The sequence below is a fragment of the Serinus canaria genome, chromosome 13 (assembly GCF_022539315.1).
Source record: "Serinus canaria isolate serCan28SL12 chromosome 13, serCan2020, whole genome shotgun sequence".
Classification (NCBI taxonomy): domain Eukaryota; kingdom Metazoa; phylum Chordata; class Aves; order Passeriformes; family Fringillidae; genus Serinus; species Serinus canaria.
In genome coordinates, this window is record NC_066327.1 from 2,471,439 (window position 1) to 3,004,272 (window position 532,834).

The 532,834-nt window shown below is 49.5% G+C and overlaps 17 protein-coding genes across 23 annotated transcripts; 7 read left to right on the forward strand and 10 right to left on the reverse strand.

Moving 5' to 3' along the window:
- Window positions 1-205: 205 nt before the first annotated feature.
- LOC103817213 (protocadherin alpha-2) lies at window positions 206-144,614 on the reverse strand. The gene is made up of 5 exons (XM_050979600.1): window positions 142,809-144,614; window positions 142,107-142,751; window positions 39,979-40,037; window positions 37,738-37,826; window positions 206-2,132 (listed from the first exon to the last, which is right to left on the reverse strand). The coding sequence occupies exons 1-5, from the start codon at window positions 144,612-144,614 to the stop codon at window positions 1,822-1,824; spliced, it is 2,910 nt and encodes a 969-aa protein (XP_050835557.1). The 3' UTR covers window positions 206-1,821.
- PCDHAC1 (protocadherin alpha subfamily C, 1) lies at window positions 51,015-78,153 on the reverse strand. The gene is made up of 2 exons (XM_050979848.1): window positions 75,707-78,153; window positions 51,015-51,314 (listed from the first exon to the last, which is right to left on the reverse strand). The coding sequence occupies exons 1-2, from the start codon at window positions 78,119-78,121 to the stop codon at window positions 51,015-51,017; spliced, it is 2,715 nt and encodes a 904-aa protein (XP_050835805.1). The 5' UTR covers window positions 78,122-78,153.
- LOC108962284 (protocadherin alpha-8-like) lies at window positions 103,233-106,346 on the reverse strand. Its single transcript, XM_050979849.1, is given in 3 exon segments — window positions 103,233-103,280; window positions 103,877-105,473; window positions 105,475-106,346. Coding segments are annotated over 3 exon segments (2,517 nt in total).
- LOC127060132 (protocadherin alpha-2-like) lies at window positions 133,465-137,524 on the reverse strand. Its single transcript, XM_050979850.1, is given in 4 exon segments — window positions 133,465-133,476; window positions 135,033-136,006; window positions 136,049-136,600; window positions 136,603-137,524. Coding segments are annotated over 4 exon segments (2,460 nt in total).
- Window positions 144,615-163,866: 19,252 nt separating the features above from the next.
- On the reverse strand, window positions 163,867-168,202 carry LOC103817214 (protocadherin-10-like). Its single transcript, XM_050979673.1, has 4 exons — window positions 165,716-168,202; window positions 164,518-164,576; window positions 164,325-164,413; window positions 163,867-164,114 (listed from the first exon to the last, which is right to left on the reverse strand). Exons 1-4 carry the CDS (start codon window positions 168,200-168,202, stop codon window positions 163,867-163,869), a joined length of 2,883 nt encoding a protein of 960 aa, XP_050835630.1.
- Window positions 168,203-178,025: 9,823 nt separating this feature from the next.
- On the reverse strand, window positions 178,026-188,105 carry ZMAT2 (zinc finger matrin-type 2). The gene is made up of 8 exons (XM_050979853.1): window positions 188,071-188,105; window positions 187,585-187,685; window positions 186,193-186,251; window positions 183,908-184,019; window positions 183,304-183,427; window positions 182,183-182,256; window positions 180,315-180,460; window positions 178,026-178,836 (listed from the first exon to the last, which is right to left on the reverse strand). The coding sequence occupies exons 1-8, from the start codon at window positions 188,103-188,105 to the stop codon at window positions 178,693-178,695; spliced, it is 795 nt and encodes a 264-aa protein (XP_050835810.1). The 3' UTR covers window positions 178,026-178,692.
- Window positions 188,104-194,512, forward strand: LOC127060134 (histidine--tRNA ligase, cytoplasmic-like). The gene is made up of 12 exons (XM_050979854.1): window positions 188,104-188,253; window positions 189,636-189,710; window positions 189,884-189,979; window positions 190,762-190,887; window positions 191,029-191,136; window positions 191,576-191,674; window positions 191,990-192,083; window positions 192,220-192,347; window positions 192,431-192,673; window positions 193,367-193,483; window positions 193,773-193,919; window positions 194,128-194,512. The coding sequence occupies exons 1-12, from the start codon at window positions 188,104-188,106 to the stop codon at window positions 194,182-194,184; spliced, it is 1,440 nt and encodes a 479-aa protein (XP_050835811.1). The 3' UTR covers window positions 194,185-194,512.
- Window positions 194,513-194,877: 365 nt separating this feature from the next.
- Window positions 194,878-200,162, forward strand: LOC103817444 (histidine--tRNA ligase, cytoplasmic-like). The gene is made up of 11 exons (XM_050979855.1): window positions 194,878-194,898; window positions 195,370-195,465; window positions 196,249-196,374; window positions 196,516-196,623; window positions 197,062-197,160; window positions 197,477-197,570; window positions 197,708-197,835; window positions 197,919-198,161; window positions 198,856-198,972; window positions 199,263-199,409; window positions 199,618-200,162. The coding sequence occupies exons 1-11, from the start codon at window positions 194,878-194,880 to the stop codon at window positions 199,672-199,674; spliced, it is 1,236 nt and encodes a 411-aa protein (XP_050835812.1). The 3' UTR covers window positions 199,675-200,162.
- A 146-nt stretch (window positions 200,163-200,308) lies between these two features.
- Window positions 200,309-210,180, forward strand: LOC103817215 (histidine--tRNA ligase, cytoplasmic). The gene is made up of 11 exons (XM_050979856.1): window positions 200,309-200,452; window positions 201,143-201,232; window positions 202,830-202,949; window positions 203,127-203,222; window positions 203,945-204,070; window positions 205,976-206,083; window positions 207,710-207,808; window positions 208,851-208,944; window positions 209,082-209,209; window positions 209,293-209,461; window positions 209,948-210,180. The coding sequence occupies exons 1-11, from the start codon at window positions 200,375-200,377 to the stop codon at window positions 210,178-210,180; spliced, it is 1,341 nt and encodes a 446-aa protein (XP_050835813.1). The 5' UTR covers window positions 200,309-200,374.
- Window positions 210,181-215,553: 5,373 nt separating this feature from the next.
- On the forward strand, window positions 215,554-219,889 carry APBB3 (amyloid beta precursor protein binding family B member 3). Its single transcript, XM_030229447.2, has 12 exons — window positions 215,554-215,632; window positions 216,577-216,767; window positions 217,095-217,171; window positions 217,396-217,453; window positions 217,634-217,774; window positions 218,122-218,249; window positions 218,366-218,371; window positions 218,455-218,569; window positions 218,655-218,742; window positions 218,895-218,978; window positions 219,123-219,547; window positions 219,646-219,889. Exons 1-12 carry the CDS (start codon window positions 215,584-215,586, stop codon window positions 219,865-219,867), a joined length of 1,584 nt encoding a protein of 527 aa, XP_030085307.2. The 5' UTR covers window positions 215,554-215,583; the 3' UTR covers window positions 219,868-219,889.
- Window positions 219,890-219,983: 94 nt separating this feature from the next.
- SRA1 (steroid receptor RNA activator 1) lies at window positions 219,984-221,678 on the forward strand. The gene is made up of 5 exons (XM_050979653.1): window positions 219,984-220,081; window positions 220,333-220,458; window positions 220,636-220,850; window positions 221,035-221,143; window positions 221,254-221,678. Exons 1-5 carry the CDS (start codon window positions 220,057-220,059, stop codon window positions 221,493-221,495), a joined length of 717 nt encoding a protein of 238 aa, XP_050835610.1. The 5' UTR covers window positions 219,984-220,056; the 3' UTR covers window positions 221,496-221,678.
- Window positions 221,679-222,281: 603 nt separating this feature from the next.
- ANKHD1 (ankyrin repeat and KH domain containing 1) lies at window positions 222,282-322,121 on the reverse strand. Its single transcript, XM_050979872.1, is given in 39 exon segments — window positions 222,282-222,510; window positions 222,681-222,854; window positions 225,930-225,976; window positions 226,430-226,594; window positions 227,519-227,694; window positions 228,640-228,894; window positions 229,973-230,167; window positions 235,001-235,750; window positions 235,753-236,615; window positions 236,920-237,069; window positions 238,555-238,665; window positions 240,091-240,237; window positions 241,006-241,080; window positions 241,512-241,965; window positions 242,281-242,455; window positions 243,449-243,565; window positions 243,858-243,953; window positions 245,041-245,203; window positions 246,018-246,193; window positions 247,414-247,627; window positions 248,405-248,547; window positions 250,041-250,186; window positions 251,311-251,422; window positions 251,553-251,698; window positions 258,403-259,146; window positions 267,601-267,703; window positions 268,367-268,510; window positions 268,664-268,791; window positions 269,415-269,502; window positions 276,710-276,819; window positions 278,256-278,447; window positions 278,640-278,877; window positions 281,310-281,404; window positions 282,934-283,167; window positions 284,230-284,377; window positions 285,236-285,383; window positions 287,199-287,355; window positions 307,210-307,363; window positions 321,758-322,121. Coding segments are annotated over 38 exon segments (7,992 nt in total). The 5' UTR covers window positions 322,037-322,121; the 3' UTR covers window positions 222,282-222,510; window positions 222,681-222,700.
- A 666-nt stretch (window positions 322,122-322,787) lies between these two features.
- Window positions 322,788-335,551, reverse strand: SLC4A9 (solute carrier family 4 member 9). The gene is made up of 20 exons (XM_050979860.1): window positions 334,433-335,551; window positions 332,756-332,916; window positions 332,368-332,542; window positions 332,227-332,272; window positions 331,978-332,135; window positions 330,246-330,330; window positions 329,815-329,969; window positions 329,120-329,236; window positions 328,766-328,940; window positions 328,394-328,527; window positions 328,008-328,279; window positions 327,277-327,332; window positions 326,746-327,180; window positions 325,962-326,123; window positions 325,637-325,815; window positions 325,433-325,505; window positions 324,493-324,561; window positions 323,428-323,601; window positions 322,955-323,101; window positions 322,788-322,838 (listed from the first exon to the last, which is right to left on the reverse strand). The coding sequence occupies exons 1-20, from the start codon at window positions 335,104-335,106 to the stop codon at window positions 322,788-322,790; spliced, it is 3,498 nt and encodes a 1,165-aa protein (XP_050835817.1). The 5' UTR covers window positions 335,107-335,551.
- A 1,824-nt stretch (window positions 335,552-337,375) lies between these two features.
- Window positions 337,376-343,832, forward strand: HBEGF (heparin binding EGF like growth factor). The gene is made up of 6 exons (XM_050979795.1): window positions 337,376-337,491; window positions 337,730-337,903; window positions 339,808-339,985; window positions 341,907-342,062; window positions 342,176-342,268; window positions 343,342-343,832. Exons 1-5 carry the CDS (start codon window positions 337,449-337,451, stop codon window positions 342,246-342,248), a joined length of 624 nt encoding a protein of 207 aa, XP_050835752.1. The 5' UTR covers window positions 337,376-337,448; the 3' UTR covers window positions 342,249-342,268; window positions 343,342-343,832.
- Window positions 343,833-345,449: 1,617 nt separating this feature from the next.
- On the forward strand, window positions 345,450-376,824 carry PFDN1 (prefoldin subunit 1). Of its 2 annotated transcripts, none has more exons than XM_030229450.2 (4): window positions 345,450-345,593; window positions 345,789-345,955; window positions 360,984-361,068; window positions 376,690-376,824. In XM_030229450.2, exons 1-4 carry the CDS (start codon window positions 345,561-345,563, stop codon window positions 376,771-376,773), a joined length of 369 nt encoding a protein of 122 aa, XP_030085310.1. In that variant the 5' UTR covers window positions 345,450-345,560; the 3' UTR covers window positions 376,774-376,824. The 2 variants fall into 2 exon arrangements, with proteins under 2 accessions (XP_030085310.1, XP_050835744.1); XM_050979787.1 differs by lacking the exon at window positions 376,690-376,824 and adding an exon at window positions 362,993-363,028.
- A 1,476-nt stretch (window positions 376,825-378,300) lies between these two features.
- CYSTM1 (cysteine rich transmembrane module containing 1) lies at window positions 378,301-444,862 on the reverse strand. Of its 6 annotated transcripts, none has more exons than XM_050979870.1 (3): window positions 444,816-444,862; window positions 390,278-390,519; window positions 378,301-378,759 (listed from the first exon to the last, which is right to left on the reverse strand). In XM_050979870.1, the coding sequence occupies exons 1-3, from the start codon at window positions 444,845-444,847 to the stop codon at window positions 378,653-378,655; spliced, it is 381 nt and encodes a 126-aa protein (XP_050835827.1). In that variant the 5' UTR covers window positions 444,848-444,862; the 3' UTR covers window positions 378,301-378,652. The 6 variants fall into 6 exon arrangements, with proteins under 6 accessions (XP_050835827.1, XP_018770846.2, XP_030085025.1 ...); XM_018915301.3 differs by lacking the exon at window positions 444,816-444,862 and adding an exon at window positions 402,170-402,249; XM_030229165.2 differs by lacking the exon at window positions 444,816-444,862 and adding an exon at window positions 402,136-402,231.
- Window positions 444,863-444,981: 119 nt separating this feature from the next.
- Window positions 444,982-445,996, reverse strand: PURA (purine rich element binding protein A). The gene has a single exon (XM_050979869.1). The coding sequence runs from the start codon at window positions 445,979-445,981 to the stop codon at window positions 445,031-445,033; it is 951 nt and encodes a 316-aa protein (XP_050835826.1). The 5' UTR covers window positions 445,982-445,996; the 3' UTR covers window positions 444,982-445,030.
- Window positions 445,997-532,834: the final 86,838 nt, after the last annotated feature.

The following is a 532,834-nucleotide window of genomic DNA, read 5'->3' on the forward strand; positions in this document are numbered from 1 at the left end:
GAGCTTTATTCTGTGAATGTACAACAATGTAGAAAACTCCTTGGAATTCCCTCATCAGCCATATTCTCTTTAAAAATACATGTATTGGTTTTAAATCAACATCCTCAACCACATTCAATACTCCATTTATACCCTTAGGTTTAGTAATTCACAGAACTTCAGCTTCACAGATTCTTACCAATAAATCCCAAAATGCATGCATGGCTTGGTTTAAGAAAGATATTTTACTTGTGTTTCATACACAAAAAAAACTGATAATCAACAGTGGCTTAAAAAATTAACACTACTCCACTTTTCCACAAGTGTACAAAAAAGAAATAATGAATTTACATTCAACAGTAAAGCTTAAAGTCCACTCTAATAATAGTTGCATTGACATTCACATACACAAGCACAGAATAAATATTTCAGGATCCTTATAAGAGCATACAGCATACATACAGTACTTGAATTTTACATAAGGAGTGTTAGTAGGGTCAGAAATCCATAATCTCATAGAAAAGTAAAACTAAAGTCAGAAAAGGTCGTGTGGGAGGTAACACCAAGGTACTGCACAGAGCTAGCAGGTTAGTAAATCCATCTGTGTGAGGAGTTTGCTTCTGCTTCTTCATATCAGGACAGTTTGTTTGCAAAGGTGTATTCAAAGTGCAGAATAATGCAAAAAACAAAAAAAAAGAGAGAAGATATTCTTGTATTTATTAATACATGCAAGAGGCAGCCCCCAAGTCACCCGACAGAATAAAGCTGTGATTGGCAAGTGGCCGATATAGTACAGATGGTCCAGGCAATTTTTCTAAAGAACTTTAATAGCAGCAATTGTAATTTATAATGGCTCTAGACTGACTTCTGTTTGGGTCAAAGGGCATCATATTTCTTTAACATTTACAGCTATATTTCTTTATAAATAAATATCTCAAATAACAAATAGCATAGTTAACATTACTTTTTTTCTCTGTTTTGCATAAGTGTCGTGGAAAAACTCTGACCTTTTCAGAGACATCATGTGCAAAATAATGTGGAGATAGGGACACACAGCATCACAGTTACATTCCTGGGATGTCAGCCCAGCCCTTGTTACTCTCTGAGGGCTAGCCTTACCAGGGTAATGCAGGGCTTTAAGGGATAATTTTTCCAATGGCTTGCTTGGTAAAGAGCTAGAATTTATGGTGTCTTAAAGAGCTGTAAATGTGACGTTTCATTTGAAGCAGTGTGTACAATACGTCATGTATAGGAGTCGGTATTTCCACACAGTGACTTCTCAGGATTTGTCTGCTCATCTCCTTTCAGACATTTTTTCCCCAGCCTGAACATCTTTGAACATTTGTGTTCATTAGGTGTTTCCTCTGTTGCATATTTACCAGCTCGTCTTGCATTTTATAATCTGATCTCATATCACCTAGCTGACATCTGCACACAAATATTTCCAATCAGATAGAGGGTGCACAACATTAAAACTTTTAAACCTGTCCTGTAAGTGTCATCAAGACAGGAGCACAGGAACCACAGTGCAGAGTCCAACCTCTCACTGGCTGTACTGTGAAGATTCTCCTTTTCGGCGTAGGAGAAAGGAAACTTGTGTCTGCTTTTTAGATTCTGAAAACAAGCCAGAGTGGAGAAAAAGAGTTAACACCAGACTTAATAAAGCTTTTAAGACAAAACCTGTTAAGCAATTTAGACAGACACTGAATTTCCTGCTCATTTTCTCAAGTCTGTACATACAGGAAATGTGTTAACAGTAGGAAGAAGTTGGGATTTGCTACATAGGAGAAATCTGCCATTATTACAAAAACTGGCTAAGAGGGTTTTTTCAGTATAACTCCCTCACTGGTCACTGTTCTCAGTGGTGCTGTTGCCCTTTTCCTTTTTCTCCTGAGTCTTGTTTCCCTTCTTCTTTTTCTTCTTTTTCTTGGTCTCTTCTTTCTTGCCAAAGGTTATGAAGTCACTTTTGTCAATTTGGCTGTTTGGTGGCTCCTGCCGGATGGAGATGATTGCAGGAGATCCTGGGATAATGAATTTGTCTGGCAACTCACCAGGACCACCTTGTTTGGAATTGCCCGGTCCGAATTTAAAGGTCCAGCTGTTGCTGTTCACACCAGCTCCCACTGGGGGGGACACCTCTCCCGCCTCAGGCTCTGAAAAAGTCAAAACAGCGAGAAAAGCTTAAAGCATCTTTAAACACAGGCACTCGGTGAGCGGCAGCTTTCTGTCTGAAAGGCTTCAGCCTACAGCAACTCTCGCTTGCCTGGCTGCTCATCTGGGGGTTAGAACCTCATCTGGTTCCTGTCCAGCCTGCTCAGTGTCTGCATGCACTGACCCCCTCCTCGTGCTCCTGGCTGCAACAGGCTCTGGATCCCATTTTGTTCTTTTGGATTTGAAGTGTTTGGAGTAAGAGATCGCTGTGATGCAGCCCATTGCAGAGTTTTACAGCAGGAAACACAAGCACGTGCATTGCATGGCAAGAGGTGTGTTTGAGGGTGCTGAGCCTTTTGGGACAGGGTTAGAAGAGTGGCCAGGGCAGGGGGTGACAGCCCTGGCATTATGCACATCCAGGTGGGCATTTCAGCAAACCAGCCTGTGATGGATGTGCCCAGGAATCCTCGTGCAGGGAAAGAAGGGAGAGTGTCAAGAGGCTGGAATGGAGCCAGGCTCTGCTCCGGGGTGCTGAGCAGCAGGACCAGAGGGGACAGGAATGGATCAGGACAAGAGGGGACAGGAATGGATCAGGACAAGAGGGGACAGGAATGGATCAGGATAAAAAGGGACAGGAATGGATCAGGATAAAAGGGAACAGAAATGGATCAGGACAAAAGGGAACAGGAATGGATCAGGATAAAAGGGAACATGAATGGATCAGGACAAGAGGGAACAGGAATGGATCAGGATAAAAGGGAACAGGAATGGATCAGGACAAGAGGGAACAGGAATGGATCAGGATAAAAGGGAACAGGAATGGATCAGGACAAGAGGGAACAGGAATGGATCAGGACAAGATTGAACAGGAATGGATCAGGACAAGAGGGAACAGGAATGGATCAGGACAAGATTGAACAGGAATGGATCAGGATAAAAGGGAACAGGAATGGATCAGGACAAGAGGGAACAGGAATGGATCAGGACAAGAGGGAACAGGAATGGATCAGGACAAGAGGGGGCAGGAATAGATGCCCAGGAAGTTCCACCTGAACATGAGGAAGAACTTCTTTCCTGGGCAGTGACTGAGCACTGAACAGATTGCCCAGAGAGGTTGTGGGGTTCCCCTCACTGGAGATATTCCAGGAGCATCTGGATGCAATCCTGTGCCGTGAGCTCTGCTTGAACAGGGAAGTTGGACCAGATGAGCTGCTGTGGTCCCTTCCAAGCTGAGCCACTGTGTGACTCTGAGCTGGTGCATCCCAGAGAGGAACCTGAGGCCAAGCAGCACGTGTGTTTGTGCGTAGGTATGGATGCAATGTGGCTGAGCAGCAGACACAGCCCCAGAGCAAAACCAGAATGACCTGAAGTGCCTGGGCAGAGCCACTGCAGGATTGCTTCCATCAGGGTGCACAGTCTGGTCTCAGAAACATTCACAGTCTTCACAGAACCATAGAATACCCTGATATTCTCTCTAAATCACAGTATTTTATACAGGCAAATATAAAGTGAAGTTCTATCCCCAGTTTTAGGCTTACAGGATGAAGTCAGTTTTAATTTTGTTTCCATTATTTTGATTAGATTGAGTTAATCAGATTGAGATGTTTGCGTATGATGCTCTGACGAGGACAAATTTCTAGCAAAATAAAATGCTACAGAATTAGGTTTTCCTGTGAGAGAAAGCCTGAAGACTTGGTTGTTTTCTTTCCTTTTATACTTTGAACATTTGTTGTAATTTACAGAACTGCCAATTTTGAATAGGAACAGCATATCTATTTTAATGTATCATGGTAAGTGTTTTAGCAGCTGTGATCAGGGGAAAACTCAGTGTTTATGCTCTGATGCTAAAGCCCTCAAATCAGATGAAAACTTTCTTATCTACACCCTAAAAGTGCAGTAACAAAACATGGGACTCTCCCCTTTGTAGCACTCCTGGCCACACCCAAACCCTCAACACCACACAAACAATTCCAACTCCACTGATCTGATTAAATCTCAGCATCACGTATCAGAGCTGTCCAGCTGAAGAGGCAAAGATGCTTGGGGTAAAGAAGGAGGGGGAACTGTGATGGGAAACCATTTCAGAGGGATTCCATGTCCCTTGGAAGAGGAGATGAGGACACTGGATGGGGGAGAAGAAACTGAGAAGTCCAAGGTCTCCTGCTGGTTAGAGAGGGCAGGAGGAGAAAACAAAGCAGACATTCTAGAGGGAGATCCCCAGTGATTTGCCAGCAAACACCTGGTGCTGGCTGCTCTGTACCCCTGCAGCCACAAAGAAGAATGCTGTATTAATTTCAGCAGCCCCTGTATTTCTTAGTCTTTAACAATTCTTCATCTTCTGTTATGTTGCTTGTGCAATTTTCTATTTTATGAAATAAATGGTGTGTGGTGCACGCAGACACAAGGCTCTGCTTTTAGGTTCAAAAGCTGAAAAGACATTTTACTGCCTGACAACCTTTCTCCTGCCTGGCAGCAAAACAAGGCTGGGAAGCAGGATTCCTTTTTTAAGCTTTTCTGTAGTGATGCAGCAGGTCCATGTTACAAAGCTCAAGAAATGTGTGTACAAAACACACCAGAACCATCTCTGAACCCATCAGAGTAAGAGGTCTGGCACATGAAATCTTTGGCATCTCTGATCCTCCAAGGCACATGAACATGATACAACTGCTTTTGCAATGTGATATTTCATCAAAACTAGAAGAATTGTACACTTTGTATACATTGTACAATTGTACACATTGTACACTTCTTTTCCCCCTAAGATTGTACTTACTGATGGAGAAGCTTTGACTTTATGTTCTGCTGATGTTGTTTCAGTGACCTTGACCTCTCAAGTATCAAATAGATTTTCTGAAGTTATTATTAAAAGTTTCTCTGTTTTATCAGTTGTAGCTTTTCTGTACATTTCTATGGTCCTAAGTAGCAGCTTCAGATTTTTTACATGTTTCCTGCAAGTAACAACAATGTCCTAGAAAGTCCTTTCACAATAAATGCATTAATATGAACCAGCTTTCATTTCTGCTTAATAAATTGTTTTGTTCAGGTACCTTTTAGATCACTTTTGTTTCCCTGAGATGACAAATTACAAAGTTGGAAAATGTGTGTCTTGGCCTTTTTCCAAATTATTAATCAATTGTCTTTCTGCTGCAATACAAAACTGTGAGCTTTCCTATTGCACATAAAAAATTAAGCCCTATTTGACAAATAAATCCTCTCTTTCTCCCAACAAGCCCACACAATATGCATTCCAAACACTGGCCCAGAGCCAACACTCTTCTTCTGTTCCTGGCAGGAAAAAGGCAGCTGAAGGTGACCTCAAATCATGTTTGACCCACCCTTGCTCTGGCTGGGGAAAGCCCTGTAGCAAAGAAGAGTAGAAGAATTCCTTTGAAGAGCAGAGGGTGAGAAGTCTGGAGCTGCAGGGCCACAGCTGGAGCTGCAGTGCATGGCTGGGCCACCTTGGTGTGAGCACAGAAACATAAAACGATAGAATGGGGTTGGAAGGGACCTCAAATATCACCCAGGTGCAGCCCCCTGCCATGGGCAGGGACACCTCCCTCTGGACCAGGTGGCTCCAAGCCCCATCCAACCTGGCTTTAAATACTTCCAGAGATGGGGCAGCCAGAGCTTCTCTGGGCAGCCTGAGCCAGCGCCTCCCCACACTTACCTTGTATTCTTCCTAATAACTGATCTAAACCTTCTCTCTGTGGGTTTGAAACCATTCCCCTCGTTCTGTCATCCCAGGCCCTTCCAAATAGTGTCTGTCCATCTTGTGCACTCCCCCCAGGGACTGGGAGAGGCAGTAAGGTCACCCTGAAGTGTAGGAATGTGCCCTCTCTTGATGGAGTGACCAAATTATCCTTTGCCTACTTAAAAAGGAAAAAAGCCCAGAAGTTTCTCCTCAATTTGGTAAAAAGACACCTCATAAGACCTTTAAGACTTCACCTCAAACCTAAGGCTACCCAATTAGAAAGAAGTCAAAGAGTCCCACCTAAATAATTCCCTAGAAAAAAAAGAGAACAAAGGAAATAATCACTTTTGTGGGATGTTTTAGCAAGAGGAAGAACCTCTTGCCCCAAGCTCAAGTTTTCTCTACAAGAACCTTGTTATTTTGCCTTTTATTAAAACTTTTCTGTTTCCAACACTACCTCAGAAGTCATCCAACCAGTTTTCTACCATTTGAAGTAGCTAGGCTATCTCAGGTATGATAGAACCTCTAAGAGCTCATAAGACCTAGCTCAAAGAGAAAACCCATCATGAAGCTTCTTTTCTCCAGGCTGAGCAATCCCAATTCTCTCAGCCTTTCCTGGACAGCTGCTCCAGCCCTCTGATCAACTTTTGAGGCTGAGCACAGGCCATGGGACAATGACAGGAACTTCATGTTATCCATTTGGCCACACAAATGCAGTGACATGCAGGAATCCAGGGTATCCCTGAGGCAAAGAATCTCCTGGATGAAACCTCTTGCCAGATTAGTGGGGTACACATCCACATCTGCACTGCTGAAATCTAATTCAGAGCAGGAAAACGACCCTTCAGTCTGGTTCTGACTTGGCAAATCAACTCAGCAGATGAAGTCAGTAACACTGGCCACAAAAACATCTGACTTCATGCATCCAAACACAACAAACCATCCCACCTGCCCTGGAACCAGGATTCTCTCAGACTGTGGGGGTTTGCCTGCACCTGTGTCTGGTTTTGTCCCAGCCCCTGGATATGTTTGCTGTCCATATGAACTAAGCATTTTAATACTCCTTAATACTCACTAAGCCAAAGGAAACTAATTATCCTTTCAGCTGTGGGGAGAGCTTGCATACAAAGAGATAGAGACACAGAGAAGCTAATGAGTTAATAACCATAATTTCCTACAAGTGGGGCTTCTCCAGTCCTCAGGAAATGTCTCTTCTGCATGATTTACCTGAGAACATGGGTGTTTATCTGTATTGGCAGGCTGGAAGGTCACAGTTCAGCTGTACTGACAAAGTTGTATGTTTAGGCATTTCAGATCAAGGATAAATGTCATTTACTACCTAGAGTCCAAGGCTTCCTTAAACATCTCTGCTGTTTCTTATCAGCAGGGATTCAACAACAAAAGCTTTCTACTCCTGTGTCATTTTACATTTAATGGGATCAGTTGTGCTTCTTTTGCATATTTTCTGCATCTTTAATTGGATGCTTCAAATTTGTTTATTAAACTTAGAGGAAAATCTAAATAAAACAAACCCCCTGGTTATATTTATAACACTTAATTTAAAACATTACACTTCTTTTCTTCCCGCAGCTAGAGAGGGGGGTTGCCAGAGTTCATACATAAAAGCCAAATCCAGTCATTTCCTGGGGTAATTTTTGGGATTACTTTGAACCTTTTCTTTTATTCTCAAGGAATACTTTAGACTTCATGTTCAATGACCAAATAATTAAAATTTTAAATGCTTGCATGCAGCAGAACCCAAAATCTAGGCTGCACCTGCAGGTCCTGATGCTTCTTTGCCTGTGTGTCTGCAAGCTAAAATGGGAGATGAACTTTTCACCCCTTCCTTTTCCCACTCTCACCGAAATACAAATGTCTCAGTAGACTTTAAATGGAAGCCAGAGCAGCAGAGACTCTGCAGTTGAGTAGGTCACATATTTAGCTGGCATGAAAGGACTTCTAGGCTGTCTTTCAAAATCCTTCTTTTTCCATCCCGTGACTGCTGTCTGAAGTGCACGGGCAAACTTACACAGGAAAAAATCCTCCATATCCTCAAATCACCTATGTGAAAGCTGGAGGGAATAGGGTATGGTGTAGAGCTAATGCTTTTTCTCTTCCAGAGGCATTTAATGGTCATGTATTGTAGCCCTCTACCTCTCACAGGACTTGAAAAACATAAAAACCTCAACAGGCACTGCTTCAACAAGCTCTGATTGCTCTGGAACACCTGATTTCCTACACAGTGTCAGATACAGAGGGTCATGTCTGCCTGGAGAAGCTGTGGCTGCCCCTGGATCCCTGGCAGTGCCCAAGGCCAGGCTGGACAGGGCTCGGAGCAGCCTGGGACAGTGGGAGGTGTCCCTGCCCATGGCAGGGGTGGCACTGGATGGGCTTTAAGGTCCCTTCCAACCCAAACCATTTCAGGATTCTACGTGGATGTCACAGTGTCCAAGATTCCAGAAAGGGAGCAGGCTGCAGGTGTCCCCTCACCTGCATGCTCCAGGCAGTCCTGCTCTCAGCACACAGGTTTTCAGAGGTACCCCTGCTCTGTGCAGGAAGCCTGGACACCAACAAAGAACCAGATCCCTAAAATTTAACCTGTAGTAACCGTAGGTGCCTACAATTCTTTTTCTTAAAGAGTTAAACATCCCTTTCTTAAATTCAGCCACCAGAAATGTAGGCATCCAATCTACCATGTCTAACTGAATTCATGCTATGGGCTATAAACAAAGCACCTGGTTTAAAAGCTTGGTTTAAGAGGTATTGAATTGGCCTTGAGGTATTGAATCCTTCTCACTCTCTTTGGAGCCTTTCTTGCTTTCTACAGCCCCCTGACAGGAGATTGTAGCCAGGGATCAGCCTCCTTTCTCTGGCAACCAGTGGCAGGACAAGAAGATGGCCTCAAGCTGCACCAGGAGAGATTCAGGTTGGACATTAGGAAGAATTTCTCCACAGAAAGGGTTGTCAAGCATTGGGAGGAGCTGCTCAGAGAGGTGGTGGAGTCACCATTCCTGGTGGTGTTCAAGAAATGACTGGACAGGCACTCAGTGTCCAGTCTGCTTGACAAGGTGGTGATCAGTTGGATGCCATGATCTTGGAGGTGTTTTCCAACCTAAATGGTTCTGTTGAAAAAAATTCAAATTTTCTTTGTTCCTCTCCTTCCTCTGCTGGAGACAGCTAACTTTTGGGTAGCTAGTGAAAAAGGAGCTGAGTTCTACCAGCTAAGCAGCACCATGGCTCAGTGGGTGTTACACTAATGACCATGCCAGAGCATTCCAGAAAAAAGAAGAAGTTTGAAACTAATCTCTTTAACAGTGGCAGCCACAAAAAATCCTGTGCAACTGTCTGCAACTTCCCCAGCCCTAATCTTTTCACAGGATTTTCACTTAGGTAGGCATTGGCATCTTCTGTCCAAAAATGCCTGAGAGAGCACAGCCATGTTGTTAAGGTTACCCCATTTCCCCCCCTTCAAAGGCCACATTTTAGTTGTGACAGCAATGCCACCAGTGCAGCTCAGAAGCTCTGGTGCAGAGCTCTGAAGCACAGGTCTGTCACTGAGATTTAAGGTGTGGAATTTGCAAATTCACTCAATGGAAGGGGCTGGCTTTCACAGCCTGTAAAACCATCCAAGCTGAGAGGTAATGCTGAGCGATGGGTACAAACAGTCTGAAACTGAGATGTCTCCTACATTTGGGGCAAAATGTCTGCTCACAGAACATAGCATCACTCAGCCCAGGAATCCATATCCCAGCAGGTCTGGGCTGTCCCATCAGGCCTGCAGTTTCTCTCTCCCTGACATTTTCGTCGCTTTTGGGGAGGCCACATGGTTTTCCCCTGACCGTGCACAGCCCCAGAGCTCCAATCTGCTGTTTACTGAGAACAGGTGGTGCTCACTCCCCAGAATGTGAGCTGCCCATATATCCTGAGTGTCATGAACATCCTCTCCACCTCCTATGCCTCTGCTGCTTTCTTTAGGAGCCTTTGTCAGAGGAGGGCTAACTCATGTTAGAACAGATGTGCCCCTGCTCAAGGGGGAGAACAGGAAAGCATTTCTGTGCAGCTCTGTCTCCCTGCAGAGACATCTTTGATGTGTGACATGCTCAGCCAAGACAGCAGCTTGTTTTCACTCTCTTCCACCCCTCCCCACTTTGTCCCTGTCTTTAAAAATTTGGTAGCTCGTGGAAGCAGAAAATATAAAAGCTTTCAATCAAAATTAAATTTAAAGGAAATATTTTTCAATGTTCCTTTTCTAGACAGCAGAACACGAGGGCTGAAGCCACTGTAAGACTCAGAACATCCCATCATCAATCACAGCCCCTTCTGTCTGCAGGTCAAAGTAGCAAAACACATTAATTAAATGAATTTGTTTAAAACTGAGATCAGGCAATAAGCAGGAAGCAAATTGCAGGGAAAGCTAGTCATTAACCTGATTTCTCTCTTCCCTGCCTCCTCTGCTGATGCTGTACTGACTGCAGCTCCTGCCCCTGGCAGGCTTAATGAATATTCACCATGATATAGAGTCTGAAACAGCACATCCAATGCAAACAGCATGCACTGAAAAACCCTCTCTATGTCATTTGGAGGATCTCTGTGGACATTCTGGCTTCACTGATCATCCCTAAGCCTTTTGGGGATTAAAAGGCCCATTTAATCTTTCTCTTTTTTTTTTTTCCTGGAAAACAAAACAACCCAAAAACTCAAGCTCACAAAAAAAAGAAAGCGAATAAAAATCCATCATCAGCATGATAAAATGACAGAAATAGAACTGAAAGACAGAAACATTATTTAATCAGGACAAAACTGAACCAGTTTAACTAACACTTTGCCAAATAATCCCAAACATCACGAATTACTTCCTCAGACTGGAGTATTAAACAAAAAACCAAATAATTCTCACTCTGCCCTCCCATCTCTTTTACCTGTTCTGCATTAATGAAGCTGGAGGAATGAACAAAATGGAAACTTCTCCCCACCAGGAGCCTGCAGCTTTAATCCAGTGCTTGGGTTTAAAGTCAGTATCATTAAACAGGGTAATTACAGCACCAATGTTGTGGGAGATTTGTAACCCCCCACTGCTCCAACATCCAGGCACAGAGGTCACTTCCAGCTCACTCTCAGGTTACTGTCCATGCTGACAGTGACAATTCATTTAAATTGAGATTTTTTTACCTCATTATAAAAACCAGTCTTACATGGCTGTGTATTAAAGGAATTGTCTCAGCTATCAAATAGCTCTGCCAGCATACTCTGAAATTTGTGAAAGCATAATTTGATTTGCTGCCTACCACAGCCTGCTGGGGCCAGAGCACAGCCCTGGTAAATGGCTTCCTGCAGCTGCTGAAGGAGCAAACAGAGCACGGGGTCTGCAGCTCCTCTCACTCTTCTCTGGCTAAAAACCACTTTTCTTCCCATAAAAATATCAGGTCATATCCTTCTGCTGCTGTACTTGTGCCCAGTCCTGCTCCCACAGGTAGAATTTCACCCCTTTCCTCCCCAAACTGAGGGTTAAATCTGCTGCATCCCTGAGACTGCATGTGCTCACATCCAGGATGCTCCTTATCATCTTTTGAGCTCTAATCCCTTGTTGGACCTGGGGGATGCAGCACTGAATGTTTGTGTTGCTTGAAGAGGGGATTAGAGAGACATTACCCCTGAAACATAAGAAAAAATATTTTTGGGGGGTATTTCCCCATATCTGCAGGCTCACAGTGTCTGTTTTTAAGAGTTCATGGCTGAAAACAGACCCCTTCCCCTCCATCCCCCCAAAATTTAAACCTAAACCAACCAAACAAAAAAACCCTCCAAATTATTTTCATCTTCTAAATGTGTTTTTAACTCTGTGTGGACAGTTACAGCACCAGCCATTCTGCCCTTGTTCTGGTGCACACAGTCAGGTAAAGAGCAGAGAATAGGGCAGGAAAATTGAAACTGGAGCTGGGGGGATGGCTCTGCCCTTCAGTACCTGGGAAGGTGTGGGCAGTGGCTGAGGATAATGTTCCCCTGAAGATCTGTGGTGGGTTGGTCTCAATACCATAAAGGAAAGGCTTTTCTTTGCTTTCATGTCAAACCAGGTGCTGTGCAGCCTAAATGTCCTAATTAAATGTCCTCAAATGCCCTAAACTGAAAGACTGGAGCAGGAAGCAGCTACCCAGACCTCTGCTGAAGGCTGATTTGAGGAGTGCTTGGCAACACATCCCAAAAAGGTGGACTTGGAGTCAGAAATTTAGAAATTTTTGAGCTTTGTGGCTCATATCTTTTGGATGTGACCAGGAGAGGGGATGGCACTCCAACCATTCCAGGAGGCTGCTGCTGTGGGTGGGGTTTGCCTCTGTTATATAAGGACAAGAAAGATGGTAAAGAGAGCAAAAGTCACTGAAGAAGACAAAATCCTGAATGTCAGGAGGGCAGAACGTGTCTGTGCACTGCTTAATCTACATTCTGGAAAGCCAGTTCTGGTTACTGTCTTCTGTCAAATTTAAATAAAAAAATAATTTTGTTCTAGCATCCAAGCCCTTTTATGTGAGAGACAACAGGCTCACGGAGCATCATCGATCCTGCAGTGAAGGTGAAGAGGAGGAAACATTTCCTGGCTGCTGCTGGAGCTGTGACAGTGCCTGCAGGCAGCCAGCCCCCTCCTCCCCTGGCTCCCCGAGCTGCTGAACTGAAGCCAAAGCACAAAGTGCATCCTCTGCAGGCATCTCCTGCCACTGGAGGCCACTGTGCCTCTATGGGGTGACACAGGATCCTCCTGGGCTCCTGTCCACAGCCCCAGGGCCTGCCTCAAAGCCTGGCTGTGACTGATCCCCAAAGAAGGAGAATTTCCCTAAAGGAAAGGCAGGGTTAAAGGTTTGAGTATTGGATTTCTATTTACAAGGGCATCGAGTGGCAGGACAAGGGGAATGGCTTCAAACTGACAGAGAATAGGTTTAGATCAGATTTTAGATAAAAATCCTTTGCTCTGAGGGTGGGCAGGCCCTGGCACAGGGCTGTCTCTGGATCCCTGGAGTGTCCAAGGCCAGGCTGGACAAACTGCCAGCCCTGAACAGCCTGGGGCGATGGAAGGTGTCCCTGCCCATGGCTAGGGGGTGGAAACAAGATCTTTAAGGTCCTTTCCAACCCAGGCCATACCCTGATTTTGTGATTCTGTGTTTCCCTGGACAGGCTTAGATTGGTTTTGTTTGTGTCTCTCTTGGAGAGGGAACACTGCTAAGACAATTGACTTCAATTCTGTTCCTCCCTCCTGCTCCCCTCAACAAAACTTTATCAATTTCCAACCTTTACAGTTCTAAACAGCTCTGAAATAAATTTCCAGCTCTTTACAGCTCTCACACCTTCCACAGGTACCTTACCTGAGCACAGCCCCCATTACTGCAGGTGCACAAAGAGCAAAGGGTCCAGCACAGCTCCCAAAACCCAGTGGGGTGAGCAAGAGAGAATCCCCTCCATTTAACTGAGCACAATTCATAGAAAGGCAGTAACTATGGAAACCTGAAGCATCAATTTTAGCCTTTCAAGGCAGAATCTAATTTTAACCAACTAATTGGGTGCTTGAAGTGGTAGTGAAAGAAAAAGGGACACATTTTTGTCAGTGCTCTTGGAGGCATCTATTTTAAACATGAATGAATGTGTGAGCTTCACCATTTAGAGAGGACAGGAGAGTAAAGGAGCAGGGACACACGAGAAATGGTCTTAGAGATAATTTTTTCTTACTTTCCTCATCATCTGTGTTTAGCTCACAGACTTCAACCATTCCTCCTGGGCTCTCACCCCAGAAGCCCAAACCATTGCAATCTCCAGGCCAGAGGATTACAGGGTAAAGCTTCCTGCTTGGATGTTCTTTAAAAATCCCCCAAACACACAAAGCACAGACAGTGGGAAATGCAGTTCCTTGTCTCTCAGAGGCTGGAGATGCCTCTGAACCTCAGAGCTGCCACCTGCTCCCTAGCTGGCTCTGGCTCTGATCTCAAATAAAGGGATAGTTTTACAGTATTTTGTAGATGAAACCTGAAACTGGCCTTTTCTCTATCTGTGAAGGGGAAGAAAGGGTACTATTAATGTTTAATTTAGTTTGATTTTGTTATTCCCAACTGATTTCATAATATTAAAAGTAAACTATACCATGCAGGTACATAAAATTCATTCAGACCTACAAATCCTTCAGCTGACCTACTTTGACTAGTTTATCACTAAACCTCTGCAAACTTCTCCTCCCCTGAAAGCCAATTAACCAAACACTAACCAGTGCCTATTTTGATTCTCTGTTAGCCAGTAACCTGCCCTAAAAGACATCTGTCACTGTAATACCTTCCACAAAATGGGCTGTGGAATTGGAACATCCAGAGCCTCAGAACAGACTCTGGCAGTCACAGCACTCTTTCTCTTTCCCCTCCACAATATATATGTGACATTAGCAGCTCCCTATCATCTCCTGTTAGCCTCACATCCCATTATTATTCCTTCTTACTGATATGGGATGAATGGAGCTAATAATATTCCACATCAGTTAAAAAGGAATCTTAATTAAATGTGATGGGGAAGTGCTAATACAATATGATAAGCCCCCTGGATAAGCACACCACATCATTTCTCTCTTTTTCAGAATCCTTTAAACATTCCTTGAGAAGAAAAGGGAGGTGACCTTGCAAAGGCTCCCCACATCCCTTTTCCTACTGCAGAAATAGTTTTGCTCATTCAAGTGCATGCAAGGCCCACATGTGGAGGATTTTTTACCAGGCTGTAGGTAAATCCAGCTGTTATGATCACTGAGAGTCACCTGGACCTTTACCTCTTTAAAGCAGATTTTTTGGTGCTGATGGGATGAACCTGCCTGACTGCTCTGGAGGTTTGGACCTCCTGGATGATGGAGCCAAACCCTCTGCTTGTCTTCTGCTGCAGCTAAAGGTCCTCTCAAAACTGAGACAAATGATGAATTAGGCTTTCAAAGGATATTTATAGGTGTAATTCTGCATGCAGATCTATCACATATCAAACCTCAGCTCTGGATGGTTGTTAAAATCCCATTTAAATGTGTTTGTGAACCCCCTAACTTGGTCAGTGCTTTGTTCTGCTTGGCCACACCAACTGAAATCACAAACTGCCAGCTGATGTGCTGTAAAGGCCACACAATATTGAAACTAACTAAACTTCACTAAAAGATAGCTTGGAGGGGGGATAATACACACCTAGGGAATATTAAGGTAAGTTTACCTCAGCAAAGCTAAGATCAAATTTGGCAGCTGCTGGAAATGGGTGGCAGCACATTGCAAAAGGCACTTCAGCAGCTGCAGCTGCCTTGGTGACTTGTCTGAGACCACACTGCCTCAAATATTCATCAGATGGAGAGTATCAATTCTGGGAGGCTCTTGGAAGTCCAAGGCACAAAAAGTGGGTGGAGCTCTCTCACTTGATCACTTTGACCACGTCAGAATAGGCCCCTCACAATCCCAGGGTATGAGTTAGTAAATGATATTCTTTGGATTTCAATATTTGGATTTTAGTTTTATAGTCCCAGTCCTGCTTTAAGCCAAGAATTGTTCCCTCACTGGAGCAATTGGAGAAATGGCTCAGACTTGTCCTTCCACATAAAATGATGCTTTACATTATACTCAGGAACTGCTCATTTGTTAATGAGCTCTCTCTTTCAAGAAAGGCTCAAATAATTGCAGTAAAACATCCAAAACTTATTTATTTCATATTCCTGCCATTTCACTTTTCTGAAGGAAATATTAAAAATGGAAGAACTGGCTCGAAGAATATGAAATCTGGGAAATTAATTATTACACAGAGATTGTAAAGGATGCAAAATGGGTATCTGAGAGCAAAGAAGGGGAAATTAGCTTTGTTTCCACATTATTGCTTAATGGAGGCTGACTCTGAAAAAAATCCTACCCTGGTTAAATTGGAGAAAATTCATTTTACTTGTGATCCATTTAAATGAATAGGCAGGGAAAAAATCAAGGACAGGCTGTATGTGGATTGATGGCATAGTTATTTTCCTTCCAGGAAATGTGTCATATGCTCAGGTAACTAGGACAAGCTGTCAAAGAATAGAAACATTGAAAAGATCTTAGTGTTCTTAAAGGCTAAAAGGTGATGGTATTGCTCCTTGAATCCTTCACTTCAAAAGGAATTTTAATTTGCCATCTGGTGGAACCCACATGTAGAATATTATAAAACTATTTTAACACAGAATTAAACCTTGCACTTTCATTTTCCTGCTGTAATTGTGTGTATTACAGGTGTCCATGTTAATACAAAACTGGGTCATTTGTTTGGAGTTTCTGCAATTCTTGAGGTGGTGACTGACCCCTAAATTTTACACACCAGAGTCGACTTTCCCAGTACCTTTTTCAGTTCCACCATTACCAGGTCAAGTCATGGAGAAAAAATCTTCCTAAATTATCAATTCTGTATCTGGAAGTAGCTGAGTGGGTGCTGTCACAGAATTTTTAGGAGTGAAAGGGAGCTCTGGAGACCATCCAGTCCCACCCCCTGCCAAGGCACCTGGAGCAGGCGACACAGGAACGTGTCCAGGTGGGGCTGGAATGTCTCCAGAGAAGGAGATTCCCTGACCTCCACAAGCAGCCTGTTCCCCTGTTCTGCCACCTCAGTGTGATGAAGTTCTTCCTCATGCTGAGCTGGAACTTCTTGTGTTCTAGTTTATGGCCATTGCTCCTTGTCCTGTCACTGGGCACCACTGGAAAGAGCCTGGCACCATCCTCTGTCACCCCTGGGAGATATTTATGTGCATAATGAAATCCCCTCTCAGTCTTCTCCAGACTAAACAGGCCCAGCTTCTGTGGTCTCCCCTTATAAAAGTGATGCTCCAGAACCCTCATCACCTTTGTGGCCTCCACTGGACCCTCTGCAGTGGCTCCTTGCCTTTCCTGGGCTGTGGAGCCAGGTCTCAGCTCTGCTGTAGGAGCTGGCAACTCCTCACTGCAAAGGTGTGAGACCAGCATGGGTCAGAAGGGGAGCACAAAGTGAAAAATGCTTCATCCTCAGCCTGGGCAACCTGACAGTTCCATAAAAGGGGATTTTTCTCAGCAATTTCAATATGCTCCCCTACTGGGAAGGGAAAAAAACCAAAACCAAACCAGGCAACTCCTGCAGCCAAATGCCAGCTGTGTGGGCAGCAGCAAGAGCTGCTGACAGTACAGGGATAAAATGTTTCTAAAATCAGGGGATATTCTGGGGGGGTTGGAAAGAAAGGTCAGGCCTGGTAGGCCCTGGGAAAATGTTAGGCTCATGCAAAACTGTACCTGTACAATCATTTCATGACTATGATAAATTATATGATTGTTACATGTGATTATTGTTTGGTAATTGGATATAATTATTGTTTAATCATAACAAGAATCATGAGAAAAGATGTTTGGGGGGGGGTTGATGGAAATGACAAAATCCATGCTTGGATGAAATTAATGTAATACAACAGGACAATATAAGTTTAATAATGAATCTGTAGTTATATAAGGACAAGGGTATAAAAATGTGATCATCCCAAACCATGCCAGAGTCAGGTTTGGGTTTGTACCCCTGACACCCAGAGCTCTTCAATAAGAGCACCTGCATGAAGTCATTCTGTGATTGTGTGCTCCTGAACACCAGCACTGCCATTCACCAATCCTGATGTGCCCTGCCCCACTAAGCACTGGGTGTAAATGGCTGCAACCCTCAAATTGCTTCATATGCTCTCCATGACCCACAGCTGCAGCACCAACCATCACTTAAATGGATTCCCTGGACACCAGACTGAAGAAGAAATGGCTTGGGGTAGCCAGCAGAAACACAGCCCATGACAACAAGGAGGAGAAAGCTCTATTTTTATCTCTTCCTGCTGACACATGGAGCAGCACACACTTCACTCCAGCACACACACAGCTGCTCAGAGGCTGGGATTTCTGCAGCAGCTCTGAGGCTCCAGGAAGTGCAGTCAAAGCAGATATTCTCTGTGCTGAGGAGGAGAGACAGCACAAGGATGCTTTGAAATGCTCTGCTTGATCTAGTTCATTCTACCCACCAGGGAGGCACACAGTTCCATATTCAAAAACATGGGTGCATATTTCCTGAAACTAGCACGAATATTTAATACCTCTCCTTGCAAAAACAAGATAATCATGCCTGCAGATCTTCCACAAGCAGCTATGGAGCATATTTGCCTCAGCAATCATTCAATTTGCATCTCTAGTGAAACAACTCAGTGAACAGGCAAACAGATTTTTATCTCTGTGCTTGAGCAGATCTGGCAATTGCTTAAAGCTCCAAGTGCCAGTCTTCAGGCAGGGACAATACCTGGAGAGAGGACAAATATTCAGCCTCAAAAACAAATACCAAAGAGAGAATCTTCATCAGGAACTGTAGTGATAGGACAAGGAGGAATGGATTCAAACTGGAATAGGGGAAATTTGGGTTACAGGAGACATTTTCAGGCCCTGGCACAGGGTGCTCAGAGAAGCTGTGGCTGCCCCTGGATCCCTGGAAGCATCAAAGGCCAGGCTGGATGGGGCTTGGAGCACCCTGGGGCAGGGGGAGCTGTCCTTGCCCATGGCAGGGGGGTGAAAAAAAATGATTTTTAAGGTCCCTTCCAAGCCAAACCATTCTGTGATTCTATGTTTCTGCTGATATGAGCCATGCATCTTTAAGTATCTGAGAGAATCAATTAACAAAAATTAATTATGATGGCTTTATTTATTCTTTTTTTTTTTTTTTTTGCAGGGGCCAGAGCTTTCCCTTGGCACATGTTTTTAGAGATACAAACACAACTTAAAAAAAGAAGTTAGAGAGAAAGCCAACAATATGACAACAAAACTGTTTGCAGCTACTGAAAATACTGTGTTAATTGCTCAGCTGCTCTCTTCAGGGCCTCAGACTTTCACCAAAATATACCAAGTGGTGTAGGGGGGGGTGGCTTCACCCTCACTGAGGAAGCTCAGATAAACTCATTAATCCACGGACAGAGCAGGAATCTTCTGTTTCTCCTTCTCCCCAAAGTCTCCTCTTTGTACAAATATGTCTGCAGCTGCACCCAAACCTGCAGAGCTTCTTAAGGCAAAGCCCACTCCTCCCCCTCTATAAATAACCCAGAAATCAGTTCATACTCCTCCCAAATTTCCTTCCCACTCCTGCCTGCAGCTTTGATTTCATGCTTGTCTTCAGCAGCCAGGGTGAATCACCCATCTCCTGCCTCCTAATCCTCACTCAGTCACAAAGCTCTGCAGGTTTTCTGCTGCTCCTCCAGGTATTTCTGCTTTGGGCTCAGTAAGAAAAGCCACATTAGGACAGAAAAATGCTGAGCAGGTGGCACTACCATAGCCTAACACACAGAGAAAGGAATCAAGCTTGTTCCCTTGTGGCTGTTGTATTTTAAACACAATTAAATAATGGAAGAGCATAAATTACAGCTTGGATTTTCTCATGTAGGTTTTTCTCCCCATGTGGGGTAGAGAATTCCACGTGAGGTTTTAGTGTCTCCAGTCTTTGCCATGTGGAATTGTGCCATGCCCATTCAACCTTGACAGGTCACTTTATTGAAATATCAGTGGTTTTGTGAGAATCTCAGGTTTCACATGGGAATAAAGGAACCCCAAACCATTAAAAAAGTGAATTCTGGCTGTTAGCACACCTGAAAGCAAACAAAAGGAAGTCACTTGAGGCTTAAATTTTGAATGTTTGGGATTGGCAGCATAGGACTGACCCAATGCAATTTCATGGTCTGTTTATCCATCCTGCTCTCTAGACCATCATGCATTTTCTAACAGGTGCTTTCCCTTAGCCAGGCATCTGTGACAAACAGAGCATGCTGCAGAGAAAGCAACTGCTCTCATAAATCTAACTCCAGTCAATGAAGAGCTCGTGGCTGAGACTCACAGAAATGCATAATCAATAATCATGGTCTGCAAGACAGGAAAATAGCTTCTGATGGCTTCCTCCAAAGCTGTGCAGCAGATTCTGGATTCTTTTTCAGTATTTCAGGATTATGCAGCTTCCCCAAAGGCTGTGTGGACCAGCACTGCTATCCTGCATAACTCTGTCTGGCTCTTGACCTGAATATGTTTCTCCTGATTAGGCAGTGACATTCTCAGCTGGAAACTCTGTTTGTACATTCAAATTGTTGTCTCAGCAGAAAGGTGTGCTGGAGTTATTCTGAACAGCCAGATGTGTGGCACTGTCTGTGTTTCAAAAATTTTAGTTATTAGCATGATCTGGAAGCTTTCACTCCCAGATCCCAGGATCTGCTGCCCCCGATCCCTCCCAGCACCTGTTATGAAGTGATGAGTCTCTGTCAAGTGCTGGTGCCAAGCTCAGCAGAGAAAAAACCACTTATTAACATCTAAATCAGAATTAGCCAGTGGCTGCTGGCCTGGATTCTTCCAGATGTAGCAGATCTGCAAAGGAGGTAGAACTTCTGTGCAGCAAACAGGGAACCTCAATGCCAGCTGCAACAATTTGTTCCCTTTCACAAATACTAAACTGACCTCAACACCCAAATATCCCACTTCCCTTAATTCATGCTGTTATTGGTCATATTTGCCATGAGAATTGCACAGCCTCAGATCAAATCTTCTGAATGGAAAGCAACCCCTGCAACAGCTGCCACTTTGCAGAACAAATAAAGGCCATTCAGACCAAAATCAGCTCCTGTCTCCTCAATCCCCCTGGGAAAATAGGACACTGTGTGCAGAGCAGAGAGCCAAAACCTCAGCACATGGCAGGGCAGAAAGCAAGCTCTGCTCCACCAGAACAATTATCTGCCAGGTCCAAGAGGAACACTCTGATATCTGAGCTAACCTGAACTATCAATCTAACACAGGATGTGAGCAGTTGTGCTTCCAAAAGTCACAAAATGTTCACCAAAATTAATACCATAGAGTTAACACAGCTCCACTTCTTACCAGGAATTACTCTGAAGTGCAAAATGCCCAGCTCTCCCATTTTGTGCTGGCTGCTAGAGTTTTTGAAGGCTCAAAAGCTGCTCCAGCATTACATAAACACAGAATTAAACAAAATCAAATCTATAATCTCTAAGGCTTTAGAAAAATCGGGGCAAGGGGGGGGGGAATGTATAAAAAAATCTATGATTTTTTAATGACAATTCTAATAATGTAGAAAAAACAAAGTTTAATTTTTTAAAAATTAGATTATCTTTAACTACTGAGCTCTGTCCATGGGGTTGGTAATAATTACTTTTCAAGGACCTTCTCAAGTATAATGCTCTGCACAGCTCAAAGGAAAGGGTACTGCCATGAAATCAAAATGGCAGAGCAAATATTTAATTACTGGTTACTCCAGCTCCCAGGCTGTACCTGAGCAGAGCCCAATGCAATCCTGCCCACTTTAGCCAGGATCCATCAGCATATCACCTAAATCCCAAGCAGCAGTATCAAAGACTGATGAAATGCTTGGAAAGAAAAAAATTATTTGGCTTTCTAGGCACTGCATATCATTTTTGAAAGACATCAGCTAGGCTGGGTGATTGTGCTGAAAATAAAATTAAAAAAAATACAGATAATTGGGGTCTCCAATTAAGAGTCTCCTCACCACAACCTCAGCATTTCAGTTTTTTAACAGGAGCAGGTGCAGCTCAGAGGATGACTGGTCAGCCATGTAAGGAGAGAACAATCACTTGCTGGAGCAGCCTCACTTCCCATGGCAAGCTCTGGATAAACATTCATGGAAGATTTTCCCTCAGTTCCAGGACTCCAGTTGGCTACAGACCCCCTACAGCCACTTCCAGGCTATGAGATGAGGATTTTTCTCTGGGTTTGCTATCTTTCCCAATAAAAGGGAATTCAGTGACATTGGGTGATATTTGGATGTCTAGTTCCTCTATTGTCTGCATATATCAACACATTTTTTTCAAGCCCTTAAGCACTTACTCCCAGAAGTGCCTCCTAAAAGCTGAGGCAAAGACAGACAGACAGTTCTGTCTGATAGAACAGACTCCTGGCACCACAGGCAGGAAATCCTGCCTGGGGCAGGTCACTGTGCCCTCAGAGGTGGAAATCGCTGACATTTTTATCAGTGGGCTGCCAGTGATGGTTCTCAGCTTACCCACAAATTTTACAATAATTATTTAGTTGTGGATTTGCTTTCTAACTGTAATGAAGAAAACACTTCCCTTTCTTCACACTCTGCTCTTTCTGCAGGGCTGTTACTGCAGCTGCTGGCCATTGCATTTCAGCAGTTTCATGAACTGTTTTTCATGGCTGTGTTTTGACTTCAGCTTGTTAGAAACATCCTTAGAGGGTGTGGGAAGGGGAGAAGAACACAAATGAGTTCTCCCTTGTCTCCTGTGAATATTCTCAGGCAACACTGCAGCCACATGCAAGAGTGACTCTGCCTGCTGGGATAAATTCCAGATCATGGAGTCTCCTGAGCTGGCTTTCTTCCCCTCATTCTGCAATTGCCCAGCAGCCATTAAACATTAATCCAGCACTGGTTCTCCAGTCTAGTATTGCTGCTCCTCAGCATTGCTGATGATATTGCAGCTGGCAGCACAGCCCATCTGCAGTGGAACTGGGCATTGATCAGGCTGTCCAGCTGGATGCCTGGCAGCTCTTTGTGCTGAGGATCTGCTGAGGCTCTCTGGGTCTGCCAAATCATGCCATGGGTGTCATCCTCATCCTCATTTCCACATTAGCAGGTGGGTACTTGTACTTGGTTTGTTTAAGACTGGATGGCTGCTGTATCCAGACTTGGAGTAAGGATTTTTCCATACCCAGATCCCTGCTGGTCCTTCCCAGCAAAAGGCAAAGGTTGCAGTCATGGGTCTGGATGTTTCCACTTCCAGCTGCAAAACAGCATTTCCAGCAGTGATGGTAAAACTACTCAAATAACAGTGGAAAGGGAACTTGGTGAACATAGTTCAGCTGATCTCTTTAATAACCTGCTCAAGGAAATGACAAATTAAATGTAACACATCACTTCTCTCCAGAATTTGCTTGGGCTCACAAGTTTGTGTGACCACCTGGGATGCCATCATTGACACCACAGGAGACTAAAGGTCAACCAAAAACTCATCTTCTTTTTCTTCCCTGATTTTTAGTTTCTTACTTGTCTAATTTGTTGCAGCATAGCTGTAACTAATCTGCATTTCATCTGTAATTTCTAAATTGGATGTATTGAGTGCTGCAGTTCTATATTCTTCAAACAGATTTCTATTCAACATTCTAGTTCATAAATTCACTGCAGACCGAATACATTTTAGAAGAAATAATATTTTCAGGGGGTTACTACACTTCTCAAACCCCTTATCAAATGATTTATTATTCTTAGACTTAGTATCTCTTTCATGGTTTGTGTTTTACTTACTCAGATAATGAAAGTCCTTATCTTTCTTTGCTTTTCATCATCTGTTCTGATCAACTCTACAACAAGATCAGTTGTTTTTTCCTCTTTCTGCCTTGTTTTCCTGATTCCCTACAAGCACAGCAGTCCTTTGTTGTGAACATGCAGTCCCACCCACTCAGTCTCTGGTACCCCTGACCCCTTCTGTGCCAGTCTGAGCTCTCAGCAGCAGCAGCTCAGTTGAAAATAGAGCCTCCACAAACCTCTTCAGGCAGAGTGGTTCCCTGAACCAGCTAATTCTGCATCAGAGGAGATTTGACAGAGGACTGGAATAATGGCAAGAACTCAGAAAAAGCAAAACAAAAACCCCCAAGATTTCATCCAATAGCCTGGATTAGAAGGGACCTTAAATCTCATCTCCCTCCAAACCTGTGCCATGGGCAGGGACATCTCCTCTACACCAGGCTGCTCTGAGCCCATCCAACCTTGAACACTTCCAGGAAGAGACCTAGACAGGGAAAGGCTGATAGGGAACTACACAAAGCCATTCCTTTAGTACACATCATCTCCCTGAAATGCATGCAAGCTCCTCCTAAAGTTGAAACACAGCTCTTTCTAAAAATTAAAATTACTTGCAGGTAGGACTACAGACATCAGGACAGAAATCAGCTTCCTAATGTTTTCTTCCAACTGGTTTGTGCAGCTTCTCTCCATCCTCCACCAAGAAAGGGAAAAAAAAAAAAAGAGGAAGAGCAGCAAAAATGTGTCATGCTCATGATATCTGTGCAATACAGACTAGGGATTTGTATTTTGGTTTCCTAGCAACTCTGAAGGCCAGTTCAGCAGTGATTTTATACTGAGCATCAGTTCTAGGCTGCTCCAGCTCTTCTCACAGAGAGATTTCTCAATCTTTAACTGCCTCCTTCTCTCCTTTAATGCACAGGTAAAGGGCAATCCTAGGCTGACTGCTAGATTAGTAACACCTACATTTTACTTTCACCTACATCCCATCCTCTGATGATTCTTTATTCCACATGAAAAAATGATGAAGGGCTCTTAAGCTAGTGTTTAATCAAATTGGTCAGGGGAAATGAACAAATGGAAAGGAGAATCTGCAGATTAAAATGAAGCTATCTTTAAAGAAGATCAAAGATAGAGCTGACCTCACATCATAGCCATGAAGAACCCAGATGCAGTTTCTGCAATGTCTGTTACAAAAACTTGCCATCTGTGAATGGTAAAAGGAGAAAAACCAGGCAAGAATAATGAGGTTAATTCTAGACCTTGATGAGCACTAAGCTTTTAGAATGATAGCTGGCACATCATTTCAGAATTCATAAAAATGTATCAAGAAATAAACACTGGGAGCATCAGTTTTTATGGCTGGGAATATATTTTCCACCGAGAACAGCTCCAAGGCTGGCAGGAATGCTCCAAGCTCTCCATCCCACTGTCTGGCCAAGATGCCTCAGAGAAGATCAGAAGCTGACCTGCATGGATTTAGTCTGCACAGCCCACTGGCCTCCCTGCTGGGGCTGCCAATTAGTTCCAGCTGTGAGAGTGTTTTCTGCACTGTGGTAAATTGCCAGTGGGTAACTGGATTAGGATCACCAAATTACTTTGCCTGTCAGCCCAGAAGTAAAGCAGTTAGTTCTCTTCTCCAGTTACTTCTGGATAGGTTCAGCTGCAGTTTGGAAGCCTGTGCACCAGGATGGATGCACTGATTCACAGTGTGGACCTGTGCTGGTGTTCACAGGGGTCCCAGGACGAGGGAAGAGATGAGAATCTTGGCTCCATGTTTCAGAAGGCTGATTTATTATTTTATGATATATATTATATTAAAAGAAAATGATACATTAAAACTATACTAAAAGAATAGAAGAAAGGATTTCATCAGAAGGCTAGCAAGGAAAAGAAAGGAATGATGATAAAATCTTGTGACTGACCAGAGAATCCAAGACAGCTGGACTGTGATTGGCCATTAATTAAAAACAACCACATGAGACCAATCAAAGATGCACCTCTTGCATTCCACAGCAGCAGATAATTATTGTTTTTCTTTTCCTCTGAGGCTTCTCAGCTTCTCAGGAGAAAAGATCCTAGCAAAAGGATTTTTCATAAAATATGTCAGTGACAAGGACCAACAGAAATGTGCTTTGTTCCACCTCCACAATTCACTGCTGAAAATGGTTTTACTGTCTCACTGCACCTGCACTCCTCAGAGGGGAAAAGGCAGGGACCCAGAGCAGCCAGCAGCATGTGTGGTCCTTGAGAAACTCTGCCACCCTTCTTGCCCCTCAGAAAATCAGTTCAATTAAAAGCAAAAGATGATGTTCCTCACGGTGCTTTATTTCTCCTGACTGAAGTCTGGGAATAAATGAAGCAGATAATCTGACACTAAAGTTATTAATTTATTTTAATTCTTTGGTTTGCAGCTACACATGGGGGAGACCCTGCTACCTACTTAGCATAAATTTGCAGCAAGATAATAATCTGCTGAGAACAGGTAATTTTCCCAGAGAAGAGATGACATTATTCATGGTAACTGAGAGAACAAATCACCTGGAAACCGAATCAGCAGGGTGCTGCTGGCCCACTCCTCCTGCTGACAGCCTGTGCCTGCTGCAGGCACAGGGGCTGGAGAGAACTGATCCTCCACAAGTGACTGGAGACATTGGACTCCAGGCATTTGGAAAGGACACTGTTACCATGAGCCTGTCTGTAACACGGTCAGAGATGACAACAGGAGTGCTCTGCAATGGTGCCGAGTGGACAATTCAGCTGCTGCAGTTATTAAGTAGGACCCCTTCACCCCCACCACGGCTGTGCAAGTTGACTCACCACTAAAATCATCTCTTGCTCCTGGGAGCATAGTGGATCACAAATGCAACACAAGGTAGTGAAAAGCAGAGAGCAGGAGGGAGGAGGATGTACTTTGCAAATCCTGATTGTTTAATGCATCGTGTTCCTTGGTAAAGAAAATTCCAGTTTGGGTTTTGGTTCTTTAAAGCAAAGTTCTAAGTCTACAGGCAGGGTTTGGAGGAAAACTGGGGAGGGAAATAGTTTGTTCTGCATTTTTCAGTGTTATGATAATATGTTAATTATTTATTTTGCCATGTTTCACTCACTGCCTTTGGTCAAAACATCTTTCATTTTATTCTGTCTTACAACATTCATCCTTTAAACTCAGCTACCACATTCAAGTGATTATGTGGAACAAAAATATCAGAAAATTTAATCAAAGGGACTAAAGAAGTCCCTTTGATTAAATTTTCTGATATTTTTGTTCCACATAATCACTTGAATATAATAATATTTTATTATTTTTTATAATAATAAAATATTATAATATTTTATAATATTTTTTTATTTCTTCCTGATTGTTTATAAGCACAGTCTGTGTTCTGGATTTTCAAGTGCCTCCCAATGCATTAAAAATCTGCATATGAAAAAACTGCTGAAATGACTTGAAGATCAGAGCCTGCATCTTGGAAATAACTGTTTCTTTTTTCAAGGTTTGAATAATTTAACTGGAATAAACTATCCAAAGGCCCAGGCACCAGGCCAGGGAGGTGTGGCTACAGGATAAGAAGGTATAACTTCAGGCAAAATCCCTTGGCCAGCTCAAGTAACCACAGGGACAAAGCAGAGAGGGAAGGGCAGGGGACCTCTCTTGCCCTTAATTGTCTAAGTGAGCCTAAGGAGATTAGCTGCACAATTAGGGATCTAATTAGTGCCACTCCCAGCCAGGACAGCAGCCTGTTTTCCATGTGCTTCAGTGTTACAAACCTGAGGTCTGACCTAGAAATGGAGTTGGACCTCCCTGTGCAGCCCCTCAAATCCCACCTTGCACTCACAGCTCCAGAGCGTCTGGGAATCCAATGTTTGCTTGTCAGGAAACAAATCTTGCTGTTTCAAAAACTCCTTTTCAGAAGTCATGCAAGGCAGGCATGAGACAGAAGTGGGATACAAACAGCAAACTGTAGAAGGGCTTGGGGTGGAAGGGACCTTAAAGCTCACTTAGTGCCAACCCCCTTCCAAACTTCCACTGTCCCAGGTTCTCCAAGCCCCACCCAGCCTGGCCTGGGACGCTTCAAGGGATCCTGGGGCAGCCACAGCTGCTCTGGGCAATCTGTGTCAGTGCCTGACCACCCTCCCAGGGAACAATTTCTTCTTAACATGCTAAACCTACTCTCTAAGTCTGAAGCCAATTCCCCCCTTGCCCTGTCACTCCCTGCCCCCATTCTTTTGAAGCACTTGTCCTGTTCCTAGTAACCAACTCAAGATAAAAAAACTAATTTCAACATATTCAAACCACTCTCAGTCAGTTCTGTTCTAGCTCCAGCCTCCAGAGCTTTGGGTGGGATGAGCTGCTGCTGTTCACTGGTTTGTTCTGGTCACCCCTTGGTGTCTGACCCCAGCCCTGGATGCTGGGTGGGGACACCCAGGCTGCACCAAGTCTCCTTTGTGTTCTCTGAACCTGTTTGATCCACCTGTGCAAAGAGAAGCAGCACAAACACATAGGAATGATTTCCACAAGACCACAAAGGGTTTCTGGTGTGGTTTTTTCCTTCCTAATCAACCCATTTATTTTGCTAGTTGCGTGCATGCTAAGAGGGGATGCTTGTAGGGATGGCTGACTGTAATTATATAAGACAAGAGCAGAGAAGCTGCACTCAGATTCATTTCCTCCACAGCCAGAGCCTTGATTTTCTGAGAATTAAATCCCCATAATGAAGGGGAAGCCTTTGTGTGCTGCAGTTGCTGTTTTACATCTCTCATTGCACCCTCTGAGTGCACACAAGTAATGACTGAATGATTTCAGGGTTTAGCTCTTGGAGTAAAATCAGCATCTCCAGGTCAATGTTACATAAAGAGGCAGAATGTGTGCTGGTAAAACATGCACATATTGCTTTCCCTGCCTTGGGCAGCCCTGTTCTGGAGTCTCAGCAAAACCAAAAAAAGAGATCAGAGAGGTTCACAAGAGAGAAATACCATTGTAGAATCATGGAATGGCTTAATTCTAGAATCATGGATTGGCTTGGCTTGGAAGGGGCATTAAAGACCATCTCATTCCAACCCCCTGCCATGGGCAGGGACACCTTCCCCTATCCCAGGTTGCTCCAAGCTCCATCCAAGCTGGGCTTGGACACTTCCAAGGATGGGGATCCACAATTTCCTTGGGCAACTTGTGCCAGGGCCTCCCCACCCTCAAAGGAAATATTTTTTCCTGCTGTCTAATCATTGTCATTGTGAAGCCATTCCCCCCTGTCCTGTCACTCTTGTAGAAAGTCCCTCTCCAATGGCCCAGAGGAACAGGCAGCAGCCTCTGCCTGCCTCTTTAGCAGCAGGGCTTGGGAGCTGCTAAAGGTCAGACTCCACAGGCAAAGGGCCTGTGAGCACTGCAGGGAAACAGGAATAACTGCAGTGCTCAGGAAGCCCTGAGCTCACGGGCTCTGCATGGCTCAGCAGCTGGGAAGGAGCAGGGAAGGAGAGCCCCCAAACACCTCACAAAGCTCTTCATTCCCTCCTGCTGCACTGAGAGCATTCTGGGCCAGGTGGATGCTGATCACCATCCCCACTGAGCACTCTGTGATAAGAATAATTTTAATTTTCATGGTTTTCCTCTTTTTAAAGCAGGATAATGAACATGTCCTTTCCCTTGTGTTCCCAGACTTTGTCTGCCCTGCTCATGTCACTGGCAAGTTCCTTAAGGCAAGGCTTGTCTTTTGCTGTTTGTGTGGGCTTTGTGCAGCACCATCTGACCTGAGAGGCACTGCCACACTCCAGCAGCAACAGCAGACGCTGAAGCAGTGCCTGGTTACAAAAATAAACACATGAAAAATACATTTATGACCCTTGTGTACAGCAAAGTGCTGCACACAGGCAGACATCCATTAAGAGAAGATCCAATATCACAGAGTGGTCTGGATTACCCAGACCTCATTTCTTCTTCCACCACTCACAATATAAATAAATTCCAGACCAGAATTTCTTAGGATTACTTAGAAACACCCTTATTTTATCCATCTATTTTCTATCAGATAGTGAATTGTATATTGCAAGAGACAACAGGGTTAAACTTCATCTGGGATCATAAATATAATGGGTTGTTTTAACATTTACTTGAGTATATTTCCTTTCAAAATAATCTAAACAGAATAAAATTAAGCCCACAGCAGTAGAGAAAGAAATAAAAAACAACCCCCAAACCATGCACAGAGAAGCGAGGCACAACAGGGAAAAAATAAAGCAGCTGTAAGCTCAAGTGGAAACAATTTGATTACCATCAATTCCCTGAAGTACTGACCAGATAAACACTTGTTTAGTTTATAAGTTCTGACAAGATCACAACCCAAGGTAGTACAGCAGCAAGGGAGTGATTTTTCTATTTATGTATTGAAACTGCTGAGGAAATAATAAAGACAGGAATCAAAATCCATGTCTTCTGTGTAGCTACAAAATATTTCCAGTAGGCAGAGAAGGCAAACTCACTGGTATTGTTATGAAGATCACAAAGACCAACATGCCTAAAGCAACAGACAGTGAAAAAGTTGCTTAGATTTGAAAATCTGACTTTATTATATTTATAAAATAATTTCCTAACAGATGTAAGAGAATTATTCACATCATCTGGCAAATGTTATATTTGTCCCCCCCTTTTATTTTTTGGCTCAGTTATGAGAAATATGTTTATTTTTTAAGTGCAAATTCAACCTCCATTTGGAGGAAGCAAAAAGATTATTACAGAAAAGGATGAATTAAACAGAAAAGGAGTTTTTGCTATTAAACTTTCTCCCAGTGCCTAAATATAGAAATTATAGCCAGATAAACTGCTTACGTAAAATCTCTTTATCACTTCTTAAAGTGATGAAGTCTGGAGCTGCAGCAGCTTTTGCTGAAGAGTTTCTTCATATTGTTCAGTCCCAGAAAAGCTCTAGCCTTCTGCCCCCTTTACTCTTATTTAATTCCTGGTTGCAGAAGTTTGGCAGGTCCCCTGGGTTATTTGCATCTCAGCTGGAGCTATCAGTCCTGCCTTTAGGAAACCTGCATGGAAACAATCACCCCAGGTGGGGATCAGAAATTGGACTTGATCTCCACTTGGGAAAATTCAACAACTGGCTCCAGTCAGGGAAAAATGTACAAATGTGGTGCTAATCCCAAAGGAAGGATGCACAGACGCAGGGACTGGACTAAATGATGAGATGCACAAATGCATTCTGGGCCTAATGAGAAGGGGAAATTCTTCTCACAAATATTTGCAGCAGGTGAAATCAGGAATTTGTCATAGCAGATGAAGACATAAACTCTCCCAAGATCATTCTCTTTGACAGTCAAAATTAATACAAAGTCTTAGTCAAATACATGAAGTTAAAGAGATCACACAATTTAGAAGTTTCCAGCATTAGGCTTTCCCAAATTCTGATGATCCTATCCTTTTTTCCTTACACTGAGCTTTCAAGGACTAAAGAATTAAATCTCTCATCCATGTCATCTCATTTACTTGGCACACCCTGCTGAGAAAGAATGGAGCCCTGGATAAAGATCACAAACACTATTTCAGGTCAGTCATGAGGGGTTTGCAGCTAAGAGGAAAATAAATTAACAGAAAGTAAATTTAACTTTAGCCAAGTCATGGCTGCAGCTTCTGTATAACATCATCTATCATCCCCTCCTCTCTTTGCTCACTCAGCTGAACAGAAATCCAAACTAACCTATTCATTTACCCAGCCCTGGCTCCAAATATTGAAAGCCCAAAGTGCTGGTTCAGCCACAGTTTGGATGGGGTGAGGCAGATGAGTTCCTGGTCATAACAGCCATCAGCTTTTAAAAAATAATGATCAGTATGTCAAGCTGTATCTGTCATAAAAATATGTATTTTGAGAAAGTCCTTTTGATTTCAAAATGCTTTTCTTCAGTCCAAGTAGCATTTGAAATTCTCAGTCCTCCCCAGCTTCCATCAGGCTGTCAAAATGAGAAGCATTTATCCCTGAAAATTCTTAGTTCAGTATGAAATATTGAAAAGGTGATGTGGGGCCAAGCTGGTGACCTACATTTCAACATTCCTGAAATAACAATACAGAGGGGAGACAGTGGACAGATGAGCAGAAAGAGACCAAAGTCATTAGATGAAAGGAAAAATCAAAAAAAAAAATTAGAAAGAGGGAGGTGCATACTTGACAAATCAGAGAGGTAACAAGAAAGCAGAGAAAATGGAATAAACAGAAGTGGAAAGCAGGGAATGTCCTGGGAATAAAGTGTTCTGGGAGCAGGGGCGAAACTGAGACTGTACATCATGATGAGGGTCTCAGCAAATGGCTGGAATTGACTCGAGAATTCAAGGAGCAAAATCTAAAAGTAAAATAAAAGAAAGGGATTTAGCCTCATATGGCCCTTGCAGATTATTTCTATTTCAGTTTAGGCACTGCATCCACACAAGTAAGCTGGCATGATTTCCTTCCCCAGACCACTGAGCTGAGAGATACTGCAGCTTCAAAGAATTACTTTGGTGTGCTTTAAGGGCATGATTTTTTCCATGATTCAAGAGGCTGTGAACCTAATTTCTATGATACTTTCCTACAAATTCTTAGGAACTTCTTTTTGGGAATTCATTAAATCACTGTTTTGACCAATTTTCATGAGAAACATAAATAACTGGGCTGTTCTGTATTCCCCCTCTTCTGTTCTTTAAAATATTCCATATATTATCACAGTGTTTCTTAGACCACTAAAGATGTGAATTTTAGGCCTGATATTTGGCTTTCTATATATTTCTGGTTTTGAAGGCTGGAATTATGAAATTCCATAGAAAACTGATTTATTAATTTAAAAAATAGAGAGAGGCTCTAGCACAGCTGTATTTTCTAGCTCCTTCCATTTTAAACAGCTGCAGCATTCTGCAACAAACCAGGAACTTGGTTTTGTATTCTGGGTTGCTAATTAGTTATTATCTTTTATAGCTTTAATCAATGAACTGCTAAAGCTAAGCCAGAGCAGTGCTGTTATTTGTAAATTAACCTTTAACAGTCTCAGAGAAACAGCACTTTCAGCCCCTGCACATTCCTTGCAGTGACTGCTTGATGAGCCTGGTGCTTGATCACACCTTTTTTCTGTAGGTGAGGAAGGTCATTTGAAGAAGGAGAACAGAAATTCACTGACATTTCAGGAAGGAATTGTCCTCCACTTACAGTCCCAGTGTAAAGCTCTATTATATGAAATATGTTACAACTTATGTTATCACTCTCTGAGTTATTTTCTTGGGCTCTTTCTCTTTAAACTGGATTTTTAGAAGAATAATTCAGTGGCCAAGAGCTTTGTGACAGTACTCTGGGGTCCTTAACAGCTTCTCCTGTAATGCCTGCCTGATTTCAAGACCAGTGTCTGTTCTACCAGTGAGACTCAACCCCCCCAAACCACTTTCCATTCCTTCTGTGCTGCTGTTACAAGGACTCAGAGATGCAGACAATGTCAGATGTTACTCCATGAAAAGAACAACTGCAGTGCAGCTCTGTCCCACTCATCACGACCTATCACCCAAGCCCAGGGAGCCAATCTCCTCTCCACTGACCTGTGCTCAGCAGTCACTTAAAAACCAACACTGCCATTCCCTTGGAATCTGCCTCCTGCAGACCTTCTGGCATCTCTTCCAATTGTTTCTCTCCACCAGATCCTCTGTGCTCACCTTTCTGTACAAGGTTTTTACTGGTGTGATGTGGGAAATGGAAAGACAGAAACTTCCACAGACACTGAAGGGTTTGATCTGCAGCCCTGGGAGAAGCTTGGATTGATGTGAAAATACAATATACAGACATTGAGCAGAAAAATTATAAACTTATGCTTCTATAGTTGTAAGTAGGACTGTGCCTTAAGTGAGTGAATAACTGTATTAATAAGATAGTGAAGGGTTTAGAATGCAGGGGTGTGGTTGTACAGAGCAAGGTAAGAGTTTAGATGTTATAACAGAAACATCTGTGGGCAGGTGAGACAGAGGGCAATGGATAAAAGTATCCACAGTGCAGCAAAATTAAGTAAAGGTGATAGGTTAGAAAAGCAAAATAAACATTGTGTCCATTGGATTAGAAAGTTCTACATTGTCTGTGACCATTTTGAGCTCTGGCTGACTGCTTGCTCTCTTAAATCTCACAGCCTCTGAGACTGATGGTTATCTGAGCAATAAATCATTTTTAGCCCAACTGTGGTCCCATCCCTTCACTAAATAACAGTGTCCCCTCTCATGCCCTTAGGTTTCTCTGCTCAGATCTCTTGTCCTTGCACTATCATCCTTTATCTCATCTGGGTCCTTTTCCCAGTTTCATTGGAATGAATTATCTCTTTCAGATACAATATTCTTATTCAGGTTGGATTTACTTGTTTGAGATCCAAATTAGTCTGTGAAACAGAGAACTGGGAATGCCACAACTAACAGTGGATAATTATAATGATTTCTTTCCCTATCAAGGCATTTTTGGACATTTTGTCTTAAAATCCACACAAGATCCCCTGTCCTTTCTTCACAGGTTTCCCACCGTTTTTCTGCTCACAACACTCAACCCCAAACCAGCAGCACAGAACTCACTAGGAAGACTGACTTTACCTTTCAGGAGATTTTGCTTATTTGACATATTCACAGTTGGTTCACATTTAATTTTCTGAATTCCTGACTTGTTTTGCATTTCATGCCCCATCAATGGACCTCCTCTGCATTCCAGGTGATTGCAGCAAGAGCCTTCCTCTGACAGCAATACAAATTTACTCCAGAGAAACTGCAGCTCCCAGTGTAAACCCAGTGGACAAGGAATATCCCTAGCTAGCATGGCACATGGGAGAAGGTCACAGGTAGAAGGAAGGAACAGCAGGAAAATCAGAATGAAACCAGGAAAGTTGTGAGACACACAAACTTCAGAGGACAAATGCTGAAAGATTCAGATTTGGGGTGATGAGATGGAAAGAGCTTTGTATAAAGGGATCTCATTTATTATCTTGTTCCACCCCCCTGCCATGGGACACCTTCCACCATCCCAGGGTGCTCCAAGCCCTGTCCAACCTGGCTTCAGACACTGCCCAGGATCCAGGGGCAGCCACAGCTGCTCTGGGCACCCTGTGCCAGGGCCTGCCCAACCTCACAGAGAAAAATTTCTTCCTGCAGTGCTCCCAACCAGCCCATGATGGTCTGTCTGCTGTCCTGTCCTTGGGAGAGCCCAGGCAGTGCAGACAGGTTGAAATGATTGCACTGCACCCAGCTCTGGGGCCCCAGCACAGGAAGGACAGGGACCTGGTGGAGCTTTACAAAACAGTGTTACCACCTCTCCTCCCCAGTAATTCCCTTGGAAAAGGAAAGGGAATAGCAGATAAATTTAGGAGAATGTTACCACAGCAAAATCAGAAGTACAAAATTAGTGTGGTTGAGGATGGCATTTGCCTAGGCAATCTTAATTCTGTCTCTTGTGCATATATATGAGGGCAGACACTGAAATCCTAATTTCCTGAAAGTCTGTGAGCTATTGCCATGGACTTCAGAGATGCCAGGATTTCACCCACAGCTTCACCTACACACACACAGATTTCAGATGCAGATTTTATCATTAAATCCTTCCCTCTTTTACAGAGCTGTCTGAATGGAATTCTTTTATTTTCCCTCTCTACAGATGGTGTGTGGCCCAGTGCCTGATTTACTGCACACATAGAAAGTCTACACTGAACACAGGAGTTGAAATTTGTCATGACTATTTTTCATCACAAATCCTTATTGTTCTCCTGAGTCTTACATGTGCTATGAAAGCATCTTTAGACTGGTTTTGTCTAGCAAAAATGCATTTTGAAGGATTTGCATTGCACCAGTTCTGTTTTGTGGATTGGAATCAGCAGCACAGAGAAATACACATAGAATTGTCTAATGCCTACTAAGTCTAAGCTCTGAATTATTCATAAGTCTGATTTATTCAGAAATCTTCAGTGTTTTATGTCTAGAGCAAAATTCCTGTTCATCTTAGTTTCTGTTATGAGCTCTCACCACTTTTGCCAATCAAGATCCATTTCTTCTGAGTTAGTTACCAAAAAACCAGAGTTCATTCACATTAGTGGTCATCTAAAGTCTGATAGAATTGCCAAAAATGCCAAAGGACATGGAGCAGAAACCAGAAATTCATTCCCTGATCTCACTGTACAACATGTGGGGGAGTAACAAGACACCAAGAGAGCCAAACTCAGAGCCAGAGGGAGTTTGAACCTGCTTGTCCCACCTCACCCAGAAGTCTCCCAGCTGCAAACCTACAATGGGTTGGACTGCTGCCTGAGGAGATGCAAACTCAGTTTTAAAAATGCCAGATTCACTGTTCTTTGCATGGATTAAATATTCAATAAAGTCAACAGGAAGGCTGTCAGTCAAATTAGGACCAGGTTTTGTTTGGGAACACAAATTTGCTGAAAAATGGGTGATGATGTTGGAGTTCAGCTATATGTTAGGAATTAGGGATTTACTGATTTAACACTTGACTTGTTATTACAGGTCTTGAACCTAAACCAAAGAAGGAAAGAGGCACTGAAAGGGATATCTGTGGGAAGCCACAGGCAGGATTCTAAAGCAGTGGTAGGAATTTGGTAAACATGTGGTGTTCTGAGGCTACAAAAGCTAACACAACCTTTAATCCTGAGATTTCTCCATGAAACACCTGCTTGCTGTTAAGGATCAGGGACATCTAAAGCTTTTGGTTACAAAGAGAGGAGAAGAACATTATCTGAAACTCACAACAAAAAAAGAAAAAAAGTCTAATTAATGTAATATCAGGGTTGCTAATCCCTTGGGAGAGGACAGAGACAAAACAAAATAATCTTCTTTGTGCTGGGCTGCATTCATTGCACAAGTGCCTCACAAGTCAGGGAAGGAGGCAGCAATAAGAGCCAAGGGGTACTGCTGCTCAGACAAAGAGATGTTCAGGTTCCCAAAGCAAGTCCAACATGATAAGACCCAAAACAGAACAGCAAGCAGGACTCCAGATAGGGGACCAGGGCTCTGGGACCCAAGAGCCACTGGAGCTCCTCAGATGACAGAACCATCCTACCTTTGCACTCAGCTTCTGGGCCTTGGAAATTGGCAGCACCAGCATGGAAACCTCTGGGAGAATGTTTGCATCCATACTGAACTGGGCATGAGGCAAAACACTGAGTGCTCAGCCAAGGATGCTCAGGGCAGCCAGAGCCTGGGGGGAGCCTTTGCAAAGGTTGGAGTGTTCTTGTGGTGACATTTTCAAATGCAAGCTCAACAGCCACACACCCTTCATATCCTGCAAAGGCTGTGTGTTCCTGCAAAGCCTGCAGCAGAAGGAAGGCACACAAACCCCAGCTGATCATAGCCTAGGGCTCCATGACATATTGAATTAATTCCCAAATCTGCTTCTGCAAACAGCTCTTCTGCAAGACCAGCGCAGGTTTTACTGGGCATCATTAATTTGTGGATGTTGTTGCTGTGATTGCAAATCCTCAGGCTGTGCCTCAACCCTTCATCCAGGGGAAATTCCCATTTAAATAGAAAGAAAGGTTTGCAGCAGAAAGATTAAATGAAGTAATTATAAGTTTTACTGCTGGAGACCCCACTGCCCAGCATTTGAGCTGCCTCTGTGACATGGGCATCACTCCTCATGTCAATTCCTGAGTGCTCACAGAGCTGCCAGGCAGGGCTCACCACCCTCCACAGAGCATCCACTGAGTTTACAGTTTAGTTTGGCTGAAACATGGCTGAAAACAGGGACTGACTGCTCCTCTATGTCTCTCTATTATTCCTACTCCAAAATCAAAAGTGAGAATATTTTTTTGTCTGCACTACAAAACATCCAGGTGATTTTTTTTTTCTAAACTCCATGAGAACCTTCTGCCAATTCTGACTGACTGCTGTGAAGTCATCAGTCAGTGACAGAGGAAATGAAGCTGCATTCTAAACCATGCTTTTTGTCATTTATTTTGACAAATAAATCACATTTTCGTTTCCATCATCATGTATTGGTGAATGAAAACAGCTAGCAAAAAATTAGGTCTGATTTCACCACAGAAAAGTAAAATGAGAAGAGACATTCAAAGAGATTTACTGGCTTTGCAAAAATAACAAAGGGAAAACTGAAAGCTCCTACCCCAGTTTTCCTGTTCTTTTGAAATGGAGGGCAAACCAGCTCTGGAATACACACACCTGAACACACACATCAGAACTGAACCATTATTCCATTATTCCATTACACAAAGCAGTAACCTCCAAAGGCAGGGTGAGAGCTGGGATCAGGGACTCATCTCCAGTGCTCATCTGAGACTGAGTAAAGAAAAAGATGCATTTTCTGCTTTATTGTTCCACTCTATTTCGATTCCACAGAATAATTCACAAGAACTTTATATCCAGATCACAGAATATTCTGAGTTGGAAGGGACCCACAAGGATCATGGAGTCCAACCCCTCAGGGAATGGGAATTCATACAGGGGCTGAACCCACAGCTTTGGGGTTATTAGCACCATGCTCTGACCAGCTGAGCTCATCTGAGGCTCTTCACTCAGAGCTATAAAACACAGGAAAAAGCAACTAGCAGCATTAGGTGATCTACTACATTAACATCAGTTCTGATAAATATTCTGGATTTCACATCCTTACCTGCTGTGGCACTGGAGACTGTTGGCCACTGCTGGTCAGGCCCTGCTGCTCCTCCACGCAGGACTCCTGCCTCCTCCATATGCACAGCACTGGAAGCAAATATCACACCTGGGTTATACAGCTCCCTTCTGCCCTGGGCTTCCCAGCACTTCCCTTTGCTGCTGCTTTTCAGAGTTCATAACTATTTGTCACTGTGCAGCTACTCCTACAGTACTGCATGATGGTAGCAGCATGAGAAGCAGCTGCTTGGACTTGCTAAAAATACTTTTGATGATTTACTAAAATCCAGTCATGGAAAATAACTTATAAAACAAACACATCTGCAGGACACTGCTCTCATTGACTGGGAGGCACTAATAATAAGGAAGTGACACATCTTTGCTATTAGGATGTAGCAACATTAGGTAAATGATTAAAAAGTTGGTGGAGTTAGTTCTGAGCTTCTGCCATTATGCCATTTTAACAAATCCCACCTTCCTGGGTTACTGCACACTTCTCGTGAGCAATTCAGGAAGAGAAATGCATTTTCTCAAATGCAAAAACAAATACAGCAAATTTTACAGTGTCACATCAGGAGCACTGGGCATCAAAAGCACCAATTTGCACCTTACATGGAAGGAAAAGAAAAAAAAATCTGCTATTTTTAATACAAATCTGCTATTTTTAATACAAAAACCAAGCATGATGTTAATATGCTGTTCCTTAAGAGAAACAGGATTCTGTGGCTGTGTCCCTGTCTCTGCTCATGGGTTTCACACTCCCTTTCACACTTCCAGCTGAACTTAAGGGACACTTTCATCCAAATGTGGCAGACATCCAGGCACCAAATTTCAACAAGTTTTATGAAAAATCAGCATTTTATGGAAACCATCAACTGGACAGTGCACACAGGCTCAGAACCTGAGATTCCAGGTAAGGACAGGGGCTGCAGATCTGAGAGAGCAAAGGAACAAGTACAATTTCCCAGAAGGGTCCCATCAGTCTTGTGGGATTAAAAAAAGCTCTTACTTTTCATTAATTGTTCAAGTAGCTTCAGATAAGGTCTTGTTATTTGTATAGAAAGGAATGTGGATCCACAAGAACATGCCTGACTCAGGACCAGCAGAATTCCTTCTTCAGGATCCTGCTCCCCACCCAGACTGTTCATTGATTTTGCAGTTATGGATTACAAAAAAATTGGAAGTCACAGCAGGAATATAAAAGAAAGAAAAGCTTGCCCAGTAGGCCACAAAGTCAAGCTTGCTCTGCCTTCCTTTGCTTTTGGTCCTTGAGGTTTAGATTCATTTTTTACACAGCATCTCAAAGTCAGAGGAGTCACTCTGTCCTCACTCACATGAAGCACAGTGTGACTCTGAATTTAGTGTGACTGAATTCAGTGTGACTGAATCTTCAGTCCCACAAAAACTCTTGGCTAAAGGTACAGCACCACTGCACCAACAATTCTGAGAAACCCATGCAATGCTGCACTTTGTGATGCCACTGGGAATGGCTGCAGCCTCAGAACTGCCCCTACACCTGAACAGGAATCTTATAAATCACATCAGATTACACCTGAACATAGAAGCAGTTTTCTAATCTGCTCAGGGAGAGCAAAAATTCTGTTTGATTTAGGCTCTACAGATGCAATTTTAGTATAATTCTCTTTATGCAAGTGTACTGAGCAGAAAATTATAGCAGAGACTGCTTGTGGTATTAGGCAGTGGATTTTCAAAGATGTCTAAAGAGATTTGGACAAAAGCCTCACTTTTCCTTCTTTGAAAATCCATCTCATATCTTCAAAAAGTCCTTTCAACTGCATTAATCTTCTTGATTGCAGCATGTGGTTAATAGACCTGCTGCAGGAACAGCTACTTTTATGGTAATGAGAAACAAGGAGATGGAAATGCAGACTGACTATTGAAACATCAGCACTGATGATTACAGAGAGCTTTAAAATAAACAAAAAATATATAATGACAGTTAAATGAGTCAATAATTGGAACAATTATGCCTTGACAGTCAATGGATACAAAAGCAGAAGGTAAGAAGAAAGAACAGCACAGCTCTACAGCAGGGCAGCAACAGCAGAAGATGCAAGTCAGGCTGAATTTGTAGCACGCAGAGATTGGAAGTGACAGCAGCAGAACTCAGGTGCTTTCCATCTCAGCATAGATATCATCAGTCTAGGGCATCAGAAGAAACTTTGTCCTTTCCACAGAGGAAAAGGCCAGAGCTCCCCTTCTCTAGAGAACACACACCTACCTTTGCATTCCTGCCCTCAGGGATGCAGAGTAGCGCCAGTCCGGGTTGGGGTGTTTTGGCTGTAGAAACAAAAGCCCAGGACAATGCTGTTAGTGGCAGTAAAACTTAACAAAAAGCATCTGCATCTGGCTCATTTTGTCAGAAAAACCTATCTGGATATAGTCAATTTTTGTGAATTGCCAAATCTTCCTATAAATGTAAAGAAACTTTCAAATTGGCACACAGGGAGTGTCTGTGCAATAAACTTGTCTGCACATCAAGGCCTGGGGCTGGAGGTGATCTCTGTGGAACAACATTTAATGCTGTAGACTGGTGGAAAGTTATTTCATACATTCATCAACATTTTGGGCATAAGATAAAAAAACCCAGCATCAGAAATCCAGAAAATACCTTGTTTGTTTACCTGATAAGGTGAGGAAACTCAAACTCCTGCACTGAATATTCTCTGCCTGAGGGTGCATAAACGTGAGGGGATGTGGGGCAGTGAGGTTTCTGCTGGCATGCAGTCTGCTGCAGAGGACTGCAATGGATGGTATCAGATGTGCAGACTGCAGCAAGTCTTTTATTAAGGACAGACATGTCCATAATACCAAAACCTATTAGATTCTCCATATTCATGAGAGGGCATAAAAGGTAGAAGGGGAAAATAGCCAGCAATGCCCTCTGACCAACAAACCTCAGCATATGCTGATTGCTGCAGCATGACTTGCTAAATAAGGAGTTAATGAAGAAATCCTCTGTTGATCAAAAATTGCTCCAGAAAATAGTTTTCACATTGTCAGGGGACTGTCACTGTAATTTTCAGCCACAGCCTATGAGTGCAAGCTCAGGTCCCTGAAAATTAAGCCCTGAGGACATACCAAGGTTATTTCTCAGGATACTAAAAACATTATTCTGTAGGTGATAGTGTAGTGAGTGCTTAAGTTCAGGCACTGGAATCCAAAGACAGAACTTATATCCAAAACCATAATGGACCTCATTCATTCCTGATGTGTCTTGCACGGTGCCAATCACACAAATAATAAATGACAGTAATGGTTTAATTCTCTTCAAATTATTGGAGGTAGATCAGAAATGAATTTGACCCCATTACTTGAAAGAGAAAAAGAAAGTGTTGAATGTTCTAAATTATTTAAAGCCAACTCCATCTTTCCTCTTGAGGTTTGGCATATGCTTTTCCCTGGATCAATAGGTTTTATTCAAACAAAAATGGAGCAATTACAACTTACAGTATTGCTCTATCACCACACTTCCCAGGTCCAGCATCACTCAAGGCTGAGATGCTCTTGGATGATGCACACATGAGCATTCTTTATCCTCTGAGCTACACAAAAGGGAGGAGGAGGCTGCTGTTTGCAGCCACACATTAAACATCTGTGCTAGCAATTTCCTTCCCATTTAGCCCCCTGTTCTCTGTCATGCTCAGGTTCTGCTGAGTTTAGCAGAAAGTGGTTTGACAAGAAGCCCATTATGCATGGTTCTAGTCTTTTCTGATTAATTCCATTTTGGCCCCAGTCCCAGGGATGTCAAAGCAACTCTAAAGTCAACCATGTAGTAACAGTCAATGAAAGAGGATGGAGAACAGCACACAATGAGCAGAGCCTCTCCTGAGTTTGCCTTTCTTCAGTATGAAGGGTGCTGACACCAGAGGATTTGTCTTTTCTTCTGCTGGGTTTTTGTTTGGTTTTTTTTTTTTTTTTTATAGCAGGGGAACTGCTGGACTTCTTGTTCTCTTTTGCACTTGGAGAGGTGCAGGTTATTAACTTGTACAGGCTTGGAGGCAATGTGAGGAGGAGGAATCTTACCACAGTCCCAGGCAAAACACAGATAAAGTGGGATTACATGAAAGCTCTGAAAAGTCTGACACGAGTTGGGTGGGAGGGAGAATAGAGGAGAATGACCACTCACTCACAGTCCACAGATTTTTGGGGTTTGGATGAGAACTTTCCAACTCTTGGCTAGAAAACAAAAATCTCTGTTCTGTTTGCAATGGGACATCAGCTCTTAAATGGGTGATGGCAGGAGAAACTCATGAGTTAGAAATGAAATATTCTTTCACTTCACATGCATGGACCAAGACTCCTCATGTCAATCTAAGAGAAAGGAGGAGACTGCTATTTCCAAGGGTTTCTGCCCAGAAACTCTGGCATCTTGTGGCTATTCCCAAACAGTTCTCTCTCTGCTGTGACTCCTTGGGTAGGGCTGCAGTGCTGTTCCCAGAGGAGCAGAAGGTGGAAGGATGAGAAACATGTACTCTGGAGGTGGAACTATTGCCACAGTTGACTGTCAGGGGCTGGGGTATTTTAAACTATGAAAAAAATCAAGATCTGTGACTTCTTTTTGAAGTCATTAGAGGAAGAACCAGATCACAAGGCAGTTGGGCAGCAGCCTGCCTTTGTGCAGACCTGTTTTTACCCAGCTTTACCATGTGCTTGCTGCTTGACTGGGTATTTTCAGAGCTCAGCAAGAGGCTGAGCTCTGAAAATTTATCCCACACTTGTGTTACCACAGGTCAGTGTCCTGCAACTGACAAAATCAGTGAAATTTCTATTCTGTCAGCATAACTGGCTTCTCCTTTTGTTCTGCTACAGCCTGTAATTCTTCCAGTTCCCCTGGCCACGAGTGAAAAGTTGTTTCAATACACCTCTAAATGAGACTGGACTAGAAAAGCAATAAAGTGTGACCAGTAACAGAGGTTGAGCACAGCAGAAGCAGCAAAACTATTCAGCAGCATCTCTCCCCAGCTCAGCTGCAGCAGTGCTGCAGAGGAATTCACAGTCTACAAGGCTGGGTTGGTTTAAATCTCTGGGTAAGAACAGTCCATCTCCCCCAGAGCCCTCCCTGACCTCTGCCAGGACAGCACCTCAGAGTGGAGCTGGGTGCTCAGGCAGTCCCAGCACAGCAGCTCTCAGTGGGCTCCTCTGCCAAGCCCTGTCCCAGATCTGGCTGTGACAAGTGCAGGGTGTCCTCAACCAACCCCACCAGGACAAGGCACAGCTGTGGGAGTGCACAAAGAGGAGCACAGGCTCTGAAGGGGCCCAGCTGCTTCCCAGTTGTAAATCCCCACATTCTCACTACGTCACACGATGCTGATGAAGACAATATTGTTCCTTTTACCTCCCCAGCTCACTACAAGACTCTGTTTATCACAATCCAGCACATTCCACTAGGTTGAAGGTAATTTTAGCTTGCCACTTCCCTCTGAGATTTTTGGAAGCCACGTAGCAAGTCCAGCACTCCTGTCAGCAGGTGAAAGAAATGCCATGGCCCAGCCCAGCACTAATAAACCATTCCCTTTTCTCCCATCAGTTGCTTTTTCTGATTCAGTTACAGCACATCATCATCATCACCACAGTGTGAGAGGAGGCAGAATCTATCCAGCTGCCCAGAGAAGGGGTTGTCACTGCACCTCATGCCACCAGTTTGCTCCTGCTGCTTCTTCCAGGCACCAGGCTCACATTTTGCCAACCACATAACCAGAGACATTAATGTTTCTGGTCATAAACAACCAACCCCACTGGGAAGTCTGATAATGGGAATGGATAATGTGACCCAGAGCCATCTTAGGAGCAAGAGAGCTCATGCAAAATGTCACACAGTTGTTTTCAAGTGGGTTAACTGAAGAAGCATTTAATTGGTTTGTGGAGAATAAATTTAGTTGAAAATGTATTGTTACAAACATTTTCCTCAGCTCTCTTTTTTTACCTAATACAGTAAGAATTTCTCCCTGGGGTAGGAGAAATTTCTAATTTTTAAAAATTATTGCCCTGATCCCATATTCAATGGATCAATGCAAACACTACCTTTCACTTCAGTGCTTGCTAGAACAAAACCTGCTGGAGGTAGAGAGGCATGAATCAAATATTTACAAACAGTTACCAGCTGCTGAGACTCCTAAAAACATCCTGCTTCATTCACATTCTGATTTCCACACAAATGCACAACAGAATGACATAAGGTATATTTATCAAATGGATCTGCTTTGAAGCATTAATAAAAGCCTTTTAGAACCACTAACCACATAAGTTTCTGCTTATTTTCCAGTCAGACAAGGCTGACAGGTATGAGGAAACAGAGGCTTCTATTCCTGCTTTCCTTCTGTAAATGTTTAGAATTAAATTGATGTGGAGAACAAACTATTTAAATATGTGTTTATCATTCAAGAAATCAAAAAGGAAACTGGAAAAGGATATAATTCAAAAGCTCAAAATCTGGGAATGTCCATTTGCATTCCTAACTCTGAGAAAACGGAGGTGAAGGGAGCAGACAAGTGCTTCTGTAAAGTCCTTTAATGAGTTCCAAGAGGAGGAAAACACCTCTGCTTAATCTTGGATGCAGATTTCTGCTGGCACAGCAGAAGCCCCAAACCCAGTGCCTGAGTGCCCTGAAGCACAGAGCACTGTCCCTGCCCAGCTCAGACACTGCCATCAAACAAAAGAACAAACATTTATAGTTAACCTTTTCAATGTCAGCAGGACTGGAGATTTTCTTAAAGGCTTAAGTTCTTGAACTGAGATTGTAAGACATTCCACCATTAATACCTTTAAATCCTCTGAGAGAAATCTCCTGGACAGACTGCTACAAACAATGCTCTGGGGTTACTGGGTTTAGACACTTCAAAACATGCTTCCATTTAAAGCAGTATCAAAATGTGTTCAACTCCAGTGCTGCTTTCTTTTTTCCATGGGTTTAGCAAGCTGGTTTTGAAGTGAAAAATACAGAGAAAGAGACAGAAGCAGAGCAAACAGAAGCAGAAACTGTAAAATCCTAGTGGATCTCCAGGGTCTTACTACCAGCAGTGTGCAGTTTTTTTCACTTTCTTTAAAAGTGTCCATAGGACAACACACTTTATTTCTGACCAACACATCAAACATCATAATTTTTCATCCCCATGTGTCACCACACAAAAAGGGGTACAAGGAAATGTATAATATAAAAGAGCTTAGTTCTATCCAGTATCCCAACTTGATAATTAAGAATGTGCCAGGCTACCTTCTGGGACAGAAAAGTCCTGTTAAAACATTTTGGTTTGATTGTTATTTCCTGCACTGAAGGGAAAAGGCTGTCATGAGATGCAAGGCACAAGAAATGAGCTTAACTGCACAGGATGTAAGAACAAAACAGGAAAGATGAAAAGAAAAACCAAGGACCAGACACTACCCAGACATCATTTAGCATCTTCACAGGAATTTGAGGAAACAGGCTCCAGCCTAAAGCACTGAAACCCTTCCTGAAAATGACAGATCATCACTGCAGCAGTGCCCAGTAGCAAAATCACAACTTCTCACACAACCTCTTCGTAGAGTGTGCACCCCTCCTTTAAAAAAGACAGGAGTCCAGGCTGCCCATAACACTCACAGCACCAGAAATGAAGCCACAGTATTTTTTTATCCCTTGATTTTGCCTTCACTGCCTGCCTGGTCCCTCTGCAGCAGTTATCTGATGAGAGAGCAATATCCATTAACCCTGCACTGCTGCCCTTATCAGCAGCCTCCTGACAGCAATAACCATGTCCAGGATTTTCTGTGCAGCTGCATTAGTACATTTCCTCTTTTACAAAACACCCTTGGTCTGAGTCACACTTATCAACCCATAAAGGACTGTGCAGGTAAGCAGGGTGAGCACAGAAGCAGCAGCTGTCTTGCAGAAACAAGCTTCCATTCCACCATCACAACACTGGCAGTACAAAAGGAATAGCCACACAGGAGTCGGAGTTGCACCCCTAAAAAAGCCCCTACCTAACCTTAATGCTCTTGTTTGCACTTCTACTGCATCCTTCTAAACCCCAATAAAGTCAGCCACAACTTAGTGTGATTGTTAGCATCTTTGACCTTACCACTAAGTATGAAAGGAACTAAAACTTATTGTCCCAAATGTTACTGAGATTAATCCCAAATGACTTGGAAATATTCTTCCTCTCACTGTATAAACAACATTTTAAAAATATTAGCCACTGTAAAACCTTAGGGATGATTCTCTGTGCATAGCAAACCCATTCACCTGGTCCCACCCTCATCCATGAACTACCAGTAGAAAATTCATTTCCAAAAACCTTGTGGAAGAAAAAAAAGAAAAGACCTGTTCACATTATCCAAAAGTAACACACAGATCAGAGACTGACTTTGTAAATTGGTGCAAGGACAAAACTGCCTTGTTATGCCTCACCAGGGAAGGCACAGGCTCTTAAAGGCTGACTCAAAGTTCACTTTAACTAAAAAGAGAAACACAGTTCTCTGAAAATCTAATAATGCAAAGATCATTATCCTTAAAATGCAGAATTCAGTGTTGCTAAGCAATTGATGGCATCTTCAGTGCAAATGCTGAGCTTGAAACAGGGGAAAGATGTGACTTTCACTGGGTAATTAGCTAGGAACTAGTAATTAGTGAGTGCCATTACATTCAGCCATTTCCTCACATGCACATGGCCTTGATACATCTTTATGGAATGTCCTACCACAGGACAGGTTAAGAAGCAGAAAGCAAAGAGCTTGTGATGAGTAAAATCACACAGAACAAGTTCAACAACTGATTCCCCCTCTGGATGACAACTCCACACAGGCAGCACTCATTTTTGTTTGTTCTATACATTTCTCTGCTTTTGTACTCCAAGTTAGGGCTGGCTTTGCTGCCACTGCCTGATCTCTGCTGGTAATCAAAGCTTGCTAATTCCTTGCATTCAGTGGAGTGAGTCTCAAAGTGTGATAGGAATCTCTTTGTTAAACTGATTTCCTACTTGCATCCAAAGTAATTTTCAGTGCTTTTCTTCTTGCACACCTCCCACCCCAAAAATCAGCTATGAAGTGTGTATTTCAATCTGATTCCTCAGTATGCATGCTTATAGAGCATGCCCCATATTCCCTCCTATATCAAACACATTCCAGGCATTTTATTACACTCAGAAAAGTGTTAAGATACAAAAACTGCAGAGAAAAAATACTTCCCCTGTACTACCCTGCCACTGTGATTTACAGAAAAACAGTGCATTAATTTTAAATGGATTAATGCTGAATGGATGATCATTACACACTAAAAGCATTTTTATGGAAGACTTGCTGGCTGGCCCTTAAGATATGGGCATCTTTGCTCAACAAAAACCAGCTGCTAAAGATGCTAACATCTTCATCTGTGAAGAAGTAGAAATAAATAAATAAATGAGGACTATTTCTGTGACAAGCACACACAAGGCAGGCTCCTTTCTATCCCACCAGTTATTTCCCTGACTTTCCCCTGTCTAGGGCATAGCACACATTATTGCACAAACTGATCTCACACTTGCCACAATCCCATATCCCAATTATGGGATACAAACAACACACAGTAATGGCAAGATTTTCCTTTTGTGCACCAGAATTAGTCTCTCCTGTGAGTGCTGCTGAGTTCAGTCCCAACATTTGTAAAAAGGAAACTGCACAGATCATGCAAACCACACACCAACTGCAGGCTTCCTGCACGCCAGAATAAAGCAACCATTAATTCTTCACTGTGGGAAAACATTGCAAAGGTTAATACATGGCTGCTCAAACCATAGGTATTAAACAATTTTCAACAGCAACCCAGCAGGCTCAAAGTTGTCACTCTGTAACTTAATGATGGAGACTTGCTGTAATTCTCTGCAAAGATGTCACTGTCACAGGCTAGAAAGCATGAAATGCAGCACTGGATAAAACAAAAATTATCAGATTGCAGGTTTTAGACAACTAAAACATGCTCACATTAGCAAGATCCTTGCAATAATATGCTTTTCTAAATTCAACACATTTACTTAGGTAGGAAGAGAGCAGGGCAGCAAACATCCATAACTGCCAGAAAGGAACCTTTTGATTTCAAGGCTAATCATTGATTATTTTTTCTCCTGCAATATGAGTTTTCCCATCAAAACCGTGGGACTAGATGTGTCATTCCTTAACACTCTGTAGCAGCAGGCAATTTCTTAACACTCTGTAGCAGACAGAGAGGGATGCAGTACCCAGTTCAGCATTTGCTGCAAAAATGAGGTGAATCTTGAACAACAGACGCATATACTGAACTTACCAACTGCACCCTGAAAGTCTCAGTATTTACCTGGAAACAAAATGCATGGCATAGATTAGATTCATTGTAACCAAGTGTCAGAGCTGAGTGTCAGCAGGCCCCTAAGGGAATATGCTTCATCTGAGTTTTCCAGCTGGAACCTCTGCCTGAGTACAGATTTGCTCAGAGCACTGTGCAGACCATTAACCAAGGTAGCCTCACCTCATTAGGAGTAATGGAGTCATTTCTAAGTATGATCAGGTTTTGTGCACTCTGCCCACTTTGTCCTGTCAGATGCCTCTCAGTCACCACTGCAGAGGGACCAGTAGTTCCTGTTGGGCCACAGGTATTGTAAAACATGAAAGTGTCACTTCCTGATCCTGCAGTCAGGCAGGCCTTATAGCAGTAGGTCTTAGTGAGAGACCCATTGCCCCTCACTTCAATGAAATGGGGCTGCACTTTTAAACCTTGGGGCAATCTAGCATCAATGTTGTTGTTGGCCTGCTTGTACAGTTCAGCAGGGCTCCGCTCTCTCACTGTACAGCACCCTGCACAGCAGGAGCTCCCATACAGACTGTATCTGTAGCACTTGATGATAGAAAGCCCAATGATTGTGAAAAGGAAAACGAAGGAGATGGCGCTCAAAGCGATAATGAGATAAAGAGTGACCTCTGAGTAATTGCTTGGGCTTTTAAAGTGTCTTCTTCTATCAGGGATGATTTTGGAAACTCTGTCCACCACAGCAATAGTGATGGCTACTGATGAGGACATCGATGGCTCTCCATTGTCTCTCACCTCCACCGTCAGGTTGAAAGTAGGCGTGCTGTCCTCGCCCAGCTTGCGAGTAGTCCTAATCTCCCCGGTATGGAGCTCTATCCTGAACAAACCCGGGTCTGAGGTTTGCACCAGGTAGAAGAACAACCAGGCATTTTGTCCTGAGTCCCCATCAATGGCTATAATTTTGGTTACCAAATATCCAGCATATGCCGAGCGTGGGATCATCTCCAGGGCTGCGGAAGTGTTGGTTGAGGTAGGATACAGAATCTGTGGAGCATGGTCGTTCTCATCCACCACGTAGATGTAGACGGTGACAGTGCTGCTCAGTGGTGGGACCCCAGCATCCTGAGCCTGAACAATCACCTGGAACTCCCTCAGTGTCTCATAGTCAAAGGACCTGACAGCATACATGTTGCCACTGTCAGATTTAATGGAGACATAGGAAGCAACTGGTAGCCCTTCAATCTCTCCATCGAGCAGAGAATAGGACACGTAGGCATTTTTGGCGACATCCGGGTCAGTGGCTTTAATAGTGCACAGGAAGGCTCCGAGGGGGTTGTTCTCAGGGATGTAAACTGAGTACACGGGCTCCTCGAAGCGCGGAGGATTGTCGTTGATGTCGGAGATCTCCACATGGATCACCTTCTGGGAGGACAGAGGGGGGCTCCCAGAATCAGTAGCAGTAACTGTGATGTTGTAGGCTGCTGCTTTCTCGTGGTCCAGCTTGCCCTGGGTGACCAAGGTGTAGGAGTTCTTGAAGGAGTTGAGAGTGAAGGGGAGGCCAGGAGGAATGCGCAGGCTCACCTGCTTGTTCAGCCCTGAGTCCTGGTCAGTGACACTCATCAGGGCCACCACAGTTCCTGACCTTGCATCCTCTGGCACTGGGCTGTACAGGGAGGTCAGCTGCACTTCGGGAGCGTTATCATTGGCATCCACAATGTTGACCAGCACCTTGCAGTGCCCAGCCATAGAAACAGGGCCCTGATCAGTGGCTTGTACGTAGATCTCATAGGAGGATGCCTCCTCATAGTCCAAAGTGCCATTAACCCGCACCTCCCCTGAATGTGGGTCCACGCTAAAGAGCTGTCTCACCTTCTGGGGGGTGTAGCTGCCGAAGGAGTAGATCACATCCCCGTTAGAGCCCTCGTCCGGGTCTGAGGCATTGAGTTTGACCACCAACGTGCCAGGCAGGGAGTTCTCCAGAAGGCTCACGGTGTAGGTGGAGCGGTCAAAGGCGGGTGGGTTGTCATTGGTATCCACAACTCGCACAGAGATCTGGGCCGTGCCGGATTTTGGGGGATCCCCACCATCCACAGCAGTCAGCACCAGCTGCTGCAGGGCACTCTGCTCCCGGTCCAGGGGCTGCTGCAGCACCAGTTCCAGGAGTTTGCTGCCGCTCTGGAAGCCTTTAAGGTCCAGGGCAAAGTGGCGATTGGGGCTGAGCAGATAGTTCTGCACGGAGTTGGTGCCCACATCAGGGTCCTGGGCACTCTCAATGTGGAAACGGGCCCCGGGCACGGCAGACTCACTGATCTCCAGCCGGTAATCCTGGCGGGGGAACCGCGGCGCGTTGTCATTGATGTCCAGCACCTCCACCTCCACGTTGTGCACCTCGATGGGCTGCTCGAGGACCAGCTCCAGGCTGAGGAAGCAGGAGGGGCTCAGCTCGCAGAGCGCCTCTCGGTCCATGCGCTCCCGCACCAGCAGCGCCCCGCGGCCCAGCTCCAACTCCAGGTACTGCCGGCCGCTGCCCGAAGTGATCCGCGCTCCCCTGGCCGCCAGCCGCCGCGGATCCACGCCCAGGTCGCTCGCCACGCTGCCCACGAAGGCGCCGTGCGGCAGCTCCTCCCGCACCGAGTAGCGGAGCTGCCCGCCCGCCGCCCGCCCGGCGCACAGCCCCAGCAGCAGCAGCGGGCCCAGCACCGCCGCCATGGCCGGGGCGGGGGGTGCCTACGGGAGCAGCCGGAGCCCGGGGGAGCCCGGAGCCGCCGAGCCCGGCCCCGGCCCGGCCTCACTCCCCGCCGCCGCCCGGCCGCCTCATGCAAGCGGCGAGCAGCAGCCGCCGGCCGCCCCCGGCCCCGCCGCCGCCCGCTCCATGCTCGCCGGCTGCGCGAAGCGGCGGCTCCGACCTCTCTCCCTCCGGCGGCTCTCAGGAGGATGAGGAGGAGGAGGAAGGAGGAGGGACCGGGACTTGCCGGATCCGCTTTCTCGTGCTCCAGCTGCTGCGCGGGAGGAGGCGGGGGTGGACGCTAAGCCGCGGCTGGCGCCGGTTCAGCACCTGGGCCGGGAACAGCGGCACGGCGGGCGCCGCCCCCGCGCCCCGCCCGGCCCCGCCGCCCGCACCCACGTGTTGCGGCCCCCGGAGCTCCGGGACCCCCGGCGCCGGTGGCCGCCGAGCCTGGAGGGGCGCGGCTCCCGTGCCGTCCCCTCCGCTCCTCGTCTCCGCCCCGGCTTCGCTGCTGAAGCTTTGGGGGCGCGGGGAGGCGGCTGGGGGAGCTGACGGCGGCGTTCGCTTGTGGACCTGCTGCTGCAGCGCTGAAGTACGTCCGCTTGAGAGGGTTAAATCAGCGCAGAGCTCCGAAAAAAAAAAAAGGGCTTCCAGCCAGGTCTGGTGCCGTTGGTGTGCTGCTGCAGTGGGTTTGACGACCTCTTTCTTGGAGACCTGCCCCTCTGCTCCCTCGGAGATTCATCCTTGCTGCAGCACCATCCCCCTGCCCAACATCTATGGGCACCCCTGAGCGGCTTGCCAGCTCTGCTCGGCTGAGAGAATTCTGCAAGTCACACCCATGAGTTACGAGCATTTAAGCTGAGCCTCAGTTTCTCATCCAATGCAATACACAGGCTCAAGGTGATCAGGTGCAGCTGCAAAGAAGGTGGAACACGATATGTTTTCCAGTTTTTTCCTCCTCTCCCCTTGTGACAGAGGACTGACAAAAAACAGTCATGAAAATGAACAAACTCAGCAGTGGGGGTGGAGATGCTGCACCTGCAATGAGTTTTACCCCAATGTCAAAAGTCCCAGCAAAGACAATAAACTTAAACCACCTAAGTCACTAAGGTGAGAGATATAATGAGACAAATCATAGGCTACAGTCCTCCAGGTAGGTGCAGCTATGTGGCATCCACTACCCAATTCAGGAGCTCTTTCCCTACAAGTGTTTCTTTCCCTGTTGTTTTTGTTTTTCCCTTTCTTTCCCCATAAAGGCTTTTGGAACATCTAAAAAATTCTCTGTGGATTGGGCTGGTCTGTCAAGGGGAGGGGTGACCCCAACATGCAGCTAAAACCTCTTTCAGTGCCCTTTGTTAGCCTGGGCCCCCCTCACCATGAGAACACTACAAATCTCTGATGTTTTTACTCAAACACATCTGATGCACAAACCTCAGAGCACAACTGCCCTCACTCTGACTCAGCACCACTAAGGACTGCTACCAATCTCTCAGCTTTTATCTTTTGCCTCTACCAAAAGAGACAATACTCCATTTTGCCATCTTTGTTATCAAATATTTGCCCTCAGATATATTTTGATGTGCCCAGTATGCCAGTATCTGTGATTACTGCTATCAAACCAGCTGTCCTGGCTTAGGGCAAATTTGGGACAGAACCTTTGAAGGAGGTGTCCAGTCACCCCAGGACACCACCCAACCCTGTTTTTATTTTTAAGGAGGGTAAATGTAGGTCTGTGCAGACCAACGAGAGCAGCTAGAGATGCCAAATGCCTAGAACAACTGGAAAATTGCCCATTTCAACCAGTTGCCAGGAGCCAAACACTTAGAAAAAAATTAACTTCAATTTTTTGGCTAGGTACCCACCTTCAAGATCACAATATTCACAGATTCAGAACAAAATATCTTGACAGTCTCACCAAAAAAAAAAGTGCCAAACAACAAAAGCCCCACCAAGCAAAACAGAAGAAACCCCCACCCATCAAAGAACCCAATACCCTGCTGAATGCAGAAAAATAAAAGTTACAGCAGCACAGCTTACATGGACTATACAGCCATGTGTCAAACCAACTTGCAGCCATCATGTAAGGCAGAAGCCTGAAGTGTGACAGCCTCAGTTTTCCAAAAATCACACAATGATTTCCCCAGACAGTCCAGAGATCACCCCAGCCCCACACCTGCAGGAGTTCACCCCCAGAGTCCTCCAACAAACATACAGAACAACAGTAAAAGGCCAAAAGCTCCAGCAACACTGGCAACATCTAAGGCCCTGCCTTAAGGATATGACAATGAAAACTCCCCAGGAAATGGACAATGCCCATGGTTGGGGGGTGGTGGAAGATCAATCTCATCTCTGTAGGCCACAGCATTCTAGCACAAGCTGATTTTACTCTCTGTGAATGAAACACATCAATCACACACCCAGGGGGTTCAGTACCAGCCAGGAACTTTCTCACTGTGCCTGGCCCTCAGTGAGTTACCTGTGATGGAAATCCAGGCTCTGCTCTAGTGTATTTCAACAAGGAGGGGCTGATGAACCCCAAATCCTGGCCCACCTCACTGTTTACACATTGCCTTGGTTCATCTTTTCTCTCACCCTGTGTCCAGTGGGCAGCTGAGACTGTGCACAGCCAGAGTTTTGCAAAAACACCACAGAACATAAAACTGAACAGAGATAATACACATATTCCATAATATATTCATCCCCATCAAACTTATCTCTCAACCTCAAGTTCTTAGAAAATTTTTCTCCTACTTTTAGAATTGTAAAATACAGGATTGCCTGACCTCTTGCCTTTTTTGCAAGTTTTACAGCACCAATAAAATATTGCTCTGGTAATCATTGTATAAATTGATACTATAGCTTGGCTTATTTACAGTAGCACTGCACAAATGTCACAGTCTTGCTCAGAAAGCTTGCTTTATGAAGTTAATGCTGAGTACACAGTGGGTAAGTGATATACCAAAATGTGTTCTGTTCTGATTAAATGTTCCCCAGGTCCTTTTAAATCTATATGGAATTCATCAATGGTCATAATAATTTTAGTTATTTCCCTCAGCTTCAGTGTTAATGCTGAGTCAGTCCTGCAGGTTGTGATTTTAATTCAGGAGAACTTCAACTGAGAAAACACTTCAGGATCTGGTCTGTAGTAATATTGATTTTTCTAGTAATAGACAAAAATTGAGACACAGAAAAATGTAATTTCAGTTTCAATTGAATCAAGGTTTAGGGGCTTCCTAGTTTCTTCTTCCCCATAGTTTTCCTTTGCAGTAATTTCTTGAAATTTCATATAAGCATTAAAATTTTGAAACACCCTCAAACCTCATTAAAGAAAAATGTACCCATTGAGTTCAGAACAATGCACATGAGCAAGAGAATCAGAATCCTGCAGAAAACCAGCTGATAAAGCTGATAAGCCCTGGAGGGGTTGGGTACTGCCTGTCTGCAGTATCTATATACACAGGCCTCTGCTATTTGCTGACATACAAAAACTGCCCTGCTTTAATTAGCTTGGCTAAATTAAACAGCACAAATACAAACATACAGGTGGAGCAAAGAATACTGATTTTATCAAGTCCTACACAAGAAAATCAAGTATATCCCAAGATAGTGATGCATTGATACATATATACCCCCAGCAGGCACTGTAATAGAACTATTTCAGTATGGAAAATCCTCACATTTCCCTGCAAGTCTTCCTTGAAACTGTTCTACATATAGATATTCCTGAATTAGTAGCAGCCTGATGCAGTGCCACAGAAACATGTCTGTGCAGATTTTTCTCTGGGTAATGACACAATTGTATACAGACACACCTCTGTAGGAATTTAGGCCCTTGAAAAGTTCATCCATTTCAAATCACACTTATACAAGTAATTTTTTTTCTTCCTCTGGCTCTTTCTGAGTCTCATACAACAAAAGGAGAGAGAAACACATACCAGAGACCAGGAAAATGTGGATGTACAACATGTGAACTGAAGAACTCCAAGGTGTTTTGACATCTGAAAAAACATTTCACTGCTTTGTAAATAATTTCATTTTCAGTGACTTCTACCCCTTCAACATTTGATTCAATGCCTCAGTGTCCTTTCTAAACTGGTGGAATGACATCAACTCCAAGCACTGGGCTCCAGATTTCTGCATGTACCTCACTGCACACAGATTTTTAGTAGCAATGAGATTGCTTGAGTACTGAATAAAAACAGACATGGTTTCAGCCTACTGATACATCTGTGTGCAAAAAAATATAGAGACAAGTCCACAAAATCCATAGTTTAGCCATTAACAAACAGGTAATTTGTGTCATTCTGCAGAAAAAAAACCCTCCATTTCCTCTGTGTGCCTGCTTGTATTTGGTGCCTGCAATTTGTCTGCCTTACTTAGAATTAAATCAAGTCCAGAGAAAGGAACATCCATCAGTCCTAGACCAGATTACATCAACCAGAGTGGAAAACATTACCAATAAATTGTAAGGGACTGATGAGTTTGTGCACTTTCTTTTACACAGTTCTTTCCTGTGAGCACCATCTTCTAGTCCATAGGTACTTATGAAGTCTATGGAAAAAAATATTTTGGTAATTTAAGGGGGAGTCATGCTACTTCTTCACTTCAGCCCCATCTTTCACTTCATGTTCTTAGGATTCCTGCAATGCTCTGCAGCCCTGCTCACTTCAGTGAGGACCCCCTCAGCTGTTCTCTGAAGGAGACTCCACAGGGCTTTTTTGGGTGCCTTCCCATGCCTCAAGGACTGTCTGAGCAGGAAGATCCTGCCTGGAGAGATGGCACCATAAAGGTCTGCAGTCTGTATGGAATTTCCTGGGGATGTGGGATTCCCACTTCTCCTAAAAATGATGCAAAATGTCTCCCTGAGGGAATGTCAACTACTTATTTCTACCCTCAATTTCTTCGCTTCTATGCCCCAGTCATCTTCTACACTTGAATTACTTGTTGACAAGTAATTTTTTCATTTCCCATATTTGAGAAAGGCAGATCCTGTGCCAAATTGCTCAGCTGGATTGGCTCTGTTCTTTCATGGCTTTCCTTAAATCACTTTCCCATTGGTAGGAATCTAACTGGTGAGAATTTCTTTTTGTATCACAAGCATCTGAAGCCAGGCTATTTAAAACATTGCTGTTATGGGAACCAAGGCTGCTAAACAGCCAGAAAAATCCTGTTTGTATTTAGGTCACAATTTCTTTGCAATAATGTTACTTGCTTGTTCTAGAAAATGTCTTGTAAAGAAATTGGGGTTGGGGTATGGAGGGGGGTTGGTGTTATAAATTTCAATTGAGATAAACCACAAAGATACATAGAAAAAAAATTCCTTTTCTTCTCCTGCTCACCAGAGTACATTCAATCATTTCTCACTTCTAGGCTAAATTTTAAGGATGGCTATGTCTGACTCATTCTGTTTGTCTTCTGCTGTACCTTCCTGATGACTTTAAAATGCTTTTGTAATTTATTGCACATAATGTCACACACTATGCCATTCTAAATGGAAGGACATCAAAAGCGTGGACACCAACAGAACAACTTTCACCTTTCCAAAGTCACCACCAAGCCTGTAAGTGTTACTTCTACTGACAAATATTTTCTTGAAGGTTTTGGTTGGTTTTTTCCTTTATCACCATTATCTCTCTTTGGGGACAGAGTCTTTACCACTTGGCCATGCAGGCTGAAATTCTCCAGCTCTAGCAGCCACCACTAAATTTCACTTCAGTGAACTTGTGAGACACACTGGAGTCCAACAAGCTTCTTCCAGGTGATTATAATTTAATTTGTTTCTCAGCTCTGGCTACTGCTCTGCTCTATACTTATATTCACATGGGCTGCATGCCCCTCTTTAGAGTTTGAGTTCTGGGATAAGGTTATGAGGCAGCTCTGAAACTTCTCTGAATGTTTAACTGAATGTGTTCATATGAACTCATAAATGAGTAAGCACTTGCCTGGAAACTGAAGACTCAATTTAGTTTTCTGTTTTAAAGACCACTCCTGTGCTCAGTTCCCTAAGGGCCTTCATCATAAGCCACAGGGTGTCCACTCACTTTCTCCCTTTGTGTTAATTTTCCATATTTCTCTCCCCTCAGTGTCCTAGGAGCTTTGCATTTGTCCTTGTGGCTATACAAGAAATACACTCTGTTCCAAAATGATGCTGATAAGGTGTGCTGAGCTCTCCTTTCCCCTCGTTTTTGTCTACACAATTCAGATAAAGTAGGAAGCTAAGCACCAAACAGTGGCACAGAACCAATGGAAATGGAGACCTGGGTATAAAATAGAGGGCAAGAATCAAAAGTACGGGCAAGGAGTAATGTGAGGAGCAGTCACCTTCTTCACTGCTGAGAAAGACCAAAGGCATTTTCTTTATAGCCTGGCAGTGCCTCTCTTTCATAGGGAAAAGAGATCAGGTTTGTATTATTAAAGACTGTACAAATACCTAAGTACTGTGGATTCCCTCTCTTGGAAACACATGCTGAGTTACATCTATGAGTTTTGTTTATACTCCCTGCTCACTCCTAAATTGTCTCTTAGAAGTTGACAACCTAAACCTGAATCTGCCTGGTTTGGATCTAACAAGGAACTGGCACTTTGGTAGGTTTGAAACCACACTTTTAATGATGACCTGAGTTTGCCTTTGAGTCTCTTGGAAGTATTGACGGTCAATGCCCTAACTGCAACTTGCACATTTTGTACTGGATCAGATTTTGCTTTTTGGGAGGCTGGAGTTTTCTCCACCTTCATTTGCACTTTTCTTTCTTGCTCTCCTGCTCACTAAGGACTTTTCCAGGTTTATTCCATTTCCTAATAAGATCTCCATGAATTCTCTTGGTTCATGAAAGTACATCAAGCAACAGAATGGTAAATTTAAGTCATAAAGCATATCTTAAGTGTTGATTTCAATGTCTAATTTATTGACATTTGGGCAATCATATTCAGTTTAGAGCCACAAAACAACAATGTGAAGACCTCCTTTCCTCAGCAGCTGCCCTGCTAAGGTACTAACAGGATTACCCCTTGTACTGAGCAGTTAACTCATGCTTTTGTTATTCACAGATGCTTTCACTGCAACTTCCTTTTACAAGCCTGCCTAATCCATCCTTAACACCTCTAAAATGTTGCAGAGCTTTCACTGGGAGAGGGAGAGAGCCCAGCCCAGACTCACCAGTCTCCCACCTGCTGCCACTCTGCCTCCTGGTATTTTCAAAGCACCAGCTGAAGCAGGCAGTAACCCATTAACATCTAACTGGGCTGGAATATCAGGTGCATTCTCTCACCAAAGCACACCCACATGCAACTTCAGTCCCGTGTGACAATTGAAATGTGACTTAAGTGCTTTGTGCTTATTCCCTAGACAGGAGTGCCTTCCAATACACATCCACTGCAGCCACCCCAGGCAGTCCAAGGCACAAGTAGGAAGCTGAGATGCACAACTGGAAGATGGTTGGATCATGCAATGGATGCATCTAAGCTGTGTTCATGTTCCTCAACATTTTTCTGGTCCTTCCTTTCTCTGTGACACTTACAATGATTTGAGTTGGAAGGGGCCTTAAAACTCCTCTAATTCCAGCCCCTCTCATGGGCAGGGACACCTTCCCCTATCCCAGGCTGCTCCAAGCCCTGACCTTGGATATTTCCAAGGATTCAAGGGCAGCCACAGCTCCTCTGGGCACCCTTTGCCAGGGCCTCTCCAGGCTCACAGGGGAGAATTTCTTCCTACTCTCCCCACATCTCTACTCCAAAGGAATGGGAGGTTAGCTCTGAACCCCAAGGGTCTGTTTCAAACCACCAGGATATTCTCACACAGCACCAAGCTACAACTTGCTCCTGAAGTTAAATATGTAAAGCAGCCCAGAAGTGATGGGCAGATTTCCTCAATCTAAGATCAGACCCAAAATGCTCTTATACTGAGTTGGACAGAGCTGCCCTAAATTTCTTAAATTAATAGAACAAGTTCTACTTAATCAGGCTTAAAAGTGTAATGATGACTTTCCCTTTCAAGGTTATATTTTAGAATTAACTGCTTGATTGCTCTTTTCTTGATGTTGGGCAAAGTCAAAGTCAACTTTGCCAGGAAATTCAATCATTTACAGCTATGCTTTTTGAAACACAGAAGTGGAGCAGATCATGACCTCTACCTGTGGCTGGTGCAGTCAGACAGAAGTCCCAAGCTTTCTGCAGCCAGAGGCCCAGCCATCAGCAAGGCAGAGCTGTTGGTATATCATGGACATTCCTTGCTGTAGAATGGATGAGCAGCCAGAGGAGCAATGAAGGTGATGCTCTGGGCTGCCAGAGCTCACCAGCACAAACACAGGTTGGGTCCAGGGTGTTTTCACCACACCTGCTGTAAGAGCTGAAATGAGGGATGTGGGACTCCAGGTGGCTCTTCCAAATGCAGTTTATTCCATCCAAGGTGTCACAGCAGTCCAGGGTCGTGGGTGACAGAGCTGTGCCCACAGCTGTCAGCTCCAGCTGCAGGCAGCCCTGGACACCCTTTGGTTTTGGTTACAATGCAATATATACTTTTCTTTGCTGGGCATCTTCATACAGCAGAACCAATCTATACCTGAACTATTGTCTACAGCCTATCATAACTGCTCTAATTCCCATATTTATGTTACCATTCTCCAATCACTAAAGTCAGTACATTACAGTTTAAGCCAGAAGTTGTTTTTCAGTTTTCTTGCAGTGGAAAATTCTGAGACCTTTTTTCTACTTGCCACATTTGCTGCCTTGTTTGCCTGTGCTCTCTTCCTGCTTGGTAAAAACATCTTGTTTGGGGAGAGTTTATCCTTTGCTCTAAGCCATAAAACCCCTTCTAACCAACACACCCTTTGCTCCTTGGTTATCCAGTCAGACTGGCTCAGCAATTCTTTTCTTCTATATCAAAACTTGCTTCCATTTCTATTCCTTCATCAGACTCCACTTTTAAAAATCTTTCTGCTAAGCACACACATATCTGTGAGACTTTCTTGTCAAACTTTCATCCTTCCCAACAACCTGCCATGACAGACCAGCCAGATATGGTGTGGTGTGAACCTGTGCACCTCTTCCAGCCTTCCATGGGCTTATGACTGGTTGTTGTTTAGATTTGCAATTCTCTGTGTGGTGGGAAGGAAGAAACTTGACCCCAGGAACAAAGAGAATCACAGAATATCTTGAGCTGACCCAGAAGGATCTTTGAAGTTCAACTCCTGGCCCTGCACAGGACTCCCCAACAATCCCACCCTGTGCCTGAGAGTGTTGTCCAAACTCTCCTTGAACTCTGGCAGGTTTGGTGCCTCAAGCACTGCCCTGGGAGCCTCTTCCAGTGCCCAACCACCCCCTGGGTGAAGAAAATTTACCAAACCTGCCCTCCACTGGTCACCAGAGAGCAGAGATCAGTGTCTGTCCCCCGTAAGGAAATTGTGAACTGCTCTGAGATCTGCCCTCAGTCTCCTCTTCCCCTCTTTTCTCCTCTTGGGGAAAATCTCCACCCCAGAATCCACCCAGCTTTTGGCACAAATGGGAAAGGCCTTGCTGAGCAACAGGGGCAAACACCCAGGAGCCCTCTACTCCAACCCCCCTTGCAGCTGCACTTTCAGCTGCAGCTCTGACACACATCTCATGCAGCCAGATAGAAAATTAAACCCCTTCAACTATTTTAAAGAGCAGCTGAGAGCCATAAAGGAGGCAGGGGGGGATTAGAGTACAGACTCCATAAAACACACTGAATATGTGAGGATTTTTTAATAAGACCAGTACTCTGCTCCACAGCTTTCTGTATTTCATGTGTCTGCATGGGAATGGCTAAGCAAGGAAAGTAGGGCAGGAAAATATTTCATTTCATTTGCTAATTCTCAGCAGGCATTTCTGAGCTTAGAAGATTTTTACTTCAAATCCTATTACAAAAAAATCCTTCTGCCCAAACTGTGCTGTTCTTGGACTATTTATAAACTATAGCCACACATATGATGGACAAAATGTTAATACTGCAGATTCTGCTGATATTATCTGACCTCAGGACACATCTCATTGATTTCCTTACTCAGCAGAACCAGGAGCAGCATTTGACCCTGACTTACACTCCCTGCTAAATTATTTTGGTTTATATTTGTGTTTCTCTGCAGGGTGCTGGCACACAGTGAAATTCCACACCCTCCTTGCTCCCAACTCTCTCTTTAATCACACCAAAGCTTGGGGTTTTTTTTGGTTTTTTTTCTTCCCTGTTGACTTGGATCTATATTCCAGCCATTTTATGACCTTTACTGCACTTTTCAATCTTAGTCATATTTAATAAGGTTTTCAGAACAGCACAGTGGATTGGATTCCAGCTGTGCACTTCCAAGTAGTACCTGATAATGTACCAAAATAATCTGATAATAATTCAATAATTCTATGCCAAAAAAAAGCGCCCCAGCAACAATTTAGCTTCCTCACTTCTTGTGAACACTTTATCAGTAGTTTGAGTTCATTATGTGGAACTAATCTGAATTTTTCCTGTCTTTAATCCATGACTTGCACCCATTTACTTTCTTTCCTTTTGTATGCAAAAATTTGCAAAAAAAAAATTATTTAGGATTAATACAAAGCAGAAGGACCCTAAGTGTGTTTGTTTGTTTATTCCTTGTTTTGTATTTTCTTTGTGTGCAAATGTTCAAGCACACAAAGAAAATACAAAACAAGGAATAAGAGGAAAACAATGCATTAATTGCTACAGAGGACCCTGTATGAGGTTTTAATCCAAATGAATGAAGAGGAGGAAGATTACCTAAAATAAAGTGTAAAGAAGATGGAGAAGAGAACTGAAGCTGTAAGATGCACAGTGGGGAATACAAGAGAACTGTGAAATTAAAGAATTTTACTGTGGACTATAAAAGGTGAAAGGAAACAATGATGGAAAAATCCCAGAGAGCACCCATTGCTCATGGGCATCAGTGACAGGTCCCAGATCAGTCTCCTGTCACAACTGAACCAGGCTGTGAGCCATGACAGCCAATGTCCCTTGTCCCAAAGCACTGCACACAAGTGATCCTGGTCACCAGGGACCACCAGGCACTGATACCTGGGACTATGTGGGGGTGAGTGTGCAAAATCTAGCAAGAAAATGAGTGAGAATGGGAAACTTCAGTCATTTGCAGAATAAAATCACTTTTCCCTGCCACAAGATCTTATACTAACTTCCGTAACCTTGATTTTCTGCATAATAATTCCAGATTCTTCTGTGCAAGACTCAACTTGCAGAGACCCAGAGAGGGGTAAGAGTTCAGTCTGAAAGGATGAGGCTGATGCCAGAAGATGCTGTGAGCAACCAAGTTAATAGAAAACCACAGACAATGTGTGGAGGGGCCCAGAGAAGAAAAAGCAATAATGGTTTGTACAACCCAGAGAGACTTTAGGAAAGGGATGAGGCACAGCTGTAAGAGGGCTCTGCTCCAAGTGCACTTTCCCACCTACACACACACACCAGCTCCTGCATCCTTCCTCAGCAGCCCTCAGTCTCCAGCATCACTGCTGCTGCTGCTGCTGCTGCTGGAGAGCAGGACCAGCTCCAGGCACCTGGAGGGGCTGCAAGGAGCAGAGTGGGGGGAGATGAGATGGGAGCAGTCAGCAACACCTCTGCACTCATCCCCTGGATGGGGACAGGGACAGGGATGAGGCAGCAGTGAGCAAGTTTTAGGAAATGCAAGAACTGTAATATCAAACACTGTGCTCAAAAAGGATTTGGCTGCATGAAATTATAATTTGGCACGAAATGATCCTGTGTTGTGCAGGCTGACAGGCACACCTCGGGGTGAAATAGTGGCCAAGGGATTGAGATGATGGTGCAAAGCCACTGATCACAGCTGTCCATGCCCAGCTTCAACACTGCTGTGACAGCTCTGTCAGACTCACCAGTGCAACAAATCCACCCCTGATTTATGGCACCTGAGAGCTCTTGGAAAGGGGAGCAAAGAAAATGGAGATGCAACACATGAGGTGGGGCAGATTATGATCTGAAGCTCAGAGCAAGGCTTGAGAAGCAGTGGCACTAATGCAGTAACAAGAAGGAAAAAAAAACTGCTCTGGAGCTAAACTGGGGCTTTAGAAATCAAGAGAAGGCAATAGTGAGGTGGGGGCAGAGGAAACTGATCACACATCACAAAAGCAGGAAGTCAGGGGAGCTGGGGTCTGTTCACTGTTACATCAGAGACTTTATGGGGTTGGGCTGTCCGTCTCTGCTCCCACACACGCTTAGGATGGTTCTGGCACGCTGGGCCTCAAAAGATGAGTCTGGACTCTAGGTTTTTTCGGTCTTCAGAATTGTTTATTGTTTCTTATCTACAAAGTCCCTTCTCTGCCAGACCTGGATCTGACCAGCACAGCAGCCAAAGGCACTCTGACCACCCCCAAGGCGGGCACATCTTTTATAACAAAAACTATGTACATCAGATTTACTTTTTATGCCCAATACCTGTCACCTTCATCACCAAGTGCACCCTCACCCCAGACCAATCCCCAAGTGCCAACACCACCACAGAAGTTGGACGACAAGAAGAAGAAAGAAGAGTCTTGTGACACGCCTTGATTCCTCCATCTTGTCTCCACAACCCCCCTGTACCAAAACCCCAAAATCTGTGATTTACCCTATAATTATGTCTTCCCTTCACCATTCACACCCGAGTGATTCTCACAGGTTTCATCTCCTCATACACCGGTGGCACATCCCTAGATGGATCAAAATCAAGCCACCAAGTGCTTTTGGCAACATTCCAAGGCTCCCGAGCCCCCCAAGGGTTCTCTCGGTAGCTCTGGACATCAGGAGTGATGGGCTGAGTTCCCACAGGACTTTATGATTTTTGGCAAGTATCTTCATTGGTTCCTAAGATGTCAGCAATATCTGGGCTCAAATGGCCACAGCAAGGTCTAAAGCACTGCTGCAAAGGGTACTTGGGTATTCTCAAGCAATAAGGTACATATGCACATGTATAATTCATTGTTTGCACTAGGTGCTGAAGGGAGATGAGTCTTTGGGGATTTTTAAGTAAACATTGAGTAAATCTGCTCTCAAACTTCCCTTTGGAGTTCTTAAAACCTCATTGACACAAAATATTTATGGCTTGAATTTAGTAAGACTTCAATATTTGTTTTCTTGAGCAGGAGAGTTCTTACTGAATAGATGAGAGTGATTGGCCCAATGAAATATTCCTTTAAAAGCTGGACTGCATCTGGTGTTCAGCATGAATTAGTGCTGTAGTATTCATACAGAATTACCTTTGCATTTTGCATGGATCATACACGTGGCAAAGCCAAACTTTTTTGTGTTCTGAGGGAAACCCACCCTGTTTGGAGCAGCTGCTGGTACAGAGGCAGAGGCTGTGGGATGCAAGGACAGGGTATCCTGCCTGCTCCTCAGCTGCTCCTCCCACAAGGGCACAGATCTCCCAAGCTTACAGAGCACATCTGCTAGCCCTGGAACACCTCAAATGACACCAGACTTCCTTTAACAGCTCAGCTGAGCTCAGCAAATTCCTCCCATCCTCAAACAGAGAAACCACAGCAGGACGTGGGAGACTCTGGGTGATAAGCAGGGATGATGATATCAAATGCACCCTCTGAAATCAATCCCCTCTCCTTGGACTAATCAAAACATTGTCCTCCACAAGCAGATAAAGCTGCAGGGTCTCAGCATGACTCCTTGCACTTGATATTCCCTGCAAACTGAGCTCTTTGGAGACAGATTTTAGGATTGTGCATTTGGAATACCAACCACCACTAGACACATGGTTAGGAAAAAACTAAAATAGTGTTCAGCTACACCAGTGTACATCCTGGGCTTCTTTATCACTCTGAACAGTGGTTAAAGACAGAGTTTAGAGGCCTTCAAATCCAGTTCACTGAGAAGGACATATCCCCCCAAGCCATTGCCAAGGAGGTCAGGGGAGCATTTCTGTGGAAACAGAGGCAGTCAAAGTCAGGGTTTATAGGAACACAAAGAGCAGTGTGGCTCTGTCTGCTGGTTCAGTGAGAGCAGCAGACTGGGTCTGGTCCCTCTCTCAGGGGTTCGTGGATTTTAAATCAGAGTGAAAGGTGAAAACATTTCTGAGGGTAGGAACTTGACCTCAGGAGAAGGTAAGTAAAAAGAGACAAGCATAGGGGAGGACAAAAGAAAAACACAGAAAAAAAAAGAGGTTTTGAAAGACAGGGAGGTACAACCAATCCATGCTGCTGTCATCTGGGTACTTGACCTTTTAACCATAAACACCATAGGTGTCTTTCTGCTGTACACACACTGGGAACAGTCTTGACATTGTATTTTCACAAAGGAGACTTTCAGTCTCCTTTAATCCTTCATTCGAGAATTCTGGCACTTAAATTCATCCACAATGGGAACTCTGCCAAATTTTAACACTGATGAGTTCTTTTCTGGTCCTTTTATTGTGCTGAAATACAAAAGCCTGTACAATCTTCAGCCTTGCTAGAATCTCTCTGAAGAAACCATCTTCAGGTAAAAGCAGCAGAGAAAATAGCTATTAGATTTCTGAGGTACAAAATGTTTTATCTTCCATTGTTTAATTACTATCCTGTTGCATTTTGCAATTAGTTAAGCTATTTATGCTCATCTTTGATACTTATTTGTTTACTTCTCTTAGTTTCTTACACTCCTTTAATATTCTTTTAGGGACACTGTGAAACAGGCTGCCACACACAAGGTGCTGCCTTCACCAGCACCCCTGTGCAGAACTCACATTTCTAAACTTTTGTGCTGAAATTAGGGACCCTCCTCTTCCCTGCACCCTGCTCCTGGGCTGGGCACTCTGTTCATTTTTGGTTTTTTTTTTCCTCCAACTCCCCTGTCCTCAGTTCCAGTCCCAGGCTCAATTTTGGTCTGGGCCACAATCATACAACTGCAATTATCAGAAGGTCCTGGCAGCTCTTGGCTGGGTCAGGGCTCTCTGCTGGCAGGACTCAAAGGCAGCTGAGCTTTCCAGTTCTACCAAGTAGAGTGAACAATAATTTCTCAAAAGTTTGTAACTCAGCCAACCTTAGCAGCTCTTAATGGCTATCAAGCATGACACAAAGACCACTTCACAACAAATACCAAGTGCTTTTTCCAAAAGATACTTCAGCAAGACATTGAAAGGAATGATCAGACATTGCACATCAAAAGCAGTGTGGGCAGCAGGTCAAAGAAGGGATTGTGCCTCTCTTCTTGGCTCTGGTGAGACCCCAGCTGCAGAGCTGCCTCCAGCCCTTGGGTCCCCTGCACAGGAAGGTCAACGACCTGTTGGAGTGAGCCCAGAGGAGGCCACCAAACTGATCAGAGGGATTCACAAAACCTCTGGGTTGGAAGAGACCTCCAAGATCGTCGAGTCCAACCCAGCCCCAACCCCTCAACTCAACCCTGGCACCCAGTGCCACATCCAGGCTTTGTTAAACACATCCAGGGATGGGGACTCCACCACCTCCCTGGGCAGCCATTCCACAACTTTATCACCCTTTGCATGAAAAACTTTTTCCTGATATCCAACCTGAATTTCCCTTGGTGCAGCTCAAGGCTGTGAGCTCTGGTTGTGTCAGTGCTGCTGGAGACAGAGCCCAGCCCCAGCTGAGCACAGGCACCTTTCAGGAGTGCAGAAAGGGATGGGGGCACCCCTGAGTCTCCTTTTCTCCAGGCTGAGCACCCCCAGCTCCCTCAGGGCTTCCTCTCAGGGTTTGTGTTCCCAGTCCTCTCTCCAGCCTCACTGTCCCCTCTGGATGTGCTCAGTGTCCCAAGGTCCTTCCCAAGCTCAGGGGGCAGAGCTGGGCACAGCACTCAGGGTGTGCCCTCAGCAGTGCCCAGGCCAAGGGAAGGATGCCCTCCCTGCTCCTGGATGGAGCACCTCTCCTATGAGGAAAGGCTGAGAGAATTGGGATTGCTCAGCCTGGAGAAGAGAAGTTTCAGGGTGACCTCACTGTGACCTTCCAGCACCTGAGGGAGTCTAAAAGGAAAATAGGGAGAGACTGTGCAAGAGAAAGGAGTTACAGAACAAGGGAGAATGGCTCCCACTGCCAGAGGGCAGGGATAGATGGGATATTGGGAATTAGGAATTGTTCCCTGGCAGGGTGGGCAGGCCCTGGCACAGGGTGCCCAGAGCATCTGGGGCTGCCCCTGGATTCCTGGCAGTGCCCAAGGCCAGGCTGGACAGGGCTTGGAGCAGCCAGTGTGAGAAATGAGCAAAGTGTGCAGTCAAACCTGTCTACCAGGTAATGCCCAGGTCCCACCCATCACTACCCTGAGACACCTGAGGGCTCCTGTGGTGACAGGGTTTCTCAGACCTTTCTTGCAGGATTTAATGGTAGGAACACAGCCTAAAATGCTGGAAAGGTTTTCTTCATTCATCAGGGGACAGAGCTGAAAATACACAAGTCTGTGGCTCCAAGACCACCAACTACAATTGTTTTTGTTAAATAAAACAGACCAATTTTAAAGCTGCTCATTCTGTTGAACTTCCTTCCATCTGTTACTGAGGAAAGAGATGGCACATTAACCTATCCTTTGGTTTAAACAAAATTTTCCCCTATAAACAACACAGATTTGGTCCTGGAAGCAAATTTAGATTGGATCTTTGGATACAAGATACTAGTGCTGACAGGAATTGCTGCTGGTCCATTTTTCCTCTGTTAAAGTATTTAGAAAAACAATCCTTTTGGAAGAATTATTACTACATTAAAATTGCATGATATTAAATGACTCATCACTATTTATAATAGTAACTAAAAAGTGGTTTTCAGGCAGAACACTTTTATATATAAAACTTCACCACCTTTATTGGAAGCAAACCTGGCTTGAGCATTAGCAGCAGCCAAATATAAACTTGGAACAGTCTAAATATACAGTATTAAGGTTGATAAATAGATGAATTCTGATGCCTTTGAGGTGACTGGAAACCCTGGGTACAGAGATGTAATAAGTTACGAGATAATGCAATATACATCTGTTTGAGATTGGTAATGTGTTTGGAATGGCCACAAATTATGGAGATTTTCCAGACTGCACACATAAAACACTTACTCCAAGACTCTGATTAATTTAGAGCCAATATACTTTTTTACAAAGGAGAAAAAAATGTGCCAGCATTTTCAGAGGGGAAAAAACCTCCAACAGAATTGTAGCTATTGTAACTCCACCCTTGTTCTACTTCTGTTCTAACCCAATCTCTGTTCTCCAGAAACTGTTTGGAGGGAGTAGTGACATTCAACTCATCTTTGGCTTTTTAAATTACCTGGCCAGCCACTATGTTTCATTTTTTTCCCCACCCAATCAAGTTTAATCCAACACTATCAGCTTTACAAGTTTTCCAGGAACCTCAATTACCTCCATCACCCACATTTTCCTCCTCTCCTAGATGAGAATACAAACAAAACAGAAGAGAAACACTTGGGGATGAGCCATTAATTCATAGAATGGTGACAGCTTGATGGGTTTGGATTTTATTCAAAAGCATCTGGATCCTCTTTGAGCAGGTTGAGTGAAGAGAACCTTTTTCCATAAAACATGACAGGACAGTGCTACATTGCCCCACCAGGCTGAGATCTCTGATCACTATTTCAGTGCACATTTGTATTCTGCAGCTCTATTCTGACCATGATCAAGCTGGCATCTTTCCATGTTCTGTATTAGCTCAGGGTAATTTTTCCTCTAGTTATTTTAAATAAGGCGAAAGACATTAAAGAGGTGAAATGCCTTACAGAGAACCACAGTGTTGTAAAAGAGAAGACAGGAACTTGCTAATTCTAATCCCCAGACAAATATATAATACGATTAAAACAAAGATGAAAGTGCAAATTGCAGTCCTAAACCAACAACCCCAGCTCCTTTGAAGCTATTCCAGCTGGCAACTTGGAGTGCACAATTCATTTGCTGGGGTGGTTTTACTCCACCAGCCCCAAAAAGGTGAGATAAGGTAGCAGTTACATCTCCTCTGACTGCAGGGAAAGAATCACTTCCTTTTACCATCAAATCTCCTTCCACCAATATGATATTGAAAACAAATAGCTTTAGAGATTGATTACCTTTAGGGTATTTGTGATTGTTCAATTGAGAAAACCAAAATGAAACATGTACACAACAATAAAACAAACCCAAACAAGTGAAGGATTCACTTGGAGAACAGATATAAATAACAGAATCAACATAAGCCATCTTCCACAAGATTAGTATTCTACAAAGAAGAAAACTGAGTCAACTTCTCCATTGAGGACAACACAGAATCCCAGACTGGCTGAGCTTGGAAGGGATCTCTGGAGATTGGCTGGTCCAGCCCCACTTCCTGAGCAGGACCAAGCCAGGCTGTCTGGGACCACGTCCAGATGGCTTTTGAATATCTGCAAGAATGAAGACTTCACAATCTCCCTGGGCAACCTGTGCCAGTGCTCAGCATCCTCACAGAGGGAAAAACCCCAACAAAAAAACAAATTACTTCAGCTTAGACAGAGCATCCTCCTCTTTTCTTCTCACTGGGCACCCTTGAAAAGGGCCTGGCTCTATTTTCATACAGCATGAGATCCCCCCTGCCGCACAGCCTCTCTTCTCTTGGCTAAAAAGTCCCAGCTCTCTGTCCTTCCACACATGAGAAATGCTTCAGACCCTTTGCTATCCTAGAGATACCCCACCGGCCTGTTCCAGTGGCTCCAAATCTGTCTTTTATTGAAATCACAAAGCTGAAAGACTGAATTCAAGCTCTTATTTAAATGTCTTCATACTACAGGTATGATCACAGTCCTGCAAATTAACATCATCTAATGAAAAGTGCTTTAACCAGAAGGATAAAGCACCAATCTCCACATAACTTTTGGCTACAAAGCAGAACCCAAAAGCTGTCTAAAACAGGTTCCCAAGACACAGAGCAAACAGCTGTGTAGTTCAAAAGATGAAAAGCCCACTCAGCTGTAAGGCTTCCCTGCTCCCTTGCTTCTGACCCCAACAAAGGAATTGGAAAAGGTTGAGAAGTAACACCACAGAACCTCTTGGAATCAGTTCCTTTGGGTTTTGTGAGGGAACATCAAACTTTGATTTTGCAGGCTGGTGGGGCAAAGATATTGGAATTTTGCACAGTAAGAAGGAAGTAAAAAGCCACTGAAAACAGTGTCAGGACCCATCAAACTGGGAGCAGTCATGGGGGAGATGGAGGAACTTAACAGATCAAAGTATTAAAATCATTCCTTTGGAGAAGAAAGAATCCAAAGAACAAAAATACGTTCATTTTCCTTAGAGAGACTGCTCAAAGACTAGAGGCTTCAAACCTTTTTTTTTTTTTAATGTACCTTATTTCTATGGTATTTAACTTCCAGTTGCCTTATTGGTCAAATTTGCTTTGCCTTACAAATTCTCAATTAAATACCTTCATTCCCACATGCCTGCTTGCCTCCTTTTTAGTTTGGGTGCTGGATTTTGTCCCCATTCTTTTAATTAATTGTGAAATTAAATAATCTTTAGCAAGTCACAACTCCTTTTGTTATTTTGAAACAAGCAAGCTGTAACCCCAGAAATTACCACAGTTATACTGAGCCACACTAAAACCCAGCAGCTTGTCTCCAGTGGGAAGCAGAGGATGCACAAGGCATTGGTACAAAAACATGGCACACATGGACCAATGATCCCCTAGAGCCACCATCCCATTTTATGACAATTACTCTGTATTTTCCTCTGTTTTCAGTATCCTGGGTGTGACATTGAATATGTGACAAGTTACTGAAGAGAACAGAAATTGCTGTCACCAAGGAAGGACCAAAAAGCTGAGAGTTAAAAATTCCCCACTACCTGATTTCCATCACAGATTTCTGAAAGAACTGATAAATAAAAGCATAGGGGTGAAGAGAATTTGTTTTGGCTTAGGTTTTTTTTTTTGGGGGGGGGGGGGTTAAACACAAACCTGTCAAGTCTGAAGTAGAATAATTTCATTGAAGAAAAACAGCTGTAGATATTAATTTAAAATGGTGAAATCCAGCCTGTGTGACCACAAGCCCATTACCTGTTTGTTGGGATACAAATTTGGAGGAAGGACTAAAAGGGAAATGAAGATACACTGAAAAGGAAGGAAAATACTCATAGATTTATCAAAGACAACAATTTGCTAGACTGTTTTCAATTCTCTTCAATTAAAAAAAAACAACTGAAATTCATCTCATCTATTCTGATTTTAGTAAAACATTGAATACAGTGCAGCATTAAAAGTTTAAGACACCAGAAGTTGGGCTATTCTAACAACAGTTCCAGAGGACAATCATATGGAATCATTCACTTCAAAATCTGGGTATCTGTCAAGATAAAGGTCATTCATTTGCTCTCAGTGCTGTCTGTAGGCTTTGTCTAAACATAGACATATACATATATATATATATACACACACACATATATCCATCTATAACAAAGATGAACAGGATGATTTGTTCTGAGCAGGTGACTAAGACTTTTTAACATCTAAGGCTCAAACATCCAGCATTTAGATGGATGAATTTAGGCAGAAGAACCATCATGGGAATTAACCTTTTCCCATGCACCTCTACCCCCAAAGAAGTTCTGCAATAATACCTATGTGACTGATTAATCAACTTATTAAAATTGTGGAGGAGGTAATTGGCCTGCAAAGAGGAATCAGGTGATTCCTATGAACTGGACAGGGAAATATTCCTATCTACATAAGTCCTTTCTCTGAAACATATGTAAGTCTGGTCACATATTTGCAAGAAAAGCAAGAAATATATATCCAAAAATTAAAAACTGATGCTGAGAAGGGATATCAGCATAACCAGATAAGGGCAGAGGTGACCACAGGAAAAAAGACTGAAAGAGATCAACTTGTTTAGCTTGGTAAAACAAAGGCTGAGCTAGGATCTGATTGCTTTCTAAGCCATGGATAAAGCAAGATGCAAAGAGGGAAAGAACCACTCATACTAAAAGGGAATTGCTGGCACAAAATCAAAAGTCTACAAACTCACAGCAAAGAACAGTTGGCAGGATGTCAGAAGAGCATTTCAAAGCCTTAGAGGAATTACTTTCCAATAGGAATAATGGGCACAGTCTAGTGAATTTTGTAATTAAAAATATTATTTTTACAATTAAAATGTAAATATTTGAATTTAAATATTTAAGATTAAATTGTGACTGCTACAGGAAAGGACTGGACTTGATCTAAATGATGTTTTCTTGTGTTATGCTTTCATAAAAGGATTACCCTTCCTCAGCCCATGTCACCATTCAACCCCATCCTTTCCTTCCCCTTCTCCATCTCCAAATACAATAATATTACTCTCCACATCCCCTCAAGCCCTTTGTCTCAACCAGCTCCTCCTGTCACTCTCCCTTCCCCTACCTCTTAAAACAGCACTCCAAGGCAGGCATCAGACAAGACCAGTCAGAAGTCAGGGTCAGAAGGAGGCACTTTTCCTTGGTGAATTTTCTTTGATCACTGCTCCTTCTAGAATTTCCTAGGCCTGACCCCAAGAGTAACTTTCATAGCCAAAAAATCTTCCTAAAAACTGAATTCTTGTCACGTGGACATGAGACTGCTGGCTCTAGACAGGTTGTTATCAGCAGTGACAGGAGGAATTGGGAAGGTGCTTCACTCTTACACCTGCTGTGCTGTTCCCATCAGAATGAGCCACAGGGAGGGCTTGACACACATCTGCTCTTCACTTGTGTGAGGAAGCCACTGATGCCTAGCCTGCAGCAGTTCAGCCTCAATTGCCAGCCTGTCTCAATGGAAGTGGATCCATTTTTGTCACAGGAAATGCATGCCACGTTGTGCAAAATTATTCCACTCCCATTACAGCTGAGCGAGAAAAATCCTCCATGGCAAGGTTTGCATCTATTTTTGGGTGTAACCTAAATATCGAATGCCAAGTCACAGAGAGGTCACTGTGCTCTGAATGTAGAAATATCTCACAGGCCTTTTGTGCAGCACAATGGCCAACACAAGCAAACAAAAGAACTGGAGCAATCCATGGCTGCATGACAATCCCAGAAATCAGTCAAGGAACCACTGCTTACTTTGGTAATCACTCCTGCCTTTGTCTCTCACACAGCACAGCAGCGTGCCCAGCTCTTCACTTAGCTGCCATTTATGCCGTGCTGCAGAAAGACACAACAAAATACTGGAAAAGAGACAATTGTAGTTTACTCTACAGCTCTCATGGCCATACACAGAGCTATTCATAGCCCTAACCCAAATAGAAAACGTAAAAGCCCAAATGGGTCTCATGTGTCTGCATGTGTAAAAACATTCAAGCCTATTGTTTAATTCAGCAGCAAAAGCAGAACAGGAGTAAAGAAATCAACCTGAATTTTGGAAATATGCCTAATTTCTAGAAATTCAATAAATTTTCATATATGCAGCCCTTTTTCTATCCTTCATGTACCGAAAATCGTAATCACCTTCTCAATTAAAAAAAAACCAAAATAAAAATCAGGTCTCTTTGAGTTCTGCTAAAATTGTAATTTTTAAATACTTTTCAGTGTTTTGAATGATAACTATGAAGCTGCTCCTAGTGCCTTTTAAATATTTCTAACTTTCTTTTTGTTACATTTATATTCTTAGGAAGCAATACAATCACTCCTCCTCAAAAGCTCAAAGAGCCATGTAGGTTTGTATTTTTAATTCCAAATGAATCAGTCTGAAAACACTTACAGATGGCATTTAGTCAACATCCAAAATTAAATTTTTAAATTTTTAACTGAAATTTCTAATGGTACATACATATATGTGTGTGTGTGTTTATATAAACTTTATACATATTTATATATTTTATATTATATTGTGTCTTGTATATTATATATTATATACTATATATTTTTATATATAGAATTTATTTTTATTTATTTATATATATATATATATATAGTTAATTCTACAGCTCAAATGCCACTGGAATATCAGCACTAAATTAATAATAACCATATTAATAAGCATTATTTTGATTTCAAGGGTAGACTGATTTTTGCAATCTCTGCCTCTTCTCCCCTACTCAGTTCCATTAATATAAAGCCTTTGGGCTTTCCACATAAGCCATATCTATGGTTGCCCATCTCAAAAGGTGTTTCATGTTACAAGCTTAAAAATTCACCTGAATGGCTGAAATACAGCAAGATGCAATGTTGTGATTATGGAGATTAGGGATCCTTGGGCATTTTTGTTATTATTTGGTTCTTTAATGTGTTGGTAACCTGAGTTTCCAGAACTTGCTCATCTGGAACAAAGAAATGAGTTGTGATGGTTTTTTGAGGGTTTTTGTTTGGTTTTCTTTGTTGTTATATACATGTCATCACTATTTTTAGTTTTGCAATTATGAACTACTCTCCAGCCAAAGTCACACCTCCCAGACACTGTCAGGGCTCTTGCAGACACCTTCTAAGTCAAGATATTGCCAAAACACCTTTCACCTCCCCATTACAAAGGTCCTAACTCAACTTTTTTTGGTTTTCAGATCCTCAAATAATCCATGATATTCCCAAAGTATCCAATGCATTAGGTACAGATTCTTTACATAATGCCAACTGCTATTTTCCTAGGCTCTACAGTTTCTTCAGGAAGGACATCAACTCTTCTTCTTTTGCAGGACCTAGGTATTCCACAGACCCCTCTCTGAACAGTGAGAAACCCACAATATCTGCAGCCCTCTGCTACTACAGAGAACAGAATTTAAAACTAATTATGACTGATTAAAAACTAGGAAAACCATCATGTGTAAATCAAATCTGGTCAACACATAAAAAAGGAAAGGTATGATGAGCTCATTGCATTATGAAAGGCAAATTTGGAACTTACCTAGGAGGGAAAGCTTACCAAAATTCACTACTTGGAAATTCAAGAGTTATAAACCAAAATGTTACGTAGTTGAATGTATATCTTGTTGTCCAAAGAAATTACTGAAGCTACCCTTACATCAAGGTTCAAAAAGGAGTTGGGCATTTACATATATTTAAAGGTACAATAAAGATTTCAAAAGTGGAAATAAATATAATGGCTACAGATTTTCGACAGCCTCTAATATTTGTAAACTAAAATAAAAAAAGCAAAAGCAGAGAGCAGATTGCACCATGTCTGTCTAACCTGAGTTCTTACATTTCTCTTGGAAACCTCTGGAGCAGCTCCTACCAGACACAGACCACTGGCCTGCACACACCCAACAGTTGGTTACTGATATGCACACCAAGGAATTTGACAGTCTGCAGGCAAAACATCTCAAAACTTCATCAAAATATAAAGATGACTCACAGGACCTATTAAAAATAGATATAAGACAACTGAATCTTGGACAAGTAATGCAGCAACACCCAGCAGATTAGGCCTGCAGACACAGCCCACCATGTGGCCCTACACTGTGATCGCAGGAGGATATTTTCTCCTTCAAAACCACTCATCACACTACTGAGAAGAAACCAGCTTGGTCAGAGGCCCGGGAGAGAATTGTTTTAGATTCACAAAACCTATGGATTGCTTGGAAAGTGAGATGAGCACTCCAAGTCACATTTCCTAAAGAGGTGCTAGATATGGAATTACAGCTATTCCATCATAGAGTCATCTTAGGCACTGCAAACCACATCTTGGCTCAACAAACTACTCTCCCTCAAGGAAAAAAAATTCAGGAATATCAGGGCAGGGATAAATAAAATTTCAAAAACTAAAATAACAGACTCCATACAGTGTATCTTAGAACCACCCATTGATTAGAAACTTGCACGGACTTGTATCATGTCCCTACTTAGCTCTCTGAAGACAATGGCTTGGCTTGCCAGGTATTTTGTTTTCACTTACACCTTTACCTTCAGTTGTGTCTGAAGGTCCTTAATGTTTACAGCGGGAAAAAAAAAAATCTCTTTTGTCATCCCATGACAATATTTCAGCCAAAAAGATTCTTTGCTTTAGGAAATACATAAAAGAAACTGAAATTTCCTCCAGGGGCCATGGCTATTTTCCTGCAAATGCCCTCAGTATGTTCTGCACAGAGCAGCCTAGTGCAGGCACGAGGCCAAGAAAACAAGTGAAAGGAAGAAGCACTTACCACGAGGACAGCGCTCAGGCGGTCACTTTGGACCTGCTGCACTTGGATGCAGGGTCCTGGCACTTGTAACCTTGAGCCACTGGGAACATTCCCAGCATCTCCATTGGGGATGCTGCTGTTACCAGGCCCAAGACCTACAGATGCCCTGTACAGGTAGGTGTGAGTGAGTTTACCCACACCAGTGACCTCCAGCATGTCTGGCGGGAGGTGGGAGCTGGGGAGCATGTGCACACTGTAGCAATACTTCTTATAGTCCTCAGCTGGGCAGCAGCAGCCGCTGCAGCAGCAAGTCCGGCACCGGCAGAGCCGGACGACGGCCAGGAAGAAGATGAATGCCGCGAAGATGAATGAGACACAGGCAAGGGAAACGATCAAGTAGATGTTGGTGGTGTTGAGCAGTGGCGGTGTCTCGCCGCTGTCATCGAAGTCGGGCAGTGCCTGGGGCAGGGTGTCAGCCAGCAGGATGCCCACTGTCACGGTGGAGGAGAGCGGCGGGTCCCCGTGGTCCCGCACCACCACCACCACCTTGTGCTTGAGGAAGTCGGTGGAGCGCATGGAGCGCGTGGTGCGCAGCTCGCCGGTGTGCGGTGACAGCTGGAACAGGGTGGAGTCGGAGGAATGGACCAGGTGGTAAGACAGCCACGCGTTCTGTGCATTGTCCTCGTCATCTGCCACCACTTTGGTCACCAGGTAGTCCTCATCAGCCAGGCGGGGCACAACTTCCACAGCTACTGAGCCATTCTGGCTGGTGGGGTACAGGATGGCCGGGGCATTGTCATTCTGGTCTGAGATGTAAACATTCACTGTTATGGCAGCACTCAAGGCTGGTGACCCGCTGTCCTTGGCTTCCACTTGGAAATGGAAGCTCCTAAGCTGCTCAAAATCAAAGGCACGTTTTGCATAGATGCTCCCATTGGCCAAGTTCATAGACAAAAAGCTGGTCAGGGCACTGCCTGCAACTGTGGAATTCCTGAGCGTGTAAGAGACCCGTCCATTCTCCCCTATATCAGGGTCAGATGCCGAGACCTGATAGAGAAAAGCACCAAGGGGATTGTTCTCCTCCACAAACACATCGAATGCATCAGCACCGAAGACAGGGGGGTTATCATTCACGTCAGAAATCTGCACCCAAACAGTCTTCTGAGTGGTGAGAGGAGGAGAACCCAAGTCCGTGGCAGTAATGGTGATGTTGTACTCACTGATCAGCTCTCGGTCCAGAAGCTCACTGGTGACAAGGCTGTAGTAGTTTTGAAGGGAAGGCTTTAACTGGAAGGGAAGGTTTTCAGAGATCTGGCAGGTTACTTTCCCATTCTCCCCAGGGTCCTTATCCAAAATACTCAGCAGAGCTATCACCGTGCCAGGAACAGCATCTTCGGGAACGGGACTGGAAAGGGATGTAATTGTAATTTCTGGGCCATGATTGTTCACATCTGTGATTTCCACCAGCAGCTTAGCTGTGCTGGACATGCCAAATGCCCCATTATCCCTTGCCTCAACCAGCATCTCGAGAAGGGGTCTCTGAACAGCTAAAACGCCATTGACTGTCACCTCCCCAGTGTGTGGGTGAATTGAGAACATTCGCTGTAAGTCAGCAGAAGTTGTATTGCTAAAGGAATACCTGACCTCTCCATTTGGACCTTCATCCAAGTCCGTGGCGTGCACTTGGACTACCAAAGTGCCACTGGGGGAGTTCTCCAAGACACTCGCCCTGTAGACTGAGTGCTCAAATTCTGGTGCATTGTCATTGCTATCCAGCACAGTCACAATGACTGGGACATCACCAGACTTTGGAGGGTTCCCACCATCTTTGGCTGTAAGCACAAGTCTGTGAGTGGCTTGCTGCTCCCTGTCTAAGGCTTTCTTCAGCACCAATTCAGGATATTTACTCCCATCCCCACGAATCTGCATTTCCAGATTGAAATGTTCATCAGGGCTCAGAGTATAATTCTGGACACTGTTAGCACCTTCATCCAGATCTTGGGCGTTGGGGAGTGTAAACCGTGCCCCAGGTGACAGGAACTCCGGCATGTTTACATGATATTCACTTAAGGGAAAGCTGGGGGAGTTGTCATTTATGTCCAAGACTTTGAATTCCATCCTGTAAAGCTCTAGAGGGTTTTCTAACACGAGCTCGTAATTCAGAAGACAGACAGATTTTAACTCACAAAGCTGCTCTCTGTCTATGGGCTCGTTAACAGACAAAGCCCCTGTGCTGGCATTTATATTAAAATATTGCTTACTTGAACCGGTGATCATGCGAAATTTCCGAGCTGAAAGTGTAGCTGCATCTATTCCTAAATCCTTTGCTATGTTCCCAACAGACGCTCCACGCTCTGTTTCCTCGGCGATGGAATACACTATTTGCCCGTCCGCGGTGCAGCAAATAAGGCAGAAAACCATTAAATAGCCCCGCATGCTTCCTCCCCTGGCTCAGCTCCCCGCAGACCGGCTCAGCAGGAACATAATCCAGAATTTCAGCAAACACCCCAAGGTCCCGGCGCGAAGCGATAGGGCACCGGGGCGCACCGGCGGCAAGTTCGGTGCAGGCGCGGGAGGCTCCGCGGCGGCTCCGCTCCCCCCGGCCGTGCCGCCGGCTGCCGTGCGGGGCTCGGCGGCAGCTCCGCAACGCTGCGCCCGCCGCCGCCGCTCTCTGTGACCGGAGCGCCGGCCCCGCGCGGTTCTTAGACGGGCAGCGGCGGCGGCGGCGCCACCCAGAGGCCGCGGAGACACCCGCGGCACCGGGGGAGGGGGCTGCGCTCCCCCCGCCGCCGCTGTCCCGCCGGCCGGCGGCGGCTTCTCCTCCGCTTCTTTTCCTCCCCTCTTTTTTTAACGCCCCGACGGAGATGGAGCGGGGGGCTGCGCGCAGCCGAGTGCGCGTCATGAATGTGTTTCCGTGAAAAAGAGAGGCAGAGCAGAGCCCCCTCCTCCCTCGGCTCCTTGCGGGAGAGGCAGCGAGAGGATGCGCTGTCAGAGAACCGCGGTGGAAGGGAAAGGCGGATGAGAAGTGACAGGCATCGGCTAAACATGGGTCAGCACAGCCCAGACACGCTCCGACTGAGCACAACATTTCCCAGAGGGGGTTTAAGAGCACAATTAGAGGAGGCAGCCGACTCTACCCCTGTTAAACTTCACAGGAAAAAAAAAAAAAAAAAAAAAAGAAAAAAAGAAAAAAGGAGGGGGGGGGAGCAAACATGAAAAAAGTAAAAAGAAAAAAAGCTCTTTCGTGCTTCCCTGCTTCACCTTCTAAACAAGGGAAATGAACACGAATTACTGGAGAGAAGGATCTCTGCTCTGACACTCAGATCACCCCCAGCCACAGATGTGCTCCCATCCAGCCTTCCAAAGCAGTTTGGGGGTGGCTCTGGTGGCAGGGGGAAACAGGAGGTTGCAGCAGTTCAATTACTCACATAGAAATAAATATCAGCACCAAAGAGGTTTTGCATTAAGGACATGCCCAGGGACTGTGGGGAGAGATGAGCTGATAGCACAAAGAAACTGCAGATCATGAGTGAAAAAAAATAACATCAAAGCTCTCTGCTCCCCCAGCTTTCCACACAGAGGGAACAGTTACCAAATACACCCCAAAGCAGGTTACAAGAGGGCAGAAAAGCATTTGAAAATATCCTCCTGGAAAACCTTCCTGGAAGGATTTTCAACAGCAGTTTATACAGATGGGCCCTGGCAGCACCTCCATCTCCTCGGTTTCCATTTCCCATTTGTGAGAGCTTGTTGTGATGAGATCCTGATTGATCAAAAGCAAGAGGCTATAAATGTGTGACAAGGACAGATCTTCACCCTTCTCGTATTCATTGTGCTTCTTTCTGCAGCTGAGAATTTCCAGGCAAGTGAAACAGAACATTTCAATTATATATAGTATACATAGGGCCTTTCAAAAAGGGAGAAAATCTGGACCACAGCCAAAAGTTGTACATTAAATTTAAAAGAAAAATAAAAATCAATACATCTGTTTGCATCTTCACAACTCAGCAAAGCCTCACAGTGAGGTTCTCATCCTGGCACACTGGAACAGATCTTGGTCTGCTCCAGCACAACTGCCTGCAGATGTGATTTTTTTAACTCCAGGAGGTCCTGGCAGTACCTGAATGTTGCATTTTACTTCTGCTCATTGATGCTACTGAATCCCTTACAGCTCAGGGGTAGCAGGGGCAGCAGCAGAAAGCTGAGAGAAAGCTACAGAGCTGCTGCTGTGCACCCACCTCAATCTACAGAGGACAGAAATGGGTCAATAACCCATTGCACACCATATACAATGCAAGTACTCATGGTTTGCTGCTTACCTCTTTTTCTTTTCTTGATTGTTAAGTGCAGAAATACCCAATTCCTATCCAATTACTACAGAATGGTCATCCAGCCTCCCCCCACTCCCAATCTGCCCTAGATTCCTCTTCTGCAGCAATGTCACCTACAATATCTGAGAAGCTGCTGGGTTTTCTGCTCTATGGTGATGCACAGTTGTTCTAAACACCCTGGACCAATGCAATAACATCTATTAAAGTCACAGGAAAGACCATTGTATTTCCTTAACATTAACCTGCAGCAAGGATAAACCATCTGTCCAGGAAGAGCTGAAAAGCCACATGTTGATCCCTCAGGTGCACACACAGGTAAAACACACAGCCTCTACCTGCCCATCTGTGACTCAGTTTACCATGAAGAAACCCAAGAATTTGGGCCCAACATCCTCCTGTTGAGCAAACCCTTTCAAAGGCAGATTTTCCTCAAATATAATACTGGAATGACAAGCTGTGGTGCCTGAAATACTAGCAGGGCTAGCAGAAACTGATTAATGAGTGGCCAAAATCAAAGCAATTGCACATTTGCCTGTCAGATGTACTCACGTTTTGAGAAGTATCAGCAGCCTACAATGATATTAGTCTACTCCATTCATTTACCACTCATTTACCATGAAATAAGTTCTTCATCTTTCTGCTACATCTCTAATTTTGCAGCATTGCCCAGTGCTTGTTTACTAAGTGAATTTCTCTTCACTTGTTTTTAACATTATTTTTAACCTCACCACCCCCATTTTACTGTTTTGGCGTAGCTTGTCCTCCTGTCATTTTCCACTGGGGACAGTGATGTGTCAGGCAGCTTTGCTCACCAGAATGTGCACGTAGCCAGCACCATCTCAGCACCCAGATCCTGCCATGCTGCCTTCCCAACCCAGCACACGAGTTTCTGATCCCCACACCACTCATGTGTCACAGCCAAGATCCAGTGCTCAGTAATATTAAATATCGAGGGCCAGTCACAACACAGACACTGCTGCCATGAAGGGAATAACAGAGTTGTGCCATGGGGGCAGAATCCAGTCTTGCCCATTGTGTGAAGCCACTGCTTTGCTTGGCTGAACCCCAGGCAGGTTCCTCCCTGCCTGATTGTGCTTTCCCTTCCACATCCAGCTCAAGGCAGTCTCAAGTGTGCCTTTACACACAGGGTCCCCTCTCACTTTTTGGGCCACCCTTCCTCCTAATCCTTCTTTTCAGGGTCTCCATCTCAAAGGTCTCCTCTCCATTACAATTCGCTGACCCTAATTACATTACTATGCTGTATTAAAGAATTAAGTTGTATTAAACAACTTTAACACAGACACTTCCCTTGGTATCACAGCAGACAATCTAACCTCTATTTAAACCTCCTCATCTTACATTTGCCTTCAGTTTGCCATATCCAAACCATTCCCTATTCCCTTCTTTCTCCTGGACCCATTCCTAGAGCCCGTTTGACCCAACTGATGGAGGAATTCATCTCTGTGATCCTTCTGAGGTACCATTCATTTCTACAAGCCCCCTCACCATGTCTCACTCCCTGACATGTTCAGCGAGCTCTTCCTCCACGTTCCTCTGCCCGCCAGGCGCTTGCCCTCACACCGCCTCGGGGCGCACTCATTCTCCCTCTCTGCCTTACATTTTCAGGCAATCCTCCCCTTTCCCTGCAGTTAGACGTCTCAAGTCCAGCCACGCACCTTGTGCTTCTCGTGGCTGCCAGAAGAAACTGCTACACCAGCAAAGGCAAAAGCGAAAGGCAGAATGCAAAACCGGTTTGTGTGGTTGCTGCGGAGCACCACACGAAGGGACACTGGTGTTTGAACATCGTCATTACGTCAGCGATGATTTAAAAGCGCCGTTTCTGCGGGCAATGCATCAGAGGTGGTGCCTTCGATGGAGGTTTGCAGGACACGTCCTGCTCCGTGCTGGGGCTTGGGACAATCCCAGGGGCGCTCACCAGAACGGAGGGGCGCCCATTGGTGCTCAGTTAGGGCACTGAACTTCAGCGGGAGGATCAGTGAAGGAGAACGGACGGAACAACAGCTCCGCTGTTTCTCCTCCCACGGAAACCGATGAGCTCTGCGCGGCGCAGGTGCCCCCGGCGGGCAGCTCCAGCCCCCACCGCCGCCCAAAGGAGCACATGAAAAGCTCCCACAATAATGAGAACCCGGCAGTACATAGGGTCTGCCTGCCAACCAAGGACGACTGGACGTCGGACAGAGCCCAGATCGTCACCACGGAGCCGCAGACGGAGGTGCAAGGACCCTGCTATTCCCTTTCACACGAGAGGAAGGACGGGGGTGCCTCGGAGACCCCAAACACCGGGCTCCTCCCGCTCGGGAGGTGCGGCAGGCAGCCCGCTCTGAGCCCTGCCGGAGCCCCCCAGCCCGGGCTCGCTCTCAGCCCCGCGCTTCTCCCGGTGGATGGGACGGAAAGAACTTTGGCAGCATAGACGCGCTGATCTGCTGTGAGCCCCTCTTCTTTGCCAAAGCGGGCTGTGCCTGCTGGCAGAGCGAGCAGTGGTGTCAGGATGCTCCTCAAATAGCTCGCAGCCGCTCCTTGGGGACGTGGGAGCAGAGATGACTTTAAACTATCAGCAGCCCGGAATAACAATCTCATATGCAGAGGATTTCTAGATTCCCACAAAAATCCTCATTATCCGCATCGAGGCACAGAAACAGCACTACATGCTATTCAGTACATCGCAGGCAAGATCTCGTCTCTTTAACACGAGGGCACAGTTCGGTCTGTTGAACCCCAGTTAGAAACCACCGGACTTGACGGAAGCTGCCGGGGAGGACACCAGCGACAGCGGCTACGGGGGCTCAGTCCCGCTCGGACGGCAAGAGCGGCTCCGAGCCGAGCACTCGGAGTCTCTGACAACTCCGAGGCAGCCGTGCCGAGCATTTCCCTGCCTTTTAAATCTCGTTTGGAAGCTGCAAAACATCCTCCGGCCATCACGGCGGAGCAGGCGCTGCCGCTTCCCCCCCGCTCCTCCCGCCCCCGGAGCCGCCCGCAGAAGCGCTCGGCAGCGCTCCCGGCTGCCAGCCCCGCCTCGGCTGCCGGGATTGCTCTGTGCCGGATAACCCCGCCTTAATCAGCGTCACTCCCCAGAAAAACGGGCGGCGGCAAGAACAGCCTGGGCTTGCAGCGACTGACGGCTCTGCGTGAAATTGGCAGCGCTTATTCAGGGCACTGACGGATAATCTAGAGCCTTCTGTTAACCACTCCTGTCGGGACTATTCCACGACGTAAAAGTATCCACGAGCTGCTTCTGAAGTTAGGATTGCTTTATGTTTCTAACAGAAATATTGAAATATTTTCTTGACAGTCTACGTTTATAACAAACACCGATAAATTCTTCAATTCATTCTTACAGTCAGAGAAACCAAGGGGAACCGAACAGAAGCCAAACGGCACTGAGACCCCACATCGCCCTTAATCATAACCTAAAGAAACTAGTCGCTTCCCACATCTGTGCGCAAACGCTGTTTCTCCATCTTCTACAGAGGTAGCTGATCTGTTTATAAGCTTTAAAAACATGGTTTTTCCTTTAGAAATCCGTGGTTCCATCACACCCATGTGAATAGAGGAAAGAAGTGACAGTTCTACAGAGCTGGGGCAAACCCTGCTCCTCACAAGTGAAGCAGTTCACGCATAGTTATGTGCTGATGACCCCCTCCCCTTCAGCACGCGACTCCCGTTCACGATCAAAGGAGACTAAATAAACAATCCCCAGCAAATACACAAAGAACTCAAAGCCGGTACTAAGTGATCTAAGAGAAGAAAAGAGAAATGGGGATACATTGAAAAGCTTTTCTAGGGATCGACGAGAGATAACTCACTCCTACGATGCTTTTCAAAAAGGTTATGAAGTTTCCCAAATTCGTGGCTGTTTTCTGCACACCTATCAGCACCACTCTCGTAATTTTGGTAACAACGATCCGTCATTTAAATTCTACAGTCCGTGTTCTTCCTGTAAAGAGCCCTATTAGCTCAAAACCCAACCAAGTGTACTTAGTCAAAGCAAAAATACCGCGTTTACAGATATAATTGTGTCTTAAAAATATGGGGGTTAACCAAATGAATCCAATGTATAACACGAAATACACATGTACTGCTTGATTTATTACCCCGGCAGCTTTACACATTTCGCTTCTAAGCTATAGAGAAAATTAAATGAGATCTTCACTTTTCCCTTTTAAAATTTCTTTAATTTTCTGACATTTAAGATACACTAAACATGACCCTGAAGTCTTATCTCAAATAGTGCTTTGAAACTGGCCGAGATGATAACCGAGACAACTAAGTGCCATCAGCGCAAGGAAAAGATCAGCTGAAAAATAATGATGTTGAAAACAACCCTGTAATTAAACAATCGCTCTCAGCGTCGGGAAACTACTGAAGAAAACAGTACTGAAACTCTTCTCTTGGTATTTTCTGCTCTGCTGCTGAGAGAGTCAGAAGCTTTCAACCTACCATCCCCGAACTATTGAACACCACACACAGAAGTTTTCCGTTATAATTTTCTCTTAACCAATTTCCCGCCTCTCTCCACTCCCAGCAAATTTGGACTCTTTTTTCTACAGAGTATTTCTGTACGGATGGGATAAAAGAGAGCTACATCACTACGAAAAGTGAGATCAGGCGGTGGGGAATGGTAAATTACCAGTTAAAGTAAATGGTAAGAGTTCTCGTCTCTACACAAAGCATCCTGGATTTTCCTTCACTCCAGCCTCACAAACGCACATATTTTCGATGGACTTCCAGAGACAGAACAACGCTCACAACTTCCACCAACATTTCATTCGCTCTTTTCACCCCAAAATTATCACATGATGTATTTCAGTTTCTCAAGAGTGGCGAATCGCGACAATGAGAAATCATTTAAATCTAAAAACTCACGAGCGTGTCTTGACGTTTGACTGATAAGTCCTCAAATAAGGCGTTCAAAGCAATTACATTCACTTTGAGGGAGACATCAAACTACTGAACAACTCATAATTTCAAGGGCGCTTAAAACAGGAAAATAAAATATCCCTTAATATATAGTAAAGCACTTTGATGCCAAGGAGGCAGTAAAAACCAAAAATTACAAACCGCATAAAAAAATAATGTCCAACGCAAGATACTTTGTTAAAACTAAGGAAGAAAACATGGAATTTTTGAGAGGGAGTCAAGTATAGAGAAAATGAAATTTCAAAATCTGAACACGAACACTGAAGAAAGATCATCATGTCTAAATGCAATACACTGCAAAAGTAGGACTTCGTTCTAAAACTCTTGACATAGAAAAAGTGCTTTCATACATGGAAGTTTCATGTATTAAGGAAACGGTATTACCAAAGAGAGAGAAACAAAAATTTCGAAGACTCTTACCACGCCTGAAGAAAGAGGAGAGACAGACGGCCCCTTCCCACCAGAACCATTTTCTGCAGCAGGACAGGGCGGCGCAGGAGGGAAGTTGGGGCTGAAAACCATGAGGTCGCTCTTGGCAGCGCCGTCGGCCACGCACAGGCTCCGGCTGTGGCGCTGCGAGTAGGACCAGCTGCCCACTTCGCTGGCGCACACGAGCGTGGTGGGCCCGGGCCCCGAGAGCACGGCCGCCCGCGGCGCCCAGCGCGACGCCCCATACAGCACGACGGCCAGCAGGAACAGGCTGGACACGGCGCAGATGGCCACCACCAGCCACACGTTGGTGGCCGCGCTCGCTGCGCCGGGCCCCAGCTCCGCGCCCGACGCCGAGCGCGACAGCGACGACGACGAGGATCCCGTGGCCAGCGCCGCCTCGACGGCCTCGAGCAGCGACACGCTGAGCGTGGCCGTGACCGAGCGCGCCGGCTCGCCGTGGTCTCGCACGACGATCAGCAACCTCTGGCGAGGCCCGTCCGCCTCGTCCAGCGCCCGCGTCGTGCTCACCTCGCCGCTGTAGAGCCCCACGCGGAACGGGCCCTTGCCCAGCGGCTCCCACAGCTCGTAGCGCAGCCACGCGTTGTAGCCCGAGTCGGCGTCCACGGCGCGGATCTTCGCCACCACCTGCCCCGCCGGCGTCCCCCACGCCGCCCACGCCCACAGCGTCCCCGACTCCGAGCCCGCCCCAGCCAGCGCCGCCTCCGCTGCCGCCACGACGCCCGCCTCCGGTGCCGAGCCCGCGGGCGGCAGCAGCGCCGGCGCGTTGTCGTTCTCGTCCAGCACGAAGAGCTGCACCGTGGCGTTGCCGCTCAGCGGCGGCTCCCCCGAGTCCACCGCGCGCACCTCGAACTGCAGCACCTGCAGCTCCTCGTAGTCCAAAGGCTGCAGCGCCCACAGCCGCCCGCTCTCCGCGTCCACAGACACGTAGCTCGATGCCGAACGCCAACCGCCGCCGGACGACGAGCCCGCGGCCCCGCCGCCGCCGCTCACGCCGCCGTCCCACAGCGAGTAGCTGACGCGCCCGTTGCCCGCCTCGTCCGGGTCCCGCGCCCACAGCCGCGCCAGCTCCGCGCCCGCAGCGTTGTTCTCCCGTGCCAGCACCGTGTACACGGCCTGCGCGAACGCGGGCGCGTTGTCGTTCACGTCCGACACAGGCACCCGCAGCCCGCGGCTGGCGCGCAGCGCCGGCGCCCCGCCGTCCTCCGCACGCACCTCCACCTCGTACTCCGACACCCGCTCCCGGTCCAGCGCCTCGCGCAGCACCAAAGAGTACGAGCCCGCGAACGTCGCCTCCAGACCGAACGGCGACGCCGGCCACACCCAGCACCGCACGCGACCGTTCTCCCCCGAGTCCCGGTCCGACACGCTCAGCAGGGCCACCACCGTCCCCACCGACGCGTCCTCCGGCACCGGCACCGACAGCGACGTCACCCACACCTCCGGCGCGTTGTCGTTCACGTCCAGCACCTCCAGAACCACCTTGCAGTGACCCGACAGCGGAGGGTAGCCTTTGTCCCTTGCTTCTACAGGGATCTCATAACTATTCGTTTCCTCATAGTCTAATTTGCCTTGTAGTCTGATTTCTCCTTTGTTTTCGTCGATAGTGAACATTTCTTTAACTTCTGCACTAACACGTCTACCAAATAAATATATAATATCACTATTGATCCCTTCGTCAGGATCCGTTGCACTAAGGGTGACTAACAGACTCCCGAGGACTGAACCTTCTAAGGCTTTAACTTTATATACAGACTGGTTGAACTGGGGCGCGTTGTCATTTGCATCCACCACCGAGATCACCAGCTCCATTGTCCCCGTCAGAGACGGCCGGCCCCCGTCACTCGCCGTCAGCACCAAGCGGTGCACGGGAATTGTCTCGCGGTCCAGAGATTTCGTTAAAATAAGACCCAAAGTCGTACTCTGGTCATTATTCCCCTGATGATCAATACTGAAATACTCGCTGGGGCTGAGTGTGTAGGAGAGCTGCGCGTTCGCTCCGATATCCGCATCCGTCGCGCCCTCCAGCGGGAAACGAGACCCCGGCAGAGACGATTCCGCGATGTTTAGGGCTTCTTCGTCCACACGGAACATGGGGGCATTGTCGTTGATGTCGGTGACCTCCAGCTGCACATGGAAGACGCGCAGCGGCCGCTCCAGCAGCACCTCCAGCCGCAGCTCGCACGGCGCGCTCTTGCCGCACAGCTCCTCCCGGTCCAGCCGCGAGCTCACCAGCAGCGCGCCGCTCGCCCCGCTCACCTCCACGCTCGCCCGCCGCCCCTGCGCCACCAGCCGCAGCCGCCGCGCCTCCGCCTCGCCCGCCTCCAGGCCCAGGTCCTGCGCCAGACGGCCCACCACCGTGCCGGCCTTGGCTTCCTCCGGCACCGAGTAGCGCACCTGCCCGCCCGACAGCGCCCAGGCCGCCTGCAGCACCAGCACCCGTAGCACGGGCCCCCACCGCATCGCCGCCGCTGTCGCCTCCGGTCCCTTCCCTGGCCCTGACCGGCTCTCCGCCACTCCCCCGCCGTCCGCCTTAGGGTCTCCCTGGGACAAGCGGCACGCCTTTCCGCTTTCCCGGCGCCCCGCCCGGGCCGGTCCGGCTCATCCTTCCTCCGGCTGACGGCACCGTGACTGAGGTTCGGGGAGGAGCTGCCGCCCTTCCGTGGTTCACGGCGCCTTCGCGGCCAACAGCGGCACCTGGTGTCCGACCGCGGCTCCTCCCGTGAGCAGCCCGCCTGCTGCCCTCCTCCCGCGGCGGCTCCGTGCTGGGATGGACCTGCCGTGGCTCCGCCCGCTCGGCCGACGCGTTCCGAGATTTCCTTTCCGAACACTGCCTTCCTCAGCAGCAGTAATAATTGGTCCTTTTGTCTCCTCCCCCTTCCTCTCTCTTCTTCCTGTTCTCCTTAAGGCAATTTAATTGAGAAGTACACTTGCCAAAATGTACATATACTTTAACGCCCATATTAACTCAGGAATCATTCCTAGGAATGTCTTCACTGCATAAAGTCTATCCCACTTCTGATCTCCGGACTTCATCTTCTCTCATGCCTGAGGAGGCATAACTCAATTCTCTCATCTATGTTTTCTTCCGGGAGATAATTCAGCTGTTTCCTCTAGAGAAGAAGACTGTATCCTCGATCTTCCATCCATAGAAAGTACTTCTTCAGAAGACCTGGATTCACATATAATGTACTTTGTCTAGTCCAGAAATGCTAGAAACGAACAGAAATTGCTTACCTTTTCATGGCTTTGTGACAGGGATGTAGCGGAGCAATTCCACACAGTCTCCTTGGGTTTTTGTAGAGTAAATAATACACTAAACCCACCACATTACAAAGAGTACCTGTGTCTGTCCATAGCAGAATTTTTTTGCCTTCCAAAGTGTATTTCCAACCGAGTAAAGCATCAGCAAATACCAATTCCAAAGACTTTCAACTCCATCAGCGACTCCCTAACTCTATGCTCTCAACATTCTGATAGAGCAGAAATCCTTTTAGAAGAGTGAAACAGCTCAGGGAACCTGAACTCTCTCATCCTTATGTATCAGTATTTTCTCTAAGTTTAATCCCCCAAGTATAGCTGCACAATGAAAATCAAGGTCTTGGTTATCATTTTTAGGCAGGTAGAAACTCACAGTACAGCAAAACCATGTGCCTGTTACTCATAGAGATGAGCTGCTGCAGGACACAGCAGAATCATACAACCATGACACAAGTGAAGATGAGATAAAAGGGTTGCACCACTGTTCTGGCAAGGCACAGTTCATCTCATAACAGGTCCTCAGGCTCCCACCTCATCTACTGACATAAATACATCAGAGCCTCTTCTCTACAGCCACAGCACTTTCTGCTGCCCTGCCCGTAGGCCAGGCAGTAACATAAACCAGGGAATTTCAGAGATTAGTGAGTTGCAGGTTCTACCACAGGAAGAATCAACGATGCACGCACCCAAAGGCAGAAAACAACAGTAAAAAACGGAACATAAAACCACTAAAAAAGTCCATGTAGGTCTGTCAATAGATATTTTTAATTACACCTGTTGCTATTCTAACTGTTGTCTTGATTTATTTTTAGGTCTCCATTGTCATGCCTGTGTTCAAGGATCACTGTTCAAAATTTCAGGAAGCAGAGCTGAAAAAGCAAACAGGTTTTTTCCATTCTCTCAAATCTCTGCCATATTGCCAACATTTCCATATCCGTTTCTATGAAGGCAGAAACAAATAAAACCTGAAGCCTCACAGTTTTCTCTTGCACTAAAATTGACCTTAAAAGACTACAAGGCAGTGAACCACAGTGATGGCAAGGGGCATAGACTATGAAATAAAAGAGCATTATTTGGCAGCATGGCTTTCACTCACAATTGCCAACACATCTCCTGATAAAGTCAAGCTAAATCACCCTCTGGAAATCGGGAGTTTCCAGCATAATTCATCTTCACATTCACATGATTATTATAAGACAAGCACACAATAAGACAAAAAAAAATCAGTTTATTTTAAAAAATACTCTCAGGGAAGGGAAAAAAATTATATTAAGTAAACACAAATAAGATAATGTCAAAACCCCACAACATTCTAGAAATACAATGCCTATGACTGCTGGGTACGGAGGACTACCCAAGTCAGAAACCAAACTGAGATGCTTCTACAAATACCTTAATCCACCAAAAACAAGTCCTTTACCAATATGTCTATCTCAGACTAGCAGCACAGTGCACATTTTGACATCTACTTTGGTTTTTGTTCTTCTGCAATTAAGTACCTTACCTTAGAAAGTGCATTTCAATCATACTTAGAAGGGGGAAATGTGAAATGCATCTTTTTCATGTCCAGAGTAATTCTGTAGTACTTCACAAATTAATATATGCCATGCACGGTGAAGAGGCAAGAACTTTAAATATAGATATTTGTCTCAAAGGTGAAACAAAGAGGAGGACAGACTTCTGAGTAAGAAAAGACTGGAAACCAGATATTCACAGCAGTCAAAAGCAAGAAATTCATTAGAACTGCCCCACCTGTAAGACAGAGAAATGTGGGCAAGTGAAGATACTCCATTCAAAATAAAAGAGGCACTCAGAGTTGTGATTACCTCCACAGGTGGAGGAAAATCAGACCTGATAACAACAGCAAGGCAAGGTAAACACTGCAGTCAGGCAGAAATCTTTAGCAAGAATTGTTCTATTTAATAACTCATGAGGGGATCTCAGAAAGTCATGGACAGTGATGTATCAAAGATTACAGGAGATATCACCCTATGGAGCAGAGTTCAAATACAGGTCTGCAGGAAATAACTGCAGAAAAAGTTGATGACGCTGAAGATCTAGTTAGGAAAGGGGCAAAATATTTTCACTGCCAGAGACTACAAAGCTGAGTAGAAAAGATGTGGCTTCAAGACAGATTGGGACTGATTCTGAAGGAGCCACTGAAGGTTGTAAAATTGCAAAATAGAGAAGAAAGTGACATATAGATGAACTCCATTCTCAGTGTCATCAAAAATGCAAGACTCACGAGACGGTGCAAGACAAAAAAAGTATTTCATTCAACTTGGCAAAGAGAGCAGAAAGATTAAAGTATTTTGCTGAGCTCCCCTCCTTAACAAGGTAAAAGGAAGAGAGAAGATCAAAGTGGCATAAAAAACCTGCTGCGATGTAACACACTACAGCCACTGAAGCGGAGGGATAATAAAAACAGCACTCAGACGGTAAACAACCATGAAACACGGACCGCCACAGCGCCGGGACGGGCGGAATCTGGCCGCAGCCAACACCTGCCCGGGGCCGGGTAACAGGAGAAAGCGAGAAAGGAAGGAACACTGACCGTGTCGAGGAGAGCGGAGGACTCCGGCTGCGTGTCCTTGCCTGCAGGACCGGGCGGCGCAGGAGGGAAGTTGGGGCTGAAAACCATGAGGTCGCTCTTGGCAGCGCCGTCGGCCACGCACAGGCTCCGGCTGTGGCGCTGCGAGTAGGACCAGCTGCCCACTTCGCTGGCGCACACGAGCGTGGTGGGCCCGGGCCCCGAGAGCACGGCCGCCCGCGGCGCCCAGCGCGACGCCCCGTACAGCACGACGGCCAGCAGGAACAGGCTGGACACGGCGCAGATGGCCACCACCAGCCACACGTTGGTGGCCGCGCTCGCCGCGCCGGGCCCCAGCTCCGCGCCCGACGCCGAGCGCGACAGCGACGACAACGACGACGACGACGAGGATCCCGCGGCCAGCGCCGCCTCGGCGGCCTCGAGCAGCGACACGCTGAGCGTGGCCGTGGCCGAGCGCGCCGGCTCGCCGTGGTCGCGCACGACGATCAGCAGCCTCTGGCGAGGCCCGTCCGCCTCGTCCAGCGCCCGCGCCGTGCTCACCTCGCCGCTGTAGAGCCCCACGCGGAACGGGCCCTTGCCCCGCGGCTCCCACAGCTCGTAGCGCAGCCACGCGTTGTAGCCCGAGTCGGCGTCCACGGCGCGGATCTTCGCCACCACCTGCCCCGCCGGCGTCCCCCACGCCGCCCACGCCCACAGCGTCCCCGACTCCGAGCCTGCCCCCAGAGCCAGCGCCGCCTCCGCTGCCGCCACGGCGCCCGACTCCGGTGCCGAGCCCGCGGGCGGCAGCAGCGCCGGCGCGTTGTCGTTCTCGTCCAGCACGAAGAGCTGCACCGTGGCGTTGCCGCTCAGCGGCGGCTCCCCCGCGTCCACCGCGCGCACCTCGAACTGCAGCACCTGCAGCTCCTCGTAGTCCAAGGGCTGCAGCGCCCACAGCCGCCCGCTCTCCGCGTCCACCGACACGTAGCTCGACGCCGAACGCCACCCACTGCCGGCGACGACGAGGAGCCCGCGGCCCCGCCGCCGACGCCCACGCCGCCGTCCCACACCGAGTAGCTGACGCGCCCGTTGCCCGCCTCGTCCGGGTCCCGCGCCCACAGCCGCGCCAGCTCCGCGCCCGCAGCGTTGTTCTCCCGCGCCAGCACCGTGTACACGGCCTGCGCGAACGCGGGCGCGTTGTCGTTCACGTCCGACACAGGCACCCGCAGCCCGCGGCTGGCGCGCAGCGCCGGCGCCCCGCCGTCCTCCGCACGCACCTCCACCTCGTACTCCGACACCCGCTCCCGGTCCAGCGCCTCGCGCAGCACCAAAGAGTACGAGCCCGCGAACGTCGCCTCCAGACCGAACGGCGACGCCGGCCACACCCAGCACCGCACGCGACCGTTCTCCCCCGAGTCCCGGTCCGACACGCTCAGCAGGGCCACCACCGTCCCCACCGACGCGTCCTCCGGCACCGGCACCGACAGCGACGTCACCCACACCTCCGGCGCGTTGTCGTTCACGTCCAGCACCTCCAGCTCCACGCTGCAGTGACCTGACAGCGGGGGTGTCCCTTGGTCTGTCGCTTCGATTTGCAATTCGTGTAAACGAACGCCTTCGAAGTCTAAAGTACCCTTCAGTCTGATCTCGCCCGTCTTACTCTCAATGGTGAAGAGTTCTTTGTTACCGATAGGAGTCGAACTCAAGATGAAGTAAGAAAACTCCTTATTGCTTCCTTCGTCCGGATCCGTGGCATTAACACGTGCCACGAGCGTCCCCTCTGTAGCGTTCTCCGGCAGCTGCACTTTATACACAGACTGGTTGAACTGGGGCGCGTTGTCATTTGCATCCACCACCGAGATCACCAGCTCCATTGTCCCCGTCAGAGACGGCCGGCCCCCGTCACTCGCCGTCAGCACCAACCGGTGAACGGGAACCGTCTCACGGTCTAAAGACTTTGCGAGTACCAGAAACAGAGACTTCCTGTTTTCATCAGACGATTTAACATCGAGTGTAAAATACTCGCTGGGGCTGAGTGTGTAGGAGAGCTGCGCGTTCGCTCCGATATCTGCATCTGTCGCGCCCTCCAGCGGGAAACGAGACCCCGGCACAGACGATTCCGCGATGCTGAGGTTTTTTCGGGCGGCGGGGAAGACGGGGGCATTGTCGTTGATGTCGGTGACCTCCAGCTGCACATGGAAGACGCGCAGCGGCCGCTCCAGCAGCACCTCCAGCCGCAGCGCGCACGGCGCGCTCTTGCCGCACAGCTCCTCCCGGTCCAGCCGCGAGCTCACCAGCAGCGCGCCGCTCGCCCCGCTCACCTCCACGCTCGCCCGCCGCCCCTGCGCCACCAGCCGCAGCCGCCGCGCCTCCGCCTCGCCCGCCTCCAGGCCCAGGTCCTGCGCCAGACGGCCCACCACCGTGCCGGCCTTGGCTTCCTCCGGCACCGAGTAGCGCACCTGCCCGCCCGACAGCGCCCAGACCGCCTGCAGCACCAGCACCCGCAGCACCGCCGCGCAACAACGCTCGCCCATCCTTCCTCCCGCCGCCTCTGTGGCCGCCGCCGCCGCTGTGGCTGCCGGCCCCGGCCCGGGCCCCGCACGCCTCCCCGCCGCCGCCCGGACGCTCCGGCTCTGCTGCCCGGCCCGCGCCGCCCCCCCGGCGGCGCTCACAGCCGGGCTCACAGCCGGGCTCTCCGCCGCACCGGGGCGGAGCCGCCCACACGGACCCGTTCCTGAGCCTGCAGCGACACCGTGCGCTCCTCCGCCGCCTCACACGCTCCTCGGCATCTCCTGCGCCTCCGTTCCGTCATGGCCATCTCCTCTGCTTTTTCTTCTTACCGTGCTCCTTTTATATTTTTTCCTTTGGACTTCACCCGCTTCTCTCTTCTTACCCATTCTGGTATCTTGCCAGTCGCCTCCAGAGCTAAACAGCAGAAAAAGCAAGCTGGATCCACGAACTCGACTTACGTGGCATTAGCGCCGGACCGCGGAATATTCTAATCGAAGCGGGGGCTCTTGAGAACCAGCTCCACCCAGCGATTTGTGGTAAGGTCGTTCCGTAGTGCTCATCTCCTTCGCTGATGTTTTCTTTCTCGTCTTTCTTATCTTTCATTCTTAATTACCTTCATGTGTAATACCTTCATAGCACCTTCTCTTTCTTTTCTCTCAGTCCTTTTATGTCGTCCTTTCTTGATCTTATCCCTTTCTGTTTACAGTGACAACATCTGTGACATAGCAGTAAATTCATCCATCTTTCCTTCCATTTTTCCATCTTCTCCCTCCTCTTCACTGTCCTTATGCACACACATACTCTCTTCTTCCTCATTTCCATTACCAATGTATTTTTCCATTACTTCACTCTCCCCATGAAGGACAAACATGCCATTGGTGACAGTTCTCGTTCCTCTCTGTTGTCATCTTTCATCTCTCCACTCAAGGAACAAACTTCCTGCTCACTTCAAGTCTATGCCAGACTGACAGATTGCTATTTCACCTCACCTTCTGGAAGGAAACCACACCCTTTAGGCCCCATCCTCTCAAGGGAGGGATTTCACAGCCCTCTCAAACACAGGCCAAATCCCTATGTACTTTGACATCAGTGTAAACAGACTTGACTAAGCACAAACAAACCAGTGAATCTTCTTCAGGGACTCAAAGCCACCAAGGCCCAGCACACCAATCCATCCTGAATGCTGAAAAAAATATGGAGCAACCACAGCTTCTGAACACTCTTCATACACTCTGATGAAGAGCTGTTCTTCAGGCCTCATTTGCCACCTGCATGCTGAATGTAAATTTGTGACTTCTTATTTCAGGCAGGCCAGCATAGTCAGAAACACACAGCAAGAATGTCCAACCCCAGGGGCATAATCCCCGTGGAATGCCTCTGTGCAGCCTGATCCACAGGGTAAAGGCAATGGAGTCATTTTATCTGTGTCATTTTCTCTGAGAACACATCCCCAATTCCTAACACATCTACTCTGAGAAATGTGTAAGGGTCCCTCCTTCCTCCGTGCTTGCTATTATTTGCTCATATTGTGTCTGGAGAAAGAAGAAAGGAACGGGAGGAGGCAGTGGTGCTCTGCTAATCCAGTAAAGGAATCACAGAACATTTGAAACTTGAAGGCACCCATAAGGATAATCAAATCCAACTCCAAATCCAGGCACATTTGGTCCATCCAAAATGAAGATACCATGACTAAAGATGTATAAAGGTACAAACGTATTTCAGACTCATCTTCTTTAGGTAGCAGCAATTTATCTGAAGCATCCCTGGCTCCTTCTTCAGAAAATGTTTACTGTCAAGGGAGGGAATTGGTTCTGAAGCATATTTTCTTCTAATGTTATCAGAGATTTCTGGGGAAGATGAATAGAGGAAATGACCCACATTCTGCAAAAGCTGTAAATCACTGAACAGAGCATAGTGATTCTTCATGTATTTTTATTACATGCAAAGTGGGAGAGACCCTGCAAATCTAAGGACATTCTCCCACCCTCAGCCTCAGCTTAGAAGGCTGGAGGATCCATCTGTCATACTGATGGTCAGATATTGGAAACTCTGCTACCTGACAGCTGCCAAAATTCAGCAGTCTGCATTTCATCCAGTGTTACCAATACATGGCCAACGCAAAAGAAGAAAAAAAAAAGATGGAATGTTTTAGTAAAAGGAAAGAAGAAAGCTAGAAGGTTCAATTCCACCATATCAAAATGCCAGGTCTGGAAATTTCTTGGTTATGGACAGAAGTTTTTACAGTCCCTATCAAGACGAGAGCAGAGATGTAAACAAGGAGAACTTCGGAGAAGGCTGACCAAGCAAGATTGATATTTGGAAAAGCTGCTGTTTCACCAACGGCCTATTTTCAAAAGCAAGTGACCTAAATTGTGTATGGAAGATGTCTTCACATCTGGCAGGAAGAACACAGAGAATACCAAGGATACACAGGACTTCAGAAGGACCTGAGAGGATCCCAGGAGAGCAGTCCTGGGTGACAGGTATGTTCACCAGGTTTTCCAGTGGAATTCTCTGTCCCAAGCTTTGGGAAATGAATCTCCAGCTAAGCAGCTGGAGCTTTTCTTCTCCAGTGATAGTGCTAATGCTACACAGCATCTCCATTTCCTCAGTAAAGAAATTTCTCCACACAAAGTCACCCTCCCCATGATAGAGGGCCCAAGCAGTACTGCCTGCCACTTAGGGGATTACAGCTGTAGTAGCCAAACTGCCCCACCAAACCAGCTTGCCCCAGTAATAAAACCCACAACAAGCATGATCCAGGCATTTGCACATCCTCACCTTCCCTCACAATTGGCACAAAGAACTTACGAAGGGATGCAAAGCCACAGAATGTCTGGCACTGTGTGAAATTCACCCTAAACGTGCTGAGCTTTTTCAGCAATCTCAGATGGAAACAGCACAGAGCTACACATTAGAGATGTTTGAAATACTGTGATCAGAGTGACAGCTCTGATCCTGATCCAGATTCATTTTATTTTGAGAGAACCACACCAAATGCTAAAGCACAAGCACAGCCAAACTGCAGGGGAGAATTTCTATGATAACATCAGAGCTGGGCTGCTCTGCAGGGTTTGGTGTGGCCATGCAGGTATCAGGGTTAAGCATGGGAATGGGACACCCCATTTCTACTGAGGCTGACCCTGCAAGTGCTCAAGTAGGAGATATGAGGGACACACAGATTTATGCTCTCTTCCTCATCACATCCTCTTGCAAATCTCACTTGACAAGCAGCAAGGAACCATCATGGCAAAATCAACAGCTGAGGAAGCTGCTATAGATGTGGACTCCTACACAAGGACCCCAGCAAGCTGAAGTCCTACCCTCCCACAATACCTTCCTCAAAATAAGAAGGAAGTGGTTCATCAAACAACATTTAGCATTGCATTTCCTCTTACCAACCATACAGTAATAATGTACCAGCACAAACCACTTTCTGTTTCTGCTTTCTTCATCATTTCAAAGGACTTTGTGGTCATTTCAACAGCACACAGCATCTCAAGGTCCACAAGGCCTCAAACTCCAGAACCATAGAGTCTTGCAAAAGATCCCAAGCAGAAGCACTCTGTGCCCATCCTGCCTCACAGTTTTCTCTAAGTATCCTTCATTCATCACTCTGGGACATGAACTCTCAAGACAACCAAATCGTGACTCATTCTTGTCTTAAGACATGGCCCATGGCCTTCTCAATAAATTCCACCTTCCTCAGGCAGCTCTTCTGCTCAAGGTCCCATTAGAACAAATCCGGGCCTAACTCTGCCACTGCCACACTCACTTTAGTAAACATGCTACAGTTTCCTTCCTTTACAGAAAGGAAAAAACATACAAGGAAAAAGTTGATGTTAAAGGCCATACTGGCTTTTCTACTTTCTTAATGAGCCTGATGATGGAACCTAAATGCAGAATTGTTGTTTCTACAGGGAGTCAAATAGATGAAGTCCCAAGTGTAATTTTGTGTCTCATCTCAGGCATGGAAAATGAAAGAGGACAGTTTTCAGTAATAACCCAGACCAAGTACCAACATAGTCTGAAGTCACCAAAGGCATAACTCAAAATACTTGACTCGAAGACTGTCACCACCATGGCTTGTCTGGTATTCCTGCACCAAGCTGACACTGAAAACCTTCATGCAAAAAAGTAAGAAAGATGGCTGCAAAACCAGCACCTCGGAGGACCTCTCACTTCAATAGGCAGAGATTTCATTCCTTGGTAAAACTCCTGCCCAGCACAGCGAGACTCACCTGCGGATAGTAACTGCTCTGGGATGCCATAATAACTTAATTCTGCTTCCACACACCAAGAAATTGCAAAATCAGGAAAACAAAGGCCGACGATGGAAATGTTCCTTTAACATCCTTAAACACCTACTGCCCTGAGGCTGAGGCTGCGGAGCCTCGCCGCAGACAAGAGCTACCCAGGGAGCGGGAGAGAATGGGCGAAGGGGAAAAGAGACTGTGAAGAAAATACCGAGAGGCGAACAAGGTATTGCCACTGACCGTGTCAAGGAGAGCAGAGGGCTCCGGCTGCGTGTCCTTGGGCGCGGGGCCCGGCGGCGCAGGAGGGAAGTTGGGGCTGAAAACCATGAGGTCGCTCTTGGCAGCGCCGTCGGCCACGCACAGGCTCCGGCTGTGGCGCTGCGAGTAGGACCAGCTGCCCACTTCGCTGGCGCACACGAGCGTGGTGGGCCCGGGCCCCGAGAGCACGGCCGCCCGCGGCGCCCAGCGCGACGCCCCGTACAGCACGACGGCCAGCAGGAACAGGCTGGACACGGCGCAGATGGCCACCACCAGCCACACGTTGGTGGCCGCGCTCGCTGCGCCGGGCCCCAGCTCCGCGCCCGACGCCGAGCGCGACAGCGACGACGACGACGAGGATCCCGCGGCCAGCGCCGCCTCGGCGGCCTCGAGCAGCGACACGCTGAGCGTGGCCGTGGCCGAGCGCGCCGGCTCGCCGTGGTCGCGCACGACGATCAGCAGCCTCTGGCGAGGCCCGTCCGCCTCGTCCAGCGCCCGCGCCGTGCTCACCTCGCCGCTGTAGAGCCCCACGCGGAACGGGCCCTTGCCCCGCGGCTCCCACAGCTCGTAGCGCAGCCACGCGTTGTAGCCCGAGTCGGCGTCCACGGCGCGGATCTTCGCCACCACCTGCCCCGCCGGCGCCCCCCACGCCGCCCACGCCCACAGCGTCCCCGACTCCGAGCCCGCCTCCGGTGCCGCTACGACGCCCGCCTCCGGTGCCGAGCCCGCGGGCGGCAGCAGCGCCGGCGCGTTGTCGTTCTCGTCCAGCACGAAGAGCTGCACCGTGGCGTTGCCGCTCAGCGGCGGCTCCCCCGCGTCCACCGCGCGCACCTCGAACTGCAGCACCTGCAGCTCCTCGTAGTCCAAGGGCTGCAGCGCCCACAGCCGCCCGCTCTCCGCGTCCACCGACACGTAGCTCGACGCCGAACGCCACCCGCCGCCCGAGAACGACCCCGCGGCCCCGCCGCCCACGCTCACGCCGCCGTCCCACACCGAGTAGCTGACGCGCCCGTTGCCAGCCTCGTCCGGGTCCCGCGCCCACAGCCGCGCCAGCTCCGCGCCCGCCGCGTTGTTCTCCCGCGCCAGCACCGTGTACACGGCCTGCGCGAACGCGGGCGCGTTGTCGTTCACGTCCGACACCGGCACCCGCAGCCCGCGGCTGGCGCGCAGCGCCGGCGCCCCGCCGTCCTCCGCACGCACCTCCACCTCGTACTCCGACACCCGCTCCCGGTCCAGCGCCTCGCGCAGCACCAAAGAGTACGAGCCCGCGAACGTCGCCTCCAGACCGAACGGCGACGCCGGCCACACCCAGCACCGCACGCGACCGTTCTCCCCCGAGTCCCGGTCCGACACGCTCAGCAGGGCCACCACCGTCCCCACCGACGCGTCCTCCGGCACCGGCACCGACAGCGACGTCACCCACACCTCCGGCGCATTGTCGTTCACGTCCAGCACTTCCAGCACCAACTTGCAGTGACCCGACAGCGGGGGCGTTCCCTTATCTGTCCCTTTAATGTGTAGTTCGTATAAACTAACTGTCTCGAAGTCTAGGGCGCCCGTCAATCTGATCTCTCCACTATTTGCATCGATGCTGAATAAGTCTCCTGCTGAGGGGGGAATAGTCGTATCAATCTCATATACCAATTCACCATATATTCCTGTGTCGGAATCCGTGGCGTTCACACGTGCTACGAGCGTCCCCTGTGTTGCATTTTCGAGCAAAACTACGTTATACACAGACTGGTTGAACTGGGGCGCGTTGTCGTTTACATCCAACACTGAGATCACCAGCTCCATGGTGCCCGTCAGAGATGGCCGGCCTCCGTCAGTCGCCGTCAGCAACAACCGGTGAACGGGCATCGTCTCCCGATCCAGAGGTTTCCTGAGTATCAAAAACAAGGATGTAGTACGCGATTTGCTGTTTTCCTCCTCTATTTTGAAATACTCGCTGGGACTGAGTGTGTAGGAAAGCTGCGCGTTCGCTCCGATATCCGCATCCGTCGCGCCCTCCAGCGGGAAACGAGACCCCGGCATAGTGGTCAGTTCCGCGATGCTGAGATTTCTGCGGGCGGCGGGGAAGATGGGGGCATTGTCGTTGATGTCGGTGACCTCCAGCTGCACATGGAAGACGCGCAGCGGCCGCTCCAGCAGCACCTCCAGCCGCAGCGCGCACGGCGCGCTCTTGCCGCACAGCTCCTCCCGGTCCAGCCGCGAGCTCACCAGCAGCGCGCCGCTCGCCCCGCTCACCTCCACGCTCGCCCGCCGGCCCTGCGCCACCAGCCGCAGCCGCCGCGCCTCCGCCTCGCCCGCCTCCAGGCCCAGGTCCTGCGCCAGACGGCCCACCACCGTGCCGGCCTTGGCTTCCTCCGGCACCGAGTAGCGCACCTGCCCGCCCGACAGCGCCCAGGCCGCCTGCAGCACCAGCACCCGCAGCACCGCCGCGCAACAACGCTCGCCCATCCTTCCTGCTGCCGCCGCGCCGCCGCCGCTGTGGCTGCCGGCCCCGGCCCGGGCCCCGCACGGCTCCCCGCCGCCGCCCGGACGCTCCGGCTCTGCTGCCCGGCCCGCGCCGCCCCCCCGGCGGCGCTCACAGCCGGGCTCTCCGCCGCACCGGGGCGGAGCCGCCCACACGGACCCGTTCCTGAGCCTGCAGCGACACCGTGCGCTCCTCCGCCGCCTCACACGCTCCTCGGCATCTCCCGTGCCTCCGTTCCGTCATGGCCATCTCCTCTGCTTTCTCTTCTTACAGAGCTCTTTATATACTTTATTCTTTGGACTTTACGCGCTGCTCTCTTCTTACTCCTTCTGATATCTCGCCAGTCGCCTCCGGCGCTGCACTGCAGACAAAAGTATTCCGATTCACCATCTCTAATTGCGTGTCATCAGCACTGGATTGCAGAATTCTATCTGAGGCGTAGCCTGTTGTTAATCAGCTGCGGCCAGCACTTTGAGGCAACGTCCGTGAGTAATGCTGTTTTGAAATTTCTTCTCTTTTTCATCTTCCATTCCTAATTACCTCCTTGTACCATTCTTTCATAGCATGTTATTTCTGGTCTTCTTTCCCTTCTTCCTTTCCTTCTTTTTTTTCTTTTCTTTGTCGTCTTCTTCTCCTTTTGAGTATAGTGGTAGTGCCGGTGACATGCCAGTAAGCTCATTTATAGTTTGTTACTTTCTCTCTCTCTTTTTCTGTTCTTTTCTTCTTCCCTTCTCTTTCTCTATATCCATCTTTCCTTCCTTCAGTACACTCTTTTGCTTTCAGTTTTCTTCCATTTCCATCCTCTGTTCACTTTTTCCTTACCAAAAAGGGAATTGTCTTACTTTCTTGTCAACATTCTTGATGTGGTGTTGGAACACGTTCTTCGGGAAAAGCTTTCTTTCCTCTTCCCTTCTGACTGTAAGGAAGGTGTTCAGAAAAGGCTCAGCAGCAGGCTCCAAATTTCAAAATCTTCTCATTGACAAACAATGTTCCACATCAAAACCAAGTAATTAAAGACACACAGGGCAGATGTCTTCACAAGCAGCAATACCGGAAAGAACAACAGTACCCTAAGATATGGAGAACTTCTGGATGTCCTGATAGGATTCCAGAAGAGCAGCACTGTATCTTGGGATCATCCTCACGATCTCCTACTGTGATTCTGTATCTTACACCCTGGGGACTGGGATCTCTACAGTAAATGAGACATTCTCTCTTCCCTCCCCAAACCCCAAAGACGTACTCAAATTCTCTCCTTTACCTTATGCCTGGCACAAATAAACAGTGTGCTGCAAATCCATACTGTGCCTCTTTGACTTTTCCCTCATGACAGGATGCTTTGTGCCTTTTCAGCAATAGCAGATACAAACCAAGTTCTTAAACGTTCTGTGATTAGAATAGTGAACAAGTGCACTCAAAATGTTCACCAGATGAGAGAATTTCAATAATAGAAAACCAGAGCTGGGCTGCTCTTTAGATGTGGAGGTTGGGTGTCTACATCCAGACACCAGAATGAGCTGTGTGTGATAACTGGACTCACAATCTCTACCCAGACTGATTGTGCAAGAAAGGGAAGAATAGCACCAGATTAACCCCATCCCTTCAACTGCCCTTAAAAATTATCTCTGAAGAGATTAAGCACAGATCCACCATGGCAAGAGCTGTGGAAGCTGCTATAAGTACCCTACAATACACATGGAAAGCAGTTTGTAGTGCCACCCTCCCACAAGAACACCCCCCCAAACAGCAGCAAAAATGTTCATCAGTCGGCGTGTTACCAACTGTTACCCAACACATTCTCTGTGTCAGGCCAGAGGCAGCACAAGGAACTGTTTCTGTTGGTAGACATTCATAACCTCAAAGGACTTCATGGCCATTTCAGTACCACAGATTATCTCAAGATATGAAAGGTTCGCAACACCAGATGCTTGGAACATAGAAACGATCCTGGGCAGAAACACTCTGGGCCCATCCTGCCTCCTGCTTCCCTCTAATCATCTCCATTCCCCTGTCGGTAACAAGTATTCTCTAGAAAAGTATATAATTCCCATTCCTGTCCTCCTATGATATGATCCATTGTCTCACAAATTATTTCAGGTTCCCTCAGAGGAGGCTTCCCAGTGCTCCAGGTCACCTTTCAAACCAGGACACGGCCAGGGCCTGCTCAGTGTCACTGCCTCATTCACCTCTGTGACAAGGCACAATTTCCTTTCCTACCTCAGGGGACAATTAGACTTTTGCTCACCCTTCCCAGCAATGAGAGCACTGTGAAATCCACACAGATGGCATCACGTACATGGTCTGGACCAATATTTACTGGAGCAGTCATGTTGGGACAGCTCTCAGGGCAATGGACACTGATGTCATGCTGAGAGACACCAAGCAACATGGTAATGAACTGACCAATACAGTGGCTGTGTACTGTGCAGAAGAAATTTTTGTTGTCATTGTTTTGAAGACGATTTACAGAAAACTTTTACGGGTGCTCCAAATGTAAGTATCAAAAAACCATGCCAAAAAAAGGTCAGTGTGCATCAAGTCACCTGTTCATCCAGAAATGCAAATTAACAACTACACCTAACAAAAACTGGGAAAGAAAAAAAAACAATTAAAAGGCCACAAAGCCTTCCCGATTTCCATAATGACATGAGGACAGAAGTCCAAATGATCACCTTGCCTTGCATCTCTTGTAGAGAACAAATAACAGAACATGACGCCAGAGAAGAAACGACACGTGATACCACCCCGGTCAGCAGTCAGCAAAGGGAATGAGGAGATACACAGCGCCTGGCAGACGGTCACCACATCAGCCTAACCTGCACACCTTCAGTAAGCTCGGGTGAAAAACCTATACATACAATCAGAAAAAAAACAGGGCTCCAAAACCGAAGCCTCGTGCAATCACGGGACACCTCTCATCATAATCAGGAGAGATTTCATTCTACGGCAGAACAATTCATACCCACAGCAGCAAATTTCAGGCGCGTTCCTTAAAAGGTTACAGAGATATCCTCCCTCTGCAAGAACGACGGAGCAGATCCAATGGTGCTATTAGCAGGACTAAGCACCCAACGCCTTAGGAGTGTGGGGGCGGAGCCTGGCTAATAACAGAAACACCGTAGGAAAAGAGAGACAAGGGGCAAAGGGAGTGAGAAGAGAGGCGAGCAAAGCAGTGCCACTGACCGTGTCGAGGAGAGCAGAGGGCTCCGGCTGCGTGTCCTTGGGCGCGGGACCGGGCGGCGGAGGAGGGAAGTTGGGGCTGAAAACCATGAGGTCGCTCTTGGCAGCGCCGTCGGCCACGCACAGGCTCCGGCTGTGGCGCTGCGAGTAGGACCAGCTGCCCACTTCGCTGGCGCACACGAGCGTGGTGGGCCCGGGCCCCGAGAGCACGGCCGCCCGCGGCGCCCAGCGCGACGCCCCGTACAGCACGACGGCCAGCAGGAACAGGCTGGACACGGCGCAGATGGCCACCACCAGCCACACGTTGGTGGCCGCGCTCGCTGCGCCGGGCCCCAGCTCCGCGCCCGCCGCCGAGCGCGACAGCGACGACGACGACGAGGATCCCGCGGCCAGCGCCGCCTCGGCGGCCTCGAGCAGCGACACGCTGAGCGTGGCCGTGGCCGAGCGCGCCGGCTCGCCGTGGTCGCGCACGACGATCAGCAGCCTCTGGCGAGGCCCGTCCGCCTCGTCCAGCGCCCGCGCCGTGCTCACCTCGCCGCTGTAGAGCCCCACGCGGAACGGGCCCTTGCCCCGCGGCTCCCACAGCTCGTAGCGCAGCCACGCGTTGTAGCCCGAGTCGGCGTCCACGGCGCGGATCTTCGCCACCACCTGCCCCGCCGGCGCCCCCCACGCCGCCCACGCCCACAGCGTCCCCGACTCCGAGCCCGACTCCGGTGCCGCCACGGCGCCCGCCTCCGGTGCCGAGCCCGCGGGCGGCAGCAGCGCCGGCGCGTTGTCGTTCTCGTCCAGCACGAAGAGCTGCACCGTGGCGTTGCCGCTCAGCGGCGGCTCCCCCGCGTCCACCGCGCGCACCTCGAACTGCAGCACCTGCAGCTCCTCGTAGTCCAAGGGCTGCAGCGCCCACAGCCGCCCGCTCTCCGCGTCCACCGACACGTAGCTCGACGCCGGACGCCACCCGCTGCTCGACGACGACCCCGCGGCCCCGCCGCCGCCCACGCTCATGCCGCCCTCCCACACCGAGTAGCTGACGCGCCCGTTGCCCGCCTCGTCCGGGTCCCGCGCCCACAGCCGCGCCAGCTCCGCGCCCGCCGCGTTGTTCTCCCGTGCCAGCACCGTGTACACGGCCTGCGCGAACGCGGGCGCGTTGTCGTTCACGTCCGACACCGGCACGCGCAGCCCGTGGCTGGCGCGCAGCGCCGGCGCCCCGCCGTCCTCCGCACGCACCTCCACCTCGTACTCCGACACCCGCTCCCGGTCTAGCGCCTCGCGCAGCACCAAAGAGTACGAGCCCGCGAACGTCGCCTCCAGACCGAACGGCGACGCCGGCCACACCCAGCACCGCACGCGACTGTTCTCGCCCGAGTCGCGGTCCGACACGCTCAGCAGGGCCACCACCGTCCCCACCGACGCGTCCTCCGGCACCGGCACCGACAGCGACGTCACCCACACCTCCGGCGCGTTGTCATTCACGTCCAGCACTTCCAGCACCACCTTGCAGTGGCCCGACAGTGGAGGGTTTCCTTGATCTGTAGCATCCACTTGTAGGCGGTATAGACGAACCTCCTCAAAGTCTAAGTGCTCCGTGAGACGAATTTCCCCAGTTTCTGTCGATTCGGAAATACATTTCTTCCCTGAGGGAACAGAGTCGCGAGAATAGAGATATTTCCTGTTATTCCCTCATCAGATCCGTGGCATTTACGCTGATCACAAGGTGCCCCGTCTGCATTTCTGGCAGCTGCACTTTATACACAGACTGGTTGAACTGGGGCGCGTTGTCATTCGCATCCAGCACCGAGATCACCAGCTCCATTGTGCCCGTCAGAGACGGCCGGCCCCCGTCATTCGCCGTCAGCACCAACCGGTGAATGGGAACCGTCTCGCGGTCCAGGGATTTCGTTGAAACGAGTTCGGGAACAAGATTTCGCTCATTCAATTTTTGCAAATCCAGAGAGAAGTGCTCACTGGGACTGAGTGTATAGGTGAGCTGCGCGTTCGCTCCGATATCTGCATCCGACGCGCCCTCCAGCGGGAAACGAGAACCCGGCATCGTAGATAATTCCGCGATGCTGAGGTTTTTTCGGGCGGCGGGGAAGATGGGGGCATTGTCGTTGATGTCGGTGACCTCCAGCTGCACATGGAAGACGCGCAGCGGCCGCTCCAGCAGCACCTCCAGCCGCAGCGCGCACGGCGCGCTCTTGCCGCACAGCTCCTCCCGGTCCAGCCGCGAGCTCACCAGCAGCGCGCCGCTCGCCCCGCTCACCTCCACGCTCGCCCGCCGCCCCTGCGCCACCAGCCGCAGCCGCCGCGCCTCCGCCTCGCCCGCCTCCAGGCCCAGGTCCTGCGCCAGACGGCCCACCACCGTGCCGGCCTTGGCTTCCTCCGGCACCGAGTAGCGCACCTGCCCGCCCGACAGCGCCCAGGCCGCCTGCAGCACCAGCACCCGCAGCACCGCCGCGCAACAACGCTCGCCCATCCTTCCTCCAGCCGCCGCCGCCTCTGTAGCCGCCGCCGCTGTGGCTGCCGGCCCCGGCCCGGGCCCCGCACGGCTCCCCGCCGCCGCCCGGACGCTCCGGCTCTGCTGCCCGGCCCGCGCCGCCCCCCCGCGCTCACAGCCGGGCTCTCCGCCGCACCGGGGCGGAGCCGCCCACACGGACCCGTTCCTGAGCCTGCAGCGACACCTTGCGCTCCTCCGCAGCCTCACACGCTCCGTGTCAGTGCCCGCGCTGCCGCCCTGCGGATGGCCTCTCCTTTGTTTTTTCGTGTTACGCTGCTCCTCTTTCTTTTACTGTTTATCCTAATCGCCTGCTGTGTCCTTGTAAGTATTTCTTTCTTGTTGTTTCTCGTCTGAATTTTTTTTCTATATCTTTCTTTTTTTCTTCCAATATTCTCTATTGAACAATTTTTATTTTCTGTTCTCTATTCTTCCTCTTTGCCTCTTTATCTCTTTTATATATTTCTGTCTTCTTTCTCCTCTGTCTCTTCTCTCTCCATTCTTTTCTCCTCTTCTCTGTTGCAGGCAGGTGTCCAGTCATCTCCGGGACACCTTCTGAGACCATCAAAGCCAGAGTGATCATCGATAATTACGGAGCATCAGCTCCAGAACGCGGTAGGGACCAGCTCCGTTCAGCGTCTAGAGACCACTCGGTGAGTGCTGCTTCTTTATAGTGTCTTCTGTTCTTTCATTCGTGCTTGTTTACTTGGTTACTACTTGTATGGATTCCTTTCTTCCTTTTTAATTTTCATCTTCATCTCCTTATGCTGTTGTCTTTACATCTTCCCTTTTCTGTCTTTTATATTTTCTAGTTCTCCTTTCCTCTATCTTCTCTTTCCTGCTCTTTCCTTTGCTTCCTGTTCCATTTTTATCTTGTCTCTTTATTTTGATTTTCCAAATGTATGAAAAGACTTTCCAAATGTCTACAGCTTGCTTGTGATGATGGATATAAATGTCTTTTTGAAAGGGCTCTCATTCCTCTTTACATCGATTCTTCAATTTCCTTTTGGTTTTTTCCCCCATCATTGTTGCACCCTCTGGAACAGAATCACCAACCCCAGCTACTCAGATATGTAATTAAAAGGTGCACCAAAGATTACAAACAACTCAAGGGAGTTTCTCATTCTCAAAGCCATCAGACCCCAGCACACCAATCATCCAATAATGCTGCAAAAACTCTTGACAACCCCAGCACCCGAGCACTTCTCATATACTTCATGTATTCTTACAATATAATCAAGGGTTACTCTTCATGACTCATGTTTCACCTGCTCAGCCAACTAAAAGCCACCAGGGCAACACCACTGCATTGTCTCTGAGAAAATCTGCTGTATGACAAACACATCTAATCCAGGAAAGTCATTAAGGTAATTTCTCCATCTGTTTTTGCTTGCAAGTGTGCTCACCCTGTGCCAGGCAGCAACAGGAAAGAAATGAGAGTAGGCAGTGGTGCTCCAAACCTACAGGCACTTCAATCCAGGGAATATTCAGTCTGGATAGACAATATTCCAGTCTATCCAACATGAAGATATACCACAGCTGAACAGGAACCAAAGTACATTTGTCTCTCACATACAGCCTCTTCAGGTACAACTGACTTACCTGTAGCATCACTGGTGTCATCCTCCAAAAAAATAAACATTTTCAGAACAGGAGAACTGGTTTTAAGGGACATTATCCCCTAAAAATGTAGTTTTGCAGCATACTGGACAAAAAAAAAAAATACATTCACCAAGAGCTTTGAAAAACAGGGACAGTGATTAGTACTTCCTTTTGCACTTCTGTCACCGGGGAAGCAGGAGGGACACCTGAAAGTTTGTGATATTCTCTCAACAGCATCCTCAGCTCGAGAGAGTGGAAAAACTGTCCCCAAGACCAATGGATTACTGTCTAAACATCTGCCATCTGACAGCTGTCAGTATTTCACCATCTGCATCTCATCCACTGTTACACATTGCCAATGTGAGAGAAAAAAAAAGGGTGAGTCCTTTCTCTTAGACAAATGAAGAAAACAAAGGAACATGTCCTACTGTACCTAAAATGCAAGGTCTGATCATCTTGAATACAGAGACCTCTTCTTTCTTTCCCTCCCTAACACCACCAAGATCATAGAAATTTCTCGGGCAACATTCTGAGAAGGCTGGCACAATTACACTAATTTCAAAAAACTTCTGAAATTTTACACAAATTTCGAAAAATTTCGAAAGTCAAATGACTTTCCACAACAAAGACAAGTAATTAAAGGTGTGTATTGCAGGCACTTTTACAAGCAGTAATATCACAGAGCTCAGGGATGTGCAAACAGAGCTGGAGGTCCTGAGAAGATCCTAGAAGAACAGCCCTGTGTGCTGGGCTTTTTCTCCATATTTTCCACTGGCATCGTCTATGCTGTGTCATTGGAAATGAGACCTCTACACCTAAGCAAACATTCTCCATTTAATCCACAATAACACAGACCACATTCTACTCAGCATCTCTGTTCCCCTGAGGCAAAACTCTTCCCAGTCAAACTCCCCCTCCCCACCCTACAGGTCCAGGCCCTACTTGACGCCATTCAAAGAATCCCTGCCAAAATATCAAACATTTCTCAACTCCATCAATATGTTCCATCTGTAAATCACACACTGCATAGTATCTAGACCACGGCACCACTTCACCTTCCTTCATGATCACCACAAAGAATATGTGAAACTCTTCAAAACTACACAGCCTTCAGCAGGCTCTTTCCCCCTGCCTGAAATTTACCATGAACATCTTGCTTCATTTTAGCAATCTCACATGGAAATACTACAGAGCTGCACATTAGAATTCTTAGAGATCCTGTAATCAGGACATGATGGGAGTCAGCATACGTGGATTTTGTTCTTCAAGAGAACCACACCAAATAACATAGCACAAGCACACAAACAAGTTCAACACAGAGAATTAGTACCGCAGAAATCTTGAGCTGGGCAGCTCAGCACGGTTTGCCCTGTACCTGCACCTCAGTACAAGCCAGGGGTGGCAACAGGACACACCATCTTTACCAGGTCCAAGTCCACAAAAAGGAGAAGCCGAGTGTACAATGATGGCACACATCAGCTTATTACATGCACTGAGATAAGAACAAAACGCTGTCAGGCACAATAACATAATGGATTATATTGACTGTGCAGGAGAAATTGGTTTCGGTTTTGTTAGTAGGGGTCATTTGGGGGCTATTTGTTTGTTTGCTCGTTACAGAAGTGGGATTTCCACTGTTAAAGCCCTTTAAAGTCTTGATCATTGATGTAACAATTGATGCACATTTTGAGAGAACCTCAAAAAAGGACAGTATACTTCACACTACATCTCTGGTCAGAAATGCAAATTCTCTGGAACATGGACAGAAGGAAAACAACAAACAAATTTCCCTTTTGAAGCACCTACCTTTTGTTACACTCTTCCCCCTGAACGCTTTATACTACCAGCAGAACAGCATGATACTTGCAAAAAGATCAAAGGATGATCATAGAAAATCTTGCCCACAACTACCCTATTTTCTACATGAGTCTCATAGTAGAACGATAATAGAGAACTTCTGTCCTTGAATATCCACATTTCAGCTTGTATCACACCTTCACATGACCATAATTACACAGGAGGAGGGCAGTTTTCAATACAAAGACAAAAGAAAACCAGCACAGTTATCAGTCAGCAAAGGTGGTACACAGCACCTGCGTGTCTGTGTCAGACACAGCCTGGCTGTCTTGAACTCCTTCATCCAAATGGGGTAGAAATGCTACACATGAGAAATAGAACCTCTTTACTGCCTGCAAATCTCACACCGCCGAGCACCTCTTGTCGAACAGAAAACTAATTAAATTCTAGAGCAGAACAACTCACTTTTAGGGCACAAAACCACACCTGCCGACAGAAAATACTTTGCAGATGCCGCCTTATCTATATTCTGGACATCCCCAGAAAGAGTTGGGGTTACAGCAAGGTAGCAGTGACAGATAAAAACTTCCCATTGTCATTCTAAAGGAACCACAAAGTACCTAAGACGCGCAAAACGTGTAAACGGAGCTAGGCTTCAAACAGCAGTTTTTCAATAGGGCGGATGAAAAGGAACACAGAAGGGAACGAAAGCAGTGTCACTGACCGTGTCGAGGAGAGCGGAGGGCTCCGGCTGCGTGTCCTTAGCTGCAGGACCGGGCGGCGGCGGAGGGAAATTAGGGCTAAAAACCATGAGGTCGCTCTTGGCAGCGCCGTCGGCCACGCACAGGCTGCGGCTGTGGCGCTGCGAGTAGGACCAGCTGCCCACTTCGCTGGCGCACACGAGCGTGGTGGGCCCGGGCCCCGAGAGCACGGCCGCCCGCGGCGCCCAGCGCGACGCCCCGTACAGCACGACGGCCAGCAGGAACAGGCTGGACACGGCGCAGATGGCCACCACCAGCCACACGTTGGTGGCCGCGCTCGCCGCGCCTGTACCTAGCTCCGCGCCCGCTGCCGAGCGCGACAGCGACGATGACGAGGATCCCGCGGCCAGCGCCGCCTCGGCGGCCTCGAGCAGCGACACGCTGAGCGTGGCCGTGACCGAGCGCGCCGGCTCGCCGTGGTCTCGCACGACGATCAGCAGCCTCTGGCGAGGCCCGTCCGCCTCGTCCAGCGCCCGCGCCGTGCTCACCTCGCCGCTGTAGAGCCCCACGCGGAACGGGCCCTTGCCCAGCGGCTCCCACAGCTCGTAGCGCAGCCACGCGTTGTAGCCCGAGTCGGCGTCCACGGCGCGGATCTTCGCCACCACCTGCCCCGCCGGCGCCCCCCACGCCGCCCACGCCCACAGCGTGCCCGAATCCGAGCCCGCCGCCTCAGCCGCTGCCGCCACAGCGCCCGACTCCGGTGCCGAGCCCGGCGGCGGCAGCAGCGCCGGCGCGTTGTCGTTCTCGTCCAGCACGAAGAGCTGCACCGTGGCGTTGCCGCTCAGCGGCGGATCCCCCGCGTCCACCGCGCGCACCTCGAACTGCAGCACCTGCAGCTCCTCGTAGTCCAAGGGCTGCAGCGCCCACAGCCGCCCACTCTCCGCGTCCACCGACACGTAGCTCGACGCCGAACGCCACCCGCTGCCCGGCGACGACGAGGAGCCCGCGGTCCCTCCACCGCCCACGCTCACACCGCCGTCCCACAGCGAGTAGCTGACGCGCCCGTTGCCCGCCTCGTCCGGGTCCCACGCCCACAGCCGCGCCAGCTCCGCGCCCGCAGCGTTGTTCTCCCGCGCCAGCACCGTGTACACGGCCTGCGCGAACGCGGGCGCGTTGTCGTTCACGTCCGACACCGGCACCCGCAGCCCGCGGCTGGCGCGCAGCGCCGGCGCCCCGCCGTCCTCCGCACGCACCTCCACCTCGTACTCCGACACCCGCTCCCGGTCCAGCGCCTCGCGCAGCACCAAAGAGTACGAGCCCGCGAACGTCGCCTCCAGACCGAACGGCGACGCCGGCCACACCCAGCACCGCACGCGACCGTTCTCGCCCGAGTCCCGGTCCGACACGCTCAGCAGGGCCACCACCGTCCCCACCGACGCGTCCTCCGGCACCGGCACCGACAGCGACGTCACCCACACCTCCGGCGCGTTGTCGTTCACGTCCAGCACCTTCAGTTCCACGCTGCAATGACCCGACAGCGGGGGCGTCCCTTTATCTCTCGCTTCGATCTCCAGGTCATATGACTGAGTGTCCTCGAAATCCAGTTCACCTGTAGTCTGTATTTCCCCAGACTTTTCGTCAATTTTGAAAAGGTCCTGAATTTTTGAAGGAACTGCGTTGCTAAAAGAATAATATATTTCTTGATTAACTCCCTCATCTTTATCTGTCGCTGTTAGCTGGAAAAACACTGTTCCCGGGGCCGTATTTTCAGATAGCTGCACTTTATACACGGACTGGTTGAACTGGGGCGCGTTGTCGTTCACATCCAGTACAGAGATCACCAGCTCCATTGTCCCCGTCAGGGACGGCCGGCCCCCGTCACTCGCCGTCAGCACCAACCGGTGCACGGGAACCGTCTCGCGGTCAAGAGGTTTCGTTAATACGAGCAGTACAGAGACTTTATTGTCGTCTTTGGATTTCACTTCCAAACTAAAATGCTCGCTGGGGCTGAGTTTGTAGGTGAGCTGCGCGTTCGCTCCGATATCCGCATCCGACGCGCCCTCCAGCGGGAAACGAGAACCGGGCAGAGTGGTCCATTCCGCGATGCTGAGGTTTTTTCGGGCGGCGGGGAAGATAGGGGCATTGTCGTTGATGTCGGTGACCTCCAGCTGCACATGGAAGACGCGCAGCGGCCGCTCCAGCAGCACCTCCAGCCGCAGCGCGCACGGCGCGCTCTTGCCGCACAGCTCCTCCCGGTCCAGCCGTGAGCTCACCAGCAGCGCGCCGCTCGCCCCGCTCACCTCCACGCTCGCCCGCCGCCCTTGCGCCACCAGCCGCAGCCGCCGAGCCTCCGCCTCGCCCGCCTCCAGGCCCAGGTCCTGCGCCAGACGGCCCACCACCGTGCCGGCCTTGGCTTCCTCCGGCACCGAGTAGCGCACCTGCCCGCCCGACAGCGCCCAGGCCGCCTGCAGCACCAGCACCCGCAGCACCGCAGCGCAACAACGCTCGCCCATCCTTCCTTCCTGCCGCCGCCGCTGTGGCTGCCGGCCCCGGCCCGGGCCCCGCACGGCTCCCCGCCGCCGCCCGGACGCTCCGGCTCTGCTGCCCGGCCCGCGCCGCCCCCCCGCGCTCACAGCCGGGCTCTCCGCCGCACCGGGGCGGAGCCGCCCACACGGACCCGTTCCTGAGCCTGCAGCGACACCGTGCGCTCCTCCGCCGCCTCACACGCTCCGCATCCCCTCCTCCGCTGCCGACCCGCCATGGGTATGTTTACTGCCTTGTCTTGTTGTCGTGCTCCCCTTTTTTTGCCTTATATCCTCCTCTTTCTTTTCATTAATCCTTCGTTTTTTCTTCCTCTTTTTCTCTTTGGCGTATTCATTTGTCTTCCTTCCTGCAATTAGTTCTTTTCGGTCATGTTTCGTTTCTCTTTCCTTTTTTTCTATGTACTCCTTTCCCTTTCTTCCTTGTTCGTCTTCTTTTTCGTTCTTGTTATGCTAGTGTCCTTTCTTTCCACTCCTTTCCCATCTCTTTCCACTCTGCAGTATTCTTTAGCTGAGGGGGAACGTTGCCAGTTTTCTCTGGCGGCGCAGAGACCATTAAATATGCAATTATCAGCGTGAATTACGGGGCATCATTGCTGGAGAGCTTTGCTCCAACCAAGGCTGTTCGGAACCAACTCTGCTCAGTGTCTACTGATAAGTTCGGTGCGTTCTGGTCAGCTCTTATATCCTCTGTTTTATGTTTCCAATCTGTCTTTCCCTTCCTACTTTCGTTCTGGTTTTACTTTTATTTGCATGGGTTCATTATTGCTTTACTACTACTACTATTATTGTTGTTATTATTATTTTCCTTACGCTATTTGTATTTTCCCCTTCCATTTATTCTCTTTCCCTTCTCTTTCTTTGTTCTATGTCTTTTCATTCCTGCTTATCCCTGTTCTGGGTCTTTTGCCCGCTCCTCATCTATTTCAATATTGTCTCTTCTAAACTTTTTCTTTTCCTTCACTAAAATATTTCCCAAATCCTTGCAATGTAGTTTTGGATTATCTCTCTTTCTTCTTCTTTTCCTCGACTTCTTCACGTACCTCCTTGTTGAGTTGTTCGAGTTTTTTTAAATCTTCTTTCTACATTCTTCTTCTTTTTTCTTCACCCTTCATCTCCTCTTTTCTTGTCGTTGCCTCCCCTGCTCCTCTAATTCCAAACGTGTATCTTGTGGACATTCTTTCCTTCAACAGAATATTTTAAAAATACCTTACAGCACTCCTTCCACGAACCACGGACATGCCCTTGGGGCCAGAGTCTCATTTCTCTTCCCTACACCTCCTGTTCATATGGAGAGGGAGCAGCCTGCTTGCTGTCCATGCACCTGCAACTCCCCTCCCTCCAGGAATAAGGACACACTCTTCAGCCTCCGGTGCTCTCAAGGACCCAGCAGTAACACAGCAAGGCAGTCAGATGGCAAAGAACAGCTCTGCTACATCAAAAGTGGTTCCACCACTCTCTGGCACAGAAGCTGAAGCCACAATTATTGGGAAACCTGTGCATAGAGGCCTGGAAGAGTTCAAACACATCAGGGAATTTTCTCATTCTTGAACTCAAACCTGTCACAGCCCAACATGACAACCCTCCTTAAAGACCTAAAAAAGCCCTGGGCAACCACAGCTCCTGAGGACTCCTCATGTACCTCAGTCCTTCCTGGCTCACATTCCTTTCGCATGTTCTAAGTTTTTCTCTTCCTTTCTGGAAGGCACTCGCTGCCTGGACAGCACACCAAGAGCCTTTGTATCTACGAGGCACCACAGAAAGTATCCCACTCACTGTTGAATGATCCACTTGGCACACACCCAAACAAAAGCCATGAAGGTAACACCACAACAGTGTCACTAAGAACACTCCCTTGACCTCCAACACATCTGTTTAGTGCAATGAATTTTGGTCCCTTCCCCATTCCTGCTTGCTGCCACCCACTCAGGCTGTGCCAAGCATCCAACAGGAAGGAGAGCAGGTAACAGCTGCTCTGCTGATCCAATAGGGGAACATTCTGCTGATTCAACCAAGAGATCCCACAACTGAACAGGAACTAAAGAACACCAGTCTCAAGAAAAAAACCTTTTGTTCTACAGCTTACCTCTTCTGAATGGGTTTCTTCTTCAAAAGATAAATATTTTTGGGGAAGAAATGTTTGTTTTAAAGGATAATTATGCATAACATTATCAGTGTTTCTAGGCAAGCTGGGCAGAAAGATATCACTTCTGTTCCAAAGAAAGTGGAATACATGCAGTGTCTATTATGCACTACTCTTCCAGGGGAAAAAGGAAGCAGACCTGCAAGCTACAGAAATTCTCTCAGAGTAAACCATGTAACACAGATTAGGAATCCCCAACACTGATGGGGAATGGCCCAAATATCTGCCATGTTGACAATGAGAGACAGGAAACAAACATAACAACCAACAAACCCAGGGAAACAAAAGTGTGTGCAGTTCGATTGAGAAGAGAATAATAATTTTAAAAAGTGTTCCATTTTCCTGTATTGAAATACAAATGTTGGCAACATCTTGAGTACCAAGACCCATCTAGCAAGACAAAGAGCAGAGAGGCAATGAGGAAAAGATTCAGAGAAGGTTCCGCAGCATGATCCAAATTCCAAAATTTGCTCTCTGACCAACAGCATTCCACACCTAACCCAAGTAATTAAAGGCATACAGGGTAGATGTTTTCCCTAAGAGCAATACCAGGAAGAACCACAGTGCCCTAAGATATGCAGAACTTCTGTGTGTCCTGAGAGGATCCCAGGAAAGCAGCACTCTGTGCTGGAACCATTCCTGAAGTTGTAATCCAGGCATTTTGCACCCTGGGAACTCGGACCTCCACAGAAAAACAGACATTCTCCATTTTCTCCCCAAATATGTATTCAAATCCTCCCCTTTCCCCATGCCTGCCACAAACAATATACAGAGTGCTGCAAACGCATTCTGTGATTCTTTGACTTCTCCCACATGCCAGGATGCTTTGTGCTTTGTCAGCAATTTCAAATACAAACCGAGTGCTTAAAGGTTCTGCAAGTAGAGTCATGAACAATACTGATTCCAGTCCACACAAATCTTCTTCGAGAAAATTACACAAAATCTGAACCACGAGTCCAGTCAGAATGTTAACTTGGTGGGAAAATTTCTACAATGGAAAACCAGAGCTGGGCTGCTCTGTAGATGTGGAGGATTGGTGTGCACATCCAGACACCAGAATGAGCCATGTGTGATAACAGGACTCACCATCTCTACCCAGACTGACCGTGCAGGAGCACAAGAAGGGGAAGAAAAGCACAACAAGATTGCACCCACCCCCTCAACTGCCCTTAAATATCATCTCTCAATAGAAGCACAGATTCACCATGGCGAGAGCTGTGGAAGCTGCTATAAGTATCCTACAATACACTTGGAATTCAGTTTGTAGTGCCACCCTCCCACAACAACAGCCCCAAAACAGCAGTAAAAATGTTCTTCAGTCTGCATGTTACCAACTGTTACCCAACACATTCCCATTTGTCAGGCAGCACAAAGAACAGTCTCTGCTGGAGATATTCATAACCTCAAAAGACTCTTGAGGACATTTCCATACCAAATATTATCTCAAGGTCCAAAAGGCTTCCAAAATGAGATCCCAGGAACTTGGGAAAGAAACCTGGGCAGAAACACTCCGTGCCAATCTTGCCTCCTGCTAGGCATGCTCCATTCCTCACTTTGAAACATTAATTGTGGAGAAAAAGGCCTCATCTCACATCTCCTATTCCTCACTTCTTATGACATGGACCGTGATTTTACAGATTATTTGCAGTTCCCGCAGGCAAGGCTTCACACATCTCCAGAACAACATCCCAGTTTTCACAATGACTCTGTGGACCAACCAAAATGGAGAAATTGTACTCTGCCGATTGAAAATAAATTACACAATAAGTCCAAATCGTCAGCTATCCCCACTACTCTTGTAGAGGAAAATGACAGAGGATGAGAACAGAGAAAAAACAGAGGTGATACCATCATAGTCAGCACTCTGCAAAGGCAAAAAGGCAGTACACAGTGCCTGGGGGTCTGGTACCAGCACAAGCTCCTTCTTTTGCGCATCTACACTGAACTCGGGAGAAAGACTACCAAACAGCAAGAGCACTATCTGCAAAACTCACTCCGGGGAGAAGGGATTTCGTTTTACGGGAAAACAATTCACATCCACGCCAGTAAACCTCAGCTACGGACCATATCAGCACAGGGATGAAGCTACACACTATTCACTAGCAAGCCTTCCCCTCCCACCAGCAGGAGTACTGGGAATCCAGCAGGACCCTGCGACAGAAGCAAAGCTGCCTTTAATATCTTAAGCACCCGCCAAAAACCCACCAAACTCCGGCCGCTGCAATTTGGCCGGGATGACAGAACCGACTGCTCAGAGCACAGAACAAAAGCGGCAGAAGAAGGAGAGAATAAGTAAGGTTGAGCAAAGTATTGCCACTGACCGTGTCGAGGAGAGCGGAGGGCTCCGGCTGCGTGTCCTTGGGCGCGGGGCCGGGCGGCGGAGGAGGGAAGTTGGGGCTGAAAACCATGAGGTCGCTCTTGGCAGCGCCGTCCGTCACGCACAGGCTGCGGCTGTGGTGCTGCGAGTAGGACCAGCTGCCCACTTCGCTGGCGCACACGAGCGTGGTGGGCCCGGGCCCCGAGAGCACGGCCGCCCGCGGCGCCCAGCGCGACGCCCCGTACAGCACGACGGCCAGCAGGAACAGGCTGGACACGGCGCAGATGGCCACCACCAGCCACACGTTGGTGGCCGCGCTCGCCGCGCCGGGCCCCAGCTCCGCGCCCGCCGCCGAGCGCGACAGCGACGACGACGAGGATCCCGCGGCCAGCGCCGCCTCGGCGGCCTCGAGCAGCGACACGCTGAGCGTGGCCGTGGCCGAGAGCGCCGGCTCGCCGTGGTCGCGCACGACGATCAGCAGCCTCTGGCGAGGCCCGTCCGCCTCGTCCAGCGCCCGCGCCGTGCTCACCTCGCCGCTGTAGAGCCCCACGCGGAACGGGCCCTTGCCCCGCGGCTCCCACAGCTCGTAGCGCAGCCACGCGTTGTAGCCCGAGTCGGCGTCCACGGCGCGGATCTTCGCCACCACCTGCCCCGCCGGCGTCCCCCACGCCGCCCACGCCCACAGCGTGCCCGACTCCGAGACCGCCCCCAGAGCCAGCGCCGCCTCCGCCTCCGGTGCCGAGCCCGCGGGCGGCAGTAGCGCCGGCGCGTTGTCGTTCTCGTCCAGCACGAAGAGCTGCACCGTGGCGTTGCCGCTCAGCGGCGGCTCCCCCGAGTCCACCGCGCGCACCTCGAACTGCAGCACCTGCAGCTCCTCGTAGTCCAAAGGCTGCAGCGCCCACAGCCGCCCGCTCTCCGCGTCCACAGACACGTAGCTCGATGCCGAACGCCACCCGCTGCCCGGCGACGACGAGGAGCCCGCGGCCCCGCCGCCGAGTCCCACGCCCACGCCGCCGTCCCACACCGAGTAGCTGACGCGCCCGTTGCCCGCCTCGTCCGGGTCCCGCGCCCACAGCCGCGCCAGCTCTGCGCCCGCCGCGTTGTTCTCCCGCGCCAGCACCGTGTACACGGCCTGCGCGAACGCGGGCGCGTTGTCGTTCACGTCCGACACCGGCACCCGCAGCCCGCGGCTGGCGCGCAGCGCCGGCGCCCCGCCGTCCTCCGCACGCACCTCCACCTCGTACTCCGACACCCGCTCCCGGTCCAGCGCCTCGCGCAGCACCAAAGAGTACGAGCCCGCGAACGTCGCCTCCAGACCGAACGGCGACGCCGGCCACACCCAGCACCGCACGCGACCGTTCTCCCCCGAGTCCCGGTCCGACACGCTCAGCAGGGCCACCACCGTCCCCACCGACGCGTCCTCCGGCACCGGCACCGACAGCGACGTCACCCACACCTCCGGCGCGTTGTCGTTCACGTCCAGCACCTTCAGTTCCACGCTGCAATGACCCGACAGCGGGGGCGTCCCTTTATCTCTCGCTTCGATCTCCAGGTCATATGACTGAGTGTCCTCGAAATCCAGTTCACCTGTAGTCCGTATTTCCCCTGAGTTTTCGTCGATTTTGAAAAGATCCTGAATTTTGGCAGAAACTGTGTTGCTAAAAGAATAATATATTTCTTGATTAATCCCATCATCTTTGTCTGTCGCTGTTATTTGGAAAAATACAGTTCCCGGGGCCGTATTTTCAGATAGCTGCACTTTATACACAGACTGGTTGCAATGAGGTGCGTTGTCATTTGCATCCAGAACCGAGATCACAAGATCCATTGTCCCCGTCAGAGACGGCCGGCCCCCGTCACTCGCCGTCAGCACCAACCGGTGCACGGGAACAGTTTCGCGGTCCAGAGGTTTAGTTAATACGAGCAGTACGGAGATTTTATTTTCGTCTTTAGATTTCACTTCCAAGCCGAAATTTTCGCTGGGGCTGAGTGTATAGGTAAGCTGCGCGTTCACTCCGATATCTGCATCCGACGCGCCCTCCAGCGGGAAACGAGAACCCGGCAGAGACGATTCCGCGATGCTGAGGTTTCTGCGGGCGGCGTGGAAGACGGGGGCATTGTCGTTGATGTCGGTGACCTCCAGCTGCACATGGAAGACGCGCAGCGGCCGCTCCAGCAGCACCTCCAGCCGCAGCGCGCACGGCGCGCTCTTGCCGCACAGCTCCTCCCGGTCCAGCCGTGAGCTCACCAGCAGCGCGCCGCTCGCCCCGCTCACCTCCACGCTCGCCCGCCGCCCTTGCGCCACCAGCCGCAGCCGCCGCGCCTCCGCCTCGCCCGCCTCCAGGCCCAGGTCCTGCGCCAGACGGCCCACCACCGTGCCGGCCTTGGCTTCCTCCGGCACCGAGTAGCGCACCTGCCCGCCCGACAGCGCCCAGGCCGCCTGCAGCACCAGCACCCGCAGCACCGCCGCGCAACAACGCTCGCCCATCCTTCGTGCCGCCGCAGCTGTGTCCGCCGCCGCTGTGGCTGCCGGCCCCGGCCCGGGCCCCGCACGCCTCCCCGCCGCCGCCCGGACGCTCCGGCTCTGCTGCCCGGCCCGCGCCGCCCCCCCGCGCTCACAGCCGGGCTCTCCGCCGCACCGGGGCGGAGCCGCCCACACGGACCCGTTCCTGAGCCTGCAGCGACACCGTGCGCTCCTCCGCCGCCTCACACGCTCCGCGACAGCGCCTGTGCCTCCGCTCCGTCATGGTCATCTCCTCTGAAGTCTTTTTCTCTGTGCTCCTCTTATTTTTCTTTTTTCCTTTTCTTTTTCTGTTGTTATTTGCTTGCATCGATTCATTTCTTTCCGTCATCCTCTCATTCCTTTCTTCCTTTCGTCATTTCTCCGTTTTTCATCGACTTGATTTTCCCTTTCTTTCCTCTTCTTTCCTTTTTAGTCTTCCTGTTCTTTTTTATTGTTTTGCTCTGTTCATTGTCCTTTTGCTTTATTGTCCTGCGCTAATCTTCAAGCCATTTTACCTTCATTTCCAGTCATCGCTCGTTTTTACCCCTGTCGGCATTTAGCCAGTTGCCTCCTGCGCCAAGGCGGAGACCATCAGTGTTGGAGTTCTCAGAGCTAATTTTGGTTAATCAGCCCCTATTATGGTATATCAGCGCCGGGGCGCGGTGCTCCAACCGGGGAAAGGCTGTTACGGAGGAGCTCTTCTCAGCGTCTAAACAAGGTCGGTGCCTGCTGGTCAGGTCCTTTATCTTCCTTCTTTTTACTTCCATTATCTTCTTTCTTTGTGACTTCCTTGCTCCCTTTCTGTCTTACTTTTTTCTTGTACAGTCACCTTCCTTCATGTATCCTTTTTTCCTTCATTTTCTTCTGCCATTCTTTCTCTTCTTTTTTCTCTCTTTCCCTTCTATTTCCTGGTTCTCCTTCCCTGTGTCTTCTCCATGCTCTTAACTGTCATATTTTCTACTTTCTCCTTCTCATTTTCTTTCTGAATCTTTTATGCTTCTATTTCCTTCACTAATAGACTTTTCAAATGTTTGTATAATACTCTCAGTGAACACGTCCTTTGAATAATTTCATTCCTCTTCCTTGCAACGATTCCTCCCATTCCTTCTTATATACGACTTCTTCTTTGTCCTTATTCCGTTTTCATTTCTTCCTTTTCTTTTTCTTTTCTTTTTCTTTCTTTCCTCGTTATTTAGTCTTTCCTCCCCTTTTCTGTTACTGCCATACATGTATCTTCTATTGCATTTTTTCCCCTTAAGGAAATGTTTTTAAAATAGCTACCCCATTACACCATGAAGCACCAACATGCTTTAGTAACCGGGCACTCCTCACCCACCTCTCATTCCTTGTGATGGGAAATAGGCTTCTTGCTTTCCTCCACTACCATGCACCTGCAGCTTCCCCTCCCTTCAGGATCCAATCCACATTTGGAGCCTTGAGTCATCTCAAGGACCCAAGAAATAAATCCACAAAGCAATCATATAGTAAAGAACAGCTTTGTTACATCAGAGAAGAGTCCACCCATTCAGACATCTAATACAAAAGAAGGTCCCAGAGTCCAAGTTACAAAGGGAGTCTCTCCTCTACAAAATCAAACCCAGAGTCCAGCATGATAATCCTCCAAGAACACTGCAAAAAAAAAAGCATGATGACACCAGATTCCTCATTTACTAGGATGGAGAGCAATTCTGCCTGACTCCTTTTTCAGCTTCAGAGCTATTTAAAATTCACCACGGCATTGTCACTGAAAGCATCCTCTGCATGCCCAGCACATCTACTCATAGAAAAGCATTAAGGTCACTTCTCCATCTGCCTTTCCTTCCCTTTTCTCACCCTGTGCCACAAAGCAGCCAAATCATGTGAGAGCACATAACATGCTCCAGACCTACAGGAATTTCAATTCAGGCAATATTTACTTGATCCAGTGTGAAGATACCACAGCTGAACAGGTGATGCCTGGAGAGGCTGCCTAGAACAGAGACTAGACAATGCTAAAGGAATAAGAGTAGGGATTTATGAAAAGGCCTTCCAAGGATGCACCTTGGGCAGTACAAGAGCCTGGCCGAGGCTACACCCAAAATGGATGATGCGTCATGAGTTTTCACACTTTTATCAGTTTTGGTCCATTTACATTTTTGGGTTAATTGTCCAATTACAGCTCCAGGTTATGCAGTCCCATCCTCCCAGATTGCTCTGCTGAATTTGCTGTTGTTTGCACTTTTTGGGTCGGAACCTGCAACATTGTCCTGGAAAAGGATTGTCTTGTCTGACTGAACTGTGAGGAGAACTTCCTAACACATTATATAAAATTCAGAGTTATATACCAATGCAGCACAGAATCTGGAAACTACGGAGAATATGTCAGTAAAGCTAATACTTAAGGCATCACAGAACCAAAGTACACCTGTTTGTCATACACAGCCTCTTCTGGTAGGAGTAACTCACCTGTAGCATCACTAGGTGCTTCTTCAGAAAAAGAAACTCCAGGACCTGGAGTACTTGTTTTAAGGAACAGTGTCCCTCAGTGCCATCTAGAACACCACGACCAGGGAGATGACTGATGTCATGTCCCAAGAAAGGCTGGCAGAATGACATAAATTTCAAGAAGTCTTCTCTTTTACCAAGAAAATTCCACATTAAAGACAAGTGATTCAAGGCATGGATGGCAAGTCACTTCATAAGCTGTAATATCACAGGGAACAACAGAGAGCAAAAATGCAGAGAACTGCTGCAGGTCCCGATAGGATCCCAGAAGAGCAGCATCATGTGGGGGGCATTTTCTCAAGGCTTTCTATTGGCATCCTCTGTAACAAGGCAGAGGACATGAGATCTCCACAGCTAACAGGCATTCTCCAGTTCCTCCAGTGCTGCAGGCCGTGTTCTACTCAGCATCTGCATTTCCCTGGGCAACACTCCTCCCCACTCAAAATCACCCTCCCCATCACACAGGACCAGGCCTTATTTAGTGGCTCATGCAGGATCACTGCCACAATATTGAACATTGCTCAACTCGAGCAACATGGCCTGCTTGTAAACCACACACTGCATGTGATCCAGGCCCTTGGGCTTCCTCATCTTCCTTCACAATCACCACAAAAGATGTACAGAATGTCTAAAAACTCTTCCCAGCTACATGATCTTCACTGTGAATGCTTTGCTCCTTTTTCAGTAAACTCGGGTAGAAACGCCACAGAGCTGCATGTTAGAGTTCATAAAAATTCTGTGATTAGAGCTGTGACAGCTTTGATCCCAGTCTACACGGATTTATTTCTACAAGAGAACACAGCAAGAGCCAAAGCACAAGAGCACTCACAGTGTCAACCTCATGGGAGAACTTGTCCTACATGAATTGGGCTAATCATGCAGGTTTTGGGGTGTTCTTGCAGATATCAGGATGATCCACATGTGACATCAGGACACACCATCTCTACTGAGGCCACTGGTGCACTGCACAAGTAAAGGAAGCCGAGCACAAAAGGATTACAACCACATGTAATAAAATATTCCTTGTAAATCCCACCTGAGGAATCATCAAGGAATCATCATGGCAAAATCTACAGCTGTAGGGACTATTACACAAGGATGGCAAGTTGAAGACTTCCCCTCCCACAACACCTTGAAACCTTGAACCTGAAAACGTTGGTTCATCAGACAACATTCAGCACTCTCCATCTCACCAGCTCTTACTATTCCTGGCTAGGGGTCTCTGTACAAATCACAAACGGGACAGGACTGCTGGGGAAGGCATCTCGAGCTGTTTGATTCTCCAGCATCAGTCTCATGACATGGTTATGACAATGGGAAGATGCAAGCAACTCACATCCCCAGCAGCAGAAAAAGAACTTCATGTTACAACTTACTTTAAAAGTTTTTTGACCAATCACACAAAGCAAAAGCACACTGAGTAGTTCTATCCAACCACTATAACCAAAGGTACATTTGGTTAAACAATGCTTGCTTATTTCAAATACAATACCTGCTTGGAAGCCTTAAAACACAATGCACAGAGCTCCATTATTAACCTTAGAACTTCCTAATATCTCACTGGATATATTTTCTGCAGCTTAAGAAGTTATTCTAGACAAGCATTAATACACAGACCATTGTTTTATTTGGCCATACTTTTCTACTCCTTCTATCATTTTTCTGCTGACCTATCTCATGGCTACTGCTTAGCTCTAATCACAGTCCTGCTGTCTCTGAGGCCTGCCTTTTGCAGCTTTCCCAAAACCCTCTGATTTAAAGGATTCCCCCACTCACCAACACATGGCCTGCACCAGGCAGGCAGCAGCAGCACAGACAGTCCCTGGTGGAGGGACTCCTAACTGCAAGGGACACTGTGGGCATTTCAGTGTCACACTCTCATCTCATTACCAGGATGGCCTCCCACTCCAGACTCTTAGGAAGCAGGAAAGCATCCTCGACAAAAACACTTTTCTGGTCCAATCTTGTCTCACCCTTTCCTATAGAAATCCTTCACTCCCCCACTCTAAGACATGTTCTGAAGACAGAGATATAACCTCATGATATTTTCTTATATAATCCATGGTCTTCCCAAGGATTTCACTTTCCCCACATAAGTCTTTCTGCTGCTTATGGTCACCCTTCCCATCAGAAAAGGGCCTGGCCCTACTCTATACTACAGATCAAAGTTTCCCTTCCTACCCCAAGGTTCAACATGCCTATGGCTTATCCTTCCCAGCAATGACAAACTGTAAAAATCCATGGGCAGTATCATCACCACAGTGTATAAGAGATGCTCTGCTGCTGACACCTCATGTTTTGTAATGTTTCTCTATGGGAATACTATTTTCAAAGGTGGTGTTGGAACCTCTAAACAGCAATGGCTTTGATTGTGTCCTCCAAGGAAGTACCAAGACTGTGGCAAGGACACTGCTCTAATATATGGTACTGCCTGTGTAGGAGAATGTTATTTGAGAAGTGGTGGTGAAAGTTGAATCCTTGATTTGGGGGCTATTTGTTTGTTTGCTCGTTACAGAAGTGGGATTTCCACTGTTAAAGCCCTTTAAAGTCTTGATCATTGACATAAAAATTGATGCAAATATTGAGAGGACAACACAAAAGGACAGTATACTTCACACTACATCTCTGGCCAGAAATGCAAATTCTCTGGAACATGGACAGAAGGAAAACAACAAACAAATTTCCCTTTTGAAGCACCTACGTTTTGTGGCACTCTTCTCCCTGAACGCGTTATACTACCAGCAGAACAGCATGATACTTGCAAAAAGATCAAAGGATGATCATAGAAAATCTTTGCCACAACTACCCTATTTTCTACATGAGTCTCATAGTAGAACGATAATAAAGAACTTCTCTCCTTGAATATCCACATTTCAGCTTGCATCACACCTTCACATGACCATAATTACACAGGAGGAGGGCAGTTTTCAATACAAAGACAAATGAAAACCAGCACGGTTATCAGACAGCAAAGGCAAGGGGCTGGTACACAGCGCCTGCGAGTCTGTCACCAACACAGCTTGGCTGTCTTGAACTCCTTCATCCAAATGGGGTAGAAATGCTACACATGAGAAATAGAACCCCCTTGCTGCCTGCAAATCTCACACCGCCGGGCACCTCTTGTCCAACAGAAAAGTAATTCAATTCTAGAGCAGAACAACTCACATTTAGGGCACAAAACCTCACCAGCTTACAATAAAAGCTTGGAGATGCCGACTTATCTATATTCTGGACACACCCAGAAAGAGTTGGGGGTTCCAGCAAGGTAGCAGTGACAGATGCAAACTTCCCATTGTCATTCTAAAGGAACCACAAAGTACCTAAGACGCGCAAAAGGTGTAAACGGAGCTCGGCTTCAAAGAGCAGTTTTTCAATAGGGCGGATGAAAAGGAACAGAGAAGGGAATGAAAGCAGTGTCACTGACCGTGTCGAGGAGAGAGGAGGGCTCCGGCTGCGTGTCCTTGGGCGCGGGGCCGGGCGGCGGAGGAGGGAAGTTGGGGCTGAAAACCATGAGGTCGCTCTTGGCAGCGCCGTCCGTCACGCACAGGCTCCGGCTGTGGCGCTGCGAGTAGGACCAGCTGCCCACTTCGCTGGCGCACACGAGCGTGGTGGGCCCGGGCCCCGAGAGCACGGCCGCCCGCGGCGCCCAGCGCGACGCCCCGTACAGCACGACGGCCAGCAGGAACAGGCTGGACACGGCGCAGATGGCCACCACCAGCCACACGTTGGTGGCTCGCGCTCGCTGCGCCGGGCCCCAGCTCCGCGCCCGCCGCCGAGCGCGACAGCGACGACGACGACGACGACGACGAGGATCCCGCGGCCAGCGCCGCCTCGGCGGCCTCGAGCAGCGACACGCTGAGCGTGGCCGTGGCCGAGCGCGCCGGCTCGCCGTGGTCGCGCACGACGATCAGCAGCCTCTGGCGAGGCCCGTCCGCCTCGTCCAGCGCCCGCGCCGTGCTCACCTCGCCGCTGTAGAGCCCCACGCGGAACGGGCCCTTGCCCCGCGGCTCCCACAGCTCGTAGCGCAGCCACGCGTTGTAGCCCGAGTCGGCGTCCACGGCGCGGATCTTCGCCACCACCTGCCCCGCAGGCACCCCCCACGCCGCCCACGCCCACAGCGTGCCCGACTCCGAGCCCGCCCCCAGAGCCAGCGTCGCCGCCGCCTCCGCCTCCGGTGCCGAGCCCGCGGGCGGCAGCAGCGCCGGCGCGTTGTCGTTCTCGTCCAGCACGAAGAGCTGCACCGTGGCGTTGCCGCTCAGCGGCGGCTCCCCCGCGTCCACCGCGCGCACCTCGAACTGCAGCACCTGCAGCTCCTCGTAGTCCAAGGGCTGCAGCGCCCACAGCCGCCCGCTCTCCGCCTCCACCGACACGTAGCTCGACGCCGAACGCCACCCGCTGCCCCCGGACGATGAAGAGCCCGCTGCCCCGCCGCCGCCGCCCACGCTCACGCCGCCGTCCCACAGCGAGTAGCTGACGCGCCCGTTGCCCGCCTCGTCCGGGTCCCGCGCCCACAGCCGCGCCAGCTCCGCGCCCGCAGCGTTGTTCTCCCGCGCCAGCACCGTGTACACGGCCTGCGCGAACGCGGGCGCGTTGTCGTTCACGTCCGACACCGGCACGCGCAGCCCGCGGCTGGCGCGCAGCGCCGGCGCCCCGCCGTCCTCCGCACGCACCTCCACCTCGTACTCCGACACCCGCTCCCGGTCCAGCGCCTCGCGCAGCACCAAAGAGTACGAGCCCGCGAACGTCGCCTCCAGACCGAACGGCGACGCCGGCCACACCCAGCAACGCACGCGACCGTTCTCCCCCGAGTCCCGGTCCGACACGCTCAGCAGGGCCACCACCGTCCCCACCGATGCGTCCTCCGGCACCGGCACTGACAGCGACGTCACCCACACCTCCGGCGCGTTGTCGTTCACATCCAGCACCTCCAGCTCCACTCGGCAGTGACTGGACAGTGGAGGTGTCCCTTGGTCCCTCACCTCAATACGAAAATCAAATACACTGACTTCTTCGAAGTCCAGGGATGCTGTGAGGTGAATTTCTCCAGTATTAGGATTGATGGAAATCACATCTCTTCCACTCGGGGGAATGAAGCTGGTCGCCATAAAGGTCACTTCGCTATTAGTTCCCAAATCCGAATCCGTGGCATTCACCCTCGTCACAAGCGTCCCTACTCCAGCGCTCTCCGGCAGCTGCACTTTATACACAGACTGGTTGAACTGGGGAGCGTTGTCGTTAGCATCCAGCACCGAGATCACCAGATCCATTGTGCCCGTCAGAGACGGCCGGCCCCCGTCACTCGCCGTCAGCACCAACCGGTGCACGGGAATGATCTCACGGTCCAGAGGTTTCGTTAAAACGAGTTCGGGTACAATATTTCGGTCATTTGATTTTTGTAAATCCAGAGAGAAATGCTCACTGGGACTGAGTGTGTAGGTGAGCTGTGCATTCTCTCCGATATCCGCATCCGACGCGCCCTCCAGCGGGAAACGAGACCCCGGCAGAGTGGTCCATTCCGCGATGCTGAGGTTTTTTCGGGCGGCGGGGAAGATGGGGCATTGTCGTTTATGTCGGTGACCTCCAGCTGCACATGGAAGACGCGCAGCGGCCGCTCCAGCAGCACCTCCAGCCGCAGCGCGCACGGCGCGCTCTTGCCGCACAGCTCCTCCCGGTCCAGCCGTGAGCTCACCAGCAGCGCGCCGCTCGCCCCGCTCACCTCCACGCTCGCCCGCCGGCCCTGCGCCACCAGCCGCAGCCGCCGCGCCTCCGCCTCGCCCGCCTCCAGGCCCAGGTCCTGCGCCAGACGGCCCACCACCGTGCCGGCCTTGGCTTCCTCCGGCACCGAGTAGCGCACCTGCCCGCCCGACAGCGCCCAGGCCGCCTGCAGCACCAGCACCCGCAGCACCGCCGCACAACAACGCTCGCCCATCCTTCCTTCCTCCAGCCGCCGCTGTGGCCGCTGCCGCTGTGGTTGCCGGCCCCGGCCCGGGCCCCGCACGGCTCCCCGCCGCCGCCCGGACGCTCCGGCTCTGCTGCCCGGCCCGCGCCGCCCCCCCGCGCTCACAGCCGGGCTCTCCGCCGCACCGGGGCGGAGCCGCCCACACGGACCCGTTCCTGAGCCTGCAGCGACACCGTGCGCTCCTCCGCCGCCTCACACGCTCCGTGACAGCGCCTGGGCCTCCGCTCTTCCAGGGTAATCTCTTTTCCGTGTCCTACTCCTCTCCCTCTCTCTGTGTCTTTCCCTCTTTTTTTTTTTTTCCCCGTTTTTGCAACGAGCTTCATCATATTCCCTTTGTTCCTTGTTTACCTTTTTTCATCTCTCCTTTTATCTTTCAGTTCTGTATTTTAAATCTTCTCTTTGAGTTTCTGTTTTTTACATTTTTCTTTTCTTTTTTTACTCTTTTTTTTTTTTTTCCCTCCATCTCTTTCTTCTTCCTTCCGTGCTTTTTCTTTCTTCTCTTCTTTCTGTACTTTTTCTTGCCCTGCCTGTCCTTTTTTTACTTTCTTTTATCTTTTATTTCTATCCATCTCTTGAAACTGCTGACAAGTTGTCCTCCCGTGGTGTGATCGAGATAATCAATGTAGGAGGCATGAGCTCTAAATACGCAGCATCATCTCCTTTGCACGGGGCTGTAGCCAATGGGGAGAGCACAGGAGACCAACTTCACACAGCGTTAGAAGAGAACTCTGTGTATCCTGGTAATCTCCTTGACTTACCCCCTCTTGATTTCTCCTCTTTGTCACATTCCTTTCTTCTTTTTTTTTTCCTCTCTCTCCCCCACCTCATCCCACCTTTGTGTGTACAGAGGTAACATTGCTGTATGTTAGCAAACTTATTTATTGTTTCATCTTTCCTGTTTTTCTTTTCCTCTCCATTGCTTTTTCATTCTTTCATTGTTTTGTTTTCTTTTCTCTTTTTCTTTTCTTTTCCATCCCTCTCTGTCTCTTCTTTCTTCTTTGCCTATTCTCTTTTAATACAGTATTTTCCACATGACTACATCATTCTCACCATGGAAGTTTACACAAAACCTCTTATTCCTCATCATTCCTCATCGAGACTTGCAAAGGGTTCCTCAGTACTGAGGATACAGAGGTCCTCAGCTGCAGAAAGCATGTAGAGAAAATGTTGGTGCATGCTTATAATCTCCTCTGTCATCCCTGCTTTCCTTATTTCTCTCTTTCTTCCTTGCTTGACTCTCTACGTGCCGAGGTTCCTTTTCCCTCCTCTTTCTTCCTTATTCCTTTACTTAGCTTTATTTTCTTTCTCTTCCTTTTCCTTTCATGCCTCACACTGTCCTCTTTGATTTCTCTTCTCTTCTGTGCCCATACTTTTCCCCCTTTACCAAAATGTTTTCTAAACAAAATGATTTCTAAATGCCTGCATCATCCTCTTCATGCATCAGAGACCTGCCCTTTGATGAAAGTGCTCATGGGGACCTTGCATGCCTCCTTATGAGGAAAAACTGTCCTGATCTCCTCCAGAAAAGGTCAAGTAAATAGATTGTCCCTACACCTCCTCTCCCCTTCCCTCCCCATCAGGGAAACCCAGAAACCCACACTCCTCAGACTCCAGTCCCCTCCTGGACCAGCAAATAACACAGCAAGACAATGACAAAGAACAGCTGCACTGCACCAGAAAAAGCATACACCTCCCTTGGAATCAGAAAACCAGTCCCCAGGTACTTTGACATCAGTGCAAACGGGCTCCAATAAGACCAAACAATCCATGAAATCCTCTCAATTCACAGCTCAAAAGCATCACACCCAACACACCATTCTGCCATGAACACTGAAAAAACACAGTGCAACCACAGTTCCTAAGAATTCTTCATTATTTCAATGAAGAGCTGCTCTTCCTGCCCGATTTTCCACCTGCTCAATGAATGACAAACTCTTGCTTCTCCTCTCAGGCAGATAAGTTCTGCCTGAAAAACACAGCAAGAGCTTCCATACTCAGGGGCAGTAGCCCCCAAGAAATACCTCTCACTCAGTACCATGATCCACCCAGAAATACCTTTGAACCTAAACCAATAGCATTTTCTCCGAGAACAAGCTGTCCACTTCCAGCACATCTGTTTTGAGAAATTCATTAGAGCCCCTCCTCCATCTCTGCTTGCTGCCAAATGTTCAAACCATAGTGGAAGAAGCAAGAAAGAAATGAGAGCACACTGTGGGGCCTTGTTGGTCCAATCTAGGAATTATAAAATAATTCCAGTTGGAAGGAAGCCATAAGGACTGTTGAGTCCAACTCCCAGTCTAGACACATTCAGTCAATCCAAGATGAAGATACCACAACTAAACAGGCACAAAGGTACAGCTGTCTCTCAGACTCATCTTCTTCAGCCAGAAGCAAGCAACTCACCTCTAGCATCACTGTTTGCTTCATCAGAAAAGAAATATTTTCAGAGCAGGAAACTGGTTCTAACACTAACAGAGACTGTTGGGAACCATAGATAGAAAATAATTACGTGCATTCTAGAAAAGCTTTGAAATCGTTGGGCAAAGCACAGTGCTCCCGTGTGCACTTCTATCATGGGAGGAGGCACCATAAAGCTCAGGAAGGAAATTGTCCCAAAATCAGCCTCAGCTCAGGAGCATGGAAAAGTCATCCTACACACTGAGAGAAAATTACCAGAATGTTTGCAGCCTGACAGGTGCCAAAACTCAGTGTCTCATATTATCTGGTCTTACCAAAACATTGCTGACACGAGAGACAGAAAAAACAAGACAGTGAAGGTTTGGTAAAAGGGGAGAAGAAAGCCAAATAATCCAATTCCACTGTACTGGAACACATGACGGGAACAACTGGGCATAAGGATATGCAGAACTTTCAGAGAGCTGGAGAAATCCCAGGTATTAGTAAATATCTCTAGGAGCCTCTTCTTGACATCTACTGGAATCCTCTGTCTCACACCCTGGAAAAAGGCAGTTCCACCTAAGCACACATTCTCCAGTCCTTCACCAAAGACACAGACTATGTTCTACAGATCATCTCCCTCAGGAAAGACCCTTCCTTTCACCCTCATCATAACACATGCCCAGGCCATTCCTGGGGCCACTTGCAGAATCTCTTTCACAATACCACAAAACCTGCTATAAGAATGTCCTTTACATATACTCACCTTCCTTTACAAATGGCACAAAGAACACATGCAGGGATATGAATCCCTCCAGATCTGTCCAGCAGATTCTTCTCCTCTACATATACTTCATGGTTTATGCCTTTTCAGCAATCTCTGGGGCAAACACCACAGAACATAAGAAGTGACTTCTTAAGAACTTTATGACATAAAGGCATGTCAGTTCTCACCCCAGTCCACATGGATTTTGCACTTTGAGAGAATGAGATCAAATACCAAAGCACAAGTGCCCCTTAAAAGATCAGGGAGAATTTGTACCATGGAGAACCACAGCTGGGTCGTTTGGAAGGGTTTTGTGTGTACATCAGACATAGAATGAGGCACCTGTGACCACAGGACACGTACCTTCTACCAAGGGTAAATTTTCAAGTCCACAGGTATGGGAAGTTGAATGCATAAAAATTACATCCACTTTATCATGTGCCCTTAATAATTAGCCTGAGGAGGACTAGGGAACCATCATGGAAAGATCTGTGGCTGTGGAAGCCACGATAGATGCCCACCACTATACAAGGACAAAAGGTTGAAGTGCTACTCTCCTAGAAATGTTGTCCAAAACAAAAATCAAAAAGTCCATTGGGAATTAGTCAGTAGCCTGCATGCCACACCCTCTTTCCCAAAGCCTTGTCTGCCTCAGGCAGGCAGCAGCACAAGGGACTGTCTCTGGTGGGAAATATTCATAACCTCCAAGGACATGATGGGCAGTAAATTACCATGGGATTAACTCAATACCCAGAGGTCCTTCAACCCCATACTCTTGGGAGCCCCAGAATGGATCTTGGGACGGAAACCTGTTCCCATCTTGCCTTGTCATTTTCTCCAGGCATCCTCCATTCCCTCTTCTTGGACATGTTCTCAAGGCGAGGACACCATCTCGCATTCTTTTCTTCTTATGACATGGCCTATGGTCTTCCCAAGGATTTCTAGTTCCCACAGACTGGGAGGTCACACTTTATATTATGACATGGTCAGGGCCTACTCAGTGCCACTGCCATGTCCACCTCAGCTCCTGTGGCTTCCCCAGTTCATATGGAAACATTACCCACTTTGGAGAACACTATAGAGAGAATATCAGGACAGCTCTAAAGGCAATGGCCATGGACAGCATGCTGAGAAAGACAAACCCAAATGATGAAAAATACATCAGTGCTAACAATGATACCTGCTGCACAGGAAAGTGTTCCATTGGGTATGGGTTGAGTGTTTTGGGCTGCAGGGCTTTTTTTTTTTTTTTTTTTTAAAGAGGGTTTCCAGGATTTTTTTAAGGGTGTGGCTGCTCATGCAAATATTAACATAACATGAAACAGGCCAGTGTATGGTCATGCCACCTCACTGGACAATCCAGCTGCAATCCACTTCAGAAAGGCAAAACAAAAAAAAACCAGAAAACATACACTTCAGGTCACGCTCCTCTGCCTGCACACTTTCTACTGGTAACTAGAATAAAAACCTACTTGGATAAAGATCATAGGAAAAGTGTTTAAGAACTTTCCTGCTCTCACAATGACTCAGGTGAGCCAAGCAAATGGGAGAAATTAAACCATGAGGTGAGTGAAGAATGGAGTCACAACTGTCATCTTGCATCACCTCTCTTATGGAGGAGAGTCAAAGAAGAGCACAGAGTTCTTCTTCACAAGAAACCACATTAAATCCCAGCATGATCAGCACTCAGCAACAGTGACAGCACAGTAAATTGTACCTAGAGGACTGCCTCATGACATGGACCATGGTCTTTCCAAGGGCTTTCAATCCCATCAGACAAATCTCACTTCTCAAGGTCATCCTTGATATCAGGAAATGGTCAGGACCTGCACAATGCCACAGCCACATTCACCTCTGCAACCTGTCACTGCCCCCTTTACCTCCACAGGGCTCACTGCAGCAACTGCCAGCAATGAGAGAACCATAAAAAACATACAGATGGTATCACACAGACCATGCCCAGCCCTGTACTCTTTCTAAAGGTGAGTTCAGAATAACTCCAAAGGGCAATGACATCGATTTCATGTTGTGATAGAATAACTCATTGACAAGCCCCCCAACAAAAAGGATTATATTGTTTCTGTAGGAGAATTCATGTTTCAAGTTTTGTTTTTAGGGATTTTGGTACTTCCTTGGTTGGTTGAATTTATTCTTTGTTGGTAGCTTTCCAGGGCTTTTGAAAGGATGTGGCTCCTGATACAAATATTCCAAGAATATCATCACAAGCCAGTGTACATTGTGCCAATTCTCTGGCCAGGAATGCAAGTCTACAACCATTCCATCAACGACAGAACAAAACCCCCATACACCTGATATTATACATGCTGTGCTCAGCAGACTCCCTGTAGTTGACCCTTTGTGTTTTCTAATGCTTCAGCTATTCTGGATGGAAATCCTAATCACCTGCAAGTTCCTCTCTGGAAATGGTAGACATTTATTTGTAGACATGGTATCAGGGTATCTCTAGTGACAATGAGCGTTGATTTCATGATATGATGGAAAAAAACAAATGCTGATGACCACAACTGTGCAAGGGATAATATCCAGACAGGTATATTTGTGTGGCTTTTAGGAGAATGTTTCCAGATAACTCACAACTCTGCCAGTGGTGATACAAATATTGAAAGAACATCGAGAGAGGCAAGTCTCAATCTCCAGCCATGAAATAAAGAATGATTTTAAGAAGTCAGGAGGTTGTGGAAATTTTTTTTCCTTTTCTTACACCGACCCTGAATCTCCAACCTCTGTGAAAACAGTTTATAATGCTGTCTAGAAAACCAACACATGGGAAAAAGAACAAAGGAAAAGTCCAAGAGAGTCCTGCGGGGTACTACAATCAATCTGCTGGGAGAATCAATGGGGGAAATGACATCATGGGGAGAGAAAACCTTGAGGCCTCAACTGTAGCCTTTCAACACCACTTGCACAGGGGATAAAGAAGGCCCAATTTTGACAATGCTGATACCAGTCAAATCAACAATCAAAAGGCAGTTAACAGGTACATGGTGCCTGGGGGACTGTCATTACTACAGCCTGTGTGTCTTCATCTCCTGCAGCAAGACCGGGTTAAAATGCTGCACATCAGCAAGAGAGGCATTGTCTGCAGAGCTGACACATCGGCACAACTCTTACCATAATCAACAGAGATTTCTTTCTATGGGTGAGCAAACATTGGAGAGAACAAATCACACTGGGAGCATAAAACTTCAACTACGGTCTGTAAACTGCTGCGGGCTGCCGGAAGACATTTCCCCACCTCGGTAACAGCTGGGGGGCTCCGGCAAGGAGGCGAGGTCAGATACAAAGGCGCCGTTAAGGTTTTAAGATTCAGCCAACGTTACAATGTTTTCAGGCCCGGGGGACAGAGCCAAGCAACAACCACGAACTGCCCAGGGGTAGGGGGAGACGTGACAGAGGGGGAAGCAAAAGACTAAATGCGAGCAAAGCAGTGCCACTGACCGTGTGGAGGAGAGCGGAGGGCTCCGGCTGCGTGTCCTTGGGCGCAGGACCGGGCGGCGGAGGAGGGAAGTTGGGGCTGAAAACCATGAGGTCGCTCTTGGCAGCGCCGTCGGCCAAGCACAGTCTCCGGCTGTGGCGCTGCGAGTAGGACCAGCTGCCCACTTCGCTGGCGCACACGAGCGTGGTGGGTCCGGGCCCCGAGAGCACGGCCGCCCGCGGCGCCCAGCGCGACGCCCCGTACAGCACGACGGCCAGCAGGAACAGGCTGGACACGGCGCAGATAGCCACCACCAGCCACACGTTGGTGGTCGCGCTCGCCGCGCCGGGCCCCAGCTCCGCGCCCGACGCCGAGCGCGACGACGTCGACGACGACGAGGATCCCGCGGCCAGCGCCGCCTCGGCGGCCTCGAGCAGCGACACGCTGAGCGTGGCCGTGGCCGAGCGCGCCGGCTCGCCGTGGTCGCGCACGACGATCAGCAGCCTCTGGCGAGGCCCGTCCGCCTCGTCCAGCGCCCGCGCCGTGCTCACCTCGCCGCTGTAGAGCCCCACGCGGAACGGGCCCTTGCCCCGCGGCTCCCACAGCTCGTAGCGCAGCCACGCGTTGTAGCCCGAGTCGGCGTCCACGGCGCGGATCTTCGCCACCACCTGCCCCGCCGGCGCCCCCCACGCCGCCCACGCCCACAGCGTGCCCGACTCCGAGCCGGCCCCTGCCAGTGCCGCCTCCGCTGCCGCCACGGCACCCGCCTCCCGTACCGATCCCGTGGGTGGCAGCAGCGCCGGCGCGTTGTCGTTCTCGTCCAGCACGAAGAGCTGCACCGTGGCGTTGCCGCTCAGCGGCGGCTCCCCCGCGTCCACCGCGCGCACCTCGAACTGCAGCACCTGCAGCTCCTCGTAGTCCAAGGGCTGCAGCGCCCACAGCCGCCCGCTCTCCGCGTCCACAGACACGTAGCTCGATGCCGGACGCCAACCGCTGCCTGACGACGAGGAGGAGCCCGCCGCCCCGCCCACGCTCACGCCGCCGTCCCACACCGAGTAGCTGACGCGCCCGTTGTCCGCTTCGTCCGGGTCCCGCGCCCACAGCCGCCCCAGCTCCGCGCCCGCCGCGTTGTTCTCCCGCGCCAGCACCGTGTACACGGCCTGCGCGAACGCGGGCGCGTTGTCGTTCACGTCCGACACCGGCACCCGCAGCCCGCGGCTGGCGCGCAGCGCCGGCGCCCCGCCGTCCTCCGCACGCACCTCCACCTCGTACTCCGACACCCGCTCCCGGTCCAGCGCCTCGCGCAGCACCAAAGAGTACGAGCCCGCGAACGTCGCCTCCAGACCGAACGGCGACGCCGGCCACACCCAGCACCGCACGCGACCGTTCTCCCCCGAGTCCCGGTCCGACACGCTCAGCAGGGCCACCACCGTCCCCACCGACGCGTCCTCCGGCACCGGCACCGACAGCGACGTCACCCACACCTCCGGCGCGTTGTCGTTCACGTCCAGCACCTCCAGCACCACCTTGCAGTGACCCGAAAGAGAGGGTGTACCCTTATCTCTCGCTTCGATTTGTATCTCATATAAACAACCTCCTCATAGTCCACGGTGCCCGCTAGATGAATTTCACCCGTCCTCGCATTTAAAAGGAAAATGTCCATCCCCTTTTCAGGAAAAGTACTGCTCACACTAAATGTCACTTCTCCATTACTTCCCAAATCCAGATCCGTGGCATTCACCCTCGTCACAAGCGTCCCCTCTGCAGCGCTCTCCGACAGCTGCGCTTTATACACAGACTGGTTGAAATGGGGCGCATTGTCGTTTGCGTCCTCCACCGAGATTACCATCTCCATTGTGCCCGTCAGAGAAGGCCGGCCCCCGTCACTCGCCGTCAGCACCAACCGATGAACGGGAACCGTCTCGCGGTCAAGAGATCTCGTGAGTACCAGAAACAGGGATTCTCGGTATTCCTCACTCCGGTGCAAATCCAGAGAGAAGTGCTCGTTGGGGCTGAGTGCATAAGTGAGCTGCGCGTTAGCTCCGATATCCGCATCCGACGCGCCCTCCAGCGGGAAACGAGACCCCGGCAGAGACGATTCCGCGATGCTGAGGTTTTTTCGGGCGGCGGGGAAGATGGGAGCATTGTCGTTGATGTCGGTGATCTCCAACTGCACATGGAAGACGCGCAGCGGCCGCTCCAGCAGCACCTCCAGCCGCAGCGCGCACGGCGCGCTCTTGCCGCACAGCTCCTCCCGGTCCAGCCGCGAGCTCACCAGCAGCGCGCCGCTCGCCCCGCTCACCTCCACGCTCGTCCGCCGGCCCTGCGCCACCAGCCGCAGCCGCCGCGCCTCCGCCTCGCCCGCCTCCAGGCCCAGGTCCTGCGCCAGACGGCCCACCACCGTGCCGGCCTTTGCTTCCTCCGGCACCGAGTAGCGCACCTGCCCGCCCGACAGCGCCCAGGCCGCCTGCAGCACCAGCACCCGCAGCACCGCCGCGCAACAACGCTCGCCCATCCTTCCTGCTGCCGCCGCCGCAGCTGTAGTCGCCGCCGCTTTGGCTGCCGGCCCCGGCCCGGGCCCCGCACGCCTCCCCGCCGCCGCCCGGACGCTCCGGCTCTGCTGCCCGGCCCGCGCCGCCCCCCCGCGCTCACAGCCGGGCTCTCCGCCGCACCGGGGCGGAGCCGCCCACACGGACCCGTTCCTGAGCCTGCAGCGACACCGTGCGCTCCTCCGCCGTCTCACACGCTCCGCATCCTCTCCTCCGCTGCCGACCCGCTATGGGTATGTTTACTGCCGTGTCTCGTTGTCGTGCTCTCCTTTTTTGCCCTGTATCGTCCTTTTTCTTTTCATATAATCCTTCATTTCTTTTTTCTCGCTGTCTTTTTCATTTGTCTAGCTTTCTGCAATTCCTTCATTGAGGTCATATTTCCTTTATCTTACTTTTTTTACTTTGTCCCCTTTTCTCTTTCTTTATTGTCTGTCTTCTTTTTCGTTCTTGCTATGCTACTCACCTTTTTTCCCCACTCCTTTCCCATCTCCTTCCACTCTGCAGTATTCTTTAACCGCGGTGGAAGGTCACCAGTTTTCTCCTTCACCACAGAGACCATCAAATGCGGATCCACCACTTCTAATTACTGGGTATCATTTTTGGAGAGCTGTGCTGCTCCAACCAAAGGTGTTAGGAACCAACTCTGCTCAATGTCTACTGACAACGTCGGAGAGGGCTGCTCAGGTCTATGGTCTGTTTTATATTTCGATTCCATTCTCCATTTCTTATTCTCATTCTGGCTTTATTTTTTATTTGCATGGGTATATTATTTTCTTTCTCCTTCATCTATTATTACTATTATTATTCTTATTCTTCTTCATACTATTATTATTATTATTATCACTATTATGATTACTATTATTACTATTATTATTGTATTTTTCTAATGCTATTGCTATTTTTCTCTTCATTTAACCTTCTTTCCCTTCTCTTTCCTTGTTTTTTCCCTATGTCTGTTTATTCCTGCTTATCCCTGTCCTAGGTCTTTTCCTCTCTCCTCATCTATGTCAATGTTGTCTCTTCTGCTCCTTTTTTTTTCTTCTCTAAAATATTTTCCAAATCCTTGCAGTGTAATTTGATAATATCTCTCTTTCTTCTTCTTTTACCTGACTTCCTCATGTAGCTCCTTGTTGAGTTGGGTTTTTTTAAAACTTTTTTTTAATTCTTCTTCCTTTTTCTTCTCGTTTCGTATCATTCTTTCTTGGTTTTGCCTCCCCTGCTCTTCTACTTCCACATTTGTATTTTCTGGACATTCTTTCCTTCAACAAAATATTTTAAAAATACCTTACAGCACTCCTTCCACGAACCACGGACATGCCCTTGGGGCCAGAGTCTCATTTCTCTTCCCTACACCTCCTGTTCATGTGGAGAGGGACAGCCTGCTTGCTGTCCATGCACCTGCAACTCCCCTCCCTAGAGGAATAAGGACACACTCTTCAGCCTCCAGTGTTCTCAAGGACCCAGCAGTAACACAGCAAGGCAGTCAGATGGCAAAGAACAACTCTGCTACATCAAAAGAGGTTCCACCACTCCCTGGCACAGAAGCTGAAGCCACAATTATTGGGAAACCTGTGCATAGAGGCCTGGAAGAGTTCAAACACATCAGGGAATTTTCTCACTCTTGAACTCAAACCTGTCACAGCCCAACATGACAACCCTCCTTAAAGACCTAAAAAAGCACTGGGCAACCACAGCTCCTGAGGACTCCTCATGTACCTCAATCCTTCCTGGCTCACTTTCCTCTTGCTTGTTCTACGTTTTTCTCTTCCTTTCTGGAAGGCACTCGCTGCCTGGACAGCACACCAAGAGCCTTGGTATCTATGAGGCACCACAGAAAGTCTCTCACTCACCTTAGAATGATCCACTTGGCACACACCCAAACAAAAGCCATGAAGGTAACACCACAACAGTGTCACTAAGAACACTCCCTTGACCTCCTACACATCTGTTTAGTGCAATGAATTTTGGTACCTCCCCCATTCCCGCTTGCTGTCACCCACTCAGGCTGTGCCTGGAAGCATCGAACAGGAATGAGAGCAGGTAACAGCTGCTCTGCTGGTCCAATAGGGGAACATTCTGCTGATTCAACAAAGAGATCCCACAATTGAACAGGAACCAAATTACACTGGTCTCAACAACATCCCCATTAGTTCTACAACTTACCTCTTTTAAACGGGTTCCTTCTTCACAAAATAAATATTTTTGGAGAAGGAATGTTCCTCTTAAAGGACAATTACGCTTAACATTATCAGTGTTTCTAGGCAAGTTGGGCAGAAAGATATAACTTCTGTTCCAAAGAAACTGGAATACATGCAGTGTCTTTTATGCACTTCTCTTCCAGGGGAAAAAGGAAGCAGACCTGTAAGCTACAGAAATTCTCTCAAAGTAAACCCAGAAGACAGGGATACACATTCCCCAACACTGATGGGGAATGGCCCAAATATCTGCCACGTTGACAATGAGAGACAGGAAACAATCATAACACCAACAAACCCAGGGAAACAAAAAAAAAAAAAACCAAAAAAACCAACAACAACAAAAAAATAGTAAAAGGTTCCATTCTCCTGTATTGAAATGCAAATGTTGGCAACATCTTGAGAACCAAGACCAATCTAGCAAGACAAAGAGCAGAGAGGCAATGAGGAAAAGATTCAGAGAAGGTTCCGCAGCATGATCCAAATTCCAAAAGGTACTCTCTGACCAACAGCATTCCACACCTAACCCAAGTAATTAAAGGCATAAAGGGTAGATGTTTTCCCTGAGAGTTGTACCAGGAAGAACAACAGTGCCCTAAGATATGCAGAACTTCTGAGTGTCCTGAGAGGATCCCAGGAAAGCAGCACTGTGTGCTGGAACCATTCCTGAAGTTTTCTACTGTAACCCGGTATTTTGCAACCTGGGAACTCAGATCTCCACAGAAAAACAGACATTCTCCATTTCCTCCCCAAATATGTATTCAAATCCTCCCCTTTCCCCATGCCTGCCACAAACAATACACAGGGTGCTGCAAATGCATTCTGTGATTCTTTGACTTTTCCCACATGCCAGAAGGCTTTGTGCTTTGTCAGCAATTTCAAATACAAACCGAGTGCTTAAAGGTTCTGCAAGTAGAGTCATGAACAATACTGATTCCAGCCCACACAAATCTTTTTCAAGAAATTTACACCAAAGCTGTACCACGAGTCCAGTCAAAATATTAACTTGGTGGAAGAATTTCTACAAGAGAAAACCGGAGCTGGGCTGCTCTGTAGATGTGGAGGATTGGTGTGCACATCCAGACACCAGAATGAGCCGTGTGTGATAACAGGACTCACCATCTCTACCTAGACTGACCGTGCAGGAGCACAAGTGGAAAAAAAGAACAACAAGATTGCACCCACCCCCTCAACTGCCCTTAAATATCATCTCTCAAGAGAAACACAGATTCACCATGGCAAGATCTGTGGAAGCAGCTATAAGGACCCTACAATACACATGGAAAACAGTTTGTAGTGCCACCCTCCCACAAGAACAGCCTCAAAACAGCAGCAAAAAAGATCCTCAGTCTGCATGTTACCAACTGTTACCCAACACATTCCCATTTGTCAGGCAGCACAAAGAACAGTCTCTGATGGAGATATTCATAACCTCAAAGGACTCTTGAGGACATTTAAATATTAAATATTATCTCAAGGTCCAAAAGGCCTCCAACATGAGACCCCGGGAACTTGGGAAAGAATCCTGGGCAGAAACACTCCGTGGCAATCCTGCCTCCTGTTAGGCATGCTCCATTCTTCACTTTGAAACATTAATTCTGGAGATAAAGGCATCATTTCACATCCCCTATTCCTCACTTCTTATTACATGGACCGTGATTTTACAGATTATTTGCAGTTCCTTCAGATAAGTCTTCCCACTTCTCCAGAACACCATCCCACTTTTCACAATGACTCTGTGGAGTCAACCAAAATTGAGAAATTACACTCTGCCCATTGAAAACACATTAGACCGCAAGACCAAATCATCAGCTGTCCCCACAACTCTTGTTGAGGAAAATGACAGAGGATGAGAACAGAGAAGAAACCACAGGTGATATCACCACGGTCAGCACTCTGCAAAGGCAAAAAGGCAGTACACAGTGCCTGGGGGTCTGGTACCAGCATAGCCTCCTTCTTTTGTGCATCTACACTGAACCCGGGAGAAAGACTACCAGAATGCAAGAGCACTACCTGCAAAGCTCACTCCTTAGAGAAGGGATTTCATTTTATGAGAAAACAATTCATATCCACGCCAGCAAACATCAGCTACGGAACGTATCAGCACAGGGATGAAGATACACATTTTTCACTAGCAACCCTTCCCCTTCAACTAGCAGGAGTACTGGGAATCCGACAGGACCCTGCGACAGAAGCAAAGGTGCCTTTGCTTTCTTAAGCACCCGCCAAGCACCCATCATCCTTGGGCCGCTGCAATATGGCCGGGATGACAGCACCGACTGCTAAGGACACAGAACAAAAGGAGCAGAAGAAGGAAAGAATAAGCGATGTTGAGTAAAATACTGCCACTGACCGTGTCGATGAGAGAGGAGGACTCCGGCTGCGTGTCCTTGGCTGCAGGACCGGGCGGCGGAGGAGGGAAGTTGGGGCTGAAAACCATGAGGTCGCTCTTGGCAGCGCCGTCCGTCACGCACAGGCTCCGGCTGTGGCGCTGCGAGTAGGACCAGCTGCCCACTTCGCTGGCGCACACGAGCGTGGTGGGTCCTGGCCCCGAGAGCACGGCCGCCCGCGGCGCCCAGCGCGACGCCCCGTACAGCACGACGGCCAGCAGGAACAGGCTGGACACGGCGCAGATGGCCACCACCAGCCACACGTTGGTGGCCGCGCTCGCTGCGCCGGGCCCCAGCTCCGCGCCCGCCGCCGAGCGCGACAGCGACGACGACGACGAGGATCCCGCGGCCAGCGCCGCCTCGGCGGCCTCGAGCAGCGACACGCTGAGCGTGGCCGTGGCCGAGCGCGCCGGCTCGCCGTGGTCGCGCACGACGATCAGCAGCCTCTGGCGAGGCCCGTCCGCCTCGTCCAGCGCCCGCGCCGTGCTCACCTCGCCGCTGTAGAGCCCCACGCGGAACGGGCCCTTGCCCCGCGGCTCCCACAGCTCATAGCGCAGCCACGCGTTGTAGCCCGAGTCGGCGTCCACGGCGCGGATCTTCGCCACCACCTGCCCCGCCGGCGCCCCCCACGCCGCCCACGCCCACAGCGTGCCCGACTCCGAGACCGCCCCCAGAGCCAGCGCCGCCTCGGCTGCCGAGACGACGCCCGCCTCCGGTGCCGAGCCCGTGGGTGGCAGCAGCGCCGGCGCGTTGTCGTTCTCGTCCAGCACGAAGAGCTGCACCGTGGCGTTGCCGCTCAGCGGCGGCTCCCCCGCGTCCACCGCGCGCACCTCGAACTGCAGCACCTGCAGCTCCTCGTAGTCCAAGGGCTGCAGCGCCCACAGCCGCCCGCTCTCCGCGTCCACCGACACGTAGCTCGACGCCGAACGCCACCCACTGTCCGGCGACGACGAGGAGCCCGCGGCCCCGCCGCCGAGTCCCACGCCCGCGCCGCCCTCCCACACCGAGTAGCTGACGCGCCCGTTGCCCGCCTCGTCCGGGTCCCGCGCCCACAGCCGCGCCAGCTCCGCGCCCGCCGCGTTGTTCTCCCGCGCCAGCACCGTGTACACGGCCTGCGCGAACGCGGGCGCGTTGTCGTTCACGTCCGACACCGGCACCCGCAGCCCGCGGCTGGCGCGCAGCGCCGGCGCCCCGCCGTCCTCCGCACGCACCTCCACCTCGTACTCCGACACCCGCTCCCGGTCCAGCGCCTCGCGCAGCACCAAAGAGTACGAGCCCGCGAACGTCGCCTCCAGACCGAACGGCGACGCCGGCCACACCCAGCACCGCACGCGACCGTTCTCCCCCGAGTCCCGGTCCGACACGCTCAGCAGGGCAACCACCGTCCCCACCGACGCGTCCTCCGGCACCGGCACCGACAGCGACGTCACCCACACCTCCGGCGCATTGTCGTTCACGTCCAGCACCTCCAGCTCCACTCGGCAGTGACCCGTCAGCGCGGGCGTTCCCTTATCTTTCGCCTCAATACGAAAATCAAATATACTGACTTCTTCAAAGTCCAGGGCTGCTGTGAGGTGCATTTCGCCAGTATTCGGATTAATGGAAATCACATCTTTTCCACTAGTGGGAATGAAATTCGTCACAGCATAGGTCACCTCACTGTTAATTCCTTCGTCCGCATCCGTGGCATTCACCCGCGTCACCAGCGTCCCCACACCAGCGCTCTCTGGCAGCTGCACTTTATACAAAGTCTGGTTGAACTGGGGCGCGTTGTCGTTTGCATCCAGCACCGAGATCACCAGCTCCATGGTGCCCGTCAGAGACGGCCGGCCCCCGTCACTCGCCGTCAGCACCAACCGATGAACGGGAATCGTCTCGCGGTCCAGAGGTTTCTTTAATACGAGTTCCGGTTCGATATTTCGGTCATTCGATTTTTGTAAATCCAAAGAGAAATGCTCGCTGGGACTGAGTGTATAGGTGAGCTGCGCGTTCGCTCCAATATCCGCATCCGACGCGCCCTCCAGCGGGAAACGAGACCCCGGCGGGGTCGTAAGTTCTCCGATACTGAGGTTTTTTCGGGCGGCGGGGAAGACGGGGGCATTGTCGTTGATGTCGGTGACCTCCAGCTGCACATGGAAGACGCGCAGCGGCCGCTCCAGCAGCACCTCCAGCCGCAGCGCGCACGGCGCGCTCTTGCCGCACAGCTCCTCCCGGTCCAGCCGCGAGCTCACCAGCAGCGCGCCGCTCGCCCCGCTCACCTCCACGCTCGCCCGCCGCCCCTGCGCCACCAGCCGCAGCCGCCGCGCCTCCGCCTCGCCCGCCTCCAGGCCCAGGTCCTGCGCCAGACGGCCCACCACCGTGCCGGCCTTGGCTTCCTCCGGCACCGAGTAGCGCACCTGCCCGCCCGACAGCGCCCAGGCCGCCTGCAGCACCAGCACCCGCAGCACCGCCGCACAACAACGCTCGCCCATCCTTCCTCCAGCCGCCGCCTCTGTGTCCGCCGCCCCTCTGGCTGCCGGCCCCGGCCCGGGCCCCGCACGGCTCCCCGCCGACGCCCGGACTCTCCGGCTCTGCTGCCCGGCCCGCGCCGCCCCCCCGCACTCACAGCCGGGCTCTCCGCCGCACCGGGGCGGAGCCGCCCACACGGACCCGTTCCTGAGCCTGCAGCGCCACCGTGCGCTCCTCCACCGCCTCACACGCTCCGTGACAGCGTCTGAGCTTCCGCTCCGTCATGGCCATCTCCTCTGGTGTTTCTTCCTACCGTGGTCGAATTTCTTTGTGTCTTTTGTCTTTCCTTCTTCCCTATTTCTTTGCTTTCTCCTCCTTCCTTAGTCTTCTCTAGTTTCTCAGTTGTCTCTTTTTGGTTTTTTTTTCTTTCTGTTTTACTCCTCTTTCTTCTTTCTTCTCTTTGTTCTCTTTCTTGTCCTTGCCTTTTCATGCCCCATCGTTTACTCCCCTTTCCCTTCTCTTTGAATTCTTCTCTGTACCTTAACCCTGCCGGTAGATCCTTCCTTGCCTTCGCGCCGCGGTGGACATGATCAATCCGGAGCGATCAGCACTAATTACGGACACCAGCGCCAGATGTGCTGCTCTCCGCAAGCCTGACGTTTTTAGAGACCAGCTCCGTTCCACATCTAGAGGTAATTTCGGTGTGTGTTGGTCATCTGCTCTGCTTCTCTCCTTCCTTTCTTCTTTACTAGTTTACAGATACATATTCCTTTTTAGCTTTCTCCTTCATTCCTGTATTCTGCTATATATTTGGTGCACTCTTGTCATGTAATTTACGGTTTCAATCTTCTCTCCTTTTTTCTCTTGAACCAACTAATTTTTCATATGATTACATCACTCTCGATATGGAGCATGGACTTGTCTTTTGGGAAGAGTCCCCTTCCTTTTTCCTGCCGACTTTCATCTCTCCAGATGAGGAACAAACTTCCTGCTTTTCTGCAATTTATGCAAGACAGACAGACTGTCCCTTCCCCACTGCTTCCCTCCCCTTTTGAAAGACGGACACACTCCTGAACCCCTTATCTCAATGAAGAGAATTCACCTCATTCTGACGGAGCAGCCCAAGCCCCAGATATTTCGACATCTGTGCAAAAGGCTTCGATTACACCAAAACCCCAGGGGATTGTTTGAATCTTTCCTTCGGAGATTCAAACCCATTAGAGCCCAGCACACCAATCCTCCAAGAATGCTGAAAAAGCACGGGACCAGCACAGCTCCTGCACGCTATTCATACAGCTCGGTGAAGAGCTGTTCTTGCAGCCTGATGAACGGCAAGCTCTTCTCCGTTCCGGCAGGCAAGCTCTGCCAGGATACAGCAAGAACCTCTCTATGCAGGGGCAGAGATTCCCAGCTAGGCAGACGTTCTGCAGTTTGTCACCAGTGACACAGCCCACGTGCTACAAAGCATGTCCTTTCATCAAGGAAGACTCTTCCCTACTCAAATTCAGCCTCCCTATGACAAATCCCCAATCCCTGCTCCGTGCCACTCAGAGGGAAGGATCACTGCCACAGCACACAGACACTGCCCCACAACAACAACAACATTCCTCATCAATGGGGAAAAAAAAGGAAAAATTTGTACAGCCTCCCTTTCTCCATCCCGGCAAAGCCGATTTCGTACAGTGGGAAGATTTTTTACTGCCATTTGAAGTTTCAGGGCAAATTCCTCTACATGCCCACACAGCTCTCGCCTGCCCTCGTTAACATTCACCACCTGCCCCACAGCACCTCCCTAAGGAGCATTAAGGACAGGAATAACTTCTTCTGCCACCTCTGTAGCTTCTGTACACAAACCACGGCTCAAAACATTATTAAATACGATTGTGTTACTGACCTGTTTGTGCTCCTGCTTTATTGATCTCCGCAGTGCCGCCGGTACATATGGAAACCTGCTGCTGAAGGTAGTCAGGCTTTCTGTGGCTATAAATGATGTCTTGGTTCCAGATCCATCCCTGATGCCATTTTTGTCTGGCCTATACCATCAATGCAAAGATGAATTCTTCATACCGTGTCTTTGTAACTTACCTGTATTTTCGTTTCACAACCAGCAACAGGGTTTTTCCCCCCTAGGAAGACATTCAGACAGTTTATGTTTCATATTCCAAATCCCGGTGGAACTAGGCTTTGAAGATAAAGAGTGGTCCTTCCCTCCAGCGCTTGTCTCGAACAGCCCAAGGTAAACAGCAAAAGGAGCCTCTGGCAGGCACTGCTGCCGCCCAGGACTCGGGTTTATTAAACCCATTAGCACATCCTTTACTCATTCCTAACATCCACACGGGTTTTGTCCTTCTCTTCCTTGGATTAGGTTTGCAGATTCACACTCTCCTTACCACAGGCAAACAGACACAGACAAATCCATTCTATCAAGTAGAACAGCATTTGTTAACTTTTTCCAGGTGCAGGCAACAGAATTGATCTTTTTCATAACAGAGGGCTGGCGAGAAAATCCTGCACAGTACAATTTTTGTCAGGCTGATCTGGAGACATGTTCACGAACTCGTGAGTTTCCTGGAGTTTTCTGGCAGTTTGTTTTAATTTCTGTAGCAAAAGGAAATAACGGTTTGGGTAGAGATTACTGTCTTGACTCATGGATCAGAAGAGATGCCGGGGATGATCTTCTATCAACAAATCAATCATGTTTGTTCCATGTGAATCCAGGACAAGAGGTGTTTAAGCAGGACAGATTTTGGCTTTTGGTGAGGTTTGGGTTTTTTTTTTTTCGTTTGTTTGCATTTTTAGTTCGGTTGTTTTGGGTTTTTGGTTTGTTCAGTTGGTTCTTATTTTTATGGTGAGTTTGTTTCAGTTTATTGAAGTTTTCCCCCGCTACTTACCTGTTTCTGTTTGCTAAATTAATTCACTTATCTGGAATAAGTAGATCTTCTCTGGAGAAATATTTCATGCCTTGTTCATGGAGGTGAAAATATAATGCCGATGTCATTCGATCTACAAGTATTTTAAGAGCCGTACTAAGTTAAGATTGCTGTATGCAAAATGTAGTAGGATGTTTTAAATCAGTAAAACAGCTGTTAATGAGGTGACAAGCACTGACGTCGAGGACACAGGTCACGGTATCCTTTTTATTTTGGTCTGAACACCTGTCTCTATAATTTTCATATCCACCAAGTAGCAGCTTCACTAAATGGTTCCACAACGCCAAATATCTGAGCTTAGCTAGAAATAAAAATGTTTCTAAACGCGAAGACAGAGTCAAAGACTCCAAGATCATCTACAGGAAGAGTTGTTTCTTGCTTATTCAGATCCAGCCCATGCTGGATTCTCACACTGATGAAATCCAGCTACTACCTGAGTAGCGGTGGGATGGGGGTGACATTGGTGAATCCTTAGGCATTGCAGCGTTGCACCACTACCACAGATGCACAATTAAGTGCCTTTTATACCACCTTCCTATAAGAGGAACCCACAAAGGTCATAAGAAAAAGCTGAAATGATCCTGCAAAAAGCACACGAGTTGGTGGAAGGTTTGGTTTAGCTAATTCAGCTTTGGTCAGCCTCAGAGCATTCCCAGCGCTTCTGACTAAGAAGGGAGACGTGAGGAGTGGTGATTCACAGAGAGGATCTGTAGAAAAAAATCAGTATAAACTACTCGTCTTACCACCCTGAAAACCCATCAAGTGCCTGAGCGTCATTTTGAGCCTCCTTCATTTGGCAGGAACGGATGAAAGCCTGGTTAAAGTCCTGAAAAATAACAACCACGAGTTTCGACATCCCAAGTTTAGAGCATCCATCAGAGCTCACGGACTGACCGCTGGGCTCTTAGAGAAGCAAGTACAGCCCAGAGGCAAACACAAGTCAAAAGGTTCATCTCCTATTGTTCTTTAGAGAGCGAAGAGACACAGAGACTTTTCCAGGGGTGTTTCTCCGCTGAAATGAGATCGTTACTCCAGTTACTCTCGGAGACAAGACATGAAGAATTGGCAAGAGAAGGAAAAGCAGCAGCTTCGACAGAATCGCTGCCGTCATACAGGACATTTCCAGCTCCACCATCCTGGGATGGAAAGCACCGCACAGCAGCTCCACATCGGCCGCCTCAGGGCGACTGTCTCCGCCGACGAGGATCCGGAAAGAAAAGCCCCTTCCCTCCAGAAGGGCAGACGAGTCCCGAACTCTCATCGTCGGATTTGTCTTTGTGTCGCTCTCACCCCCTTGGCGCAGTTTAGCGCTTAGAGCGCCGCAAAGAAGAGCCGGGTCCGGTTTCAAAGCCTCCTGAGGCCGAAAGCTCTTCTACCATTCAAGAGTACCCTAAGATCGAGACAAGGACTGCTCACAGGGTCCCGCCGGTCTTTCAGCGAGGCATTCCTCCCTGGACAATGCTGGTGGGGGACGAGGAAGGAGATGCCGTGGTGGCTCAGCGGCCGGAGCACCCACGCCACGGCGTTTTAGTCTTCGCTTCTGCACATCACCTGCCGCAGCCACCGAACAGAAGGGGTCAGGCTCAGAGAGCGGGGAATGGACAAAAAATCCGTCCCCTTCTCCTCCTGTCTCCGGGACCTGACACAGCTGAAGTCCCGACCTTCTTCGGGAAGCTGCTGGCGATGCCGGTGACCGGACCCGCGGTCGGCCCTGCGCTGTCCCGGTCTCCCGGGGCACCAGCGCCCTGTCAGCTCCTTCATTCCCTCCGCAGAGGCCCAGCTCCCCGTTCGGCCGGGTTTCCACGCCGCAATCCGCGAGAAGAGCGGCAGCAGTCGGAATGCGCGTTAATAGAATATACCAAAAATTTAAAATAAAATTTAGTAATAATAAAAGAATAACAGCCACTGTCAAGCCACTCCCCAGGCAGTGCGTCCCTCCCGGGGGCGCACGGAGCCTCTCGGTGACAGAACGCTCCGAGGCACGGGCGGAACCCGCTTCCCTCCGCCTCCCTCGTCCGCCCCGCCCCGCCGGAAGATCCCGGCAGTCTCCTTCCGACTGCGGCCGAGCAACAGCTCCGGGGTCGGCATCGCTGGCGAGAGATGGAGCTGCCGCCCCAGCGGGTCCGGGCTCTCGCTCATCCCCCGCTGGCTGACCCCGCTGGCAGTCGCTCTTCCCTCGCTGTCTCTCTCTCTTCTGTCTCTCGAGGTGTAGTCCTCAAGCACCCTTTATTTCGGCGGGAGTTCCGCTGTGTGGGGTTTATGGAAGCCAGGATTTTCTCACGTGTTAAGAGCTGTTGGGATATGGTGCCTGCCTGCTGGCCGCTCCTGCATTCTCCCTCTAAGGGAAGGCACTTCTGCCCCCACGGACTGCGGGCAGGCGGAGATATCCTTCACCAAGAAACATTTTGGTTGCTTATTCCGCGATGAGAGCTCATGCGATAACCACTCCACGCTCCCAGCCTTGCTCAGTTAACATAAGTGACACCCACACATTGGCAGTGGCCCAGGGAGTCCCGGTTTTCCCGGGAGACAGCCGCCACCGAGCCCCGGCCGTGGGCTGAGGGGGTTCTGCCCTGCCCGCTCCTTCGCTGCTCAGCGCGGGAAGCTGAGCTAAAAATCCCCCGAGAAAATACGAGGCACCCTTACAGGTGGAGGATAAAACGTGGAGAACAATATTTATGGGCGGCAATTAGCACTGACCTACAGGAAAAGCGGGAGAGGTCGGGGATCCAGCCCAAGGCTGGGGACACGAGACCGGCCCTGGGAGCGGGGTTTGTCTGGGGCAGGACCCTTTGGAAAGGATCTCGAAAAAGAGCCCGAGTTCCCAGAGAGCTGGCCGAGCCAAGGAGGCTTGCAGAGATGATGATGATCACCCAGCCTTGGCCTGAATCCCCCCGTTCTTTGCGGGTCCTGTCAGGGGATGAGGGAAGCTCCGCGTTGTCCGTCCCTGGAAAAGCCGTGCGGGGCCCGGGCACTCCGGGAGCCCGCCCGGCCGATCCCGATGCTTTCCATTTGCCGAGTTCATTCCCCAGACCCCATCAGAGCTGCCGCTCGGGAGCAGATGGTTCCCCTCCGTCCCGAGCTTCATCCCGGACAGATTGCATACAATTTATTAATAACCCAACAGATGCTCGGGCACTTTCTAGCTCAGATTATATTTCCTGATTGCTCAAATCCCGGCGGAGGGGAGCTGTTCGTTTATTTTCCACCGTTCCTCTTTGTGCCTTTATCAGCACCGACCTCACAATGAGGGAAAGGGTGACATCCTTGTGTGTGTGTCCCCGTCCTAATTCAGGGTGTGTCTGATAACTAAGCGAGGCCTGATGCCAGCCTTGGTTTGGGTCTCCCAGCCCCGTGCCCGGGAGAACCGGGCTCTGTGCTGCCGGGGCCGCCCCACTTCCCCCCGGCACTGCATGGACGGGGCCCTCCGGTGCTGCCGGTGCCCGGCTCGCCGGTGTCTGGCACATGTCGTGATTCCCAGTAAAGCATTGGGGACTTACGCCCTTTAATTCCAAGGTTTGTGCTAATTGGGCCGTGAGGAGCCAGGTTCCCCCTCCCGGAACTGCGGGAATTGCTGCAGCCAGGTGAAATTAAAACATCATCATGAAAAAACGCTGGACACGAACTCCCCCAGCCTTGGGCAGTTGGGGCAGCGAGACAGGCAGAGCTGAGGGCCGGTAACCTATTCTCCCTCCCCAACACGGGGTATTAAGAGAGGAGTATTTGTAAGTTAAGGAGGGGGATGTACAAGGAGACATACTGGGCTTATGCCCTGTGAGACCCCTCCTGGAGCAAGATAAAATGCTCCGAGCTCCAGAAAAAGCCATCACAGACCTTTCAGCAATGCTGTGTTCAATTTTAATGTATAAAATGGGCTTTTCTTTGCTCTGTAGGGAGAAGCACAAAAGCAGCAGGTTGTTTATCCTACTGAATAAACTAAATGTAGGTCTCTGAGGGGTCTTATGCAAACCACTTACCTTGAAACACAACCCCAGGGGAAACTGAGCTATGGAGAGAGGCACAGTTAATGTTTTACATCTTCAAAGCAGCATCCAAGTGCCTGGCTCAGCACCAGGTATCAAGGAAGGTAGGGGCTGTGACTGTAATTAGGAATGCAGGAACCACTTTTAAGACATAGGTAACAGGATTTTTGGGGCTGGATTTTATTGGAGCCCGAAACAGGGGTTGACCCTAAAGGCTCAAGGCTAAAATTAAGTCTTGATGCTGAAGGTTAATTGCTAAAGAGAGAGTTTGGAGGGAAAATGCATTTATTATTAGGACACATGCCACAGTGTAGCTTTAAAATAAAAACAGGCAATCATTTCTGCTCAGTGGTAAAAGGCACTTCACTTTCTGTGAATGCAGGTGAGAGACACTCTCAGCAATAACAGCAGAAGAATATTAAAGTCTGTTACATTTTTCATAGCCCTTGACATTTGCAATATAATTCCACTTCCTTGCCTTCACCAAGCCAAACAGATTTAGTGCAGGGGGGAGTTTTCTTCATTTCAGCCTCTGTAAATAAAGTCAGAGAATTATGTGGTTGAAGGAGAAATAGTTCCTTCCTCCTTGCTCTACAGCAAGAGGGAAGAGTGGCATGAAATGATGGAAAGGGAAATCAGGGTATAAAAGCTGAGGGGGTTGTAAGATGGCCAGAGGAGAGGATGCAAAGGGGGGCAGTGGGCTGGCAGAGACTGAGCTCTTTGCAGTTTCAGGCAGAATCCCTCTAATACCTTGCACCCAGAACCCACAGCAATTTCATTTCTTATCCAGAGGTTCCCCTAATACCTCAGGTTCCCTGAAATGTCCAGCAGAAAGGAAGTGCAGGGAAATTCCCACACTGGTACAGGTTTCCTGGTCAGATGGTAGCTTTTAAATCCAGTTTTTAATGCCTTGTCCATCCTTCTTGTTTTTACAATAACAACTACAAATATTATCCAATGGCAGAAATTCTTAAGAGTTGGTTAAATCAGACAAATCTCTACCCACACTTCTTTTCTTTCCTTTGCTGCACACTATTTGTGCAGGTCCTGAAAGCCATCTCCTTTTTCTTTCACAGGCCTTCCAAATGCTTACATCCTCAACAAGTTGTCCTGGGTCCCAGAATAAAGCAAAGAATGAGCAAAACCTGAGACAGCAACAAATCATTTTCTGGACTGATCAATGTTCTTCAATCACTCACCACTTTCTGTCACTGACAAATTGTCACCACAGTAAGTAAATCTTCTTCAGTCACACGCATATTTTAAGGGAATGATGTAATGATGTGATCTGATGCTGTTTTGTTCATTTCTAGTCCTTCTCATTAATAAACTCGAGAAAAGGGAAATACAAGCACAACCAAAATAACAGTGTTACAATTAGAGCCTTGTAACAAACCAAACTAAAGTTGTAAGGATTCACTTCCTACATTTTCCCTCTTTGTTCCCATCACAATTGCCTTGTGAATGAAAGCCTCAGCTGTACTATTCAGCACTGGGAGGGAAGAAACATCCATAAAGACCAAATGGAATCATCCTCTGAAAGATCAGCTGGATAAACTTGCAGGAGAGACCTCAGTTGGGAACTTCAGCTGTCACCAGAGAAAGGGCACGTGGAAATGTTTGGGGAAGAGAGAAAGAGGTGGGGAACTGGGGCTCCTGCAGCAGTTATTCCAAGTAGGAAAAAATGTTCATTATCTGCAGACTGCTTCTACCTGTACAGATTTCTAAACAGGCAGAGGTAGTGATGCAGGGCCAGGCTCTGCAGGTTGTCCTTGTACAGTTGGACAGGAAGACATTGGAGTTTTCTCTAAGGTACAAATCTGGTACAAACCTCTGTCTATTTTCTGGACAGAAGTGGTTGAATTATAAGTGATTGCAGAGGCTTGGGCAGTTTGGAAAATTGCTATGACCAGTTGGCCCTCTTCCACATGTCTTAAATCACACTACAGTCTTAGCTCAACCGCCTCGAAAGAGAGCAAGGCCAAGAATAAGCCAAGCAGAGACCAGGGCACCGAAAAACGGAAAAGAAATGAGATAACGAAGAGCAAAGAAACGGCGGCCAGAAGACAAAGAAAGAAACAGGGTGAAAGAAAAGAAAAGAAGAGAAACGGAAAAAGAAATGAGAGTAAACAACAGATTTAAACCTAGACTGCCCTCTTTATGTTAAATACATAGCAATGTGATAAGATTTAGTCCCAGACTAGTTGGTGTCAGATGTACAATACGGAAACGTCAGCGAACAGCAAAGGAAGAAAACGAAGAAAAAGAAACAGAAGAAAAAGAAAGAAAGAACAAGAGAGAAAGAGAACAACAAAGAAGAGCAAAGAAAAGCCGACAACGACGCATACAAACGGACCGGATCCACCGCGGACAAAGAAGATAGAACTAGGACGACAAGGAAAAGAAGAAGAAAGAGAAAGGTAAACGAAAAAAAAAGAAAAGCAAGGAAGCAGAAGAGAAGAGCCGAGAAGAGAAGAGAACAGAAGAGAAGAGAAGAGAAGAGACGAGAGAGAAGAGCCGAGACGACGCGCCGCGAAGAGAAGTAGAAGAGACAGAAGAAAACGAAGAAGAGAAGCAGAATGAGCGCGACACGTACTGCCTCTGAATAGCCTCTCAAGTATCCGCGACGTAGCAGAGCACGAAGAGAATAGACTAGCAGATAATAAGACGAGACGAGAAGAGAAGATGAGAGACGGGGGAGACGATGAAGAGAAGTCTGACGAGTACGCGAGAGAGATATGAGAAGCGAGCTAAGTGGAATATCATAGCCATCTATCCTCTAATCTCCTTCCTTCATATCCTCTCACTCGCTATCCTCTCAAGATCTCTACTCTCTCTCATCTACTCTGAACTCCTCTCCTATACCCTGAATGCTCAGATGATTCCCAAAATTTTCAGTGTTTAAGCTCAGATGAATGATCCTGGCAGTGTCACACAGACACTTTCTTCTGCTCAAGCAATACCAAAATTACAAGGTTGCCCCATATTTGGGGTGGGAAGCCAAAAATTTGTGTCATTCAGCAGAGCCTGATGGGTGTGCAGGAGACATGATTGGTGCAGGGCATATCCAGGCCTGGGAGATTCCTGGGAAGCCTGGCTCCAAATGAGACAAACAAAAATTTTGACTTGATATCTCTGTGAAATACTGCCCTGAGCTACACAAATTGTACACAAATGTGATGCAAATATGGAAGTGTCCAAATTGCCTAATTTCTTGCTGTGGTCACAGCAATGTGTTTGGCTCTTTTGGGTTAATGAAAACAAAAAACTGTCAGCACAGAATCCCAGAATAGTTGTGTTTAGAAGAGATCTCTGGGCAATACTGGTGTGTCATGTTGTGTCCCCTTCCTCTGCTCCCAGCAGGCTCCTCAGGACTGAATCCAATCTGTGATTTTACTGTTTGTTTCTTTGGGATCAGCTTTCAGCATTTGAAAGCTTTAAAAAAAAAAAAAAAAAAAAAAAAAAGGATTTATTTGAAGGGTTTTGCTTGGTTTGTTTTGATGGAGATGTGTCCATATCATTCTTTTTTCAGAGGCCTTTCTGTGTACATGAGCTTAAAAATGTTCCCTGTCTTTGTCAAGCCTGCTGCTCTCTGCTCATCTTTAAGGCAACAAGCAGCTGTATGTGTGCCAAAAGATTTTACTGGAAAAAGCCCCATAAAGCAGCAAGCAATCCAGTTAAGCCAATGAATGACAGCACCACAGCCCCAGCCTAGGAAGCACTGAGAGCTGCATCCAGACTGATGCTTCATTTGCCCCCAAAATAAATAAATAAATCAAGCCTTAAGCACCCTGAGGTTCATCAGGGAAACAAAAGCCAGTGCACATTAGCAGATTCCTCACTAGTAACTGGGAGGAAAGGAAAAAAAGCCTGGAGCCTGACTCACAGGCTCAGCCCTTGCAACAAACCCAGGCATTACTGTCCCCTGTGTTCTGCAAACTGCAGGATGTCAGGGGCTGCAAATTTCCATCAGCCCCCCAGTCAGATTTGCAGCATGGAAAACTGTCCCTGGCCTCTAATTTTTTTTTTTTTCTTTCCTTAACATTTTGGTCTCTTTTGGACAAAATCATGCTCAGGTCTGCCCCACAGGAAGATCTGCTGTCTCTTGTCTCTGTCCAGGGCTTCAGTTCCAAAGGGCTCACTGGAAAGCTGCAGCCTGGGGGATTCTGCAGCTGCTTTATTTGTTGTGGAGAATATCAGACAATGCTGCTCTCCCAATTTTTTTGCTAATACAAACTTCTTATCAGGCTTAGTCCACTGCCTTGTTTACCACTTCATGGCTTTTCCACTGAATCCCAGAAAGAAACCAGACATACAATCCTAATGAAAAGCTCAGCATGTAAAGAGAGAATTTATATTTCAGTTCTTGCCTTTGCTATTGGTTTTACAAGTGATTGCTCATCAGAAACCAATTACCCCAGAAAGACTTGGGTTTGGGTCCCTACTGATGTTAGCAGGATGAATAGCCTCATTTACAGTCTCTCAACTGGAAAACAAAAAGTAATGATAATAAAAAAAAAAAAAAAGTATTTTCTAATTCTCTCTGCCTCCATTGTAATTCACAAGAAAATTAAACTAATAACTCTCTCTGTGAGCGTGTTATGCAGATGCCAGGAGTCAGGGATAAATGTATGAAACTATCCCAGGGAAAGTCCCCCGGGAAGGAACCTCTGAGCAGACAACTATTATACCTTGCAACACTCAGAGCTTCTCCAGCAATGCAATCTGTGCAGAGAGGAGGCTCTTTCAATTTCCTTTCTTCTCCCTCCCCCCCCACCCTTTCTGTTGAATTCCACTCGCAGGCAGCAAAAACTTCCATGATTTTTTGCTGGGCTTATTTCCCACTCCATCTCCATTTCCCATTTGCATATAGAGGTCGTTTTTTCTTTATGAAAAAAAATTTCTCCATGCCAACAGAATCCAGCTCTTCATAAATGGCTCCCAGAGTGGTCTTCCTGCCTAATACCTTCAGCAACCAGGCAGGAAGGCTTGGGGGGGGGGGGTGACACAAGGGTCCCCAGTGTGTGCTGTGATTATCCCTGCAGCTCACATCCAAGGTTTAAATCCATTTTTTTTATCATTTAAAGAAGAGATAGTATTAAAAAAAAAAAAAAAAAAGAGTGTGATTTGTCTGCCCATCTCCAACAGAGGAGGAGCAGGAATGAACTTCTAGCACCTCCCTTGCAAGACAGGATGTGCCTTGCTGGTCCCTGAGATTCCCTGTGTGGATTCTGGACACCACAAGGCTGGGCACAGCAGGGCTCAGGAGGCACAAGCACAGCAGATGGATTGTCCTGTCCCAGCTGGGTGCTGGTGGAGCTGTGCCTCATGTGGGTAACGTGGAGGGGGCACCATCTCCCCAGGGATTTGGGAGTTTGCAGCCAAATCTTCGTGGGTCTTTCTGGATACACAGGAAAAGCAGAGCAAAACTGGAAGTGATTGGCTCAAGGCAGGGTCAGATTTGGTTGAAATACACGGGGGAGCTACAGCAGATATGAAATTTGGACCTAAAAAGAGGCAGAGAAAAGGCCAGAGGGTGGGTCCTGCAGTGACAGGAGGAGCCTGCTGGAGTCCATTCAGAAATCAAAGGAGCACAACCATCAGGGTATGTGACACCTGAGGGACATCGAGGGGTTAAATGAAACTATGATTGAGGTCATGTGGCACAAGGAGCCAAGAGGACTCTTGGGGAACATAGGAAAAGGATTTAGCCCCAGATGATCATCCTTTTGATGATCTTCTCACATTCTGGGGTAGCTGTCAGACTGCTTTGCAGGGAGAGATTGAGGCAGAGGTGGTTTAGGTAAGCAAGTGGATTATAACCTTGCATTTCCTGGAAACAGGAAAAAGATCAATTTTTACTTTTAGGAACTAATTTCAGGATTACATTCCTGAAGTTTGGTCTGTTAGGGGGCACTCAAAGCAAATGGCAAGTCTTTTCCTCTGATCTCTGATAAAAAGCTGATGTCAGAAGGGTACTGGGCATGTCTCCTCTAAATGATATTAAAGGAAGATCAAGAAGGAAACTGGGGACAAGATGGAATCCTACAGGTGGGATTCAGCCTCAGATTAAACTCCTTACATTTAGATCCCTGTGTGAATATGCTCCATCTGTACTCTGGGGAGCTTTGGAGATTTAGTCAATAGAGACTGAACAACTGCAGAGCAAGAGCAGTGATAAATTAATCCTGGAGTCCCCAGCCTTCACCCTCGGCAGTATGAAAAAAATTCCTGTCAGCTAAAATACCAAGAAATAGGGACATGGACTTAAAAGTAAACTCATCAAACCAGTGAGGCTCCCCTGTGATGCTAGAGCCTAAGCTAACCTCAGAATTTCAGATTTGCTTGGGCTGAAAGAGTCTCTGTGTTATTGTCTGCACCATGCTGAACTCCAGTGCTTTTCAGAGGAAAATTTGGACACAGAAATTGGGTGACTCACTGCAATAGAACAAATTCAGACAGCTCATCTTTTCTCTGGGTTCATGTAACAGTTTAACCCCAATTTTTCTATTTCCCATGCAGCCTGCTATCAGAGAGTCTCTGCATCCCAGCCTATCAGAAATCCTACAAATGTTCATAATAATTTTCTTGATTGATGGTTGCTTTTCCTGCTTCTATTTCCTTTGTGTGATTTATTTTCTTTGCAGGCAAAGTGTATGATAAGAGACTTCTGGAGCTTTTTAATGATATTTTCTCTTGTAGACATCATTGAAATGGACGGATTGGATGTGAAGACCTTAGGGAACCTTCTGGGAATCTTTGTTCTCTCTCCATTTCTTCTGATGCAGTTTTTTTCACCTGTTGTTGCAGATATTCCTAGCAATGAATTAAAATAAATATCTCATCAGGAATGCCTGCAGATCCTCAGAATGTATTTCTGATAGTTGACTGCACAAATGTTTTATTTTTCAATCCGTTTAACACGAGCTTGTTTGCTTTGCTTCCTGGCACTGGAGGAGCCCTCTGAATGCTGAAATAAAAATCACTGCTATTGTTTAAAACATGCAGAAATGTATCATTTATTCAAATGTAAGATTTGTAAGTCATTGAATTTCATGGGAGAAGAATCATTAGTCAAAGTGCAGGCTGCACTAGGGGTCATATTTAATTTATTCTCAAAGCCTTCATTCGTGCTTTTTGGTCCAGTGTGTCATAAGTTATTCAATACACAAAGGTGTCTACTTATGTCTCAAAGTAATTAAGCTGATTAAGTCATATTATCACTAACAAGAAGCATTAATTCCACTTGAGTGAATGCTGCAAAACAGAGCCAGTGACATTTCCACCACTTAAACTGAAAATACATTATAGGCTAACTGGGAAGCAAAAGCTTCCCCCAGCCCTGGCCTGTTCTTCCGTCTGATCTCTTGGAGGAGTTGGCAACTGATGTTTTCAGAGCAGTGAAAAGGGAAAAGGTGCAAAGGAGCAGAGGAAATCAGCATGTGACAATCATGCAGAGGTTTTCCAGTGTGGCACAGGCTAAGTTATTATGACAGAAGTTGAAGGATATTTATTTCTACAAAACATTTACCAAGATCAAAAAGGAAACAGGAGGAAGAGATCCAGCCAGGAACAGGCTGCTCTGCTGGTGAGTTCAGGGAGACTTTTAGAAGGCAATTTGAAAAGAGATCCAATGATCTTGGAGAGAGAGTAAGGAGAGCGAGGAGTGAGATGCGCGGAACGTATGGAGAGGAGTATTCTAGGAAGACAGGAGAGGTAGGAGATAGTCTCGGAGAGGAAGGAAGGAGAAGAATCTCGTTCGCGGATAGGCAGAGTCTACTTCCTGCACTTTCAATTCTCGTCTCTTCGCTTCCTCTTCTCTTCTCCTTCACTCTTCGCTGCGCATTCCGTCTCTTCCTTCTCTTCTCTCTCTTGCTTCTCTCTATCTATTTTCGCTTCTCTTCTGTCTTCTCTTCCGCTTCTTTTCGTGTCTCTTACTCTTTCCCGTCTCTAGCTTCGTCTATCTTGTCTCGTACTCTTATCGTAGATTCTATCCTCTTCGCTTTCTCTTCCTGCTTCTCTGTCTCTTCTCGCTCGTCTGCTTCTCGGCTCAGATAGAGGTAACGGCATTTTAGTTTGGGAGGATTAATGGGGATAGTATGAAGGTGGATTGCTCTTAGCTCCTTCCTTCTTATCTTACGCTTCTCGTCGCTTGCTCCTTCTACTTCTCGTCGATTTCTCTTCTCGTCCTTCCTAGCTTACTCGTCTATTCTATTCTCCCTGTCGCGTCGCTTCGCCTTCCTCGCGCCCTCGCGTCGCTCTCTTCTCGTCTCTTGTGCGGCTGCGTTGAAAATGGTACGCTCTCCTTCTCTTTCTCTTCGTCTGTTCTCCTTGATCTTTAATTTCAATCTTCTCATTCTCTACCTTCTCTCTTCGCTTCTTTCGCTTCTACTAGAGTACTCTTATGTGACGTGTCTAGGGGCGAGTATAGTGGTCAGCGGTTATATGGAATGATATTATATTATCGAGATTTAATTCTAGCTCCTTCTTTGGAGTTATACTTAATTATCATTGTGGTGCCGGACAGATGGCGGATGCCATTTCCATGCAGACATTCTCATGGATTTTGGCTCTGTCCTGCCAGTACCCTCTGGGAACTGAGACCCACCTTGGAGCTGAGTCCCGCCTGTACCCATGGCTCTAGCCAGCCTGACCCAGCTGCATGCAGAGTGCTGTGTCCATGCTGAGGCTCTCTGGGGAATTTGCTGGCTGCTTCCTGATTCTGTGCATGGCAGATGGGAGCAGGACTGAGCATCAGCCCCTCTGGGTTTTTCCCTCTGGCCTCTTTTCTCTCTACCTCTGGATTCGTTTTGTCTCTCTGGGACACATTTTCAAGTCATCACAGAGATACAAGTGATGTTTCCATCTGAGCAGTCTCTTCAGCAGCAGCAGCAAGAGCACAAACCCTGTTTGTGCTGGTGCCCAGAAGCGCTGTGTGCCTGCCTTGCATGGCCTGGAGCATTTTGCAGCCAACTGCACCACATGGCAGCTTTCCCACTGTCCTAGAAGCAAATCTCAAGCTGGCTGGCAGGTCCCTGAAAGCCAAATTTGCCTCTGGATCTCTGAGAGAGCTGGAACATGTGAGAGGGGCATTGGGAGAGGGTTCTGCTGAGCAGATCTCCAAAGGAGCTCTCATGCCCAGTGCATTACCAGGCTACAGAAACCAGCTAATGCTCAGGAGTGTTAGCACAGGGAGAGTTGTAAAAATAACTAGTTGTAGGGCAAAGACCTTGCATTTTTAATGAGATCCTGTCCCTCTGGGAGATCTTCAAAGGAGATCTCATCTATTAGATGGACGATTCTGACCAGACATGCCCTTTGAAGAGGGATAGTAGTGTGGTTGAATTAGATTTATGCAAGTCCTCTCTCCCCTAAAGCATGTCCCTTTTTATTGTCCTTTTTATCAATATGGTGACTGAAATGAAAGATTGAAACTGAGCTCTTGTCAGTGCAGGTTTTCCTTCCGCTAATCAAAAGCAGATTCTGGGGGAATGTGGGGTGCTGGGGCCTGGGCTTGGTGCTGGCTGCTCAAAGCCCTTTTGGAAGGTGCCTGAACTGAGCATACAAACCTGGGGGTCAGCAAGAAGCACAGATGTGTGTGTGTGTGTGTGTGTGTGTGTGTGTGTGTGTGTGTGTGTGTGTGTGTGTGATGGTCAGGAGTAATGGACAGGACATGGAGGCAATTCAGTGGGCATCAGTGAGCCTTGGTAGCAGGGATTAAAAAATGCCAGGAAAATACTCTGAAGAGTGATGGGGGAGGTGGCAAACCTGTCCCCTTGGTTGCTTGAGCCCATGATTTTCCAAAGACAGAGATGCAAAATGCAACCTACAAATGCCTGTGGGTTCTGGGGGTCAGCTTTGAGATCAATTTCCCTTTGGGAAGCCACACCAGGGAATATGATACAAAAAAACCCAGTTTCATGTGCTCATTTAGCCCTTGGACGCCGTGAAGCACAGGCTGTGCTGGGTGCTTTTGCTGTGTGAGCTGGAGCACAGTGAGCAGCTGGGCCCTCCTGCAGAGGGGCTGCAGTCCTCTCCCAGTGCTGACCAGCACCACCCAAAAATGCAGAGGAGACACTACCAGGGTTAATCCAGGAGAGGGAGAGGCTTGCTGCCCTGCAGGGACTCAGGTCCATTTGATGCTTTTATTACTTCTTGAGGCTGTTATTAATCTTATTGTATCACTTTACATAATTCCCTTGTTCTTTTGAAGCAGTGGAACAGGCTAATACTGTAGAGGTCTCAGGGTAGCTGTTTGGGGTTCTTTTTTACCCTTAACACTCTCTGGAGACCCTTGAAGAATGCACTTGGCAGCAGAAAATCCTTCATCCTACTGTCTAATTGGGACAGGGAGTATTTCATCTACCCGCTGTCAGGCAGATGTGAGCTGGGACCGAAGTCACCAGCAGCAGCCAGGTCCCTTTCATGTCCAAAGCTTTGTCCTCCTGGGCCCCTGGCTCCCACGAGGCCCCTCTGAGTGCTCCCTGGCCCTGCTTCTACTGAAGAGCACATTGCCCACTTGCAGACAAGGACTTTTCTGGGTTAATCCCAAAAGCTGCATTGCAGCCTCCCCAAGCCAGCCACCAGCAAGTTCAGGGTATGGGAAGGACAACCACGGCTTGGTCACCTCAGGACTTCATCTGGGGGCCAAGTACTCCCACATCCAGCCAAGGGACATCACACCAACAGATACAGGCTTGCCTGTCCCCAGGGAGATCCCCTACACCTGGTCCAGGTTATCTCTGTGGCCCCTGAGGCAAGCTCTGGGTGCCAATCCAGGGAAAAGGGTAAATTCACCAGAGAAATCACTGTAACAACCAGGGGTTGTTCTGCCATTAGTGCCACATCCAGCCCCTCTCCCCAGCAGCTCATGCATGCCCACACCACAGGGCAAATTTCCCCCTGCCTGAGCTGGAGCATTGAGCAAGGAACTGTGTGACATCTGCAGCTCCTCTGGCCATGACCCCAAAGTGCTCCTGAGTCCAGGGAAGGAGGGAAGGGGACCTTGAGCGCCCAGAATCCAGGTGAAGGGAATAAAATGAGCTGTAGGCATAAAAGGAGCTCTCTGCTCCAGAACTCAGAGGGACAGACATGTTTCCTGGAGCTGGGAGTGCTGCTCCAGGAGCTGTGCAGCAACCCCTGCTGTCATGTGCAACCCAGAGACAGCCAGGAGCCAGGGTGAGCTATTAAAATACAATTTATTGGTACAAATCAGACAGAGTGAAACAAACTCAGCTTAGAAAGAGCTGTCATGTTCTGCACAGATGGATTCAAAATGAACTGTCCCATGACCAGAGCAATTGGCAATGATGACAGACAGACTGGTGGACAGGTGCAGGGTGCACAAGGCAGGGGAGAGATTGTGCTGGGGCTGGAGTCGTGCTCTTGAGGCCTCCTGACTGCCAGCTAAAGGTTCTAAAAGAGAAACAGGGCACACTTGGAGATGTTTGTCCTGTGCAGGCGGGGCCCCAGTGCACCAGAGCAGGGGTTCCTCCAGGCATTCAGGACTTGGGAAATACAGAGATCCGAGTGAGGGCAGAGGCTGGAAAAGACTGCCACCTGTGCTGGGGTCACTGCAATGGTTGGAAAGTGTTTTTCATTCAGATGATGTTGCCTTGGGCTAGAGAGCAACCCAGCAGGGCCTCACCTTGTGCATCTCTCAGGTGCTTAAGCTGTCAGCCCCTCTGGCCATCCAGTCCGTGTGTGCACGTGCTGCTCCTGAGCCAAGGCTGGCTCTGCCCTGGACCTGGGCTGGGTCCAGCCCTGCAAGTGCTGGGTCAGGGCTGGAAGAGAAGCACTCATGAAGGTTGGGTTTTGTACTCACTTTCCAGAGAAAACAGACACCAATTGCTGCTCTAGACATGCAACACATCCTGCTGGATCTCAGGGACAGAGCAATGGTCACTGCCCCAGTGTGTAAGGTCAGGCTTGGCTGAGCCAGGCCTGGTGTGCACACACTTTCCATGCCTAGTGGGACAGAGATACAGGCATGCAGCTCAGTACATTCACAGCCAGACAAGACAAAGAAGTGACAACGTTTACAGAGATGAATGGTCCCTAAGGGGACATGGGAATGGGGAAACTCAAGGCAGATTTGCTTAAATCTGGTCATATGGACCTCAAACAGCACCTGCTGCCAAAACAGCTCTGCAAGATGAGATGGGAGAAATTCCCCTCACCACCACCCCCCAGTCCATGTAATTTTCAATCGCTTGCTCCTTAAATCCTTCCCACAGGCTCTGTTGAGCCACACTCCCAGCAGCTCCATAAAGTCTTGAGGGGTCCGTTCATGGAGGCGTGTGCTGTGGGTGGACCTGGCAGCTGTAATAATGCAGAAGATTCCAAGGGTAAAGCCATCCAGGCTATTTCAGGTCGTTGTTGATAACCACACTGTCATGCATGTCACAGTAAGTTGTCATCTTCTTCCTCTTGCCAAAGGTGGAGAAGCTGTTTTTGTTCTCCCGGCCTGGGAAGAGGGGCCCATCCTTGCTGGAAAGCAGAGTTGGGGTGCCAGGGATGTAAACGTTGTGCTGATAATCCAGAGCTGGGTACAAGGGGCTGTACTGGGGTGTCCAGATGCTGTTGGGGCCTGCTGAAGCCTTCTGAAACTCTGGAGAAAAGATGAGTAAAAGATTGGCTCGGGTCACATCCTCATCCCAGGATGCAAGTCCTGTGTCACCAACCTCCATCCTGGTGCCTGGACATCCCTTCCACCCACAGAACTTCACCACAGCAAGGAACAAGGATGTGATGCCCCCACTGCACCTCCAAAATCGACCAGAGGGTCTGGTCTTGGCAGCCCCAGTATCCCAATACTAACCAGAGACAGGGGTCACCAGTGTGCACAGCCTCTCGTGCTCCTTCTGGAGGGCTCTACGGATTTCTCCCACATCTTCCAGGCTCTGGGAGCTAAAGAGAAGAGACTGGTTCAAAGCTGTGTGGGACATAACCTCCCCATTCCCACATCCCCCTTCCACCTGCTCCCTCTGTTTCCCCAGTGCTGGATTCAGTACCTTTTCAGGGCAGGTCTCTGTGTGCTCGGAGGCAGCCAGTCAGTGTTGGGCTGCTTGGCCTGGAAAACACAGGGAAGAGCAAGGCTGGAGATTGGGACCCTCTGTCAATCTGGGACCCTTTGTCAAAAAACCCAGCCCTGCCAGCACAAGGCTTCAGCAGGCAGGGATGCAGGACCACATCTCCACTTTCCTGTGCTTTTTGTGGAGAATCAAGCTGCACATTCCTGTTCTGGGGAAACTGAGGCAGAATGGAATCAGCCTGTTCCCTTCCGGACCTTCCTCACCCTCCTGAGATATTGGGGTGGTTCTGGGCTTGTCCTCTGCCTCTGGGAGTTTTAACCATGTCATTCTGGGAAGAAGCAGGTGGTTTTCCTATTCCTGCTAATTTTCAAAAACCTCTTTTGCATGTGCAATGTTTACTTAGCCCAGGTCTGAGGTACTAAATAGTGAGAGATGCAAAAATCAGCTGTGTGCTTGATGTCCCAGGAGGGTTGCAAAAGCTGCAGGAAAATCTAATTAAGTATTAGGGAAGAGAGTCCAGGGGTGCAAGGAGACACGTGGAGAGACTCACTTGGCAGAGAGTCTTGGGCTCTCCTTGGAAGGGTTGGTTTATTAAAAGTCAAACGTAAGTGGATTAGACGCCTCATCACTCTCCATCCTTGTAATCGTGTTTTGAAGAGTCTTTCATCGAGAAAATTAGACATTCCTCATTTCAATACCTAACAAATGTTGACATCAAAATCCTGCCCCGAAGACCCCACTCCCTGCCTGCTGGCACAGCCTGGTGCAGAGCAGCAGCCAGGCCCGGGACACTGCGGGCCCCTGCCAGCGCAGGGGAAGCAGAGCGATGCTCACACTGTCCCAGCGTGAATTGCTTACCCGCGCCAAGGAGAAGCCACCCCCACCATCCCACCACCCCCAGGGCACCGGAGCATCTCTGTTGCCTCTAATGGGTACAAAAGACGGTGAGAAGGGATTTCCTCTCGCCTCAGCCGAGCCCGGCGCTCCCCCGGTAATTAGACCCGTCGGGAAGCTCGGTGGAGATCCCGCTGCCTGACGGCTCCTAATTCCCGCACTGATCAAAGGCTCCGGTGTTCTCTGGGAGAAGCCGTGCCTGGCTTCCCTCGTGGCAGAGGCTGAGGGAGGGGGCTGGGGGGACCTGCGGAGTGCTGCCAAGCCCTGCTGGGCGTTATGTTACCTCTTTGGAGACCTGGAGATGCTGGTCTGGCCGGGACCGCTTCCCGGGATCCTTCTCGTTGTTCCGGGGGGGGCTGCAGGGTTTGAGGAACATGAAGTCACTCTGAGCAGACTCAGGACCAAGGCACACCTTGTAGCAGTAGCCTGGGGGGCCGCCCGCAGGCACATCAAGGCAGGTGGCAGCCGTGGTTCCTGCAGGGGGCTGTGCCGTCAGGTTGGAAGTCTTCAGGCCATCGGAGGAGGGTCTGGACCCGGGACAGCAGTGGCAGCGAGGTGGCGAGCAGCTGTCCCCCTGGCCGGAACGCCGCTCTCCGCGGCAACGAATGGCTGTGAGAATGAGGATGGCGAGAAGGAAGGTGAAGGAGATGGAGCCCAGGGAGACGAGGAGATAGAGGGTGAGCGGGGAGGATGAGGAGACCTCTGGAGGGAGGCTGAACTCGCTGAAGTCAGAGAGAGTCTGGGGCATGGTCTCCACCACCGAAAGCAGGAGGGACACGGTGGCAGAGAGGGCTGGCTGCCCCCCATCCCGCACCTGCACCACCAGCTGCTGCCGGCTGGCATCCTGCTCCAGAAAGGAGCGGAGCGTGCGCAGCTCCCCCGTGTCGGGTGCCACGCTGAAGAGGGTGAAGTCTGTAGCCTGGAGGAGCTGGTAGGAGAGGCGAGAGTTCAGCCCCGCGTCCGCATCCACCGCCGACACCGTGCCCACGAGGTAGCCGGGCCTGGCCGATCGCGGCACCAGCTCCGTGGCAACGGAGCCGTTGCGCGGCATAGGGGAAACGATGACCGGGGCGTTGTCGTTCTGGTCCAACACAAAGATGTGGACGGTGACGTTGGCACTGAGTGGGGGAAACCCCGCGTCCTGGGCTTGCACCTGGATCTGGAAGCTGCGGATCTGCTCGTAGTCGAGGGAGCGCAGGGCGTACATGTGCCCGCTGTCTGAGTTGATGGACACGTAGGTGCCCACGGGCATGCCGTGGATGTGCCCGTCGGCAATGGAGTAGGACAGGTAGGCGTTTTGCTGGCAGTCGGGGTCTAACGCGCTGACAGAGCAGATGGAGGCACCCGGCGCGTTGTTCTCCATCACGTAGACGCTGTAGGAGGGCTGGAGGAAGCGCGGAGCGTTGTCGTTCACATCAGACACGGGGACGGTGAGGGTGCTGCGGGTCAGCAGGGCAGGCGAGCCCATGTCTCGAGCCGTGATGCTTACGTTGTACTCGGGCACGACCTCCCTGTCCAGCGCTTGCGTGGTCACCAGCGTGTAGTAGTTCCGGAAGGAGGAGCGTAGCTCGAATGGCACGTTGGGGCCGACCTCGCAGCTCACCCGCCCGTTGTCCCCAGAATCTCGGTCCAGAACACTGATGACAGCGATCACTGTGCCTGGGGGGGCATCCTCCAGCACGGGTGTGGACACTGAGGTGAGGGTCACCTCTGGCGCATTGTCATTGACATCGAGGAGGTGCACAAGCACCCTGCAGTGCACAGCCACAGCCGAGGGCCCACGGTCCTTGGCTTGCACGTAGAGCTCGTGGAGGCTGGCCCGCTCATAGTCCAGGCGGCCCTTCAGCAGCACCTGCCCGCTCCGGGGCTCCACGTGGAAGAGCTCCCGGACGCGTGGCGGTGCGTGCCCACTGAAGGAGTACTCAATCTCCCCGTTGGGGCCCTCATCCAGGTCAGTGGCATTGAGCTGGATGACCAGAGTGCCAGCAGGAGCGTCCTCAGGAAGGCTCACACCGTAGGAGGGCTGGTCAAAGGCAGGCACGTTGTCGTTGGCGTCCAGCACCGTGACGAGGATGTGCGCCGTGCCTGAGCGTTCGGGGACGCCGCCGTCGAGAGCGGTGAGCAGCACCCGGTGCACGCGTTGCTGCTCACGGTCGAGGGCACGCTCCAGCACCAGCTCTGCAAACTTGCTGGCATCACTGCGTGTCTGCACCTCAAGTGAGAAGAAGCCGTTGGGGCTGAGGCGGTAGGTGTGCACAGAGTTGGTGCCCACGTCAGGATCCTGGGCGCTCTCCAGTGGGAAGCGAGCGCCGAGCACGGCAGACTCGGCCACCTCCAGCACATATTCCTGCCAAGGGAAGGTGGGTGCGTGGTCGTTGATGTCCAGCACCTCCACCTCGACGCGGTAGAGCTCCAGTGGGCTCTCGACGAGGAGCTGCAGGTGGAGCAGGCAGGTCCCCCCGGCCTCGCACACCTCCTCCCGGTCAATCCGCTCGTTCACAAAGAGGATCCCGTTCTCCAGGTTCACCTCCAGGTGCTGCCTGGCCCCGGCCCGCGACACGATGCGGAACCTCCGCGCTGACAGGGTGGACACATCCAGTCCCAGGTCCTCACCCAGGTTGGCCACGAAGGCTCCGTGCTCCAGCTCCTCCGGCACGGCGTAGCGCAGCTGCCCCCGCGCCGGGTGGCGCGCCTGGGGTCCGGCCAGCAGGAGGAAGAGGAGGGAGCGGAGGAAGAGCTGCCCCCGCCCGGAGCCTGCTCCGACCCCCATGGCCCCGCGGCAGTCCCAGGAACGAGGAGTCACACCCGCGTCGCCGTCGCCGCCTCCGTCCTCGCCTTCCCTTGCCTCTTGCACTTTCAAAGAGTTTAGGCTCCCGGAGGCAGAGGAGGGCCTTGCCCAGAGCTGCGGGGCCGAACCGCGGCCACCGGTAGTGGCTTAACCCTTTCTTTGCTGGCCCCCGCAAGGGGCTGCAATCCGGATCCCGGGGCCACAGCAGAATCTGTTTACCGGAGCCAGACGCACCTGAGGAGGGGACCACCTTCGGGGAGATCTCGTTAACGGCGGTGGGAGCTCCAGCAAGACCGATCACTGCCCGGGGCACCGGTATTACCCCGCAGATGCTGCGTTCGGGCCCGCGGTAGATTAAGAGGAGTCCAGATCGCGGCTGCTGCCAAATCCCCCGGCCGCGTCCCCCGCCGTGCCTGTCCTAACCTTAACCAGATGGTTAAGCCCCTCCAGACTTGATTACATTTCCCTGCACACCGTTTTCCTTGTAATGCGGAGTTTTTAATTACAGGAGCAGGGGGATTACAGCCCTGGATAAAGCTGAGCCCATCAGCGCGGAGGCTCAGAGACCCCCCCCGCCTTTTTTCCCTGCCTCCTTCCCACCCGCGACACCCCGCTTGCCCACAGCCCCACGTCCCAAATCCAGCTCCCCCACCGGACACCCCAGTGTCAGCCCCCTCGGGCTCTCGGAGCACGATCCTGCCCAGATACCCCAGGATCTGCCTCCCCACACCCCCAGCGGTGCCCCCACCGCGGGCACAAACTTTCCGCCCCCCGCGGAAGGCGAGGGGGAGGCTGGAGCAAAGCGAGTCGCGGGTCCCCTGCCGGCCCCCGAAGCGCGACAGACGGCGGCCCCTGCGTCCCCCCTTCCCCTCCCCGCCCCGGTACCGCTCACGGTCCCTCCGCCGGCCGATCCGTTCTCCCCGCAGACCCGTCTCCAGCCGCCGCCGCGCCCGGGCAGCTCCGTGAGTCGCCTTCCACCGTCGCCGTCCCCGGGTGCGCTCGGTAACGGGACGGGGCGGCCGCTGCCCCCGCCCCGCGGCTGCTCAGGGTGCGGATAATCCGCTATAACGATCTAGTTAAAGGCTCGAAGGGGCTCGGAGCCGCTTTAGCAGGGCACTGATATTTCACCGCCTTTGTCTCTGCTTATCGGTCCCCGTTGGGAAGGGAACCGCCGGCCCCAACCGCTCCCCCCACCTTGCTCCCCACGGGGACCCGAGTAGGAAGCAGGATCCAGAGCCGACCGGGAGATCGAAGGAGGCAGGAGGCGGCGGAGCTGGTGGGGTTTGTCGGGCTGGATAAAGGATTTGGTCCCTGGGAGTGCAGCGAGACCCACGCGGGACGTGCCGAACTCGTGGGGTCGCCGGTCGGGGAGGAGGGCTGGCAGGGCGGGCAGGTGGAAGGAGCGCCTGGGGCACGCGTGGGCTCGGGCCGCTCACGGGTGGAATCGGGACGGCTCCCGGTAAGTGAAGCCCAGCCTGCATCGGCAACGCCGGTCACTGCCAGCCTGTCCCCCGCGCCATCTCCCACGCCAAGACCACCCCTGGCAGCGTCGTTGTCACCCCCGCCCCGATCTGTTTCTTTCTAATCCCCCTCCAATCCCCGATTTGCGCCCCCCCTGCCCGCCCCCCTCTCTCCGTCCATCACCGCCCAGCCCTCCCGGGGCTGAGATGCCGGAGGTGGGATGGAGAGGGTAGCGCCCCTCCGGGAGCCCCCTCGAGTGCTGCTCAGGCCAGAGGGGGATTGAGGGTGGGGGTGAGACGGGACACAGAAATTTTCGGGGGTCTCATTTCATTCCCTCCAGTCCTTCCCCCGTCTCCGACCAAACGCATTCTGCAAAATCATTGGAGCGGCTCCGGTCCTATTGTTTGATTTAGAGTAAAATATTCACCACCAGCTCCTGCTCCCCCAGGTGCACCGGCAGGATCCAAAGCCCCCCGGCTCCCTGCCCGGTCCTTCCCGTCCTTCTCCAGCTCTGCTTGGTAAGGCACCTCCCCCGCACATCTTCATCGTTTCTTCCTTGGGAGGGGGGGAACCCTGTCTTCTCCCCCCTTGCTTCCCCCTCGTAAGGGAGATCACAGGATAGTCCCATCCTTTTCCTCATCTCCCCAGACCTTGTAGTCTCTTCTCGCTCCCCTCCCAGACCCCACGATTCCAGGGGACCAAGGTTAAACGGGGTGGGGGGGTGGGAGGGGTTAGGGAGAGCAGACCTGTTCCAAGGATCCCTTTCCTGAAGGAAATGGCTCGGGCTCGGGGTGCTGCAGAGGGATGAGGAATCCAAAGAAGAGCCTTTTTTGGGGGGAACATAGCAGAGGAGGGTGAGCAGCAGGATGGGGGGGTGGAATGGGGACAGTGCACCACTAACACCCCACTTCATACCCTACAGATTTTAAGGCCCCTCTTGTGGTGTAGAAGAATGTTCAGCTGCCAGCCCTGTTCTCCCGGGGTAGGGAATCAGGATGCAGCTAGGAGCCTGTTTTTGGAAAATGCTGGAAGATACAGGGGTGTCTGTGTCTCTGAGATGTCTTGGCACAGGCGGGCGGGTGGCCAGTTGCCGCAGGTCAGCACTGACATGCCTTGGCAAGGCCAGCCGGGAAGATCAGGGTGGGATGCAGCAGGAGACGCCGCAGGTTGAGCTGCCTTGGAAAAGTCACGCAGAGAGCAAAGGACTGGTGGGGGGGGGAACAACACTCAGCTGCCTGTGGGCCCTAAACCTTGCCCAGCCACCACTGTCACTCCATTTTCCTGCCTGCTGCGTTCTGGGGCAGCAAAAGGGGCTGCAAGAAACGCTGGCCCTGCCAGAGCACAGAGCCCCTCCCCCGGCTGCCCAGGGCGCCCGTCTGCCCAGCCGTGCATGCGGCTGCTTCCCCCTCGCTCCGAGCAGCAGCAGCAAGAGTTTGTGGTGCCCAAGAGGGCAAACACAGTGGGAAGGGGGGCGGGGGGGCTCCTGGTGGGAATGAGAGCAGCCCTGGCCCTGCAGCTGGGAAGTCACTCCGGGGTTGCTTCTGTAGGGTCAGGTGCTGGGGAAGCCGCAATGCTCTCTGCAGCAGGATGCCCTGACCAGAGCTCCTTCAGCTTCAAAACTTTGGTTCCCTGCCTTCCCTTGGGAGGAAAACCCATGTCCTGAAGGGGGTGGTGGTTGTCTTGGCTTGTTTATCAGGGCTGGTGGGCACTCTGCCTGCCCTTGTGCACTGGGATGCAAGATATGACACATGCCCATCTCCTTTCAGAAGTGCACAGGGACAGGGTGAGAAAATGGGGGCATGAGCTGGAGAAAGGAAATTCTCATTAAGGAAAAAATCTTCACCAGGAAGGTGTCACAGGGACCAGACTGGGGCAGGGATTGTCATCCTGGAGATCCTCCTGAGCTGCCAAATCTAGCTCTGAGTAGGGATGCCCCAGTGTCCTCCAGATGTCTCAACACCACTGTGAACCTGGAAAGTCCCAGTCACTGAGCAGAGCTGAGTAGGTCAAAGCAAGGGAAAGAGCTGCCCAAAGAGCCCAGGCTTCCAGAGAACAGGTCCCAGATTTGTCAAAAGCCACTTCTCCTCACAGGCACCATGCCCAGGGGTGGATGGAGCAATGAAGGATGCCAGGACTCCACTCCCACTGGAAGTCCTTGTCCATGGACTTTGTTTTGCTGGAGTTGTTTACCACCCTCCTCTTCCTCTGCAGTGGAGCAGAAAGAACTTTTGCACCAGGCATGATGTGTTCATGAAGTTCCACGGGGTTTTTATGTGAGGAGGTGCTGCTGAGGTGAGCAGCTCAAGGCTTACCACTGGTAGAAGGCACTTGAGTCTCCTGGCCCACACAGACACACAAAGGGACAACTCCCCCAGTCCCTTTGCCAGGGACAGATGGAAACTGAAACAGGCTCAGCTCCAAGCAGACCCTCCCTTGCTGTCACCTCCTTTTGAGCATTTTCGGGATATGGGGCCCAGTCCTGCTCAGCTTCTGAGGGAGCAGTTCTGACTCCCTGGAGGACACAGACTTCAATGGCAGCTCAGGAAGCCAAGTTTCCCCTCCTGCTCTGGAAGGGGGGAATTTCTTGCAAACCCAAGCTGCCAAAGGAGCTGCTCTCATGGCTGGTATCTTGTTCCACTTGAAGTAACAGACTTGGGACCCAAAGCAAAGGAAGGGGTGTGCGTCCCCATTATCCTGAGAGCTGGGACTACTCACTTTTTGGGCATCCTCTTACAGGGTCTCCCTAAAATGTCCTGAGGGAATGTCTCCTTTCTGCTGGGAAGGAAGAAGGAACAGTGAGCAGGAAAGAAAGGTGGCCAACAGTGTGATGATTGCCTGGGGCAAGAGCAGCTTTGTGAGAGAGGAGGTGACACCTCTCCTCTGCCAGGCACCAGGGTGACTGGTGTTGGAATATTATGCACAGCTCTTGTGCCTGAGGTTCTGAAAGGTTAAAAAATTGATTTAAGGCTTGGAACAATAACTTTTCAGGGAGAAGTGTAAGTGAAACTGCCTGAACTCTGTGGAGAAAGAAACCAGAGAAGAAATGATGGTAGGGCCAGGGAGGTGTTACCAAGAGGAAATGCTTTGGACATTTAAAAGAAATCCAGACCCATGGCTTGAGCCCAGCTTCATGTACTGGGTAGTGAGAGAGGGGACCAAGCTGTAGGGACTTTTGATGCTGTCTATGTCTTTTGGTGTCTACAGATCCTCGTGAAACAAAAGATTCCCAAGTTCCCCAGTGTATCATGCTAAAGTGGGAAGACTGGGCCTGGGAGGAGTGGTTCTGACTGATCTCACCTCCTCCAGCAGAGAAACCACTGCAGTTCTTCCACTCATGTTGAAGCTGGGACCTCTGTGAGGACGCCAAGGGGCAGAAGTCAGAATGGATGTTTCCTCTCCCCACAGACATCTTGGATCAACACCCAAGCAAAAACTGTGTGCCTGCAGTTCAAGTTAAAGTCCCACATCTCTGGGATAGGTTGGTGGTTTCAGAAGGGAAAGGCATGAAAAGGCATGTTCTCCTTTCTCCCCATTTCTAAAATGTAATACTTCCAGTTGTGGACAGATATGGGGATGTTTCCTGCTTCCCTGTCCCTTCTTTCACTTCATTTCTCTGTCTCCATTCCCAGGGTAGGGACCACCTCTACCCTCCCACTTTCCCCTGGCCTGTGCCAGGGACTTTGTCTCCCTGAGACACACCCCACCATCCCCATCTTCTCCAGGGAGCTTAGCAGATCCTCCAGGCCTCCCTTTTCTCCCCCACCAGCCCTACTTCTTTCCTCTCTGTCTGAGAGATCAGTCATCGAGGGTGTCAACGCACACGCACTCGACTCCCCCGGGAGGATGGGGAGATGGAAGCTGGGGGTGGTGTTCTGCTGCAAGAAGGCAAAGCTGCCATCAGCAGCTGCTTTGATCTGGAGACAATTACAGACGAGTGTAGGACCCTGCTCCACTCAGCCAATAAATAATGGAATTTCTGTGTTGACACAGACAGATTTCCCCCAAACTGTCAGAGAAGGGGAGATGGAGTGAGTGAACGGGAGCCCGAGAGGCTGGAGGGAAGGGGAGAGAAGCAGGAAGGGGAAGGAATGAAGTGGGCCTGTGGGAAAACAGGGAGAAGGGAAAATAAAAGAAGTTTGGGAAGGCAACACTGATGGGGGGAGCTGGGCAGGGAGGAGAAGAAGCCTAAGGAACACATATTTGTAGAGGGGAAGGAAAATCAAGACAGGAACTGTGGGTGGAAACGGAGTGGGGGGAGTGCTGCATACGCAGCTGGAAGCAGAGGGAAAAAAAATCTGAAGGTGGAAAAGAAAGAGAAGGAGGAACAAAGGCATGGCAGTGTCCCCGGGGCTCCCTGGCTGCCTGGCAGATCACACGCTCTCCGAGCAGGGACCATATTCCCGCAGCCCTGCACAGAGCGGCCCTGACCCCCCCCGGGGCGCCCAGCGCTGCGGAGCCAGCATGGGGAGGCACGCATGAGTTGGTGAAATGGTGCCACTGGTGTGCAGCCAACAGCAGAAATTTGCTCTGAGATCACAAGTCCCTGAAAAACCTCCTGCGGATGGCCTGTCCCTACGCTCCCCCTGCTCCTCCCCATCTCCCTCTCCCTGCTCCCTCTCCAGCCTGGAGCTGTTTGTTCTCTGGCTGGTGATGGTTTTGTACTTCACTGAAGACAAAGCAAAACCTCCCTTGTGCTCAGGAGCCCCACTCCGAGCCCAGCAGAAACCATCCATCCAGCAACCCTCCAACCTGGATGCAGCAACAGACCTGACAGGGATGGGGGGGGGCACTGGGGTTGTCTCCTTCCTCCCAGCTTGGAACACTCCAGAGCCCTGCTTGTTCCCTCTTGGCCCCTTCTGTGGCCTGAGCTGGCTCAGAAAGCTTGGGGTATGGCTCAACTTGCCAAGGTCTCCAGGCCAAGCACCACTTCACTGTGGGTGTCCCTGGTTCCAGCTTGATCCTTTTTGCAAAAGCCAGCATTCAAGCTTCCCACCCAAGCTCCAGATGGAAAGCAAATACCTCCTAGTCCAGGGATTCTCCCCTCTATAAATCTTCACCTCACACTATCTCTGCCTCCTACTCCTTCCTCAACCAATGCCCAGAGAAGCTGTGGTTGCTCCATCCCTGGAAGTGTCCAAGGCCAGATTGGACAGGGCTTGGAGCAACCTGGGATAGTGGAAGGTGTCCCTGCCCATGTCAGGGGGTTGGAACTGGCTGATCTTCAAGGTCCCTTCCAACTCAAACCATTCCAGGATCCTGTAATTCTTGCTCTCTTTTGCAGCAATCCCAGCTCTAATCAGGGGCTGAACCTTTGCCCTTGCACAGATCAGATCCTCCCCTGGGGACACCCTGTTGCCCCCACACAAGGAAGGCAGGACAGGATGCAGATTGGGCCAAGCATTGATCCAGGCGGCTCTCAGTACACAGCTCTCCACAGAGTTGGGAGGGGACAGGAATGCTGCCTCTGGAGTTGTGTGAGATGGTGCCACAGCACTGATGGGACTGATGGGAGCGTGGGACAACCAGGAGCCTGGACAGAGCAGGGGTTGGTGGCACGGACTGCCAGCACCACTGCACCAGGACAAAGCCAGGCAGGAGGGACGATTTCCAGGGATATTGCCTATGGATGTTGTTTAGCTTTAACACTGGCAAATGGCAGGAATGCCTGCCTAACTGGGGCAGCAGTAGCTTGTGGCCTGAGCAGTGGGAGGACTGGAGCTCCTGCCAAGCACTTAAATCTTTCAGGATGTAAAACTGGTGTAAATTGCTGAAAAAACAGGTCTTTCTGCTAATAAAGTCACAGGGAATGATTCAGATAGCCCAGACAGGGCCAGGCTGGGACCCCTTCTCCAGAATCACTTCAGGTCCCAAGTCCTACTCATCTTACTGGGAGGATGGTGGGAATGCTGCTGCTGCTTCTCTAGTCCTAAGCAGGATGTGTAGAGAGTGAGGGGAAGGTGGTTTAGCAGGAGAGGGTGGGGTTGAGGAAGTGCCCAGAAGCCTCCCAGGGTGCCCAGGAAGGAAAGAAAGAAGAGCAGCTGGGTATTTGTGCTCAGGCCCTCCATGAGGCCTCAGCCCTTCATCCCAGGACGAGGCCAGGGAAGATGTCAGGGAGAAGGGAAGTGGAGGTAGCAAGACAGATTTATGTTTTTTCTCAGGTCTGGTATGATGCCTGAGAACTTCTCCAAACACTGCCACCAATAGTCAGTGGGATGGAGATGAGGGAGGCTCAAGCTGAACACAGTCCCCAGCCTTCCTCCAGGTCTTTCATGCCACAGGTCATGAGGAAGTTGCACCTCTGCCCAGGCACTGGGAACAAGCACCAAGCTGGCTCCAAGACCTCAAAGCACTTTCACATTGGGAGCAGGCAGGACATCCCAACCTGAGTGAGCAAACCATGCAAAACAGCTCTCCTTACTCCACCAGATCCCAGTTTTAACTTGTGGAAGAGCTAATGAGAACCAGTAGGGACAGAGCACCCCAGCCTTGTTCACTGGTGAGGAAAGAAGGGGAGCTGCAGAGCTGGGTCTTCTCTCTCTCCAAGTAAAACCCCAAGTCCTGACCCATCAGCACCTTAAATTCAAGATGGAGATGGCAAATGCTAACGAGGAGTCATGGAGAACCACTGCTCCAGACTGGGGGCTGAGAGCCAGGAGTTAACACCTCGCTAAGCAGTGGTGGGAGCAAAGAGTTAACATGGCTGGTACAGGGAATGTTATCTGTCTCTTCTCTAAATATTATTTCCTCCCATGAAACCAGCTTTTCATCCTTGGCTAGAGGCAGCTCCCGCTGCTGGGAATCCAGCAGGAGCTTGTATCTGCTGCTGCACACACCACTGCTCCCAGCAAGCTGCCGAGACAAAGAGCTGCGCTCCCCCGGCGCCAGCAGCCCCAGCACGGGGATCTGGGGCTGGGGCTTTGGCCCCCAGGGTGCAGGTGGCCTCGGGAAGGGCTCGGGGATGACAGGCTTTACACCAAAGAGGAATCTCGTTATTGAAAGCACTGCACTGTGGAGGGATTTCCTTCCTGTCTTGCAGGGATCAGGAGCGGCAGGCGGGGACAGGCAGGGCCCAGCGGCAGGAGGCTGTGCAAACCTCACCACCAGCCCAGGAAGGTTTCTGTGGGGCTGCCCATTTCACACTTTGCCCCTTGGGTGTGCCAGGATGGACAAGATCAGGACACACCATGGGAAAACCAAAACAGCACTCACTGGCTCCAAGTTCACAAGCTGGAAAAGATGGGGGGTGTGGGGCAGCCTCTGCCCCCTTGTCAGCAGCATCAACTGAACAGCTGCATGGAGGGGCTGGGTGTCTGCAAAGCTGGTGGCTGGAATAAAATGGCTGCTGCTAAATCTTCTCTGAAACATCCTAAACTTTTAATGTGCATGAAACCACAGCAGCATCCCTTTCGCACCCCGGAGGGCACAAAGGCGCGAGCGTCTCCGCTCTCCCATTCAGCCGGAGCCACGTGCTGCAGCCTGAACAGCGCTAGGAACGTGGCTGGAATGAAAGTCGCCCTCCCAGCCCGTGTGCTCAGAGAGCCAAAGTCAAAGGATTGCCAAGTTAAAAGGGTCAAACCTCCAAGGACAGCTGTATCTGACTGGCTATATATCATTTCAATAGCATCTTCAACGGGGATTATAATCTGAATTGAAGCGGAAAGACCTGAGGCAATGAAGCTGTCAGCAGGCTAAGATTAAGGAATTAAAACAGCAGCACAACATTACAGGATTTGTTCTAGATGTATTAGAAAGAGCAGGCTAAACACTGCAGCCTTCCCCAGGCTGGAAATTTCATACGAGCACGGAGAAGGGCAAGCGCAAGGATTTCATCAATATACATAAAAAGAGAGAGGAGAGCGAGACAGAGCTACGAAAACCCAGCCATGCAAAATATAAATCCTAACTGCAGACGGAAATGAGTCACACAAGGTTTGACTGAGGTAAATAAAAGCAGAAATGAAGTGGATTTAGGAGAAGGTAGAGGTGAAAAGACACTGACAGCCAGTAGACAGGAAAAAAATGGCCCTTAATATACTAAGGCTGGTAAAATCTGGAACGCAGCCCAGCCTGTCTTGGATTGCCTGATGGGAATGAAGGTCCCCAGCCCTGAACTCCCTTCCCCTTCCATATTCTTACACCCATCTCCAGAATTACTTAAAAAAGCCAAGAATGATGGCAATGGTCTGCCAAGGGCAGCTGGGAGCTGAGCCAGGAGAGGAAGGCACACACCTCACCTCTGCCACCACTGGGTCCCCAGAAGGCCACCCCAGCTCTGTGCTGCTGGGAGACACCAGCAGCTCTTTAAAGCTCTCAAAATAAAGAAGGCATCAAACCCCCACCAAAGGACCCATTAAAACATTCCATTTATTTCTGGCAAATTGTACACACCTTTCTTTCATTGGCTCTATCCTATACCAGTCATGGGGAGGAATTTCTCCCCTACCTTAAAGATACTGAAATTATGGGCTAAAACACAAAGAAAAAGAGGGAAGTCTCCCTTGCAGATAAAACACACAGGAAAGTTTCAGCAACCCAGACTCCATGCAGCCACCAGCTCTGCTCAGCACAAGCCATAAAGATGCACCTCTCACACTGCTTGCTGTGGCACATTTCCTTCACTATGAGCCTGAAAGCAAGTGAATCCCTCCCAGCATCTCAAACACAGCTTGGGTGACAAGTAGGGCCTGGTTGATAACTAGATTAATCCTGAACCAGGCCACCTGTGCAGAATGTGCACTTTATTGACAAAAAAAATGTACCCAACAGAGCACTTCCCTGCACACACACGGCCACAGAGCAGCCAGATCTAGGACACAGAAGGAGAAGGGAAGCTAATGAAAGGCAGAGCTTGATCTGCAGCACAGGTAGAGTATGGAATTGCTTTTCAACTCTTCCAGCCAACTTCTACTGGGAGATTTACATACAAGTCCTCAATCAAGTCTTTGAAGAGTTATCCAGAGTTCCCTGGGTAAAAACAAGCTGTTTAGAGAAAGAGGAGAGTCCAGAGCTGTTCAGTGGCTCTTTTTGGTTGAGCCAAAACCAGAGAAACCCATCACAGCTGCCATTTCATCATCCTCTTCAAAGGTCAAATCTTCCTCCGCCCGCCTCTTCTTCTCTCTCTGCTTCTCCTTCTTGTAGGCTTTGGCCTTCTCCTCCTGCAGCAAGGGACACAACAGCAAAACAATTTGCACCTCCAGAGCTGAAGGAGTTTTGAGACACCAGGTACTGCACAATTACTACAAATCCTGCCCACAGCAGCCAAGCTATGCCTGAGGAAATAAACAGCAGAAATCCTGGCCTGCAGTCCTCTAGGAGGAAGTTCACCAGTGAATCCAGACCACCCCATGTCCCAGGCCAAGAGCAGAGACACACACACACACAAATAGACAACATGAAGCATTCCCAAACTCACTCTTCTGAGCAAACATCACAGGTTTTGCCTGGAATCAAGGCTGAGACAAGGAGCTGGTTTGAAAGCAGGAGGCCATTCCTTTGTCCAGTGCTTGGTGCCAGTGACTGTGATGCCTGCTGGCTCTCAGCCTGGCAGAGTGACAGCTGCTCACTGGAACAGAAGCCGAAGCTCTGAGCGGCTTTCAGGGGGGTTTTGGCATCAAAGAGTTTGTGCTGCTCTAATCAAAGTGTTTTGCTCTGTGAGGATCATGAGCCCTGGAACAGAGCCAGGTTTGTACTGGGTGACACCAAAGCATGGCTTCAGCTCCCAACTTAGCAACTGCTCCCACCATTCTCATCACCGTCCGCTGTGCTCCTGAACACAGCCATGCCCTGGAGAAAGCTACATCAGGAGTTGCTGCTGATTTCCTTCTTGCCATCCATTGACTGGCAGCAGCTTTTCAACCCACAGCACCTCCTTTGCTGCTGGGGCATCTCCCTCCTATCCCCCAAACAGATGGGGCTTAGCAGCACCACAGCCTGCCTGAGAGCAGAGCACAGGGCTCTCAGTGAGCACCCCAAAGAGCTCCCCTGTGGTGAAGCAAAGCTCAGGGCTTGGGCAGGGAGACTCAAACAGACAGTGATTTGTAACCTTGGCTTATGTGGCTGCTGATAGAGGACAAGCACTCATAGAAGCTTCTCAGCTGTCAGAACTTTGTTGGGTCTTCAAATAATTGATTTTTACATTTACTAAAATCTAAGTGCCAGTTTCAGAGCAATCTGCTGTCTTTTACCACCTCCTCACACATCTTGCACCACAGCACACCGTTCACAAAGCCCTTCCACACTCGGGGAGGCCACACAGAAGCAAGTGCCCCTGTGGAAGGGGATTCCAGCAGTCCTAAAGAGCTCTAGAAGATAATGAATGAAGATGCAGATCTGCTACCAGACTACACAAGTTCCAACACAACTAGTGGTGACAAAAAATGGACTTGTGCTGTTCTGAGCGGAAATCTGAACCATCAAAAGTTATTCTCACACAGAAAGAAGGGAAAAGGGTTTCCAGGGACAGCAATATAAACTTTTCAAAAGCAGAAAAACAAACACCACTCATAGGAGTAGATGAGAAGCCCATGCTACCAAGAACAATGTTTCTGGGGAACAAGAGTAGGAACCAGGGTTGATTTCCTCCCAAAACATGTTTCTGGGGACCTTTGCTTCCTCAGTTGTTGCCCAGACTCACCTCCTCACGGAGTTCCTTCATCCTCTCCTCAAAGTCATAATCCTTCTGCTTCTCCTCCATCTTCTTCTTGTTCACCTCAAAGCGTTTCTTCACCTGGTCCAGCGTGGAGCGCTCCACCCGCATGGACATGCCCAGATTCCTCTGGTCTGGAGAACACAAGGGGAATCAGCAGTGTTCTGCACTAAGTCTCCATCCCTGATCCCCATTTAAACAGCACAGCACCACCTCCTACCTGTCACTCCGCTCAGAGCACCTTCCAGGGCACACTAAGGATTTCTGAAGTTGGGGAGGTGGGCTTTAGAGGGATACCATAACCCACACAACAATCCAAACACTGCTTGTAACAAGAACACAGACTATTCTTTAAAGGTTCCTCATTTGGATGCTCCCTGTCATTTGCTCTGATGCCTCAGGAAATTTAATCTTGGACCAGTGGAATAAAAAAAGGTTGGAGTGTTGAAAAAGGAGTTAGAATAAAACTGACAGGCTGGCATCTCTCAGCTGTGGGCGATGCTAAACAAGACATGAGTGGCACTCAGAGATCCTGATTACACAGGACATTCCCAGCTAAAGCAGAGAATATAAAGTCAGGCTTCCGATTCAGTGGCTCTACAGAGCAGATTCATAGTTTTTCACTTGTGGGTAAGCCTATGCTGATGGGGCCACCCCCAGAAATGCCTCCAACACACACTTCTGAGTGGATCCAAACAGCCTGCTCACTCCAGCAGCCCTGCACAGGCTTGTCCCAAGGATGCAGGAGCACTTGGAAGCTTAAACTACACACCAGGAATTAGTAAAAGGGCTGCCAAGAACAAGCAGGGTTGAGCCAGATTTATTGACAGGTTTAAAAGTTCCCAGACATACTCATATACCAATGTACTGTGTAACCAGCCGCTTTCCAATCCCAGCTCAACCCTACAACTCATGCCTATCCACACAGCCATGCCAGGATTTTTGATTCCAGATTCTCTCCTATGAACTTCTTGCTCATCTCCCAACATGACAAACAAGGCATGTCAGCACCTTCCTCCCATTCACATAAAAGCACAGGTTTTTAAAAAACTGTGCTTTCTTTTCTGAGCTACAGAAAAGCAGTCCTCAGGTTTCTACTGAACCTCCTGTTCTCAAACAGCCCCAGGTGCAGGTCTGGAGCACACACATACCTGCCTTTTTGTAAAGGGGTGATTTTTCTGACTTCCACAAGGAGCCAAAAATACCTTCATGAGCAGGAACAACATGCAAAATGTGCCAGTTCTGTCCTGCTGCTCCTTTGCTTTCTCTACATACCTCCCTCTCTGAACATGCCAGGAAGAAGCAGTATCCACAGTCAGATCAATGAGGGTATAGTCCTGATCCACACTCTGGAGCTCAGGCACCAGCCAGTTCTGAGCTTTATACCCAACTTCTACAAAGAGGAGTTTCTCATCCAAAAATAAGCCAGTCCCAGACACTTATCTAAGTATTCTTTACACTTTGAGTTCTGTAAAAAGCCTTTCTCCAGATTTACAGAGGAGACATCATGATTTGGGGGGTGGACTAAATGACCTCTGAGAGTCCCTTCCAACCCAAACTATTCTAGAACTTTCTGACCCTGGGTTTCTCACAGCACTGACGGGATGGACAGGGAAAATAAGTCCACCAATCACTGCTTCTGCTGGGCTTACTCCATGAAAGTGGTTCAGCACTCTGGAAGGTGTCAGAAGATAAGGCAGCACCTCCACACTTCTCATGATGAGCTTCTACATCCTGATCTCCTAAGCTCTCTGATCCATGGATAAATGTTCAGCCCTCAGACATGGGTGATGCACAAAAGGAACAGTCCCTCCAACTCAACCAACCCTCCAATGAGGTAAAGAAATGGTCCTTACGTTTTTTGCCATTGATGTGATCCAAGAAGTTGATGGAATCCTTCACCACACAGTCACATACATTACAGTAATATCTGTCAGGAGAGACAGCAAGATGAACCCCAAAACATGACACAAAGCTAAACCCACAGAAGAGACAATCTACATGTCACTGGGGATACAGGACACTTCTCCAAGACAAGAGGGCCCCAGTGAAGTGGGGTCACTTGCTCTTCACCCAGTGAAGAGCAAGAGCAAGGGCAATGGACAGAGATGCCATGAAGGTACCAGCCCTGATACCAACACCCCTCTGACACGATAGAAACCAAATTCTGAGCTGCTCTGCAAGATACCAGCCACAGCATCTTCCGCTTCCAGCCACACCCCACTGGGTGGGATGGACTTTGTGACACAGTCTGCCCTCCCCCAAGTCAGGGCTGGCCAGTAGCCCAGGCTTCCAGCCCCCAGCCCTTTCACCTGGCTGCAAGGTAAGTGCTACCATCCCTGTCACTCACAGTGCAACTCCCTGATGAGCACAGCTGTGACTTCTGCCCATCTTAAGGGCTGCTGCAAAAGTCAGGGGCTGAACTGCCATCCCTGGGTGCTGGTCAGGGCTGCACAGCTCCCTGACACTACTGCCCAGGGAGACACTAACAGTTTCACTCCTGAGGTGACGCAAACTCAACACATTCTTTTCATACTTTCAATGGCTTAGGGTGAGCTCAGAACCCTTTCAGACCTTGGTGGAACACAATTCACACAAACAGTGGCCAAACACCATTCCTAAGAACAGCTATCTGGATATTTCTCCCATTCCCAGTGCACAGATACCCAAATGAGCAGCAGTCCTGGTCTCAGTGCAAGCAGGCCTGGTTAAAGACCAAAGCAGGCAGCAGAGATCTGCCTCTGGTGAGCAACACTGATACAAAGGAATAATGTCCAAAGGGGCTCAGTCTGCTGGGTCTGTTCCATATGCTACCCCAGGAGAAACAGTTTAGGTGCAGAAAAATGTAGCCCCACCATCCCAGGCTCCAAAAACAGAAGGACAGCAGCTCCTGGTGCCCTGTGAGGGGTCCCTGCTGTGTCACAGCTTCCCAGTCAAACCAGCATGACTCTGAGACCTCAGTAAGACCACAACCTACCCTCCCATCTCTGACTGAGGGGTAGTTTTGGTAATGACAATGGTTTTCCCCAGCTTGGATTCCAGGTCCACTTTGTAGTCCCGGTGCCGCAGAAGTTCCCTTTTGACAGGCTGAGCTGGTTTGCCTAAAACATAAACAAAAGGTCAAGCTTGACATGCTGGATTTCATGTTCCCCTTGGTGTAGAGGGGCCTGCTGGCTATCTGGGACTACCTGACCCATGCAGAAAATGCACCTTTGTTTTTAAATCAGTAAAGGATATAATTTCCACCTCACTGTTTCCTGGCTCCTATTAGAACCAGGTACATCTCTGATGTATCTCCAGCTCTGATTTGAGTCATATTCTGAGATCTTGTTTCCAGTAAATGACTGGAAACAAGAAGAGTCCTCCTTCCCCAAAGAAGAGTCAGCCCCTGGAAAGGCTCTCAGTAATTTCTTTCATCGAAAAAAAATACTCAGTGGCAAACAAAGGAGCAAGGGAAGGAGCAAGCCAGTTCTTTCCCTTTGGGATTCAACTTCAACTGCTCTGTCCCTCCCAAATTCCAAGGGTTTGGGAGCCTCACTGCCAAGCCAGCACAGCTTGCCTGGAGCCAGCACACTACTCACCATCTTTCTTTTCCCTCTCCTCCGTGAGCCGCTTCTCTGCGAGTTTCTCATACTCATCCTTGTCCCACTTCCGGCGGAAGTCCAGGTTCTTGGTCTGGGAAGGGAACAGAGTTCATCACCATTTATTACACAGTCTGATCACCTCTGAGGGGGGAAGGAGGGGGAGGCCAGTGCAGAAAATTAGGAGAACTATATTATATCCCCCTGTCCTCTGTTTTCCATCCTGGAATTATGGATGTGGTTTTAGCTAATCACTCTCAGCATGCCTCTAGCTACTACTAGAATAATTTCAGAGCACTAAAAGAAGAAATGAGTTGATCTTAACAGCTCCTGAGATGATCATCCAGGCTTTTGCCTTGAAAACCAGACTCAAATGGGATTGAAACTGACGGATCTCAGACCTGGGAAGTGCCCCCTGACAAACACAGCAGCAGATGACACCTCCTTCTTCCAGAAGCCAAAAGAATCCAAGCTGCAATGTCAGACAAGGAAGCTGCAAAACACAGCCTGAGCTAAAGAGAGTTTGATTACCCTGCAGGAGCAGGGAAGGCTGTGCCTGTCTGCTCTCAGCAGTGTCTACGTGGTGCAGGCATCAAAGTGCCAAGCTTGCCATGAAATCACCAGGGTGGGATTTCCAAGTGAGCACATGTACAAGCAAACCAGAACAAGCTCTGAAACCCTGTCTATCAAGACAGGGCTTGGAGGTACCAGGGAAACACCCCTACAAAATCCACAGGTTTTGCTGTCCTGCTCCTGCAGCTCCATATAGGAAAGGGCAGAAATACCTCCAAGGCATGCTGGCCCTTTGGGGGCTCCACAGACCTATCTGGCAGGGACAGGATACTTTAATAGAATCATGGAATGGTTTGGGTTAAAAGGACCCTAAGGATCTTGTTCCACATCCTCTACCATGGGCAGGGACACCTTCCACTATCCCAGGTTGCTCCAAGCCCCATCCAACCTGGCCTTGGACACTTTCAGGGATGGGGCAGTCACAGCTTCTCTGGGCAACCTGTGCCAGGGCCTCATCACCCACAGAGGGAAGAATTTCTTCCCAGTATTAAATCTAACCCTTTAGGCACTGGAAGGGGCTCCAAGGTCTTCCAGGACAGAGACTGGTGTTCAGTCTTCCCCAGGCTGAACATCCCCAGCTCTCTGTCTTCAGAGCAGAGGGGCAGCAGCCCTTGGAGCACACCCATGGCTTCCTCTGGGCTCACTCCAAGAGGTCCATGCCTTTCCTGTGCTGGGGCAGTGGAGCTGGACACAGCATGTGCATGAAGCCAGGCTGAATTCAGGTGAAACTAGCATTGAAGAAAACAAAGATAACTTTTTTGGGTGGATTTCCCTCAGTCCCTAATGCTGAGGGCAGAAGTGATTGGGGAATTCCTATTCCATTCACATACACTCTGACCAACCCAGCTCAAGCTCTTCCCAGCATTTGCCCCATCTGCAGCTCAGGCCCCTACACCTGGGATCAGTCACGGTTTCACTCAGCCACCTCCCGAATTTCCTGAGCAGATAACCCCCCTTTTGGATAGAGCTGCATTTCCCTCAGCATGGCAGGGAGAGCCTCTCAGTTTCACATTAAAGAAAGGACAAGATGTATTTAAAAACACCTCTGGGGGAGAAGGACCCCCCTCACCCCACACCCCACCGCCTTCTCCGCTCAGCCAAATCAAGAATCCAATCACAATCCAAAGGACACAAATCCCATTTGGAGCTACAGCAGCAGCACAGCCATTTAAAGTTCTCTCCTCTGGCAATCCTTCAAATGGAACGAACAACTACTGATAGGGATGAAAATGCCTTGGGGAGGCGTAGAAAAATTCTCATTTATTCCCAGAGCTTCTTAAGCACTTTAAGGATGTCGTAACAGGTTTTATTAACCACCCTGAGCAAAAGAAAAGAAAATATCACTGAGTGTAAATTAACGTTTGGGGGTATTTTCCAGACTCTCCTGCATGCCAGGCATTATCACAAATCGTAGCTGGTGGGAGCCTGCAGAGGGGGAGGTTTATTAGCTGCTTCTCTCTCCTGTTGCAATAAAAGGAAAATAGTCTTTTGCAGCTCTTTTACCAATCTGCCTCATCCAGGCGTGGGGAAAAGAATTAAACTAAACTGCATGACGAGATCTTGGTTGGACAATATTTGAAGGGATGTTTCTGAACGGCTCTGGTGGAGGCAAGGGGGTGCAAGCCCCCAAAATTTTTATCTCAGAGCTGTTTTGGGTGACAGAGAATACTTCCCAAATTAATAACAATAATTAATAACCAGAAGTGCCTCACAGCCTCCTGGTCCCTCTGGAGATGGACACCAATGGTGTGCCCAGTATCGGCACCAAAGCCTGGTAAACAACACAGGAGTCTCAGGCCAGGCTCAATCCAACAGGAATTCTCAGCTGGCAGCTGACAATAAGCCACGGGCCCCACCTCCCTCACAGGCAGGCATCCTACTCCTGACCTCCCCCACTTCATGGAATCGATTCTGGAATGGTTTGGATTGGAAGGAACCTTGAAGACCAGCCAGTCCCAACCCCTGCCAAGGGCAGGGACACCTTCCACTATCCCAGGCTGCTCCAAGCTCCATTCAGCCTGGCCTTGAACATTTCCAGGGATGGGCAGTGCCAGAGCCTTACTTCTCAGTAGTGGCTTCAAGGAAGGAAATATGGGCCAAAACCCCTCAAAAACACAGCCCCTGTGCTGCTGACAGCTTTGGGAGGGCACTGGAGGTGTTCCAACAGCCTGGCTCTCCACTCAGCCTACACCTGCAGCACCTACCTTACCCATCCCATCTTAACACTCACAGAATCATTTAGGTTGAAAAAACCTCCAAAATAATCAAATCCAAGCTGTGAGAGATCCCCATGTTGTCACCCAGTCCAGAGCACTGAGCGACACATCCAGTTAGTCCTTGAACACCTCCAGGAATGGTGACCCCACCACCTCCCTGGACAGCTCCTTCCAGTGCTGGACAGCCCTTTCTGGGAAAAAACTCCTCCTAATTTCCAACCTAAACCTCCCCTACTGCAACTTCTCAGGCTGTTTCCTCTCATCCTGTCGCTGGTTGTCTGGGAGCAGAGCCCAACCAACAACCTGGCTGCAGCCTCTTGTCAGGGAGTTGCAGAGATGTTTCTCCATCAAGACAGCAAAAAAGCGACCCTTTCTGTGGGAAGGGAAGGGAAGGGAAGGGAAGGGAGAAGGGAAGGGAAGGGCAGGGAACGGACAGGGGAAGGTAGAAAGGGAAGGGGAAGGCAGGGAAAGGGAAGGGAAGGGACGAGGAAGGGAACTGGCCTGTAAGGAAGGTCAATGGCCCGTGAACCACTAACCAAGGGCCCGGGCCGGGCCCGTGGCCAGGGGCCGGAAGGGGCCACCCTGCATGCCCCAATCGTCCCCCGCCTCTTCTGGCGAGGTGGTGGGAGGTCTCTGCCAGGGGCGGGCTTTAGGCGTGTGTTGGGGGTCCCCTAGTCCATGGGAGGCTTGGAGAGCGGGTGGGCCCACTCCCACCCCCAGCTCTCTGACGGCTGAGCGTCCCCCCGTCACTCTCCCTCTAGCTGACCACGACGGACTTCAGGCTGAGTCACCAGCTCTCAGGCGGGCAGGACTCAACCAAGAACCATGTGCAACTGAAAAAAGTCCTCTGAGATCATCGAGTCCAACCACCGGGACGCCAACACCCACCATGCGAACGGGCCAGGGAGGCATGCGAGTGCCAGCGTTCGGCCGTGTCCTCAAACCTCAAAACCGCCTCCAGGGGACGGGTGACCTCCACCACCTGCTGCCTGTGGGCGGGATCGCGCAGGGGCCAACCCCGCTCCCCATCCTAAAGGTATCAAGGAGAAACCCCAACCTGCCACCGCCCACCATCCCACGACCCATAGCTGTAAGGTAGCAAGGAATGAGCCCCCTCAACCCACCCCACATACACCCGCCCACCGCCGCGCACCACCCGGCTCCGCCACACATCCAATCATGCACCGGCGTGGCCATGGCAGCGGCCCCGACAGGCGAGCAGCGGAATTGGGGCCCTGCCCCCGGCCCTGCCAGAGACCCGGTAGGAGCAGTCAGCAGCGGGGGCGGCCGAGCGGCCGTCAGCCCACACTCGGACGGAGGTGCAGCCACTCAGGACTGGCCGTAGGGCAGCCTGCGGCGGCAGCAAGCACCTACCCCCTAACCACCCGGCGCTGCCGGAACGCATGCATGGCGAGCCGAGGGGCACAGCACCGGGAACTGTCCGGGCGCGGGCGCCGTAAAGCCGCGGCCGCCCGCGCAGTCCCGTGCCTCGCCGTGGTCACGTGCCGCCGCTCCCCGGTGTCCCGGTGCCGGCATGCTGTCACTCTGTTGCAACCGGTTCGTCCGCCCGCCCTTGTGTTTTGCCATGCCTGGTGGTCGCCTACCTCCAGGCGATTCCCGCTGCTTCCTCTCGTGGAAATTATTCGAACCGCTTCGGGCCCGCGCTTCTACGCGCCTTGCTTGCCTCCGCCTTGGCTCACAGAAAAACAAGTACAGAGGGAGTCAAAGGAACAAGGAAGAGAAGACAAAATAAGGCAGAACAGCCAGACGAGACAAGAGATGGAATGGCATAACAAAAGAAAACCAAGGCCGGAGAAGACAGATTGGAGGAAGTCAAGCGTAATAGGAGAGCGTCCGAGAGAAATGAAGGACGGCAAGGACCCGTTGTCCCCCTTTCAGATCGCGCAACTGCCTTACAATTCTTATCTTAAGGCTTCTTAAAGGCCCCTGCTTCATCATATCCTTGCCCCGGTTTATAATAAGCGCGGGTTCCTACCCACACCCGTGAGTTATACCTGTCTTGTGCTTTTGTCGTTTCGCTTGGGTGCTTTCTCCTTGTTTTGACCTTTTTTACCAATCCTTTCACACTCCCCCATCCGACACCCCCTCGATGGGGCAGCCCAACCCCACCACACTCCCTTATATCATCGCAGAATAGTGGAGGGGAAACGAAGTTTCCGCGTGGGCCTTCGTCCTCGGTCTCAACTTCCACGTACCAACCCTGAGACACTGACTCACCGCTCTCCCCACTCCTCAAAGGCTCTTGCTAAGTTCACCCCTGCGTAAACCACTCACCTTCACAGCGTCTCTCCGTGAGCTTTTGCTTCCCTTACTCTCCTGTTTTTTCCTTCTTGCACAAATCGCAAGTCGTCAACTTTCTGTCGGGGCCGGTCCATCTACAAGAAACCCATGCGAACCCCACTCAGCCCCTACGGAGAAAAGATACCGATCCCCCACCCAGCTGGTTAGCAACACACCTTCGCCAAGCAGGAGGAGCAGAGAAAAAAAGAGCGGAAACGGTACCGACGACCAGCATCCCCGAACGCGAGGAAGCGTCCACCCGCCCACCAACCCGAAGCCGGAGCCTCAAACCGAGGAAAAAGACACCCCTCTAGGACAGGGGGAGCTGTGGCGTACAGAACGCGCGCCCGGTCAGAAGAATCGTGTGGATACAATTATGAAACAACTCTTCCAAATTTCAAAGGAAAGACTACAAGCAAATTCTTTACGGGTTAACTTCCGGTACTCTCCGTTCTCAAAAGTCCTGCTTTTTACGGGTTCGTCGCCTTTACTTTTGGCTAAGTGATATTATTTTTCTGTTCCGAGCTTCCACCCTCCCCCCTTTTTCGTTTTTTTACAAATCCAGCCCGCTCGGCCGGCTGTAGTTTCGACGATATCAGCAGGTTCCTTCCCAAGTGGCGCCAGTTGCCCTATTATAGTCTCTGGCCACGAAACCTCCCCGCCTTTGCTTTCGGGACGGCTTTGGGAGCTCCCTCCGTGCGGGGCACGGCCAGGTGGGGAGGGCAGCTGGACATTCACTCTTGGTGCTTTTTGGGGGGCGGGGAGGTGGGCTCAGTCCGAGGGGGCTGGACGGGGTTGTGTGTCGTGGGGACCGAGCTCTGTGCCCCACCTCGGGGACCCTGCAGCCCAGAGCCACCCGGTCACCAGCCCCTTTGCCCCTCCCCAGGAGATGCTGGTGGGGAAGTATGGGGAAGGAGCGAAGCTCATCTACGAGCTGCAGGACCAGGGAGGGGAGCTGCTGGCCCTGCGCTACGACCTCACTGTATCCTGTGCTCCCGAAGGGATGGTGGCACCCTGGGGGGATGGTGGCAGACCAAGGTAGTGGCCACCTCTGCCTTGAGGGATTGTTCTTACCCTGGCCTGCCTGCAGGTCCCTTTGGGGTGATGGCAGCCCCCTTGGCCATCCCAGCTGGTCTGGCTGTCATTGTCGTGACTCCACACCATCTCCCAGCCAGGCCCACAGCAACGTCCCTTCCAGCTGTGGACCTGCACCATGTACTGGTTTTATCTCCTCACATAGTCCTCAGCTCTGCTGTGCCCATCCCATCTTGCTAGTGTCACCTGGAAAGATGTTTGCTGCAGGTGTCCATCCCAGGCCTTTCAACCTCCACATCTCAACAAAATCTCTTTCTTTCAATGTCCATATAGCTGTGCCATGCATTGAATTCCCACTGATCCCACTGTGAGAGGGTGGGATGATGAGAGAGTGTCCTTGTGTATGTGATGTTGTCACACAGTGGGTCTGAAGAAGGAAATGGAGCTGTCCGAGCATTGAAGGAGCTCTGGTGGTTCATTGTACTTATCCTCAGCCTGGGGGATGATCTCCCCAGATGTCATAGAGTTATAGACTATCACAAGATGAGAGGGATCTGCAAGAATTGCCCAAGCTGATGACCCTGCACAGGACACCCCAAGAATCTCACCATGATCGTGAATAAAATTGGGAAGCGGCTGGCAAAGGGAAGGGGCAATGGGAGGCTTTGGGGTTCAGCTTCTACAGCTCTGGGAATGTCCATGTTCCCATCCTTAACTCCTCGGGCCCAGGTGCCCTTTGCTCGCTACCTGGCCATGAATAAGATCACCAAGATGAAGCGCTACCACGTGGCCAAGGTGTACAGGAGGGACAACCCGGCCACCACCCGGGGCCGCTACCGCGAGTTCTATCAGTGCGTGAGTGTTGTGGCCGCTGCTGCCACCAAGGCCTCAAGGCCAGCAGCGTTTTCCCACTCCAGCTGCTGCAGAGCAGCAGGGTGGGTCTGGCTAAGGTCCCCTGGCTCTGCCAGGAGCTCCCATCACTTCTTCTGCCCCCAGGACTTTGACATTGCTGGGCAGTTTGACCCCATGATTCCTGATGCCGAGTGCCTGAAGATTGTGCACGAGATCCTCAGTGACCTGCAGCTTGGGGACTTTGTCATCAAGGTGAGACTGGGTGGGTTCTCTGTGCCGTGGTGGGAAGCAGTGGTCATTGTTCTGTGGTTTTACACAGTAGCACCTGCTCACACTCTAAGGCCTGACCCAGAAGTTCATCCCATGTCTCCTGCCTCCTTATGGTGTATATGTAAAGGCTGGACCTGAGCCTGGACATGCCTTAAGCTGGGAATACCAGGAGCTCTCTTGAGGCTGCAGTCAGCAGAGTTCTTTCCAGGACTAACCACAGTCTGCAGAATTCCAGTAGCTGACTAGATCCATATAGTCACAGGGTGGTTTTCATACCTCTATACCTTCTCTTCCCATGGAAGTTGGGTGCTGGGGGAAAGGCATGAGGAAATGCCAACAGCTGCACCTTCCCACAAACTAGGAAAAAAAGAAATGACATCAGAGGGTGCCCCCAAGGTAAGCATGCCTCTCCCTCCCCCAGGTCAATGACCGTCGGATTTTGAATGGTGTGTTTGCTGTCTGTGGTGTTCCAGACAGCCAGTTCATCCCTGCTTGCTGCACTGTGGACAAGCTGGACAAGGTCAGCATTGGGCTCAGGGGAAAAAACACTTCTGGTCTTGGGATGGATGTCTTAGGCTGGGCAGTGTTGTGGCTGTTCTTGTTGAGAAAAGTCTCACAGCAGCTGAGATGGGGTCTGTAAAGGAGTTGAGGAGTTCTTGGGCCTGGTTAAGAATAAAGCCTGGTGATTGTTAAAAATTCCTGTGAGGGAGAGAGAGAGGCTCGGTTAGTGAGATCGCTGACTGTTGTCCCACACATGTTGTGCCCATGTGGGCTGATGGAGGCAGTGGGTGAGGAGAACATCCTGCATCAATTGATGCCCTTCTCTGCCCCACAGATGCCATGGGAAGAAGTGAGGAGTGAGATGGTGGGAGAGAAGGGGCTCTCTCCCGAGGCTGCAGATCGCATCGGAGAGTATGTCCAGCTCCACGGTGAGCACCACGGGGTGATGCCCTTGGCCTTGTGCTGGGCTGGGGATGGAAGGTGCAGGGCACACTCCCAGCTGGCCAGGGCCACCATGCCGGGTGCTGCTGCCCTGGCACAGCTGAGGCATGGCTGGTCCCACAGGCGGGCTGGACCTGATCGAGCAGCTTCTCCAGGATCCAAAGCTATCCCAGAACAAGGTGGCCAAGGAAGGGCTGGGGGACATGAAGCTGCTGTTTGAGTACCTGACCCTGTTTGGCATCACAGGGAAGGTGAGGAGCTGTTGGGGCAGGAGGGGGAGCTGCCCTGCAGGGCCCCGAGTGGGCGGTGACGGGGCCGCCCTTGTGCCCCGCAGATCTCCTTCGACCTGAGCCTGGCGCGGGGCCTGGACTATTACACGGGGGTGATCTTTGAGGCTGTGCTGCTGCAGCAGGAGAACGAGCACGTGGAGGAGCTGCTCAGCGTTGGCAGCGTGGCTGGAGGCGGCCGCTATGACGGGCTGGTGGGCATGTTTGATGCCAAGGGCCGCAAGGTGCCCTGCGTGGGGGTCAGCATTGGCATCGAGCGCATCTTCTCCATCCTGGAACAGAGGCTGGAGGTAGGTGATGCAGGCAGTGCATTGGGGAGGCTCTAGGAAGCAAAATATTGTTTATTATTCTCCAGCTCCACAGTGCTCAAGGGAAAATAATTTTGGGGTGGCACTTCCTGTGCCTAAATATTGACACACAGAAGATAGAGTCCTTTTGTGCACCACATCAGGATGCAGGTGTGGGCAGCTGAGGGCAGCATTCCTTAGGAGATGTCAAGGAAATGTTAGAGACAGCCTTGAGCTTTGGGCCTGGCTCTGAGCTTTGTCCCCCTGTCACTTTATTCTTGTGTCTTGCCTCTGAAGTTTTCTGTCCTGGGGATTCTGAAGCAATGAATTTGGTAACAGCTGTGAACCCACTCTAATAATCCCCAGGAAAGCCTCTGTGGAGATTAATCTTTCTGTGCTTGGTTCTGAGCCTGTGATTCGTTGCAAATGAAACTGAGGCAATGTGTTTGTACCTGAAGAATCAAGGAGACATTGGGAAGCTGTCCTGGTCCCATCCAGGAGGTTGGCCAGGGTCCCCAAGGAACAGCAGCACACAATTAAGTAGTGTGACATAATGTAGAATCTCTGGGGGGCTCATTAAAGGTGCCCAGGTTGTCACTGACTGAGTTAAGGTCTGGAGATAGATGAGGTGAGGTGGTGTGAGCTGCAGATTCCCACGGAGTCACTCCCATCAATGTCCCATGTCTGTCCCTTCAGGCTTCTGGGGAGAAACTTCGAACAACTGAGACCCAAGTGCTGGTGGCTACACCTCAGAAAAACCTGCTTGCTGCCAGAATGAAGCTCATCTCTGAGCTGTGGGATGCAGGCATCAAGGTAAAGGAATGACTTGGGCTTGGCAGTGTCACAGGTGAGGGAGGGAGAGCCTGAAGGGAGCTCTAGCACAGCAAGACCAACTCCATTAGTTGTGTGTCTCTCCAAGATCTGGGCCTGTCTGAGCTCACAGAGTCATTCAGGTTGAAAAAGACCTCCCAGATAATCAGGTCCTAGGCAGGCAGAGAAAAACAGCCCAGAGCAGTAAAGTGGTTGTTGCAGGGTTTGGTTTTGGTGCAGTATCCATCAGAGCAAGTTGGGTTAGTGGTTGACCTGTCCCATTTCCTCCTAGGCAGAGATGCTGTACAAGAAGGATCCTAAATTGCTGAAGCAGCTGCAGTACTGTGAGGACACAGGGATCCCTCTTGCTGCCATTGTGGGAGAGCAGGAGCTGGCAGATGGAGTTGTCAAGCTGCGAGATGTTGCAACAAGAAAGGAGGTGAGAATGCCCTTTTACACCAGGTTTTAAAGTACTTCCAGAGTCTGGAGATCACTGAAGAGCTCTGGGTTTTCCCTCAGTGTTCCTTTGGGAGGCCATAGCACAGATCTGTTGGGTGACTCCAGAAAACCAGAATACAAACTGCATTGGTATCCTCACTAAATCCTTAAAAGCTCTCATCTCTATTGCTGCTCTGTTTGCTTTGTAGGTTGATATCCCCAGAGAAAAGCTTATTGATGAGATCAGGAGAAGGCTGGAGCCCTGAGGACTTCTCTGGCTGGAGCTGCTTGGCAAAGCTGCTGCCCAGCTGGAACCCTGCAGCACCCTCAGCCCCTCCCTGCCAGCTGCGGTCTGGGGACACCCACGGGCCTAAGGCTCACTGCCTTGGCCCAGGCAGTGAGAACTGAGGAGTAAGACGGTTTTAAAAGCTATGGACGGTGCGGTCACCAGGTTAACCTTCTGGTTAGCTTCTCTGAAGGTCAAGTTTGTGGGTTCCCAATCCTGCAGTCCCTGTACAGCCATTTCCGTCACTGTAGGTGGTGGTGGCACAGATGGATGCGGTGAAGCTCAAGCAGGATCAGGTGGAACTCCAGATTTGGAGGGGGAATCCGTGGTGTGTTTGGCACCTGCCAGCTCAGGAGGGGGCATGGAAGGGACCCCCCGCCCCTTTTCGGGCAGCGGGGCCGGTCCCAGCCGCGGCCGGGCGCTACCAGGCGGGCACGGAGCTGCGGGAGCGCCCTGGAGAAGTTGTGTCCCAGCACCGGGGACACAACGAGCGGCTGGAGCAGCCGCGCAGGCCGGGGCGCGCATGGGAACACTGTATTTTTATATATTAACGAAAACCCCGATAATAAACCCAAACCGCGCCCTCCGCTTTCACTGGCCCGCGGTGGCGGCGCTGCTCGTGCGCGGCGGCGGCGCGGAAGTTGCGCGTGCGCGGCGTGGGCGCGGCCTCGCCATGGCGGAGGAGGCGGCGGTTGTCGGCCCCAGCGGAGACCGTTGCGGAGGCTCAAACAGGAAAGGCCGATGCTGACGATTTGCGGGGGCTCCGGTGCTCCGGGAATGGGTGCTTGGGGGAGCAGCCAGGAATGAGAACGGGGGCGGTTTGTTGGATGGGCAGAGGGGCTTGAGGGAGCTGCGGGCGCCTGGTGCTGGGCTGGGATGGGCTGCGGGGCGGTGGGGGGACAACTGGGAGTGCCGGTGTGGGGGCTCCCGGTGTCAGTGGTTCCCGGTGTAGGGGTTCCCGGTAAGGGGCTCCCGGGCCAGGACTGGTGGCATTGGGAAAATAGGGGTCCGGAAGGGGGAGTGCGGGGGGGAGGTGGGCTCAGGTCCGAGGGGGCTGGACGGGGGTTTTGTGTGTCGTGGGCGACCGAGCAGCTCTGTGCCCCACGTGGGGACCCCTGGGACAGCCCCAGAGCCACCGGTCACCAGCCCCTTTGCCCCTCCCCAGGAGATGCTGGTGGGGAAGTATGGGGAAGGAGCGAAGCTCATCTACGAGCTGCAGGACCAGGGAGGGGAGCTGCTGGCCCTGCGCTATGACCTCACTGTATCCTGTGCTCCCGAAGGGATGGTGGCACCCTGGGGGGATGGTGGCAGACCAAGGTAGTGGCCACCTCTGCCTTGAGGGATTGTTCTTACCCTGGCCTGCCTGCAGGTCCCTTTGGGGTGATGGCAGCCCCCTTGGCCATCCCAGCTGGTCTGGCTGTCATTGTCGTGACTCCACACCGTCTCCCAGCCAGGCCCACAGCAACGTCCCTTCCAGCTGTGGACCTGCACCATGTACTGGTTTTATCTCCTCACATAGTCCTCAGCTCTGCTGTGCCCATCCCATCTTGCTAGTGTCACCTGGAAAGATGTTTGCTGCAGGTGTCCATCCCAGGCCTTCTCAACCTCCACATCTCAACAAAATCTCTTTCTTTCAATGTCCATATAGCTGTGCCATGCATTGAATTCCCACTGATCCCACTGTGAGAGGGTGGGATGATGAGAGAGTGTCCTTGTGTATGTGATGTTGTCACACAGTGGGTCTGGAGAAGGAAATGGAGCTGTCCGAGCATTGAAGGAGCTCTGGTGGTTCATTGTACTTATCCTCAGCCTGGGGGATGATCTCCCCAGATGTCATAGAGTTATAGACTATCACAAGATGAGAGGGATCTGCAAGAATTGCCCAAGCTGATGACCCTGCACAGGACACCCCAAGAATCTCACCATGATCGTGAATAAAATTGGGAAGCGGCTGGCAAAGGGAAGGGGCAATGGGAGGCTTTGGGGTTCAGCTTCTACAGCTCTGGGAATGTCCATATTCCCATCCTTAACTCCTCGGGCCCAGGTGCCCTTTGCTCGCTACCTGGCCATGAATAAGATCACCAAGATGAAGCGCTACCACGTGGCCAAGGTGTACAGGAGGGACAACCCGGCCACCACCCGGGGCCGCTACCGCGAGTTCTATCAGTGCGTGAGTGTTGTGGCCGCTGCTGCCACCAAGGCCTCAAGGCCAGCAGCGTTTTCCCACTCCAGCTGCTGCAGAGCAGCAGGGTGGGTCTGGCTAAGGTCCCCTGGCTCTGCCAGGAGCTCCCATCACTTCTTCTGCCCCCAGGACTTTGACATTGCCGGGCAGTTTGACCCCATGATTCCTGATGCCGAGTGCCTGAAGATTGTGCACGAGATCCTCAGTGACCTGCAGCTTGGGGACTTTGTCATCAAGGTGAGACTGGGTGGGTTCTCTGTGCCGTGGTGGGAAGCAGTGGTCATTGTTCTGTGGTTTTACACAGTAGCACCTGCTCACACTCTAAGGCCTGACCCAGAAGTTCATTCCATGTCTCTGCCTCCTTATGGTGTATATGTAAAGGCTGGACCTGAGCCTGGACATGCCTTAAGCTGGGAATACCAGGAGCTCTCTTGAGGCTGCAGTCAGCAGAGTTCTTTCCAGGACTAACCACAGTCTGCAGAATTCCAGTAGCTGACTAGATCCATATAGTCACAGGGTGGTTTTCATACCTCTATACCTTCTCTTCCCATGGAAGTTGGGTGCTGGGGGAAAGGCATGAGGAAATGCCAACAGCTGCACCTTCCCACAAACTAGGAAAAAAAGAAATGACATCAGAGGGTGCCCCCAAGGTAAGCATGCCTCTCCCTCCCCCAGGTCAATGACCGTCGGATTTTGAATGGTGTGTTTGCTGTCTGTGGTGTTCCAGACAGCCAGTTCATCCCTGCTTGCTGCACTGTGGACAAGCTGGACAAGGTCAGCATTGGGCTCAGGGGAAAAAACACTTCTGGTCTTGGGATGGATGTCTTAGGCTGGGCAGTGTTGTGGCTGTTCTTGTTGAGAAAAGTCTCACAGCAGCTGAGATGGGGTCTGTAAAGGAGTTGAGGAGTTCTTGGGCCTGGTTAAGAATAAAGCCTGGTGATTTGTTAAAAATTCCTGTGAGGGAGAGAGAGAGGCTCGGTTAGTGAGATCGCTGACTGTTGTCCCACACATGTTGTGCCCATGTGGGCTGATGGAGGCAGTGGGTGAGGAGAACATCCTGCAGCAATTGATGCCCTTCTCTGCCCCACAGATGCCATGGGAAGAAGTGAGGAGTGAGATGGTGGGAGAGAAGGGGCTCTCTCCCGAGGCTGCAGATCGCATCGGAGAGTATGTCCAGCTCCACGGTGAGCACCACGAGGTGATGCCCTTGGCCTTGTGCTGGGCTGGGGATGGAAGGTGCAGGGCACACTCCCAGCTGGCCAGGGCCACCATGCTGGGTGCTGCTGCCCTGGCACAGCTGAGGCATGGCTGGTCCCCACAGGCGGGCTGGACCTGATCGAGCAGCTTCTCCAGGATCCAAAGCTATCCCAGAACAAGGTGGCCAAGGAAGGGCTGGGGGACATGAAGCTGCTGTTTGAGTACCTGACCCTGTTTGGCATCACAGGGAAGGTGAGGAGCTGTTGGGGCAGGAGGGGGAGCTGCCCTGCAGGGCCCCGAGTGGGCGGTGACGGGGCCGCCCTTGTGCCCCGCAGATCTCCTTCGACCTGAGCCTGGCGCGGGGCCTGGACTATTACACGGGGGTGATCTTTGAGGCTGTGCTGCTGCAGCAGGAGAACGAGCACGTGGAGGAGCTGCTCAGCGTTGGCAGCGTGGCTGGAGGCGGCCGCTATGACGGGCTGGTGGGCATGTTTGATGCCAAGGGCCGCAAGGTGCCCTGCGTGGGGGTCAGCATTGGCATCGAGCGCATCTTCTCCATCCTGGAACAGAGGCTGGAGGTAGGTGATGCAGGCAGTGCATTGGGGAGGCTCTAGGAAGCAAAATATTGTTTATTATTCTCCAGCTCCACAGTGCTCAAGGGAAAATAATTTTGGGGTGGCACTTCCTGTGCCTAAATATTGACACACAGAAGATAGAGTCCTTTTGTGCACCACATCAGGATGCAGGTGTGGGCAGCTGAGGGCAGCATTCCTTAGGAGATGTCAAGGAAATGTTAGAGACAGCCTTGAGCTTTGGGCCTGGCTCTGAGCTTTGTCCCCCTGTCACTTTATTCTTGTGTCTTGCCTCTGAAGTTTTCTGTCCTGGGGATTCTGAAGCAATGAATTTGGTAACAGCTGTGAACCCACTCTAATAATCCCCAGGAAAGCCTCTGTGGAGATTAATCTTTCTGTGCTTGGTTCTGAGCCTGTGATTCGTTGCAAATGAAACTGAGGCAATGTGTTTGTACCTGAAGAATCAAAGGAGACATTGGGAAGCTGTCCTGGTCCCATCCAGGAGGTTGGCCAGGGTCCCCAAGGAACAGCAGCACACAATTAAGTAGTGTGACATAATGTAGAATCTCTGGGGGGCTCATTAAAGGTGCCCAGGTTGTCACTGACTGAGTTAAGGTCTGGAGATAGATGAGGTGAGGTGGTGTGAGCTGCAGATTCCCACGGAGTCACTCCCATCAATGTCCCATGTCTGTCCCTTCAGGCTTCTGGGGAGAAACTTCGAACAACTGAGACCCAAGTGCTGGTGGCTACACCTCAGAAAAACCTGCTTGCTGCCAGAATGAAGCTCATCTCCGAGCTGTGGGATGCAGGCATCAAGGTAAAGGAATGACTTGGGCTTGGCAGTGTCACAGGTGAGGGAGGGAGAGCCTGAAGGGAGCTCTAGCACAGCAAGACCAACTCCATTAGTTGTGTGTCTCTCCAAGATCTGGGCCTGTCTGAGCTCACAGAGTCATTCAGGTTGAAAAAGACCTCCCAGATAATCAGGTCCTAGGCAGGCAGAGAAAAACAGCCCAGAGCAGTAAAGTGGTTGTTGCAGGGTTTGGTTTTGGTGCAGTATCCATCAGAGCAAAGTTGGGTTAGTGGTTGACCTGTCCCATTTCCTCCTAGGCAGAGATGCTGTACAAGAAGGATCCTAAATTGCTGAAGCAGCTGCAGTACTGTGAGGACACAGGGATCCCTCTTGCTGCCATTGTGGGAGAGCAGGAGCTGGCAGATGGAGTTGTCAAGCTGCGAGATGTTGCAAAAAGAAAGGAGGTGAGAATGCCCTTTTACACCAGGTTTTAAAGTACTTCCAGAGTCTGGAGATCACTGAAGAGCTCTGGGTTTTCCCTCAGTGTTCCTTTGGGAGGCCATAGCACAGATCTGTTGGGTGACTCCAGAAAACCAGAATACAAACTGCATTGGTATCCTCACTAAATCCTTAAAAGCTCTCATCTCTATTGCTGCTCTGTTTGCTTTGTAGGTTGATATCCCCAGAGAAAAGCTTATTGATGAGATCAGGAGAAGGCTGGAGCCCTGAGGACTTCTGTGGCTGGAGCTGCTTGGCAAAGCTGCTGCCCAGCTGGAACCCTGCAGCACCCTCAGCCCCTCCCTGCCAGCTGCGGTCTGGGGACACCCACGGGCCTAAGGCTCACTGCCTTGGCCCAGGCAGTGAGAACTGAGGAGTAAGACGGTTTTAAAAGCTATGGACGGTGCGGTCACCAGGTTAACCTTCTGGTTAGCTTCTCTGAAGGTCAAGTTTGTGGGTTCCCAATCCTGCAGTCCCTGTACAGCCATTTCCGTCACTGTAGGTGGTGGTGGCACAGATGGATGCGGTGAAGCTCAAGCAGGATCAGGTGGAACTCCAGATTTGGGAGGGGGAATCCGTGGTGTGTTGGGCACCTGCCAGCTCAGGGAGGGGGGCAGTGGAAGGGACCCCCGCCCCTGTTCGGGCAGCGGGGCCGGTCCCAGCCCGCGGCCGGGCGCTACCGGCGGGCACGGAGCTGCGGGAGCGCCCTGGAGGAAGTTGTGTCCCATCACCGGGGGACACAACGAGCGGCTGGAGCAGCCGCGCAGGCCGGGGCGCGCATGGGAACACTGTATTTTTATATATTAAACGAAAACCCCGATAATAAACCCAAACCGCGCCCTCCGGCTTTCACTGGCCCGCGGTGGCGGCGCTGCGCGTGCGCGGCGGCGGCGCGGAAGTTGCGCGTGCGCGGCGTGGGCGCGGCCTCGCCATGGCGGAGGAGGCGGCGGTGCGGGCCCAGGCGGAGACCGTGCGGAGGCTCAAACAGGAGAAGGCCGATGCTGACGAGGTGCGGGGGCTCCGGTGCTCCGGGAATGGGGTGCTGGGGGAGCAGCAGGGAATGAGAACGGGGGCGGTGTTGGGATGGGCAAGAGGGGCTTGAGGGAGCTGCGGGCGCCGGTGCTGGGCTGGGAGAGGGCTGCGGGGCGGTGGGGGGAGAACTGGGAGTGCCGGTGTGGGGGCTCCCGGTGCAGGGGTTCCCGGTGTAGGGGTTCCCGGTGAAGGGGCTCCCGGGCCAGGACTGGTGGCATTGGGAAAAGAGGGGTCCGGAAGGGTGGGAGTGCGGGGCTGGGAAGTGGAAGGGCAGAGGGTGCAGGGGAGACTCGTGGTGGGAACCGGTGATAGCGGTGTTAGATTGAAGGGAAGGATGGTTGGGAGGAGGATGCTGGAAACAGCTGATGCTGGTGGTGGTGGGGATAGGAATGGGGAGATAGCTGTGATTGGTAATGGAGGTCGTAGGAGTCAGGGAATGGTGGGGGTGTTTGCCTTGCTGAGATAGGGGTGCTTGTATGAGAAGTGGGAAGTGCTGGAGGGGAGCAGGGAGTGTCCCTCTGGTTGCTGAGAAACTGGAAATAATGGGTGCATTGTGGTTGTGGAGTCCAGGTGCACTGGGAGTGCTGGGGTTGAAGGTACTGGGGAAGGCAGTGGGCTGGGCTTGGTGGGTGGTCTTATTCCGAGTTCCCTCCTTCTCCATCCCCAGATTGCAAAGGAAGTGGCAAAGCTGCTCGAGATGAAGGCGCAGCTGGGGACAGATGAGGGAAAACACAAGTTTGTGCTGAAGACCCCAAAGGTAACTTCCCTCTCCTGTGCTGGTCTGTGTGCATGTCCTCCCCCAGACACACGGCCAGCACCCCCCACACATCTGTGAGCCAAGCTCCAGCATGGCCACACCTGTCTTTGTTCACATTTCTGTTTCCACTTTCACTTTTAGCAACAAAGGGGAGAGCGATGAAAACATTCCCTGACAGCATTCAACCCAGATACCCACCACCTTAGAGACTCCTGGGTGCTTCTGTGACATGCCCGCCACTGTTGGTGTGGCCAGGAAATTCCTTTCGGATCAAGCTTTATTGTAGCTGCTCAGTGTGAGAGGACTCATATCTGTCCTTGGTCTGAGGGGTTCATTTACTGAACAGGTCTGGCCAGCTGCTGGAATTTGTGTCCTCTTGTGGAAGGACCCTTCCTTTACAAGTAGTTTTTCAGCCTCCAGGCCCCTAAGAATAGTGCCCATAATGCAATTTCTGCTGAAATACTTTGTAACCTGAATGTTTCATCACTGGCAGCTGATCAGAGACCACCTGCTCCCATGCTGTGGTGTGAAGACAGTTATGAATCTGTTCACAAACAAGCCAGGCTATGGTAATTCCACTCACACAGAAAATCATAGACACGTGGAGTGCTTTGGTTTGGAAGGACCTTAAAGCTCATCCTGTTCCACCCCCTGCCATGGCAGGGACACCTTCCACTAACCCAGGTTGCTCCAAGCCCTGTCCAGCCTGGCCTGGGACACTTCTAGGGATGGGGCAGCCGCAGCTTCTCTGGGCAACTTCACAAGGAAGAATTTATTCCCAATATTTAAAAGTCTCAAAACTGTCCCTTTGTCTATTTTCTTTATGATATGTTTTCTTGAATGTAATTGTAGTGTGATGCCTGGAGGGTGAAAGGGTGTTTCACTGTTTAAAAGTGTGGAGAAGGGGATTTTGCAGCTCGGTTGAGTTTCCAGCCCATCTCAGGCTTGTCAATGGCTGCTGAAGGTCACCTGGGTGATCTGTGGGTCAGGGTGCTTCCTCCTGCCTAACTGGTTTTATGAAGTGGAAGTTGGAGGTCTAGCTTATAACAATGGTTTTTATGTTACTGAGAGCATGAAGATGGTCATTGAAATAATTCAGTGATCCTTGACACCAAAGAAATGGAAAGGGTACATGGCTCTGTAAATCGTAGACAGACATTTCACAGGTGTTGCATTTTAAAGGTGATTTTTCTCTGTTTAGAAATTGCAGAGCTGATGGTTTCAGAGCATGTCTGTCCTCTGTTTCCACCTTTGGGGTGGCTCACTGGGCAGCGGTCTGGCTAACAGGTCTGCATCAGAGCTGAGGACAGGTCCTGGTTGCACTGTCAGGCTTGAAAGCACTGAACTCTGACTGCTGGATCTGTTTTATCCCCTTTGTTTCCTGTACTGTGAAACTCCTGACTTAGGTTTCACTCTGCAGACCATGGCAGACTCTGTCTGAGCTGTGTCCTGATGTTTTCCAACGTTTTTTAGTGCTGTTTACCAATATCTGATGTCTGGACCTGCTCTCTCTGGCTTTGTTAGCACTATGGCAGCATCCTTCTCATGTTGTGCCTCTAACCCAGTGTGCTTTGCTCCTTTTGTTCCCTCATCCCAGGGCACCCGGGATTTTGGCCCCAAGGAAATGGCCATCCGTGAGAGGGCCTTCAAAGCCATCATCTCCTGCTTCAAGCGCCACGGGGCCGAGGTCATTGACACGCCAGTGTTCGAGCTGAAGGTGGGTGAGGACACAGCAGGTTGCCTGAGCTGCTGAGGAGCCTGCAGCTCAGAGTGCTGAGAGCTAAATTTCCTTCCCTTCCTAGGCATTTTTCCTTTCTCTCCTTGTTTTCTGTGTGCTCTAGGGCTGATCCCTGTCACTGAAGATGCTGTTTGTTCGTGTGTTGTTTTGTTGTAGGAGACACTGACAGGGAAATACGGTGAAGACTCGAAGCTCATCTATGATCTAAAGGATCAGGGAGGAGAGCTGCTGTCCCTGCGCTATGACCTGACAGTATCCTGCTGCAGCTGCTGCTGAGGGCTCTTGGCAACCCTCCTTTTGGGGTAGCACTGTCCTGAGCGGGAGGAGGGACCCCAGACTGACAGGAGAGCATCAGCAGGCAGTGTGGTTCAGTGGTGCAAGAACCCTTGCTCAGTTATTTACTCTGCATTGCTTCTGTTTGGTGAAGGAATGCTTAGAATCGTGGAATATCCTGAGTTGGAAGTGACCCCAAGGATCATTAAATCCAACTCCTGACCCTGCACAGGACACTCCAGTCAAGTGCCTGAGAGCATTTTCCAAATGCTCCTTGAGCTCTCTCAGGTCTGGTGCCACAACCACTTCTTTGGGGAGCCTGTGCCCATGGCCAATAACCCTCTGGGGGAAGAACTTTTTCCTGACATCCAGCCTGACCCTCCCCTGACACAGCATCATGCCCCATGTGTGTGGAAGTACAGAAGATCTGTATGAGTGTGATTTCTCCCAGGCAGGGTTCCCAGAGCAGGCTGCTGCAGTACACAGCCCATGTGATGCTGAGATCCAGCCCAAGGCGCTGCTGGAGGAATCCTGAAGGGACACTTGGAGGCAGCATGTGGAGACCTTGGGGAGCTGGGATTAGTCCAGCTGTCTCTTAGCAGTCCTTTGCTGGGTGGGAGGCAGTGAGGACCCAGTGCTGCCTGTGACTGATAACTGGGGGTGATGATCCCTTCTCGTTGCCATCCTTTACTGTGTCTCAGGTGCCCTTTGCTCGCTACCTGGCCATGAACAAGATCACCAACATCAAGCGCTACCACATTGCCAAGGTGTACAGGAGGGACAACCCGGCCATGACCCGGGGCCGCTACCGCGAGTTCTACCAGTGTGTGAGTCTGGCTGTGGGCAGGGACACTGCTGGGACAGGCTGTGGGCTGGGCAGCACCTGTGGACACAGCACTGTGTGTTACCCTTCCCTGTGCCTGTGGAAAGCTCTGAAGGATCCACTAATCTTGTCCTTAGTGTGTCCTTATGAGTGTGAAAAACAGCTGGAGGGTGGGAGAGTGGGTGTGACAGCTGTGATGCAGTGCTGGTGTGGTGCAGAACTTTGTCATAGAGCCCCCAGGTATCACCTCCTTTGCTTGCTGGATGGGTGGTGGGGAAGAATTTCCTTCTGATCCCAAATCTGGCAACAGCTCAGCTCTGGGTGTGTTAGCAGGACATACCAACCAGGCAAGGCAGTAGCATATGCTATCTCCCTTCCATGTTTAGTCAGTTTTAACTTCAAAGGAAGGGAAAACCCAGAGGCCAAATTACAGAACTAGTAACAAAGCAATTTTCTTTCGTGGCTCTCTCATGGTAGCCCTAAGGAACAGCTTTGCTCTGCTCTACTGACACAGTCCCCAGGGACTCATATTGCAAACAATTTCATTTGTTTGAGAATATTCCTACTTCATTATACAACCCCTGGGAATACCTTCCAGCTTTGGCTTGATGATTCCTGTTTCCAGATGACTTGGGGTCATTGCCTCCTGTCTCATCTACTCCAAGATCTCACTCCTAGGATAGCTAGAAATGGTCTTCTAATATCCAGGCTAAATTTATTTGTACCTGATTGTTTCCTTCCTCTCATTTAAAGAGTTCAGCTCTTAAAATACTAGCTATCATCCCTTGATATGTATTCTTCCCCTTTCCCAGGTAAACATTTGGGAAATGCTTAGAGAAATCTTCCCCTCCTAAGACCAGTTAAATCAAGCTCCGTTACCTTTGTTACCTTCTCTCCTTGGATATGTTTTCATTCTTTTCTCAGCCTAGAACCTGTTCCTGCAGCTTTTCTTCAATATAATTCACCAGCCCCTGGTTTTTTTTCAGTGACATTTCATCTGTGTCATTTACAGCAATATCAGCACTTTCCTGACTTCCTGTACACTTCCTGTACTTCCTCACCCAACTTTCCCAGGGATTGCATCAGCCCTTATTGCACTCAGCTGATCAGGAATTAACTGTGTGATCCCATCTCTTCATCCAGTGATCCAGTTTATTTTGAGAGCTTGGTGAAGCCCTCTTGAAATATATCCACATAATGAAAATTATTCTTGACCTCAAAATCTCACTGAAGACTTTGCATTTGGAGCTTCTTAAACAAGAATTGAAGAAGGGCTCTCTTGTTGCTCCTGTGTTTCATTTCTCTCTGAACACTGATGTTTCCAGTCATGGGATACCAGCCTATTAAAGCTTCTTGATGCTGGGCTTTGGTTCTTCTATGTGCTAGTTCATCTGGTGACCTCTGGTGGGGACCACTCAGGATTCCTGATTGCTTTTCCTGTCTTAGCAGTTGAAACTCTGGTTTTGCTTCTCTTGTCTTCCCTAATCATTAACTTGGTTGGCATGCTTACTTAAATAAGCATCCTAAGAATCAAGGCCAAACATTTGGCATTTAGGTCATAGCAAATGAGAAGTAATTTTTCCTCTTCTTTCTGGTTCCTTTGTTCTATTTATTTACTGCTGCTCCTCCTTTTTGTTGTTTTTTGAGGATCTCTGTTTCAGTGTCACACAGCAACTGCAGTGTTCAAGCTCTTTGAAATGCACTGGACATGAGAGCACTGCTGCCTTCCATGGTAGAGGTCCTTACCCACATCCTGTCCCTTCTGGATTGACTCTGTAAGGGACAGTGCTCCCTCACATCCCAGTGCTGTTGGGTTTTGTATACAAGCTGCTGTTCCAGCAGTTGAAGCTGTTTTTCTGCAGGCCTGCTGTGGTGCTGAATTGCTCACTGCCTTTTCCTGTGCCCCCAGGACTTCGACATTGCCGGGCAGTTTGACCCCATGATTCCTGATGCCGAGTGCCTGAAGATTGTGCACGAGATCCTCAGTGACCTGCAGCTCGGGGACTTTGTCATCAAGGTGAGACTGGGTGGGTTCTCTGTGCCGTGGTGGGAAGCAGTGGTCATTGTTCTGTGGTTTTACACAGTAGCACCTGCTCCCACTCTAAGGCCGGACCCAGAAGTTTGTCCCTCCTCTGTGCCTGGAAGCTTCCCCTTGTGCTAAAGATTGGACCTGCACTTGGATTTGCTTTGAGCTGGGAATGACAGGAGTTTTCCTGAGGCTGCAGCTGACAGAGTTCTCTCCAGAACTAACCACATTCCCTTGCAAAATTCCAGCAGCCAGCTACAATATAGAATGGTCTGGGTTGGAAGGGACCTTAAATATAATCCAGTTCCATTACCCTGCCATGGGCAGGGACACCTTCCACTATCCCAGGTTGCTCCAAGCCCTTTCCAGCCTGGTCTTGAACACTTGCAGGAGTGGGGCAGTCACAGCTTCTCTGGGCAACCTGTGCTGGGGCCTCACCACCCCTATAATAAAAATTTTATTCCTAATATCTGTCTGAGCAGGTGATTGTCATATTCACTGCCTGCAGTAAAACAGGCTCTGGTCCATGATTCCTGCCCTTATCCCAGCAGGGGCATCTGCTCAGTGTGTGGTGTTGCCTGCAGACTCCTGCCTTTGCACCAAGTCCTTTTTGGAGCTGAAGCATTTTCTGGACCAAGAGTTGTGCCCTGCTGTAGGCTGAGCCTGCTATTTGCTTCCAGACACCTCTGTTCCCTTGGGATGGCAGCAAATGGTGCTCGGTGTGTAGGTGAGGCAGGATGAAGGAGTGCACAGGTGTAGTAGAGCAATGAACAGGAATGCTGGATGCACAGGAGGGCAGTGGGATCTCTGAGGGACCTGGAGCTGGGCCATTCCTGGGCACTGCAGGCTGGATGTTGTGTTCCTGTTACAACCCCATGGAGCAGGGGCCAGGTACTTCCCCTTGAACCTGTCTGGGATTAGATGAAGGAACTGGGTGTTTGGGTAGTGGTGAAAATGGTGCCTTTGAGGATGAAGACGCTCCTGCATTGGGGAGCAACAGAATAACCTGCTGTGGTTATTGTCTCCCACAAGGCACTTTCTGTTGATGCTGGAGGATTCCAGATTCCTGTGCAGTTTTTTTGTTCCTAACTAATTGTACACATTCTCTCTACCCATGGAAATGCTGAATGCAGCTGAGTCTTTGGCCTTAACTATGTGCTCTTACAGAGCATAATTAAGCTATAGAATTCACTTTACTATCATTAGAAAAATAAATCCTCATTGAGGATTTAATATAACCAGATGTCCCTTTTCTTTTAGGCTGATAGTGTAAGGTAATACTCTGAATTAATCTTCTGGCTGTGGTCCATTCCTGAGCTGTTTTTACATGTCCCTGATGTTTTTGGTTTTTTCTCTGTTGAGTGGAGGTGTCTGTGGCTCTAGAAGGAAATGTGATGGTCTGCCCAGGCTTTGTAGATGTCAGTTGTGTTATTTGCTCTGCTCTGGGAAGCTCAGCTCCCCAAGAATGGGAAACAAAAATTACAAATAGCAAGAAAACCCCTCACATATGTCTCCTATATTCTCTTCCATGCTTAAAACTACGGGGGAATGAAGCAGGACATGGCTGAAGCATCTGTTTGAGTTCATAATTCCTGATGTGCTGCTCCCTTTCCCCAGGTCAACGACCGGCGCATCCTTGATGGGATGTTTGCAGTGTGTGGGGTCCCGGACAGCAAATTCCGAACCATCTGCTCCAGCGTTGACAAGCTGGATAAGGTATGGGCTGGAGGCCCAGGCTGCATCTGCTGCTGCTGGAGTCTCAGTGAATGAGCCATGGTCTGTGAGAATTGGCTGGAAAATGCTGATAAGCATCAAGTTGTTCCCACCTTTCCCTGGAGAGGATACCTGCAGGGCACAGCATTCGAGTAGGAAGAGTGGATCCTCTGTTTTGTTATCCACTGTCCCATGAGGTCCTGATAAAAAGAAAGGTGGGAGGGGAAAAATGCTCTTCACACAGGAGGTTCAATATCCCAAATCTTCACCTGCTCAAGGTGTTTCTGCTTATGAACCAGACTCGTGAAAACCTGCACCAAATTAGGCTAGGGCGTGTTAAAAACAGCAGCTTGTGTCTCATCACATGTGGTCATGGTTCTTCATGGAAGGGTGAACTGCCTTTTCCTGTGGAGGACTCATCAGATGGTCAAATGAAGGCAACTGGAGGGGGTCCCACTCACAGCCCTGTTAGCAGAGATCCATTGCAGAGGCATGACTAAAGTTTGGAATCTGGGGCTATGTATGTGTGGAAAAGCAGTGGGAAGGGAGCACTGAGCTTTTCTCTGATGGGATAATTTCCTTGTGATTTATCTCAGTGCAGCTGGATGTGATCAAGACTGGTTCTCTGACTCATGGTCAGTGGGAAGATGGCGGCATATTAAGCTTCCATTGGGTTTTTTCCTTTCCTCAAGCAATACCTCACACCTTTCTGGGTGATTCCATGACCAGCAACACTTTCCTGAGTGGTGTTTATGACTAAGTACCTAACCAGGGAAACCACAGCAGCAAGATGGGTCTCACACTTGGTGGTTATACAGTGCTGATATTTGATTCTGGCCAGAAATCAAACTAGAGGTATTTTTATAGGGTTGAGATACAAACAGGCGGTGCAGAGGTACAAGAAATGGAGTTATGGGCACATAACTGTGCTCTGAGAGCTGCTACTTCTGTGATGCACCTTCTAAGCACGATGGTGGGATTCTGCCATGCAGAGGAGTGCCTGTGTCCCTGGTGCAGTGGCCGATGCCCTTCTCTGCCCTCACAGGTGCCGTGGGAAGAAGTGAGGAGTGAGATGGTGGGAGAGAAGGGGCTCTCTCCCGAGGCTGCAGATCGCATCGGAGAGTATGTCCAGCTCCACGGTGAGCACCACGAGGTGATGCCCTTGGCCTTGTGCTGGGCTGGGGATGGAAGGTGCAGGGCACACTCCCAGCTGGCCAGGGCCACCATGCCGGGTGCTGCTGCCCTGGCACAGCTGAGGCATGGCTGGTCCCCACAGGCGGGCTGGACCTGATCGAGCAGCTTCTCCAGGATCCAAAGCTATCCCAGAACAAGGTGGCCAAGGAAGGGCTGGGGGACATGAAGCTGCTGTTTGAGTACCTGACCCTGTTTGGCATCACAGGGAAGGTGAGGAGCTGTGGGGGCAGGAGGGGGAGCTGCCCTGCAGGGCCCCGAGCGGGCGGTGACGGGGCCGCCCTTGTGCCCCGCAGATCTCCTTCGACCTGAGCCTGGCGCGGGGCCTGGACTATTACACGGGGGTGATCTTTGAGGCTGTGCTGCTGCAGCAGGAGAACGAGCACGTGGAGGAGCCGCTCAGCGTTGGCAGCGTGGCTGGAGGCGGCCGCTATGACGGGCTGGTGCTGCCAACCCCTGTGGCAGGTGCAGAGCCAAGCCCCCACAGCCAGGTGGGGCTCCATGAGCGACCTCCCAGTCATGGGTGTGACAGAACCCCCAGTCTCCTGTGGCTGGCTCTGGATCTGCCCCCCCAGGCCCCTTTGCTGCTGAGCCACACTTTTTGCCTGATGTCCCCAAAACAGGTCAGTTTTTAAACCTATGGCTCCCTAAACAAGGGTTAGATATGAATAAAGAAACAATGCATCTTTTCTGTGCATAAAAGGACAAGGCAGGGGAGTGGCAGGGAAAGCAAGGTAAGAAAGGGCTAGAAAAAGGTAGAGCCCCACCTCTAATCAGCTTTGCGCTGCCGCAGTGGCACCGCCGTCTACCTGTGCACCATATTTATACCCTCCTCCCGGCACAGCGCGGCCCGGCCCAGCCAATCACAGCCACAGGGCATGCCCGGCCCAGCCAATCCCGGCCCGCCTGTTCCCGCCCCGCTCATTTCCCTGAGCTACGCTCTCCCCTCAGGCCCTGCCTCTGCTGCTCCGAGAGCCGGTCGCGCCCGCTCCCCGCCGTCCCCTCCTTCCCCGGGGCGAACTCCCAGCCGGGACCTGAACGGGGAGCTCCCGCCGGCCCTTCCCGGGCTCCAGAAGCACCTGCCGCGGGCTGCCGAAGCGAGGCCGCGGCTCCGCCGTCTCCCGGAGCGGCGCCTCAGGCGAACAGGGAGGCGGGCCCGGGCTGAAGGGCGGGGCCGCAGCTGAGAGGGCAGAGTTTGGCGGGAAGGCGGCCGGATTGAAAGGGCGGCTGTGATTGGACGAAGCGGAGAAAGGCGGGTCGGGATTGGCAGGGCCGGCCCTGCCTCGGCCTGGGTGGGCGGGGCTTGAGGTCTGCGAGGAGTGGCCGAGGGGAGCCGAGAGTGCTCGGGGGCGAGGGCTGGAGGGCGAGGCCGGGAGGCCTTCCCGTGGTCCGGGTACCCCCAGGCGAGGCCAGGAAGGGTCAGATGAACAGGGCGTGGAACGGGAAGGGAAGGGAAGGGCAGGGAAGGGCAAGGGAAGGGACGGGAGGGAAGGGAGGGACGGGAAGGGAAGGGAAGGGAAGGGCAGGGAAGGGAACGGGAGGGAAGGGAAGGGCAGGGAAGGGAAGGGCAGGGAGGAGGGAAGGGGAAGGGACGGGACCGGGAAGGGAAGGCAAGGGACGGGCAGGGCCGGAAGGGAAGGGACGGACGGGAAGGGACGGAAGGGAAGGGAAGGGAAGGGAAGAAAGCCATAATCAGTGGAGGGACAAGGTACATAAGGCAATTTGAGGGAGTGGTTGAAAGGCAGGGTGAGGCAGTGCACGGGAGCAGCACAGGCTCGGGGCAGAGAGGCTGGAGAGCTGCCCTGATGGAAGAGGCCCTGGGAGTGCTGGCTCACAGTGGCTGAACGTGAGGCAGAGTGTGCCCCAGAGGGTCAGGAGGCCAAGGGCATCTGGCTGTACCTGCTGTAGTGTGACCAGCAGGAGCAGTGACATCCTCTCCGTCCTGGGTGAGAGCACACCGGGAGTGCTGCATCCAGTTCTGAGCCTGTCACAGCAAGAAAGACTTTGAAGGGCTGTTGCATGTTCAGAGAAAGGAATGGAGCTGGGGAAGGGTCTGCAGTGTCACTCCTCTGAGGAGCAGCTGGGGGAGCTGGGGGGCTCAGATTGGAGAAAAGGAGACTCGGGGACCTCCTTGCTGTCTTCAACTCCCTGAGAGGAGGGTGGAGATCAGACTCTTCTCCCTGAGAACAAGGGACAGGATAAGACGAAATGGCCTCAAGCTGCACCAGGGGAGGTTCAGGTTGGACATCAGGAGGAATTTTTTCATGGAAAGGATGGATAAGGGCTGGAACAGGCTGCCCAGGACAGGGGTGAAATCACCATCTCTGGAATTGTGCACAAAACAACTGCTCCCAGCACTCAGTGGTTGACAAGGTGGTGATTGGTCACAGGTTGGACTCAATTATTTTAGAGGTACTTTTCAACCTTAATGCATGACAGAAAGGGCAAAGAAGAGCATTAAAAACCACATTTGCTGATCTTTTTAATTTAGAATGTTTAATTACATTTTTAGACATTCATTTATCTTTGCAGTTCCACTTTTCTAAAGGCTGTGCATGTCAGCATTGGGCTGTTGAAATAAAAGCTTCCAGCAGGGTTAAAACTGGGAGCACAGATAGTAAATATGAATGGAACCTTTTTAGTAAATGAAGCATTTGCTTTCATCATTAAAATGAAAACAAACCCAGATTTTTTTGTTGTTGTTTGATGGCTCTGGTAATAACCAAAGAAAAAAGAACAAACCTAGTGCAAGACAAAATATGAAACTGTTCAGTGATTTCACACATTGCCTCAGTGGGCTGATTAACTGTTTCAAATGCTTAAACATGCAGAAATGTCGGTGATAGTCTGTGTTTTACCTTTACATTAAGGCCAGTGGAGCTTCCTCTTCATAAACTGCTGAATAGAAGTATCTTGCATAGTCTTCAGCTTAGAAAATTAAAATTAAATAGTACTTATTAAAATGCTAAGTAATAACACCAGGCACTAATTCTTATCTGGTTTAAATGAAGACAAAAGATATTTGTGAAGTTGAAGTTTTGATGCAACATTTTCCCCCATGTATTTATACCTCTTAAGGTTTATATGTTTCCTTGTGATGCCTTTTAGCATGTACCTCAAGTCTTTTCTCATCATAACTGTTAGGTGCTGGAGCTAATTAATAAGAGAGCAGTACTGCTGCAATGGAGGTCATTTAGATTTTGGTTTAAAGCAGTCAAAATAGGCTTAGAACCTCTTGATACAAGGTCACATCTCTAGGAGGAATGCTGTGAATTAGCAAAGGAAAGCAGCCAATGGGCACTGCTGATCCAGTGGTTGAAGAGCTGCAGTTCTGACTGATTTCTGCACTAACCTAAAGCTCTTTGGTGGCCTGAGGTGCTGCTTCTGGGAAGCATCAGAACTGTCTCCCAGAAATTAGATGAAGCCAAGAGCAGCATTTATTTCACTAACACTCAACATTTTAGCTGCTGATTTCGAGTTCCTTTGAGAAGTACTAGTTCCTCACATGAATTGTTTGTGTTCCAGAGTGTGTGTGCTTCAAACTGGCAGGGAATTGATTTCCTCATCCTCAATCCCCACCCCCAGGCTTCCTGAGATGGATTAGGAGTGGGTGACAGCAAAATTTAAATGTGTTATCTGAGTGTGTGTGAAGCAGCTTGAGAAATCAGAACTATGGATACTTCTGCACTCTGTATTATAAGAGAGGTGTGAAATGATCAGAGGATATTAACAGCATTTCTTAAAAACACTTTGAGAAGAGGCAGTGCTCCAGAGAACTCTGTGGGCTATGGGATGGAACTGCATGTACCAATTAAATCCATAGTGCCAACAGCTCACAGCAGCTCTGCAAATCAGTGTTTACAGGAACCAGGCAGTAAAACAGGGAAAAAAAAAAAAAAAGGCCTACTGGAATTACAGTTTCAAATGTGATACCCTGGGATTTTTTTCTTGGTTCCATAGATTTAGGGGGTTGACTTGGACCTGTCTAGGTTCATCTTGTGGCCTCTTCCTTTTGTCTCTGCTTGACTTGCACAACTGAGGTGGAATAAGTGGTGGTGGAAGCACAGAAACAGCTTAAACTGTGTTTTTTTCTGCTAGGTGGGGTGTTGGGACAGGGATATTTGATAACTACAGATAACTGAATCTGGGCTGCCCAACATGATCTTGGGTTTCTAATAGCTGGGAGGAAGGTAGTGGAAAAGCAGAATTGTGACCTAATATTTCATTTGATTTCTTTATGAAAGGTTTTCATAACCTGAAAATTATTGATCTGCCACATCAGAAACCTCCTTCTCCTGCGTGAATAAAGACATCCACCAGAAAAATTACCTGATGGAAAGTGGATACTTTCTTTGAGGGGGATTCTGTCTTTTGTCTCAGGAGCAGTGCAGAGAGAAACCTTGTATGCTTATCCCCTGGAAATGGCATACACAAAAGATCTGGTTGGGAGTCAAGTTACCTATTTTGTTATCTTAGGTAAAACTGAGCTGGACCTGCTCAGATCTGAATCTCATTGAAGCTGTGGAGTGTTTTCATGTAATGAGCCCTTTAGGAGACTTTTGATCTGCAACTGACAGATCTGAGAACCCAGACTGCTCCAAGGAAGCATGTGAGTAGTTTTTTTATCTTTTTGAGGGAAGTGTTAGAGGGGCTGAGAGATCCCCCTTATGTGAAGAGATCTAGCAGGTGTTTGTACTAGGAAGATAAAATTCAATCTTTACAAAGAGAGAAATCTTATTCCCCTTCTCCAGGATTTCATCATTCAAGCCAGAAGAAGAGTTTTGGTTTCTAACCCAGCACCAAAAATGACACTTGCCACTGTACTTCAGGCACAAACCAAACCAACCAAACCAAACCAAACCAAACCAAACCAATCCCAGATCTCTCACTCTTCAGGGCCAACGCCAGAAAATGATGAGTTGTAGAATTACAAGATGTCTCACGCCTTTCCCTTATCCTTTTCCTCTTGTGAACCACCAGAATGTTCCCCACTCTCACACAGGCAGCTCTGAACAGGGAGCATCCCTGCACAGAAGAAGGATGATTTAATGAGGGTCTAGGACAGCCTGCAGTGCTGAAACATGCTGCTGAGGCTGGCAAGCATATCTGCCACTGCCCACACACCACCAGAACATTTTCTCTGTTTTCTTTCTGCCTTCCTATGCTTTTTCCTCCCCTTGTCCCTCCCTTTCTCCCTCCCATGAAACATCCCATATGCCATTTCATACAATCCATAGGTTCTGCTCTGCACCATCTCCAGATTCTCCTCCCTTGCTCTAAGTCTGATATCATCAGGGCCATCATCACCCTTAAGCTTCATGACATTGCCAGGAGAGAGTTGCCTTCACCTTGGTGGCTTGGATGAGCCAGAGGAGGAGTGGGGACAGTTTGTGTTGGGGTTGTTGACTCCTGTGTGATGAGCTGAATGTGGTTTTTGAAAGTGAAATGTGTGTTGAGATAGGAGGGGAGCCACGAGCCTCCCCTGCTCTGCTGTGTGGGGTTGGATTGGGTTAGGCAGATAATGTCCCAAGGACACAGCACTTGAATGGAGTGTTAGAAATCTGCCTAGCTCTGGACAGATGCAGAAGAAAAAGCCTGTATCCAGAAAATCCAGCTGCCACCAGGAGACAGAAATTATTGTGGACAACTGCAAAGCTGGATTATGGAGCTAGTGCTGTTCTCTGGCCAAGTGAGCAAGGTTAAAATGCATAAAGGAGAGGAGGGTGTCTCACAAAATAAGTGGCATGTTATCCCATGGAATGCATGAATGAGGCCAAGCAAAGAAAAAGAGAGACCAAGCATAGAAAATTAATTCTGTACATCCAAAAATTGCTCTGAAGAAGAAAAGGTGGAGAGGCCATGAAGGACTGTCTGGAGAAGCCACCTATAGCAACCCATCTTGGCATATTTCATCAGGCACCTGTAGCTTGGAAAGACTTTTTCCTGAGTGGTACTCAAGGAGCTCCATGGGGAATTCAGGTGTACAAATGTCTCCAGAACTTGTGTCCCTGGGTGCTGATCATTAGCCAAGATAGAATGGAAAGAAGTCTCCAACTGGATTTGCAAATTTCTTGGCCCCTGGTGAGAAGGGGAAGGTAACCAGCACGGACATTTGGGTGCCTTCAGCACTGGCTGATGGAGGCTGGACACCGGTGGAGGGGAATGGGCAGACCTCGATATGAATGGAGAATGAACATGGGATAAGCATGGGTGGAGAGGAATGTTGGTGATCTGTGGGGACAGGGGAGGGAATGGAGGAACCCTATGAGCGGATGGAGGGAAAGGGAACGAACCTGAGGGCACAAGGGGCTGACCTGGCTCTGCTGTCTATCGCACTCAAAAACCTTTCCAGCCCCAAAAGCCCTTTCCTTCCTCAGAATCCCACCTTCTGCCCCGAGACACACCCCAAGGGCCCCGGACATCCCCGCCCTTCCCCAGCTCCGCCCGGGCGATCCCCCGCGCCCCCCCGGCTCCCTCCAGCCCCCGCCCCCGGCCCGCCCCGGTCCCGCCCCTCCCGCCGCAGCCGCCGCGGCTCCGGGCCTGGGCAGGCGGCGGCGGGGGCGCCGCGCCGGGCGGGCGGCGGGGCCATGCTGGGCAAGGACTACATGCTGGCCATCGTCCTGGTCAACTGCGACGGTCAGCGCGGCGGGCACGGGCACGGCCTGCGGGCTCAGGGGCGGGCTGCAGGAGCGGGGACGAGTTGTGGGGCCGGTGCCGGGTGGCGGGGCCGGGGTCGGGTTGTGGGGCTGGTGCTGGGTTGTGGGGCCGGGGTCGGGTTGCGGGGCCGGGCTCGGGTTGCTGGGCCGATGCTGAGTGGCGGAGCCGGGCCCCGAGGGCGGGAGCGGCGGCCGCGCCCAGCGCTGTCCGCGGTGCTGATCGGGGCCCGCGGCGTCCGGCCCGGCCCGGCCCCGCCGCTCCCCGCCCCACCAAGGTCGCCGGGAGCTCACCCGCTTCGGGGGCACCTCTGTATCCAGGTCTCCCCTGGATACACCCCTGGAGCACCCCCACTCTCCCAGCCCCGGGAACCCCGCCCGGCCCCAGAGCCCGGCTGGCCGGAGCGCGCCGCCCCCGCGGCCCGGGCTCTCTCCGGCCGTGCTGCGCCACGGGCTCGAGCCGGTGCCCGCTCCGGGCTGGGGGTGCGGGGACCACGGATATCACACCCTCCGGCTGCAGCCCCCATCATCCTCTGCCCGGACGCCGGTGTCTGTCCCGACCCCTTTCCCGGCCGAGGGCAGGGGAACACTGGGCTGGTGGCCGCGGGCCAAGCCTGAGCCCGGTGCCCCGCAGGGTTCCCGACCTGGCAGGCCCAGGCTGCCCCTGCCCTCTGTGCCCTGCCGGGGATCCGCTGTCCCCCGGGAGGCAGCGAGGCAGTTCCCTGCACTGGGGTCTGCCTCTGCTGCAGCCTCACTGGCACCGTGCCATGTTCCCTTGCCAGGCTCCTCTCCTGGCCCATGCACCCAGCCACACACCCAGAGGCCACCGCAGGACCCTTGTGCTACTGGGCAAAGTTGTTGGCTGCTCAGGGCAACTGTGGGATCTTTCTCCTCACCCCATATCTCACACACTCCCTCTCTGCACAGACAACCTCTGGAGCGACCAGAGCCTGGAGACAGACCCTGACCTCCCCCCAGGCTGGAGGAAAATCTGTGACTCTCTGGGTACCTATTACTGGCATGTGCCAACAGGCACGACACAGTGGCAGCACCCTGCACGCGGCACTGGCCCAGGAGGGCACACGGAGGCTGATGGAGATGAAACACTCCAAGGAAGGGTAGGGAATGTGGGTAGGGGTGTGAGGGCTGGTGTTAGATTCCACCCCTGGCAGAATCTGCTGAATCCTCTGGGCATGACTGATCCAGCCTCCCCTTGGAGCACCCTGTCTGTGGGACCCTGAAGTCCTGCTCAGCCCATCCATGTCAGGGGTTTAAGCCCTTTGAAGGGCTCTAGCAGGCCCCATCCTGGTGCTCATCCTACTTGGACTCATCTTGACTACCCAGGGCGCTCACAAGCTTGTTACAGTCCTGTGAGGGAGGGCCCCTACCTGGTGCCTCCTGACTGCCTCTCTTGCAGCTCTCACCCCTTTCCTCTTCTCTCCCAGGAATGCCAGGGCCTTGCAGCGAAGCACTCGGCAAAGGACCGGCCCATTCCCAGCCCCATGGCTTCGCTGTCCCGGAGGTAGGGCTGTCCTTGTGCTTTGCTGGCTTGTTTGTGGGCTGCCATTGATCCCTGAGCAGTGCTGGGTGCTGGGCCCTGGTGCTCCCCCCCAGAGCAGCCCCCCATGCTGAAACCAGCAGGACCATGCTGGGCACCCACATGGGATACTTCCCAGCTGGTGGCATAGGGGTCTGCTGGTTCCAAGGCATCCTGATGCAGGCACTCACTGCCCCATCCCTCTGCAGGCACTCACTGTCCTGGCATGGAGATGACTTCCAGCACAGCGCAGAGCCTGGCTCCAAGGTACTGCACCCGCCAGCTTCACTGCCGCATCGTGGGCTGTGCTGGCAGAGGAGGAGGAGGGTGGCAGCTGGCAGGGATGTGGATGGGAGCGAGAGCAGGGGTGACCACTGTGGCACGATGAGGTGTGTGGGACGGAGGTGGCTGTGCCGGGGCACTGAAGCCCCTCGTGTCTCTGCTCAGTGCTTTGCTGTGCGCTCTCTGGGCTGGGTGGAGATCCCCGAGGAGGACCTGGCACCTGGCAAGAGCAGCATCGCCGTCAACAACTGCATCCAGCAGCTCTCCAACAGCAAGGGCCAGGGCTCTGCGGAGAACCAGGGCGAGGTAAGAGCCTGGGATGGTGCTGCCAGGCAGGGTCCCACCACAAGGCTGCTGTTGCTGAGGCTGGACCATGCTGAAAAGGGGAGCAGGTGGTAGAGCCAACTCTCTACACAGGGCATCCATGTGATGGTCCAGGTGTAGAGCAGGTGGATCTGGCAGGGCTGTTCCTTGGGAACAGAGCCAGGGTGCCTGGGTGGGTCCCCATACAAGGGAACGGTAACTGGGAAGGGCAGGGCTGACCCACAGTTGTGGCAGAGCAGGCTGGTGTGTAAGGGGTTTGCCTACACAAGGGGCTGGGTGCTGGGGATGTTCAGGCTGTCTGCCAGAAGGGAACCACTGCTCCTCTGCAGGGCCAGGACCTAGTGATGATTCTGAAGAAGGACACCATGAGCCTGGTGGACCCCCTGGACCGCAGCCTCATCCACCGCCAGCCCATCCTCAACATCCGTGTCTGGGGTGTTGGCTGCAACAACGGCAGGTGCCAGGGGCGAGGGCAGAGCTAGGGGCCAGGGGGATGGCTCTGCCCACCTGGGGAGAGGCACCCCAGCAGTGACCTGTCCCCTCTCCTCCCTCCCACTGCCACCACGGCTGCAGGGACAGGTAAGGGGGCACAGGGCTGGGGGAAAGTACAGGCAAGGGGCTGCCCCTGTCGAGGTCTCACTGGCTTGCTCGTGGCCTTGCAGAGACTTCGCCTTTGTGGCCAGTGACAAGGACACCTGCGTCCTCAAGTGTCACGTCTTCCACTGCAATGTGCCTGCCAAGGGCATCGCCAAGGCTCTGCATGAGATGTGCTCCAAGGTGGGAAGCAGGGACCCCGGAGGGTGTGAGCGTGGCCGGGGATCTCGGGGATGAGGGGAGGCTCCGGGATCCCCGTCTCTTGCAGATCGTGGCCGAGCGAGCTGTAGCGAGCAGCAGGCTGCCCCGCGCCGCCACGCTGGAGCCCATCTCCGCCGAGGACCTGCCACTGCAAGGTACCGTCCCCCAGCGCTGCCGGCTGCTCCCCCTGCTCACAGTCCGCCCGTGAGCCAGAGCCCTCTGGCTTGTCCGGCTGTTTCCCCGGAATCCGGACGGGGGAGACACAGCGGAGGACACAGAGGTAGCCCCCACTCTCCCGTCCTGGCAGTGGATATCCTAGAAGCGGTGAGGCAGTCTATGCAGACCTACGAGGCGCTGTACATCGGCAGCCTGCCCGTGCCCAGGGCCATGGGTAAGCGCCGCTGCTCCCCCGCAGTTGGGGGACGCCGAGGAAGCCCCTCCGTGGCGCGGGGCTGCCGTGCCCTGGCGCCGGGCGGCTCCTGCCCGCCCCTCGCCCGCAGCCGGGGCCGGTGGGATAGGGTGTCCCTCTCCCCAGGGATGGATGTGTTGAACGAGGCCATCGAGAAGCTGACGAGGCGCCCTGGGCGGGAGAACTGGACGCCCTCCCTCATCTACGTGTCTGACACGGCCATGAGGGTGCACCCGGCGCAGGTGGGGAGGGAGCAGGGGGCCGTGGCCGGAGCGGGCACGGCGCTGCCCCCGGCAGAGCGGTCCTGGGGGGCGGCAGGGCTGCCCGGGCGGCGGCCAGGGGTGGATGGGCCCGCGGGGTCCCCGCAGGAGCCCGAGGAGGCGGCGCACATCTGGGAGTGCCAGGTGCGGTACGTGACCTTCCTGGGGGTGGGCCGGGACGCGCACACCTTCGCGCTCATCGTGGACACGGGGCGACGCTTCCAGTGCGCGGCCTTCTGGTGCGAGCCCGACGCCGGCACCATCTCGGAGGCGGTGCAGGCAGCGTGCATGGTGAGCACCGGCGGCACCGCGGCCGGGCACGCCCAGCCCTGGGGGGGCCGGGTGTCCCCGGTGCCGAGTGCCCCGCGCTGCCTCTCGTGTCCCCGCAGGTGCAGTACCAGAAGTGCCTCGTGGCCGCCGCGCCGGGGGCGAAGGCGAAGAGCTCGGCCGGCCGGAGCCGGGCCGGGCCGGCGGCCGCGGGGGACGCTGCCCGCGGGGCGGCCAAGGCGGGGGGGGGCGGCGGCGGGGCGGGGGCCGGGGCCCGCAAGCGGGGACTCTTCTCCTTCCTGGAGGTGTTCCGCCTCCGGCGGGCCCTCCTGCACAGCCCGTAGCGGGCCGGGCCGGGGCCGGGGCCGGAGCCGGAGACGCCGGGGAGGAGCCCCCGGCCCCAACCCCGACCCCGGCCCGGCCCCAGCCCCGAGCGCGGCCCCCGGCGGGGCGGGGACAGGCCCAGTCCCGCCCCTCCCGCCCCTCCCCGTCTCACGGGCCGGAAGGGGCGGGGCCGGGCGTGACGTGGCGGGATGGCGGAGTCCTACGTGAAGCCGGGTGAGGGGGCGCGGGGCGCGCGCGGCACTTCCGGCGCGGTGGGGGGGTCCCGCTCCCGGGACGCCGCGGGTCTGCCTGGGCGGGACCGCGGGGCCGCGACCGGGGATCGGCTCCGCCGGGGCTCCGTGTGTGGGGGGTCGACGGGGCCGTTCCGGGTGCGGGGAGCGCCGGGAGGGACGTGCTGGGGGGTCCCGCCTGGCGCGGGGGATCCTCGGTCTCCTCCGGTCTCACGGTGCCCTTCGCTGCTGCAGGGAACCAGGAGCGCGGCTGGAACGACCCCCCCCAGTTCTCGTACGGGCTGCAGGCGCAAGCCGGGGGCTCCCGCCGGACCCCGCTCACCCGCCGCGCCCCCGCTCCGCCCGCGGGGACACCCCCAGGTCAGCACCGCGGGGCTCCCACAGCCCCGAGCCCCAAGGGCCGCTCCGAGGGAGCTGCGGCCCGGCTCCCGCAGCCGCGGTGCTGGGGGCGGCGGAGCCGGGGCTCGGGGCCCCCTTTCTGCAGGGCCCGGTGCCAGCCGGGTCCGAGCTGACGGGCTCGGCGCCTCTGCCCTGCAGGTGCCCCCCCGGGCCCGCCCAATGCCCCCGCCGACCCCGCAGCGCCGCCGCCCCGGGCGCTGGGGCCGCCCCCGCAGGGCTCTGCCGGCGCTGCCCCGCGGGCCGAGGGCCGGCCGAGCGCGGCGTGCCCGGAGCAGGAGGAGTGCAGCGTGTCCGCCGACACCGTTCTTGCCCCTCTGCGGGCAGCCCTGGACGCCTGCCGGGCCACGGTGCAGGTGAGGCTCCGGCCCCTCTCGCCGCCCTGACCCGCGGTGTCGGAGGGACGGCAGCTGCGGCAGCCAGGCAGGAGCTGCCGGTTTCCAGGATACCTGAGGGGGGAAGAGAGCCGCCCCTGCCCCGGGGCTCCCCCGAGCTGGTGGGGGCACATCCCCCTCACTCCCAGCTCACCTCTGCTTCCAGAAACAAGTGTGCAATGACATCGGGCGGCGGCTGACAGTGCTGGAGGACGCGTGGGCTCAGGGGAAGCTGTCCGCACCAGTGAGGAAGAGGATGAGCCTCCTGGTGCAAGGTATGGGGTGAAGGGGGCCACAGCTGCACCAGCAGCAGGCTCTGGGGCAGAGGCACCCGCGGGACGGTGGATCCTGCGCCCCTGACAGGGCTGTCCCGCTGTCCTGGCAGAGCTACAGCAGCAGCGCTGGGATGCAGCTGATGAGATCCACCGCTCGCTTATGGTGGACCACGTGAACGAGGTGAGCCAGTGGATGGTGGGCGTCAAACGCCTCATCGCTGAGACGCGGGACCTGCCCACCGGAGAGAGGGACGGCAGCGCTGACACCGAGCCTGCGAATGAGCCCGTGACTGAGCCTGTGACTGAGCCCGTGACTGAACCCACAACCGAGCCAGAGCAGGAGGAGCCCTGACACCAGGGACGGGGCTGTGGACTGTGAGCCAGGGCCACCGGCAGGAACAGGGCCCCTGCTGCTGGGGGAATCTGGGCACCCCCTCTGCCTCCCAATCCTCATCCAGGAAAAGGGGATTTTAATCATTGCGACATTTTAGTGGCGATTCATTATGTTTAATAAACAGCACCAACCTGCCCCCTCCCACAGTCTCCCTGAGGGTTCTGGCACTGACAGATCCTAGGGCTCCCAGGGTCAGCAGGGGAGATAGGATTGCTGGGTGAGGCCGTGGCTGCTTCATCAGGCTTGGCCATGTCAGGGGAAGGATTCAGCATCTGGCTGGAGCAGGCAGTACTGTGTGTCCCTGCTGCACTGGCTGACAAAACTTGGCCCTTCATCTGGCAGTGGGGGGTCTGCAGCAGCCCCAGGGCCCAGCCCTGCTGCAGGAGGGATCTGGGTTGGCTGCAGAGGCTGATGTGCCAACCACCCCTGGCAGGACCAGGGTTTGTGCTGCAGCCACAGCCCTGGCTCCCATCTGGGCACAGCACAGAGTCTGGAACCCAAGAGACCTGGGTGACCTCAGGGAGGTCCAGGGACAGTCACGTGCCCAGTTGGGTGTTAACTGTGCTGTTAACCAGACCATCTCGTGTTCATGGGATGGCCTCACCCCCTTCCTCCACCAGAGTTGACAACAGACCCCCAGGTCCTCACCACCTGCAGCATCACCCTCTGCACCCTCCTGGTGCTGCTCACCTCCCCTCCCTGGGGCAAGGACCCCGCTGAGCCCTGACAGAGACACACACCATGTTAGCACAGGGGTTTCACGGTGTTTATTGATCAAGCATGAGCTCCTAGGCAATTGCACCAGCCACTTGTGCTAGAGCCTGAGGTGTCACACGTCCATCCCCAGCATCAGAGAGGGCTGCAGCCAGCTGGTCACGGTGCCAGCACCTCCACGAGGCCCAGGAACAGGCCCAGCCATGGCCTGGAGACGGGGAGATGGAAACTCAGATGTCCATCTCAAACTGGTCTTGATCTGCAAGGGCACGGATGGATACAGGACCAGGGTTAGAATGGGGCTGGCTCAGCAGACACGGGCAGGCAAAGGGAGCAGGAGCTGGAAGTGGGGCCAGGTTGGGATCTCGCCTAGTCCCATGCCCCAGGCAGGCGGTCCATGGGCAGGGGCCGTGGCCCTGGGCTGCTCACCTGGCATGGCCTCTTCGCTCTCATTCCGCTCCTTGAGCTCCTCCAGCTTGACGAGGCTGGACTGGGCCAGGGATGTGACACCGGGGGTCTGGGGCAGGCAGCAGGGAGGGGTCCTGGCCGCGGGTGAATTCTTGCACTCCAGCAGGAACTTGCGGTCGCAGATGATGCGGGTACCTGCCAAAAGCAGGGGGCTGTCAGGTACTGCTGGCCTGGCCACCCCCGGCCCCGAGCACCTCGGCCCAGAGCACGGGTGGGACCCAGTGATTGGCCATGGCTCATGGACACATCTGGCCCTGGAACCACCACATCTGGCTTCCCACAAGGCAAGCATCCTGCTCAGCAGCTATTCCCCACATTATTCCTCCCCTTCAGGCTCCTGGAGCTCTGCAGGATGCAGCACAATGGGGTCTAGCCTCCCAAGGGCTACCCCATGGTGGCCAACACGGGCCACCCCTGTGCTGCCTGGAGGGCAGGGCCAGTCCTGGGGCACACAGCGAGGCCCCAGCCTGCTGGCCAGGCAGCAACAGCTTCGTGTGGCACCCTGTTCCAGGGTGGAGCAGCAAGGGCTGGGTATCCCTCAGTGGGCACCCTGGAGACCCATTCCCATTGTCTCAGCCAGCCACCTGCTGCTCCCAGCAGGAGGACAACAGCTGCGTTTGATGGGACATCTCCTCCAGCCTGCTGGGTGTGCAGTGACCCCTGGGGCACACACTGCCTCCTCCCCATGCTCCAAGTGCCTGCCAGCAACGCCTGAGGTGGCACCAGCCTGTGTGCCACATCTGCGGCCCTGCTGTCCCCTGCCCATCCCTCCCTGCAGCCCAGCACCAGCTCCCTGCCAGGCTCTAGCAGAGGGTGCAGCCCAGGGTTCCAGGGAGCCCAGAGCTGCTGCCTGAGGTGCCAGTGAGCCTGGAGCTCCTGCTGGGCACTGCAAACATCTTACACAGCCCACACCTACCACGGCCCCGCAGCACCGGGCTGGGCTTTCACCCCAGAGCAGCTTAACTGAAGGCCCAGACAGAGCCAGCGCCCACAGGGTGGGCACCTGGGTCTCAACCCAAACATGGCCAGCTCAGGAATGAGGCACATGCTTCCCTGAGGACAGACAGCAAATACCTGATCAATGGGTGACCTAGAGGGTCAGAAGGGAGAAGGACTGGGGGAGCCCTGCCACCCAGGGCTGGTAAACTCAAGTGGGCACAGACTCTGGCATTAGTTACCTCCATGCTTTTTCTGGATCCAGGCAGCCTCTGCCCTGAGGGACCAGCACTGCACTCACCAGCCCGCTGACATTGCCACCAGCTCTCTCCCCAGAAGCACAAGGCCCTGCCTCTGCCTGTACCCTCCTGTAACCACAGGGCAGTGATGGTCTGAACTTCGAGCAGGATCTTCCTACAAAACTTGGAGGTTCCCTTTTCCACTTTAGTGGAGGCTGCTGGGGCCACTTGGATCTGGTGCCCAGAGCAAGTGCCCATGGCCTCAGGGAAGGAGCTGTGCAGGAAAGAATGCAGCGAGGGACCTGTGCAGCAAAGAGCTGCCTACATTAGGCAGCGCTGGGGTGGCCAAGGCTGCTCCAGGGACAGCCCCATCCCCATCCTGGGCCGTGCCCCCTGATGTCATGGAACAGACTGTGCCACCCGCCCTGGAGCTGCAGCCCTCCAAGATGGGCAGACAGTGGCTCCCCAGGATGGGGCAGAAGGAGGTGGCACTGCTTGCTGCAGCCAAGGAACACAGAAGTGGGCACCCTGCCCCTCAGCTGCCCCACAGAGCACACACCTACTGCACCACAGCACTGCTTGTTTCCAATACAGCTGCTGCTGACATGTGTCCCCTGCCCACAGCAGGGCGTTGGACTGGGTGAACCTTAAGGCCACTTCCAACACAAACCTGTCTGTGACTTATTCTGTGTCTATCTCCTTTGGTGCCAGCACTACCACTGGGGCAGCAGCAGTTCAATTTTTTTTTTAATTTCGTCCTCAAATACCAAGAACAGTATCTGAATACACCATCCAGTAGTGCTTCTGAGGTTGATTTGTCTGTGGTATGTAGATACTGCTTGTGCACTTTGGGTGTTCAGTACTTCTTTATGCTTTTACTGGGGAAACTCTGCTGCTGCATGTAAGGGTTTGTCTGGATAAGATGGAAGGAGGTGAAGTCTCCACCTGGTCTGAGATTGATCCATTGGATTAGACACTATGTGCACTGGAGTTTCCTGCTTAAGGAATGGATTCCACGTAGTTACTGCATTGCTTTGGAGCAAAAGCAGAACTAAGCACAGTCCAAGTGCAGAAAGTGGAGAACTGGGTCAGGAGTTAACATTCATCTTAGGCAGTGTGCAAAAATCCTCTTCTTCCTCACAGAAGGCTTGAGGAGCTCTCAGCAGATTTACAGCATTACAAGAAGCTTACAAGTGAACCTATTACATTTTCCTCTAATGGAAAGCACTTTTCTAAGATCTGCTTCTGGGCAGGTGAACAACCCTGCACTCACCTGTCACTGCTGTCAGCCCTTCTTTGCAGCCCTGAGCAAAACCTGATCTTTCAGGTGACACCTGCCAGAAGCAGCAGAACTAATCCAGAAGGAAAAGACCATACACAGAACCAGGTTCACACCAATAAAAGGCTCACAAGTGGCAGGGGCAAGGACTCTGCAGACCCCTGTGGCTCCAAACCCTCCCAAACCTGACTGTACCCACGTGCTCAGTGCATGACCCTGGGGAGATCTGTCACCAGGCACAGCAGCAGCTGCTGGGGACAATAACATACAGCCCTTTCCAAAATTTTCACACACAACCTATAAATGCTGTTTGCCTTTTATTGAGTATTCAGGTAAATATTTCACATTAATACAGGCTACATAAAGTAGAGCCACTATACGACATGAAATTTACTCAGCTTTTCCTTGTGAGTCTGTAAACAATTATACAGGTATTACCACCCTAAAAGGTCAAAATCATGTCATCAGCTATTTCTCTGCTGCATACAAGGAGCATTCAGTAGTGTTTAGCCAAAAAAGCACTAGTTTTGTCTGATTTTTAAGTTTGAAGTGGCTAAACTAACTGGAAAACAGAATCAGTTTGAACAGGTAAGTCAATTTGTTCTTATACAACGGGCAATCGAGATTCCATTGTTACAGCCCACAGAAAATCGTTTAGTTAGGCACATGAAAAAAAATCCCCAGGGTTCTTCAAGGTCATAAAGATTCCCAAACCAGGCTAAAAAAGGACAGACCCCCTTAAATCAGTTGACGTACTTGAGATGCATGTTTCCAATGTGAGGTGCCCAGGTGCCAGGCCAAATCTACAGCAAGAAATAAAAAGACAAATCTATTATAAAAACAAATAAATGTTCCTTTAACAGTGTTTTACCACTGAGGGTGAGCATAAGGCTTCCCTCAAAATACAACCAGACTGTCCAAAGGCAGGAGCTCTTCAGCTCTGGCCAAGGTCTGACTGACAACCTGCAAGGTGCTGAGTATGGAAATAAACCCTCTCACTTGTACCAGTCCATTACCTGGCTGAGCAGTCTTGAAATGCTGCTTGTTCTACCTGCAAGGTTTGGTATCAATAGCACCATGGATATTTTATGAACACATGCACACACACACACACTGTAGGGAAAAGTCATGCAAACAACCTCAGTCCTAGTTTCAAAGAACAGAAAAAAGCAAACGTGTCACCCAGCCAAAACTGGATCTCACAGCACTGTATAAAGCCCCAGGAAAGCACAGGTGGGAAAAGACAGTCACACTACCTGCTGAGCATCAGTACATTCTGTTGAGTTCTGGACAACTTTGATCATGGGATTCCAGGCAGGATCTGGAGTATGGAGCCCGTTAAAGAGGGGCCCTCCTGGGCCATCTGCCAGCTGAGGGTGCGAGGGTATCAGAGTGCCGCCGTACATGGAGATGGGCAGGCCCTGAGGGGACAAGAGAGCACTGGTGAGGGACACGGGGAAGGGTGGCTGTAGGAGCACACAGAGCCAGCTCACCTCCACAGGTAATGTTCCACTACTGGCAGGAATCTCAGCACTGTCAGGGAACACTGGGGCAGAATGTAGAACACAGTGATTTCAGAGCTGGAGATTCCAGCCAGCTTAGCCATTTCTCTCAACTTACACCTAGCAGAGGCTGCAGCACACACAGAGTTTTCAGGTAAGCCCACAAGGCCAGGCCAGCAGCTGAACACTGTGACCTCAGTGTTCCCTCCTCACTGCAGCACAGGACAGCCACAGCGCACACAGGGCTGCACTGAGCTGACCAGACTGGGTTCAAGATCTTCTCTAATTCCTAATGGCCATCTAAAATAATTCTGCCTGTTCAGAAAGAGCAAGTTACAGAGTAGCTTTTTGCAATTAGGAGAATTCTTTTCCTATGTGTGAATGGCTCTGCTTTGCCACACAGATGCCAAGACCACATGCTATGGCTCTTTCTGAAACATGCTGGTAGTCCTCTCCTCCTGCCACTTCCCTAAGGAAGGTATGGGGTATTGGGGCCATAATTTGTGCTGAAAGCATTAAGCAAACTTGTTATGACCCTCAGGAGCTGGGCAAGCTTTGTGAAACATTTCCTGGAGACTGAGCTTCTGAGACACAAAACACTGAAGAGTGATGAAGGCCTTCAGCTACTGACCAGAGAGTATCTGCAACCTACAAACTGTGGCTTTGTTTAGACCTGCCTCCAGGCTTGGGTACCTTTTCTGGTCAGTTCTGGGATGAAAGAAGGTTCAGAACTGGGGTAAAAAGCAGTGGCAGCAGAGGCACACACAGGGTGAACAGGCAGAAAAGGAGATGTAATAAAGGCAGGCCCTGGCCATTTCAGAAATCCAACTCTCTGTAACTTACTTTAGAAAAATCCACAAAACTATTTGGCATAGGTTGGTGGAAAATATTCGAGGGAGCCACTATTCCAGAATCATCTCTCTCCATTGGCTGATGCTGAGAAAACGTGCCTGGGTCTGACAGCTGCTGATGCATTGGATGACTTCCCATGACAGGCTGAGACCAACCCGACAAGCCTTCTGCAAAGAGATGAAAAATGGCTGATGAAACTCACTGCAGACACTCGAGGAGAATTCAGCAGCTGCACACACTACTAAGGCCACCCAAAGGCACCCTGAAAACACACAGCCACAGAGGGATCTCAGGTATCCAGACAAAGGTGGAGAAGATGGGGACTACCACGAACTGTGAGTTCCACATGTCCACTGCAAAACAGCTAAAATCCAACAGAGCTCCCAACACTACCTGTAAGCACATACAAGCTTTTCTTGAAAACACACAGCAATGCTGAGACATAAGTTAACCAAAGTGTGGAGGGCTTCACTGAAGCATATAACAAATGCAGGACTCAAACGTTTGTATTGAAAGTTACCAATGGAAACACTCTACACCTCAAATGCTGCACCTCCTCCTTTCCACAAAATCCAACTACCAGGAAACTGAACGTAAAACTTCAGCTGTTTCAAAGTGATTCTTTGGGAACCAAGGCTGCCTGGAACAGAAGTTATCCCATACTGTTCAAGAGTCATGAGGAAATCAGTGCAAAAACCAGCATCTACAGCTCTGTGTCTCTGGGTGCATCAGCTGCACCTCAGCTGACACTGAAAAATGTGAGTGGAAAACAAGAGAGAAAGCTGGACAGAGAGAGCCAACAGTCAGGCCTGGAACCAGCCCCCTTAAGAGACAGAAATTGTTTACTCTAAGCTCTGGATCATTCAGAGGACTCTCTATGAGATCTCTGCACCATTTCAGGCTCACAAGTGCCTGGTGACTTGATCCAGGCAGGTGAGAACCGGGTGAGGAGGGCAAACCACTGCATTTCCATCGACCTGTGCTCTCCCACCACTGCCAGCAGCTGTTCCCCGTGGGAGGGCAGACTTGGAGCTTTACTCCTGCTCTCCAACCCTCCTTCCAGACACAGTCCCTCCGAGAGGCCCTGCAGCTTGTGCGCAGCAGAGACTCACCAGACACGCTGTTGACACCGAAGGACCAGATGCCGCTGTGGCCCACGGGCGCGGTGAAGTTGGTTCCCAGGGGCGTGGGGGTGACGGAGCCGCCCTGGCGGATCCTGGCCAGCCGCTCCGTCCCGATGGGCGGCGGCACCTTCCGGTCTGGGTTGGCGTTACCCGATTTTGGCTGGCCCAAGTTAGCGGGGGCAGAAGCAGCTGAGAGGGGCGAAGATGATCCTGAGGAAACTGATGGAATAGGAGATTCACCTGCTGAAAAGAGTATTTCTCTTGCTTAATTACACACAAAGTAGCAAGCGTAAATGCCATCCCACTTATTTCCCCAATAGTATCTCAAAGCGTATGATAAAACGTTTTAAAGGCTTTTTTTGGCAAGTATTCAAGTCTTTCACAGAAATTCTGTCTAAGAATTATTTGAACTCTAAAATCCACATTATAACACAAATGCTTTCAGCCATCAGAATCATGATATTCTCATGACGTAGCGGTGTATCTAAATTAATTACAAGAAAGAATAAGAAACATGGAAGAGTTTCAGGAAGAGGTGAAAACATCAGCCAAAATACCATAAATATCTAAAGAGCCTGGTTCTGGTATCCACCACTTCCAGCAGAAGAGAAATCAGACAGCTTCCCAAAGCCACAGGTGTGACCCAAGAGCATAAAGTCCCGCCAACTTCAGAAGTGTCACTGACTCTCCTTGGGAAATCCAACTTCCTTTGAGCACTCATTTAAACATTTTGGTTCTTAAACTCAGAGTGGCAATGAAGTTGCATGCAGTGACATGAAAAACCTCTTCAGCTAAGATTCTGAATCAAAGACCCATATTTTCTGTAAAGCTACTTCCATGTTCTTTCCATTAGGAGGAAAACCCACTGTGACCTTGGATGATGCTTAGAGATTTTGGAACATTTTAAGTAAAATTCCAGATCCCAATTAAAAAAAAAAAAAAAAAAGAAAAAAAGAAAAAAGGCAAGTATAACTTCAAACCATGGCAAACATGATATTTTCACCTAATATTGCACTCATACTACTTCGAGGGGAATCTTTAGCTTGGTGTAATCACCTCCACTCCCCCACAGCTTCATGCTCTCTCCTCTCAAGAGCCTACAATGACTCTTTTTTTCTGCCCAAATACGCCTTTTGTAATGCTACCAGAACTAGTGGCATGGGAAAAACCCCACAAAATAGCACAGCTTGGAATTTGCACACCATCCTCACAGCTGCTAAAAGCGATTGGAAAGCATTTTGTGCATTACTGGGTAAGTTCCCCTCAAGATAGAAATCTACTAAAGACAATAGCTATGAATTTATAGTTAACTAAGACAGACCCATGAAGTTCCTACATGAATTTGTTGCGCTTGTCCAAGGATGTGGTGAAAAATGCTGTCTGTTAAAGCTGGGAGTCCCAACAGGCGCTGGCCCTTGAAGGTAAACCCGTGCTCCTTGTATGTTTGCTGAAAAGCCTGTCAAAGGACCTGAAGAAGAAGTTGTAGAGCTGTTGGATGGATCTAGAGAGGGTAAGCCTGAAATAAACATAAATTTGATTAAATATCTCTCTTTGGGAACCTGCTTCAAAGCACCAGAGAAAGCTAGTGCTCCAAATATAATTAAAGCATCTCATCACCGTAGGGGGTATCTGCACATGGTAAGGTGCATGATTCTCCCTTAGAAACCGCAGAGGCATTTCTGGAGGCTCTCTGGTTTGGCCTCAAGTTTTAACAAAAACAGCCATCCCTTTGGTCACTGAAAGAAAATGATCTTAGCAGGGAGGGCAGAGCAGGAAAGCTGGGAGTGGCCACGATCTTTGCTTACAAAAAGCCACACAAATCCAACAGGGATCCAGGGCTCTGTGAAAGTCCCAGGGGAATCCAGCACCAGGGAAGCAGTTCTCTGCAGGATGGGCTTTGCCATCCCATAGGCACCTTCATGGAGAGATCAGTCAGAGCACGCTGTGGCCACAGAGACAGGGCTGGCGTGGTACAGCACCAAGGGGAGGGGGCTGCTTCCTCCAGGGACGTCTGAGAGGAAGAGACACATGGAGAAGGAGTTCAAAGACCCACAAAAATTACTAGCAAGGGTGAATTACATTTTTTTTTAAATAAGCCAAAGCTTTTAAGTACTTTTCCAAAATGTTGTAAAAGCTCTTATCACACGTTATTACCTGAAAGCAGAAATGGGCATGGCCATATGTTCACCTGAGTTTAGGGTTTAGTTTCAAGGGCCTATTAAACAAGATTAGTTTCAAAACCATTTAAACATTTCAAAATGACCACAACCAGGACCAGCCTATGTTGCTGCAGAGTGAGGTTGAAGGTTATCTGTATACACACCCCACCACAAACAGCAGCGCTGCCAGGCAGTACCTTAGGTCAGACACTAGAGGGACACCTTTCAGTGCCGGGACAGTTCCTGAAAGCCAGTATTATCAACCAAGTCAACCTGATTTACTCCTTCCAGAAGTGCCAGATACAATCTGCTCACAGAGACAGAAATGATTTGTGGAGTTAAAGAAGGTATTTTTCTCACTAGCCCAAAGGTTAAACCGAGAAGTCTCCCTTACAGCCAAGGAGAAACACATCCCCCTGCTGCTGGAACATGGGCTGCTTAGCTGAGGGACCCCCAGCATGGGAGGAGTCTTTCTGGGTTTGTCACAGCACAAACTCCATGCTCTGAGGAGGATGCCAGTGCCTGTGGCTGCAGTGTGGCTGAGCTGAGTCTGTCTGGAGTTGCAGCCTGGCTCCAGCACAGAGCTCAGGCCTGAGCTGACAGCAGCGCCTGCAGCCCAGGGCCCTCCCTGGGCAGCTGTGGAGCCACTCACTGGACACTCTGGCCACCCCTCTGTCCACAAACCTGGCAGCCAAAAGCCCCCCTGGGAACCAGTTCCACCATGCACCAAACCACAAACTGCCAGCTGGCTGGCAAACCACACAGGATCTGCTCCCGACAGAAGGGTAACAGAGCTGCTGCCACCCTGGGTGCTGCTGGGTTCCCAGACAGAGAACAAGGCAGGGATTGTGACAAAAGCAGCTCTCCTGCAGGAGAAGGATGGCCTGCTGTCTTCTGATGGCTCAGGAGGCTGATGGGTACACAGCTTGTAAAGTGCAAGGACTGGACAGTCAGGACCACTTCAGCCCTGCTGGATCTGCTCCATGGGCTGAAGGGAGTGTGACAGCCAGAGATGCACAAATCCAAGAGCCAGGTCACAAAGAAGACTTTTTAACTTTATCTTGTCTTCCATAAAAGTAGATGAAAAACTTTGCTTGATATTAAAAATGGTTATTCTGAGCAGTAACTTACCAAATCCTGACTGCAATAACGAGCTTCCTATTTGTGTACTTACCAAAAAAGTCAGGTTTTATAATAGTAAAATCTTCTGCAATACCATACTCTGCACTTACTTGGGCTATGAACTCAAACTCCTCATTGTGCTCTGAATGCATAACTGTGCTTTTGAGAGGAATGTATTGATCTCACACAAACTCTGCTCAAAATTCAGTTTATCAAGACCCCAGGCAGATGTTGGTTACTGCAACATTACCTGCATGTTTAGAGAAGGGGCCACAACACTTGGTTACTCTGTGTGAAAGAGTCCAACCATTTCATGCAGTTCCATACTCATGGGCTGCTTCCTAAGCTGGCATATTTCAAGTTTGTGACCCTTTTTAAGAAGCAAGATCTCAAACTCCTTAAAATGCAGAGGACAGAAGTAACAAGCAGATTAGTTTTGGTCTTCTCCACAGCCTCCTCTCATGGTTGGGCTAAGCCTGCCCTCAACTGCAAACTGCCAGGATAAGAGACCTAAAAATGTGAGACAAATAGGCCATTTCCAGAATGGATCCACAGCCAGTGAGATCTGCAGTGATATCTGTGCCTCAAAGGAACTGGTGAATCTGAGAAAACTCGAGCTGCAGCTGGACTCACCCATGAATAGGAAAAGCAGACTACCTGAACTCCACCCTGAGGTGAGAACTTGTTAAGAAGAAGCTGGTTTAGTGCACACCCAAACTATATTAAATCTTCACCAAATCAGTTTAGAGGTGATCCCCTAGAAATATTGATTTGCGGAAAAATTTGCCATGGCCCAACTGTGTAAGAGAGGCACAAAATACAAACCTCTGCTCCCTCGGGTGTGCCTCCCCCAGCTGAGACCAGAGGATGGGTGTCCACCTGCTCCAAGGCTGTTCCCAACCCCTCTGACCACAGAGAATTGCCAGGCCAGGCCCTGGCTGCACCCTGTCCACTGTGCTGCTGCTGGCCAGAGCATGAGCAGTGACCAGCCCTTGTTCCCCTTCTCAAAACCTCATGAACCCTGTCCAAGCCCTATGCAACAGCCATGGGAGCCCCCAGTTCTGGAACCTTGGGGGCTGAGCCAAGGCCAAGGTCCATTCCCCTGGGACAAGATGGAGAATGAGAGGGGTGGGCAGACCACACTTGGCTCTGAGGGAAGGCAACAGAGAAGTCCTCAGCCTACTGTGTTCATTCCTTTCCTCTCTATCACACCTTCCAAACATCCTCAAGCTCCCTGAACCCCCCCTGCTCCTGGGACATCAAGATTCTGAAACAAAGGTGATCAAAAGCATCATCAACTAAAATGATATTAAATGAATCAACTAAGGAGCTGACTAATCAGTCACCTCCTGCCCAACACAATTTCAGCAGCACACTCCCTATTTGCAGGTTTTCTTCACTTTGCAATATCCTAATCAAATCCTAACTCAGGAAAAGTGTGTTCTGTCCAAATATTTTTTAGCTTCAGTTGAGAACTTCACACATTTCTCTCCCAAAGTCAACTGTGTGAGTTTTCCTTGGCTATCTACCTAACCTTTCTAATGGCAGAAACAGATTTACAATGTTTTTTAAATACTTACAGTCACTTAAGGATATAAAAAGTATAAAAGGATATATAAAGTAGAAATACAAGAAATTTTCCCCCATTACAAACAGATTCTCTTAATATAAGGGAACAGCAAAATACTTTGTTGCTGTGGGAAGTCCCTGTCACCCATGTTTGCACAGGTAGGATGCCATTGTCAGGGAAATCAGCAGATCCCATTTGCCATAAGTTTCCTTTCCCAGGAATTATTTTAGCAACAGCCAACCCCAGTTCAGAGAGCTGCAGAGGAAAAGCTGAGCCACTGTCAAGTGGTTCTGGAGCCTGCTGGGGGGTCTGGCAGCTCTTTAGTAACAGTCTCTGTTGAACAAGGTCCAGTTACTTCATCTGATACATCTAATTCTGCTTACTGCACGGAGGCTGGATGTGGCACAGAGTTCTAGGTGCGCCCTTGCTTTGCAGAGCAAAACAGCCCCAATTTAACAACTGAGAAAACTCCAGTCATAGCAAACACCCCAGTTTTGTGGTTAAAGGCAGTAAGAGAGAAGCATTCTGGTTTGCAGAAGTCCTGCACATCTGTCAAGCAACTGAGAGGAAAGGGAATGCTGAAGATCTTCTTTCCTTACCATCACATCTTCCAAATGCTCCCTTCTCTTTAATCTGAAAGTCAAACTACTTGACTTGTCCCAGCCCAGCATTCAAGTCCTGAAGCTTTAGCCCAAACACCCAACACACATTTTGTGGGCAAGGATGACTCCACAGCAAGGCTCTCCAGATACCCAGCTCCAGGGCATCCCCCAGCCACCATGGCAAACACAAAGGGGTGGCACAGAAGAGATCTCTTGAGGGTCCCTTCACCCTCATGGGTGCAGTTGGTTGTCTGCAACATAGTTTGAACACTGAGAAGATAAAAATCCTGCAAGCAGAGCACAGCAAGGGCACGGAGCTCAGTGTCAGTGTTCATACCCATTTCAAACAAATCCAGATGTGCTAGTACTGCTATACTGAACCTCTGAATAGAACACCCCACACAGTAACACACCAATAAGCTCCACAAAGTAAGCTTATTATAAAATCCCAGAGCCCTGTCAAGAACCAAAAGGCACAGAGAGTTTCCCCTCACCGAGTCAAGCTAGAATCTCACATACAATGGAGCACCTGCAGGCAGTCACTGCTGCAGCTGGAACCTCCAGGAGTCCTCAAGCTTTGGTGTCACCCCACACTGTGCTCCATTCCAACCTAAAACCTAAAGTTGATGCTACACTACAAGCAGGTGGGAGCATTCCTGCCTCACACAGAGCACAAGCAATGCAACATCTGCAATCTTCCCAACTCCTAACAGCCTAAAAGAGCTGAAGAAAAAAAAATCAGCAGCATTTTAAAGAGCACTTGGAAAAAACAGGCCATCCTCATTGCATGAGCATTCTCCAGCTGTCATCTGTAGACTATTTCTCCATCAGTACGGTGATCAAAGTGCAATGGCTGAAGAAATGATTTTGTCCAGAACATGATCTTAATGACTTACCTACAGGACTAGTTGAAACCCGCTGGGAAGGTGGCCTGAAACCAGGAGCCTTGGAGTTGTCGGGATGAACGTTTTCCACGTGTCCTAGCACAGAGTTATTCAGAAAGGTAGACTGAACAGTGAAAGATGGGTCAGCCGCTGCTCGGGTAGAGAGTGGACAGTCTCCCCATGCCTGGTTAGCTGGCACCTGGTTGCTATCAAAAAGACTACTAAAGTGATTGAAGAGCGTTGCTGGCCCAAAGGCAGGAGGCAATGATTTGTTTGCTGGGTTAATGTGCATCTGAGAACCGTTCATAACGTTCATGGCTGACGAAAGCTGCACTGCAGCAGGTGAACCTTGAGAAGGTGTTAAAGGAACTTGATTCGTAACAAAAATAGACTGAGGATCTTGATGGAGGTTTGCATTTGGTACCACTGAATAGAAAGAACCTCTGGACTGCATCCTGTGAGTAACTCGAGGTGCTGGTACAGCTACTTGAGGTAAGTTACTGTTGTCCTGATTATCTGCAACAACTGACCTGGGTGACGCTAAGCTTAAAGGAGCAGTTTCTGAGCTGGATGAAAAAGGCATCGACATGGAAGGGCTGATCTCAGACATGCTGGTTGGCAGAACTTCATCCTGCGCGCTGCTGGGCGGGGCGGGGCTGCCGGCCGGGCGCGCTTCGGGGCCCGCAGAGCTGCTGCTGGCTGACACGCTGCAAGTGCTTGCGACTGAAGCTGGCGGGCACGCGCTTGTCGGCGGCTGCTCGGGGCGGACACCTTCTCCTTGGGCGCGGAGACAGCCGAGAAGGAGTCCGCCTTCAGGGCAGAATGCTGCGCTTGTGGAGCAGTAGATGGCAGAAACGCTGTGGGCACTTGCCCGTTGTTTGGGGGGGCAGAGGAAGCTGAGGGCAGAGTGCTACAGGTGCTCGTCACAGTTGAGATGGCTGTTGCTGCAGCGCTCGTCTTGGGGACGCAGGCAAAGAGCTGCTTCCTGACCGAGGAGGGAGTCCGGTTACTGGTCACACACAGAGGCTGGGTGGAAGCAGCTACAGACGAGGCGGTAACGGGACAACTGGACGTGGCTAACCCAGGAGACTCCGTCTGCAGAACGTTTCCATTCTGACTACCTACACGACTCGAGCTATTATGCTTTGGAGAGCTGTTCGTGCTGCCAGGGTTAACAGGTCTCACTGGGAATGGTCCCCAAGTGTTCGGTGAAGGTGAAAAGGTTCCTCCAAACTGGGCCATAGGTAAGCGAGGGTGCCGGATCTGTTGCATAGTTTGGGCAGCCAGCAAGGCAAAATGAGGGTGAGAATAAGCGAGAGGAAGAGACACCGGAAAAGATGAGCGCACGTTGGCTGGGACATTCTTGTTTAATTTGTTAGGAGGCTGGAAAGTCGATAGTGTTGATGACTGCGACGTGACCAGGGGCGGCGCTCCGAGAGGAAACGAGTTCTTGTTGGAAGCAGTCGCAGTGCTGACTCCAGATGAAAAGTTTGAGTGGATTGATTTGCTACTCGAAGCAGGGGTTCTTATATGAGTTTTAGGAATCAAGTCTTCCAGTTCCTTGGCAGGATCTTGAATAAGGGCATTGATGAGTTGCACTGCGTATCGTGTGGACTCTGTACCACCCCTAGATTAAACACAAACAGATTTATCTCTTGCAAAGGGAAGTCCCACTTTATGCAACCTTCTATAGCTTCAACCTTATTCTGATCTGTAACTCTATTGTAAGTTTACTGCAGTAAGTTATTTCTTGACTTCTGTGTATCTTAAGGATTATCTTTGAAGTCAACTGTCAGCATATCTTGGCAACAGGAATGTATGTGCTATTGTAGAACAAAGAAGCTAAATAGATCCTGCCTTAGAAAGCAAACAAGCTTTTCAATAAATGACACTGTGGGGTAATTCAAGACTTTCATTTTGAGATACTGTACCTTATAGTGATCATTCTCTCTCCATTCTTATCTTTTTGCTTATCCACATCAATGTGGGCACCAGTGACATCTTGAATTGCTGTGATGTTGCACCCACCTCTTCCCATTATTCTAGATACGACAGAAGCTGGGACTGATAATTTCTTTGACCTATATCACAAAGATCAGAAATCTGTGAAATGCATTCAGACTTCAAAGACAGACAAAACCCCTGTGCTCTCTGACAGTGACTGAAGTAATATTCTTAAGGGCAGTAAGTTGTTTTCTGCTGATCCTTTTGGAGCCTCTCTCAAAGTCCCCCACTCAAATTACTCATCATCCTCAGTACCCGACAAGGATTCTCCAGTAGCATTTATTTCACCACTATTGTAACACAGATATATGAGCTTCACACTACTTCAGAATCCCTTTTGGATTTTATCTTATCTTGGGTACCTCTCCAAAGTGAGGCAAATCCTCAGCTTATCAACCTGAATTTACACAAGCAGCACTGCTTCAAATATAAAAGCCCATGGCTTGACTGGACTGTTTATAGAAAGGAGAAGATGGCTTTCCAGTGATCAGCTCTGTAGTACCACCTGCATCCACAACCTTTTAGTATCACCTGTTTCACACCTCAAGATGTGGAAGTGCAGTGTCACCAATAAACAGTGGTGGGTGAAAGTAGGTGAAGGTATGCAGTGCTGTGATTTAGGGAGCTGCTGGAAGCCCCTCCATGGCAGCATGGACTTGCTGGAGCAGGCTCCCTGTCAGGCCACACTGCTGCTACCAAGGTCAGTCAGTTCAGGGTTTTCCTGATTCACATGGCACTGGTGAGTCAGAGCAAGCACACAGTTTTTGGAAGTGTCTGAACACAAGCTGTGCTTGCATAAAGACCTCAGCTGAGGTCTCTGGGCCACCACTGTCCCCAGACTTTAAGGTGTGTTGGACCTCTTGCACCCATAAGTGGCTTTCAGGCTTGCTACTGATGTGCACTGGCTCAATGCTGAACAATCAGAGGGGATTCAAAAGGGTTTCAGAAATCACAGCCCTCACAGAGCCCCACCACCCTGTGGAAAGGCTGCCAGCTTCACCTAGCTATTCCAGTCTTGGAAACTTGTAAGTAACTTGATTCTCAGGGAATTGTCACTTAACAGGACTTACAGGAAACCTGTTTAATTTTAAACATCTAAACACACAGAAATGTTCTAAAGTAACACCTCATGTTGCCAAGTTGTTTTTTTCTTTCCCCCATTCCTGCCAGGACAGCACACATCAACCCTCCCCATCCCCAGAACCCCCAGTGCATGCACCAGCTCTATCCCAAGGCTGTTTCATGCTTTGGGTTTTCTTCCCCACCTCCCCTTCCAAGGCTCCCTTCTCAAGACAGACATCAGTTACTCCCTCCCCAAACCAGAGCTCCATGCTCATTTAAGTTTCAAGATCACCTGTATTGCTCACAGGGCTCCTGACTGCACCTTGGTCTGCTTCCACCCCAGCCCACTGGGGACCTCTGACAGCCACTCAAGGAAGCATTTCCCTTTCAGAAGAGCCTACCCCAGTGTCCAGTCCCCTCCCACCCATCATCCACAGCTGTTTCCCTCTTTCCCTCCCAAGGCTGATGGTTTTCACCTAGAGAAGTGTCCCCCCAAGTACCTTTTTGCTCCGGAGCAGCAGCGCCCTCCTCTCTGCAGCTGAAATTGCTCAATTGGTGTTGGCTGCAGAGTGTTGCTGGGGGGAGGGTCTTTCAAAACTCTGCCCACTTGCCTGTCAGGGGCAGAAGGGATGTTTACATTGGTTACTTTGATAGACATCCCTTCTAGCTGGGGGGCACTCACAGGGAGAGGGAAGAAGAATTCTTGTTGAGATCAGGAGAGGCTTTAGCAGAAGGAGCTCCTGCACTGCACCCACACATCCACAGTCACCAACAATGCTCTCAGGCAGGACATGCTTCCATCAGTCAGGGCACAGCAAACACCAGTGCAGAACCCTGAATGGGATGTTCCTTAGGGCATTCCTCAGGAAAGAGACAGGGCAGGCTCTGGGTGCATGTCTAGAACACTGCCAAGGTCAACACACGAGCAGGCAACACCCATGTGAACACTTGGGCTGAGCCAAGGAAACTCAAGAGCCCCAGGAGAGAAGGAGCAGCCCCAGGTCAGAGGGGGTCAGGGCTGACTGAGAGGTTCCTGCCTGCATCACTCCCCAGGTGGGGACCAGGCTGCCACCACATACCCAGCAAGGCCATGTCATTGTGGAGAGCCCTACTGGTGACCAAATCAACAGGCAGAGACCAAACCAACTCTAAGAGTTCAAACACATAAAATTTTGACTCAAAACTGCCTTTTTAACCTTTATTAAGAACACTCTGTGGCTTCCACTAATCCAAATGCACCAAGCCCTCTACACAATTATGTTCTTTGCACATAGCCTAAAATTCTCCAAAATGAGCACATCTTGTCATTGCCACTGCAGAAAACAAAAGCAGGAGGGTTTCCTAAGTGCACCCAAAGAATCTAACATTGGTATGTTTGTGCTGTATTCCCTTTTGATAAAGAGAGCAACAAAACTCCAAAGCCAGATGATCACTCTAGCTCCAAGCAGCAGACAAGATAAAGGTTAGAGATACTGGGGTGTTAATGGCCATACAGTAAAACCCAGTACATTTTCAAAAGAAAAGATTGCTTTACAGTAAAACTTTATAAATCTCACTGTAGCTCTAAGCACTCACTGTCAGGTAACAAAATTTTCCACTGAATCAGTGATCAAGGTCACTGCCCAAAGTACAATGAATTTTGGCCTTGAAGGGATCATTTGCCTCTCCTCTACTCTACTCACATCCATTTTGCCTTTAGCTCATGGGCAATCATCTGCTGTAAGGCTTTCCTCTGCCCTCTGCTCCCTTCCCCTTTTATCTTGTCCCCACATCCTTTACTCCACTAAAGTCACAGGTTGTCTTTATTTTCTGATGCCTAATACAATGTTTATGTCATGTTCACATTAAGTTAGTAAGGAGCTACTACAAATTAGGGCTGCAGTTGGTTTTACCAGCACTGCAAGAGCAAGCAGGATAGATTTTCCTGTAAGTTAATTCTTCAGTTATATAATCTTGCTGGACATTCTGTAGTTGAGAATAATTTACAAGCTAAAAAGCTCACAGACAGTTTTAAAACATAGTACTAAAGTCTTTACCTTCTAACCACTTCTTTCCAGCCTTCTTCTCTTTTCTGGCCTCTTTTTGGACTGGTCAGATTCAGCTTTACATTTGGAGAGCTCAGAGGCAGGGAAACAGACTTATAAGTAGTCGACAAAGAATTCGAATGACCTTCACCATCAAGTCTGGGAACAGAAATGTGCTGGTTACAAATTACAGAATAAAATGACACCATACAGTTTACATTCCTGCAGCTTAAAACTAGTAGCATGAACTGTTTCCAGAAGAACCACCTCTAACAAGGAGGCAGAAGGATGCATTTAGCTTATCCTGCAGCAGTGAACTGCACAGGACCCCAGGGCTCTTGCAGCAAACCTTGGGTGAAAGGTCCAAGGCAGAAACAAACTATGTTCAAAGAACGGAAGAGAGACTAATTCCAATTTTTAACACTCCTAATGGGAGCCCAAAACACATACTCTCTAACCACAAGGGCTGATGAATCCAGTCATTCTGCATCTAACCTGAATCTGGGGAAAAATAGGAAAACAAAAAATATCCTCTCTTCCCACTCCCAGACAAATGTCTCAATCAGACAGACAACAGCCCTGCCTCACTGCCCTTGTTGATGCCACAATGTCTGTGTTCTTATTGAAGCTGGCCTCTCTGTCAGCCCAGTGTCCTGCAGATACACCTCCCTGCTCTTCCCCCTCCCTTAGTGCAGAAAATGGAAAGAGAAAACAAAACTATGGGGGATCAGACTTGTATTACTTAGATGCAAAAACAAAGACTACAGACCCACATGGGATCTAAGCTTTCTGATTCAGACCAACGACCTCTTCAAAAAGTGGTCATTGTAAAAGTTGTAAAAGTTATCAGCACATTCCCAGGGAGCTGAATGACCCTTTGAACCTTTCATGTGGCCCCCACATTCCCTGAGTTCCTCTGACTCTCACCTCTGGCTCGACAAGGTTATATCAAACTGGCCATCAACCTGGCAGGTGAAATGCTCAGAGTCATCTTCTTCTCTCCTGAAAAGAAAGATTGCAAGTCAAATGAGTTAATGATGAAACCATAAAACAATCAAAAGGTAACAAAACCACTTCTGTGTGTGGATGATCAGTAAAGCTGGCACTTCCTTATTAAATTCCCAGCATATTCACTTAAAGATCTATTCTAACAAAGCTAACAATGCAAAATGGATGCTTAAAAAGTGCAGAGAGAAAAGGCCATTTTGCTAAACTAGTATTAAAAACTGGCCAACAATGCCAAAAAATCTTGTTCTAACAAGGTTTTAAAGAGGTTGTGTTCAACAAACTTAACACAGCTTTGCAGATAAAGCAGCCTCAGTCTCTCTAGGCTCTGGGAATGTACAGCTGGTGTAGAGCTTAAGCTACAGAACATTGACACTGGCATGGGTAGAACCTTGTGAAACAGCAGGGAAGGAGCAGAGCAGTCTCACCTGGTTGGTGTTTTGGAAGCTGAGGTGCTGTTTTTATCTTCCTGAGAGGGGATGAGCAGTGAGGCATAGCGCCGCTCCGAGGAGTTCGTGTCCATGGTGAAGTTCAGCTCCTGGCTTTTCCCTCCACTGCTGCTTTCACTGTTGCAATCTGTGCTATCCAGGTTATCTGAATCACTGTTCCCACTTGCACCACCACCTCTTGGCTCTCCATTTATTTTATTTTTATCTGCTTTTTGCTGTGCTAGAGATATATGCTGATCTGGCAAAATTATCTGCATATTCTGAGGAGTCTCTTTTGTTTTATTTTTCTTATTTTTTCTGTTTGTGCTGGGGGTAGTCACCACATTAGCTCTCTTCTTCCCAAAGGCATTTGTGAAGGTAGTTGAAGTTGCAGAAATTCCAATTGTAGTTGTAGTAGTTGCACTTGGAGGCTCTATAGGAACTTCTTGCTCCACTGAAAGAAAAGCAGTTTATATACCATCAGAACCCACCAAACAGAAAAATCAGTCCCCTCACTGAATATACCACAGCTGAAGTTATGTTCCTTGCTGAGCTCTCAGACTAGCACCAAATTCAGCTAGTAAATCCTCCAAGAGTGAAAGACTTTTGTGAACAAAGGAGGGGGTGAAAAAATGAGCAAAGGAGTTTTGCCAGGCAGCAGCCATGCAACACTGTCAAATATGAGAGACCAGCTTTCAGATTTCCTTTACTTTCATGGTTAGAAGGTGGCACCCCCACAACTACTCTGTTCATTGAAACACTTGTTTACCTTCATCATCATTTTCTTCTTCATCATCATCTTCTTGCAGCTCCAGAGTTTCCTTAGGCTTGTTTTCTTCATCTTCTTCTTGTTTTCTTTTTTGTTCCTCTTTCTTCTTCTTCCTCTTTTCCTTTCTTTTCTCTCTTTTGGCTGCAAGAGCTTGTTTTCTGCTCTCCTCTCTTGACTATGTAGGAGAAAAGAATCCATATTTAAACATTTTCACACAGACTAATTAAATTATACTTATAATTCAGATCTTCCCTAGAAATCTGGGGGGGGAAGGAAAAAGGAGAGAGCACAATGAACTAGAATGACTTTGGCACATACTGAATCATTACACAGAAACTGGATAGACCTTATGCAACAACAGGACTAGCTGGTCCCAAAACTTCTAAGGAATGATGACTAAATAATAACCAAAACAGAAGTATTAATAAAAATACAGTTTTAATGGAAGACCAGAAAAATGTCTCATCCTCTCAGTCCTTTCTCAAACATTTAATAAGCTCAGTGATATTTTTGGTGTGATGTCCATATCTTTGATTCAAAAGCCAGTACTCAATGGCTCTAATTTTAATTTTTTTTTTTTTTTAATATATGGAATCAGTCATCTGCTGCACTGTTTGTGCACAGCAACTGATGTGTGCTCAACAAGTCCACAACCTGGAAAATTTAATAAACCAATGTGCAACTTGTCAAAAACTGTAAGAACCTCCACGAAGAGGTCCACTCTAGAGTGTGTTACTTTAGAATAATTTACTATATTCTCAGCAAATGGAGAAGGGGATTTTCTCCATATCTGCTCAACTCCCCTGAGCAGAAGTCCATAAAATGCTTATGGACATGATTTACACCCATAAAAATACACCATGAGACTGGAGAAGTCCCTTACTCACACATCATCTGTGCTGAGGTGATCCCAGAGAGCTACTGCCTAAGGACTGACTATTGCTAAGTCCAAGCTTTCCCAAAAAGGATAGTGGAGTGGCTGAAGCAGAAGTCAGTTCTGATTTGCCACCCTCAGTTTGTGCCTCACTCGTATGATACATTAGGGGAAGGAACATGGAGACAGCCAGAGCATGAAGACTGACTGCCCCAAGAAGCACGAAAGGAAATGCAGCCTAGAGATTCACACACACCTTCAAACACTGCTACATGACAGCAATCATCTACTCACTTTTTCCAGGTCTAGTTCCTTCAGCAGTATAGTTGCATTTTTATTGGCTTCTGCAGCCTGCTGGTCTTTAGCTTTCACAATTGTCTCCACACACTGGTGACACTTTTTCAACAGGTCCTGAAATGCAAACTTGTCTTACTACCACTGTAATAAACAACAACTGAGGAGTGAGGCTTGCTCTACAATGAGATTAACTTCCCTGTATTCATAAACATACAAACTATTCACAGAATAAGATCTAATGCTGATTTACTTTTTAAGTGCTATATTAGAAACGAGACATGCACAAATCTCCAAATCAGATGTATGTGAACAAACATGTACATTCAGTTTTAGAATACTCAGGAATTCCCCACGGATATTTTTGCTGGAAATTCAGGCCAGGGTCCCATCCCCAAGTCCCGCTCACCTTGTCCGTGATGGTGGCGATGTAGCGCATGCACTCAATGTCTGAAGGAAACTGGTTCACTTCTTTCACCAGGAACTGAACTACTTTCACGTGTCCCTGGAACACCAAAGAAAATTCTAATCTTTGCATACAACTGTCAACATTCATCATCAAAATACAAGTTTGGTATCTCTCAGTTCAATGCAAAACACTGAAAATAAGCAAGAACATTTCTGGTAATCTGCTTTTTGGGAAGAAAGGCAGCTCCTGCTTGCTCAGGGCTGACAGCACAGCCACTGCTCTGCTACAAGGTGGCAAAGAAAAGGTCTTCCACAAGTTACTTTTTATTTTAAAATACAAGGACCCAGAGGCAGACCTTCATGGTTTTAGTAACAATCAGGACACAGACAACCCTCTTTTGACACCATCTGTCACCCAATTCACTCTCTTGCCACTCACCCCATGGAGCTGACTTATACTGTTCAATTACAGGCCAAGACAGGAAACTGAGCCACCTCAATGTTACCCTGGCAAGCACATTCCTCTGCTCCCAGGGTGCAACCACACAAAGCACCCAACAGTTGCTTCTGAAGTTATGTGAAAGCAAGGCAGTGTCAAAACAGGGGCAAGCTCAGCATTTTTGTTTGTGAAAAAAGCTGCAGAGTTATTTGCTCCTTTGTTAAAGGCAAAGCAGCTACAGTTAATAAATTCCTCTGCTTATGCTCCTTGCATCCAACACCACAACTGATGGAACCATCCCAAAGCAATGCTCTTCCTGCCAAGAAGAAAAGGCAGTGGGTGACAGAAGAGCTGACTACAGTGTCCCATCACAACATATTAGGAACGGAATGAGAGAAGCACAAAGGAATCAGGACAGCTTATTGCAGACAAGTATTGTGTTCACCTCCAAAGCAGGACGGAAACCAGCGGTACAGACTGCAGAAATATGGAAATCTCAAACAGTCAAAGTTTTTGCCCAGTGTACAACTGGAAATGATAAAGCTAACATCATTTATGGAACCAAGTTTTTCAGCTCTCAAGAACTGGATCTTTGTGAAGTACAGTAACTGTCACTTTGAAGCAGGTATTTTATCAAAGTATCAATTTTGCCATCTTATATTTGATTCTTCCAAACCCAAGCATTCAGACTCAAGACCAAACAAGAGGCACTGTTTTGAAAACATACAAGAAGTTGGTCTCCTACCTTGCGGAATGCTGACATAAGAGGGGTAATTTTCCTGTTATCTGCAGCATCCACGTCTGCCCCTGCCTGCACAAGCAGCTGGACCACGTCATAGTGCCCGCCGTTGGCTGCCAGCCACAGCGGCGTGTTTCCTTTCTTGTTGCGAACATCGATGTGTGCCCCTCTAAAAGCAAAACCCAGAGACATGGCATCAGTAAAGGGGCAAGTCAGAGAGCAAGATCACAAAACAGAGTACAGACTATCACAAATATCAGAGTACAACTGGATCTAGAACTTTAATGACTAAAATACAGGGGCAAGATATGAAGAATTCTGTCCCTGAAATTTGCTGTTTCATCTGCAGGGTAGTGACAAGGGGAATATTTAAACCTCCCTGACAGAAGTGAACACTCATTTCATGCCACCTAATGCACCAGAGGTATGCAACCAGCCACCTTTAAATGATCAATGTGGTGACCACCCACAGGACAAAGCAGCCCCTTGAGATTTTAGCAGAACACTGGGTTATGCTTGAAAAGCTGAAGGGCTGCTTCCAGGCTTTGCCCCCGAAGTGACAGTGAGGAAATGCTCATGTCGGAGTTGCTGGATTCATACACAAACAAGCTGTCCAAGCCAGACACTGTCTGCCTGCCTCTAGTCCCAACTGCCTGCTTGGCTTGATTAACACTGCAATATCAAGATATTCCAGGATAACATTGCAGAGTAGGGAACAGACTTAACACCCTATTTGCAAAGTCTCTCATTCCCTTTGCTCTCAGGTGCATGAGGTAATGTGAACAAGAGCACCCTTGCCACAGAGGAATACAGAACAAATGTGCCACTAATCATTAGTTATAACTACTTTAGGTTGGAAGGGACCTGAAAGCTCATCTTGTTCCAACCCCCTTATCATGGGCAGGGAAGCCACCCACGAGATCAGGTTGCTCAGAGCCCCACCCACTCTGGCCATAACCACTTAATGAGAAGCAATGATTTACCGGTTAATGAGGAGCTCGCAGAACTTGTAGTGACCCTTATCTGCTGCAATTGTTAAAGCCGTATCTCTTGAGGAAGGCACAGGTGGGGCATTCACATCTGCTCCTTTATCAAGGAGAACCCTTCCAACCTCTGCATAGCCTCCTGAAGCTGCTTCCATCAGAGGTGTGAGACCAGTCTGTGCAAAGAGAACGAGTTACTCTGTGAAATCTGCACAACATACTTCAGATAAGACATAAATGATTCCTACAAAGGGAAATCAGATTTTTATTTAGCTGCTTATATTTAGTTTAGGAGCCTAACTTCAAGCAGTCTCTTCCTCAAAAAAGACCCCAAAAACCCAACCAAAAAAAAACCCCAACAACAAAACAAAACACCCACACACAAACCAACCAAAAAAACCAACCCAAAACCCAAACAGTCTTGGGCTTTGATTTATACAAACCCAAGCAAACTGTTGACTAAGCACCATCAGATACCTGTCTCAACAGCAAATGCAATGTTTATAACAAGATCTCTACAACAGAGGTTAGAACAGATTCAAATGAAGACACAAGTGTTTCTACAAAAATACTCAGAAACTGGCTTTATAGCTTTTCTCTAGCCTCCCTTGGCACTGAGACTGATCTGGGCCCAACTTAGTTGCCAGGTCAGACTGTTAAAAAAACTTACACCAGCTGCTAACATGCCCAACTGACCATTTGAGAGCTGGCTTTTATCCATATCCCCTTTTCTCCAGCCACAGTCATTCCAGAAGCAGGCGGGGTAGACAGACACAGCAATTATTTCAGCAGCCTTAGGAGTTACCAAAAATTCCTTTGTGCTGGGGAAATCAGTCTGGCTGTCTACACAAGCTTTAAGCTTGCTTTATGGCAGGAGACACAAAGCTGTCCCAGAGCACCAAAGGATGGGACCTGTGGAGCATTTCAGAGGCACAGAAGGTCACAGTACTGAAGCCACGGGTTCTACAGCAACGTAAAAGCTTTACAAAGTTTGACTGCACTACTTTGGTTGTAGACAAGAAGTCTGTTCTATATGAGAATCACAAGCAACACTATTCTCTTCCTGCCTAGACTTCACTTGCATGTAAAAATATCTGTATCTGTTCTGTTACTGAGTATCATGTCAAGTTTAAACCTGACAAAGTCTAGACAAGAGTCAATCTAAGTTTCATTATAAACTCAGAAGGACCGGTCAGCTTTTCCCTAATGCAAAAAAATATATCATCACTGATGCTTTTTTATTTTTTAAAAGAAACCACACTCATTTCAGAACATTTAAGTGCTCTGATGTAATAACTCCTCTGAGCCCAGAGAAGCTCAAAGTTACAGGAAAATTTGAAGAAACTTGATGACTCAGAGGCAATAAATCATAAGGAAAGGCAAGTCCCCCACTTACCTTTGCCCTGTGCTCGACATTGGCCTTCCTGTCCAGCAGCAGACTGACCACCTCTGCCCGGCCCTGGAAGCAGGCCAGGGTGAGGGCTGTGTTGCGGTTGGTCTCGATCTGGGCGTTAATGTCAGAGCCCATGTCCAGCAGCAGCTTCACGGCAGGAACGTGACCATTCATAGCAGCCAACATCAGAGGAGAAATCCCCAGCTTACTGCCAGTCCTGAGGGAAAGAAACAAACTGCAGTGCCCATGGCAGAAGAAAAGCTCTGGGAAATATAAGTGTATCCAAGAGCAACAAAATGTTTTGTTTTAAGTCAGAAAGGAACATAACCTACACAAAATATAGGCACTGACCTAAAATAGCAGCATTTTTAATTGATTAGGAGAAACCACCAGAGGGACTATATGCAATAGACAACTGCTAATTTATAAACCAGGAAAATATATTTCAGCTGTTAGACATTCTGATGGCCGAAGCAAACATAAGCCTTAAGCTACATCTGATTTTTTCAAACAAAAGCATGCTTCTAGCACAGCTGCAGCTTTAACTTTCCCTAGTTAAGAGTTCTCTTGATCTATCTAGTGTTAGAATATATGTAAGTTTTCTTAAAATGGAGAGCAGGCTTAAGAGACACTGCTGTGTAAATTTGTTCCTCTGCTTGAAAAAGACATTTTCAAACACTGAGCTGCCCTGAGCACTTGGCTGCTTTCTTGACGTGGTTCTATTTGGAAATAGTTTGACTTTCAGACCTCAAAATGGTGGAAAAGGGAAAGAATAGGTTTGTAAACTATAATCCCTTAAAATTTAGGTATAAGTCAGATGAAGTTTGTGATAAAGGGTTTAAAAGCACTAAGATAACATGAACATAGAAGAAGTGTAAAAACACTGTTGCAAGGAGGTCTGAAAACACCTGAGATTCCAACCTGTGCCTCAGGATGGAGCCAACAGGGAGTGCCTGTGCCACACTGAAGCTCAGCTGGTCACAAGGTACATTACCTGGAATTAATTTCTGCCCCAGCATTGAGAAGAATCTTGATGATATTAACATAGCCACCAGATGCAGCAAGGCTCAACGGCGTGTAATCAGACACATTCCTGTGCTCTTTGTTTGCTCCCCGGGCCAACAGCAAATCAACAACCTGCAAAGACAGGACAAGTATTAACAGACATATTGTGGCCTTTGCTATTATCCAGGGAGTGAGAGGATGTTATTACAGCCTTTCCAATGTGCTACCAGTTTCCTCTGTCAACAGACAAGATTCCAAAGGAAAATCTCCACCCTCTTGTGCTTGACTTTTCCCTATCTCTGTACAGCCCTCACAGCCCATGACCACAGCAGCTGAGCACTTGTCTGCCAGAAAGGTCGTTTTACCTAAATAAAACTGCAAGGCTTTAAAGTGAAGCTCTTCCTGGGAATCTCAAGTTTGCAAACAATAGATCTACCCCACTCCCATAATGTCTCACAATGTTTGAGCATCTCTATCAGAAAAACTCATCTCACAACTTCAAATGACACTTGAGCCAAGTTTGGCCATCTGGATAATATGAACTTTCAAAAAAAAAAAAAGTGTGGTAAAAATCAGAGTGACTTAATGGAACGAGGATGAGGAAGAACTCCTCTATCAGAAGTTGTTTCAGAGAAATAAAATGAGAGAAAATTAAACCATTTTGGTGATGTACTCCAGTGTGCCTCAATTTACTATTAACATAAGCTAGGTGATTTCCAAACAAGCCAGAAAAAAACGCTCTTTGCTAAGCCAGAAACTTAAGAGGTAGATTCTGGCATAAAGAAAAAAATTGAAGAGGAAGAATAAAAGACTTCAGTTGTTCAATATATAATGCTACTACTACAGGCCATGCTGATCTTGCCTTTTTTATGAGAAGCACTTTTACTGTTAAAGATCTGCAATTCAAAAGTAAAACGGGAACTTTCCAATTTTGGCCAACTATTTTAATCCTCATATTAACCTACTATAGAGCTCTTGACCATCTCCATGTCATTTTCTAATTGAAAATGACATGGAGATGGTCAAGATTGGTACTATGGAGATTGGTACTATGATTGAATAGGAAGGATTTCACAAATCTTATTTGACAACAACACACACACAAATCTGACAGAACTCTGAAACATCCTTAAAAGATGGGTACAATGTGTCCTGCATTGCATCTGCACCTATCAGCCCTGTGCATTATCACTAAAGCCCTGTAGTGCCCACACAAAATCCCAGTTTCTGCCTTTGTGTGCCTGCACCGGCTGTTTCAGGTTTGAGAACAGGGAAGATGGATAAGGGAAGTGCTCAGTGAATAAAGTTATTCAACACATATGTGCCTCTCTCACAGAAGTACTTACCATGTGAGGATACACTGACTGAAAGACCACAAATTATCCCAAGTGACTGTGGCCATTAACTAACAAAACTGGGATGGGGAAAGGAGAGAAGAAAAAAAGTCTTAAATTTCTTCTTCCTTTCTTGGAAAAGGAAAAAGCCTTAAATTAGCTACACTGAAACAGGTGAAAAACCTTCCAGAAAAAAGTAAGATGTATCAACAACAGAAGAAACCCAACACTGTACAAAAAAAGCCCCTATCTGCAAGTAACAATTCCAGCCCTTTGGGGACATGTCTGTACCTCCTGGCGTCCACCGGAGCATGCCAAGGAGAGCGGAGTATCCTTCGTGCGCTCCGACTGCGCTTCTATATCCCCACCTTTGTCCAGAAGAATTTCCACCACACCAACATGTCCAGCAGTTGCAGCCAGAATCAAGGGTGTAAAACCTAGTAACATGAGATTGTGTTAAAAAGCAACCTTGAGTATCTCGAAACAATTATTAAGGAGCAGAAAAGCACAAATGGGTTGATTCACAATGACTTCTATTGATCATATCTCTTCCTCAGACTGGGGGTTTCCTGCTGGATGCCACAATCTCAGAGCCTTTCCCAAACCTCTTCTGACCCTGTCACATCGAGGCTCTGATTCCATCCAAAGGCTGTTCAAAAGAAATTTAAACAGTTCTTGCAGTGATCAGTTTGGATTAAGTTCTGACTAACTCCTCTCCTTGGAAAAGTCACAGCTTTCTGCAGAATTACTGTTAAATTAAGCTCCAACCAGTGACCACATCTGCCCTGCATGTGTTCACTGCATGTGGTGAGTGTGAGCTCCACACAGGTGGCATGGTGGTTTTGCTCTCTCAGCAAAATGTGAGATTTTGCTGAACTCTGTTCCTGAGAACAATGATACCCTGTCACAGACATATTTTATGAAAAATTCTTTTGCTAGGATCTTTTCTCCTGACAAGCCGAGATACCTCATAAATGAAATGTAAACAATAATTATCTGCTGCTGTGGAATGCAACAGGTGCATCTTTGATTGGTCTCATGTAGTTGTTTTTAATTACTAGCCAATCACAGTCCAGCTGTCTCAGACTCTCTCAGATTTTATCATCATTCCTTTCTTTTCCTTGCTAGCCTTCTGATGAAATTCTTTCTTCTATTCTTTTAGTATAGTTTTAATATATAATTTTCTTTTAATATAATATATATCATAAAATAATAAATCAGCCTTCTGAAACGTAGAGTCAAGATTCTCATCTCTTCTCTCATCCTGGGACCCCTGTGAACATCACCACAATATGCAACTGCCACCACTCAGTTCTGACAGCCAAGATGGGCTGGTTACCCCCATCAGCTCCTCAACCCAGCTTGCTGAGGTCATGTCAAAAGGACAGAAGTGCTTCATGTTTCACAAATCTGCTCAAGACCCCAGTCAGATGCAGACAGAAGCTCACTGGCTTTGCATAACCAATGTTACTACATGAAGTGCAAGAATTCAGCTCACATTTTGAAATTCACTGTTTCAAGCATTAGTTGATGGTCCAATTGTGTTATGGCTCTCACTCACCCTTCTTGTCTCTGTGCTCGATATTGGCACCACGGGCGATCAGCACAGACACGAGCTCCTCGTGCCCTCCTGCGCACGCCAGGGTCAGCGCAGTGTCGTGATTGCTTTCAGTCTTGATGCACAGGAAAGAAAAAAAAACAAATATTCAGAAACAAAAAATAAAGACAACTTGAATATTTCTACAACACCACTAGATTTTTTTTTCCAAGTAAATCCACTCCAAGCTTAGCTGGATTACTCACATGTGCATCGATGTCCACCGATGGGTACATGGGGAGCACAGACTGCGGGGGCACATTGCTGGCTGCCTGCGGGCAGGGCTCGGGCGTCGGGGACTCGGTAGTGTGCGAGGAGCTGGTGGAGCCACTGGGCACTCTGCTATTCACAGCTGAAAATGAACATCAGGTTATTAATCCACTCTTAGGAATGTCCCATTTCATATGAAAAATATTAAGTTCCATAAAACTGCAATGGTCTAATATCAGAACAATAACGGGGGAAGCAAATTGAATGTTCCTAAAAACAAAAAAGCAGCTTTGTGGCAGTTAAACAGTGTAAGTACCATCTCCAAACTGTGATAAGTTAGAAAATAATTGTATGAATTAGTCTGTATGCATTACAAGTGTGAATTATGAAGGTGATTAGTTATCCTTTTCTAATTATAACCTTCACCGTTAAAAAGAATTCAATCATGTGCTCAGTTTAAGCAGGCAAATTATTTATCACTAACACACAAACCTAATGTTCAAAAATGTAGTCTTCTTCTGCAATGCCAAATTTTTTCACATAAAGGTTAGTGCACACTTAGCCTCCAGAGAAAGTTTTCAGAGCAAGATGACTGACAGCAACTCACACTATTAATCATGTCTCAGAGTTAAACCAACCCAGGAAAGTGGAAGGGAAGCAGACAGGAGGGGCAGTCAACAAAAATAAGAAAGCTGAAAACTGACTGTGCTCCCTAAAATTTATTCTGATTGATGTACAGCCTGTAAAAAATGTAAAAAATCCTGGAGATCCAGCATTGCTCAGGGACATGAGGAATGCAACTTTAACTTTTTTCTTTTTTTTTAACAATAATTAAAAAAATAACAATTGAGAATCAGATTTTTTTCACCTAGTTTTAAATCAACAAGCAGAGGACATCCATTGCAGGGCCAGAACTCCTGCCTGCCTCTGTAACCTGATGAGAGTCCAAGTTGAGCCTGGATCCCTGAAATCAGATGGGATTCCCTGCCAGGAAGGTGTAACACACTTACACACTGACTGGTGTGTGCTTTAGCTTCAGTAATCCCTGCTGATAGAGCAGCTGGATTTCACAACTATTGGCACTGCTGGATTGCCAAATGTCTCTATTGTGTAACCTCATCAGCTGGAACACCTGGTGAGCTTTAGTTATTCCGAAACACATAGTATTTAGCAGCATTCCTGGAAGAAGCAACTAAAGGAAAGCACTAACAGCTACAGGTAGGAAACAAGCAGCAGCATTTTGCTTTTGTCCAAGTGCTAAGGGAAGATAAAGGATGAACTCAAACCTGTGTGTGACCCAGAGAAAAAATTCTGCAAACCAGCTCAACCTTCCTCATTTCATTGACAAATGACACACCAGCAGTTACTCACAGGAAAATGGTGTAGATGGAAAAGTCATAGTAAAAGCCCCAACATGACCACTAACACCACTAATGCAGCCACTAGAGCTGCCAGGGCCTGACAAAGGAAACACAGACTGAAGCACAGCAAGGTGGGTCACTTCCACTGGGTTCTGGAAACATGGCAGGGGGTTCACTGAAATTTTGGGAAGTTCCATTTTCAGTTGTATTTTCTAAGCAAACACTTCTCTTGCATAGGCAAAACCAGCATTAACATGTGGTCACCACCTTTAGGTAATGAAGTACCAGATCTGAATTCCTGTTACAACCTTCATGAGCAAACCAGATTTGTCTTAAAAGTTTCAAATACAAAAGCTCACTATGGATTATCACTCACAGCAGCAAATGAGCATTAATTAAAGCAATATGATTGTTTTCTTGCTCAATGCACTGAAATAACTGGATTTCTACAGATGTCTCCTTCCAAAATACCGTATCACCCTGTTAAGGATTTCTGTTAAATCAAGCTGGTCTTTCCTCATGGAAGACACTGGCTCAATTTTTTCAGCTCTTGCTACTACAGATACACATAAAACCACATGCATGTGCTGTGCATGCAGAGCAGGGTGTGCAGAGGGACTCCAGAGGAGCCAGTTGAAAGGTTTAAAAGTAATATATTCAGTGTTGCTGTCACAGGTCCTACAAATTCTCTGTATTTCATAACCATTACTGAAAATATCAAAGTATTTCTTGCATACTTTAGATTTTCATCTTGTGTTTGAAGTATACAAGTGTGCACTACACACTTCATGTGCACAGTAATAACATTAAACATGAGAGAAAACACCAAAGGCAGTAGAAATGAAGATAAACCCTGCACTGATACCCTAAAATATGGTTTAAAATAAAATCTAACAAATATTCCTACAACACCCACCAATTACTCACCCCCTGTAAAACTACTGAGCTTACAAAATGGCAGATTTTTCAAAATGCTGATTTATTTTTTCCTCAGTGTGGACCCAAGCTGGACCCATGGAGAAGCATAATTTGTGGTCTGTGGAGCAAAAAAAGCCTGAGAACTTCTGCCTCCAGTTTCATGGGGCTGATTTTTCCCAGCCCTAGTTATACAGCAAAATATAGATTTTAAACTTGAAAATGACCTTGCAGCAATGGTTCCACCATGGCATTAACAGGGAATGTCTGTGGTACCACAGCTTAGCAGTGAAAGCAGCACTGACACTGCTTGCCCTCGACTCCAGGGAAATACCAGTTTTGTGATAGAGGTTTTAGATGTGTCCATAGACTTCAGTATTCAAAGGATTTCCTTATAGAAAAAAAATTACCCTACACATGACAAAATCCAGGTTTCCATGCCCTACAAAGGGTTTGCAATGGTCCAAAGGTCTGTGTTTGTATGAGCTGGAAGCTGAATGCTGGTCATTAAAGACATGGATGACTATTTTCAAAGTCAGTAAAAAATATCAAAGGAAACATGAGTAAAACAAAGAAAGCAAAAACTTGGTCTTTTATCCAAATACAACTTTGGAGCATTGACAGTACCTGGAGCAAGCAGCTCTGGATGAGATTTCAGCTGTAGGCTGAAACTGTGGCTACCCAACTGCTGTCATGACATGACCATTGACACACAGAAATACTGGAGTTAGATTTCCATTCCTTTTTCCTCAAAGGAATTGGAATTTTCAGGACAGAGGGAATCATCATTTTTCAAGCCTGAGCAGCCTTTCAGCCTGTCCAGGCAGCTTCTCAGTACCTGCTACTGCAGAGGCTTTGGCATGTTGGTAACTGCAGCTCCTTTCACGGCTCACCATTGATTCCTCACTCCAGACTGTCCCAGTAACCAGTTTTACTCCAAACACCAATCCTCAGATGCCACCTCCCAAATCCTTACCTTAAAATATCATAATTCTGTATCACCAACTACAACCAGAATGTCAGAACCAAACAACAAAGTTTCTCAGAACACACCTGAAATTTCAGTTTGGAAACATCAGCTCACAGGACGAGAGTGGGACAGAAAAGCACACACAGTCTCTGGACTAAAAATACCAGCTGAGCAAAACAAAGAGCAACAAAAATATTCCAACTAGAGACAAACCCCAGCAACACAGAGAAGTTCCTCACCTTTAATACCCTAAACCAGCAAACAGCCTCAATTCAGATACTACAACTAAGAAATTTGCAATGGAAAATGCAGAAGGTGAACTGAAATGAAACTCCAAATTTGCAAGACAAGAGGCTCCAAGAAACCAGATAGATACTGAGTAAAGAAAATTATATCTGTGTTGCAAATTAATTTATTGGTTTCCCATTCTGAACTGCACCAAGTCTGTCTCTTTTTAAACCTGGTTAAAATTTTGACTGTAGTAAGTCACATCTTTAATGTGCTATTAGGTGCAAGATATTGCAGCAGTACATCAAAATAAACTCCATTACAAACAAAACATTCCGGAATGGAAAGAGCTGCTTCATTTTTAGGTTTTAGCTGACTTTCCAAAAGGTACTTTGTTACTTCTCTGTAGTTTTATGGAAGAGGGGATGTGTGCCATGACACACTGACACTTTGCACCTTGACACCCACCACCCAAACACTTCACAGCTGACACATCCTGCCAGCATAATTGTAAGATAAATACTTCATTAATGTATATTGTCACTGTTAAGTTGGTCAGCAAAATACAAATTTGTAGCTTCATAGAAATTGAAATTCTCCCTCACAACTGGTCCCAGCTAAGACTTGGAAAGATTTGCCTCCCACATCACAGAATCCCAGAATGGTTTGGGTTGGAAGGAACCTTAAAGCTCATCTCATTCCACCCCCTGCCATGGGCAGGGACACTTTCCACCATCCCAGGTTCCTCCAAGCCCCATCCAGCCTGTCCTTGAACACTGCCAGGGATCCAGGGGCAGCCATAGCTTCTCTGGGCAACCTCAGGGCCTCATCACCCTCACAGGACAGAATTTCTTCCCAATATCCCATCTATCCCTGTCCTCTGGCAGTGGGAAGCCATTCCCCCTTGTCCTGTCCCTCCAGACCCTTGTCCCAAGTCCCTCTCCTGGAGCCCCTTCAGGCTCTGGAAGGAGTCTGAGGTCTCCCCTGAGCCTTCCTTTCTCCAGGTGAGCACCCCCAGCTCTCCCAGCCTGGTCCAGAGCAGAGGGGCTCCAGCCCTTGGAGCATCCCTGTGGCCTCCTCTGGATATCACCACTGCTAAGAGCAACAGTAAAAGGTATTTCAGGGCAGAGGGAAAAATAATTTCTGTTCTTCTGAAGCAGTTGCCACCCAAACTGAAGTACTCAGAAAGAACATAAATACTGATACCTCTTCTAAACCCAGAGTCACTCACTGACATCACTGCAGCTCCAGCAGTGGGATCAAGGGGAGCCCTCAATGACACCCTGAGTGGGACACAAGCTGCCTAAAACCCAGGCTTCCCAGGCACCAGCCCCTAAACCATCTGACCTGGCATCTGTAGTGGGCATTTAAAAACAGATCTTGTAACAGCTTTTATTGCTCAAAAATTCTTTATAAAATTAAGGACTGTAGGGTTAAGTTTGTTGGGAAAAAATGCATTTTAGATATGGATCAAAGAGTTCAGAGTATGAGTAGATAAATTTACCATTTGTTTTTACGTGGCATGGTAGGATGATAATTTACATGGAGATCACTTTTACACAGTCTGGATTTACAAAGTGAGAAAGATCTCTATCTTCTGAGAATTTTTTTGGAGGGATGTGAAAGATACAAATTAATTTCAGAAGAAAATATACTTCAATAAAGCAATCAATACATTTTTGCAGAAGCCTCTGGAACTCAATAACTAAAGACTCCTCAAGTTGCATTTCTGTAAATGTCATTTCTAGTGCAGAAGATGGTGCTATTTGTAGTGATTTTTGAAGTAAGTAAATCTCATGTCTTAGCAAAAAACATCTTTAACTACTTAGCAAAACCAGTAGCTGTTTTCAGAAAGCAAACCAATGTCTATTCAACTTTTCATAACTATTTTTAAGATACAGTTTTTCTGGCTGCTTGCAATCTTTTTTCCTGTGGCACAGTTCTCACACTCAGCTGGACTGCAGCACTTTTCACAGTGGGGATACAGAGTCTGTGGCTGCAGAATGAGGTGCTGACCACGAGAGGGTACAGATTCCATGGCCTTGTGCCAGACACGTTCAACTCTCAGCAAAAGCAACTACTCCAAAAATTAATCCCCTTGTTGATTATGTTTTGTGTTAGCCATTCAAATTTTCCTCATTATACGCTCCAGTATTAAAATTTTGAGTAATAAAAACTGAGAAGGTTTTAATGTTGGCTTGGTATTCTAAAGAGCAGGGAGGGAGGCTCAGAACAGGAGGAACTAAAACTGATGCTGTATAAAACAACTGGAATTACAGTGAGGAGGACAGGAGCTGGTACAACCACCCCACTACTCCACCAGCTCTGGGTTCCACAGAAGGTTGCAAAGTCTCAAGTACTTTTGACTTGCATGAGCCTGATGCAATTACCATTCCAAAGGCTCCCAGGAATGGCTGGCCAAAGATCTCACTGCTCACTTCTACAGCCTTGACATCAGAGGACACGGCAGTGACTACAAAACGGAAGGGGCAGGGGGACACAGACAGGAAAATAATGGGCAGGGGTACAGGCACAAGGTACAAAGAAAAGTTGAGAAACACTGATTAAAAAAAAACTACAGACCAAACAACACTGGCTAAATCCTACATACCTCCAGCAGCAAACCTCAATCCTAGTCAAGTCCAGGAAATGAAGTCACCCAAAGTGATCCCTGTTTCTGCACAAGGGCACTCACACAACCCGATGTGTGGGCATTGCCATTCCTCTTCACACCGTACCAACACGTGGAAGGATGCTGGGGTTTTTGCTTTTCATCCAGCTAACAGGACACGTTTTTGCCATGTGGAACATCTAACCAGCAGATATTCCTGTACAACACCCAGGGTTTAGCAGGGACTCTGCAAACACAAGCCATCACAGAACGGAGGGGTTGTGCGTGGATTCCAGGCTGTGTCTCTTAAGCTCCGGCAGCAAGGACAGGGACGCGTTTGTCCATAAAAGTGACAACAATTTGGCTCTTTCTAGAGATGGCTACCACATTGAAGAAAGTCACTGATAAGCCTGCACAGAAAATTCTACAGAAGATATAATTCTGCCATGCTTTTGGGTTTCCTAATGGGCACTACTAATTACTCATGATGAGGCTTTTTAAAGAAGCACAGAAAAAGATGAGGCCAAAGGGGCTAAAACAGGTGTCCAGTACAGGAAGTTTTGCACTTTGGAAAAAAAGATATTTAAAAGTATCATGTTAGAATTGGAAGTCACTGTTAGGATTAATAGCACTAATCAGGAACTTTATTCTTAAGCAAGTATTCCCAAACTAGAAAAACCCAAGACGTATTTGGAGGGAAGGAGAGAGAGGGAAACTGAGCACACAAATTAATGCAAAAATAGGTATATTTCTTAACCCACCTGCTATTAGGTCATCAAGAGTGTCGGTAAGCGTCTGTGCTGGAGTGGCAACCATTAATCCGTCTGGTTCTTGAACTAAGAGCCCCTGCCCAGCAATCTGCTGCTGCTGTCCTACATTCTGCTGATTCCCTAATGCTTTCTGAAGTTCAAGAGACTCTGTCCCATTATAACCTAAGTTACCAGAAAAATTACATTGCGGTGCTGGCAAAGGCTGGATAGGGACAAACTCTACTTGTTCAGCAGGTGGTGGAGACTGGTGTTGCTCATCATCTTTAGACAAGATTGTGTCAACCTGAGGTAACCCTGAAAAGTTATCCTCTGGCAGACCCTTATCAGCTTCCACTTCTGGGAAGACCCCTGTAAGTGAGCACTGCTGCTGCAGGGCAGGTGGTGTGTCTGTCTGACCTTTGGTCTCCAAATATTCTTTGGTAAACTGCTGTTGGGTTTTCATCTGCAACTGCCTTTCCACCTTCTGCAGCTCCTTCAATATTTTCTTCTTCTTCTGTACTTGTTCTTCTCTGTTCTTTTTAAGTTCTTCAATCTTATCTTTATTTAAAGGTTCACCTTGAATTAATTCCAATGATTTAAGTTGTGCTTTTTCAATAGCACTAATTCTCTGTCCAAGTTCATTCAGCTTGCCTTCAGTCTCTTCTACTATGCATTCCAAAGGCTGGTATGGGTGAAAAGGTGGCAGTAGGTCCTTATCTGCTACCTGCAGGGAACTTGACTTCTGCTTGGATGCACCTAAGCACATGAAAAATGTTTGAAAAAATGCCATGCTGAAGATACCCCAAACCTCCCCTCTCACCCACCAAAAATAATAATAATTAAAAAAAAAAAAAAAAAGTCTTTACAACTAACACTGCACATCTGTCAAAGCACAGAAAGGTAAACCCTACACTCCATGTTAAGACAAGAAAGGACAAAGCAGATAGATGGAATTTTCAATATTGATCCTCATATGATCCCTTTGAGCACAGCTACTTTAATCTTACAAGGAACCTTGACAATTTCTGACATGGGTGACAATGCACTTGGGAAGGGGAATCAGCAAGAGCAGCGAGGCAATTTACATGATCTACTGAGTTCCCAAAGTTCTTCTGTGTGTGCAGAGCTTAAAGTAAGAGTATTTTCCAGAGACTGACTTCCAACAGCAAGGTAAGGAGCAGAAAGACTCTGTGGCTGAGAGCAGACTAACCTGACAGTAAGATGATACTTGGAATTAGGATTTCTCCAAACATTGTAGCATTCACCTTCACATGACAAGCAGAACCTGCCACTGCAAACTTAGTGCTTTCAAGCGGAGTGTGAAGTTTTAGCACCTTTTAAAAAATGTTGGGACCAAACTAACAACTTGCTCACCTCCCCTTCCATAACAAATGAACAATTCTGTTCATTATAAAGACTTGAAAAATAACCTTCACCAAGGCCCATCAAACCTGGGCAGCCCTGCCCCAATTACTGACTGCCCTCAAGCAACCCATGGCTGCTTTCCCAAAAGCCACATCTGGTCAAATCTTACTGAAAGGAATCTATTAAGCACTGAAATTTTACTTACTACTTCAGTGTCAGACTTTAATTACAAATGTGAAAGTTTTAGCCTGATTAATTTTCTGCACTAATACTCATTTGCTTTACCCAAACACTGATATATGGAGCCTTCAAAAAAGAAAAAAAAAAAAAAAGGAAAGAAGACTTGAAGTTTTACAAAGTAGACTCACATAATTAATCATTAAAAGGGGAACTAAAATGATGTACAGTTTGAGCCATGGTTTAATAAAGTTACCTAAACATTTCACAGTTAAATGAAAGTCTGGATGAAAGAACTAAGCCATGGATCAGTCACCAACCCTGGAAGGATTAAATTTCCTGAAACACAGATTTATTTCTCTCTGGCCATCCTTCACCAATACACTAATTCACAAATAACTTCACTTTGCATTGCTGTCAAAATAAGAGTCACATACACCTCACTTTGAAATGAATCTTTTTTGGGGGAAGTAATTGTAAACCAAACAAACGTGAGATTTTTCTCTAATAAAGAGAAAGAGCAAATATGAAAATAGAATTGGACCAACTCTGTACTGCATACCTTCAGCAGACTCCTGGGAGAGCAAACCAAATCTAATTATGAGAAACAACAAGAATCTTACTAAGCCCAGAAAACAGCCCAGCATCCCACAGCCCCTGAGGCCACCCTTCAGGATGCTCCTTCTGCAGCTCCATGCTCTGTGCAGCTCAGCAGTTCCAGCTGAGCACCTCTCCCCACCACTGTTACTTTATCTCTGAACCAGGAGTCCCCAGGCAATTTCTCAGCACACAATAAGGAATTTGGTGGAAGTTCAGTGATCCCTGGCTCTGTGCTGGCTGGTGGCTCTTTAGCTCAAACCTTCTCTAACCCATGGCCTCCTTGGCTTTGCTATGCACTCAGGGGTTATCCTTTAATTTTAACAAGTGTTATTAATAGGTTTGTGAGACCACTCTTGAGAAATACATTTCTCACTAGAAATCTCTGAAAGGCTTGTCTATATCCTTGTTTTGAAATGAAGCTGTGCTGCATTGCTATAGTAACCAAAGTGCAAATGAACCCTGCCTTCAGCTGAGGGGGGAACCCTCTGTCCTGCTCTGCTTGCTGTCACCCATAAGGGTCCTGTGTAAATCATTCCCATCCTCACACAAGGCATTCCCACAGCCCAGCAGCTCTGGACACATTCTATCATTCCAAGAAAGAAAAGGTGCAGTTCAAAGAGCCTCCCATATAATGAAGTATCAATGCTGTCCTTCTCAATCAAGTCTGAGCTGGGGAGAAAACAAGCCTGGGAAAGCTTTTCTAGGAGGACATGAGGAAGGAAAGAGCACAACCCCACCTGGAGAGCTGGGCTGGGCTGAGGAGCCAGGGCTGGGCTCAGACAGCAGCTCCAACCAGCAATCATCACAGAAAGGTGGGACAGCTTCTGAAGACTGGTGTTAGGAGACCTGCTGGACTCTCAAGTTCCAGAAAAGTATAGAAATTTACATTAATCAGCTGCTACTTAGATAGCAGGGCCACTTTTCAGGTTCTACATCACCCTTTCTATGCTAGAAAACATTTGCAAGCTGTAACTAGAGCTATTGGAAGAGGATGAAGGGCAGGAAGAAAGATCTGCTAAACCTGACATGTTCACCAGAAGAGTCAGGTCAAAGCAGAGGTGGAGAAGCTACACTGTTGGTAGCTTTGAATATGCAAATATTGGATGTACTAAAAAGTGGCATTTCTGATTTATCCAAATCTCCTCTATATTACAAAATCCTGAAAAATACTGTGTCCATTTTAGTACATAATTATGAACATACACTTTACACTTCCACTTTTGAAATACATAAATTCAGTAAGACTTAAGAATCCAATCACAGGCCAGATCATAATCATGTCAACCTTTTTTAAAAATTTTATTTTGTACATTTATCTTTTGGGGGCAGCATCAGTCATCTACACAATCAACCTACTACCAAAATTACACCTAGCAACATTAACTGTCAATCTGGCCTCTAAAGCAACTATTTTCATCACTTTTAGAAGACTTGTTTAATATGAAAGTAAATTATTTAGACTGAAGGTGACTGAAATCCAGACGTTGCCACACAGATACCACCTGCCATCCAGTACCACGGTTACAGGAAAAGAAAAATGATCAGCAAGCCCAGAGTGGTTCTGGGCATGCTAGGAAAGTCACAGAGTAAAGGAGGGACTGATTCCCCAATTATTTTGTGAACAGTATCACCAATTGCTCTTTTATTTCCATTTCCACATTCCCCCAAATTCTGGCCCCTACCCTGTCCAACACAGCCTTCACCACAATTCCTGCAGAGCATGCAGAGATCTTCAGCCAGGTTTGTGACCACCATCTATGAATCAGGGTAAGACCTACTCTACCAAACACAGCTTTCCATCCACTCCTCTGATCCCCACCTCCCCCGAGGAAGTGACAGCTGTTTCCCATGGTAATTTCCTGTACTTCTACCATACACTTAAGATCATCTCCCACAGAGCTGAGTTGCAACAGCCCCCTCACCCCAATGAGCCTCACCATTCCTGGTCTCTTGAGCAGAAAGGACACCATGACCAGGTTTGAATGCTTCTGGCTGCAAATAACATTTCAAGTCCCTAAACACTGTGAGCAAGAACCTGCAAAATACCCTTCAGGTCTGTAGTCCTCAGGTGGCTTTCTCAAGCAATTGAACTCTTCTAATTTCAATTAGCTTAGAACACATGCAATATTTATACAGTTGCTGCCAACAAACAAGTCTGATATTGTATTTCCTCATGAGTGGTTATGATTCTCAGGAGGGAAGGAGGGAAGAAATCCTTCTGATTCTCAAAGAAGTTGCTCTTCTAGCTGTGATTTATAATCCATAGGACGTCACTTCTCCCAGGAAAGAACTAATTTATCTGCCTTTCAGTTGTATTATACTTTATATATTATTAGACAAAATTCTTATTCTCAAAATTCTAATTTTATTAGACGAAATTTGTTAACAGCTCCTTAATTTCTATTGTCATTATCAAATGGAAAAAAAGTGGATTGAAATCCAAACAGAAAAGTCCAAAAGATTTTTTCCAGCATAAAAAAATGACAGTAAGAAAAGTCAGCTGTGTGATACACATTTGTTCATTCAAATACATCTTCTCTGCTGGAGACCCTGTTATATAAATCTGTATGAATCACCATGTCATTTGTGAGCTCTGTAACAGAATTGCTTGTTGTTCTTGCACTTGAGGTTTCTTTTTGTAAATCTGATTTCACTCAGAAGTTGAGAGTTCAATTTGCAGCCTGCAATTAAAACTCACCAGCCTCATCAACATGAATAAAATGAACTCAATATTGAATATTCAGGACAATTCGGTATTTAACTATTATTTGTATCAAAAAGAAACTCATCTCTAAGGACCTTGAGAAACTATCAGTTGCCCCATACACACACAAATGCAAGGTACAATATTACATAATCTTGCTAATTTGGAAAAAAAAAAAAAGAAGCCTACATTTCCCAAGAAAATTAATCTGCTACATGGTTTTTCATACATAGTGAATTCTTCTTTCTAAAGAAGAGGTTAATTGGTAGAAGGCTGAATGATGAGTTTGAGCATGTTCACAGTATCCCTCCTGGAACCATGGAGTAATTTTGCCAGTCTTTATCCCTCCTGCAGCTGTTTCTATGGAAAATTGCAGGGAATAGGTGCAATCCAACAGGCAATGGTTACACAGCTGAAACCAAACCAAGCTGAACTCAATTTTCAGTCATTCAAAAATCTGAGTTACTTTCTAATCTTAAGTCTTCTTCCCAAGTTTCCTCTGGTGGATTCATGGTATGTAACTGGAAAATTGCTAAGATGTAATTGAATTAGTTGGCAGCAAGCAGGTGACTGAAACTTCAAAGGAGCAGAATTTCACAAACCACTGTGAAAAGATTGTTACACATTTGTGCTCCTGGGGACCTACACATGTCTGGGTGTCAAATCACCTGCCTGCACTGCTGAGGATTTGCAGAAAAAAGGCTTTAAGTCTACAAAGAAAGTATTAGTAAAGTTCAGAAGTCAGGAGGCATGGATGGTAAAATCTCCCTTGGGAACTCATCCCAGATACCTGGGCTAGCTGCTGACCCAGGCAGGAAGTTTCCAGGAGGAAATGGCAAGAATTGATCAGATGAATGTTGAAGCACATGAAACAATGAACAGGCAGCTGGGACTGGGCAGTAAAAAAATCTGGTAAAAATCAGAATGCAAAAGCTGGAAAACCAGGAATATCAATTTGCCTTACTAATGTTTTTACCTCCATGAAAGTCATACGACTTCCTGTTAACATGGCCCCTTATTTTTATTAAATCACACAATGCATGAGATCTCTGTTGAGATATATAACTCAGTATTAGGCACAGATATCAGATTAAAAAAAATTATTGAATTTGTATCTATTGAAGTTACATGGAGTTTGTTTTTCTTCCCCTTCTCCACACCATCAGACTGCCAGATTTAGCATAAGGATCCAGGAAATACCACCACATATTGCGTATCTAGCTGAGAAAGCTTAGAGATTGCAAAAGTACCACTCAGCCTTAGGGGAACTCTGGTCTCCTTCACAGGGATCAGAGGCAAATGTGGGCAGCTTTCACCTGAATAAGTCTATTTGGTCTTGTGTAATTCTAAAAAAACCCTGCACCCCCAATGAGAACCACTGCAAGTTACTGCCCACTTAAAAATTACTAGAAGAGTCTAATGACAGCATGTTGACAGGTTTTAAATACTCATTTTAGGCCAATTAGTTCATTTGTAGGCACCATTTCAAAGAATGAAGTAAAACAAATCTAGAGAAAAAATTACTGAAAACCTGATAACTCCTCCAAAATCAGACTGCTTTGAACTTTGACACGTTTAAAAACAGCTAATGTTAGTAAAAATATTTTGACTAAGAAAACAGCACTGCTGCTTTCTACAGGCTCCCTGAGCATCCCCTGTTGTCCCAGCATATTTGATGATGATTTAGAGCATGCTTTGTGTTCCAGCCCTGCACAATGCACAAGGCTCTGCAGGAACCATTCACAAAGTAGAGGGGATTATCACCAGCTGGTTTTCTGAAGAAATCCAGCAGCATTCCCTTGGACTGCTCCCTGGGCTGGGCTCCAAGCCTCTCTCCCAGGGAAGCAGGTCCAGGGCCACGTGGAGCTGCAGCACAGCCCTGCACTGGATACACCCCTGGGCCTGTGGAAACAGCACACTTGGGTTTTGTACCCAAAAAGCTCCTTGTGCTGAGCTGCTGCACCACAGCTGCTGCTGAGCAATCCTGCCTCTCTTCAGCGAGGGCAGAATCCACCAAGGAAGGGATCTCCTGCCTCTCCCCATGGAAGCAAAAGGAGCTGAACTGGGATTTCTTCTACATGGACACAACAGATATGTGGTAAATGCAGTGCACTGAGAACAATCCTTCCTAAGCAAGTAGGAGCTGAGGTCTGGTCAATCCCATAACTAATTCTGCTCCTTTTTTCACCTGATTTTTCTTCAGTTCTTTCCAAGTTATCATCTTGGTGTGTCACCTTTATCTAAGCCTCTCTAGATACACTGTTGCCTCGGAAATGTTTCTCTTTTCAGTTGCTAAACACTGATATTAAATCCTTTGCCAAAGTAATTATTCAAATGGTAATGATCCCATGTGCCTCCATGCTTTACTGAAGAATAATAATAAAATTCAAAATTAGACCATAAATTCCTCTTTAAAAATCTCATGTCATATCTGAATTGTAATAGGAACACTTAAATGTGCTCAAGTTTTACATTTGACTTGCCAAGAACTCTTCAGAAAACAAAGTGTCACTATTGCATTTCTTGCAAAACTCACACAGGTCCATAAAAAAATCTTACAGTGCTAAGGTTAAGGAGGCAAGGTACTGCTCTCCTGCCTCCCAGTAGTTCTCAGTTTATACAAAAACTCAGAGGCTACTTCTGATTGAAGGCAAGTAATTGTTCTGCCCCAGATAAACCATTTTGTTATGCAAGAACTTGACTGCTCTGCTGCCTTGGAAATAATGAACACCTCCACTCACCCCCTTTTTTGCCCCTCCCCTCCCAAGAAGTTCAGTGATGAAGGTCTGGTGAATTAAAGCCACGTGTGTGTAATGAGTCACAAGTGGCAGTTCAGCACAGCACAGTGACTCTGCACTGCAATGAGCACACAGTGTTTAGCACAAAAATATCATTTCTCCCCTAAAGATCTGAGAGAAACAAGAGCTTTGCACAGTTTTTGGAATGCTTCATCAGCCCGATGACATGTTTGGGATTGCTGCATCTCCTACAACACAGCACAGATGAGTTTTGCTGACATGCATGAAGCATGTCCTGAACCCCTGTGAACAATGAGATCTCCCTGTGCCACCCCCACCATCACACAACTGTAAAAAACACCCCTAAGGATGTGCTGACTTTGGCAATAAGGTGTTTGTAGTGAGAACTGTTTCTAAACTACAGTCAACTATTTGCTTTTCATAATTGGATTAAATAAAACAAAACTTTTAGCTTTTAAGTTCAGTCTTCTGACTCAGCATCAACTAATCCCCAGAACACTCCCACTCCACAGTGCTAAGAGGCATTGAACTGGAAGGGCACACATGCTGGTATATAGCTTTTTGGAGGGTTATTTGAACCAGAAGTTGTATATTCTTTTCATTTGTTTGGTATTCGTTTTTCTGAAATCCAAAATATCAAGTGTTGCACATCCTGGGAAATGAGACACCAAGTGCATCTGAGAGGTCACACACATGGCATATGCATGGAGAGGGGCACAGCTGCACATTCAGACATCAGCAGGTACATAATGTTTTTCTCTCTTTATTTGTGCCCCCAAGGGATTTATGTTTGTTTGTTTGCTCTGGAAGTGCTCGGTGCTTCCTCAAACCAAGGATTTCAGCAGATCTAGCTAAGAGAGCTTTGGACACTGTAATACTTAAGATCCCCATCCAAAACTGTAGATCATTAGGAGCTGCAGTTTGTAACTTTGCACTTGAGAATCTGCTTCTCTTTCTGAGCTGATTTAGCAGATATGAAGATTTTGTTACAGAATCCACAGCTGGAAACAAACTCCCTATTTGCAATTTAATAACTACAAGGAATTTTAACCAATCACTTTGACCATGTTCAAAGCAAAAACTCTGATGTTATGATTATTCACAAGAGAACTTTACTAATACAACAAAAACTCTCCTATAAGTAGATCTGCACTGGTATTTTACAGTGCCAACATGTTTATGTTGCTACTGATGAAACAGAAAAAAGTTGGTGCATGAAGTTCATGGATAATAGCTGCAACTATTCTAGAAGACCAATGTACAATATTCAGAAGTGAACACCACACCTGGAGTACATTAACTTTTTTATCTGTCTGCACTAGGGCAGTTAGCACAAGCATTTTCTTCCACAAAAAATTGAATAAGTATAATTCTAATAAATTAGAAAAAGCACAATAAGGTTAGAATAACCAGTGTTGCTATACTTTAGAATGCAAGAAAATAAGTAAAAAACTATGAGCTATATAAAATAGTTTTAAGTTATACTTCATTAGAGGTGTTGAAGAACTGATGGAATGGACTACACTATGCATAAGCTCTAATAAAATGGTCCCCAGTCTATCCATTTCCAAACCACATATATTCTCTGTGTGGCTACATACTGACCTTTCACCACTCCCAAGAGAGGTGGGGAGTTCTCTTGAGGGGTCCTGTCAGGCTCCTGGGGAGGTACAACCATGGCGAGCGTATGCACCGGGACACGGGGAACCTTCAAACAAAGGCACAGACATGCTCAGCTACAAACACCTTCTGCAGAGCAGCTCTTCAAGTGTTAATACACAGGCTCAGAACTACAGCACACTCCTGCTCACTCTTCCCAAACTGTGTATTCTATGCTACCTCTTGGTATGACCTGACCCTTGCTTTTTCACTGGGGACAATATGTCAAAGTTAACTGTGCAACTCTGTGTAGGATCCCAGGCTGTGTTGGCTGGAAAACTGTTAATTCCTTTAGGCTTTTAATCAGCTAACTCCCCTGGAGCTGACTCTTCAGACTTCAGAATTCTGAATTTACACAATATATTTTCTTTTATACAACGAACAGAATCATTAATACCATGTGAGGGGTACTACCACAAGGACTGAGAACTGTTGAACCAAAATTCTGACAAAATGCAGGAAAAAAACCAACATGCTTTTGAAATCCTAGGTTTGGGACTATCCTGTCCAGGAACAGAAAAGGGAACAAAGCTCATGTGTTCTTCAGGTCTCTGCAGGTAGCTGATTCCTCACTCTCTATCGTTCTCATGTGTGCACAGCTTTTAAAATTTCTTCCACTGTCTACATTAATTTTGAAATTAATTACTATTACTTGCAAGTATTTCTTCCCAACACGGAAGGTGCTGTTTAAAAAAAACTCCTTGTGCCTTACCTGAGACTGATCCTGAGATGGAGGTGTGAGCTGGGACAAGTCTGCTGCAGGAACCGACAGAACATTGTTTGGATAATCCAGCAAGTAAGAAACAACATTTGTGTGTCCTCCCTTGGCAGCTTCAATGAGCATTGTTGAGCCATCCTGAAGTGAGATTTTGGAAACAAAAAGCCAGATGAGTTTTGATCCCCAGTGTAGCATCCTCATGTAATAATTCTATGACTTAAATTTATTACTTTATAAATCAGCCAGGAGGCTCTTTCAGAACCTCTGAACAGGACAGCTGCTAGTGAATACCTTGAGCCGATGAGTAGGATCTGCCCCGTGAGCCAGGAGAAGCTCAACCACGGCCAGGTGACCTCCAGCACAGGCCAGGGACACCACTGTGTGATCATTGTTGGCTGTAGCCCTGTTCACATTGGCACCTAGCAAGAGATGAGCTTAGAATTAAACACAAAGAAATTTTTTCTAAAAGAAAGTATCAACAAGTACAGTATTCTGTGAAACAGACACAAACTTTACTCTTGTAATCCAATTACTTCCTACACACTTCTAGGGAAAGAGCAAAAGGGATTTTGACTAACTGCTTGGCTTCCACACATCCTCCTCCTCACCTTGTAAAGACAAGGCAGTTGCAACAGCAACAGTGGGCTTGTAAGTGTTAAGTGAGGGAACACATGGTGTAAGAAGCACAATTCCAAATGTTCTCTCTGAGCTCTGAGCAGCATCACTATGTGATGCTGCTGTTGCTACTGTTTCAGACAGTACTTGATAGGCTTTTTTGAAGGAGGAAGTGTTTTCTTTAAGAAACTGAAAATATCTGCTGTACTTCAACAACTCTAATCTATATAACAGAATAGGAAGAGTAATTAGCAAAATATTTTGTAATTCATTCTATCATGAACTACATGAAATTCAAAAAATCCTTAGGGGGTTGACAAATGCTCATATACATAAAACCAGAATAATTTTAAATATGGATCACAAACATGTGGCATTATAAAGTGGCATTTTACATTTCTAATTAGTTATGTAAACTAGCATTTACCTTTGCTAATAAGGAATTGCACGGTGCATAAGTGACCAGCTCGTGCAGCCTTCATTAGTGGGGTTCTCCCACCTTCAGATTCGTGCTCCTAGAGAAGAAATAAAAGATGTATAAATGGGCAAAAATTGTACCATTGTTTCAGCTTCTGAAGTATCTTGTGATGGGACCAGAATTAACCATCTGAGTAGAAGATCTATCTCACAAGCAGCCTGTAATAAATGTAAACTGACTGGTGTCAATTTTCATGTTAATTCAAATACTAAATCATGCTGTTAAAAAGGATTAGGACCACATCCATAGTGGAATCACACCATGAAGCTTCCATACTTGCAACCCCCTTTTTATTTTAGTGCTCAAATGTGTAACATACATAAGAGGAAGACCTTACTTCCTCCTCAGAAAGGGTGGAAGTTTGAACACAGATGTCACCCAACATCAATAACCACGAACTGCAGTGCCACAGTTCAGAACTGCCATGTGTTGCCAGACCTCAAAACTGCAATAATGCCTTGAGTGCACACAACATTTATAAAACATACTGAAGAGGATCAGAAATAAAAATGAAACAAATTACTGCAGCTCACACGAAGTCTTTAAGAGGATTGGAGAATAAAGCAGAAAGCTGAGAAGAGGATGATACAAACCAACAAAAAGGGAATGAGCATCAAGAACAATTTCCTAATTTAAAAAGTCTGAATACTGGAAAGAAGTGGTTGAATACAACTGTATTAGAGCAGCTACAAAACTAGACAATGTGCCTGCTATGTAGACATGATCAATACCACAAGGAATGCTGAGCAATGATATCAACCCTCCCAAAGACCAAGGGGAGAGAACATAATCTTCCTGGGAGTGTTTGTATGTGCTTTCTATATTCAATATTATCCTATTTAAATAACATTGAGTCTAATCAATAATGTACTAGGAATGTGTGGTTTTTAATCAGATATCTGGGAAGCCAAGCTCTAAATTCACTCTTTACTTTGTAATTGCATATATACCTGACTGTGAAAGTTAACATTTAGTACTGACATTGGGTGACATGGCTACTTACAAATAAAACCAGACAAGAAGAGATTTGACAGAACAACTCAATTCCTTCCTTCACAGTTTCTGTATTCCTGAAAACTCTGCATATGTCCTTTGACATAAGGCTTGTTCTAGTTGCAAGCTGCATGTTAAGTTAGTTTTCTGCTCATACACTTGAAAAAGAAACTTCTTGACTGGATCTTCTGTTCGAGACTGGCCCCCAATCCAAGCCCATCCTTCACTCTAAGAGGTTCCATTGCCTCTCTCCTGCTCTGCTCCTCAGCCTGCACAAGAGCTCTGTGTTACTGTCCACCACTGCTTCAACACATGGCTAAATCCCACGTTAGAGCTCTGATTTCTTTGCTCACTTAGCAGTACAACACACTAGCACACACAGGCACAGCAAACCTTACAGACTTACTACTTAAGTCACTTAAAAAAAAAATAAAATTAATAGATTCTCCTTGCAGGGCAATGACTGCTTAGATGTCAATAAATACCTGTTTCTGGACTGTCTGCATAGCAGAAACATTTACAGGACATGTAAAGCTAATTATGTTAACGTGGCCCTATGATTTTAAGAATTAATGCCATGCCCTTAATCTTGATGCTTACTCTGGTATTTGGCACAGTTTTTCCTTCCTCAGCCATTGCCAAGAGATCCTAAAAAGCCTGAAGCTGCTGTGTGCCTGAAGCACAGCAAATCCCTGGTTCCACCAGCCCATCATTCCCAAAGCAGCTGTGGGTGCAAAGAAGTCCTGACCACCACTCTGCTCTGAGCAGGACCTGGACACTGCTGCTGAACTATCTCACAGCCACTTTGAAACCCTTACCGATGCAAAGATGGCAAGATGCAAAATTTATTTTAGGTCACCTTAGCTATATTCAAGGTAGTGAAAAGCATCCTGTATTGCACTGAGATGTAGCAGATAACTTGCAGTGAAGAATAATTATTTGCAACATTCTGCCTTCCTAACAGACTTCACTGTTGGAAGTCTCAAACACAGATGCCAGGAGGCTTCCTCATTGAAATGCAATGCAGGGATTCTGCCCAGTTTAACCAACTGTCACTTCCTCAAGCAGGCAGAACTTGATCCTCAGCTACTACACACTTCCAATCCTTGCAGCACCATGCACACCATCAGTCCAGCCAAACCAAACCATTTGGATGCCCACCTGCTGTAGATCTTCAGAACTTATAGCATTTTGATGGTATTTTTCACATTGGAAGATAGAAACGCGTGTTTTATTTTAAGATTAAATTCATTCTGACTTCAGCACTCTCTATAGCCCTAATAATGGCTATCAAACAGCATCAGCTCAAGCTTTAAGGGAAGACATCTAGGACAAGCCAAAATAAAATGCTGAGACAGTGCAATGCCTTTGTCTCCTCATATCCTGTCTTTTTTACCTAGAATAATCATAAATATCAAAAATTCTATCTATGTATATGTATCTAGATCTATCTCTTTTTCAGCTGCATTAGATAATCAAAATCAGGACAGAGAAAATGACAGTTGTCCCAAAGTATCCCCATTATCTTTACAATATGCTTTTCCCTTTTGTTTATATGAAGTGCACACTGATGTTTATTTTGTAATATCTAAACCCAGGAAATTGTCTCCAAAGACAATCCCCTTGCCTCTCTGCACTGTAGGGCTCAGCACAGCATCCCCTCCTGTCACTGCTCCAGCCTTTGGAATGTGGGAATTAGTACAATCAGGAATAGGAAGAAAGAAGAACATCTCTGCCACATCTGGAAAGCCATTGTCTAAACCCCTGGGTGATGTGCCCTCCTGCTAATTATGCTGGGATAAAAAGAACACCCAGGGAGAATTTTCTGTGGCTTTGGGTAACAGATAGGAAGGGAAGGGAAAGTGAGAGTGCTACCTAAATCAGGCAGGAGTTAACACTGTCTGCACCTTTTCCATGGGGAATCAAGAAGAGATGAGATTCCAGTCAGCAAAAATTATTTCCTTTCTAGACAAATCAATACTTCCAAGAGCAGACCACAGTCATCAGGAGAGTCTTATGACAATCATTGGTATTTTCTAGTTCTTCCTTCTGAGTTCTTTGGTTTAGGCAATTCCAAGATCAGCTACTTAAGGGTTTTCCCCACATACAATTCTTCTTGGCTCACAAATATTCATGGTTATATTAATCACTAGGGTAGTTTTTTTCTTTTTTTTCTCAATGTTGCATGTTATTTAAATGTGCAATAAGAAAATCTTATTGAAAATTTTCAAAGTAAAGCCCTGACTTTTCAGTTCTTTAACAAGCCTCCCTCACCCATGACAACAGTGAATATTTAACAGAAATCTAAATATTATTCTGAACAAAATGATCTAGAGAAAGGTTTTGATGCAAAAAAATACAATCCCTAACACTTGGCTGCTTCTCAAGAGTGAACTCATTCCAGCAGTCACCAACCTACCTGAATAACCCTCCTGAAAACTCAACTAGGCCTCTATCTACCTAGATAAGTTCACATAAAGTGAACACCTAAAAATGGAAGAACTTAGAGGAGCTAAGGGCTGCTATGATGAGATAACCTGCTGCATTTGGGAAGGTTGGGATATTTTTTTTTAAACCAGTTTTAGAAAACCCACCAGAAGGGAAAACACAGAACCAGAACAAGCCCCATCTAGTCTGCACAGTGAGTCTCTAAATCTTTGAAGAGACTGATGCCTTGTCCTTAGCAGGTATCCTGAGGCTACAGCTTACAAGCATCAAAGGCCAACCTCACCTGATGCCTGCCCAGCTCTATGCCTTCCAAAATTGTCTTCTTAAAGTCCTCCTGCTTGTCCTGCAGAAGGAGAAGGAAAAACTCACAGCTCTTGCTCTACAAACAAAGGTTCCTGGTCATGAAGACCTGGAACATGAACTTAAATTGGATGAGGTCCACCAGCTGAAAACTGGCTTGTTGGCATGAGGCAGGCAAGATCAATGGTAAGGCCAAGCAATGAAGCTCTCATGAGTTCAGATTCCTACCAGGAGCCATTCATATCCACGAAGAGAGCACAAAGGTCAGACACAGCATCTTTGTTACAGAGAAGATGGATTTGCATTCACTACTGGCAAAACAAATAATTTAATTGTATTTTGCACCACTCAGAGAGTGCAACAGCCAGAAAGTGTTGACTCCAAAAATGAGCTTCACTTGTCCTACCATGCTTTATCTAAACAAGACTAAGGGCCAAGTCTAAAAAAGCCAGAAATCCCTGACCTTCCCCTGATGGTTCAAAAAACAGTAGGGAAAAACATAACAGCACCTCGCACTCCTCACTGTAACAGCAACAGAGCAATCTCCAGAGCTGAGAATTCAAATTCCAGAAGACTGGCTGCTTTTGTAGATGTTTAAATGGTGCCTCATACACAATGCATAAACCCACAGTCTCTCACACACATCAAGGAAAGGCAGTTTTTAATTTGGGAGCCACGTTAGTGTGAGGGATGCTATCACCTGAAGGCAAAACAATGATCCCTGCCATGACAGAAACATGTCTGCAACAGCATTGTGTCATACGAGAAGAATTAAGAGGTAGTCTGACATGCTGGGGTTTTTTTGCAATTAGTATTATGTGGATGCCAGGTAGCCAGTTTTAGTCTTCCAAGCAAAGCAAGATGTGCAATCCTAACAAGTACTGAAGAGGTTTAGGGAGACCCTGACAGTGTAAAATGAGAAAAATACAAGGATGAACCTGTCCTCATAGATTCTCTTCCATCTCTTCATTTCTGCATAAAAGCTCCCATAAATCTTGTAGGACAAAGGTAAATTCCATCACTAGACCAACTCTATGCGACACAGCTGCAAGAGGATCCAGGTTAAACTGGGTTAAAAAATCCCAATTTAAAACTCTTTTCTGTATTTCCCAGCTGAGAAAAGCTGAGATGATCTCACTGTCCAAAGAAGAATATCTCTCTTTTGTTTGCAGCTACACTGAAACAGACCAAGATGTAACTACCTTGTCAGGAGCAGAACTGCCTTCAAAAGGGACACCAGAATCTCCTTTAATCCAGGTGTGATTCTATATCAAGAGGGAACAGGCATTCAGAATGGTCCTTTTAGTTTACTGAAAGGTAAGCAGCTTAAAAGCAGGATATCACCTTTCATTAAATATTACCAATGCTCACTGTGAGATTTACAGTCCTCAACCTGGTTCCTGTGGGAACATTTAAGTACCTCCTACATCTTACCTTACACAACCCTTGAGATGAAGGTGGCTGCTGGGAAAGATACAAAGAAGAAATAGGAAAGAAAAATAAAAATCTTCAAGGAAAAATTATCCTTTCACCTTTGACATTAGACAATCCTTGCCACACTGGTAAATAGATGTGTTACTGAAATGCTGGATATTTTTTCCTGAAGTTACTGAACCATATTTCTACTTTCAAAAAATGCTTTTATCAATTGGCATTTCAGAGTTCCAACCTCCAAACCTTTACTCACATTGATCACAAAATCTAAACTAGCTGTTTTGTCCCCATAAAAGTTGCAAACAAATAAAATTTACATTTGATCCAGTGGTAGCAGCTCAAGCTGAGACCCTGGAAGTCCCTACTCCTGGAGGGGATGGGGGAACCAGAATGTAACTGGCACAGATGGGATCACAGGCTGAAGGCTTCAGATGTGCCTCCGATTCAGTCATTCATACATTTGGCAAAAGCAAGCTGATTTCAAAATGCATACATTAACAAGGAAAGGTGCAGGCCTGCCAGCTAGTTTTGCTACAGATTTTGACAGGCTAACTCTGTAAGGACATGGAAAAGATCCCCTGAAGAAGGGCATCATAAAAGCACAGAAGAATTGTTAACACGCCAGACTTCATGAACAATTAGTCACAAGGAGACAAATCCATCAAACTGAGACAAATCCACAGAGGATTGAGCAATTCTCCAGCAGACAGATGAGCACTCTAACACTGCTCATTTCTAACACTACTTGTCACTGCAGAGCTTTAAGGATAAATAACATCTAACTGAAGAAAGTTCATACCAGCCATCATATTTTTAGTTCTGGTGCTTACAAAGCCACATTGCTTAATGTATGCGACAGAGCTCAAGATCTCCACTGGTTCCTGAACTGAATGACAGATTTGATATCTAGGCCAGAGGATCAGTGCCTGAGAAGCACCAGTTCCTGCTTCCACTCCCCAGAACAACACCTGTTTGTGCTGAGACATGGTGGTAATGGTCACCCCCAACTCTGACAAATCTCCATGGGGACTAGAATCACTTTTCATAAAATAATCACAGAATGATCTGGGCTGAACAGAACTTTTCAAGACCATTCCATCCAACATCCCTGTCGAAATCCCATAACCCCCCCCAATAATATGATTTTCCTCCCTGATAAGAACAAGTTAAGCAGAACATTACTGACATTACTGAAGAATTAATAAACCCTAAAAAAAAAAGTCTCAAAGAAGACTGGAAACATTATTCCCAATTACAGCATTAGTTTATTTATATTTCTAGATAAAACCCAAAAAACTTAATTAGTGACTGAAATTTAAGTAACTTCATTAGCATGCTGATTTATCAGGTTCAATGATAAATTTTTCTGGCATTCTTAGTTTTTTAGAAGAAACAAAAATTTCATAATATCCAAACAAAACCCCAACCCACCCTCCAAGCAAAATAAAACACAGAGCAGTGAGTACATGAGGGGGGGGGAAGGAGAATACTCCTCCTAGGCAACCAAAATAACATTTTTTCCAGCTTGAGCCTTGTTTGACATAAGGCTCCTAAACACCTTTGGAAGACCAAAGTATCAATTGTTTTTACTAATTATAAGTCAAATGTTATATCTCTGTAGCTGGTGAAGAGGCAGTTTTGGGTCTCCCAACAACTTAGTTTACATTACAGAAAGCAAAAATGGGGAAAGCAATGTGCTAAACCCAAGAGTTAGAAGAAAGGAGATCAGATTATGCTGATCATTTAAAAGACATTGCTTTGCTTGGGGTTTTGTGGAGTAGCCTGCACAAGTTAAGAGACAAAGTGTTCAGAGACCAACACTGACATACAGAAGCAGGAGTTCCTACTACTAAAACATTTTAAATTCAGAGCAGATTATCCATAAGAACTTTTATTTTCTAGACCAGACAGAATATGCAGGCTCTAATAAAAGCTTCTTTCATGCCTCTTTACAGAGCCATCTATGAATCTCTATACCTAAGCCCATCACTCTGTTCTCTAAGCATACAGGCTTGGCCTTACAGTTTGAAACCAAAGCACTTTGCCCTCAAATGCAGCAGAAGCCTTACCAGATCAGCACCAGCCTGAAGCAACACATCTGCCACATCTGTGTGTCCATTTTCACAGGCGTAGGTCAAAGCTGTATCTCCCGTTGCTGTAGTGGCATGAACATTAGCTCCTACAAACACAACATTTTTTTCATGTTGGACATGTCCTTATCAAATATTTCACATCAGATAAACACAAAAATCTCTGACAGTAGCTATATCCTACTGACCAACAGCCTTCACAGTCCAAGAGCATTGCTCTCATGGCAAAAATTGCTCTCATAGTGAAAACACTCCAAGGACAGGGGGTAAGCCAAGGCTTGGAAAAAGCATGACTGACAATCTAAGCAGTTAAACTTATGTTTGCTTATTCCTACAGTCCCTCTACAGTAAGAAGGATTTCAGTTGTTACATCAAGTAAAAGGGAATCCAGACAGTTTTGCAGACTGTCCATTTGACTCAGAGCTGTATGCCAAGGGAGACCAGACAAAATGCACATCACTGAACTAGTATTAATACAACAAACCCATACACTTCCACAAATGTCCCTTCTTTCCTGCTCTTTAAAATCACTTGCTTTAAAACCATTTTATTGAAATAATTTGTCTAGCTTCATATACACCAGCTCTCTGAAAACTACACTTGTCTCTTGATATGTAACACATTATTCTTAAAAAAAGAAATGCCAATATGATTAGCCATTTTCTTATTTTTAAGGTGTGAGGTATAATTAGAGACTCCCTGATGCCAAAACAAGGCTCCTTAATCAACTTTCTACGCTATCAGCAGTGAAGTGCAGGCAGTGAGCGTTCCAAGGGAGCTGGTGACAGGTGTCACATGCTGGTGTCAACGCACCAAGTGGCACAGTTGTTACTGTCCCTCGATGAGCAGGGAGCTTCACTTTCTAAAATTACAAATCCAGCCAATTTTATGCTTATTCTTAGAGCATACAAATAAATCACCTTCCACAACAAGGAAGATATGCCAAATACAGCTCCTTTTTCTTTATTATTTTAAGCAGAACACTTCAGACTCTACCAACTTTATAAACTGAAAGATGAACATCAAAGCATCATTTTATACCAAACTCCAGCAAGATTTAATTTTTACTACTGTAAAAGCCCATTCATCACAGAAATCCAGCACATTCCAGAATCTGTCTTGCACACTACTTCCCAGCACACCATTCCTAAAGAACTGGTTATTCAGGGAGACTGAATGCAGATAACCAGTCTTAGTCAAAGCTGGAGTAGCAAGCAAAACCAAGCATTATCTGTATTAAAATTCTGTCCTAGATGCAGATAGCTGGAAACAAAGTTTCTAATGAATGTGGATGCTTTCTAGATATGGAGCAGGATCACCTGCTCCAGGAGGCACTTTCCTCTGTTACCAGTATCAAGCAATACAGAGGTGCAAGAAATGCTTTTTCCTTCTTGCTAAATTATCTGAGGATACGGTTTCTTATTACAACACTGGCACTATCAAAAGCCCAGGGATGTTCCAAATCATACAAAACACATCAAGTCCATAGTACTTGTGGGCTTAATCACTTGCTGTGAACACATACCTGCTGCCAGCAAGTATTTCACCAGTTCAAGATGACCCTCTTGAGCAGCTTCCATCAAAGGTGTTGAGCAACCAAGCTCTATATCAGCTCCTGCCTTAATAAGGAAGTCAGCAACTTCAGAGAAGCCTCCACAGCAGGCCAGGGTCAGGGCTGTTTCCTGCGTTTCCTCTGTCTGTGCGTTAATATTTGCCCCTGGGAAACAAAACAGCCATTACTGACACTGGCTGGGGAGGTGAATGCTCATCACCCCCAGAGCAGTTTGGGTGTTTGAGCTCTGCTCTGTGGGTACAGCAGTGAGCAGTATCAGAGCAATCTGCACAGGACACCTGTTGGCCATGGATCACACGGTGTCCTTCTGAGCGCTCCATCGCCACAGGATCTCACCTTGTGCCAGCAGCAAGGCCACCATCTCTTCGTGGCCTTCCCGGGCAGCTTCCATCAGAGGTGTGTAACCTTCATCATTAACCTCCTCCAGGTTGGCTCCTCGCTCGATCAGAAGCGCTGCCAGCTCCACGTGCCCGCCGCAGGCAGCCAGAGTGAGCGGGGATTCGAAGGAATCCGCAGGCATGTTCACCTGGGCCCCGCTGTCCAACAGCAGCCGTGCCACCTCCACGTGCCCGTCCTGCAAGAAAGGGCAACCCAGGAGTCACACAGAACTGGAGTCACTTCATACTGTAGTTGCAACCACTATCACACTAGGCCTGAAAATTATCCTACAAAGACTGGGCTTTTTTTTATTTATCATGGTTTAATGGCAATACTTGGACCTAACCAACATTTAGGTTTCCCCCTACATCTAAGTCAGGTTTAAATGCATGAGGAAAAAAGAGCTAGGTAGGTATATGTTGGTGTTTCTATTTCTTGAGGGAAAAAGAATTATGGCACAAGACTTAATTTGCAGCACAACCTTTGGGACACAACATACTAGAGATAGCAAACAAGTGCCATAAGTAATAAACCCCCTCCATGAGTATTCCTCAAAACAAGCATAAGAAAAAAAGATTTTCTTGTTCTTGGTACTAGTAGTTGATTCATGATTTCTACAAACAAAAAACCAAAAAAGCCCCAGTTGGCAACTTCTAGATCCCAGGAAAGATACCTGCAAGAGAAACTGAAGTGGGTAACAATAAGGCAGGTAACAGGAGGAGAAAAGACTTGGAAAAACTCTTAAAGGTGACTGAAAAATGCCCAGGGGTGAAGCCATAGAACAAGAGAATTAGGATTGCCAGAGCAGTCTGAGTCCTTACCAATCAAAGCACATAGATGTATCTGCCAACTTCTCAAGAAAGTATTGTTAAACCTCTCAGTTACTGTAATACACCAAGTACCTAAAATCCACATTTGACCAAAGGTGTAGCTTGGTAGAGAGCCACAACATCAGCAAAAGGGGAAAGCTTAAGCTGACCATGAAGCAGGTTGTAGGTAACCTGAGATGGACAGCAATCAGGGGTGCACATTAAACACAGGCTGTTGTTCTCAGAGGTTGAGAAACCTAAAAGCCAACAGCCACCTCATTAGAGGCATTACCCCAAGTGTGTCACTGTCCCGACCAAAACAAACTCTGAGGCACTTACAAAAGAATTGGTGATCAGAGACCAGACATCTCAGCAACCTGTACCTGCTGCATTCCTTAGATGGAAAGAGATGAAGACTGGCAACAGTCACAACAATTTGGTGGAACAGCTCCCTTGTGCAAGGGTGCAGCTGAATGATAACAAAAAACAAATTCCTTGTTATGGAGTTGGGACTTCAAAGGCTCATCTTCCTTTCTGCTGCTTTCAAATGCCAATACACACTCTGTAATGTCAGAACACCTAGTCTGAAACACCAAGGAGCTGAAAATACAGAGGCAAACCTCACAACTCTCTCCCCCAAGTGAGCTGCTTCACAGCCTCCAAATGAAGCCAGCCCTTGGATTGTTTCACCAGGAAACTAAGAAAAACCAAACAAAAAACCCAACCTAAACAGAACAGTGGGGCTGATTAACCTTTAGTCTGCAGTCATGCTGCAATCTCCTTTAGGTGACAGCACACACCCACTGTCCTTCTGAATTCCTTACTGGCACCAGGCTCTCCTACAGGGAAGGCTATTCAAGGATACAATTACCAGCTCACTATGGGAAGACTTGGACACAGCTCCCCACCTTACACCCTGACCTTGGTCGCTTGCATCATCACCTCACAACTGCACTGAAAGAACACTTGATCCTCCAGCTCTCAGCAGACTGGAAGAACACTGCAGCCTATCTTCCAAGGATTACAGCCTACTGGGAGAAAAATCAGTTTCCCTCTTTTTGCTGTGCTTCCTATGGAAACAAGGTCCCTGTTCTTTCTTCAAAGAAGCTCCCCAGCTTGAAAAAGAGAGAAAAGGTCATCCAAGGTCTGTACAGAAATGGTCACAGATATGCTTTGACACAATAGCACACTTTTTATTAAGATGATGCTCTTGGATAGGGAAGTTTTTCCTCAATGGCTGCATTGAAATTATGGGGACAGTTGCTAGAGAACTAAAGACTACATTATTTTTCAAAATAAAATGGTAGGTCAAAAGAAAAACCTCACAACCTCATGTACAGAAAGCTAGAAGAGAGCAAGTCATCTCTCCATGCTAAACACTTCCAGCAGTGATGAACAGACAATTGTAATGCATGAATCATCCAGCTCAGTGCACTTTTGGAAGGCTCATTCCACAACACACTGAGAGACCTTATTTATAAAAACAGAGGTGGAAAACACACACAAAAAAAAAAAAACAAAAAAACAAAGCCTCAAACTAGTGACTTGTACTACATCACTACCCTGCAGATTAGTCACCGAAACTTCACACAGGGAGCATTTAAAACAACACATCATCCCCCCAAAAACTGAAGTATTTTTCCTTTGTGAGCAGTTAGACGGAGAAGCTGGTGGGAGCTACAGTAAGCACTTTTTTACAATAACACCACACAAATTCACTTGCAGGCCCCAAACAGCTTGTTATCCAAGGCTCACTATTTTATCACCTCTTGCATTCCTCTCTCCCCGAGGAGGGAGCAGTACAAACAAAGGTATTTACCATGCAGGCCTCCATCAGCGCCGTGTGCATCTCATCTGTTTTGTGCTCTTGATCAGCTCCAGCTTCAAGCAAAAAACGAACCATATCTAAATGGCCTTCAAATGAAACAGATAAAATAAATGAGCATTCCACACCATCAACTTTTAGTAGTACAGACAATACACTTAATGAAATAATCCAGATTTTCACAGTTTGCTGTTAGAATCTTTACAAGTTACAATTGGCAAACATGGCTTTTTAAAGTACTCTTTAAAAATACCAACACAAATGAGTCAGCAGCCTTCAGAAAGCCTTTCCCAAAGATACTGCTCAGCTGTGAGATGGAGACCAACCTGTCTAATTCAAGTTTACACAAGAACCTTTCCTTGTGACTTCAAGCTACAAAACTGTGCTTATTCCCTACTGAACTGTATAGTGACAGATCATTTAAGAGTTCCAAGGCAGCATACAGCTGGGGGGATTATTTTTTAGGTATGGGTCCATGTAGGTCTGAATTTAACTTTAAGATTTTTAATAACACTCACAGACATATTTCTGAGAACTAAGATACACACATTATATCATATTGTCTGGCATTATTTTTAAAAGCTTCTACTGAGCTTTACCAAAACTTGATTTAAACTCTATTACAGTTTCTGTCATTTTAGAAATTGTCCCTTCTAAGCTTTTAGCCTCTTGATGAGCATTCTTGTCTGTTGGAAGACTTAGTCTTACATGAACTGACAAGAAAACAATCAACCATCTTGTCAAAGACAATACAGGACATCTGTGTGATTCAAGGTTTTACATTCCATGACTCAATTAGGTTCTGGGTCAGAAGAGACAAGAATGACCCTCCAACACATTCAGGTGCACTATTACTTGCATTTGCCTGTAAGAACTACCATATGCTGTAGGAAATCCATGACAAATCCAGATGCAAGTCCTTAGATAGGTTATACATAGTATGTATCCTCACCCTTAACCACAGAGGCAGAGCCTAAAGATACCATGACAATAATCCACATCCTTCTTTTCTATTTGTAGAAAAGCAATGGTTGGAAAGCAAACAATAGAAGCACAGTGGATTACCACTGCACTGTTCCTTTATATAGAAGCTTTAAATAGTAAAAGAAATTAAGTAAAAGTCCATAAAAGTTCATCACACCTAAGAATTCACAGCATTCTCCCAAACTACACTGAAGGAAAAGAATCCAGAAATAATGGAGACACTGTGTCCCCATCAGATATTACAGAAACACACATTCCAACTTTGCATTTTCTGAAGAACCAACAGAGATGTTTTCAGAATTCACAGATAGTTGGTGAGGGAACTGGGAGTGAAATCGGGAATGTGGTAGTGGGTAGGAGGAGAGAATGGTGGTATGTCAAAGCACAAGTTTGGACACAGCCAGTTACAAGTTTTTATCTGCATCATGTCAAACATGTCCACCCCATCTGGACACAAATACAGAATTAATACCACTACACAACACCGGCACATTTAGTGACATTGAGTTTAAAACCAAGATCCAGTTTTACAAAACTCTTTGGAAGACATTCAAAGTATTGCTGAAAGTTGTAGTCAGATAAATCCAAGCAAACAAATTTAAACAAAACTACAAAACAAGGCAAGAGACAATACCTTTATAGCATGCGAGTGTAAGTGCACTTTCTTTGAACTCGTTGGAGTGAGTGTTGATTCCTGCACCATATTCCAGCAATACTCTTGCAACCTCCACATGCCCTGCACTGGCTGCTTCCATCAGGGGGGTATGTCCATTCTCATTGTGGTCTTCTATGTTAGCACCAGCTTTCAGTAGCACCTTCACCACGTCCACAAAGCCCCCGGCACAGGCGTAGGTGAGAGCTGTGTTCCCTGCAGAGGAGAGGTTGCATGAGAGCCCTTTCCATCACCCACTCCTAACACAGGAAGGAGATCAGTGTTAACAGGTCCAACAAACCTAAGGACATCACCAGCAGCAGCCTTTTACCTCACAGCAATGTTCCTCCAGCCCATCATTCCAGGCTGGGCATAAAACCCCAAATGACTGTAACATGAAAGTTTTAATCCCAAGCCAGTATTACAAATCAGGATTTTTTCAGTTTGACTGTTATGTTTTCTACTTTAGCACACAAAATTTGATCAAATAAACACACACAAAAAGATCAATGAGTAATTGTTACTGTAGAGTTGGGAGGTGATTTTCTGGTTTGTCTTTTTTTTTTTTTCCTAAGATTGTATCCTGTAATTCCTTGAAAATCTTCTACTGGCTGGCTGAGAATAAATTTATAATTTAAAACTCTGGTACTGTAAGTGACAGACACTCACATATGGCTCATGTTTTAAATGCTACAGTCAATTTTAAGGTAACTTAGCTTAAAATGGCTAAACAGAAAGATAAAAGAATATCTCATAGTTTGGACACATGACCTGTTTGAAAATTTGAACAAAGTTTAAATTCTATCTTAATAAACAGAATCCAGCTGCAGGTTAATGCTGGCATTGAGGTCAGTTAAGCTGTGGTCAAGAACCACCAATACAGAGAATATTCAATGCCCTCAAAAATGTTAACTCCTCTTTAGTAAAAAGGAACAGACAGAAATAACTGGTGCTGATGAGATGCATCCCATGGTCATCTTACTGGGTAATTTTGGATTATATCAATGAGAAAAGATAAACTTCATATATTTTTCTTGTCCTCTAACACCAGAGTGGTTTTCACAGGAACAGTGCTTTCCATTAGAATTTATATTAAAACCCATATTTAATAATGGCCAGTTCAGACTCCAAACACATTCACTGCAGATCTGGTCTATTCCTAACAGTTCCTGTCACGTTCTCTTGTGAATGAAAGTGTTAGACAAAAACACAGATGTTCAGAAGAGCTGTGTGCCTTATGTGCCAGCCTTACTAACTGTGCTCCTGCTCCCCAGTTACCTGTGGAGGACTGTGCATTGACATCTGCACAATGGACAAGGAGGAGTTTCACGATATCCACGTAGCCTCCACTGGCAGCTGCCATCAAGGGAGTGATGTCGCCTTTATTCCCTCGGTCTTCAACGTTGGCGTGCATGGCTAGAAGCACCTGGGGGAAAAGTTCACTACAGTGAGTAAATTGCAACACCAACCTTTTGCTTTAATCCAGTGGGGTCTGTGAGACTGGTTCCCCAGGCAGCTGCCACAGCCCCTCACAGCCCAGTGCCACCCCCAGGACAATGCACTGTTACTGCCTGCACTGGGCTCTGCTGCAGAAAATCCTGAGCTTCTGCGTTTGTTCATATCTAAGTTCCAGTGAAATATGGACATTTTCAGAAGTCACAGGGCAATTTATTGACCAGAACAACAGCACTGAAAATGTCACCTGCAATAATGACCAGGGCACCCCCAGGTCAAGCTCACAGGTGAGAAGTTCTCTCCCTGTCCTGTGTTTTGGCACCAGAATGTGAAGTTGGGGATTTCTAAGATCTATCACCTAAACATTTCAAAGCAGCTGCCCTTAGATACAGAAGCAATATAGCTCAAAATTAACAGAAATTAATGCACGGTTAATACAAATGTGATTTAGAAAAATGATTGTGTGACTCAGAATACAGCTTTTAGAAGGTAACCAGATGTAGAATTTAGGTTTGCTGCTATTTTAGATACACTTGCTTGGCAGAACAGCTGGACTGCATCTAGAACAATGCCAGAAAAGTAGATTCATCAGAAAACATAGAATTCATTCTTCAGACTAGTCCCTTCAACCTGAAGGCATCTGTGACTGCATTTTCCATTAAAGAAACCCAAACTATAACCGGAAACCCACAATAAGCAGTATTCACTGATATTCTGTTGAAATAATAAAAAATTATAATAACCACAATAGCTAAAATGTTTACCTATCCAAGAAGCCCCTCAGACAATGCTTCACAAATGTTTAGTTCGAACTGTATTTGTTACTTACTTGTGCCAATTCATAATATCCTGCTGAGCAGGCCAAGCAAAGCAGACTCTCCCCTTCTTCAGTATGTTCATTTACGCTCCGTCCTTCATCCAGCAGCTTCCGCACAGCGTTTACATCCCCATCGGAGCATGCCTCTGCCAAACTGCGACTGCAAAACAGGTACCACACAGTCAGCTCAAAACACACCTGCAATAGCTGGGCAGCTTTCCTAGTCAAGGAGGAAGCCTTTAAGTAAAGACTCTGGACTTCAGTGCTAAGCTTTCCTTGAAAATACACCTTTTATATATATATATATATGTGTGTGTGTGTGTGTGTGCGTGTGTGTGTGTATATTTCTTAAGTTCATCTATATACGAACACAATATCTCCACAGGTGAAATGGAGATAGACCCTTTCCTTATTGTCTAAATGAGCTCGTTCTCATCAGTTGCTAACTTGTAATATGCTCTCATACAGACCAGATGCAGAGAGGAGTGCTCAAAGCTGGTTTTTGTGGGGTTTGCAAGACAGGAGTAAACCTCTCTGATGCTATTCCCACTTCAGGGAATGCCAGATACACAGAGGTTATGACCATGACAAAATGCTGACTGCAGGTGCCAAGGCAAATTCCTATTGCAGACAAAACCAAAAAGTCAGCAGTCAAGTATCACAGAGACCACTAATATGAATACTCCAACCAGGCAAACTTCTTCAATTAAGAGAGCAATCACCTACTTTTCTACAGCTAAGAGTTTGAACTTTCTTGAATGAGAACTCAACTCTCTGATACACAGAAAGAGCACCAGGTTACAAAGTAACACTTTTTTGTACTTTCCTCTTATCCAGTGAAGTGAATAACCTGATGGGACAGTAATTACACCTTCAGATGTAATCTGCTTCTTCTAGCAGAACAGCCCATTACTAAGTACTAACTATAAAATTACCTGAATTTGAAATAAAATCCCATTCCATATCTGGGGAACTGGGGGTGGTCAGCACGTACAATTAACTGAATTTGAAATAAAATCCCATTCTGTAGTTGGGGAATGGGGGTGGTCAGTACGTACATAGAACTGGGTTTGAAATAAAATCCCATGGCTGGGGAACCAGGGGGGTGGTCAGTATGTACAATTAACTGAATTTGAAATAAAATTTCTTATTTGGGGAACTAGGGGTGGTCAGTACACAAAATTAATTGATTTTGAAATAAAATCCCATTCTGTAGTTGGGGAACCAGGGGTGGTCAGTATGTACAATTAACTGAATTTGAAATAAAATCCCATTCTGTAGTTGGGGAACCAGGGGTGGTCAGTACGTACAATTAACTGAATTTGAAATAAAATCCCATTCTGTAGTTGGGGAACCAGGGGTGGTCAGTACGTACAATTAACTGAATTTGAAATAAAATCCCATTCTATAGCTGAGGAACTAGGGATGGTCAGTACATACATAGAACTGAAATTGAAATAAAATCCCATAGCTGGGGAACTAGGGGTGGTCAGTACATACATAGAACTGAAATTGAAATAAAATCCCATAGCTGGGGAACTAAGGGTGGTCAGTATGTACAATTAACTGGATTTGAAATAAAATCCCATTCCATAGTTGGGGAACCAGGGGTGGTCAGTATGTACAATTAACTGAATTTGAAAAAAAAATCTCATTCCATAATTGGGAAACCAGGGGTGGTCAGTACGTACAACTAACTGGATTTGAAATAAAATCCTATAGCTGGAGAACCAGGGGTGCTCAGTACATACAACTAACTGTATTTGAAATAAAATCCCATAGCTCTGGAACCAGAGGCGGTCAGTATGTACAATTAAGTGAATTTGAAATAAAATCCTATAGCTGGAGAATCAGGGTGCTCAGTACAGAAAAAACTAAGTGTATTTGTAATAATAACCCTTAGTGGGGAAGCAGGGGTGGTCAGCATGTCCAGTGAACTGGCTCTAACTGGAGAAGCAGGGTGCTCAGCACGTACTTGTCCACCTGTCCGTTGTTGTGATTGTTCTCGGCTCTCATGCGCGTCAGCGCGGCGGCCGCCTCGTCCAGCGCGCAGCTGACGGACGACGTCAGTCTCCGGAGAACCTCGGGATCTGCGAAGGCTTTGCCATCGGCAGTGGACAATTTACCAATTCCTTCAGGGCACGTTCGTTCATCAGTCGGGTTAGTAGGAAAGTCACACAAAAGAAATGCAAAGACACTATTTTAGAGTTCAGCCACATGCACTATTAGTTAAAAATCATTTGCAAACATGCCAGATAATTAGCTAATTAAAACTAAACGATCTGCTAACAATTGCCCAAGACCTGAATATTTAATTAACTCTAATATAGTAGTAAAACCCCCGTATCTTTCAATTGGCAGCTTTGTTACTTGTTCTGAAGTCTCAAGTCAGACCTTTGAAGAACTTAAAGGAAGGCTCAAAAACCATCATACTGGGGTATTAAGGATAAGTACAGGCACTGAAGCCCAAAACCAGAAGTTTGGGAAACATATGTGATTTAATATTTTCTGAATGTGAAGAGTTTTTCAACTTTAAACACTTATTATCCCTTTCCCACTCAAAACAATGCAGACTGAGTTCTAATATACTTTTTTTTTTTAAGAGTAGGAAAAACTTAAACGTTTATTAGTTTAAATTCCACCAATTTACCACTCTAAACTGCCCTGCTCTTGCTACAGGAACAAAAGTTAGGAAATGAAATTTCAAATATTTTAAGTATACTTGAAATCAATGCCTCTCCTTCACAGACACAACACAGCAGAAATGCTTAGATTCAAGGAACTTTCTTAACAGTTTCTTTGCTCAAGTTTTACTTCACACAGGTTTTACTCCTCATATTTAAGCACAGCCTATTTAACATGTGGAAACAATCACTGGAGTGTGGGCAGGGCTTGTATCTTCAGGTACAAATGCACAAACACCTCCTGGCCACCCACAAAAAAACCCCAAACATAAATCAATCCATTTCATGTGCTACAAAAAGTGAATGGTTACTGGTTTATAGATCAGCCACCTTCACCAGTCATGAATCAGTAACTTCATTTCCTTAGCTGTTAAAAAGGATGAAATTAGATAGAAACCTCTGGAAATAAGGCACCTTATCCCTCAGAAGATTTGTTATTTGGTATGTGCATATCTCTGCAGGCTTGATTTACACCACAATGTAAATGTAAATGTTTGATTTCCCACAACCCAGCTTGTAATTATTACAGAATAAATTGTATTTTAAGTTTGAACATTGTCTTCAGACAATGTATTTCCACAGTTTGAGAGCATCCAATCTGCTTCTCGATAATGTCAGAGTCAATACTTACCAAATCTCTCCACCCTAAATCTCTTTATGCCAGCACACACCAGGCACACTGTGACCTCACCCTGCATGGCTGGTGCAGTGCTGCAAGTTCTGGCTGGCAGCACTGAGAAGTGGTGCTGGACACGATGGAGAATCCCTCTCCTGCCATTGAGACAGACACCTCCCCTGGGGTGCAGCTGATGGAAATGAGCAATGGAGGTCCAATGAGCTGCTCAAGAGACTTGTGCACCTCCTCTTTGGCTTCAATACCCCACATCTGGATCACTTCAGCATTATCAAGGGGCTACAAAAACCAATCCATAACTAATTGCCCACTCCTCAACAAAATCAGAAATCACACATCCAACTGTCTGGGTTGGAAGCCTGGCTAGTCCAGAGCAATCAGAGCACAAAAATGAGGGCCATGGACTCTTGGAGGCCACTGGCCACAGGACCCCTTCTACCTCCAAAATGTCAAGGCCACCACCCCCGTGGCAATTGCTGGTAAAGACAGCAAAGTCAATAAACAAGCCTCAAATGCCACAGCTCATGCCTTATGTATTCATGTGAACTGGATTTGCTGGTGGTGTAAAAGGGTTGGAAGTCCTGTCATCTCTGCAGCTGCAGCAGGTGGGACAATGGGGCTCAGTCACTGAAAACTGGGTCAGAACATCAATTTAGTACCAAATACACCAAGAAAGTGACACTTTTTCCACAGCTCTGCTTCCCCAGGATGGCTCACGGAGTAACTGCTGAGATGTTTACACGAGCTATTTCTGGTGGCAATGCTGGCTTACGCTGCATTGCAGTGTACATAAAGCACTGCTGAAGGAAAGACAAAGAATTAAGTCTTCAAATTCAGCACTGAGGCCTCATCTGGGACTTCTGCAACCAGAGCTGAACACCGTGGTAAACAACATGGAAAAGTACTCGAGAGAAATCCACAGGACCCCTGAGCAAAGGCTAAAAATGCACAGATTTAGCCTATAAGGAGCAACGGAACTGCAGCTTCCCTCCACTTTAAAAAGGTCTAATTGAAGGAGCTGTTAACAGCTCAACTGTTGACAAAAGAAGTGGAAAATAGAAAGTCCAGCCAAAATAAACCAACCCAAAGAACTACCAAAGCACCACCATCAAAACCCCACATAACCCAAAAGCCCAGGTAACCTGGCTATCTGCATCTACACTGGATACCTGCATCATTTCAGCAGACCAAGGCAGTGGAACTGACAGGCTGCCTGGACAAGCAGGACCTACACTTGATACCTCCTCTGTTTTCAAAATTTGTTGTGGTATTCATACCTGGGATTTCTGAAAGCAGAAGTCACACCACAGATCTTCTGTGCCTGATTAAGACAGACAAACTTGATCCACTACAGCTCTCCTATTCCCAAGTATCTGTTTTCAAGGATTTTACCTGGTGGTCTCCTGAAGGACTCCAACCGCAGGTCACTGGCTCTTCCTTCTGGACAGTCAAAGCACACTCACAGCTCACTTCTGTTTCAGACTTTGTTCCAAAAAATGAGCAATAACCACATCAAGGCCTTCCAGAGGGTAAGAGGAAGGTGCCTTTTATTTACCTCACCAGCTAGAACTTAACCCAGGTGCCAACCCCAGCTCTTAATTTCATATTTTGATATTGCACATGCCAAAGCTAATCAACAGCCACAGAAGGCATCAGAGGTGACATTTGTTTGGCTGGCTGGAGTCAAAGGGAGACAGACTACAAGAATTACCACTGCAGACATACATTTATTCACCCCCCTTTTGCACATTATACTCAATAATTTACTATATAATAACAATTTGAAGTTTTTATTTTGTTATGATTTAGGATGACTATGCCAGAATCTCAGTGCTGTAATGCTCATGTGTCTTATAATCTCTAATTTACTTATTTTTGTGCCCAAACCACTTGTTCTTGTGTCACACTCATACACACAGGGACTCCAGCAGTCTGATTTATGTGCAAGATCTTGGCTAAAATTCTTCTTGTTTCCTCCCATCCAACAAATACTGAAAGCATCCTCAGGACCATTCTACACACTCTTGCACAAGAGTGAACACAATTTCTCACATTATTACAGTCTCTCTAACACATTACTGATCTGACACTATCTGAACTGGACCCAAGGTCTGACATTCTGTGCTTCCTGGAATATTACACACATGCTTCTGTAGAGGCCACCCTTTCCATCTTTTCATGGACTGATCACTGTTGCAGGTTTAAGTCTGAAAAGAAAATAAGGGACCTGTTGTTTTTTATTGAGAACAGTCCACAGTCATTAATTGTATGGAGAGGGTGATGCTTCTAATGCAAGGTTACAGCTTAACACTAAAATGATGAAGAGTGTGTTCTTAAGCAAGACAAAAGCAAATGCCTTCATCCAACATAAGCTGCCATGCAAAGACCAAAAAATTGAACTCAAAAATAGCTTGGACAGAATCACTGTAATTCCTGTGTCTTCTAACAGCCTAATAACAGAGGCCCTGAAAGTCACTATTTAAGGATATTCCTGAACAACAGACAACTGGAAGAATAGAGAGTGGAAAGACTTTCACCTGTACTGTGACGTTCCTGCTTTACCCTCTGCACGGAAAGCAGGACCACTGCAGGGCCTGCACATCTTCAGATGAGAAGAGGCAGACACTTCTTCACATCTTCTGGAGTGGGCAGCTCTCATCTGAACACCTGCTGCTGGAGCCACGTGCCAGCTGTGCACAAACCCCACAGGAACAAGGCCAGCAGCACTAGCCAGCAATGGAAAAGGTCAATGACTGAACTCGGGGCCAGATAATGCCAGATGTTCCACAACTCAATGCCATATGACTGAACTATTTAAATTAGCCTGGACTTGATTACAGAGGTGTATTAGAACAAGGAACTCACCTCTCAAGGGAAAAGTTTGCTCATCAGATACACACCTACGCTCCTATAACCAACATTCCCATTTCCTTGTTGACTTTCAGACTCATCAGGGTATTCCCACCTTGTAACTACCAAGATTAGAGTTTTAAGGTAACCTGAAACGAGCTGGTAACTTCTGAGTGTGATCTGAGTTTAATTAGTCAGAGATACAGATATTGCCTCAGAAAAAAGAAAAAGGAAACACTAACAGGTTAGTGCCTTTGGAAAACACAGTTAAGCACCTCACAGGACACACAGCTGGTGTCAACATACACTTTGAACATCAAAGGAGTCTGCTCCAAAAACATCAACATAGCCAAGAGATAACGTCCAATAATCTTCACAAAGCCCTGCAGATTCAGTGGTGATTGTGTGCTTCCCCTGTCAGTTCCAGCACTCTGCATGTTCTAACACACACTGGAGGACATTTACTTGCAACATGTCCAATTGATACCCTCGTGTTCATCCCAAAGTCTAACTCAGCTTCAGTTTGCACAGAATCAGCTGGGGGCCCTTAAGGGCTTACACAGCCCAAAGACAGGTTGTGATGGAAATGTGGAGAGCTTCAAAAGGCCCAACGAAGTACAAAATGAGAACCATGGCCCAGAAATGTGTCTCTTATCTTTCTAACAGTATGTCAGGAATCTGCTCTAATCAGCCTGGTGTACAAGCAGCACCTCAAACAAGGGTGAAGAGGGTTCCAGGAAGGAGGGGAAGGGGGGGAATCGTTACTGGAATCTCCATTCAGAGGAATTGAGAAGTTCTAGACTGTCCAAAGCAAGTGCCACAGGCTCGTGCCAACAGGAGTGACCCTACCAGAACAGTCTCAATTCCAGCACATCACCCAGCTGCTACAAGACAAGAAGGCAGCAAGCAGAACTGAACACACACTGTTCTCTGAGGTCTCAGGTGGCAAAGTTACACATTGCCTGTGTAACTAACAGAAAAGTGTGCACTTGGCTCCTCTCTGATGATATCTAAACATCTTCCCAAACACAAATTTCATATTAGATCAGTTTCAGAGCCAGTAAACCAAAGAAAACAGCCCCCATTTGCTTGTAAAGAGCAGTCCAAAAGCCAAGCAAACCCAAAGGAACAGTCATTTGCAAGTTCCACTGCATTAAGATACCTAATTTGCAGCATCAGAATGAGGGACATAAATATATTTACAATTTTTTGAATATATTTTAAACATTTACATATAGCTTATTGTATGCTGGTTAAAGTCCTCAAGGCAAAAGCCACATATTGAGTAGAGATCTTCAGATAAAAAAATTAGAAAATACTAAGAATTTATTCTAGTGCACTCATCTTCTAAAATTCATATGCATTAAAAAACTTTCATATGAAGAGTTGTTAAAAAAAATCAATTCACACTAAGCTAAAGAACATTAGAATTACAAGGAAAGTCTACTTATAGTATAAGGAAAATAATGTGAGAGTACAGCCTGAGCAATGTCATTTGGGATTTTGGTTTGTTTTTTTTTTTTTTTTGGGAAATGCATTATCCAGAATGCTTCTCCATTTTTCAGTGGGCCATTTCAACACTACTATTCCCAGGCATGGAACAGTTTGATATGGTAGGGTTTATTTTAGCTTTGTTTTCTAAAACACTACAAAAACTACACTGGGTCTTTCAGTCATTCCAAGCCAAGCACACACTTTTGGAATCACTACCACTGAAAAATCACAGTTATGGTCCGACTTCAGCTCAGCTCCAGAGCAATGAAAACTCACTGTACCTCCACCAGCCCTGCTGTATCTGCACTTCACTCAAGAAAATATCCTTTTATAAACAGGTGACAGAAATTTTCACTAAAAAACTATTTTCCTGTCTTACCAAGCACATGGCACAAACAGAACTCACTGGATGCAATTTTTATTTTTGTTCTTTTCAATCAGTATTTGGACATGCTAAATAAAATTCATTTAGCATGAAATGAAGAGCTACAGCTTGAGGGGTTTTTTTTAATTTTATTAATTAGCATTTTACAATATTTCATGTGTCACCATCACAGTTCCCCATAGACTTAAGAGCAGCTGAGTTCTCAATTGCTACAAATCATATTTTTGACAGCAAACTGTGATGCTCAAAAATGACATTTTCAGGGCAATCTGAAAAATCATGTTCAGATCATCTGCTAAGTATTTTTTGGCAAAAGCAGAAATTTATTATGCTGGACTGTATTTCACGGTCCTTATCTCAAAATATCTCTTCTTCACAAATCCACTCTCTTAAACATAATAGGAAATCACCCACAATATTCACAAGTGAAAGGGAATGCCTGAAAAAAATCTGAAAGGCCATTCCAACATACACACAGCTTGGGAGGAAACTTCTCCTAATTCCAGCTCCCATTTTTCACTTACTTGACACTACAAGCTCTTAATATTACACTTGCATTTGCATCTATTTCAATGCACTTGTGGGAACAGGAGCCAGCAATCTCCACCACATTCTCTCCTCTTTCCAGCATGGCAGCTGTAGCAGAGAGATTTTCCTTATCCAGAATCAAAAGCCAGGAAGTACTTCTCCAGCTACAGTTAGTACCGTTATTTCAGTAACATTTTGATGGCAAGGGTTCCTTTTTGAGATCATCTCCTTTTTATATTAGTGTGCTTAAATATCTCACACTCTGAAAGCTAATTTTAAATTCCACACAAACACAAATCCTTGATTAACTAGTCAATATTCATTAACATTTCTTTTGAGAAATTAGATTCATTAAGTATCAATTTATAAATTTAGATTTCAATTTAGTTTCACGTCACTTCAATAAGGGTTACCTAATCAGGGAATTCACTACCTCAGCCACCAAATTCCATTTTCACTAAAGCTTGGAAGCCCAGTAAACAAACTCAGCAATGAAAAACAGCTTTACATAGACTTACAGATGTTTCTAGAAAAATCCCAATCTTCCCAAATAGTCTGAAATTTCATTTAATTGCTCTCCACCAACCCCATCCACCCCATTCCTTTGTTTTCAGAATGCAAGAAAGAATACAGGTATTTGACAGATATGGAATACTAGAATATTTTAGCTTAGAACACTGAAATAGAAGATTGATTTAAACCTTTTAGCAAAGATTTGTTAACATATGAGAGAGCAAATAGGACAGAATAATACCAGAAAAATTACCCACATAACTACCCCCTCAAAACTCCTCATCTTATTTAAAATCCTGACCATGCTACAGCAGAACTCCCAATTTTTCTATCAGTTTGATTTTTTTCCAAGCTTTCATTAGGCATCCATTTTCTCCCAGGTATGAACACTAAGTTACTTTTTCTAAAGCTAAAATAACATGAGCTTTTTTGTGCCAATCTAACACTTGGCCACTTCCAGAAGGATGACTTTGTGTTCCTCCTCTCCCCATGTTTTCCCCATTGCCCTCACACTGGGGAAAAGAAGAGGGAGTTTTCTCTCAGCACAAGATAATCTGACCAGCAAAAGGCCTTTCTAGGCACCCCCAGAACTGGTGAGAGGAGAGAAAACCATGCAGGAACAGGAGATTACTGCCTGACTAGGACAGCAAACAGCCACTAAACCATATTACCCATCTCACTCACCTTCCTGTCACTCATTCACAATGTTTGTTACAAATGTTTGCTCCCTAACCCAGGATGTTTATAAAGAAATTTAACCTTTCAATCTTTTAAGATTTTGTTTCTATTAAATCTCTATCAAAGAAACATTTGCCTTACTACAAGGCAACAAGTTCCCAGATACACCACTCAACTCTGGTGATCCCTTACAGGAACCACAACTTCCAGACACACTCATCACATATGTGCAGAAAATCACTCAACACAATGCACTTTGATCCCATACATATTGCATGTAGTTTATATGGAATTACTCTGGTGTCATGATTACAGATGTACTTCAGCAGCAGCAAACACCACCCATCTCACTGGGGGGCAGCCATCTGGGAGGGAGCTCTGACTCTTGGGTTACTTTGTTTTTTAAAGCAGCAACTGCAATCAGGACAGAAGCAATAATACAGTGAAAACAACACCCAGTTCTGTCTCAGAATAACTATTTCTAAATAGTTATTCACTAAATTGTTGGGGTTTGTTCCAGTTTGTTTTATATTTTTTTTAATAGAAAAAGCACTCTTATCCATTGGCAACTAAGACCTTCTCCCTAACTTGCTTCTGATTGCAAGAAAATATAAGATTTGAGAAAAACATTTAAAACACAGTACTAGCATTAATTCAAATTATAAAGGAAAAGAATGGGATTAAACAGTGGTTTATCTATGTGACTCTGAAAAACCTGAATTTGTTTTGGTGCTTTGCTGGGATTAAATGAGAGTTACACTGGATATCACAGTTAAATAGGAGCTTAGCACTTCATTTTAAAATTTTTTTGAATGACCAAGTCAGGGATATTTTTTTTTCCCACCCTTAACACAGATAAAAGGCAACAATACACACCCAGAATCGTTTGCCACAGCAGCAAAACCACAGCAAACCACTTGGGTGCCCAATGCCTTTTCCCTTGCAGATCCTCCCTTCCTTGTTATCTCCTCCTGCCACAAACCCTCCACACCTTCCCTAGGGCTGCAGCACCAGAGAGTATTCAACTCCATTTTATACTTTCAGACTTAAAACAAACACTCTTCTGGTTGTATCCCGCCTGCCAGCCTTGCTGTGATTAGCTAAGGGAAAACTTCAGCCACGGGCAGAATTGTTTGCCTGCCTTTGTTTGGCTGTGAACTGGACACAGTTAAATGGCAGTGTCAGCACATCTCCCGAGCTGAGCAGTCACCTGCCCCCAGCCTGCCCAGCAGAGCAGGAGCACACACACCCCGGTGCACCCAGTGCGCCCCAGAGCATCCCAGCACATCCCAGCGCTCCCCGGCCCATCCCAGCGCTCCCCAGTACATCCCAGCCCATCCCAGCACACCCCCGAGCACACCCCAGTGCACCACAGAGCACATCCCAGCGCACCCTGGCCCATCCCAGTACATCCCAGCCCATCCCAGCACACCCCAGAGCACATCCCAGTGCATCACAGAGCATCCCAGCCCACCCCAGTGCCGGGCACAGGGAGCTGCTGTCACCCACCCAGTGCCCTTCCAGAATCACAGGAGCTTCATTCAAATTCTGAGCTGTGGACACCAGCTCAGACACTCCTCTATGTAAAGGAAGAGAAGGAAGAATCTGATTGTTTCTGGATGCTTATATGAAATAGTTTCAAACCCCTAAGTCACTCTTGGGGAATTTAATCTAAGCTAAGATTGTAATGCATACAATATTTACCCACACAACTACAAAGGTGGTGTCCTGGTTTTGCATGGGATGTGTTTATGGAAGTGATGCAAACTTGCAAGTGATGCAACCTGCTAAATGATCCAGAAGCAGAACTTATGACCTCTGTAAAGAAAGCTACAAATTTTTACTTTGTGCCATCAACTATGGAAAAATGTACCATTTATTTAATTATTTTACAGAAAAATATCACAGCTAATGATTGGTAATTATTCTTCATTTCCTGGTTCTTCCTTTCATGGCTTATCAGAGAGAAATGTTTCCTCATTTCAAGTGTGACAATTGCTTGGCTCCAAGAATCTGAAAGATACATGTCAAAGAGCTAAGACTGCTACTAACATGGGAAGGAGGAATGTGGAAATGGCACTGTCCACTGTGGGAGGATAGGGAGTGAAGAAAAACCTCACATATCCCTGAGAAATATCAAGAGAAGAAAAAAAATATTCACACTGTGAAGTGTGCACAGAATTCCTGTTCTTGACTTCCAGCATTCTAACTCAGCTCAGTATTTCATGTCTCATCCTCTTTAGGGCTTGTGACCCTTGAAAACAAGTTACTTTACAGCCACTCCCACCTATGGAGTGGGACAAGGGGTAGACAGCAGATTTACTTTCTGCTTTTTGAGTAACCTAAAGGAAGGGAAAGTATCACACCCTGTGGAGACTGACTCCAGGATATGATCCCCCTGCAAAACAGAGATGCAGGAAGGCAAGAACTCAAGTAACCTTTGAGTGCTATTTATAGACAAACAGCCCACTTGAACTCTTCTCAAAGTTTGTGGCAGTCAGGGGCAAACTGAGCCCCAATGGGCTGTAACTGCCTTCCTGAATCACAAAGCAACTCTGACTATCACACATACCCAGTGACTATCTGGATAAAGACATTTGAAAATACTACTACATTTTCAAGCAAAGATCTCAGAGCAAACTGAGTGCCAGTAACATCACTGAGCTAACTCAGAAGCCCACAGAATTTTAGCCCCCAGTTTATGCTAATTATGTATGGCAAAGCAAGCCAAAATACTAAGTATTTTCAGTGAGGGATCAAATGCACCACTTCTTTAAAAAAACAATCACCACACTAATGGTGCATAGCACAGATTAGTGTATAAATTCATGTCTCAAACTGAACATTTGGGAAACTCTTCATGAAACCCTCTCCTCTGCCTAAAATGATCCACAGCCTTTCAGTGTACTGCTATCATTACATACATGCTGCATAACAAAAGATCCTGAAAGTATAACCTTCGAGAATGCCACAGTAGATTGGAGTACCAAACTACCAAAAATCAGTCTTCAGAAAGAAAACACAGAATTTATTTTACCATGACCCAACTTGAAGAAAGAACACACCCATCTACTGCTAACACCCCTCTACAAGAACATCCCAGGGGAGGTCATCCCATCTATTTATTTTTTTGCAGCATCCTCTTGCAGTTTTAAAACCAAAAGGGAAGAGATGCATTTTCACCCAGCTCCATGCCTTTGAAGCTCTGGTGCTTCAGATGGAAGATTATGTCCATCTGAGGTCACAGAATCCAACATGTGGCACCACACAGAGCAAGTTCTACTGACTTAGAGCACTAAGAAGTGCACAGAGAGAAACTGTAACAAGCACGAATCCAGTGGAGGGAGTTGCTCCCAACAGTGAGTATGGAAAAGTTCAGCCAATTAAGGTTCTACCACAGCAAACTTCTTTCACTATTTTCTCCAGGTCTTTGCTCTTAATCTGTGTAAAGACTAGAATAAAGTTGTTCTGCCTCTTGCTGTGTCTCTGCTGCTGGGGAGGATCAGGTCCTGGGTGCTCTTGCTCTAAGTGAAGGTTGATAGCCAAAAGCACAGCCACAGTGCAAGTTTATCCTTTTCTCATTAGCAAATCTTCCTACTCTCCATCTAGAGACTCCCAAAGCATGCTGCCTCCTTGGTTTTAGACAAAGCCAGCTGGAAGTCAGGCCAGGTTGGTTAAAACATTCTTGCTTGCTGTGGTCTTCTTCTTGCTACTCAAAAGCTAACAAATTCTTTGAAAGCAAAGACACAATTTTAGCCTTTATAATGATTCAGAGTTGGGAAGGTTTTTTTTAAAAGACACATTCAAACACAAGTGTCAGAAAAAAAATACACACACACACACAGGAATAATCAAATGCACAAATACGGAATAATTTGTTATAGCTCTTCAGAAAAGAAGTGGTAGATTTAAAGACAAATTCAACTTGCAAACCAAAGGCAAATGGCAGACAACAAATGGAGATGTATAAACAAAACACAGCTTGCAGGACAGATGAAATAACACTCCTCTCTACATGCTTCAATAGAGCTCAGCTTCAGTAACACGACTCATTTGGGGCAAAGAGTTATGAAGAACAGAGATCACGTATAGAGACTCCAGAGGAGAACAAGAGCAGATGAAAGTCTGAAGAACATGAGTTAAGGGCAGAAAAAGGTTAGATGCTATTTAGAAAAAAAAAAAAACTGAGGGTGATATCAGTCTGCAAATCAGCTCTAAGGATGGCTGCACTGGAACACCGAACATGAGCTGCATTAAACAAGCAGTCAAAGCCACTAAAAACCACTCAGTGCTTTATTCCATATTTCTTCCTTCCCTCACAAAGCTCTTCCAAAGGAAGCAGCTCAGTGTTCCCTTCACTCTTGAGTTACATATTTCAGTACATAACACTCGGGCCTGGCAGTCCAAAACACCTTCTCATCCCAAGGACTGCAGTGGGCTTGGCATGCTCTGGAGCTTCCAGCACTGAGGATTTTCTGTCTAACCAGTTCCTAAAGCCACCTATCAGGAATGGCACAAGCACAGCTGAATTTGCCTGGGGAGAAGGCAGAGAAGAAGATAAAACTGAATCTACAGAGACTTTTTTCAGCCAAATTTTTGAAAAACTTTTAAGAAGCTGTGCAGAATTTCAGAGAAAGGTGATGCCTAAATGACAAGTTAACAATTTTTGGTTTGGAAGCAAATTTTATTACACAGGGGGAAAAGTCCCTGAGGATCTGCACTGTGCATTTTGCTCCCACTGCAACTACTTTCCTGATGAACACAACCAGGACATCTTTCTGCAATGCAATAATTTTTTATTATATCCTAGTATGCACTGTATCTTCAATTTTATTTAAATCATTAATATTCAATTTTATTTAAATAATTAATATTCACAAAGAATATAACCTGCCTTTTTGTGCAAGATGTTTAATGTATTACAGCTCATTTTAAATTTAGAGATTTAAGTTCTTAGCTTTCAAAGTAAGGTCTGTAAAACAGCACAAAATAGTTGATAGCAGGAAACTAAGATGCTCATCCCCCACGGTAAAAAATGCCATTTGTTTCCATAAGCAGAATCAAAGATAAGTGGCAGTATATTTCACATATTTTGTTTTTCACTGATCTCATGAAAACTAGCTTGCCTTTCTAGAAATAAGCAAACTTCATCATTTGTGGTATGCATATACTTTATTACCATTAGTTTTCTTAAAAAGTTGCTTATAATTACTTCCTAAACATACAACAGTAACATTTTATCAAAGCTGAGTGAACAATTTAAAAAAAAATCAACCAACTCATGTGTTACACTGCAAAGTGTTGATGACTCAGTAAAGCTGTTACTTCTGACACTTTAAAGACCCCAAATATTGCTAGGATTATAGAAGTGTCAGAAGTGTTACAGACAGATGTGTCATAGCCCACCCCAGGAGGTGCCCCCAGACCCAGAACATGACCCAGAGTGTTTTGGCAGCAAACAGGCCTGCTCCAATGCAGGGACTCCCCACAGGACACTGCCCTCAGCTCCAGGAGGTGTGGCTCTACATCCTGACTCCTGACCTGACTTACCAGTTAGTCCAGTATGGAGCAAGTGCCTGGCACTGGTTACTGCCACCACGCTTGAATATTAAGCTACAGAACATGTTAAAAAATCCCAAAAAGGGAAATCTGAAAAACTGATTTAGATCAAATCATCTGTACACCCCAAAGAATCCAGCCAATATTCAAACTCTCTTTTGAATATTTCAAAACTTTGATTTTATTACCATGTGCTAAGGAAACTACATGACTGACAAATGCAGACAACAGCAACAAAAAAGCAAATATAGATTTCAAATAAATGTAATTGAGGTTTTCTTAATAAACTACTAAGACTCTTCTTGCAGAAGATACAAGCAAGAGACTGAGGCTTGTCTACCTCCTCACTCCTTCCTCACTCTCTCCTGACACATTTCAGTCTGGTGAACTCAAACTTCCAAGAGCAGTAAGTGCTTCATATCCCACAGCTCCCACCTCAGCTCCCCTCCCTCCCAGCACCCCAAGGACAGCACCACAGCCACTTGCTGAAAAGAGACAGGGACTCAGACCAAAGAGAGCAACTGCACCAGGTACAGTTGGTGTACTGTACCTGGTGCAGTTGCATCTCCATTCAGGCATCCCATCTCCATTCAGGCACTACACAGGACTGGCAATAAAGCACTGCTGCTTTTCTCCTGCCCAAACTCTCCCTACATTCCTTTTGGCTGAAGCTACTCCAAGTACTAATATAAGAAGAAATCCTGAAATCAATACTGAATGGAAAAAAGTTTTTAACCAGCAATAATATGTTTCCCATATTGGAACAAAAGAGCAAAGGGTGTTTTATCTTACAGAAGAATCCAGCTTGCATGAAAAATATAATACAGCAGAAAGAAAATAGAGAGGAGAAGTTAATAAAAACTATATCCAGAACTGAAAAAAATCTTGTTAAAAGGAGGATTGCACAAATTGTTTATGGTACAATCATGAAGAAATTACTGATTACTTATGACTACCTCTGACATACATACACAGATATATATAAATATGTAGGCAACTTGAGAGATTGAGGAGAACCCTAGTTAATTTTTACACTTCACAAAATAAAACTGGTAAGTTTTTGTCTCGTCTCTTCCCACTCCCCCTCTGAAGAAAGGTTAAAATCATCTTTGCCAAAGAATTCCAGAAGTAAAGCTTTCAGAGCTGGTAAGGTAACTCAGCCATCTGATATCTAAAGGCAGCAATTTAAGTGTTATGACAATGAGATTGTTCTTCACAGCAAAATCCATCTGGAAAACAGCTAAAAAATATGAAGCTGATACATTTAACACACTGTCAAAGCACAGAAGTTAATTTGACTAAGAGCAGGATTAGACTAGACTTTTTCTAATCTAAAAGCCTACCAGAATAGAAAAAGTATTTAAATCATGCAAAATCTCAGAGAGATATAATATTAATAATTCAATTACATGCACTTACTCAAAAGCACAACAAATCTCTGTGTTTCACATACCATATATTCCTTCCCACTCTGAATCTTTGGATGGTGAAGAAAGAAAATGAGTAAGTCATTGTTATATGCCAATATCTCAAAAGGCAGAAGCTTTCCAGTGAACAAGACAGTGGTGATTTCAGTGATTTCAGTGGCAGGGCTGCTTTGATCTCTAAAGAAACACCTACAATGGAGCCTGTTCAAACTGTCCTAGTGAAAACTGTTTCCCTTATTTGGTCTGTATACCATGCCCATGTAACACCAAGTATTTTAGATCAGATCAAATTATGGTGAAAAGCCTTTCTTGGTTTACAATCAGTCACAATAACTGGACTCAGGAAGATTTTGGCCATGTTGAAGGAGGCTAACACACTTCAAATTTCATATTGCAATGTTTTTACAATAAAGTTACATCTTTGCTTAAATTCCAGCAATCCTCTTTGATCCCCCCCGCCCCCCCCCCCAAAAAAAACCACCCTGCTTCTCTTTATTTCAAAACACCAATACAGATCTAGATATGCATTTGCTGTATTCCACAAGCACAGAAGTGCAACCAATAAAATGACAAACATGAATCTGTTTCCTGCAGACCCCCACTGGTATAGTTTCAAGTGGAGCTTGGACAACCCTTCAGTTTCTAATGCCCCCTTCATTTCAATCACAGCTTAGCTACTCATCAACTGCAAGAAAAGAAACACCAAGTTCACACATGAATCTTATTCATCATGAATATGAATCAAAGAACATGATCAAAGAATTTCTCTAGCCCAGTCTCTGTCACTTTCTGTGGATTCCCTCAGATGCAGAATGAAAGCAAGCTGTGCCTCTCTGGCACTGTTCTTTTAGACCACAGCTCACTCCCTGGTAACCCCTGTTGTTAGTGAATAATGAATGGGTTAGATCACATCACAAGAGGGGAAAAAAAAAAAAAAAAAAGCAGGTTTGGTCAATAGGTTGGCAAATGAGTAAATAGAAATATACATATATAGAGGAAAGCACTCACTTCCACAATTGCTGAATCTACTCTAACCTTTTAGTTTATCCTAAAGCAGGCAGATTTCACCTGGGCTCATTCATATTATGCTCTGTGTTCTGTATTTCCACAAAGCAGGTGATCACTTCCACTTTTTGCCTTTCCCAATTCCAAAACACACAATCTATTCCCCTCACCACCACCCTGCCAGCTTTTCCAAAGAGCAGTATCAGGCCCTCATGCCTGCATGAACTACTAAAATTCACAGGTATAAACAGACACACATTATTAGAACTCGATTGCTCTTTCACCATTTACATACAATTAATCCCTCCAAGTCGCAAAAACACCAAACCATTTGTGAGGGTCTCCAGCCACCTTTAATACTGTATTTCATCAGAAAAGAAGGATAACTCTGCTCCTTGTTTGAACACAAGAATGGACTATTCACATGTTTCATTAAACAAACCTTTGGCTCAACATTCTCCCTCTCAAAATATTTTCCTCACAAGCCTCTTTGCAAACAATAGTGGGAGTCCTGAAGAACTCACTGCTTACAGAACTACTCCCTGTGTAGATACAGGAACATCATGTCCCCCAAAGGCAGCTGAAATTTCTTTACCACTTTCTTCTGCATCTTTTTTTTGATGCTTCATTGTCAAAGTGTTTCAACATTCAGATTGAGAAGGAACACACTTAAAATCTCTGCTGGAAGGGACACAGGCACTCAAGCTATTTCCTCAAGTCAAAAAGCAGTTTAGTAACACTCTATTTCACTTCCCATAAAACTCAGCCAAACCATGCTGAAACACTATCAACAGGGTATTTTAACTGCAGGGATTAACATTTTGACATTTCACAACTTTCTGTAGAAATCTGTGCTTTTGCTGCAGAATACACCAAATAGGCACCCAGGATTTTTATTTGGCCATGTGCCTGAACCAACACCTTTCTCTATCCTCAAAAACAACCTGCAGAAAGACACTGCACAACACAAGAGAGTCATTTCCCCTTCCTGATACCAACACAAGTTGGGAACAGAAAATGAAACGGGTTTAACCTGTTGGAATTATCCCAATTTGCCCTTTCACCAACACATGTCGGGGATCCACAAAGAACTCACCAAGTAGAACAAGAGCTCTCAACACTCCAGCCATTCATTCCCAGTAGCAAAGAGCTCTCATCTCCAGCTGTCAAATTCTGCCCCTAAAAAGGGCATTTGATACTTTCTTTCTGAAGATCCACACAAGAATCATAACTCTTTATAGCTGAAATATTATTTTAAGAAATCCACAGTATCCTAATTAACAGTGGAGCAAAATGTTTCTAGTGCAGAACAGGACTCCACTCTCAGAATACTAATAATCTGTTTAATTACAGCTTGAAAAATGGAAACATCCTCCAAGCAGGATGGTTCTCATTCCATAGGTTATTTTACCTATAAATCCCTTCTCTGCTAATAGGAGTTAAACTAAAGGAAGATATACAAGACTTGGTTTGTTTAGGTTAAAACTTGCCAAACAACTCGATTCAGTTGTTTCAAGTTATCTTCTGTTTCTGAAGGTGGAAACAACTGATATTTACAATGGTCTCTTGGTCTTCAGATTGTAGAACTATTTTTTTTTTAAATAATACAAACACTGACAATTGTTTAAAGGTAGTTGTTCATTAATAAAGTGATAAAGTGCCTGTTCTTTCACAGAATAAAGTATGGTTGTCTAAAGTAAAGCTAATCAGGCAGGTTTTTAGAGAAAAACAAGAAATCTTTGTGTGCACATGGATATGTACATGTGTGTAATTGCTGCTATGCCAAGGGGGGTGAGACACAACCCTCTTGCTAAAAATTTGGCTTAAGGCTCTCACCTTCAACATCCACAATCCTTGAAACAGAATAAGCAAGTGAAAAAATATCCAGCAGTCTCATGGTGGGTAAATACAACCTACAGAAACATCTTCAAGAAGTTCAAATAACCTCTGGCTTCTACACTTGCCTGTGCAGCAGCTCTCAAATCAAGACAGCTACTTACAAACAAAACACAGCTCCTACAAATCACACAGTACACGAAAGCTGAAAACCACTTCTGCACAAGTACTTTGAAGAACAATATCCCACGTGGCTGCAGTTGCTAGAACTTACCTTCCAGAACTAATAAACAACACGGCCATGTGAGATCAGAGCATTAAAGGATTCAAGAAGAATGAGCAAAACTAGTTTTGCAAGTCATACTCATTAAGATCCTAATGACACATCCACAAACCTGGCACATGAGAAACCCTAGGAAATCCAAGACACTGAACACAAGATTGATTTTCTTCACCTATATGTAAGGTGGAATCAAGCCTGTCACAAGGGGATCATCACAACCAAGGCCAAGCTACGCCTGGAAACTACAGACAAGGCTTTAAATGTGTTTGAGCCATAGTTCTGCCACCTACTTTTCCAAGCTATCCTTAATGCTGAGGACTTAACTGTGACTAAAAGAACTACAGAAATCACTTGCTTTTGCCAAACTGTAAAAGAATACAAAGGCCCAACACTAGGTTGCCATGATGGAAGCCTAGAAGCTCACTCAGGGTTAAAAAGGGTATTTTCAGCCAAACCAGCCAGATAAATCCAGTGAAGATATTAGAACATCTCCCAAAACCACTAACTTCTTTTTCAATCACTGTCAAATTATGGCTTTTATTAATGAACTACTAGATTCACAGCATATTTCTGTAGGTTAGCCTGTTATTTTTAGTATTCTAATCCACAGTGGGAAACACAAGTACAGCTTAACTAGAGAACTTTCCCCAGAGTATTTTCACTCTTTTGATCTCACACATTCATCAAGTGGCATTAATTTTGTCCAGTCTTTCTAGAGAGAGAGAGATGAAGTCCTCAAACAAAGGCACTTCTTTTTTATTTGCTCTTCTTTCCAGATTCCTTCCACTCATGTACTTGGGAAAACCAAGACATGGAAACCTCAGCTAAAAAACAAATTATCCAATCTTGGGGACAAATACCCAACTACTGCTTAGAAATCTGAGTACAGCATTCTCACAGGTGCTAAAAGCAGCAAAGATACCTCCTGGATATGTCAAATACTGTGAGATCCCTGTGAGCACTGCAGCCCAGCATTGCCCCATAACACCAGCCAGATCCACCAGCAATTTATAAAGCCAGAAATAGGCTTTGGGACACAGCAGCCACCAGGTACATGAGAGGAACTGATTTGCATTTTTAAAAGTGCTTAAAAAGGGAGCAAATTATTCAAACCCCCTTAGTGCATGTCGTATCCCAGGAACAGCCTGTCTTCCCCACAAAACTAAGTTTGGTCTTCAAGAGTTAGAGCAGACAGGCTGCTGCAACTTCCTGCTGACAAAAGCTGTGCTGTGTTTTAAGTTGGGTTTTTTCAAATCCAAAATGCAAAGAGAACCCAGATCCCAAATCTCTGCCTCTTTTGCTTCCTTAGAATAAAATTCTCCTTTAAAACTGTACACAGTTTAGCATCTACACACCTGCAAATAAGTGCTATTTTATGTAGCTCCTTAAGTGTTCCACAGTAAGGTGTGCAACTCCAACTTCAGCACACCCCTACAAGTCTGAGTATACACCCATGATGATCAAATGTGACTTGTTTCAAAGCAGGGTTTTATATTTTTTTGTCCTTGGAATTTTTGAAACTAACAAATAATTTCCAAATCCCTGACAAACATCCCAGTCACAAATTGTAGGAGGATTTGAATTAGTCAAGCTTTCACTCTTAAGCCAATAAATGTAGAAGCAACCATGTTCATCAGGTTTGTTCCAAAACAGGAATGTTTAATATGTATTTTCCAACAGTGATACCTCAGAACTACAGAATGCCAAAATGCTTTTGTGAAAGTTAAAAGAGACAAAAAAGTATTTTACCTGTAAATTTCTGGAGTAATGAATTAATAATTATATATTGACCAAAGAAGCAGGAAAAAAGTCATTTTAGCAAGTCTCATTCCTTCTATTCTCTCCCCATTAATTCTCCCTCTCATAACATATGTAATCTCAAGTCAGTGAAATACCATTTAATTCAAATTAATTTTTCTAACTTTGTAAGTACAGAAAGAGTGCACTAAGCAACCTGCAACACTTGTTAAGAGTTAAGAGCTTCTTTTCCATGTTTTGCTCATCATGGGAAATTTCCAGACTCCTGAACATTTCACTAGTGTCAAAATTTATGTGCTGCCAGATCTATGTACAAGTCAGGTTCAGAAAAAGAACTACACAGGGAAAGTACCTGCTGCCTCCAGTAAGGCTTCTAGTCTTGCTTGTGTTTCTGGATCCACAGTTCTCAAGTCCGCACCTTCTGCAGCACTCGATAAGAATAACTCCGATGTGGTTTTGAGTACTGGGTTATCAAGATCTTCTTGGTCCAAAATAAATGATTCAACCTGTTTGCAAAGTCAAAAAAACAATTTTACCATTTTTGAAGCTTTAAAGTAAATCTAAAATATTACCCACAAAAATAATCTAACTGTACTATCATAAAAGAACATAGAACAAAACTACAAAAAACATCTGGTCAACTCAGTGAAGAAGTAGTTAAACTCACAAAATACAAAAACCCTGCATTAAAAAAAAAATTGCAAAAATTACAATTTGAAACACCTTAAATACAGCAAGGTCACCTCAGATAAAATACAGAATAAGTGTTATGCATGTTTGCACAGTTAACCACCCAAGCAGGCAGACACAAGAACCTGTAACATCTTTGCCACCAGAAGTTCATCTACCATGTTATTAATAAAAGCCACCAGTAATGACTGTGGTACAGCTGGACCTATCTGAGTGCCAGGGAAAGATGGAATGTTTTCCCAAGATGCCTTTCATTTCTCTTTTAAAAGTAATTTCAACAGAGGTACCACAAAGATTTTGTTTATTTTGAGCAGGAACACAAGAATTGACCAAAACTCAACACCAAAACATCTGTTTCCAAGCTGCCACTCAGCATTACCCAAGTCTGCTCTGCTTTCTGGACAAGAACAGATCTGCAGAAGGATTAAGCAGGCAGGTATTCCAACCAAGCAGCAATAATGCTGTCCCACCAGTGCCCCACGTGACCTCCAAACACAAGCCCATGGAATTACTCAACATAACACACTGCAGTTTTCTGACAGCTTGCCAGAGTAAACAAGGAGGATACCTGACTCACACTCTAAAGAGAGCAGAGCTACATTTCAGAATCTCCCAAGCTTAGACATAATTCCCCCTATTTTCAGTAGTATTTTAAGACAAAAACATTATTTCATAATTAGATGTTGTCTGTTACCTGTACCAACACTACTGGTGCCTTAGATTTGCTCATTTGTAGAAATGAGACATTCCTGTTATTCAGCCACTGCTGCCCTCTCCCACTTCATACCCCAGTCTCATCTTCCTTTCTCAGCTTTCCCCAAAATACTTCCCCCTATTTTTCTCACCCCAGCAGAAAACTACCATCTCGTTTCCCCTGGAAAAGGAAAATTTATACCCTAAAAAAAAAAAAAAAAAAAATCAAATCAGGCCATCTGCAAATTCATTAAGTGCTCCATTGTGTGAACAACGTTTCCAGGATCTGGGAGCAGCACAGAGCTCTGCTATTCAAGAGTTCATTTCTTCCCCTTTTTGATATGTAAATGGCTGTAACACTATCCCCTGGTGTCCAAGCCAGCCCTGTGTGCCAGGGAAATGCTCACATGGGAATATAATGGGAATCAGGAGCGAGTATGACTTTTTAGGAACACCAAACACGAGGCCCACATCTCAGTGGATATTTGTGATCCCAGCCAGCTTACAGATAGCAGATCTTGTGTGCCAGACACAAATATTAAAGGTAAGAGCAGGCTCTCATCTGGGACTCAGAGAAGCAAGATTTCTAGGTTAGTCCAAGCAACAGTCCTAAAATAAGAAACTGTCATTGCAAGAGAGAGTTGAACATTAAACAAGCAGGAAATTAGTGACCTAAACCAGTGATACATATTTTTACAGCAAACAAAGAAGAGCTATTTACAACTCACAGCAAAACAGAACCCTACAGTAAGAGCCCCCTCAACAGAACTCAAATTTCAGGTTAGTCCACAGCCAGCTTAAGGACTCCCTGCTTTCATGAGTTCTGATGCAAAACTGACTTCTGGGAAAATTCACCCTTACCTACATGAGTACTTCAGGGTTTTTCATTTTTTCCCACAAGACCACACATGGCATTAATACGATGGAAATATTATTCCTATTGCAACATGTTTGTGTGATCTGGTGGAAGGCAGAAATTCCCACTGTGTCTACATGACCATCCATTATACACAGCTGAGAACTAGATACAAGAAATTTTATTAGATTCTTATGGACATTTTTCTTTGTCAACTACACCACTACATTTAACAGCAGTCCTCCCTTTTGAGGACATACCAAAAGGAGTAAAATGTCACCTCCCACTTGAGAACAACAAACACTGCAGAAACACTCAGTGGCTCCTGGCAAGCCTTAGGGGTTCAGCCTTGGGAAGAGCCAGGCAATCCTCAGCCAAGGGAAGCACAGCAGCCTTGCAGCAACCTGCCAGAAGCTGCCCTGCTGCAAATTCTAAAACTTCATGGGTTTGACACTTTGGGAAAGATATGGACCATTTTCTCCTTGACTGCTGCCAGCACAAGCTCACTGGGATCTATTTACTGGATTTTACAGGCAACAATCCACATCTTGAACCTAAATCAGTGTTAATTCACCATTCACAAATATTCAGCTTGCAAGGAACCTCTGTCCCCCAACAGGGAATCCATTTTGCTTACAGGAACCTCTAAATAAGTCTGTCTTTCTAACAATGACTGTGCAAACACTACAAATTAGAGCAAACTACACACACAGTTTTTACTTAAGAATACAACTTGGGTAGTACTGGTGCAGTCTGCTCTTTTCACCACTCTTATTAACTCTTCCTGCCTTTCAGCTCTTCTTTACATCAGCAACTGTACTTCCAGAGACCTTGCACAATTAAAATCTCTCAAAAATTCTTGCTTCATATACAATACTTTCATCATAGTTTTGTATCATAGGAAGGCAGATGCTTTCATTATTACTGCACATGCTGAGCATCAATTTTTAGGTTTTATTTTGATTTTTAGTAAGAGCTTAACAACATACATACACACAATAAAAATATATCTTGAGTGTGAAAATACTGAAAATCCATATGCAAAATGTTAAAATAGCTGCACCACTGCCAGTCTCCCAGAATAAACTTCAATGTATTTTCAAGTCAGAATGTCTGACATTTCTGTAAATCAATACAGTTTCTCACACACGAAGACAAAGCTAGAGAGAATGAACAGTTGGATAACATCACTAATAGCAGAGTGAGAAACTACCTAATTGATCAGATGTCTCTTGTGAATGGAAGTGACCTACAATAATCACATATTATAATAATCTTTTTCTAAAAATCAAAACTATCACAAATATATCAAACAAATCTGTCTTTTTCAACAAAAAATAAACTTCATTACAAATCAAAAGCGGCAAGTAAAAAATCCAAACATATCTCATATTAGCATTCCTGGAAGACATAATACACTGCTCATGTGGCAAAATTTAGGCACTCTGCTCTACCCTAATCAGATCTGCAGCAAAGTGATAGAGTAACCAGTCACTGTGCTATTTTTGGATTATTTTGTGAGCTGCTTTGGGCAGTTAATAAGCATCTTACTTGGGAAGACTCAATGGGAACACATGGATTCCAGATATTATTCTAAGTGCCAAACCAATTTCACCTTCCCAGTCCAAACCCAAGAAGCTGCACAGGACTGGAGGGCAGAGCTTCACCACCTCGTGTGTCTCCTCCTCTCCCACATCAACCATGGCCCTGGCCTGAAGTCCTGCCAAGGACTGCAGCAGCCTGGCAGCTCTGCAGATCCAGTTACAGCCCTGGTGCCTCCCTCCAGAGCAGCTACCTTGCAGCCATGTGGCCTCAACTCCATCAGTGTTTATTGGTAACACCAGCACTGAGTTCCCTGCAGGTCAGGGGGATGCAGAGAGACTTTACAGGCACCAACATCGCCACCAACACCGGTCATTCTGGTGAGATGGACACGACGTGCAGGGTTACAACACATTTCTAATATTAAATCTAAACTGATCTTCCTTATGTTGCACTACTGCAAAGTACTTTTCCCAGAATAGCCTGGACCTGCTCACAAATAGCCTGCTCCTGACAGAGGATGGAAAAGCTTCCTGGGTAGCTGTAGGTAGCACTGTTCTCTCTTCCTCCTGCAGGCAAGGGCAGCAGCAGAGACAGCTCCTTCCACCTTCCATTTCTGCCACACTAGTGCTCCTGGGAAGACCATCTTCACAAAAAGTGTTGATAGGAAAGAGAAAGGTGCTGTCAAATTATTTCCTTGAACTTGTATTTTCCAGGAACCCATTGAGCTATGAACAATTATTTTGGGGTAACAATACTCATTGCTCTGTTTGTGAAGTATTTACAAATAAAAAGGACCCAAGCTCTTGATTGGGACTCCTCAACTCCTACTTTTTATGCAAATAAACGAATGCCTGAATTTCTCTTTTGTGTTAGGAAACCATTCCTAATTGCTTCTATAATTCCATTTGGACATTTTCACTCCATAATTAACAGCATGTGCAATGCTGCATTAGGAGAAATGTGAGAAATGCAGCAGAGAAAGTTCTTCTGGAATTTTCAGAAAAACCCAACCTCTAACAGTTTATGTTTTTATGTCCTTTATTAAACTAAATGCCAATATTGGATTAATACTTGCAATCCTGCCCTAAAATTTTTGGGGAATAGTGACAGGACATAGCACTAAGAATGAACTTTAGTTTGTATTTCAAATTTAACATCAAACCCCTGTAAATTCCACATATAAAGGATGTCAGCTATCAAAACCATTAAAAATATTCATTCCAAGGAGAAAGTAAAGTGAATGACCTTGTCCCTGACATGACACTCTTAGATGCTCTCTGCAACAGTTAAGTGCCGCACAAGCCCCTTGGTGTGGACTTAACTCCAACAAAAACCTTGGTTTTGATTTACCAGAGAATGCACTTTTCAACACTCTTCCCCTGCCAGCCCAGACAAACATCTTTGCACCTGTTTAAGGTACTTTCCTGCACAACCATTTCAGTTTCAAGAGATGGAGTAAAGGGAGAGGAAAAACCACACACTAATGTGGGTATTTTCACAAAACCTTTCAGTGGGGTATCAGAACACTGTCCTTTCTTGGCATTTCAAAGCTACAGAAAGCAAAATAAACATTTCAGGGAAGTACTCTAGAGTCAGTACCTAGAAACAACACAGAATCAATGGGAACATCAATTCAGACATAATTAATTATATAAAACCATACTCACTCTGTTTGGCTAGAGCTGTAATTTTTGAAGGCAGTTTCTTCCATTAAAAAATAAAAGTTCCAGTCCAAGAAGACAGAAGCCACTATGACCCATGACTCACCACAAGAGCATTATCCAGCACTATGGATGCTGTGATTACACAGTCCCCTGCCAGCCTGGGGGGGGTACAAGGTGCTCTGGGTGCTCACCACCTCAATGGGAAGCATAAAGTACTTGGAGCATCCTTTCCAGTCACTGCTCACCTTCTGACAGGTCAGGCAGCTCTCAGACACTTTCACAGGTCACCTTAACATATCGAAAAGGGAGAAAACAAATAATTTTCTACCACTTTACTGAATTTCATGGACATACGAAGGGGTCTGTCAAGCTGGAAGATCATTCTTCTGAGAACAGAAAGACATTAGATCATGATCAGCTCCCTGTGAGGCCATAAACCTGACCATGGTTCCACCTTTAAGTGGAGCTGTCAGTGCTCACACCTGCAGCAGCAGCTCCATAGGCAGGGCATTAGACTGGGAGAGAAGGGGTGCAAATCTGTTTAGCTCTGACTGCAGCAGGAAGCTGATTGACTGGAGGCAGGATTATCTAAAGGACAGCCTTTATTCCCACAGACATGAAACAATTACCAGCAAGTGAAACAAGCAGCTACAGGATCTAGGCTGTGATGAGCTCATTTCAGAGCACAGGTTCATGTTGCAGATGCTGCTATAGACACAGGGTAAATACAGGTGGACACAACCTCAAGATTTGTTGCTGCAGGAAAGGAAAGGCCCTCACACACAGTGTGGGCCATAAGTCCAACATCCCTACACACAACACAATGTTCTTGATGTGTTACCACACGAGCTGCCTAAAATGATGGGAGAGGCAGCAGGCAGTGAGCAAGGACTGACATCTTTATGGCTGTTTCACCACAGGGTCTCAAGCCTGGCACCCCAAGTCACCAGTCAATTCTCAAAATTACAGCTGTCATTTGAAACATGCAGATAAAACAATAAATCAGAATTAATGTTTTACACTAATACCCGTCCTTTCCAGAGATTGCTTGGTTTTCAATTTTCTTGCACTCACACTGAACCATAAGCAGACATTCCTGTCAAATGTTTCCTGTCAATTTAAGCACTTACCTGAATTCTCTCTTAAGTAGACAACTGACACTATGCCATTTAAGTAGTTCTGAATACCACAAACTACGCCCTATCACAAGCCTCTGGAAAGAGCTGTCTGATCTGTGAATCTGCCAGAAACAGAACACTTCTATTTATTTTTATTAAAGCACTGTTTCACAACAATAAGCAACATCATTGCACCCTGTTAACCCTCATAGAATTAAGGCACACAACACACATGTTGACTCCTCTTGGTACAAGAAAATGACAATGCTACAAAGTTTCTGTGTATAGCAGAAAAGAAGATTTACTCATCTCAGTAATTACTGAAATAACCCAAAACACTGGTAAATCCAGACATATTCAATGTCTGATAAACAAAAATAATTATAATTATATTTTCCCCAGGTACAAAACAATCTTTTGCAGCAAGGAGCTGTCACGTACAGAACTGGAACTGACAACTGAAGCTTATTAAAAATTCACATCAATACCAGTAAATCAAGTGCCAATTCTTGACTTTATACCAAAGAAAACCTTTGAATGGAGACCAGAAACTTGACTAAAATAAGCACCACTTGCACTAAGCACTCGTTATTTTCACGTATTCTATCTCAGTCCACTCTAAATCATGTTCTGAGCGCTCCATCTTCCCCATGGGCTCCAGGATTCCCTCCTCTCCTGTTTTTTTATCTAATATTCCCACAGAAAGAGCAACTCTTCTTTCCTCACCCAAGCCAAGAAACAGCTGGTGTAATTCAGTATTTGATTTATTAGAATATAAACCAGAATTGTTGCATGAATTTAGCCATGGCTTTCCTTGCTCAAGTATTAAATCCCAGGCATTAAACCAAAGTGAAGGCAACTTTTAAGGCAGAAGATGAATAGATGCTTTTGTTTGCTGATGTAAAAGCTCACACCCAACCAAGATGGGAAACATTCTAAGCCACCTTCTTGGAAATGACCTTTTAAGATCTCTTTTCAATCCAAGGGGACAATGCCTAAATAGAAAAAAAATCATATAAGTGGATCTTGAATACAATAGTAATTCAATAATCTGTTTCCAGGCCAACCTATACATTTCAGACAGAGGAATCTCAGCATTTAAAGTGACTAATTAAGTTATCTAGAGGCTTATAGCAAACTGAAAATCATCCTGGCCTTTCTGCCCCTCTCAGATCCCAAGCTAGTGGCAGCAATTCTTTTCAAGGCCTGGATAAACAGGTCTGTGCATGCTGTCCCACTGCCAAAGCAGCAGAAACCCCAATGCAACTCCTGAGCCATCACTTAGTCATTTCAGAGAAACTATCAGAGAGCCCTGCCTAAGCTATCATCCACTGAAAATTCAAGATATAGCAGCACAAGGGCTTAAAAATGTAACTATTTTATAAAAACAATTTAAAAAGAGACATTTATCTAAGCAGTTGGATTTATCCTAAGAAATCCTAAATGCCAAACATGCACATGAGACTCCCTTTTCCCCTGGCTCCCTTTCAGGCTGTGGAAGAGCACATACTCTAAAGAGGTGATGCTCAGCAGTCACCAGGACCAAGGATCAGTTTGGGAGATCAGTCAGCCCCAAATGCTGATCTCCCCTCTTCTCTTGGCTTGAAATATGACTGACTTACTACCTACCCGCCATGTGACACTGTTGGTTTAATTCATGATTTGGAAAAGGAGAAAGTTCAGCAGGTTTAGGGATTTTCCTAGAAGAAAATTCTAGTTAATGAGTAATCCCTAAGTTTTACTGAATGCAAGGGAGAATAACTTAGGGACCTAGCTAAAACCTAGTGCTAACACATGAAATGTTAAAAACATCTGAGATGACTTTCTGTTGGCCCACTGTCCAGCACCCAATAAAACATCCTATTTTTCTTTTATTAGGAAGTATTTTCTTCCTGCAGGGTGGGTATACAGGAAGGTACCTTTGAAAAGCTCTCCTGGCCAGAAGGGCCAGCTACACTTGTCTCTTCTCAGCTACCACCAGCATTTGGACAAACACATCATTATAATTCAACTGGGAGTAACCCCTCTCAGTCTCAGCACTTTTTCTTACATATTCTAGGATGATTTGGAAGAGCTAAAGATGAAAATAATTTTGAAAAAAATCTCAACTCCCTCTTGAAAGCAAAGGACCAAAGTGAATAAGGGGTCTCATCTCACAAAGAGCAGGAAAGAAGGACCAAAGTGAATAAGGGGTCTCATCTCACAAAGAGCAGGAATTGCTCCTGTGCTGAACAGGATCCAGCACAGGAGCAATTCCTTTATTTATGTTTTATCATAGTAAGTAGAACCAATTATTTTATTTATGTTTTGTCATAGTAAGTGTTTTCTATCTACACTTGAGCAGAAGATACACAGTACTGCAAAAAAGGAGAAAATTTTCTAATATTTTATAAGACTTCTAAACAATCAACATTACATTAAAAAAAATTCTTAAGTAATGAGTTGCAAGAGTAAAATGCATTTCCACAAATTTCACTTGCTCAGCATTCCTCCAAAATTATGCAAAATAAAACCTCTGCACTTTCACAATAAAAAGGGAGAACTACTTGGTGACAAAAAAAACCAAAACTATCTGTATTCTATTACAATATATATCTATGTATATTAAGGACTATAGCATACCATCCTATCTAAATTAACTCCTAAATCCAAATATTAATTCACCTGCACTTCACTTTGTCAGAGGCAGCTTGGGTTTATAACACAAAGGCTGCAACCTTGTTACTGCAGTCTGTTGCTACAAAAAAGAAGTATTTGTATCATTTCAAAGTTAAAGTAATCTTTAGTTTATCATTGACCAAGGTCACTTGAGGTACCAGTAAGAAAGTTTCTATTTGAGACAACCTCTGAGGCCAGGCACTGTGCGAAAACCTCCTAAAATTATTAAAGTACTTGCACAAATCACTGATTTCTGAATTTTGCTCCCAGTACCCCATTCCAGCAGAAGGCCATTCCCACCAGGAAGACAAGGTTTACACGAGGCCTTTGGCTGGTGTTTGCAGGGCACTTGGGCTGCTGCTAGGGAAGAAAGCATCTGCAGGAGCCAATGAAAGCACCCTGCTAAGAGTGAGGCCTCAGAGCTTCAATTAAACAGGGCCACAAAGGTCCTCAAACAAGATGCAGGAGTTATTTTTCCTGCTTCATGAAGTTTTCAGTGGGAAAGATACCTAAAGGTTCCTTCTTCCATGGAAGTCAAGACTTGCCTCTGTTTTAAATCCAAGAATCATTTTTACTCCAATAACAGCTTAATACTTTAAAGGAATCATCACAGATATTACAAGAACTCAAAATTACCTACTAAGATGGAAGCTCTGCAGCCTCCTCACCTGCAGGGTCTGAGCCCCAGCTGCAGACTCCAACAAACACCCCAGCTCAGTCCTGGAGCTGCTCCCAGTTTTGAAGGCCAGGCCACACAAGTGCACAGAAAAATGAGTGCCTGTGTATTCCCCTTCCCTCCACACTGACCCTTCTGTCAAGTCAATGTTGCAGGGATGGTTTGAGCTCTGAGCAGAGGACAATGTCCCCATGGCACCATCCAGCTGGATTTTAGCATCCTCCAAGACAAGGAAATGAGGCTGCCCAATATCGAGCCCATGGGGGAGCAGCTGGGTAGCCCCAATTTAAATCAGAACACAAGAAATCATGATTCAGCATTAATGCTCAAACAAACCCTTCCCACCCCCCACCAGACTGTAAGTAGTTGACTGGTGAAAACTATGTGCAAATTTGTACCTAAATATAGATGTTCTGCTAAATTTGGCAAATCTCTCTTTACCAAGGGGTTGCACTGCATATTTATGTAATTATACAGTAGTATTTCACATCTTTACTTTCTACACCTATCATTAGAAAACAGTTGCTGACATTTATTTTAGGTCATATACTCAGCTGGGTCAAGCTGCACTAAAGGGAGACCCAAGTTCAAGAAACCTTAGAAATGAGCCCACTGTAAAATGTTATTAAATAGGATTAACCATACTGCTTGTAGGGTTACCAGACATGCACACAGAAACACTGCTTGTTCCTGGTCACCACAGGCCACACTTGCAAAGCTACTGAGATATCTACCATGATTTTTCTGGAAGTTAGATGCCTAATCAGACTGGGAATAAATGAACACCCTACTAACCAGCTCTCTGCATCCTGAAGAGTTACCTCAACACTTCTGGAAACCTGAACATGTTACCCCTTGAGGTTTTCTAACCACTGAATAATTCCTGGAAGGAAATTTTACTTTTTTATTTTTCCATCTCTTACCTTCTAAACTTTGAAAGAGCTTGACAAAAGAAAAAGATGAATTGCTAAACTGAAACCTACATTTTTCAGAGAAAAGGCTTTTCTGCTTAATACCATCTACCTGAACTTGCATCTACTTTTTGAATTTCTATTCCTTATGGTAAAGAAAATGCTGCTATTTACATTGTTTCTAATACAATGAAAATTGAATGGCCTGAGCATTACGTTAGCCTCAGAAGTCAAAAGATGCATTGTGCACACCATCTACAAAGCAGATCCATGTTAGGAAGGTTAAACAATGCAGCAATGACTTTAATAGACAACACTGCTAATCTGAAACAAACTAGGTATTTACTCGGAATTTCAAACCACGTTTAAAAATTAAGAGTCCTCAGGTTGCAGGGAGGGGGGCCCCAGACAAAATCTCCAGGTACTGAACTGCTCTGGAGTGCATGCCATTCAACTACTCATCCTACTCCTTGTAGGAGGTATGTTATGTCTGATTTTTAATTATGCTTTATGTAAATATCCCCAGAGGCTTATGCAATAGGTACAGGCTTAAGTAAGGCGAGCTGGTGGAGGCAGCTCAGGAGAGGGAAGCCGAGAGCTGAGCTCACTCCATAGCCAAGGGCTGGGTGAGCTCCAGTCGTCACTGAAGGCCTCCAAAGCCCTGAATTACAGAATAGGAGAGATTTGCTACATTTGTACACTCACTGCCAAAAGCTACTCACTAAACCAAGCTCCCAGATCCCCTGGTACTTCTGTCAGCACAGCCAGCTTCTGCTGCTTGATTTACAACAGCTCAGCAAACTGTCCTGAGCACCAACACAGCCACATTTGTCACCTGCTTCAACTCCTGCTGCCACACTTTGCTGCTGGGAGGGTTTTTGATGAGGACCTGCACTTTCTGTGGCCACCAAAGACCCGATGGACACGCAGTAAACAGCACTGCCCTCCCAGCACAGGCTCACCTTGACCTACAGCCCTCAGAGCCAGGGTGGAGGAGGCTGTTCAATGCTTGTGCCTTTGGCACTGCTGTAAGTACCAGCAAAACTCTCAAGGAGTGGTAATAATACACTTAAAGTCACACCAAAAAATCTCACTCTAAACAAGTTGCAGGCTGTGTTCACACCCTGATCAAGCTTAGAAGGCAACTAAGCAACTATTTGCACTGAGGTCAAAACCACCTCATTTCTCAGGCTGCAGCCAGTGGTGAAGTCTCTCTGAGCACCCAGGAGATCCACGGCAGGCAGTTTTACACAGGAACAGCACAAACCTGGCCTCAGCCCTCCATGCCCAAAGACGTGCTGCAGCTTGCAATAGTTTCTATTTGCATGGGATAATTTTAACTGGTAATTCTAGAAAATATTCTGCACAGCTGCATTCAAATTTCCCCTTGTGGACCTAATACAACTCATCTGCACAGGATCCAGTTTAGTCCTTGGTTTCCCAACCAAGAGCCTGGTCACTACCATGGGCAGGCATTGAGTTAGGAAACCAGAAAGCTTCAGTTTTCTCCCAGTTCTGCAAGCCAGGATAAATGGGGCACACCCTCTTCGCCTGTAAAATGGGGACACTACTCTCCTCAGTAAAGTACTTGGAGATCTGATCTAAGAAATATTTTCAAAAAGGTTAGGTTAAAATATATTGCTCTTTTCATTCTCTAGATAAATGCTTCATTATACTCCTTGTCCTGCACTTCCCTGATGATTTTCTTTTTTAACTAATTTGCCATTTTGACCAGTCCAATTATTTTAGCATATTAAACTCAGACTAATACAAGGATACAAAACCTAAATACCACTGCAGACACATAGCAGAGTCTACAGAATTTTGTACCATTATTTTTATGGCCTCAAAAATAGACAAAACAGATCAAGGCAGCATGACAAAAAATCACTTTTTTTTTTGCTTCATTTTTAATTCTCCCTTTTAGTTCTCACTAATTCCACCCACTGGTAATAGCTGAAGGCATACTCCCAAATCAGTGACTCATGGCACAAGACCACAGTCCAAACAGTGACTGACTGGCTTCTCAAAGCAATGCTGTTCAAGAATTGCACTGCTCCATCCCTGCACCTTAACTGCCTTTTCTTTGCTCAAAAGAGAAAACAAAACAAAGAGAGACACCCACCACTGACAACAAGTGCTTCCTTAGCTCTCAGAAAAAAAAAAAAAAGAAGAAAAAAACAATTCCCCCCTGGTGTTCCCAGCCATGCAGCCCAGCCTAGGCACATTCCTCCCACCCATGCTTCTTCCCAGGTAACTCTCCACAACCAGAAACACAAGACAGAACTCCCCAGGCAATTTCAGCTTCAGATTAGCCCACCTCCTCTCCATGTGTGCTGGAAAACTTCAACTATTTCAATTCCAATTAATTTCTTCTATTCTGTATTTTAAATAATGAACTTTTTCCCAGGTTTTTCAAATGAATCATTTAACTTTAAGAGCTGTTTGGGAACCTTTATTTTTTGACCTCAATGGCAACCTCCCAGACACATTATTTATAATAGGCTGTCTTTCTTAATACTTGCTATTAGTCAAAAGAGTGCTTAGTAAACATCCTAGTTATCCAATCTTCACATCCCTTAAATAATGGGGTGGGTTCAAAAGGGATAAGCTTTCAAAGTAGGACTCTGCTCACCTTGTAAAGAGCCACCAACACCCTGATACAGCCCACTTCCCATCATTTTCCAGGTTCTGTAGCTACTGCTTTGTATCTTCAAAGATACATTGAAATGTGACATGAAAGACCTCCTAGAGAGCAGACACATTGATTACTTGTGTCCTACTCTATCCAAGGTAGGTCTTGCAGCTCCCCCAAACAGGTATGTCCTGGAACACCTAATTCCATATGGGACTGGTCATGGATGTCCAGAACATCAATCACAGAAGGAATGTTCACATACAAGTGCTCATCTGCCTGACCATTAGCTTTTTAGTTTGGTTAAACGTTCTGCTGTTAGCACCACTTTTAATGTAGCTTAGGTGGTTATGAGCAAAACGCAAATGTGGATCTGCATCAGTTTAATCACCTTTTTTTTTTTTTTTTTATTCAGATAAGACCTGGCTCAGGTTTCAGGAGGGCTGGACAAAAGATGGTCATAAAATAGAAGGCAAAAAATTTAGCCACAGGATCATGACTGCAGGCTCCTCTCCTTTCATCTCTCCAGAAGGAATAAGGACACATCCTAAATACACTTGCTCGGCCCCCAAATTAAAAATGGTATGTATCACCTTGGCTATTTTCTTCCTCCTGCAGAAGCCCAGAGGAACTGAGAAAAGTCTGTAAGCAGTAAGCAGCCACTTTCTCCTGCATTCCACTAAAGCTATGTAAGGGCTGTGATAGAGCTGGGATCCCATCTTTTGCTAAGGAATGAAGATTCACCCTTTGGTACGGCAATGACAGATAAAAGCCCTCATTTACCTTCTCTCCCTAGGCTACATAAAGAAGCATTAAATGCCAGTTTACAGGTCCAACAACGCTCCATTTGGGTTGGGACAAGGCCCCCGTCCCTCCTCCACACCCTCCCTTTAAACCTCTCCGCAGGTTCGGAAGATCAAAGGAAGACACCTCGACTACCCTCTTCCATTTTGTTGGGTAAGAAATAATTCTATTGTATAAAAGCGTGTGTGTGTGTGTATAGCTATATCTACAGGAATTTATCCGTGTCTGGGCACCCCGAGTCCAGGGCAGCAATAGTGGGGCTGACGGCTTCACTTTGTTCTCCGCCGGGTGCAGGATCTCGCCTCCCCCTCCAAACCTGCTCCCAGGTGGAAGCGGCTCCTTGAGGTTAGGACACATCCTCACCCCGCTCCGCGGCCGCGGCGCGCAGAGGGCCCGGCCGCCCCGGCCCTTCCCCGGGGCCGCCGGGAGGCGCGGCGGGGCGAGACCCCCGCGCCCGCTGCCTCCTCCCCGGCCCCGGGCCGCGCTGCCGTGCGGGGCCGCCGGGACCCGCCCATGGCGGCGGGAGGCCCGGGACGAGCGGGTGCGGTGCGGCCGGTGCGGCCGGCGCGGCGAGCGGGAGGGCGGGCGGGCCCCGGCCGGGCCTGTCAGGAAGCGGCGGAGGGGAAGGAGGGCGGGCCAGGATCGCTCACCTCGGACACCTCGTCCTCGTCGCTGCCGGAGCCGCCACCGCCCCCGCTCCGCAGCACGGCGGCCGCCAGCTTGAAGTCGAGGGCGGCCTCACCGGCCGCGGGCGCGCCGGGGCCTCCCGGCCCGCCGGGCCCGGCCTCCCCGAAGAGGCGCACGGCCCGCAGGCCCAGCGGGGAGGGCCCGGCCGCGGCGGGCGGCTCGGCAGCGGCGGGCGGCGCGCGGGGCGCGACCGAGTCGATCTCCTCGTCGGCGGCAGCGGCGGCGGTGCCGTCCGTGAGCATCGCGCTGGTCCGGGCCCGGCCGTCTCCGTCCCCTCACGGCACCGCGGCAGCGCCACTAACTTCTCACACCCTACCCGGCCGCGGCCGCCGCGCCGCCCCCCCGCCGCTCCGCGCACGCCTATTGGGCGCGCTCCGCCAAGAGCGGCGCGCTATTGGCCGCGGCGCCCGCCACTCAAGGGCGCGTCACGCGCTCCCAGCATGCTGCCCTGAGAGCGCACGCCGAGGCGGTAAGAGTGCGCCGCCCCGCCCCGCTCGCCCGGCCTCGCTTCCTGAACTTTCCGAGCTATGATTGGCTCTCCGGGACATCAATCATGTGCTTTGGCGGAGCTGCGGGCGCCGATGGGACGATCGAGCTGTCAATCAAAGCGCATTCAGGAATCACGGTTTTGATTGGTCGAAAGGTACATCGCTCATAACGCACGGCGTCTGGCGTCTTTCGATTGGCTTCTGCTTGCCCTGGGCCCGCCTCCCCTTCGAACTCATCTGAAGGACTCCGTCAGCTCGAGGCACCGTCACACGCCCGCCTGTCCCGAGCAATGATTGGGTCGTGGAGCTGCCAATCAAAGCAAAGGGCACGCCTCCGCCATGGCTCCGCCCCCTCGCGGGAGCGGGCCGCCATAGGCTGGGCGCCCTAGCTCTCAGCTCCAGCGGATACGCCCACTGTGACGTCACTGCACGGCCACGTGGCCCGGGGGTCTGGGGCCCCCGCCCCGGCCCGGAGCGATGACCCTGCGCCCCCAGCCCGCCTGGCCTAGTTCACGGACAGGTTGATCTGCGGTCCCGGGCGCTGCATCGGCTCGCACTGTGGGGGGAGCAGAGGTTACGGGGCCGGCACCGCGCCCACCCCGGGCGCCCCCGCGCCAGCGGTTCGGCCCCGGGGCGGCTGTGGCCGAGCATGGCTCCCAGGACAGCACCGACCTCCTCGGCTGCGCCCCCCTGCTCCGGCCGCTCCCGCGAGTGTGTCCTCGCCGTCCCCGACCCGGGCAGGGGCCCGTCCAGCCAGCTCAGGTCGTGCGGGGAGAAGATGCGCTCCAGCCCCTTCCGGATCCCCACCAGCGCCAGCAGCTGCGGCCGGCGAGGCTCGGGTCAGCACCGCTGGGGCCGGGGGACAGCCAGCGTCTCTCTGTCACGTACCTCTGCCACCCCCGGAGATGCCAGGGTGCTGGCCTGTCACCCCTCCCGGCCCTAGGGGACCGTACTTGCCCAACAGTGTCACTCAGTCCCTGGTGACAACCCCACGGCCCCAGAGCAGGGGTTGAAGGCTGGTGGCAAAGCCACCCGCTCATGTCCCCTCCCAAAGGACCGTGCCGGGCCCGGTGGTGCTCGGGGCCGGGGTGGGCAGCAGCCAGCCCAGCAGCAAAGCAGTGCCGCCGATTCGAGGCGGGTCATACCATCACTGGGAAAATAATAGCTGCCACGGTGGACTTGAGAAGCCAGAGCAGGGCCAGGCAGAGCAGCTGGATGACGGTGAAGAGGTGAACCCGGCGCAGGGGCACGTGGCGCAGGTGGGCAAGGTCTGGCTGGTGCTTGGCTGGCATCAGGAGCAGCCGCACACGGTCCATGAGCTGCAGTGGGAGGATGGCAGGTGGGTCACACCTGTGCAGCTACTGGGCAGCTCTCACCCGCCCCCTCCCTGTTGAGATTAGAGCCGGCAGGATGGGGTTTCACCACCATTTCTGCACTTGGGCCCTCCTGCCCTCTGTGCTGACCCCCAGCTGACGCCTGGGCCAGTGAGTTTGTAAGACTTGGTGCCATTGTCACCCCAAGTCAGGGGAGCATGTTCCAGGCAGACCTCTAGAAAGGACAGAAAGGACACTAGCTGCCCTTACAGGGTTAATTGAGAGATGACACCCCTTGATCCCCCTCACTTCGCAGGAAACTGCTGCAGCCTCCTCCAGAGCACAACTCTGGGTTTCCCAAGCAGAGGGAGGGTGGGAGTTTCCCAGCCTGTCATCTAGAGCAGGGTAATTGCAAGGAAACTGTACTATTTAGAGGAAAAAGTGATGAAGATAATTCTGGAATAGGAATTTTTTTTCCCTTCTGTTGGTTTCTTGGGAGAAGAAGAGAACTGGCACATGAGCAGCAACACCAGAACCAAAAGATTGTCGTCCCAGCTCTGCCTGCAGCTCCCAGGTGAGGAAGTCCCTGTGGCTTTGAGAGCAAGTCTGTGCTATCCACTGGTCCCACTTCTCCCACACCACCTGATCAAGCAGTGCACAAGTCTCTCCTGCTGCTCAGCATCCAGAGCCCTCCTTTTCCCTTTCCTTTGCCCTGGAAAGGTCCCTCCTCTCCCTCCTTGTCCTGGACCTGGTGAGAGACTGCTCTGTGCCAGGCTGTACACCACAGAGAGCTGAAATACAGGCTCTGCTGTGCAGTGGCAGCTGTTGCTGAGCAAAGCCCCTCCTCCCCACCCAAAAGCACAGCACCCCCTCCCAGTGCAGCCCTCCCTCCCTCACCTGGATGCTGTTCAGGGCCGTCACCCCCATGTGCAGGAACACCCCGTACAGCACCGGCATTGGGATGTGCTGCAAGGCAGTGGGGTGGGGCATCAGCAGGGCAGTCCCCTGGGGGTCTGTGCCTGCTCTGTGCCCTCTCCTGTAAAAGCCTGCTTGTGTGTCCACAGGCTGTGCCTCCTTTATTCCCAACAGCTCAACCTGGCCTTACTGGCATCAGTACTTGAGGTTCACATGAGCCCACGTCCTCCATGGTCCCTTTGGATGGCATCTCAGCCCCCAAGTGTGTCACTGCACCTCAGCTTGGTGCCATCTTGTTATCTGTGTCTTTGATGGAGATATTTAACGGTATTTGTCCAGTAGGAACACTTGAAAGACACCACTTGTTACTCATTTCCATTTAGACGCTGGGCTACTGACTGTGAGTCTCTGGACATGACCATCCAGCCAGTTCCTGATCCATCTAACAGTTCTTCCATCAAATCCAGTTGGGAGGACCCTCTATCAAAGGCTGTATGAGACCAGCCTCAGAGGTGAGGAAAGAGGTGGAAGAAAAGACTTCCTGTCTGCCCACAGGTAATGCAGGGCCAGTGGAGGGGTTTTTCCCAGCATGGCAGTGGCAGCAGGTGAAAGCCTGCAGCCAGGTCATCCACGTGGCCATGTGGAGGGATAGTAGTGGGGTGTGTTTGGGGAGCACCAGGACCCCAATGCACATGGGGAGGATGGGCAGGTGACATGGAGTCACAGTGCCTTGTGTGCCAGCCCTCCTGTGGCACTGGACACAAACCCTTGGTGTAGTCCATACCCCCACAGAGCACAGCTCCCTGCCTGCCACACAGGCTTCCTGTGCTGCTTCAGGGGGTCAGGGTGAGGAACCTCCAGCCTTGCAGGGTATGGCCACCCCCTGTCTAGGAAAAGAGGCCACCCCAGCCAGGCTTCCTACCTTGAGCACAGGGGCCATGAAGACAGAGACTCCCATCAGGATGAAGACAGCCAGGCCTGTCAGCCTCTGCTCCCTGTGGGTGGCAGCACAGGTGTCACCGGTGCCCAGGGTCCCTTGGGAGCCCACCCCCTACCTGGCCCCAGGGTCTCTCTGTGCAGTTTTGATGGCCGCAGGGAAAGGGGTCAGCTCAGGCTTGTTGTTTACCTGATGCCCAGGAACTCCGGGTGCTCTCCGGGGGCTGAGGTTGCACTCTCCTTCCTCAGGCTGTCCATGTGTGCCAGGGAGATGACAGTGGCTGAGACATACCAGGGAAGGCCGGTGACAGAGGTGACAACCATCAGGAGGGAGACGCAGAGGAGGTCCAGGTGGAAGCCTGCTCCTTTCTGCAGCAGAAAAAGCAGCAGGGCTGGGGGCATCTTCCCACTTTCCTGGCCAGTTTGGGGTTCTGCTCTCCCCTGGTTGCTTCCCAGCCAGGACCTGGATCCTTCCCCATTGGCTGGTGCTGTCTTTTCCCTGTCCCCCTGCTCACCTGCAGCTTGTACTCCCTGCGGTTAAGAATGACAGCTGTGATCTGCTGGTCCATGAAAATGAGGATGGTGACAAGGACAGCAGGCACTGCAGACAGCAGGCACACCCACCATGGGTTGGCTCCAAAGGGGAAAATGATCCAGCCCCGTGCTGGGTTTGTGGGCTGTGGAGAGCAGAAGGGTCATGGCAGCTGCCACCCACATGTGGGATGTGCAGTGCAGTGGGGTGATGGGACCAGCCCCAGGTGCCCAGGCTGGAGCCCTACAGGCACCCAGGGATGCCCCATCTCAGGGGTGGAAGAGTATCCTCACTCATCCTGGGGATGCTGCTGGACAGAGTGACCCCCCCGCAGCCCCCCACAAGGACAACCTGGCTGTGACAGAGAAGGGTGTTTTTCTTGGACATCACAAGGCAGGAGCTGGGCATGTGCCTGTGACAGCAGGTGGAAGAGGTGGCATTGGGCAGTGAGCCCAAGGTGGTGGTGGTGAGCACTGGCTGCTCTGGGGCACTGCCAGCCCTGCTCCATACCCAGGGTGAGTAGCCCAAGCCTGGAGCTGAGCTTGTGGCTCTTGCTCCAGTGTGATCTGTACAGTGCAGGTCTGAGCCAGGTTATTTATGGTGCATGGGATCAGCTGTGTTCAACCCTTTCTCATTTGCTGGGGTGCAGCCTGCACCTCTGTAGGGCTGGAGCCAGTGATGAGAAGGACAGTGACAGCACAGTGGGATGGCTACCACGGTGGGCACAGACCCACACCCTGACAGTGCTCTGCCCACCCTGCTGGCACCTTCAGCTCACTGGGGACGAGGAGCTTGGGGGTCTCCAGGCCCAGGAGAGCATCCACAGCGCAGGAGACCAGGATGGCCAGGATGACAGCGAAGTCGCTCACCAGCTTCCGCACCTGCAGATGGAGAGGGCTTGGCCCAGGCTGGCAGGGCTGGGGGCTGCTCCAGGAGCAGCCTTGAGATGCAGCACCCAGAGCCATCCCCACACCAGTGGGACAGGTGGCCATGTCACTGGGGTGGCTGAAAATGCTCACCCCCACGGGGAAGTAGCGGCTGCTCCTGAAGCGCTTGAGCGCGGTGCAGAAGAGGAAGGTGCCCCCGAAGAGCAGGAAGGAGACGAGGGTGACATCGGGCACATACTGGCAGCTGGTGCCCAGGAGATGCCCACCTTGATCCAGGCACTGGGTCCTGCTCAGCCCTGCTGGGGTGGCAGGAGGCTGCAGAGACAAGGTGGGTGGTGAGGAGGGGTCACACGTGGACACCTTGGGCTCACCCCAGGGCCTCTCCTGCCTGCCTGGGAGCAGGGGCTGTACCTGCCAGGTGGCCAGGGGTGAGGGCAGCGATGTGTCATTCCCTGCTGAGCTGTGACCTGCAAAGTGATGGGGAGCAGATTGGTACTGGTTTCATCAGGATGAGAGGATGCTGCCATCAGGCTGGGTGCTCAACCTCTTTCTGAGGGCTCAGAGTGGTGGATGGGGTCCCATGGGACCTCTGAGGCCCTGGCAGTGCTTGATGCCCAGGGAGCACTAAGGGGGGAATGTCCCTGTGAAGGGCATGGCTAAAGCACTGGACACTCAGATGCACCATTGATCCCAAGCTGGCCAGCACTGATGTTTTTGGCACACATGATGTAGGTCCTGTTTCCAGGGTCAGTGTGTGTCATGTCATTTCCAGGGTCATGACTTCAAGCCCCAGAAAGCAGCCTCTGATATACCGACTGGGCTGGAAATAGCAGAGTGAACCTATCCAGGTGCCCCTTTCCAGCCTCTGACACCCCCTATCCTGGAGGCATAGGAGATAGGCCAAGGCTGTCCTAGATCCATGTACTGCCCTGGCTCCTGTGTAGTTCTGGGAGGCAGGAATAGATGTACAGACTGTATGGAGGGAAGTGGAGGACACTGCAATGTGGTCAGGCAGGTGAGGATGGGATTAAACAGCCTCCTCCTCCAGTGCCTTCCCCCATCCAGCCAGGAAACAGGTTCCCAGTGACATCCTGGGGCAGCAGCTTCCTGCTCCCCACTCACCCACGGCTGCTTGGGCTCACCGGGGCTGGACAAGTTGCAGGTGCAGCTGTAGGAGGTGACGTTGTCCAGCCGGTAGTGCCAGTTGATGGGGAAGGCATCTGCCAGGCTCAGCATCTTCTTCAGGGAGTCATAGATGAATATCAGGCTGATGAGTGCACAGAAGCCTTCCTCGGTGAAGCGAGTGAAGTACCTCACCAGGTGACTGGCCTCGGTGGCCACCAGCACCACACCAAAAAAGGCCACCCAGAGCCCAATCCAGAGGCGGAACTCCAGGTAGTCCAGGCTGTGATCCCTGGGGGAAAGGGTGACTCAAAGCCTTGCCAATGACCCCTGCCTGGAGTGATGGTGGCCCATGCTCCAGCGGGGGAATGCTGGGCTAAGCATCCGTCCCTGGCACTGAACTCACTGGCTGAAGGAGAAGAGGAGGCGCTCAAAGACAAGCACGGGGCCGGTGCTGCTCAGGATGGTCAGGGGTTGGCCCGAAAAGAGGCAGAAGATGAACCCAGCAAAGGCTGTGCCCAGGAAGCTCTCCAGCACCCCCTGAAATGCAGGGAAGGGGTGCCAGGTGCCAGGCACATGGCAGGGAGGAGGGTTGGGGGCCTGCCCCCCAGCAGCACAGAAGAATACAGGCTCAGTGCTGGGGACCACAGGGGAAGGAGGCAGAATTCAGACAATGCTCAGGATGTCCTGGGGATGCTGGTAGGAGGTGGGCACCCATGGTGCAGGGTTGGTACCCTGGGGTGCAGGGTTGGTACCAGGCACCCCAGGCCACACTGACCTGCATGTTGGCAGTTGCATCCCCCAGCATGCCCCCGAAGGTGATGGCATTGGTGACTGTGGCCAGGTAGATGTAGAGCACTGCTGAGAGGCACTGGGGGTGCAGGGCGTCGGAGAAGTCGCTGCCGTACCATGGTGCCTTCCTCCGGATGTCTCGCAGCAGCCCCCCAAAAAGCCTGGGGTGGGGAGGGAGGTCTCAGAACAGACCCCACAGAGAGCTGCACAGCAAGGGATTGTCCCTTCCCCTGGGTACAGGAACCCAGAGGGGCTTGGACATGGTGGCCCCATGAGAAACCAGTGCCCTGCCCCAAATCCAGCACCTACTGCACCTCCCACTGCCCTTGCAGACACTGACCTGCCTGTCCTCTCCAGCTCCTCCCCAGAGCGTGGGTGCCCTGGGCTGGCTCTGTCCCCAGCTGCTGTCATGTCCCCATTACCATGAGGCTGCTGGTCCAGTGGGTCCACAGCGGTCCTGTGGCAGAGCAGAGCCTGAGACAACAGGCTGCAGGTTGGGACCCTCAGGGCCCAGCTGCATTTAGGGGACACTAGGACAGGAGAGGGAGAATGGAGAGAGGATGGGGGTGCAAACAGGGCTTGTGCATCCCCTGATAATGGAGAGGAGAAAGATCAGGAAGAGGAGAACACATGGCAGATGATGATCTTCTAAGGTTTTTTCCAACTCAACCATGATTTCCTCTGGCAAGCTCTGGAGCCAGCCCTTGCAGGACTGGTATTAGCGGAGGAGCTGGGCAGAGCCTAGGGTGTCCTGCTCAGAGCTTGAATTTCACAGGTAAGTGCTGCATCCCAGTGTTCCCATCAGCTCCCTTTGGAGGGGACTTGCCATCCACTGCCCGGTGGGACAGCAGGACTAACAGCAGGGGGGACCAAAGCAGGGACCTGTGGAGGGGCTTGGCTAGGAGGAACCCCTGGCTCCTGGGCAGCTTCATCCCCATGGAGATGGAGGTTCCAGTGTCACAGACAGAGCTATCCCTGCAGGACCCTGCAGAGGGGCTGGCAGGGTTTGGGGTGCTCTCCCTCCCTCCAGCCCACCTCCTGCGTGGAGCTGGCAGATGGCTTGGTGGAGGAATTCGGGCACCAGGGTCCCATTTCCCAGGAGGAAGCACGATCAGCTCATCCAGGAACGCCTCCATCCCTGACATGAGGTCCTCTCGGTGTTCAGCCTGCCAGGCAACTCTCCGGAAGAGCTGTGGGGAGATGCTGTGGTTTAACCACCATGTCCCTGCATTCATCCACTTGGAACCTTCCTCCCAGCCTGCAGCCATCACCAGGAAACAAACCCACCCACTTCAGGACAACAGGGGCCCTACGTCCTGCAAACCCACCCAAGCTTTTGGTTTTTCATCCTGTTCAAGGGAGGCCACCAGCTTGCCTCATCCTCTGCTCTCCACTGCAGCCTGCAGAGGAGTCCTGGTGTCCCCATTCCAGGCCCATCCCACCCCTGGGTGCTGTGCCAGGCTCACCTCATCTGTCAGCAGTGTGGCCATGGCCCTGCCAACCTCGTGGTAGGCTTTCACTCTGGGGGGGCCCAGCAGGATGAAGAGGAACCTGTGGCAAGACAGCACTTCTCCAGAGCAGCCCTCTCCCCTCCAGGGGATGCCTCTCTTGGCGGGGGACAACTATGAGGATGTGGGGATGGGGTCTGGGCAGGCCTAGGGGGACTTCTGCCACCCTAAAAGTGGGGTTGGGGACAGAAGACAAGACACAGGTCTGAAGTGTCTGCTGCCACTGCGTGGCAACCTCACAGAGACCATGGGACACCAGGAGCCTGGCTGGATCACAAGGGTCGGCAGAAATCAGACTGGGAGGTGTGGGGGAACAGGTCTTTGGGACAGAGGAGGAGAAATCCTCAGCTGGAGGTGTCTGTGGCATCATTTTCCTGGGAATGTTGCTCGCAGGCAGGATGCTGGTGTGTTAGGGAAGGAGAGTTTGCCAGCAGCACAGGCAGCAGGTTTGACAGGACTCTGGGGACATGGGAGGAGACTGGAAAGAAAGCTCAGAGCCCTTGATAAAATATGGTAAAAATTCCACAATTGAGAGGATAGGGCAAAATCTCCAGAGGGACAATCCACACAAATCCTCCACACCTTTCCAAAGCTGGCAGGAATGGTTATAGTCCTGAAAGCCTGAGATTGTAAAGCAGTTCCAATGACTGTACCCTGAGCAAACCCCCAGAGAGGGGGCAGGGAAACTCCTCTGGCCGTGCAAATGGCACTTGAGAGAACCCCCAGATGCTGGAGGCCTCTGGAGCTGGCTCCAAAGGGACCAGAGGTGACAGTTGCCACATGGGATTGCTTTCACCCACGTGGGATTGCTGCACCAAGGCGATGGGAAAACCTTAAGACCCTAGAGATGGATCTGGATGAGACACAACCCTGAGGCAGTGGCTGCCCCTGTGGGACAGCCTGGCACGGCCAGCAAAGGGGATGGCACCCTGGATAAAGGGATGGGTAGGGGCAAGGTCTCCCTGCCCTCCGGTTTGGGGGAGGAAAATGCAGGGCAGGGGGTTATCGTGAAACCCTCGAGACCCTGGGGCACTGACGGGGACTTGCCACCAGACTCCCGCGGAGGAGAGAGCGGTGGGTGGATGTCTGTCCTGCTCCTCCCAGCTCCTGGGGACTGGTGCTCTGGGCAGAGTGACCAGGAGGTGGCAATGTCCCTCTGATCCCCGCCTGCTTCCTCCGCGCACTTCCTAAGGAAGTCCTCAGCTGAAGGCACACTGCCCGCTTCCCCTCACGGCTTTGGAGGATGCATTCCTGAGCCGCGGGGAAACCATGGGGACCTCCTGCCCTGCTCCCCTCCGCCCACCCCGTCTCAGCACTCAGGAGAACAGCGGGAGGACAAGAGCCTCCTAAAAACCTGCATCCCGCCCCCGCCGCCAGGCCCAGCTCCCAGCAGTAGGTGGAGAGCATCCAGAAGCAGCTAAGGACAGGGAATGCAGAGCCCAAGTGGGAATGACCCGGGGGATATCCCTTCCAGGCTGCCCAACAGATGCTCCACACTCAGCCCGGTCTGGAGTGGTCTAAAGAAGCTGTGAGAAGCAGGAGGGGAAGCAGTGAGCCCCGATTCTGGGACTGTCCGTGGCACTGGGTGCCATTCCCTTTGCTTTGGACAAGTAAAGCCTTGTCTGGTGTGGGAGGAAATGGGGAGACAGGGACGGGGGAGGGCACAGGGCCACCAGCCATGCTCTGTTACCTGCTTGGAAGAGAAACCTCAGACAGTGAGCCAAGGGACACCCCATGCTTCAGGCGAATGAAGACAGTGAAGGGCTTTTCCAGGAATTCAACTTCCCCGACAGCAACGTGGGCTGCCTCAGCCCCCGGTGGGACCTTCTTCTTGAATCTGTTTCTGAGCTGAAAGGAAAGGGATGCAGCAGCTCAGGATGCCGTGGCTGGGCATTCAGGGTGCTGTAGCTGCTCCCAGCCCAGCTCCATGCTGCTGTACCTGCTCCTTAAGAGGCGTTTTTGAGACCTGGGTTCTGGGCTCAGACCTGCCTTTCCCTGCAAAGAAAGAGAGGAAGCAGCAAAATCCATGTGCAGTTAAACAGCCCCCATGGGTACTGGGCTGGAGGCAGTGGGAGGATGCCTGGTGGGACAGCTGGGTTTCCTACCTCGGCAGGGAGAGAGACCAAGCTCGGCAAGGAGCTGCAGCAGGGATTTTGTAGGCTGGTGCTGTGGCTGGAGGAGCAGGAGGGCTGCCAGGCGCTCCCTCAGTGCAGGCTGCAGCTCTGCTTCCTCGGGCTGCTCGGAAAGTGCTTTGTCTGCATCAGAGACAGGGACAGCTCTGAGAGCCCCTGGTTTACTGCCCATTGGGGAATTGCCCAGGGGAAAACCCTCTTAGCTGGAGTAACAGAAAGCTCCACCAGGTACCCAGCTGTCACTCATCAGTGCTGTCCTATAGGCACCTCCTGGTGGCCTGTCCCTCTCTGGTGACCAGCCCATCCCAGGAGATGACCTTTGCATTACTCATGTACCAATTATTTCCTTGAAACTGGTGGCATCCAGATCCAGGAGCATTGTCCCCTTCTGCAGGCATGTCCTCAGCTGGAACAGGCTGTGCAGGGGCAGAGCTGGGACATGGGGTGCACTCCAGCGCTCCCCGCCATCCTCCACCTTCTCCTCGAACTTGATCCACCTGCCCAGGGAGATGTGGGGGGTCAGTGGCAGGGCAGGCCCTGGGCCCTGTGACAGCAGTGGGAGCTAAAGCTTGGGTCTATCTTTGAGCTTAGCATGGGGCTGGCACTGGCAGGGAGGGGTTTGGGTGGCCTGCAGTTGGTTCATGGTGTAGGGGCAGCTGGGCAGACAAAGTGGTCATGTCCCCATTCCTGCAGACCCACACCTCTCTAAGGTCTGATCAGGGGAATTCCATCTGTAATGAGGTGACAGAATGGTTCAGGTTTGAAGGGACCTTAAAGCTCACCTTATTCCAAGCCCTCCACCATGGGCAGAGACACCTTCCATTATCCCAGTTTGCTCCAAGCCCTTTCCAGCCTGGCCTTGGACACTTCCAGGGATGGGGCAGTCACAGCTTCTCTGGGCAATCTGTGCCTCACCACCCTCACAGGGAAGAGTTTTTTCCCAATATCCCATCTAACACTGATCTCTGGCAGAGGGAAGCCATTCCTGCTTGTGCTGTCACTCCAGTCCCTTGTCCAAAGTCCCTCTCCAGTTCTCTTGCAGCCCCTTAAGGCACTGGAAGAGGCTCTAAGGTGTTGCCGGAGCCTTGTCATCTCCAGGCTAAACAACTCCCCACCTCTCTCATCCTGTCTCCATAGCAGAGCTGTCCCTACAGAGCTGTTCCAGCCTTTGAATCATTTCCATGGCTTCCTTTGGATGTGCTTCAACAGGAGCTGGATGTGGTGCCCCAGGGCAGTCCCACACAAAGCAGAACAGAGGGACCACCCCCTGCTCACCTTGCTGCCCATGGTGAAGCCCAGGACACACTCACCTTTCTGGGCTGCCAGTGCACAGTGCTGGCTGATGTCCCATCTGTCACCCACCAGCACCCCCAGTCATTTTCTGCAGGCCATCCATTCCCCCAGCTGTGCTGGGGCTGGGGGTGGCCCTGCCATTAGCAACGCTTGCTGGAGTCAGAACAGAAGTGTCTTGAGCTGTTTTCACGCTCGGGCCATGCCAAATATTTTAACGCGGGGCACAGACAGAGATTCCCTTTGTCCCCATGGGTGGGCGCTGGCCGTGCTGCCCGGGCAGAGCGTGCCCCGGCACTGCAGGCTCCTGCCGGGGGGCAGTGTGCGGGCACAGCCGAGCTGGCTGCCGGGGAGAGCCGCAGCCTGGCGGCTCTGGTCCCGCAGACACTCCGACCCCGGCGAGAGACCCATTGCTGTTCGCAGGCTCCCGTGGTCCGTGTCCCCGTGCCCGGGGGGTGGAGGGGGAGTCAGGGGGCACGGGGACATCCTAGCCCCAGCGCAGCCGCTGGAGCCTTGAGAGGCAACAGAGAGGAGCATGAGGAAGGGCGCTGAGCCTGGCCCGCCTGACATCCTGCCCCCTCCCGTGAAATTAAATTAGCCCAGCTGGGCACTGGCGGGGCAGAGCCCTGCCTTGGGGCTGAGGCTGGGGAGCGGCCAGCCTCGGGACATGCCCTGGGCTCCCAGAGCGTGGCCCAGCAGCTTGGCTCTCGCAGGTGTGCCTACCTGGCCATCTCCCTCCACTCCAGCCCTGCCGGGGTGCTGAGGAGCTGGTTGAGCTGGATGAAGAGCAGCGGGCAGGTGACGTCCCCCCTCTCCTCCCACTGCAGGGCGGCACCAGTTCGCCGGGCCGCTGTGGCCGTGCTGGAGGGGAAGATGCTGCAGCCGAAAGCCTGGGAGGGAGCTTCAGGGTTGCTGCACTCTAGTCTGGGCTGTGAGCAGCTGTCTGCTGCCCGGAGAGCCGTGCCACCCGCCCCGGGCATGTGGGCTCGCATGGCCGCCGGCAGCGGCAGCCACAGTGTGAGCTCCCCTCCAGCACTCACGGGATCCCACTCATCCCACACCTTATAACAGCTGTGAGCTGGATTAAACTGGCCACAAACCAATACACAGGAGCCAAGCCCAAAACAAGCATCCCAAAACATCAGGGCCAGCCCCACGGGTCCCAGTGTGGTTGTGTCCTGCCTTGTCCAGCTGTCCAGCTGGGCCAGGGACCAGGGGACCCACCTGCCTCCTGCAGGTGACCTGGGTGGATAGGGATGTTCTTGTGTTCCCAGCCCTGTCTGCACCCTGCAAGGCGCTGGTGAGGGTGTATCAGGGCCAGCCCTGGAGAGCTGGTGGCAGTATCTGAGCCTGTGCAAGGATGCTGTGCCCATGGCAGGAGGAGTGACACAGCCCATGGCAGCTCCTCCTGGGAAAGAGGATATGGGGACATGCTCTGGGGAAGGATGTGGCACCGCTGAGCAAAAGTGGGGAAATAAGGGGCTGCCAGCGGCAGGGCTGACAGCAAGGGCTGGGAGGGCTTTGGGGCTGTGCCGCTGTTCAGAAGGCTTCTGTGTGAGCTGCAGCTGTGAGCGGGTAGAGGGGGAAGGACGTGGGCACAGCTGCAGCACCCTGCAAGGACAGGGACATGGCAGGGCCTGCACAGCACTGCCAGCAGAGAGCAGCCACGGCGCTCGCTGTGCCCATGCCGTGCCCACCGCCACCGCCACCACGCTCGGCCCCTCGGCCCCCCTCAACCAGACCGCGGGTGTGTGCACTGCAAACACGGCGGCGGCATCGCAAACAGCCGCGGCTCTGGCACCGGCCAGCTGCGCTGGAGCCCGCTGGACACGGCAGGATCCAGCCCCAGGAGCAGCTGGAGCAGGGCCAGGCACCACCACACAGCGTCATGTTTTGGGGAAGGGTGGGTGGGAATGTGGATTCCTGAGGTCCTGGTACCTGCCTGGCAGGAACTGAGGCCGAGGATCTGGCCCAGGGTGTCCAGGCTGTCTGTGATACCAGCGGGTACCATGGTGTGTGCAGGGGTCCCCTTAGCTGGGGTGGGGACCATGGGGAGACCCCTGGCAGAAGGACCCATTGATAAGGAGCATCAGGGATGTCCTGAGGCAGCCAAACCTTCCCAGGGTTCACCTCTGCCTCCTGTGGGGCCTCTCTCAGCAGCATGAGATGGGGCACAACTGGCAGCGGGCATGGGCAGGGAAGCTGTGAGGGGCTGCAGGAGGTGGGAAGGGGTCATAGCAGGCTGTGGGAGTCAGAGGGGAAGGCAGAAGGCAGAGGCAGGAAGCAGAGGCAGGCAGATCAGCAGCCTGCACACATCCCTCCCCCCTTGCTCTCTGCCAGTCCTCTGTGCCAGCTGCCTCCCTGGCAGCTGACGTGAGCTGGTGCCTCCCTCTCCCGAGGTAGGCACCATTTGCCAGGGCAGCTGGCAAATGCTGCCCTCATACACTGCCTGCAACACGCCCAGCCCGGCCTTGGGGACGTGGTGGAGGACTGGCAGGGGTAAAAAATTCCATCCCAACATGGGGGCCTCCCCAGGAGCCAGTGTGCAGCACTGCCCAGGGACACAGCCCCTCACCCGTGCCACCACCTCACTCCACTGCCAAAGGCTTGGGGCTCCTGATGGCCGGAGGAGGCGGAAGGAAAAACATCCAGCAAACAATTGCAAAAGTCAAGTCTGAGCAAGAAGGAGGGTGTGAGCGGGGGGGTGCCAGATCCGGTGGTATTCCTTGGAGACAGCAACAACAATGGCAGGAATATTTGCTCATGCCTAGCTGAGCCCAAACCGGCCATGGGCTGGGGGCTTGGAACCTCGAGGAACCGACCAGGGGCCTCTGCTTGCCTAAAGGAGAGCTGGGGCAGGACCCTGCACTCACCTGGCACTGATGTCAGTGACATTTTCTGCGTGTCACCTGTGCTGAGGATGGGGCCAAACATAGCACACGGTTGCCAGCATGATGAAGGACATGGGGAACCTCTGGCAGTGCCCAAACACAACAGTCTGGGACAGGGACAATGACAGTGGCTGGCTGGGGGGGTGTTGTGAGATGAGGCTGTGACTCAATCACTTGGGCAGCATAGGGGCACAAATGGGGCCTTGGGGACAGAGAGGGTCTCTTCTGTCATCTCAGATTGCCACCACCTCCCCAACCCACCGCTGGTGCAGTAGCACATGAGTGGCAGTCTGTCAACTTTCTGAGGGTCATCCCATCCCCGAGGCCAGGAAGAGGTGCAGCCCTGACTCCTGAGGTCTTGCCTCTCACCTGATGCTCGTCTTGTGAGGCGCACTCGCTCCCCCAGCACCCTCGGGCCGCCTCGGACATCTGCCAGCCAAGGTCTGGGGACACAGTGACCATCGGGATCCTCCTCCTCTCCCCCTGGCTGGGGCCACACTTTCCCCTGCCCTCTCCTTTCCCCTGCCATCTCCTGTCCTCCGCGCTCTGCAGAAACTCTTTTCTCCCTGGGGTGGTGGTGGCTTTTGGGTCCCTGGCCCGCCTCCGGGGCGAGGAGAACCCACCGGGCCCTGGCCAAGGTCCCGGGAACTAGTCCCGCTCTCAGCGGGGCGCCTCCGGGGGCGGTGGGGGAAGCCCTTGCCGGGGGCGGGACGGTCGCTCAGCCCCTCCCCGCCCCGCCCCGCCGCCCGCCGCTTTCTACCCGCCGCGGGGCCGCCGTGCCGGAGAGTGGACATCGCTGCGGGATCGAGCGGAGCGCGGCAAGGGCTGGACGTGTGTGCCCGCGGGTCATGGACGGGCGGGCGGTGCTGATCCAGGCGCTGCTGGCGGCAGGTACGGGCTCGCGTGGGGAGGCTCCTGGGAGCGGGCAGTGTATCCCAGGGTCGTGCTCGACCGGAGGGTCCCGAACATGTGGGGGGATGGTCTCGGGCAACGCGGGCATGGCCGGTCCTGGGCGCGGGTAACTCGGTCCTGGTCCCGGGTGTGGGCGGACGGGAAGATTGGTCCTTGTCCCGCGTGGGGGGCCAGAACAGGGCGGTGTCAGCCCCCCTGCTGACCGCTTTCTCCACAGTGTGCTCTGCGGCGGCGGGCGGGCTGCGCCGGGACGAGCTGCACAACGAGGTCCTGCACAAGGGCGGCGGCGGCGGGGTGCCGGTCCCGGCCACGGCCCCGCTGCTCGGCGGCAGCCCGGAGAAGGAGGGCGGCGGAGCGGCCTCGGGGGACGACTTCAGCGAGCTGCCGAGAGGTAGGGACGAGATAAGGGGTCCCAGGGCGGGGCCGGGGTCGCGGAACGCGCTGAGCTCGGGGCAGTTAGAGCCGGAGAGGTCGCGAAGGTGCCGGGCTGGGCTCGGCTCAGCCCCGCGGGCGCCCCGGCAGCAGCTCTGGTTCCGCTTCGGAGGGACTTGTAGTGGTGGGTGGGAGCGGTCCCAAATACCGAGTCCCGGCGGCAGCAGACCCGAGTGGGAGTAGCCCGTGGGGCACCAGCACGGAGCAGTGGCGCTCCTGCCAGGGGCGGTCTGTGTTCCTGAAGTCCCCTGCAGGGCAGATTCCAGGGGGTCCCGGGTCTCAGCTGCTTGGCCGGGAGGAGACAGAGCCCCTCGTGGCAGGGTTGCCGTGGCCGCGGACCCGCGCTGCCCTGCCGGCGGTGGCCGTGGCGCGGGGACCGCCGTGAGTCACCGTCGCCCACGCACGGCTGCTCCTCATTCCGCGGCAGGGCTCGTCAGCCGGCAGCCCCGCCACGGGGGCGGTGGGGGCACTGCCGTTCTCTGGGGCTCCCGAGCACCCACACCGGGATCCTTGCTCGGTGCTGGCACCAGAGAGTGTCCCGAGGTCTCTCATGGGGGTTGGACCTGGGCCCATCGCGGGCTGATGGGGTGACATGTACCTGTGCCTCGCACACGCGGCATGCCGAGGGCAGTACCTGGCACCAGGAGCGTGCTCTGCTCCGTACAGCTCACCCTCCCATTTTTCCGTGTTTTTCTTTGCTTTCTGGCTGTAACAGCAGACTGTGACAAAAAGCTGGCAAAACCGGGCTGAGCCACTCGCACCGGGGGAACTCAGCTCTCGGGAAACGCAGCAGTGTGTGTTGGCTGTGGCTGGGAGATAACTCTCAGGGCAGGAGAAGCAGGGGACGGAGCAGCCCCTGCTGTCAGCCTCATCCGGCGGCTTCTCCAAGCCGCAGTTTCCTGGAGTATCGGTTTTCTCCAGGCGCAGCGTGGAGGATGTCTGCATGACTTTGCTAGGTGTGCAACCGGTGTGTGCCAGCACGAGAGGCGCTGGTTCCGTCAAGAAGTGGTTGAGTTGTAACCTGGGCAGGTTACAACTTGCCAGGTTGGACTCTGCTGTACTCTCCTTCCCGAGCAGCCCCGGGCTTAATTCACCGGGCTTACTGAGCACCATAGCTTGGGGGGAGCTAAAAAGTCCTTCTTAGAGTAGAGTGCTCTCCAACACCTCAGCACCTAGTGAGATCTATCTGGGAGCTGTTTTTTTTTGTAACTGCACACCTTAAAAACATTTCTGTACCGTTGCTAGTCTTGGGCTGTGTCTGGGTGAGGAGCTTGGTGTTCTGGTTTCCCCCAACCCGGCAGGGGGCTGACCTGGCACCAAAAGCCACTGGTTACTGCACCACAATTAAAACATACCGTTGTAATTCATGGGAATGATGCCCTCACCATCTCTTGGGCTCTGCAAAACCAAAACTTTAGGCAGGCTTGCTCTTTTAATCCTGCCCTGGGGTGAGTAAGGCATCCTTGTGCCCACGGGAAGGAGAGTCCATCAGAGCCATGAATAGGGTCTTAGAAAAGCCTGTGCTTGTCAGGGAAATAAAGGCCAGATAAAGGGGCAATTAGCAATGTTCTGTATTCAGTGGAAACTGGTGCATATAATAGCAGCATTTGAGATGTATAAAGCTCTGTTCCCCCTGCGACTCCCTTCTTTCCTTGAGAATTGTTCTTATGAATTGGAAAGGCCATGATATTTGTGAGGAGCTGAAAAAAATGCTCCCCCCACCCCACCCCGGGCTCGGGGGCAACTACCAGCACAAAGGGCTATGGGAGCCAGTGTGGTAGCTCTGGGATGTGGCTTTGCCTTCCCTTTGGTTGGCACATGGAGCTGATCTGACTGCTCTCTCCTTCCCAAATTGTTTTTCAGTTGCCTTCCTGTCAAAGCCTCAAGGCCTCGTTACTCCCAAGAAAAAAGGGAACGGCAATAAAAGAAGAAAAGGCAAAGGCCTGGGGAAGAAGAGAGACCCGTGCCTGAGGAAGTACAAGGATTTCTGTATTCACGGCGAGTGCAAGTACATCCGAGAGCTGGGAGCTCCCTCTTGCATGTGAGTTGCTGTGTGTGACTGTGCTGGGAGAGCCTTAGTCATGGTTCTTTCAATTCTCCAGGCCAGGCAGAGGAAAAGCAGAGATATTTTTAGTGCATGTTCCCTACCCATGCAGGGACAACTCTGACTTGGCCTCTTCCTTGTAATTCTTGAGAAGTGTCCACCCCTTCCCCAAAGGCTGTCATGGCCTTAGAGCCAGGGTTCCCTGCCAGCACGGTGAGCTCTGGCTGAGCTGGGGACTGCAGAATGGTGTGTAGGGCTGGGGTCTGGCAGCTGAGGGCTTCTGCAGGTCTGATTTGGGAAACCTCATCCTGACCCTGTCACTGTAAATCCCCCACTCTGAGACCTCTGCATCTGTCAGGGCATATCAGTGCAGGTGGGAGGAGCATCTCTGCCATGCCACCAGCAAAGCAGAGTAGAGGTAGCACCTTTGGGGACAGGCTGCCAAAGCCATGCCCGAGCTGTCCCTTGGCCTGAAGAATGACAGCTGTGTACCCCTCCTTGCCCACCCCCACCCCGGGGTGCAGAGCAAGCAGGGACTAGATGAGGCAAGTGAAGGGGAAAGTATTTGCCTGCTACTGGGGCACCTGGATACAGCACTGCTGCTGCTGGATCCAGCACTGCAGGAAATACCCTGGGGTGCATATTTGATCCCCATTGACGTGGACAGGACTTTAGCTGGCAGATATGTAAGAGGCTTTGTTCTTCACTATCAATCCTCTGAGCCACCCAGCCTTGAGCCCAGGGAAGATAATAGCTCCTTGGCTTATGGTGCCCACAGGATCTGCAATCTGAGGGATCAATCTCCACAGAGCTCCTCTAACTCCCTGGTTCCTCCCTGTTGAAGCTGTCATGTAGTTGGGCCCTTGCATGGGGGACTCGGGACTGCCAGTGAGGGGACATCTTTGCAGGCTCAATTTGGTCTGGTGATGCAGCACAATGTGGGCTGTGACACCCCAGCCTAGGACTGGGACAGCCAGGTGTCCTCTGCCCAGATCCCTGGGGCTGGGAGAGAAACTGGGATATGAGCAAGTGGCAGGATTTGAGGGCTGGCTCTGTCTCTTCAGCATGGTGGTCTGTCCCTGGGTGGCATCTCTCAGAGCCATCAGAGTTTTTAGTAGCAGTGGCCAACTGCCCCAGTCTCCTCTTCTAAAGAGGCCTTGTGTTGCCTGGTATCACTCAGTTGTAGCTGCTCTTGGTGCTTGGCTGTGCCCCTGTCACAGGATCTCCTGGAGTGGTGCTTCCTGGGGCACAGGGTACAATGATGATGCTGCTGGGCTGGGTCCTGGACCTTGCCATGTGCCCAGCCTTGCTGCTGTGCCTGGGAGGTGATGCTGCACTGTGAGCCCAGGAGCTGGGCTGAGTCTGGCTTGGAGATCAGCCTGAGGGTCAGTGGTGCTGGATATAGAGGGATATATTTATCTGATTGCATCAGTGCAATGTGGCTCAGGGAGGGCTGGAAGCCTCCCAGCCTGTGTGGAGTGTTATTTCTGTTACATGAGCAACCTCCCAAGTCTCCAGGGATGGGACACCTCTGAGCTGGCAGGGTGTGCAGGGACATCCTGCTCCATGGGAAATGCTGGCCCAGCTGCTTCTCTGCTCCCTTCCCACTCCCAGAGGTGGTCTGGGCAACCTGCCTGGGGATGACTGGGAAGAGCACAGACCCCAGTGCCTTCTAGAAAGGTTGAGTTCTCCCCCAGTAGGAGTCTTCACTAGGTGCAGGAGAAGCTTGATTTACCAGTACAGTAGAGATGATAGTGACATCAGACCTCCCAGCTCAGGGGTGTGGGGCCCAAGGGGAACAGGCAGGGTGCTGGTTAAGGCTGAGCACAGAGGCATTGCTTTCCCATGGGGTGTGGGGGACACCAAGACCTCCTGTCCTTGCTCACCACTGACCTTTATGAGTTTCCTTCTTGCACAGATGCCAGCCCGGCTATCATGGAGAGCGCTGCCACGGCCTCTTGCTGCCAGTGGAGCATCCCCCCAGCGCGTACGACCACACCACAGCCCTGGCTGTCGTTGCTGTTGTCCTGTCCTCCCTGTGTCTCGTCATCATTGCAGCCCTGCTGATGCTCAGGTGAGTGGGATGGCACTGAGCTCCCGGATCTGTGTCCCTGGGAAGATCATGTGCAAGAGGAGGGTGACAGTGGCTTCTCCATGCCCTGAGCATCCCTTTGCTTGGCCTTGCAGGTGTCACAAGAGGGGTGGCTACGATGTAGAAAACGAAGAGAAAATCAAGCTGGGCATCACTGTGAATCACTGAGGATGCCAGGTGCTGGCGAGGTGAGCTCCTGGGTGGGCATGGGGCAGCGGTGGGACTGGTGGACATTTGGGGGCTCTGCTGTTTGTGCTGGCTGGGACTGCTGTGTGTATCCTGTGCCAGAGCTAGGCAGGAGCTGAAGGCAGCCTGAGTCTGGAGAAGCAGCTGGCTGAGAGTCTGGGCTGCCCTCTGGGGCTCCAGTCTTCTTTTCTCCCCTTCCTGCTGAAATCCTGTCCCCTGTCATCCCTATCATTCCTATGTCCTTTCTAACCCCAAGTCCCTGTTCTGTGCTGGTGTTCCATGCTTTGGAGATGTTTGGTAGTAGGGAAGCTGCTTCTTGTTTTGTTTAGCTTTTTCCCCCCTCGCTCATTCTGCTCTCTCTCTGACCCTCTGAGTCACTTCCCCTCCTTAGATATTGCCTCTATTTATATACATGTGTAAAAAACCCCTTTCCTTTTCATTTCCACTCTGCTTATTAGCTGCACCAAAGCAATGCCTATCAGCTTGGCACAGGGGGATCTTGCTGCCAGGCCATGCCATGTTCTTCTGGCTGGGTTGGGATGTGTGCTCTGCCCCAGGGGGCTGTGTGCTGAAAATCTTTCAAACTTCCTCTGATCTGACCTAAATCCTGACGTTAGTGTAGTCATACATATTACAGCTACTTCTCTTCTTAAAAAAAAAAAAAAAAAAAAAAAAGTCATTGTTCTTTGTGAGGATGAAGTAATGCTTTTGGAGAATTTCTGTCATGCTCATCACAGTGTTGGGGGTGGGAATTTGAGCTGTTCATAGAAGCTGAATTTTCAGGAAGGAGACTTGGCACAAGGCTTTCCTCACTGTCTCCTTTACCCTGGAGGTTACTGGGGTGGATGTGTCCGGGGGAAAAAGTGCTGTGATACCCGGAAGGGAGCATGGTGTGCTACCTTGGCTCCCATCCCCCTGGGTCCAGCCCTGAGGGGCGGCGAGTGGGGCTTGTGTGGGCACGAGGGTTCTCCCGCCGGGCTGGGTGTGTCGGCACCTCCATCCCACCGTGCAGGGAGCCCTCTGCGGCAGCGCAGCCCCGGATCGCGGTGTGAGCTCTCCCGCCTCTCTCCTGCAGGGGCCGGCGCTAACGCACTTCTACCTCCTGGAAGAGGCGAGACCGCGGCGCCAGCGGCACGGGGCTGCGGCACGCTGGGGGCTCGCTGGAGCACCAGGACGGCACCGGCGGGGCTGCTCGGGCAGCGGCGGCGCTGCGGCAGCTCCGTGGCCGCCTCCGGGACGGGGCGGGAGCGGTGCTGGCCGGGGCACGGGCGCTCTCCCGCGGCTCTCCGTCCGCTGCAGTACGTGCCGAGGAGGAACAAGCTGTGAAAGGGAGGAGACCGAGCTCGGGGCTTCCTTCGCCGCAGAAAGGGGGGGGAGGGTAACAGCTATTTAACAAGACATTTTTCATTTTAAATTATATATTTATTTTAGATAAACTGTACATAGTATTTATATTTATTGTAGATCTGGCCCTGCATCCTTCATGTACGTCAAGATGACAGGGTCAGACCTCCCTTATTTTTTAAGTGCAATGTAATATTCTAATAAATAACACTTTGTAACAAACACTTGGGTCGTTAATTTAATCATGGGGGTAGGAAGCAGTCAGAACTCTGAAGGCTGTGTTCAGCTCCAATTCCATCCTGGTGGGGTACTGCCAACAGCAGCAGAGATCCTGAGTGTGTGGTCAGGGCTGCTGGATCAGCTTGTGCCATCCTTGGGGAGCAGTGTGGTATAAGGGGCTGGAGGCAGGATCCATCTCAGCTTGGCTCCATGTGGATTATTTTGGAGATTTTCTTCATCTTTGCCAGCTGGTGCTTTGGGAAGGGTGTGATGTTTGTGGGTCGGCTCAACAAGGAAAGCTGCCTCGAGTATGAATAAAGCCACTCTGGCCACTGATCCATTCAAATGGGAATGGTCCCTGGTTTTAAGCCACCATTTGTCACATTTGTCATTGAGACACTGGCACAGGTTGCCCAGAGAAGCTGTGGCTGCCCCATACCTGTGGGTGTTCAAGGCTGGGCTGAATGTGGCTTTGAGCAACCTGGTCCAGTGGAAGGTGGGCTGGATTATCCTATAGGTCCCTTCTGACCAGATAATATTATGATGGTTCTATGATTTGGCAAAACCAGAAAATGCAGAGGTGGACTCACACCCATTTTGAAAGGAATCCCAGCTGTTCTTGGGGGAATTGGAGGTTCCCGTTGCTGAGGTAATTCCAGCAAGCATCACTTCATACAGTGATCAGGAATGATTCCTTACTTTGCAGTAAAAACAACCTCCAAACGTGTTCTTTCCTCTTCCCTGGGGGGAATTGAGAGCAGGGGAGTTGCTGGAGAGGCAGAGAGAAACCAACAAGATGCTGGGTTGCATCCAAAGGACCATGGGCAGCAGGTTGAAGGTGATTCCTCCCCTCTACCACATACAGTTCTGGTGTCTCCAGCATAAGAACAATATGGAACTGCTGGAGCAAGTCTAGAGAGAGCCACAAAGGTGGTAAGAGGAGTAGAGGATCTTCCCTATGAAGACAGACTGAGAGAGCTGGTGGAGAAGAAAAGGTTGAGTAGAGAATCCATTGCAACCTTCCAGTGTGTGAAGGGGCCTCCAAGGAAGCCAGAGAGGGTCTCCTCACCAGGAACTGTAGTGACAGGACAAGGAGTAAAAGGCACAAATTGAAAGAAGGGAATTTTAGGTGAGATATATGGAAGAAATTCTTTATTGTGAGGGTGGTGAGGGATGGAAACAGGTTGCCCAGAGAAGCTGTGCCTGCCTCATCCCTGGGACTGTCCAAGGCACGGTTGGATGGCACTTGGAGCAACCTAGGATAGTGGAAGGTGTCCCTGCCCGGGATAGAGGGGACTTGGGATGAGATGAGCTTTACGGTCCTTTCCAACTCCTTAACATTCCCAGCGAAGGCAGGGATGGTTCTCCCCCTCCGGCCGCTCCTGACCTTCTCCAACCCAGCGCGGCGCCCTCAGCCCGGGCCGGGCCGGGCCGGGCCGGGCACACCCAGGTGAGGCCGGCCCGACGAGCTGGTCTCGGGCCCACAGCCCCGACAGTGTAGCCGGCCCTGGAGGGCACCGCAGGATGACGTCTGGAGCGAGGAGCCCTCACGGGAGCCCCCGGCCCACTCGCTGCCCGTCCCACAGCAGCCCCCAGCCCGCTCGGTGCCGGTGCCGGGGCCGGTCCCACAGCAGCCCCCAGCCCGCTCGGCGCCGGTGCCGGGGCCGGTCCCACAGCGGGTGGAGCTCTGACTGCCCCCGCCCCTCCGCGCATGCGCCTTGCGCGGACAAGATGGCGGCGCCCGTGGATCTGGAGCTGAAGAAGGTATGAGACCCCTGCCCGTGTGTCTTTCTCTCATGTACGCTCCCTCTTTGTGTCCCACCCTTCCACTGTGTGTCCTGCCCACTGCGTGTCCTCCTCCGTGTCCCCCTCCGTGTCCCGGCGCCGCCGGCCGGTTCCCCCAGCCCGGGGCCGGTTGTGCCCCCTCCGCTCCTGACCCCGGCGCTCTCCCCTGGCCAGGCCTTCACGGAGCTGCAGGCCAAGGTGATGGACACACAGCAAAAGGTGAAACTGGCCGACCTGCAGATCGAGCAGCTCACCAAGACCAAGAAGCACGCGCACCTCACCGACACGGAGGTGATGATGCTGGTGGACGAGACCCGCATGTACGAGGGTGTGGGGCGGATGTGAGTATCGGCCGGGCGGGGGACACCCCGGCTCTGTGCGCCGGGAGGGGGGACCCTCGGTTCAGGGGGGACAGTGAGAGTCTGGAGCATGTCCGGAGAAGGATAACGCAGCTGGGGAAGGGTCTGGAGCCCAAGGACTCGCTGAAGGAGCTATGGCAGCTCAGCCTGGAGAAAAAGAGTCTCGAGGGGAACCTTCTTGCTTTCTTCAACTTCCTGATTGGAAAGTGGAGCGTAGTGGTTGTCAGCTCTTCTCCCAGAGAGCAAGTGATGAGAGGACATAGTCTTAAACTGCACCAGGCGGGTTTAGGTGGGTCATTAGGAAGAATTTCTTCACAGAAAGGGTGATTAAACATTGGAAGGGGCTGCTCGGGGAGGTGGTGAAGTCACCATCCCTGGAGGTGTTTAAGGAAAGACCAGACATGGCACTTAATTCCATGATCTGGTTGACATGGTGGTGTTGGGTCACTTGTTGGGTCACTGGTTGCACTCAGTGACCTCAGAGGTGTTTTACAACCTGATTGATTCTGTGTTTCTGAGACCCCCAGCCTGAGGCTCTGTGAAGCCTCCAGGCTGCTGCCCTGGGCAGGAGGCTCTCCACAAAGAGCATGTTAGCTTTCTGTCAGCATGTTCACTAGTTTCCTTTTTCTCACTGTCTTTCATTTTTAATTTCAGCTATCTGCCTGCAAATGCAGCAAGGCTTATTCCTTTACCTCTTGGCCTTAGGTACTGGCTGCCTTGATGAAGGGCTGTTACAAATTGTATTGGCTTGGTGTGGTTTTGCTTGCTGGCTCAGCTCCTGGCCTCGATGCTGTCCTCTGGCACCTCTGGGGAGTTTGTAATTTCAACTAGCAGAGCAGTACTCTAATGACAAATGGCATTTTTGGGAAGGCCCTCACAGATCTGCCCAGCATCAGTAATTTCCAGTGTAGTTTATGTCAAACTCCTTGAAACCCACCTGTGCATAACTCCTGTGCTCAGGGCTTTGCTGGCACAGATGTTTTACAGAAATGTCCTTTGCAGTGTCATGCCAGGCAATGGATCTAATGTGATTGTTTGGATTTTTTTCAAACCTTTGGAAGTGAACATAAAGCTTGTATGGGTAGTCCCAGTGTACTCTTAAAGATGAGCTTCTGTCTGTTGGATGGCTGTCAAAAGAAACACTTTAAACCAGGCTGAGGTGTTCTGATTAATTTCTGCAATGCACTTTGGTGGGATTTCAGCAGCCTCTGATAGAAGTCCCCATAAAGTGGTCTTTATACAGAGAGGTTTCACCATATAAAGTGGTTTCAAATCTGAAACATGTGCTTGTTTAACAAATACCACATTAGATTTCTGCATTTCTGATTTGAGAAATGGATTTTGTCTCATGTAAGTTGGGTAACAGTGATGACTGCCCAACTCGGGATGTGGTTTGTGAAATACTGGATCTGCATGGACTGCTGCCAGAAAGGGAGATTGTATCAACCTCTTCCCCACCCTGTTTACCCCACCTTCTTCATGTCAGAGTGGCTGATCACAGGACCAGTGAGTGTAGTGAGCCAGGTCAGCCTTCAAGTGCCCTCATCCCTCACCCCACACAATCTCCAGACCAAGTTGTAGGGAGGTGGCAGGACTGGGAAGCCAGGAATGGTGTGTGCTTTGCATTTTGCTGAGAGTTTCAGGGGGTTGTACCCAGGCTAATGGAGCTGTTCAGAGTGGCAGGGTTCCCACTAAATAAACTTTTCCAAGTAGGTTAAATGTTAATATTGGGTTTGGTGGGGATGCTGATGACATCAAAAAGAGACAAAGTCTGGTCTCTTGCAAGAGGTGACTGATTGACCAGGATAGGCTGTAGATGTAGCAAACACTTGTGTTTGGAGTAGTCATGAGATGTCTCAAAAGCCTTTTTTTTTTCTGTTTGGGTTCTTCACAGGGCAGACAGATGAAGAGTAAAAGATAATTCTGAAATCAACATGTTTCTCTAAAGCTTTTTCAGAATTTGAAAGTCTAGAGTGCCTTTGGATGGGAGAAGTCCCTCAAGGTACTTTAAGAATGTGAGAGTGTTGGTCTTTATGATTAAATGATCCTGCCTGTGAATCAGATGTGGGGAGCAGATGTTATTTCATCATGGTCTGAAGTGCATTGTCCTGCTTTCTGCTTCTGCCTCCTCCTTGGGAGTGAGCCACCTTCTTGATGTGCTAAACCACTTACCCTTGCTGTGTGCAGGAGCCCCAGTCCTGTGGGGAGTCCTCTCTTCCTTACCTTTCCATGACCAGACAGGTGTGAGGCATGGCTGGCAGCTCTGGCTCCTCGGGGATGGCAGAGGCGCCAGCAGGAAAATATTTGCATTGTGATATTGTTTCAAAACTGAACTCTTCATGGGCTTTGTTGTATTAGTGGCTATGCAAATACAGATTAAGGGAGTGCTCTTCTTCTGAATGCTATTCATTCATTCTTTTTTTTTCCTTTTTTTTTTCCCTGCCTAAGCTTGGCAGGGTGTTTCTGTGAGCTCTGCCTGTCCTGGCTGTGGGGCTGAAGCTACCCTGCCAACTGGCAGTGATGCACTGGTGTGATTTGTGTCACTTCCTAGTGCAGAGAGCTTGCACCAAGTACATGAGGAACTTCCTGAAGCCCACTCCATCCCTAGCAGAGAATTTAATGCTGAAATTTGGGCTTTTGGCAAAACAGGCTAAAGCAACCCTTAAGCAGGAGTTTTAATCCAAGGGCAGTCTGGCATCTTGTGTTCCACTGGAGACCTGAGGAGATGGTCACTGTGGTTCTTCTGGACGTAGAAGCCATGTTCTGTGAAGTGGACTAGCAGATGTCCTTCATGGGCACCTTCATGTCCTTCTTTGGCCACCAAAGGCATATTTGTGATGTCTTAATTTCATTTACGTAGTCCAGCATAGAAATACTGAAGCTCTAAAGGGTTTCAGTTACCCAGGAAGGGTGGAGGTTTGAGTCACTATTAACTCTGATTATCAGGGTACTTCTGCTTGAATAACTAAATTCTTGAAGTGAGTTTAGTGCTTCTATTCCTGTGCTAAACATTTTTCTTTTAATTTCCATTTTTTTTTTCCTCAGACCCATCTAAGCTGCTACTTAGAATCTGGCCTCTGGTAGGGTTTCTGTGTTTTTTCTCCAGTTTGGGTGGATGGGCTGTGTGCAAAGGGCTAGCACGTACCCTTCTGTAGGATAAGATACTCCAGGTCTTCATGGAATTTGAAGGCTTGAGAAACTGTGGTGACGTGCTGCATCCTGGGAGGAAGCCTGCCTACTTTGGTACTTCCTTGTGCATTACTTGGAAAGCAGTTGAGTGGTTTTTATTTTCTGAATCCCTATCCTGAGTCTTCTTCCTTCCCAGAAAGCTTTTCCTTCACTGCTGATGAATGCGAAAGTTTCATTTGTTGTTCCTCAACTGGAGTTTAATTTGGGTTTTTTTTGGGAGGTTTTGCAGTTTGTTTAACATGCCGAGGCCTTACCGGGCTCCACACGTGGGGCTCAATTTACTTTTGCTAAAGCTATTTTTGGTTTGACAGCAGAAATGTCAGTGCCACATAGTATGAGCTGATGAATTGCTGTGTACTGTACATATCTGTGAGGCTGGGATCTCATCTGGGTGGTGGCATCTTGCCAAATACATTTCAGTTCTGTTACTTCATACTTTTTTGAAGGGCCCGTTACGTAGCCTGAGACAGCTACCACTGTGCTGGACTTCTGCTTAAGCTATTTGTGAACTGATATCATCGTGTTGCTTTGAGAACTATGTTGAAAGTTTAAGCTTCAGAATTCTGTCTGAATATTTCAGACCTTTCTCTTTACATTCTTCTAGCCCATAACCTGGACAAGATCCTTATTTACAGGAGAAAAATGTCTGGCATTTGGTGTGGGGCACTGTGAGGAGAGTGCTGCAGATTTTCATGCCGTGCCAAAATAGACAGTCAGTTTTGGTTTGATATTGCTTTATCATCAGTTTACTTGTACAGCTAATGGGAGAACACATAAAAGAGAAAATATAAGTAAAAATCAAGCAAATACTGTAGCACAACCTTTGGCTCAAGATTTTCTGCAAGCATAATATATTATCACAGCTGTCCCTATAAACTGACTTTGTACCATTACAGTATTTTATGGGACAGCTGTGATAACATGATTTTGAATTTAAATTTTTTTTTTTAAAGAGTGGTTCAGATTTTTGGTGGCTGAACCATATGCATATGAAACCTGAGAGAGAATTAAGTGTTCTTGATGATTCCTTGGATTTAAATGCATTCTTGCTTTTACTGTGATTCATGGTTTTGTTTGAAAATGAGACAGGATCATCAGTCACTGTAAGCTCTTTCCTGAACCCCCAAAGGCAGCACTCCCTGCTACACGTCACTGGCTAAAGCTGCAGGAGCTGCATTTTCACTGTTTGTGTGTGTGTGAGGTGTTCGATTCTGCCAGCACTGAACACTGCAGCTGCCCTGTGCTTCCTGCTCACATGTCAAAAATCTCACAAAGAGCTGAAGGACACCCAAGGCTCGATGGTTCAGTTACTAACTATAGGCTGGTGTGTGAAATCTGAGTGGCTTCTCCATGGCCTGGCTCCGTGGGGAAGGCTCGATGCGGGCTGGGCGCCGGAGCCTGGCTGCCGAGGAGCTGACAGGTGCTGCCACTAGTCCCAGGGAGCAGCGTGTTGCTTTCTGGCCAATTTGTGGTTTATAAACCTAATGTTCCTCCATGTAGCTATTGGAAAAGGGAGGATTTATTTTCCACAGTAAGTCTGATGTGTGGAGAAGTTCAATCAGGCACTGAGCTGTGAAGAAAACAAAATTTGTGTCCAGCTGCTTGATCACTGCTGCTGCTGCACATTGAACGAGCTGTTGGGAGCTGGTACATGAGGAATCAAAGGCTATATGGGCATAAGCCAAAAGGTTTTCCATCCCACAGTTGGTTTTTATTTCAGATTTTTCCTGATTTTGAACTGCTCATTTTTGTTGCAGCCTGAGCAATGATCTTCAGAGTGTTGTTAGGTGTGAGTGGGCCTAAAAGTTTGCAAAATCTTTTTAGAGAGCTGTCATGGAAAGCAGAAATGAGAATGATGCATACAGGAGTGATGCAGTAGTTTTCTGTGCTGCTGCCTGTGACTTGGTCTGTGAAGTAAGGGGCAGGATCTTGTCATCCCCTTCCTGGTTAATTGGGAGGGTGAGAGGAATAGAGCTGGTCCGTGGACTTCATGGTTACTGCTGGCAGTAGTGAGATACTGGGAATCTGGACTCCTGGATTTGGTTCCAGCTCAGAAAGGGAGTTTGTTCTCTTGGGCACAGGCTCCTTTTCCAACTGACATCTCATTTCCAAACACATTCCTTCCCCACTGCCCTGCCCCCGCTTAGTTCTTGATCTTATTCCTGCTGCCCAGGGCTGCTCATTTGTAATCTCCTGGATATCTTGGTCCAGTTATAGCTCTTCTGCCCTGCTGCTCTGCATAATTTCTCCTGAAACGTCAGAGAAGAAAAGATTTCCATGGCTTGTGTGCAAGATGTCTATCTGCCCCGTTCTAGGAAACAGCTGCACTTCTTTAAGGAATCAGCTTTAGGCAGAGAACTTGGGCACGTCTGATAAGTCAGTGTTTGTGAAATACATAAGGAGTAGAAACAAGGGTCTTAAAATAAAAATAATAGCTAATTTAAAATACAAATAAGTCTTTTACTAATCCCTACTGGAAATAAATCTGTTGGTTATAGTCCCCCACCTACTGCGTGGGTGTTCTGATAGGAGATTAGCAATACAGCTTTTCCTCTTGCTTGTCTCCCTTGCCTGGTGACATTTAACTCTTTAGGAACATTTTTCTGTTGGGACTAGGACTATGACATTCACATAAGTCTGTTCCATTCTTTTCTTTATCCCTAACTTTTTCTCCACCTGTTTCCTAGACAACACAGAGGAAGGAGCTACCTGAGTAAACTTGAGATGAAATCTAAACTGAGAAGAATAAGGGTCAGAAGGGAGGCTGAGTGCTCCTGCAGGCTGCCCTTGTTGCTAGAAGAGGGAGTTTGATGTGCTGTGAGCCAGAGGCAATGTGCTGTCATGGAAATGCCAGGGCCTTCAGGAAGCCTGTTCTCTCAGGTTAGCATTTGCAGGTTGGGCTGTAGTAAGGCACCTTGGCTTTGTCCCTGCCTCTAGAGAGAGGGAAGCTGAGCTCTTTTGCAAATACAGCCCATCTCTTGCTTCAGTGGCTCAGAGTTCTGTTTGGATATAGGCTACCAAGTATTGAATGTTCTGAGGAGCTTACACTGCTCCTGCTTTTGTGACTTGCTGTGCCAAATGACTTTGCAAAACCATTATGGAACATGAGTGACTGATTTCTGAAGTTCTCCAAGCACTTAAAATGTCCCTCTGGTATTCTGAAACAGCAAGGAACTGCCATTTATTGTAATATTTAGTGGATTTGAAGTACTGTATTTTGAAACTTCTTCCCCATTTCCCAAAGAAAATTTTGGAATCAAGGGTGAGAATCCCTGGAGAAATACTGAATTCTAGAGCACTTCTTTCAGAACACAGGGCTGTTAGGTTTAGCACAGAGGATGTGGCTTTCCTGCAGCAGAGAAGAATGGCCAGATCACTGGCCCCAAAAAGGGTCCCAGATGTATTCTGTCTTGCTTGGAGATGCCCTTCCAGGTGTGGAGTCAGTGGATATTCAGCCAGAAGGACATGTTGTGACAAGGTGCTGAGGGCCCACAGCTCTCAGTCAGTCTCTGAGCTGGGATGTGAATGTCAGCATAAGATGCAAATTTTAGGTGGAACAGCCTTAAAACAAATGACAAATCTAAGTCTGAACATGCTGACCTTGTCACCTGTTCAAAGCCTGAAAGAAGGGGAGGTTCATTCATGACCCCCTGAAAACTGAATTAAACCACTGAATTAAATATGAAGAAACCAATCCCATGGCATGAGAACTCCATTTTACACAAGTTTAATTCAGAGATGCAAGAACCAAAGTGCTGCATCAAATCTTGAACCACATGCAAGACAACTTCTGTCTTGAATCCTTACTTTGTTTTCTTGAAAACTATTTGCTGAATTAACGGAATGTTTTGGCCAATTTAGCAAAATGGAAAAAAAAAAAAAAAGAAGTTTGTTCTTGGGGATTAGGACACAGCAGTGTGGTTGTTTTAGTGCTAGCTAATTTAACTCCACAGTCCAGAAATATCTGTCTATTAGTGTTGTGCTTGAATGCTTTTGGCTCAGTTATCTTTGTGTCCACTGCTGTAGTGCTTTTCTGTAGTGCTTTGATGCTTTGTTGTAGCAGGATTTGGGATGTGCAGAAGCCAAGACTGGGCTATTTACCCACAAGCTGGGTCTTCCTCCTCACTTTGCATTTCAAAGGTTTCCTCCCAGGCAGGGCAGAAATCTTTTTTCTCTTTTTTTTCTTTTCCTCTCTTGCAACTGTGGATGGATTTGGTTTTCAAAAAAGGTGGATCCTGATTTTGCCAGTTTCCCTGTACAGGTTCTTAGGGAAGGTCTGCTGCTGAGAAGGGCATACATTTGTCTGTCAGACTATAGCAGTATCTTCATGTCACTTCATTTGATACTGCAAAGTTCACCTTTTGATCACAGAATATAAATCAGTAAGAAAAAAAAAAATAGAAATGTCTTTAGGACTATTCACCAGGGTGCTTACACCAGCATTTACTTGTTTATGTTTTCCTTGGTGCATATCCATGTGGTGTTGTAGTTTTTTTTTTTTTTTTTTTTTTTTTTTTTTTTTTTTTTTTTTTTTTGGTTAAGCATTCTTCCATAGGAATTTGTGGGGAATTTTTGAAAATAGAGCAGATTTGAGAAATGGATCTTGACTTCCTGTTATTGGAGAAATGTTTCTGTTTTCCTCTTCTTTCTTCTTCTGGTACAACCCAGACTGCAAAAAACCTATTTGAGGTGCATGTGTGGTTGGCATGTTGTAGTCATCTGAGTTCCCTTGGCTTAAATAAGCCACAGCTCATCAGTGCTACATACTAACAAATTATATAAAAACAAAATGAGAAGACAAAAGCACTAAATCAGGAATATAGTGAGGCAGAACCACTCAAGGGGATTTCAATTGCATGAACTGCTGTTGTTCTTGCACTGTTTTCCCACATGGATTTAATCTCAAATGTTATGAATTCCTGTATGATAGAGAGGAGGCATTTGCTTGCTTTTTTTTTTTTTTTTTAAATTCCATTTATGTCAATTGAGCCTTGAAAAAGAATTTATTATGTTCATTAAAAGCAGACCACAGTACTATTTTCTTTTTTTGGGTTGTGCTATATTTAATACACACTTAGAGGTATATTCCTGATGTCTTTTTTTAAAGAACCCAACATGAACAATGGTATAAATCTACCATCTAGTTAAGTGTCTGGCAATGCAGAAACTGCTGTTTGCAAGCTGTGTTACTATCTTGGCTCGAGGTAATGTAATATGCTGGAGCTATTGAGAGATGCCCCCCAAAAAAGTGAAAGCTCAATGTAAACATGGCCTGAAGTGCAGCCCAAACCTCTCCGTGGGGCTGGGCGCGTCAGGCCAGCCCTGCTGAGCTTTGGGGAAGCGAATTTGAGCGAGGTTTGAGGCGTGGAATTCTTTGTTCAAATCCTTTAGCTCCTTAGAGTAAATAGGTTTATGGCTTACAAACGTTCATCTGAGTAAAAGTTACCCTTGTTGGGGCCTACATAAGACGAGGTTTGGCCGATGTCCAGCGCCGCTAATCCCTGGCTCTGCGTGCTCCGGTGTGTCAGGCTGGATCTGCACAGGTTGTGCTGCCCACTGGGGATGTCTCCTGCCCAAACAGCTCCTGGTGCTCATCCACCTCTGCAAAGGCAGCAGTAAAGCGTCATGTGAACTATAAACTGCTCCTTTGAATGTATTCATATATAATCCTCCTGACATAAGCTGCGGGATTTGTTTTGCTTTAAGGTATGCGGGGGGAATAGTTAGGGTCAGCTATATCGAGGTGACCCAGTGAGACGACTGCCCACTAAAATAAATGCAAACATAGGAAAAGCTTCAACTCATCTGTTCAAACCCCATCTGTTCTGAACCAGCTCTAGTTAAGGTATATGATCTGTTGATGGGAAATTCAAAATCGGGCTGAAAAAATGTGAAACCCTTAGACATGAAGGGTGGCAGCATGAGCTATAATTAGTGATGATTTTTTTTTTTTTTTAATATTGCTTCCTTGTCTTGTTTGGAACTGGGTAATTAATCTACAGTGACTAAAACTGGAATTTGGAAGGGTATAAACTGTGCCTGGTATGAACTGCATAGAGGCTCATTTACAGAAGCACCAGCAAATCCTGGGAGAGTAGAAGAGGACTACTGGGTGCTGGCAGTTCTGCACAGCTGGTTTTGGTTCAATCAAGCTAGATTGCTTGGGATCAGCTCCTTGGAAGCCTTTCTTCCATTGGCTTTGAACAGTACTTAAAATGCAGTAATCCCCTGCTGAGTCTGCTCAAAGCTTGAGCAGCAGTGCAAGTTCAGAATTAAAAAGCGTCTTTAAATAGATAAATGCATCACTGGGCTTAGCCAAACTTTTCTCACAGAGTGGTCTAATGCAAGCACTTGGTTTCAAGGGGCAGGACATTCCATGTAAACACTGCTGTGATATACCACAACATGTTAGGTTGTTTAGAACTACAGTAAACATGTTAAAATAATGTTTGGGACTTTGCACAAAGTTGTTTGTTTTCTTTTCAGTTTTTGTAGAGAGTCTCCCAAGTGGAATGAGAACCATGTAGCTGAAGTTACAGTGGCTCTTTGTGTGAGCTGGGAGCCAGGTGAATGGACTTACAGATGTGCCATTCATCATTACTCTGGCAAAATAACACTGGACATAGATACCTGTAAAATTGTCTCTGTCTGGAATTAGGCAGAGATCTGTGTACCCGTCTTGGCAGGGGAAAAGCTGAGGCTTCCCCTGCTATCCTGATTCTTGCAGGGATCTACATGGAGCCAAGTGGGAAGAGCTACTTTGCAGACTGTTTGTGTGGGGGGTCCTGTGGCCTGTTGTGGGGCTCCTTCCCCCCGGTTTCAATACTTGAACACAAACAGCCTCTTGCACAGCCAAGACAGGCAGGAGAAACACTGGGACCACATTTCCTGACTCCAAGGGTAGAGGAGAGGCTGCTCATTCCCAGCTGCCTGCCACTGAAAGCTCCAGCTGTAAGGGCTGCAGTTTGTTGCAGTTGCAAGTAATTGAAAGTAGGGATTCTTCATGGAAAACCTGAACTGTGAGCATCACTGTGACTCCACCTTTAATAACTTTAATGACTTGTATGTCATAATGAAGAGTGGCATGTGCTGAACAAACATCTCCATAACCTCATTCATTAAGAGGCAAATCTTTCAGAATCCAATATTATGTCTCAAAGTCAAGTAAACAGCGCATTTTGGTACAAACAGGCTGAGTTATGGAATTACTTACACTGGCCCATCATCACTTTGTGGGTGTGTATGTGTGACACAAAGGAGCAGACAGATGATGAAGTGGGCAGCACTGCTGACCTGACAAGAGGCTGAAGGCCTTTTGGGCCAGAGCATCAGGGAGTGCAATATAAACACTGATCAAATGAAAATCATAATAGAAAATTAGAATTGTGAAGGGGTGAGAGATCCCTTCAGAAAGAAACTAGCAGTGAGCCTCAGAGAGTGTATATAAACCACTTTCTCTGCCTTAGGGAAACAAAATTCCTGGTGTGGAGCTAGCAAGGGGAGGAAAATAGAAACAAGTGGGAATATTTAGAGCGAGGTTTCTCTTTCAGTTCACTTGTGCTCTATTTCTGTTCCCATATTGCACTTGAGAACCAACAGTCACTGGGAGGCCAAGCCTGTAGGTGCAGTCAGTTGGCAACCACTTGGCTCTGCTCCATGGAGCTGTTCTTGTTGGCAGCCCAGGTTTGGCTGAGCACTGCTGTCCTCAGGGACCCCCCTCCTTTGCAACTTCCATTTCTAGTTTTCTTTGGTTTGCTTTGAGTTTTTACCATGATCTATGTACACTGGAAAAATTATTAGCAAGTCCTGTTCTATTTTTATTGGCCATTCTCTTTGAAATGGGTGCCCAGGTGGGATGGGGCGAGCTTGTCCATTCTGACCCAGATATTTCTGGTGTTAATTTAGCAACGGTGAAAAAGTTCCTGTGTAAAGAGGTGATTGTTACTAAGCTTTGTAATTGCCACTGTGGTGCTGAATCACTGTTTCACGGTTGATAATGTAGGTGTCATGTTTGACAGGTCTGTGAGTGTGTGCTGTGACGCTTCACTGAGAGCAGGAGGATACAGCTGAACTCTCGTATCTGGGAGAAGACTTGGTTTGCTGTTTGTCTTCTGTGCTTAAACTCCATCCCAGTCCAACACACAAACTCTGGGGGCTTGGAGCCTCCCATGAACTCCAGCAGAGCTGTGAAAGCAGCTCTTGGGTCAGTATTAGCTGTGTCACCTGCTGGGCTCTGCACCACTGAGCAGAAAGGGGCTCCTTGGCTCAGTGACTCTCATATGGGGCCAGCTCTCAGCTGGTGGTGAACCTCCAGGCACAGAATTAACTTCATGTGTTTGAAAGGCTTGGTCACAAACTCACTCAGGGAAGAATTAAGTTGTCAGAATGTACTGTGCTTCTTTCATGAGCTTGGAAATCTGTACATAAAATAACTACATCTAACTGAAACCAGGCAGCAGAATGACACTGCCCTATTTCTCCAACTTGGTGAGGAAAAAACCTAAAAGTTATCAATGATGTATTACTTAGGGTAATTAGAAAAATGTAAATTTAGATTAAATTTAAATTCTGGTTCATTACAAGTGCCCTGCAGCACTTCTTACCTAATGAGCAGAACAAACTTCTGCTTTTTCCAGGTGCTGCCATAAACCACATTATTTCCTTAGGTATAAAAAAAAAAAAAAGCAAAAAAAAAAAAAACAGATGTGTTTTTGAGTCCTGCTTGTGTTGGAAAGTGAAGCCACAGATTTGAACAGTTAACTGTGGGTGTGGGTTTGCAGTTCAGTTTTCTAAGACCTGGCCTTTGGCATCTTCCAGGGTGGCACCTGTGCTCTTGAGGCCAAGAGCTCCATGGTCCTGCATCAGGGAACTCAGCTGGGTGGCTTTAAGCAGCATTGGTGAAGATTTGCAGGATGCTGCTGCCCAGATCAGGGACATCTGACCTGCTTCTGAGCAAATGTGTGAACAGACCCAGGTTCCATCTCACTGTTTTATAGCAGGCAAAATCAGGGTGGTTGTGTTTGTGCCCAGCTGCCTGCGTAAGTCTCGTCAGTGCTAATTTCAGCCATCCAGTTTTAATTTGCTGTCGCATGTCTGCCAGAGCATTGCAGGTGGGTGGGAAGGAGGATATTTTCCCTGATGACTGCTGTTGACATTTGCAGAATAAAAGTGAAATCAGGCAGTTGTTTGTTGGAGGTTTTGGTGCCTGTAGCAGTTGTGAGCCAGCCGGGATCGCCCAGTGCCTGTCACCCAGCAGGGACATTCCCAGCTGCAGCATGGGGAAAATTGCTCAAGCTGTGTTGCTGTTGAACTTTGTTTTTTAGACCAGGGACGTCAGGGAAACCAAAATGATCAATCTTCCTGTGCAATTTGGGGAAGCAAATGAGAAGGGATTGTATTCTTCTTTGCTGCCCCCACAAAAAAAGGAAATAATTCAGGAAACGTTCACATACACAGGCAGGCTCAGGGAAGCAGTGACGTGGGAAGGGACTCATGGCTTTGTGTACAGAAGGCATCTTGCAGCTTTGGTATTCACTAATGGCAGCTACTGCAAAAGCAAGGCAAAATTGGAGTTTACAGGGTGTGTGTGTGAAGGCTGATGATTTTTGTTCTGGTATTGTATGCCTGAGGTAAGAGCATCAGAATGATGTGTTTGCTGGTGGTTCTGAAAAGTGCCTCTTCTCTGCCTGATCCAGGCTCTGTATCTAACAGCAATGAAAATAACTTCTTTCCTAGAAGGATGGTCTTGAACTTGATTTTCACAAATTACCTGTGTTGTTATTTCAGCAGTCTGCTGTATGCCAGCACCCCAAACCATCACCACTGTGTGCAGGTGAATGGTGGGCACACCTCCTCCCATTGGGAAGGGGGGAATTGAGGGGGCAAAGACAGTCTGGCTGAGGAAGGGGGAATTGAGGGGACGAAGAGATTCTTAGTGAGCTGTGTTGGTAAGAAAAGGAGTAGACAGAGAGCAAAGATGATGCCAGCAGTAAGCATGAGCCAAGGCTGGGGAAAAAATGAGAGAGATTTGAGAAAATTGCAACATAAAAGATGTAGCGGAAGTTCCTGCAGAGAAGAGGAGGTGAAGCAGAACAGGGAAAGAAGTGGGAGGAGGAGGAGGCGCTTCTGTGTTCAGTTAATAGCAACCCCAAAGAGAGTTTTAATTGGAAACCTATTATAATTATCCACAGTTTTCCTCCCATGCATTTCAGGAATGTGTATGGCAGGTACTTTTCCTTTTGGCCGGGTTACTGATGCAGAGGGCACTGGGTTTCCAGCCAAGTGGCAGATCCGTGTTTGTGTTTGCCAGGCACTGAGCAAACACTTAATAATGTCATTTGTCGTGGGAGATGACTCTGCAAACTGATTTCAGGTTTTTCTGTAGCAGACGGGGAATGCACTCTGATTCTGCCCTGTCTAAAGCTGCTCATTTTAACTGTTGGAGCATGAGCTGTTGTCACCTGGCAGGAAGACATTGACCCTAGTTGGTGCTAGAGGAGACCTTGACCTCATTGGTATGACCCATGGAGGCTCCTTCTAAATCCCCTGGGGGACTTTCTAAGTACAGAAGGGGGTGAATCTGCAGCTTGGGCATTCTTTGTGTCTGGAAGGATGAAAAACAACCATGAAGGGTTCCTAAAATTTGTTTGAACTTAGTTGTCCTTTACCTCTTTGTGGGATGCCAGTGCCACGTTCTGGAGAGCTGCTTTGAATGTTTGGTGCTCCTTCAGAGGCTTCTCTGAGGCACCTTTATCCTTGTTGGCAAGCAGGACTCAGATGTTATGGATGCATCTTTCAAATCCCTTTGGCAATTTAAAATAGAACAAGTGGAAACCAGTGGCCACAACTTCAGTTAAAAGCAGCCACTTTCCCACCTCACAGAAAAATCCTTTGGCTGGTGAAAGTGTAGATTTGGGTTGGGTTAAAGCCAAGGCTTGAGAAGTGGGAGCTGGGAAAGTTCCGCAGCTTCTGCTGGAAGTTCTGTCTCTGTTTTGTCAAATCAAAGAAGGGTGGGTTGGAAAGGTTCTTCACAGACCATCCAGTCCCACCCCTTGCCGTGGGACACCTTCCACTATCCCAGGTTGCTCCAAGCTGGGTCCAGCCTGACCTTGGACACTTCCAGGGATGGGGCAACCATAGCTTTTCTGGGCAGCCTGTGCCAGCACCTCACCATCCTCAGTCTAAAACATTTCTCCTCAATGTCCAATCTAACCTGACCTGTTGCAGTTTAGAACCATTGCCTGGCATGACAGACCCTGCTAAAAAGCCTCTCTGTGTCTTTTGTGTCAGCCCCTTTTATACATTGAAAAGCTGCAGTAAGGTCTCCCAAGAGCCTGCTCTTCTCCAGGTTGTACAATTCCAACTCCCTCAGCCTTTCCCTGTGGAAAGCTTTGGTTTTATTGTGTGGGTTTATTTGCCTTGTGAGCACTAAACCCTTAATAAACAGCTCGTACCTGTCAAGAGTCTTCCTTGACTCTGTGCCATCAACTGATTTAAATCCCTATGAAAGGAAGGTGCTGACAGACTCCCCTTGCTGGCTTTGTGCCAGAACTGCTTCCAGATCATTCAAGGACACTGAATGATAGAGGGAGACCTTGTGTCCATGTTCATCCTCCCAGAGCATGGGTGAGGCTGGTGAGCCTTTGGGGCAGCCTGGAGGGCTCTAAGGAGCTGTCAGAGCAATTTTTCCTGCCTCTGTCCAGAATATGGGAGGGAAGATGAACACTTAGCAGGGGTGGCTCTATTTTGACTTAGTGCACAGCTGGTGAGCGCTGATGTAAAAAGCACCCAACTTTTTCTGACTCTTCTTTTTCACTTGTAGGTTTATTCTTCAGCCTAAAGGAGTGATTCACAATCAGCTCTTAGAAAAACAGAGGATAGCTGAAGAGAAAATTAAGGAGTTAGAGGTAAGTTTTTAGCAAGTGATGATGAAAGTAAAACATTAAAGGTCTACAAGATGCTCTTTGCTACATCTCTTGTTTTTACCTGGCACTTTTCATGCTGAAGGATTGTAACAGAGACCTGTTACCAGTAACCTACAAGTAACTCAAGGCACTTGGTTCCTTTCCTAGATCTACAAACCACTAGGGATTGATTGTTGCCTCTGTGCCCTGGTATGAAATTGGGAGCGAGGCATTCAAAGGAGATTAGTAAGAGCAAGGTCTAAAACAAGCAAAAGGATGTTTGTGTGGTTATTTGTTATGTGGTTATGTTTGTGTGGTTATTTGCAGCAGATAAGTGATGTAAAATTTCGCCAGTGCTGTGGGTATTTAGAGGTTACACTGGCTCAGAACAATTGCACAAATTCATGGAAGAGAAATCCATTGAGAATTACCAAATATGTAGAAATGGCATCCAGCTCAGGAAGTCCCTGAGCTAAAAATGTCTGGAGGGTGGGAAAGTATGAGGAGGAAGTACCATATAGCCTCCCCTGTCCTTACTCTCTGCCCTTAAGCATCTGCTTGGGGCTGCTGTTGAAGAGCCGATCTGTGGGGAGATGGAACTTTGTTTTGGCAGCGTGGTCAGAGCACTTCTGTGTTCTTGTGTTTATCTGGTTGGAGTATTCAAGGCGTAGAGGGATATCTAGGAAATAAAAAGCAGCCTCTGCGCAAGTTGCAGTGTTCAAGCAGGCTATCTGGTGAATCTTGACTATCTTCTCGTGGCTGCGTCTGCAGCTTACAGCTCTTCTGAGAAGAAGTGCAAAATGTACTTTTCCAAGGCTGTTAGTGTGTGGTTTTTTATAATTCTCCTCAAATATCATTAATACAACCTCCTGTTTCTTGGTCTTTGGGAATGACAGAGAAGGCAAAGACCAAGTTTGTGCCAAGCTGCTTTTCCCATCTGTTATTGTTTTGGAGAAAGTGAAGTGGAGGCTAAATAAGTAGGGACAAGCAGGAATAGGAAGTCTGTGTTCAAACCTACTCAGACCTGTGCAGTTCCGTCTCTGTTGTCTCCTACTTACACTAAAGCAGAAGCTGAGTCTGTATTTTCTTAATCTCTTCTTAAAACTCAGCCTGCCTGAGAAGCTGTGGAGCAAGCCCATCCCCAGATGTTGTGTTGCCTGTGCCAGACTCTAAGGGGGTTTGTGTTTCTGCCCATGAGAACTCTTTCTGCACAGGTCAAACAAGTGCTCTGTGGACAGGCTGTGTGACGAAGGGGCACGGCCAGGCACAGTCATTTCTATGGTTATGTGGTACAAGCAGTTGTATCCTTGCTCCTTTGGAGCCATCCCAGATGCCAGTAGCTTTGTGCAAAGACAGCCCTGCAGCTGTGGCTGGGGGACTTCATGGCAGCACCTCTGGCTTTGGGAGCAGGTGGAATGTGGCTGGCAGTACCTCTGGCTTTGGGAGCAGGTGGAATGTGGCTGGCAGCTTATTTATAAACTGGGGTCCTTTGCTGCCAGCTGTGGCAGACTGTGGTCAGCTTCTTGGCTACTGTGCCCTTCAGCTGTGCCATCTGGGTTTCTTCCTGTTCCTGGTGGGGAATTATCTTACCTCCTGAACTTCCCGATCACCAAGTTCAGCAGAATGGCTGGAATTTCCCACAAATTATAATCTTGCTGTTCTTACACAAAGCCTCAGAATTGGCTGCTTCACAAATGTGTTTTTCTGCTTCGTTGCTGAATCTCTGGTTATGGTCATTGAGTTGAAGTTTCCATCAATAGTCTCAAAACTGAGACTGTCTCAAAAGGTGGTTGGAGTGGAAAGGTGGTTGCCACATGGGTTGGTTTTTTTTTTTTAATCATGAGTAGTAGGGCTCAGAATGCCAACACTTTCAAAAGTTTGTGTTAAGTAAACATTCAAGTCCATCTTTTAACTGATCTCCTTCCAGCTGGCTGTGGCAGTTTTGTGAAGAGGGTTTTCCTAGGCCTGGGATTCCCCATGGAAGAGGACGAGCACTTAGGCTGACAACTGCTGAAAACTGAGATTTCAGGGGAAATACCTGGGTCCGACTCAGAGAGCACTTATCACAGGAGCAGGGGATTTTGCTGTCCTGAAAACAAGTTGTGACCAAAGCAGGAAAGAATGTGAAACTTTGTGACCTTGTGCTTCCACCACATCGTTGTAAAATAAATATCAAACCAAGAAAGGTTAAACATCTCTCCATTCATTATTAAAACTGGAAGGGTTTTAAAGCTTAGGTTTATATTTTACATTGTTAACTACCTTATGACTTACATTTCTCACTTGGCACAGCTGAATCAGGCTGGTCAGAGTAATCCCCCTGTACCCTGTGGTGTGGCTGATCTCATTGCTCACATAGCTGAGCTCGAGGCAATTGTGCTTTGCTATGATGACATTACTGTGAAATGTGTATTTTTTGATACATTCCTGAATCTGAGAAATGCTCTCCCCTCTACCTTGGTGCTGCTTGCAGAGGAGTTTGCAGAGGAGGGCTGGGTTCACTGCTGAGCTCTTTGGAAATCCATCCAGCTGCACAGCAAGATCTCCAGCTGCCTGTTCCTGAAAATGTGTCTTTAATTTGCTTCAGAGGTGTGAGCTGGTTTTGCTGACATTCACAGCTGCCAGTGAATTTTGAAAACTGTGAGGAGTTTTGTCTCTCTTCTCCCTCTGACACTCTCCACTGCAGTACATTATTGCAGTCATTCCCTTTCCTTTGCTTCTCTCTCATGGGTTTCTCCACTGTTGAAGCAGTGCATTGTATTTTTCCAGGCAGCATCACAAAATTGATGGGATGCTGCTGGTTTGGGCTTCCTTGCAGCAAGGACAGCCAGACCTGTCCTCGTAAAGGGCTGGGAAAATAAGGTTTGGCTGGGACACACATTAAGCTTGGTGAGAGGAGCTGTGTTCTGAAAGCACCAAGGGGTCTGGGTGTGGATGATGCAGTTAGTTATTCTACAGTTGTCTGAAGAAAACCAAAGGGGGCTTTACCCTGCTTGTTAAAGCTTTGTGTGGATGTGAATATATCTAAGTATATGTATGTATGTATAAAATCATAGAATATTTTCATTGGAAAGGTTTGAATGACTTTAAAGATCTCTGCTATGGGCAGGGACACTTTCCACTAGACCAGGTCTCTCCAGGTATGGGGCAGCCACAGCTTTTTTGGGCTACCTATGCCAGGGCTTCACCATACTCAATTAGTAAAGAATTTCTTTCTAATTTCCCTTCTAAATTTCCTCTCTTTCAGTTTGAACCCATTGTTCCTTGTCCTGAAACTCCAGTTCCTGATGGAGATTATCTCTCTAGCTTCCCTGTAGGCCCCTTCAGGTCCTGGAAGGTGCTATGATGTTTCCTTATCTCCAGGCTGAACAGCCCCAATGTTCTCAGCCTGCCAACTCCACGTGCACCTGTGTGGCTTTCTGAACTTCACAACTTGTATCTAATCCTTTGCAATCCAAACACACTGCCCAGGCTTGCTGGCACAGTAGCTGTGCCTGCTGGCAGGCTGTGCCAATGGGGCTTACCCAAACCTCCAGAGATTGGTGCCATCAGCTCCCTCACTCACTGGCATGGGACACGTCCTGCTTAGCAGGATTGGATTTTTCCAGTCCTGATACTATCAAATTCTTGTTGTGTTTCACGGTACAAGGGGTATGTGTTAAATCTATTTTGAAAGCATTCTAAAGGGATGAGCACAGACTCTTTTTAGCTCAGCAATGTTTGTGCAGTATTAGGAGAAAAACCAAGTAATGTTTTTCTTCCCTTGTTTTTAAGGAAACATGATATGTGAGGGGTGGAACAATGCTTTGTTTCAGGAAATGTTATCCGTTTCCATTGTAGCACTAGATGGATTCTGTTTTTAAATGTGGCATTTTAAAAAGAACAAACTCTATGATGTTATAAAGACATGGAAAATTGATTCTTCATTAGGGGTGGAGAAAGTGATTATCACCGTGTGCTTTCTCTGATAATATCTGATAGTCCCCTTCTCTCCTGCTATATTCAGCTTGTTTAGTTGTCAGGCGTTGTCAGACTAAATTGCTAAAAATAACAAATAAGGGGGAGGCTCTGCTGGGCAGCTCCGTCTGCTGTGTGCCACTGAATTTAGCTCCTTCGGGAAAAGGGCAAAAGCAACCTGCAGCTTTCTGGGGGAATTGGATTTCGGTTTTAAACTCTGACCACAACATAACTGTGTGCTTGTTTCCCAGGCAATTCTTTCACATGCCTGTGGGAGACTGAAAGTTTACTGCTGCCGAGATAAAGGGTTGGTTGGTTTCTTCTCTGGCTGCCTGGAGTAGAAAATATAATCAAGAAAGCTGTACCTAAAGGCTTGATTTCTAATTCAGAAATCCTTCATGCGAGCCCTAAAACACCATGTCCAATTTCCCTATCCCACACAGAAAATGTCTTTGCTCTCCTTCCTGGTGGAGGAAGGAACACTGTGCTCTCAAGCACTGCTGTGCTCCATGTTTAAAGTCTCAGGTCATGTTTGCAAAGCTGGTGAAGTTACACAGTGACTGCACTGAAATGCCTTTAGGGGACCACTGACTTCTTCCCTAGTGTTGCCTGAGCACAGTCCTGCTCATCCTGTGGCTTCCATTTCTCTAATCTTCTTTTTCTGGGAGCTTTAAAATGGCTTTGCTGCAGCCCTGTGGCGGAGTGGCGGTGCCCCCCCTGCGATGAGTCGGCTCTGACAGTCGCCATAGCAATGTTTCCTTCCCCTGTGGGAACAAAGATTTTGGCAGGTGAGGTGTGGCTGGGGAGAAGCGCTGGAGCCCGGGGCAGGTCTGGCTGGGATGGACCTGCTCGGTGTGGTCCCAGCCTCCAACGTGCTCCAACTCCCCTTCATGTTTTACTGAAACCCTCAGCATGGAGGCCAATTCAGTGGGTGGCTTTAACGATGTGAAAACAGGTCCCTTGAGATTTGTGGTGCTCTTTGCAGGCCACAAGATGCTCATCAGAAGGTAGCAATTGTTAGGCTGTTCCCAAGTTAGACCAATTTCTTCCAAGGATTCGTGGCACAGAAGTTCTCATCACATGGTTTACTTGGGGTAGGCCAGTGCCCAGGAATGTGTGGTGGGCTTTTTAACTAACCAGAGGGAAATAAGGAATGCTCCTGTTTGCTTTGGAGAGGGGAAGCCTCAAGAATAACTCTCTGTGCATTAGCCTGGAGCAGATTCTACTTTGGATGAGGGTGCTGTTCCCTCATTCCGTTGCTGGCATGTGCGCACGTACTGGGAGCAGGATTTTAAACACGTTGTCCCTGAAGCTGCCCCTTGTTTCCCTGTGTGTGCACAGACAAGGTCAGTCCCTCTGCTTGCTGTAGAGGGAGGCAGGACACCTAAGGTGGGGACAGGTGGAGAATGGAAGTGAGTTTACCATGTAGGATTAGTATTTGGGCTTGCGTGGACATTTCAGGAGGAAGCTATGGGATCTCTACAAATGATGGATGTTAGGGTGAAGATGAGCTGCAGAGCCCCTCAGTGGGGACCAGGCCAGGCCAAACCCAGCATCTTGCATGGCTTTGGGTGTCAGAGGCAGCTGTGGGTGTCTGGGCAGGTCCTTCTGGACACAGACATTTGGACTTGGTGACGTTCCTGGGAAATGTGTTTCATCTTGACTCTCTTGGCTGGTGTCATCCCATGTCTGAGGCTGTGCGCTCACTGAGGGTTGCTCCTGTGTTTCAGGCTGCAAAGCTGCAGGCTTAGTTTGCTTTTTGAGGACATGGGTGGTCCAGCTGCCTGCCTGTCAGCTGTGGAGCATCCACAGGCACTCCTGTGGGAGAGCAGAGCACAGCCTGCATGGGCAGAGCTGTTACCAGTGGTCTGCCCTCCATAAGAGCCTTGTTTTGAAGAAGGGAGTAGCCAAAGCTCATTTTTTTCCCCTATAGGTCTGTCTGTCTTACAGGGAGGAGAATCTGTGTTCTCATTCCTGATTTTTGAAATGAAAGATACTCTGAGCAATGAGAAAAATAAGCTTCAAAATGGCAAAACACTGAGGAGGTTGAGAGTGTAATGGACACAGAGCTAATGCTACCAGTACAAAATTCTGCTTTGTGGAGAGGCCCTCTGACACTGCACTGTAGCCACACAATTTCAGGTAAATACTGAAGGAATTGGGGCATAGCTAATGCTGCTCTAATTCTTTTTGTTCCCTAAACTGACTCTGCTGATGGTTACATGAAGAACAGGTCTTCACAGCTGTGAGGAATCACTCACTTCACTTGCTTTTTAATCTTTAAAGCCTCAAGGTCTGTCTTGTTTGTTAAAAATGAGGGTGGCAAAAGGATTGTATTCTTACAGCTGAACTTCATGGGTGTTTCTGTGTTGTGTGACTGTCACCTTTCATTGCAGACAGATGGAAATCAGCTGTGTGCAGCCAGCACCTGGCAGATTTTAAAGGCAGCAAGTGTTCCTCAGTATCTGCAGGGAAGGAGGTGGATCTGTTTAAAAGCTGGCTCTTAGTCCTGTGTTAAATTTGTTAGATAAGGATCAAATAACAGTATGTTCTGCTTTGAAAATTGTGTAAGAAGCTTGTCATGTGTTAAATAGTGCACAAGTCACTGGTTGCAAAACATGATGTTGGAATCTTATAGGCACAGGCAAAGAAATTCTCACATTTCAAAGGGGAAAGGGGATTCCCAGCTCTCTAGAGGGGTCATCTGCCACTTAGGCCTGGGATGGCTTATAAAAACTAATGTCTCACCACATTTTTGTGAAGATTGGTTGTGGGTAATGCTGGTTTGAGTGCAATGACGTGCATTTATATCATCGCATGTGTGTGGGTATGCGGTGGCAAGGCTGGATCTCTCATTTGGAGCAATCATTCACTGCAACAAGTTTTCAAACTCCCAGATTTTTGCAAGCAGCTGTTTAATTAGTAATTCTTTGTTAGTCTTCTCTGTACTGCAGACTGCAAAGTAAGCACACAAACCAGCTGAGAGGGCAAAGGCTTTATGAAGGAAGAACTGGAATTTGATGACTTTGCTTTCACTCTTCCTACCTTTATTTTTGGGTGGATAATTGTAGATTTTAAAAGCAAGAGGATAATTAATGTGGGGGTTGTTTGCTTCCTTTTAAGTCCTTTATGCTACTTATAGACAGGCTTTCAAAATAAAGGCATCTCAGAACATTTTAATGGTTTTTTTGAAGGGGGGGGGATTACTCTTGATTAAAAAAAACCCCAGCAACCTAACAGAGAACTTCTCAAGCAACTCCTGCCAGTCCACTCACATTCCTTTGTAATTCAGAGGAAAGTGAAACACACTATGCATTAATAAAAAACCACTTCTGCTGCTGTGTCTAAATGGTTTTGTCCATCCAGGAACCTACATTAACTCATCTGAGCCTGAAAACATGGGTTGTTTCCTCTGATTAGCATTAAGCTGCCTTTATGGTTACACTGAAATCATTTTAACACCAAGTTGGTTGATAAGTCTTTCATTTTAGAGCAGGGTCTGATTCATTGTCAAAGCTCTCCTTTGTGCTTATGGCTGCAGAAGTATCCAAAGCAACGAGCTGAGCTGAATGCGGGTCCCTCTCCAAATTCCTCCTTGCATGAGTAATAATTAGTCACAAGCCCAGCACTGCTGTCCTTCCCTTAGTTCCCTTAGTCACCAGGCCCCTGCAGTGGCTCCTGGCTGCCTTTGTGCCAAGCAGCTCTGGGGAGGGGGATTATCTGTGCCTGATAAACCTCCATCCTGCTTCCATCTCCTCCTCCATCTCGCCTGGGGAGAACAGGAAACGATTATTTGGAAAGCGTGCTCCTGCCTGTTGGAGCCCTGACCCAGCCCTGAGTCAGCTGTACAAAGCCACACCTTGCTCCCAGGTATGCAGGGCAGCCCTCACCGTCACACTTCCTGCTGTCCCCACTGCTGGGCCACCCCCTGCTCTGTCCCTAATGCCATGGTGGTGGGCATGTGGCTGCTCTGAGTTCAGGGCTCTCTGAACTGGGTGGGGGGGGGCAGGGATGCTGCCTAGGTAGGAGTTGACACCATCTTTTTGTTGCTGATTTGTCTTTGAAATGTATGGAAATTATTTTTCTTTTAAAGTGGCCTTGCTTGGCCAGGACTGCAAGACCTGAAAGGTGTGGTATGGTTTTGCAAAAGTCCTACTGCCAGGAGGGATCCTGATGAGCCACACCAGCTCTTCAGGACCACAGAAACTGAGGCACTGGGGTAGGGAACTTACCACGTTTTGCAAGAGGCAGTTTGGTGAGGGACGCTTCCGCCGAAACAGAACGTGGGGGTTTTCAGGACCTGAGTGAGTTTCCCCTCCCCAAGTTCTCAGTTTGACCTGACTCTGCTGTCATAACCTGGTTAGGGCACAGTATCTGACCTGGAGCAGTGTACTCCTGGAAACTGCTCTGAATGGGGAATCGTGCCAAGAAGGGGTGTCCCTAAAGGAATCCTTTGGGTTGATAATACATTTCTGCTGCCACCTACTGAAAGGTTCTCATCGACTTGCTTTTGTAGTAGTTCACATCAGGCTAGGGTGCAGGAGTTCACTGGAATAATCCATCATTTCCCACTCACCGAGAGCAGCTGTCTCCATCTCTGCTGAAAGCGCTGTCCTGTGGCTCAGACAGTGGGTCCATGGAAAGTGCTGCTGCCACGAGGCTGGGGTTGGGCAGAAAGGCTGGCAGGCAGCCTGGCTTTCTGCCCCTTACCTTGCCCCTTCTTCTCTTGAAGGCACCAAGAATGGAAGGTAATGGGGTTTTTCCAGCTTAGCTTTTTCAGAGTATGTTCCTCGAGGTGCTTCAGTAATGATGGGGGAAGCCCAGCTGGGTGTACTGCAGTAGGATCAGTACATGATGATGGTGGATTTGCACCAGCAGTTCTTTAGGCAGGTGCTTGTGAGAATTCTCTTGAGTTGGCAAATGTAGTTGTATGCTTGATGTTTTCTCTTCTACACTCTAACCCAGATAGTTCTGTGGGTCCCTGTTACCTTATGGAAGGAAGAGATGATGAAAAGCACCAGGGTCTGAATCATCACTTCTCCTCTTTGGTATATGGCATCACGCTTCTGTCAGCAGCTGTCGTCAGAAACCAGCTGGGCTCCCTTCTTATTCCAGGCCATTCATTCTTGAGCAAACTCTGGGCAACTTCCTGAGGCAGTAACTGCTTGGAAAGTCTTGAAGTGTATATAAATATTTGGTGGTTGCTGTAGAGTAGTAATTCCCAGTGTGTACATGTGCCACAGTGTTCAGCTGGGTGAGGACCAGTGCTGGGTGGACCCATCAGGGCGTAGGGCTGCCTGCAGACCTACCCCACCCCCTTGCTGGTGTCCACTATTTCAGCTTCTCCTGGAGCAGGAGCAGCTGGGTGCTGTTCAGCAGGTTCACCTCCTTCCTGTTCAGGGGTTCAGAGTGAAATCCCATAAACAGGGCACGTGTCTTCAGCACATTGTCTTCTGTGAGTTTAGTCTGACCAAAATGTTTGCCTTCCCCAAGGTGTGTGTGCCAGGGCTTGGAGTGTTGCTCTCCACAGGGAGTTTGGGCACTGCCAACCCCTGAACAGCAGTGGTGGCCCCAAGAGTGAGGGCAGCTCGGGCTGCTGCTGCCTGGCCCCCAGTGCACAGGCAGCACAGTTTGCCATCCTCCAGGGAAGATCCTTCTGCAGTCAACCATGTGCTCCCAACTCTAGCTCAGGATCTGCTGTTCACTTTCCCACAGAGCCCTCAGGCAATGCCAAAAATGGTTTGAGTTAACTTTGGGGGATGTAGAAGCTCTTGGCTAACCACAGGGTTGCCGAGGTGTCACAGGATGAGTTGTCTCAGCGCTCCTGTTTGAGGCACTGCATCATGCCTGAAGACTGCAGCGTTCCTCAACGGAAGCCTTCTGAGTGTGAGAGTGGGATGCCAGAATCTGGTGGCTGGTAGCCAAGCATGCTGAGAGCCATGGGAAGGGAGATATTCTCTGGGAAGGGACCTGCCAGCTTGTTTTGTCCTCACAAGTTGAGTGTAAAACAAGTTCATAGAAAAACAGAATTATGTTTTTAATAAAACAAAAATGGGGCAAAAAAGAACAGGCTGAAATGAATAGGCATGTTCCAATACTAGATCCTAAAATTTCCATGGAAACATTTTTGTTTGGGCTTGAGCAAATCTGTGTTTGCAGGTCAGGGGTTGAAGCTTTTCTTTCATTTGCAGAGGTGACGTGAGAGGAGTGGAATTTGAAGAGCAAAAGTCGATGTTGAATGATAAACCATGACTTGACACAGGAAACTCACCTGTGAGGGGGAGGGTATGGCAGCATGGATGGGCAGGGCTACTGTGTCTGTTCTCTCTGGGAGCACAGGGCTGTTTGGGCTCCTGAAGTGGGTGACAATGCTGTGCCCTGTTCCACTGAGCCACTGGTTTGAGCCAAGGCCCTGCCACACTCAGGGCTGGCAGCGGCCAAGCCGCTCTCCCTGAAGGCAGAGGCGTCTGAATCACAGTGCTGGGGGAAAGACAGTGCTTTGATCATCAGAAGCCCATCCAAGAAAAGCTGATTAATAGTTTTCTCTTGCTGTGGAATCTGTGGATGCTGGCTCTTTAATCTGCCAGGAATGCCAGGTCCGGGTGCGTCATCTTGAGGAGCCCCGGCCTCTCCAGCAGCGTGATGCAATGGGAGCGGAGGTGGGAGGCTGGAGCAGGAGGTGACTCCCGCCGTGTCAAAAGGCCACGGGCCACTTCTGTTAACCACAGCTCCTTTTCTTCTTCGGGGTGTGAGCTGTAATTGTATTTGCATTCGATCTAGTCTTTCCACAGCTGCTGCCAAAAGCAAACAGCGTGGAGCTGTCAGGGAGCAGGCACTGCTCAGATGGGGAGTGAAGGGCAGGGGAGGGCTGAGGCACGGGGTGGTGGCAGGGCGAGTCCTCTGATGTTGTTTGGCTGCAGCCACCTGTGCCAGGGCCCAGGCTGGGCACGCCAGCACACCTTGGTCGGGAGCGTGCACAGCGAGGGCTGGCTCGTGGTGCTGCCTGCACAGCCCTGGGCTGGGGCCAGCCCAGCTGGTGCTTCCAGGAGTCTGCACTTCCTACACCAGCAAACACAGAGGCAGCCAGGGCTGACCCCCAAAGCCATCGCCTGCAGCCCCCCACGGGTGTCTGGGAATGTGTTGGCAGTGGGCATTGCATCCCACCAGGCCCATGGCATATCAGTGCCCTGCCCTCCCTTCTCCTCCTGGCGGGCAGGGCTGGGGCTGGTGGTGCCTTCCCTGCCAGGCCCTGCAGCTCAGTCTGGGGACCTGTCAGCTGGACAGCCACCATTCCTCCTGGGAAGGGTTCATGGGAGATGGATGTGCATTGCTTGTCACATGGGGCTGCCTGAGTGGTCAGTCCCCTGCAGCTGTGGGAGATGGTGTTTTTAGTCCATGTAGCTGCACTGAACCACACACACCCTTTGCCCTGCACACCTTTTTTAGGAAGGCTGCAGGAAGCCTTGGAGGTAGGAAACAGTCCTGAGAGCTTGCAGAGGAGAGTATGGGCCAGGTTGGTGATACATCTATACTCATGGGTAGGAGAGATGCAAACTCCAGTTTCTGAGCCCCCAGGATGTGCTGGGAGGCCCAGCTGGTGGTATTGGCTCTGCTGCCCAAGGAGGGATCTTCTTGCCCTCCATCCTGGTGCCAGACAGCTATTAGTGTAGCAGTTCTGTTTCCAGAAAGCAGATTTAGGTGAGAACACTTCCTTTGGGGCTAGTTTTGAGACAGATCATCAGGGTTGTGGTTTGTCTTGTTCCCAAGTGCTGCAGCCCTTCCTGCCTGGGGAAGGAACTGTTGTTGGGAGTGGTATTAGCTTAAAGGAATTAGGAAACCAGGCTGGGAGGCATTGGCTGCACCAGCTTTTGGGGCCATCCTCTGTGGCCTGGACAACAACAACCTGCAGTGTTCTGCAGGTGGCCTGGACCTCGCTGGGCTGTGGCAGTGGCCATGTGTTGGTCTTGTGTCTCAGTGCAGGTGGCAGAGCCCTTTCTGTGTGGGGCAGAAGGGGGATCAGAGGGCTGTCACCACAGAGGAGAAAGTGGATGAGAACGGATGGGTGGCCTGTGGCAGGGAGAAATGAGGGTGCAAGAGTGTGTCCTGGGCTGGGTCAGGTCAGCTGGCTCAGTTTTTGAAGCCTGCTGTCTACCTGGAAACCTGCAGCTGCAAATCCTGCTCCGTTCCCACGCACCCTCTCCCGTGCAGCCTCCAGCTCCCCTTCCTTGCTCTGTGGGGGAGAAGATTCTCCAGTGCTGACAGGACCTGCAGCCCTGGGTCATCCCTCCCTGTGTGAGTGAGCTGTGCCTCTGGGTCATGGGAACGCACTGGCCTTTCTCTGGCAGCGGGGGGGCTGCCAGGGCCTGCCAGTGTTGGTCAGAGGCTGTTCCTCTGAAATAAGTTTCAGTAACATCCCACAAGAGTTTTGTAGAATAATTCTCTAGCAAGTGGCTGTGGGAGTTGTGAACCAGAAGGAGGAACCAGCCCCTTGCTGCAGTTGGGAGCCCTTGGCTGACACACCAGCTGCTTCCTGTCGTGCCCTCCCGTTTTCCTTGTCACTGCCTTGCCACACTCCTGGCAAGACTGCAGGGGGACAGCAGCACACCAGGGTCACTGCCCAGCCTCCTGTGCAGCCTGGCCCTGCTTGTCAGCCGGAAGCTGAGGCTTTTCTGGGAGCTCAGTGTCATGTGGCAACTTCCCCCTGATGCCTTCTCAAAGCCTCTCTCCTTTCTCTGTTCTTCCCTGGAGCTCTGTGGCTCAGGCAGTGGCATCTGGGGCTGGTTTGGGTACCCACCTTACCAGTCCAGGGGCCCACAGGAGCTGGGGGAGGGTGGGGGCAGTTTGGGGCAGTGGTGTGGGGAGTGAGTAGGAGCTCTGGTCAGCAGCTTGCAGGTCATGCAGCCACCAAAGCCAGTGGTGCAGGGCCAGCGTGCTACTATGTGCCCTTGGGCTGCTGCCATGGCCCCTTGGGCTCTTGACTGGTGAGCACTGGAGCTACACCTGTAAGAATGAAACCAGAGGCTTCAGAGAGCAGCAGCCACCTTTGGTTTCACAAGGGACCAAAACCAGCAGTGCAGTTTTGACGTTGCCCTGGGAATTCCCACAGGCTGCACTTGCCATGGCACAGGTAGCAGAGGATGATCTCCTGGAGCAGCAAACACATTTCCCCAGGGGAATGCATCAGCTGATGCACAGCAGCCGCAGGCTGGCCCAAACCAGGGCTCGGAGGACATAGGGTTAACTCGGGCTGCGGTGCAAATGCAAGCTGTGAGCTGGAAGCTGGAGGTGGGGTTGGGGATGCAGGGTGGTGTTCAGGGAACAGATACCACCAGCCTGGCAGGTCTGGCTGGACCGGAACAGCCTCCAGCATGACTTCAGAGCTGTGCTGTCGTGTCTCGGGCTCTGCTGTGAGTAGGCAGAGCGTGTGTCAGCTGCTCGCTCGGCGCTGCTCCCCGGGAGAGACGGAGTTTCCTGTCTAGACCCCAGTAATGGCACTGAGGAGGGGTTTGCAGCAGCCTCCTGCTCCTGCTCTGGTGATGAACGAAGCAGAGCCCAGGCTGCAGTTCCCCCTTCCTGGGGAACAAACACCTCGCTTCTGCCACGTGTCTCGGAAAATGTGGCGCCCGTCTTGTGATCCAGGCTATGGGCTGGAGTGGGAGCCAGCCCCAGCTCCTTGCCTGGCTGCAGAACAGCTCAGGGCGTTTGCAGCCCCTGGCTGTGGGTGCAGGGCTTCCCTTGATGCTTGAAGGATTCTCCTGAAGCCCAGAGTTGGGACTCTGGAAACTTCTGGGAGGGAGTAAAAGTACCAGCCCAGATTCTTGTGCCTTGGAAGTTAGGTGACCAAGGAGAGTGATTGAGGTAAAGAAAAATTACCTGAATCCTGCCCTACCTGGGACTGCAGGTGCTGCCTAAGTGCAGAAATGGCCTTAAACCCAGGCCCTTTGCCAGGGGGAGGGCAGAGCATGTCACCGTGCAGGGGTGGGCAGTATGGGTCCACTGGAGGGCTCCTCTGCTGCATCAGGGTCCCTTGTCCTCATGGAAGTGGGGCACACATGGGCACCAGCAAGGCTTCCTGATGGAATGTCTGAAATTCTCTTTGGCTCTCCCAGTCCTGCTGGACAGTGTGCCTGTGGAGAGCTGCTCTCTGGAGGTGTCTCCTCCTGCCTGTTTGGAGCAGGAGACAGGGGCAAGAGGGCAGGACCATTTCATGCACTAATTTAATGGTGTTAAGAAAAAATTTCAGTGAAAAATGACCTCCTAGAAGTCAGCTCTGCTGCTGCCACCCTCCTCTGGTCAGCAGAGCGAGGTGAAGCTTCGAGCCACAAGGGTTTTTTGGGCCTGTGTCCTCTTGCTGCCCTCAGACTCAGTTCCCTGTGTGTGAAATCCCTCGATGTCTGTGCGGGCAGCGTGGGGACAGCGCGGCGGTGACAGAGTCCTGCTCGTGTGTCACTGAGTCACTGGCAGTGGGAACCTGTGGCTGCTCTTCCCCCTGTGGTTTCCTCAAAAGCAGTTCCTGTAAGCGAAAGAGACCCCACGTGCCTGGGACCAGGGAGAGGGAACCCTGGGCCATAACCCTGGCCCTGTCTGTCAGGAGCAGCCTTTAGGATTTAAATACAAACCCTTCCACCTTTAGAACAGGGCTGGGAGAGAGGTCCTCATGGCAGGGCCATTCCAGCTGGGTGTGCAGCTGTGCCACAGCAGGGGGATAGAGGGGCACTGGTGGCAGCTCCATGGGCTATTGGATTTTCAGCATTACAAGTCCCATGGGCTCACAGAAGACAGGGTGGTGCTCTCAGGGCAGCACAGCAGTTCTTGCCCTTCACCTGTCCTTGGTTTGGATGGGCTTTGGGGGCACTGCTGTACTGAGCTCCTGGCACTGGTAACGGGCAGAGTCTCTGGCAGGATGCTCTGGGTGGAGGCTTGGACTCCTGGAATTTATTGCCAATCCTGGCAGTGCTTATTGGGAGCTGGCATGGCCCAGGGCAGGGCTTTACATGGGCAGCACGGGAGCCTGTGCTCACAGCAACGCCGGAGGAGACTGTTGTGTCTGTTGTTTGGAAACCTAGAGAAAATAGTCCAAAGAGCCAAGTGCTGATTTTTCCAGCCACAGAGGAGCACCCAGACCAGCAGGAAAAACGCTGCACACTGAATTCCTATCTGGGGATGCATGGCTTGGGGCTGCTTCCCTGCCAAGCCCAGCCTAATTACAGATGATTAAGGAAACACGTACTTGGTGATGATGCCAGGGAATTGCTGATAGAAAGGAGGATATAGGGTTAGAAAATGGCCCAGCTGGGAAAAAGAACCTTTTGTGCCCAAGGAGAGGGTTTTGCTGTGTCTCCATAAGGAAGCTTAGCATGTCAGTCCCTGTCTAGGTTCCAAGAGTTATAGGATCTGATTTGATTTCCTTCCTTGCTGAGGTTCATGACTCTCACTTTTTGCAGCTCTGAGGTTTCAGGGGGGAACAAAATTCAGTCTGTGTAGCCATTGCCCTGTGTCTGTGCCTCTGGGAATGCATAACTGCTGTTCCCACATGGGACACCTGCAGTATGGTGGGTGCCCCAGCCAGCACCCACAGCTCTGGTGGGTGGCTTTGGGCCCTGATACCCAGGTTTTTGCTGGCAGGGCTGGAGGGATCCTGACTTACCTCTGGTTTCTGCCTTGCAGCAGAAGAAGTCGTACCTGGAGCGGAGCGTGAAGGAAGCAGAGGACAATATCCGGGAGATGCTGATGGCCCGCAGGGCACAGTAGTGGCACCCCTGGCTGATCCCCACCCACCTTAATAAAACACGTGTCTCTGTGGCTGCTCTCCCAGCAGGGGTGTGATGGAGAAAGGGGGTGATGGGAGGAGCTGGGGTGAGTGGCCTGCAGGGCATCCCTGCTGTGCCCTCATCCTGTGGATACTGCCTGGTGTGGGCACTGGGAAGGTCCTGCTGGGGAGGGGTGACCGGGGAAGAGGGAGGTGGGCAGGGCTGGCACAGGCATGGATACGAGCATGGGAACCGGCTCAGGCCCAGCCGCCTGTGCCAGGAGGCCATTCCCACTGCTCCGGGTCATTCTTGTCGCCTTGGGTCATTCCCTCTGTCCCGCTCCATCTCCTCATTCCCGCTTCATTCCCGCTCCGCAGAACTGGCGGTGCGCGGCCGGACATCGCCACCGTGTGGCCGTTGAGGGCAGCGCAGGGGCCCGGCCCTCGCCGCTCTGCCGGCGCCTCCCGGAGGCTCCCGGGATCCCGGAGGTTCGTTCCAGGTTCCGCTGCCCGGGATCCCGGAGGTTCCAGGTCCCGCTGCCGCCCCCCCCGAGCTGTCACCCCATAGACACACGGGTGTCTCACACTCTGGGCTGGCCCTTCGCTTCCCCACCTTCCCCTACCGCGGAGGGTGACCCAGGGACTCCACTCCTGATTGCTGACAGCTGCCGAGCTGCCACGGAGGTGACCGGGAAGGTGACAGTGCTCATTCCCAGGGCAGGGGCCTCTCGGAACCTGGCCACAGACCTGAGCTTATGGCTGCAGAGGGACAGCCCCCAGAAGAAGCCTCCTGGGGACAGGGAATTACAAGGGACTCTCATCAACCCCAACCACGTGAGCTTGCCCCAGGCCAGAGCCCCAAACTGCACTGCTGAGCTCGGAGCTGGGCAGAGCCCCCAGGCTACACAGCCAAGGGACAGCGAGTGCAGTGTCCTTTGCAGGGAGGGCAGGATCCCTGGGTGATCTCCCTGCAGTGCCACGCAGAGCTGGTGTGTGTCAGGACACCGGGGGGGGCTCTGCTCCCAAGGCTGGGGGAGCAGCAGGGTGGGACACACCCCATGGAACCAGGTTTCCCCCACTTTTCTGCAGACAGAAGCTTTGTATCCCTTTTCTGGCCAGGCATGCCATGGAACAGCTTCAGCTCTAAATCCTCAGCACTAGATTAATCCATGGCTTTTCTCTTCTTACCCATTAATTTACCTCCCACAGGCCTCTGCTCTGCAGTGTGGGGTGATGGATCACAGCTTGGGACCAGCCCTGCTCCAGGAGCTGATGGGGCACACACAGAGCAACCCAGCCTGTGCTTCTCCCAGCTCTGCTGTCCCAGGAGCTGCTGGAAAGGGCCTTGGTTCCAGAAGGGAAAAACATAGGGATAAAAAGCTGACTGTACAGCCCTGTGTGGGATGAGGGGCTTGGAGGTGCCAGACCAAGGACTCCCACCGACAGTCAGTGCCCACAGGAGGCCAAAGACAGCCAGCACCAGAGGGGATGCCCACCCTACAGACAGACTCACTGAAACAGCCGGGACCTAGTGAAGAAAAATCAACTGTTGGCTTTAATTATTGCGTACGTCTTCGTCTCTAGGGCTAGGAAAATCTCATCTGGTAAATATACATTTCATCAGAATGCCCTTGGCTGAAATACACCATTAGCACATTCTTCAAAGTTAAAACAAAAGTCTTAGAAATGTTAAAAAGGGATTTTTTTTTTTTCCTTTACTAAAATAAAGGAGTGCACCCCCCACCCCGACAAGGCGCTAGGACGGACAGACGGGAACTCTTGGCTGTGCAAAGCAGAGCGTTGATTACAGTAACAGAAAGAAGTCGGGACAGGAGTGGGGAGCCTGCATAGCACTCGGTGAGCGGCGGGGCGGCAGCGGCGTCAGGTCAGCATGTCCCAGAGGCAGCAGCAGCAGAGCGCGGTCCAGCACGCCGTCAGGCAGGCGTTCTCGCCCGCGTCGTCCCTCCGCCGCTCCTCCACGACGTACACTGCGGGCACAAAGGCTGTGAGGCACAGAGTGGGACAGGAACCAGGTGTGGCCCGGCCCCCGGGTCAGCTCTGCAGGAGGTGCCACTGCCCCAGCTGCAGGCACATCTGTCCGCAGCCTGTCTGTCCGTCCGTTCAGATCGGCACTGCTCAGCCCCCTCGAAGGAGGAGCTGGTCCCCAGCCCTGCTCCAGCCCTAGCGCACACAGAACTGCCTCCTTCCCCGGGATGGCACGGCAGGGACCCGTCCTGACAGGGACCAGCCCTTGTTCCAGCCCGGTGTCCCTCCTGCACGTGAGGGGACTCCCAGCTCTGTCAGCTCTGCACCCGAGCACAGGCTACGAGGTGGCAGTGCAGTGACACCCCCTGGCCAAGGGGCAGGTGCCCAAACGCTCCAGGGATCGCCTCATGAACAGAAACCATCTCTGCCCAGAGGCTCCTGGCAGGCTGCTGGGATTTACTGCCCACTGCCAGCTCCCTGAGCACACAGGAGGGAGCCCCAGGTTTGGGGGGGGGGCTCTCCAGGCAGGGTCTCCTACTTGAGGCCAGTGTGCTGCTTGCTCTTTGGGCCAGCTCCTGAGGCCCATTAGGACAGGGGAGCAGTTTATCTTTGGTTCCTCCTTGCTGAGCCCAGGCTGTCACAGCCAGAACTGCATCATTCTGAGGGCAGGAAGGTGACTGTCCTTCCTGGCAGATTTCCTGGCTCTCATTGCTGTGGTCTGTGTGGGAAACGTGCCCTCACACAGGAGTCCAAGCCAGGCAGGCAGCATGTGCTGGACACAGTGCTGGAGGCAGAAGCCTGGCCAGGACACAGCTCATGGCACCGGCCTGGCTCTCCCCTGGGCTTGCTTTGTGCCCAGGAAACCCTTCCCCAGTCACTCTTTCAGCTCTGCAGAGCCATGGGCAGAGGACGATGTGCTCCAGCTTACACAATGCCACAACCCTGGCACCACCAAGTGAGGCAGAGAGGGGGAATCCAGTACACTCCAAATGCCTGTGCTTGGGCACAGCCTGTACCTGACCTCAGGCAGATTGCCTCTCATCAAGGGGAATAAAAGAGAAGAGGCATCCTCTGCCCAGGCACAGCCCAGCTCCAGGGGAGCCCCTGCACAGCACCACCCCAGCACTGCTGTCCCCCCTCCCTCTGACCATTGTCACAGCGCCTGCAGCCCTTGCCCCAGGAATGTCAGGATGGAGGCACCCTTCTCCCTTCAGCCCCAGGAGGAGGTGACAGTGCTGTGACAGGCTGTGCTGGAGCAGGAGAGGTACCACACACTCTCCTCCCGCAGGAGCTGCTGTCCCTGCCCACCCCTGCAGAGCCCTGGCTGGCACCTCCCAGCAGGAACAGAACAGGATCTGAGGGAAATGTGGCTCCTTGTGCTGCTGCCAGGGGGAGGCTGCACCACCTCCGACCCCCAGCCCGGGGCAGGGCTGTGCCCAGGGCCAGCCCCTGCCACACCCACAGGAAGTGCAGAACAAGGTCCATGGCCTGTGAGCCTGGCATCCTGGCTGCCTCTTTCAGCCCCCTGAAAGGGTGGACCACAGACCCACCCCATCCTATCCCAAGGGGAATCTGTCACATGGCAGGCAGGACTTTGGTCAGGCCCCTCCCTCCTCCCTGCACTCGAATCCAAGCCTGGAAGTCTTGCAAAGAGAACATGGAGGCTTGGAGCCCTGACCTTACACAGCAGCATGTCAGCAGCTCTGCCCATGTTCTCCATGGAAAGGTGACCCAGGGGCTTGGGCTGGGCTTTATTCACCTTGTGGATCCAGGAGCACTAACCAAGCAGCTCTTTGGTGTGTTTGTTTGCTCTAAGAAGGTCCTGTTACAATCAGTGGAGGCAAAACACACACCAAATTCTCCAAGAGTTCTGTGTAAGATGGTGACATCCCTGTGCTGAAGCCCTGACAGCCCTGGTTTCCCACCAGGTTCAAGCTGTCCCACCTCTGAGCCATGGGGAGCTGGATTGCTGCTGCCAGAGCACTGCCACACCCAAAACTGAGGGCCCCAGTGCCCTGAGACATCCAGATCCACATGGCAGAAGGAGGCTGCCCTTTGCCAGTTCAAATCAGCTGTCCAGGACTGCAGGGAGTGTGTGCCTGAAGTATTTATGATTAATCCATGAGAAGTTTTAAGCTACAGCCAAGTGTCAGGGACAGCTTACAAAGCACATCCAAGGCATGTCCAAAGTGCTGTTATGAAACACTTGCTGAAATATTGAAGGAAATTGCTTTCCCCAGCCTGGGCCTGTGCAGAGGGAGCTGGGCCTCAGCTGGCTCATGTTGGACACTGTCCCTCTGCACAGGGGGGTCACAGTGTCCATGGGCATCACCCTGTCCCAGCCCCCTGGCACTGCTGCCATGGCTTGTGCTGGAAGGGGCTGCCCAGAGCTGGACAAAGGACAGGCACAGCTGCCCACTAACAGCTGGGTAGGACCAGGACAGGGCAGGGGACAGCAGCCATGTCACAGCCTTTCCAGGACTCACCGTGGGTTTGGGGGGAGCCTTTCTGTTAGAAACAGTGAAACAGCACTCATGTTTATTCCCTCTTCTTCTTCTTCTGCTAAAAGCTGGAAGCCATTTAAATCAGCAGCACATCGTGGCAAAAGCACCTTTCTGTAAAAACCCTCTAAAAAAAGCTGTGGGTTTTCCCCCATGGCAGGCAGCTGTGGTACTTCAACAAACCCACTCACCTTCCAAGTTCAATGAATGGCCCAAAGACACCACCTGAAATACACATTTGAGAGGCTGCTGCCTTCTACTGCAGAGCTCCTCTCCAAGGAGAGCAAGTCTCAAGGGCAGCCCTGCCACTGCTGCAGTCTGAGTGTGCACACCATCAACAGTGGAAACTTTCACACCTGGAGAGCATCTGGGCAATGCTCTGGAGGGAGACAGCCACCCCTCCTCACAGTCTGTGAAGCTTTCTTAGAAGCCACATCAATGCTTCAGGAGTTGCAGCTTTGTTGCTGTCACCACACAAATTGCCAGAGAGATTTTAACCACATATACAGAGCATTAAACAGCTTTTCTGATCTGGTGTGGGGCTTGCAGAGGACAGGAGAGGAGCAGGGCAGCTGAAGGGTGGTCAGCTGTTCAGCTACAGCTACCAAAGCATGCAAGCTGAAAAGCAGCTCAAAGACAGGCTGGATGAACTGCTCCCAGCCCAGCCTCTCTCTGGAGACACCCTACACCAATCTGCTCCCTCTAGACACCTACCATTGGCCTCAGGGCACTAACACAGTGACACAAGTACCTGAGGACATCAAGAGCACGTGGTAGCAGCTTCACCCACTCCTCGCAGCCCATGCAGTAGTGCTGGACAAACACAGTGTCAAGTCCCCAAACACCATATCCAAAAACCAAATCCACAATCTCCCAATGAAGGGAATTGTAGCTTTTGTGAGATTCCGCAGTGTCTGAGCGCCTCCAAGCTGAAGCCACCCAGTTTTCCATGGTGAGCCTTACTGGGACCTCATCAGCTGCTTTGTGCCTCTCTTCTGGCCAAGGCTGGGCCCTCCAACCACCTCCTACAGCACAAAGGGTTCTCATCACTATAGACAGAAACCTGGTGGTCCCAAAAAGAAGAGAAACAAGGGTGATTTCTCTTGGAGGCACTTGACAGCACTCAGTTCTAGGCTCCATTTTTGATGGTTTCATTGTTTTTCCTAAAACAGGATGGGAGAAGGTATAAACTGAGAGACCCTCCCAGCTCCTAATCAGCCTTAAAGAGCGTAGAGCACAATGAATCATGCTTACCCTGAAAATGGTATCAGGCCCTGTAATCACACAGCAGTGGCCTGCACAAACCAGTGCAAATAACTCCCACTTTGTTTTTAAAACAAATACTACAATACCTTCTTATTTCATGTACAGTCTACTTTATCTTGAGCATATACATTTTGTTTCTTCTCACACCTAATTGATACGTTAATCATTAGCTCCATGAAGGAATGAGCTGTACTTTTCACCCAGTTTGGCATAAACTAAAATTGTGACCTTAAGACTGCAATGCCCCTCACTGCAGTGCTTTACTGTCTCTACCAGGATTGCAGTACAAGGGCTCTGATGCCAGAATCAGTCCATCCTCTCCCAGGATCCAGACACAGACATCACTGCCAAGGTACCACCTCACCTACACGGGGTGGTGATGGTGCCTGAGAGCCCCTGGGCTCCACAAGCTCTCCCAGGAATTCTGCTGTACACCCCAGGGGCCAGGCCCTTGCCTAGGTGTCTCAGGTATGACAGGAATGACATCCAGGCACAGAGAGGCAGCAAGGGGCAGGCTCAGTGCCTGGGCAGCAGGAGGTGGAGAGCACAGCCCAGCACCCACCACCCTCTTAAGGTGGGAGGGCTCAAATCCCAGAGCCCTGAAGTTTACTCTCCTTGGGCCCAGCTGTGTGCCAGCACAGACCCCTCACCTGCACTCCTGGCTATGAGGCACAAGAGGGGAAGCAGCAGTGGGTAATTTACCAATCACTGCTTGTGCAGCCCCAAAATCCTTCCTGTGCTATCAGAATGGCTGTTTGCCATGGGAACAGCTGGTCAGAGCAGGAGTATTACTTAATACCAGAGTCTCATCTGGGAGGGAGAGCACAGCAGAGAAGGGACCCATAAGCCTCTTCCCACTTGTCAATTAAGTGGGTTTTATCACAAGCCACTTCTGCACTAAGAGCTTTGTTTTCTCTTGTTTAGCAAGCAAGAAATCTTGCTCACCACCTCTTAGAATGATTTTGTGCTGTCTGCAGCAGATTGCTAAGTCAGGTCAGCCTGTGCATCTGCTTTTACCTTCAAACCATTCTCACCCAAGTCCTTGGAAAGCTTTTCTGCTCAGGATGGAGGTCAAAAGAAGGGAAAGTCAGCACAAGTGTGTCCAAGGGGTGCAGAAGTGACAGCAACAGGAAATTAAATGTCCCTGAGCCCCTCCTGGAGGTGCACAGTCTGGTCTGCAGACCCAGAGCTGCAGGAGGAGCCAGGGCCTCCCAGACATCCACTTTTCCTGGAATAAACCTCTCACAGGCAGCAAGTGCAGAAGAAGAGATTTCAAGACTGGAGAACAGGGACTAAATTTTCATTTGAGCTGCTACCAAGGCTGCTCTCTGCACAAGGCCTCCAGGGCACAGCCTGGGCACAGATGAGATCTAACTCCCTTGGCAAGGAAGGCATTTAATTGTTCTTTCTCCTCTCTGAGGGTATTTGCTCATGCCTAACAGCTTCAGGCCTGTTATTTCCCAGCCCCACAACTCTTTCCTGCCCAGAGGCTTTCCCTGTGTGCACAGTCTCTACCACACCACACTCAGATTTCAGGAAATACCTCAGTACACTCCTGAAGCAGATACCAGAGCCAGATGGAAATTCAATAGCCCACTTCCAAGCAAAAATCTCCCAAAGCTGCAAAATGCTCACAACAAGTTTCCCAACTCCCAGCTCCAAACACAAATGGCTACTGCCAGAGCCACCTGAGCAGAAAGCAAGTGTCAGGAAATGAAAATACCACAGAGTACAGGCACCTGCAAATCCCCTCTGCCACCAGTCAGCCACTGCTGACCCAGCCCAGATTTCAGCCTGGGCTCAAGCAGAAACAACTGATCTACAACTGACCAGGTATCAGACCTTTCCTCTTCCAGGGCCACATGCCAAGGTTCAGCAAGTTTGGAAAATTCCTGCCTTTGTGTTCCTGTAAGGCTGAGCAGCTCTGACACTCACCCCAGAGAGCTGTTCCAGCTTTCAGGAAGTTGAGCAGGCCACACATTTCAGGGAAATCACTGTGCAGGCAGCCAAGCCAGCACTTTCCAGAGCCAATGCTGGCCTAGGCAGAGCTGCTCCCCACTCACACAACAGCCTGGGAGCCAGGCTTGGGGTAGGGCTCAGGAACCAGGCAGAAGATTTTCCTGCAGCTGAGCTCAGGGCTGGAAAGGTATTGTTTCCTCACCTGAACACACAGGGATGGGATTAAGAGATCTTGGTGATAATGGAAGTGATACTAACCAGCACTGATGGTGAATCAATGTTCCTGGGAACGATTCAACCTCTCTAAAGAGCACAAGCATTCCTTACAGGAGTCAGCACACCTTCTGTAGAGTACTCAGGTCTGGGCAGGATGTCAGCAGGCATCAGCCAGCTCTCCAAAGCACAAAAACCCCAGCACACAGGTTAGAAAGTGTACAGGAGACATGTCACATGAGAACAAGCTTTCCCTCAGCTCAAATGTACAATAATTCAGACCTTTCAGCCTGCTTTTAGACTACAACAGATGAGAGACATCTCCCAAAACTACAGATTTTGAGAACTTCCTCTAACATTTTTTTAAATCAGTAAAATCTAAATTTACTGTTAAGGCAAGATGTTTTTAACTTAGTCAGCTGCACTGTCCTCAGCCTGTGTCAGTGCTAACACTGAAAATCAGCATCAGCCCTAGAGTTAAACAAGGCCTGGCTTGGAGGGATTTACACAGCACAAACTTAATCTTCCAAAGGTCTTGCAGTTGTGCTCTGGGTGACTGACAGGAGGAGGGACAAAGCCCAGTTTAAAGCAAAAGGGAACGTGCCCCAGTGAGATCCTCCTTGTGCAGCCCCACAGTCTGTGCAGTGCTGGGAAAAGGCTGTGCACAATTTGCTCCTCACCCAGCCTGGTGCCAGCTGACAAGGACTGGAACAGCAGCCTCATTTAAATCAGCCCAAGCTGGAGCCAGCCTTGGCCTCCTGAGACCAGTTTGTCTGCAGCATGATTTCAGATACTGGACCTGAATTGGGAATAATTTTCTTTGCATCAGGTTTTTATCAGATTACTCCCTCCTTGGGGGTGAGAAGCAGTGAAGGTGAGCTGAGACAGCAGCCCCAGGACTGCACTGTTTGCCAGCCAACAGCCCCTGCTGTTTGTGCAGCCAGGAACAGAGGGAGGGATGATACAGCAGTCCTGGAGGAGAGAATGCTGGGTTTTAAAGCACACTAAAGAATGAGAAGCAGATAAGAGGACAACTGCCAAGTAAGATTTAAATTTTTTTTTGGAAGAACTCCAGCATCTGGAGATGCAGCTCCTGAAGGTGCAGGAACAGTTAAACTAAGTGATCTGACAGACTACTTAGAAAGGGTCAACAGATACAGAGAGAAAGCCGGTCCTCCAAATTAACTCCTGCTGGAGAAGGCTCAGTTCCACGTGGTTTGGAAGCAAGGGGAAGCAGTGCCTTTAACCACTGAAAGGCACTGGAGAGCATCACCAGAATGACTCCAATCCTCTCCTTTCCACACACAGACGGGTAAAGAGGAAAATCCATGCAGCCCTGCAGCAGCAGGCAGTGCCTGTATCTAGGTGACCTGTTTATCCTGCAGCTGGGCAAACATTAGGAGGCAGACAGCATCACTGTGACTAGGACTCTTATCACAGCCAGCTTTGCTACAAGTAATCAACTTCCAGAAATAAGATTTCACCCTGTGCGTACAATGGCTCAGACGCAATCCTGAGCTCTGTTTGCCTTCAGTGCCTGCTGACAGAGCCTGGTTCCCTTTGGCACAGCATGGAACAGCCTCATCCATTACGTTGGCAGGTATCAATGGGGAGGGGGGTAGAAATAAAACTGCTCAAATTGCTAGCATCAGCTTCTGCTTTTAGAATTAGTGTGTCACTTTGTACTTTGGCTCATTCCATTTATTTTTAAAGCATACCTTTATCAGCTGTATTACATTTCACCTCTAATTTACATAGACAAGAAAGCACCAGCTGACCAGTCAGCAGTTACTGTGGTTTCTTTACACCAGCTGATAGCAAATCATGAAAATACTGGTGGGGAAATGAGATATCTTCTGGAACGAGGTATCTTCTTCCTCTTAAGCAAGCCCCTTCTGTAAAGAAGAACCTGCTCCCCACACAATGCTGCACAAGGAACCACATTGCCAAAGCTGTGTGTTCCCCAGCTGTGTTCTGGGGCAGGCACATCTGGCGCAGGCACTGTGTGGCACGTCTGCCCTGTTCCAGGAACTCTCACCCACATGGACTTTGTGTGGACAGACACAGAGCCAGCCCTCAGCCTTGGCAGCAGAAAACTGCAGACAGGGATCAGCAGGTCGGTTCCCAGAGCTAGGAAGCTGAATCAGACACCCTTAAGAATCATGTCCCTCAGGCCCAGCACACACATCACCATCTCTAAAGGCAAAGGGCAAGCTGTTTATTTCTAAGGAACAACAGCCAAGTCAGTTGCCAGCCCTTGCAAGGTGTGAGACCTGGGGTTTCTTTGGAGACTTTGATGTCAGTAACCTGGGGAAGCCTAAAAGCCATCCATCCAAAAAACAAACCCATCAGGGCTTCTGTGCCACCTCAGCCAGTCACCAGTGAGTCTCCAGCTTGCTGCTCCTTCACATGGAGAAAAAACATTTGCTTTGAGGCCTTTCACACCCTGAGGTAGCTGGGGTGACTCTGAGAGGTGCAAGCTTGTACTCCATCCCCTCTGGGAGAAGGGGCTGAGGATCACTGGGATCAGCTGCAGTCTCCCTGTCCCACAGTGCCCTGTGGGGGTGGCCACATGGCAGTCATATGGCCACACCACTGCAGCCCAGACATCCTTGTGGTTGGCTAACCCTGCACAGACAGTCCAGAGGGGAACACACGTGTTCTCCTTGTCCAGAACTGCTCTGGACTGCAGCTTCCTCCAAGAAGCCTTTAGGTTTGTCCCCCTATCCAGTGGCACACTGAAAAGGTGGTGACATCCCTTCCTCAGCTATTTGTTGCAGAGTCACTGCTCACTGAACAGCAAGAACCTTCTCCTTCCTACCCTTAGCAGCACTCAGGTTAAGCTGCTTCCCTGTTACATCTCAGGAGCAATTTTAATACAGAGAGTGAGGCATGTGAGGATTTTTGACTTCTCCAAGGGCCAGATGGGCAGCCTGTGACAATTGCTACTCCTGACAGGCTACAAATTAAGATGAAACAACACCATCCCCATAAAATGCTACTTTACCATCAGATTCTGAGAGCTCAACAGTAATTATTTCCATCTGTGTGATCCACTCAAGACCAAAATATGATACATAATTACTTCCACACATTAGCATTAGCACATTGGCTATGCTCTACACTTTGCAGTCTGCCCACACAATAAAATAATATAAAGCACAGAATTTAAAGTGTAGCAAATTTCCTAGTTTTCACTGTGGACACACATTTGCTCAGAAATACTAATATACTACTTGGAGTAGCTGGATTCATTAGATTAGGTAAAGTCACATAGGAGAGCAAAACATCTGCTCTGAAAGGAAAGCATCCACACAGTAGTTCTTCCCAGATAATTGTTTGGAAACACCACAGGAACTGACAAGCCACATGAAATCACACTGGACCAGCTAGGCTGACTGCAATGCCTTGATTAAATTAGATGGCAATTTTTTATATTAGTAGTTCAGCCACTCCAACAGATACATGGCACTAGTGTAACAGATTTATAAAAAAATAGCTTTTTTAGAGACATCCACTCTAAACTAGATACTCCTGGGGTTCTTAAACAAAGCCCCTTTGAAAGCTCTTTTACAGTGTCAGAACACAAAGATCAGGTTCCAGACTGGCCAGAAAGGAGCAAGGGGTGTGGGGGGGGAAGGCTGTTTAACAGAAGGAGAATGAAGAAAAAGAAAGCTTTTGCAGACAAATGCAAAGTTATAGACCTGACTTCACTTTGCAGACATCAATAAATGTGTTTAAAAGAAATAAGTGCCAGCCAGAGGGACCTGGTCAGGCTGGAGAGGTGGGGGCACGTGAACCTCATGAAATTCAGCTGGGCCAAGCAGCAGCTCCTGTACCTGGGTAGGGGCCGTGCCAAGCACAAACACAGGCTGGGTGGAGCATGGGTGAAAAGCAGCCTGGGGAGGACTTGGAGCAGGGTTAGCTGGATATTGGGAAGAAATTCTTCCCTGTGAGGGTGGGGAGGCCCTGGCACAGGGTGCACAGAGAAGCTGTGGCTGCCCCATCCCTGGAATTAACACATAACCACATTTATGGAATTGTTCAAGGCCAGGCTGGATGGGGCTTGGAGCAAACTGAGATAGTGGAAGGTGATCCTACCATGGCAGGGGGTTGGGACAAGCTGATCTTTAAGTTCCTTCCAACACAAACCATTCAGTAATTCTATCACTTTTTTACATCTACTTCTGCAAAATCAGAGCAAATCAGAGGCTCCCAAGGTGGGTTCAGAGACCTATAGCTGCAGAAGGCAGTTCAAGGACAAGACTTATCAGAAGGTTTTTGATTTATGGGTTAGAGTGCTGCTTCTGCAGAGCTGAAGTTGTGTTAGCTTAGGCTTAACAAAATCAAACCTGCAGAACAAGCCTGGGCTCTCAGTGAGAGAGACTCAAACACTTCACTGCTTGTCCCCTCCAATTTCTTTGTGCTGGTCCACAGGTTCATAGGCAGAGTAGAAGACATTCAGTGTCATTAGTTCCTGATCCAGTTTGATATGAGATCCTTCAAGTTTCCAAGGCAGCTGAACTGTCTCAAAGCCACAGCCCCTGTGTCCCCTCAGCCTCTGCCAGCACATCCCTTTCTGTGCCTATAGCAAAAAAAGTACCACTGGCACCAACCAAAGATGTTCAACATGGGAGACAAGGAGTTGTCCCCTGTCCAGTAGTAAGAAACATCTCTTAGCCACCCCAAAACTCCAGGGAAAACCCTTTTCCCACTTTGAGTCCATGTGGTGGAGGTGGTGAGAAGCATCACCATGCTGCTTCCTCCTCTCAAAGGCAGGGCTCTCACTCTGTTACAGAGGAAGTTGAACTCATGATTTGCCCTCAATTTAGGTTCTTACTCACTCACACTAATTGTTCACTGCTAAAATTTGGGCCCTCCTGATAGACCCACATCACACTGTTCAAACCACTGAACAGTCCCACCTCTCTCAGCTTCTCCTCACAGAAAGAAGAAGGAGCTCTGGTTCTTTAATCACCTTCTCTGGCAACCTGAGCCTGCAGCAAGCCCCAGGAGAGCAGTGGGTGCCAGGGCACACCAATCTGCCACATTGTGGGGACGTGGCACACAGATGGACCAGCCATCTGCCAGAGGGAAGGTGCACCATCCTCCCTCTCTTCCCCAGAAATCAGGGTTTTTCCACAGAATGGTAATAACTTCAGAAAAAACCCAAATGCCCAGGAATGAGTAGATCACTGGACAGATACTGATAGGCTCCAGAAAACCTAGGCCCATTAATTCAGTAGGAATTGTACATTTGAAAATATAAGCTTTAACTGTGCAGCCTTTGGCTGAAACTTATCAACCAAGGGACGGGTGGAATGAGAGCTGTGGCAAATCTAAAGCCTGTGCAACAACCTCAGCATAAGGATTCCCTTGAGGAATCAGCAGTGAAAATGCTCAGCAGTATTCTCCAACAACCAGAGAGACACTACATTAAACAAAGCACAAAAACAAGCTGCAAACAAAATGAGCACTTCAAACAAGTCTCCACCTCCTCCAAGGCCGTCAGGGCCAGGTGCTGGTGAACACTTCAAGGTCAGTGTGCCCCTGATGTGGTGCTGTAGCTGCTCAGCCATACCTGTGTTTTTCGGCCCATCTGCGTACACTGGTCCTGGCGGTGGTGGAGGTGCATTCTGCCATCCATACTGGGGATATCCTTGGTAGCCTGGCTGGCCTGGCTGGTAGGGCCCGGGGGGATAGCCAGGGTAGGGGCCAGGGGGGGCCCCTGGCTGCTGTGCATAGGGTGGGTACGGGGCAGTCGGGCCCGGGCCGGGGTACGGCGGAGGATTATCGTAGCTCATGTGGGATGCAGAATCTGTCCTGCAAAAGAGGGAAACAAATAGGACAACTAGTTTGCTTTTGTCTGCTCATCCATGACCATATGAATTCCATTTCACACTGCTCTCCAAGGGCCCTATGTTGTGTGAGAAACAGACTTCAAAATACCTCGTCAAGCAGCAAATCTATTTTTAACCCTATCACAGGGACAGGGAGGGAGTTGAAGTGATTTCTCCAAGTGACACAGGTTCAGCTGAGCAGGAGTAACATGCTACTTTCCAGCCATGCATCAGGTATTCACCTTAAGACCTAAGTCTTGCAGCGGAAAAGCAAAACCCTCTGCTTCCACTCACAATTAAAATGCTTTTAAGAGAGATTCAGAAGTGATTATTTCCTGTTTCTGTCAATATTGGAAAGGAAAACAATGGAAAAATGCAGCCTGTTCCAGGCACATTGATAGCTTTGACAGGAGAAGGAGTGAACACAAATGTCTATTACACTTCTGCTAATTGTTAAAGCCTCCAGACCACTCTGAAGCAAGGCTGTATGTGAATAATTTCCTGATGATACTGTACCCCAGCACGTTGTGTAGTCTTCCAGCCATACACAACCAAATCATTAAGCAGCCACAAGAAATTAAGGCCTTGGGCTCAGCCTCGTTCAAAAAGCAACATTAAAGACACCTCAGAGAGTTGATGCTCATAAAACCCATGTCATGTATTACTCATGGCACAGCCATCAGAAGACAAGACTATCACAATACTGCAATTTTAATGAACCTCTAAGTAGCATGACTAAGCAAACCATTTCTTACATTAGGCTCCCGAAGCTTCTCCCTGTCTTAGAAACAGAAGTCTATGTTAATATCCTACAAATTCAGGAACCTTCCTGGCTGAAGCAGCTGAACCCTGCTATTTCCTTCCTCTATTACAGGGTGCAGACAGATCACCAGTTCCCTTTGGTGCACACCTCCTCCCACATGCCACAGGGAGAAATACCAGCAGCACAATCTGCTTCAGCCAGGCTTGCTGCTGCTGGCTGCAGTGGGAGAGGCTGGCCAGCAGGATCCCCTTTGGATGGCATTGGGATGGGCACAAAGCTGGCTGGGCTGACTGCTCAGCACTGTGCTCCCACTCTCAGGACGGGCAGCAGGAGCCATGGGCACATCCAGAGAGCTCGGGCTGGCAAAGACCAAAGGATTCCACCTGAACTCAAATTCAGTCAGCAAATAACAAACTCAGCCCATTCCACTGCTCCCCTACCAGAGGAACTTGTGCTGGGACTGCTGAGGGCCACCCTTCTCCATCAGGACTGGCCATTCACTCCCTTTAGTAGCCAAGCAGGGAGCCTGCCTGGCCTCTGCGCAAGCATCCAGGACGAGAACATGCCAGAATCCCTTTGGAGCCAGTGGAACCACCCAGGTAACAAAGCAGCCCTGCAGAAAGGGCTGAGTGGGGATCAGGTGTACCTGGTACAGCTCAGAAACCTCTGAACCACCTTGGCACGGCGAGCGGAGCCCAGCGGGACGCGCGGGGCAGAGGCCGGGAGGGCGCAGCCCCGGGGCTGTGGTCGGCTGCTGCAGTCCCTGCAGCGGAGCGAGCAGGGTGTTTACAGCCCGCTGTGTGTCTACAGCCTGCTCTGTGTTTATTTACAGCCCGCTGGTTTTTTATTACAGCCCCTGTTTGACCGCCCGGAGCGCCGGCTGCCCCTCCCCGAGCACGGATCCCAAGGCTCTCGCCGGTTTACACGTTGCTCCTGCCCGAAGGTCGCCAGCACGATGGTGCCAAGTGGCACCGAGCACACAGCCTGGCTGATCCACGCAGTGCCTGCGATCCAGGGGCTGCTCCAAGGGGACAGGGCTGCCGTCCCGCCCTGGAGGACACCGAGGAGCCCTTGAGGCTCACAGGCTGCAGCTGTCACTCACCTGAATTCATCCTAGAGCTCCTCTTGGTGTGCCAGGCACAGTCACAGGATCACAAACATGCTGAGTTGGACAAGGAGCATCCAGTCCAATCCCTGGGCCTGCACAGACACCCCAACAATCCCACCCTGTGCCTGGGAGCATTGTCCAAGAGCTCCTGGAGCTCTGGCAGCCTGGGGGCTGGGACCATTCCCTGTTCAGGGCCCCCCTGTACCCTCTGGAGGAGGAACCTTTTCCTGATATCCAACCTAACCCTCCCCTGACACAGCTCCAGCCATTCCCTGGGTCCTGTCACTGGTCACAGAGTGAAGAGATCAGAGTCTGTCCCTCCTCTTCCCTTCACAAAGAAGTTGTCCCAGCTAACTGCTAAGGCAGTGCTATACCCTGCAGATGATGCTTAACCAAATGCCAGGGATTACAGGAATTTTATTTATGGTTTGTTTTTTTCCCCCCTGCTAGGCCAGCCAGACCACTTAACTGCTTACTTTAAAACTGACAAGCACAACATACACTTAACTCAAGGCTCTTTAACCACTGCACTGCAATGCAACGCCCCTACCAAGTCTCCAGCAAAGAAATTCTTCCTTCAGGGAGGCAGGGTAAGGCAGGCAGCAAGCCTCACAACTCACTTCAATGCAATCAATTAGAGAACTGGGACGTACCAGGCCACTAATGCTCATCTAACCCAGAAAATCGTCCCAAAATAACATCCAAAAGAAGTTTCCAGGGAAGAACAAGGCCAGAGTGTGTGTGTGTGTATCCCCACAGACTACTGCATGTTGCAGAGGAACCACTTGGTGCCCAGACATGGCCCAGCCAGCCCTGTGAAGCCCCTGGTTTGCTCATCCTCCCTGACCCAATGTACAGCTTCTGTGCCTGCTCCTGGGTACTGCTGCCTGCCTGGTGGAAAACTGCCTCCTGCCCATCAGGGTGACTGCAGGAGGTCACTTCCCTGAATTTAGGGATGCACCAAACCAGGGAGGTGGCTTGTGGAAATGCCCTGTTCCAAATCAAAGAGCCCCAGCCCATTTTCTGCTCCTTGGGCAGAGGACAACCTCTCCATCCATGTCCCCCTTCTCTGTCCAAGCGTGTAATTTCACACCCTAGGTACAAATACATGTTTTTATATACACATAACACAAGGCATTCAAAGGCAGCAAACAACAGACCATGTTTTGTTCATAAACTTTAAGAACTCCCTGGGTTTAGCTTGTTTTGATGAGCACTGTCCAGCTCCAGCAGATGCACCTGGATTACTTCAGTTTTTCAAAGTCCTTCTGCCCAAGAGGATGGTCAACTCAGCCTACCCTTTCCAGGGAAGGTCAGTCTTCCCTTCTGTCCCTTCATATGCATCAATTCATTTATCTACGTTCAATATCACTGGTATTTTAGTGCTGAAGCAAGCTTTAACAGATGCTGTGATTCTTCAGCTGGCTGTGAACTCAAATTCAGTCAGCAAATAACAAACTCAGCCCATTCCACTGCTCCCCTACCAGAGGAACTTGTGCTGGGACTGCTGAGGGCCACCCTTCTCCATCAGGACTGGCCATTCACTCCCTTTGGTAGCCAAGCAGGGAGCCTGCCTGGCCTCTGTGCAAGCATCCAGCATGAGAACATGCCAGAATCCCTTTGGAGCCAGTGGAACCACCCAGGTAACAAAGCAGCCCTGCAGAAAGGGCCGAGTGGGGATCAGGTGTACTTGGTACAGCTCAGAAACCCCTGAAAGAGTGTGCTAAGAAAAGAGCCTGGTTCAAACCAACAGACATGGGGATGAACAAAAAAACCTGCACATCAGCAGCTCTGCAGAAGTGTCTGTGAAATGGTCAGAGGGAGTTAAAAATGCAGTGGCTTGAGCAAACAGGGAAGTGGCAGCACAGGGAACAAGAAAGAACCACTCGTGTTCTTTGTTTACCAGCTCTGTGTTAGCCATGTCAAAACAGTTTTTGAAGAGAAGGCAGGTTGGAGTGGAGGCAGTCACTGAGATTCCATCTGCTGATATGGGAGAGGTACCGAGGGGAAAACTGGCCAGAATCTACTGACAGCTGTACAGATGCCTGGGCAGAGAGAGCAGAACAGAGGAAAAGATGGAGACTAAGAAAAGCATATTCCACAACTGAGGGTAAAGTAACATAACTGAGATTAGGCAAGAGATAAAAAAGAGAGTGTCCAGCATGAACACTCTCAGCAGTCACTGGGGATTTGTCTGTGATGAGTGAGGAAACTCCGGCAGAATTCATCAAGGCATTTAGCAAACCCAGGTGGTAGATGTGGAACCTAAGTTCTCGGAAAGAATCTTTCCTTGTCCCTCAGTTTCAGTGCCAGTCATTGCTACACATACACACATCCCTACTTGCCCTTTTTGAGCTGTGTGATAACACTGAGATTTCCTTCAGTCTCATTTCCTTCATGACCTCATACATGACTTAACACACTTCCCAGCCCTATTTACTCCCATGGCTATGTGTTTGCAAGGCAGGGCTTTGAATCACGAAGCAGATACTTTTCAGAGACATACCTGAGCTCTTAGTCAAATGTATCACCAAGCTTTGCTGCGGGTTCTCACCCCAACCAGTAATTCTGTGTGAGCTGCAACCAGGACCAACCCCTGTGAGGTTGCATCAGAACTCTTATCTGTGGCTTTCCTGGTTAGCACCTCTCAGAGGCAAAGCTCAGAAGAAAGAAGCCAACCATCAGTAAAGCCCTTTGCTTTCCATGGCGCTGCAGGAGGTCCAGCAGGAAGAGCCACTACAGAGCTCAATGGTCCCTGCACAGCCTCACAAAGAGATTTCCTTGCAAACAAAGAGACTTCCTTGACTGTAACTAAGCATTTGCCCTGTCTGTTGCTGCTTAACAACAGAGAAATTGCTAATCCATCTGAAGAGAATGGCAAACCACGTGCCTATTCCTCCTTCCTCCCCAGCACATCAGTACTTTTGCTAAGGGGCAAGTTCATTGGTACATCATTGTTCCCTTAAGTTATATTCAAACTCCTTTGTTCCACACTGCTAAGTAAACATTATTTCCCCTACCCCAACAGCAGGGTTTCATTTTTAAACAAGCTGTTTACCATACCCCAGCCAGAAGGCTGCAAAAGGTCTGCAAAGCAGAAGTCATTGAAGTATGGTGTTGTATAGAAAATGTGCATGACCCCAGATATGCATGTACACACAGAGGTACCAACAGGCAAGAACCACCATCCATTGGGAGAATATCAGTCCCTCCACAGCTGTAACCTGGCTCTAGCTAAGGCTTAGCAAAAGGTACAAGTACAGAACTAAAATGCTTTGCATTCACTACACACACATGTATATATTTAGCTTGTCTACTTTGGCAACCAATCCTTAGAGAAACAAATTTCACCATTAGGCTTTGAAAAAACTTCTGATTGCTTCACACTTACTGCCTTGTACAAGGCCAGCAAACCAAAGTAACTGCTACAGAACTGTAGTCAGTCGTTGATCCTGCTCCTGATCCTCCTCTTCCAGCACACTCGTGAATTTATTATCTTGTTCTTTTTTCAGGCATCTCTCCTGAGCTGAAGACTGACTGCTTCAACAGCGCCTGCAACACTCCTTGATTATTCTTTCCAGCCATGGCTGTGCCTTTTAGTGTCCCCATTTGTCTAGGAGGAAGCAGGCAGACTCTCTCTGCACAGTGCCACAGCTGTCTCCTGCTTCCCACCCCTTTCCCAGCCCACTCCCAGGGCAGCTCTTGCCATCCATCAAGCTAAAAACAGAGCTCAAGTTGCACTGAACGTCACTGCAACTGCGAGATCCTTCCAAGTGGGAATAGCTCCTGTAGAGCCTGGCACAGCACACGTACAGTTCACCCCACTGCTCACCCAAGTGACAGCACAGCCTCTTCCTGAAAACAGCCTCAGTTTCAGCCTGGGGAAGTCTCACCATCCACAGGTTGCCACCTCTAAAACTAGGAAAAAAGAAACAGGAAGCCTAATTTTGGCTGTTGGATACGTCACTCCATAAGTGCAGCCCTATGGCACAGCCTGGGGGCCTGGACAGGGAGGACTTTTGGTCAGAGAGTAACATGATGCATGAAAACAACCAAGAATGAAGAGAATAAAGGAAAGCATGTTGGAAGAACACTTTTCTGTTAGCACAAGGGGGGCCCAAAAAAAGACCCCTCAGAGCCTGCCAAGATGACCCAGTTTCACCCTTTTCCCTCCTCCAAAGGCCACGTACAAGGCTGGCACTCCCAAACATCTCTTGAGGTCAGACTAATTACGGTCACCATAATTACTGACGAAACGACAGGAGAGCAGTAGGAATCTGCTTCTACCTGTTGGCACCTTGTTACCTTGGCAAAACTGAGGAGAGCATGCATAAAACCATCTGTATTTTTACACAGTAGGTGTTCACAGCTACTAATCCACCTGCAAATAAATACCAGTCCCTATGGACAGCTGCCTGCAAGTCAGATCCTTCAAATGCAATCTCCAGTGCAGGTGAATACATTAAATAAAGAACTGTGCATGGGGGTGAGAGGGCAATCTAACCAGGGTGCTGAAACAGTGTGAAAAGCCTTCTCTTGCATAGCGAACAGTGCAACAAACATCCCTATGAAAACAAATGGGGGATTAGTAAATTAAACAATCAAACAAACCAAAGAAAATTAGCAGTCTAGAACACAGAAGAAAAACCCCCTACAATGACCCAAATGCAACTGGCAGATTTCTGGAATTTAAAGGTGAGAAGTTGCTTGTTTTTAGGACAGCAGAACAAGCACTGAACCTCGTGCTGCTGTGGTCAGGAGGAATCACGTTTTGGGTATGGCAGGTATTGATTCAGCTGGTCTTTGCAGAGATGAAGGTAGAGGGCAGGGTGAGAGGCCAGACTCTGAGAAGGACAGCTGGGGCACCCTGATGTAACCCACTCCCTCCAATGCCTGCAGCGCTAGGAAGTAGTTTTCCAATACAGAGCTCTAATGGAAAGTACATTTAACATCAACAATCCAGCTCCTGGCAACCAGCCTAGCATTTAAATTACATTTCATATGAACAGTATCCAAATGAAAAAGAGCACAAGTGGCTTTTAAATGGCACCGGCTCCGTGGTTCCCTCTTACCAGCTTATTTGTCAGCTCCATTTACTGATTGTATGAAAGGTATGTTAAGGATAAATTGTAAGAGATTCCATTCTTGCTCAGTTTGCTTCCAGGAAAAGCTTCCTCCCTGGTTTGCCCTCCCACTTCACCAGGTAGCTCCATCAGCCTAGACTAATAGCTGAGGGGGAGCAAGAGCTACTCCCACGTTTTCTGACAAAAGCTGTTTGAAACTACTTTAGTTTCCAAAATGCAGGTCTAGGCAAAAGCAAAAAGCCCAGCTTTGTTCTGTAAAAGGAAAAGCTAAAACCCACTCTTCTGCCCAAGCCCATTTCCTTAAGAGGTGTCCTGGACTCCAGGACACTCACAGTCCTTGGGAAGAGGGGCATTTCCTCATGTTTAGTTGAGTGGCTGTCAGGCATCTCCTGCACAAAACAACTGCTGCTGCTCATGTGGCTGAAGCCATCAGATCAGGCAGCTCTGTGCAGTGAGCAATGGTTTGGATGAACAAGCATTTAACCTTCCTGAGCCAGGTATTCCCTCCTCCTGGTGTCCTCCAAGCCCTCCAGAGATCTGAAGTCTGCCCATGTGTGAAAATGGAAAGCGAAACTGGTGCTTGAGGCTGACACTGGTCTCTACAAACTGTCCCAGCTCCCCAGTCCCACTGCCTGCCCTGCCTTCTTGGCAAAACCATAATGGATATGCACATGTCCAGGTGATTTTGGTTTCAGAAACCAGTGCTAAAGGGCTGTCATGCTGACAGTTTTTGCCTCAGAGGCAACATCCCTTGTGGAGCTTCACAGTCACAGATCTCCACAGAGCTCTTACCAATGCACCCTCACACCCACACAGGATTGCACGCCAGGATTTTCCTTCTTCAGACAAATTTCAATGTCTCATCAATTGTTACCAACACACAAACCTCTTCAGAAACACTACCCATCACTTACTGCCTGCCCACTGTCTACCTACATGTTCTGCATGGCAGAAGGAAAGTATGAAGCTGATATAATTCCTACAATAAAAGCATTAGTGAGAAAAATCCCAAATCCAATGCCCTGCTACTGTTACTACATGAACTGCAGCTTTATGGGGGGGAAATTGTGCAGTGTTCCAGACATCTGATGAAAGGTTTTAGAAAACCTTTAGATGAAACATACTTTACCACTAGGAACTAACAATTACAAAGATGGAAAGCATCACTTCACAGCCCCTCAGGTGGTGTCAGCCACGGTACTTGTTGCTGACACACCAGGTGAGACTCTGCCCAGGTACAGCAGTGCCTGGGGCAAAACACACCAAAAAGCAAAGTCCTTTACACAAATAATTTCAGAGAGAAGCATCAACATCTTGATTTCAGGTTTTGAATGATTTTGCATGCACTGCTCTTGTTCAAGTCTTTGTATAATGTGTTGCCTTAGATAATTCTGGAAATACATGACTATAATTTGCTGTTAAAGTGGTGTATTGACTGTTTTAAGGTGCAACAAATATCAAAACAACAAAAAACTCAATGAAAACATCTGATTGTCAGGTAAAACTAGACCTGCAAATAACAGTTAAAGCAAGAAGCTTTGTAGGTCTAACTGAGAATGTGAAACAAGAAGTTTGACTGGCAAGAAAATTAGCAAGTACAGATAATATATTTGTATGTTATTCAGATTTGTATGTTATTCAGATAATACATTTGTATGTTATTCAGTTCTGGCAGCATTCCAGCCATGGAACAGCAGCAGTCTTTCAGAAAAACTTCCCCAGCTCTGAAACACTGGTGGATTAAGTGCAGGATGATTTTCCAGCACCTCAAGCAGAAGCACACTGGCAGCAGCACACAGCTCCCAAGGCACAGCTATGTTGCTGTGTGCAGACAAAAACACAGGCATTTTCTACAGCTGAGATCTCATTACTCAGGAAGAGATTTCCATGATAGGCTGGAAAATGTAATGAGACTGAGATTTCTCCAACCCCCTCCATGTTTTCTCACTTTTTCTGCTTTTCCATTTCTTTCATGTGGCTCTAACATGATGTTTTACTTTGCCTGTAGGGCATATGCAAAACTCCTCTTTAATGTCTGCTTGTCACAGGCCACTCCCAGATTCTCCCAGTGGTCACCAAACCAAGAAAGCCTTTGCCTTACCTTGTCAGGGGCTGAAAAACTTCCATATATCAAGGGACTGCCCTCAATAGCTGGTAAGACCAAATAATACCTCAAGAATACATTATATTCCTAGTGTGGAAATTTCTCTCTCTGATATTTGTGACAGAAACAGCAGCTTTTGTTCACCATAAGGAATACAACAGACTAGATGCTTCCAAGGAGGTCCATTCCCCAAAGCTTCTGCAATCCCAGCCAGCTGTGGGCAGGCACTGGAGCACAGCACTGCTCCCTCCCAGGACCGGCTGGTGATGGCACTTCCACAGAAGGGGATCCCAGCTGGGAAGAGCTCCCAGGATACAGCAGTGAGGCTAGCCCAGCACTGGCCTGTCCCTCAGCAGGGCTGTGAGGCCAAGCACTTCAGCAGAACCCTGGGGAAGGCAGGCTCTCCCCTGCTGGGCTGGGCAGGCTCGGAGGCTCCCGGGCTGCCTGTGGGAAGGCAGGCAGGATGCCAGGCCTGGCAACACTGACAGTCTGCCTGAATGACTTGGGTCCTTCCTATCTTCCCCTATTCCCAGAAATGACGGTGCTATTTTCTACTCATTGAGCCATTGGCTTTGAGGTCAGCAGCAGGAAGTTGAGAAAGGCAGGATACGCAGCTCAGAGAGTAGAAAATGTCAATACTGACAGCACAGAACGAGTGAACCTGCCCATTCAAGGCTCCAGTGCCCACAAGAAGTTTTCAGGGAGCCCTGACAAGCTTCCAGCCCTGCCACAGAGAGATGACAAATGGGACAGGAGAAATGCAGACCTGTTTCTTGAACATTCAGAGTTACACAAACTTGCTCTGCCCTTGTAGAAAAAAATAAATCAGGTAACATATTCATCTGATCCTGCAAGAAGTACCTGAGAACAGGCAGCTCCTCTGTTTAGGGCACACAAAGCCCTCCAGGTACTTCTCTGTCATCCCAGTGCAATGCTACGATCTCTGCTTACACTCACTGAACACCTCTGGTTTTCTGAGCAGCAAACCACTGCCAATTTTAAATGTAGCATGGCCCTGAGGGACACAGGGCAGCAGAACAGCAGAGCTCTCTGCTCTGACTGGCACCAGGGCACAGCCTCGCAGGGTCTGCTCAGACACACAGAGCCCCCACCCATGTCAGAGCTCCTCCTTTACAGGACAGGCTCCTCTTCGACCTCTGCTGCAAGGACACCCACCAGCCTCTGCAGATTATCAGTTACAGCTCTCACACCCTTCGGGAATGACAAATCAGTATTTAACAAAGATGGCCTTTATGGCATAAGGGGAAGAGGGTAGCAGACTTTGTGCTGCAGAAGTTCCTGTTAAACCACTATTCTGTGCAGTAGGAGATTATTATCTAACATGCACATTAATCCCTGACTGTCCCCAAAAAGCACTGAAATGTGATCAGAAACATTTATAAAGTCTCAGTGTTTTCAACCTCCTCCTCAGTCTACCTGATATAGTAATGTTATTATTATCATCATCAAAAATTTCTAGGAAGAGTCACTTATTATTTAAGCAACTGATGAGAAATACCCCATTGCTAGCACAGCAGCACTTCCCACACCTTGTATCCTATCCCTGTATTTACACAGCACAAGGAGAAGGCAGCTGCTCAGCACAGTCATTATAACTCACCCACACTCACTACCTTACCCAGACTTACCCTATTTACAACCAGGTTGTTCACACACGTAGTACAGGCATCAAAAGCAAAAAGCACCTCTTTTTTCCCTGTCAGATAAAGCTAAACACGAGGCTGGGATGAGCGGGACAGATGCTGGCACTAGCCTGGACAGAGAGGGGCTGCCCGCTGCCGTCACAGGGGGTGGGTGGCACATCCATGCGGTAGAGACAGGAGACGAGTCCTCTCCTTCCCTCATTCTCCTATTTCACCGTGACATTTAATTATCCAAATGAGGTGTCCTCAGCTATAGCAACAGAAAACATAAATCCAGGACAACCATAATGGCTTTAAAACACACCATGCAGCACTTTTATTTTTACTCCGAGTGCTGCCATACCTCTTGCCCTACAGCCTGAGCATCAGTACCACCCGTGCACACCCGCCCTGGGTCACGCACGGCCTCAGCCGGGCAGCACCGCGTTCCCCGCGGACAGGGCAGCGCTGGAGCTGCCAGCGTTCCCCCAGCCCCGCTCCCCGCCAGCCTGGAGCTGTGAGGAGCAGCTCTCGGACAAAACCCGCACGGCCGGCGCTGCCAGGCAGGGCGGCACCCCCGGGCTGGGGGAGTTCACCGGGCCCCTCCTGCCGCGACCCCTCCGCAGCGCTGTCCGCAGGGCGGGCACCCACGGACGGGACGGCTCCGGCCCTTCACCCCGGGGAGCCTTCCTCCTCATGCTCCTCATCCTCCTTCTCCTCATCAGTCCTGCGCGGCCCCGCTCCCCTCACCCGCCGCAGCTCCCACCCGCACGGAGCCGAGCCGAGCCGAGCCGAGCCGAGGCGAGGCGAGGCGAGCCCGGGCCGGGCCGAGCCGAGCCGAGTCGAGTCCAGCCCGACCCGGCCCGGACGCCCCGGCCCCTCACGGAGCCCCGGTACCTGCGCCCTGCGCGTCTCGCGCCGCCGCCCGCACCTGCTGCGCACCCCGCGGCACGGTGACGTCACGACAAACCGGCCACGCCCCCCTCCGAACGGGGCGGACACGTCAATGCCCGGGCCCCGCCCAGGAGGCGTGGTCATAATGGGGGCGTGAGCAGAGGGAGGGACCAGGGCGGCTCCGGGCCCTGTCCAGCTCCTGCTCTTGTCCCTGTCCCAGTCCCAGCTATTGCCCCTGTCCCTGTTGTTTTCCCTGTCACTGTCCCAGCTTCTGCTCTTGTCTCTGTCCCTACCGTCCGTCGTTGTCCCTCCCCTGTCCCAGCTACTGTCCCCTGTCCCTGTCGTTGTCCCTGCCCCAGCCCTTGTCCCTGTTCCAGTTACTGCCCTTGTCTCTGTCCCTGCGCCTCTCCCTGCCCTGTCCCTGCCACAGCTATGGCCCTTGTCTCTGTCCGTGTCCTGTCCCTGTTCTTGTCCCAGCTACTGCCACTGTTACTGTCCCCGCCTCATCCCTGTCACAGCCACTGTTACTGTCCCCGTTTCTGCTCCTGTCCCTGGCCCAGCTGCTGCCTCTGTCCCTGTTGCCCTGCATGTCCCTGTCCGTGCCCCTGTCCCTGTTGCCCCGGCCGTGCAGCGGAGCCCGAGCAGCTGGAGCCGGGCAGGCCCCGCGGGCTCCCGGCCGTGCCGTGGGCAGGGCGCTCCGGCAGTGCAGCCGAGCGGGGCTGGAAGGGGTTAAACCGAGGGGCACGGGGGGCTCGGCAGCCTCAGCCTGCTCGGGACCGGGGCCAGCAGCAGCAGGACCCGGAGAGCCTCGTCCCACCAGGGCAGGGCCAGGTTGGTCCCCCAGCCCCCCAAACCTCGCCCTCGCTCCCCTCTCTGCGGGGGCAGGACGGGACACCTGGCTGGCGACCGGGACCTTTGCACGGGCGCTGCCGCCTCCTGCTGATAACGGGACACGTGCGTAGGAGAAGGTCCCGGCACAGAGCCTGGGAAAGCAATTTACCCAGATTAAATAGGTCAAGGACACAGGTTGGAGCGTTCAGTCATCGTCCTTGCCCCTGGCACATGACCGTGACTCACCGTGGTGGCCAGTGGCGAGGGGACAGCAGTGGCCACCTGTGGAGGGATGCTGTACTCGGGGCCGTGAGGTGGGCTTGGGGACCGTGGTGGGAATGTGTCTGGGGACCGTGGTGGCCTCCAGGGAGTGGAGCAGCATGATCCTGCTCCTGTGCGTGCTGAAACCAGCTTCTTTTTCCCCACCATCGATTAGTAGATCTAATCAGGCCAGCTTAATGCTGGGTCCCTAATGAGGCTCAACCAGGAAGAAATTATTTAAATTAGTTACATGACATGGTATATTCTTGGGCGAGAGAAAAACAGGATACACAGTTACCCCTGCTCTGTCTGAAGATCTCAGCCAGCACCAGAAGTGTATCCCAAAGGAAACCTGCTGGCTGATGGGAGGTGTGGGAGACATTCAAGAGCCCTTCCAGGGCACCAAGAAGAGGCTGCAGTTCCCTGAGTGCAGGCAGTGAAGCACCATCACTCCCCAGCCTCGTCTGCCCCAGCTGTGCTGCCCTCCTTGTACAGTCACAGAATCATTTAAGCAGGAAAAGCCTTCTGAGATCATTGAATTCAATCATTCCTCCAGCACTGTTAAGGCCACTGCTAAACCATGTCCCTGAGTGCCACATCCACATGTCTGTTAAACCCTCCAAGGATGGTGACCCCACCACTGCTGTTCCAATGCCTGAACACCCTTCTGCTGAAGAAATTTTCCCCAATATTCAGCCTAAACCTCCCCTGGTACAACTTGAAACCATCCTCTCTAACCCTGTCACTTGTTGCCTGGGAGAAGAGGCCAACTCCCACCTTGCTACCATCTCCTGTCAGGGAGCTGTAGAGTGAGGGAAGGTCTCCCCTGAGCTTCCTTTTCTCCAGGCTGAGCCTCCCTGAGCTCCCTCAGCTGCTCCTCATCAGACCTGTGCTTCACACCCTTCCCCAGCTCCAGTCCTTTCTCTGGACGTGCTGCAGCACCCGACATCTGGCAGAACCTCCCAGGAGGCAGTTTGCTTCACTGAGTGGGGAAAAACCCCAACCAACCAACCAACCAACCAACCAACCAACCAACCAACCAACCAACCAACCAACCAACCAAAGAAATCCTCTGGATCATTTTGTACCACACCAGTGGGTCCATGTGACTCACATGAAGGGTGTGAGGAAGGGGAGGGCTGGCATGGAGGGGCCAGGGGAAGGCACTGCACACCTGGGCACGAGCTGGGGCTCTGCTCCACTGCCCTGGAGCTGCAGACAATTCCATCCCACTCCATTTCCTCACCCTACAATGTCATTTCCAGAGGCCTTTGGGAATGAAGCTGCCCAGCCAGGAGCTCACAGCAGAGGCAATACACACTGTTCTGCTGAGCAGCACTGCACTTGTCCTGGTCCTTTACTCCAGTGCCAGTGGGCACTCACTGTTGTCCTGTTAAACATTAACTGGGAAAACAGCTTGGAAAACATTGCTTGGCTTCATTAAAATCTTCAAAGGACACTTGGTACTTACATGTCCTTATGAGCAGTTTGCACATACTTTAAATACTAAAGCAGGCAAAGGTTTATGGCTCTTAGGATCCCTCCAGCAGAAATTATACACTAATTTCTGGGTGCAGCTGTCTCTACCCTGGGAACAAGGCTGGTAGGGAATACCATACAACAAACTGGGATTTAGCTCCTACAAGGAGAAGACAAGCCAGCTCTTCCCTGGGAAAAGGAGAAGCAGGACACTGAGCAAGGACATGTGGAAGGCACATTCACCCAGTTTCCATCAGGGGTGTTTGCACATCCCCAGGAGCCACCTGAGGGGTGTGGGAGAGCCCTGGAGGTGTTGCACATGGTGAGCTGATGGGCTCGCATGGGCTCCCAGGGAGGCTTCCCTGAGGTGTGTGGTGTGGCTGCAGCTGAGGGCAGGGAACCTCTGAGACACAGGAATGGAGTGGTTTGAAAATGGTGCCTGAGATTTTGGAGGACAGAGCAGGTTTTGTACCATTTGCATTTCTACTGGTGTTTTTTCCCCTTCCTTTCTCCTGTTCCCTGACATGACCCACTGTTATTAGCAGATGTGGGAAGGGAGGTGTGAATCCTGTTTACTGGGAAGCCTGTGCTGCCTGGAAACTCTGGTTTAGCAACATTTATCTCCCCCCAGCCCTCCCTGTGCCTGGCAAAATCAGAGGCTCCATAATCAAAGCTTTTGTCTTTGCTGTTTACTTTTTTCTTTCCAATTGCCTGAACAGCAGCAGCCAGAGGGAAGGAGTTGACCTTGCCAAGGACGAGGGCAGGAGCTGGACCTGGACAGCACAACAGGCTGTGGAGAGCAGGTGAGCAGGAACAGCAGAGTGCAAGGCCACTGTGGTGGCTGCTTGCCCCCATTCCTGCTGGTTTCACACCTCTTTCCACACAGTAATTTGGCAAAGCCCGTTGCAAAAACCTTGTGAAACACTCCCCTGTCTTTGCAAGGCCTCTGTGAGACTGCAGGCAGGGCTTTGCTGGTGATTGGTTTTGGTGGAGGTGTCTGCAGGGCAGAAGGGAACAGGGAGGAGATGTCCCTGTCCTTGTCTCTGTGACAGTGCCAGCTGAAGAGATCCTGCTCCATGCCCAGACTCCCTCCAGCCTATGCCTTCCTTCCTACTGCATGCCAGTGCCTCCACACAAACACATTTAGGACCTTGTGAGCAGATCCAGGACCAGTGTAACAGCTCAAAAGGAAAATGCTGCTGGCAGGATAAAATCTCTGGGTCTGAAATCCCAAGCCCTGCCTGGGACAAAGGTCTTTCTTACCCATCATCTTCACTGCTGGGAAATTTTCCTGACTTGCTTGATCAAAATTCATGGTTGGAAAGTTCAGCTCCACAGTGATCTGTGGCACAGATCTGTTGAACAGATTCAATGTCCCTCCACATCTGTCCAAGCTCATCTGGGTGAACGTGAGCCCTGCACTCTGAAAACTGCCTCTGTGAGAGAGAAGTGGTTGTTCTCCCCTCCTTACTCAGGATGGGTTCTGCTGTGCCTCCCAGTGATTACAAAACACTCCCAGTGCCCCTGGTCCCAGCTGTCCTGCCTGCAGGTGAAATGGAGGGTTACTGGCTGCACCTCCCTCTCTGCCCTCCCCTCTTCACAGGGCTGGGACACTCCATGTGCTGGGGCAGTGACAAAGCTGTCACACAGCTCATGTGCCCCAGCCCCGTGCAGGATGGTCCTGAAGCTGATCTGCTCTTCTGCTCAAAGGTCCCAGGGCTTTGGTGCTGGGTCCTTCTGAAGGCTTGGGTTTCTGCTCTTCCTTACACTCCGTGTCCTCTGATCTTTGCCTGCTCCGTGCTTATCTCTCACTCCCACTCAGTAAAGTGAGATTTATGCTGGTAGATAAGATAGGAAGGCTGTTATATTTGAGTGTGGGAAAACAAAACATTGTCAAGAGCCAGGCTGACCATGGATGGAAAGAGAACAGATCACCTGGCAAGGTCCGAGGCTCAAGGACCCCCTTATAAAGGCACCTGAGTGGGGGAAGCCAGAGCCATGGCTCTCCTTCTGCTACACCAGGCTGAGAGAGGCTTGGGATGCCTCTCAAATCCACAGATGCTCCCTGCACTCCAGTGTGGCTGGTAGAACTGGGATGGGCTCCATTGAGTTTACAGCTGTTAGTGCTGCTCAGCTGGCTCCTGTGCTCGCCATGGGGGTCACTTCCCTGACTGTACATTGGAGCCTAGTGCTCCTGAGTGGCTGATTTTTGCTCTCACTGCTGCTCCAGTGCTTATCAGCTCACTGGATCGTGCCTGGGAACACTTTGATAACAGCCAGGGATGGGCCTGGGTTGGCAGGTGGCCAGGGCAGTGCTGCTGTGTCTGTGCTGGACGGGCTGGAGCTCAGGTCTGAGCCTGAGCTGAAGGACTGAGAGGTGGGAATGAGCCCAGCACGGAGCACAGATCCTCCTGCAGGCCTGGAGGAGCCCTGGCAGGGGGTGCCTGAAGGAGAATGGCCCCTGTGGGGCCTGAGCTGGAGCAGGTTTGCTGCAGGACCTGTGACCCTGGGGAGATCCAGGCTGGAGCACATCCAGCTGGTGAGGAGCTGCAGCCCCTGGGGAGGAGCCACACTGCAGAAATTCAGGGAGGGCTGTCTCCTGTGGGTCAGACAGCAGCCACCCTCCGTGGGCTGCTCTGCCCTGCTGTGCCCTGCTGTGCCCTGCTGTGCCCTGCTGCCTCTGGAGGACTGGGATGTGACCACACTGATGGGGAGTCTGGCAGGAGCCCCTTGGGGAAGCCAGGCTGGAGTTCAGTGCAGTGTTAAATCAGGAAACCTGGCCCAAAGCAGGGATGGAAATTGCAATGGGTCTGTAAATAGCTGCAAGCCATGATTTGAGTGGTGTGTTTCAGGAATTACTAAAACAGGCACCATTCAACCCAAAGCAGGAGGAGCCTCCCAGGAAGCTGTGGCAGGGCACAGTGACCTGACCTGAGCTGCCTTTGGTGCCCAGTAGCTCTCTGCTGGCCTGAGTGTCCACCAGAGCGGATGGAGCTCAAGGCCATGGACTAAATGAATGAGCAGGCATTTTGCTGATGCTTTATGAACATTTTCCAGAGTGGTCCATAGACTAAGGGAATGATATCTGTGTGTTAGATCAAAGAATGGGAAGGGGGGTGGTGGCTATTGGTGTTGGACTGAATAGTGTGGGACCTGGAATGGTGTAAAGGGTTTGGAATATGAGGTGGAATGTGCTGGTTTGGCTGGAGTACAGCTATTTTCTTCCCAGTGTGCTGTATTTTGTGTTTGTGCTGAACTCGGGGGTGATGATATAGAGATGTTTTTGTTATTGCTGAGCAGAGCTTGCACACACCAAGGCCATTTTCTGCTTCTCAGGCTGCCTTGGGCCAAGCTGGCTGTGTGGGGAGGAGACAGAGGCAGGACAGGTGATCCCAGCTGACCACAGGGAAGTTCCACTGCATCAGATATTCCTGACCAAAGGGAAATTCCACAGAATCACTGCTTGGGGTGGCCTGGGGAGGCACTGCAGAGTGGGGGGTGGGTGGGGGATGGCCATGTCCTTGTGGATGCAGTGCTGACAGGCAGGTCAGGGACCTCAGGACAGGCAGGATGAGGCCTCAGCAGAGGTTTTACCTGCCTGGTGGCTGGGAAGGGGGACAGATGAGACAGAGGGAATTATATCTTATGCTGCCAGTAGGCAAATCACACCTTTGCAGGACTTACAGGAAAGATGGGGCAAGAATGTTTACAAGAGCAAATAGTGACAGGACATGGGGGAGTGGGTTCAGATTCAAAGAGATTAGGTTTAGTTTAGATATTAGGAAAATTTGCTGGGAGGGTGGGCAGGCCCTGGCACAGGGTGCCCAGGGCAGCTGTGGCTGCTGGCAGTGTCCATGGCCAGGCTGGATGGGGCTGGGAGCAGCCTGGGATGGTGGAAGGTGTCCCTGCCATGGCAGGGGTGGCACTGGATGATCTCCAAGGTTCCCTTCCAACCCAAACCATTCTGTGATCCTGTGACCCTGCAGAGCAGACAGCTGCAGGTGTGCTGTGGTACCCAGGAGCCCTTGGCTCCCACAAAGCAGAGAGAAGCAGAAACATGAATGCTTTCCTAACAGTGCCTTGTGCTCCCCACAAAGCATTTTATCCCAAGAATGCCAAGTGTTTTGCAAGATCTTAAATAATTAAGTATTAGATCAGTGCTATGCAAGGCAGAAAGATCTCCCTCCCTCCTCAAATTCTTCTGTCTGGGATGGCCCACACTGGGAAGGGAAGGGAAGGGAAGGGAAGGGAAGGGAAGGGAAGGGAAGGGAAGGGAAGGGAAGGGAAGGGAAGGGAAGGGAAGGGAAGGGAAGGAAGGGAAGGGAAGGAAGGGAAGGGAAGGGAAGGGAAGGGAAGGGAAGGGAAGGGAAGGAAGGGAAGGGAAGGGAAGGGAAGGGAAGGGAGGGAAGGGAAGGGAAGGGAAGGGAGGGAAGGGAAGGGAAGGGAAGGGAAGGGAAGGGAAGGGAAGGGAAGGAAGGGAAGGGAAGGGAAGGGAAGGGAAGGGAAGGGAAGGGAAGGGAAGGGAAGGGAAGGGAAGGGAAGGGAAGGGAAGGGAAGGGAAGGAAAGGAAAGGAAAGGAAAGGAAAGGAAAGGAAAGGAAAGGAAAGGAAAGGAAAGGAAAGGAAAGGAAAGGAAAGGAAAGGAAAGGAAAGGAAAGGAAAGGAAAGGAAAGGAAAGGAAAAGAAAGGAAAAATTGCCTGAAGCCCCACTGCTCAACATGCTCAGAGCAAATCCTGAGCTGGGAGTTCCCTGGGACACCCTCAATTCGTCAGGGGGGACATGAGGCTGTTAAATAGCAGTTCTCTTCAGACCTTAATTTTGTTCAGGGTTTTGCTGGAATGATCCTGGGGTTTGGCCCTGATCCTGGAAGAGCTGGGCATGTCCCACACCTGGAGAGCAGTGCTCCTCTGTCCCAGGGCTCCAAGCTGCAGGAGTGAGCTGCCTCCAGCCCTGTGAGTGGTGTTGGAAGCTCCCAGTGACAACAGCCAAGGGATTTGGACTGAAGCGATCCCAAACCCACAGGACACCCACATGATCTGCCTGCAGCCCTTGTGCTGGCACTGCCCCACAGCCAGCCCTGCCCCATGGCACCTGCTGGGATCAGACCCTGGTGGAATTGTACCCTGGCCACTGGCTGGGCCCTTCCCCTGGACCTGTGAATCCCATTCCTGAGCTGGAAATCCCATGGGACAGCATGTGGGCAACTCTCCTTGTAATCAAGGGCTGTGCCAGCCCCTTCCCAGCCAGCCCCCCACTGCTGCACACTGACCTTGTCTCCAGATGCCTCAGCAGCAGTTTGGCAGCTCGAGGGCACAGGAAAAGCTCACCTCTGTCTTTGCAGGTGCTTAGGTTTGGTTCCAGCTCTGGCTTTCCACCTCCCAGCAGCAGGACCCAGGTAATTTCAGCCTTGGCTGTGCTGGAGGGGTTTGGCTCAGCAGCTTCTGTGCCTGAATTCCCCTTTTCTGTGGGAACAGCATCACTGTGGTGTCACACAGCTCTGGAAAATCCTCCTGCTGCTCAGAGACAGGCACAGAAAGATGATGGAGGGAGGTGAAGGCTGAAATCACTCTGGGATGCATTCTAGGCAGCAGCTGAGCTTTGCAGGCTTGTGGCTCCACAGCTGGGCAGGCTCTGGAGTTTAAACTTCCCAGGAGGGAGTTTGGGTGTGCAATCCAGAGAGCATCCCACAGCCACAGGAGCCCTGTGCCCTGCTGGGACAGGTGAGGGGACAGGCCAGCTCTGCAGCAATGCACTGGCACCCTCTAATGACACAGCCATGAATATTCAGGGACCTGGCTCCCTCCTGCAGCCCATCCTGCCGTGCTGCAGCCCCTGGAGCTCTGCTCACAGCCATTCTGGAGACTTTGGTGGGGCAGGGCTCCCTCTTCTCCACCTGCTCTGCTCCAGATCCACAGCTCAGCTCCCTTTTGGAGCTGCGGTTTGGTGCAGGCATCCGGGAGTGTTTGTGGCTGTGCATTGCCCTGCCAGGGGAGCTGGGAGAGCTCTCTGCTCCCTTCCCTCAGCCCAGCAGCACAGCCAGCTGTGTCTGCCCCTGACCACTGCCACAGGAGGGCTGGTGAGCCTGTGGCCAGCTCCTGTCAGCCCAGTTTTGGCCACACTGCCCAGGCTGGCCCAGGAAGTCCCTTTACTCCCCCTTGTGCTGCCCCAGAGGCACTGGCACAGTTTGCCAGCTTGGTCCCAAAGCTCCAATCTCTCCTTTCCAGCCAGAGAAATGTGTCACTGCAATGGGATCACAGATCATGGCATGGTTTGGATTGAAAGAAGCATTAAAGCTCACCTTGTCCCACTCCCCCCTGCCATGGCAGGAGCACCTTCCACCAGAGCAGTCCTTGCTCCTGTCCAATGTGACCTTGAACACTTCCAGGGATGGGGCAACCTCAGCTTCTCTGGGCCTCACCACCCTCACAGGGGAGAATTTTTCCCAATATCTAATCTAAATCTCCCTCTCTCAGTTTAAACCACCCCCCCCATGTGCCATCACTCTGTGCCTGTGTAAAACATCTCTCTCCTTGTTTTTCACAAGCCCCTTTGAGTCCTCAAAGGTGACAATGAGGCCTCAGCTCAGCTTCATCCCAAATGATGCTGAGCCTGGGGAGAGCCTGAGCTGCACAATTGTCCTGATTGTGCCACTGTGCCGTGGCAGCAGCCTGGGTGTCCAGCCTGGCCTTCTCACAAGCACAGCAGGGCATGGAAGCCAAGGGAGGGGAGGCTCCTCCCCAGCCCCACCTGGCCCTGCTGGCTCTGGGAGCCCAGGGCAGCTCAGTTTGCTCTGCAAGGATGCTCCAGCCCTGCTCAGCCCCCTCACAGGGCCTGCTGGCAGAGCTGCCACCATGGCACAGAGAGGGCAAACCCAGCCAGCTCTTCCCTGGGTGTTGTGTTGGTTGCTAAAAGGCTCTGGTGCCCTGGAGCTGAGGTTGCCTTTGAGAGGAGCAGGGCAGCCCCAGTGCTGTCCTGCCAAACTCGTGGCCAATGTCAGCACCTTCCCAGCTCAGCTGGGAGAAAGGGAGAAAGGTCCTGGCAAAACCAGGGCTGTGGATCTTGTGCAGACAGCCCAATGTGATCCTGAGCAGTGAATCCTCAGCCTGAGCAGGGCCAGGGCTGAGCTCCCAGGGGAGCCTTTGTCTGCTCTGCCAGACTGAGGGCTGAGCTCTGTCCGTGTGCCAGGCCATCCCTCCTCTCCTGCAGGAGCTGCCCAGCGCTGTCACCCTCCCAGAGGTGCCCAGAAACCTCCCCCTCCAGGGTGGGTGGGTGTGGGGGGGCTGGGGCAGCCTCTGGGGATTTACAAACAGGAGCAGAGGGGTAGGATGGGATGGGAATGGGGATGAGACAGGAACAGAATGGGGATGGGATGGGGTGGGGGACAGGGAGGAGGATGGGGAGGGGATGAAAGGGATAGGGACTGAGGTGGGGTTACATGGGGTAGGGAAAGGAATGAGATAAAAGTGGGGAGTGGGATCAGGATGGGGAGGGAAAAGCAGAAGGGGGTGGGATAGAGGTGAGGAGGGGAAGGAATAGGGTTGAGATAGAGCTTATAGACAGGGCTGAGGAATGGAGCTGTGATGGAGCTGGGGAGGAGAAGGGAATGGGGAAGGGGAAAGGAGGGAATCAGCTCTTGCTCAGACAGCACACGTTCAGGCAGCAGCTCATGCTAGCTCAGCCCCATTGGCCACAGCAGCTTTGGAGAGCCCTGAATGCCTTTCTCTTCTGCTGCTGTCCCAAGGGTCTGTGCTGCTCTGCCAGCCAACTGTACCAGCAGGATTTTATTTTACATTTATTTTCCTAATGGCTTGGGTGGCCTGAAAACTTGAGCAGTGAATTGTGACTGCTCAAGATTGGGTAAAAATCCACACAATGGCTGTGCACTGCAGTGTGGCACCAGGGATGAGTCACTGAAATTGCAATTAGGAAAGAAAATAACAGTGGGTTTACAAGCTCCTTTCCAGGAGCATTGCATTTCTCTAGAATTACAATGGCTCCTTCGAGTGGTTTATGAGACACTGCTCCACATCAAAAAACACATGGAACTGGAGGAAGTGGAAACAGATGTAAAGCAGTTTAACAGTGAAGGGAGGGAGGAAAAGCAGCATTAATTTTTACAGTGACAGCACAGGTGCTTTGGGAGGGGCTGTGGGGTGAGCAGAGGAAACCCCAGCAAACCCCAGGGATGTGGGACAGGGGAGCTGTGCCCACATGGAGCCCGAGGTGATGCAGTAGTGTGGGCAGAAAGGACACACACAGGGAAGGAGGCCCTGGGAGTGACAGAGGTCCCTCAAGTGTTCCCTCCTCAGCTTGCAGAACCTTGCTGGAAAGAACCTCTCAGCAGAGTGCAGCAAACAAGGAAGAGGCATCACCCCTGGATTGCTGGAGTCCTGGAAAGCAAAAGTCAGCCTTTGGTTTGTCTCCCAATAGCTTTATTTTGGATTTTGTCTGAAAGGTACAGGCTGCTTTGCAGTGAGCAAGAGTGTAAGGCACTGGGCAAAGAAGCTCCATTGGGAATGGGCACAAATTTAATCTTTGTGCCTTGCACCAGCATCAGATGTCAGCGAGTCCTGGGGAGAGGCTGACCACAGCCCTCCAGTCCACATGGTGCCAGCCACACTTCTGACTTCTGCTCCCTCTTTTGCAGCCACTCCAGCTCCAGCAGGAAAGGCCAGCAGCTCCCAGGGGCTCAGCCTGCCTCGGGCACAGGGACTCCATGTGCATCCATCGGGCTTGGCTTCACTCCCAGGTCAGCAGCTGCACAAGAAACTCTGCAAAACCAGGGCCTGGGGGATCACCACCTCCACCCCAGGGCAGAGACACATCTGTGCCACCCACCCCAGGAGCAGGGCAGAGAGCTGCTCCTCACCCTCTGCAGACCAGCACAGGCACCAGCCAGCTCCTGCCTGTGGGCTCTGACCAGCCCTCATCTGCTTGGATTGCCAGGTTTTTAATGATTTTAATTAAACACAGAGATGTTCCAAGGTGGAGACCAGGCAGATAATGCTGCTGCTGTTGGGAAGCAGAACCCTGCCTGCTCTCTGTGGCTGCTCTCCTGCACTGTCACTGTCCCCAAAGCCACAGGACACAGCACCAAGAGAGAGCCAAGAGCCCAGGTGCCATTGTCCTGTGCCCTGATGCTCCTGAGCAGGCAGTCAGCCAGTCCAAGGTATTATCAGTCCTGTCTGTCCCAGGACTCCCAGGGGTGACAGACCTGGTCCCTGGTTGCAGCCTGGCTTCTCAGGGAGCAAGGCTTGGTCTCCTCAGCTTCAGTGACTCGAGGGAAGACTCAGTCCTGGCCAACATGGGGTGACATTCTAGAAACAGCTGCCGTTTGGCTTTGGGAGGTGAAAACACAGAGGGTCCACAGCTGGTCAGGCAGGTCTGGGCTAAAAACACCTGTCTGAGAGACTGGAGTGTCAGGTGCCTCATCCTGAAGATCATGAGTGAGACAGGGACTGTGGACTTCAAAATCCTGGAGGGAAGGAGGGTGAAAAGCAAGAGCACAGCCCTGAACTTTGTGAGAGCAGACTTCAGCCTCTTCATAGGTCTGCTTGTGAGAATCCATTGGATAAGGTAGAGAAGCTCCCAAAGCCCACAGGAAAGCAAATGTCATTCCTGTCTTTAAGAAGGGCAAGAAGGAGGACCCAGGGAACTACAGGCTGGTCTGCCTCACCCCATCCCTGGAATGGGAACAGCTGATCCTGGGTATCATTTCCAGGCACATTAAGAACAGGAAATCATCACTGTTTGATTCCCCATGTGGAAAGTCATGTCTGGGGTGTGTGTCCAGTCTCTTCCCACCACAGGGAGAGACTGGAGAAACTGGAGACAGCCCAGTGGAGAGAGGCACAGAGCAGGTGGAGGGACTGCATCATGTCCCATGAGAGAGCTGGGACTGTCCAGCTTGGAGAAGGGAAGGCTCAGGGGGACCTCACAGTGTGTATAAATACCTGAAGGGAGGGTGGAAAGAGGAAGGATCCAGCTCTGATCAGTGGTGCCCAGAGACAGGAGAAGGGACAATGGCACAAATGGAAACACTGGGGGATCCCTCTACATACCCAGGAGTTATGGAGCCTCCATCCTTGGAGGTATTCAAAGCCACCTGGACAAGGTCATGGCCAAGGGGCTCCCATGGCTGAGTGGGGTCAGAGCAGGTGGCCTGCAAAGGTCCCTGCCAGCCCAGCCAGCCTGCAGGTGTGTGATTCTGTCACGGGGCACAGAAATGCCAGGGTGAGCTTTGGGCAGGTGGGACAAGGTGGGCTGGAGCAGGTGCTGCTGGGTGCCCATGAAAAGGACAGAAAACCTACAGAGGTTCCCAGCTGTCCCTGGAGGTGGCACGGTCACAGAGCTGCTCAGTTTACTGGTTTTGGTGTTGAGCCAGGACACACATGTGCATTTCTTCTGTCTCACTATGAGCATTCACCACGTGGGCACCAAGGGTGTCCTGCCCCCATCACCTGGACAGTGAACACCAGGACTGAGCCCAGCCAGAGAAGAGCAAGGTAAGAACAGCACAGTTTGCAGAATAAGCTGATTTATTGTATGGGCCAGAAGAATGCTAAGTACTTAAATAACTGCTTCAGCCTATATTTAAACTGCTACACAGCTCCTTTGAATTTTCAGAACTGCTGAGAGCTGAGCTACTCCTGTGGGACACAGGGAGTTTGTTGAGCTGGCTGAAAGACAAATTAGAGGTCAGCTTTGGGCAATTTTATTTCACAGTCCTGGGCTGGTGCTTCACACACACACACAGACAGAGACATATTTCATGTGAGCATCTATCTGAGTGCCAGCAGCAGGGCACACAGAAATGAAGCATTGTCAGCCTTGCCCCTAATTTATGAGGCTTTCAGGCAGCCAATTCCTTCCTGCAGAATGAAAGCTCTTGGCAGAGCAAAGGTGGATAGGAAGGGTCACACAGTGAGTGTGACCCGCAGGTGACAGCTCTGCACCTTCCTGAGTGTGGCCACTGCCACCTAGGGGGCTGAGCTGGGGAGGAGAGAACATTTCCCGTTGGGATGGGTGGGAGAGAGGAGGGATGTGCACAGGGGCTTGGACTGTGCAGCCCACACGTGGGGGTGAGAGAAGAGGCTGGGGGGTCACTGTGCCTGGCTGCAGCCCCTCTGAGCTCCCGGGATGCTCCATCCCACCAGCACAGCCCCAACATCTGCCCAGGGTCGGCAGGATCCCAGACCTTATTCCTCCTTAGCCTCACTTTTGCTTTGCATTTCCTCTTCCTGCCCCTCCAGTGGAGCAGAGCAGGCAGAGTCACTGCACATGTGCCAGGGCAGCTGAGTGGCACGACCTCATCATTAAAATGTCTGTTTCATGCTAAAAGAAATGTCCAGCCTGGAATTTGATCCAGCTGTGGACATGGCAGATATTTTCTGTCATATTCCCCTTCCCCCCCCGCCCACCAGCAGCTGAAGCTACTGCACAGGAATCTCTAGGATGCTTTTTTCTAAGGAAAATACAAAGGCACTGTAAGGTACTTTATAGCAGTTAAAAGAGCAGCGAGTTGCAGAAGGAGTTTCAGGAAAAGCAGTGTTACAAAACCGCTTTTCTGCGGTGCCCCTGGGCTGGTACCTCGGCTGAGCTGTCACTGCAGCCTCTCGGTGCTGGGGAGCAGCTCCAGGGCTCCCTCTCCTGCCCGGCCACTGCTCCTCATGCAGCTCAGGGCATCTGAACCACCCTGAGATCTCACACGCGCCAATTTTTACTCAGATTGGCCGAAATACAAAGGCTGGTGGGGAAGGGACTGTGACAGCGCCCGAGCATCCTCAGCCGGGCGGTTCTGTGCCGTGGGGCCTGGCGGGACGGATGAGCTGACACGTGGGCAGCAAAGTAGGCCAAGAGCTCAGCTTCGGGCTGGGCTGGCCCGGCAGGGATGGAGGCAGGGACGGCTGCGGCCTCTGCCGCAGGACCCGCCAGGGAACAGCGATGGGAAACGGCCCTGGGAGAGCGGGGCTGGCACGCAGGGAGCGCCCTGCCACCGGCACAGGTGGCCCGGGGGAGATCCCGGGGGGAAGTCGGGCAGAAGGGAGAGGAGGAAATCCCGAGAGCGGCACAGGAGTTACCACCAGAGGGCACCTGAATATTGCTCTTGCTGAACGAGCGGTGTTCCCTAGCTAGACGCCAGCTCCGGATTGCCTGACAATGCACATCTAAGCCTGAGTCATTGCTGGCACAAAAAGCAAAGGAAAGCTCTCAAAAGGCATTTGAGAAGTCATGCATGAATGGGAGTTTACTAGCAGGGCACAGAGGATTGAACTTTTCTTTCAGACGCTTTCAGAGGGGTCTGCCAAGGGGTCTCCACCCTGCCGGGTCCAGCGAGGTGAGCAGTGCATCAGCAGCCCCTGAGCCGGGAGCACCCCCGGGGCTGGCCCCGGGCACTGCTCACACTGCAGGGATGCCCTGCCTGCTCTGAGACGAGAGCTACAGCCCTGCCAGGAGCCGGGCTCAGCCCTGCTGTGCTGCTCACCTGGAGCATCTCTGCCCTGCTTCGTGTTCCAGAGCTGGAAACATTCTGTCTTCTGGGAAAACTTGCAGGGAATGGGTAAGGAAGGAAGGAAGTGTGTAGGATTTGGGTGGGTGCCAAATAAAGCCTGAAGGAGTGAAGGCAGCCATGGACTGCAGGGGTGAGGACAGCCAGGTGATGAAGGTGGAGAACCACTTGATGGGGATGGAGGAGAACAAATTCCATCCTGGCCTTGTCACAGCACTCGGTGCATGACCCAGAATGTATCAGAGAGGCACCCTGGGGCTCAGGGCAGGGTGTGGGAGGTGGGGGCTCATCCAGGGCCACGGGCAGCCGCAGCTCTTGGTGCCATGTTGGGAGATCTGCTCTGAGCACAGAGCTTCATGAGGATCCCAGGGCCAAAGCAATGAGAGCTGGCAGTGCTGCAGGTGTGGGTGATGGAGAGCTGAAAGAGGATGGCCTCTGGGGAGGAAAAGCTGACTGCAGATGACAGAAAGCTTGTGCTGTGTTGGTAATGTTAGTGACACCTGCACATACCTAGAGAATATGGGTTAACCCTGCAGGGAGAAAAGGGGCTCACAGGAGGATCCCTGTGCTCTGAGAATCCCACCTGGGTGAGCCCAGGGTGGTGGCAGGACAGGGACAAGCCTTGCTTTATGATGTGGCATCTCCCAGCATCTCCTGGGATCATGTTCCAGCAAATTCTCCTGCTTTTGGAGCAGCCAGAGGCCCATCCTGTGCTTTGCAGCAGGGTGTCCCAAGATGAGTAATACAAACCCTCTGTCCTTGGGAATTGCTTCCAGGGGTCACAGGAGAGGATTTAGAGGATCCCTGGTGCTGCAGCATGTGGGAACTTCTGTCTGGGTGGGGCCTGGGAAGAGCAGTGATGGTGTGGGAGGCACTGGGGTCCCATCTCCGGGATTCTCCCATCACGACCTGCCTGGCACGTGCCCTCCTCACTCCAGCCAGGGCCACTGCCTGTGCCAGGACTGGGCTCCCTCATGCTCTTAGGTTTGGCTGATTATTGCAATTAGCACTAATTAGTGTCTCTTTTGACAGTGCCTTGTCTCTGCTTTCCCCTGCCTGGTCCCTGCCCCATCATGCTGCGTGCTGGGCCCGTTTTCAGAGGGGGAATCTGGGGCTCCAAGCTGCTCCCCTGGAGGAGCTGCCCGCGGGGGCTTCACTGAGGAGGTGTCTGGGGCTGTCCTGGGGCTCCCTGGTTTGCTCCAGGTGTGCTGCCCAGGCAGCTGTGGTTGTTCTCCAGAACCAGATATTGAGAGTGATATTATGGGTTGTCTTTGACCACTGCTGCAGAATGGGACTGTGGGGGCACTGCTGGGCAGTCCTGCCTTTCCCAGCCCCCCAGAGCCATCCCAAGCCCATCAGGGGGCTGAAGCCATAAGGCTGGTGGGCACAGAGTGGTTGGCACTGCTCCTGGCTTTGCAGGGGCTCAGGATGTTAAACCCTGCTGGGAATTGGTGCAAAAGAGGTCTCAGCAGACAGGAACATTTAAAGCTGTCCCACCCTGTGCAGGAGTGAGCTGGGGTGGCAGTGGGAGGGACAGGGTGCTCCTGGGAGAGATGGCCTGCTTCCCTGGAAGCAAACCCAGGAGAGACAGAGAGGAACCCTCAGCCAGGAAGGATGTGAAAACCATTGTGAAAATAATACATCAAAGAATCACAGAGTCACAGAACATGCTGAGTTGGAAGGGACCCACAAGGATCATCAAATCCAACTCCTGGCCCTGCACAGGACACACCAACAATGCCACCCTGTGCCTCAGGGCATTGTCCCGGAGCTCCTGGAGCTCTGTCAGGCTTGGGGAGCCTGTTCAGTGCCCACCACCCTCTGGGAGGAGAACCTGGGTCTTGTGAATGCCAATGCAACCCCTAGAGAATTGTCCACTAACCCCACAATATTTTATAGTTGATTAATCTAATAGGCTGCACAGGAAAGTGTTATCACCTCCACCTCTCCAGGCTTGGAGCCTGATTGCATCAGACATAAATCTTGTAAATGGATTTGTACTTTTCTCTGGGATTTATTTAAAAAATGAGCATTTTATTCAATCTCACAACCATTCAATGTGTCAGGGAGAGGTGGAAGCTCTGGGCAGAATTAAAGTGCATTGCATTTGGGCTGGGGTCATTTTGATGGGCTGAAGCCTTGGCAGCAGGTGTGGTCTTCAGGCACTGATGAGAAACCTCTGTGCCAGCCAAAATCAGCTCACAAAAGCAAGGCCCTGTGCCTGTCAGGAAGTGTTGGGAAACCAGGCACAGGTGATGGTTTTATTTGGGTGTTGTTGGGTTTGGACACAACTTTGGTGGGTCTTTGTGCTCGTGGTTTTGTATGTCTGGTCGGAAGAAGAGCTCAGAACTGCCCAGGAACTGCTGAAATCCCCAAATCCTTTGTGCTTGGCTGGATTAGAGACCTGAAAAGCTCTGATATGTATTTTTTCAATACTCACAAGAGTGTGGTTTGGTGCTTAGTAAATAGCTGTTTGACAGCAGAACTCACAGCAGTTGGCTTCACTCATCCTTTAGAGATGCTGAAATTGGAGAAAAAGATTTAAAAGGCAGAAAAAAGAAAAGGATTAAAAAAAAGCTGAAAGAAGGCAGAGTCAGGAAAGACAGAGGTAGATCCAGCTGCCAAAGGTCAGGAGGTGAGGGCAGGGAACCCTGCAGGCTGTCAGGGGTTGGAGGGCAAGGCCTGCTGTTCTCTGATGTTTGGGAGAGCCAAAGCCCCTCCATCTCCTCTTACCCCCCAGCCCAAACCTTTCCTTTCCTCTACACATCTTCCTGGATCCCCTTATCAGGATTGCCTGCTAAAGTGAGTGGAAAACCAGCTTTTAAACTAATTTCAAAGCTGTTTAAGCCAAATGCTCCTGTGGGGACATTAGGTGAGAACCACCACATTGTTTTGAGCAGGAGATCAGCTTTTCTAGAATAGACAGAGAAGCATTTTGCAACCAAGCTTCTTTGTCAGATACTGGGGCTTGGCTCCACCCTGGGCTGCTTCCTGCAGCCATGGAGGGATAGTCCCTGAGCCCCAGGATTGCACTGGAGACCTCTTAGGTGAAGGAAAGGTGCTGAGCAAAGCCTTGGTTGGCAGAGGCAGAGCCTGAGCTGACACCAGTGGGTGTCCCCTCCTGACACTGGCTGCTGTCAGAGAGGCTGTAATTAATTACTATTAATATTCTCCTTGAGCTCAAAGCACACGTGCTGGGCATGCACAGGAAGCAATTATTGTCATTATTATATGAGTTATTCCTTTCAAAATAGCAGTGTCATTAAAAAAAAATTGCAGCTAACTCTGCTTTTCCCCAGGGAGCAGGTCTGTGGAGGGCTCACACGTGTGAAGTGGTCTCTGCTGTGACGTTGCTCCACAGATGGTTTGTATTTTTCTGAATCACTGATTCCCATTTTGTGTCAAGGATCTGTCTGGGCAAAAAGACCTCAGGGGGCACAACTGGAAAGTGAAAAAGCCAAAAAGCCAGATCTGTTCTGACTGAAGTGGGGCCCCAGCCCAACTCTACACTAGAGGGGACCAGCACTCCACTGCCTTCCTCATGCTCCTCTTCCTCAGCACAATGTTCTGGAGAGGCAGAGAGGTGCATCCAGCTTCACCCAGCAGTGCTGGTCTGGGCTGTCTCACTCAGCTCCAGCAGTCCCAGTTCCCAGAAGGGTCTGTGTGTGTCTGCCCATTGCCAGGCTCAGGCTGCACCTTTTCAACCACCTGCAAGGGGGTTTGGGAGCTCTGCTCACCTGGCAGGACAGGGATGAGCCTCAGAGGTGAGCTGGGGTGTTGGCCCAGGAGCCCATGAGAAGCCTCACTGGGCACATTTGTGGTATGAAGTGAAAAAGAGTGCTGGAAATGTATCCTTCATCTGGCTTCCTGACTCATCCCTGGGAGACTGAGATTTCCCTTTCAGCAGGGGCTGACCTGCTGGGAGACACACAGGTCACCAGTTCCCCAGTCCTGGGTTCATCTCCTCCTTCCCAGAGGAGCTTGGGTAGCAGGTGGGAGTTTAAGGTGTTAGGAGATCTTAGGGGATCTCCTGAGAAGCCCATCAGGCATCCCACTGCCCATCATGGCCCAAAACAGGGCAGAAGACCATGTTTTGGGGAGTGGCTCTGTGTGAAGGCCAGCAGAGCTCAGGACACCCTGCCCAGCATGTGCCCAGTTCAGTGGCACTGGGAGCTGCAGGTCTGGAAGCAGACCAAGAGACCATGGGAGGTGAGAAGGGCTCTTTCCTGCCTGTTCCTGGTGACATCTCCTCCCGGGGTCAGGCTGGTGCCAGCTGTGTGCCAGCACATGGGCAGGGAGGTCTGGGGGCTGTGAGACTGACAAATGGGGCAGTGGTGGTGCCACCAGCAGTTCCACATCTAGTGGACTTGTGCCCACAGCTGTTCTGGGGGATGGACTGGGTAATCCCTCCTGCTTCCCAAACAGCCTTGGAAGGGCTGCTCCTGCAAAAAGGATCCTTGAGTCCCAGCACTGGGACAGGGTCACCACAGCCCATGGAGGCACACAGGCTGTGACACCAGCAGGGCTCAAGGGTACATGTCTGGTTCCAAACAGGATCCTTCACTCACTGAGACACTTCCTGGCGCTTCTCCATCCTTGAGCACCTTTCTCAGGTGTTTTTCTATTGCCCAAATATTGGTGCTTCAGGAGTTTCTTTAGGTTCCTGAATGTTTGGCCCTTAGTAGAGCCATGGATTTTTAAAATCAAAAGGTCATTTCTAGGTCACTGAATAATTACTATTGCTGTCTCCACTGTCACTAATTCTATCCCAGAGAAGCAGCAGCTTGCTGAGAAATCCTCGAGCTGCAGGCTGAAAATGAAGGGCAATTCTCCACAGAAAATGCAAGATTAGGAGCTCTTAATGCCACAGGCTATTGGAAGGAGAAGCAGGACCAGGGGACATCAAAGCTGGGCACAGGGATTCCCTTCATCCCTGCTGCTCCCCACATGGCCCTGAGCTCATCCTGCACACAATGCTATTTTCAGAGTGCTCAGCACAGTGAGGAGGTGCCTGCAGCCCCTTGGTGCTGTGCCTCCACCACAGGTCTGGGCTGGGGGGCTTTGGGGGCACACTCCTTTCTTGCAGCCCCTGGGCAAGGCACTGTGTTGGGCACAAAGTCTGTGGGGACCTCAGTGTCTGCTGTGAGCCAGGGCAAACCCTCACAGGTCAGGGGAACCACCAAACTCGTCTTGCTCCTCCTCCCTGCCATGGACATCTTCCTGCATACCAGGCTGCTCCAAGCCCCATCCAACCTGGCCTGGAACACTCCCAGGTATGGGGCAGCCACTGCTGCTCTATTGCTGCTAGAGGTTATTTTTCTTTTAAGGATCAACAGGATCTTTCAGCTGCATTGGATTATCCTGGGATAGATTCCCTGATTGGCAAAGTGAGGGGAACATCACCAGCTGGTGGGGGCAAATCTGACTTCCCTCAGGGACCCTCTAAGAGCAGGAATTGCTCACTCTGGGCTGGAGCAGCTCCTCCTGTGCTTGTGGGAGCCCAGCACTACAGTGGGGCCATCGACTGCCCTTGTAATGGCCAGGATGTCAGCCCAGCCCTCTGCCAGGGCAGCAGGCAGAGCGTGACAAGGTGCTTTCCATGACCATTCCTGGGAGATGCACTGCAGATCCAATCCATGACCAGATGAACAGCCTCAGCTGGGAATCCTTGGGGGCTGTGAGCTGTGCTGGATGTTACAGCCATTGTTGCTGTCTGTCTCACACGGCAGGGAGAGGCACTTTGGGCATCTCCTGCTTCTAGTTTTAGTAGGGTTCAGTCCTTCTGGTCAGTCCTGGCAATGTTTGCTGTGGCTGTGATGGATGCAGGCTGGCTCAGGGAGGCACTTCTGGGATGAAGAGAGAAGAGAGGCACAGGGAAGCAACGTCTGTGGTAGGGTCAGCAGGGCTGAGCTGGGTTCTGCTGCTCAAAACCAGTCCCCTCCTCTTTCCCACTGTGTTTGAGGCTCTCCCAGGGCATCCTTGTCAGGTCAAGCTCTTCCAGGCATCCCTTGGCACTGAGCTTTGGCTGCCTCATGGGGACGGTTTCCCCAGCAGTCCCTGGGGACAGGAAGCTGCCCCCAAAGGCTCTGGAGCAGCTGGCACCATCTGGGTCCCAGCTGGCCCAGGGGGTGCAGAGCAATGGCTCCCCAAGAGTCACACTGTCCTCCTCCTTGCCTGGCAGCAGAAATCACCCTCTGTCCTTGCCTCAGCTTTTGATTCCCAGGCCAACTGGAATATTTGGTGTGTTATAAAATTCCCCACTTTCAGCATCTCTGTATTTTAGACTTGGAGAAACAAATCCAGGACAAAGTAATTCAATATTCCTTTCATAGTTCCCATGTTCTGTTTGGTTCAAAGGGAAGCTGTAGGAGATGGATCAGGTTCATGTCTATGCCTCTTGATTGCAAATATGCATTCCTGGAAATCCAGAGCATGGCAGGACTGGGAAGGATTGGGCAGCTACCAGTTGGCTTTTGGATTACTTCTCCATGTAAACAGCAGTGGTGGAAGCAGCAAAAATACCTTCTCTGTTTCCTTAGGTCAGGAGTGCTACCCTGGGGCATTTCTTTTTATCTTGAATAACCTACTTCAGCCAATTCCCAGAAAAATCACAGGTTCTCTGCAATGCCAACCAAACCAACATGGAAGAAATTGCTTTGGTTGGGAGTCATCCTATGAGGCAAGGCCAGCTCAGGATGCTCCATATCTGAGTCACTGGAGCATTGAAAGCAAATTTGAGCAATTACTAACCCCAAAACTTTGTGATCAGAATTTCTGTCTGATGTTTCAGTTTGGTTTTTGCTTTAAGCAATAAGATGAGCAGTGGAGACATGAGAGGCAGCAGAATCAATGCTGAGGGTCGCTCCCATGTACTATAGAGAGTGTTGGGTTTGGAGTGGGAAATTAAGCTAAAGGGGAAGAATTTTCTCTCTAAATAAGGCCCTTTCATGACTTGGCAAGGTGTAGAGCAGCTCCTTCCTGCTTCTTCTCAAGCACCCACCATTGGCCAGTGGGTATCAGCTGGGAGAAGCTCTGGCCCAGGCAAGTTTCCTGATGTTACTCAGACAAATGGAGCCATTTCATCGGCGTGCTCTATTCCCCCCAAACCAGAAAGCAAATTTCTAGGAATACACTGCTCATAACCATGGGCTAGCTCACAAAGGAGATGGAGATGGGTGTAAATATGCTCTTCAGAGGAGTAAGAGAGAGCAGAATAATTTCTGGTGGAAACTGTGTGATCTGATGGGTGAGCCTCTGCAGTGAAAAGCCCAGGGAGAGCTCGGGTGGTGCTGCAGGGCCCAGGAATGGATATCTCAAACCTTTCCAAACCAGTGAGGGAAAGAGGAGAGGGAAGGGGCAGGGGAAGGCTGGGGGAGACACTGTCCATGTACACGGGGCAGGGTCGGGGCTCAGCCCTCCCCAGCCAGCAGAGCGAGCGTGGGCTGTGCCGGGAATCCTGCCCCGAACGCGAAGCGTGAAATCCACGTCCAACGAGAATTTCAGCTGGGGCATAATGTAAGCACTGGATGGGTTTGTAGCCAGGGCTGTGGCGCTGAGAGCGTTGAATTAAACATGGGGTGACTCAGCGCTCGTCCGCGCCAGGCTGGGAGAGCAGTGCGGGGACAGGTGCATTATTGATAGTTTCATTTTCCCCAGGTTTGAGCCCGGCAGAAAAGCAGCGGCTGCGGCGCTTGGAGGGGGACACGGTGTGGCCAGACTCGGCATTTGCAACGCCTGCCTGCTCTTGTGCTGCTCCTGGTGCAGGGATTTCTGCATCCAGCCTCTCCCTCCTGCGCTCTCCACCTGCAGGAGGGAGCCCCGAGGCGGGACAGCGCCGGCCCCATCCTCCAGCCCCGGAGCTCCAGGAGCTTTGGGGGCTGCACAGCCAGCAGAGAGCTGCCCTTGGGGCTTGGAAGGGGTGAGAGCTCCTGAATTTGCCTTTGGCTTTGCAGATGATCCAAAGCCTTCATCTGCTTCTGGTGGCTGCCCACAGGCCCACAGTCCCTGAGCAGGGGACAGGGCCGGGAGCATAGGGTGTTCCAGCAGCCTTGGAACGGCAGGAAGCAGGACCAAGCCTCGCTGGAACTGAGTGTGACAACTCATTACCTCACAGGAGGATGTTCTACTTCTATCCCGAAGCTTTCTGCCGTAAAAACCCCATCCTGTGTCTCCAGGCCCCAGCCTGGCAAGCAGCAGCGGGCGCTGCAGGGCTTTGGGCTCAGAGCATCCTGCTCGTCTCAGCTGGTTGGGATGTGAAGGGAAAGCCTCATGGAAGGGGTTGGAAAACGTGAGCTAGCACTCCTGTCAGGCCTTGCAGGGAGAGGCATGCTTTGCCTCTTCCTCAGAACCTAATTTGAACAACAAGGATGCAGTGAAAAAAAAAAAAAAAACAATAAAAACCTGCTTTGGAAGATTTTAAAGAACAGCACGAACTAAAAAAGCAGCTGCCAAACCGAATTTCCATTATTAAAAATCAGCACTGATGAGAGCCATCTTAGATCAAATAATTTATTTAGTAATTCCATGTAAACACTTCAGATTTACTAGCAAATACAATGCTTGCTGTTCTTTTAAATAGATCATTCAAAAAATAAGAATCTATTATTAATGGCAAGTTGACTAGAGATCTCCATACTACTGTACAATAAGGAATTGGTTTTCTAATGGATTTAACATCTCGATTTTTCTTGTTCTGCATTTGCTTTACACAAAGCCCAAAGGACACAGGTTTGAACTGCTCCCTGACGATGCCACTGCGGCCCGGGGTGTTTTGGGGAAGGTACGCAGGCAACTCCTCCCATCCTGGCATTGGTGTGAGCTGATGTGAGGGTGGGGTGGCAGAGCTGGCGTGAGCACTGTTCACAAACACACGCCTTTTCGGTCAGAAAACAGACAGGGAACGGTGGAGAACTTCTCTTTGGGATGTATAAAAGCAACGAACTCCATCGTTGGCATTTACTTATCAACACAGCAGTACACATACACGTATCCACAGTCTGGAAAAGCATCCTATGAGCTGGAGAAAGCAGTGGTTCTGAGGCTTGGTACACCAGTGCACTAAAACCAAAAGAATGATACCTTCTTACATAGTCAAATGAAAAATAAATATCTTTATTTTCTGCCTACTTTATTTCAGTTTTCAAATAAATTTTAAATAAATCTGTACAAAGTATACTGTTACAGTATATATTTGTAAGTGAACTGAAATGCCTAAGTGTAACAACACTACAGGAAAGCAGTAAAGATTGGCACATCTCTAATCAAGATTAACTTTTACACTCAAAAAATACCAACGCCTGTAAAAACCCTCAAGATATTTTTGGTATTTTTTATGCAAGTTGTAATGACAGACCAATTCTCCCCTGCCTTGAAAAGAAAATCACTTCTCACGGTTTTCAGAGAACATGAACATCTTTATGATGCTAAAGGGACACCATCAGGTGAAAAGAGAGAGAGAGATTTCAATTTTAAAAAAGCAAACGCTTTGGTCAAAAATCGCCAAGTTTGAGATTTGTGCCCTTTTTCCATCTCCCCGAGCTCCGGCTGCGGCCGGGCTGGGGCGGGCGGGAGCAGCGGCACTGGCGGGACCCGGGAGCGGCCGGAGCGCCGGCCCCGCCCGGCGGCGGGGACGGAGCTGCTCCGGCCAGGGACACAAAGCCTCGGAGAGGAGCTGTTCCCCTTGCTGGCCAAAAGGAATTCACACGCATGCCACTGGGCTGCATTTTGTCGTTTCTTTTTCCCCCCAAAAGCAAGAAACTAAAATTGATCTGACAGTGTCCCTTTGCTCAAAAGAAAAGCTTCTGTGCTAGAGAGGTCAGGTACTGAAACGAACTTTTTCACAGGGTCAAAGAGCCAGGTACATCTCAAAATTCAAGTTTTCAAATCCAACTGCAGTTATTAGATTCATGAGCTCTCAAAACCTCCTAATATTTCATTAAATAATTCCCAACTGGGAATTGGGAATACATACTACAGATTAAGAATGAAAGTTTTCTCTCTTAATCTTTCCAAATTTATATCCACTCAAAGTTTACATGCTGAAAGTTAATCTTACATTAGAATGTAATTGGCTGCAACATAAACCTATAAATGAATCAACTACCATAGATTAAACTCTGTTAAATATTTCTAAGTTAATAAAATATTGACAATATTATAAAATTACAGTATTTACAATAAGAAAAATCTAGACTAATATATACCTTTAACAGATCTCTTCTCCAATTTGGGATTGCAACGGAATTATGAATATATGAACAATTTATTAGAAAGTTGCATTGCAATTATCAGGTTTTCCATTAGAGCTAGAGAGGGTGAGCTATCACTGCCTTTGGAAAAAACAAAAAGTGACTTCTGGTGGTGGGGTGTAGCTTTTGAGTACCAAACTGGTAACAGGAGTCCTCCGCAAGACGTCTGAAGATAAGGTAGGACCAGCCTCAACTGCTCAGATTAAGGTTGTATTACAGAACTGCCAGCAATCAGAACCACCCAGGCTGCAAAAGGGGAGGAAAGGTAGTTTTCAGCTCAAAGTGCACAGCTGGAAGGGCTCCCCTCATTCTGGACTCCACCTAAGGCTGCAGGAGCTCTGACCAGCTCTCAGGAACGACAAAGCCCTCAGCTCGGGGTTGGTGAGGAGGAAACGAGCCACGGTGCTCCTTAAAGGGACATGGTTGGGCTGCAGCTATGCCAAAAACACCCTTGTCAACCATGTAGGACAGAGCCAGACTGGGCATTTGAGATCCTCTTGGACTTGCTTTTTTAGGAGGTTTTTTTTTGGGAGGGTCAGGGATGGGCTTTAGTTTGGGTTTTTTTATTTTTGCGTTTTGTTTGCTTGGGAGAAAAAATTTGGCCGGGACTGCGCAGCAAACTCATTTTCTATTGCTCATCAGGTTCTCTGTTTCTGGGTATTACCAAAACGTGCAGTGTTTGGGTGGCAAATACTTGTGGGGGAAAAGGAGGCTTCAACATTCCCAAGTCAATTTGTCTTGGGATAAACCAAAAGCAATATGAGTCCTTAAAAATTGCCAGCTGCTTTTGGGGTCTCAGCCACCCAGTGATGTCCTTTTAAGGATCAGATCTTTCACTTGCCCTTTTTCCCAGCCTCGGAGGAGGAGTTTACAATGAGTTTAGGAAGGGCCACGTTCACATTCTCTCCCTCCTCCCCATGTCACATTTGCTTTCTAGGAAAAAAGGGGGAGAAAAGTAAGTTTCAAACTCCTTTCCCGCCCTTCCCTCCCCCGGTCCTGCTCACAGTAAACCAGAAATGGCAGTTTTTAGTGTATATTTTGGGATCAATTATTTTTTCAGCCCCAAGCCTGAAGATGCTAGTGAGAGACCTACCCGCAGGCTTCAGAGAGGAGGAGCAATTTAGGGGTTTCTACCAGTTCCCGTGGTGGCAGGTGGGAACACCTCTGTCCTTAAAAGCAGGATTTAAAATGATAAAAGAATAATTTGTAAACTCGAATCTACATTACCAACAGAAGGCTCTAGGTCCTGCGGGCTCCAGTTCCCAGAGATGCAGAGCAGGAAAACTAGAAAGAGAACTTGGTACCTTTCAACCACCTGCTGGGTTGTACTGGGGGGGAGTGGGGAATGAGAGAGACAAAATGCCAACTGACCTTATAAACAAAGGTATGTTTAGGGCTTCTGGTTTCAGGAATAAACCGATATTTACTGGTAAAAGTCTGCCAAAAAACAAAAACAGAAACACAGGATTACTGGTAAATATTGGTTTATATGGAGAATTTAAAAAAAAATTAAATAAAAAAAGAGATGTCATCGTGCTCCTGATCTCCACGAGCTCCCAGATGGGAGCTGAGAACCGACCCATGGCATCCCTGCACCCAGCAGTGTCTCTGGCACCTGGACACCTCAAACCAGAAGCCTTATGTTGAGAGGAAAGTCGTGTTTGTTTCCTTTACTCCCCTTAAACTACGTGTTTCTGGATTCCCCCCTCCCTCCTCTGCAAGGCTGGTCCTATGGGGGTTTGGCTCAGGAGATGGGAAGTCTGCTTCCAAAAGCACTTGGAAGTGAATTTGTACATAATATGGTATCTCAGCACAAGGCTGCTGGGGCCCGAGCCTCGGCTGCTTCCTGAGATACCATAAAATATACAAGACTGAGTGGATATTTTAAATAAAGCATTTTCTTGTAAGTGGCATAAACCCATTCATTTTATTTACATGCTTATTTATTTCCAAAAATAGAGTTGGTCCACATTGGACAAGAGAAATCAAGAAGCCATACAGTAGAAGAGTTAAAAGTCCAACATTTAACCAAAGTACAATGAAATTCCAGAAGTCTGTGGCTGACTTGAACCACAGAAACATACACATGAGCCACACAGACATTTGTACATAGAGCATTATATTACCAATAATATTTGCAAACATGAGGTCAAGATGGCTAAAAACCCAGCAGGACTGACCCGGGCGTCCTGGCTGAACAGAAGTGGGTGCTGAGGGGCCATCACTGCTGTGGGGAAACACAACTCTCCAGAGATTTTGCTTCACTTTTGGTTTTTTCTTTAACTGAGAAAGTCCTAATTTTTCTGCCCTGGGGATCCAAATTGAGGACACGGTGAAAGCCAACCCCACAGAGCTCCCTAAACGCCGGGGTGCCGGGGGCTCAGACCTGCGGGACAGCGCGGGTGCCACAGGGCACCGGAACCCCACCGAGGGCAAAACACTGCCCTCTGCCACTTGGCCTTAAAGATCACCTGGAAAAGAAAAAATGGGGATTTATACCCTTGTGGTGTGCTGAAAAAGGTCTGGATGGGGTTTGCCTTGAAAACAAGGATTTCCCTCCCTTGCCATGGGCAATTTTTGGCATTAGTTATTTCAGTCCTGTCTACCTTTCATGGAAGATCACAAATATCCTAGAGGATGTTGCACTGACAGGGGAGGGAATAACTTTTTTACATTAAAAAAAAACAAACAAACAAAAACTTGGAGGATGGACAGCAGAAGAAAAAAAAAACACAAATGGAAAAGATGCCTTATCTCTGTGTGAGGGCCCAGCTCTCTGGGTATTTTCATGGACCTCACCATGACAATATCTCAGTGTCTCCGAAGGATGGAAAAACAGACTTTAATCTGCATGTTCTGCTGCAGAGAATCACAGCATGTAAAAGGGGGAAGACAGTTTTAGCACTTCTGGTACTTCTACAAACCACCCACTACATGGAGTAGAACCACACAAAAGGGTATAAACTAATTTTCCTTTTTCAAGTCATCTTTGACACTCACGCTATTAAGCCTTGTCCAATGTGAATGCTAGTACAGAGTTAATGTACAGAATACCAGCGATAATTATCAGTACCTAACAGGATTTAAAGGCAAGTATACTCAGTACATTTATAAAAAACACTATGACCAGAACCAGAGCTCTGACAGCAGTTACACAAAGCAGCCGTGCAGGTCTCTACGAGGACAGAGCCTTTAGCACAAGTCGCTATGATCATCTGAGCCTGTGACAGACAACTCAATCTCCTAATTTGTTTCCTAGAACATCTCTAATTGCAGATGTGAAATACATTTGAAAACAGAAATGGGCCTGATCCTGTGCAGTTGGGTATGGACAACACACCCCAGTGAAACTCAAAGCCCAAATTCCTAAAGAGAGAGCACAAGAAATTGTTGTCTTACATCAAATAACTATCATGCAAGCATACCACGACGGTTTTATATTGAGTAACTTCAAAGTCAGCTGGTATAATTTAACTAGAAGTGAGCAATCTAGTGGATTTCTAGGGGTAGGGACAAAGGTTGTGCCAGTGACAACCACCTGATTACCAGGGAGAGCGGCACAGGGACACTGTAGGGCTCTAATGAGCTGTTGTACAGAGGAGCTCCTGCTCAGCAGCCTCACAGACCTGCACCTACACCTGGGACGTGCAGGATTCCTGTGACAGGCTGCACACCTTCCCTTCATTTGCTCTGCTACCACGTCCTGAGTTCTTCCTCCTGAATGAACAATTCACTTACAGCCTGGCATATTGACAGAGCATTAAAAATTACTCTTTTTCCCCCCCCCTGTTGCCTCAGATGTCCCAGGGTCAGCCCCATGCTCACTGCACCAAACCTTATGCTCTTCTCAATTTTCCAGCCACAGCCAGGCTGGGGTCACTTCTCCAGTATAACCCAACCACTCTGCTCCTTGCCTTTAAACACAAACTCTGAGTGAAAGCCTCACAGTGCCTGCAGTTATCCTGTTTCTACTGCAAACTCCAATCACTTATCAAAGCACTCACTCTTTGGTTCCATCGTCTACAGGAGACAGGGAAGGTGGGGGAAGCCAGGGTATTTGCCATGACTCCTGGACTTTTAAGAAGCCAAAAACTAAGCCAGAGCAAAAGGTTGCTCTGGCTGACACCAGTTACCTGTGGGTTCTCCTGGTCTCTTGGGAAGAGAGGTAACATAGGTCTGCATGTGCACACACCAACAATCCCCCATCAAGGACAGACCTAGGCAAGAGCTGGAAGATGCTGCCCAGACCTCTGTTCCTACTCCTTCCCTTTCTGCACTTTATAGAAGTCAAGATCTCTGAGTTTTTTCTTAGTAAGAAGAAAACAGAACAAAGCCACAATATCAGCTGCTGAGGCACACTCTGGGATCTGGCAGACCTGCAAGTCCAGCTCAAGGCAGGAATTTGAACTGGGGGTGTTGCTTTACAGGAGAAATCTAGATTTCTCTAGATTACCCAGTATTCTGGGCTTGTTTTTCCCCTCAGACCAGACTTTGCAACCTGGTGCTGTCCACCACAGAAGTTTCATGAAAATCAACCTTTCTTCACCCAGCAGCTTTGGGTTTAATGAAACCATTGAGTGGAACTCATTTGCTCAAAGGCTGAAGATGCAGACTTGGAAGCCTTTAGTCACCTTCTCTAACTAGACTTTAGTCTACCTTTTGCTTCCCAAGTGACAAATAGCAACTGCAACCAAAGAAGGACTCCGTGGTATTTCTCTTCCCATTACAAGCCCATTTTTTTATCCTGCTGTTTGTCAATGTGTTCAGACATTCTGGTAGGTGCCCCAGCAAACCAGACTGATCGCAGAATCAAAGAATAGATTGGGTTGGAAGGGATCACCTAGTCCAACCCCCTTTCTCTGCAGAAAGTATGTTGTTTTCTACTGCTCAGATACTGAAGAGCTACAGCACTTCAGCTTCACCTTCTCAAACTGGAGTTCAGGGTTGCTGATCTGCAAATCCCAGTGCCCTGATTAATATTTTAATTAAAAAAAAGAATAACCTGACATTAGGACATTATCTAGTCATGGAGAATACTAAGCTGTTTTTTGACAGCCCTGTTTTAGTTAGTACATTTAAATGTTTCAGTCCCAAGCTTTTTTAAAACCCCTTGACACATCTGTTGCTCCTCCACTTGAATTTCCTACTTTGTTCCAGCATCTCTGCCTCACTTGAGTTTCAGAGGAAGGCTCCTTATTCCACCCAAAAGGCCAGCAGGCTCTCAAACATGCCCTGTGCTCCAGAATGACATGGAGGAGTCCCTTCAGTGGCATGAAGTAGTGCAGGAAATGAATTCTGTCTTCAGTCCTGCACAGCCAGATTTTCTCCCCAGCCTTGTCTCCGGTGTCCCTCAGACAGCACTGGCTCCCCAAAGCCCCCAGCTCTGCAAAGCCCCTCCTAAACTGCTTCATTTCCCACTCCTTGTTACCTGCCCTACTACATGGCCCTTCCAGTCTGCTCCTCCAGAGCTGGACTTCTGTCCTTGGGTGGAATCTTCCTGAGCTCCAGAAGCCCCTTCCTTTATATATATTTTTAACAACACTTTTAGGGTTGTTTGCTCTTTCATGACAGAGTTCTGCCTCACCTGGATGCCAGTAACCTTCCCAGGTAGCTATGGTAAGTCTAAGACTTCATTTTTCTGATCTTGTCCCCTGCAATATTTTGGAACAAAAGACTCACTTTTAGTGCAGCACCTCCTACCCTGAGAATGCTGAACCTGCAACTCAGTCACTGCTACTTAACAACTCCACAATAATTGTATTTTGAATCAGGTCTTATGTTTTAGTCCTGAACAAAGGCTAACTCTAGACCAGGCTGTTGCAAGAAATGATCCTTTAAGTAAATCAATATGTTTGCTCACCAAAATGTTAGCCAGTTCCCTCCCAAACAATCTGGCCAGATCGCATGGTCATAATAGAACTCACTTTTTCTAACAGGTTTATGAAGATGCATGAGCCTGTTTTTTTCCCAGGGCTCATGAAACCCTCAACTTTCCTTTTGACTGGAATAGAAAACTTCCTAATACCTCCATGTCATTAAAATACAGAATTTATATCCAACATAAATGTGGCTGTTTGGTCATCAGTACTCCAATTTCCTCAGATTTTACAGCAACATTTTAGATGTAGTGTTCCTCCTTTATGACCTAACATACCTGCTACAATGGCAGGTAATGCAGAATCTCATTGATTTCCGTCACCCCCACCATGTTTCAATCAGAGCAGCTGAGACGAGGTCTTTTTTCACCACTGAGCAGTCTACAACAGCTATTTTTGTCTCCTGTTTCCACCCTGTTGTGCAGATGTGCCCATTCCTTACTCCAGCCCAGTCCCTCCTGTGCACACAACTCTGCTCCCAATCTCCAGCCCCAACACCTCAGCCTCCCACCCTGCCCCTTCCTGTGCCACCAGGCTGGGGACACCTGGGCTGAAGTGGAAATGCTGCGAAGTCACAGCTCTTCAGTTCACTTCCCTGTCACAGCCTTTTCCCAGGCACACCCATAGGCTTTAGGAAGAAGCACTGCCACATCCTAAATTCTGTCTCCTTCCTGGACAGCCAGTTTAGCTGCCCAGGTGTCTCAGTTTCAAGAATGCAGGCTTGCCACAAGCACTCTGACACCTTTCAAGGTTTGTGTGTCCAATCAACAGGGAGATAGTTTGATGGATCCCCTAATCATTGGGAGCTTGTATTTCCCATCACCAAATCCTCTGCCATTCAAACCTCCCACAGCTGCTTCTCCAGTTTCTGGAGGCATCTCCAGAACACAAATCAACTCCTCAACCACGTCTTTGGTTATAAATCATCCCTTCAATCCTGTCCAGTTTCAAGTCTCCACAAGGCAGGGCTGTCAGTGCTGTGGTGGGAATGAACCCTGACCATGCTTATTTATTTCCAAAAATAGAGTTGGTCCACAATAGACAAGAGAAATGTCCAATTCTCTTGGATTGGACAAGGATTTGGTGCCATCTCTCCTCCAGCAGCTCAGCAGTTCTGGTCTCAGAATGCTTTCTGGAGCCTGGAATGCCCCCACTTGTTGCTCCATATAGTATTTCATCAGCAGATAATCACTCATAAAGTGTGTCCTCTCTGCACTCTTGTGTGCAGTTCTTTGTGCAATTAAGCCAATGTACTTTGATTCCCATAATTAAGCTAGGAATTTTACTTTATGACCATATAAAGTCCATCTTTAAACCAAAAATAGACTGACCGTTAACAGATTCTTTCTTTGAAATGACTTTAAACCGCCAATTAGAGACTTGTATTGGACAAGATAAGTTACATATGGCCTTGCAGAAGCCTGCAAGGACTCATTTTCCAGGACTTTTATTGACAGGTGAAGCTCAGAAGCCAAATTTTTTTTTTTAAGATAGGATGAGCCTCTGATCATAGCAGATCTATCCACAAACCAAACTGTTCACATGCATGAAAGCAGAGATGACTTTTACATGAATCTGCAGAGTTCAGAGTTATTAATGACAGAAAATAATTCAAAGCCTTTAGTCCCTACTTTGCTCAGACCTGCCTGGTTGCCCTTCAGCAGCCCCTGGCAACAGTGAACGTACTGTCATTTATTATTTAAATAAAACAATCTTTTTAATAAAAAGAAATTCTGACCCTATTTAAACTCCCTACCTGACAAGACACCAGCTTCTTTCCTTCACCTCTGGTGCTGCTCATGCAATATTTTTTTTAAGCTGACCTGCCCACACAGCTTCTGATAAGCCAATGCTACATTGCCAGCTCTCCTCAGCATCACTCGAGTGGGAGGTTTAAATACCAGATTTCACAAAACCCTTTCTCCATGATTCCTAGCCCTGGCATTTCTTGAAGTATTGACAGATCGGCAAGCCTTCCCAGCTCGCCCAAAAGTGAGCCAGCTGGACCTGCTTCTGCTGGACTGATGCAGAGAGAAGAGCTGGTCCCTGAAATCCCAGCACTCACCTCTCGACCCCTAGGTGAGTTTTGAGGAGCCTGGACCGGCTGACACCGATGTGCCGATGCAGACTCACTCCCCAGGAGCTGCTGGTCTGAGCTCCCCTGCCCATATGAGATGCCTGGGCAAAAGGTGAGCCCAGGCAAGTTCCAAACCTCAGCAGACTGCAGGCAATAAAGCCAGCAGCCTACATCGTGCTCACTATTGTGCAACCAGGATGGAGCACGGAGAAATAAAATGCATTCCCTAGGGAGACACTAGAGCAAGCGCAAGCTGGGGGACGGACACACCCAAACCAAGGTGGCTGCTTTTCAAATGACAATGCTGCTCCCAGACATCCCAACAGACAGGTCCTGCCTGATGCACAACCATTGTCCTGCCCTCTGACAGCCACCTTTCTACCCAGAGTGAGAACAAACCCCCCCAAACCTCTAATGGCCCAATCTCGATGGGCACACATCAATTTGAGCCTGAGTCACACAAGACATTCACCAGTAACAGACAAAACAACAACTGCTCATTTACTGACTCTCAACTCTCAGCAACAGAAACTATCCAGGTCCATGATATGGACACAGCCTCCTCCAGCCTCATCTCATCACCAGCCACATCAGCACAAACCACACTGGAGGGGTCAGCCCCACAGCAGACACCCCTAAACCCCCCCGTGCCAATGCTGAGGCATGCATCAATCCAGAGCACGGTGGTGAAGATGTCTGAGAGCCCAGGCTCAGCTCCCAGATCTTCCTGCAAGCATGACAGTAACACCTCCCTGCCCAAACTGCTGCCACATGTCAGTAAGACACCATCTCTTGCACCAAGGCTGCACCCACGGGGCTGCTGCACAGTCTCTGCACCATGTTCAGTAACACAGCCAAACCCACCGGGGTCAGCACGGTCACGGGGCTTCAGACACAGCTTGCAAGCCACTTTCACAAGCAATTCTCCATTGAAATCAACATCATGACTGGGATGACATTTCAACACAAGGAGGTTTTTCCCAAAAAGCTGTCTAAATCTCTCCAAGTCATGCACTTGCCGTCCCAGCAGCACGCACTGGATCAGCTCCCACAACAGCCACCTCCCTCCGAGGTCTCCCCAGCCAAGAGGGGCACATCCTTCCACACTGCAGATGTAAATCCACACCTCTCACCTCTCCAGTTCTTGAACAGAAAGAATGAAGCTGTTTTTTCTTGCTTCCTGCATATTTCAAGATAGTGTTTCAAGAAAAAATGCTTCAATGCCACAGCCAGGGAGACTCAGCAGAAACTCCCACTGCCAGTGTTGCAGCCAATCCTCTTTGTACTTCAGTCTGCTATGTGGCCCAAGACTCAGAAAGGGCTAAGGTGTGTATTTCTGCAAAGCGAATGTCAGGATGGACAGCAAACCAACTGATCACAAGCAAAACCAAGGAATTGTCTGAGTTAAGACTGAGTTCCTGCTGGGGAGATCCAGCAGATTCCCGTTCAAACCAAAAACCCTCCCAGCTGATGGCTGATCCAGAAAGAAGCAGAGGTTCACCACATGTCATGAACTCAAGCCTCAAGAGGAGCTGTGGAAATGGCCAGGGTCACCAAGTTCAACAGCAAAGTAGGCCCTGCTCAGGACCTGACAGCTATGTTACCTGTGTTTTGGATATTTCGCTCTCCTACGAGCTCTAGCTCGGCATGATAAACTTAATGCCCACTGGTTGGTAAAACTTGTCTTAGTTAAACCCAAACTGTATCAGGTCTTGTGCTCTTAGGCTGCTCCAAGGTACATCACACAGGGACAGTAGAATTTCCCTACCAAACCACACACCCAACTTGAGCTGCAGAGGTACTGCCACAGCCCAGGTGATGTCTGGTCACCCAAAACAAGACAACACCCACATGCAGGCAAAATCTCGGCCAGCCTGGGCAGGCTCCACCTTGGCTGGCAACGGTGCCTTCCAGAGCAGAGAGCTCAGGACCAGATCCTGTCTCTGGGTGAAGGAGTGCCAGCAGTATCGATCTGCAGGGGGACAGTGAAGCATTGTTTGGGGATATCCAGCCATTCACTCTGTCTTGTTTTAATCAGTCAACATTCAAAAGACAGATAGTGAGGCCAAAAGTCCTCTATCTTTATCTTTTTTCACTTAATCTCCAGCTGACATTCTTTCTGTGAAAACACGCCTCGTTTCTTGCTGTATGACTTCAACTCTCCCTCTCCTGTGATATTTTGCCTCAAACAGGCTACACAACCGGTTACTACTTTTATAGAGGTGGGAGTGACGTGCTTTGACTCTTCCAAAACACAAAATGCTCATCTGGCCTCAGCCACCAAACTGCAACAATGGGGACCAGCAGAGCTACCCCAGCTGGGGAGCTCAGCGTCCGCTGCTCCGTGATCCCTTGGGACCAGCTGCCTGACACCCCTCAGCTGCTTGTGGCAATGAGCCACTGTCATCAGGCTCTCATGGGCTTCTCTAAGAGCTGTGCTGATGCTGAAGCACCTGCATGGCAGCCCAGGTGCACCTTGACCATCCATCTCTGCCACATCCCCTCTCCCACCTTGCTCTGAAAGCTTTTTCCCACCCTCCAGACAGACAACACCTCTGCTGTGACTGCTGGGAGCTCCTCCCTTGGACAAACTCCCTCACCAAGCCTGAGTCTGCCGCCTCAGGAAATGCCTTTGTCAGTGACAGCACCACGCCTGCCCCAACACCAACCTGCTCATCCTTTCCCTTCCAATGTACTCCTCCAGCAGCAACTTCTATGCCAGCCAAATTGCAGTAAAATATCCAGAATGCCATTGGAGAAGTAACACTGTGAACCCCCTGCAAATGGATGATTTGGCCTTTACTTCTCTCTGCTATCTGCAGCTGTTCTGAACTAACAACAAGCAATACACAGCCCACAAGAGCCTTGTGGCCCACTTGTAATTCACAAGAAGTGGGATGCTTGCGGAACCTGATGTGAGCTGCCTTTCTCCCGGACTGCAGTGCTGCTAACACACAGCCCATCAGGAACTGAAATGCTTTGGAAAGACAACAAGCAAAGGAGGATAGGCAGGCTAAGAGAAACTCCCAGAGCAGACCCAGGACCATCTGGCACCAACGGGAGCCTCTGCTGGGAGCAGAGCAGAGCAGAGCAGAGAGGGCAGCCCGGCTCCAGCTGCAGAGCTTCCAGAGAGCTGCCACACGAGAGGAGCATCCTTCCTGTGCCATGACCCCCAGCCATCCCATCACAACACACACCTCTTCAGAGAAGAAAAAAATACCACGAACTTCAGGCCCAAAGATTAGGCTCTGGGGAATATGAGCTTTTAAAAAAGGTTATAATTTTGGAAGTCCATTTAAATTAACCTTAACTAGCTTTAAACTCTATATACGTATCTCCTTGCCACGCTCACAACCCACGCACATTTTGCAGTGCCAGTGAGCTAAATCATGTGCAAGCGAGCAGAGTAAAAGGAACCACAAAAAAAAAAAAAAAGCTCTGGGCAGAAACTCTCTTTCATTGTTGCAAGCGGCAAAGGAGATGGCAACAGCAGAAGGAATCAGGAATAAAAATGGAACTCGCTTGTTTACCTTGTCGGTTTTGTCAAAACATTGTGACAACGCTTTGCGTGCAGCCAGTTTCTCTGTTCTGCCACCAAAAATTCAGAGTCCTTCACCTTTCTTCACGCATTACAGGAGAAAGCCAAGAAGAGTAAAACTTTTAGGGAGAGAAATGAGTGTGCAAAAGATATAAAAAAGCCCAGCATGAGATTTTCAAACCACTGGGCTCCTCTTCCAGATAGTCCAAACACCACCAGGAACAGTGACCCTCCAGCTGCACAAGCTGAGTTAATGAGGAGCAGGCAGCCAACGAAGGAGGAGAGTAAGACAATAAAGGGAAAGTTTGGGTAAGCCTGACAAATAGCAAAAGAAAAAAAGAAAAAAGAAGCAAAAAAAAGGCCAGGGAAAAAAAAAAAAAAGCTGCAAACTGGGTTTCTAAAAAAGATAAATTCTTGACAGTGTCTTTTTAAAAGAGAAACTCACAGTGCTTCAGGCAGAGCCCTACTCTCCAAAAGCCACGCAATCCAGTAGGAAGCAGCAGGTTTTTGAAGGAGCAAATTGCACAGCTGTGGAAGAATTTGCCTTTACTGCCTTCTTTCCAACTCACCTAAGAGAGACTCAATGTCTACCTGGAGGACTAGCAAAGCCGAGGAAATTGGTTGGTTCTAGTTATACTTTTGAGGTTTTTATGCTTGAAGAGAGCCCCTAGAATGTAAACCTGTTTTAGCATTCTTGTACATTAATGTCATCGTTCTCCCTGCTGACTCCCACAACTTCTGCCACAGACAAGTCAATCAGATTTGGTATATGCCCTGGGACAGGGAAGGGGAGGGCTGGGTTTAAAGCAAACAAGCAAGCAAAAAATAATTATGTCAGTGCTCTGCAAGGTGTTGGATCCAAGCTCGGTGGATCAGCTGAAGTCTTCGATCCAAAACACTTGGCAATTTTACTTAAAAAAATGAAACAAAAAACCTTTGACCTGTTGAACTTAGAGAAAAGCAAGTGGCAGACCTTGGAAGAAGGGCGACAGCGTGTGAGGGTGCAAAAACATCATGTGCTGTAGTTCACCACTTGAGAAGAAAACAAGAGTTTTGCTTTGGTTGGTTTTGCTTTTCCTGAAGTGCCAGGAAAAGGCACTTCCCAAAGGGCGACTTTGGAGTTTACGGGCGCCAAGGTGGAAGCGTGAAGTGAGGACATGCCAAAAACATCAGGTTTGCATAAACCCTTCTGGAAAAAGTGCACCGTGGTTTTAGGAAAAATGCATATCTACCAAATCTCCACTGACCAGGGGCCACTTGTGCACGCAAAGTTGCATCAATTGGCAGCATCAATGCTGACATTTTTGCCTTCTCCTTCCACCCCCCTCCCCAATTTTTTTTCCTTGGGAGACATAAAGCGCCACTGCATTAGAACGTACAAGAAATGAAAACAGTGAGTACGACTGATATAGATCCATTGACTTTTTATTACAAATGTACTTGATCACTTGGCTTCAAAAAAGTTTAAATCAACCCCTATTTTCTGTACGCCAGTACAAAGTAAAATCTATTTTACAAATTAAATACCTAAAAATTTGACAAAAATATTAAAGTTTGATGGAAAAAACAGTTATAAAAATCTTAAATCCCCTTTTAAGAAGATAAGAGATAACATTCCCTCCCAACCCCCACAGTCCTGTTATACAATATTAATAGTCATTTTTTTAGAATAGGTAGGTATGTTATATCTTGCTGTTAGCATACAAGTCACTCTAATAGCTTTATCTGTATATACTCCAGTTAGTGCATGAATGTCATCTGATTGAATATAATCAACTATCTTTAACTGATCCCTAATTTACATTTCATAGCTTGCATAGTTTGAAGGGACAAAGGTTACACTACAGCTAATCATAAAAAAAGGTGGTTACAGTGCTATTTTTAAAGGCAACAAAGTAATTGCTCCCAAAAAAACCCCAAACCCAAAACTAAACGAAAAAAAAGAAGTTACCGGTCGGCTCTGAGCAGGGGTTAAATCCCCGGCAGCAGCTCTGCCTGGCTCACGGGGTGAGCTCTGCGCCCGCCCGCTGCCCCCGGGGCAGCCCCTCTGCGCTTCCCACAGTCCCGGGACAGGTCGGGAACCGCTCTCCCGGCAGCGCTACGCCCAGCGCATTTCAACCCCTGCGAGGGATACGCACAAAGTGACACTGTCAAGTATTTCTTTCCATTTTTTTTTTTTAAATTGAATTTTCAAAAAACGAAAAGCCCTCCGCCTACGGGCGCGCCCGGCTGGGAGCTCGGCGCGCTCCCGGCACCCGCGGCCGGGCTCCTGCTCGCCCGGCGATCCCGCCCGGCCCAACCCGGGGGCTCCCGGTACCGGGGCTCGGGGGGGAACCCCGGAGGGTCCGGCCGGGCCCCCGGCTCCCGGGAAGCTGCTGGCTGCCTCCCGCCGCAGCATCGTAAGCGGGACCGCAAATAAGAGGCAGGAATCAACAGCGGCTCGTGCTGTTTCTTTTTTTCTTTTTTATTTAAATTCTCAAAGACAGAGCAGTTTCACTTTTTAGTTTTCATATGAACAAAAAAAAAAAAAAAATTGAATTTGAATTCGGAGGACATTTCCCCGTTAGCATAAAACCACTTAAAAGGTGGTTGTTTTTCAATGGTAAATTACTTGACAGTGTCCCTTTAACTTAAAAATAAAATAATGTCAGTATTGCAATGAATTTCAAGTTTTCTTGCACGTAGTCATTATAAAGTAGCTTTTATCATGCTTTTGGACCTATTCTACAAGACATTTAAAAGCATATCATCAAGGAAAATATAAGGCATACTTCTCAGGAATTAGGTATCTTGGCACATTTGAGCATACTGTCTTTTTTTAAAACAACACATATGGTCAAATATACCTTTCTTCCTCTAACATTAAACAGGGTTTTCTGTACTTTGTTTTAAATACTGAGATATTAGAGCCTTGGTAAAGTACCGAGCACCTCCGGGAAAACAAAAATTAAAACAAAAAAAGCAAAAAAAATAAATCCAATGAAAACTAAAACAACCAGGAGCAAAATCCCACGAATCTTTACAGTCATTTTAGTCTTTCGTTATCATCATTCATCAAGTCCTTGAACATACAGAACGTGCGTTAAAAGAAGAAAAAAACAAAACGAAACAAAAAAACCAAGGAAACACGCAGAAGTAACCCAAAAACGAGACAAAAACTGACCACAAGTTCTCGGCCACTGTTCACAGAACTGCCCGCGGGCTGTTCCAGGCTGTACTGGTTTGACTGGACCCGCGCGGCCCGTGCGCTCCTCCAGTCAGCCGGATCCTGGGCAGGATCCGGGCGGCGCGGGCGAGGAAGACCACGGGAGGAGCCTGCCTCGTTAGCGATGCTCCCAGGAGCCGGGAGGGACGGAAGGACACTCTGCCGTGCTCTCCTCGCCTCCCGCTACTTATTGCTGGGAACGCACCGCGGCGGCGTGGAACTACGGGCGCCGGAGCGCGTCCGTCGGCAGCGCGACAACTTTGGGGAGGGCAGCGAACAGCAGGACCGAGACAATCAATCAAGTAGCAAAACCAAAGCAATTAAATTCCTAACTACGTCTAGCAGCATGGAGAGTGCAGTCCCGACACATCACAGTTGAAGTACAATAATCGCTGGAACTGCCCATCCAGAGCCTCCGATTCAGAAGCAGGTTATCAGACACATGTTTACATGCAATTGAGAACCATTTCAAATGTCACATTACGCACTCTGAAAAGCTTATTTCACTACTGGGAAATAGGAAAAGTGCACATTAAAGCAATTTTAAACATTTCCAGTGATTGTTTAAAAAGAAACAGAAACACCTCGCTACCAGCGGCTCGTGTTTAACTTTCTGTGAACACTAACAGCAAACTTCTTTCAAGGGCAATAATGCATGGTACAATGGAAACAGCTTGTTTTGACACTTACAGTACATCTCAAAAAAAAAAAAAAAAAAAAAAAAGAAAAAGCAACAAAATAAAAACCCCAAGAAGAAAAAGGGAATTATAATTTCAACTGGGAATAAAATGACAGCAGGAAATCAAATTCTTTAAAACAAGCTTTTTTTTTGTTTTCTCCCCACCCTTCAGAAACTCCATCCTCGCCCCTCGGTAAAGAAGCGCTGGCAGCTCCTGCTCACACAGGAGCAGCTCAGATCTACCTGACCCCTAACTCAGCCAAGACCATTCAGCAAAATGATTGCATTCCCAAAAAACTTCCGAGTGGAACAAGACTCTAGTTTCTCTGAAATGCTCTCTACTGAATTTCAGCCAAGAAAAGAAAAGAAAAGAAAAAACAAAAAATAAAGTTTTGTTTTCACTGTTTAAGGCATCTTTTTTTTATAACATTTTCTCTTCACTCGCAATGATGATAGTCATGCAGCAGTTTAATGATAAAAATATATTAATATTTTACTATACAGCAGCAAGAAGTTAGTCAATTAAAAGCACACCAACTTTTTTTTTTAAAAGAAAAAAAAAACATAACTGAAAAACAACGAAGACAACCTGTAAAAGTCTATTATTATTCTTCTTATTATTACAAACAATTTCAATTTGGAAAACACACCTAGACAGATTAGTGTTCTGACAAATCTGTGTTTCCCTAGCCTAGGCTTCGAGCAGAGCCCGCGCCCGGCGGGAGCTGGGACGGGGAGGGCAGGGCACGGCCAGGCTGGCCAGGTATGTAGCCAGTAATAATAACTAGCACCACAGCTACATGGAAATCCATGACGGACACACACCGGCTTGGCTTTCACTGTCCAACCAAACTCCGACCCCCATGGCTCAGTGGGATCACGCTGCCCTCGCTGCACTGCTTCCTAACAGGCCTACGGAAGTTAACAGGGATCAAAGCATCGGTCCGGACCTCGCACGAGTTCAGGAGATAGTGCTAGTGCCAGTGGCCACACGGAAAGACTCGCTACCTGCTGTCCAAAAACAGGTGGACTGGAAACCGCTGCATGTCAGGTTAAGTACTTTAAGTACACAGAATAAAAAAAATATATTATGAACAATACAAGTACATCTCATATACACAATAATGACAATACGCCTACTCAGTTGTAAACCAAACAGGTGCAGAAAAAAAATATTATGGGAGGAAATTCTTTACTTTTCGGTTTTTTTTTTTTCTCTCTCTCTCTCTTTTTTTTTTTTCTTTTCCTCTTTTCTTTTTTTTTTTTTTTTACTATTTGAATAACTTTGGTTCAAACGTAAAAATCACAAGTTAGCAAATTTCATTTAAATGCCTTTTTTAATAATTTTTCTTCATGTTCACAGAAGTTTCACTGACCATTTTTATATGTTTAAGGTCCAGATGCAATGCATATTGTATAAAAGAGAGCACTTATTGTTTACCTTGCATGAATTAAACCTACGTACCTTTTAACTCTACAAACTTCTGCATAACATTTAGACAAAGCTCAGACACACAGCATGCCTAGCCCTCATATATATATACACATCTCTAATCACAGGTATATAGGGTGTCAAATATACTATAGTAACCTCCATGTAAGGTTCGAAATTTGGTAACAAAATGAGAAGAAAAAACTAAAAATATTATTTTACGTGTTCTAAAATATCTCTTTTTTTTTGTGCTAAAGTCAAATGTTAGCTCAACATGAAAAGGACTTTTTTTTATATAATTCAGCAATATTATAATCTTGACCATTTTTGCAAACACTTTTAATAATAATAGCTTAAACGTGTACAAAAGTTCTCGGTTAATTAGGGAAATAAACACTCAGTTCTTTATATTTTTAATCAAGTAGGAAACACAGTTCATATATAATGTTATTACTTTTCTTTTTTTGACTCTTTTTTTTTTTTGTGTGTTTTGGTTTTTTTTTTTTTTTTTTTTTTTTTTTGTTTTGTTTTGTTTTTAGCAGCTGCTTACTGTTTGATACGGTGGGTAAAGTGGAGGAACATCCAGCGATGGGTGGCGGGTCTGAGGCGCTGCTGCTGCCGGGCGGCGGGGGGGGCGCCGGGCGGGCGGCGCGGCCGGGGGGGCTCCGGGCGGAGGGGGGGCTCCGGGCCGCCGCCCCCGCGCCCCGCCGCCCGCCCGCCCTCCCGCCGGCGGCGGGGCCAGTCCGCGTCCCGGGGGGCGGGCGGTCAGTCCTCCTCGGGCTCCTCGGCCTGCAGCAGCGCGCCGGGCGGCCCGGCGGCGGCCGCCTCGGCCTCGGGGGGCGGCTCGGCGCCCACGGCAGGGGCGGCGGCGGCGGCGGCGCGCTTGTCCCGCTGCTTCTCCTGGATCTTCTTCATCTCGTCCGAGTACTTGCAGAAGGTGTGGCCGAACTTGGCCCAGACCTTGTAGGGGACGGTGATGGAGTTGCGGTAGGTGGGCTTCACCTCGCTCACCCGCATGAACACGCCGTACTTGTTGGAACCCACGTCGAAGAAGAAACGCTTGTTGTCCACAGTCAAGGAGGTGCCCTCGGGCAGCTCGGCCGGCTCCTCCTCCACGCCGTAGTCGTCGATGAGCTTGGCCAGGGCGTCGCGGAACTCGATGAGGCCCTGCGCGGGCAGCGCGATGGTCTGGCCCTGCGTGGAGCCCAGCCCCGGGCCGCGGTTCACGGTCTGGCGGACGCGCAGGAAGCGCCCGCGCTGGTTCTCCTTCAGATCCATGTAGTACTTGCGGTTCTCCCGCACCAGGAACTCGCTCTTCAGCGCCCGCCGGGGCTCGTCGGCCGCCTGCGCCAGCTCGGGGGGCTGGCTGGGCCCCAGCTGCGCGTAGTGCTCGATGAAGTCGCCCAGGTAGTCGCGGAACTCGACGGCCACCGACATGGAGAGGGTCAGGCGGCTCTTGTTGCCGCCCGCGCCCACCTCGGCGATCTTGAGGAAGCGGCCCTTGGCGTTCTGCTTCACGTCCAGGTAGAAGCGCTTGTTCTGGATGTCCACCCGCTTGGAGGCCAGCTCCTGCGTCTCGTGCTGCAGCCCGCCGCCCGGGCCCCCGCCGCCGCCGCCGCCGCCGCCCGGGCCGCCGCCGCCCGCGCCCGGCCCCCCGGCGCCCGCCGCGCCCCCGCCGCCGCCGCCCTGCTCGCTGCCGCTGTCTCTGTCCGCCATGATGCCGCCGCCGCTCCGCCGCCGCCGCCGCTCGGGCCTCGCCCGCCGCTGCTCGCCCCGGCGCGGCCGCCCCCGCGCCGCCGCCGCCTCCTCCGCCGCCGCCGCCTCCTCGGCCGCCCCCGGCCGCCGCCGCCGCCGCCTCCTCCTCCTCCCGCCGCCGCCGCCGCCGCCGCCGCCGCTGCTGCAACAGCCCCCGCGGCCACCAGCCGGCCGCGCTCTCGCGAGATCTGCCGGAGCGAGGAGAGGGCGCGGGAAGGCGGCAGAGAGCGGCCCCCGCCGCCGGCCGCCCCGGCGAGCACGGCGGCAGTGCCGCGCCGCCGAGCGGCCGCCGCGGGTACTGCAGCTGCGCGCTTCCCCCGCGCACCGGCAGCGCCGCGTCCGAGCCCCGCTCCGGGCGGCACCGGCACCGCCCGGCCCCGCCGCTGGCCCCGCCGCTGGCCCCGCTGCACCCGCGCTCCCGCACCCCGGGGGAGAGCCGCCGGGTTCGTGCTCCTCGCAGCGAAACGTACGGGAGAAGGCTCAGCAGCGGGCCCTCCTGCCGGGTGGGGTGCCCGGGATGCCCGGGTGGGATGTGTGTTTATTCGGGGTTGATGGTGAAGTCAATTAACTGGCCTATGGCGTGCCGCGGGGCTTGGAGGCTCGGGAGCGCTGCGGGGATGCGGACCGGGGGGATCGGGCGTCCCCCCGCAGCGGGGGTTTGGAGGTGGGGCTTGGAGGTGGGATTTTGGAGGCTCGGAGGTGGATTTTGGAGGGTTGGGGGTGGGTTTTTGAGGTCAGGGGGTGGGTTTTGGAGGAAATGCTTTAGCTTCTAGTCCTTGTTTCCAAACCCTCAATTTTAAGCGGGCTCCAGCCCAAGTAAGGATGTTTTCTCCTGATGCTGCAGGCCAGGAAGCAAACTGGTAGGATTGCTCTGGGTAGAAGTCGCTTCCCTGCCTGCTGCTTTCAGGACTGCTGTCTTCTGTGGAAGGCATGGATGTACCTCTAGTGTCCCAAAAACCCTGCAAGTGTTGCACAAAGAGTGGTGCTATGAGGTGAATTTTGGGGTGGCCTGTGGAATGTGCTTGGAGGAGACCGGGAGTGAACTGCTGAGACATCTTGTTGTGTTAGAGGGTGCTCAGATATCTCAGGAGGAGGCCCCAGCCTGCCCCATGGCTGTGGTTAAAGCCGTGGTGATGGCGACTCCATGGGTAATAAAAAAAATACATAGAGAAACAGTTTCCTTTGCCACAGAAACAATATTACAGCACTGGCTGAGCTGCAGCTTGCCAGCTGTCAGAAAGCCCTGAGTGCTGGGGATGTGCTGTGCTCTCCGTGGACGCTGGGTTTGATTTTCAGCCTACCTGAACTGTCCTGGGTGTTTCCTGGCGTGGGGACTGCGTGTCCAGGTTGGCATCGCCACGCTGCCCCTATGGCAGGCTGCAGGCTGGTGCTTTGGCAACGCCTCTCTCTTGATTTGCTCTTTTTATCCTCAAGTCAAGTGGCATCAAACAACCTGACCCGCGGCCTGCTGCTATCACCAGCAGGTGTCCTTATGGATGAGCCATGCTTTATCCATGCGGTAGAACTGGGGAAGTGCATGAGGAGTTGTGTTTGTGCCCTTGACTGTCTCTGACTGGGGTGCAGTGAAAACTGCTGGTGCTGAGGATGCTGGCCAGCGCAGAGGTTATTTTTCCTCCCCAGCACAGGCCAGTGCTTTTCAGGAGTGGATGTGCTCCAAGTGGATACCAACAACCCTGGGAACAACCTGCCAGTGTCGGTGCTTTGGGGGATGATGTTTTGTGGGATTCTGCCTGCCCAGCACCTTTCCGTGTTGGAAGTCACAGCCACTACCCAATGTTCTGATTTTGTGCCTGAATTTGGCTTGAATAAGGCATTTACTTATTGAAGTTAAAAAAAAAAAAAAAAAAAAAAAAGGAAAAAAAGTGTTTTTCTTCCCAGAAGACAATCTTTTCAATGGGAGGTCTACCACAGCTGCCCATCCTGGGGACCCACAGGAACTTAAATTGGTCTGCCCAATGCTAAAACAAGATCATGTGGCCAAGGTAAGCTTGGGATGGCTGCTGAATGAGGCAAGGTGCAAAAAAGGATGGACCACAGGGATGGATAAGTGCAGGAGCCAGGGGAGTCTCTCCAGACATTGTCCAGGTTTGGACTGGGATCTTGCAGGGAGCTCCTGGTCACAGGCTGCCCATCCTGGCTCTGCAGTCCTATCAGGGGCTCCCATGTGGTTATCAGGCTGCACACTGCTGCCTCTGTGGCTTCTGCAGAAACCAGACCTCTTTGCTCTGAAAATCAGGAATCTTTTCATGTCCAGTCCCACAACTCTCAGTTTGGAGACTTCACAAGATTTTCTATCAGTTTCTCTCCTTCCATGTGTCTCTCAGTAGCAATTATATCCCCTCCAGCCCTGTTCTGATAGCCAAAATGAGACCAAATTTAGGTAGCTTCCTCTCATAAGATAATCATCCTTTCTTTGACTGTTGTAGTCATTTTCCACACCAGTTTCAGTTCCTTGGAAAGATAAGGGAAAAGATTTTCAGAGATGTGGCTGGGATTTCAGGCTGAAGATCAATGGGCCTTTTGTTTTGAAATCCCATTCAGTGGGCTTTTAAGAACATATCTGATCATTACTGTGAGCATCTCAAAGTTTGGAGCCCCAGCCTGTAATCCAGCTATGAAACAACAACTCCAAGATCTTGTACAAACATTTATAATCAACAGGAGGCAAGCTAAGAGCCATTCAAACAAGAGATAAGATTAGTAGCTGAAGTGGCTGGGCTGCAATTGTTATTGTGCAAGTCAAAGAAAAGGCTGTCACACATGGAGGATATTGCCAAGCAAGATTCATTTGAGTCGCCGAGTCATTCTTCTCTCAGCCGCTGTCTGAATTCTCCTGCAGCCTTCCCAGATCTGCTCAGGCTGAGTCGGGTGATCTGCGGGCTTAAGGTGACTGAGTTTAGACTTTTTTCCAAGTTGTGTCAGGTATTTCCCTTGGTCACGTTCTTGTCCAGCGCCGCCACCATGGAAAAGGGGAAAAGAGAAGTTCAGAGAACTTCCTGTGCCATGATGGGAGTTGGAGCACTGAAGCACCAAAGCCAAGCTGCTGCTGCCATCTCTCAGATGCAGAGCACTCAGAAGGCTTTTACAGCCACAGGGGGATGTCTGAGGCTGGGTGAAGGCTCAGACCAGCTCTGAACAGGAAGGTGAAAGCTCCCTTTGCTTTCCGTCTGGGTCCTCCTTGGAGCCTGCCTTTGGAGAGAGGAGTTCAGCATGGCTCGTCCACTGCTGTGGGGCGTTGCTTACCCTGTGAACAAGCCCCATCGTGTGCAGCAAACAAGAAACCAGCACACAACATATGAAAGTCATTTAGGAAGATGGGAACGATGAGCGGCGCACACAATAGTGTTGCTATTAGGATCTGTCGATCCTAATTAAAAAAATACTTCTCAATGAAAATTATTTATAAAAAGAAATCACAGTGACCCTAAATCAAATTATTTGTGAATGGTTTTTAGTCTCCCAGATCAGTTAAAACTCCTGTGTTAGTCACTGGACGTCATCCAAGCTACATGCTGAATGAATAACATCCCTGCCAAATTTCATTTTTTTTTCACCCTCACCCACTTTGGCACAGGACAGTTAAAGTCATTTTTCTAAATATCTTTCAGAACATCAAGTGACTGTAAAATAACAATGGGAAAGCTTGGCCACGGACAACTGCAGCCCTCCAGTTGGAACCGCTTCTCTCCAAGAAAGCAGCTCCACTTCCTTTGATGATCTGTTTTGGGGCAGCATCGAGGCGAGGATTCCTCCACGGGGGAACTGGAGGGTCACTGCTGAGGGATAACCCTGCCAGGGAGCCTGGCTTCCAGCTGTTCCAGAGTGGGGCAGGGCTGCATCCACTCTGGCCCTGGGTACAGGGTTGGTGTCTTTTTGGCCACCTGCTAGAGGGTGACATCCCGAGGACATGGCAGCCATTCCTTGTCCACAGCGGCAGTTTCCATGGTGAGCTGTAACGACGCCTCTTTTGCTCACTCTTCAGAAACAAAAAACAAACAAAAAAGAAAGAAAGAAAGAAATGAGGAATCAGTGACTGCACAATGGCAGAACAAGTTCTTGCTTCTTGTGTCTGCAAAGATAAAGGGCTAATTCTTCTAAGCACTATGTGATGTCCTATCCAAGTGAATTAAGTTTGGGATTGTTTTCACCGTGGCTTGTTCCAACTCCAGTGTGCTTTCTCTTCTCCTTTCACTGGCCTGCAAGTCCCCCACTGTCCTTTTCTCAGCTGTTTTCCCCCTCATTTGTTCTTTCTGACCATGCAGGTGTTGTCACCTGCAGAGAGCGAGGACCCTGCCCAGTTCTTTGTTCTCAGAGACAGTAAGAGGGAAGCGTGGTTCTCCAGCTCCCCACATAATCCAGGAAGTGCTGGCTGCTCTTCTGTTGAAAACTAGCAACAAATGGCCACCAAATTCCAATCTTGCTGGTTTTCCCTGAGAATAATTTATAAACCCAGGGCTCTCTGCTCCTTGTCTCCTGAGGAGGAGCAAGGACTAGAGCCCAGCATCATGTGCAGCAGTCAGCAAAGGCTGTGTCACTTGTGTCTGTGACTGCCTGTTTCCCAGTATTTAGGTGGCTTCTTTGCCTCCAGTTGAACTGGTGGGATGCCTGGGTGTGCCTCCTCATTCCCTTCCCTCTTCCCATGCCCGTGGCATTGGCTGGGAGGGTGCTCTGTCCACAGGGATGTCCAGGAAGTTGGGCACAGCTGGCTCACAGGCACAGCTGCTCTGGCCCCTGTGACCAGCTGGTTCATCCTTTTATTAAGATGACAGCAGCTCCTGTTTCATGCTGCCTTGCTGCTGTCTCCAGAGCTGTGCCCAGCTGTGCCTGTTGTTCCTCCAGCCATGACTGCTGGTTCGGGACTTGCACAGCCATGCAGCAAGGCAGCTGACACCCTCTCTGGTCCTGCTTTTCCTTCTGGGCTCATGGACATGCTGGGGGTTGTGGGCTGTGAATCTGTGCCCTCAAGGCACATTTTTGGGAAGTGTGCTTTAGAAATCACTGGCTGGCATTGTCTGCAGATTTCTGGGTTTCCCAGCTTTGCCTGATAGAGGTGCATCCCCCTCCTATGCCCCAATGCCTGCTTTATCCTGCCATTAATTTGCAGCCTCTGAAGCTGTTGGATCACGCCAGCTGGGTTTCCTAATGTGTCCAAGAGCAGTCCAGCTGGTGTGGGCTTCCAGAGGAGAAAAGTGTGGGAGAAGGCAGAGAGAAGTCTTGGCTCTAGAGAGTCCCAGGTATGAGTGTGCCTTGGACCTCCACACCTCCTCCTCCAGCCAGGGGAGCTTTCTGGGCATTTGTAAATCCTGATTTTGAGGTTAATACTCCAGCCCCTCCCCAATGCAGCTTTTTGCAGACTGTGATTCTTTCTCAGATTACTTTAAACCCCCTTTCCTTAAAAAGTATGTGAGAATGTTGGAATAGATCTTTTGCAATCTGTTTCCAGGCAGCAAGGGTGCTCGTGGAGCTGGGATGAAATGGGCTGACTGCTTCCATGTGGGGCCAAAGAAACCCCAAACATCTGCGAGGAGGAGAAGGAAGATACAGAATAAATCACAGTTTTGAAATGAGATTTAGAACAAATCATAGTTTATCAGTTTTTCATCCAAGAAAAGGATGCTTTGACTTTTTCTTTTCCCCAGAAGTTTTTCTCTGAAGATGCTGACCTGGCTGTTGCCACTGGGAGAGGATGCTCCAAGGTGAGTCCTCAGCTCTCAGGTGAGCTGGCTGCTGCCAGCATGACACAGTGCTGTGGTTTGACCCCAAATGGCAGCTCAGCACCATCATCCACTCACTCACTCCCCTCTGATGTGATGGGAGAGGGAATCAGAAGGAGGAAAGTGAGACAAACTGGCAGCTGAGATAAAGACAGTTAGAGAAAGCAAAAGCTACATGCACCAGCAAAGCAAAGCAAGGAATCTGTTCACCTGCCATTGCAGGCACCCCCAGGAGAGCAGAGCTGTATGGTCTGGGATGAGCTGCAGGAAGGGAAATACAGGCTGGATATTTGGAAAAGGTTTTTTCCAGAAAGGTGATAAAGTTCTGGAATGGCTGCCCAGGGAGTTGGTGGAGTCCCCATCCCTGGGTGTGTTTAACAAAGCCTGGATGTGGCACTGGGTGCCAGGGTTTAGTTCAGGTGTTGGGGCTGGGTGGGACTTGATGATCTTTAAGGTCTCTTCCAACCCAGTGATTCTGTGATTCTGTGGCTATCCCTTGGGTCAGGGGGGTCAGCTGTCCTGGCTGTGTCCCCTCCCAGCTCCTTGTGCACCCCCAACCTGCTCACTGGTGGGGTGATATGGGAAGCAGAAAAGGCCTTGGCTCTGTGTAAGCCCTGCTCCCCAATAACAAAAACATCTCTGTGTTATCAGCCATGTTTTCAGCACAAATCCAAAGCACAGCCCCATAGCAGCTACTGGGAAGAAAATTAATTCTACCCCAGCCACAACCAGCACACAGAGTCCCAGCTCCCCATCCTCTGTGGGGTTTGGTTTACATGACTCTGAAAGGAAAACTCTCCCAAAACTCACACAAGGAAGAGCAAACTGCAGCTGTGCAGGTGGACCTGTGTAGTACAGACAAGGGCTCAGATCCCTGGCTGATTGCAAGTAGCTGATGTTCCTAAGGTGGAACCTCTTGCTGCATCCAGATAATTGTCTCCCTGGACCCTGCACCCACCTAGTGATTTTAGTGCCTCTGGTTTTGAATCCTCTTTTCCTGGGGTGGTAAGCAGCAGCCACCAGGCTAATGGTTGTATTCAAGACCTGTTCTAGCAGTGTTAAACTCATTGCAGAGGCTCGGAACCTGCTTTTTGGCTCCTGGGGGCAAATGTATGTGAGTGAGTGAGTGAGTGAGTGAGTGAGTGAGTGAGTGAGTGAGTGAGTGAGTGAGTGAGTGAGTGAGTGAGTGAGTGAGTGAATGCAGCCCTGCAGGCAGAGCTGATACCTAAAGCAGTAATTTCAAGGATGCTACATAAACCCAGGAAGAGAGTAATACCTACCTGGAGGAGAGCAGAGGCACTGGAACTTAATTTAAACTCTTCCAATTCCCCTTCCTCCCAATTCTAAGATAAATGGACAAAAACATGCCCTGGAAGCTCTTGTGGAGCCCAGCCAGAGATGAGCAGGAAGGAGCCAAAGGCATTTCCACAGCTTGTCTTGCTGTGCAGGAGGCTTGGAGAGGTGTTTATAAACACCTTTTCTGCTCACAGTGCTCTTGGCCCCTCTCTGGCTCATGGCCAAGCATGGCCCTGGTCCAAGCTTGTTTTGCAGTGTTTCATCCCCTGTGCTGTGCAGAGCTGCCTTGGTGCTGAAGCTGAGCAGGGGTTTGCCTTGGGAGCAGGTCCATGCTCTCAGAGAGGGTGGGAGCTGCTGTGCAGCCCCAAGATGCAGGAATTGCAGAGCTGTCCCTGGAGGTGGCTCTGAGCTTTCACACTGACCCTGTGCTTGGTCTAGCTGTGTCTGGGACAGGTGATGTGTCCCATGAGGTTGATCTTTCTCCAGGGCTGGGCCTTTGGGTGCGGCAGGGGTGCCACAGCCCTGGGTGGGGGCACAGACCCAAGCAGGGCACCTGCTGCTCTGCCTGGTGCTGGTGGAGCTGTGCTGATGCTGTTTGACTGTCACATCATCAGGACAGGAATCTGGTTGTGTCCCTGGGATGAAAACCCTTGGTTGAGTATAACAAACCTATTTACACAGATACTTCTCAGCCTGGCCTGGAGAATGTGGGAGCTTTGGTCCAGAAGAATTTATAGCTTGAAACTTCTGAACTCCTCATTGTGCACACATGAGAACAACCAAGGCATCTCATCTCATCTGGCTGTGGTGGCAAAGGCTGATTAGAGGAGATACAAGATGATCTCTGAGTATGATTTTGTGGAGTGAGGGGTGACAGGATGAGTGTTTGAAGCCATTCTTTAAGTACTGCAGCACTGCTCTGTCCTTCTGTGGCCCAGCCAGGTATCCTGCCCCACACTTGGGAGGAGGCATCTGCTGGACCCCAGTCTCTGTCTATTCCAGGAGGATAAAGCTGTTCTTTAAGCCATACTCCAGCGCCTGCCCTGGCTGGAAGTCACAGCTGTCCTTCAAGGAGGATAAATTTCTCAGCTGTGCTGATCCATGGAGGTATGGCCAGCTTGGCAGTCCTCCTGTGGGAGGTGAGAAGGGGGCTGCCACAGCTGGGAGGTTGGTGTGGTACCTCCCTCTAAAGGTCTGTATTTTTCCATAAGGAAGAGAAAAGCCAACTTGGCTTCTCATTTTAAGCTTTACCAAGAAGAAAAGGGCTGTGGTGAGGGCTTGCCTAAGGCAGCAGAGTCACTTGTCATTCACAAGGTGGTGGGGTTGATTCCTACCAGCCCTGAGGTGATGAGAGGCCCAGCTCACAACTGCAGAGTCCTGTGAGCCTGACCTGGGTGCTGTGGCAAGGAAGAGTCAGGCACTGTTCCTTTTCTGTGGGTGACATTAAGAAATGTTGTACTGTAGCAGGGGAATGTCTCAAAGTATCAAAGTTTTTTCAATAATTATTTAACATTTGCCTATATCTCTTTCAGAGCTACTCTGGGGGTATTTTCTGGAGCATCATTGTGGCCCTGGGTGGGATTCCTTTCTGTCCTGTTGAGACCTGTCTGGGATTTGAAAACCTGGGATTCCTGCTCTCTGTGGCTTATCCAGAGACTACCAGCTCAAAAAAGTTGTCCCAGAACTCATCCCAGTGTTTTAGGTTTTGCTGAAGAGATGTATAATTGAAAACCCCTTAGTCCACAAGCCAGACCCTTACTACAAAGGCAACATCTTTTTACTTTCCCCTCAAAGATGCCATGAGCCAAATGATGAAAGTACTGAATTTTTCCATGCTCTGGTTTCTCACAGAGCAAATTGGCTGCAGAGTCCACTCTGGCTTGGTGTCAGAGGGAAAAACCTTCACCTTTATGAGGTAATTCCTTGGTCTGCTTTTAGACCCACAGGTCCCAGCTGTGTCTGTGCAATAGCTCTGCAGGAGACTGAAGGACTGAAGGAGCACAGACTGGATCACACCAGAAGGGGGAGAAAACCTTGGCTCCCCTAAATCCTGCTGCTGGGGAGAGCAGGAATTGTCTGATGCCAACACAGAAGTCCAACCACAGCAAGTTATTCTCCCTCCCCATGGACCATTAGGGGGTTTCAGCCTCTCACAGTGTCTAGATAGAGGAGCTGGTTTGAGGATATTGCTAATGGGAATATTTTGGGAACTCATTAAAAAGAGAATTAGAGGCCAGCCCTGGTGTGATTGAGATAACGTGGTGTGTAAGTGTGCAGGAAACATGAAAATCCTCTCAATAATTAAATTCAATCAATTGTTTTACAGCTGCTCAGCAAATACCCTGAGGTTCAGCTGGGGAGATGCAGTGCTGGGATTCCACAAAGTTTGGATGGAGCAGGTAACAGATTGTGATGTGTGGAGCACCTGGTTTGTGTTGGAGAGGAAAATTATTTACAAAGCAGAAGTGTTGGCAAACTGGCTTTGCTGGAGACTTGTGGGACAGTCTGCAGGGAGCACAGCAGCTACAGCCCCTTGTTCTGGGGAAAGCAGTGCAGGGGGCTGGAGAGGAAAGGGGCTCTGGCCCCTGTGAGAGGGGGTTAATTCTGCATCTCAGTATGAATGGCCTGACAGCAAATGGCATCATAAAACAGCTGCCTTAATAAGACAGAATAAAAAGAAGGATCTATAATGGCTTGAGGAACCAAAAAGGAAGAACTTCTCTCCAGGGAAGGGATATGTGCAGCACTGGGGAAAATCCATCCTGGGTCCATCCCACGCTACACAAATGCAGGGTGCTCTGCATCTGAAGGGGTATGAGGCTTACTTGCCCTTGATATTTCTCTTTTTGCTCTGTCTTGTTAAAACAGATATTTTATGGAGCCTTTTGCTGTTGGGCATTTCTCACTGAGACTGGAGAGACCCCCACACCACCTCCTCCCACAGCCAGTCCAGGGAGTGTCCCTGAGGAAATGGGTGTGCTCGTTGGGGGACTAGGGAAATCCTGCTCTCCTCAGACCAGAGCCAAGGCTCCTGCTGCCTCCCTGGCCATCCCCAGCCTGGAGAAACCAGAGGGTTGTTGTGCCAGACCCCTGCTCTGAAGTGCCTCACTCAGGTCCCCACTGCTTTCCTGCATGAAGAAGCAGTGACTCCTGGAAGGGAGCAGTGCTGTGTGTTGTGTCGTGGGCAGCCAGCATTACCCCACTGGCTGGGGGCTCAGAAACAGCCAAGCCAGACTGGGTAGAGCTCACCTATCCCAGAGTCTCAGGGTCCTGGAAGGGGCAGTGGGATAGGAGCCCTGGGATGCTCCTGGCTGGTGCCTGCTTGCACCATGACTGTTGTCAGCACTAGGTCAGGGTGACCACGGCCCCACTGGGCTCAGCCTCATCAACCCCAAACAATGAAGGACCCCTGTGCCCATGCTGTGTGCTCTCCTGGGGATAGACCCCCTCCTGGGGAGGAAAGACCACCTGGATATTCACCCTCAGCCTCCCAAGCTGCACTACAGGGCCACTGCCCTGTGTGACGTGTCCCACCGAGGGGACTTGGGCTCTGTCACCTTTGTACTTGCCCTACAGGTAAATTTTAGCCATTAACTCAGCTCTAAACTTCCTCTCAGACAGACTAAGGGAGACCACCTCCCATCACCCATCCTTTTAGTGCCCGTGTCCCTGCCCCAATGGGTCTGTGCGTGTGATCCAGCCTTCAGGAGGGGGGAGAGAGGCAAGAGCAGCACCCCTGGTGATGTCAGGCAGGTGATGTCAGTGCCCCATCACTCCTGCAGCAAGCAGAGCCTCCCACTGAAGCCTCTGTCTTGTCAGAGCTGGCCTGATCTCGGTTGCCTGCAGGGCTCTGCGACCCGAGATGTGTTAAAAGTCTCTGCTTCAGCCCATGTGTTCAAAGGATGAGTCGAAGCTCTTCAGTTCTCAGTCTCAGAATTGTTTATTGTTTCTTATCTATAAAATTTTTCCTCCTGCCCCGCAGAGGTGTGCTCAGCAGGACAGTCAGAGGCACTCTGCCTGCCCTCCGGGCGGTGTCACCACTTTATACTAAAAACTACGTATAACATATTTACAATTATTTTCCAATACCCATCACCTATGTTGGACAGTGAGCTTCTACTCTAAACCAATCTAAAAGTGCCAACATCACCACTGAAGATGGAGGTAGTGAAGAAGAAGAAGAAGAAAGGCTGGACAGCCCAAGTGCCTCCATCTTGTCCCCAAAACCCCTATTCTAAAAATCCCAAAACCTACATTTTCACCCAGTGACAATTTAATTATTACACTGTTTAAACTGCTGTGGCTTTTAGGTCTTCATACAAAGCTGGCAATTTGCTCCACGGGTCATAATCGAACCCACAGGTGTTCTGGGCTCTGTGCCAGGGTCTCTGAGCCCCCTGGCAGGGGTCCCAGCAGCTCTGGACTCCCAAAGGGATGTCCTGAGTTCCGACAGCCTGGCATCCTTCCCAGGGGATGAATTTTGGGTGAGGAAATCCAAACTGCGGTCCCTGGCTGTGCAGGGTTAATCTCAGTGCAGATGCATGGGGTGCTGCCTGTGTCCTCAGCTCCAGGCAGGAGGTGCTCAGCAAAGGGCTGAGGAGGGAGCTGCAGCCTGGGAAAGCACCCTGGCCTTGGATGGTTGGGAGAGTCTGGAGGTGCCCAGGAGGGAGGCTCCAGCTCGTGCACGTGTGTGCCCACGGATCACACAGGGAGATGCAGCAGATGAGCTGCCTTGCTCTATTTGTAACCTCCCACTGCTGTTGCATAGGCTTTGCAAGGAGGAGAAGGAGCTGAAAATGGTAGCTGAAAATGGAAACTTGAGGCTCAGATGCTTGGAGGGGCTCAGGAGCCTGACTGAATCCATCACTCCACAGGGAAGCAGGAGCTTCTATTGCTCCTGGGCCCTGTGTCTTGCTCTCATGCTCAGCACAGAGTGAGACATTCATGCTGCACCTTGGAGCAAAAGTAATTTTCATTAACTTATTGAGGAAAGGAGACATAAAGACACAATTTTATTGCAAACCACAAGATTACAGTGTAAGATGAAGCGAAGAAAGAATGAGGGAGAAAAAGGAAAACCAACTTGGTCTTATTTTTAATTTTGCACCCCTTTAGCTGGCTGAAGGAGAGCTGGGTGAGGACATGGCAGTGCCATGGTGTGCCCTGGTGGGTGGGATCCAGCATTCAGGATCTGGCTACCTGAAAGCTGGTTTGGACAGTCCCAGTGGCTGCAGCCTGGCCACTGGTGGGTGCAGGATGAGAGCCTGGTGTGCAGGGAGCCATGGACACCTGTTCTATGGATTTCCTGCCTGGATTCAGCACCTGCTGCCCTGGATGTTGCTTTTGGAGAGTGCAGGATGTTCTTGGGAAATGCATGGGAACAGGAGAGCACAAGGAGAGCAAAAAGGGCTCCTCTTCAGCCCCTTACATGCAGCAGCCTGGAAGAGTCCACAAACAGTCCACCCCTGGCCTCATCCCAGCTGTCCTTGCAGAGGGCAGGATGGAAAGGTGAGGGATGAGGCTCCAGAACCCAAGCCTCCTGGCTTCTTGCTGAAACTGCTAATAAAAGAGCCCATTTCACCAAACGATTTTTTTCTGATGTGAAAACTTTTCCATAAGGAACTAGTCCCGAATCCACCAACTCATTTCACATTTATTTTAAATCTCAGCTTTATATTGTGTAGTTTCCTTCAGGGCTTGATTATCTTCTCAGTAAAAGCTCTGTTGTTCTGGTTTGTGGGACCTATATTTAGCCTGAGGTCTGTGCACCTCTCAGTACAGGGCTCAGATGCTGCCACCTGAGCTCCCGGGCTTTCCTATTTATTTGGATCTATTAAACAAGTTACCATTTCTGTAATATCAAGGGCATTTTCCAGCCACAGGCTGCCTACAAGCAGTAACTTGTTGCTGCAGAAATGGTCTCCTGGATCTCAGAAGTAATTTGGAGAGGGTCTCTTGTCTAACAATGGCAAATTATATTTAAACAGGGAATCAAGGGCAAAGCCAAAGAGCCTTGTCCCTCTCTCTTATTGTGGTGGTACCTCAAGTCTTCGTTCCCCATGTTTCCTACACATGTAATAAGGCATACACCCACTCAGCATATTTTTACATAAAAATACACAAAACAGGCAAAAGTGGGAGGGGACTTTGCCTATGAAGAGAATTCAGAAGTGCACAGATGTACCTGATGATCTGGTATGGCTGCAATTGTTATTTGATACACAGGGGGGTGTAAGGAGGTTGTGTGGAGAGAAGGGAGAGAGAGAGAGAAACATCCGAGTGGCTGGCAGGGAAATCCAGTCCAGAGAGAATCTCTGGGGTGGAGGGCTCTCTCACTGGAGGGCTGGAGGCTTGGATACACCATCCTGTGGGGAGCACTGCTCCCACTGGTGCCATTTTTCACCCTGTTTCATCCTTCTGGGGACACACCTCAGTGCCTGGGCACCGCTCTCCTTCTGGGGGACACAAAAAGCTGCCTGGCTGATCATCAGCTCCCTGCCAGTGTCCACCTCTGCCAGTCCCACCAGAGGAACCCTCTGGCTCTGGGCAGTGGTGCCCTGCAGAGGCTCCTCCACCCTGAGTGAAGCCCTCCTGGAGCTGGAGCTGCTGACACACGTGTTGGATGCAGCTGTCTGTATCCAAGGAACGAGCGTGCGAGCCAAGGCACGCGACAGGAATGATCCACGGGCAAAATCTGGGTGCTGGAACATCTGATTGGAAGGCTGGGAGGAAAAAGGGAAGGCTGAATTGTTTATGGTTTGTTTTTCATTCATCATTCCTGCTTGTGTGGGTGGACAAGGAGTGAATGAGTTTCTCGGGGAGGGCAGCAAATAAAAGAGGCACACATTTCCTTGAAGGATGAGTAGATTTTTTTTCCTTCCTACTGCCTAGGTGAACATGTCACAAAGGGGCTGGAGGGAACCCTAAGAGCTTCTCTCCCAGGCAGAGGAAACCACTTGCTCTTGATTTTTTCCCTTTGATCACCAAGTGCCAAGAGATAAGTTTTTTTTGGGGTGGGTTTCATCATAATAAAGTCCTGCTTTTTCCCCCTAAGGCAAATGCTTTCAACTTTTCTTTGGACTGTTGAGCATCTCATGGGATTACAGTGGGTCGATGCTCTCCCAGCTGAGGGAAGGATGGGTGTCTGGATCAGGCCTCTGTGCCAGGATGGTCAATTTCTGGGAGAGATAGCACTGGTCCCTACAGCTACAACCCTCAGTTCTGCCTTCCCCTGGTCTGGAAGTTGACATTAACTGCCAGGAGATGTAGAAGTAGATTATTTTTAAGGTTTCTTCCAATCAGAGCCATTCTCTGATTCTGTGGTTAGTCAATGTCCAGGCTGGAGTCTCAGACTGAGCCCTGGGCTTTGCTTTTTCCATACAATTCCTGTGTTCATCATTTGTCACCTGCTTTTCTCACACCTGAGGCTGTGGTGGTGTCCCCCTGGTGCCAGGAGTCTGGTGTGTCCTGGTGAAGGGCTGGCTCCTGCCCCACATGGGGCACTGATGCTCTCCATGGGCATCCCCAAACTGAACAAGTCAAATCCTTGCACAGAAGACATGGAGGTGGGAAAAACTGCTTGCAATGGATTTGTTGGCATTTGTGAGGCTTTTGTGAAACATCTGATTGTTGCAGGGTAGGAATGTCCCATGGGGAGGGAAAGCAACGTTCCCTTGGCTGGGGTATGGGATGGTGTCTCCTGTATTTTCCATCTTCACACCAGTAGGGCTTGAGGCTCCCTGCAGGGAGCCAGGATAGAGCTGGTGCTGGGAAGGGCTGTGGGAGGTGGGAGCCAACCTTGCAATGCATGCACGGTTCTGAGCCTGGCCTGAAATGGGCAAGATCTTAGCACAGTCCCGTGCTGGATAACACCAGGGAATGGCTGGACCTGTCTTAGGTTGGATATCAGGGAAAGGTTCTTCCCCCAGAGGATACTGGGGGGCACTGCCCAGGCTCCCCAGGGAATGGGCACAGCCCCGAGGCTGGTAGAGCTCCAGGAGCATTTGGAAATGCTTTCAGGCACAGGGTGGGCTTGTTGGGATGTCCTGTGCAGAGCCAGGTGTTGGACTCAATGTTTCCCCTTCCAGCTCAGCATGTTCTGTGACTCTGGGCTTTGTTCCTCCTTACACCAAAAGCCCCACATGGGATTTGCAGGAGCACATCTTCAACTGACACAGAGGAGGCTGAGCATCTGCAGCCTGTGGAGGATGCTGAAGAAGGACAGCCTGCCTGCCTGTGCTGCTGGAGGTCAACACCAGTCCTTGCAGAAGAGCTGCAGGGCTCCCTGAGGAAGGGAGAGACACTGGGACACTGCCCTGTGCACCAGGCAGGGCTCTGTGCCAGGAGCTCCCTTGGCAGAGGGCAAGAGAGACCTGAGAGGTGCTTTGTTTTCAGGCATCTCTGGGAAATTGCAGGAACAAAATTAAAGGAGGTAAAAGAAAAACCAGCCCCCACAGTACTTGCCTGAGGAATGAAAACCTCTGATGGTGCTGCTGAACTCTGGGGTCCTCCAGACAGGGTAGAATCCAGACTGAGCTCAGATTCTCCATCTCTCTGCCAGGATGGCAAATATGATGGGTTTTCACAGCAGGGAGTGAGGGGAGAGATGAGCTTTGGATGAATTAAAGCAGACCACAGACGTCCTGGGGTCCCTGCCAACAGTTACCTTCAACTGAAGGAAAATATTTTTAAAATCGGTTATTTAGGCTTCATTCTCTCAAAGCTGGTGTTCGGGTTGCTCTGGTAACTGCACCAAGGACCTTGCTTTATTTATTTTTTATGTCAAAATGCCCAAGGACCTATAGAAAATAATGACTTTCCATTTATATGGGAAGAACAGCATAAAAGGGGGAGAGGGATTTAGTCCTAAAGCATTTCTGAAATAATAAGAGAAAAGCAAGTGTCTCAAGTGATGAAAACCAGTTGACTTCACAAGAGTTAGGCTGAACAACAGGAAAAATACTGCTAAAAGAAGATGTGACCAGTGCCCTTTTTTGAGGCTAAATGTTCTGGACTTCAAAATGTCCCAGAGACAAAGAAAACCTTCATTTTTCAAAATTGCCCCAGAGGCCTCACAGGTACCTAGTGCTGAATTTCTCAGTGGGAGAACTGCTGTGGTCTTGCTGGGATTTCAGCCTGCAAAAACAGACAAGGATTAGCAACTCAGCTGCCTGGGCATGAAAGTGCCCTTTCTGCTGAGGGCCAGGGTAGAGCAGGCGAGCTCCAGATCAAGTTATGCTATCGGGTATCTCCTTCCTTTTCAGGCAGAACCTCAGTTGCTGTCTGAGCAAAATGATAGGGAAAGGGGAAAATCCGCAGAGATTTATGTCAAAAGATGAGAGAAGTCAGGTGGTTTCCCTGCTCCTCCGAGCAGCTTCCTGAATTTAAAATACTGTTCTTCTCTCTGCCATGGGAAACACTTATGCTCCCTTCTACCTCCCCCTGCATTTCTCTGCAGTTGGGCATTGTCACCCATCAGGGAGAAAGAGAAAGCCCTCAGAAACATCTGAAACCAAAAAGCCACAGAAAATCCTGCTTAGTGAGAGGGAATGTGTACAAGAAGTAAATGGTGCCTGAGCCCTGCTGTGTGCACGCTGCCGGGCTCCCGGCGCCCCACGGCCCTGCAAAGGTAACGCTGCTCTGAGAGCGTTCCCAGAGAGGGAAGAGCGGCCATCCGGGCTGGCAGCAGGAGCCACGGCCGCCCATGGCTGCAGAGCCCCGGGTGCGGGTGCGGGGGCTGTGCCCTCGTGTGCCAGCGGTGGGACAGCGCTGGCTGCCGCCCCGAGCCGGGCAAACACGAGGAGAGGCTACGCCCCATGCCTAGGCTGGGCTGGGCACAGCGGCTCTGCTCCCTTCCCGTTTTTCCTGATGGTTCTGGCTGCTCTATGTTAAATGGAAAGCAAATCCCGATCCTGCCATCTGTGCTCCTTTGCTCTCACTGATGGGCTCAAAGACCTAGCTCTTGTCATCTCTTGAGGTTTGCCTGGGGTTTCCCGGGGGCTCTAAAGGCTCTGGGGCCATTGCAGTCTGTGCCCAGAGCCATCGCCCTCCCGCCTCCAGGTCACCTCTGTGGGATGGGTCTATGGCCGCTCCCCTTCAACGCAGTGCAACAACAACCACAAAATCCCCTGCTGCTGCTAACTGAGCATCTCAGCTGCCTTCCGCACTGCCTGGGCAAGCGAGGCTTTGGGAGCGCAGATGCTTCAGGATCAGCCTCGAAAATAAACCCAAACAAGCACCTTTTGGAGCATAAAGCGACTCCTCCTCGAAGCCACTGCAGGGAAAAGCATTTGTTTATTAACGAGAGGCAGCAGGAACAGGGCATGAAAGGCGGCTTTGTCTCCCCGGCCGCTGCGTGTTCCGTTTGTCTCTATGTTAATGCCTTTCCTTCAGGTGTGCAGGGAATCTCGGGCACAAATCTCCCAGCTCCATAAAACCATCGGGCTAAGAGGAATCCCCGGCTCCCGAGCTCTGCGCATCGCGGAACGCCCGTGTCACCTGCAGCCGCCCCCAAATGAGCGCATCTTTGATCTCCTCTGCGGGGAAAAGGGGGGTTCTGCGAACGCGTGGGGGCCTGCCGAGGGGCAGGCTCCATGGCCGGGGGGAGGGAGCGCGGTCTGCCTCCATCCCCGAGGACCCCCAGGGACGCGGGGATCCCCGCCGCAGCGGGCATCCCCGGGGGGGAGTCCCCGGGCAGGGAATCACCTTTCCGGGGGGGTGCGGGGTCAGCATCCCGGGGGCAGGGGCAGCTGAGGGAGCATCCCGCCTCCTCCCCGCGCCGCGCCGCGCCAGGCCGTGCCGGTGCCGTGCCCTGCCGTGCCGCTCCGTGCCGGTGCCGTGCCGCCCCGCGCCGTGTCGTGCCGTGCCGTGCCGTGCCGCCCCGCGTCGCGCCGCTCCGCTCCGCCCCGCCGCGCCCGCCGCGCCGCAGCCCCGCAGCCCGGCCCCGCAGCCCGGCCGCCGCCGCAGGGCCGGCGGGCAGCGAGCGGCAGCCGGCGGCATGAGGCGCGACCCGGCGCCCGGCTTCTCCATGCTGCTCTTCGGCGTCTCCCTCGCCTGCTACTCGCCCAGCCTCAAGTCGGTGCAGGACCAGGCGTACACGGCGGCGGTGGTGCTGGAGGGCAAGGTGCAGTCCGTGGGCCCCCCCGCCGGCGGCAATGACAGCCGCGGCGCCGGGCCCGCCGGGGGTGTCCTGGTCAAGGTGCTCGACCTGTGGCCCCTCAACAGCGGGGGGCTGCAGCGGGAGCAGCTCATCAGCGTGGGCTCCAAGGCGCCCTGCTTCAAAGTGAAGCGCAACCACCGCTACATCTTCTTCCTGGAGCCCACCGAGGAACCGCTCGTCTTCCGCACTGCCTTTGCTCCGCTCGACACCAGCGGCAAGAACCTCAAGCGGGACGTGGCACGGATCCTCTGCGCCGACTGCGGTACGGGCCGCGCCGCGGCGGCGGGGGGCGGCGGGGGGCGATGGCGGAGCGGCGGCGGGGGACGATGGCAACGCGGCGGCGGGAAGCGCTGGCCCGCGTCCCGAGCAGCCGCGGGGCGACAGGTCCGTACCGCTCGGACCGGCGGGGGACAGGTGCCTGGCGATCGCCTCCCCCCACGTCAGCCCCGGTGGGCCCCGGGAGCCGCGCCTGCACCGGGGGAGATCGATGCGATGCGATGCGATGCGATGCGATGCGATGCGATGCGATGCGATGCGATGCGATGCGATGCGATGCGATGCGATGGATACGATACGATACGATGCGCTCCGCGCGGCCCGGCAGCCGCAGCCGCGCTCCTCCCATCCCCCGGGCCCGGGGCTCCTCGCTCGCCCGGCTCAAGGTCCCGCAGCCCCGGCCCGGCGCCGCGCCAGCAGCGCAGACCCGGACCCGGTGCGGGGAGTGCCCGCAGCCCGCGGCCGCCCGGTGCTCGGCGGTGCCGCGCGGAAGCCCCCGGTCTGAGCGCGGTCCCAGCGCCCCGGTGCCTCTCCCCTCGGAGGGCTGAGCCGTGGCAGCCCTGCCGGGAGAGCTGCCGGCCTGCGGGGGCTCCGGTGACTCCGGCCGCGACCCCCGCCCGGGGCGCGTTTCCTGCTGCGGAGGGGGCCGGGCCCGGGATGCGGGGCTGGGACAGGGGCAGCGCTCCAGGTGTGCCCTAAGAGCCGGGAAGTTTTGCGTCTTCCGAAATAACGGCCTCCAGGGGGGAAGTTGGTTTTTCTTTTGTTCGTTCCACGCATTTCGGTGTTTCCGATCACGGCTCTCGTGCGGTGGCTCGTGCTGTTCTTCCAGCACCTCTGGAAACGCGGTTATGAAATGACTTCGACGGGAAGTGCCCATCGGAGCGTCCCTGCTTTTGTTCCTGGATTTTCCTTGCTGTCCTCTGGCAGGTGAACACCTGCGAAGGGCTGGGCGGTGGGGACGGGGCGAGGACAATGCCTGCATTTTCCCAGGGTTTGGATCCGAGTTGACAAAAATGCACGGCTGGCCCTTCATCCAGCCTGAATGCTGGATACTGTGTCACAAAATCTGGAGAAGGATGGTGTTAACCCGGAGAGCTCTGAGTGCCGTGCCCTCAGCAAGGGTTTGAATTCCTCGTGTTTGGTGTGTTATGAGGATATACAGGGTATAGCTCCAGGGAATTCAGGCTCCCCACTCAATGTCAGTACACTGCATCCTCATCAGGCTAATTGGCCTTTTGCCTCATTAAAAGCAAGGTACTTTGTCAAGTTATACTTAGCTCTGTAATGACCATATGTGTACTGCTCTGTGGTGGTTGTTGTTGTGGTATTAACTGGGTGTTTCTGGGGCAAATACTCTGCCATTCGGGACTGCTGACCCCACATTGTGAAAGCCAGACCTGTCTCTTTTTTTAGTTATCCAAAAGATAAATTTAGAAGCTTGCGTTTCCTGGGAGAAAGGTGGAACCTTGCATATCATAATATGTTGTTGAAGAAAATGGGCTAGGACTGTGTGCAAGAAAACTAATTTGGGAGACACTAATTTCATGTGCATCTGTATATGGGCCATCGTGGACAGAGAGGATTTAGTGAAAGAGCAGTGGTAGAGACAAGAGGAAAGTAAACGGGGGAATTTCTCAGGACTGTGGTCTCGTTGTCAGGGGAAAACACAGCAAAATGTATGTGGCTTTTATTGTTTTTAATTTTTTTTTTAAATCAAAAAGGATTCTGAACCTTGCATCTCTGAGCAGCATTGAAGGGGAATGGAGGCTGCTCCGTGGCATCCTGGCTCAGGCCCAAAGCGTTAATGTGTGGGCTGATGTAACAACAAGTTAAGGGTTGTCATTCTGTCGTGACACCTCCTTGGAGCTGATGCTTTTGTTTCTGTGTGGCTCTGACGGGCTGATTCCTCATCCCTGGCTGAGGGACACGGCAGATTGGTGGGAGCCAGAGCAGAGCTCGATGGCAGATTCCAAAGGAAAAATAAAATCTGGTGGTTGGGAAATGTCATAGCTGTGGTTTGGTTTGGTGATGGAGATGAAATGGGAGCCTCAGCTTGCTGAACTGGTGGTTCACTGAGCACTTCATGCTCTTGGTCCAGCTGGGAGGTTACTTCTGAAGGTGACTTTCCTGGCAGGAAAGTCTGATTTGTAGCACCTGAGCTGCTGGAAAGGTGTGGGAACTGGGAAACCACAGTTTGCCTTCCTGCTCTGTGGTTTGTGCTGGGAGGGGAGATCTGAAAGGGTGCAGGGGTATTTCCCATTCTTGCTGCTCACGGGAGTGGTGAGAACTCCAGAGCTGGTGGGGGGGTGAATGTCCAGGCACGAGGAGCACTCTGAGGGGCAGCTGGGCTGCAGCTGTGTGAGGGATGTTCCAGAGCTGGGGACAGATGCTGGGATTGCTTTGGAGCGGGAAGGGAGGACCTTGTGGCTCTGATCACTCCAATCCCCCCACTCCCAAAGATGGAGGCCTCACAGGACCATCTTCTCCCTGCTCTGGCTCTGTGCCTGGGTCTGTTTTCCAGTGATTCATCCCTTCTCACTGGCTAAGATGCTGTGTGTCTCCTGCTCTTGCTGCGTGCCGAGGTCCAGGATGCGATGCAGGACTAGACCTGTGATGGGAGCATCCACATCCCTCTCCAAGGAGCAGTCTCTGCTGTTTGCACATCTCACTTAGAGGAGAGAAAGTGGGTGCTGAGACTCTGCATGGGACCCCAGACCCTCTCTGAGCAGAGCCAGGAGGACTGAGGTGAGAGAAGGATGGCCTGGGCTGTGGGGGACGGAACAGGAATGCCAGTCTGAGCGCCTGGTATGTGTGGGGTCTGAGCTGGGCTGCTTCTTGTGTGCCCCCTCAGCAGAGATCCAGGGAGGGGATTCTCACTTTGGCCATTGCACTGCTGGGCAGGCTCTGAAGGCTGGAACTTCCCCACCTGCAAACCCCAGAGGTGTGCAGCCTCTGCAGCTCTGCCCAGTCATGGTTTTCATCCCTCTGGCACACAGGCAGCAGCTGGTCCTGGGGCCTGGCCTCCTGCAGGTCTCACCACCCACTTGTCCATCTTGAAACCTCTTTTGCACTAGAAGTATTATTTTTTTTTCCATGCTGTTATATAACGATTCCTGTTATTGCTTCTCCTCCTGTCTCTTTTCTTTGTATCTTCTAGCTCCTTTATTTTGGATGGTCTCATATCTCCTTTGTGCCTACACACCCAGATCAAGGAGGAGGAAATAGGTGCAAGACATGGGGCTGGCTCTCACTGGTGAAGGAGCTGGTGGCATTATCCCCACTGGAACACCTCCGGATCTGAATCCAGAAAGGGGCTTGTGGTCTTCATCCTCCTGGTCTTTAGGGGTTGCTTGTGTCAGCATCTGCTTCCCACTCTGCATGAGTCCCCTCTACCTGTGTAAGATATTTATGTGCAGATGTTTTATACACAGGAGAGTGGGGATTTAACCTGTCCAGGCTCCCTGCTTTCACAGAGGAACAAATGTCTTCCTGCCTCCATATGCAGCGAGTTGCAAAGTAGCTTTAATTAGAGCTTGAACGTCTCCTGAAGCACCTCACCGAAAATGCTGCTGAGCTCCAGGACAAGGTCTGCCACTCGCCTGTAGGATTAGCTAGCTTAGCCTGGGCAGGTAATCTGGGGGTAGCAGATCCCTGGGAGGATTTGCAGGCAGAGGACCTGTTGTTGTAGCTGGTACTTCTTGTGAGATGAGGTATTTATTTTATTTCCAGTCTGAAGGTGTCTTGGTCCCAGTGGGAATCAGGAACGCGCTTGGGCTGTGGCATTGGTCTCAGTGGCCACATAATGCTGGGAGCTGTTTATCCTGGAGCCAGGTTGGTTACAGCTGGCCTGTGAGGGGAGGAGGGAGGCCGGATTTTGAAGTGCCCGCTGGAAAATACAGCCCTCTGGATTACAGTGTAGGTGTTGCTGCCTGAAATAGCACTGGCAACTTTGGACCAGCAGCTCATGCAAAAATATCCCTCTTCACTATCCTGCAGATCATTGGAAGCCAGGCAGGCACAGGGGAGGGGTGTGGGTGGGCTCCAGCCGCTGGTGATGGTACTTTGCCTTCATCCCAGGACAGCTGTGGAGCACAGAGCAGTAAAGCTGGATTATCTCACACACCACCTTGCTAATTAGAGCTGTCTGAAACTGTTTCTCACCACCTTCAGAAAATCACACTTTTTTGGGTTTGCAGAAGAGCAAAAACTTGCTTCCTTCTTGCCTTGAGTTTCTGCAGCTGGGGAATGGTCACTGTGTTGCAGACAGCTTTGACCTCTCGCAAGGGTGGCACAATTCTGGGTGCTCTCTTAAATCCTCTCATACAGGATTTGGTCTGGAGTGGACCTGGGGTGACTGGGTCTTCATGGCTTGGTCAGCTCCTTGTCTCCCAGATGAGCCATCCAGGAACTGGCAAATGGAACTTTGCTCTGCCGAAGCTCCAGGTCCAAGTGACTTCAGTGGTGCCTGACACAACAGAGTTTTCCCCCTCCCAGACATGTGCCATGTGTGGAGCAAAGCCTGGCTAGTTTCTCAGTCCCCCTTTCAGAAATGTTTGACTAAATAAAGCATCTCCCCAAGGATCTCCATGAGTAAGACGAGACTGAAACAGCTCCTGAGTGATCCCAGCAGTGCTGATTTCTCTGTCTAGGGCTGCTCCATGCCCAGCCCAGGCCCCAGCTGCTGCTTGGTGGCTCTTTGTGCTCCGCCAGCTGACAGCCCTTAGAGATGGGCCCTGAGGCAGAACGCCCTTTCTAAATCACAGGCGACACCTTGACTTGGGTTTGGATCTGGATCAGAAACTGGTGCATGCTTGGGAGCACAGAAGCAATAAACTGCATCCCCAGGCAAAAAGGGAGCCATGCTCTGCCACAACTGAGCTCCCCGCTTTGTTTGGGCTGTGTAAGATGCACCATGGGCACCAGGGCCTGGAGCCTTCAAGCACTTGGCACACCCCAAAATCTGCTGCAAAGTGCCACAAGGGATGGGTTTTGGTACCGTGCTGCTGGGCTGAGGGTGCCTCTCTCAGCAGACTGGAGGGGGTGGCCAGTTCCCCTGCGCATGGTACACGGCTCCTACGCAGAGCGGCTGCTGCTTTGCCAGGTTTGGGGCACTGCATGCTGCTGCTGGAGCCACCTCATCTCCATTCCCCTCCTGAGTCAATGTGTGACGCTGTTGAGTGTAAATGAGAGCTGGGCTGGCCCTGGCGCGGCACCTGGGTTTCTGCAGGTCAGCCGTGCTGGCCCAGGGCAGGTGAGGGTGCCGATGCAGGGAGAAACACGGAGCTGAGTGATTCACTAGGCCAGGAGCAGCTCCAGGAGGCCGATCCGTGGGGGCAGCAGGTTTGGGAGGCTGCGAGCCCGTGGGCGACTCTGGTCGTCTGAAGAATTGTCACTGCAGAGGAGCCTGAGCGACAAAGTGCTGGGAGGTGAGGAAGTGCCTCCGCCGAGCCGGGAGCTGCCGGGGCTGTCTGGCAGCTCCTGTCGGTGCTCCCGTGCCTGCTCCGTGCCCGGTGCGCAGCCTGGTCAGTGCTGCCGGCGCTGCCGGGAGCTGGGCTGGGCGCAGCAGAGCTGTCAGCACATCCTGCCTCTCTCTGCAGCTCAGAGGAGGCTGCCAGGATGGGAGTTCACCCCCTCCCCAAGTCCTGGACCGCCCCGTCGTGCCCCAACGGTGCCGCTTGAAGGCAAAGGCTGTGCCCCGCTGCCCGGTGAGGTTTCTCTGCGCTGCGGGCTGCTCTGTCCGGTGCAGATGGCAGAGGACGCCTGTCCCCGGCGGGGGCTCGGCGGATGCGTGCGGCGAGGGGAGGCTCTGGAGGAAGCTCATCTCCCTGGAAACTTTGGCAGCCAGGCGTCTGCTTGCCTACCGGATTGGGTGTGCAGCAGTGGAACCCCAGCACCTCTCAGCACTTAACGTCTCTGCCCTGGGGGGAGGTGGAGAGGTCTGCCAACTGCCCAAAATTTTGGGGATAGAGTACTGAGCCTGCAGGGGTAGGCTAGAGACCAAAAGGAAGATGAATCACCGTGCTGCTCTTTCTCTGCTGAATGACCATGCTCCCAGAGCTTGGCTGCTGCAGCTTGGGGCTGGGCTGTGTACTGCAAAGGCTGGGCTGAAGGGCCAGTAAAAACTGCTCTTGTTGAATCCCCATGGTCTGGCTCTGCCCTGGATAAGACCCTGACCAGTCTGGAGGATGGAAAATATAGAGTACCCCAGAAGACTGGTCCTGGAGGGGAGCACATGATTTGCATCTTGAATGTTGTAGCTCAGGGACAAGGTTCTTCTGCCCACAGCAACTCTCTCTGGCCTGGACAGTCCTTGCATTCTCTTTGTTGCAGTTGGTGGCCACAGTGGCTCTCTCTGGTACCCCCACCTGCTCCACACCCATTGCCTGCAGCAGGACAGTGCCTTCCTTCCCTGTATTCCTGTCACTGTTTGCTGGCCTCGGGAGGGCAACTGAGTTCACCCTTGCAGGCTGTAGCATGTGTTCTGGTTTTGCAGGAATAACACTTCATCTTTGGCGACCTCCTGGGGCAGAGCTGGCTGCTGTTGTCTCTGGGCACAGCTCCATTCTGCGATGGGACACACGTGCCTGATGAGTAGGGATGTGTCACACTTGTGACAGAGCACTCAGCTCCCACCCTGCTGCCCCCCTCTCCCTCCCTGTCCTGATGTGAGGAAACTGTCCTTCACCCTCTTGATGAAGGTGAGAGCTCTGGGAAAGCCTTCCCAGTGGGCTCAGGTACTGGAAATGAGCCTGTAGGATCTGCGTGTGAGAGCAGAGCCTCAGGGCTGATGGAAAGCAGATCTTGGATGTGATGGTTTTCTAGGGCAGGTCTAGATGGGCAGTGCTGTGCCTGATGGCTTGTGGAAAGGCTGAGGAGGATGGGAATGCTTTGCAGAGCCTGTGGAAGGACACACTGTACTACTTAGTGGCAGAGTGAGCCAGGTCCTGCCAAGGTGGGGTCGGAAGGCAGGTATTTGCATCCATTATAATCAATCACTGCTCCTCCACTCTCTGTAATGGCTCGGTAATGACGAAACGCTGCTCAGGAGCCTCTCGGTGGTCTCAGGGCAGGCAGATGGCTTGGCAGGAGGGTAGGGGCTGGAATTAGGTCTGCTTTCTGGGCTGCCTCAAAGCTGGCAGCGATGCAGGAGCTCTGGCTGCTGCCCTGGCCGGAGCCTGTCCCCACCAGACCCTGCTCCTGCTGCCGCAGCGGCCGCTCCCTCTGCTCGGGGTGGGCAGCCTGGGACGAGCCAAGGGGACATCAGCATCAGGGACAGCCTCTACTGCCAACCCGAGCCACTGGAATGTGGCCTTTGCCATCACACAGGGGTGTGTGGGTGTGTGATTAGCAAAAGGCTCATTAGCCCTGGGAGTGTGACAGGGAGCATGAGCCATAGGTCAGGATGCCTTGCTTGGGGGTCAGACCTTCCACAGAGGTCCATGGGATGGTAGTAACAGCAAGGGTAGGAGGGAGTGCTCCTCACCCTTAGGTGTTCCCCTCCCACCTCTCCAGTCTTCCTCAGCTGCCCTTCTGTGTGTCTTGATGCAGAGGAGAAAAGGAGTGTGGACGTGTTTGGCCGAGTCTCCCCATGGCTGCTCTCAGCCTTCAGCTAGGCTGGCACGTTCTGGGAGTCCAGCTGAAGTCACCAGCATCCCTGGGAAGATCCTCTGCCAGTGGGGTCTCAGCCACCTTCTCCCTGTATCTCTGCTGGGAGAAGGATCTGTCTTCCCATCCTGGCTGACATGCTGGCTCAGCCCCAGCCCTGGACTCCATGGGGAGCTGCCTGGGGAGGCTGGTGGGATCTGGGGAACATCAGGAACTCCTCTCATGGGGTGAGGGAACACTCACTGCCTGCCTGGGCTGGAATGAAGCAGAAATTTCTGTCCTTGGGGGACCTGGCATGGACAGCTTTGAGAAGATGTGGAGACCCTTTCTTACAGCACTGGAGAGCCTGAATCCCACAGATACATCCCCAAACATGCAGAGCTGAGGCAGCAAGAAGGAGCTGGAGGAGTTTCCCTGCCAGGTCCTTCCTGCAGCTCCTGGCTTGTCTTGGCACTCTCTGTGTGCATGCAGAGTGTGTGCATCACCCATTCCAGCAGCAACACTCAGCCCTCCTGATGGGCAAACATCAAAGTGTTCCATCCCCCAATGTTGCCCTGACCTTGAGTGCTCCCAGAAGATGCCTTGGTGTCAGTAAATGGGGCTGCAGCTGGGGTGGAGGTCTGGGGTACACCAGGATTGCTCTTCTCTGGCACTTTCTGCCTAGGTTGGTGAATTAAGCTGGTCCTCCTGGTGTGGGAGACACAAGAGGCTGGATGGCTGGTGGTTTGTAGGATGGCTGTCATTCTTCCTTGGACATTCAGGCACAACAGCAGCTGCAGTTCTGGAAAATGCTGCAGAACCCAGAGGCCAGATGATGCCCAAGTAGGATTAGAGGGAAGAATGGGAAAACCTAGTAGGAGTCAGGTATTCTGGTGGATTTGGGAGGCTCAGGTGCAGCTGAAATTCTGGAGAAGGCCTTGAGGGTTTTGAACATTGGGTAGGATATAGCATAAATGTAGGATGGTTCGGATGGGAATTGGGATTTTTTCTGTACCTACAAGAACTGGGGTGCTGATGGGAGGCAGCAGGCAGGGGGTCACCCAAAGGTCCTTCTTGCACCCAGAGCCTCGCTGCAGGGTGCTGTGGGGCACTGAGAAGAAGGACTGGGGGGGTCTCTGAGGCCATGCCTGCATGTACAGCAGGGTTGGGGTGCAGCTGCTGATTCTGCAGCTCCCCAAATACCTCAGTGCCAGAAGGGATGGGCTGTGCTGGCTGAGGCAACAGCCTGTGCTGAGGCAGTGCTGGCTGTTAGCCCCAGGAGAGGTGAGCTGTGACCAGTAATTCCTCTGATCTCCACCACCTGGACCATGAGAAGGTGCTTTGTGGCACATCCAGCCCGTTCCAGTGTGGGGATGTTCTGGGTGGGGGCTGCTCCCAGGGCAGGGTGCTGGCCACACTCACTGCAGCCAGGGGTGTTTGTGTGGCTTTGTGCTCTGGGGGGAACCAAAGCAGGCAAGGGGGCTGTGCTTGGAGACTTGGTTCAGGTCCCATCTGTGCCACTGATCACAGGAAAGCTTCTTAGCATCCCCACGCTGTGATTCCCTGCCTGACAAGCAGGAGGGATGATGCTTTGCATGCTCTTCTAAGGAGCAGGCAGAAACGGTGGTGTGCTGGGTTCCCAACAGTGTGTCAGCACCAGAAATGGAAACAAACCCCTTCCCTCCCTCCAGCACAGGTCACTGATGCACCTCAGCACTGTCCATTACCCGGGGTGCAGGGCTGTCCCTCTGCCAGGTGCTGCCCTGTGGGCTGGCAGACCTGGCTGTGAAGGAAGCAGACCCTGCAGGGGCTCTCTATGCACTTGGGGGCATCTGAGTTGGTGTTTGGGGTTGGAGGCCTCTCCTTGTTCCTGGAAAGGGTCTGCAAGAGACCTGCAAAGTATCAGCCAGCAGAGTGCTGTCTCTCCTTGGGTGGCCACTCTGTTTGAATGCTTCCCAGCCAAGCTCAGCTCCCAGCAGAGGTGTTAGATCCACAAGGACAGAAACTCGTGGTGCCTGGCCCTGCCTCTGATCTGCAGCAGCACTCTCCATCTGTGTGGGGGAGCTGTGACGTGTGAGGAGACGATTTCTGTCAGTCCATTCCTGGTGACATGCAGGCTTCTGGCAGCCAGGCTGTTTTCCTGGTGCTCAGCACTAGCTGGGAGTACCCATGGCAAGCACGAATCCCCGAGGGCACCTGATGCTGTGTGATGGTGTGGAGAGAGGATTTCCCAAGCTGCTGGAGGGCTGAGCAACTCTGTGGTGCTCTCTGTGGTGAAGGATGCTCGGGTGAGGATGGCTGCTCTGCTGCTGCCCAGAGCTGGATCATCAGGGGTGTGTTCTGTGGCTTGAAATGACCCTTAGAGCTGCCAGCAGGACCCATTCCCCAGTCCTCTGTGGTGCCACGTGTCAGTGTCACTTGGCAGGTGATCCAAAGCCATCCGGGCAGGGTTTTCTCCAGCAGGCTCTGCCCAGGGAGAGCACAGACAAGTGCACCGTCTGCCCGTGCTGAGCCAGCGAATCCAGGGGCCCTCCTGCCTGGGGCTGCAGACGGCTCCAGGCCTCCCCTTCCTTCCCAGGCACTGCAGGCTGGATCACCTTCTGCTCTGTGTCGTCAGGGCAGGGGCAGGGGGCCCCGAGCTGGCACACCAGGACAGCACAGGTGCGAGGAAGCGGAGGGAATCCTGCCTGCAGTGAGATCCACCTGTGGGGAAAGCAGCTGAGTGTGCCAAGAGCACACATGATGTCACTGCTGCCAGACAGGTAACAGGGAACAAAATCACTGCAGGAAGGAGGCTCTAGATGCTTCTTTGAGCAAGGAGAGGAAATGCCTTCCTGTGGTGAAGTGTGACACTGGCTGATGGCAGATGAGACCAGCAAATGCCAGATTTAGGTGTTAAAGCATCCAGGAGAGGAGCTGGTAACTCCCAAACCATAAGTACATGAAGAAAGTTCTGGCTTCAGAAGGCCAGATGGGCACACTGGAAGGTGCACTGGGAAGCTGTGACCTTTTGAAACCTTCCTGCTGGGATGATGGCTGTGGTTTTCCCCCACTGGCTGATGCTGACACTTGCCTGTTGTCCGTGTTGGGTGTTGGCTACAAGTTTGCTGGTGCCAGCAGAAGCTCCTGGGGCTGGAGGTGGCTCCTCAGGCCATGGTGCCAGACAGCTCTGAGCTGGGCAGAGGGGCCCGGTGCTCTCCTGTGCTCTGGATGCCAGGGAGGTGTGTGCTGTGTGTGCTCTGGTGCAGGGTGGCACCTCTGGGAGAGGTCACTCCGTCCCTGCATGGATGGCTGCAGGCCTTGTGGGCCTTCCTTGTGGGAAGAGGGATGCTGAGACCTCGTGGGTAGAGCTGTTCTCCAGCTGGGATGTTTCCTTATGTTGCACAAGATTTACTGAAAGCCTCGTGTGAACCTGCTGGGAGGGGGTGCATGGATGAGTTCCTTTTCCCATCATCTCTTCTGTATCTCAGGGTCCTTTCCCAGCATTCGGCCTTCAGGGAATTCCCCACCCCTCAGGCCGTGTCCCAGAGCCAGGAGAGAAGGACCAGCCCCTTACTCCCCTGGGCAGGTAATCCAGCCTCTGGTGCCTCATTTGTGGGGTGAAATTAAACCTGACCTGGAGCACAGCACAGCTGAGCCCTGCCCTGGCTCTGATTCTGGCCCAAGGAGGCTGCAGAGCCCAAGGTACCTCATTCCAGGATGCCCTGGGTCAGTCCAGGGCCTTTCCAGAGATCCCAGCATTGTGGGCTGAGCTGGCACTGGAGCTCTCCTGTGGGCTGGGGGTGTGAGGAGCAGGGCCAGCCATGTCCCACTCTGCCAGCTCTGCTGCCTGGTGCCCCCAGGGGCAAAGCCTGGTGCCATGGCACAGCTGCAGGCATGGCTGGAGCAGGGATGAGTGGTCACAGGGGTGGGCAGTGCCTGTGTGGGACAACCACGCACTGGGCATCTCCTGCTAAAAACTGTCATACCAGGTGTGTGGTGTTCCCAGGAGTTATCAGTGTGAAGCCTGTGGAACACACATCCATGTCTCTGGGGCAGAAACCTGCCCAGCAGTGGGGTCTGGAGGTTTGGAGATGTTTGCTGTAGCAGACACACACCTGGCAGCAAGTGAGGCTGGGAACAGGATTTTATCTGGAGCAGTTTTATGCTGGGCTGAGCTCATCTTCTGTTGGAGAGTGGGGGAACAGCAGAAAGGGGGGGTCATCCTCTACTGCTGCACCTGAGGGGAACCCTCCTCCTTGAATTCTTATCCTCATGGATTATATTCTTCAAAATAATGGATTTTTTTCTCCTTCTCTCTGTAACGGGTGACACAGGAAACCCTTCTGCAAGGAAGTAAATTCTGCCTGTCACGGTGGCTTTCATTTGGCAGTGTTGAATTTCCTTCCATGCTGCTGTTGTCTTTCTCTTTTCCCCCTTCTCTCCCGCCCACACACACTCTTTTCCATCGTACATCCTCAGCTTTCAGAATGATAATTGCAGCTGAGTGAAGAAAACCCTAACGTGTTTTGAAGGTTGGCTTCAGTGCCTTTTTCTGCAGTGCTCTCTGAGTCTGCACCCTGTTTGAGAATGTGAAGGTGTTTCCATGACCTTTTTTTCCATTTAGACCTATTTTTTGAGGAGACTTCCCGCAAGTTCCTGGAAAGCTCCTTCTTTCCTTTTCCAAAAGCAGCTGGGTGAGCTGTGGGGGCTCAGCCAGGAGAAAAGGAGGTTCAGGGAGGACCTTTTTGCTCTCTGCAAATCCCTGACAGGAGGGGTGGAGCTGGGGGGGTGGGGGTTGGTCTCTTCTCCCAGGTAACAAGTTGCTTAAGGTGTGCCATAGGAGGTTTAAATTGGATATTGGGGAAAAATTCTTCACTGAAAGGATGATCAGGCATTGAAACTGCTGCTCAGGACAGTGGTGGAGTCATCATCCTTGGAAATGTTGAAAAAATGTGTAGATGTGGCACTTGCGGACGTGATTTATTGGTGAACATGGTGGTGCTGGGTTAAGGGTTGAACTTTCTGACCTTAGAGCTCTTTTCCTATCATAGCAAATCTGTGATTCCATTCATGGTGGGACTGCAGGCACAGTGGTGCTTCTGCCCATGCACCATGTCCTGGGACAAGCAGGACAGAGGAGGCCAAGAGCCCTGCATGGGGGTCCTGGCCCAGCCTAAAGCTGCTGCTCAGACCTCTGTGAGCAGCTGCTGCACCGAGGAGGATTGTGCAGAGGGGCTGTGCCCTGCTGACCACTATTGCCAGCCTGTGAGCTGTTTCCCCAGAGGTTCCTTTGGCCCAAGCCCTGGGCCACAGGCTGTGTGTGCCCCACGCTGAGTTGTGGCCGGAGCTGCCCTTCCCAGCCCAGTGCACTGGATGTGCTTTGGAGAGCTGCCAGACCAGCAAACCCACTCTGGCCATGGCCATCCCACACTCACAGCTGAGTCTGGCTCAGCAAAAGGGGCAGGATGGCTCAGAGAGGAGCTGGAGAGGGAGAAGTGGGAGGGGAGAGGCCATGCCAGGCTGTGGTGTCTCATTGCATGAGGGCTGCCCTCCCCTGCCACTGACCCTTCTGTGCCTCGGCTGCTGCAGTGTGAGCTCCCTGGGACTGATGGCAGAGGCAGTACTGTGGCTGCTGCTTTGGCTTTGCATCCCTCTCAGTGGAGATCAGAGTCCTTGGAGAAGCCTTCAGAGTCTCATCAGTGTCACTCTGCTGGTAGCTGAGACAGCTCTGTGCTTCAGGGGGGTGAGACGTGCTCAAAGGCAAAAATACCCTGGGGCAACCTGGGGAACAGAAGCTGCCATCAGCTGGAGCTGTAGAGTGTCGGGTGACCTTTTTTCTCCCCTGAGCAGTCTTGCTCAGGGGAAGTGGAGGCCCCTTGATGCTGAGATGCTTCACTGAGGCACCCAGCAGCGTGTTCTGTGTGTCAGGAGCTGCCTGCAGCGTGCGCGGGTGTTCATGGCAGGGAAATGAGGCAGCTTTGCCACAACCTGTTCCCAAACCTTTTCTAGTTCCACCTGGCTGCTTATCCAGCCACCAGAGGCAAGGGAACCGTGCCTCCTGCCCATGGATGTGGGGATATTTCCCTCCCCTCCCCCTGCAATCAGATGCTTGCAGAGCAGAGCTTGCACTCCATCAGACGTGGGTGTCTATAAAAAGCCTCCCTGGGGTTGCGATTGGGTGGGTTGGCTGAGCCACGTGGTTTCTCGTAAGGCCCGTGTTGCTGAGCAAGTGGCATTCCACTTATTTTTGGCATTAATAGTCTTTAGTTAATACATAAATTCAGCTTAAATTCTGGATGGAGAATAAATCCCAAGTGGAGGCTGTGCTAATAAGACGACAGACGCTTCAGGGAGCCTGGGACGCCTGTCAGCGGAGCGGCCGTGGTGTGAGATCGAGAGCAGCAGCACGAGGGCTTGAAAAGTTACAGCTGGAACCCAGGACATCCCTCTGGCTGTTCTGAGCAGCCAAGACCCCTGCCAGGGAGCTCAGAGACCCTGGCACACAGCCCAAGATGCCTGTGGTTTTGATCATGACCCACGGAGCAAGTTACCAACCTTAGATGAAGATCCAAGCCACAAAAAATTAGGTAGAATGATAGTGAATTTATAATGGAGTGAAAAAGTAGATTTTGGGGTTTTTAGAATGGGGGCTCAGGGGGCAAGATGGAGGAATCTGGGCATGTCCAGCCTTTCTCCTTCTTCTTCTCTGCCTCCATCTTCTGCTGTGATGTTGGCACTTTTAGATTGGTTTAGAGTAGAAGCTCACTGTCTAACATAGGTGATAGGTATTGGGATGTAATTGTAAACATTGTACATGTAGTTTTTCTTATAAAGACACAACACTGTCCTGGGGGCAGGCAGAATGCCTTGGGCTGTCTTGCTGAATGAACCTCACCTGGACAGGAGAAAATATTTTATAGATAAGGAACAATAAACAACGTTGAGACCGAGAACTGAAGAGCTCTGACTCCTTCTTCGAATGCTGGACTGGGAAAAGAGACTTTCTGACACACCTCGGGGTCACTGTGAGCAGCAAGAGGCCCCGAGACAAGTTACCACCAGTTCTCTGACTCAATTACACAAGGGTTAGGCAGGTGCCTGAGGTGAGCTCTAGCTTTATCTGCTGGAGCTGAACTCATTACAGCAAATGCCCCTGTGAGATCCCCCATCCCACCTGGCATGTGGGGAGAAGGAGTCAAAGCCTCAGTTTAGGTCTGACCACTGCAGAACACCCTCATCTCTGCAGTCTCCTGACAGGCAGACCTAGCCTGAGCTCCTCTGCTCTGCTTCACTCTTGCTGACCCCCTGTCAGTCCTCCCAGGTTTCCCCACATTCTGGTGCATCCCAGGGGACCTTCAGCCCAGATCTGGGTGTGTTGAGGGCTGCATCCCAATGGCTGTGTCCTTCCAGAGTCACACATTCCTGTGAGGACCTGGCAGGGAAAACCATGGCCAAGCCATGCAGAGTGTGGGACCTCGGAGCTCTGACCTTGGGCTCTGCTCCATGGCTTGGTGCTGTCCCCTGAAGGAGGGTCTGGAGGTGCCAGCAGGCTGTCCCAGGGTTTTGTGCCATTGTGCTCCCCAGGACTGTGCAAATGTGACAGGATGGAGGGTCCCAAGCCTGAATTCACCATGCCCACGATGGTTTTGAGGGTGGAGGTTGAATCTGACTTTGTCCCCGTCCCAGCAGGCCCTGCTCAGCAGCACCAGTACCTGGTGCCTTGCTCACCCTCATGCTACCCACCACTCCTGCCCAGGGGGCTGCTGATGGCTCTGCAGCCCAGCAGGGGAACAAACTCCTCCTCATGTCCTTCCCATGACCATGCTGGAACTCTTTTGTGCCTGTAAGCCAAGAGGGAGGTGCTCACTCCCATCTCCAGCTGCCTCCTGAGCTCCTCCCCACTTCTATCTGACTCCCATGAGATGAAATCCAGAATACATTCCCTGCTTTTTGAGAAATGCCCTTATGAAGCAGCAGTTTTCCAGGAACCTTTCCAGGGGGGTGCTGCACTGATGGTCTGCCAGCCTGCCCCACTCCAGCCCTTCCCTGCCCTGTCCCTTTCCTCAGAGTTGGGGTGCAGGTTGTATGCCACTCTTAAGGAGATGTGTCCAGGTGACTGAGCCACAAACCTCATGGCTAAGGGGCAGCTTGCCAGCTCCTGAAAGGCTCCTCATTTTGTTTTCATGAATTTCAATTCTTACCAGAGCTGAAAAGGGAAGTTATACAGGGTTTGGAAGAGCACCACTTGGTCCCAGTCTCTCCTTCCTCACCTTCTGCATGAGGTCAGCCCCCACATGTACAACACTTTAACCCCTTGCAAGGAAGCAAAGAGTTTAGAGACATTTCCCTCAGCCTCAGATCTGGGGAGCTTCAGGTTTCAGTTGCAGTCAGGACTGATGTTCCAGCACTGGCTTCATAAACTGGGGAGAGTCAGAGGGAATTCCTTTCCCCATGCTCCTCCCTGTGGATTTCCATCTCACCCTGCTTCTTTCATCTGCAGTTTCCATCTGAAGGAACGACAAGGGAAACCTCAGTTGTTTTGGTTTTGTAGGCAAAGGTTTGCAGCCACGTTGTTTTCCCATATTTTTGGTTCAGGGGAGGTGGGGCACATTTCAAAGCCTGTGTGTTGCAGCTGGGAAAGCCCTGGCTGGTGGGACTGGTGGTTACCCCTGATTCACAACATGAGGGGGTGAAGTCCCAGCTGCAGCCTCTGGGCAAGGTGTAACAACCACGAGGCTCTGTGCAGAGCTGTAGGTGGATGCAGCTATTCCTCTCCTCTCCTCTGCTCTCTTCCCCCACATCTGTGTTCCCATCTGGGACCTGCCTTGGGGACGCATCACGCTGCAGCAGAAGCTGCAGCATGAGATGATGCGGGGGTGGCCCTGGGATGCTCCTCTCTTGGAGCAGGGGCCTCAGGGAAGTAAGAGAGTGAGTGTGTGTGTGTGTGTGTGTGTCCCTGTGCTGGTGCCAGAGGCTTCCTTTGGAGCCAGAAATGATCAGTGCTGGAGGCTGGGGGGGTGGGGGGGTGGGGGTGGGAGGGAGGAATCCCAGCATCTTCCTACCCAGTAGCCAGCAAATAGACTCTCAGGATTGGTCGTTGCTAGGCACGGGACTGGCCAATGGGTGCAGAGTGGTCCAGGCACGGCCGGGACATCCTGGCTGGGGCTGGTGCCCGTGTCCCGAGAGGACAAACCATGGCAAGGGACAGCAATGCACAGGAGGGAACGTTTGGTATGCAGAGTGAGTCCAGGCTGAGCAGAGCTGCAGGGTTTTGTGCCTTGGTTTCTTACCCCCAGCCACTCCCCTCGCTGCTGCCCTCTGGCCCCTTTTAATCTGTGTCCCTCCATCAGTACCCCGTGTATCCAGTGCCCTTGGGAAGGTGAGTGTCCTCCCCACCCCTCTGTTCTGTCCCAGAGAGAGCTGGCAGCGAGGTGGTTCTCACCTGGAAAAGCCCAACAACAACTCTCGCAATAAACCAGCACTGAATGAGGCAGAATAAAGAGAGTATCTAGGGAGTAAATAAAACATCCCTCCAGATGCTGTGCTCCCACATTTGTGCAGCACCAGACAGACTCTGGGCAGACTTCTCCCATGTCTCAGAGCAGATCCAAGCCAGGGAGGGAATCTCTCCCTTTTGGTCATTCATTATATAATTTCCTTCCAAGAAAACAACTGTCAAGGGTGTTCCCACAAGGACTCCTTGCTGCACTGTTAAAAACAGGCAGGGTCACACTGGTGGTTCATCTGCTGTGCTTGAGTGGGAGCTGCCGTGGGCTGCAATATCCTGCTGAGCTTTTCCCATGGGCAAGGGATGTGTGTGGCACAGCCCAGCCTGGAATGTGCTCAGTACATCCAGCACAGCCCAGCACAGCCCGGGCACTGGTGTACTCAGCTCGTAGGTACACCACCACTCCTCAAGGCACAGTGGTCTCCTGCTCAGCACCAGTGCACTCCAGTGGCTGAAGCACTCCTGAAATGTGGGATGCCTTCTGATAAATGCTGCAGAGGAATCTTGAATGGAGTGAATCTTGAAAGGCATGGAGTGACAGGACAAAGGGGAATGACAATTGGGATGGGGTAGAAGACAAGCAAAGGATGGGAAAACAGCTGACAGCTTTGGGAGAGGGCAGCCTCTGTGACCACTCCCAGCTCGTGATGGGTTTGGATTAGCCATGGAATCAGGGCAGGGATGTGGGGAGAGGCACAGGCAGGGCAGCCAGTCCTGCTCTGCCTTTGCTCTGTCACTGTCCCTGCTCCATGGGACTGCACTAATCCCCGCCAGGAAAAGCAGGAGGGAGCTGCGCTTTGATGGAGACAAGGAACGGTTTAGAGGGAATTAGAAGGGATTTATGTTGGTGGAAGAAAACACAGTAAGCGTGGCTGGCCTGGCCTGGGTCAGGGCACTGGGCTGTGCAGGGGGCTGGCCCTGAGGAGCTGCTGTGATGGCAAGGGGGCTGCTCACCAGAGTTCTCCCTAAAGTCACTCTTCCCAGAGGTGTACAACTGCTCATGAATCTTAATTATCTTGTACAAGTTTTATGGTGACTGGAAGAAGCTTGGGAGGATGAAGAAGCAAAGCTCATTCCATCTGAAGATGACTGAAAATGTCCCAGCATTTATTTAGTATCTTTTCTGTGTGCTTGAAATTCACCTCCCAGCTTTAGGTTTTCCATCTCTCAGTTCTGCACTGTTTTGAGCTAGCTACAAGAAGAACCCAAAAATGTCTGTTTGCAGGTCTCACTGAAGGTTTCTCCCAGTTAAAGCCTGGTTCCAGTTAGACCATGGAATGGTTGCTGTGGGTACCAGCATCTGCCATTGGCAGCTCACAGTCTGTTGCTCCCCCGTGCAGCATTGTCCCTCCTGGCTGGCAGCTGCCTCTGCTGCATGTGATGGGGCGGGATGTGGGATGGACAGACTGCAATCCACCATCCTGGGAGCCACCAGGGGCTCACCGGCATCCTCTGTTCCCCTTGGCTTGCCTGGACAGGAGGCAGAGGCGGTGCTGATCCCGAGCACTCCGGTTGCTAATGGCCATGAAGAACACCCTGCTGGCCCGGCAGGTCCTGGCTGTCACCCCCAGCTGTGGCTCTGCACCAGCAGCTGGCTGAGTTGTTGGAGCAGTTTCACTTCACAGCTCAGAGAACACCAGGACGTGGCAGTGTCTGGAAAAACACGGGCAGGCTGCTCCCGAGGAGCAGGGAGCCGAGGGTGGGCGGGAGCTGACAGTAGCTCAGCATCTCAGCTGCCCCCGGGCTGCTGCACAGACCACTGGCACCTTCCAGGGCTCAGAACTCCCAGCCTGTCAGGGAGACCTGTCTGAGCTCCCCGTGCGGTCTGGCAGGACTTGCTCACTCAGAAATCACAGGCTGGTCCTGGCAGGCAGGGATTTGGGGTGCAGCTGGACTGTTTTTCTTTTTTTAATTTATTTTTTTGTTGGGTTTTTTTTTTAAGAGATGGTATTTTGTGTCTGTATTTAGATGTTAGTTTTTATTTATCTTACAGCTTTATAAACTGTGAGTTCTATAGTGTTTTATTCTAATAAACTAAAAATGGAGATGTGTGTTTTTTATAAGGTTTTTAAAGTATAAATTGTTTAATTAAGAAATGATACTTAAATTACTTTTATTTTTAACTTAATATTTAGCTATTTGTGGTTTGTAAGTTGTCTTGGCTTGCACTCTGGTTTTGTGGTGCAGGGGCAGAGTCTGGGGGGGTGTCCCAGCTCCTGGACACTGCTGCACTGCAGAGTTTTCCTTCTGCTCCAAAAGGGATAGAGAGGGGCAAGGCAGGAACGTGCCATCAGGGTCCAAATCTGCTGTTCCCAGGGGGGTCTGCAGTGAAAGCTCTGACAAGGTGCTTGCAGGTGGCCCTGTTCTGCTCTGAGCATGGGGAACATCCCTGCTCTCCTTCCTGCTGCTCTTCAGGCAGCAGCTTTGGGAAGAGATGGCAGGACAGGAAGGAAGAGAATAAGAGACAGCAATGTGAGGAAGCAGCAGAGAGAGGGGTGCAAGGAAAGCTGGTGGAGATGTAGTGGGGGAAGACAAGGGAACCCAAAGATTAAAATTATTTCCCCTGACTCTGCAGAAGGGTCAGAATCCTGGTGTGGCTCTCTTCAAGGTCATGAAGCCAAGGCTCCTTTGGAGGAAGTGCAGTCCTGGGATGCTGTTGGGCATCATATTTGGCTGAGCCCAGGGGCCTTTGCTTCCCTGAGCAGCCTCCTTTGAACACTTGTGTCCAGCACAGATCCTGTGACAGAGCTCCAAGGTGACAGAGCAATTTGTCACTGGCCCTGTCAGATGCTGAGGCCTCGTTCCACTGAGAAAGGATTTTAGGCTGTGACATGCACTCAGATTCCCATTTAGCTGCCAGCTCGAGCTGGCTGTTGTTTTCCTGCTGCTGGAGAATAGGGTGAGGGATGGACTGACCTGTGTTTTATTGGATCTACCTAATTTTTTAATGATTTATTTGCTGCAGAGAAAACAAACTGGGACAGGAATTGGGCTGCTCAGATAGACACTTCTTGTTTTTATTGCAGACTGGGCCTGCTGGGGTTCCCTGTGCTTCAGGATGATGGGGGAAACTTGGCTCTTCTGTCCCACTGGGTGCTGGGCATGCCTTGCTGTGGCTTATCTCAAAATCCCTCAGCTGCATTGCTGTGGGATTGCTCTCTGGCACAGACACCAACACACAGCTCTGGAACAGGACCACTGAAACAGGGCTACCTGCAGAGAAGGGTTCTTAGTCCTGTCAGCTCATGAACAGTGACCAAGAGCTTTTTCAGCCCAGATAAAACAGTGCCAAGGCATCTGCAACACTGAGAGTGCAGATGCTCTTATTCCCATGCCACTTAATTTACTGGGGTTATTGTGTCTTGGTGTCTGGCTTTCAAGAGAAGACAGCTAAGAGCAGCAGCAAGACTGCCCTGGGAGATGATGCGCATTGGGAAGGAGCAACAGCTTCTCCCAGCACAGGCTTCTGGGCTTCCCTCCTATGGGAAGGCTCTGGAAACCCCAGACTGGGTCTTCCCTCTGCCCTCATGCCATAGGGCTGCAGGAGGGTGGGAAGCTGTGGCAGATCAAGGTGTATGGAAGGCTTTTCATGGAATGGCTTCCCTATGGTGAGGACTTCAAAGTCCTTCCCTTCCACAGAGTCTGATGGAGGAAAAGCATCCCTGGGAGGGATCAGATTCTGCCAACAGGCTCCACAGGAGTGGTTTGCTTTGGCCAAGACAGAGCAGGGCCTAAAGCTGACTTTGGGGGTGCTACAAGCTGTGCCCAAGGAGGAGGTGGATCCCCATCACATCCAGCCTGCTCAGAGGAGCTCACAGCTGGAACACGCTGTCCTAGAAAACGGCGCACGTTAATCCCAGAGTCTCCAAGGCTTTGCTCCAGTGTAGTGACATCCAGTCACAGTAAAGTGGGACAGGAGAGACCTGGTGACAGCTCTGACGTGGTGCCACCTCAGCTGGGAGGAAATGACGGGTCTGCTTGCTTGCTGGTCTGAGCCTGATGTGGGTTTTCCCAATGGAAAAGTCCCCATGGACTTAGAAAAACATGGAGGGGAAGCCAAGGCAGAGAGAAAGAAGGCCAGGCTCTCAAGCTCGGCCAAACGGTTTATTTTTCTATGCTTAAAATTTTTTCAGATCCTAGTTAAGGACCAGTTAAGTGATTAGTGTCACTGTGACTTAATTAAGGTTAAATAGGCTGTGACTGTTGCTAATGGTGGGACATGGTGGTCTTCCAAAGTGACCTTGATTACCTCTAACCTGCTTGGGGTGGAGCCACCTGGCTGTGGAGGAATAATCTGTCTGAGATGGGATGTTCAGCTGCCACACAACTGCCACTTGGTGTGGGAGGGGACTCTTGGATTAAAGCCAAGCCTGGCAATAATGACACATTGATTTGCACGTGGTTGGAGCAGTCCAGGGGTCGTGGTGAAGATGGGAGCACTGTCCTTGCTCTTATCCCACCCTGTGGTGCTCCCTACTCCCTCAGGAACAAATCTCTCCTCCATGTCCTGCAAACCAAAACCACCAGGATGCCTTTCAGCTGGGGTAAAACTATACATCCCTAACACTTTTTATCATTAAATTGTTTGAGTTTTATGAATGTGTGGGAAATTGAAGTAGCCCTTCTGCTGTTTTGATGAGAGTTCATGCACAGTACTGTTCATTCCATTACTTTTAGCCCAGCTCTGCTTTGGCAGTGCTGACACCAAGAATCCAATGCTGGATTTTTGGTTTGCCACAGGAAAGGGCTGGGCACAGAACACACAGCTGCCTGCTCTGTGGTCATGCCAGTGCAGACCCCATAAATCTATATATTTTAATTATCATAAACAATGCCTTCAGGGAATGCTGCCGACACTTTTCCTTCTGAAACTATGCTTTCCACTCTTTGTGTGGTTCCAAGGAATTTCCCATGGGACTGTTTTCCAGGGGAGGGAAAGCCAGTGATGGCCAACTAATGTGTTGTAAAGAGCTTGCTGCAATGTCCAGCTGATTTCCCGTTCCCCTGCTGTACAAAGAGGCCTTTGCTTGTCTTGATCTTCAGAGCTATCCCGTGCAGGGATGCTGATGAGTGTCTTGGTAAAAGAAAGTGCTCAAATAAGCTGCATCAAGAGAGGGTCTGGAGGCCTGAGAGGTCCCTGCCACAGCAGAGCAGTGCTGCAGCCCTCCTGATCCCCACTTTCACCTGGATAGATGGAGGCTCCTTAGGCTTTAAGCTGCTACAAGATGAGGAACCCAGCTCAAAGCCAACTGTATCCTCTTACACAAACACCAGTGCTGGGAATTGCAAGGGATAATGGAGGATTGAGAGTGGCCAACTGAGGGAAGCAATGAGCTGGGACAGGGACTTGCAGGGACAAGGGGCTGGAGGGATCTGGAAAGGCAGAGCCTGTTGCAAGGGACCTCTGTGGATGCAGTCCTGGGAGAGGTGCTGGGAGATTTTGGATGGAATTCAAGAACAGCATGCGTGGAAGTGTTGAAAAGGCACTTGGAGATATGGCTTAGTGGTGAACAGAGTGGTGCTGGGTTAGCAGTTGGACTTGATGATCTTAGAGGTCTTTCCCAGCCTTAATGATTGTAGGTTTCTATCTCCTAGCAAGCAAGACACTTCTCCTGAATTCAAGTTCAGTGGGGAAGTAATCTGCAAAATAGTTGTCAAAAGGGATCTGAAGGGCTCCAATCCGGCCTCCCATCCACAGGTGCTTGGTGTTAGGTGCAGCATCAGCTGTATCTCAGGAGAAATTGATGTGAAAACATTCACATTGCTGGCCACAGTTGTAGGGTTTGATTTGATCTGGTAAGTCAGGGGAGATTTTGGGCATGGACTAACAGCAAGTTCTGACCTGGGTGAAGCATTTTCCTGGGCTCTGGGATCAGGTGGAAGCTGCCAGGTAGGCTGGAGATGTCTTCAGTTGTGGGGTGGTGATGGTGCTGTTGCCTTGGACACCCTTCTCTTCCATGCTGGGGTGGAAGAAGGTTTGGAGATAGTCTTGTCTGGGGCCCACATGCCTCATCTCTGCACAGCACAGCAGCTTTAACACCCATGCTGGGGCAGGGCTGCAGGACCCCGGCGCAGTCTTTGTGGGAAGGCAAATTGCTTAGCTCCAGCACCCTGACAGGAGGTAAATCCAGGGCCTTAGCAGACTTACACCCTTTGGAGGCACAATATCTACCAAGTGCCTCTTGTGGGGAATCTGCCGAGTCTTTCAGAGGTCTTGAAGAAGTTGGATCAAAAGGTCTCAGCTCTCTGGAAACGCTTGGGCTGATCCTGGTGCCATGTTCCAGCCCTGTCCTGGTGGATGAGCTCCATCCACCCTCTTTTCCCCTCCCTGCTGGCAGTGCCCCCAGCCAGCATTCCCCTGCTCTGGCTGCTCAGGCTGGACGTGGCAGCCAGCCCTGCCCTTTGCCGGGCTGGAGTTGCCAGACACGGAGCAGATGGCTCCATCTGCACCCAGACAAGGCTCTGTCTCCAGGGCTGACATGGGAGACAGGAGGGATGTGTGAACAGCTCCACGTTCCCTCTGCTGCTGCCTGCCTTCCCACCACCGTGCTGCGGCCACTTAGGACTTCTGAGGGATGAAGCGAGGGGAAACCTGGGGGATGGCAGAGGAAACAGAGCCCCTTGGGCCAAGTGGAGGCCTGGCAGAAGCAGGGAGGGGAGCCCTGGGGGCTGTGCTTGGCACGGACTCTGTGTGCAGGGGTGCTGGTCACACACCGACCGCGGCGCTCCAGCTCCCGGGGGAGGCAGCAATCTGTGTCATCTCGCAGCGGGCTCCCTTAAATCTCAGCCTGATTAAGCAATGGCAATATGGGCCTGGTATGAAAGAGCCTCCCCTGAAAAGGGCTGATTGTGTGGGCAGAAATAGCCTGTTTAATTGTTCTCAGGGCCCTGCAGTTGGAGGCACACGAAACCACCAGATCCTGCCTTCAGTTGAGCAGGAATCTGGAGATGAATAGTGTCCATCAGTGGCTGGTGCTGCTTTGGGTACAGACCGACCCTGCTGGCCATTCACCTGAGAAAGCTGTGTTTCAACACTCAGGGTTTTGTTTTCAACCTCAAGATGTCTGAGGGATTTGGGGAGTATCCACTCAGCTTTTGACCTTTTGTTTGTCCTTGAGAAAGCAGTGTGTGCCTTTCCACGGTGAGGCTATTGACTAGAACAGCTGTGGGGCACAGGGGCGTGCTGGGTCTTGCAGGTGGCACTGCTGTAGGAGGAGGAGGTGGCGTTGATAGGTCTTGGGAAGAGTTCCTCCTGGATTCCTGTGCTAGATTTTAGACCCACTTGTGAATGTGGCCAGTGGTTTTCCATCGACACATTTGCCGAGAGCTGTGTCAGAGCAAGTCTGGAAAGAGTTTGATACTGAGACATCTGATGAAAAACTGCTGTGTGTAGTTACGTCAGAGTTATTTATTCATTGCATAGAGATAAAAGCTTTTTTGATGGAGTGCAGTCATCTTAGCTTGTGGCTGTTGTTTTTCTTAGTTTCTTGTGTATTTTAGGAATCTAATTAATTATAGGGAGTGATTGATGCCCTGAAAAAATACACTTCAAGCTGAGCTGCAGTTTTCTTCATGATTTCTTTGACTTGATACTCAGAAAGCAGTAAGCCAGGACCTACCTTGGCAGCAAGTCTTCAGTATTCAACAGGCAAGAATAAAACATTGTCAAATGCAAGTAGAGCAAGAGAGGGAGCAAAGCTGTTGGGTAGTGCAGGCATATCCAGAGGGAGCTCAGCAATGCCTCAGGACATGTCAGAACAGGTTGTTTGAGCCCCTCTCAGCTTATACTCTCGCCTCTCTGAGGAGCATTGCCCTGGACTGCTTGGGCATGTAGGTCTGAGGAGTCCCCCATGTCCTTGGAGGGGTCTAGTTTGAGATTCCAAACTTATTTTGATGCAGGGACAAGGATCCTCTGTCTGGCAAGGGGGAAGGTACTTCCTCCTTTTGAGTAACGTTGGGCTCACCTGCTTCATTCCCCAAGACCCTTAAAGTCTCTCTAGAGCCAGATGGACAATTTCAATACCTTTTTTGGGGTTTAGATGATGATGTGTCCTGCTGAGGGAACCTGCATTCCATGCAGATGGCAGCTGTCACTTTCAGGCATGGTGGCCCAGCAGGCTGTGCTGAGCTTGCAGCACTGGAGGCCAGCTGGGCTACCTGGCCTGGAGGAACTGCAAAGCCACTCTGGCCTCCCTTATTTCTTTTGATTCCCTCTGCCCTAGAGAGAGGCTGAGTACCAGCAGGGCTCGATTGCTGTGACAATTTGGGCTGCTCAGAATCTGGTGGGTCTCACTATCCCTGGGTGTTTCTAGGACTTTGAGGTGGGATAATCCCACTCCAAACACACCTTTCTAGCAGAGTAAATCCTGTTATGGTCACATTTTCTCAGTCCCCTCTGTTCTTCTTCACATGTCTGACCACCCCTGCCTGCACCCAGCCTACCTGCCCTCACTGCCTGCCCCAATCTCTCTGCAGCTCATCACTGACAGCATCTCCTGACAGATTAGCAAAATCTGCAAAATGAAAATATCTTCTTCAGCATTTTTCAGTTTTGCCACCTAATTCTGACAGAGCCAAGAGGCTGGATCTGCTTCTGCTGCCCTGCATGTGCTTGGTGACCTGGAGGGGCCCTAGCCAAGTGTCAAGTGCCAAGTGTCTCCTTGGCAGTTCCCAGGCTGTTCATTCATCTAAGTGCTCTTACAAAAATGACCTGGTCCTGAGCAGCTGGAGGAGTTCAGCTGTGAGATTGATGTCTGCCCCCATCTCTTTCCTTTCTTTCAGACTGTGCTGCTCTGGGAGGAGAGGGCAGCTCTTGGAGGACATTAGTCTGGAGGAAGCCTGTTGGATAACCACAGCTCATTGGACAGCCCCAGTCCCAAATCCTCCTGTTTGTAAAATAGGCAGTAGTCTGGCAGCTGGGATGTGTGAGAGGGAGGAGGTGAGTTCCTGGGAGGAGGACAGCCAAGGACCTGGGAACCAGCTGGTGTTTCCTTGGGACCCTGTGGGGTTTTGCTGTAAATAGAAGGAGCTGCGCCAGAGAGCAGGGGCTCAGGAGACTGTGACCCCATAAATCTGTGGGATTGTCATTCACCTTTCTGGACTACACCTGAGCTGCTCATCTGGTGTCTCAGTGTGCTGGGTGCATGTTAGGAGAGATGTACCCAACCTGTTCATTTGCCCAAGCCCTGGACTGTTCCAATAGCCTCAATTACAGGAGTTTTTGGCAGCCCCTTCCTCCCTGTTTCTCTAAACTTTGTGTCTGTCACTTTATTTCCTCTTCCATTTCTTGGCTTGTCTCATGTATGACTGCCTAGCTGAGATCACACCATGATGGGCCTTGATTTTAGGGTGGATAATAGAGCATCCAGCATCTGATTTAATTTTTGCAGGGATTTGAATTCCGTGGGAAAACTCCCTGGAGAGATGCTCAGCTTAATCATGATTAAGGCCAACAAAAATCTGGTGGCTGATCCTCTGAGAATAGAGGGGCTGTGCTTGATCAATAAGTGAACCTGGGGCATCTGCTGGAAGCTGAGAGGTTTTGGGGGCCTTACTTGGTCTGCTTTCACCACCTAGGCTGTCCCACACTGGGAGACCTGCTGGAAATGCTGGTGCTCATGAGGGTGCTTCGATCTGCAGAAGGCTCCATCTATTCCACAAGGTGTCATGGTTTTCTCTTTAATATCCTCGATTGTTTTCAGGCTGGGGATGTGTGTGGAAGGGAGAGCCTGAGGATGCAGATGGAATGGAAGAAAATCTAAGTGATTAAACGGCTGTAGATGAGTGGAGATATGGCTTAAGAGATTGATGGCCGCCCGCTGGGTGGAGAGATGGAAGGGAAGATTGGATTCACGTGCAGCAGGATTGCAAATCTGCCCTCCCTTCCCATGCTAAATTGCATTTGTTACTGGATTTTAGCCTTCCCCTGGGTAAACTTCCTCATGGCTCTGTACCACACCTTTATGGCCACATCTGCTATTTCCACCTCCCAGACTCTCTGGTCTGTTCTGGGGAAAGAGCCTGTAAAATAAACCTCGTGCAGCCACACAAGCTGTTTGCTGTGCCGGTGTTTTCTTTGGCTGTGTGAGTGCAGTGAGCTCTGGTGTGTGCATGACTGCCTGGGTCAGTTAATGTGCACAGGGGAGGGAAAGTTGCAGTAAAAAATGCATTGAGCATCGGTGTGTACCCCTGCAGATGCAACACTTTTAACTTTCTTACAAGAGTGGCTTCAGTGGTTTCTGGAGGCTGCAGCTGTGGCTCTCTGACCAGCTCTGTGCTCACCCTGAGCAGGGTGAACATCCAGTGACTCGACAGGACTGGACTTGATGTGATTAACGAGCTGTACCTGGAGTAAATTCCTCCGTCCCTGCCTCGGTGGTGCTTTACACAACCTCCAGGGATGAGCGAGCGTGGGAGGGGAGCTGGCGGGTGGTGCCGGGCTGCTGCAGGGACCTGTGGGGACGGGGGCTGCTGGAGGCGGGGGGTGGAGGGGAGGTGGCCAGGCCGGGAACGTCTGCGTCCCCGCAGCACCCGGGGCTGGGGGACGAGTGGCCCCCGAGCGCTTGTTGTCCCCCACTAGGTGGCACTGGGAGCCCTGCAATGGTGTCCCTGTCCCCCAGCACAGCCCGGCTGCCCCTGCCCCAATCAGAGCGCAGAGCGACCCGCGCACGGCGCTCCAGGTGATTCCCACCGGGAGCTGAGCATCATTTGGGAGCTGGGCTGACACAGTGCCAGTCATCCCGGGAACGAGTGATTCCCACCTGTCCTGTGCTTCACATGCTCACCTGGCCGCTCCAGGAGTCCTTGCAGGGCCTTGTGTCTCCCGTGGAATTGTTGGCCTCAAAAACCTGGTGGGAGTCAGAGCCTGGCATGTGCAAGAGCCAGGGCATCACTGCCAGCTGGTGAGTGCCACACGGGGAGCCACTGCACTGCTCATCTCCTGCAGGGTGTCACTGCATTGCTCATCATCTGCTGGCTGTCACTGCACTGCTCATCTCCTGCAGGGTGTCACTGCACTGCTCATCATCTGCTGGCTGTCACTGCACTGCTCATCTCCTTCAGGGTGTCACTACATCCCAGCATCCTGCTGGGGTTTGGAGTGTCATGTGTCCTGTACTGGGAGCCACTGCATCCCCAGTGTCCTGCTGGGAGCTGGGCTGTCACTGGCAGGTCTTGTTGTGCTGGAAGCTGGGCTGTCCTGATGGGAAACCACATACTGGTTCTGCTCTGCCTTGCTGGGGTCAGTCACCACTCTGCTGGCATGTGGGAGGTCACACACTGGTTCTGCCCTGCTAGGAGCTGTTGTGTTGTCTGTGTCTTGCTGGAGCTGGGGCATCACTGAGAGCCCTGGCACTGCTGGGAACCAGCTGATCCCTTGTGTTTTACTGGGAGCAGGTGCATGTTATGGGCTCAGCCCCACTGGGAGCTGGAGTCAGTTCATCACATCATCCTACTGGCAGTCAGGGCTGGGAGCTGGTCCATGCCCCATTAGCCCTGGCTGGCTGGGACAGCATGTCACAGGCTGGCCATGTCACACTGTCCCCTCCTCTCTTTGCCAGGCTGCCACACAGAGCCCATTGCCCCAGTCTGGCCTTCTCCCAGCCAGCCAAGCAGACCTCCTGCTCCTGGGATAAGAATCAGGGACACCCAGCCACAGCTTGCTCTGCTGAAGGTCCCTGTCTGCAGCAGGCTCTGGGATGTTATGGCACTGTGATTATTTTAATTTATTTATTTTAAATATCTGTAGTACTGAGAATGAAATGGCATTAAATGAGCACATCCCACATCTCCACCATCCTCTGCTGCAGTTCCCAGCAGCAGCATCAGAATTGCAGCTCTCTCCCTGCCTGTCTCAGTGCCCATGCCTGCCTGTCTCTCTTCACCCACCCAGCCTGTCCTGTCTCTGGATCCTGCCCTGACAGCACTGCTGGCTCAGCACTGTGGCTGCATCCTGCAGTGGCTGAGGCTTCCCCAGCCCTAGGGCATCCCCTGGGTTCCTCTCTGGGCCCAGCACTCTCTGCAGTGTGAGAGGGAAGGGAGGGTGAGCATGTTGCTCTTTCTGACACAGGGAAGGTTGGTGTTCCAAGGTGTTCCAGGGACAGAGCCCTGGGCTGATGAGAGGGGCTGGCAGGATGTGCAGGCAGCTCAGTGAGGAGCAGTGTGGGGACAGCTCTGGAAGGGGCTGCCAGGCTTTGCTCTTCCACACGTGGCTGAGCTCCTGGGCCAGGAGAGGCTGGAGCCTTGGCAGGTTATTTGTTTGCAGTGGGAGAGACAGGTAAAGCAGGGATCTGTGTCCTCAGTACTGACAGCTGCTGGATGAATCCCCACAGTGGCATGGGGGGAGAATTGAAGGTAAAAGTGTGATAACTCGAGGGCTGAGATAAAGGCTGTAGTAATCAAAGCACAAGCCACACATGTGAGCAAAGCAAAGCAAGGCATTAATTCACTCCTTCCCATTGCTGGCAGGTGTTCAGGCATCCCCAGGAGAGCAGGGCTCCATCACACCTAACGGTGGCTTAGGAAAACAAATGCTGTAACTGTGAACATCACCCTCTTCCTGCTTCTTCACCCTGCTTCCTATGCTGAGCATGGTGCTCTGTGGTCTGGGATCCCCCCTGTGCCAGCTGGGATTGCTGTCCTGGCTGTGTCCTCTCCTCTGCACCCTCAGCCTGCTCACTGCAGGAGGAACACCTCGACACTCTGACAGCACTGCTCAGCAGAGCCTCAAACAGCCCAGCACAGAACTGTTACCAGCACAAACCCAAAGCACAGCCCTACACCAGCTCCTGTGAAGAAAATTAATGCTATACCCCAGCCAAAACTGGGGAATATCAAGAAATAAATGACCTCCCTCCTCCTCAGTTATCTTCTTATGTTTCTCCTTCATTGGCAAACAATCATGAAGTCCTGTGCAGAACTGTTATGGACCAGGGCTGTAAGATGTGAGCTGGTTGGTGGTCTCTCTGTTCAGCTGAAGCCCTGGGTAACCTGTGCCCTCTGATGGTCTAGACTGAATAGAAAAGTGATGGTTATGCTAACTTCAACATTCCTTTTGTTGTTTGCCCCGTTAATTTGCTTTTTTTCCCCACAAAGCCATACTATCAATTTTTGCTTCTAGCTTATGCTGACTAGACCCAAGTGCAACATTCTTCTGCCATCCCTGGAATGAATGCAGGAGCTGGAATGCTGGTTTGAGCTCAGCTTTCTGTTGCATAGCTGTTCTCAATTCTCCAGTGTGCTTTTATTTGCTAAACGAGCAGCAGTTGCCGAGTGCACACGTGATGACCCCGCCCAGGTGACCGCAGCTGCCCGGTGCTTTTACCTTGAGGTCACTCTCAGCTCAGACTAGATTTTCAGTGGTGACTGGTGAAGCTCTGCAGATCCCATTAGCAGCCTCTAGAGCTTGGAGAGACCTGTGTGTGCAGAGCAGCAGCCTCTGAGAGAGCAGCTCAGGTAGGTTCTGGTGTGCCCGAGGCAGAAGAGGAAGACTATGGGGACAGAGAGTGGGTCCTCTGTAAAAATGTTGCCTGTCGTGCCTAAAACCAGCACTTGGAGAGATGTTGCAAGTCAGGGCCAGGCTGCTTAAACGTGCTCAGGTTGTCACTAGAGGGAGCAGCATGTGATTTTTTTTGTTTTCCTTTCTTAAATCTCGAAAAAATGACAGGATACAGAGACTCAGCTGGTGGAGTGGTTTGTCAGGAGGGATGTAGGAGAGGTGCTGCAGTATCTTTGGCTTAATACACACATGTGTTTCTGTAATGCAAGGGGATCTCCTGTGCCACTCAGCCAGCGGGCTCTGGGCGGAGAGGCAGGAGTGAAGCACTTCATAAAGCTCAGTTTGCTAAATCGGCTTCTTGGCTCTCCTTTTGGCTTTGGAAGTGCCAAGTTTTGAAGGTGGACAGGGCCCTGCCAAGTGCAGGCACCGTGTGCCCTGCAGGGGAGAGGGCTGGAGTGGCAGGGATGTGGGATTTAGTTGGCTTTGCTGTTACTGTGAATTAACTGGGTTTGCTGTGTCTGTCAGGGGCCTGGTCTGACGCAAGCAGCTGCTGGAGATCTTCGGGAGCTCTCAGCTCCCAGATCCTGGTACCACTGCGTGGCTGAGCGGGGCTGAGCTGTGTCTCTGTGCCCATCAGAGGTACCCCCCAGGCCCAGGGTCTAAATAGAAGATGAGGAGCAAGGGATTCAGAGACAAAGCAAGGAAACAAAGAGCCCATAATGGTATCCTGCCTTGCCTTGAATTGGACAATTCCCCTATGACTAGTTGGTGGGCAGCGGATTGCTCAGTGGGTGGAAAGGGGTCTGGAGGCAGTCCTGTGGACTTCATTCCCTCATTTGTAAAATGATGTTGTGAACATCTGGCTCACACATGGAGCGTGACACTTGGCTCACAGAGGCATATAAATGTTTTCAGATCCTTGAATGGCTGTTGCTGAAATGCGAGGGATCATCGCTAATGAAGTCTGCAATAACACTGCCGGAGCGTTTGTGTTCGCTGCAATTTGTAACCATGTTCTAACACTTGTTAACGAATGCCATTGTGGGCTGCAGCGCGACCAAGGAACACTTGAGGATAAACAGGACCCAGTGGTTGCTCCTGCTTTGTGCTACTATTTATCACTGCAGGTGTTGAAACATGTCATGTGGTGCAGCAGGGCTTTAAATGGGTGAGCACGGTGAGAGGGGAGGCTCGGCTACCGTGACTTCCTCTGTGGTTTTTCCATCTGCTCCACTCACACAGGCAAGTCCCTCCATTGCCTGGTATAAGTAGGGTGGCAGGGAGCTGAATGTCCATGTGGCATCAGGAAAATCCAGCTGGAGGGCTGGAGGTTTGTTTTAGACAACACAGCTTGGAGTAGTGACACTCTCAGACACGTGCTGGGATTGCTGGGGCTGTCCTGTGCAGCATCAGGAGTTGAACTTGCTGATCCTTGTGGGTCCCTCCTGGTGCAGGGCAGTCCATGATTGTGTGAGCTCAGCTACTCTCCATCAAGAGACCTCACCTAGGTGAGGACATGAAGCAGCAGCAAATGTGCAAAGTCAAAAGCAGAGAACTGAGATTAATCAAAGGCCTGCACGGATGAGCAGTTTGTAGCTGAACCAGACATACAAAGGAAGCAGAGGGAGAGGCAGAAGGTCTAGGAGGAGTGCAGAGCTGCTGTCTGATTTTGCAGGGATAAGGTGACCTGGAGTTGGATCTGGTGAGGAGTGTGAAGGGTGACAGAAATGATTCTGCAAGTACCTAAACAGCAAAGGGCAGAGTAGGCTCAGTGAGGGCCTGCTGCTGAACAATGCCAGGGACCTGGTGAGAACAGCCCTGGAAAAGCTGAGGTACTTGGTGCCTTGCTTTTGTTGAGATCAGGCTTCAGCAATCACAAACCCCTGAGTCCAGGGAAATGTCTGGAGCAAGAAGGACTAACCCTCAGGCTCAGACCACTTAAGCAAACTGGGCTCCTTGGTGTTTAGGCTGAGCAAAAGCTGAGAAGCTGGGACTGGTCAGCATGGAGGAGAGAGGGCTCAGGGGCACCTTATCCATGGTATAGATGTCTGATGGGAGGCAGTGAAGAGGAAGGAGTTGGACTCTTCTCAGCAGTGTCCAGTGACAGAACTCCTGTGGGCACACAGGAGGTTTCACTAGGACAGAATGAAAGCCTTTCCTGCTGTGAGAGTGACCAAACTATGGCACAACTTCAGAGAGAGGATGTGGAGTCTCCATCTGTGGAGTTATTTAAAACCCGTGGGGACTCCTGCCCCTCCTCCCCTGTGTCCATCAGTGGACATGGATCCTGTGCAGGCTGTGACCCACAATTCCTTCTAGACCCTTCTTTGTCTCTTCTCTGTCCATGGGGATTACTGCCTTGACTCACTTGTTCCTTATTTCTTATTTATTTTCCTGACTGCATCTCCCAAGTCCTTGAGATTGGTCTGGGTCCAACACCTGTCCTGTGATATTCTGGCAACTTCTTCTGTGGTGAATCAATCCTTGTCTGTTATCTGGCTGTGAGGAGAAAGGCTGGTTAGGACTGACCCAAACTTCATCCTGTGATCTCTCACCTGATTCATCCTCCATCAGACAGCAAGACATTTGTGTCTGCTCTTTGAGCATGTCTTCTCTAGATGTTTTCCCATCATATGGACATTGAAGCTCCCTTAAACACCCTAGGAGACCATCACCATCACCATCAAATGTCACAAGTCTTACTAACATCAAGAAGTGATAACCATTGTTTTTTCTTCATCTACAAAGTTCTTTTCCTTGGCTATCCAGAGAGCTGGGCTGTCTGAAGGAGTTGTGTTTGCTTGCATCTCATGCTTATGGCCATGAAAACCAATCTAATGGGTCTGTATAGGCCCAGGTTTTATTTTCTTCATTTTTCTCCCCATTTTCCACTTAATTTATCCTCTTTGTGATCTTCTAAGCCTACTTGGTTGTCTGTGGAGCCCAAACCCCAGAAATCTTCATCAGTGCCCTGAGACAGGCTTGTCAGGCACATCTCATTGGAAACCCTTCCCACAGAAGAGCACTCCTTACTCTGCTCTTGCTGTGTCTGAGAGTTAAATCTTGTCTTCCTGCAGACACTAATAAATAGCTGTGCTGCACCTGCTGCTGCTGCTGTCTCACGGTGGTCTTTGTGACCTTCTCCATGTATCCAAGACAGCTGAGCTGAGCTTTCCAGCTCTGGGAGGTGGACACGTCGTGTCTCTCTCAGCTGATGGACTAAGAACAGTTTTCCACCCTCCCTGTTCCTCCAGAGCTCAGTGTCTTGCCCTTTCAGTTTTGTCTGTTTGTGCTGCTGAGTTTGGGGTTTTAGCTGCTGGTAGTTTTAATACAGCCTAGAGTTGATTCCATGGTTTATCATATTGGTCCCTTCCTTTCCTCCTGCCTTGCCCTGGCAGCCAGAGAACTTGTTCAAGGCCCTGTTCTCTACCAAACCAGTAGATCTGTTGCTGCTTTTTGTTCCTGTAGTTCAACCTTCCAAGACATTCATAACAAAGCTCAGGGCTTATGGTTTTCTGCCTTTCTGAAATCAGCATTTAAAATTTTCTGGTGTCCCTCTGAAGCTTCTCAACCCTTTTGTCTCAGTCACCCTCACCCATGGTACCTTCCCTGTTGGTGCTCCCCCCAGCCCTCCACACTGAGTCACTGCTGAGCGTGGGTCTGCAGTGTTGCTGTCCCAGCACATCCTCCTCAGCATGTTCCAGATTGTCCTTCTGTCCCCACAGCTGCTTCTTTGCACTGCTGGGACTTTCTGTAGGCCTGAGTTTTCTGTTCTCCCTGCAGCCCATGCCTGTCTCCTCACAGCACACAAACAGCATTCCTCATTCTTCCAGAACAGGCTGATGCTTTTCTGGGTTCAGTTTGAGTTCTCCCAGACAATCTGTTGCCCCTAGTAAATCACAATTCTGATCACTTATAAAGTTCTCCTGTTTATTTTTAGCTGGCATCTCTAGGGCATTTGGCAAAGTGATGCAAGGTTCCTTCTGTTCCTTCTGTGGCATGTGGGACTCCTCCATCAGCCTTTTCCTGTTGTCTGGACCTGTTGTACTACTGCTACAGCTACCCATGCAAAACTTTTCAACATTTAAAAAATTTTTTTAAACTTTTTTTAATCCTATTATTCTCTGTATGAGGAATACTTGAAAGTTCTCCCCTTCCTGGTTTACCCTGTAGTGGCTGCTGTAGAGCTGGCACACATCACTCCCCCAAACCACGGTCCTTTCACTGAGCAGATGACCTGCAGGATATTTGGGCTCCTTGTGTGAATCTTCTCAGTGCTCCAGAGGATGCTGACCTCTGGCTTGTGGCACTGAAAGCTGCTCAAGGTCCCTCTAACTCAGCTGGGGCATTGCAGGACCCTTGACATGAAGATGTCTGGATCATGTGGTACAGTCATGGACTCTGGCTGGCATGGGAGGGCCGTGGCGAAACCCTTTATCCAAGAAACCCACACAAAGACTACTGGTGGGGTTTTTTCTTGCATTGGTGCTCCTGTTTTTAATTCAATGTGGTGGATATGAGGCTGGAATGAAGGGATGTTCAGCTCTGAGGGATTAGCAAAGGCATGAGCTGCTGTGCTGCTGTTAGTGGATAGAAAGGCTGCTCTGTTTTATGTGGAGGGAATAGAGACAATAAAAATCTTTCTCTTTTTCCTGTCTGTATTTTTTCTTTGAAAATCTACTGGGCCAGGCCAGGATACTCTGTGAGAGGATACCCAGAGCAGTATCCCAGAGAGTGGTGATTACAGGACATCTCATAATTTGCATCTTGGATACAGTGGAGACTGGAATATTGGTGGGACCCTTGTGCTACCAGGATGCAGCACAATGTGCAGTTCTTGTGCTTGTGATTTAGAAGTCCAGTCTGTGTCACCACAGCCAAAGACTCACAGGGGATAGAGCTGTGTCCCGGGGATGTCCATCTTCTGCCACTGCCTTGCTTTCTTCAGAAGGATTTCCTTCCTTTCAAGTCATTCATCCCTTGAAGTAGAAGTTGTCTGCTTGCTTTGAGTTTCCTCTTATTTCATGAGCACTTAATGCATTCTCCTTCCAGCATGCCAAGCAAATTCAAAGTATGCCCATTTAGCTTGCTAGCATGACTCGACCCAATAGATTTTCTCTTATTTCATTAGACCATTTTTCTCCCTGTCCTTTTCCTTTTCCTTGATTGAAAGCTTCTGAATCCTTCTTGCAGTTTTCAGTCCATCACTTTCTTTGTCTCTGTGTGACATCTTTTCTCTGTGAAGGTGCTAAGCACAAGGAGTGCCATCCCTCAGATCCACAGACTCCAGGCTGGTCAATCTGACCCTGACCTGACTCCACATAAAGAGAATTTTTGCCCTTTATTGGTTGCTCTCCCTCTAAGGGATCCAGTTACTTTCAGCACTGTTTTGGCTGCATACATCATGAGTTCCTGGGTGTGAGGTCATCTAATAATGATAATAAATGTGTAAAAGAGGACTGGTATTTTAGTGTAGGTGTAGGTGATGAACTTTTGTTTGGCTCTTAAGGTGCTTGGAGCTGTGGCTTGTGTTCCACCATGAGCCATGAAAGTCTAGAGGAACCACTGCCCAGGGCCAGAAGGAGGATGAAGCTGCAGAGGAGATTCTGTGATGAAAAGAGACCACTGGGCTGTAGCTCCCAGGCTGGGGCAGTGATGGAACAGGCCCTTCCCAGCACCTCCACAGCTCCTCACTGCACACTGCTGATGCTCTTTGTGAGCTGGAGGGGTTAACAGATACCCTGAGCTGCTCCAAAGCAGTGTGAGTGATAGTGCAGTTCTCCTGACATCCTTAACCATAGACCTGAGATCAGGGCACCTTCCCTGCAGTCAGACCTGGGGATTGCTGGTACCAGCCACAGGTTATAAACTAATTCTGGCAGTTGGCCATAAAACTGCTCCTTCCCCTGAGACACGGAGGCGTCTGGTGTCAGCCTGACACAAACCATTTGAGCAGGGAAAGGCCTCTCTCCTGGTGGGATTGCAGAAGGGCTGATGCTCTTAGTGAAGCCAGGAGTGTAGAGAGAGGGGCTCATAACCCTGTGCTAATAAATATTAAATGCCTGTTATCAGGCCTGGCATTTGCTTTGTGGCTCCAGCTTTTTTGCCTGCTTTGGAGGTTATCCACTGAAGGCAACAGGTTTATCAGCAAGTTCAAGCATGTTTGGACTGCAAGGTCTCTCCTGGTGTCTGGCACGTGAAATTATCCTAATCTGCCTTTGATATCCCAGCCTGTACTCTGGGTGCCATGACACACAATCTGTGCCCTGCACCTCTGGTTTGGCTTACTGCTGCTCACAAAGGGCTTTAATCCTCTCTCTCCATCTCTGTAAACATTGCAGTGGTCTCAGTCCCCCCATCAATGCAGGGTGCCCCAGCCTGGGGGCTCACATGGCAGCAGAGAGTGAGGGGCTGCTCTGGGGAGCAGTGGGGGCTGTGCTTTCAGGGTGAATGGCAGCCCAGAAATGAACGTGGTGATGTTTCATCCTGTGCTGCCCATGCTGCCTCAGTGCTGGTGGCAGAGACCTGTGGAGTTGAGTCCTTCCAGCCTGAAGGCTCCTTCCCCAGGAGGGGGAGATGGGGGTCAGTGGGGGCCCCAGGGATGTGGGGGAGCTCTATCACTGCGTCCAGGAGGGGCAGCAAGGCTGCTGCAACGTGAGGAATCTGAAATTCAATGAGCAGTTGTTGTAGGAGCCTCTTTGGAACGCCTCTCCTGGGCCCTGAATCACCATGTGCTTGTGGATAACAACAGGAGTTTTGCCAGAATAGAAAATGAAGGATCAACCTCCTGCTGACCTCTGGGCTCTGAGATGTTGAGCAGCACCCTGCCCAGGCAGTTCATTTACCTGTCTGCTCCCAGGAAATGCAGCTTCACTTCTCATCTCCAAACCGGGGACTGAGACAAGTGTGGTGGTTGCTGTTGGTCCCCCTCATTTAAGCAGCTTTAAGAAAGGAAACCAGGGGGAAACGAACACATTTTTGATAAGGTTTTGTTATTTGGGTTTGGGTTTTTTTTCCTCTGGCTTACTGGCACAAGAAGGCAAAACAAACCAGTCTGGAGAGTGGCAAGGTGACTTATTAAAACCCAAACAAAGTGGCAGAACCCCACCAAGGCTAACAGGTCGCTAATGCAGCTTCCTGTCTGAACGTGACCGTGCTTGTCTGTGACACAGCACCTGGAAAGGATTTTCATTGTTTTCCCTTCCATCTGCTGTCAAGGAAGATGGCATTCTTGTTTTGCTCCATCTCAGGGTGTGAAGCTCTAGGAATGCTTGGGAGAGCTCTACCCTCACTGCCAAGGCAGCAGTGGTGGCTCCCAGCTCAGCCCAGAGCTGCTCAATGTGCTCTGTTGAGAGGATCAGTGCTCCTAGGACTCTCCACCAGGAGAAAATGCTCCCAGACAGGGCCAGTAGCCCACTGGAACAGACAGAGCCAGTTCAGAAATGACTCTGTGCTCTGCCAGAAGGGTTCAGTTGGGATAATTGCACCAGATCGTTAGAGAACAATAGGAGTGGAAAGTACAGATTAAACCACCACTATTTCTACTGTGTGTGTTATGCACAGAATGGAGATAACAGTGTCAGAGAGACTCTGGTAGAAAATGCTTTTCAGACTGGCTGTGAGCAGCAGAATATTTGGACAGAACTGCTCAGAGCTCCAGAGTGGTTTGAGCCCAACAAGGGGCTGCTTGGGGCTGGTCAGGTGGGTAAGAGCTTTGTCCTTTTCTCCCAAGACTGTCACTTTGCTGTTGCTGTTTATTCCAGGAGGTGAACAATTCAAATTTGAGTTGTTTGAAGCGCTCAAGATCTGGTTTCTTGGTTTTTTTGTGCTGTACACCCCCTGCCCAGCTGGTAGAACAGAGTGAGATGTCTCCAGCTGGTTGTCAAGGTGCTCTCAGTGTTTGCTTTAGTCCCTTCCCACGAGCTCCTCCTCCCCAGCACAGTCCTACACTGTGGGTGTGAGGATGTGAGGAAGGGTTTGGGGTCCTGTGTCTCTCATTAGGAAGAACCTTAACTGTGTGGAACAAAGGAGGATCTGTCTGTCCCATCAGAAGATGGCAGGACATGCATTAAGCACTTTATAGTCCTCCTGCAAGAAGCCTGGATTTATCTCAAGCTACAGCATAGCTCAGCCATTCAATTACAAACCAGAAACAGAGTCCAAGGCCTGAAGAGCAAGTTTATATGTGCTCTGCCTGGAGGGACGTGGCACAGTGCTCAGGCACATAGGGTGGGTGACATCTGTGTTTCACCCTTATGCAGGACACATGCACCTGCAATGGTGAAAAATACTTCCACTCTCCTTAGTCCCTGTTTCCAGGCCTGGCTTCTGCTCCTGGCTTCTCCCCACATCCCAGATGCAGCAGCTTGGAGGAGAACACATATCTGCTTGCCTGGTGTGCTGCCTGCAGGAGAGTTCTGCCTGCTTGTTGGGCCTCCTGCAACATCCACATGCCCAGCCACCATCCTCTTGCCATGTCTCTTTAGCCTTGTCTGCTGCCCAGAACTTCCTGAGCCCCTGGTGGCACCTCCTGGGGCTGTTGCTGGCAGATCACAGTGCTCAGGTTGCCTCTTCCCATAGGATTTCCTGGGCATTCTGCAGGGGATGAGTCTCAGTTCATTGTCAGAGATGAAAAGAAAACCCTGTGCAAGTCCTGCTGAGCTGGGAGATGTCTCAGGGCTCTGTCTGTTGCCTCAGATGCTGAGCTGTGTCTGGTAACACATGAGGTACAGTGCAAGGGAGACAGTGATAAGCTTTCTTGCAGGATTTGTCCCTTCAGGCCACTCCAAAGGGCACAAGGAGTTCCACAAGCTCCCAGGGCATTACAGTGGGGGGAACCTGTACTCCTGAGGGCTGGATAAATGGTTTCTGCTTTAGCTCAGCTCAGGAGTCTTTTACTCAGACCAAAAGAAGAAGTTGTGTCCCATACAAACAGGCCTTGACCAATCTCTTACTTCAAGGCAAAGCAGGAGTCAGCTGGGAAGAGGGAATATCTGGGGATCTGGAATTCAGGATGGCATGGGCCACTGAGGCCTGGCTGGCCAGGAAGAAGCAGCACAGGGAAAACTAGCCCCAGCTTTCCAGTGCCAAATTCAATGGAGTGACAGCATGCCAGCAGAGAGGACACAAACTCTTCTTGGTCCATGAGATCCTGAGATTTCTAGTTACATTCAGTTGGCCTGTGAGCACAAAAATTATGTCATGGTAAAGGAATTGCTAGACCAGAACTGCCTCCTCATGTGAAGTTATTTAAGCATATCTTATGATATATTTTTATGTGCTGGTAATTATCATCTATACCCAGATTGCCCTACTTATGCTTTCCTCTTGTGTCATTACTTGTTCGTGCAGGAGTGTTTTCCCTAGGGGGTGTCATCAAATACATTATAAAAGTAGAAGACACTGAATGGTGTTACAGAGAACATTTTGCATTTTTTTTATAACTCGCTCGTATGCAATTAGTGTAAAGTACTTTATAATCAGAGGTTTCCTGGTGGAAGAGATCAAGTGGATTTGAAAAGTCCCACTGTCCCAGGCAGAAGTTCCACCAGGGGAGATCACACCAAGCAGCCCCATTCTGCACAAACTGGCAGGACACAAGTGCCTGGCTCTGGAAAGGGCTCCCCACCTGGGTAGAAGGTGCAGGTGTCAGAAGAGATGCTCCCATTGAGAATGGAACCAGAAAGAAGCAGAAGACACCATGGGGAGGAGATGGTCTGCTCTGGGCACTGCAGGTCCCTCAGGATTGAGGAGAGGCTGTTCCCTGTCTGGCAGCCCTGCAAAGGCTCTCACAGGCAGGTGTGGTTTGTAGGGGATGCTGTTATTCTGTAGGTGTCAGGATGCAGATCTGGAAACCCATTCCCAGCCACCAGAGGCTGGAGAGGGTAATGGAGCGTGTGGGGACTCTGCAGAGGCCAATCCTGAGGCAAACAACACAGCTGGGAGCTGTCTGAGGAGTGGCAGAGTGGACAATCTCACTTCTGGGCTGACAGGGTTGCAAACACTGAATACCTCTGCCATCCAGCTGTGAGCCCAATCCAGCATCTCCGTGGTATTCTCTCAGTTCCTGGCCTCAGCATCCCCCTCCCCATGTCTGTAGGTCTGTCCCATGGGAGAGAGGCTTTTCACAAGGGTTTGGAGTGACAGGGCAAGGGGGAAAGACTTGACAGTGACAGAGGGCTGGTTTGGGTTAGAGACTGGGGAGAAATTCTTCCCTGGGAGGGTGGGCAGGCCCTGGCACAGGTGCCCAGAGCAGCTGTGGCTGCCCCATTCCTGGAAGTGTCCAAGGCCAGGCTGGACAGGACTTGGAGCAACTTGGGATAGTGGAAGGTGTCCCTGCCCGTGGCAGGGGGTGGGACTGGATTAGTTTGAAGGTCTCTCCCAGTCCAAACCATTGTGGGATTCTGTGACCTCCCAGATGGCTGCACAGGGCTGCAATGGGTGCACCAGCAGCTGAGAGGCTGAGATATTGTTCTGTAGGGTTGGGCACAGGTCCCTCTTTCAGTGGCTCTGTTGAGTTTGGTGTGTTGTGTGGCTGGTGGGTGTGGGGAGAAAGTCACCCAGAAATTTGTCCTAGAAGAAACTGGTAATGAGCCCCAGGGCCAGTGGAGCCTGGCTTCCTTCAGCAAGGTCTCATCTGGGATGAGCACTGCAACTGATCCTCAGGAAGGTTTCCCCATTAGGCAGAGAGTTGTTATTGGCTTTACTGGTGGTGGTATCATGGTGAAGAGCTGCAGCACCTTCTCTCTCTCTGCTCTCCTTGGTCCTCTCCAGAATGCCCTCTCCAAGCTCCTTCTGCATCAGGGAATTCCATGGGCTGGCTGCAGGTTTTTGGCTGAACTGGGGTCAGGAGCTCAGAGATGAGAATGGATGAGGCTGTGTCACCTCTGGGGACAGCTCATCACTGACAGCAGACCCTGCTGGTTTGGCACACACAGCCTTTGCCCTCACACCCTGCAGTAAATACCAGGCCACTGGATGAGTTGGAAAATCTCCTCTGATTGTTTTTTCTTGGTCCAGCTCAGGTGTAAAACATGAACCTGTGCAAACCCCCAGAAATGGGAGGAGGATGTTCACCACTGGCTCTCCTGTAATGGTTTTTTACTCATAAAAGGTGTCTGATCCACTTTGGGAGTTCTCACCTGAGGGAGGTACAGAGGGAAGGGAACAGCACTCCTTGGCTTCCTACCCCAGCTCAGGAGGAAAAAGCTGGCAGGAAGGCACTTGCCCATGTTTCTCACTGGGTGGGATCACACAATTGTCCTAACCCACGTGGATTAGTGACCTGCCAGATCCCCACCCCACAGCACAGGGACTGTGAAGAGCTGCAGGGAGTGGTGGGACCACAGGCTGCCCCTGTGAATGGGACTGGCTTGTCAGCACCCCTGTGAGTGACCTCTGAGGGCCCTTAGAAGGGGAAGGCACAAGTGGAAAAGACAGGAGAGGTGCCAGAAGAGATTCTGGAGTGAATTGGCTGGCACAGAGGGAAGATCATGATGTGTAGAAATGGATGTGACTGCACTTTTCTCGGGTTTCTGGACAGTAAATGGAGTGAACTGAAGGGGGCAAGCTTAGAGCTTGACTGCACAGTGTGAAGAGAAATCAAAGTCCTGGCTTGAGAAGGGGCCTGTGGGCAAGAGCTTTCTAGAAGGAGGGAGAGAAACTTTCCACGGGGAGTTGTGTACTGGATGGGAGCCAAGGTTTTGAGGAGATGTTTACCTTTATTCCCATCTGATAATTCAAAATATTTCTTTCCAAATTTAAAATTTTAGACTTTTTATGTTTAAGTATCCAAGCCTTGGATAATCTCTTTCCTTAGTTTTTGCAAGCACCAAGGTCTGTCTTGTTTTCATCAAATCTCCCTTTCAGGCCACCACCTGGACACTCTGCTTCCTAAATCCCTTGCTGGAGATTCCCAGTTGAGTCTAGAACACCTCCTCAGAGCAGACCCACATCTCGGGGCTCTGCTGGGACCTCAGCTAAGGTGCTGAGTGTGGGTTTTGGGCCCATGTTAGGGAGCTGTTGTACCAAGCAGAGCTGAGATCTGATGCAGGACTGACTCATTCTCTGTCAGGAATGAACCTCAAGGTTACAGTGCTAGGAGGTGTCATCCTGCCATGCTTGCTGCAGGAACAGGACCTCATCCCTGCACCTGCTGACTGAAGGAAAAGGATTTGCTGGTGCCTCCAGTTAGTACTGACAAGGCTTTTTAATGCACCTGGTAAAGAGGATCTCTAATGCTTTATGAATTCCTTTAGTTCATAAATCTCTCCCAAAAGAACCCATTAAAAAAGGGAAAAACTGCAAACAAGTACCTAGTGCTGAGGAGAGAGCTGTAAAACAGGGAAAAGTCTAAGCTAAAGGGCATGTTCTCTCCCTACCATAAGAGAATTTTGTGCCACCAACCTTTAGAAGTCTAGTGCAAGACTCCCAAACTTCTGCAGGAGCATCTTAATGGATAAGCAGAAATGCATTGAGGTATTTTTATTGGATGATTGGAAAAATCCAGTCTTAAGCCATTTGAGGGCTAGGAAGGGATTTGCTTCTATGGTCTGTGTGTGGGAACTGGGATGGAAGTAGTGGGACAAAATCCAGTGGGAACCTGGCAGAGGAAAGAGAGGTCTGAGTGTGTCAATGACCAGTGGATGCATCACGGTGCTAATGGCTGTGTCTAATGCCTCTGCACACCTGGACCACGTTCAGCAGAGTATTTGGAGAGCAGAAAATGTATCCTGGCAACTTGCTTTATTTAGCAGCAGTGTGCAAACGTGAGGCTGTTCCTGCCTTTCACTCCTCATATGTCAGTGTGACTTTGAAGTGACAGATCTCTCCAAGATATGGAAGTGTCAGCATGCCACGAGCAGCAGCCCAGAGCTCAGATGAAGCTGTGGGTGGTGATTTTTCTCAGCATGGATTTCTCTCACTGCAGAGAAACATTTCTTACCCTGTTCAACACATTTTGAAACAAGAGGCTTTTAAACAAGAGACTGAGCATGATGTTATGGGAATCCCCACACAGACCTCTCCTATGTAGGTAATATTTTCTTCTCTTTTGTTTTTAAATCTCCTATGCCTGAGGTTTTTTCTGTTTTCCAGTGTCTCCTAACAGTGCTGCTCACAGTTACGAACACTCACCTTTGCCACCCAAGGTTACAAATTCCGTGCTCGGAGGTCCTTCCTGATGGAGACAAAGAGGTTTTTAGCCTCACTGCTTCAGCCAGAGGTGGCAAAGAACCAGACCTCCCCGAGGTGCAGCTTTAGGGAGGCTTCTCCCCCCGGGGCAGGAGCTGATGTTCACCCAGCCCTCGGGCTCTGCCGTGTGCGTGGGAGCCCAGGCGCGCTCCGCTCGCGGGGCAGGCCGGACGGGACACGCGCTCCCAGGCACAAGCTCCTGCTTGCTGCGAGGCATGGGAATGTTGCTCGGCGTGGAAATGGCCCTTCTTTGATTCCCTAGCCCTCCCCTGGCGCTGTCACGCTGGCTGCCAGCTCCTCCTGGCCGGGCTGCACGGAGGAGCCGCTGGAGGAGGCAGCCCGGGCAGCCTGGCACCGCGGCAGCAGCGGGGCTGGCACTCGCTGTGCCCAGCGCTTTTGTCTCCATGGCTTGGGGAGGTGCTGTGATTTGTGCTCTCGGTCACTGACAGGTCTCAGCTGACAGCTCCCTCCTCCTTTTGTAAAAATTACTTGCAGAGCAGCTAGTTGAGACATGACAAAGTTTTGAAAGAGGGAATTTCGTTTCCCATACGGTTTCATGGGAAAGGTCACTGTTCCACCCCCAGTGCCACTCTGGGTGAGCTAAACACACACAGCTGTGCTCGCTGCACAGGGAGGGAGCCTGGCACAGGGCAGGGCATGCGGGCCTGGGGACATGGGACAGGGGGTGCAGGGCAGGGATGGGCCGGGCTGGCACCAGGGACTGGAGAGGGCAACTGGGCTGATGCTGCTGCAGGTCAGGGTGGGCCTTGTGTGGCAGCCCTGGGCAGGACTCCAGCAGCACATCAGCCTGTGTGGCATTGGGCACCTCTGGAAAGGCTCTGGACTGAGTGGCACCAGATCCATGTGGTGCCCTGGCTGTGTGCAATGAAGACTTTACCTGTAAAGTATCTGAGTATCAACAAAAAGCCTTGAAGCTTCTCTCAGCATCCCCATAAAAGCATAGCTGTTTTGATGGTTGTAACCAAAGAGGGGGAATGGTTTCTGGTGTTTGTCCCCTGTTCCTGGCTTGTTTCCTAAGTCTGTACCTGAGCAGAAGTCGATCAGTGTAAATCACAAAGTGCCTTCAGTTTGCACTTGTGAATGGTTCCATTTGTGGGCTGCTGGTGGGGCAGCTGGCCCTGCTCTGCCCCCTGTCCCTCACAGTGAGCAGAACCTTGCCTTTCATGGCTGAACTGGCTTCCAGAGATTGACTGGACATCAACAGTGGTTAGTCACTCACTCAGTCTGGCATGGAGTGAGCGATGGCTGCAGCCCTGGGCTCAGTGGCCAGGTGGGAGGATTCCCCTTCCCCAGCAGAGGTGATCCCAGCAGGTATCCATGGCACGTCCCTGGATGCAACAAAGGCATCCACCCAAGGCAGCAAAGAGCCTTTGAACCAAGGTTGAGCTTTCTGGCCAGAAGGCCATTGCTTGAAACCCTGCTTGAGCAGGGAGGTTGGACCTGATGGCCCACTGTGGTCCCTTGGAACCTTCCCTGTTCTGGGCTAGCAGAATCTGTGATGGTGTCAGCCTTGGGTCTGGGGAAGGCCTGCTTGCTTTGCTGCCCTGCTTGGGGGAGGGAGGAGGGCTTTTTTTGTAGTTGCTGCCTCCATGGCAAACCTACAGTGACCACAGTGCTCTGTGCTGGTTTTGAACTCGCTGCTTTTTCTGGTGGTGGCACCAAGAAAGCCACATAAACTCCAAAATATGTCTTGTCTGCTAAGCCCCATCCTCTAATTCTCTGCTACTAGTCCATGGTCTCTGGGATGGTGTGGTTTGGGGCCTGTGGTGCCCCTGTGTTCATTGCACTCAGAAGCCTTTAGATTCTCTTTGGCTGGAGCATGGGGGATAACATCACAGACTCTGCTTGCAATTTTGGTTCAAATGGTTCTCAGATGCTCGTGTGCTCACCACTGCCAGCTGCCTCTTGCTTCCAGTCGCTTCAGTTGCCTAAAAAGGCAGCAGAAAATCCTCTGTGCTTTCCCAATGGCACATTTTCCAGGTAAGGTGTGTCCAGAGGGCCATTAGCCTTCTGTCAATGAAAGCAAAGGGACCTGCTCCAATAGGAAGCAGATGTTCTGGGAGGTCCCATTGATTTGAGGGAGGCTGATCTGAGACCCAGTCCCTGATGTGTTTGTGCATGTGTGTGTGCCCTCTGCATGGTTCTCTCTGTTGGCAAGGGGCAGGAGCTGAGATGAGCACCAAGGCTTCAAAACATCAAGGTTTGGTGGTGTTCCACAGCTGAATGTGAGGAGAAATCTCTGTCTTGTGTGCCTTGCCCATGCACAGCCAAGTGAAAACAGCTGTGTCTCGTTGGCTGATCCCAGCCCAGGGTACCCAAGGTGATTTCTGCCTTTTGGTGAGGAGCAGCTCAGCTTTTCTGCTGGGGGAATTCTTGTGAGGAGGTGAAACGTGCACAAAGTGTGGCTTGGCTCCTTCAGCAGGACTGGAGCAAAGGGATGGCAGCACCTGGAGAGTTGGTGACTGCAAAGGGGATGTGGGTGAATCAGGAGTTCTGCCCCGGATGTCAGGATTAAAAGTGACTTTTATGCAAAGGAGGGGATGACTCAGATATATTTGAATGATCAGTTAAAAATTGTTTTTTTCTTCCTTATCAGGTACGGGTGTTAAAACATAGCAGGGCTTCAATGCTGTCACTCCTCTCTGAGCTGTACAAGTATGCAACCCATACTAACTGATTTTTGTCCTTCTCACTGGAAAACTTCTCAGTTTATGTGTTCTTAGGACCCAGCGTTGTTAGAACTCAAAAGAATCTAGGTCTGAGAGTGACATTGGCATCCTCCAGGAGAAAAAGGCTTTGTTAGGACTTCTGAGCCAGAGTGGTGCAACTGTGGTGTCCCCGTTTGGAGAGACAATTCCCAGTGTGGAGAGGCTGCCCAGCAGCTCTTCTGGGCATCCTGGACTGGGAAACTGCTCTTGTCACTGATAGGCCTGGACAAATGAGATCAAGGCCTGGGTATGTGACTCCATGCATCCTTCTTTCTCACTGAAACAGCACTGTTGAGTAAAGCAAATACCCTCAGAAAGGGTCTGTCTGTCTGCTCTGGACAGTGGAAGAGAGATAGAACCATAGAGTCAGGGAGCCACATAATGGTTGGGTTGGGAGGAACCTTGAAGCTCATCTCATTCCAATCCCCCTGCCATGGGCAGGGACACCTTCTGCTAGTCCTGATTGGCCCTGAACATTTCCAGGGAGGGGGCAGCCACAGCTTTTCTGGGCAACCTCTGCCAGGGCCTTGGCACTGTCATAGGGAAGAATTTTTTCTTGATATTTGATCCAGATGCCCTTGTTCATCCAGCTGGAATGATCCAGCTGAGCTCTACAGCGCAGGGCTGTGCCAGGGGCAGATGGAGGAGCCCCCTGGGCTGGAGCAGGGCTTGGTGCTCTGAGCTGCTTGGCCCCTGGTCACCCCTGCCCACAGAAATCAGTCCATCGTCCATGGCCAGCCAAGTGGGAGCAGGATGGGGGTGGCTGAGCAGAGCTCTGGGTATTGTCACTCAGGTGTAACGTTACAAGAATTGTGTGGGCATCCTCTCAACCCGCCGGGCATGTTTAGGCAGATGGAGAATTCAACAAAGACAAATGAAATTCCAAAAGAACATGTAAATTGCAGCACGAGCCTCATAAAATGAGCTCAGCAGAGCTTGTCAGAAATGCCCTGAACCCAGCAGCACACGGCTGGTTATGTTTGGGTTTTGTGTTGGGAGCATTGCAGAAGACATTGTCTTGGAGGAGTCAGTGATTCTGAACGTGCCATGTCTGCTCTACTGCACCCCGTCCTTAGGGCTTGGGAAACCTGTATCTTATTAACATAATCTGTAACTTATCATTCCTCTGGACAGGAAAACTGCATGTGGATCAGGGGGTGAATGCAGTGATCCTGATCGGGAGCCACTGGAGAGTCAGTGATCCACGTGGAGAGTCAGTGATCCACGACAGAGTGACCTGGGCTGGGCTGTGTGGGGTGGCCAGCACGGCCCCAGGCCGGGCTGGGCTGTGTGGGGTGGCCAGCACGGCCCCAGGCTGGGCTGTGCCACACAGATCCCAGGGCTGCAGGACAGGCACAGCCAGCTCCTGGCAATGGAGGAGCCCGTGGGCAGCTCCCATGGGGAAGCTGGGATCACACTGCCTGTGTGGCAGTGAACATCCCTTCTGTTTGGCAATCCACGTGGTGAATGGTTTTCTTGTAGGAAAATGTAGCTCAGGTGACCAAAAAGGAGGTTTCATCCAGGGACAGGATCTGTGCAGCCTTGTAGGAACACCCACCTGGGCTCTGTATGATGATGGAGAAATGCAGGGCTGCCAACATCTGAAGGGGTGTCAGATTTACTCACTAGCAATATTTCTCTTTAATTCTATCTTATTAAAGCAGCTGTTTAATTAAGGGATTTACTGTTGGACTTTTCTTATTGAGCTTAAGACAGAGCCCTGCGTCAGCTCTCCATTTCTCACCTCACCTGGTGCAGAACAGGTTTTATAAGCCCTAAACACAGCTTTGCTATCAAGCCTGGAGGGTCAGCATGCACTGAGGGCTTGGGGGTGGCTCAGCTCTGGCTCTGCAAAGTATGTTTCAGAGGATTTGGCCATGCAAATAGTGGAAAGGAAAATGAGACAATTCTGAGTGAACCTGGGCATGGCTTTGTACTTTGCATAAAGTGAAGGTCATCTGGCTGGAGCAGACATAGGATTGGGAGTGTCTGGCAGCCCAGGTGAGAGGGGACAGCCCAGTTACGATTCCCTGCAGAAGGGAGAAGGAATGCTCTCCTGGTTGTTTGCTGATCTGAGTGGGAGTTTCCAAACCTTATGGGAGGACAGATGGGACCCTTGCTAGCTGTGGGAATTCCTCACTGGCACAAGGAAGGTCCTGAGAAAGGGGCTGTTCTCAAGATCTGTTCACTGCTTGTAACCCATGTTCCAGTCTGAGCCACACAGCCCGGCCCAGCCTTGTGTCTGTGCAAATCCCTTGGGCCTCCTGTGGTACTCAGCAACTCCTCTGCCACTTCAGCTGTGCCCTCTTTCAGTGGGCTGGGCTGGGGGTCCACTCTCAGTTATTGAACCAGCTGAGAGCTTGGAACCAGCAGAGAGATGGAGTGGGGGCTCAGAGAGGTCTGGTCACCAAACTGTCTGCAGCCACTCCTCGCTCTGTGTCACTCACACTCCCTCCCCTTGTGGGGAGGTGACACAGCTGCAGTGCAGCAATTTAATGCAACCCCTGGACAGCAACTATCCCTCAGGTGCCCCAGAGTTGTGATGGTCACACCTGCAGCTCACAAGATGAATAAGAAAGAGTGTTTGGACCAGGCACCCTGGTCCTTTCAGGCTCTAGGGAAATCAGCCTGCAGAACCACTAGAGCCAGCGTTGTCAACTCAGCCCATACTGAGCTGGGGAAACACAAACTTTTGCTAGGGAAAGGCTTTGGTCATCCCCCCGTTTCCTGGGTAATGTGCTTTTGGTGTTTAGCTGAGGCTGAAAACGTCCTGGGGCTCCTGGTGTGAGCATCCATCCAGTGCTGCTGTTGGTTGTTAATTAGAGTTTGACTGGCTGGCTGCTCTCAGAGTGACTCTCCTGTTCATTAGTAATTCCTTTTCTGTGGTGGTTGGGCTTCTTTTTGGTGTTTGTGGGCTGCCCAACAGAGAGAAGATGCTGGCAGCACCATAAGCCAAGCTTGAGATTTACAAAAAGTTCCATGTTGGATCTGTTGCTGATGAGGATTGAAAATGGATTGTTCTTCTGTCCTGTGCTAAACATATCTCTCTCAGCCAGACTTCCTAATTCTTCCTTTGACTGCCCTTGGACACCTTCACTACTCAGTGCACTGTGTGCTCTCAGTGTGGGATGTGGACAGGACTCCCAGCAGGTCCACAGAGCCCTTGCACTGTCAGGCCAGCACACTCTGATTCCCTTCCTGCCCCCCCGAGCACAGGCTGAGCTTTTCAGAGAACCCCAGGGTGGTTTGGATTGCAATGGACTTCAGGGCTCACCTCATTCCACCCCTGCCATGGCAGGGAAACTTTTCTCTGCCCCAAGCTGCTCCAAGCCCCATCCAACCTGGCCTGGAGCACTTCCAGGGATCCAGGGGCAGCCACAGCTGCTCTGGGCACCCTGAGCCAGGGCCTCAGCACCCTCACAGGGAGGAATTTCCAACACAGAAGTCCTCCTTTTACCTGCCTTGTCTGTCTGTGCTGTAAACACACTGGATCTACACAGCCCCACTTGAAACCAGAGCTCCCTTGGAGCTCTTAGATATTCCCAGAATACACCTGTACCCTGGTAACAGTACAGTTCTCCCAGAAATTATTGCTGTTTCTCCAAGCTCTTTCCAGGGGGTCTATCTCCAAACCCAGTGACTGACTGATTTGAAGCTTTTTCTTAAGTCCAGGTTCCAGAGTCATCTCATGCTGTGGTCGGAAGGAAATCCAGGAGAGTCCATCACATGTTCCTGTGCTGCTTTGGGGTGTGTGCAGCTCTGAGACCTACACAGGTGATGAACTAGGGTGTGAATAGACCTAGGACAGATAAAAGGCTTTGGGCTATTGTGCTCTTGGTGGATGCAGCTCTCAAAATCTTTTCCCCCTGCTGTGTCCTTCCAGAATATATTATTAGCATTACCCCTGGCAATTGGCTCACCCATTGTCATGACACAGGGTTGCAATGACTTGTAGGGTCTGAGATTCATTAAAAAGTCTCACTTTTTTGGGTAATGGAGTAACTTTGATAGTAAAGAGCTTCAGAGGAGACAAAATCCTTAAGACTTCTGAGCATCATAGATTCCTTCATTCCCAGGGTTTTCAGAGAGCTGCAAACCCTTCAGGACAAAGGAAGGAACTGGCAAATTCCCAGTGCCACTCCAAAGTCAGCTGTTCAAATGTTCCTTCTGCCCTTTGCCTGCCAGTGTGAGCAACCCAGGGGCTCTGCAGCCCTTGGCTTCACAGAGGGTGGGGAGAGGGTGGCACAAAGGCTCTCCCTTTGCCGTTGGGACTCAGGTGGGAAAGCCACTTCAGTTTATGACCTTTGCCCAAGTTCATACTCAAAGAACAAGTGTGTAAGTGCACAACCTCTAGGAAGATGCTTTGGAAAACTTCACTTCACTGTCGGGTTGGCCTGCAGTGGGGAGCAATTAGATGTACTCTTTAGTGGTCTGTTTTGGTCTTTATTTCATAACCTCTCCTGATGACTGGCTCTCCAGTCTTGTTCTTTTTGCATTGCCCAGCTGCTGTTGCAGCAAAGAATTGTGGTGTGACTGACAAGCAGCACTTTTTCTCATGTTTTTTCCCTGCTCCTGGGGTTGATGAGTTTGTGGAAAGATTGAGCTTAGATCCTCATCCCCAGTGAATTCCCAGAGTGCTGGTTGAAAGGTGAAACCAAGTTGCATGAATTTTCCTGGAAGAAACCTGGGTAGAGTTTGTTCCTAGCTTTGGTCAGAGGCTCATCTTTGGCTTTGTAGGCTCAAAGCAGGAGCTCAGCTTTCCAGAAGTGTTTATAAAGTACAAAATGAGTCCCACTGGGCTTTGCCCTGCCCCAGCCTTCCAGAATTACCTCTGCCTCCTCATAGGGATTAATGGAGATGATTCAGTGATGCCATCAGTAATGGTTCCAGCAGGACAATCTGGCTTAGCACCATCTGTGAAGAGGCAAAGATGTAAATTTCTGAATGCTTTTGCTAAAAGACAAATAAATCAGCCTCTTGAAGCCAGCATTGCACTTGCTGTCTTGGTTTTGTAATGCTCTGTGCTTCTTTCTGTCCCCTGTTTGCTGTCACCAAGAGTCTAACTCAGCCTTTCGGCTTGGAAAACTGTCTTGTTCTCTTTCCCAGTGACTAAACACAGAATGTTTGTTGTCCATATTTTAAAATATTTATCTACATAAATTGAAGTGGCCTGGCTGCTGAAGGCTGGGAATGCTGGTAACAGCTACTGTAGCTCAACACCTTTAAGAGCTGGGTTGTGTTGAAGTGTGTTAAAGTGACTTTGGCTTTGGGTGCTTGGTCTGATGGAGACCAAAACCCAAGAGGCTTGACCCTGCAAAGTTGTCTGGGAAGGTCTGGCACAACTGGGAGGTGAGTGCAGGCCCTGTGGTCCTCCTCTCCCTGAGACTCTGCTGTGCACTGCAGCACTGGGGACAGGAGGCAATGTTTACCTGTGTTTACATCTGCAGAACCTGTACAATTTTACGTAAGAATAAAATAAATATTGTTTGTTTGAACAACGCAGAATGTCTGTTATTCCAGGAATTCGGGGTGAGGGGTGGGCAGTGAAAAGTGCTGTGGTCAGTTTAAGTGGCTGGAGCTGTGTCTGGTCTATTTATTGTTGGATTGAATCACCCTGTGCATATCTGGACACATTTTGGGATTATTTGTTTACCTGAGTGAATTCCTGTAATTTGATTGTACTTTCTGATAGGGGCAGATTTGTAGGTCTTCATCCTATCAGATCCTGAGGAGTGTTTTAGTGCTGGGCTGCTCATCTCAGCCTTATCTCAGCCTCTGGCCAGATGAAAGCCTTGAGAAAGAAGCTGATCAGTTCATCCTTTGAGATCCATTTGTCACTGCTTCCCTTTGTTTTGTGTGAGGGGGAATTTCCAATACATTTTCCTCATAAAAGAAGATGAGGGAGATATAAACCAGCAATGATCAAAATCTTTCCCATAAAATGAAACAACAAGGAAAGCCAAATTTGCTGGAAGAAAATATGAAGTAGCTGGGCTGTGCAAGAGTCGAGACACAATGAGCAACTTTCACTGTGCCACTTAATATGGCATTTTCTCAAGTCCAGGTTTTGTTACTGGCACTGTTTGGGATTCGTGCTGTTCATTGGAAATGGGTTTGGGTTTGTGGCCATTTCTGGTTTTGCAAAGCAATTTACAACAACTCAGGTACTGAAAAGTGACTGGTGGGGTTTGGGTTGCCTTTCTCCTGCTTCAAGAGGAATCCAGTTTCTATATGTTGGTGGGGCTGGAGCAGATCTCCTCCCAGAGCAGAGTGGTAGGATGATGCATCTCCTTGAAAACCCCAGCTCTGGCCAGGTATGCCACTTGGACAAACACCTCCTCTTCTCGTCTTGGAGCTGGCAGCAGTTCTGGGGATGACAGAAACATCTCTCACCCATCTGGTGGACACATTGTCTGCAGTGGCTCCCATCCCACAGGGGGAACAGCTGCTCAGCAAGGGGCTGAGGGATCCCTGTGTGGGAGGGACAGGTGAGAGGGTGCCCCTGTGCACCCAGGGCAGCAGCACCCTGGGCTCAGCTGCAGCTACAAAGGCAGCAATAAAGTGTGAGAGGCAGAGAAAGGTGATGGCCCTGGCTTTGTTTTGAGCTCACTGCAGGGGAGGGGAACCAGCAGTGCTTAGGCAAATGTTGTCTGCTCTCTGTGGAACCACTGGGGAGGCCAGCAGGGCTGGGAGGCCAGGGACAAGTGCTTTGCACAGCACATAGATCTGTAGAGCTCCTGTTGTGTGGGTAGCTCTGAGGAGCCATCAGGAGACAGTATTTGGTCGTCAACATTGTGTTTAGTCTCCGTGGGTTCCTCCTTTGCTGATCACAGTTTAGTGCCCCGTGGGGTAAATGCATCATTTCACGCTGCTAAAAGCCACCACAAATGGCTCCCCCCGAGCCCAAACTCTTCTCCTTGCCCTTCTGCTGCTGCAGCACCATGGAAATGACAGTTCTTTTCTGGGTAACAGAGAGAAGCCAGTGCCCAGGGCTGCACACAGAGCTCCTGTGCATCCTGGAGTTCATCTCTTCCCCAGGCAATGCTCTCATACCCTGCCGCAGCTGTAAGCAATGGCAGAGAAGAGCCAGGTGCATTTTTGGAGGAGTGGGGCAAGAATTAGACCTGCTTCAGTCAAGAGACCAGACCAGAAAGCAGAACTTAATTGACAGGCCTACTGAAAAGAGATGTGAGCCCAGTCTTTCAATTCAGGCATGGCTGGATTGGAAATTCACATATGTGGAGGAGCAAAAGAGCTCCAAAATCCAAGAGATGAGAGCCATTGCAGAGATGCCAACAAAGATCCAAGCCTTGTCTTGGTGTAAACTTGAGTGAATGCTAATTGGGTTAGGGAGTAAATTTGATTTAGAGCCTGGGATAGTGGGATGGAAAGGGGCCCACTCGTCTCAGGAAAGACAGCTTTTATGCAGACAGCAGCTTTTTACTTCGGTGCCCTCCCACACATTTAAGGACCGGGTGTCCTGCAGAGGTTGGTGCAGCAGCAGGGTGGGAGGGTGCTGGCCAGGAGGGCACTGGGGCACAGGAAATGCCCATTTTGCCTCGGGGATGGGGCTGTTTACAAGCTGCCGGCGCTGGTGGATTGTTTCTTTAGGTCATGGCGTGCCAAGTATTGTTTAGTTTAATAGCCCTGTTAATAGGATTATATGTGCCTGCACTATTACGTGAAGGAAAATGATTCCTACTTTGAAAGGAAAAGACACTTCAGTAGCGATGTTGCAAGACACACATCTGTCGTCAGATGCTGCTACTGAGCTCAGATGTCTCTGGGCTAGAGCCGAGGCTCCTTCTCATGCTGCAGTGCCTGGGCTGGGGTGGGACAGCACGCACAGCCCAGAGCAGCCCGCGGGGGCTCTGCACGCAGAGCTGGGCCAGCAGCGCCGGAGGTCTGGGCTCCCTGTGGACATGTCCTGGGGCAGGGGATGTCAGCTGGCACCAGCAGGCTGCAGACAGTGGGTACCACGGCTGGGGTGGCACTGGTTGCCCAGGTAAAGCTCAGCCACCCCACGCTGGTGACTCTGTGGTTCGTGCAGTCTGTCAGAGCTCCTCCAGGGCACGAATTTCCTGGGTGTTCTGGGATGCTCCACGGAGCACAGCTGGGACCTTGGTGCAGTGCACAGCTCTCTAGCCTGAAGGCTGCCAGTCCTGTGCTCTCTGCCCGTGTCTGCCAAGAACATCTCTGCTCATTTAATCACTTGGCTCCATGTTTCTTCTACTTTACTCCTGCCACCACCCAAGCAGGGTCAGGCAGCTGCTGGCAAATGAGAACTGTGACAACTTGACATGAGGGGTAGAAAGTGCAGTGAGCAGAATAAGAGCCCGGCAGAAGTGGTTTTCATTTGTGGAGCTCTAGAAATGTTTTCCCAGTGGACTCCTGAGCAGCTCAGCTGCTCATTGATGAATTCTGGCTTACTGGGCTATCTGCAACAGGAATCAAACATGGACAATTCCCCAGCAAGCAGCTAGAGGAACAAAGCATCCTGGGATTTAGTCACTGATTTATGTCTAACCTTTGGAGCCGGGGAATGTGCTGAAGTCATTACCAGGTCTTCAGCAGAGGTGAGCCACTGACAAAAGTGTCTTCTCAGCATGAGGTTGACCTGTTACTGCCTTTGTCCAGGAAGGCAAGAATGCCAGCTAGGAGCTACAAAAAAACCCCAACCAACAAATTCCCCTGTGTGTTGCACTATCCAGCCCTACTCCATAAAAAGGAACTAACAAGCAGCACCCTGAGGGCTGGCAAGCAGCTGATGTTTCTAGATGGGTGAGGGTCTGCCAGTTCCCAGAGGAGGGTAGGGCAGGCAATTAAAGAGTGAAAAAATATCCATGCCCCTTTCTTCAAAGGGCTTTTTTTCCTGGGAGTTGGAGAAGGGCAACAGGCAGAGATGCTTTTAAACCCAAGCCCCTTTATCCTTCACAGTTACCCTGAACAGCCTCAGATGGGATCTTCACTGGGGCAAGTGGTCAAACACAGCAGTGGTGGAAGGGCACCAGCTGTCTGGGTGTGGGCACTCAGAACTGGCTTCCACTTTTGAAAATACTGAAACTGGGCTGTGGGCAAATTCAGATCTGTGCAATGCATAAATCTTCCATCTAGGCTAATGTGTGTGATTTTAATCTCTTCCCCTCTGTCTCCCACCCAATACCAGAGTTTTTCCCAGCCCAGAAGTCCCTGTTGTTCCTTCTGTCCCTTCCAATTATTCTGCTTGAGCCAGGAATCATAAGTGCTAGGTGGCTTGTGCTCCTTGTGCTTTCCAATGAATTTTCCTGTCCTTCACCTGCTGAACTTTGTGTGGGAGAGCATCATCTTTGTGATTCTCCTCCTGGTGTTGCCTCATTTCCCTTTCCCTGGGCTGTGAAATGGATTGCTTTAATAAAAAGCTGGGCAAGCACTGCCTGCAGAGTGTCACGACAGAGAACCCTGCCTCTAACGCTCCTTGTGTCACAGAGACTGTGGCTGGGCACCTCATTCCACTGTGCCATCCAAGCAGGCTGTGTCCATGGCTTTCTGTGGCACTGGCTGCTGTGACTGCTGCACAAAACATCCCCTGAGAAGGACCCAAGCAGGAAGTCCTGGATGTGGCAGATGCTGTGAGGGGGCTCTGAGGTCTGTGCTCAGTGGCCTGGCCACTCTGTCCCAGATGTTGGGACAAGGAGATGAGAGGCAGGAAGGGCTGGTGACTGGAGGGAGATGGGTTGGAGGAACACCAAGGGGCTGGGAGGTGCAAGGAGCAGGGAATGGCCTGTTTGGCACTATCTCTCTGCCCTGTTCCATCTGACTGAAAGAGCCAAGAGGGACAGAGACTGCTCTGAGCTGTGTCCTGTCACCCCCTGCCTCTGAGCTGTGGGAATCTCACTCATGGATTGGTACATTGAGGGGACACATAGGAGTCTGTGTTCCTCTGTGCTGTGTGTGATGTCTCAGAGCAGGATGGGCCCTTGGGTTATTTATGCTGCCAACTCAGTCATCTGCACTGAATTTGCCTTTAGAACTGCCAGGATACCTTTGGGGAGCTCAGAGGACAGGGCTGGGTGGGATCACTCCAAGTTTTATGCCTTAGCCAAGAAGGGAAGGCATAAAAAGAGGGAGATGGGACAGGCACCTCCACTGCTCATGGACCAAATTGTTCGGGGTCGAATGGTGGCCAGAGAAGGTCATTACTGTTTGTTATGGCTCAAGAGGCAGAAAAACCACTCCATTGTGTTAGACCAAAGAATTGCAGACAGAGTCCTAAACCAAGGACTCTGGCTGGGAATGGTGGAAAGGGGAAAGCAAAGAATTTTCTCCCCACAAATGGGAAAAAGTATAAAGTCAAATCTGTCATTTTGCCAGAAATTCTGCCAATTGTGCTTGTGTGCTATATAGAGGAAAGTACCAATTTCTGTGTACACTCATCTGAGTTAATAGAAATATCTGAGATGAAGCAGAACCTCTTTCATCAAGATAGTGGGTATTTAACACCACAGAAAGGTGCAAACACTGCCCTGTACCCTCTGAATCCCCAGTGTGCCAGTCTATTTCATCACTAGTCCTTTTGCAACATTTTTACATTACACGAGCACTTGAATCATGTATTTGGTACATCATAGGCTTTCACTTGAGACCTGGTCCTCTCCCTAGGGCTCCCTCCTGCTTCCTCCAGTTTTATTCATGTTCAAGGAGGTGTCCAGCAAAGGGCTGCATCATGAAACTTCCCTTGGGGCTGACTGAGGCCACTGGAGATGGAGCAGACTCATCAACCAGCTTATTTTTCGTCAGTGCTATCAAAGCCAGCTTGTCAGCAAGGGCTGAGCAAGGTTGGCCAGGATTTTTGGTGCCTCCTACAATTTCAAATTTTGCCTTTGCCAGACTCGCAGGCCGTCATTAACGGGGCTGTTTGGTGGTTGGGGAACTGCTGGGACTTGCGACCTTGCCTTGCCCGGCACGCGGGCACCTGGAGCAGGAGGGATGCCAAAGTGCTCCATTATGAAATGCAGAATTATATCTGTATAAAAATGATAGCTGCAGGGAGCCAGAGCGAGTCTCCTGGTGGGAGTGCAGAAGTTGACACACTGAGTGTGCCCAGGTTTGCCTCTCCTCAGCAGTGCCTCACCTGTGCTGGTCAGAGCCGGGCCAGATGTGCGTGACGGTGGCCGTCACATCTGGGGCTGCCGTGTGGACTGAATGCAGATCAGAACTCATGGCCTGCGTCAGAGCCTGACCTTTCCTCCTGTAAACTACTCTGCCGATGTTTACAAATGTCTTTGTAATCTTTAGCTGGTAAGATCAGCTAAGAAAAATTTTACAAACAGGAAGGAATATCTCAGTTCTTCAGTGGATTTATTTGCATGCGTGATTTGTCCAGGTGTATCTGTGAATGGTCTCCTGGCCTGAGAAGCCCAGGATTCTGCCTTCAGATGAGTCCTAAGAAGTTAATTGACACAGCATTCCAGAAGAAAGCTCCTTTCATTTTGTGGTTTGCTATGAGAAGGATTTTTCTCAGCTTTAATATCTGCAGGGGGTAGTTACAAAAGCAGCTGTTCTGTCATTAAAGGAGGATGAAGGACTCCTGTCTGACTGAGCAGCATATTCATTCTCCTCCATTAACTCTCTGCTGAGATTCACAGCTGAGCTGACCAAATGGTGTCAAAGTGGGGTGGTTTTGGGTGTATTCTCCTCTTCCCCTTTTGTAAAGTCTTATCAACTCTTGGCGTCCAGTGATGTAGACAGAATACTAAAAGAAGAGACTGCTTTATGAAATGTCTAGACTTAATGAAAGCAGAGAGCACCAGGCCTCTCGTGGGAGAACCCCTTTCAGAAATATCTAGAGAAAGATGGTTTGGAATTAAATTTTATGGGGACATTTAAATTCTCTTGTGGAATACCACGCCAGAGATAAACCCATGTGAAGCTAAATAACACATTTGGTCTATGACTGTGATCAACAGCTCTTATTGCGCTGTATCTGTGGCCCAAGTCAAACCAGCCAAACGCTGTACTGGAAATTCAAAATGGAAATGAAGCCTGCCATAAGTTTCCTCTGGATATCACCATTAGTCAGTCTGCCTGTTGGATGTTTACTGCATCCAGCTTTGCAGTAAACTCCAATGTATTCTTGCAGGCCTTTGGGGATCTCACAGTTTCCTTTGAGGGATGAGGTATTTTAGGGATATGCTGGCACAAAGTGCTGCTGCTCAGCTGTGCTGATTCTAGTCCCATCCAGAAAACAGCTGCTGGGGCTGGGGCTCTCCCCCCTTCTCGTGGTGGTACTGACACAGTGCAGGGCTCTGAATTTTTAAGAAGTCATATGGTGGCTGCCCTGGTGTCCCTCTAATTGCTCTTGTCTGCAGAGAGGGAAATTCTCTGAAATACCACTTCTCAGGCCAGGGCGATCTCCTGACATGTGCCTTGGGCAGAGCTCCCTCCAGCCCTGTTGCTGACTCACACCAGACTGGCCTGGCCATCTCCGCCTTCCAGCACAGCCCTGGAGGAGCCACCATCCCAGGGACCTTGGTGGAGGGTCCAGACCCTCCCCAGCCTGCCCCAAATGCTGTATCCCCACTCAGCAGTGGCTCGTGTCAGCTGTGCCACCTTGAATCACCTGGCCAGCAGGATGTCCAGCCAAGTTTGTGGCCCATTAGCCTTTTTCTAGCTCAGGAGGTCCAGACTAGGGAGGTCTGGTGCTGCAATGGTCACTGCAATGTAAGGAAGATATCAAACTCTTCGAGAGTGTCCAAAGGAGGGTGGTGAAGGGTTTGGAGCTGTTTGAGAGGCAGCTGAGGAGGGCACTTGATCTGCTCAGCCTGGAAAGGAGGACACTGAGGGGACACCTCGTTGCTGTCTACAATTTCCTTGTGAGGGGAAGAGGAGAAACAGGCACTGATCTCTTTTCTCTGGTGACCAGTGACAGGACTCGAGGCTGGAGCTGTGTCAGGAGAGTTTTAGGTTGGATATCAGGGAAAGGCTCTTTCTCTGAAGGTGAAAGGTTCTTTCTCTGAAGGTGGTTGGGCACTGAACAGGCTCCCCAGGGAATGGTCACAACCCCAAGCCTCCCAGCACTCTAAGGCACAGGGTGGGATTGTTGAGAAGCCCTGTGCAGGGCCAGGAGTTGGATTTTTTGATCCTTGTGGATCAATATTCCATGGCTGTGTGGTTCTGGGAATGTCACTGCCCACAGCAGGCAGGGATGCTGGGGGCACCCATGGTCCAGGCTCCTTCTCCCCGGCGGGGGCTGCTCTGAGCCCAGCCCCACGGCATGCCTGTGGCAGGAAGCTGAGCCTGCAGCACAGGCTTTAGCTGGAGTGTAATTGCTCAGACAGCTGAGCCTGGCACCCGGCAGAGATCCGGGATGAGCACAGAGCCCGCCTGTCTCCTTGCGGGATGGCTGAGCCGGCGGCAATCCCCATGGCACAGGGTGAGGTGTGTGACCCCGCAGCCACCCGGCCTGGGACAGCTCCCTGCCCTCTGCTCCTCTCCTGGGGACCCCAGAGCCCCCCGAGCCTGGGCACGGGTCAGGGACAGGCTCCGGAGCAAAGGCACCTTCCCTGACCTGAGCCAGACTGAGACAGAGCTCGGTCTGCTCCTGGCCAGAAAGGAGGGAGCAGTTGAGAAAATGAATACAGTGTTTGCAAGGACTTCAGGAATTGTTCCCTTGTTAATAGAACTGCAATTTGTGGAAATATGATGGAGGGTGAAGGTCTGCAAATACTTAGAGGAATAATGAGCATTGTAAGCAACAAGCACCACAGGGGAGTATGAGAAATAGATTGTACCAGACAGGCCATTTCTGCATAATTACACAATTAGTGGACTGGGGAAGACAGCGGATAACCCTTCGCAGTGTGCTGTGGTGTGGTGCAGACCGTGCTGGAGACTGGAGCACCAATTAGCTGGAATAGCTCACAAAATGTGGAAAGGCTGGATGGAGGGAGGAGCAGCCGGGCTGAGCACCCGTCTGGCGCGGGAGAGAGGGAACACGCTGGGAATGGTCACTCCCCCTGTGGGTAACGTGGTGGTGATAACGGGGGACAGGCGTGGAAAAGCCAGGGCTGAGCTCTCAAAAGGTGCAATGCAAATGAGGGGAGAGAGCAGGGAATAAATGTCGGCAGGGAGGGTTTTGACAGAGAGCAGAAAAGGATGACTTTGGTAATAGTCTGCAAGAAACACAGCTCATACCTTTGGGCAACAGCAATTATAGGCAGAATTATGTAATGAGAAGGCGCTGTTTGGGAAGCAGTAATTTGGAGAGAGCCCTGGCTGTGTGAGCAGATCACAAGAGCTCCGTGGTGCTGAGCTCTCTGCTCCAGGCACCCGTGGGCAGAGGGGGCATTGGTGGCATCTCCCCGGGCCAGCCGTGGTCTCTGCTGTGGCCATAGTGGACAAGGCAGAGGTGAACTGGCAGTGACCCAAAAAGACAGTGGTGAAGGGTGGGAGGCCTTCCTTCAGCCTTGGGGAGCCAGACACCCCGAGTGGCTGTGAGAAGAGGGAGGGAATCAAAGTCTGGAGATGGCTCCTCTTGAGCTCTGTGCCCTCACACCTGCACAAGAGGCAGCGTGATGGGGAGGACAAAAATAATAACGCAGATCTGCTGCTGCTCCCTCCCTGCTACAAAGTCAAAATCATTCTCCCGGGCTCTTCTGTCTCTGGATTGGAGGAGTTATGCCAAGAAAGTGCTCCCTGCATTGCCCTGATCCTAAGGCAGCCTGGAGCAAGGCACAGATTTGCCCTCCCACTCTTGGTGGGACAGAGGGCTGACTGGAATCCATGCGGGCTGATCTCACCTGCCTGAGTAGCTGTGCTCTCAATTCAGGCTTTTTCATACTGAATTATTCCTGGGAATCACCAGGGACTCCTGTCTCCACCTCCTTCCCCACACATCCTGGAGGAATTCCCTCTGCAGCCTGTTTTCTGTGCTGACATCACCTGCCTTCCCTGGTTCCCACCCAGGCAGAGAATGTCGCTGTGCTCACGGCTGCCCGAGCTCTCCCCTTCCCTTCTCCCACGGGCAGAGACAACAGCAGAGGCTTTTCCCTGCCCATCACTCTCCCTGGAGCACGAGGAGCAGGGCTGGCAGCTGTGGCCCTGCTCTGCTGCTGTCCCCTGGCCACCCAAAGCAGCAGTGTCACAGCCAGCTGGGTGGCAGTGCCAGCAGAGCCTGCCTGGGGGGAGCACAGCTCACAGTGCTGGATGGGGAGGTGCAGGGAACACCAGAACCTTCCCTGAACACAGCCTTGGATGTCTCATGGTCTGGACCTGGAAAGGACGAAGTTAATTTTCTTCCCAGTGGCTCACAGTTGCCATGTTTCAGCTTTTTTGATCAGAACCGCACCAATAACACACTAAGATTCCAACTTTTGTTAGAGTAGAGTTGGGGCCATGCCATAGGTTGGGAGGGACAGAGGCAGGCAGATGGCCTGACCACAGAGATACTCCACACCATTCAGTATCATGCCTGGCAGTTAATGGGTTAACCATCTGCCTGGGAGCTGGCTGGGCATCGTGTGCTCATGGAAGGGGATGAGTGATTGCCTTTGCATCACTTTTTTGTTTTGTTTTCATCTCCTCTACTCATCCTTCTCTTATAAAGCAGCTGTTATTATTGTTATTTTTATCCTGAGCCCCAATTTTCTTGCTTTTATTCTTCCTTTTCTCTTACCTCATCCCTCTGGGGATGGGAAGGAGTGAGCCAGCATCTCTGTGATGTGTTATGCTTAGCTGCCCACTGGGGTTAACCCCCAGCATCTCCTCCACGGATTCAAATGCAGCACATCCAATTACTCTGCTGCTTCAGGCACATTTTCACCAGGCAAATATAACACAGGACAACATGTGCCCTGCATAATGCACTTGTCCATCTGATCCTGCTCTCCACCCACAACATTGCAGTGAGTGATGCTGTATCTGCTGTTCTTGGTCTTTTAAGGTCCTGGAAGAGGTTTCTGGGAAAGAACCTTCATTTGGGTAGAGATACAATCTCTAATTGTTTTTCTGAGCATTTCTCTAAGGCAGAGCTCAGGTGTTCTGGTCGATATCCTTGCAGAGGCTTTCTGAGATGCTGGTGTGGCACTGGCAGGACCTTGCAGCTGCACTCTCTGGGGCTTGCACAGAACCAGACCCAGCTAGACCCATGATGAGGTGAGCCCTTCCTTTATGGATCCTCACAAGCTTTTAAACATCTGGGATTTCCCACATGCAGCCTCCTGCCCCAGCTCAGATCTTTGGAAACTCCAAGAGCAGCTTCTGATCATTTCTGCTCCGTGTGGTCTCAGTTCCTCCTGTCCAACCTTTATCCTGTCCAAGTTCTCTTCTGAATGGGGGAGCAGACACAAAAGATGTTCCTTTTCTGTCCTTGGCTGTGTGGCTGTGGTTTTGGATGCATTTTGTCTTGCAGACATCCCATGGGTCTGGGCAGCAGCCTGTGGGTGTAGGTGTGAGGAACTGATGGATGTGTGGGATGGGGTGGGGGTGATGGCTCAGAGTGGGGAAGGGAAGCAGAACCTCCTGCAGACCTCTGCAGGCTGTGCATGGGTCTGGCACAGCGCTCAGGCAGGGATCACTCTTTGATACACACAGATAAGCAGCTGAGGTGTCAGAGTGCCCCTCACATGGGCTCTGCCTCCAGCTCCACTCCTCCAGCTCTAGCTGACCCTGTGAGCAGGCAAAGGGCTGAGCTGGAGAGGCTACATGCTATCCCTTAAATATAAACATTCCTAAAAGCAACTTTCCTGTTTCTTTGTGGGAGGCTATAACCTGCTGGGGCCTTCAGCACTTTAGCAGCGTTGCCTCTAGAGAAAAAGAGACTATAAGAATTCATGGAATTCTCCACAAAACTTCCTAGCCTTTCCTGGCCAGACCTAGTCGAGAGGCTTAGGATGGAGGTGTGAATGGAGGATGCCCTGTTCATGGATTTCAGGTGGAAATTGCTGTTCCTTGCAGGGGCAGGAGGAGGAAATAAAGAGGAATTGTTAAAGGAAATGGCAAATGTCTCTTGTTGGGATGATAAACACCCAGGAAGATCTCAGAGGTGCTGAGGGCTGGAGTGGGGGGGTCAGCAAGGAGCTGAATTCTGCTTTTAAGGTGTCTGGGCTGGCTCATGGGCACAGACACAGTGACTCAACTGGAGCTGTCCCAGAGTGATGAGTGAGTTTGTGCCCCTTCCCAGCAGGGCTGTTCTGAGCAGCCTCAGGAGCTCAGTTTGTGAGATGGACAGAGCAGATCTGTGATTTAAAGCCCACCACTGAAGCCCATCAGCTGAGCCTGCTCACACACAAGCCCTCAGTGCTGCAAGGATGGAGCAGAGCCCAGGCTCAGCCTGGACTGTGTGCCACTGTGCTGTGATGGGCCAGGAGCACCCAGGGCCACCAGGAGTGACTGACCTGGCAGCTCTGGGAGGGCACCCAGGCATCAAAGGGCGCCTATGTGACAAAAGAGCACCCACAGAGACACCCCACAGTGCCCATCTTCTCCAGCAGTGGGGCCTGGTGTAGCCCCACTCCTCACCCACGTGGAGCAGTTGCAAACAAGGGTTGGGATTTCTCTAAGCTGTGGTGACTCCATTGACATCAGAGTCCAAGGGATGGGCTTGCTGAGTGTGTCAGCAGTGGGTTGAGGACACCTTCAGGAGGTGCTTCCCTGTCTTTCTGCCTGCTTTCAGAATTAAATTCATCTGGGATTTGATAAGATTTGGTAAAATATGTTCACTTTTGTGAGCAGAACAGTGTATGATTGTAAGACAGAGCTGCTATGTGATAAATCCTATGAGGATGAGGATTTGATTCCTTAAGGATGAAAAGGAAAGGGAGATGCCATGTGAAATATCCTGCTTGGGCTGGCTGTGTCAGCTCTCTATCAAGCATCCACAAGACTTGTCCCCTTTCAGAGCTGCATGTGCACGTGCAGTGGGTGTGAGGCTGGATTTGGGAAAATGCAGATGGGAAACTGAGAATGGAAAAATGCCATTTGTGCAACACAGGGATATCAAGCAGTGCTCAAGTGGAGCTTGGTTGTCCTTATTGGACAGATAAATAGCTGTACTTGCTGAGTGGCTTTTCTCTTTTCCTTCATGGCAGCAAAAGATGTGGCAGCAAGAGCTGCAAAAAGAAGGATGCTATTTTTAGCTTAAAAATACCTTTCCCAGCTTGTCAGTGCCAGCAGACAAACCTATTGCACAGCTCGTGTTGAGCTGGTGGTCCAGCAAGTGCCAGTGTCTTGTCTTCTGGCAGGAGATACTGTGAGGGGATAACCCCCAGGGTCTCAAGCAGTGGCACGAGGGCTTTGCAGTGGGTTTGCTTCATAAAACTGCATTTGGGACTCTGCTTGTCAGGAGCCTCAGCTTTGCTGCTTTCTCGATGCCATTGTCCTTTTGCCAAGTCTGCTGTGCCTTGTAGGAGCAGGGTCATAGAGAAGTGGTGTCCAGCAGATTGCATTGACAAGCCAAAGGGGTGCTGACAGGTACAGTCCTACTGTGCCTTCCTTTATTCCACATCTCCAGAAACAGTGTGCAAGTATTTCTGGCTCACACCAAGTTTGGGCTGACTCCATCGTTAAGCAGGAGCTGGCGGTTCCAGGACAGTCCCTGGAATGTGACACAGAGGTTCCCCAGAAGCTGATGGCCACCTCCTGGTGATGCCAGTGAAGGCAGAGTTAAGCCAACAGTGGAAGACTGTGAGAATGCCACGATTTAAAATGGGTCATTGTGCTCCCAGGATTGCTGCTGTAAATGCAGCCACAGACGTGTGTGGAGCGTGCGCGCCTGACTTCGCTCCTGGAATTGGGAGTCTGCAGGAGCTGCAACAGGCTGGGTTTCTGCTAATACCGAGGAGCAGTGATGGCTCAGAGCTTTTTTACTAATCCCCATCAGGCTGGGAGGTGTTGTATTAGCTCCTTTCCAGATGCAAAGCTGGCTGTTTTTCCCTGGAGAGCACGCTGCTGTTCCACACGGGAGCAGAGGAGAAGCCAGAGTGCAGAGCAGCAGTGTCGCTCCTCTCCACGGACTCCATCCTCCACCGAGCTGATCTGGGATCTTTCTTTGAAGAAGCAATTCCCCAGATGGCAATGGATACTATGTAGGGGATGAGGTAGGGAGGTTCTGTTTTGCCTGATCTCTGTTCTGATTTTCAGGGGATTATAAAGGATCCCAACTTGTTGGGTTTGCATAGAGGCAAATCCTAACAAGGGTAAGGATTCTCTGCCTGGTGAACTCACCCTGCTGCTCAGAATGCTGGATTTTGTGCAGGAATTATCTGTGCTTAAGGTACGGCTCAGCCTCTTATATAATTACATTCCTCCTCTTCTTCAAGCCTAAAGCTGTACAGGAATTGTAAAGACTGAAAAACCCATGTGTTGATGGTGGTTTAAGTTATAACTCTCCATGAGGCTGTTTAAAGCCATAAGCATTAAAAGCTGTTTTAGAATGAAATATGAAGTGACTTGTGAGAACACAGCCATTACAATGTGTGCTGACCACCAGATGAGGCACCTGGGACACCAAGCTGGGATCCACTTGCCATTGGAAGGTTGAATTGTGTCAGTGCAGCCACGGGAGGACTGAAGTTGTGTGCTGAATGTAGCTCCTGTGTGTGGGTGTTGGGATTGTTCAGGAGAGAGTGTATTCCATAGGATCCATGATAAAGCTGGATCTGGAGGGGCGGATCCCTACCTGGGACAGGGGCCAGCCTGTTGGATAAGGTGTCAAGATGTACAAGATGTACACCTGCCAAGGTAAAAAAATAATCTGCATGTAATATTCCTGTCACAGGTGAGACTGGGATTGTGCCAGGGTACAAAAATAGCCACACCGGGTGCTGCTGGTGCAATTCTTCCCATCACAAATCCCAGGCTGCTTAGGATGATGGGGCCAAGCCACACACTGCCACTTCTTAGACTTAGATTTTCATTTTCTGATGCTGAAGCTGAGCTGTGCACAGCTTCACCCTCTGAGCACTGCTCAGCCGTAGGGAATCTTTGATTATTCACTAATTTGGAAAAGAAGGGCAGGGGAAGAAAAGGTAGGGCATCATCTTAGCTGCACTTGCTGCCTTTAAAAACCTCTGCTGAACACAAGGACTTTGCAAAGATAATCCCAAGAACAAACAGACTTTGTGTCTTTAACAGGAATGGAGGCAAATTTGCTGGAGTCGAGGAAGAGCTATAGTTTATTTTCAGAAATAGTGGGGAGGAGCTTAAAAATACAGTCCTCATGTGAAGTAATTTGTGGGAAAAGCTAATTCAGGATGAAAATATAATTGCAAAAGAAAAGAAGGGAGGGAGGAAAACGTGTTTTTTACGACACACATCCATTCAGGACACACGAGCTGGCAAGGCAGTTATCCCTAGGAGTAAAACATCCAAGTCCCTCCAAACTGGACAGATTTAACACCAAAACCAAGAGAATTGGGTTTGGGCCTCATGATGCCTGGCAAATGCTGTTTTGTGGATTTAGGTGGCTGTGTTATTCCCTCGTGGTTAGCCTGGGGACAGTGCTCACAGTGGGCTTCCATTCATACAAGGTATGAGAGGGGATTTCTAATAATACAGGTGTGATCCACTCCCGAGGATTCCAAGGAACTGTTTTCCCAAGGCTGAGGAAAACTGGGTAAAATTGGTTGGGTGTTAAAACATTCTCAACAAAATGAGTAGAACTGGGAACTCTTTGAGCAGAGGCCAAGAAAGCTGAGATTTCAGAGCCACAAATATGAACAAGGTTTATCCCTTAGATGTCCTATCTTGGTAGCACTGAAAGCCACAACTGGAAGCAATAAGAAGATCAACAAGTTTAGTAAAGAGAAAAATAGGCAGCAATCCATGCACATCTGGAATTATGATGTGTAGACAACAAGCTTAAAGACATCTGGAGGGAAATCACCTATCAAGTAGAGCTCAAGTACAGAATTTCAGGGCTTCACAAACATATTAGCTAAGAGAAATATGGTAATGAGCCAAAGAGTGGAATAACCATGTGGCAACCATAATTCATAATGACCCAGAAGACACCAACTGGTCAGTAACCACTCTTACCTTGCTTTTGGAAAAGGAACAGTGTCAGGGACAGCTGCTGTCCTGTGACAAGGAAACATGGAGGGTCTGGAGAAGAGAACGCTTCAGGGAGACCTTATAGCAGCCTTCAGGTACCTAAAGGTGCTTACAGGAAAGCTGGAGAGGGACTTTTCACAAGGGCATAGAGTGAGAGGAAAAGGGGAATGGCCTTAAGCTGAAACAGGGTAGGTTTAGATTAGATATTAGGAAGAAATTTTTCCCTGGGAGGGTGGGGAAACTCTGGCACAGGTTTCCCAGAGAAGCTGTGGCTGCTCCACCCCTGGAAGTGCTCAAGACCAGGCTGGATGGGGCTTGGAGCAAATTGGGATAATGGAAGGTGTCCATGGCAGGGATGGAATGACATGAGCTTCAAGGTCCTTTCCAACCACAACCATTCTGTGGTTCTAGGTTCAAACAATGTATATTAGGCTCCAACTCCAAATCAGGCAACTTGGGAGCTTTTATGTCATAGTTCAGAGCAGGTTTGCTCAGGGGCTGTCTGGTGTTCACAGCTCAGCTTCTCATCAGGCTGTGCCCCAGTGCTCAGTGGGATGATGTCCTCTGCTCTAACTGCAGAGGGGAGTGTTGGAAGGTCTCCTTTGCCCCTCACATACAGGTGAAGGAGTGTTCAACAAAGCCAGTGCTGGCAGGAGGTCCCTGCTCCATGAGGTGTTTCTGTGAGATCATTGTCACCAGCAGCCTGGAGGTGAAAATGCTCATAAAATCAGCAAGAGGCAGAGACTGCTGGGGGTTTGAGGGTCAGTGGGGAGAAGGAAGCTAGAGAGGGTACTCGGTGTGGCTTGGCACACTGGCCCATTGAAAACAAGAGG

Bases quoted from the DNA above. Each gene is read 5' to 3' on its own strand.
- PCDHAC1 (XM_050979848.1), bottom strand. From the start codon at position 78,121: ATGCGGGGCTATTTAATGGTTTTCTGCCTTATTTGCTGCACCGCGGAC. The intron at 51,315-75,706 runs GTAAGTGCTTCT...AACCCTCTCAAG, and splicing joins GCCTGAGCGCTGTCCTCGTG to CGGACGTACTTCAGCGCTGC.
- LOC103817213 (XM_050979600.1), bottom strand. From the start codon at position 144,614: ATGGGCGAGCGTTGTTGTGCGGCGGTGCTGCGGGTGCTGGTGCTGCAG. The intron at 40,038-142,106 runs GTCAGTGGCAGT...TTGTTTCTACAG, and splicing joins CCTCCTCTCTCATCGACACG to CCAAAACACCCCAACCCGGA. The intron at 2,133-37,737 runs GTAAGGATGTGA...TGACTTTTTCAG, and splicing joins AGTCTCCAGTGCCACAGCAG to AGCCTGAGGCGGGAGAGGTG.
- LOC103817214 (XM_050979673.1), bottom strand. From the start codon at position 168,202: ATGGGGGTCGGAGCAGGCTCCGGGCGGGGGCAGCTCTTCCTCCGCTCC. The intron at 164,577-165,715 runs GTAACATAACGC...TGTGTTTTCCAG, and splicing joins ATCTCCAGGTCTCCAAAGAG to GCCAAGCAGCCCAACACTGA. The intron at 164,414-164,517 runs GTACTGAATCCA...TCTTCTCTTTAG, and splicing joins CAGAGACCTGCCCTGAAAAG to CTCCCAGAGCCTGGAAGATG.
- LOC127060134 (XM_050979854.1), top strand. From the start codon at position 188,104: ATGGCGAGCCGAGGGGCACAGCACCGGGAACTGTCCGGGCGCGGGCGC. The intron at 191,675-191,989 runs GTCAGCATTGGG...TCTGCCCCACAG, and splicing joins CTGTGGACAAGCTGGACAAG to ATGCCATGGGAAGAAGTGAG. The intron at 192,348-192,430 runs GTGAGGAGCTGT...TGTGCCCCGCAG, and splicing joins TGTTTGGCATCACAGGGAAG to ATCTCCTTCGACCTGAGCCT.
- ZMAT2 (XM_050979853.1), bottom strand. From the start codon at position 188,105: ATGCATGCGTTCCGGCAGCGCCGGGTGGTTAGGGG. The intron at 187,686-188,070 runs GTAGGTGCTTGC...TCCCGCCCACAG, and splicing joins CAGCGCCGGGTGGTTAGGGG to GCAGCAGGTGGTGGAGGTCA. The intron at 182,257-183,303 runs GTAGGTTGTGGT...CTCTCCTGACAG, and splicing joins CCTCAGTCAGAGATGGGAGG to ATATTACTGTAATGTATGTG.
- LOC103817444 (XM_050979855.1), top strand. From the start codon at position 194,878: ATGGCGGAGGAGGCGGCGGTT. The intron at 197,836-197,918 runs GTGAGGAGCTGT...TGTGCCCCGCAG, and splicing joins TGTTTGGCATCACAGGGAAG to ATCTCCTTCGACCTGAGCCT. The intron at 198,162-198,855 runs GTAGGTGATGCA...CTGTCCCTTCAG, and splicing joins TCCTGGAACAGAGGCTGGAG to GCTTCTGGGGAGAAACTTCG.
- LOC103817215 (XM_050979856.1), top strand. From the start codon at position 200,375: ATGGCGGAGGAGGCGGCGGTGCGGGCCCAGGCGGAGACCGTGCGGAGG. The intron at 201,233-202,829 runs GTAACTTCCCTC...CCCTCATCCCAG, and splicing joins TTGTGCTGAAGACCCCAAAG to GGCACCCGGGATTTTGGCCC. The intron at 206,084-207,709 runs GTGAGACTGGGT...CCCTTTCCCCAG, and splicing joins TCGGGGACTTTGTCATCAAG to GTCAACGACCGGCGCATCCT.
- APBB3 (XM_030229447.2), top strand. From the start codon at position 215,584: ATGCTGGGCAAGGACTACATGCTGGCCATCGTCCTGGTCAACTGCGAC. The intron at 216,768-217,094 runs GTAGGGAATGTG...CTTCTCTCCCAG, and splicing joins ATGAAACACTCCAAGGAAGG to GAATGCCAGGGCCTTGCAGC. The intron at 218,570-218,654 runs GTGGGAAGCAGG...CGTCTCTTGCAG, and splicing joins TGCATGAGATGTGCTCCAAG to ATCGTGGCCGAGCGAGCTGT.
- SRA1 (XM_050979653.1), top strand. From the start codon at position 220,057: ATGGCGGAGTCCTACGTGAAGCCGG. The intron at 220,082-220,332 runs GTGAGGGGGCGC...TCGCTGCTGCAG, and splicing joins GGAGTCCTACGTGAAGCCGG to GGAACCAGGAGCGCGGCTGG. The intron at 220,459-220,635 runs GTCAGCACCGCG...TCTGCCCTGCAG, and splicing joins GCCCGCGGGGACACCCCCAG to GTGCCCCCCCGGGCCCGCCC.
- SLC4A9 (XM_050979860.1), bottom strand. From the start codon at position 335,106: ATGGGCTGTGTCACTCCTCCTGCCATGGGCACAGCATCCTTGCACAGG. The intron at 329,970-330,245 runs GTGAGCCTGGCA...ATCTCCCCACAG, and splicing joins CCACACTGCTGACAGATGAG to CTCTTCCGGAGAGTTGCCTG. The intron at 326,124-326,745 runs GTGCCAGCAGGG...TGCTCTCCACAG, and splicing joins TCGTCCCCAGTGAGCTGAAG to CCCACAAACCCAGCACGGGG.
- HBEGF (XM_050979795.1), top strand. From the start codon at position 337,449: ATGGACGGGCGGGCGGTGCTGATCCAGGCGCTGCTGGCGGCAG. The intron at 337,492-337,729 runs GTACGGGCTCGC...CTTTCTCCACAG, and splicing joins CCAGGCGCTGCTGGCGGCAG to TGTGCTCTGCGGCGGCGGGC. The intron at 342,063-342,175 runs GTGAGTGGGATG...TTGGCCTTGCAG, and splicing joins GCAGCCCTGCTGATGCTCAG to GTGTCACAAGAGGGGTGGCT.
- PFDN1 (XM_030229450.2), top strand. From the start codon at position 345,561: ATGGCGGCGCCCGTGGATCTGGAGCTGAAGAAG. The intron at 345,956-360,983 runs GTGAGTATCGGC...TTTCACTTGTAG, and splicing joins TACGAGGGTGTGGGGCGGAT to GTTTATTCTTCAGCCTAAAG. The intron at 361,069-376,689 runs GTAAGTTTTTAG...TCTGCCTTGCAG, and splicing joins AGAAAATTAAGGAGTTAGAG to CAGAAGAAGTCGTACCTGGA.
- CYSTM1 (XM_050979870.1), bottom strand. From the start codon at position 444,847: ATGTTCCTCCACTTTACCCACCGTATCAAACA. The intron at 390,520-444,815 runs GTAAGCAGCTGC...CCTCTTTTGCAG, and splicing joins TTTACCCACCGTATCAAACA to GACAGATTCTGCATCCCACA. The intron at 378,760-390,277 runs GTATGGCTGAGC...TTGTGCCCGCAG, and splicing joins AGATGGGCCGAAAAACACAG to TGTACGTCGTGGAGGAGCGG.
- PURA (XM_050979869.1), bottom strand. From the start codon at position 445,981: ATGGCGGACAGAGACAGCGGCAGCGAGCAGGGCGGCGGCGGCGGGGGC.